The sequence below is a fragment of the Pyrgilauda ruficollis genome, unplaced genomic scaffold (assembly GCF_017590135.1).
Source record: "Pyrgilauda ruficollis isolate IOZ18807 unplaced genomic scaffold, ASM1759013v1 scaffold35, whole genome shotgun sequence".
NCBI classification, from domain to species: domain Eukaryota; kingdom Metazoa; phylum Chordata; class Aves; order Passeriformes; family Passeridae; genus Pyrgilauda; species Pyrgilauda ruficollis.
In genome coordinates this window covers 6,202,286-6,691,510 of record NW_024524934.1, presented here as the reverse complement: position 1 = coordinate 6,691,510, position 489,225 = coordinate 6,202,286, and the positions used below count along the sequence as shown (strand labels likewise).

The 489,225-nt window shown below is 40.5% G+C and overlaps 3 protein-coding genes across 8 annotated transcripts; 2 read left to right on the top strand and 1 right to left on the bottom strand.

The window, feature by feature from the left end:
* Window positions 1-22,232: 22,232 nt before the first annotated feature.
* JARID2 (jumonji and AT-rich interaction domain containing 2) lies at window positions 22,233-236,074 on the top strand. Of its 3 annotated transcripts, none has more exons than XM_041475330.1 (18): window positions 22,233-23,696; window positions 115,245-115,380; window positions 144,382-144,523; window positions 175,934-176,103; window positions 190,157-190,333; window positions 199,799-200,028; window positions 207,797-208,814; window positions 212,748-213,250; window positions 218,414-218,506; window positions 218,946-219,064; window positions 219,199-219,269; window positions 220,096-220,210; window positions 223,479-223,584; window positions 224,359-224,541; window positions 229,430-229,560; window positions 231,619-231,802; window positions 233,296-233,403; window positions 234,121-236,074. In XM_041475330.1, exons 1-18 carry the CDS (start codon window positions 23,652-23,654, stop codon window positions 234,295-234,297), a joined length of 3,708 nt encoding a protein of 1,235 aa, XP_041331264.1. In that variant the 5' UTR covers window positions 22,233-23,651; the 3' UTR covers window positions 234,298-236,074. The 3 variants fall into 3 exon arrangements, with proteins under 3 accessions (XP_041331264.1, XP_041331265.1, XP_041331266.1); XM_041475331.1 differs by lacking the exon at window positions 22,233-23,696 and adding an exon at window positions 56,583-56,763; XM_041475332.1 differs by lacking the exon at window positions 22,233-23,696 and adding an exon at window positions 69,830-69,882.
* DTNBP1 (dystrobrevin binding protein 1) lies at window positions 234,741-300,622 on the bottom strand. 4 transcript variants are annotated; one of them, XR_005955773.1, is made up of 13 exons: window positions 300,492-300,604; window positions 296,978-297,028; window positions 293,975-294,025; window positions 293,208-293,268; window positions 290,131-290,263; window positions 283,734-283,866; window positions 272,166-272,188; window positions 242,060-242,215; window positions 240,030-240,173; window positions 236,782-237,620; window positions 236,612-236,696; window positions 236,344-236,419; window positions 234,741-234,932 (listed from the first exon to the last, which is right to left on the bottom strand). XR_005955773.1 is itself a non-coding variant. In XM_041475333.1 (10 exons), the coding sequence occupies exons 1-10, from the start codon at window positions 300,545-300,547 to the stop codon at window positions 237,373-237,375; spliced, it is 1,056 nt and encodes a 351-aa protein (XP_041331267.1). In that variant the 5' UTR covers window positions 300,548-300,622; the 3' UTR covers window positions 236,722-237,372. The 4 variants fall into 4 exon arrangements, 2 of the variants coding, with proteins under 2 accessions (XP_041331267.1, XP_041331269.1); XR_005955772.1 differs by having other exon boundaries at window positions 236,344-236,696; XM_041475333.1 differs by lacking the exons at window positions 234,741-234,932; window positions 236,344-236,419; window positions 236,612-236,696 and having other exon boundaries at window positions 236,722-237,620; window positions 300,492-300,622.
* A 153,472-nt stretch (window positions 300,623-454,094) lies between these two features.
* LOC121357802 (myosin regulatory light chain interacting protein) lies at window positions 454,095-469,523 on the top strand. The gene is made up of 7 exons (XM_041475422.1): window positions 454,095-454,327; window positions 455,163-455,353; window positions 464,328-464,513; window positions 465,259-465,456; window positions 465,794-465,958; window positions 467,382-467,802; window positions 468,150-469,523. Exons 1-7 carry the CDS (start codon window positions 454,241-454,243, stop codon window positions 468,237-468,239), a joined length of 1,338 nt encoding a protein of 445 aa, XP_041331356.1. The 5' UTR covers window positions 454,095-454,240; the 3' UTR covers window positions 468,240-469,523.
* Window positions 469,524-489,225: the final 19,702 nt, after the last annotated feature.

Genomic DNA, 489,225 nt, shown 5'->3' with positions numbered 1-489,225 from the left:
AAAAAAAAAAAAAAAAAAAAAAAAAAAAAAAAAAAAAAAAACAAACAAAAAAAAAAAAACAACCACAAAAAAAAAAAAAAAAAAAAAAAAAAAAAAAAAAAAAAAGAACAAGCAAACCAAACAAAACAACAACACAAACAAGCAAACAAAAAAAAAAAAAATCAAATAAACCAAAACAAACCAGCCCAATAAATTTTTCCTTTCCTACAGCCAAGATGCAATAGGAGTGCTAATTTACTTTATATAGTTTCTTATTTCAGCACCTGTCTGGGGGGCTGTGGAAGCATTGGGACTGGCTAATCCACCGAATGATCTTTAATCAGACAGTAATATTAGGTGCTAATAGCTCTGATAAAGGGGCTGTTTAACCCAACTGTTAACACAAAGGCGTGCCTGCCACAACGACTATTTCAACAATGCATTTGCCATTCATATTAATTAAAACTAATTCCTTGCAGGCCACAGAACGCACAGAGTAAACCCACACGGAAAATATCTAGATTCTAGCATGACAAATCACATTAAAGAAAAAAAAAAATGAAAATTATCCTAAGGCAATGAAATTTGTCTCAGAAAATATACTCTCTTGGAAATACTCAAATTGTAAATCCATGGCAAGGCTGAACAGGCCTTTAATAGAGTCTTCTGAATGTATAACTATACATCTTTGGCTCTGTCCTGTGACTTCATAGAAGTCATTAAAAGCTTCTTGTAACTCAAATACAAAGCATTGAGCCTTGCTAAAGGTCGTGAGGAGACAGTCATTTATGTGTCATTTAGACGACTGTCCAAGGCTAGAGTGGTTTAAGTGAAGCAGCAGACATAAGTCTCCTAGATAGGTTAGCTGTATTTTATCTTTTTCTATTTCTAGAGAACTTAAATAAATTTTTAAAATACCTTTATCAGGCTGTGAAAGGGTAAATTCTACACCCACTGCATACAAATTTCACGCATAAAATTTGTAACTAGTTCATCTGGAAAATCTTAGTTAGGATTATATAAATGATGGCTTATTCTTTAGAAGTATTTAGTCTGCCGAAAAGTGTTTATCTCTGGAAAAGTCACACAATACTAACAGGAATACGCAACTTAAGGGCTTCAGAATTCAAATGAATCCCCAGGGATATTTTGGTTAAGAGGTAAAATGCATCCAAGTTAACTCCCCAACTCATTTTCTTCTGCAGGCTGTGAATGGAGAGACAATCAGTGAGCAAAATGAGAAGGTGTTGTCAATGTGAATGTACAGCCCCAAAGCTGTACTCAGCTGTGATAACATCTGCCAGGACCTGCAGGAGCCATAACCTGGGAGGACATAAGAGTGTTATGAAAAAGCACACTCCAGAAATCCGTGCATTGCTCAAGCACTCCTTTATTAAAATAGGAGCAGTGGACATAAGCTTCCAATATCGATGTGTTAAAGTTTAGCAGATCAGTGCCAAGTTATGTGTATCTATCTCCGGGGCAAAGAAGATTAAAAGCCATCTGGACATAATCCCGGGCAATCTGCTCTAGGTGACCCTTCTTGAACAGGTAGTTTAGACAAGATGACTATCAGAGACCACTTCCAGCCTCAATCTTCCAGTCACGAAACTAAAATGAAAAAAAAAAACAAAACAAAAAATCCATTAACACCTACTCAACTGCCTCACTGAGAGGTTAACAGGAAAGGAGTACTAGCTTTTTTTTTTTTGAAGATGATGCTGTAGTGTTTTTGGAACTCCCTTCACTTTCAGCAGTTAGTAAGGAATGTGAGAAAGCTTTCCTTTACAGGATTTTTGCAAACCTTTAGCATTATCTTAATGCAGTTTTGTTAAGTGAATTATTTATTAACTTGGTACTCTTATTGATTCACATAGGGAACTCCCACAAAACAAATCAATTGGGCTTCTGAATGCAAATCAATAGCAAGCATTTAAAGGGATATTCTTCCTTTGATGCGCATAGGAAACTCCCATGAAACAAAGGAAGTGTACAAAGGCTTATCTTGCTAAAAATTGTGCGAGATAAAGACAACTTTTTACTACATCTGTTTTGGTGTTGCTTTGAGGTTATATTTTTAACCTGATTTACATTATGCATTACTGAAAGTTAGCCTGGACTCTGTTTAAGCTTTCTCACGGAATATAATTTGTTCTCTGACTGGTATTACCAAGTTCTTCTAAGTTTATTTGAAAGGACATTTATTCTGAAATCACCCCTCATTTAATAAAACAGAGTATCTGTTACAGGATTTAAACATAATTTATATTCTGAAATAAAACATTCGTACAAGACAATGTTTTGCAAAATAGTTTGTCCCATAATAGCTGTGTCAACTAGTGTCACCATTTGGATATGATCTGAGCTTAGCTGGGCAGAATTTTAAATTTGCATGAACAGAAAGCCAAGGTTTATTGTTTTATTAAGGTTTACAAGCCAATCACTTCCTGGTTCTTAGTAAATTTACAGCCCAATATTCAACGGACTGTAAATTGCTAAATAGACTTATGTTAGCCAGGTACCGGGTTGAGCTATTTTATTGTTTGTGAGGCAAATTAATTTTGTCCTGGAGTAGATTTTTTTTCCTCAAATAAAATGCATTAAAGCTATTGGATCTGAGAATTGAAAGAACCCTTGTATCTGTCAATAAGGCTGTGCAAATGTTGATGCCTTACGGAAGTAACTTGTGTTAGAAATACTACTGTCATACATTAAAAAGAAATAGTCTCTTAGAAACTTAAAAAGCATCCAAATTTTCCACACTCAAGAGATGTCAAATTACTTTGCACTTTTTCTTGATACCAGCACAATGCTGGTGAATCGTGGCTACAATCATCATGTGATCACAAACAATTCTCTATCCCGATAAAACATTTCAAATAACAAAGGACGGACAGCTGCTAATCACCATGGCAGAAGCTTGTAGACAAAGGGCATTTCTTTGACAATTATTTCAACTATGGCACTTAAACGAGTGCTCATTTTCTTTGTCACTTTATCCTTGACTTGATCAACATTCCACATCCTGCCCAGAATCTGTATGGAGCCTAGCAATAGCTAGATCGAAAACATTAAATGGAAATCCACTTAATTTAATGCAATGTGAGTGGCTTTGTGTGTAGGCTTTGCATCCAGTCATTTATTTTCTCCCCGTGTAAGACTTTTCTGTTTAGAACAGGAATCTCTCAGGTATCTCCTCATTTTCCACAACTGCTGTCAATGAGTGAACTGCCACCCTCACACAGACATTGTCGTCAGTAAATCTGAATCTGATCACAGATCATATTTTTCAATAAATATATCCATTCCACTGCCCCCACCAAAAAAAGAGTGCAACATTGAGGAGGGCCAAAAGGATGATGAGGCGGTTGGAAGATTTCCTATGAGGAAAGGCTGAGAGAGTTGGGATTATTCAGGCCGGAGAAGAAAAGGCTCCAAGGAAACCTTATTGTGGTCTTTCAGTACCTAAAGGAGGCCTATAAAAAAGAATGGGAAAAAACTTTTTATCACAGCCTGTTGCAAAAGGTCACGCTTGGGGATGATGTTTTTAAACTGAAAGATTTAAATTAGAAATAAGGATTTTTTTTTTTACAATGAAGGTAGTGAAAAACTGGGACAAGTTGCCCAGAGAAGGTGGTAGATGCCCCATTTCTGGAAACAGGGGATGGGGTGCTGAGCCACCTGATCCAGTTGTCCACTTGAAGATGTCATTGCTTATTGCCTGGTGATTGGACTACATGACCCTTGAAGGCCCCTTCCAACCCAAACTATTCCATGATCTTCTTGGCCAATGAAAATGCAGACACACACAGAGAACCTTTTTAAGACAGCATTCATATTCTCTTGGGATCATCAGTGAATTAGCCCTCTCTTTAGACTGGCACAGCCCACAACCCCTTGTTCCTTCCTCTGTGGCACAGAACAGCCTGCTGTCTAAGGCCATCTGGACAATTTTGCTGAACTTTGGCTAGTGAAGAAACTCATTTATCACACTGACCTTCCTTGTTGCCTTACACTTATGCTATGTACTATTGATTTTCTAAAGGATTCTCAGAAATTACTTTTGCCCACATAGACAAAGTGTCAAAGGGCAGATTTTCTCTGTACCCTTCTGAAATAAACAATGTACTTATAATCAACAACAGTTTGCAGAACCCAAGCTGAAAGACTGACTCTTACCTTTTTCTGTCAGCATAAATATTCTCTGGGGATATCAACCATATCCCTTTGTTTCAATGGCACGTTTAAACATTGTGATAGAGATGGAAGTGTTCCTCTTTGGCAACTGGAAGTTACTTTTTTAGAAAGATCTGTATTTGATTTTGTTTTACAGAGAAAAGCCACTATTTCATGGCAGTGAGTCCTCATGTTAATGGATGTTCTCTCTCTCAGGGATTATTGACCAGTTAGAAGTTTCTATCTGATGGTGAAGAAGGCAGTGTGGGAAGATGGGAACAAATTGGAGATTTCCTGTTTGTAACATGAGCCTCTGTACCACGACTTTCAGATTACAAACTGAAGAAGCTATTAAGGGGAAAAAAAAGAGCTTCTTTGCAAGTGAACCAAAGTGACAGGAATTTCTCTTACTAAGATTCGCCACATGCTTGTGCATAGCACTTTATGACATTACACCCCAGAAACTGATTGGAAGCAAGGAAAAAGATCTACAACTTTTCACCAGCAAGTATATCCATGAAAAGAAGGAGAAGGAAGAAAACTTGACTGGTCAACTTCCAGTCCTGTTTCTGGATTCTGCAAGCAGGAGCACTGACAGAAATTTTCTAATAGAATGATTTCCCATCAAAACATTCTGGACAGAGACTAAGGATGACAGGCTTCCTCGTTCTTCTTGCTTTACATTATCTTGCCAGGTGGGCAACTGGCGGCTGCATTTCATGTATTAAAATTATGAGGCATGCCAAGTGTGTAAATGGCTCCACTTTTAGCAGTTGCTGCATTACAGAATGTAACAATAAACAAAGTTATTCCAGAGTGTGCTTTTCCCCAGCTCACATTGAAAACCTTTCCCGAAGTCAAGCTTTTCCTTTTTCTTTGTCATTACAGCACATGCTGATGCACAGTCTTCTCAAAAGAAGTTTCGTTGACTGCAACAATTGGAAATCACACCAGTAATTTCACATTGTGAAAGGAAGCATTTCCAATCCTGCTAAATTCCATTGTCTTTGTGACTTCCTGGGCTTTTATCCCTCGAGCTAAGGGAGTCCCAAAGGTTCAGGGGGAGACAGAGGCAAGGTGTTCATGGTCAAGCACTGCCATTGTGCTAACAAGTCTAAGGTAACAAATGAATGCCTTATCTTAACTCATGGTTTCCTTGGGAGGGTTTGCTGTATGGGTGGCTCCTCTTCCAAGGAGGTGTCAGTCAAGTTAAATCAACATATTCTTAGAATTATACAAAAACTAGGGAAACAGGAGGTGTTCTTACATTATTCCCACACTTCAGTAGATGATTCTGCTTTTTGTAGTAAAAAAACCCAGACTCCTAGAGCGTGAATGACAGAGGTGGTGCACTCACGATCTAAGCACACCCATGTACCCATGCCCCCTTTGATTTCCAAGATATGATTTTCATACCTCTGCATACAAATGTGTGTGTAAATAGGTATTACAAACACATAAAGGTTGTGGTGAAAGCTGTCATACTGTTTTTATAAGAGTATATTATGAAAGCCATTGTTTTCTTTTTCACATCCTGGCAAAGAAAAAATATGCCTACATATATGGGTCAACATCTTATCACAATTCAGCTGCTCTCTACCACTCCTTTGTTACTTGTTTCAATGAAAGATAAATTACGAGATCTTTGTATGTAATTTGTAAAAAAAAAAAAAAAATAAATATTTGACAGAAAAATTATACCTATAATGATACTGAGTGGTAACTGGAGATTTTGATTCTGAAGTTCTCTAGTTATTTCATACTGCAAGACATTTCTGCCAAATGTGTATCCAGACTGTGTCAGTAATTCTGAAATTTTTAGTAATCTGCTGATGAGAAAAAGTCTATTTGTAGCCTAATTTTGTATTCCTGCTGATGACAGTAGATAGTCTCCAAAATACACTGATAAATATTACAGTATTGTTTGTTTCATCAGAATGTAAATGCAAATGAAACATGTGGATAGTTTACAGATAAATGAAATTATTCCTAAAGAAGGCTGATTTCTGTTTCAGCAATTTTCTGAGATCTTGGCTTGTTGTAAGACTCCACAAGATCAGGCTCTTTGCCTTCGTCTCCCTTTTCTTTTACGGTGTGACTGCCTTATACAAAGTGATATTCGTATGCCAGAAGGTAGTATGTGTATGTAGCAGTTACCCTGACCTGACAAGTACTGTACTGTATTTCTTCTGAAAATTGCCCAAGGTGGGGTTATTTCGCCTGCTTTGACAAATTCTAGGCGCACTATCCGCATTACGCTGTCACATCTACCTTAGGTTCATCTGCAGCTTATTACCGATGCTGTTGTTTTCAACTGTAAATACATTATAGAGAAAGCAAGGAAGCACACAAACAAACCTATCTTAGCAATCATTTTAAAAGCAAAGCCTTAAGCAATGACACTGTGCAATAGCCTTGAGTTTCGGGGTATTTTTGTTTGGAGTTGTTCCTTGTTTGGTTTTGTTGTTGTTGTTTATTTGTTTTGCAAGCTGTGTTCTAATTCTTCAGAGAACAGAAAGGGGAGCTTTGAAAAGGTGCTAATAGACCATGAATTTGCAGCAGTGTAGTTCACAGCTAACTAAGCACACTCCCACTTCAAGCTCCGGCTGGAGGAAAAATGAGGGCAGCACAGAAGTGAATTAAAAATCATGCCAACAGTCCCAGCAACAACCAGGGCAGTAGCAGCTTATAAGATCAGCCTCGTTTGGCAGGGTGCCCGTCATACCATGGCCTAAGAGGGCTAGGGCAGGAGGATATCTCACGCCTTGCAAAAAGAGGATGGAGTGGGCTGCCAAGGAGAGGGATGGGAGCAAAACAAACATCATTTAGGCCTATGTTGAATTAACTTGTTTTACAGAACACTGACAGCAAACTTCTAGGTCTTTTCACTGTGTTTGTAGAGTTCTTCTTTAATTTATTTTATACTGTAGACAAATATTCTCTCTGGATCAGCTGTCCTACTGGGAGAGATTACTATCGCAATGCCCCTCCTCCTGCCTGGGGGTATTGTCCCCTCAAATCACCCAGAGATGCTCATGTGCCTTCTCCAAATGTAGCCGTGGTTCCCTGACAGTCTAATCCGATGTAAGCTGCGGCTGCCACAGTCCCTCCTTCCCCAGCTGCTGCCCTTTCCTGTGCCAACAAGGATGCTCCTCTGGTCTCACTCTGAACTGGTTCAGAGAAGACAGAACTAACTTCAAAAAAAATCTTAACACTGCCGTGTTAGTTCCGCTCCCTGTGGAGTCAGATAAGCAGCAGCGCTGGTGCAATACACGGGGTGGGGATATGGATGATTCAAAGCCAGGCAGCCACTGCTCTGGTTTGGATCAGCTTACACCATCTTGGAACAGCACTCCAGGAGGAGCCACCCAATGTCTGCTGTTTAATCTAGTTCTTTCTGCCTGGCCCAAGGGTGTGAGCAGTCCTAAAAAGAGCTTCCTCATCAGATCAGAAAGGGTGGGCAGCCTCCCCTTGCTATCAGCAGCCCTGTCCTCAGACACACCTGCACATTGGGTTTTGTGATCCGTGAAGCCCACAGGGAGATCCTACATTCTCCATTCACCAGGCACCGATGAGCAGTCCTCTGTGTAAAGTCAGGAGAAGCTCATGTCAGGGTCAAAGCCAGACTCCCGAGATCCCTCCAGCCAGGGCACTCTGGGCAGATGTGATGAACAACCAGGATCCACGCCTAATGTGACAGATGATTCGAATGTAGAGATGCCAAGGAAAGATGGTAGAGACACACCAAAGTATCTCTGGATTGGAAATTGATATAGTTTTTTGTTTTTTCTCCCTTTCTGAAGCTTACCATTGTTTAAATCAGATCCTGAGTAGTAAGGCAGTAAGCAAAGACTTTTTGCACACATAATTACATCTGATGTATGCATACTGGTGTGGAACATGCAATAGCAAACAACAAACACATAATTAAGACAGTTTTACTATTTCCAAAGGTCACCTGCTTCTTTACAGTAGTAGCTGTAGAACAGTTTAGAGCCAAAACCCTGGAGGGCAAAATCAAGGATACAAAAATTAGCCACTAGAGAGGGAGAATATCCCACAAGATATATATTGTGTCTTTACTTGAAAGGCAAGTTTAATTGCCAACTCTTTCATGGTCTTCCCCCACGACCTTAGTTTGATGAATATTTAGTTCTGCTGTACCCACATATGTCTGTGAAGGGTACATTCTGTAAAGTATTCGGGTGATAGACAACAGGCAATGAAGACGTTCAGACAGCAGAGGATGAGAACTACACAAAGTCATGAAGAGAGAAAAAACAATTTTTCCCTAAAAAAACCCCACTAACTTCCAGAAATGAGAGAAGGTGGACTGGGAAAAGACCATGAGCTTCTGAGGAAACAAAGGGGGGAACCAGTTAAGTTAGAAGAAAACCCTGAAGGCACATTTTAGATGCCAGACTTGGTACTGGGAAGCATGTCTGTACCTACAACTTCCCAGCCTGTGACATTTTACTTACAGCAGGGCATCTGAATGGGTGAGTGACGTAGCTTGGGAAAGGAGCAGGAGTAACTTAGGTCAGACTTCAAATTGCATGATGTAGGAAAATATCTTAATAGTCTGAAACTATTGCAACACTTTCGGGGGGGGGGGGGGGATGGGGACGGAAGGGAATAGAAAGGGGGGGGGGGGGTGGATGGGGACGGAAGTGAATAGAAACACAGGGAAGGGAAAGAAGGTAAGTAAGGCAAAAATTCTAACCTATGTGGTTGCAGAACGGTGTACTGGTCTGAAGACAACAGAACTAAAATTTACTTACTTTTTAAGTAGGTAAAACTGTTCAGCTTATTGTCAAACACCCACCTGTTTATTGCCAATTGCCTGATTGTCAGATGCTAATTTACACCCTAAATGCCTTTGGGTTGAGAACACTGCCCTGTTCCGGAGGTAATCCTGTGGCCAGCAGAGAACTATCCCTTAGGTGCAGTTCATTTGTAACACAATGGAGATTTGCATGCTCTGTCCTAAGAGAAAGACTCCAAACAGTAGCAACACTCAGCCAAGAATGTTATCTGTGCCCTCCCCCACACCCTTCCCCAGGAAAAAAACTCCATGGATCCCGTTCTGCTTTTTCACTGATTCTCAGGAGAAGTATAAAGATCTTCTCTGCCAGTTGCAGATGTGTTCTATTTTTTTTCCTACATCAGATTATGAATCACTCTAAACAATGAAGAAAAGCTATTCATCCCAAATGGGGAAGATCTCACACACTATGTGATGATGAAGAATTTCACCCATTCGTGAAAAAAAGGAGAAAACACTACCCACAGAACTGCAACATCACATCATCTGCACTTTGCTGAATGTTCAGGGAACAACATTGGAAGTCATTGAAGTGTCAGATAGTGATTTCATCATGTGTCAGGCCTCCCACTAATAAATGATTCATCTTTCTTAGTCCTGACACCTCAAAGAAAGAAGAAAGAAATTAATAAACTTTAAAGCAAGAAGTACTCTACTGATATTATACTTCCCAAGTAAACAGAAGCTTATGCACATACAAAGAATGTGTGCATCAATAGAATTTCACCTTCCATTTATCTGAAGTGTACTTTTAAGTTTTAAAAGTGAATATCTTACAGAAAAAAAAAAAATTGAATTCTATGTGTATTATACCACTACAACACAAATTGAACAAAACCTGTTAATTTACAAATATGAGATTTCACAGACCACACTATCCAGCTTTGTGTACTGAAACTGGATTTGGGAAGGAATCTTTTCTAGTTTACATGTAAGTGATTAATAGTACACTGGTGGCAATAAAACAGCCCCAACCTCTGAATTCTTTTACAGCTGTAAAAGAAATAAAATTCCTCTTGAATGTGATGAGGAACTTACTTTTGACTCAAATGAAAATGGGACTGGGAAGAAAATCTGTCATTTTAATAGGAGTTTGCATAATAATTATTTGATGCTTCATAAAGCCAGAACATCTTCCATTGATGACAGTAGCTCTACTGGATGAGCAGGACTAACTAGAAAGCCAAACATCCGTCTCCCAGAAGGCAGGCACTTAAATACAAACCCAAATTGGGCAATGTACTTAACAAGATACTACCATTATTGCTTGGCTTGCTATGACACTGAAGTTTGGAAAGTCACACACTGAGTTTCCAGGCTTTTGTTTTCTATTTTAACAAAATGCAATAGATACACAGAACACTCAAATTTCCACATTCTTTGTAAAAAAAATAGTTAGAAAAAGAAAGCGGTTCTAAAAGTATCATAGCTGGAAGAAAAAAAAAAGCTGCAACATGAATTTAAACCTTATGAAGTATTAAAGAATCCACATGGGAGAGAAACCTAACAAATGACCCCTCTGTAGGAAAAAAGAGACAATTGTACTTCACTATGAAACCATGAGGCACCAACCTAGAGAAAACCAGGCTTTGCTGGTTCTGCCACTAATAGAGCTCCTTTGACTGTAGGAGATTTTTTTTCCCCTCGTCAAAACAGCCTCTATTATAAACAAAACACTTCAATCAGTAGACTCAAAGCTGGATAGCATACAGATACAGAATTTATCCCACTTGATTCCTCTCTCCTGGAGAGGGGAAAAGAATTAGACGAAGATGATAAAGTTTGGACTTGGACTTGGAGACCCATTCTCAGCAGAAATAATTAGGCTGGTAGGAAAACTGCTGGGGACAGAAAAAAGCCACAGACCTCTAAGGTCTTCTGTCCTGCCTAAGGAGGTACTTATTTCTTTGTCTCACTCTGAATATGTATACCAGAGTTAGCAATATGATGAACAGAATTCTTAAAAGCAGTAATACAGAAAAGCAAATTATTCTTTGCTGTTATCCCACCTCTGTTCTGGTAGAATTAATCTGGGCATTCAGGATAAAGACGATGTCCAGTTTCTCCATCAGTTTGATTTAGCATGACCTCTTCACTGTCAGCAGAGGAATGTAAAAGATGGCAAGGAACATTTGTATGTAAGAAAATTTACATGGCTGTGGGGCAGGATGCCTGGATGATCAAAAAGCAAAGAAAATACTTAAAACACTTCACCATGAAATCGTTTTCTTCCCTTTCCCCCACCCTCCCCTCCATGTTAAATCAGGTAGAAAAGTGTGATAATATTAAGGCTTAATCCAATTTAAATAAATTATTTTCTTGTAAATGTTAAAACAATCATTACATGCATCATTTACCCCCTCTTCTGCCCATAGTCTTAAATTATGCTCCATTATATCCAGATGGAAAAAATATGCAGAAAATGTTTCTTAAATATCGGAAATTTTGTTGTTGATTATACTCAGAGGTAAAAGTCATTAAGGAGTTCTAGCAAAAAAAAAAAAAATCTTAAAAAGCATGATGGGATTTTGTGTAGCAAACTTAATTAAGAAATTTCTTTGCTAGGTAACCAACAATATTTTATTACAAGCTTAAGGTATAAGATCATTATAACTCTCTGTCGTGCTTGGCAGCAAAGAAAGAACACATGCAAAGAACAATCTTGTTCCTACAATTAATTACAAATGTACAAATGAGTGATATATCAGGCCCTGTCTACACTGCACAGTCGTGCATTTATAACCATTTCACCATACACAGTTATTAAATTCATGCTTTGCATCTACAGTAGCTAGATACCACATCACAGCCATGGGTAATTATGTTTATTCATGCACAGCTACCACCAGCCAGAACTGTATGTATGTGTCAGTCCATTTTAGCAAAATCTACATCAAATAACCAGTAGTGCAGGTCTCTTCAGCTAGCTTTTTTCCTTTTGAAGCAAGCAGACTGGAAGCAAGACAGGAGAAGGCAAGCCAGAAAAGAATGGGTGGCAAAGAGCAGGTGGTGACATCCAGCAGGCTTCAGCCACGGCCATTCTGGGTCAGTTGATATGGTGACAATCAGCCAACTCAGAATCCCTTAGCAACCCATCCTGTTTATCTCACAAATCCTTACTGTCCCAAAAAGGGTCTGCTATGGAAGAGGTGAGAAATTCTCTCCCCACCAGCAACATAAATGGCTGAGGAGGAAACACTCAGGCACTGGGAAGCCCCTGGCTGCTGCTGGGGACCTCCACCTGTGGTCTGAGGATTGCCAGTGGAAGAGCCCCGCAGGAAGGCTTCTGCATCACTCGGGACAATGATGAATTCTCCTCAGTAGAGAAGTCCATCCTAAACCCTCCCCTCAAAAAATTTCAGTTGATCCAGCTGAGCTACTGGCTCACAGTGGGGTGCCAAGTCTGTGTGTCCAACAAGAGCAGAATACAGATAGCTACAGAAGAAAACAGTTCAGAGTGTGTCCATTTAAAGACTGAGCCAAGTCACAAACCAAGCAGAAATCCCTGCTGTGACTACCAGGACACAGCACCTACACACACTTTAGACACAGACCTAACCACATTGCTCAAGGCTTTTAACACTGATCTCATAGGCAGGATTTAAAAATCACCACTCTTGCTATTCTCTTCCAAGGCCAGCAAAGGATATTTTGTTTTAACCTCAAGCCTTCAGTTCATGCTTCGCCCTAGGAACATTTGTTTCACTCAGCTGTCCAAAATCAGTCCTAGCCAGAAAACTGAATAACACCAGTCTCACTGAGAAGTGTGTCAACAAACCCAAACCACTGCAGCTCTGAGCATGTTAACTCACCAGACAGATTACTGGTTTACACAGGGAATTCCAGTCTTTGACTCACTGGTCCATAACAGTGTTCCCACGCCATTCCCTCATCCAGACAATTCCCTCATCCAGAATGGTTTGCTAAGAAACCCTGAGATTATTTGTGTTATGTTCCATGCAGAGAAAATACAACATACAAACATATTATTATATAGTGATGAGATGCTCCAGTTCCAAAAGCCATAAATTCTGAACAAGATTAGCTTGGGTTTAAAATTCATCTTCCTGGGTTCACAAGAGGAGCCATCTCATATCCCAGATAGGCAAGCTGACATACAACAGTTTATGTAACCACGTGTAAGACACATTCTAGAAAGGGCTACTAGGGCTGTTGCCCACACTTTTTGTGACAGCTGCAGGTGTAATATTCCCCTGTGAGCTGATGAAAGAATAGTATAGGAACTCAATATGACAAACAATGTTTTAAATTTACTGGCAGTTTTAATTAACGAACACAATTGACTGGGTATGTGCATGGTGCAAAGCTGGCTAAACTGTCTTGGCTACTAGAGGCAGACTTGGCTTTCTGCATTAATTTACCATCTCAGGTTAATTTACCTTCCAAGGGTAAACAATCATATTTTTAGTGGTATAAATGAGCACATCCAGACCCCTCTACTTCATCAGCTAGACTGCCAGAGGCACTTGGATTGGCTTGTTCAAAGCTAGCTTTGGTACAGCTTCAATCTGCAGTACAGATCTAACCTCTGTTTATCACAAATGCCACAGGTGGAGCAACTCCCACATCCCTGTCCCCCCTGCCGAGATGCAGGGAGTGATGACTACAGCAGATCCATCAGAGTTCAAGTGGAAGAGGGAAGAACAAAGGTGCCTGCTGGAACACTGCCCACAAGGATCTGCAGAGCTGCCCGTGTATTTCTGATCCTGGGGAAGCAATAACCTGATAGTGCTCTATCCTGCTCTCTTGGCAATACACAGGCTTCAAAAAACATGTTTCTATTGTTACCAGATATTCACTTTAATAAACAAACTTTAATAAAACAAACAATTTAAAAGAAAGGCCAAATCCTCTCACACAGCATTCCTCACAAGCCAGTTATGGAGAACCACTCTCCTGGGCCAATGAGCAATCTCTTCCCAGGCCAGGCTCTGAGCAGGAATGGAGCCTTGCTGCAGCTGCTAGGCAGGAAGGGCTGGGCCCACTGGGGCTTTGAAATAAAACAAACAGCTTGTTTGGCAGATAGCTATTTCTTCATGGACTGGTCAGCAGGAGGGATCATGGAAGCTGGCTGGCTGCTGGTGTGTTGCATCCGTGTCAGTGAAGAAGGCAAATCTTCAGCTGTACCCGAATCCCTTAAGAATTACAGTGATGTGTGACCGACACTTGGTTGGGCTATCCTTTCTCTATTGTTGTTGTTGTTGCTGGTATTTAAAAAGTAATTCAGCTTTTACCATGACTCACTTGTACACAATATCCTTAATCTACAAACACTCAAGGATGATAATTCAGCTCTATTACCCATATTCCCTGAACCCACATTTCATAAAGCATAAGCACACTTAAGAAAGAATTATTCCTAAAATAGCCAGGCACGTACATTTCTATCTTCTCTTCAGGAAAGCAGTTCAAAAACATAGGTCCTTGTAACACTTAAAATTGCTAACCTGAGCCTCTTGATAACAGCAGGCGATATCTTAAGAAAGAGCTGGGGTTTTATCTTAGCCTCTCACACCAAGTTACTGCATGCCATGAACCCTGCTTACACAGGCACTGAACTGACAGAAGACATGGCATGAGCCAAACAGAGCACAAATTCCATCTCACATCAGCAGAAGACTGAAACTGCACATCCAAAGCCAGCACACATTACAAATTCAATAAAAAACAGAGACCACCATTGAAGTTATTAAACTGTCTATCACAAACAAGAAGTAAATATACCCCAGTTTTTGGGCAATAAAAGCTATTCCTAAGAACAAGCAAGCTGTTCTCATACTTTATTTCCTACATTCTGCTCTTTGCTTAGTGATTTAATGGTGTTGACTCTGTGCATTGCAGGGGTACCTCAAAAACTGATCAAAAATCAAAAGCAATTGAGAGCACCCTGCACTTTGTAGGATCAGGTCTTTTCTATATTGTTACTGAACACTGAATGGTCTGATAACCTTCCTTATGACTAACAACTTGCTGCTTCTGCCTTTTCAGGAGCCATCACTCTGTGTGTTACTTGATCAGTTACAGACATGGCCTTTTATTAAAAACACAGCTTCCACCATGCTCAAAATTTATTCTACTTGCCTATAATACAAATGATGTTTCAAACATCTGAAATTTACGTTCAGTTACAAGGCAAAATGATGGCTAATTTTTGGCTAGTAAATTGGATGCGACCAGCACAGACCCTGCCAACACTGGAGCCAAACTCAATGCCTGATTCACCACTTTTCCATGCTATTAATCGGCTGGAATCAGCTCTGGGTAACTGAGCTGGGTGTTTTTCCCAACAGGAAAACTGAGTGTGTCCTGTGCTTGGGAGGAGCATCAATACTGCCCATGCAGATGGGCTTCAGCATGCAGCATCTCATCTCAGAGCCCTATGTACTCTCTCTCTTTGCAAATTAAGCCCTGGAAGACAGGCTCTGCCCACACAGCTGATGTGCAGACAGGAAAAGCAGACATGCAAATAACAGATTTATGGAATGCTACTGGCTGAACTGGGAATCTCTGGAGCCTCTGGTCCACCCTGGAGCACCAAAACCTGTGCTGCCTCTTCCCTTCCTCCCACAAAATCACCAGATCCAACTTCTACAGCAAAACCAGCCTTTGCCCCTTTCCATCTGCCTACTCCCTGCCCTGTTCCCCAGTCCTTCTCCATTCTCACAACCTACCTGCTTCTGCACTCCAGTCCCACCCTCCTCTTTCTCCTCTCAATTCTTCCCCCATTCTCATGCCACTTTTCACCAACGAAATATCGGCAAGGCAGTCATCTTTCCCTCCCCTGCTCCAGCACTGCCCCATGTGTCTTCTGGCCGCAGAGAGGATCTCCCTTTGCCCATCACCATTGTCCTCTGATCACAACTTTGAGAGTATTAGTCCCACAAGCCTGATCTTCCCCGTGGCTCCAAGTAAGCATCATACTCTTCATAAGGCTGAGGGAGAGAAGGGAGGAAGAAAGACAGACTTTCAAATGAGTACAGAAAAGTAAGAAGAAGAGGAGGAAGAAGGATGGAGTGCTTCTCTCCACCCCCTCTTCCTTTCACTAAGACACTCCTGTTCTCCTTCTTCCTCCTGGAGCTCTTATCTCCATGTAAAAGCCTCTTACTTCAATTTAATAAAATGGTTTAAACTACTACCTCAACTAAAACAGTTCACATTCATGCAAAATTAGAGTTTATGCAGCAACTTGCACTGAAACAAAATCAGAAGTTCATATCAATTTGACAATTTTTGTTCAAGCTTGTGTACTTCTGAGGATTTTGTTCCAGCTTCTGTGCCTCAGGTGTTACTGTCCCACAATCCTACATCTCAACAGATGCAGGGCAACTGAGCAAACTGCAGTAAATGCTGAACAATGTGGCAAGGACAAGCAACCTTACATTGCTAGCAGGAGTGAAATAAAATTCAAAGAAAAGAAAAGCTGACAAAGTACTTGAGTACTAAATTAAATAGAGAAAAGGCAGACAAAGAGCCAACTGAAGAGATTTGTGGTGCTTTTTCTGTGGTGCTTCGTCCGAGAACGTCATGACAGTCCACAGGTGATATGTTTCCATCACTTCTGTGCGCTAAAGGAATGTATTAATTCTGTTTTACAGTCTGTAAACTGAGACAGTCAGAAATGAAGATCTGAACAGTCTCAAAATACCTAAAATCCAGGTCCTGCTCGCATTAAGCACTGCATATTCTGTATTCAAAGGATACAGCTTCCAGCAGCCTTTGATGCAGATGCACATGTGTAGTCCTAAAAGAACCCATAAAATGAGGAACGATGCAAGACCTACAACAGGAACACTTTAGCAACCACAGACATACTTATTTCCCCATCTCCTCTTCTACAGTTTCAAGTGGGAGAACAAAGTATCCCGCACACTAGGAGATTTGGATCCAAGAGCTATGATAGTCACAAGCCACAACTCATCACCCACCTGACAACTGTAGCTATTTATGTACAAATTAGTAGTGCTGACCTGGCCACTATTAAAAGATTGATGTAAATGGCTTACCCAGCATCACACTCCTTGGCAGAGGATCAACTTCTCCAAAGCAACATTCAGCTGCCTTAACAATGAGATTATGTCTTCCCTTCTTACACTCACAGGAACACAGGAGGGTAAGAGTTCAACAGACGACACTCTCTCTCCTTCAGCATGTACTCTAATTCACCCCCAGAGCAGACACACTTACTGCACCAAATAAAACCCAATCATTCTATGGAGGTGGGGGGAAAGATATGAAATTTATTTTAAGATTATTGCAAAGCAATATGTAGATGTATGGATAGAATTAATACTGCATAAATACTCTGGCATTTCGTAACTTTTGAGTGCTTAACTTAGCCACTTTAATATCCTTTCACTCTGACCATCTGTGTAGTGTCTGTCTGCACGTGCATGTATGGCTGCTTCAAGGATCCTGGAGATGCCAGGCACCATGTCTCTATTACCCAGAGGACTTTAAATCAAGTGCATAAATCCATGGTGCATGAATCCATCCTCTGTGCATGTGATGCAGAATCTACTACACAGGTGCATGCTGGAAGCTGCCTGTTGGGAAACCCTTACACCCAGATGCAGAGGCAACACCTTCTGTGTTGCATGGTCATTATGTTTGCATTTTATGTAAATATTTAACAAACACATACATTTATACATGTATTTCACAAGAAAAAGAGGTTGGAGGGAAGTGGCCAAACTGATTACCAGTAACTGGCTACTCGTATCTCTTATTTCCCCGTGGGAACAAATAAAAGAAAGTTCCACTTCCCTCTTCCCCAAGGGATTAATTCACTGCAGTAGCTGGTTTTCTCTTAAATAATAGTCCAATGCTATTTTTAATATTCTACTCCAATATTACTGCAATGTGTTACGGAGCTTTAAAGACCAAAGCAAAACAATGAGGCAGACTACGAATACAGGACAGCTAGGATGTAAAGCATGACAGGAAGTGGAGGGGAACCCCAATCAGGAAATATGGAAACCAGAATGTGGGGTCTAGGCATCAACTCAAGCCAGTGGCGATCTATAGGATCTATAGGCAGAGGCCGCTCTCTGATGGCCTCCACATCCTTCTTTGTTGCTAGTAGAGCCATCTGCCTGTGGTAAATTTCCATGTTCTCAAACTTGAAGCAATATATGCTATACATAAATGATGTCATTGCTTGTCACACAAAAAGCTACTCTGTAGCAATATGTATTGATTTGACAACCCTGGGGGTCCACTTCTAAAGTCTCTTCACCTACTCCACCTAGCTTCCAAGAAGCGAGTCTAACCTGAAAAAACCCCTGAGAATTCCCCACACATCTCTGCAGATGGCCAACCAGACTCTGGGGCTAGAAGCAAGTTCTGTATCTATCAGCACAAAGCTACCAACCCTCTCTCACCTTCATCCTTCTCACTGTAAAAAACATTTTTCTTTAATCCACACAAGACATAAGGTATCAGAATTCTATTGTAGGAAACCTGTTCAACACTAGAGAATTTAATTTTTTTCTTTTCTGAGGCATAATTCAGGTAAATACGAGTTGAAGAAAAGGTATCCAGAAGTGATCTTTATGAACTGGTAAGCAGCCATCTGTCCACAAAGAATCACAGCCTGCCCCCAGGACAAGGCTCTTTTATGGCTGAACTTGTCTGGCATCATGCCCTTTGTTTGCTGACTGGTGAATTGTGGCTCCTGAATTCACCCCATGTTCTTTCTGCCTTCCCCGTACTGCTTGTGCCTATTGTTTTATCTGTTTTACCAATAAGAAGAGATAAGAACCAAAAAACTTTTAAAATAATATAATTTTCCTTATGAACTACATATTCATTTTTATTAATTTTGACCTGTTTTGGCCAGCACCCATAGCAGGACCTTCCACATGAACTTACTAAAACTCTTGCCCCAGAATTCTGAGAACACCACAAACCAATCTGCACATATATCTGCCTTCCAAGTCCAAAAGTGCCAAAAGCAGTAGTCCCGAATAAAAATTCAAAACAAACAAATAAACAAAAAACCAAAAAAAAAACAAAAAAAAAGAAACCAAAAAAACAAAGAAAAAGAAATACAGTCATAGGTGAGTCAGCCATGATGAATGTTCTCTTCCTATAACCTCAGAGGGATTTTATCTTCATTTAGATGTGAACTAGGCAAATATGAAAACTCTTAGTAGCTGGAGAGGTATCACCAAGGTTCCTTTTGAAAGAAGTTTCCTTTCACTTTTCACTAAATTGTGTGCTGGAAAGTTGTATTATATGCTAGAAAGTGACCATGTTTCACCTCTTGCTCAGAGATAACTGCATCTAGGATGCTTAGTATGCACAAGTCCAAATGAATAATGTATGAAATGTGTTATGCTCATGCAAAGAAATAATCCACAATATCCTCACTCCCCAAAAAAACCTGATCCTAAACAACCATGCAAACCAAGAAATCCTCCTTCCCACCCAAAACAATAAAAAACCCAACAAACCCAAAGAAACAAAAAAGTCCCCAAAGTTTTTTGTACAATAGTATTATACTCAGACCACTGAGGTTATTGGAAAGGTTGACACTGCACAGTGACTAAGAACTAGTTGTAGAACACATAAATCCAGTATGGGAGCTCCTTTGCAAATGTGTGTAATTCCTGTAAAAGTATTATTTATAATGAAGAAATGAATGAGAAGGAGACAAGGGAAAAAAGGAACAAGGAATCTCTATCCTGCTAACAGTAGTCACTTCTCAAACATCTTCAAGCAGAGTTACAGTTGGAAGTGACTATGATGAAAGTCACAATGAAACTAGAAAAAAAAAAGTGTTCAAATGTAATTGCAAACACTGACATCAACAGCAGTTAACCTATGATACCAAGTGCTATTGTGCCAGCATTTAATTAATTTTGCAAACCAGTCCAGCGTCAGTATTTAAAAGGTCAGTCCCCAAAATGTACACAAGCTAGAACTGAAAGGCAAGACCCACGGCAGATACACGATATCCAGCATGTGCACAATACAATGCTCTGTGTAACAGAACACAAATGTAAATAGAGCCACGGATCTATGGGAAAGGTTTCTGCCACCCAGCCTCGAGAAGAAAATTCATTAGTTTGCACTGACAGTAAGCTCTTGTTCAACACATGGCACAAAAGCCAGTAGCAAACATAGCAGCACCGAGACTTTTAAGACCACTCAGGAAGCAGTCTCCAAAGTAAGGGGCAGGGGAATAGTTGGGTTTGCTACCTTATGCCATCCGAGAAAAGCCAGGTAGGTTTTCCATGAAAGCCTTTTGCTCAGTTGTTGACTGAGAAATACATGAATGGCTATCTTTGTCTCTTCTGGCTTTCCAAAATGTCTCCTGGAGAAGCACGCACTCGTTGCTACTAATTGAAGAAAAGCCAAGACAAAAGGATTTTCTTCCAAGGATGTCCTAGACCTTCATGCTACATAAACACCTTAATAAAAACAAGTGAGGGCAGGAAGTTAAACAGTCCTATGAGAAATGTGCATATTTCCAATTTCAAGGAATGAAAAAAACCTCACTTAAGACTTACTCTTAAGAAGGAATCTATATTTTCCTATAAGAGACCTAAAGGAAAGGCTTCAAAAGACTAACTGATCACAAGTAGTATTATCATAAAAGCTTTGATATTGGATGAGGCCAAGCACAGACCATCTTATACCCCAATTTTTACTAAATAAGATTAGGAAAAGAGTCCTGAAGTAATTAGCAATAAACATTAAAAGTTAAGGGAAACTAGAGAAATTATGACATAACTTTATTCCATTCAGCGTCTTAAACATTATTTTTATTGCATTTCTAAGGTAAAGGGAGAATACCATGGTCACTTATTTACATAAGTGAGGAAGAATGGTCTCATGGTGAAGACTCAAGGCTAGGTACTAGTGAGTGAGGTTCTGGCAAGTTCTGTATCCTGTTCTCTTGACTTTGATCACTGCCACTCAAGAGTCCTGCACAAAAATTGTCATTCCTATGGGGCAGATATAACATGCTCCAGAAGGGAACTGAGCATAGAAACTGCATGTGGAAGACAGCGTAAAGCCCCTAAAGCATCACCCAAGTGTAGTCATTAGCGTAAAAGTACAGCACCTCATAGTTCATGGCGAGTCCTACAGAAAAGCACAAACACAAACTGGGTACGGTGATACCTCACACCAAGGGAGATCATTAATGACACTCCTAGAGTCACACTCCTAGAGGAGATATAATTATAGAATATTAGGGGTTGGAAGAAACCTTAAAGATCACCTAGTTATAGCTCCTGCTGTCCTGGGAAAGGACAATTCCCTCTAGATCAGGATGCTCAAAGGCCTTCTCCAACCTGGCTTTGAACAATATGGAGTCTCCACAGAGTATCTTCTTTTCCAGGCTGAACAGCCCCAAACAATCCCAGCCTGTCTTCGTAGGGAAGGTGCTTTAGTCCCCTCATCAACTTCGTGACCCTCCTCTCTGCTTGCTCCAACACCTTAACCCATCTTAATTAAGGAACTGCTGGGCTTTTGGTGAAGAAGGACATTCCACTTCCGTAACAGTTTACTTTCTTTTTGTTTTAATTAAAGAAAAAATACATTTGAAATGAATCGAGAATTGGAACTTCGGGATTTCGCATCGACACCGTGTTTCCAGGAGCCGCCGGCGGGTCCAAAGGCTGAGCCCGCCGAAGACGGGGCAGCAGGCGCCGAGCAGCCCTGGGCGAGGACGGGCCGCTGCTGCCGGGGAGCCGCCGGGCTCTGGGCGGCATTTAAAAGCACACATCCATCCGCACAGAGAGGTTATTCCCGGGCGCGCCGGGCCAGCGGCCTGGGCCCCGCGGGGCAGCCCCGGCGCACGAGCCGCGACCTCGGGACACCCTGGAGACACCGAGCGGGCCCCGCACGGCAGCCCAGCCCGCAGTGTCCCGAGCTGACACCGCCGGCCCGGCAGGCAGGCAGTCCCTCCTGCAGGCAGTCTGTCTGTCTGTCCGGCAGACCCAGACCGCCGCCTCCTCGGCGGGCGCAGCACACAGACACGAAGTTTTCGGGCCGCCACTTCCCAGCCCAACCCAGACACATTAATCCCCGCGCTCTGCCTGCAGCCTCCCGCGGCGCCTGCCTGCCTCCCCACTCCCTGTCAGCGATTCCCAATAAACTTCCCCTTCCCCCTCCTCCTCCCTCTCCGGCCGTACCTCTCCCCCGCCTCCTGCCCCCCCCAGCCCAGCCTCTACCACCGAGCGCCGCGGAGGGGGGGAAGTTAGGGGAGACAAGCGGGGGGGTGCTAGGGAAGGACGAGCGTGGCGAAGGGGGTTCCTTGTCCAGCAGCCAATCGGCCGCGGGGCTCGCGGCGCACGCCGGGAGGTGTAGTTCTCCGCCGTTCGCCATTTTGTGGCGAGGGAACTACAACTTTCCCTACGAGCAAGGACAATTCTTGGGGCCTGTGCGGCCGAACGTGACTTTCAGGTGCTGCCAGCGCGGCGGGCCCCCATGCGTGTCGAAGCCGGGGGAGGCGCGGCGGGCGCAAGGACAGAGCGGAAGGACAGCCCTTGGCAGGCGGGAGGAGTGAGGAGGCTGCAGCGGGGCGGGGAGGGGGGCAGGGCACGGCGACAGAGCGTGCTGCGCTCTTGAGGGACCGTCGTCAAACTCCCGGCTCGGGTTTCGGCGTAGGGCTCGCGGCGACCTTGGCTGCCGGGTGGCCACGCTTAAATGCCGAAAGAAGGGAGGTGGGAAGAGGGGTGGGGAGTGGGAGAGGGAAGCGCATGACGCCTGACCCGCATGGAGTGTTCAGCGAGGCCTGTTGCATGCGCTGAGCGCGGCGAGGGCCCGGGCGCTGCGGCTGCTGCCGCGGTTGGGAATTAAGGGCGAGCCCTAGGCGGTGTATGCATGTATGTGTGTGTGCCGTGTGTCCGTGTGTGTATATATATACACACGCATACATACATACATACATACATATATATATATATATATACACACACATACACACACGCGCGCGCGCGCACACGCACGCACGCACGCAGACATATATATTAACAACAGAGGAGGGGAAAGGGAAGGAAAAAAAAAAAAAAAAAAAGAGCCAGGTCCATTTAAAGTTGCTGGCGGAGAGCTGTTCCCATTGGCTGGGGGGGAGCTGGAGGAGCGGAGACACACACGGTGCGTGCAGCCCTCGCTGCCGCCGCCGCCGCCGCTGCTGCCGCCGGAGCCGCCGCCGCCGCTGCTGGAGTTGTCCCTGCCGCTTTCCCTGCTGCAGCGGCACAAACGTGACTTCCAACGTCCCGATTATTTATCTTCTCCTCCCGGCCCCTTTCCTCCTCCAAGATGTAACTACAGCTCTGACACTAAGGACCTGCAGATCGCTTAGGCGGCTTGATAAAGAGAAAAGGGGATATCAAGGGCGTCGTTTTTTGTGTTTAGGGGGAAATTTTCCATTATAATGCTTCACTAAAGTGATTTTTTTTTTGTTTCCTTCGCATTCGTCTTTTTTATTTTTTTTTTCTTCCGTCCCCCATTTCTCGGATTTATTGCTAGGAGAATCACATTGTGAGGAAAGAAACTCGGATTACAAGATACCACTACAAACAACCCCCTCCCCCCTGGATTTTTTCGGTATTTTTTTAAATTTTTTTTTTTAATTGTCTCGGCTTTAATTCATGAAGCAATTGTCCCCTTTTGCAATCAGAATTTGGATACCAGAATGAGCAAAGAAAGACCCAAGAGGAATATAATTCAAAAGAAATACGTAAGTGGTCATAACATACATCGTTTGACTCCCAGTTTTAGGAAATGGCAGTGAATGTCAAGTTTATAGCTAATCTTGCAGCTCTAAGGCTTTGGGAACAAATGTGATGCTGAATTTGATTTTTCTGTGGTGTGGTGGGGGAGTTTCAGAGGCCCCTTTTAACGGGGAAGCCTGCTATCCAGTTCGGTTATAAAACCAGATTTGTGGAGCGATTCCTCCAGTGAATAAATGTATTGACCTCAAATGACACAATCATAATCTAGTTTTAGATGAAACGCGAGGAGCTCGGGGGGCTGCCACGATAGTGTCACCGAACTGCATTTTCAAGCGGTTTTCTTAATTCTGTGCTTTTGCATGCTAAAATAGGTTTGTTGTTGGTTTTTTTGGGTTGGTGGTTTGGTGTGGGGTTTGTTTTTTTTTTTTTTGTTTTTTTTTTTTGGTTGAGGGGGGATGGGTTTTTTCTTTTCTTTTCTTTTTTTTCTCTTTTTTTTTTTTTAATTATCTACGTGTGTCTGTCCCCGTCTGGTGAAGCGGCGGCGGTGGTTGTTGGAAGCCCTTTAAGTTGAAACCGAGTGTCTGGTTATGGCGAGCTGGTTTCTCGCCGTACCACATCTCCCTTCTCCTGTGTGCGATCCTCGGCTGCTCTGCCTTGCGATAGACACCGGAGCAGCCGGGGATCGCCTTACGGGCAGCGCGTTCCTCGGGATTGACTGGAATAATGAGGAAAATGGCTCGGTGCTGTTTAAAAATAATTCATTATGATGGCTCGAAAATTTGGGCTAATCCAGCGCAGCCTGGGCTGTATTTCTGCCTCTCTTTATTCAGCCGCTTAACCAATCCCTCGTAATTGTCTAATCCTTTAAACATATAAATGTGGATGGGTAGTTGGATTTTTGTTCGTGCTCCAGTTACGTTTTGATTGGCACAGGACAGTTTTTCCTTACGTTTGGAAAAGCGGGGGGGATTATCCATATATGCAGTAGAGCGAATAATGATTTTTATATCCATGTTAAAAAAAAAAAAAAAACACCAACAACAAATTTTGGGGGGCGGATATGGGGGGAAATACACAGAAATCCTCGCTTTTGGGCGTGTTTGATGCGAGGCTTTAAAAGTTGTAGTTTATATCGCGTCTTGTCGTCTGCGCCGATTTCTTTCAGCGGAGGGGTGTCCCTTGGCAGGGAGGGTGACCTTCGGGACACTTTGCCTCGGTATTCTATAGATTTGGTAAAAACTGCAGTTGACTCCAGCTGACTGCCGCTATCGATTGCCCGCCCCGCTGCAACGCTGCCCGGGGGAGGCGGTGGAACGATGTGTGTGTGGTTTTGGGGATGAAGGGCAGGGGGGGCCTGCGCGCTATGTCGAAGCTGCCCCCCTCCTCCTTTCCACCCCCCCGCACCCCCCTAAATTTCCGAATTAAAATACATCCGCATTGCAGAGGAGAGGGGAGCCCGGGGCCGGCGAGTTTAAAGTATGGCATCGAAACGGGAACGGCGGGTGGAAAGTCTGGCGAAACACGCGAGGCGTCCACGTTTCCCAGGCAGGCAGACAAAAGCGGGGCGGGGGGGGGAAGGAAACCGCTAACGGGGGCGACAAGAAAATGGGGAGAGATCACCCCAAAGCCGGGCTCCCCCGGGCTCCCCGGGGCGAACAATGCGGCGCCGCTCCCGCACCGCCGGGCAGGGGCCGGGAGCGCGACTCCCGGGGGAGGAAAGACGAGGGCGGACAATGTGCAAGGGTGCTCGCTCTCCCGCTCACAACTTCGCGGCGGCGCTTGTATTTAACCCCTCTCCCCGCTCTCCTCTTTTCCCCCCCAGCCCCTCCCCATGTTCGTTTTTTTGCAGGGGGCGGCGGTGCCGGCGGGGCGCGCTGGCGGCGGCGGCGGCGGCAACAGGTTGCCGGGGCTGTGACGGAGCCCGCGGGCCGCCGGCCACGCCGCCGCCCGGCCAGGTTCGCCCCGCTCCCTGTGACGTCACAAAGGGACGGGCCTGCGCGCCGCGGAACCTTCGGCGCCCCCCCAGCACTGCGCCCCCCCCGCCCCTCCGTGACGTCAGAGCCGGGGCGGGGGCGGGAGGAGCCCCCGGGGCAGCGCTCGGCGGCGCCGCGGGGGAGGGAGGCAGGGACGGAGCGAGGGGGCGGCCCGGGCCAGGTGAGCAGGTGCGGGGCCGCCCTGCCGCCTTCGGGGTGGGAGGAGAGCGCCGGTCACGTCGCCCTGTGGCGACACGCGTGGTGGCACGTCTCCTGCCCGTGACCTTCGGGCGCTACGGCAGCCCGGCGGAGCGCGCCGCCGCCTCCTCCTCTTCCCCGCCGGTGCCAGCACAAGCTATGCCTGCACCTGGAACAATGGTCCCGGTGTCGGTCTTGCTGCCCACCCCGCGTCCCTGGTGCCCCTAGGCCGGAGGTGATGCTCTGCCGAGAGGAGCGAGGGCACAGCCGCCGCACGGGCACCAAGTGGTACTTCATGGCCCCGCTCCTCTCGTGTCGCTGCGAGTTGTCACAGAATCACAGAGCGGTTTGGGCTGGAAGGGGTCCTTGGAGATCACCTAGTTCCAACCCCCCTGCCGTGGGCAGGGACAGCCTCCACTAGATCAGCTTGCTCAGAGCCCCATCCAGCCTCGGCTTAGACTGGCCTTGTGTCAGGAGTGGGGCCTGTTCAGGCTGCTGCTGCTGTGTTTTCAGCATTTGCAAAATGAATTCTGAAAACAAGAAGGTAGTGAGAACAATGGAGGAAAGCCTCCGTGTTGTGGGCTGTCGTCGCAGGGCTTGGCTCCCTGCTCCGTAAGTGCTCGCAGTTGAAAGTTCTCTTAAACTTGGGGAGCGTTATCTTTAGCGATTGGTAAACCAGGAATGAGGAAATCTGTGTATGCATCTTCTTTTCCTGTGGTTTAAAAACGCTATCACTTAATTTTTACAAGATCCATGGCTGACTCATACAACTCTTTCTTCTCACTTTACCCTCCTCCTTCTCAAACATCTTTACATATCAAATATTGCCTTTTGGCTCCAGCCTCACAAAACTGACAGCTTTGTAAAGCATCCACTGAGAAGCCAGACTGCGTTCAGTATGCGTTTGGAATTAATAGTTCTTGATTCAAAAGCTTTGATGTCTTGAACGTAATTTCACAGGTGCATTTTTCTGACCGTTTTTGTGATGCTCAAATAGCAAATCTTCTGTTCTTGCTGGTTTGGGTCTCAGAGTGTCAGACCTGGATTACCGCCTTAAAATACCTGCACGGTTCTGCCACGGTAGCAGATGGTGAAGTATAATTAAAGAGTAATGTCACTACTGTCACCTCATGTGATTTGTTTGCTTGTCCTTGCAGAAGTAAAAGTGCTGTAGTCTGCCATGAGGTGACACGCTTCACCTACGGATGGCCTGGTAAGCCCCTCAGACAGAGGGCCAGCAAGGCCTGGCCAGGATTAGCATGCTACAGACATCCGAGAGCTCCTGTGCCTGCTGCAGCCTTTGAAACAATACTCTTTATTTGGGTGTGCTTGATGTGGGCTCAGAGAGTTTTGGGGGGTATGTTAACTGTGCAGCACCACCCCCTTCTTCTGCATCAGGGGCATTTGTGCAGGAACCTGACCCTGGACCCTGACTCCAGGGCTTCAGCTGGAGCTGCCTGCCCTGCTTCTTTTCCTGTGAGCAGTTGCCATTTCTCTTCCTCATCCCTACAACTGATGACAGGCTCTAAGTTTGACCACTTCCTACAAGAAATAATGCAAATAGGCTGCTGGCAGCAGAGATAGTATTCAGTGTAAGTTGCATCTTTGTTCACATCACCTTTTGGGGCTTTTTTCTGTTGGGTCTGTTTCACACTTGCTGTAACAATCCCAGCAGCATAGCTGCTCAAGTCTTTCTTTTCTTGTATGAAAAACTTAAAAGATGCTAGCTGTACTCAAGAGCTACTTTTGGGTTTCTCTTAACCTCCTTCTGGTCTCTTGAGCATTATGTTGTAAGTGGCTATATACTAGTAGAAACTAGTAATTAAAATATTTTTTTTCTTTAAATGAATATTTTGCTATCAACAGATGTTTTGCCCTGAGATACTAATGGACTCCTGCTCACTCTGATGGTCTGCAAGCCAGGAGCAGTAAGATGCTGCCCAGAGTGAATTAAGAGTGAATCAAGGCCCCTGTGAAGAGTTTCTAATGTTCATTAAGCACTTTCACCTTCTCTTGTGAGGCCTACGAAGCCAGTATTAAAAACATATTACCCCTTCCTTTTCTGTAGTAATAGCTAATGTTATGCATATGCTAAAGTGTGGTATAAATGTCAGCTGATTCTGCAAGGCAGTAGCATTCCCTCCATTTTATTGTTTGATGAAAAAGAAAGAAGTCTAAATTACTTGCCTGGAGCTACGTGCTGTAACAGCAGCAGAGTTGGAACTAATCTGTATTTCTGCTGCCTTCTCCAATATTCTATCCTGTAGCTTACAGGCTGTTGCTACAAAGCATGGCATCTGCATTATAAGAGACTACTTTATGTAGTTCCAACTTTCTTCAAAATTTTCCCCTCCCCAGTTATGGTCTGGACTGTTAGATTAATGTTATATTCTTAACATAATAAAAAAGGCATTTCAGTACAGATGCTTCTTTTTTTTTTTTTTTTTAAGAGATGATCATACCCTGCAGCTGATAGAGACCAGTTGATACTGTGATGACTCAGCTGTGGGAGTATTACATAAAGTAGGTCAATTTTTAAATCTCGTAGTCTGAAGCTAAAGAGAATCCACATTAAAATTTATGTTTTGTTTATACACATTACTGTTATTTCCTGGCTTGAACATAAGTGAAAGCTCTTGAGGAGACGGGACATGTTTTTGGGGGTTGATTTGGGGTTTGCTTTTGCCCATTTTTATTGTATAGTGACTGAATTCAATCAACTTGATGGAGGGGAAAGACCAGCTGCTTTCATTTCTAAAGTTTCCAGTTTGCAGCAGTCAAGTGAAAGGAAGGCTTTAAAGGCAATTTTAAAGTAGGGAAAGGAAAAGCAGAGACACGTTTATTATTTTTTATTACAAGCACCCAGCTTTTGTGTGATCTAGCAGATGTGGAATTTGCAGAGGAATACTCGATTCTTCAAAATCCAAATTTGCATTTAAAACACTGGTTCTCCCCCTTAGTCCTTTGCATGGCTTGCTTCCCAACTATAAATGTAAACCAAGTGTAAATGATGCATTGTTTGCCTTAGTGGGCAGACAGTCTGAAAACAATAGTGCTGATGGATTTGACTGCCTCTGTGTAAGATTAACGGGACATTAAAATTCAAGTCTATTAATGCAAATTTCAGTGTTGCCAAACCTGAACTTCCCTTAAGTGTTTCCTGGTGCTGATGGCCCTAAACGTCCCTACCCCACAGGCCAAAACTTCGGCTTGACAGTTTTTAACCTGCTGTTAGGACTTTAGAGAAAAGGGTAAAATGTACCTGGAGTTCAGTTTCCAACTGAATGGTGGGACATGGTACACACAGACTTTTTTGTACTTAACCACCATTGTTTATTTAAAGCATTTTTAAGTGGTAAGAAGCCACCAAGAAACTTAAAATCTGCAAATTGCTTGTAAAATTCAGGTCTAGTATGTGAGGATTACTTGGCACTGAAATTCAGATACAGGAAATAATATGATTGCCAAAACCTGTTTGGTGTTCTCTTAGATCTTTGATGGGTTGGTTGTTTTGCTTGCTCATTACTTCTGGGAATATTGGGTGCAATCCTTCTTTGTTTTTTACAGGCAGGTTTTATTTGGGAGCTCTTGGTTTTCATTTGGAGGCGTGAGTTTATTTCAGTCACAAAAACATTTCCTCAATGAAGCAGTAGGTAGAAGGTTTAAAACCATTTGCTGTTTCGCTTGCTCGGGTTTCACACTTTCCCTTGTGTAATGACATCCTGTTCTGAAGTTGTTCCTTCAGTGATCTGACAGAGGCCTGGTATTTCCAGTGTGGGCTGTGGGAAAGGAATAAACCCTTTAATTATAGCAGTGAGGTCTTGTTTGAAAATATGCTAGCTCTCCTCCCCTCTGCTTGTCCTGTCTTTTTGTCTGATTCTTCCCTATGCTGGAAAGGGATCTGAAGCTGTAAAATGCTGCTGCTGAAGTTGCTCTGCAAGGGTGGCCATGATGAGTGGCAAAGCTGAGCAGTGGTTGGGACCATAGCCATGCCAAACACTGAATCTCCAGGCCTGGGATCACGGCTCCTTGCTCTGTGAGCAGACGGATGCTGGGAGTGCACCCCATCTGCTCCCGTGCCAAGTTTATTGGCTTAATTTATGCTTCTGCAGGAAGCCATTCAGAGTGACCAGCCTGAGCACGGAAGCAGGGAAGGAGGCACAGGTGGAAATCATCGTTTCACTGGTACACGTAGGGAAGATGTAAAGCTGCTTCAGCATTTCTGCAGCAAATGTCTCATCCTGGACTGATGCATCACAAACAATATCCCCTATTCTTATCTGAGGGACAAAAACCTCCTTTTATTGGGCATATAAATGGGATTGTGTGATTAAAAATACACCAAAAGAAAAGTGAGAAAGCTAAACTAAGGTCTCTGTGTACTTTCTGCATCTAGGTCAGGTCTTTGGAGCTGGAGTAGTTTCTGGTCAGGTTCAGTTTAGTGCCTGTAGAATTGCTACAGGCGGAATTAGACATTTTGACACTGCTAAAACTAGTTCAGCAGAAATGTGATGACGCCCCCAGAAGAGTTCATAATTGCATCACTTGAGGGGCATGATTTAATCCTTTCTAAATGTTTCTCCTCTGTAATCTGCTTCGTCTTTTCTGCATGGCTTCTTGCCATCTTTTCTGCCAGGTTCTTCCCTTGATTTGCTCTGCAAAAAAGGCAGCCTTGGATCTGTGACTGAGAAGAAATGCAAATAATAGGAAGTTGAGAAACTGTGGCCTGCTGTCATACTCCAGGAGGGTTTGTGGTATTTGAGTCCCTGGTGCTTTGCTTTCAGTTCTTTAAGCTTGCCTTTCTGGTCTGACATCTTTTGGATGACGTGATAGTTGCAGGAGATTAGCGTATTTTGGCACACACATGCTATGATGACTGGCTAACGATATTTACAGTGTTCAAAAATAAACCATGGGAGCTCATTCTGACATAATCTACTAATCTTAGTTTTGCACTTTGATACTGTGTTGTCTGAGCCAAGTTGGGATAACTATATATTGCAAGCAATTCATTTTTAGCTTTGCTTGCAGATGAGTGTTGAGGGAGTGCATGCTTTTCAATTAAAAATGATGGGAGTGAATTTGGAGAAATTATCAGCTCTTTCAACTATATGCTTATTCTGTGCCTATTTTTGAAACAGTTTTATGTGAGTGGGTAGAGATACATGCTGCATGTTATTTCTGGATATGTTGTGTACTGGCATTTTGATGAGGTTATTTTTTTCCTTCACTGCCCACAAGAATGGGATGGTCTTCTCTGCCCTTTCCCACACTTGTGTGTTATGGGAAGGACTTTCTTTTCTCTTTGAGGATTGTACTTCATTCTTTTTCTGGATAACAAAAAAATCTATTACTGCCTTGGGTAAACCTTAGTCTTGTGCTAGGCATCTTGCTAGTTATGCTGCATTTGGGGGAGTCCAGCCAAGAGAGTAAGCTTTTGAGACTCCCAGGTAGCAGGAATTCAATTTGCCCTGGACCTTGACAACTCCATTTAAACAGCTAAATAACAATTTTCTAGCCACATTTTTGAATGGCCTGCGTGTTTAAGAATTGCATTGAGGAATTTGGTGATGTAAAGCCTGTGAATCAAGTCAATGGCAATGTACAAATATTTTTTCAGGTTGCTACTACTGGAGTGGACAGAAACCACGAGTCTTGGACAGGAGTCTGTTCAGTCTCTCAGTCTTTGAGATGCTTATCATATTTTTTATTGTTATATTTAGCATATAGTTTCCTGTGCTGTTCTAAAACTGGGAGTCTTTATGTTCACAAAGTTCATTGCATTTAGATTTTTAAAATGCTGCAGGCTACCACCTCATGTTTATAGCTTTTTTTCTTTTTATAAGGTATCCAGTAGACAGACTGAGGGTGACTTAGAGAAGGGATGTTTCCTTCTCTCGCCTTTTTTATTTTATGGGTATTACTTTCAGCCACTTTGTCCTACAGTTCTTTTTGGTACATCAAAGTTGTAAGCCAAATCTCTCAGCTGCAGCATGCATGTTTAAACCCCCAAAACACAAATTTGCAACCCTGTGCATATGCCAGATGAATTAGCTTCTTAACTCCACTTGAGCTGAAAAAACCCCCCAAATCCAACCTACTTTTGTTTTGATTTGAGCCCTAGTAAACTTGATTCAAACTTTAGAGTTCATAAAACTCAAAGCCAAGAGAAAAGAAGGCTTTCTGTTACTGTTTTTTAAATTGACTGGTAACTAAGCTGGTGTTGTACACGGTTCCTTTTTGGGTGGCGTTCCAGGTGACCAGCCTTAATTTGAGTCTATTTCACATATGGATGACCTAGATGGACACCTAAGATGAGGTTTTCTGATTGATAGTCACTTTTTTACCCCCTTCTGAAGTGTAGTGATAATGATGATAATTCTCATGGCCTTTTGCCACCTTGCAGGCTGCTAAAAGCTTTTCAAATGTAAGATTAAGGCTCCAGCAGCAGAAAGACTGCCTTCTTGTTACCATCTTGTTTGGGTAGAGTAGAGCTTTTAATGAATTATTAGAAGAAGTACTACTCCAACTAATTTCTGCTGTAGAACCACAACTGAAAGGGACGTTCTCTGGTCTCAGAAAGCCAATGTTAATTTTTTTGTTGTAGTTATTCAGCTTGTAATGGAGACACAGTAATATCACTTTGTAATACCAGCAACTTCATGTAACTTAAAAGCTGGACTTAGGGCATGTTATAGTAACTAAGTAAAAACTGAACTGATAAAATGTGGTTTAATGTGGATTAATTTAATATTGCAGTTTGTGATGTAGCTGGAAAAATACTTGGTCTTGGGAAAGTGTTACAGGGACACAGTGAAGTGGCAAGGGAGGGGTAGGATTGTGTCTGTTAGCAATAGAGTGAGTTTAAATGGGCTGTGAAATTATGACTAAATAGGAGTCAAGATACATGTTTTATTTCATAGCAAGCAAAATTAGCTGTCCTTGTCTGTTCTAAGGGTTGTTCGGATTTAGATTTTGCTGTACTGCCTTACTGCTGGAAGCACGGTGAATATTAAACAACGTTGAAACGAAGTTAGGCCTCACAGGTGAAAATGAAGCTAAAGGTGTTTGTGCCTGTGGTAATGGCAATGCCATTATAATTTCCAAAGTACTAAAATCAGTTCAAATAGAATTAAAAATGTTCTACAGTTACATGTTATGCTTGCTTAGGTAGGATTTGAACAATTTTGTCCCTCAACATGAGAAATAAAAAGAGGTAGAAAAGAAAATTAAGATAGCTGTGCTACTGGAGGCTAAGTTCCACTGCTAAATGTGGTACAAGAACTGCTGCTCTTTTCTAGTTCAACAGCCACACACACCCATCCCATATGCAAGAGCTTCACTGTGGAATTGAAGCCAGTGTACTGTCCTATTTTCTACATCTTAGGATAAGAACCTGCTTACATAAGGGAATCCAGAAATTTCCCATGGCTTTATTTGTTTTATTTTGTACCACTCAATAATAAGTTCAGATAGCTTCTCATGTTAAAACTACTCATATCTATTGAATGTGCACATTAACTGAAGTGCTGATGTATTTTTGCCCTGGGTTCCCAAGTAGTGTGAGAAGGCCAAACCATGTCAAATCAAAAAGCTACAAAAACCAAGGCTTCCTTTAATTATAGGAACAGCAGGATGTGGCATCACATGCTTTTTTCACATCATTGAAGCCAGCAGTGGTGACCCTATGAATCATTCCTTCATGGTATGGAGCTTTGGCCATATCAATACAGCCAAAGAGCTGCATGTGAAATAGGGTCACTGAAATTATGAGACTAAAAGAGTAGTTATGCCCAGGCTCTTTTTTCTTCTACCTTTTCATCTTTAAGTGGTCTGGTTTCAGTACAAGCCTGCAGGACATTTTAGTGGCACAGTTAAGGGAGCAGCAAGGCACAAGGACCTCTTTGGCTTTGCTGTGGATTAAAAAGACTTGGAATTGGCACCATCAGTTTCGATCCAGCAAGGCACTGAAGCACGTGCCAGTCTCAAATGTATGAATACTCTTACTGACGTCAATTGAAGTACTTGGAGCTTAGGAGTTAAGCACATGCCGAAGTGCTTTTCAGGGCTTGAGATTTTGCTGTTCCTGTGTAAGAGTGTGTGCAAGTATTTGCAGGCAGGAATGTTAGTTTTCTAAAAGGGTGGTAGCCATTTACTGGTTTTAATGGCTTTACTAAATGTAATACTGCCTGGGTGTTTTTTTTTGTTTTTTTGGGGTTTTTTTCTGAAATGTTTCAGGGTTTTTTTTTTTTTCTTTTTCAGCCTCTTAATGTTTTATTTAAAGGTAATAACTGTTATTTTTCTTTGCTCACTCTTCATTGTGCATGTGTGCATAGTGCTGTCATTTTTAGAGTTCACTCTCCTCTATTTTCTTGTCTTCCACTGCTATGCTTTTCTCTCTCATTTCTGTGTATTTCTGACTGAGGTTGTCTATCCAGTCTGTCCTTGTCTAAGAAAATCAGCTCTTACAAAGTTCCTGCCATCTCTTTGCAAGAAAGCAAAATGGACTATCATTGCAGTATTATTTTCTTTTCCTGAAGGCCAGACAGGGAGCTGTGACAAGGTTCATGCAGCTCATTTGGGTAGCCAGCTCCATAGGAAACACTTTGGAAGAGGAGGGATTGTACTGTTAATACTTGTCTCTCAAGCCTGTGTGCAGAATTTGAGTGTTGTTTATAGAAAATACTGGCTGTGTGTTTGTTTTGCAAGGCTCAACAAACTGTTAATGCACAAATACTATGGAGCAAAGTAGAACATGGCCTTGCTCACTCCTTTTTACAGTCCTTTTATGAACTTTTGGGAAATCAAATTCTGCTGATGTGAGCATTCAGGGAAAGCTAATTTCATATTTCGTGTATATGAAAGGCTTTTATTTATAAGCCATTAATATTCATGCTCTTTCAGTCAAGAGCAGCATTTTGTGACACAACTGACCAATCATAAGAGCCACTGCATAGGTTCCATTATTGAAAGGGGGTCTACAATCTTTGTTTGAGTATGATCTTCCAAATTAACTAACAATGGTCAGATTTCTTGCAGCCTGGGTGACAGACCAGGTATAATGATTTCTGGACCCTGTTGCTTTGGAGAGCAGGAATATGATTTTCACCAGAAATACGCTATGAAAAATATGATCTCCTGAAGTCTTCTGGGTAATATAATTTCTTGATCTCATACTTAGTATTTAATTATCATACTATTTGAGCTGGCTCCCGTAAAAGCTGGTTATCTATTGTGCAAAAGATGGAAATGTGTTTATCATGTAAGTAATTATGTGTGTCCCCGTACCACCCCCCCCCCCCCCCCCCAGCATATTTTCTTACATGCTTGTTGATTCCTTTTCCTTTCTTGGTGTAATTTTATCGTTGTTACTCTTGCAGTCAGGGATGCAGTGAGATTAAGTCCATGTAGGCATTTTGGAAATTACTGGTTCTCTAATTTGGATGGAGGAAAGTAAAGGGGTAAACTATTATTTACTTTTCTTCATGCTAGCTTTGCTCAGATCCTGCCAGTGGTGAGCCTGTCATTTTTTCCCCCTGCAGACTGCCCATCTCCTAGGGCATTTAACCACAGCTGTCCTGATGCCTGGTGACTCAGGCCAGTCCTGCTAGGCTCTGCCTCCTGGCCCAAATGGAACCAGAAACAGCATTCCTGCACGCATGCCTGTCTGTATGTGTCCTGCTTTCCTCTCTGCAGTAGCATCAAGTTGACCACAGGGATTACTTAGCAAAGTGGTCAGAGATGTTTTTTGCTTTTTGGAACATTTTTTTTCTGGGTATGCCTTTGTCTCTTACTTTTTTTCTCTGCTTTTCGTGTCCCTGTTCACCTTGCGGAACCACAAGTAGATGGTACTGACTGACCGAAGGACTGCCTTGTTATCAGCAATCTCAGAACCTGTCTGCTTCACTTGAGGCCATTTCAGAGGTGCTTCAAATCTCTGTCAGTTTATTGCTTGCACTCTACAAGCATGACTGCAGCTTCATCTCAGGCTTTGTTGGAGCAGGAATATATTCAGCTCTGGAGAGCTAACTTGCCCTCCAGCATAGTTTGTGAAACCAAGGTTACTATAATGTCAGAAAAATGGACAAGATATTTATCTGTGGTTGGAGTCCTGCTCATGTGGAGGATGGCTTGCCCTGAGTTCCTGGTCCTGAGGTCCTATCACTGTCCCTGTCTTTAGCCATCTTGGTGGTATTTCTGCTGCTTTTACTTGTGTGTTCTCTCTCAGCATTGTGTTGTCGTCATGTCTTCAGATCAACTACAGCTTGTCTGATGGACATGACAGTGTAGGAGGGAAATGCTTCTACATCTTTTACAATGGAAGAATATATATGAGCATGCTATGCTGTTGCCTTTGGAATAGGACTTTGAAGGTGTCTGTTCAGTCATGCTTTTGAAGATGTTCTGAAATTCCTTCCAACTGTCCTCTGTTCAGGTGATTTATCACTATTCTTCTGTTCTCATGGAGCAGTAAATTGCATCTTGGCTGAAACATTATCCTTTCTTCTTAAAAGACTTCATGGTGCTGTACTGCTTCTTCCTTAATTTCATGCTCTCCAAATGTCCAGGTATTTTTTCCCCACAAGAGAAGACCCAGTGTTTTAGTCAGGAACCCATGTGTGACAGAGCTGAAGCAACACAGTGTAGCATTTAGTTTTTCAAAGGCCACTCCTCTGTGGAAGAATACCATTAAGAGAGTTTCAGCTGGTTTCCAAATTTCCAATCCATTGACTTTTTCAGTGATTAGATCATCTTCAATAAAAGCAAAGATCTGCAGGTGATCTGGGGGATTTAATACATAGTTTAATTTCAACATATGTGAATAATGTTAAGCCTGTGCATAAACTAGTCTAGTTAAGGAGAACAAAATAATAGGTGATCTCTTGAGGCAATCTTTGAAACAAGAAGTAATATCTTATAAATTTTTAAGTACGTAAGAAGGAAGATTGAATAGCTGTCATTATTTGAGACAAAGACTGTAAGAACAATGTTAATACTGGCTGACTGAACTACTGTTCAGCTTAGAAAGTAGGACAATGTCTAGTAAGGGAAATCTCGGTTATAGTGGACTTCTTATCGGGGCTCCTAATCCTGTCATAGATAAGAGAATATAAAACTGTCAAAAACAGGGTTTTAAATCTGCGTCTCCTAGGTTGCTGTAACTTGCATGGCTGCCTCCCCCCCTCCACCTTTTTGTAAATTGGTTTGATTGTTTGTCCATGCAGGAAGTCCCTAGAGAGAAACCAAGAGAATTTCCACAATAACGTGGCCCTTAGGTTCTTGCAAGTGTCTGTTCTCAGAAAACAGACCTATCTCAAAACTTTGTCTTCTTACATTGATGCATTTCATATTTGGTTCATGCCACAGCATGAGAAAGTTCTCTGGGGCAAAGTGCAATGTTATATATCCTCATTTCATTCATTTTTCCAGTGCCTGGCGTGTCTTAATGCCCACTGAAGTAAACTTGCACAGTTATTGTGTTGGCAGGGTTGGTAATCTCACAGCTCGTGTTGTAGAAGATTCATATGTCTGTCTCTTCCTGGACTAGGTTGTAGAGCTGCTTTATCGTCACTTCTGAAAAGTGGTTCTGCCCACGTTTTCTCAATACAGCAAGTCTCCTTGTTATTGTCAGTTTTTGACTTTCTGGTGTGGAAGACCAATGCAAATATTACCGGGGTTTAATAACAGCCTACCTTTGGATGAGTATTACTGTTGTGATAAAAATGATAGGAGGTTGGTTGCTCATTGATTTGTGCTTTTTGGCCATTTTCCAGGATGAAACTAACTTCATTACGCAAGAGTTTCAGAACACTGCAGAGTTGTTCATTTATTTCCTTTGACTGTTATTGAGCTGACAGCTTGTCTTTGGAGGGTCATATGTTCAAAAGCTGCCAATTGGATCTTGCTTCATTTTAGCCAAATGTGGCACAGAGTCTGAAGTGCATTTCGTCCCTGATATCCCCTCCTTCTTTTGTTTTTAATCCCCTTAACTTTTTTACCTTTTACTCTTTCTTCCTTTTCCCTCAGTTCCTCCTGCTAAAAATAAAAATGATCTGGGAATAGAGGCAATGCCACTAATAAAAGGAATTAGGTTTTTTGTTGTTGCTGCCTGTAATTTTGGTTTCTCTTAATAAGACTTTAGTTTCTCTGGTTAGATAGTTCTGCGTTGTGGAGAAATGCATGCATTTCAAAAATGGTAAATGGAAGATATTTTTCATCTTGCTATTTTTACTAACCATACGCTTACCTCTTAAGTTGGCTGCTATTTCCAAATTGTTCCCTGTGACTTTTTTTTTCCTCCTCCTGCTTCATCAGTGCTCTTTTCTCTTTGGGTACCTTTGCTTGGTAAGCCAGTATGAAGTTGGCACTGCACTATGCACTCAGCTGAGTAATTCTCTAGATGAAGGAGAAGTTGGGGGGAAGACAGACCACGTGTAATATCTGCCTATGTACTACTTGAAATCAGAAAGTGTGTTTCTATTGTGGGACCCAGAGGCATGGTTTCCTCACACTGAGCAGTTGTGAGGACACGCATAAAATTTTTTCATGTCAGTAGGGTAGCATCTTGAATTCTTCCAAGTGTTTCATACAACTTAGCTTTGTTTTTTTAATGTCTCTATGCATACCTGAAAAATAGATGTTTTTCTGGTTCAGTCTTAAAGAAATGTTCTTAATAACTAAGTAAGATGACTTGAATAGCCTATTTTATGAAGTAGGCAATTTTTATTTTGATTTTTCTGGCCTCTTAAATACAGTGTTAAATGCAATGGAAGAATAGAGTTTCAAATTTGAACAAATGTATTCGGTCTGTGAAATTTTTTTCACCGAGTAATTTTTAACTCTTTTTCAATACATATTTATGTCCCTGTAAATTGGAAAAAAAGCTACGTAAGTATTACTATGCAGTGTATTAAGCTACTTGCTTTAGTCCTGAAAGAAACTCTTAAAATTTGTTAGATGAAAGCACACATATGTCCATTTCCTCTAAGATTTTGTCTCAAATTCCTTCTCATTTCAAGGCTTGTAATTTTGATAGTTATTTTAAATTCACACATATGTTTATACATTTATTTTATAAAAGTTTGTCATGTATTTTATACTTTAATGTGGATTATTTCTTAATTTTGCCTTGTTTCCTGCTTAAGTAGCATTCTGTAATTACCTGATTCACTCTGGTTGTGCGTAAATGAAACGATGAAATTTGTTGTCAATTAGCAATCAATGTGGTATCCATATTTTTAAATGTTATAAATTGCCTATTAAAGCTAATTTTCCAGGGCATCTCTATCTCCGTTCTTAATGTAATGCAGAATATTTTACAATAATGCCTAGGTTAACAATGATAGTCTTGCTGTATTGTGCAAAAAAGGCTTCTGTGCAGACCCAGCTGGGTTTCAGGCTTAATTCATTGCTCTATGGTGGGATCACCACAGCTGCTGTGGGGCCTTTACAAATGCAAAAAAGCTGTCAGTGTTTGTTTCATCAGATGCATAAATGATGAGGCCAAGTTGAGGAATCCATTCCAGTGCACGCGGTGTGCATGCTGGAGGCATTATTGTTTATAGAATTAGTGTCTTAATGCTTTAAAATACATGGTGCGTGTTTTACCTTAGAGCAAAAATATTTTAGGAGTAAGATGGTTTAAGGATCCTCTGCAATTTAGTCCCTGCTTCTAACAGCGTTTGCCCTGACTTGTGTAAATGTGCATCTGAATTACTGCACTTGTACCTACCTTGGTCACAAGTAATTCAGTTCTCCTGTCTTGTGCAACTTTATTGCTAGTACTTCGATTATCGTAAGGAGTCACAATTAAATAACTGCACTGCTTTAATGCAGATTTTTGCCTCCCCTTAGCTGTCAGCCACAGGAGTTGTGCTGTCTCCTATGGTCACCAGAAGTCAGAGTACTTCTTTTGGCTGTCAAGGCTTGAGTGAGGTTCCTTCCAGCCAATTAGCAAGTAACGATGATTGGTTTCAGAGAGGGCTGCTTAAGAATGCAAAGCATGCCTCTGCGCTGGGGCCGAGCACACAGTTCCTCTACCAATTCTCCTTTCCTTTGCTTGTGGCTCCAGGAATGTAACATGAAGTAGGGCTTTTACTTACATGACGCCAGACTGGCTTTTGGGAGGCAAGGGTGACGGGGTTCGGGTCTTAAATTGTTTTTCTGTGGGAGCACTCATGTGATCTTTGTCTTTGTTGCAGTCTGTTGGCTGCGTGCGTGAGGTTTCATTAGGGCACGCCACCCTTCCCATATCATGTAACTCCACTGATAATAGGCATTGCAGGAATTTTAACTAACGCGCCGTTTAAGCCGTTGTCGCTATGATTTTATTAAATGTGCTTGCAGCATGGAATTTTGCTAATGCTGTAGAGTGATCTGTTATGCAAATTGAATGTAAGAATGGGCTAGTGGGGATTTGTTGTCTGTATGTTGGAGATCTGTCTTGTGCATTTTGAAATGAAATGAGCTAAACAGGGTCGATGCAGAGTGCAGCTGAAATGTTCAGGCAGCCTTTGCTTCCCTGCTTGGGGGTGTGATATGGTCACCCGAGAGGCCAAATTTGGTTTGTAGGGAAGGGTGATGCTGCAAGCATGCTTGCTGCTGGTACAAGCTGGCCAAGTATGGGTGAGCTGAACAACCTGAGTGCAGGGTACCTTAGGCACAGTCATATACAAATTAGATTATGAGATTTATTCTGGCTGGTTGACATGGCGAGTCAAAGCTGTGTTCTTGCTTAAGAACTGCCATAATGCAGGTAGATTCCTCTGCTGGAGCAAATGATGTTTAGTTCAGTGCACGACTGGTGGTATCTATGTTCCTTGGCTAAATTGTTGGCCTGTGGCTGCAGCAGCACTTCTCCAGGTGTGACGTGTGACAGGGACACTCTTGAGTCCTGCCAGATGAAGTGGGAAGGCAGGGAGTTCAGCTTCTTTTTCAGATTTGCTGCTTCACTGAGGCACATGAGTTGCTGTAACTCCAGCAGACGTGAGGGAAAGTCACCTCCTCCCCACGCTGCTCTCGTGGCCTCTATTTATCTCTCAGCTCAGGCTCCAAAGGTGACCAGCCTTCTCATGCTGTTGCAGGGAGCAAGTTGCTTGCAGCTTTCCCTCTGCCAGCACTTCGTACCTAGAAAAGCAGCAGCAGAAAGAAATCCCTACCTGGTAGGCGGTGCCCTCCTTTCCATGCACCTCATTTACAGTCACCGTAAGCGCTGTCATTTATTTCCCTTGGAGTCTATTTTATTATTTGCTGCTGGCTGGAGGACAGGCAGCGGTGTGAGAGGGCTGCCCTGGGTGGGCTGAGCTGGAGTGCAGCGGCAGCAGGTGCTTAGGTAGGACCGGGAGGAGCTGTGCCGGCTGTGCTGGCTCTGTCCCTATGGCTCATAGATCAAGGGAAGAAAGAGGGCTTTGACTGCAGCTGAAGTGTCCTCAGCGCAGTGCTTCCTCTCAACAGTGGTGGAAATGCGCTGAAAATGTTTTTTAAGGAGGTTGTTTTAGGCAAAAGCAAAACTTCCTTGCAAACGTCTGTCCTTTTTTTAAAGTGTAGACCTGTTATATATGATTTGGAATAATTCGTGCTTATGTGAAATATGCGGGGAATATGTTATGTTTGTAAGAAATATTCTTAAAAGGTTTCAAACACCCAAGCCGAGGAGATCGCTTCACAAAATTGCGAAACCGCAGCAGGCAGCAGGGAGAAGGATCTAATTAGCAAACGAATGGACGTAGCTCCCCGCTTCTCCAGGATGGTCCAGGAAACACCCAAGCCATGAACACTCGATAAGCATCTCCGATCGAGAGAGCCGGAGTATCAGGAGCACACATCTCAGTGCCGGTTCCTAACTCGATGATTGGCATACATTGCTTCCTGGACACGGTTTTGTCCAGCTCAACACAGAGAAAAGAAACTACATGAATATGTGAAACCATGAAAGGAAGAAAAGAGGCTGTGCCTCAGGCAGAATAAACTGTATAAAAACTACCCGGACAGGGACAGCCTTCGTGAACAGAGGGGATCCGATGCGATAGAGGTCGGATCCCTGTTCACCCAGCGCCGATCCCAGGCTGCACGTTGTCCGTTTGATTGTGGCTATCGAGACTGTGTATCGGTCGCGAAATAACATCTAATTTTTTAAATTATTCAATTGGCTTTATCGATTTTTACCTACAGAAGGCCCTTAGGCCTTGCTTGGCCTCACGGTGCAGTAGTTTGGCTGTAAAATGTAGACAGAGTGAACACATAATTTGGCTGTGAAATATGGATGGAAATACAGTGAACATATCATGGGGCATTTGTATTTTGGGGGCATGGTGCATTTACAAGCTGCCTTTGGTGATGCCTGCACAGGAAAGGCTGAGCTGGAAAGCTGCTGGTTTAGGTGTGGGCATGGTGGGCAGCTACTCTTATTCCCCAGGGAGTCCTCTCAGGCAGAAAAAGGTGTTGCAGCACCAGGAGGTGAGGTTTGTACCCATGATGTGGCTGCTCCCGTGCTCCTGCACCAAGCAGACCGAAGTTACGCAGGATGTGAATTCCATGCTGTGGGTGACCCTAGTGAGAGGCCAGATTCTGTCCTGCATGCTGCAAGTACTCTGTGAGGAGATGGGAGTCCTGCAGATTTGTCTCCTAAGGTCTTCCTCCCATTTTCCTCTGATTCTCTGGTGTTTTATAGGTCATGTGGCAGAAAGAAGGAAATTACTGTTAAATTCAAAAGGGGGAAGGAGCAGAAAGGGAATGTGACTTTTTCCCAGGGCAGGTTTGTTAGCCTGCACTGCTTGTTCCAGGAGCAGCTGCTGCTGCATCCCTGTCCACCGCAGCATCCTTGCTTCAGCTCTGAGTCCCATCTGACCTTTGAGTTCAAGCTTAGAGATAGACCTGCTACACGGGAACATTTTAAAAGTTAAACCAAATTATGTACAGTATAATTCTTATTTTCTTTTTTTCATGTTTTTTAAAAACAAGCATTGTTGTAGAACCAGGCTTTAGGAAAATGCAAATTTTGAGCCAAATCATCTTTGTGGTTTCCTGTTGCCCTTTGGGTTGCTGGTAACATGCCAGGTCATGTTGGTAAAGAAAACACTTTAGTAGTTACATAAAAACTTGGATACGTTTAGCTGTCCTGAAAAATGCGGTAGTAATGTTTTAGGTGTAATAAGCATTTTTATTATTCTTATTAAGTTTGTTCCCCCTACTCTTATGTGTTAAGCCACTAATGAGGAAGTAATGGAAGCTGGGATTCCAGTTTCTTATTTTGACTCGTAAACGCCGTGGCTTTGGAAATATTCTTGCAGTGCTAATGGGAATGTTTGCTCTGCCAGTGTCAGGAACGTATTTCATGATAGGAGGCTGTGTTAAGCAATTGTCTCCTTGCTGGTGAATTGGCTCTTGATGGAGATTCAGAAGAGCTTATTTTAATTAGGCTTTGTTGGAAAACATGGCTCAATTTACTAACTGAGGTAGGTGCTACTTGCCGTGGACTTTTCACAGTGTTAAAGCAAAAAATTCCAGGATACTTGCTGTTTAGGCATGATTCTTCTAATACTGTTTGTATGAGAAAAAGACAATTGTACAGTAAGAATATCGTATTTTGTATTAGGAGCACATGGTTAGAAGCAGTATTTCAGAACGTTCTGCTAGGAAGTTGGATTTTGAATGAGGAATGTGGAGGTAACGTGCTGTTATTAACAAAGCAATAGGCTTTGGAAGCAATAAATTTGCTTTGGGAAAGCAGTGGTGAGTACTGAAAACCCTGACACAGTGCGTGTCTGCGGAGACACGGCTTCTCTCTTACTCGATACCCAGCCTCGCTGGCGTGCTGAGCTCTTCCTGTGGCAATTGCAGAGCAGGGGAGAGCTGCTTTCGTGCTTCGCTTGGCAGAAGGCACGTTAATATGTGGGTGCCCCGTCTGCTTTTCTTTTAAATAGATTAGCTGTCGTTCAAGGCTGAGGGAAGTGCAAAACAAACTCTGAAAATATTTCAGGTGCTTTAATTAAAAGTGGTGGAAGTGGAGAATTAGAGCTGCTTCTGTGTAAGGACGGCTTACTCAAACATGCAGCTTAACCAGTTAGACTGCAAGGTGGAAAATGCTAGAGATTTTGTATCTGAATTAAGCAATTTTAATTTGGTCTTTCATCTCTGTCATTACCGAGGGATATCCTGCAGGCTGGTTTAATGAACTCAATCTAGAGGTGTGTAGAGGCACATCTCTTTGCTTGACAGCAGCAAGATGGCATGCTATGACTGGCAGACATATCTTCAGCTTGTGTAATTGTCTGCTCTTGTCATATGATGACAAATGGAGCGATGATCATATTAAACAACAAAAAAGTTCAAAGTAACACGAAGGCTCTGAATAAACTCTTGGAAATCAAAGAGATTCTCGCATGACAGCATGTCAGCATGGGTATTTTTAGCCTGAATTAATGCAGCTATAGGAAACTCCCCTCCCCCAGAGAAGTATTACGATGTGAAGTTAAATGTCAGTCAGAATTTTTAGGTTAAATTCTCCACTTCCTACAGGTGTGGGTGCTTGTCTTGTTAGCACTCAGTCTGTTGCACACACGGGCAAGGAGAAAAGTGTCTCAGGTCAGGAGCTTAAAAAAATAAATAAAGTAGTAACTAGAGTTTGTCTGTAGACTGATAAAGCTGAGTTTTTTTGAATGAGCGTCTTCCAAATGCACATGCTATAAGGATGAGATCACGCAGAAAAAATTCATCAGGAACTGAGCATAGTTAGGAGTTCTTGCCATTATGTTAGAGGGTAATATAAATTCCCTTCTTCCCCTTGTATTTATCCAGTTTTTCATCCCATCCTGGGTGAAAGTTAATGCACTACTGTGCATTATGATACGAGGTTTTAGGTTTTGCAGAAGAAACTGTCTTTCTGATAAAGTCTGAAGTCAAGTATCATTTTTCTTTTTATGAGTAAGAGGATTCTGTAGAAGGGAAGTACCATTCTGAGAAACCAGGGAAATTGATTTAAAACAAAATGCTGTATTAGAGCATTAGGAAACAGGACCTAAGGGGACAGAAGCTTCTCTGTGTGGCCCCTTCCCCCGCCCGCCTTTTCCCATTAGAACTGGGACTGAATGTGGTTAACGACAGGGGAAAATTAGTGATACAGATTTTTAATTTTATTCAATTCTTGGTGCTTATAGTTTTCACTTTGGTATCTGATGCAATTTTAATTAAGCTTTTCTTATTTTTTTTTCTCCCCTCTTTTTTTTCCTTCCCCCCATATCTTCTTTTCTTCTGATAGGGAAAAAACCAATTTCAGCATTTAAAAAAACACATATGCTCTCACACATGGCCAGATTAAAACTTTCCTCCTTTGAATGCTTTATTCATAAAGATCCTAGAAAATTGCTTTACTTCTGGATTGCCATTCTTGTGTGGTATCCCAGCCCTATAAGCACATGTTAAACGCTGTTTTCAAAAAAATACTTTTTTAGCAGCTGCCCTGGAGCTGGGTTTTGTTGCCAGGGTGGACGTGGGGAAGTACAGAGTGCCCAGCCCAGAATTCAGCAGTACTTACGTCAGAATGGGTCTGAAATACATCCTTTTTTCTTATGTGTAAAAGCCTTTTTCACTTGCCGGTTGAATCAGTAAAATATCAGGAAAATGTTTTGTCTTTGTGATATCTGAAATATCCTTAGTTTAGTTTTGAATTTGAAAATTTTTACTGTGGTGGTCCTGTTGTGGTTTAATTGTAGTGAGAGTGGAGCTTTGCACGTGTAGGCCTCCATTCTCAATTTCGTCAATAAAGTAATCTCAGTCAGAAGAGTGCCTATATAAAAATAGCCCTGTAGAACTCAACAGTTAAGCCTTGTATGAAATATGTCATTTAATGAAATCTCTGTGTGTCAAGTCTATTAACTGCGTTGACAGAACTAATTTTTATTAGCTGTTTTATTCTTAACATCATGCAATTTTCACCTCCTGCAGAAACTACATGTAGCTACTGCTTTAGTACATGTATGAGTAAGGGCGTATTGGTATCAAGAAAATGTGCAACATTAGAAAGCTCGGGTATAATTCTGCTCCTTGTTTTGGATGCATTTTCTTTTCCATTTATTAAAATGTGTGTAGACTATTTTCCCATACAGATGAGACAGAAAGGAATAGTATTATTTTTTGACTAGTACTCATTTAAGCATTGAATAAGCATGAACCCTTAAGAGTTGTTTTAGGAAAACCAGTTGTACTTGCAGTTTGTAGAACTGTACAAAAATAATTTTACTGGTTTTGTACTGGTATGTTTAGATGTAAGGAGCCATGGAGAGCTGTCAAACATGGACTCTGCATTGCTGCCAAAGCTTCCTTCTGAGTATAAACATACCTTTAGAAGATGTGCTGCCTTAACCCTATTCTCCTTCTAGTAGAGATTAAAATTCAGAAATAGAGTTGATGTAGCTTAAAAAAGGAATAAAGCTAATTGGGCCTATTTGCTTCTTTTATGGCTTGAAAAATAGGCAGTAGATTAATCAGAGGTGCGATTCAACATCTGGACTGTTCATGCAAAGATGACGGAGAAGATGGAGATAGATTGTAGAGGGCTTTAAAGTGTGAAACAGCAGAGAAAAGGGAATTAGTTGAGAAATGCAAAGATAGAAGTGACCGAGCCAGCACAGTAGTTATAAAAGTGATTTCTGTGAAATATTCTGATGGGATTCATCACTGTGGAGTAAAAGAATATTGCAGTAATGGGGAAAGAAAAGAGTGAGAGTCTTTCACAAAGCGTTTTGGCACTGAGGAAGATTTGTGTCTCTGTGACATTTTGCAGGAAGAATTGGCAAGATTTGTCCCTGATATGAGCACTAGTGCCTGCAGAGGGGTGTGAAACACTTGATAGCCATATTGTATTTTGAGTGACGGTTAGTCAGGCAGCAAGTAGCAGCCTTTTACAAAACTATTCATGCAGTTGTGTGCAGAAAGGTGGGGGCTGGTTCTGTTATGAGTCTTTCCAACAGTAAGGGGAAGAGATTGTCAACTCTTGAAACATCTGTCTTCATTTCAACTACAAAAAGTAAATGTTTGGAAATTATGCAGGCAGCATCTTTAGGAGCACTAGAAAATAGCCTGTTTATTGTGGTAAATAAATAGACTCACATCTCAGTGACCATTTCCATGTTGGTTTTAATCTGAGATTCCTTTATTTGCAAACTGATGGCTTACATGTGGTGGATGCTATTGTTGACTGGCTTGCCAGCACAAAGTCAAATGCTTGATTAGCACCAGTCATCAGCAACTTCTGTAATTGCCATGGGTTGAGTAAAATGATTACTTAGTATCTTTAGGTTGAGCAGAATCAATCTAGGTTTAGCTGTGCTGGAAAGGATGCATCTTCTCTGATCAGCCTCTCCATTTCCCTATTTCTGTTACTAGTTGTGAGTGGATCTTGCTGATCCTGAAGCCATTTATCCAGAGCCATGATGTCAATATTTGGTGGAGAATGCATTCTGTAGGCAGCATTGTTTAATCAGAATCTCAGTAGCTGGTGTGAAGTGTCAGGATTAGTCCTTGCTGTAGCATACAGTAGAGAGGTTGAGTGCCTGGAGGATGTAAGCAGTACAGCCCAAATGCCTCTGCTACCTACGTCAGTGTAATTTATAGAATTTTGAACTGTATACTAAGGAAGAATAAAGTGAATGTAAATGTATTATTGCTCCTATTATAACACTTCAGTAGGATAAAAAGAGAGAGAAAAACTTCAATCGCTCTGATGATAGCCTGCCAGAATAAATGTTGGCTCAGAAGCAACTGTGGTAATGTAGCTTTTTTTCCTCAATCCATTTGAGTTAAATGAGAGTGGGGCCAAGCTGAGAAATTAGTTTCTAAGTAGTGCTGGCTCTGCTGCTTCCAGGGCGCTCCAGATCTGCCATTTCCCTGTCTTTTCCATTCCTCCCCTGGTCTTAGCAGAGCTGAGTGGGTCAGGTCAGGGCTCATCAGCAGCAACAGGGTTTATGCTGTGCATGACACTGGAGGGAGTAAGTGGTATCTGAGCAGGTGTGATTTTGCATTTAAATTTAAATTTTACTAGTAGCATGGTAAAATAATTTTTATTTTAAAAATATATGGTGTGAAGAATGCAGATTGGCATGGGTGTCTGATTCTTTGGTATCTGACACTGGCTTTCCTTCTGAGTTCATGGGCACAAGTTCAGCTTACATCTGGTCTTACAGCTAAGATACTCTTCTGCTTTTAGACCTATATGAATAGAGGAGTTGTTTATAGGCAGCTTCTGAAATACACGGGCAAGACCATTTTTAGAATTCTAAATTTGAAATGCATATAGATGTGACTTAAAATCTTAGCCATTTAGTCTCTTTTGGGATTAGACAGAGAGAAATGCCTGTAATAATGGCAAGGGGCTGACTGCAGACTGTGGAAAGATATCCTCACTGCTTGTGGCTGTGGTGATGGCTTTACCCTCACTGGGCTGGAGGTTTGCTGCTGCTTTTCAATTCCTTTAAACTTACGGCCAAGGAAGTCTGGGCTAGTCTTAAAAAATGCTTAGTGCCAGTTTTCCTACATCATAGGTATTGAGTAGGGGAGGGTGTAGTTGTTGGATGAAGAAACTTTCCTCAAGAGGCTGTCAGATATGAAGGTAAATGTTAGACTGTTTGGTTTTGGGTTAAATATTGTGATTGTCCTAGCAAATGCTCTGGTTGCCTCTATTTCTTTGTACTTAGCAATCAAAAAAGACACCTTGGAAATCAACCAGTTAAAAACCCAAGCATCTGATTAGAAACAAAAATTGTAGTAGCCTTTTAAGGGTAGACCCAGAGATGTTGCATTGGGCTTGACCCAGTCCTGGTTAGAAATAAAATGCCAACAGAAATTCCAAAGATGCCTTTGATCTTGCATCCACGTTTGAAAATTATGGCTGTCGTTTCCTAATGTGTAAGCATAGTAAAGCTGAAGAACCACAGGTGTTGTACTCCTACTCCATTGTAGTTTTGGTGCACATTTCTGTCTTAATCCCACTCAAACTTTAGTTAACTGGGAGGTGAGATCTTCATCTGATAAAAACTGGCAATTGAATTTTAATAGATCTTTCCTGAGTACATTCTTCCCCATTGGATTCTTTGCTTTTAGTTCCCTGTACCAGCTTATATACCCAATGCTGCAACATAATTTTGGAGGGAAGGGAGGAAGGCGAAGAATAAGAATGGAAGGGGTGGCTGAGAGATGCACATGCATTAAAAAATACCATTTATATTGTGGGATATTTAAGTTGAAAGATACTAAGTAAATATAGAAAATTAGATTATTTACCTTACCATCAGAGAATGTTACTGTTTAAGATTTAGTTGTAGCAGAGATGATTTCTTGGGGCTGTGCTGTTGTGGCATTGTTTAATTTATATATGCTCCTTCCTAATAAAATGTGTCAGTACCATTGTATGTTGGTTTGGTTTCCTGCCTCTCTTTTTCCCTTTACAGTATTCTAGTTGGAGACAGGATTACAGTCTTGGGAACCTCTGTTTTGCACATGTCTGTGCACTGCTCACGAAGAAGCAATCACTGTAACTCATAAATATGGACACTCATCCTCCAAAGACATATAAAACATGTTTGAGCTATAAGGCTATACAAACACGGAGCAATGCTGATGACGACATGCAAACCACAAGGGGGAAGCCTGACTGGCTCGATCATTTTAGAACCTGGAAATGTTTGCATAGCCTTGTTGCTCAGCTGCGTTTCTTCCTTCGTAGATAGATGGGTAGGTGGGTATCAAAGACTTGAGTGAAAGGCTTTCTTCAGCTGTGTGATATGTTAAATCCTATCCTGTTGTACAGCTTTTTAGACTAAAGTCTGGTTTTCTAGTTGCTCTCCCTTTGCTGCTTGCAGCTGCAAAAAAACACCAACTGTAATGGCCCAAGGACCAGAACTCAGAGTCTGATTCTTGGTCTGCAGCAGTTCTCCTGTTGGACAGTGTGTCAGAGGAGCTGTGTAGCCTGGAAGAGATGCCTCTCTATTATGTAGTGTAAGTCCCATGCAACTTTATAATCAGTGCATTCCTGCGCCAGAAGCAGTTTTGGGGATGTTGGATCATGTGTGGAGTGAAGCTGGACATGATTATGGCCAGAAAATTATTGCTGTGCTGTAAGGAAGACACTGAACGAGTTACTTAAAAAAAAAAAAAAAAAAAAAAAAGAAAAAAAAGTATTTTCTTTCCTTTTATGTAATTTATGTAGATTCACTTTCTCAGAACAGGAGAAAAGTTGTTCTAGTGTTTTCAATACCTTTTCTTTCTATTTTGCATGTTAAAACAATTCAGTGATACTTCAACTGCAAACAGCTTTTTAAAAATTTTATTTTGTTCGGTTTTTCTCCCCCTACCCTCTCCCGTGACTGCAGTAGAAATTTTACTTTGAAAGTGTTACTTTCCCCACCTGGTGATTCTGGTCTTCTGGTGGTGATGGAAAAATTGGTTTTTCATAGCCATGACTTCACACAAGTCCAATACACCAGGAAATATCACTTTAAATTTTATAAATTTGGGATTGTGCATGTTGAGGCTGAGGGGTGTGGTGAGGCCAAGGCCTAGATGTTTTTTTGGACAAAATATGGATCATTGAGACAGAATGTGATTTGACTGTGTTGTTTCTATGACCTGTTAGAAATGACATATATGTAGATGCTAGTATGTTATCAATTAATGTACGATTAAATAGAGGATTTGAGAGCATATGTTCGATTATGTGTGATTTCCTGTTGTGGCCTACAGCTGGCCTGTAGGCCTCAAAGTGTAAATAATTATAAAATTACAAGGGAAATATGTGATCAGTTACGGAATTACCTGACTTGTATAATTTGGCCAGTAAGAGCAGGCCCAGGCCATTGGAGACTCAGGCTTCTGTTGGCTGGCTGAGCAGGAAGTAACAGGCTCAGACAATGAGGATTAACCTCATGGGTCAATATATAAGGTGTATAAGGGAGCAAGGTCTGACTGAAGGGAACTGCTGCTGCAGGGGCTCAGTGTGTCGTGTCACTGGTCTGTCTGTGACAATTACCTGTGGTAAGGATGCCAAAATTCATGTTGCTTACAACAGCCAGATGGAGTTAAGGTTGGTCCTGACTGTGTCTAAGGTATAAGCCTCTTTCTTGGAAAAATAACAACTGTGGATATTTCCAAACAGCTACTAGTGCCTGGCTCTGCAGTGGGTAGAAAGAGAGGCTTTAAAAAGAATTCCACCATGTGCTGTACGATGAGGCATGACAAGTGTCATGGGTTGGAAGAATTGTTTGCTTGGGTTTGTGACATGTAAAGGCAGGATGATTTTGTTTTCTGTGAGTTTGGAGCAGCATTTGATCTGTTTGTCCTTTCTGAGTCTTGCAGGAAAGTGTGACTGCGTCTTTAATTTCCCCTGGGTGACTGCCAGAAATTACTTGTGTAGCACTCCAGCACTGGAGCTGCCCCTCTAACCCACTTCCTTTGCCCTGCCAGGCTGTATTGAGTGTTGTCTGTCTTGGCTTTCCAAAGGAGATGCAGTGGCAGCGATACCTGAACCGCAGTTAACTTCACCTCTCCCCTCAGTGACCACAAGGCTTCTTGGGTGATGCACTGGACCTAACTGGGCTGGGCTGTCAGCTGTGGTGTTTCTCTTACAGTGATGTTTCAGAGTATTTATTACGTTGTTGTGTCCCACCTTGTATTTATGAACAGAGATGAAGCATTGCTTGCGTGCTTCACTTGACAGACCTGTTGAATGTCTTAAAATTGATTGCAGATTCATTTGGAAGTGGTTTGGCTTTCAACCATGTGCATCATGAGCTGGTATGGGGTAAAGACAGCCTATAAATTTTTGCTGTGGATGTTATGTGACTTTTTATTTCTGTAACTGTTGAAAGGGAGAGCAGAGACAAAATAGCACCAAAAAAATGCCAGAACTAGTCAACTGGAGTAGTGAGAAAAGTCACATTGACATTTGCTGTGTGCACTTAACTGTTTTGGTTGACTTTCTATGGATGAAATTGAGAATTATGTGGGATGTTTCTTTCTGTGAGGCCTGTACCATAACAAAGCTTTTCCTATTGGCACCCAGCACTGCTGAGTACCTTACTGACAGGACACTGGGTTCCATCCCTGCCAGGCTTGTACCTAAAGATCTCAGAGCATGGCAGTTCATGCACGCGACATCTGTAAAATCAGGTTTGGGTAAAAAAAGCCATGTTACAATGGCTTTGCTAACACCGTACTTGGATTTAAAGACAAAAATGTTTAAAAGGAAAATATGCTTTATTTTAACAGCTGGATTTGAAAAAACATTATTTTACATTGTTCATTTACATTTTGTTTCTCCCTATACTGTGAAATGTGGACTAAGTTTGGGTGCAAGCCTGTGCTGGGGAAAATTTTGCTTGGTGTCACATCCTGTAAATTCAGTCTAGAGAGTTTCTTAAGCAAATAATGGGTAGATTTAAGTGACTAAAACTCTATGTGCTTTTGAAGTGAGGACTGTTGATCTTAAAATACAAAGAATTAATTCCGCAGTCTCTAAAAAGAAGTACAACATTTGCTCTTCTTTCCAACTTGGCAGCTAATTGAAGGTGGTGCAGTCAAAAGGAAGTGGCTACAAATAGATGAAGTATATTGGTTGTGAATCTGCCAAAGGTGGCCAGCTGTATTGCTATTTTCAGCTAATTCTATGCACTTAATCAGGGTTTTTGCGTAAATTAAAGTCTAAAGGTATATTTAGTGATCATTAGGCCCTCCTTTGTAGAAGAGCTTGTTCTGTGGTTTAATAATGGGGATGACAGAGAAACAGAAGGTAGCCAGCCAGCCATTATTGTCTCTTTTTCTGTGCTAAAATATATCAGGCCTCTGTGATCCTTAGAGGTTTTAATTTGTACTTTGATATAAATTACACTTTTGGTAGAGCCACATCATTCAGATTCTTGACTTTTTCACTCTGGTGGGATTATTTCAGAAAGAGTGAGCCATAGACAGCACTGTACAAAAGCTTCTGTGAAAACTCCTGCTACCACATGAGCTAAACTGAGCTGAATACCCTGTAAGTAAACCTTTCAGTCTGGGTTTTCCAACTCTGTCTGGAATGAAGGGTGCCTCAGGTCAAAAGGCTGCTGGTCATGCCCCTAGTTTCTCAAGGTTTTGGAAATACGCTTTGCAAAACTGTTATTGAGGGAAAAAAAAAATGGAATGGAAACCAAATATACAAGTTTTTCATCTATATATGCAATATTTTAAAGTTTCTCAGAGGCTTAGAGGAATTAAAAAGGCAAGCAGAGTGCTGGATTTGGGTTTATAAGGGCTACCAGGAAAGCATACATAGAGCATTTAATATATTACAAAATGTTAAGTCTTTAAAAAATAATTATAATTAGTCAATAGGCATTCCTACAGTATTTCCTGTCTGGTTTATTCTGTTTTGGTTTTTTTTTCCTCTTGTTTCATGCCTTTATCTTCACCTTGAATTCCCTGAAGGGATACTTTTCCACTGTCTTGAGTCTGGAATGTACCCTGTAGGTTTTGAGCCCTGCAAACTTTTGGGCATTGGCAGACACAGCAGAGCACCTTGAAATGCTCTGCAAAAGACTGATCTTGTGTCACGAGCTAGCAAATTCATGGCAAGTGTGAGTAAGGCAGCAAGCACAGCATATTGGCACCAGTGGGGTGGTTCGGGGCACCCTAACCTGGCAGAATGAACTAACTGCTTTTTGGCAGTGCCTTTGCATAGTTCCTGCTGCTCTGCAGTGGGTGGGCTGTCCTTAGCATTGGGGTCTGCTTTTGACTTCGTTCCTGCAAGGGCACGTACAAAAAGGAAACTACCTCCCCAATGCAGCAGCTCGATAAATATCCTGGAAGGTCTCAGTCCATAAACCCTGTTATAATACCGCAATTTACGATTATGTTGTTATTTGTCAAGAAAACCATGAACAAATCTTTTGTAAAGGAACGCAAGGCACTAAATAGGGAAACTCAAAAGCACCGATGCATTTCAGAGGGAATTTTTTAGGAGGTTCGTATTGATCGCCTTGCACCAGAAGTTGAAATGGGTGATCTGTGGTGTGCTGGAAGCGTGACTGAGAGCATTTATGCTCTGCTGATTTATTCTGCAGTGGTGCAGGTTTGGTTAGCATGGCCTTAGCGCTGCTGCAAGCTGTTGTGGTGTGCTGCCTTCTTAGTAAGAAGTCTGAAGTCCTCAAGATTGCTCCCTGGACTCAGTGGGGCTGGAGAGATGGCCTATGTGTTGTGGGACAGGACTGTGGGAATTGTTTGACCGTGAGTGTTTGTGCATTGATGCCCAGTGAGGCTGGCATTTGCTAAACAAACACACATCTCTCACCCACATTTTCGATTACGGATAACATCCCTTGAGGAAATATAGGCTTTCAACAGCCCTGCCAAGAGAATGAATGTGGTGGGGGTAGTATTGGGTAAACCTTTGCAGAACAGATGTGCTACTGTGTTAAGATGAACTACTTAAAATCAGTGAATAAACTGCATGTACATTCGTTTTAACTTATGATGTTATTGTGTCATACTGGAATTGAGTGTTAGACAGTTTGGCATCCTCTAATAGTTGATTAGCAAAGTCTTTTCCTCCCATCAAAAATATTTTTCCAGTTGGATCGCCCTCTGTTTATTTGTTTGCTTGTGTTTTGATCTTGAAATACAAAATAGCTGTTTGCACGCAGCAGAATAGCTGGATATGGTTTCTTGAAATGTGTGCTTAGAGGGTGGTGTATCTGTCTCCCTGAAGTATGTCCTGAGGTTAAAGCATACTGATAACAAAACTACTCTTAACCTGGGCAAGGCAGAGTGTGTGGAGCCGAGGTGGCTCAAGGATGAACATCTTCTGCACATCCTTCTGCGAGGCAGCACTTGAAGCAAATGGCCGAATAGGAGAAGATGGGTTTTCTTCACTTGCTGCAGCAACTGGAACTGAAATTAATTTTAAACAGCTCCCTTGCCTTTGAAATCTGTGATGTGTCTGCCTTTACTTGGAAGATCTGAGAAAGCCGGCTTTAGAAAACAAAAAGCATTGTTCCCTGTAACGAGCCGTCAATTGGTCCGTCATGGTTTTCAGTTGTATTCGTGATTACGCTTGTGAAAGAGATTAAAATACTTCTCTTTTATTATCAGCAAAGTGAATTCCCCTGCTGCCCCTTGCTAACAAAGCGTGCCCGGTCCAGCTCTGCTCTGCCTTGGGCTTCTCTTCTATTCCCCACGTGCTTATTCCTGTTCGGACTGGTGTATATGTGACAAAATCTGCTCAAATTCAGTATCTTCGTGGTGGGTTTAAATTTGCAGATTTCTCGCTTCTTCTAGACTCTCTATAATTGTATGGAGAACTTAAGAAGAATTTTGCTTCTGTATTTATGAATATTTTTTTGAGCATTCTTGACATTAGTTTAAGGCACAGAGTGTGTCAGTGAAACCACGTTCTGAAATGCATTTTACGGGTTTGGATTTTTTTGTCTTTTTGGTTTGGTTGTTTTGTTGTTGTTAATGCATTTCTTCTATCTACTCTATGAACACAACTCTGGTCAGGAATGTTTTTTGTTTCATATTTGGGTCTATCTTTTTGTTGTCTAAAGAAGTTCTTTTTTGTGTTGTGGGACAGTAGGTGGCTGGATTTTATCACGTACTTACTTCTCATCTACCACCTCCTTTTTATACCTGCAAAGCAATTTGAAGACAAAATACAGACCTGCTGTCACTTTTAAAATTATTTTGACATGGTGCCTATGGTGTAAGTTTATTCCCAAACTGCAGAACTGATGTGCGTAGCTTATTGGAAACAAGGCCTGTGCATATTTTGCATCACTGATTAATTTGTAATTGATCCAGGAATCCCGCATTTGAGCAGCCTATTCTGAAGAGATGCTGGCTGCATTTCTCCTGCATAGAACCATAAACTGAATCAGGAGACCCAGTATGATGCTCTCCTTAACTGTGTGCAGTCGGAAAAGTTATGACAGCATTTAAAATACAGATAGCTTGGTTTGATGCCTTCCTATTTCAATTTAGGGACAAAATTTATGAACCATATATGGGATGGAGGAGCCTGCCTGTCCCTGTCCCTACTGGGGCTCAGAGGGATGATGTTGGGGATGCAAAGTTCTCCCAGCTCCTGGTGGAGGTGCTACCCCAGCATGGTGTCAGCACCTGGGAGTCTGGCAGTGCCTCCTGTAATTAACAGCACAAGGTCCACATTCTCCACTTGGGACAATTTTGAGGAAAGGTTAATGCTGCCCAGGCCTGTAAACTTATTGCTAATGAACTGTTTGCAGTAACACAACAAGCAGTTTAAGTGTGTGGGTTCAGCAAACAAAGTGCAGTGTAAAGTTTATGTAATTAGTGTTAATGTTTGGTACAAAACACCCCACCGACAATATCAGCTGACTTATCTCATTATGAGCTATAGCTGTTTCATGAATCTAGTAAAACATGAATTTTTAAGACAGGGTAGTGAGAGTAAGAGGAAGGCATGAAATTAGATTACAGCCTATAAACATAAACTATGGCTTCTCTGCCCCTGTCCAAAGCAGCATTTAGGCTTGTCTTTTACAGCAAGCATTGGCTTTATATTTGAGCAGTAAGGGCCAGGATACTGTCATTCTGGGAAAGTCTTTTTATCAGTGTCTTACAGAGAGGAGTGTTTTTTCAATTTCCTTTACTGAGATCTGGAGTTTCTGACTCAACTGTAGTGAAAGGTTTAACTGAGCTATTACTTAGTGTTATGAAATGCTGAGAATCCTGCTCTGGAAGAATAAGCTTTGTTCCGATCTCCTCTGCTTCCGTAACACGTTTCCGTGATATGCACTATGACCGTGTGGTCGCTGTCTCCATCTTCTTCCTCTTGGATTGGAAGGCAAAAGGTCATCTGTGGAAAGGAGAGGGGAAACGATAAGTGCTGGCTATTGCAGCGGTAAGAACTGAACTTTGCTTTGCAGGAGGATGAGGAAAGTCCAGCAGTGCTGAACTGGGTTGCTCCTGGGGCAGCTGTGGCTTTGGCAGGGTGAGGGATGGGCTGCAGCGTGAACCTGAGCTGCACGATGTCATTCAAGCTGGTGGTGAATGGGGTGACTTCACTGTGGTGGCAGCCGGGCAGAACTGAGTAATGTGGAACACTTGTTAATTTCCTGACTCCAGTGAAATTTAAAATCCCTCTTGAAACACCACTTTTTAAAAAAATGGTATTTTTTATTTAAAAAGTGAATAAAACTGCAGGGAGATTAAGCATATTCCTGGAAGATATGGAGTAACTTCTTAAATCTGCAACATGAAATAAAATCCATGTTAGGGCACAGGGTTGGTAAGCAGGAGGAAAGGCTGGGGCTGGTTTCTGCACTCATCAGAGCCTTTAAACAAGGCAAGAATGAACATGCTGTAGAGTTATAGGATGTCTGAGGTTACCTGCTGTGAAAGAGCAGATTAGCATGCTGTGGTATTTTGTTTGAGGTTTCAAGAAATTATCATATCCGGATAGCAAATCCTTGTATAGAAATATACTGCCGTTTCTTCCTGAGATAATTTCCTTTATCCTGAGGCATTTTATTCTCCCCAAGATGGAGTTTACTGAAACTGTCTAAATTCAGAAAGTAAAGAAATTTATGATATTTTTTTAAAAGCAGCCCCATAGCCTTTAAATGTGATGTTTTCACAACAGAAGGATTGACAGGTGACTAAATGGATTTTCCTTTTGCTTTTTACAACATTTCATAAATGCTGAATAATTTCCGTAGTATGAATTGTTTTCATGCTGGTGAGTAGTTCAAGTGGAAAAATGCCAGGTATTGGTAACCTACCCAGTATGCACAGTGCCTCAAAGTATCTTCAGTTATATTTAATACAAATACTGTAGGCCAGTCATCATCTTGATGTTTCTGGCTGTCCCTTCTGCTGTGCAAATACCAGCAACCACTATATTAATTCCCACAACCCCACATGTCTTCAGTGTGGAACTGGAAGCACTAACCTTCTTGGAATCCTACCTTACTCCAAAGTGCTGTGAGAAGGACTTGCCCCTTCAAACCCAGCATGACAGTGTACTCAAGTTGGGATTATGCCTTTAGCCCCCTAACTTATAATGAAATAAACTTCTCTTGCTTATTTGAAAAAAAATAAAGTTTTCTAAATTTTGCGTAGAAATCTTTATGAATTTTAGATTATTTTTTAGTTTTGCTGTAGTTCTTTGTTATATTCTTCAACAGAATGATTGTTTTATTCATGATACATCATCTATGCAGAAATGTCTTGATTGCATTTCATAAGCCCAGTAAATTGGCTTCACAACGGGTGAGAGTTAGTTTCTCCTCATTAGTGTTGTAGACCCTCACCAGCTGGGGCATTTTTGCTATTACAGCAGCATTAGCATTGCAGTGGCAGGGTAGTCTGTGTTACATGTGGAGAACATGCAGAGAAACTTTCATTTTTTCCCCTGCCAGTACTTGGCTAGGGGGAATAACAGACAGAGTTTGTTTGCCACATTCTGCTAGTAGTTGCTAGCTAACTTTTGTGCTCAGTGCTTTTCTCCTGTGGGTGTAGGTAGTCTTGGGGGATGCTGACAGTCAAAATAATGCTCCTAGGGTAGGATACCCTTAGTAACTGAAGGTGGAAATACAAACACAAGGCACAGTTGTAGGTGGTCAAGCATCATCCCTGCAGTGTTTTGCAGAGGTAAGGGAAGGACTGTATGTGCACATATATTTGTTTGCTTTTTAGCACTTGGGTTTTCTAAGTATGTTATGATGAGAAGATTAAATATGTTAAGTTTGAGGTTAGCTTTTTATTTTAATTCCAAAAGCTTATGTAACTGAGTGAAAGTTAAATAAGGTACTGTGTTTTAGTATACTTGGTAAGCATCATATATACTGTAGAGCCTCCAGGGTTTTAGGAATAAGCTACTTTCCAGGACCTCTGATGACATCCAGATAATACATGATATTGGCCAGAGGTAAAGCTGCTTCTTTTTAATAATATGTTGCAAATTTCCACTACTTGCCTCGGAGAAAACCTGTCTTTTGGGAAATGGAAATTTATTTGGGACTTATTCCAAGATAAGGTTATGTTCAAACCTTGAGTCTGGAACGAAACACAGACAAGAAGAATATAATTTTAATGAGTACAAGATGCCTGCAAAGTGCTGCTCGGAGTTCATCAGTAAATGAACTATCCCAACCCCAAGAGCAGTATTTGGTGGTTTTGGCTCCGGTGAAGGTCTGTGTGGGACCAGCAGGTTTTCTGATGGATAAATGTGCTGAAGTGGCTGAGGGCAGGAGCCAGGGAGGGTGCACGAAGCCGTGTCTGTCCACACGTTCTTTCGGTGTGTTCCGGCTAGCTCTGGCATGGTTAGCAGCACAGGGACACCCTCCCGCTCCTCGCAGGATCAGGAGGGCGGCCAAGGCTTTCACCTTGTCAGGATGAGACTGTAAAGCAGCAGCGGCAGAAGGAAAAAGAATGGACTCTGGCTGGGGGAAAATCTGGAATCCACAAGAGGACCAACAACCCGGGGAGGCAAACCAGACCCTGACCTGGGCTGTGCCGGGAATTATAAGGAGGGGAGGGAACAGGGACGGAGTTTGTCCTCAGGCCAATGGTGACACGGGGGTGTGGGGAAAGGGGAGGACTGACAATGAAGGTAGCGATGGGCATGACTTAGGGGAGGGCCCCGGCCCCTGAACCCATCACTCGATGCCCTAGGTAGGCCTTTCTGGAGAAAGGGGATGGGTTACCCAGTGATGGACAGGGTACCAGGGAGGGGCCAGCAGAGAGATACAATGTTTTCTTGGGGATCGGGGGAGCGGTAGGAAGATTGACATTGCCGGGGGAAGGAGACAATCGGGACAGAACCATTAAAACAGGGATGCAACAGAGCAGTCCAAAATACAACTTAGTTCGTCTAAAGCCTACAAAAACACAACACAACAGGTGCACAGGTGAAGAAGGTGTGTTTGACTGCTGTTGAGGAAGATATGATGATTTGATGTATTTTGCTGCTATGAAAATGGGTGGTGTAGGTCAGATTAATCAATTGCTTTGGTCCACAGAGATGTCTGTGAGACCAGAGCCGCAGAGAAGGAGAGATGGGATGCGTGGTGTGACTCTGGGGCTCAATGGAAGGGGAAGCAAAGAGAGCAGAAGGCTCAGAGCAAGCAGAGGAGTGAACCTCCCCATTTGGCAGCAGGGCGTTATGGCCTTGAGGAGCTTCATCTTAGGGCTTTTTCCAAACCTGAAGTCTGTTTGCTTATCAGGTCCCTCAGTTTGTGGGTGCTCAATGGGTTTGGTGGACAGCCCGTGGTTGTGTCCTTGCATGCCAGCTCTTCCTGAAATCCCTGCTATGTCCTGCAGCCTGAGCGGCAGGAGGGGAAAGATTGCCATGGGAGCGCTAGCCATTTCCAGTTGTTGGTAGGAAAGGATAAGCAGATTGAGGATGGGGAAATTAAAGCAAATTTTTTGTTGTTGCCTGCTTGCATTAATGAGAAGGGTTGTGAGGTGCCTGTGTATGAGTTTAGCTTTTGCTAAGCCAACTGATCTGTAAAAGCAGAGAGTAAATCCATTTTCCCCCCACTACTTCAGTAATTGGCAGAAGGCAGAAAGTCATTGTTGACTGAGAATAAACAGATTTCAGGCATTCCTAGACTGAGAAACCTGCTTAGCTTTCTAAAATCGGTCTCCCTGGTGCTCTGCTAAAAGCTTAATTGGCTGACATTTTGTATGTGAGAGATTTGCTCTTCTGGCCTAAATTGAGTTATTTTGTGTAAATGTTTTTGTGGGGTTTATAAAATACTCTCCTCAGAACATACGTGTGCGTAAACTCTGGACTGTTTCTTTTGAAAGAGTAATAATGAGTACTAGATGTTGTGGCTTTGGCATACAGGGGATAATTTAACATGGAATTCAGTTTACACTTCTAGTTAACCTTGTGAGGGATAAATGTCTGCTTTTTCCCCCTTGCAAAACCAGCTGCTAAGATACAGTCTTCCTGTAATTACAAAAAATGATGGCTGTGCTGGTCATGCCAAATACTGGGGATGGATAGCCACTCTTTTTAAGCATTCCTTTCTTAATTGTGTAAGTGCTGCAGCTTCATCATAACAGGTACAACACAATGCTTTGCAAGCGCTTGAATCCTTTACAAGTTGCCTGGTCTCATTAGGAAGGAGTTAATGCTGTGGCAGAGCCACTCTTGCTGCATGTCTCTGGCTTCAGCAGTGACCAAACTGTCTCTTCCTCTCTTCCTTATAGTGCTCGAAAGTCATCTCGCACACTTCCTTGCTCTGTTTTTAGTACATTGTAATTAGTATTTTCATTCAAGCTTTGAAATTCCTTGGAGATTTGCCTAGGAGAGGGCTGTGCACTTTTAACCCAGCTGCAGAAAAGGGATCTGCATCGTATTAACCGTGAAATTTGCAGGTCAGCGTTGGAATTTCAATATTTGGTGTTTGTAACTTGCTGCCTGGCTTGGTCTTTTTTATTTCGCATTAATTTCCACCTCTTGTGCTCCCAAATGTGACTGTGTTTCTCTCCTTTTTTAATATTTTTTTCCCATTGGAATCAAATGCTTACTCCATCCAAATATTTGATGAACTTTCTTGGCAGGGATCAGCAGAGCTGCAGAGTTGCTACTTGGGGCTTCCTTTGTTGGAGATCTGGAATGAGTTTAAACGTTAAAGTTTGTTTAGTTTTGGATATGACAAAGGCTCCCCTTGAACCTTTTTTTTTGCATGCTGTTAGTACAGTAAACACGTGTAGTACAATAAACACCTCCACCCCCAATTTAGGTGTCCAGCAGTTCACGCTGAGGATGGATAAGCCTAATTTCTTAGGGAAACAGGGCATGTACAGTAGCTTTGTTTCTGTCATCTTGCTCTGAAAACTTGTCTTCTAGTTCCTAACCAGAAGAGGATTTAGGAGTATTGAATAATTTGCTGATTGTATTTTTTTAACATGGATGTGAGCTAGAGTGATTCTGAACTGGTTGCCCTGTGAGCAGAAAGGCAGGCAAAGCTCAGCAATGGTCTCTGTGTTGCAATGTGTCCGTGCCTCAGGCCCAGAGGCTGGGAGAGCTGGCAGGGATGGAGGAAAAAAATGTCACTGCTGTAGCCAGAGGAGCAGGAGCTATTTGGGAGCAAAGGACATGCAGCCAGGGAAGAACCCCACTCTTCCCATCCAGCAGCCCCAGCTCAGTTCTCTGTTTCTGTTCCCCTGCTATTAAACTTTGACTGGACTTTATTCTATTCAGATGTCCTGGTCAGAGGGATTGAAAACAAAAGGCATGGTTGAAATGCCAGAGATTGAGACTATTTTAGGAAAATGCTAATGCCTCGGAAATTGTCGAAGGTGCCAGCTGTGTGAAAGAGGCTGGTTGAGTCAGAGAGACTGGGCTGTGGTGCAGCCCCAGGGGAAGGAGGGTGGTGGGAGGAAAGGCTCTGGTGCATCATGGGTGAGGGGAAAGGAAGAGCTTCAGCCAAAGGTTGTTTCGCTGCAGGCTGTGGTTGTGTGCGTATTAAGAAGGTGGCCACAACAGGCACTTTTAATAAGCATTTAATGGGGGCGGGGCAATTCACCTTCTCTGTGTGTTGCTCTGTGCCCTAGCAGGGTGTGCTGGTCTCCCACGCCTTCAGTTTCATCTCAGCCTTGGAGTGATACAGCCTGTCCCTGTGGCTCAGTTCTGTCAGGAAATGCTTCGGTGTTGCAATGTGCAGGAAAAAAGGAATCCTGAACACAGTCCTTCCTTGTCTGCCAGAGGAGCACCAAGAGAATCTCTGAGGATTTTTGTGGGGCAGTGGGTTTCCTGCTTTGTTGTAGAACAGTCCTGTAGTGCCTACCCTGCATGGCAGCCACTTCTGGAGTAGATGCTCATGAATGTTGTGAATTTGTGGATGCCGTCTCTTAGATCAGGAAATAATACATGTGCTTAAAACAGTTAATATTCTGGGGTGCATGCTGTATTATTCAGTCCAAAAGGTTAGTAATTGGAAATACAGTTTTTGAAGTCAAATGGAATGGTCTGAGCCAGACTGGTAGCTTGCTTCCGCATGAAGGGGTGAGTCGTGCTTCCTTCTTCCTCACCAGCTTCCAGTTGCTGGCTTCTGCTCTGCCCTTTGTATCATGTCAACCTTTCATCTGTTTGCAGAGCAAACATGATCAATTTGCTGATTTGTTAGACACCCAATAAAAAAAAAAAAAAGGCAATTAGGGAGGAGTGGGGATGGAGAGGAGGGTGACTGGCCGGCAAGGGCAGGAGCTTGCTCAATCACATTGTCTAACCACACCCTAGGACAAACACAGGCTCTCTGGCTGCCAGAAACCATCCTTTGGCCTTTCCCTGTAAAGGCAGCAGAACCCTTCTGAGAAGCAATGGGCACATGGGCTGACTGGAAGCAGGGAATGCTGCCAGAGTGAAACTGTGCCTTGCTCTGACACTGATGCACGGCTGTGTGCACAATCGTGATTTTACCCAGTTTTCTTTTCCAGACCCTTATGATGAGCTGTGGCTGTGTTGCAGCTTCAGGGACTGGGTATCAAACCCAACAACCTGGATGAGCCAGAGGTGTGAAGGTGAATTCTGTCCCAAATTTGCCATTGCTCTGTAGGTGTTACGAAGGTGAGATGTATATAGTGGAGAACATTAACAACCAGATGTAGCAGACAATGTAATTTATTCTAGAATTAATAGTTAGATATTTCCCATCAAAACTGTAGAGTGTTTTATATTATGGAAATAATGCCAAAGTCTGAAGACTAAACTGTGTTCACCCTGTAAAAAATACATCATTTCATGTTGTTTCCTAGAGGATATTTTGACAAGGGTTATGTTCAGTGACAGCAAATAGGAGTAGACAGGGTCATCCACTGAGCTGATCAGTCATGAGCCTGAGAAAGTGCTCTTGAATCTTTGACAGCCACTCCATGGCAGGAATTGGTTGACCTAAGTGCAGGCTAAGGAAGAGTCTAAGGGAAGGCTTCAGGAGTGACCTAACCGGTTGCAAATGTGGTGTTACTGTAGTTGTTATAAGGGCTTCCTTTGTATCCAGAAAGTACAGCTTGTGTAGGTACGTTTTGATAACATGCTACTTAAGAAAATGAGTGAGCTGGGATTTTGCCAATATGAGCAGGCTTATTTTCTTGATAAGCTCCTAGAAGCAGTAACTGCATAAAAAAGAGAAAAACAGGAAAAGTTTATAGCAGAAGAAAGTTTTTGCTCCATTCACATGATGTTGAGGAGCTTTTAAAAACTTTATTTTGCAAATTTTTTTTTGTTTAGTTGCTTTACAAAGCTTGTGTTGCCTTTGAGACCAGTATAAACTCACTCTTAAGTGCTCTGGTGCCCATTTTATAAGAGGCAGACCCATCAGCTGGGCAGCCTTAGGTTGGTATTTACAGCAGGGACGTTGTTTATTGGGGAGGGATGGCAACAGTAGATGGAAATTGCAGGATAATTCAGATGAGCGTAAGTGTGTGGGTTGAGGTGCCTGTACTTTGGTGCTGAGAGCCCGGCAGGAGCAGACTTTTCCAGATAAGATGTATAGGGATAGCAGTTTACTTGTTACCAGCTGTCTTGGAGAGCTTTTTGGTTGTGATGGTGGTGGTGTGTGGGAGTGGTGGGTGCCAGGAGCAGGCTCCCACGGCCACAGCAAATTACCTGGCTTGCAGCCTGCTCCTAGCCCTTTACACAGATAACCCTGGGGCAAGGGAGCAGCCAGAAAAGTGGGAGATTGAGTTATTCTGGCAGTATGACTTTCCCTTGGCTAGCTGCTACCCCAAGAGATCTGTGAGTGGGTTATTCTTGTACCTGTGTGTGTGCTGCAAACAAACCTTCTGTGGCTTATGTGCCACCTAAGTGCTGCTTCCAGCACCTCCACATGTATAGGTTTGGTGGGGTGGGTGGGCATGGCGAGCTGGGTGGCTCCTTATCACCAAAGTAGGGTCTCATAGCCTGCCAGAGGGAGGACTCAGTAGGGATAAGGATTGACTGTGGAGTTCTTGTTTGGTTTAGCGTTTTGAACGGAATGGTTTCTGCCAGCTCCTCCCTTCAAAGTGTTCAAAACTTTGTACTTATGCAATGTCTGCCATGAAAAGATCTTCAAGGGTTTTGCACACATTTACATCCTTCTCCCACAAATGTTGTCAGGCAGGAAGGAGGGAGACCATGTTTCTGTAAATAACTACTCCTGCATGTACAGCCGCTTGCTGGGAGATGTATGCAAACAAGGCAAGAAATTTTCCTGGACCTGCTTCTTGTTCCTGGGTTTTTCATGCAGGACCTTCTCCTCCAGTAGTCCCTCTTGGCTAGCCCACTTATGCCAGTAGTTCTCTTCTGGGCCGAGCAAGCTGGCTCGTATGATGGCTTTTGAAATACAAGGTGTTTTCCTTCCTTGCACAGTTGACAAACCATGTTGCAAGTAGCAGACCTGTCATGGCAGACTTGCTATCCCCACCCTGTTCATCATGCACTCAGATGGAGGATGCTTGGAGGAAATACTTTCTGTTCACTCAGTGCCTTGTATTAATCATAAGTGGCGATGTCACAGTAGCTAACAAATTAGATGCATCCTCCTTCTACTTCCTCCATGGTTCCTGGAATAGCCTCTGAATGGTGTCTTGTCTCAAACTGCGGTAAATCAGCCCGGAACAAAGGCGTTATGAACAGGACTACCCACAGATGTCATGGGAAGAAACGAAAAATTGCAAGGCTTTACTTTTGTGCTATTGTCATAGAACTTCTTCTTTTTCCCTTTTCTTCGTAAATGATTCAAAGCTCTAAGGAGGGTAACATCCTCTTTTTAAAACCTGCTGTCAAAACAGAAAGGAAATGTACAATGCAAACAAAAAACCAAATTCTGTTTAGGTAACAATGACCTGTCTAAGTTGTCCTTGGTGTGTGGTCCAGAGAGCCGAAGTAGCTTCTGTTTAATTTATAATATGTACATGCTCTGCAGAGTGCATCACGAAAAAGGAAAGGGGGGCAGGGAGTGAGGGGAAGAAAAAAACACCCTTCTGGAAGAGGGGGGATTAGAAGCAAACTGACAGACTGTTTATTACGCAGCGTATAACTTACCAAATGGCTTCATTTTTCTTAGTGGTCCAGACTTGTCACTTCCATTTGGCAAACTCCAACGCTGCAAATTCTGAAAGCAGCTATTATTGGCTTCTGCCCGAACTGTGCTCAGCTCATATAAATTTGGTGTCTGATCTTTTATATTGAGATTAATAAATATTTATTTAAGCAGACCAAATATTGCCAGGCCTTTCCTACAAAATGCGAATTTGAATGCAGTGCAAGATTTTCAGGTAGGCATGTGATTGCTTAAATATGTATAATTTAGCTTCACACATTTATACCTTCTTTTTCCTGCCTCAGTACCTCTCTGTTCTGCAGTGCTATATGTAAAATGTGTAGCCAAACATATAGGCAGGGACTGTTATTAGATAATCGTGTTAAGAATGTGCAAAACTGTGTGGTTTAACATGGAGGAGAACAGACAAAGTAACTCTTGTTCAGTACAGCATGTGCCTTTTTCTTAGTACCATTACTCCGGTATATTAGGTGTATTAAGAGTTTATATTGTCTTGTCTGTGTGCAATTCGTACAATCCTGCTGAATTGGTCTAAAGAGCCTTCTTTTAGTTCAAATTCATCTTCTCCTTTAGATTGTTTCTCTACATAGACCAGCCATCACACAGCATGGTATCGTCGTTTTACCAAAAAGCATGTGCAGAAAAGACTTTCAGGGCGCTCTTGGAGGGGCATTGTGGTTTTTGGGTTGCTCTCATGCTCTGTCACTTAAATTCTCAGATTTAGGATTGGCTCCCATCATTTTATGTGTACAGAAGCACGTGGGAAGTAACTGGGGTACTACCTGGCAGCCATCTGTGCAGCCAAGCTTGGGGCTTTTTGCCCCAAGGGTATTTGGTGTGGCAGGCTGGTGAGGGGCCAGTCAGTCCTATCTCCTGCAGCCCACCCCAGTGGCCTGTCCAGTCCTTCTCCTCACCAGAGATGTTACCACTGCTTGGTTTAGAAAAAGGAAGGTATGTGTGAAAGAAGTGTGTGTCGGCAGAGAAACAGGGAAAGAATACTCTGGATCTTCAGAGGTCATTAAGTATTGAGCTGCATTTTGCTTACAGTTTTCTTCTGACTTCCAGGAGGTTGCAATTAACCCTCTGCCCTTTGCCATTAACCTCCTAAGGCCATTCCACCTCATTCCCAGCTGTGTCTTCCTGGTGCTTGTTCACTGAGTATTGGACAAATGCAGTGTTGGAGATGCTGTTCTTGGAAAGACTGCTTCATTCTCTCTGTAGAGCACCTCAGGTTGGCGCTTGGGAGTGGAGGCTGGGAAGGGAGCGCATGCACCATCCTACCTTTCCCAGGCTCCTGTCCAGGAGGTATTACACTTTGTCTTGATGGAGGTTTCAGCTGGTGGTGAATCACATCGTTGCTTAATACCTTAGAAGCTGAAATTTTCTGCTGCCAGTTTTCAGGCATCCATCAGCCTGGCTGATTGATTCATCTGTCCTGCATAATGGCTGGAGACATTTATATGATATTTCCCCATGTTACTATTGGAATTAGCAAGGAGATTCAGAGTGTACCAAGCAAATTAGTAATTTGCCATTCTTCTTTTATTTCTTGCTTTTAAGATATTTGTCCCATTGCCTGATAAGGGAATTTATCTGTAATACCGGTTCACTCTGTATTCATAGTTCTCCTTTGCGGTTATCCCCTGTTGCTTGTGAATTTTCAGGGATTTTCCTTTGAAGTCCAGGAAAGCTTTTATTTTAAAAATGCTCTGAAGAGCTCAGAAAGGCTGAACCTTATGGTCCACATCCAAAGGCTATTAAAACTTGTCCCTTATACTTTACATAGAAAGACTTTATTTTGATCTTCTGCACACCATTTTCCCTTGAATCTGATGATAAGGCAGTCATATTTGGCTTTTTCCTTTAGTTTTTCCTAGGGGGGGAAAAAAGCTAATGAACAACAACAAAAAATAGTCTCCAAAACATCAAGTCAAACAGATTTTTTATTAGTTTTGCTTCAGAAGATTGTGGTAGGAACCTAAATGTGTATAGAAACTTCTCAAACATTTTACGATAGTGGGCGGGATATGGAGCCTTCAGTGAAGGCATTCATACTCCTACGCCTTCATCAGGCAGTGAAGGGGGAAAACGAAGCATGCAGCTGTAGATTAAACTCTTCTCTCCTAGTTCCTGCAGCTTTAGTTCCACAGCATAGGCTGCTGTTCTGCACTCTGTAAATCACCAGGAGCCTTTTAGGGAGAATGAGCCCTCACGTTTTGTGTGTACTTAAACACAAATCCGCTCTCCAAATTTTCTTGACAAGGTTTCTTTGTGTATTGCAGAGAAACAAAGGGCATAATTTCATTTTTCTGTAGATACTTCCAATTTTCTTTTTCTATACATGCTACCTTAAAGGCAGATTTAGAGGGAAGGCATTTTGGCTTCAGTCTGTGTGAGTCAGCGAACCTTTCCATCGATTTACAAGTTCTGACAAAACCTGCTTTTCAGACACTGCTTTTGATGCACTCCAGGGCTCTGGTAAAGTGAATTTTGTTCTGTCTGGCCATCTCTGTCATTAGAAGAACCTGTTGGGAGAAAGAGGTTTTTCTGTTGCTTCAGGACAAAATACAAACCTAGCTTCTTTAATTTGTCTGTGTAGATAACGTGGAAGTTCAAACTGACCCAGGACATTTCTTCCATTTTTATTTCTTCAGTTCTGGGTGAACATGGTGTCTTTACAAAGCAGGATTTACATAATCTGGCTATTAGGACAGACGTCAATTTTTTTAGAATGTAACTTTAAAGAATGGGAATAACCGAATGTTCTTTCCTCTATTTCAGTGCTAAAAATATTTATTGCATCTTGGGGATTCTTTTTTTTTTTTTTTTTTTTTTTTTTAAATCAGAATATTTAATCTTTTGCTTGGCAGTGCTCCTGGCATTACTGGAGACAATTTGATCAAATGCATGTTCAGTCTAGGTCAGAAAAGAGTTTTGTGCAGCATAACAGCTGTTACCTGCCATTTATTCACTGAATACAGGAGATTGATGTGCTTTATTGGGCCAGCACAGCTCTCAATTGCAATGTCCTTTAAGTTACTTTCCACAGAATTTAAAATATGCATAACTAATAAAAGAGCTCTTGGAACAGGGTATGTATTTAAAACCCTATAATAATTTACGTTTCTGGTTGGAATCAAAGCACCTGACTTGTTTATGATGACCCATTACTGACTGGTCCTGTTAAAGACATTCCCTCAGTGGTGGGTAGGATGTACAAGACCAGGGAAGTAACTACGGGAGGAGTGGAAAAAGTTTTAAATTCTGTCCTCTGAGTGCTGATTTCTTTTGCAAAGAATGCTTGTTGCAAAGGGAGGCTGCAGTGTAATTACAGAGGATTTGATTCTGTACAAGTATCTTCACGAGTTTCTGTATGATTTTGAATTTCTGTTAACTAATGTGCTGCTAATGGAGAAGCCATCTTTTGCCATTTGGAGAGAAGGTATGGACATTACCTTTTTTCTTGTGGTATAAATAATTTCTCCCCTTTTTTCCATCTATTTCTAGTTGTGCTAACTGGATACATACTCCTTTTAAAATCCCTTTGCACTGGAAACATCCATGTTTTGCAGCACTTCAGAAACAAATATCCCTGCTCTTGCATTTCTGTGTCTTGGCACCAGTCTTGTCTGGTCCTTAGGGACCAGAGCATGGCCTTTCCACTGCTGTAGCTGGGGGCAGCATTGGTGTAGCTAAGCTTGGTGTGGAACTCCAGAGCTTTGGAGCAGATGCACTGGCTGTTGCTTGGCTGTGTGGCTGCCCAGGCAGCCCACTCTTAATTCTACCACTCAAGCTGGAAAATACTTGAAAATACTTATCTTCTGGGGAAACTACAGCTCTGGACATACTACACCTTACACCCCTGTCTCTGACATTTGCTCCCTGTGCAGGTCTGGTGCCTGGAGTGGCAGTATCTGCCCTGGGCAAGGCTGCTCTGCAGTTTTGGTGTCAATTGAAAGTCACAGGTAACACACACAGGGTGGGTGCAGGGCATGGTGTGCAGTGGCTGTGGAGGTGGTGGTGGGCAGAGCAGGAGTGCATATTGTCATGGAGAGCTGTGTGGACCTTTTCACACCGGTTTCTTTTCACTGCATTGCGAATTTGGGAAAAAAAAAAAAGTAGCAATTCTCATACCAAGATGATGTCATGGTTTTCCCAAGACAGAACTGTGGAACTGTGCTTTCAGTTGCATTTAGGAAGTCTGGGCCCTTGCTGGTGCAGGTGGATTTGAGGAAGAAGTGTGTGAGTTTGAGAGCAGGATTTGGCTTAGTCTCAATCTTAAAACTTTCTATTTTAAATTTAAAATACTGACCCTCAATAATCAGCATTTTAGGCTTGCTTTCTTGAACTAATGGAAAGAAGAAATTGTTAAAGCAAATTTAAAAGAAGATCAGGACCATGCACATTAGCCAGACACAGTGGTTCTTTCTCTACTGACTTTAAAAGCAATGCTTTGCTTTCCCATGGTAGAGCTGGATTTGTAGCAGTTGGCTCCAAGTTTCTATTGTATGCCTTTTAATTTTTAAGCAATTTGTTTTCACCACAAGTCTGTTTCTGGAGCAGCTTGCATGGCAGAGTGGGAGACTTTTTTTTATGGAAAGGTATGAGCTGTCATTCCTTTCTACATGCTGTGAGGTGTGGAAATATAATTATTGGTGTTTACACAGGAGGAAGTGGAAGCACAGAGCCATTCTGTGTGAGGCTGGCCAGGAGAGCCCGCACAGGCTTGGATGAGAAACATCAGCACCCGGTGCCCCTCTCAGGCCTTTGGGAATGGCTTGGCCTGTTGTGCTGGGCTGGCTGCCTTGGTGGGGAGATGGAGGCAGGAGGAATACAAAGGTGACTGGGACAGAGCACATTTGGTCAGAAATTACTGTTGTTCGGAATCAGTGGCATCACTGATTTAGTGCATTATTTTACTTCAGTCTGAGTCCCATTTTCTTTTGGCAGAGGCACTACAGAGGAAGTTTGTAGATGTGCGAGATTGCATCATTACTGCTTCAAACCAAATTTACCCGAACACAAAGGCGTCACCCTAGTTTTAAAAACGTGTGTATGTAGGGTTTTTCATGTTCAAACAGTTACTAACTTTAATGCTGAGGAACCTCAGCCTGAAAGGAGACCTTTTTATAGTCACCATGTGAAGGAGTATAAATAGATCTGTAGATTGAAGGGCTCTTTCATCCCCTGTCTGGAGCAGCCAGGACAGTGGCTGCTTGTGCTGTAGAGCTGGTGGGTTTTCAGATTCCTTGGGATCTGCAGAAGCCAATTAAGGGAAAAGTAGTTGGTGCTTTAAAGTACAATGCAGTATGTAAGTTTCAGTTGCCTGCTTCCTTCTTCCCTAACACGTTTTTTTTTGTTTTTTTTTTTTTTGGTGTGTTTAATGAACAAGTCCTACACTTTCAACAAATTCATCTCCATTGTCCTTTTTTTGTTTTGCCTCTTCTTTAGTGGAAACTGTGACTCATAAAATATTTTAATCCCTGTTACTGAGCATCATTAAAATGAAGATTGTTCCCCAACAGTGTGTTTTTGATTTAAGAACTCTTCATGCTGTGAGTGCTCTCTGCATTGAAGGATGACATATAATAAGTTGATGAAATTAGAAGTTTTACAAGACATAGTACTCATAACTTTTTCTTAAGTAAAGTAACATACTTTGTGATTTTTAATTCTCTTTGCTGTTATACACACAGGCACATCTTACTTAACAATATATGAAGCACATTAAACTACTAGTTAAGATAGAAAACTGGATGAGAAAAACAACTTACACATTTGAAATGTAAGACTGTCTTTCAAAAAGTGTCCAATGCTTACAAGCAGACATGACTTAAGATGAGGAAAATGTATTTCAGGAGGACCATGGGGATGCTGCTTAGTCCCTCTGCCTAATGTATTCTTGTTAAAAGGCGACAGATGAGCATCGAGCTCTTACATATGTTCAGTAGTGTGGTGCAGGGATCATGGGTTGGGAGGGGGTCGGTGGCTTTGGATTTTGGTGCCATGTCCCAGCCTTTGGTCAGAAGCCTGCCTTGGGCTGGCCCTGCCTTTGGGCACAGGTTTGTGCTCTTGGTTGTGGGATTCCCTGCTTTGCAGGAGACAGCAAAGGGAGAGGAGTGTGGTGTGCACATGGCTTGTTAACACCTGCATGCTGTATTTTGGGAAATTTCTTTCACTGTTTCTTCCAGGGACTACCTAGCATGTGCGTATCCTCCTTCCTTCCTTCCTTCCTCCTCCCTTATGGGTCATGTCATGTAACAGTGACAGGCATAATAGTGGCCCTAAATTTTTAAATACAGGTTGTGAAAGAAAGGGAAAAAAACCACAAAAAAGGAGAGGGGGAAAGAAAGTGCAAATAAAGCAGATGCTTGCAACATCCTGTGCATTTACCCAACACTTAGTTTTTAAAGCATTTTTTCCTTACCCATAAATGCCTCTTCTCTTAAAGAGAACTACTTTAGAAGCTGCACACTCACAAGTACTGGACACATCACTGGGAAATTAAGATAGACTATAAAATGCATTACAGCATAAATCCTTCGAGTTAGTAATTAAAAAATCGCAGGATTTTATTTTTTTTTACCTTTTCATGCACTACCATTTCGCATGCAGCAAGCTTAAGATGGAGAAATTTTTCTTAATTTCTTTTAAAATTGTCTGTATGGGACTCCTTGGCTCACCGTGGGTATAAACTCATAAAGGATAGAGGTTTCATTTAGAAACCATCCAATTTAAAAGGGAACTGGGCGGGAGGTAGGAAACAATGCTGAGTGGGATGCTTAAATTGCTCAGGATGTTGTAAATAGAGCTGCTGCCTTTTGATCTTGTGAAGGGCCGCAGAGATGCCTTTGCTTTGACCAAAGGATGTTGGAAGCAAGTGGCAAGAAATCGCCCACCTTCCATCCTGTTTTCCACGGTTGTTACTTGGCTTATGACTGGTGTTATTAAGGAGGTGTAAGGAAGCAGCACAGACAAGTCTTCCCTTTAGGGTCTTGTTGCGGCTGTAGAATTAGAGAGCGTGTTTGTTTCTGGTCTGTTCAGATGTTTTATGGCAGCCCGTTGTTGCTCGCTCAGGCTGCCTACTGGCTCTCATTAGGTGTAACATCAGGCTGCTGCTTAGGAAGGAAAAAAGAGATGAAAGCTCCTGCATAACTGGAGAGAGAGCCTGAATGAAAAGTTAATATTGGGAGATTGCCCATATGTTGTGTAGAGAAGAAAGTAACTTGCATGTAAAGACCTTGCATAGCTGAAGCAGGGAACACTTATGTTTATAGATATATATATATTTATATATATAAATAGTAACAAAATATAATACATGCACAGAATTATTTTTTTAAAGAAATACTTTCAATTTACCTTTTTTGTTGAAAATTAGGATTTAGATGAAGGCAGTGTTTCAAGGATGTAAATTGGCTGAAGCTGGAGAGCCAGAGGCATCTCTGGCTTTTGGTGAAGAAATTTAGTGGTGAACAAAGAGGATCCTGTCCCAGCATGCCGCTGCCTTCTGTGCACTGGAGAGGCAGAAGTGGCTTTCTAATGTCACCCATACATACAGCCTTGCCCTGTGCAGAAACTGTGTCTTCCCCACTCTCATGGGCCAGTCCTTTCTTCTTCAGCCTCTTGTCCCACTGGAGGACAGCACCATCAATAAACAAAAGGACCTTTGCTGCTGGATGGTCACCTTGCCTCATGTCGCAGCAGTTTGAAGCCTGTGCCTTCTCTGAGGAACAAAGGCAGCCAATTTTGATTGAACCAGATTCAGCTGGGGACAAGTGGCTTCTCAAAATGCAGTGCTGCAATCATTCAAAGATGCTTTTAATTGTCATAAATTAGAATTGCCGTCTCTTGCCTTATACAGCACGATGTCAGTGCTGGTAGACGGATATTAGTTGTTTGAATGGTTTTTATATACAAGACATTTCCTGCATTATTTAGACAACTGCATATGGGGGAATTAGTTTATTAAAAACCACCTCTTCCTGTAGAGATAATATCATGTCTTTACAGCAAATATAGTAAACTGGTTTCTTAAACATTCCTGGTTATTTACAGAAGCAATCTTTCCAAGTATCAGGGAGGTTGTAAACCAGAAGACCTGATGCTAACCTGCACTATATTTCAGTGAAGTTGGGGACAGAAAATATTTTCAAGCATTTGCTAGAAAGATACGTATTGTGTGTGAATAATTACATTCTAATAATAATAATGGTTTTTGCAAGCTACTGTATTTTAACTTGTCTGGGGTCCATTATGGTGCGGTTCATAAACAAGATGAAACTATGTGGCTAATAACATGAAATGTTTCCTACTTTGATCTAATCAGACGCCTGTCTCGAGCTGGTGGTTTAGATCTTCATCAGAGGAGACGAGGATGTCGGAAATAAGTCCTCTGGAGTGTTTCTTGGCAATTAGCCACAGGAGCTCCATTATTACTTTTCGCCTGGATCAAATGAGGTCAACGGCATGAGCTTCCTGCATGAGATCTTTCTTAGAAGCAGCAGCAGATGGTAACTGTGAACATCTCCATCCTGCAGGTCTGTGTCCCACAGCACCCACAGGATGCAGTCTAGAACCTCAGAGGGAGGGGTAGGAAAAGCAGACAAATGACTGTGGGGCCTCTGAGGAAAACAGCAGTTTGACTGTATTGCTCTGCCTTAAGATAAATATTCACACCTTTCAGAAAGTTGTGATGGTGATGGTAAAAGAACAAGACTTGCTTGAGTGGGAGGCCTGCTCACTTCAGGATGAAGATCACAGTAGCAACCACCTGAAATTCAACTTAATTTTTACTGTGCCATTTTAAGGAAAACTGCTTCAATGCTGACTAAAAAATGAATGCATTAAAAGCAGTGCCTCCATGTCTGTATGCAAATATACAAATATAAGGGGTTTTTTTCTTCTACCTCATGATGAATTTCCACTATGTTTATGAATAAAACAAATTTATTTAGGTCTATAATCCTAATGTTGAATTTGTGTGTAGAATATTCACTTGAAGTGTCTGTAGGAGTTCCCATAGCACCAGACAGTGTCCTCATGAGGGATGAATGAGACACTGTCATCTTCTGCAAATGTATTTGTTCAGTTTTAGTAGTGGTGTAATCTACTGACTTCCATCTCTCTAGAATAAACAGTAGAAATGAGAAAATTGTATATTTGATAATTAACTATTGATGGAGCAGCTTTAATCCTGTGACCTATTATGCATTTTCTGCTATGCAGTATAATTAAGTTGCCTTGTCAAATGAGGAAATAGTGTTATTTAAAAATAATACTCAAATATGCAAATACTTTTTGTGATAGTAAACAGAGAACTTCATGAGTATGTCTAGAGGTTTAATTTGTTGAAGTTTTTTGGGGGTTTTTTTTGGGTATTTTTGTAGAAGATCCTGATTGAACTTGAGTGAGTCCATCCATTCCAAATTTGAGTGCATTTAATGACAAAAGTGAGTTGAGTGTTTTAACTTTAAAAGCCAGAGTTTTTTAGTTGTGTGGTTCTTTCTGGAGCTGGGACATACTAATCAGAGTTCTCTCCTGACCCCTGTCACTGTTTTCACTAAATGGAGCTGGAGACAGGCATTTGGATTTGGACTCCAGCGTATCCTCTAACTTGGTATGCTCCTGTCCGGTTAGATTGTATAAATGGTTTTATTGGCCTTCATTCCTTCTCTTCCCTAAGAGAGATGTGCCCTGCTGCAGTGGCTCAGGAGTGGATCCTGGAGTTTCTCTTAAGTGCAACTTAAGAGAACTAGGGGAACTAGTGAGATCTAGGAGAACTAGGGCAGTTGTGCCCTAGGATGCAGGAAAGGATAGCAGAGAAAGTTAGGGTTTAAGTGAGAGAATTCTTCAGACCTGGCACCCACTCTTGCACCTTCGTAAACCTTAACCAGGTTTTTCTGGGCAGAGGCAAAATCGTGATTGTAGAGGGAAGTTTGTAAAATGTCAACTCTGCTGCTGAACAAAACAGTGGAAAAAACAACACACACACATAGCAGAGCCCAGAATATTTTCTGGTTTTTTGTCTTTGGTCCTTTGGTCTTTGGAAATCTGGAGATACAGTATTAGTTTGTGAACCTTGTCCATAATGAAGGAATCCTTTGCACAGGTGAACTGCTGTAATGAAATAACATTGAAAAAAGAAAGGTGGAGAAATCCACCAGAGAAGAGAAATGTACAATAATATCTCAGTGAGGCAATAAAATGACTTCAGTCTTTCAGTACGTTGATGCTGGTGGCTAAAGATAATCTAACACTTGTTGCTGAGGAGTGTGGTTTTCTGATGAGCTGATTTTAAGAAATGAGGATATGAAATACTTAGAGGATATTGTCTTCTGTCTCTGAAAGGAAAGATACTATCTGACTCATATAGGCTGGTTGAAATTTTAATTAAACTCGAGCCAAAAAGCATTGCTGAATAGACGAAAGCAAATTAATTTAGAGACTGAAGAGACTGAGGGTGAGGAATTTCTATGTGAGAAAGATAAGGAAACATTATTTAATACGTTTATGCCATGTCTGTAGTCGAAATATTTCTATGCCAAAATCTTTCAGTAAAAATTGGCTTTCAGTTGGGATGTCCTTGTCGGGGGATGTAGGATGCAAAAGAGTCGGAAGCCAGGGAAGGAACACGGTCACTACAGGAAGGAAAACACTCGTGAAGGGAAGAAGAATAATTGTCTCTCCTCCTGTCATGCCTTGTTTTCCTCTTGCTCCTTCAGCTGACTGAGTTGGCAGACGCGTACAAGCAAATGCTCTTTAATTTTTGTTTTGGTAATCCCTCCTCCCCACCCACAGCTTTCTGTCATAGATGGCTCCTGCCTTTGATTGATACTGCAAGGCAGGCTCTGGAAGGGAGCACAGTGGCTGGCACTGGCCAGGCTCAGTGGAGCACAGGATGGAGCGTGGTGGTGGCTGCGGGAGCAGCGCCTCCCAGATAGGCATTAGAGGGATAACTGACAGCATGCCTGCTCCAGTACAAAGAACAACGTTTAGGCATGGTTGCGATGATGTGTTGGAGTAAACTATGTTATGATTATACTGCTACATTCTTGGCAGGCTTACCGTAAACCATAGTGTGCTTTTTGGTGTGTACGTGGCTTTTTTTTTCCTTTCGTATGGGTAAGCAGATTAGTTAATGCCTGCCTTTCATGAGCGTAGGCTTTCATCCTTAATGCTGGGGTTAAACTGCATTCAAGCTGTCTATAGCCTGTGAAGGTCACACTACCATTTTGATTTCCTCTCCCCATGTTATAAGCCTCCTGCAGGAGCGGGTGCAGAAGGGTCACGCAGCCCCTGAGCCTGACCCTTCTCCTCCTGCTCTGCTCAAGGGATGCTCTTCTATCTACTCTTAAGTGGTTTTGCAGAATGAGCAGGTTTTTATTTTTTTTTTCTCAAAACCACCCTCGTCCTCTTTGTTGTACTTAACTGTATGTCATTAAATACTGATCTCTAAAGGCAACTCAGAAGTAGGACATGCATTTCTCTCCTCACTTTAAGATCTTGTGGGTTGGCTTTAAAAGGCAGCCAACTCCCAGCTTGGCATGTCTGAGTGAAATCGATTGCCCTGAAAAAGGCTTCTGCTCCAAGGTTCTGTGCTCTGGAGGACACTGCTACCTTCCATATTTACATATGCCCAGCCTGGACTAGGCTACCTTTCTTCTTCCTCCCCATCCCAGCATTGCTGCTGTCTCACCCACTGGCTGCCTGAGCATCCGCCATCTGGTCCTAAAAACCAAATGAGAGCGGTGTGTTGTTTTAATTATTTTCTACTTGTGTGGTCAGGAGGTTTTTTGGTCTGGTGAGCTCTACTTCAGGCAGGCCCTTGCTCTCGTTAATACCACCTTGCCTGCATCCTGCACGACTACAGGAATGGTTGAGTTATCCACTTGTGTGGCCGGCTCTTGATACGACACAGTGGCCAGTATTTACAATTATAAGAGGAAGCTGTTAGATGTGGATTATCCTGTATTTTTCTCCAGTGATGGTAATTATCTACATAAATTTCAATTTAATCCCAGGACTGAAGTCTCGCTAAAAATTTACACATAAAAAGTCCATTATCCAGAAGTGAATTTGGCTCATTTAGATTTTGAAATTGTATTTATTAAAAAGCCTCTTTTCTGATCTAGAGGAATCCTGCACAAGTCTTTGTAAAACACAACAGGCTTATAAAAAGGTGTAAAACTTGATGGAAGAAGAGAGCAAAAGCTACAAGTAAGAAAAATAGTTTTGTCAGCTTCTCAGACAAGGGATCATTTTTCACTTGTACCGACAAAGAGAACACTTGCAGCTGAACACTGAAGCTGGAAATGCCTCTACAAGATGTTCGGCATGACTTTTAATTTTTACGCATCCTTGATGGAGTCCAGTGGTCAAGGCAACCCATCAGATAGTCACAGCTGCCAAACTCCTGCCTCCAAATCTAAACAGATAAATGGCAGATTCAAAAATACTTTCACTGTGTAATTATTGATACACACTTCACTGCAGCAGCTTGGTATGGTGCAGAAAAGGGCTGGACAGGATTTTGTTTCAGTCTGGTTCCCATTGTTTTTCTTGATTTCAGAAAAACAAACCCTAAGGGGATGTAGCTGGAGGAAAACAGTGGTAATTAGGGGCACTGTGCGCTGAATTTGGCTGGGACTGTTGAAGCTGGCTTTACTTCCAGTTGCTGCTGCAGCAGAGACAGCTCCTTTCCTTCATGCTGGGGATCATAAAGGACTTGTTGCACCTTGAGAGCAAGAATAGCTGCTCACATTGTCGCAAGATTAAGCTGACATGCCTCCAAGTCACTGCAGGGCTTCTGAGTCACTGTGTTTAGATGGTATGTTTAGGAAAGGATCTTTCAAAGGAGTAAATCCTCTGGATGTGTCTATGAATAGAGTTTAGTGTTGTCAAGTTACAATTTGAAATGCTGGAGATTACTTTTATTTCTTGGGAAGCTAAATAGCTCAAATTCCTGGGGCTTCTTTAATGAAGATACCTTAAATTTTTATATTTGCTTTCATTTTTTATTTAATAGCAGAGGTCTTCTGAAATATGCTGTTCGTATGTCGCATATTCAGAAATATGGAAGGGGGGGAAGTAAAAAGAATGCAACGTCTTTATATGTAAAAAGGAATGTTCTCCACGTCATCAGCATGTTACAGAGCCCTTGGACATTTTGTGGTTGATGATAGGACACAAAGGAAATTCAGACTTCTGCATTTGAGTTAGGCAGCCTGGGTTTCTCAGTGAGCTAATACACAGCTACTCCTGTGAGAACTGTGTGAATGGTGTAATGCACAAATCTCTGTTACAAGGAAACTCCAAACCATGTTCTCAGTAAATTAACGAGGAGGTTTAGTGTGGGCTTCAGCATGCATTTCAGAATAAAACCCCACCCATCCAAAAGTGTTTGTGGTTTCTGAGTTCTCTCACACTGCCTCTGCAGATCCCTCTGATGCAAACCAGGTTTTGGTGAATTAATCTTCCTTCTGTCCATGTGTTTGCCACCTCACTCAGAAACGGCACAGCTGGGGAAGAGGGGCTGTGCCTGAAGAGAATGATGAGTGGGGGTCATGAATAATCGTTATTCCCACAGAACAATTCAACTGTGGTTTTGGATGAAAAGGGTATTTCATGGCAATTCTTGATTTGATATAAATCATGTATGTATCGTTATGTTAAGGGCTCTCATCTGTGTTCTTGTTTGTTGGTTTGGTCTTTTTGTTTGGGGTTTGTTTTAGGGCATTTTTAGGTGTTTTTTCTTGTTTGTTAGTTTTAAATACTGCAACTTGAATGCATGCTTCCTGTTGTGCAATTTTTCAGTGAACTCAGCAGAAGCTACCTCCTGTCATTTCCCTTTGAAACCGATATAATTGACAAATCTTTCTCGTTTTCTTCCACCAGCTTAATTTTTAATTTTTCCTTTTTTTTCTGTGCAAAAGGCTGCAAGATATGTAGGTTATTTTAAAAAGCATAGGCTAATTTTAAAAGGCCTTGGATTGTCTCATTTTGAGAGAATGATTACAACTTATCCATGACCTTGTGTATAGGCTCCAGACCTCTGACTTCAACAGCCAGTACAAGTGTATACTGATTAGAAGGAGAAGTACTTGGAAAGAAGTATTTTGAGTATTTCACAAATATCCTTATGTATGGTGCTAGATAAATGTTAAATGGGAAAATTTTGTGTCCTCAGTAAATTCCTCCTTTAAAATAAAAATATTTGATGCATCTGACAATATAAATCCTTCATGTTTTGTCCAAAGAAGGCAATGTTTCGACTTTTCAGGTATTTTAAAAGAAAACTATGAAGACAGCAAGGATTATCCCATTTTATTATACCAGAAGATATTTAGTATTTCTTGGAACATTGCTCATTTGTTTTCTTGTATCTTTCCAGATGGACTAAAAATACTGTTTTGTCATTTCAACATTTTGCTACTGGGGGAATAGTGTAGTATCACAACAGTTGATCTGCAGGTTTGGCCTCCAGTGAAAGTCATTACATTTCAAAAGTAAACATTTTGCTATCCTTAAACTTTAATTCTGTGGTCAGATTTCAGCTCTGAAAATATTGTAGCAACCGTAGTTAAGTTAAATAGTGAAGACTTGGGCATTCAGAAAAGGTAGTAAGGATTATTAGTTTCTTTTTCTTAACTGGGAAATATTTATTCCTTGCTACCCTGAAGCATCATTGCTGGATGCACTGCAGTCTGAAATCATGAACGATGTGCTTGACATGGAACGCAGCCCTAAAATACAAGTTTTATAAGGGAAATATTGGCACAACGCAAACTTTATTAATACTTGTGGTCAGTCTGCTCTAGTGTTTAAAATCCCTCGTTTCCATGTTACTTTGTAAATACAGCTTCACTTAGTTTGCTTGAAGAGTGACTCTTCATGACTTTTGGATTTGTGCACACTTCTACTTTCACTCAGGCTTTTTTCTGCTAAGGAGAACTTGGGGACATTTTCTAAGATTTGAGGTAAGAAGTACTGTTTTTGCCTTGTCTAAGGAGAATTTGGATGTCTATTAAGACAGCTTTAAAAGAGCTCTTTTTGAACCTCTTCAATAGGTAGAGACAGCATTTGCAAGTCTGTCTTGGCAGGAGACAAGACTCTTGAATTCATCTCTGTTGAGACAGTATTACGTGTTTTGAAAAGTACAGCCTGTCATTAAGGTGCTGTGTTCTGGTTATAAATACTGTTTGGGGGGGCACAGGTAGGGAGATGGTTTGACTGTGCTGGTTCCCGTGGAAGACTCCTGCGCTGCTCCTGGCAGTTCCTGCATCACAAGGTGTGGAGGCGTGGGTAGGCCAACTCACTCAAGAGCAAGAGGTTAGTAAGAGCTCGTGCCCAGGGCATCTGGGGTGGTGTCTTTCACTCTGTATTGGATATGAGTGAATTGACATGCCTGTATTTCTCTGTGCTATAAGTCTGCAAATAAATTGAACTCTTGGTAATACTAATCCCAGTTGATGGCAGAATGTTGGGGATACTGTTGCCTTTGCTCTCACTCAAATACCGTGCTTTCTGTTCTGCCGGAGGATGCCTTCGGTGTGAGGTCAAGCCCACATCTTATCTCTTAAGTCCTTCCCTTCAGGGTATCATCAGGCATTCAACTTACAAATCCTCTAAATCTTCTGAGGTGTTTTCCTACGTACATTTTAAAAAGTTTACGTAATCTCAGTGAAGAGCTGCTTCTACTAAGCTGGCACACCTTATATTTGATTAAACCTTTGCTTTGTGCTTGAAGGACAGCTTGGCTTGCTTCACAAAGCCACTGTTGGAGACACAACAGTCAACTACAGTGATTTCCACCCCGTCTGATTTATGGTTTGGGGGAAAAGGAATTGCAATGTATGTGCCGGGGGGGGGGCAGGTCATGCCCTCTGTCTCCAGCTGATTGCAGAAAGTAATTTTGGCAGAGCATTTGGTAACATCTGCCATTTGACATGTCATCAGTGTTTCCTATTTTTCACTTTTCTTTATTTTGCCTTCTTACTTAGCCAAACAGGTTATGCCTAGTAATCCTTACTTCAGAAACCCAGGTTGCTTTGGTATAGTGTTACATACTTGAAGCAATCCCTGCATCAGTTCATATCTCAGTATTTACCTGCAGGTACATTTCTTCTGACTGCAAAATGGTTTGGCTTCTTTCTTCTGCCCCTCTCTCACGAACTATGAAGGGACTGCATCTCCCCAGCATGGCTTTTCCCCCCCAACTTTCCTGTGACTTGGAGATTTGACATTTGTCTCTAGTTGCTTTATTAAGTCCTATTCAGGCTGAAGTTTTTGTGTTACAGGTCTAGGCTCTTACGGGCTTATAAGCGGTGGTGTTAACTGCTCTGATCAGGAGATGGCTGGGGATGGTTCTTCCCTCCCTGACTGGCTGAAACCTGAGGTAGAAACTCTGGAGCTTCATTCCTATGAGTGCAGGAAGTCCATGCTGAACAGTAAAGGCTTTGGGGCCAGTATCCAATTCGTACAACTCAATCTCACTTAAATGTGGTTTATTTTGTATGGACTGCAATGCCACTCCATTTTGTTGTCCTTTTCCAAGGAGCCATCCCATGAAGTTTGTGTTGCAGTGCTGGTGGTTTGTCCCACCCCTTCTTCCAGTTAGGCCGTGAAAGAGCTCCTGCATCTTGTCTTATGGTATTGCAAAAGTAAAACAACTGTGTTTGGTCCCTGCACTGTCTGGTCAAGCACTGGCCTAGAGGGCTGAAATCCAGGACAATTACAGTTTTTTTATATCTTCTGTGTTTTAGTATAGAGGAAGATAATGGAAATACCGTAGAACCAACATGTCTGCTTCTGTGCATTGACTTCAGAATTGATTTTTGCAGTGATATGCTTTGAAATTCATATTAGAAATGATTTTTGGCCTCATCCATAAAATTACTTTTTGGAAACTAAAGTTTGATATGCAGTTAGAAGGAATTTATTCACCACTGAGTAATTTTAAAATTGTGAGTTACATTTTTGATTCTCATGGCAAAGAATTCTGCTTATTTTGTGTGTCCAGAGTTGGAAAAGTTTGAGTTTGAAATCTGGATAGGTATTTTAATTCCTGCTATGCTGTTCATGAAAAATGTTGGTAGCAGGCTGTAGTTGATATTTCCCCCCATAATCTGAAAGAGAACCTGTTGAGATAACTGTATGGTTATACAGGCATTTATAGAGAGATGTTTTCAGACAAATCTGCACGTGCTTCTTCTTTGTCAGCTTTTTTCCAACATGTATATGATTCTGCAACCCATATTCAGCCTCCTAGATTGCTTCCTTTCCACAGGATGTCTCTGCAGCATGGGTCAGCTGGAAGAATGCTGCCTGCCCCAGGTACTCCAGCTCTGGATTTTCCCATGTGCTGCTTTCCCTGCGTGATTGCAGGTTATGAAAGCCGAGGCCTTGAAAAAACACTGCTGCCTCTTTGGCAATTTGGTACTGGGAAATTGACCTAGAAAACGTCTGCCTGCTGCTGGAGATAAAATAAGCAGAGGCAGCATGGAGGTGCTGTATGAGTTGTTTGGAATTTCATTTTGGTTGGTGCATTTGGGGGAACCAAAGGGAAGAGGTGCAAGGATTGTGGTGCAGGATTTGGAATGTGATAGCCCGATTGATACATGCTAGTTTGAGATCTGCTTCTCCCCTCCTTACTGGCAGTTTGTCCTCCTTCCTGTGTTATAGTCAGTGTTTGCCTGCAGATAAATGTAGGAATATTTCAGTGGAGGGCAGGAGTGCCCCTGTCACCAACAGCCTGCTTTTAGATCAGCTTAAGTGAAGCATGAAACCATAACCATAAGTTTTAGCATCCCTGGAAGCTTTTCTTCCAAAGGTGTTTATGTAAATGAATGAATTAATGGGGGGAAAAAAACCCAGTTGCAAGCAACAATTTTAAGCTTGTTGATTTCTGGAAGGCTGTTTGGTATTTTGTTCTATTCATCAGTGGGGGTGGCTAGTTTGAACTGATAGAGAGGACTTGATAAGAGCTAATGACGCTCATAAAAGAGCTGGGCAAGTAGTGCATAAATATGCCACATCCTGATCCCTCTTAAATTTATCCATGAATATTTGGGAATTGGTATGTTGTCAGTGACAGGACCTAATTGGCTAATGTTAATGTTACCCAAAGCACAAAGTTTGTGTGTTGGTGAAGTTCTTTAAAGATGGATTATTTGTATTCACATTGCCGCCAGGTGAATGTTTTCTACTGATACACTTCAGTAATGTGAGGTTTGTGTTCTCTAGAGGTCCAGACTGTAAAGAATGTAGGAGTTACAGGGGGTTTTATGTCTGATCTGCAGGATGTTGTAGATCTCTTGTTTTTACATTTCACTGATAGCATTGCTGGCAAAGGAAGGGCTTTTATGTATGTGTTATATTTTTGGGGTTCCCCCCACCTCCACTTTTTTTTCTGATCTTGCAAATGGGTGTTTCATCTGGCCCTTTAAATTATGGCATTTGGAAGTCAAACTTTATGCCTTGTTTTTCTTTTGTCCCTCCAATATTGAGCAGATGTTTCTAAGAGTTAATGTCGCTTCTCAGTTATCTGTGACAGAAGTAGAGTCTGCTCTACATCAGAGAGTTTAGACTAATGCACATTGATCTTGGCAGGGAGAACACAGGCTCCTTCAGCTCACTAGGCAGTACAGGCCTGCAAATTGTTGTATTAACAAGCCAATTAATTAATAAGTAGGAAATTGATGTAAACCCCGAGGCAGTATGTACTGATACTATATTCTTCGGTTTTGAAAAATAGATGTTGCTTTAATACATAACATGAAGCACTCTCCATGCCGTTAAGGTCCAAGTGGGGAAAAGCTTTTAATACTTCTTTTCAAACCAAACTCCCTTTGACAGTTGTCACTGCCAAAAATTGCTCTCCCTGTGCTTTTCCTCCTCTCCCAGCTCTGTATGTTTTTCCAAGGAAGCAAGTGGAGGAGATAAGATCGTTTACCTGCTAAGTGGAGTGGTGTAATGGGCTATTTCTCTGCAGCTTAACTACTTGCTGCCGTTTAATAGACTTGTATAGGTTTAACTTTGCTGCTTTACAGATGCAGCACAGGCAGCTGCACAGAGGTTTCCAGGTGTGGTGGTGGTGAGTGCATTTAGATCAGCTGCCCTTTGGGAAGCAGAGTCCTTCCCATGCCCTAGCTGGGACAGGCAGAGGGGTTTCTTTCTCTTTGGTTTGAGACATAACAATACTTGGGTGGGAGAGCAAAATACCAGATTTGGGGTTGAGTTCATTTATGTTTCTCATCAGTGACTTTGTACACCCCAGGAATGTGTTGCATTGATCTAATCTGGTTTTCATTCACTAGCTCAAAGCTTCCTCTGTGCTATTTATTTCTTGATGGGCGCTGTGCATCTGTAAGAAGTAAAACTCAAGTTACGCTGCACCTTGAATTAAGACTATTTCTCTGTAAATGGCTCATATGCCTCAGGAAAATTTGATCCTCAGCATTAAGGAAGCAAAGGTAAATCTCACACTCTTCAGAAATAAATCACCTGAGTATATATATGAAGTTCATTTCTACAGTCTTGGTAACTAGGTTTGACAGAGTTACTTAAAGTTGTGACATCAGTCTTTAGATTGTATGGGTTGTTACATACCCGTCCTAAGGAAATTAGCATCTGTTTGCAGTTGGCTGAGTTTTTCACTGTTTTAACCTGTGATCCCAAAATTTTGTGTGCCAATTTAGTAAATTATTTTTTTAAGGAATAATGTATAATTTTTCTCTGAGAAAGAGTGATGTTCAGATAATTACTTTAATATTTTTTATCTTTGAAGCCAAACCAAAGCAACAGGGCAGGAGGAGAGGAGTAAGAGCACAGGCATGTTGCAACTGTGGCTCTTCCATCACCTTGCCATTGACCAGTGTTTGCCAAGATTTTTTTTTTTTTTTTTTTTTTCCCTTTGGAAGGTTTAATGTGGAAAGCCACACTCTTGGCATATGCATCTCACCAGGCTGACTCTGCCTTCAAAGCACTGCAGAAATGCCACATTCAAAAATATCTTTTCCTCCCCGTCAGGATATCACTTGCTGTGCTTCCTCCCTTTCTCCGTGGTTCTGATGGTAAATCACAAACTCTGAATTAAAGGCAGGTTTTGATGTAAGGAAGTGCCCAGTTGTGTGCGAGGGGCTTTGGTGTCTCCCCGAGGTTAGGTGGGTAACATCCATCTGTGTCCATCCAGCCAGCTCCGTGTCTGCTGCTTCCCACTTGTGCCCACAAATTACTTCTTGGGCTGCTCTGTGGAACAGAGCATTTCATTGGCCTAGCTTAAAAAGAAGCATTGCAAAGAAAAAAAGCCCCTCAGAGCAAGAAGTGTTGGGGAGAGGAGGAGGAGGAAAAAAACCCCTGACTTGAAGGTGTGCAGGGAGCTAGCTCCTCTGGCATTACAGTCTGAAGGTGGGCTGGGGTTTCCCAGTCTCCCTTTCCAGGCTGTGCCTAAAGCAGCAAGACAGGGAAGAGTCATCCTAAATAACTGGGGTTTGAGAGTGAAAGTCAGCAGTACGTGTTGGACCACAGCAGAAACATCTTAAAAAGAAGACGGCTTTAAGAATTAATTTTGGAGCCAGCCTAGATGAAAAAGAAGCCAAATTTCTTATTCTGCTGAAATGATGGGGAACCACCTTACAGTTAACACCAGTGATAAATGTCAGACTGGTTTGTATTAAAAATGCTTTAATCTGATTTGGCCCCATTAATTTTTAAACTAGCAGAGGAGGTCATTAAATCACAAGTCCCTTTTTTGTTATAAATGCTTGCACCTCCTTGTTCCCTCTACTTCCACAGATTCTACTTCTAATTAAAGTGGCAATGTGGTTCATGGCTTGTCAGGCAGATTAATGTGCTTTTCAAATCTGGGTTTTTCTTTTTTCCCCCCTTCCCCTATATTGCTTGTCTTCCTGATGGTTTTTTTGGGAGGAGTGTTGCTACTGCACCTGTGTACAAAGCTTACAGAAAGGTTTTGGCTCTTACTGTGCGGGCTTGGGTGAAGCATCAAAGAGCCGGGGGTGGGGAGGCGAGGAGCCTGAGAGAAATCTGCTCGTCACAGAATGACACATTCAGTCTCGTTTTCCCTTGCATTTGAGTGACGTGTGTTCTTTTTCCGACGGCGAGGATGCACCGCGTTCGGAGGTTTTGAAACCTGCAGTCCCTCCTGGTTGCTTCCTCCCCTGGTTGGCACCATCCATGCTTGCCTTCTCGTGACTAAACTCGAAAGTGGCAGGTCACATCCCATCAGTGATGCGGAATTTGCTGTACCAGGGGCTGAGCTGAACTGGCACCTCGCCAGCAGCCTGAGGGTTGTACTTAATTTGCATATAAATTTACATAGGAGTTTAATTGGAGATAAATGCACATGTTTTTTATTTATAGACCTCTGCAAGCGTATACACAAATTTACTTTAAGAAATTAACCAAAAATCAACAGACCGAGCTCATCTGCTTCAAAGCTGAGTGGGATAAGGTTATAAATGGGGCTCGGGCCCCATCACATCAACCAGCCCCTGACAGCTTGTGGCCCCTTTGGCCAGGGGCTCTTCATCTGTGAGGTTCCTGCCAGCCTGCAGCCCCATCTCTGCAGTGTGTCTTCCTCCTTCCCTGCCTCCAACAAAATAAAGCGTGCTTGTTTCAGAGCGGCTTCGGAGCACGCCCCACTCTTATCTGCAGGCAGCGTGTGCTGTTGCTGGATTCTGTGGACATGCAGTTACAAGCTGTAGCCCAGAGACCAAATAAGTGTCTTCCTTCTTCTCCCTCCTATGTGATATACAGCCCCGGTAGGCTCTGTGGGCAGCTTGCTAGAAGATAAAATTAATTTTTGAGTAATGCACGTTGGAAGGAATAATCTGAACGAGACATGCACGTTACTGGGTTATAAATTAACTGTAACTACTGAGGAAGAAAGGCGCGGGCATCACGCAGCCTGGCTCTCGCAAACCTTTTCATGTTCTGTTACAGCGTGACGAGTGTCAGGCAGAAATAAAATAAAATAGTGCAGAACAGAATGAAATACAATTATGAAACTTCTCTGTTGTTCTTGCATAATTCGGTGATCTGACGTCAGCTCTAAAACTGTTTAATTTTGCTCATCTCAGAATACTGATGGAATGAAAAGCTGGCCGGAAATGAATCATGCAATGAATAGAGGGATATAATTTTTTTTTTTTTTTATTTTAAAGTAGTTGGGGAGGTGGAATTGAAGCAATTGAGATGAAAAGGTAAAATGCTTGCAAAGTGTAGGCAGGTGGATTTAATGAAGGAATGCGTAAGCCACTTACGTATGGGTAGAAATTAAATGGCAGAAGTGTGCAACATAATAAGCAGTAGAGAAGTAAATGGAGCACTGCTAACCTTGCTGTGCAATAGGTCGTCCTGCTTCTCTCATGGCTTCTGACATGATCCTTTAACCAGGGCAGGGGCAAATGCCACGCAGTGAGACATTTAAGTCAAATAAAAGGGCCATGTTTGAAATGGTTAAAGGGAATTCTGTTTTCACAGTGAATAATTAAACTGGGAACTGATTGCCTTCTGTGCAGGAACATCCGTGTCTCTTTACAAATCAGCCTTCATCCCCTGCAATGCATTGTTCATTAAAATAGACAAACAAAAGCTCATAAGGCATGTTAAGCCATTTTTCTAAATCAGGTTCCCTGTTTTGTTGGGGTTTTGTGGGTTTTTTAAAGCTCTATTCTTGGATTTTGTGCTGTCTAAAATGGCTGTGATAACTCTGTGATCTTGTGCACTGAGCTGTTAATGGGCAGCAGAAGCTCTTACCGAGAAATTTAGTATGGCTGAGAGTGTGCTGAGGAAAACAAGGAAGATGAAAACGTTGAGTCTGAAAATGCAGGTCTACTTAATGCTTAAATACATAGATTAGAATCTAAATAATATAAAGGCTTTGACAGTGCAATATGCTTTTAAATGTATTTTTTGAGTTTATGTTTATGGATTTATCAAGTAAATTACCTTAATCTTCATCAGATCGCTCTGAAAAATGTTCGCTCTGACAATCCACATATGCGTCTGTAATAAGTGCATGCAAATCAGTAACAGTATGGACTCTTAGGCTAAACAGAATTTAATTTGCCAGATCAGAGGTAAAAAGAGAGAACAAAGCTGCAGCACAAGAACCGATTTAGGCTGATCTTGCCACTCCTCTCAGGTTTCTGATGCAGGGCTGATGTGTCTGTGTGGGTTAGACGTGCAGTGTCTGACAGGCCAGTACAGGGTAGAAACTACAGAAATCTAATGAGCAAAAACTGAACAAAACCTTGCCTTCAGGAGAATTTTTAAAAGTACAGTAAAAGTTCCAGCAGCGGCTTTATGAAATATTTCTCTCTGTCATCATGGCCAGTTTGACTCATGTTTGGCTACAGATACCTCCCTCCCTTGCACTCTTACTTTTCTTTTGAAATCTCTGAAGTACTTTCCCCATCCCCTTTTCTGTCTACTTTGGAAGGGGGGTGGGGGGTGGGCAGAGGAGGGAGCAGGAAAATTTGTTCTTTCTAAAGCCACCACTCTGTGTAGCCCAATTTAGGAGCACAAACATTGGCTCTCTGTTGTGTAGCTGACGCTGGTGAGGAGGGACTGGAGTGTTACGGGGGTGCTCTGGCTCTCCGGAATCTCATGGGAAGACTGCGCTGCCCACTCGCTCCAGATCTTAGCCTGGAACTGCAGTCTGCCTGGGCAGTGCCCGTGTACTCTGTGTCTGTGTTGTGCCATTCCATCTCAGCACAGGTGAGGGATGGCAAGACCCTTGGGAAAAAGGATGACCTGTCCTCCTTCTTTAGGAGAAGCAGAGCCAAACAATTCCTTTTGGCGAGCCATCTCTCTCTGTGTCTCAGTAGATGTATTCTGTAGGCAGTCTGGGATGGCTGCCTGCCATTCGCCTGTTTGAATTATGATAGAACTGATTTCTTTTTGTTCTTTCCTTAAGATCCCAGATCATCTGAACGCGTCATGCAAGATGCTTTATGGTTTTGATTTTCAAAGGTGTTTCTTCTTTGGCTTGTGCAGTGCTGTGGTTTGCTGGCACTGTGAGATGCCCCCGTGCTGTCAGGACTGGTTTTGTTCTGCTCTGTGAAATATTGACATTCCCGGTGCTGGCTTTTGCTGGTGTTAGCACGCATAGGAAAAAAATGCCTGATTAAAGGTTTGCCACATGTTGCTCATCTGCGTGAGTTTTCTTTGTTCTGTGACTTTGGGCAATCCTGTGTATCTGGCAGTACTTCTGGTGTGTGAGAACAGGGTCTGTCTGTCTTTCTTGATTCTCTTGGAAATGTGTGTGGTTTCTTTAATGTAGTAATTTTATTGAACAATTTTAAATGCAGTTCATACGTGTATATTATATATGTATACTTGTTAAAAAGAAAAAAAAAGTAGTAATTTGTTCCAGAAGGGGAAAGAAATAGGAAGAGCACATTCAAACTGAAATACTGTTTTCCCAAGGGATTTTCATAGCTGTTGAAGTAATTCTTTCTTTGTGTTTTCTCTCTGTGTAACATACATTGCCTTCTTTCTTTTAACTCCAAAATGTAAATTGCTGCCATTATGTTCTGTATTCCATAAAATTCTTGAAACATTTTTCTCAACTTAAATGCTAAGATCCCCATAGCCTCTAAAGCCTACCAGAAATTGTGACTATTTTCCCCAACTTTTTAGGCATTATTTTCAGATGCTTCCATTTTTTGGCTTTATTTGATCTAAGCACATTTTAGCAACATTAACCATTTAGTGAATTTTCCATCACGGAATCAGTTTACTGAGAATGGATAAATTTGATAATAATTTTTAAAGAATTACCCATGGCTGCTCCCTGTTACTTGGTGACTCTAGAAATTGCCTGATAAAGTTCTGCAGTCTTTTAACCTCCTCAGGCAGAAATTTTGGTCTTGAAAATTTGTAAAATTCTGTAAAGAGCTATTCATCAATCAGTGTTTTGCAAGAAAGATGTAAAAGTTCATTCCAGTCTGGTATTTTATATCTACTGGCAAAAAAAAAAAAAAAAAAAAAATCCCAAACCCATGTGGTAAAAAATAAATATTTCTAAGCTTTTCCAGACCTGAGCATCATGTTGCAGCTCTGAGGAAAGTACAGCTGGAGTGATAAGAGAAGCAGCTGTGCTGAAAGGAAAATAAAGTGGAAAGGTTTAGCTTCATTAATCAGGGTGAAAGGGTTTTTTTGGACTTGAAAGACGCAGTTGACCACTTTCAGGTTGAGTGAAAAGTAGTCATCTACAGAATATATCTCTTTAAGAATGGAAAAATAATCTCAAGTATATGTGTCACAGACAGATGCAATGATGTGAATATTTGAAACAAGTTTTTGTAGGAAACAAAAAAAATTAAAAAGTGAAAAATGTGTGATCCTAAGGGGTCCCTTTCAGCTGGATGTATTTTACAATTCTGTGATCCCCAAGGTTTTTCTAAGTAATAAATTGATTATATTTGTCCTGCTTGTTTCATGGGCTGCTAAGTAAAACTAACCCTGTCAAAGAGGGTACATACTGTGGTGCCCCAAATGAGTAACCTTTCTGGTTGGCTGGATCTGGCTGGGGGCCGTAAGCTGTGAATAATTAGATTGTAATTAAAATCTATTTATCACCTTTTCTCTTTCCAAATGATTTAGGCAGTGATATTAGGTAGATTATTTTGTTCCTTCTGGTGTCAAAAATACAATGTGCCAGTTGCAAATACTGCAGGCTTTCTTAAATGCTCCCTTCATGCAATGATAAGAATTCTTTTACCTATATATATATTTTTTCCTGTATTTTCTTTTTCACAGATGAGTTATGAAAGTATTTGTAAAAATTAAGACTAGCCAGTCTTTCCAGAGGAAATAGGTTCTCTACTGGGATTTTCCCCAGTACATGCTGTAATCTGGCTTAGGGGAGAGTGACACATCCACGTGAGAGTCCCAGCCTCCTGGCTGGAAGATGGAGTAGTGCCACCACTTCCCAACCTGCCTGTTGGGATCTCTGATCCTACACGGTTACTGATTTCCCGACGTGCCGACAGAAACATTTGAGTGGGACTTCCCAGGGACCTTCTTGTGGCATTATGCCATTGCACAGAGCTCCTGATGGAAGGTAAAGACATTTGAGGATTGATTTGTACTCTTTTTAATAAAGCAATGTCTGGAGTTACTGAAGCCGTAGGGGAAATTCAAAATACTTCTGGAAGAACCAGACTGATTCCAGATGTCTTTACTTTTAACCCAAATCTCTAGCTGACCATGCTTTTCTGGTTAATTCCTCATAATAAGCTACCTAATTTGGTGGATTTGTGAAGAAAGGCCTTCAGAGGAAATGTATCCTTTTTAGAAATACTTCTCTTTTTCCAGCAAATAGTTTGATGTAAAGGCTAGGCTTTAAAAAAAAAAAAAAAAAAAAGTAAGAAGAGTAAAGTCGTCGTAAAAATAAAGCAGGATTCTGGCACCAATTGTCTTTAGAAGTGTAGTGTTGGACAAAGTTTATAGGTCTTGGCTTGTCAGACCTAACAGTATCTCCTGTGGAACAGCTGAATGACACAATGAGAGGAAGGATACCATACAGGGAAATATTAGGCCTGGGAAAAAAATGCCAACACTTCTTCTCCCCCCCCCCCCCCCCCCCCTCTGGATCTGCTAACCAAAGGGGGAAAATATGCAAGGGACTCAAAAATGCACTTTTCAAACTTCCAGGTCTGGTTTTAATCTTGTGCATCCTTCTGTGTTCCCTTGCCAACACCTAGAGGCCTCACAAGTGCTAAAGTGCACAGGATTTCCAGTGGCAGTAATCATATGTAACGAAGTTCACTTGATGAAGTCACACGTGCCATGGCAAAAAAAGCTTTAACAGCTTCTGAGCTGAACTCCTCCATGCCTGTCTTGCTTTCCATGCAGACGTGGGGAAGTGCTGCTCTGGGATGTGAACGCTGTACAGCCATATGACAGACATCCTCAGGGATCATTAAGGTGCAGTGTGTAGTAATCAGTGTGCTGTCCTGGATAGGTGTGCAGGTTCCTTGGAGCTGCCTGGCTGAGGAGAGAGCTGGCCAGGCTGCCTTCTGCAACAGCTTCTTGTGAATGCAGCATTTGTAACAGGCTGTTTCCTGCCAGTTTGGTTACTGGGCAGATAAAATGCATTTGATATCCTCTTAATTCATTGCTGCTTTTTAAAATCAGCTTTATTGCTTCCGAGTAGCAAGTGTATAGTAAGAGGAGTATAATTTTTTAACTTTCCCTGCTTCTCTTCAGCCTGATTTCCTGCTGAACTACTTAAATATAACTACCGTATTTGCTTCTCCTGACTTCGTGGCAATGTTATATATGCTTCTCAGTGAAATCCCCAACAGATGAAAATCTCTTTGACACCTGCCTTTGACTTCCAAAGAATCTATCATTTTATACTGTGCATTTTTTGGATGTATACTATATTTTATACTATACATTTTTTGGATGTATGTGCCTTGAATTTTGCAAAAGTGAAAAACATCTTCTCTTACCCCCATTGCCAGCCATTAAGGTGATTCATGTGTATATGGTGCTTGGTGTGAGTTTTTTAATTTTACACCATGTGTAAGGATTTGCAGATGAACTGAGATGTAACAACACAAAGTTTGTCCCACTCTACTTTATGGACTGCTGTTTTTATCTGTCTGTTCTAGCAGTGCCAATGATCATTCAGCAGTAAGATAGCAGAAGACTGTTATAACCTCACTGCAAAATCCCTAAATTGATTCTCACCTTCCCAGGCTCTCTGTTGTTCTTAACCATGTTGTTTCCACAGTAAGAAATCTCTTTGCATTGCTATTCATGGGTGCAGGAGCATTAATCAGATTTGCAGATATGTGTCTACCTCTGTCAGTTTTCTTGCCACTCCTGTGGCTCCAGGTCCTCTCTTGCATACCTTGGTGCATCTTGAGCATGTCTGTAGCCCATCTGGTGTTCTTTTCACATGCTTGTGAGAAGCAGCCTTCATGCTGCAGCCATTGTGCCAGGGCTGGAGAGTTCCCAGTCTGCATGGAACCACAGTTCCAAGGAAGCCCTGGATGGGATCATAAAAATGTTTTCCCAAACACGAGGTGGATTACAGGGACTGATTTACAGTTCTGTTTACATGAGGGGTTGGGCTGCTTGCATTTGTAATGTGTGCCTGTGTAGTAACAGGAGGGTGCAATTTCAGCTCAGGTGGGTGTTGCCCACTCTGGCTTCAGCCTACCAGCAGAGGTCTAAATAAGTGAAGAAAACGAAATGCATGAAGATGCAGCAGTATGGGTTTGAGCCTGCGTGAGCAACTGGAATCTGAGCTTTCTGGGTATGCCCAAAACATGTCAGGGTGTTTTGGTAGCTAAAACTCCAGTTCATGCTGTCACATCATTAATGCCACTTTTACTTAAATTTGTTAAAAACCTTTACAAAACCAGACAGACATAGTGAGGGCCTGTTTCAAAGGTCCTTCTAGTTAGGAGCATGAGACACTAGTTGATGGTTGCTTACAGTAACATAATTTTTCCATGCTTATGGGTCTGAAGGGAGCGCATGCTGTATCTAAAAGAGAACTCAACTCCACTCTCAGCCCCTGCATGGATGTAAGACTCAGTGCTCAGGTTAGATTGGAATGATGATCTGCATTTTCTTACAAGTCAAGTACTTTCCAATATGGAAGGAAAAAAGGGTTTGTCATTAACTGCTCTGAGTGCTGTCAGGAGTAGCAGCATAAAATCAATTTTAGCACTTCCTTATTTTAAAAAAAGATCCAAACAAAAACCAAACAATGAAGCCTCCAAAGCTGTTGTTTGGGATCAGCTGAAGCAAAGGGTTGGGAACTGGGGACAGAAGGAAAGGAGATCTTGTAACAGGTTATATTTAACTTCTTCTCTCTGGCCTTGATAGATGCCCTCATTTCCCCAGATTTTTACTTCTCTCTCCAGTCACACTAACCAGTTGATTCCTGATCTTGTTACCCAGCTGTTAATATTGCTCAAGGCTGTTAATGCCTAAGCTGTGCTGTTTACCTGTAATGCTGAATTGGGATGAGGGGGGAAGAAGGGATTTTAAAGATTATTTGAATAATTTAGTCTTGGTAAAAGGATTGGGAAGAGAAATCTGAAATTTGATTTATAGAAATAAAAACCTTAGATTTCAGTTAGACATGGTGGTTCTTGATTTAAATTCTCATGCAATAATTTAAAAAATATTTTTAATATACGTAAGGCGTACCTTTGGAAACAGTAAGTTTTTACAGAATGGAAAATACTTATTTTTAGATTTCTGGCTGTTTGCTTGCTTGAGTTTTTAGTAAACATTCCTGGTGAATTTGCAGTGTTTGTTGTTTAATGTCAAATTGCTAGTATGACTGCTTGAGATGTGCCACCCTGCATTTCCAGTGTTGCAGAAATGAAATCTGTTTGGACCTGTCATAACTGAAAGATGAATCCTAGTTTTGTTACAAAGGCCTTCAGAATTTCCACAGTGCCTATGGGAAGTGAAAATTTATTGAATTGTGGTAGGTGCTGGAAAGCAGGTAATGAGCTCTGCACAGCAATTCTGATGTCACTTGTCACTCTTCTGATCAGTGCACTGAAAGCAACCCCATGTATCCTCCCTTTTGGAGACCACAATTTGATGAAAACCATTTATTTTATATTTCCTTCTAGAAGGTTGTTTTCATCTGTGCTACACACACATTGTTCAGTTTTGTGTTAGCTGACTTTCTTGGATAATCCTGTCCAGAAACTGTCTTGTCACAGCAGCTCTGAAACCTTAAAAAAATTATGAAAAGTAATATGACTGTGATAGTTGTCACAAGACACAACGGACATCAGTTCCCTTGTGTATAGTATTTATGAACTCCCACCTTACAGATGTCCTGGTATTTCGATTTACCTGACCAGTTTCTTTGACCTCAGCACTGGGATGCATTTTAAAGTGGATATCATTGTTGTGGTGGATTTTTTGTGTGTTCAGTTTATTAAGGACTATATAAGCACATGCCCTCTTAGATGGACTAAGATGCCTCTGATACTTGTACATTGTCCATAAAGGTGAGTCAGATGATACAGAGTATGCAGGAAACATTTGAAAAAGGAGCAGTGGTTTTCAAGTACTTGGTTTGTAGGATTAGGTCACTTTACTCATAAACTTAGGGTAATATTTTAAACATTGTAGTCTACCCTTCTGTTGAGAAGGAAAAGAAAGTTGGACTTTACACAAGCTGAAACTAAAACAGCAACAGCCATAAATTGCATTTAGACAAGTATACACCAAAAATAAGGTGAAGTTATTGGAAACTTGTGGCCTCCATTCATAGAGTTGTAAGATCTTTGACTCAGTTTGCAGATATTTGCGAGAGTACACAGTTGCAGGTATTGTTTGCAGTTATGCTATTGGATTATTTCGGGCTGGCCCAAGAGTCTCTTCTGTAGGGGCGAGATAATACTGAGATCAGATGAGCTGATGTAGTTTCATTGGTTTTGTGAGCTTTCTAGCAATTGCATGCTTTTCCTCTCTTCGTTTCCTCCTCCTGGAGGTATAATGCTGGTAGATGTCTGCCAAGAGTTTGGAAGAAAATCTGGGAAAACTACAACAAAGTGTAAGCTGCTTCACAGACATCTTGAATGTTGTTTTCAGTGGAGACTGGAAGTACATGAGCAGGAATCCAGTGTGCTTTGTTAGCAGGGAGGAAAGCTGGTGAAGGACCTGAGGACATGATGGCCAGCGTGAGGGTTTGGGCCACGCTGGATTCATGGAGCAGCAAGGCACGGGTTTCCATGGAGGGAAGAGGCCATCATGCGTGGGGAGTAGGCTAGCATGCTCCCATCACCCTTCTGCCCTTCTCCAGCAGGTTTGTAATCTATCAGCAGATGCCTAGGAAATTGCACAAAAGGATGGGATTTGCAAAGGCAACTCCTGCAAGTGGTGTAGCTGAACTGAGGAGTGGGAGAAAAGCTGGTGGCCCTTCCTGGCCACCTGATGCTGTGTGCTGGCCTGCAGTGAGCATGGTGCTGGGGAAGCTGAGCACAGGAGTCCACATGCAGTCAGATCTCATTAATTCAGCTGCTCACAAAGCAACTTGTTTGAGTAACTCAGATTTATGTCTGTGAACACAATGTGTAAAATAAATTTTTTATTTGTGTTCTACTTGGTTTGGCAGCTGGGGAAGCTCTTCTAAGACTATCATCCTGCTTTTTCCTTGATAGCGAATGGGAGAGTGCCCATGCTTCCAGAGCAGCACCCAAACCTGATTCTGATAATTAACTACTTAAGTAATTAAGTAATTAAGTAGCCCCACCTTTATTTCTTAAAATGCAGCAGCTGGACCCTGTAAGATGCTTGGCTAAAATGGAGAAGTGGTGGTTCTGTTTACTAATTGATTTTGCTTTTGAAGTCCCTTTATTGCCTATGTGTGGCTATAGAGATATGAGGGAGAGTAGGGAAAACCAAGTAAAAATCGAGTGAAGCCATTTTGTCTCCTCCTTTCTGGGCTGGTTTCCCCTGTAACAGTTTGGACTTCTCTGCGAGGGGCTCCTCTGTGCACAGGGCAGGATTTTGTGAGCCTCCCTCCCCTACAGCACCTGCCTCAGTGGGATGGGTGCCCTGCCTCTCCTTGCCCCACACAACTGGGCTTGGGAGTGGAGCAGTGTTGGGTTTGGGCAATGGGCTTGGTTTTTAATGCTCAGACACAGTGGCCTTTCAGACATGGTGGCCCCTGGGACTGTGTGCTGCAGAGTTCGTGTGGAGGCATACATTTGTTTGAGGGGATAAACAAGTCTCTGTCCCTGAAAAGTGAAATTCCACTGCCCTGGTCCCAAGGTGGTTTGGCACCTTGAGTTACTGCTCAAGCAGAAACGTGTCTTTTTCTCTCTTTTATGTAAGAGAAATTCCATAACATAAATATGAGGGAATGAACCCATCTGAGGTGTTTGAGATGCACTGTAGAGGAAAAAATGGTGAAAACATTTTCTACATGAGTCTCCTTTTTCTCAATATCCCTCTGTGATTAATGTCTTTCCACCCTGGTCCAGGACCACTGCTGTGGCTACAGCCTCCCCATGTTCTGTACCCAGTCCTGAGGACAGTTTGGTAGCCTTTTCTGTATTCCCATTTCGATGTCATTCCTTCCTTCCTTGGCCATGGCACTCTACAGTATGAACAAACATAAGCAGTCATGCCGACTACCTCCAGCTGTGCCAGTGTCTGTCATGAACTCATCCCACTGTCTGGGTGGCCGCTGATCCCCCGTGAGCGTGGCCCATTTGCCCCTCACCCAGTGTGCAGGGTCCTCTTGTGCAGGTGCCAGCGCCTGCAGGCGCTGCACAACAGGTCTCTCTCCCTGAGCCTCTCCTCCTCACAGTAATTAACGTGTCCACAAACCTAAAACCGTTTCCTAAATTAAAATAAGATTTATTACGGAAATAGGTCATGGTGCCATCTGCATCATAGATGGTGCTGTGTCCTTGAGCGCTTATCCTAAGCCAGCCATGTTTCTAGTTAGGCATATCTGCAGTGCAAAGAAAAGGACTAATTTCAGCACAAGCAGACAAGCATGCGTTACTTTCTGGAAATTCCACGTAAAAACGATTTATTTGTGGGTGAAATTGGACATGGCGTTCAGTGGTGGCATACTGTACGCAATTTTGCAGTATTAAATGCTTTGAGGTCTGTGATACTTCATTTTTTAGGCTCAGTTCTGCACACTCAGACATATTCCAGGGATTTCCCAGCACCACGCTGGCCTTTCACTCAGCTGTACTTTCCCACTCTTCCCCTCTCCGTGGGTCTCCACTTACAGCACACTGTACACCAACAGCTGGTTATTGCCCAGAGGTAAAAATTGTTCCTCAAGTTGCTGTCTTGCTTAAAGTGTAGACTCTGGTCAGCCTTCTCTCACTGCCAGTTTTTTTTGCCTATTTCTCTTAACTGTATTTTTTAAGTTAGTATTTCATGTTTTTTACCTGACTGAGGCAAAATATATTATCTTTGCACCAGTAGCTGTTTGTTTGTTTTGTCCTACTGCCCTTCTCAGTCCTTCTGGAGATGAATTTTGAGCTTTTTGTTTTTCCTGTCCATTTTGCAAGTTCCAATAGTTTTCAGCTCAGAACCTATTCTGCAACACGAATAAGAAGGTTTATTATTAGAGGAAGTAGGGAGGTTTTTGTGGGAATCTTACCAGACTGCCATCCCTGGCACGTATTACATGCCAGAAACACAGAAAAAAAGTGCAAATGGAACGATTGCTTTTAAACTTCGTGATTTATGTCTTTTTTATCCTCCTTTTCATTGCCTTGGTCTTGTGTATAGTTTTGATCATGAATCCAAATTTTTACCCAATGAAGTTTGCTGTAAACTGCACTAGATTGTTTAACTGTTGAGTAACTTTCACAGCATTTTCATTTGTTGCCTTTTTCATTTACATTTCATAACATTTCCAATCTGTAAATATCTTTCTACCTCCTCATACTTTTGGCACCATACTTTTTTGGTGAGGTAGCTGGAGCAAAAGGATCTCTAATCTGAGAAGTAAATATTTTCTCATTCCACATTTGAAATGTCCCAGCTTTATTCTTGCATGGTTAGGTTTTTTCCCCCTGCTATCCAAGACTGGCTGTAGAAGGTAAACACTGGGGGAGCTAAATGAGATTACAGCATCACTTTGGTAACCTTCCTTAGTGAATGGGCAGTTGATCTGTCCATAATGCAAAACACTTCATGTATTGAAGAGTCTAAGAAAGAAAGCTACCAGTTCACCACTCAGGGTTCAATTTCAGAATAATAACATTTATTTGTAGGGAAAAAAGAGTTAGTTATGCGATGGCAGAGTAGATATTGTCACCCAAAGCATGGTCTTTTTATTAACCTCAGATTTATATGGTTAAGTAATAGTTGTATTAGTAGCGTTTCTGACTGGTAAGGTGGGAAAAAAAAAGATGTCTGTGTACAGTGTGCTCCTTGTTTATTTATCTGTAGTGGGCTGGGACAAGAGAACTGGCCCACTGTCAGGGGGCTGTGACAGAGAGCTTCAGCTCTGCCGGCTGAGGCTTGAGGCACAGCAGCTCATGGGCAACACGTGTCATGTACTTCTCTGTGCCTATGTCTGTCTGTCCTTTCTTGCGCATAGCAAAAGGTGGGGTAAAGGCTTTTGTGGAAGTGACACATACTGAATTTCAGTTTTCTTGAATAAACCAGCTTACAAAAAACTGGTGCTTTCCACTGTTGGTTTATATGTGCCTGTGCCTGTCTGTGGAAGCAGAGCCTATTTCTCCAGAACAGAAATGCACATATAATGGCTGAATGCATGGCTTGGTGATAGCGCATACAGAATGCTTGGAGGTACTTATTTTTCTGAGTATGATACTGTTCAGGTTTTGGAACTAAGGAAAATTCTTGTAATAATATCCTTTTCTACTTTGTTCTTCCAATTTCCATAACACTGTAGATTAGAAATGTCATAAATTGGGTCTGAAACTAAAAGCTTGTTACTAAGAAAGACAGGAGAATATTCATAAAAGGAAAAATATTTAACCTATCTTCTTCCCGGCCGTTTTCTTAAACCTGAAGTAAACAAGGTGAAATTGAGTGAATTTCTATTAAGCAGACTCCTCTGCTTTCGAGTCACGTAGGGAACAGACAATTGATGGCATATTTCCAGCTGGCAGAGCTGTTGAAAGGTAGCATGCAACTTCAACTCCATTTTTTTCCCTTTTCAACATATGATCGTGCAAGTCTAGCTAAGTTCATCGGAGAGTAAATATTCCTTCAGTGTGTAAAATAAAGAATAAAACTGCAAGTTGGATTCAGTGAGCAAACAGATTATTATCATACTACAGGTTTTTCTTCAATACCATGAATGCTTTAGACACTCAGGTTTTTCAAAGATGATGTGATGATCAACTTGATATCAACTGTTGGAGTTGATATGAAGTCTTATAAGTTTTCTTTTGCTTTTTAGGGTTTTTGTGGAGGAGAAGGGGAGGGACAGGATGAGGAATTTGCACAGTATTTCCTAAAGCTTGTGTGGAAAACCAGGCCATTTAAATCTGTCATATTTTTCAGAAATAGAGGAAAACTTCACCACATTTTGGTGGCTGTTATTTCTTCCACATGAGGTACTTTGGGACTAATAATAGTGTTTGCATTTGCTGTTGGTTGTGGGTTGATCATGTTTTGCCACGCATTAACTGCTTGCCTGAGTGTTAGCAGCTTCTCATTGTCTCCCCTCTGGTAAAATAGTGGGAGGTGATAATCTGACCCGAACAAATAAGTGACAAACTCTGCTTGCCTCAAAGTGTGACTGGTGGCTGAAATCCTGCTTCTCCCATCCGGTATTCCTGGGACTGTGTCAGAGCCTGAGGACATTGTAGCATCCTGGGAGTGCCTTAGAGGGCTAAAGCAGTGCTGTGGATGTAAGGTCAGTGGGCACCAGCAGCCTCCCAGGTTTTGAGCAGAGACTCTGTGTTGGGAGTATATAGCTGCCAGTGTAGACTGTGCTGGTTGCATCATGTTTTAAGAGCAAGGTGCATTTGTGCAATGCTTTCCCTGGGAGCATTGTTGCCTAGTGAAAACAGTTGACGTCAACCCAAAACAAGCCATGTGACTGCCTATGGTTTAATTTGGTCACACAACAGAGACAGAAAATCATTGAATTGCTCTTTCCTGACAAGCACTCCTTCAATGGAGTTGGTGTAAATTTAGTCAGTTCACTTTGTTGAATATCGAGAGCAGTGTGATATGTAAATAAAGCTTTATCAGACGAGATAGATTTAAAATTCCACAGTTGGTGAGGAAGCGTTAGCAGTATAATATAATACAAATATTTACACAGTAACTTCTAAGTCTTCAATAAGTGCTTAATATTTGAAATATGTGTTGTGAAAACATTGACTGATTAAGCCGTACCATTGCTGCTACATCTGTATGCAGCGACTTGCAATGGCTAGGATGCAGGAGTCACGGGGAGGAATAGGTCACCCAGCCATGCAAAGGCATTTAAACAAGTTACACTTTTTCTTTTTTTCTAATTTTAATTAAGATTTAGCAAGATCTGCTCTCCCAAGGCACACATAACTCTATCCCCTGCCCCCTGTTGGAGCTGCTGCTCTCAGAGGGTGTTGCATTCACGTAATATGACTGGATGTGATCATGTGCCCAGTGCATCTGAGACTGCTGCAGCAGGAAAATTGAGCTACCAAATTTGGGCCTGTCCACAACATGGAGTGTAATCATCACATCAAGGAGTCTGTTCCTCCTCCTTGTATCTGTCATGGCCTTTTGATAAGGAATTGCAGTGGGCTGCAATTACAGGTGGTTAATCTTTTGCATGCTCTCAGTGTCACAGGAATGGTGCTGGTCTGCTTGTTCTACGGGAGCAGAGGCTGGTAGCCAAGGAGGTTCCCTCTTTGGGTGGATATATCTGCTTTGCCCAGTCCATCATTGCATTCAGCCTCCAGTTCCACCATTACTCTTGAATGAGCTAACAAAACAGTAGACTCAACAGACTGCAAATTAAAATAAATAGAAACACAGCTCCTAAACTTGCCTGGATGATTCTCTTTTGCCACCTCATTTGCCAAGAGACTGCAAGAGCGGATCCACGCCTAAATATATACGGCTGCTCTAATGCAGTCTTCATTTTTTTCCTTCCCTCTTCTGGCTACCCTGTTTTGCCTTTTGCAAGCACTCAGCAAAACTGAAAACCAAAGTCGTTTGTTGTGTGCTTAAAGTGTGAAGTTCGGGTTGGGTTTATTGTCGGTACTGTGGGTATGGTTAAATCACAGACTCGATTGCAAATGGCCTTTGTAGCCATCACTGCGGTGCTGCTATAGATACAATTGAGCCAGTTCCTGCAGTGTTTTGGCAGAAACCTGTTTTTGATAAGCCCTGCTCTGTCTAGACCTCTATGACAATTTCATTCCACTAAAACTATCCTTTTCCACAGAGAAGCAACAGACAGCTTCCATCAAGCCCAAAGTCTTTTCCCTTGGGAGGGTTGAAATGATGTGGCTGGTCATGCAGGAAATCCAGCCCAGTTAATGAAGTGCCCCCTCTTTTCTTACAGCAGGCTAATGCAGACAACCAGCACCTGGTGCTGATGGTGTGTGGGGAGATGTGTATCAGCCTGTGCTTTGCCCACTCCATGGGCAGCTGCAGTGGTGCCTGGCTCTGTTTTTGGGAGGGCTGGAGGTAGGTGTGCTACATGGGCCCCACAGAGTTGTCCCAAAACCTCAACTTTGCATTTACTCCTGCTGCAGTTGCAGAAGGTTTTCATGTCTAGACCAGTTGTGGTGGTAACATGCAAAGCTAGATTTTGCAAGAGAAAGGTGAGGTATCAGGTGATTTAATCAGAAACTGATGTTGGGGATGTTGCTGTGGATGGGTTAGCAGGCAGGTGATGTGTTGTTAAAATCACCTGCAAAGGTCTTTGTCTGAGGTAAGGCTGTAACACTTGCCCATGCCTTAGCTTGATGCAGATGAGGGGTTGAGAGTTTGCAGAGAAATGATGCAATTCTTGTACTGCTTATGATGTTTTTGCAAGGCTAAGAGCAAATAATCTTGAAATGAGCTGGCAGGTTTATGATTGGGTTTTATGAGCTTTTACGATGTTTATAATCTGGCATTGAACTTGCAGTTTAAGAGGTGAAAGGTTTAAAGGAACACAGTAGCAAAGGTGTACTGCTGAATTTCTTCTGGATATAATTTTAACATACATCTTAGATGCTTCCCTGATGTGGCAGGTTTGTTGGAAGTATGGCCTGTACAGTTCATAGTGAGTGTGTCGCTGAGTAAAATGGACTCCATCCATATCACATGTTCAACAGAGGGAAAAATTGAACAGAAAATGAGATTTTGCCTTCTCTAAGAAAGGACCTGGATTGAATGCAACTGCCTCGTGTGGTGTAACTGCTTTGTGTGGTGTAAGGCCCTGAAATGCAGCCTTTGCCATTTTGTTTTAAATCCCAGCCTTAGAAATACTGTACATTGTCCATGCCTGCTTCTTTTCCTTGTTGTTTTTCTGGTACCAGTAAAAAATGTTAAGTCCCCTGCAGTCTTTAAACTGGAATTCTTATCTTATGGCCTTTCTCCATGGTAGTTTTGGAGAAAATGAGTATTTTTTTCCCTTCTCCTTTTCTTGTGATTCTACATCCACATCTTTTGATGGATGTGTGCTTCAGAGGTCCTGCCTGCAGATGTTTGCATATGTACAGCATAAGCCTGTTCTTACTTAACTATCCGTTTCAGTTTTCCTGTGTTATCTCGTATGGCTCCACGGGGCTCGGTGAGCAGCAGGTTTGCTGCTGGCTAGCTTTTTGAGGTTTCTCTTATGCACAGTACTGTATTTGTCTCCTGGTTCTTTGATTTGTAATGTTTTGCCTTTGATTGCTGCAGAAGGTATAAACAAGCCTGTCAAAAGCCTTGTTTAGCGCGCAGATTCTGTGGGGGTGGCTGGCAGCCTCAGACCCTAAAATAGATCTAGCAATGAACTGAACGGCTTAAAACCCTGGGAATTTAATTTGATCTTCCTTGTTGCCTTAAATATTGGGACTGAATGAGAATTTCTCTAACAGAACAGAAGGTGAACATGTTGGTATGTGACAGTAATAGAAGAAGGGTCCAGGCCTGCTGGCATTGAGATGCTCTTCTGTAATCAGAGGCCGGGCTTGGCCGTGGGGTAGCGGCTTGTCTGCTGTAAGTCACCATACCTGGGGAGGGGAGTGCTGTATCCTCTGATGTTACAGCATCCATGGGGACAGTTGTTCTGAAATGCTTCCCTAGATCTTGTTGTAGGGTAGTCATTGCAGGAAAACCTAAAACAATCCCTCATGGTTTTAGCATCTGTTTTATGCTGGCTTTGTGTGGGAAGAAAGAAGAAGCTGCAAAATCACACAGGGGTTCCTTTTTTCCCCTCTTTATTTTTCATGTAGCACCATGCAGTTAGTAATATCATAGTTGGGGTTTTCAGTTGTGGTGGTGAGAAGGTAACAATGATTTGGCTTCAACGTGCCGCAACAGCTGCAGAATTCATTGGAGCTTAGAAGCCTGTGAGTTATAGCTGTGATGCCATTTACAGCTTTTATGGAAGAGCTCTTAAATTTGTGAAATGTGTTACTTTTTGAAGTGCATTATATTTATAATTTGAATTCTCTAAAATCCTGTCTGAGGGGGAAAAAATAGCTTTGAAAATCTCCCTCTACCCTCTAAAAACACAGGGAACTCTTACCAGGTGGGATGTCAAGTCTTTTAAATTGAGTGATAGAACACATAGATGGATTTGTAAGTGCTAAAATGTCAATTAGTGTACTTAAAAGCTTAATGGTTGTCTTTGATGTACTTTTAATATCTCCAGTAAAGTTTGACTGTTGCCATTGATCAGGGAGTGGAGGAGGGATGAGAGGATTGAATGCCAACCCAAACAGGTCTCATGGAGCTTGCGAGTGGCAAAGCAGCACTTAGGTGTTGCTCAGTCTGAAATTCATCACTTGTTTGCTGGGTAGTATTTTGGAAGCCAGATATATTTCATACTGAAGAGTGAGCTTTGAAAAGCCTTAGAGTGCAGGTGACGACTGCTTATATAGCTTATCTTTGTGCAGAAAATTTTCTGATGTAACTACACTGACCTAAAAATACGTTTAGAGTAGCTTTAGAATCTCCTCATACATGTCCTTTAATTGGCTTAGAAGCAAAGAACATCTCCCAGCTTCAATGGATACTTCCCTCCTAGCTTTAAAAGATATTCTTCCAGTTGGGAACATAAAAAATGGATAAATGATTCTAATAGAAATCGCCCTTTTTGGGTAGTACATCAAGTAAAATCAACATGTCACACTTTTAGTGCAATATCAGTGTGTCCATCCCAGGAGCCTGTGTCAATTCAACTGATTTGGTTCCCCATCAGGCTTAGTAAATTTGATTCAGGCACCAGTTATCCTGAGGCTTCCCAGCAGTAGGTTCAGCATGTTTGACTGTCATTTGACTGTCAACCCTCCCTGTGTTAAAAGATTGACCAGTTTTGGTTTTTTTTCTTTAAATCTATTTTTAAAGCTGATGATTGCCTGAAATACGGACATTCTGTAGACTGACGTGAAAGGGGAAGAAATCAAGTTAAACATTTCCAAGTTAAGACAGAGGACTCCTTGCATCACTCACACCTGCTTTGGGTCACATTTATGCAAACTTGCAGGTCCATCACAGTGCAAGTTACTTTATGGGCAGAGCCCCACTCTTCACTGCTGGCCATGGTCCTTTTGCAGGGCTTTGGTGGTGGAGCTACTCATGTAGGCATGAGCTGCTACAGTGCCATCAAAGTGAGTCAGATGAGCCAAAATTTCCTCTTTGGTTCTTTTAAACCAGTGAAACTCATTTATACTAGAAAGGTTTAAAAGGGGGTGAGTACAGGGTCATCCAGCAGGGATATAGTGTCCTTCCCAGATTTTCAAGGGGTCCTTCACTGGCAGCCTCAAGCCTAGAAGGCATCAGGTTCCTGATGGGCACAGCTATATTACACAAAGTATCTAAACTACATAGGCTTTGGGCTGGTGTACTTATTTCACCGAGGGAGCAGTCTGATCTGTGTTCGCAGATGCGCATTTTTGTTTAAAGATATATATTTGTAGTTATATATATATATATGTATGCCGATCTGTGTTCGCAGATGCGCATTTTTGTTTAAAGATATATATTTGTATTTATATATATATATATGTATGCATATATACACACACATATACTACTATACTCCCAGAAAGCAGACAGATGAGCAGATCTTTTCCTGTGTCATAGACAAGGCTTCAGCATCCAGCTAACACAGTCCTATGAAAGAAATGGTATAAACACTGACTTCCTGTTATACGTGTGAGCATAGATGCTAAACATATCAATAGTTCTTCAGCTTCTCTAAAATATTGATACCATTGACCGATCTTTCAGATGCTGTGAGACACCAAAAAATTATATCTCTTTAAATTCCCATCTAAATACTGAAGGCAAATTTATAACACACCAATTTTAACTTTCTCTCTTCCCTACTACTTCTACACTATTTTGGCATGCAAAAGTGGTTAGTATTTTTCAAGTTGAGGATCGGCCTTTCTGGTTGAGGGTGGAAGAACGTCTTAATATAATTAGCAATATGCAGCAGGATTGGATTAGCCATAGACATCTTTAGGTCTTATAAGTAGACATTTAAACTGCAGAAAATGCTTTTTATTGGACAGTATTCATATGACTGCGTTCTAGTGCTCAAACACCTTCATAAAATACTGAATCAAAATGAAATTAATTAGAAAGAATACATTTGAATTTAATTATCTTGAGCTGCTGAATGCTCTTTGCATACAGGGTTTTATGTGTCTATCTGAAGAGTACTTGATGGAGAGTTTTAATTAGGACTGGTGGCAGAGTAAAGATATTTGGAATGTGAAATGTATAAATGGTAATGATTTTCAGCTAAGTGTATATACATTTTTTGGAGCTTGCTACCTTTCTTGCTTCTCTTTCCCCCCTCTTCTTAAGCTACTTTTATGTTCAAATTAATACCAGATCGTAAAAAAGAAGAAATCCTGTTGTGGCTCTTGGTCCTCTGCAGCATGATCAGAGTTGTCAGATCTGCAGCTGCAAGAGATTTTTTTACCTTTGTGTGTTTAATGGCTCATACTTCTCTGTTCTTTGACGGTGCTATTTAACTGTAAAAGCGTGGGGCTGTGGATGGCACGGGACATGTGGCTGCCTTGACTACTGTCTCAGATGTTGGACATGCCAAGACTCAAAGAGCTGATTTGGCAGCTGCCCAGCAGATTTTTATAAAGGCTCAGTTGGTGGCCAGAAACCCAGGCTGTCAGAGTTGTGTTATGCAATAAATTGTTTTTCAGCAGAAGTTTCTAATCCAATTTCAGCTGCATTTTTTTTTTGTACTATGTAATCAAAGATAAATATACATTATTTCATGGTGTTTCAGAGAAGTGAAGATGTGTAGTGTAAACATCGCCCATCAGGTTGGTTTGTTCGGTTTTCTGTAAAGAAAGATTTAGACCAGTTCTCCAACACAGGAAATTATGCTTAAATTATTTTGGTTTCTGCATGGGAGTGATGTATTTGTATACAGCATACCTTTTCAAAGATCATTCAGTGTATGTTTTAGGAGGTGTTCCCCTCATTTGAAGAGAGCACCAGGTAAGAACCTATTTATCAAGTCAGAGCTTTTGCTCAGGCATAAATTGTCTACAAATGATGGTTAGACAGAAAATTGTACCTTGTCAGGCTGTGACCTACCTGAGTCATTGCAGGCCCTGCCCCTATAACAGATGCCCTGCCACCCCTTTTTATTTCCCTTTCACTTCTCTAAAGTACATAATCCATTTTAAAAAGTGGGTAGGGTTCATTAGAACGCTGTGAAATATTTTGGGCTCTCAGTAGTTGCATTGCAGCAAGGTTGCTTTCATCTCCTGAATACCATCTGTGATTCCCTCCCTTATCATGGTTGTCATGTTTCGCTGCTGTGATGGGCTTGCATCCCTCCAAGTGAGTTGCTGTGCAAAGGGACAATTACACTTCTTTTTCTGCCCCAGCAGCAATCACCATTTGGTCATGTGGTTGGGAATAAGAAAGCTGTTCTGGATGAAGACAATTTTTCTTGTCTCGGGATAAGATTTTCACTCTTCAGATCAAACTGGTCAAATAGGCACGTAAGGGCTAATGCTGACATTGGGTTTGGAGCAGGTGCATCCAGTGTGGTGCCAGGTGAATTAAGCTGGCTATAAAAACCACTCCCTCAGTTTAAATAATTACCTTACACCTCCATACCACTTTCTACCAGCACACTACCACCCTCGGTTCGTGTCAGGTCCCAAAGCTCAGATGTTTTGGGTGCAAAGTGATTGTTTAGATTCCTAATCTGGCCTAAGAAAGTCATAGTGTGGAGTCAGTGCTGTCAGTGAGATGGTTCGAGTTGAAGCTGTACTGCAAGGTGATCAATTAAAAAACTTTAAACTTCTCTTTACTCTGGATTTGTTTGGGCTTCACCTTTTTTTTTTTCTTTTTTTTTTTTTTTGGTTTTTTTTTGTTTTTTTGTTTTGGTGTTTATCTTGGCAATCCAATATGGGAAACAGTTGACAGCTTGTAAGCTTTCACTAGTTTCGTATTGAGTAATAGTTTTCTAGAGGTGCACAAACATCATCAAGGCCTCTTGAATTTATGTAAAAGAAACAATTAACACACAAACCAACTGTTCTTAATTATTTCATTATTAGGCCTAAGATAAATATAGGAACTATTTTTATGCCTCAGTTCTGGGAATGACTTCTATTTGGAGATTTTGACTGTAACTCTTCTACCATAATGTATTTTTGCAAGAGCAGGTTGAAGCTCACTGGGCTTAAAAGTGCCCAAGGCCTTTAGTGACCCAAAAAACAGAGCATTTCTCTCCCATGCTGCTCTTCAGAATTCATCTGAAAGAAGGAAATGCAGTCCCTGGTGCAGCAGAAGGCAGTGAAAGAGTGTAGACCAACAGGAGATTGCAGGGGATGAAAGCTGTAGAAGTGCTAAGGCAGGAAGGAGAGAGATTTTTGTTTTCTTCCACTCCTTCTTCATCATGATAACATTGGTTTTTCAAGTCGGGAGCTGTAATGTAATGTGAGTTCTTTGGGGAAGTTTTCTGGAAGTAAGAGGGGAAAAAGTAGCTATAATTATCAGATAAACTTAAATGCTAAAATAGAGCCATTAATAAAGGAAATTTCCCCTTTCTTCATGTTAGTTAGCACATTTTTAAAACATGACCTATTTTCCTAAACTAGACAGAACAGATTACATTTTCCAGAAGGCATGAGTCACTCCACTATAAAGTCTCCAAGCTGTATCAATCTTCATCAACTTAAGCCATTCATGAGGTTTTATTTTTTCTCACTGAATATAAGCAGTTTGTTTTAAATGAGAAACTGCTACATCCTCTCTGGATAGTTGAACTTGATTAAAAGGTTAAATATTAAATAAGTGTGAACTTTAGTCTGAGAGAAAGAAGTTGGAGGGACCTTGATAGCAAGCGAAATACTAGAAGGATATTACTGTGGATATATATGAGTATAACTAGTTTGCACCATGCTCTTCTTGGCTGTAAGAAGTCCAAGCAGCATGATAACTGCCAGAAGGAGCAAAAAATCTTTATTTATAGAGCTTCACTTGAATATATTACAGCCTGGTTTCAAATTGTTACCCTGGAAGTTCAAACTATTGCTAGGAGTTGTGCCGAGAAGAGCTTCCGCTGTCTGGTGCTGGAGCAGCCCCCGGCTCCTGCAGGTTGCCGGAGAGGGAGGTCACGCCGCCTGCCCACAGTGGGTTTCCCTCTGCAGTGTGCACTTCGGCTGCTGAGGAGGCTGATGGAACTTTGTGGTGCCATGGATTCCTGTGCTAACGCAGTGGCGGGGGAAGTACGTGTGCTCACACAGCAGTAAGACTCGGCACTTCCTCAGGAGGTTCGCTCTGTGCCATACACATACCGAGAAATGAGGCTTTGTAAATGAGTAAGGTAATTGCTAATAAGTGCTAATCACGCTTAGCAGCAGTAACTCCTCGCCCAAGACTGCACAGAACGATCTCTTTCAGCCTCTGAAGGTGAATCTGGGTTTTCAGACCAATTCCTCTTTGGTCTGACTTTTAGAGAAAAACAGGTATAACTGTTTTCCATTGATAATATACAGCCAAAAGGCAAAAATCTGTCGCAAGTCTTCATCTAGTAAACAAACATTTCCATCTCGGGCCTTTAGCTGAAAAGTAATTTGTATGATCTATGAAAATGTGGTGTCTGTTTTTCATGCAAAAGACATATATTTTTTTTATGTTGCTATAAATGCAGTAAAAACCACCCTTTGAAATAGTTCTCCTTCAAAAATATCCTTGAGGAAAGGGTAGAAACTTGTGGTTTATTTTTCCCGTTGCTTCAAAATGACCTTCTTACATCTGCAGGAAAGACTCTCTGGGGCTGTTGAACCATGAAAGCATATTCATTTAGGGCATTGGGTGCCACAGTGATTTTAACCAAGTGTTGGATGCAATGCTGGAAAAAGAAAAAAGAGGGAGCTTGTGTTTTTTGTTGTTTTGCTTTTTGCAACCTGGCATGAAGAATGAGGTCAGGAGATGCGTGCTTGGGAAAGACCCAAAGAGAGAGCTGGAAGCATGCCAGCCTCACTGAGTCATAACACACATGCTTCTAAGTATCTTCCTACCTTACAAAGTCCTGACTTTTCAAATAAAATGATCACTGCTGTAAAAGTATTTACATAAAAATTAAAGCAAATAACATGGAGTGCTGCATGCATTCTCCCTTGTTCCAGCTTTGTTTCACCCTGTGAACTGTGACTCCTGTTTGCTTAAGGCAAGGCTGGGCCAGGCTGAAGAATGCTGTATCTGCAGTGAATGAAGGGAGAAGCTTGAGTCATGCTGCTGCTGCTGCTCAAGGAGCTCAGCAGCTCTCATGATTTCAGGATGACATTTCACCTGTCCAGGAGGTGGTGTTAAGCTTGCCTCTTGCTTCTGCTTTTTAAAAATTAATATTTGAGTATAATTTTGGAATTACAGGAATTTAGGAAGGCTGTGTGCAGGTGACATGCGCACACCAGGTAGCTGGGCTGCAGGGAACAAGCACCTAAGGTGTAGGTGAATGGTGAAAGGTATAGGTGGTGCACATTTTGATATATATATATCTAAAATTATTGTTATGTATTGATTAAACATGTATTATGGTCGTTGAAGTTCAGACATAAATGTACAGTGTGTGGTTCCTTGGAATGGCATAACCAAGAAGGTGGCATGATATTTTTTTTTTTTAATTTTAATTTAAAGGAAATTATGCAGCGTTGTTTCTTAATTCTGCCCCAGAGTTTCCCTGGCTGTGTACGTCTATTAGTTTTATTCTGAGTTTATAAGATAATCTTATTGTCATATTGGGAGGCAGAAATCATCTCAGCTAACCTGCAGTGAAGGTTGTGGGCTTGTGGTGATGAACCTACAGTTTAAGATGTTATTCAGTCCTTTTTTGGGTCTGAGTCAATAATGGACAATCCATTAGTTCCCCATAAGTCGTTTCAATGGCTAATTACTTGCACAGTTGCAGAAATTGTTCTTTAATTCTGTCTTGCATTTTTCTGAATCGAGTTCCAGCTGTTGGACGATGTTATACCCCTCTCTGCCAGCCTTGAGAGCCGTCTATTAACAAATCTCTACTCCCTGTGGAAATATTTAAAGGCAGCAACTGAGTCAGTCCCTTTGAGCTTGGATTGGGGGTGGAGGCAGCGGGCTGGTGTTGAGAAGTTACATAGATTAAATTCCTCAAGGCTTTCACTTGACCATATTTCTAAACAGTTTTGGGTGTGTGTATGTTTTGTTAAAGTGAGATAACTCTTGCAGTTGATGGTGGTGTGAGTGCAGAGTGGGCGCACATGCACACAACAGCTTTCCCTCCACTGGGGTGACAAGGGAGAGGCGATCTGACCCATGTAATTATGGTTAAATGTGTCAGGAGCTGGAGCTGTGGCTCAGCTGGGCTCTGAGTCAGCTGCTCTCCAGCATTCGGCTGCTTTTGTGCCACAGGCTCCAGGGAAGATGCACTTGGCGATTGTGAAACCTTTTTATTGCTTCTGCAATATGGAGCCATGTGAATACAGGTGTTGGCAGCAGCTTAGCCCCTTATTTTGCTGACCTTGGATACCACACGGTGCTGGAGAACTTGAGGACTTTTTTTCAAGCTGGGTGGTGTGTGCAGGGGAAGCCCACAGCAGAACGGTGCACGCAGGTCAGGGGCTGCAGCCTGGACACAACTGGGCTGGTGGGGAGAGACTCTCCATGTGCATTTCTAGCGGCAGCACTCCTGCCTCATGGGGCAGATGAAACCAGTATGGTTCATCTGGAGTTTAACAGCTCCAGGAATTGAGTGTGGTGTGAAGTTGCTTCAGTGGATGCTGAGGTCTTAGTTCCCACATTCTGGGCTCCATCTCTTGGCTGGTGGCACTAATGCCCAGGCGGCCCCCAGGCTGGTGGGACCATGTCCTGCATGTTGCTGGCACCAGGGAGGTACCTTGGCTGCCAGAAAATTTGGTATCCTTTTGCATCCAACGTATTGCCTGGGGAGACTCAACACGTTGCCTGGGGAGAGGGAAATGATGGTGGCCTAGACCAGAGGCTGCTGGTGTGCAGTGGTGAGTCCCTTCCCTTCCGCAGGAGGGACTGTGGTGGCCTCCTTCCCTTCCACAGGAGGGACTGCCGCCAGCTGGTGCCAGGGCACAGGTCCTGTGCTCAGCAGATAATGATTTAAAGACCAGTCCTATAGGCAGGTTTCACCCTGTCACTGTTGAGCAGCGAACACTGGCAAGTGCTCCATGCAGTGAGACGTTACAGAGTGGATTTAATTTCTTTTGAGTTTCTTTTTCTTTTAAATTTTTCTGGATTTTTACCAGGGTAAAAGGGCCAGTGAGATAAGGAACCGATGGGTGTTTTTGTGCAGTTTCCAGAACGAATGCCAGTGAAGGGAGTGAGTGGTGTCCACAGGCCTGTGTCCATAACATGGGCAGGGGCTGGAGGTGCTTATGGCTATTTCCTAACTGAGCCTGACTCCCTTAAGGACTTAAGTAGTTCCTGTGAAAACAGAAATGCATGATGTCCCATTGGGCCTTTGGTGGAGGGAATGTAAATGAGGGCGTCCTTGGGCAAGCTTTGTTAAAATTGGGCTGCATCCCTCTCTGTTTAGTGTTGCTTCTGGTTAGGGCTGAAGCTGCCTTGGCAGCAAAATGGTAAGCCAGACTTGTTTGTGTAAACCTTTGTTGACAAAATAACTGGATGTACTACTCCTTTTAAAATGCTTGCCGAGAGATTTTTTTTGTCTTTTTTTTTGGTTGCTGTGGGTGTTGGGTTACAGAGTTTGATTTCTTGGCCCAGAGCTGCCTGTACTGTAAAACTCTCTGGGCATAGCTCAGCCTTCTTCAAAGTGTAGTAGCTTGTCCCTTGTGCGAAATGCACATCCTGCTGCCAAAATGCTGGCTGCTTTCACTGCACTCATTGTGTTCCTTGTTTTGTTGTTGGGTTTTTTTTTTTTTGTTTTTTTGTTTTTTTTTGTTTTTTAACCCCTGCCAAGTAATTTGTCCTAGAATTTTTTTGGGGGGGAGGGTGAGGGGTGGAAATGTTTTTTATCACAATTCAGCAGCTGAATTCCAATATGTCAGTAGAGGAGCAAAGAAAAAGATATCGATGGTCACCCTAAACTATGCTGTTTTTTTTGGAAGTTGGCGGTGTCTGTCTTTTCTTTGGCACATGGATGGTCTTAAGCTCTCCTGCCTCCTGGTGGGGATTGCTGATGGGGCTTGTGGAGTTTTCAGTGTGAAGTGACAGTGGCAGTACACTGTGGTACACTTACCACTTAAGGTCTGCCTGGAAATGTTAATCTTTTGCTTTGGCAGTGATGTAGCCCCTGAGGAATTGAAGGGTGAGAATGCTCAAATAGGGATTTCCAAAGACCCCCAAGACAATTACGGGGCTCATGAAAATAAGATGACTTACCTATGTCACTTATATCTTTATATCAATTTTCTCACTTAATTGATTTGAATGCTAAAGGCTTTAGGGAAATACTTTTCCAGGGAGTTAATATTTTAACAAAAGTCAGTACTAAATTTGACGTAGACTACTATTCCTTTTGATAAATTAGCATTTGTCTCCTAAAAGTAAAGTAGAAAACACATGCCCCATGAGCCAAATTCTGTTTGGCTTTATGCTGAGATAAATTCAGAATAACTTCATTGTTATCAATCTACAACTTCATTATAACACTGCAATTAATGCAAGACACTAAACCAGAAAGAAGAATAACCTGAGTCAAGAGACATAAATGAAGGCCAAAATGGCAACAAGAGAAGTTGGTTCACCAAACTTGACTCTTCAATTTCTGCAACATTCATTTTAGTGTTTTGTTGGGGTTTTTCCCCCTCCTCTTAATTACCTGGGAGAACACTTCCTGAGTGTGACAAATTTATCCGTGAGGGATTCATTACAAGGATTTTAACAATTAAGTTTTACCTCCTGCCTAACACCTGGTACATGCCTACTGCTGTTTGCAGAATAAAGGATTAGTGGGACTAATGCTCTGACTTGATAATATTTATGTTTCTGTTCTCTGTTAGAGCTGATCAGGTTGCATTATCTTACATAGTATTCTTCTTCAGTTTTTCGTTCTTTCTTTTTTTTTTTTCCTCTTTCACTGATTTAAAAACAATCTGTGTAGCCTCAGGCTTTGGGGGTTTATTTGGTTTTGTTTGGATTTTTGTTTTGTTTCAGATGCACACAACTAATGTCTCCTTTCTGTTTCCATCTCCTTTAGGATGACAGTGATGGGATTCCCTGGTCAGAGGAGAGGGTGGTGCGGAAGGTCCTTTATTTATCACTGAAGGAGTTCAAGAATGCACAGAAGCGGCAGCACAGCGATGGCATTAGCGGGAGCCTCAAGGCAGTGAATGGTGAGACACCTCTGTGGTACTGCTGGAAGGACTCAGTCCTTCTTCCATGCTGTAGCAGGGAGGGAGACCAGTGTACCATCTGGCATATACACTGTGCCCTTTGGATCTGCACAGAGGAACTTGTTTCTGGAATGCTTGAAATGCCTGGGTTGAAGAATCTGTATGTTTTGGTTTCTGGCTAACTGATTTAGATGGGGACAAGGGGTGGAGGGCAGGTGGGAGGAGAGGGACAGGCTGCCAGTCAGAGAAAAGGAGCCCTTCTAGTCAGTCTGCTTCCTGATATGCTGAGTATGTCAGCTCAGAAGGTAACCATTTAGAGGTGATTGGCTTCAGTTGCCTTGAGGAAGTACAATTGGACAGAATTTACATACTGGCACTTAGATGCAAGAAACTGGCTTGCTAGCATCTATCTCTGGAGTGATCCAAGTCCACAGGTGAAGTAGCACAGGATCTACATACAGAGTTAAAGGGCTGAGAGGACACAAGTGGTGTGACATTGGACTCCCCTAGTTTAGTAGCTCACAGAGCAGTTGTTTAAAGGTATTAAAAGGAGATGCAGACAAGCTTAGATGACAGGAGCTTGAAAGGAATTGAATTTTATTTCTTTAATGCTCTAGTCAGTTATTATCTGTTGCTTCCCCTTCCCTTAAAGCTTGCTTTAAAAATCTGTGGTATCCTGAGAGGTGAATATAAAGTGTGTCTCTTTCAGATTCACTTAGACCCTTACTTGAAAAGGCTTTGTCATGCTAGCTTGAGCCTTGAAAGTGATGACTAGCAGGATTCAGATTTCTGGGCAGGCTTACAGTTTTCACTCACAAGAGCTTATTTGTTTCTTTATGGAGGTTTATGGCAGTTCCTTTTAGGCATGTGCATAGCTATACATGTGCTAATGCATTAAAGCAGCAGCTGGGTGCTTGCTTGCTAGGTTATTCATATTTATATGTAGCTTGTGTTATTGACATGGTGAGTCAGATTCCACTGGGTGTTACTGCCGACAAGGCAAAAAACGAATGGAATGGCTGGATAACTACAGGCAGCATGATAAAGTCACTGTATTGCATAAGAAATTGCAAACTTCTTAGTGTGATTAAAGACCTCAGACTTCCCAGTTCAGTAATAATATCAAATGCTGATCTGATGGAAAGGGCGTCTAGGTTTAAGAGCAAGCCATTTATAAGCTTGGAGGTGTACACAAAACAGCATTGGCTTTTTTCCTTCCAACACCTCTGCATCATTGATCTTCTGTCAAACACAATTTCTCTTGGAAAGTTTCTTATTCCATTGTGGGGGTTTTGTTTAGTCAAAGGAAAAAAGTCCAAAGGCATGAAGCACAGTAATTGTGTGTTAGGAGGCTTTGATGATGTGCCAGGTTATGGGATGACTGAGGTTTTCATGGTGTCTAGTTTCTCCAAAGGCAGCTTAGATAAAAAGTGAGTTGGCTGGGAATGCTGTGTCAATGCAGGTACCAGACATGGAGTATGCCACTGGCTTCCCCTGGCACCAGCAGAGCTCACATCTTCAGAGCTTTTCTCCTTCACAGAAATAGATGACCAGTTATTTGAGGGTTGGGTTTTTTTTATTTGAGCCAGAATGAAATTCCATGTTGCTTTCTGTTTGCTGAATGATTTTTTTTAAAAGTCCTGTCTTGCCATTGCTCTGTTTCAACATCTCTGTCCAAAAGCATTTTTTTTAGCCTTTGATATTTAGAAGAATGTTTCATTATGCAGAGAAAAATGAGCAAAACGGAGGAGGATTGATATTGTGCAGCGACATCAAGAAAATAAATTTAAAAATGCAATTTGTTTATTACATTAAAAAAAAAAGTAGCCATATATTTTCAAATCTGTGGGTCTCTATGGACTGGGAAAAAAAGCGGGTAATGCTGAGAAATTACTGAGCTGTTTTGAATTCAGGGAAATGTGTAGTCTTTTAAAAATGAGTCCTAGATCTGAGATTTCATACTGTTGGGAAGAAAAAATGCTTCCTTGTATGTGTTCTTCGTTCAAATTTCAGGCCACATCCATTGTTTTTTGCATGTTGCTCCAAAGGGTAGCGTGTGTTTAAATACAGTTTTATGTGTGTGACCCATTTTTTTATTCATTTATTTATGTGGCTGTTGAAAATTGAATAGGTCACCTTTCAGTACCTGGCAAATGTAACCTTTCTCAAAAGTGGAAAGGAAAGGTGTGAGTGGGATTCAGGCTGTCTGAACTCCCTGCTCTGTGCAGGAATATGGATTGGTCTTGTGTGCTTCAAGTAGCTGAGGGAACTGCAAACAGCTAGGTAGCAGGATTTCATCTTTGTGCCACCATCTGTAATGCAGAGAGAGTTTCTCTGGTCTAGTTTTAGAACTGCCATTCCTTACATTTACTTATTCATAGACTTGCAACCCGTACTTCATTTTAGTGGAAAGTATTTATATGTAGCAATAGAGGAAGGTAAATGGTACTCCAGCTCCTTGCAACTTGTGTCTTTAAGCAGTTTTTATGCATTTGGAGCAGCTGAAGTTTGATCAACATGTAACAAAAGTTCCTTTGCCAGTGTTTGTTAAGCTGCAGCTGAACTTGTATGCAAATGATTGTCAATTGTATTTCATCTGGTAAGTTCAGTAGTATCATTAATGATTTGGTAGCTGGAATAATGGTGCCTCTTTGATTGATAGTGTGAAAAGCAAATTAATTTTAAATGTGGAAGATGAACCTATTAACAGAAGTATTTTCTGTATTAAAGTTTCTGCAATGCCAATCTGAAATTTGGCCACTGATTGGTTTGACCATAACTTCCCAAAACCTTAGTTCCGGGTCAAACCATGACACTCTGATGTGCTGGTGGTGGCACAGAGACAATTAACTTCTGTGCTTCTGAATAATAAAAATTAAATTTAAAATAAATAAAAATTGAAATTACTTCTGGCAATTCTATGTATGATGATACCTCAGCTGTCTCTGTCTTACTAGTAAATCTACTTGTTATCCTGAAAATAACCCTACCATTTTCAGTTTGCGTCTGAAACCCTGTTTCTGAAGTGGTTCTGATTAAAGAGTGGCGAGTGGGTGATATTTTGGTTGTCGTTTCAGTGGTTATATTGCATGTGCGTTTTTGTTGACTCTGGATATTTGCAGAGTATAGATCGACACCATGCAGTATGCCTTTGTTTCCTACATGTTACTCTTCAGCCCTTGGGAATGTAAAATTTGAAGGAGGTGCTTGTGCTGGTTGTCAAGAAACTCTCTGCAGCCCTAAAAGGGATACTGGAACTGTGATTATGGAAACAAGGTCATGCGCTGGAAAAACCCAGTGGGATTTCTTTAGTGATTTTGATTACTGCTGCTTGTCATTTGTGTTAGGATTTTAAGAATAGGGATTGGTTTTTCAGAATAGTGATACCAATTTTCAGAGATCCTCATCTAAAAGGAGAACTAAATCCTTTGGGAAATTGTTTTCTTCATGTGCAGCTTAAAATGTGAGATAGGGCTATAAAAAAGGCAATGAAAGATGTAATAATGGCTTGCATTCTGTTGATGAGAGTAAATCCAGTACCCTCAAAAGACTGTATCATAAAACAAACTTTTATGACCTAAGACTTTTAAGTTCTGCTTTTCAAGACTCGCAATGAAGAAATCTGTGATGCAGAAGTGTGCTTCTTGAATGGAAAAAGTGATGAAGTTTCCTTATTTGTTTAAGATGGTTAGTTAATCTACAGAGATGACAAACCAGACGTTAGAATTATTCAAGCAGATAGTTTGTTTTCACCAGCTCTACTTTGTCCTAGAAAGGTGTCATGGCAGTTTCCAAACATGTCATCTAGTTTAAGCTCACAGTAGGTCTATCTGGGAAATCAAATGTATGTGAGGGAATGCTTTGGTTCAAGGCAGAAGTTGAAGTTTTCTTCATTAAGTAAATAAAGGGATGAGTGAAAAAATGTAATTTTTCTATTCTGAGAGATTTCACCTGGCATTTAAGGTTATCAAAGGAACTTACTTATTTTACATAAGTTCTTTAAATGGAGCAGGAACCATGTCAGCATGTGGACGGACATGGTGGTTAGTCCTTTCCTGGTGCCCCTTTCTCCCATCACAGGATCATTTTGGTTGTAAGTAAGTAAGTAAGTACTACATCCAGTTGTTTCTTGAACATCTCCAGGGATGGCGACCATACCACTCTGTACTGATCTGCTTCTGCCCTGGGCCATTCCCACATGAAAGTTCACGTGACTTTTGCTGGTTTTTTCCACAAATGATACATCTCCACACTGAGAGGCAAGAGTCTCTGAGACAGTTCTTGGTGGGACTGTGGTGCCAGACCCAGTGGCAGCACCAAACTCTGATTCCTGAGTTCCGCCCATACCTTGGCTTCCACATTGTCTGTTCAAGCCAGCAGTGCAGTCTGAAAATAGTTCTTCTTGTCATTGATGCATGTGTTTTCAAATGTTTCCTGCTCACTGCGTGGGGGTTTCTGTCCATGCTCCCCAGTGAGCCATGTTGAAAGGAGGGTGCCCAGCGATAGGATGGCATGGGACTGTCTTCACCTGACTTCAGCTTGTCAGTGAAACCTCTTTTCCCTGGCTGTGTGCATGGTACTCCAGGCATGGCATGAAAATCACAACAGATGTGGTAGAAATGCCTAAACACTGCTAAGCCGGGTGCCATGTATTATCTGCCAAAAGCTAACTAAGAGAGGATGGCAGCAGCTGCCAGCTGGGCAGCCATGTCTTCCCTTAGACCACATCTCTTCTCTTCTGACTCCTGCAGATGATAACACGGCAGCCCTTAGGGGGAAATGCTGTTGTTTCAGCTGCGCCTCTGTGTGCCCAGAGCAGTGGGGGTCTCCTTCCCTGGCTGGGTCGCTGCTCAGCCTTCAATTTTGAACAAGAAAACAGCCCTCTTCATTCACTGTGATGGTTCAGATGTACTGATAACTTCATCTCTCTTATTTCTGAAGGCTGCAATTAAGTACTGCAAGAAGGTTTTATGCTAACGTTTGTCTAGGGAGCTTTTCACTCCATCAGTGATGTGAGATTGCATTTGTTGACAGTGGGTAATGTCTGTCTGTCTCCTAAGCTTAATAGAAGATTGTAACTGTGCCAAGGACCCTTGTCTGTAAGTGGATTTAAAAAATGCATTTACAGAAACAGAAATACCTCTTTCAACTTTGCAGTATTTTCCCTTTACATTCAGTGTAAACAGCCTTTTTGGCTAGTTTTAAACTGTGATTAAATATAGATGTTTTCAGCTAAAAGGTTCAGAAAATAAGCATTTGAGCAAATTTGTCATGGCACTCAACATCACTTTCACTTTGGTGCTTTCTGTCAAGTGAATTTCAAGATTAACAAATAAATAACAGGATGTTTGAGTTTGGCTTCATTGAAATTTTCTAAATCTCTTTTCCTTTCTTTATTTTCTAGAATGGAATTAATTTTGAGCCTGCCAGGGACTTGCTTGTTCATTGGCTGAGATAGGTTCTTCTTTGCCTTTTCCATCATCACTATTTATAAAAAATTTTGCAGGCCAAATTATGCCCTCAGTAATGTCAACTAAATTTGATTATGTCCATCCAAATTGTGCTCCTGTCTTAATAAAATTTCAGTGTTTAGCCAGACTGATAGAAAATTTTCTTTCACAGAACATCCATATTCCTTTTCCTCTCAAATGTAAAAGAGATGGATATTTCTTTATCCTGTGAAACAGAGAAATGATATAATTAATTTTCTTAAAATTTATTTCATGACCATCTAAAAAGAGTTTCTGTTGCTCCTGAGTGCATTTCTAGGCAAACAAATTCTAAAAACAGTCTTGCCTCCTTGCATATTGCTAATAATAGATTATAGAAAAAGAAAATGGCAATGAAGAATCTGCAGAAGCGTGTGCATTATCTGTAGCAGACTGAGTTATTGTAGGTCTAAAATAAATAAGTTGAGGAAAGGTGAGAAAGAGTTCAGCAGTAGCTGATGAGTCTGCCCCCGCTCCTTTCACCTTGTGCCTTTTGCTGGCTCTGCCATTTTTCTGCCCATGCAGTTCAGCCAGTCCAGAGCACTAATGTGGCAGAAAACTAGCCCAGAAGAAAATATTTAAAACAAGAAGTAATTTTCTTCTAGTTTAATGAACTACACATGCTCATTAAGAGGTTAGGTGAGCACCATGTACTCATTTGGTGGAAATGGGGGAGCAGAGTACCTTGACTGAAAGTTGTAGGAAGAGGATGTCAGACTCCTCATCCCTTTTGATAGTAGCAAGCTGCTTGAGCTGGCACATTCATCTTGTCTAACCACAGCCTTAGGATTGCCGCAGTCATCTCGTCTAACCACAACCTCAGATGCTAGAAGGGACAACAGTTGCCAGGAATATGAGCAAAAAAAGATTCAGCTTAAAAGATTCATTGAAAAGTGCTTCACAAGTGTAGGTGTTAGGTTTATGTTTCTCTTAAACAAAAATCAACCCACTGCCGGCTGGCCTAGGGAAGTGATTGTCCCACTCTACTGCTGCAGCCTCAGCTCCAGTCCTGTGTGCAGCTTTGGATACCACAATATAAGAAATGTATAAAGTTGTTAGAGAGTCCAAAGGAAGACTACGAAGATGGTGAAGGGCCTTGAGGGGAAGCCATACAAGGAGCAGCTGAGGTCACTTTGTCTGTTCAGCCTGGAAAAGAGGAGACTGAGGGGAAACCTCATCACAATCTGTGACTGCCTCGTGAGGGGCAGAGCAGGAGCAGACACTGATCTCTTCCCTCTGGTGTCCAGTGACAGGATTCAAGGGAGGAATGGCCTGAAGATGTGTCAGGGAAGGTTTAGGCCGAATATTTAAAAAAGGTTTTTGACCCAGAGGGTGGTTAGGCACTGGAACGGGCTCCTAGGGAAGTGATCATAGCACCAAGCCTGACAGAGTTTGAGAAGCATTTGGACAGTGCTCCTGGGAATGGTGTGACTTTTGGGGATGGTGCTGTGCAGGGCTGAGAGTTGGACTCGATGATCCTTGTGGGTCCCTTTAAACTCAGGATATTCTATGATTCTATCAACAATCTCCAGCACCCCCCACAAACCCTACAAATAAACACACCAAGAAAGCCCCACCCAAAACAAAAAACCCCAAATTCACCACTTACATAGTGGTGAAATCTGTTGTGTTGACTCTCCATGAGACAAAACTTGGCCTGAACATCAGCAGAGAAAATAATTTGGTTTTCCTTGACTCAGAGTAATTTTGCAAAGCTGCTGCCTTGTGTTTGTTTTCTGTTATCAGCAGTCTGGAGATACTCTTGAGTGTGGACAGACAAACTGTTTCATTCTCTCTTTATCAACTGTAAAATCTCCAGCCTAAATTTGCACCATGGCATCTTTTTGGCTGGTATTTACAACCAAAAGAGTGGTGACGGTTTTACATCACAGGATTTCCAGCTCTGTCCAAAATTGTACCTTTTGTCAAGTCTAGTTTGCCTGTTTTGGAAATGGGAATAAGACATACCCCTGCATCTGTCATTAAAATCGCATACTCCATTTTATTAAGAAAATAGTAATGTAATGGGAAATAAAATGAGCATTACAAGTAAGTGCAGAGAGAAGTTTCACTCATACACACAGGCTGTGTCATGCAGTTTACTGTTGTCAATCCTAGGGAACTGTATTTTCTGAAACTGTCTCTGCTTGGCTTTGAAGAAGGTCGTTGCTAATTATTTTTACACTGCAGCTTTGAGCTTTTAGTGCAAGACTACATTTGTGGAGTGCTTTCAGAGAATATGTTTTCAGCCTTCAAGAGACTGTCTTGTGTCCTAGAACCTCCACAGCAGTTTGTATTTGATGTGGGGGCGTTTTAGAAATGACTTTCTGTTTTAAATAGTGTGAGAACCATTTGCTCCAGCAGGACATTTCTAAGGCCATTAGGCTGTGTTTAATTGGAGCAGGTGTCATGTGTGCTGTAAGCCCTATTGTGTCAACCCTGGCAGTAAAGTGGTTTTAGAAGAAAAAGTAGAGATTCTGTAAATGCTGATGGGCACAGTAGCCAATTCAGCAAGTTGCCTGACACAGCTGCCAATGTACCATACTCTTCACCTCACATGCCCTACTGTGTTCAGAGGCATTGACTTGTTAAGAATATGGGATGCCAATCAAAACAGGTTTAGGGATCCTTGTAGTGATGTGGAGTAAACTGAATGCACCAGTAGAGTGGTGTCACGTTATTTTAAGTGTCATTGATCCACATCTGAATGTAGAATTTCTGATGTGAAAAGCAAGAAAATCAGTCCCTTTTTTAGAGCAATGAAACTCTTCAGGAATTAGTCACATTTGTTTCACGACTCATAACAGCTTGGGAGATTGGTCTGTGCTCTGAGTGCATCCTCCACATTTCAGTTTGGTTTCATTTGAATCTATTTGGTTTAAAATCTGCAAGAAACCATTCTGAAATAACTGCTCTCTTAAAGTAACTGATGATGATGAGAGGTTCATCACATAGCAGATCCGTTCCAGAGCTTGTGGGTGAATGTCTTCCAAAAAATAAATATAGCCTCGTACGTATACTGTTAAGTCATAGCAGATTGCTTTCCATAGTAGTATATGTGCCTGCATTTTAAAATCTCTGTGTGTATGTGTGTGTCTGACTAGCACAGATTTATTACAAGCAGTTAAGGTGATGTTGTATTCAGAATTAGTTGAATACATGTTTTCAATAACATCCCTTTGATGCCCTTTGTTTCCCAATTTAAATGAATTTAATACTGGAGGCATTGTTGGTCAAGTCAAAAGTATAGATACAGAAGCCTTGGGCTTAGGGCAACGAGGGGTAACAGTGACAAGCATAACTCATAAGTGTTTTTTCTGGTACCTCTGAAGGAATTTCCATCTTTGAGTGCTAAAGACAGCTGAATTTCCACCCTTACCCACCCTCTGCATCTTGTTTTCTCCCCTTTTGAGACTGTTAGTGAGCATTGCAATTGATGTTTCAGATCTGTCCACTAAGAGGCTAACTCATTCCAGATAAGCCCTGAACAGACAACATTCATTTTTTACTTTGCTCAGAATTTCCTGTGCTTTGTTCTGCATCTGTTTGTGAAAGACTGCGTTATCTTTGAAAGCCTTCATCTTGTTTTCTTTATTCAAGCTATATGCTAAAATGGAAAAAAGGAAAGAGCTGGAAGGAGCCCAGCTGGAGCAATCTGCCAAAGATCCCACAGAGGGATGGAACTGGCAAACTCCTGAAACCTCATCAGCTGACCTCTGGTACAATTTGGGATGCCAGGAGATAAGCCACTTTTCCTGCTAAGGGTTTGGCAGCCTCAGCCAGCCATTCCGAGTAATGCCTAAAGACCACACCAGAATTTAATTGCATTTTCTCCTCCTTCTTTCATCCCTCACTCAGCTTCAGTAGTGGTTGACCTCAAAAATATTTCAGTTCAGCCTCTTCTTAGTCTTTGTGTGTGCGCGCACGTGTGTAAACAGACATGTTAGAGCTAAATCGTATCTTGACATGCTCTCTTCCAGTCAGATTGTCTCAAAAGCAGGCTCTCCCTAAAATACCTCCTTCAGACAGTGGTTGTTGTCTCTAGTGCTATGAAAAGTGAGAGTGTTCCATGGCCAACTGTTTTTAAAGATGCCCGGCAGGCACCCCAGTTTTCTTAAGTTACGCTTCCTGTGTATGTGGATGGATTGAAAGAAGCATAACAGTGATGAAAATGCCACAGAAGGAGTACAGTTTTTTTCCTTTCTTCAAACTGTGGGAAATTTCTTTCTGTTCAGGGTGGAAATGCTGTCACAGTGTTGGCAAGAGGATGCAATGATAGAAGTGTGTCCTTTCATATCTATGTATTTTCTCATTGAGAAAAGGTATCTGAGTTGTACTGCCACATGCACATACAGGTATATTGGATGGACGTGGCTGAAGAGGAATTTCATCCCCTTTTGTTTTTTCCTGACTCCTGCACCCTTGCTGGGATGTTGAGGTCTTGTTTCAGAGCCTCAGGCTCTCTCTCAGTCTGTGGCTCCATATGCCAGAACTATAAGATTGCATGGAGCCACAAACCTGAGGCTTGGCACAGCAGTGGGCTGAGGCTGGGGAGGGGCATATTCCTATTACACAGTCTGCATGCAGGACTTAATTTCTCTTCCCTCCTCTTGCTTCTGGTGGTCTGTCTGTCTACAAACATGCTGCTTCTCTTCCAAGGAGAAGACACCTAAGTTTTCTCTTTAATGTGACAATCTGTTTGATGGGGCAGTAAGCAAATAAGTCTGTTTTGCCAAGATAATAAAATCTGGTGCTTTCTAGAGGAGTTGTTCTGCCTCTTTGCATCTCAGGAAGTCAGCAGCAATTACCTTCAGGTGGAAGTCATGAATAAGGGATAGAAGTTACAGGAATGTGGCTTGAATTCCAAATCTTCTTGAAACATGGGTTTTTGCTGCTCTTCTCCCCCTCCCCAAAATCAATTGAAGATGGCCTTTTGTGCAACAATGAGGTCTGTGGTTAGGGACTAGTTGTCAAGTTTTATTTAGATGGAAACCTGTCCCAGAAGCGTTACCTCATCTCATTGTCCTGCAGGGATGAAGTTCAAATGACAGTTTGCATTTGCCTGGAACTGACCTTCTCTAATTGAAATGAACAAGGCTGTCTTATCTAAGTAGATAAACACAGCTCATTTGCAATTGTAGATTTAAATGCACTCTTTCATAGATTACCTTGGAAAGTATGGCGCTGTCCTTGAATATTTAAAGTCTCATTAACAAGAGACCAGAAAGACCAGAATTGAAGAGTAAATGTTCTTTGTGAAAAAGAGGTTTTTGAGCTGCAAACTGATGCTGATCTCCACTAGGGTAGAGGAAAACTGTTTGGTACAAAGTCCCCTTTATGCCAGCATGGAAGGCGCTCCAATAAAACTGGCATGCAAAGTCATGAGGGTTGATTAACATCCGCAGCATTACACAGGGTATATACAAATACTCTGCTCATAAAGTAGAATAAATGGGCCGTTGGTTAAGGCTTTGCTTAGCACAGAAAACCACCTTGCTTTCTGTTTTGGATCTAGGCTTCTGTCATTAATAGCCTGGAAAGCAGACCTTTTAGAAATAGTTGACTGATTAGAAAAATGAGTTTGAAAACTTCCTGCAAACTTGAATATTGGGGTTTATGGGGAAAGTTTTGCAGACTTTCAGATTCTCTGGCATAACTGGATATCGAGATGGTGCTGGATTGCCATCTGGTTGGATCGAAATTATAACTGCTCAGTTATTTTATATTTAAAATAATTTTGGACTCACTGGGGGTAGTCTCATGACAACTAGATTTGCAGGGAAACTTAGAAAGTGACAGACTCTTGTGAGAAAGAGTCTGCTCTTCAGTCTGTGCTTTCCTGCTTCCAGGAGAGATTCTGCCAGGACAGATAAAGGGCTCAGAAATCTTACCAGGTTTTTAGGAAAAAAAACTTTCAGGTTTTTTTTTCATGGCTGATGTCCCTCCGGGTCTTGGTTGACTAGGTAGTTCTTCAGGCAGCAGGAATGAGACTAGACTGAAGGAGATGGTGTTTTCCATGCTGTCTGTTTCCCTTTACTCAGGTTGAAAGCAATGGAAAAGTACTGGTTTGGTGTCCTCTTGTCACCAGACGTCCACAGTTCCCTAAAGTACTAAGGACAATAGGAGGGATCTCACTGAGCTTTTGGTTGGTGTGTCTGTTTGCTCTAAAGTTGAATTCTGTTCTGCAGCTCAAAGGAGGAGGTTCTCAGCCCAAGGTTTGGGAGTGGGTAGTAGTGGCAATTTTAGCAGGATTTGGCAAATTCTTGCAGTATGAGGAGGGGGAAGGTACCCTCTATAAGTGGCAGATTTTGTCCTGATATGGCCTTTGAAGCACAGAATATTATCTGGAGGGTAGCACTACTTACACAGGTCCTGCTCTAAAACCATGTGGGGACATGCCAAATGAAAATAGGACTTCAGCAGAATTAATTTGCGAAGGTGTAAGAAACTTCTGTTTCAAAAGTGCACACATTTCTCTCTGCCCCCTGCCATCCCTACTCTAGAGCTTGGAGCTCAACTAGCTGTAGGTGCTGTTTTGAGGAAAAACTGGGGTATGGCCCTTCTGGTTGACCCCTCAACACAAAGCTCATCTGAGAACTTAAAGAAATATGCTCTCTTAGTCAGAAACTACAGTGAAGAACAAAGGGAAAGCTGCTGGAACCTCATGGATTGCAAGAGTTTCCCACAGTATACATTTTGCCTCTCAAAATTCATCCAGGTGCGATTGATGTTTAAGTCTGCACTTAAGTGTAAGTTGGAGTTTTGCTGTACTTACTAACCAGCTATGTGCAGCACATGTGCCTTGACACATCTGTACCATCTCTAAAAACAGAGCATCCAAAACCTGCATAGGTCCCTGCAACACTGATGCATGGCTTCCTTCAGAATTACGGAGAAACGGTTCCTGGTCCAAATCTGGCAGCGTCTGCTGCTGCTGCCTGTCGTGAGCGATATTCCTATTTATACCCCTTGCTCTCTGTGAAATGTAGGTCAGGATTTTTAGCTTATGATTGCCCATAGGACAAATCATTTTCAGATACTTCCATGTTAATACCAGACAATTAGGAGTACTTCCTCTCTGTTTATCTGAGCTCTTCATCTTTTGTTGACAACCTTTTCCCTCCTTTTTAATTGGAAGGAGGAAAAGGTGTTTTGCTGTTTCTCAGTGTGTTTCCTCTACAGCTACTTGTGTTTTTTATTCTGTCTTTGTCCTCTTGTTTTATGGTCTCCCTTTGAAGTGCGAGGGTCTGTTCCCATGCAATGCCGTGCCGGCATCTCCAGGCTGCTTGCTGCAGGCTCAGTGCTACAGCCATGAAGATTTCTTTTTTCCTTTCCCCCACCCCAGCTCCTGGGCCATCCAGCCTAATGTGAGAACAGATTGGCCTTAGTATTTGGAGAAAAGATCTATAATAAGCACTGGGGACATGCTGGTAAAAAGCATCAGCATGGTATACCAGCTCTGTTGGAGTACTGCCTGTACATTAATTCTCTAACTTATAATTAGCTATATTAAATTCCAATTTTGTGAAAGGAACCATTATCAAATAACACTCTGTTTGAAATCTCAAAGAAACATAAGGAATGAAAGCTTAGTCCTCTTATGCTTTCATCTTTCAGAAGCAATCCCTATCTCAACATCTTGACCTACATTTTCTTTTTACCCTCTCCAAGAAACATTGTGTGGATTTAATGTCTCAGAAGGGAGGTAAGGTTTTTTTTTAATGCGAGTGTATGTGTTGACATATAAAGTTTGGGAAAAACAATGAAGCCTTCATGTCCCTGATGACTTTTTTTTTCTTAAGGCTTGAAAGTATTTTCTATAGTATCTCTGAGGCAGATTTTAGTTTAGAAAGCAATTAAATGTAGAAAGTCCAACCTATTATTTTATGATCCACTTAGGTAAATCTTGCTTCTGCCAATGCCTTTCCTGATTATACATGGCAGTAGAAAAATAAATTGACCTTTCATTCCTTCTTGCATCCTACTGTCCATTTACATCTAGTGGTACATTTTCTTTTTATGATTAAGCAGGGTGGTTTTTATGTTTGTTTGTTTGTTTGTTTTATGGGAGGGGATATGTTTAAAATACTGGATTTGTTCCCATTGGTTCTTGCCCTTACTGTGTTGCTGTTTGGTGTTACTATAAACAGTTTTATATGGGAGTTAGGCTTTCACCTGGGTGTCCTGAACATGCACAGGAGCAAAGCTTTCCCATTAGACTGGTCCATATTTCCCTGTTCAAAAGATATTTCCAATACTTACGGTGTGCTCGATGCCATCCTGTCTGCTTTATCGCACCACACGGGGTTATATCCTGTCTTCTCTGACTGCAGGATGAATGTTGCTATAGCATTGCCCCATGTGGGGACAGGGAGAATTCTTCTGCCTTCTGTTCAGTGTGGTTTTTCTTGGGTTTTTGGGGAGCTGGTGTGTGTGTGTGTGCCTGTTATCACTCTGAACACTCTAAATGCTTGCTTAACATTAACACTATTTAATAGTCCTTGCAGCTTGAAAAACATTGTAGGGTGGGAATATTCTAACTTCAGGAAGACTTTGAACTGTTTCAGTTTAATATGTCTATCTTTTTATTCACAGGGTAGTGACTGTACAGAGGGATTCCATTTGTCTTTTTTTTTTCCTCCTCCAGTATTGTCACATTATATTGAAATAGAGTTAGGCAGTGTTTTGACTATCAATAAGTACTTTTGGCCGTAGATCAGGGAATTTTTTTGATTGTAGTGATACAATGGCGAACTTCAGCATACTCACAGTCTCTTGGGTATATTTTGAAAGCTCATTTACCTCTTTAACATATATTTCTATGCTGTTCCATCGCATGTACCTCCCACCCCTTCACTTCCATTTCTCTGATGCTGTACTTAAAACAAGAAATATGCTAATGGGTGTTAGCCTTCAATTACACCAATGCATGAAAGGAACATTCTGTGTAATGAGTTCTTTGTTGGGGAGGAGGAAATAGTATTCTTAAAACATTGCAAGATAGTACTTTATCTCCTTTGCTTATTTGGAAAGATAAAATCATTAAATGCACATCAGTGTATAGTCTTGACTGTATAAGTGTGTGTTGATGGTTGTTCCAAGGTTTCTATTAAGTCAGGAAGCAGCTAATGCTGTTTCACTTCCTCTTCTGATGCCCTGAAACATGAGCAAAAAAAGCTGTTTAATAGCAGCAGAATGTTTCATGGTGGTGGAATTTAACTCCTCTGGGGGCTGGTTTGTCGGGAAGTCTCCTTAACATTGCAGTAGCCTTTTCTCCAGCATCAGGTTTTCAAGTGGCTGCCCCACTACCCCAGCTCTCATCTCTTCCCCCTGTGGTTTGCCTGTAGAGCTCACAAAAGGGAGGTGAAAGTAAGGTTAAGCTGCTGGTCTCAAGAGCTGGAAATAGAGATGGAAATTGCTTGGCTTGTGAGGAGCCTTCCTTAAAGGCTGTTACAGCACTGACATTTCCTGTGCTGATGCTTCAGAGATCTGCAGAGATAGTGCTGGCAAGAATCACTTGTTGTCCCCCCAGTTGAAACAGGAACAGTCTCCATGTACAGTGTGTCAGGTGAACGAAGCTGGCGTTATCCGATGACTTTAACGTTGCGGCACGCTCACTTTGGCCCGTGTGCCATTCCTACAGTGAGATCCTCAGAGCTCAGCCGATGGCTGAGCACAGGATCCTCCTGCTTTATCCCCTCACCTGCTCTCCAGTCGCTGCAGTGCTGGATCTAGTCTGGGAGGGATTTCTCCTCGGTGTCTTCCAGCTACAGATTCATTTCCTGGCGTGTACTTTTCCATTGCACGTTCCCAGCAGGTAGGCGGCTGCGGTGCATCAGAGGGATGTCCGCCAACCTCTGCCGCCGCTGTCAGCGTCGCATAGGAATGGGCTGGAATCCCTACCTTAGGCAAGTTCTCAAATAGAGGTGAAATGTCGTCACTGGCGTGTGCGCCCGTAGCAGAACAATTTGTTCATTTGTGTCAGGCTTTGGTATTGCACTTGTGCTCTCAGTTTGCTGCAGTTGGGCTCAGTGTTTTACTGTCACGAGCCTCCTCTCCTCTGACAATAACCCTGCAAACAGATTACAGGGGATTGAGTGCAACAGCAGAGCAGTTCTTCATCCTGAGCACGGAGTGTTCTCCCCTGACCTTTAATTTTAAAAAGTGAGGGAATGATACTACTCGCTTGCCTGCCCCTATAAAAAAAAAAGGAAAAAAAAATTCTCTTCCCCTGAGAAAAGAAAAATACAGATATGCAACACATTTCACCATAAAATAGGTGGATTTTTGTGATTGGTTTTTTTTTTTAAGCATCCTGGTTTTGCAAATATGGATGAAATAGGTTTACTTACTGTATACCAAAAAAAAAATCTTTCTATGACTACACTGCTGATTCACGTGTTAGAACCATGTCAAGTGTTAGAAATAATACAGTTTTATAATCAATTTAGCAAGCTAGATGAGAAACCAGTGACAAGGAGGAATGCCTCCTAAAAGATCAAAGACTGAGTTTTGGGAGCTTTCCAGGTGGTTGAATTTTCATTTTGCCTTAAAATACATTGTAGATACTTTCTGTGAAGGAAAGGAAATAAATACTGAGTTGATGGTACCAAGGGGAAGAATTCTCTGCCTGGAAAAGCAGCTCTGGTTTTCCCCTGAAGAGAGCTCCATTACCCTATTAGCAGCGAGGTGCTGAGCATCATGGATGACACTTAGGGTTACAGACAAAAGCCTTTGAAACCAACAGCTTAAAAAATGTTTGAGAATTGCTCAGGCAGCTTTCTTCCCTCCCTCTTTCTGGTATGTCACAGGACCTTATGCTGGCCTGGTTGTCAAGTCTGTGTTAAGGCTCTGAACAGACATGTGAGCACTCGGGCTGGCAGGGAATTTGAGATCTGGCTGCAGGCAGTGCCGATGCATCCCCGGCATTGCGGGAGGCAGCCTTCCTCCCTGCCTGCAGTCCAACCAGACTGCTCTGGCCTCCTGCACCAGGGGAGGGCTGTCTGGCATGGTGCTGAAGAGGCTAGGGTGATATGTTAGAAGTGTCTGTGACCTAATTTTTTTTTAAGTCAGTGAATATTTAATTGCTGTAAACTTGGAGATCGTAATTCAAGTGCTTAGTAGAATGAGGTGACATGCCAGAGGAAAAAAAAAAATCTTTGTCAGCAAAAGAGGTTGACATGTTCACTCCTGGAGCTGACTGATGGATGATCTGAGAGTTAGGGAGGGCACATTCACTGAAAAGTTATTGAAAATGTGGAGCAAAATTAATTAAAGTGGTTTGATTCAAATATCTGTCTGTCATATGTAACTTGAGTTCACGTAGAATATGTAGCATTTAGCTCAATTAATTTTTCCCAGGACAGGATGAAGACTTCTTCTCTCCTTTTCTTTGACTGAAAGTTGAGAGTACCTCCAGTGAAGGGAGGGCTGAATCCATGCTCTGCTGCATGGGACAATCACTGTCGCTGCATTGACAGGTTGTGCACTCTTGCAGCAAACAGGATCCCCATGGCTCATGTCGCATCGTGGGGGAAAAAATTTCTGTCTGGAGGGCTGCCCGTGCTCCTGGCAAAAGTCATGAAAGGCAAATCCTCAATGACATGCATTAAAATATCAAATGGGACTATGCAATTAGAAGTATGTCATTCAACGTTTGCTTTTCACAGCTTTTGTCACAGAGGCGCAGAATTAGAGACAATTAAGTGGAGGATAACCTCCCCAAAAGGGCTTTCTGGCAGTTCTCTTGTCTTTTCCCCATCCTTTTTCTTAGAGCACACTGCTGTGCTGGAGCCCTCCTACTCATTCAGAATCTGCTCTTTTGTTTACTTTTGAGATGTGTGTAGAAGCCAAGCCATCCATTTATGTCTCTGATAATTTTATTTAATTTGGTTTACTTGAGAAAGAAGTAACTCAGGCTCTCTATTCTTGCTGCTTCCCATTTGCAAATGGAGGAGGGCTGTCCCAGTCCATCAGAGTGTTGATGTTACGTAAGAGCCATGCTGCATTCTTAGCTCCTGCTGCCAGCTCTTCAGGCTTCTCCAAAGACTGCAGCAGAGGGCTGGCCTGGCCCCTGCCTGCTGCTGCTTTCACCAGGGAAGGTGCAAGGACAGGACACCAGTTCCAGAAATGGGCTTTTCTTTATGTCCATCAACCCAGATTGTGAGCCCGGCCTGTTTGTGTGATCCCTCACCACAGATCACTGGGAACTGTGCCTCGTTAGAGGAAAAGCACGTAGCAAGTGTTCACCAAGATGCTGTTTTGCTGTTGTTCTCAGTTTCATGCAGATATGCACTTTTCAAATTACACAATCTGTAAGGGTTTCCTAGAAATCCTAACAAATACAGCCAAGCCTTGCTAAGCCTCTAGGTTTTAGCAGCGCATTTCTTCCTTTTCCGGCTCACAAGTATTCATTTTACTGAGACGCTGCATGCCTTTTTATTTCCCTTGTTGTTTTATTTGCACATTCATAAGTTGTATTTTCTTCCAATTAGCAGGCTCTTCCTTGCTTCAGTGTGTTTGCCTTCACCTTCTTTCTTCCTTCTTCTGTTATACTCCGTGGAGACACAATTGCTAATTTTTACTTTCCAGTGTAGAATAGCTGTTGTCTAGAGACATGCTCTTGGCATAGCTTTCTTTCTCATGTTACTTAAAATATCAGAATGTCTTTTTTTAATTTTCTTTTTCATCTTTACTAATCTGTCTAGTCCCTGGGTGCCAAGGTATGGATATTTTTGAAGTGTGGATTTATTGTTCCTTTGTCCATCCATACCTAGTGGAAACTTAACTCTTAAACAAGATGCGTCTAAATGCATAGCCCTGTGATGCTGGGGCAGGGAGAAATAACTTGACTGAAAAATGGGACTGCTGTGGTATGTTGCAGTTAAGCTAGCTCTGTAAAAGTACTTCAGAAAGGGAAGGAATTGCCCTCACCTATTGACATAAGTGTGACAAAGACCTAAAACAATTATTAGCTTGCTTTACTTAATTCTAATTTAGCATTGTCATCCATGTTCTTTCCTTCACATGCCAGGTATTTGTGAAGGACAAGTAAAAATACTTGGGAAATAGTCAGTAACTTTTCTCCAAATAGTCTCAAATTGATAAAACAAAAAAGGTGGAAAGAACAAAAGGAAGAACAAAACATTTTAAAATTAAATTATTTCTTTCACAGTTGTATTGCCGTATCTCTTTCCGCTCTCCCATCGGGTGTCACCCCACTGGTTTTCTTTTCAGCTGTAAAATTCCCCAGGAAAGGCAGGATAAACAAGACATGATGTTTTTGGCATAAAAACCAAAGAAGAATTTTTTTGTCCCTCACTGATAATTTTGTTAATACCTGACAACTCAGACTTTTTTCTCTCTCAGTGGTTATGCTGATATTTCAGTTGCTGATACTCTTGAACTAAATGGAGAAAATTTGTATTTTTTGTGGACCTGCTTGTGTCTATAATTTCTAATAAAATGCATGTTTAACTCTGTTTCCAGGTTGCATATGAGAGAAGGTGTCTTACAGGACAGATGCAAATCTAAGGGCACTTTACTCCAGAAATAAAGGCACTCTGTCCAACACCAAAATCCATGCAAAAATCTCACACCACTGAGGGATGTGAATAACACCAACCCTGTGTGTCATGTCATGGTTGCTGTCTGTACCCCTCCCTGTGTTTCACTGTGGAAGCTGAGCTCACCACCTTTATTTTAGTTGGGTGAGCTGAGGTGCCTGGAGAGGGGGTGGCCTCTCCAGGGGCACCTGCTTAACAATGGCAGCATCTGGACAGAGTCCAGGTCCCTGAATCCTAACCAAGCTCTCATCCTGGTGTTGGTGTTCCTGTTCTTCTGCTGAAGGATTCATGTCTTTTCCGACTACATATCTGAACATCAAAGGTCTGTAGCTTGCATTTGGAGTCCTCTTGTTCCTTTGCAGCTTTCTGAGTGCAGTCTAAGGAGGCTGTGGGACTGAGGTAGATTCGAGTTGTGTGCATCAAAGAGTGTGATTCCTTGACAAAGTACAGGAAGGGTACATGGTGCTCATTTCCCTGGTGCTAAAAGGGAGTGTTTATGGTACCATAAAATTGACTGTGTTTATTTGTCAAAACTTAATGGTCTTTACACAGCCTGGTATCAACTTACCAGAAATGCTACAGCTCTCTCCTTATCATACAGCTCCAGGGGCACTTGGTAGGAGCTCGATAGCACAGTGGTACAATATAACACACAGTGAGCAGCTGGTAAAGTGGTGATCATCAGGTCTCTTTCCTCCTCTCTGTTCTACTTCATTCAGGACAGCTCTGGCTTTTGGGTTTGGGGACAATTGTTCCTTAGGTTTCCTTTCCCTTGGCATCCCCTCCGTAAAATTAAGAAGAATATTGGAAAAAATCCAAGAGTAGCCAATTTGTGATTTTAAGGTATGACTTCGTTGTCTGCATTTGTAGGAAGGGGGTTTGAGAGAAATGAGTTTGTTCCCTCAGCTTTTTTTTTGGGTCAGCATTACTGCTGCTATCTCCTTCACCTGTCATTGAGCACCTACCTCGCTGCTCAGCCTGTTTGTTACTCTTGTTCCCTCCCTCATCCAGGCTGCACCATCATGGAGCCCAGGCTATGGCCTCCATTCTGCCCTTATAAAGTGCCAGAAGAGGTCATGTGTTTACTTGGAGGAATGAGAGGTTCAGAGTTTTCATTGTGTCCTTACCAGTGGAGAAATGTCTTTAATCAGAGAAGTGTGTCTCTTTGAATACTTTAAAAAAACCCCCCAAACCTAAAATAACAGAAGGATGGACAAATATCAGGTGAGGTTTTTCTCTATTTATACAGCACAGATATTGGGAGGCATTTTTGGATGCTTTATTGGTGTCTTTTGTTTTAAATTTCTTTCAGGTGCCTATTTCATAAATCAAACTGGGGCTTGAAGTATGTAACATGGCCTGGAGTAGTTTCCTGGCAGAATTAAATTAGGTTCATTTTTGACTGTTGTATTCCTGTTTCTATGAGTTAATAGCATCCCAACCTCAGTCCATACTCCCCCAGATGAAAACAAAACACCCTAGAAAGTGTTGTGTGGAAACAGATCGGTTAATTTCAATTAACATATTAGTCAATGGACTAATATGCAGAACACAAAGTCACAAAATGTCTTTGATTGCTTAACAGTGGTTTAGGATGGAGTTGTAATGGGAGTAAGGAGCTTCTTTCAACCTGTATTATTTAATCAGTTCTCTTTGGTGATCTGGTCGTTTGACAGGCTGACAAACACATCTTTTGCTGTAATGTCGTTCATGCTTGGCTTCCGTAGTAATGATGTATATCTACATATAAAAGCACTCTTCTAGTCAGTTATGAAGACTGTACAAGCTATTTGCTAACAATCTTTGGCATAGTAGTACTGCTTTATGCATATGCTCTGTTATGTACCACAATCAACCTAATGTCCAGTGGCTTGTCGTCTGAAAAGCCCACGTACTGTTGATTACCATCATGGTGGCAGGACAGAGCATTATGGGGCATAAATGATGATGGTTTCATGCTGTGGCTTTTTTATTTAGAGGCAAAAAACCGTTGTGGTTTTGCATTACCAAATTAGATGAAAATAGCCTTTATGACAACTATCCTAAAAAAAGTGGACAGGGAATTCATATCTCTTATCCCAGAGAAAAATGTGGTTTGTTTTGTTTTTAAATTATGTCACTACCATGAAAGCCCTGTTCGTTAGTCTCTGAGATAACCAGAGCATGAAAATAGGCCTTATTTTTGAAGCATGTTGTCTGTTTAATATGTAATGTGATACCTTGTCATGCTGTGACAATGTGACAGATGGCATTTGCACTATAAAACTAAATTATCTTTTGTGCATAGCTATACAACAGCTAAATACAGTAACTCAGTACAGTGTGCTGATTAATGCAGACTGCAGATGTTTTAAGAGATACCAGTGTGTTTAAACTTAGCATCAAATGATTAATGTATTTATTTAACATGTCTACCAAGATTTTCATAGTGTTTCAGTACACAGTCCAGTGTGTAAAGGGTGGTTTTGGTAGAAGTCACATTTAGGATTACAGACAATGCAATGTAGATCTGTATTGCATTGCAGCTGGCTGTCTGTTACTTATGAAAAATGGTGAAAACAATTAATTATGCTATGCAAATAAACTTGTATATAAAGATACAGCTTATAAGAAACTGTAGCGCCCTGTAGTTCAAAATTGTTTGGGTTGGAAATGACCTCTAAGATAATCAAGTCAAAGTGTTAATCCAGCATGGCCAAATCCACCACTAAACCGTGTTTCAAAGTGGTACATGTACACATCTTGTAAATACCTTCAGGGGTGCTTCCTCAGCCACTTCCCTGAGCTCTTCCCTGAGTGCTTAACCCCCTCTTCCATGAAGAAATTTTCCAGATATCTGTGTAAACATCCCCTGGTGCAACTTGAGGTTATTTCCTTTTGTCATATTGCTTGTTGCCTGGGAGAAGAGACCATCCCCCACCTGGCTACAGCCTCCTTTCAAGCAGTTGTAGAACATGATAAGGTCATCCCTGAACCCTGTTTTCTCCAGGCTCAACAGCCCCAGCTCCCATAGCTGGTCCTCATCAGGCTTGTGCTCCAGACCTGTCCTCAGCTCCATTCCCCTGCTCTGGACACACTCCAGCCCCTCAATGTCTTCATTGTGGTGAGGGGCCCAAAACAGAACACAGCACTCAAGGTGTGGCCTCACCAGTGCTGAGCACAGGGTGGGGGACAATCCCTGCCCTGCTCCTGCTGGCCACGCTGTACACACACAGGTATCATCCTGGCTGATACAGGACAGGATGCTCTTGGCCTTTTGGCCACCTGGGCACAGACTGGCTCTTGTTCAGCCAGGCGTCAACCAGCACACCCACAATCTTTTCTGCTGGGCAGCTTTCCTGCCTCTCCAGATCCCTCTGCAGAGCCTTTCTACCCTCTCCAGATCCCTCTGCAGAGCCTTTCTACCCTCAGCAAGTCATTATTCCTGCCCACCTGGGTGTCGTGTGTGAATTGACCGGAGGTGTCCTCAATCCCCTTGCCCAGGTCACTGATGAAGACGTTGAACAGCACTGGCACCAACACTGAGCCCTGGGGAACGCCATGGGTGACCAGCCGCCAACTGCATCTAACTTCATTCACCACCACTCTCTGGGCCCAGCCATCCAGACAGTTTTTAACCTAGCTAACACCCATCCAAGCCTTGAGCAGCCTGTTTCTCCAGCAAAATGTGTGGGAAATTTTGTGAAAGACTATACTAAAGTCTAGGTAGGCAATATCTACAAGACTGAATGAAAACAAGAGGTGTATGCGAGACACCAGTCTATTGCTGGTTTTGATTTGTGTATAGGATGTGTGTGAAACACTCTGTACCTCTGTGAAACAGGTGGCTAGAGTAAATATTTGAAGAGATGAAAATTTTTAGATGAAGATAATTTTCCACCCCTCTGTACTTTAGCCATAGAATTCATGTTGGTGGTCTTCCATGGTGTAGTTGTGCTCAAGAGTTTGTCCATGTTCTGGTGGTGCTAAGCTTCCAGACCGTGGTGTGGGGTGGACAACCTTCAGACTTTATAAAACTGCAGTTAAACCCTTTGCTTTCTAACTTTTGTGTCAGCTCTCCTAAATGGGACTTTGCAGAAAGAAAAAAAGCACTAATATTTTAAAACAAAGCTTTCCTGTACAAATCCCAAGACTGCCCAGCTGAAGTTTGAACAGGTGTGTTACTCCATAAGGGAACAGAGCTTTAGCCCCATGCCTGTGTATATACCATCCCTGCTATTTATTACATGCTCTCATAAGGAACATTGTCATCCTAGCATGGTGCGAATGCTGTCTTGAGTAAATCCCTTTTTTAACTTACTGCAACTTGTGTTTGTTTTGCTGCTTGCCCTGGAAACTGGATTTTTCTACCAGCCCAGAGCGGTTCAGCTTGCAGGGATCAGGGAGGAATGCAGGGAAAGGGTTGCCAGGGGGAAACCAACCCAGAATCTGTTGGCAGTGGGAAGAGAGTGTCCCTGTATAGTCAAGAAACACCCAGGAGCAGAGTTACACATTTCTCATATTGTTGGGATCTGCAGGATGGCTCCTCTGCACTGTGGACCCTCTGATGTTATCTGATATAGAAAGCTGTGAATATGGTCATGTTGAAATTGTCTTTGTTTAGGTCATTTAATGGTTTTGATATCTTTGGCTTGTGTTTGTGGGGTGTTGACTGCTGATTTTCCTAACATAATGGCTTTGCGGGTTGCCTCTGACTGTGGGAACTGACTGGAAATACAATTGAATGTATTTTTTCCCCTAAGCTGCCTCAGGACTGGGAAACAGTGAGCTGAAATAGGTGTTGCTCTATTGTAAGGACATGGAAATGTTCATGCTCAGATGCCTTGTTGGCATTAGAGTAAGTGATGTGGAAATAGTGTTTTGGAAACATTGTGAAAGTCTCTTCACCCAACCACTTAGTTTACTAACCGCATGATGCTGAAATTTGCTCAGATGCTTTCCTTTGTTTTCCTGATTATTCAGTAACTTTAATAATGAAGAACATAGCAGTAATTGCAATCTCATCTATTTTTAAAACCAGCTAACTCCAAACCCTCCCTTACATTTTTGCTGTGTTATTGCTGCTTTCTGCTCCTCTCTTCCCCATCAATATTCCTTCTGTGCATTTATATTTAGCATTGTGTTTTATTGTACGGTGTGTTCCCAGCTACTGGGATTTTGCATCACATCTTCGGATGCTCCCAAGACCTGTCCTGCATGTGCCTGTTCATCTCTCCAGATGACCAGAGATGAGTTAGATCATGACTTAAGAAGAATTGTAGATTGCTGCTAGGAATGTGTGTGTGTGTCACCAAAAACAGTAAGGTCAGCAAATGTGTATCAATGTAAACGAAGCCATGCCTGAGCTGGAATAGTTAAGTCTTACTTGCTAGGCTCGTATGAGAAGCAATCCACTTGAGTCAGCACAAGCCCCCTGTAATATGCTCATTTAGGCAGATTTAGCTGTTCTTTACACATTGTTTCGGTGAGCAGGACATTCCAGTTGTTGGAGTAGGCTCAGCAAGCCCTCTGCTCAGCTAACAGCTACAGCCCAGAAGCAAAGGGGGTGCTGAGCTGCAGTGGGAGCAGGAGGGAGCACGCTGGGTGCAGGTTGTAAAGCCATAATATCTGTATTCTGTGTGGGTCACCCTAGAGGGCATGGCTCAGCTCTCGTAGCAGAGCCCTTCTGCATGTGAAAAAACAAACAAACTTGTAGCCACAGACAGATTGGAAAACATTCCCTGTGGAAGGCAAATAAATAGGAGGTGATAGAAGTATCTGTAATAGTGACTAGTATGCAGAAAGGGCTTTTGTGCTTTCTCTGGCTTATAACAGAGTAGATGAAAAAGTGACATTTGCAGCTTTTTCTCAATACTGAGAAGCTGAAATTCTTCTTCTTTTTTTTTTTTAAGCAGCCTGTATCTAAAACTGTGATTTGGTATTGTGGCATTTGTGGAAGTTTAAAAACGAATTCAGCAAAACTGTGAAGCTGACATTTATATGACTAAGATACATTTTAGAGAGGATGTTAAGATCTCCATGGTTTGGTTTTAAGCTACCATTTGTAATTATTAGGAATTAGTAAATGGCCTTTCTCTGAAGGTGTCTAGTCTTGATCAGTTAGAACCAGAACAGTGTATTTAAGGGATCATAGATGTCATTTGATACGCGAGTTCCTGTATTGTGACTTAATTAAATAATTCATTATTGCTGACTTAATTAAGGCAGTGTTTATTCAGTGACTTTGAACCGTTCAGTGTTTCAGTTCTTTTTAAACTTTGGCAGCAAATATGCGCTGCTTCTCTGTATATATAAATTATTATTTCATGTAAGTCATTTTAATATATGAAATCCTACAGTGACTTATAATGCAAGTTGCTGTACTTTCAAATTTAATTTTAATGAGTTATTTTTTTTTTTTAATCTAATTTGACTTTTTAAACAAACATTTTCTATTACAGGAATATAGTCTTATTTTTATCAGCCCTGATTTATTCTGCCTAGTTATTCAGGTCTGGTGGTTGGTCATGAGTCCAGCTGCCAGGGGAGAAGACAGTGAGAACTCAGTGAGCCGAGATGAGCCTAGTGGGCAAGGGACAGGCAGCTTCTGCCAGCTCTTCAGCAGCTGAGAATGTCATGGGCTTTGACAGGAGCTAGGGCTTGCTGGCATTGTGGTTCAGAGGTTGAAAGGCACAGCCATAGAAAAGCAGTAGAGGAACTATTTGTCCCTTTGATTTGATTTTGCTCTTGAGGGCTTGCTGATTCCTTGACTGTTGCTGAGTGCTCTCAAGTAGCCACTCCTTGGAATGGTTCAGCTTTCCAGACTATGCAAAAGAGTGTTTTTTTCACTCAGCTGCTTTTCTCTCTTTATATACACACACAACTGTAGTACTCAGCTTTTAAGAAAAATGAATGCCTGCTGCTTCGTGTAGTGTGCTTGGTTGGTCTTGGAGTATCAAACCCACATGGATTGATGCTCCTTAAGTGCACCAAGCAGACCTGTATGTCCTGTCCACTGCACTGGTGCCAACTCATTAATGGTGATAGGAGTGCCTGAGTATCACTTGGCAAAGCTGTGGGGTCCCCATCCTGTCCTGGGGCCTTCACACCTTTCATAGCTCCCAACTGATAAGCAGCAGTAAAGAATGTGGCTTATTGCAGTTAGAGATAACAGGAATGGCATTTGAAGGAAAAGGTATCTGGGGGCAAGCTGAATGCATTTGATATAAAAATGATTGAGTGGCAATAAACTTTATAACAGCCTGCTTCAGCATGTACTTTCTCTCCAGTGCTTGAAAGGAGGGTTTGGGTTGTGCCTTTCATCACTTCAGAGTGGATTTTGCAATTATGCTGGCCCTGAAAACCTGTAGAACATGACACCCATTCCCAGTATTTATCAGTATCTCTCATTTGTAGTTTTATGCCTCTCTTTTAGGGCGCTTGTTTTAGTTGGTTCCAGTGGACGATAGCTAACATCAGTTATCAGCAATATTATTGCGTCCTGGAACAGTGCTGGTTATGATGAATAATGGTTGGCAAACCGATACTTTTTTTCCTTGAGGAACACAAATCATGCTTGTCTCCCAAGTGAGCTGATGGTTTGGCAGGGTGAAGGGATGAATAAAAATTGCCTTCCAAGTGCATGCAAGTTGACAGCCTGAAAGGTGATTTTCTTGACTCATATACTTCAGGTTCTTGGGTTTTACATATGGCAAGTCTCCAGAACAAATATTACTTTTGGAAAACCTAATCAAATTCTGCCATAAGACTTAAGTTACTGAGTGTCAGGCCTCAAATGATATGCTTGATTTAGACTTCTCTGGAGTTCAAAAATTGTAAATTTTATCAGCAGTGGTTTCATGGCAAAATGCAAAGCAAAAGTTGAAACTTTTATAAGAATAAACTTAGGTACTAGGGCTTATAGAGGGGGTGAGTTCAGCATAGAAATATAATCTGTTCAGTGTTTTTTCAAAGTTTGCCTTCATTTCCTTGGGAATGCTTTGAAGGGGATGCTGTCACCCCACGTCATATTGTCTTTTTACACTACAAACCCTTTTGTAGTATCCTGTGCTGATACTGAAATTTGTTTTATTTGGTGGGTCACAGTTTGAGATCCCTTTAATGAAAAAGAAATATCAAAAGGAATTCAACAAAAGGGGAGAGGAAATGTAAATTGGGTCATTTTACTTCTCCCTGATAGTCTTATGCTGGCTAGAAGAGACAATTTAGTGCAAAAATTGGTGTGTAGTTTCAATTTGTGCTTTGTGGACTGTGTATTTAAAAAAAAACAACATTGAGCTACCAGTTCACCGACTCTTCTCCAGAAGAAAACCAAAACATGTTTTTGCTTTGTAGGTGCAGTTTTTAAAACAGTGTATGCAAAATCTGCAGCATGTGGCCACCACATAGCCCAAGTCAAGAGAAATCTGGTGTAGTTCAGAATTAATATGAGCAACCTTTGATTGGGAAAAGAATAGTGAGATATGATGCAGGCTTTGGATTAGAATTTAAAAATGGGCAATCAGAGTGATTAGATTAGAATTTAGGAGGTTCAGAGCCTGCTGGCAGTCGTAGTGCCCATTTGGCATCAGCTGTGGCCAAGCTTCCAGGACTTGGAGACAGCAGCTCACTGGGGGAGATGTCTTTGCTCTTGCTCTGGTTATGCTTCGTTGTCTCTTTTGAGGTGAGCTTGGTTGAATGCTTGGTTATGCAATGAGTAAGTGTGCTGGTGGTGCTGGATGGTGATTTTCCTGAAATCTGGGTTCTGAAATGGTGTGGCACTGATACAGTGCTGGTGGAAATTCTTGAATTGCAGTTCTTAGTAAGTGTTTTCAGTGCAGTACTCCAGCCTGGCTCATCTTGGAAGGGGCAGCACACCCCCCCTTCCTCCCACCTTCCCCACCACATTTTCTTTTCTAAGGCACAATTATAGAGAGACTGAAATGGCTAAGGGAGGGAAGTCCTATCAGCATTTCTCTGAGGAAATACAGCCATGAAATAAAGCTTTGTTATGCCATATCTGAAACTATTTGGGTAGAAAGATGAGAAAGCATCCTCCTGAATAAAATTGCAACTCCTCTGGTAATAAGGTCTTAACACATTGAGTAAGTAGTGAGCTAATAAAATTGTTTCCTCCCTCTCATCCCGGAGCCTGCTGAAGAGTATGTTACTATTTTAATTCTTCCTTAAGTATGAGTGGTTTCACTGCCTATCTGCTGTTGTTTGTAAGAGTCATATTATATTGCAGTTACTTGGTGGCAGAGAATACACAAAATTTGTTAAACGTTATGCTTACAAAGGTCCAATGCTGTTTTCCATCTGTGTGACTCTGCTTGCTGTATTTTATTGCTCCAGGAGAGAAAAGGCACAAAAGGGAGGGCAGCTGTGGTCTGTGTACCTTTGCTGCCCTGTGTACTTTTTCTGGCAGTCTGGAGTTTTTGTAGATGAGTGACACTTGGCCGGAAGAATCAAAGTCAGGAAATGGACATTTGATGTTCACTTCTTTGAGATTTAGGATTTTTTTCAAAGGATCATAAATTGCAGTACTTGGAAACACCAGAATAAAGAGCAAGATGATGTCAAATTGAACCCAATGGCAGCTTAATTTTATATCAATCCACAGACAAATGCAAAATACTCTCCTATATGCTAGTCATAGGCATTCTGTAAAACAAGGATAAATTTGACTAAGCTGTGTCCCTTTTTTTGAATGTGACAAGATTGCAACACTATGGCAAACGCTCCTATTATAGTTATTTGAGTTTGGGGTGTTAGAGTTAGCCAAACCAGAAACAGGCAAGCTGGGAAATTTTTGTAGAAGTACCTCTATGCAAAATCAATGTTATCAGTCTATCTCTTTGCAAGACAGTTGCTTTGGGCATCAGCTCTCTATTGTAAGTGTCACATGTGAATTTTTATAAAATCAATGCAAGTTTTAAATATTGTGTACTCCTTTGTCATGTTTGCAGGTCTTCTCACTAATGGCCAATCTAAAGGATTAGGACCAGGATCAGAACAGCTGGAGAATGAGAAGGACGATGCATCGCAAGTGTCCTCAACAAGCAACGATGTTAGTTCTTCAGATTTTGAAGAAGGGCCCTCAAGGAAAAGGTCAGTAGTGAATTATGATTAAAGTAGAGCCTTTGTTTGTTCTCTGTCCCTTTTGTCTTAGACTGTTTTTTATGTTATCAGAAGGGTATGGTTGCACCTACTGCCCTACCATAAATGGACTTTCCAGCATGGGTTCCTACTATGAACAGCAAAGATATAGCAAACTTTGCTTCACCCATTGGTAGAGATGGTTCTTGTTGCTTTTTTGGAAAGCATGGAAAAGCAGTTGTTATTTTACAGTGGATGAAGGTAATTTAAATGCCTTAAGACTTTCTTCTCTCCTGGCTTTTTCGTCTCAGACCATGTCAATATGTATGTGTGTGCAATTTCAAGGAAAGCATCACTAAAGTAGTTACTGTTGTTATTTTTAGTTTTCAGTGAATTAAACCATGTAAGTTAAAAAGATAGAAAAGGACAAAACAGATGATTCTGAGAAGAGGAACTGCATGGTAATGAGGTGCAGTGGCTTTTGGCTGCAAAGAACTACTTTGAGATACTGCTGCAGCAAGCTGCCTTCTCTTTCCTAGAAGTCACTGAATGTGCAAAATATGGGTTAAAATCATAGACCTCAAGCCAATCAATTACAGAAAATATGCTGAGAATGCAGGCGGCTGGGAGTTGTCCTCTCTGTGAAGTAAGAACGAAAACAGGCTGTCTAGAAAATGCCACTTAAAAGAGAGAATCAGAAATGCTTCCTCAACCTTTTTCCCCCTGCACTTCTCACATCCTAGTTCCAAACCAAAATGAATTATATAGTTATGATAATAATAATAACACCAACAGTTATCTTTCAAACAAAAGAAGTATCCCTGTTTTCTGTATGACCTTAAAATTCCACTGAGAAGTCTGATGGGGTGAGGAGGAAGACACCCTCCTGTTCCTGTTCCAGTGTTTCCCATCCCTGCTTCCCACAATCTTTTCTGGAACAAACTCAGACTCTAAATAATTATACCCACTTAGCTCATCAGGTGTATCAGAATATTAATTTATATTACTTTATATTTTTAATATTTATATTTAAATATGAAATTTATATTATCTTCTGTACTGGTAGAAATTTTGCAAGACTTATTGCATCCTGCTTCTGGTCAGGGCAAAGATATTTGTGTTCTGATTTTGGGCTTTGTGAGATACAACAGAGGATTGAAAATAATTTCTGCTGACCTGTTTAGGTGACATCTACTATTGGTGTGATCCTGGGAGACCATGGTCATTTTGCATGGCCAGCCTGCTGCTTGCACGTTGTCTTAAAGAAGTCCTGCTTCCTTCTACACTTAGTTTGGCCCCTCATTCTTCAGCTGTGCAGGCATAATGGCTTGCAGGGTCACACCATGAGTAGCTTCAAGAACCTGGTCGGGATTAAAAATCATAGCAAGAAGAAGATGAATTGAGGCGTTTTTTTACATTTTAACCTGCACGAGACTTTTATCTCTTGTTCGGAGTATGGTTGTAGGAGCAGCTGCTAGTGCAACAGAGTGACATCCTCTTCTTTTGGGGCTGGCAAGGGGCAGGAGGACTTGTCCCTTATGCTGTACCTGCTCCTGGTGCCCTGCTCAGTCCAGCTTCAGAAATTAGTAGGGTTTCTACATTACCAGTCTCCAGAAGCTACACTTGAGTACTCTGGTTGAAACGTTTTGCAAAGAGCATTTGGTAGGTTTGGGCTGAGTGAATTCAGACCCTTGAAAGGCAGCTAGGTGGTTCAGGCATAATAACAGGGAAGTCAGTGCCTTTGGTACTTTTCAGATCAAAATCAACAAAAAAACCCAACCCCAACAGAGACCCAAGGCAAAAACTTTTTCTGGCTTTCATAGAAGTCAAGGCATCATTTCACTACTTCTTCAAGCATCATGAACTGTTGAAATAATATTACAGTTTTTACTTCTGTTGCTGTGAAAGAGTTTGTTCTTGTTTGTTCCATTTACACCCAACACAGACTTTTACTTATTTTTTCTTCCTCCTTGAGTGTCCTCTTTGCAGACAGACCTTTTCTGGGTTCCTTCTCTTAAGCTGTAGTGGAGCTTGTTGAGTGTTTTTATGTTGTCTTCTTATTTCCTTTTAGGATTTTTGCTTTGTTTAGCTGAGTATGCAATGTTTCTTCAATCCAGGTTATCTTGCAGTCCCAGAAAGAGTTGTGTCAGGAATAGTGGGTAAACAGAGGACATGCAGGAAGATGATGAGGGGGTAAACGGGACTAACATGCAATCTGTGGGTTGACTGCCTCAGCTTACCAAGTTTTGAGAAGTTTTGTCTTCCCCCAGGGTTTCTCAAAATCAAACTTTTCAGTTGTCTGTTCAGCTGTGTGTATAACTAATGACACTCTTGTGATAAAATGCACCTTTGGAAACTGTAACTTTAGCAATGTACTCTGAACCAACCATTATGTGTAAGTTACTATTTATTTCTTTATAGATTGCAGGGGTTTTGTTTGGGTAGGGCTGTGGTTTTCTGGTGGTTGGTTTGGGGATTTTTTTTTTTGAGTTTTTTTTTTTTTTTTTTTGGTTTTTTTTTTTTTTTTTTTTTTTTTTTTTTTGAGGTTTTTTTTTTGGGTGCATGGCAGGAATGGTTTTTCAAAAGCTTGAACCTGTCATCTTCTAGAAGAATAAGTCACCTGTATTTCACACTCACGATGGAAACAGAGTGCTAAGCAAATAAGCATAGTAAATATAGGAATCTGTTGTAAAGGGCTCCAGTTTCTTTAGCAGTTTAAGACTCTGGTTTGACCTTCTTCAGTGAAATGGCAGGCTGGTACAGTGGAGGTAATCTTTTCCCAGTTTCTTCTTCCTGCCTCTTCCCAGCTGCTGTGGCTAGCAGTCCTCTGGCTCCTCTCCATCAGTTCAGGGACTAACCTGGCAGCATTTTGTCCCCCTGCGTAGAGCAGGTCACCTTCCAGAAAGGGAATAGGAATTCATGCATGTGTGTTGTTTTAGTTTGCATTTATAGTTGATCCAAACTCCTGCAGTTTCAGAGACAATTTGCACAAGAGCCTGGATGAACAGCAAGTGTAAATTCTTGTGGCAAACTGAGTGGAGGGTGAATTTTCTGGCAGTGAACATTGCCTTATGGTTTCACTGTGCCAGTCATGCCTGTTGTAGATTTTCCTTGGGTCAAAACTAGGTAGTGGATGCTCCCAGTGAGTTACTGGACTGAGCTGTAGGTGCTGGCAGGCATCTGTGGAGCTGTAGCTTAGGTAGTTGCTGGCGGGCATCTGTGGGGGAGGTAAATCCCTGCCAGCCTGGCTGTGGACCAGTGAAGACATCACTTGATAAGGATTCCTTATTTCACATAGATGTGCCAAACAGAATAACACAGCAGCAGAACCCCCAGCCAAGCACACCTTAAGGTTTATCAATCTATTTATTTTCCAGTTTCAACCCCTTTTCTAGTAACATAGCTTGACTGAAGAGCCATAAAGAGCACTGTGGTGGAAGGATGGAGATGGCTGTTATGGTGAAAGTGTGCAGATTTAATATAATACTGCAGATTTTGTTTGGAAACTCCCTTTGATACTTTGTTTGATGGAGCAGGGTTTTTCAATGCAGTGGCCTGACACTGTTAGGCTTCAAATGGTTCCAACTAGTCAGTGTGTTGTCAGTAATTAATACCTTTGAACTCTGGGGACTGAAGGAAGCTTCTTACACAACCAGGTTTGCATCTGATGCAAAAATTTCCATCTCCATTTCTTTTTTTGCATGTGTAATTTTTTACTGTAACAGTATTTGTGATGCTGCAGATTTCAGCTGCTGGTGGTGGTGGTGCTAAAGAGGAAAAGGAGTACATATACAGCTTTGCCCCTTCACAGCCTCCAGATAAGTCCAAATACTGTAAGTCCTTCTTACAGAGTAAATGGAGTTTGGGGAGGATTGGTAGTGGCAGTAGTGGCAAGCTCAGTACTTCAAAATACTTCTGCTTGTTTGAGTTTACACTCAAAAGGATGGAAAACACTTGCTTTGATCTGATCTGTAGGTATTACTGGTAGCCAGGTCTGAGGGGAAGCAGCAGGGTAATCCTGAGTAATAAATATTACTTTCAGCCAGTAAAGGTGAAAATCATTATTCTAACATGTGGCAAAAGCCAAAAATTTACATGTTGCATTGAATCTGTTGTGCAGTGGGTTGCTGTCTAGTTGCCTTGTAAATGAGAGAAGTTGCTGGTTTGTTCAGTGCTTTGGGGAGAGATGAGCAAAACTGTTGGTATATGGGCTTCATAAACTACCAGATCAGGTGGTCTTCACCATGTAAAGATCACACATTTTTCAAAACCTATGAACAGAAAGTTATTGCTGAAGGAGAGGTGTAGATTCCACGTAGCTGCATATTTTTGTTGTGAATCTCCAGTTTCTATCTATGATTCTCAGTTGAGAACATCAATAGGTAACTGGCCAAAGGTGTTCGGTCTCTGTGCCGGATGCTCATACATTTTTATGGGCAACTCTAAAGACCACAACCACTGGCAATTAACAACAGTGTGCAGAGACAGCTGTTGGTTTTCTAGCAATGGGTTGCCCATCTTACCGAATGTAGTGGTTTTTTATTAATTAGAGATTTTGAGGAAGAGACATGCAGAGCAGACTTGATGTGACAGTATGTTGATCTTTGGTGGTAATAGGCTATTGATTGCTTCCTGTTAGTAATCAGGTGGCTACTCATTTACATAGACCCCTTCCCAGAAACTCACACAGGGAATTGCCAAATGCACAAACGCATTTATCTTTTATTGTGAAGTTGTGTTAATAGAGGGCTGTGTGAGGCAGGAAGAGGTTGACTGATTTTGGTAACTGTTAAACTTAAAAGTAGGGATTTTTAAAAATTTAATGTTAGAATATTCTCAGTGTTAAGGGGAAAAATGTATTGGCTTAGTTTAGGAAAAAATCAGGGTTAGGGAAATTTCCTCAGCAGAATGGATGGACATTGCCCACTGGGCCAAGGGTGTGCAGAGCTCCTGGGAGAAGACACTTTGTCCAGTTCTTTTGCCGGGAAGGCTGTTGGCTGCAGGAGAAAGGAACAACCCACTGGGGAGCAGTAGCATTTTAAGCTGTCACAGCTAGATTGGCCAGAAATTGCTTATTAGGAACCTTCTGAGGCCTTTAATTAATACAGCAGCTTTCTGCTAACAGTCTCAAGCATGTGACAGTCAGAAGTGTGATTGTGTGCTACAGCAAGGCCAACCCATGGGATGTGCTCCTGCTCTTTGCCTTGTGCTGCATCCTGCGGCCTCCTCCTTTCTCCTGTTTGTCTTTTTTTTTGTAATTTTATTTTTAGATACCAGTTTAGCTCCCTGAACTGGCTCATTGTGGAGCTACAGGAGGGTTAAGGTTTGTCAGATGAAAAGGTGGTGGGAGTATGTGTCCAGGGAGGGGGAGATAAGCATGCTGATCTCCCTTGGCTGGTGGCTGCACAGCTGCTAGGCTGGCAGAGCTGTTTTGCACCCTCAGCATAAAAAAAAAGCCAGTCAGGGGTAGGCAAGATTTTGCATATTAGGCAAGCTGCTAATTTAAGTGGTTTCTTTTAGTGATATATCCTTTTCAACTTGATTTGCAAAGGACTTTCTTGCAGTAGAGCTGTCAAAAGGTTGAGAGGACTTACGGATGGGGGCGGGGGGGGGTCCCTCTTTCTTTTCCCTTTCCTTTTTCTTTTTGTCAAATTGTATTTGTAGTTAATAATGAACAGTCTCTTTAGCACTAGACTTAGCACCTTTCATGCAAGATGTAAAACAAGGTCAATCCTGTTCCCACATTTGCAAGTTTGTGAGGGATTTCTGCTTGGTATTGTAGGTGATGGAGAGAGCAGTGTATTATGACTCGGGTGTGAAAGCAGGAGACTGCTCGTAATATCAAAGTGCTTTTCCAGGACCTTTTTAGTGAATAGTCTTTTCACTAATTGGAACACTATATAATGTATTTGTGTTCAGCTGTTGCCTGCTACAACACAATATAAGCCCACTTACCAACCAGGTGCTTCTGTTATTTTTTTCTAATATCAGTAGGCAGTGCAAGTCTGCACTAGTTGTTTGCATATGAAGAACTGCATTAATCCACAATAAAACCAAAATGGCAATGAGATTTATGTGTAATAATTTTTTTTAACACCCCCTGCCCCCCCTTCTGGGAATGCTGATATGATTGGAATATATTTTCGGTGCTGCACATTTATATTTAAATAACAAGCTTTATAAACAAAGCAATAATAGACCATTGGAGTGGATTTGCAGAGGAATAGTAAAAAGACAGATTACCTGCTTTATAATACAAGTCAAGAAGATCATTGTATATAGTTTGAAAAGGAAGAAATGGGGTGATTAATGTTCTTTCAGTATTTTCATAAGGAACAAACAGAAGTTGTGACATGAATTCTTCTATCCAACATGCAAAGATATAACGAGGTACAATAATCTGGGAACACTTGAACTTTGTGGTAGGCAGCTATGTAAACAATTTGTTTGAGTAGTGATTTAATAATTATGAAGATATGATTTATAGCAACCTGAGACGTGTCACGCCATGTCCAATTCCAGCTTGCTTGTTGTCACCCACCACCTTCTTTTCAGAAGTCAGAGTTGCAGGGAAAGGTCTTCATGACCTTGAGTTCGGACTCATTCACTGAGGGATCAAGGAAGCTTCCAAACCAGATGGGGTAGGTGGAGTTGTTTCTGTCGCTCTGTCTTTGGCAAACACTCCTTCAGGTGCCTCATAGCCCATCCCTAGCTGTGATTCATATAATTCAGGTCTCACCCCTGTGTATGACAGGCTAGATGTTAATTGCTTTAATACCAGGGAGATGTTGCTCTAAAATGACATAGGAAGTAGTTGAAAAAGACACTTTTTAAAGCAAATTTGTTTGCCAATGTGAAAGAAATTTTTTTAATGCAAATACACCATTGTTGGTATAAAATTCTAGCCTGATGTTTGGGCTAACAACTCCTTGCTACATCTTTTGTGGTCCCATGTTCTGTGCAAAGGTAATGAATGATGCTAAAAAGGAGAGTGTCATTCCAATATTTTAAAGTGGAAGTGTGTCCTAATATGATGAGTTTTAAGAATATTGGTGGCGGACTGTTTTGTTCTGTTGTTGTTTTGGTTTGGTTTTTGGGTTTGTTGCTTTGGTGTTTTTTTGTTTTTTTTTTTTTTTTTTTTTAATAAGCATTTGAAGATTATATTCATACTGTATGCTGGTTTGGCATACACTGAACTATAGAAAATCCTGTTCCCTATTTATTCCAGAGCAGAAATATATGTGGCTGATATGGACAATATATAAGTGATAGGAATATATTCTCAACATGTTCCTTGCAAATGACAGCATAATTGTGGGCTACTGCTGATTCACCAAAACTGGCAGCAGTGTGGGTATTAATGTTTTTTATGGGTCAGATCAAGACTACAGGTAAGGGTGTGGGTCTTGAGACTCTCAGATGGATGACAGAGGCTTGGGGCTGTATGAATATTGCTCAGAAATAGGTCAGTCCATGTCACCAGCATCTCAGATTAGGATTGCAGGCGTTTTCTAAGTTTGGACTGAATTTGAGAAGTATAAATCTCCACATGGTAAATATCTCCTTTAGAATCTTGTCAGGTCTCTTATATTGGATAGAAAAATCACAGGAATTTTACTCATATCACCTAGTTTATGCTGGTATGGTGCTTTTCCTTTCTCTTCTTCCATTGTTGTGTCCAGTAGCACAGAATTTCCTGAGGGAAACTAAGTGGTTTTTTCTTCTTAGCCTGAAAATTTGTATATTTAGTTTTTTTAGCAGTATGTTTATTGTTAAGTAATTTGTACAGTAATGGTCATGTCAGGATTATGCTTTGATTTTATGCTTTTTTTCTTTGCTCTTCTCTCTTGGCATTTGTTCTTGGCTCTGATTAAATAAACTAAAGCTTAAGGGACCTCTGACCATGTGGAAAATTATTTGGAAGTTTCTTATTTTTTTTTTCCAGTTATATTACAGTCTGTTTTCTATGGTAGCATCATTCTTTCGGCTTTCAGACAAGTTCTCCCCTGAGTTTCATAGTTGTAGTTACTATGGAGATATCTGTCCATTCTTCCATTTCTCCTCCCTTGCCCTTCTCCTTTGCTAGGAGCTCCTGCAGATGTTATTTATATTTTCAATAAAGTAAGTAGACTTTGTACAGACTTTGTTTCTAATATCTCTTCTGTTGCAACATGTAATTTTCCTGTTATGCTTTCATTTTCATGAAATCCTGTACGTATTTGTTTATATGGATGAAAAATTTGGTATATGAGTAGGAAGTGAGGAGGTCTCTAGTTAAAAGGGTCACTTCTGGAGCTATTATCTGATTTGATCTTTCTTCACAGTTGAAGAGCTGTTCATTGAAGTCATAATTCTGTAAAATGAATTAACTGGTAACATTTGTGTGTATGTATGCTGAGTGTCAAGGACAGCTTTTAGAATTCATTTATTTTAAATGGCAGCTTTTGGAATTTAATATAAACATATTCTGGTGCAAGGAAAAATTTCTCGGGTGAAGAAATGAAAATTTGAGACAACACATCGTTAGCCTTTTAAGTCAGAGAGACTTTTCTTTGCACCTCATCATAATTTGATAGCTCTTTATATACAGCTTTATATATTCCAGCTTAACAGAGAAACATGGATGTTTGGGTAGTCAGCTATTCTGCAACAGATATTTTCCTTTGCATGTGTGCTGTTGTATTTCTAAACCCCTTATCTTGGGGAGGCACTGTTTCACTTGTTGTCTGTGGTTTGATATCACTGCTTTGCTGAATGACTTAGATTTGAAATGGGCTCTCCAACCAAGGCGTTCTACCACAACTGCCTGTCTGAGCAGACATCCCACCTGGAAAGCCAGTGCAGCTGCACTGCTCTTTGGATGGATGTGTTTCTTAAGGTAGCTTCATCTTCAGAGGATTTTCCCCTCTTTCTTTGGAGGCATCTTGCCCGAGGTGATTATTACAATGTTACTGTTTTCCTTTGGCCAGCTGAGCGCTGTGCCCTGTCACCTGTGGCTTTGCACAATCAGGAGCCTGCTGAGAAGACCCTCTGTTTTACAGCTGCATAAGTAACCTACCTTGGGCTCTTGGTCAGGTAATGCCAATCTCTTTGCCTCCCACCGGGAGTGTTGGGTTGAAATTGCAGCCTGAAAGCCCATGAGTGATACATAATAAGGAGGCATGTCCTTCCCTTGACCCCGTTTGTGCTGGGTCTGGCATGGTTTGTCACCTGGCCAAAGCAAAGGTAGGTGGTTTTCTGTGGAGTCAGTGGTACTGGTGTTGGACAGATTCCCTGGGAGCCTCAGGGAGCACAGCAGAGGTGGCTTTGGGGAAAAAGATGAACAGGGGCAATATCAGTCGCTCTGGGGGATGGCTGGGTACCCTGATCAACTCAGCACTCCAGAATGACATTGTCTACAGTTTTATTCTAAGCAAGCAAGCAAAACTCTGAAACCCTTTACTATTTGTCTCCTGTGCTGTTTTATTATGCTTTAGATTATTCCTGGCCTGCTGACAATTTGTTCTGCAAGTTGTCAAGCAAAATGTGCATTTTAAAATAAATGACTCTAAAATTTTAATCAACTCTTTTTTTAGAAGGGAGTCTCATGTTTTTCTTTTGCATACGTCTAGTTCGCTGTTGAAGTAAGCAGCTGGGACTTTCTTGATTACTTCTATTTTTAGTGACATCTTCTTTACACCTGCACATTGAAAATCATGATGTTTTCTAACAGAGATTGAGAAATCTTTCAGCCTTCCTGATTCTTAGGTCAGAAGCCTGAAATCAAGCTGGCCCTCTAATTTCAGTGTCTTGGTGTGGATGGAGTTCTTATATTTGTCTTACACTAGAAAAATTGACCACTATTGATTTTCCTTGATAGTTAGTTCATCCCACCTGGTTAATTTGTAAGAGAACAAGAAGACAAACTAGGTGTGGCACAATTTCTGAAGCTCTCACCTTTACATCTCTAGGCCTGTGAAATCCTCTCATTACCTGAAAATTAAAGTGCTAAGTAATATCTAGGCAAATGATACCATGCAATCTAGGTTTGATTTTTACCCATTTTATTTCGTTTCTGTTACATAGGAATCCTGCTGTTAAATTCACTTTTGATATATGTGCTATATGCCATCTCAAATTAAGAGTATTTAATTGCTTCCAGTTTCCAGATGGACTACAAAATAAACTTTAAAAGTGAATCAGATGAGAAATGGAAAAAGAGGGGAAATAGCATTTGAGTAAAGGTCACACTCTTCTTATCAGACGAATCAATTGAAGTAATTCAGAAAAAAAACCCCACATGAAAAAAAGTTTCATTTTTCCCCAAAGCTTTTGGTTGCAGGACCCTCCTAAAACAAAAATTCAAACATTTGTTCTTGTTTGGGCAGTACAACCCACAGTATCTCTATGTCACCTAGGTACCAGGTAGCCTTGTGTCCAGATTCTTGTGTGGCCTCACATAGTACTTAATGGCTCTATGTCTCTTCCATCTTCAAGTATAATTGGCAGAATTTTGAGCAGTTAAAGATTGGAGTAATAGTTGTTTATTGTTTTCAAGGGCAAAGTATAAGTAAATTATATTATTTTTATCTGTTTTGAATATATGTCTATTTTGGGCTTTATTTATTGCTCTTCCTTTTTCTGATATTAAATGAACATAGATATTAATAAATAAAAAATAAATTCTCTCCCCAAAGGAGGATTTTGAGAGTTCTTTATCAGCACAACTGCATTCAAGTCCATTTTTAAGTAACAAGAGTTAATTCCTGCATCCACTGAAAGTGCTTATTTATTATTGATTTCAGTGGATTGGACATCTTCCTAAGATGTCTGCAGGCTGAAGAAAGCTATATATTAAGTGCCTGTGGTTTTGGCTGCTCTTGGAATAGCCCTTCAGAGAGCCTTGCTTATTTTCCTTTTCAATTATCATACTCTGTGTAAGCCTGCTGCAATTTTACACCACAGAACGAGCCATCAGGAATATATGCCGTGTGCCCTGTTCCGTGTATTTCCCAGGCTCTTACCTGGCTTGGGTCATCTTGCTGCCTCTGCTCAAGGTGGTCAGGGTGAAGTCTGAGAAATTGTTCATTGATTGAATGGCTGCTGGCCTGGGTTTCACACTTGTTGGGTGCTTGATTATTTCAGTGGCAGAAAAGGGTGTCCTCTTCACCCACAGGATCGCTCCTTTGAAGCCTTTTGCGCAGAGACTGTGTTGGAGGTTCTGCGTTGCATCGTGTGCCTCGGAGCTGTAGCTCTGCAGGCTTACTAATTCAGTGGGACTACAAAGAGAATATTCCATTCATAGTAAAAAATGGAATAACCTCTCCTTTACACTTTCTTCCAGTGTAATGGGGTAATTCACTGAAATTATCTCAGTGTTTTATAACCCCATTGTATCCTAAGCCATCCTCTGTTCCTCTTATTTCAAGTCATAGAAACTTCTCAATATGGAACTTTACTCCCAATTATGGTCATTATTTTCAGCTTCTTAATTACATCTTCTTGAGCACTGGTTCCCAACCCCTTACTTTGAAACTGCTTAGTTTCAGGAAACTTAAAGGTTTTTGCTGTTTGTTGTGTGTGGGGGGTGTGTGTGTGTGTGTGTCTGATTCCATGGTGTTACCTGCTGTCTGCAGTTCAAGGCTTCAGATTGATTTCTTCTCTGTCAGGTTTTTCCGTGCCATTCAAAGCCTTCTACCAGCCTGGGGATGCAGCTGTATGCTAATTTCCCAGTTTGAACAAAACACTCATAGGTCACCACCAAAGCACTTGGTCTTCTTGATACAGAGGGAGGAAGTTTCTGGGCTGTGATGGGTGAGAAAGACAGGGTCTGAATCTGTTGCTGTTTCTTGTTTCTTCTCAGCTCTGGGAGATGAAGTTTCTTTTCCTGAGATGGAGCTCTGATGTTAGAAATGCAGCTCTGTCACATCATTATTTCTAATTTTTAACATGAAAAAGGCAAGTTGAACGGGAATTTGTTACAACTTCTTGTTACTCTGTCTTCAAAAAGGAAGTGTGAATGTAATCTTCACATATCATATCTTCATATAACAATTTTTAAAGGCCCTTTAGTCTGAAGTAGTGTTTGACATGAGGACAGGCAACAGTATTTCAGTATCTGGGCAGATTTCCAGACCCTGATACTATGTGCTTGTTCTGACCTATCCTTTCCTCTGGGTGTTCTTTTTCCCCAAGACTTCTCACTGCTAAGGGAACATGTCTTTTACAACTTGATATTCCCAGCTTAAAAAGCAAACTGACAAAAAAAATTTCTTTAAGGTGAGGTTTGAGGACGCACACACATTCAGGAATATTTTTCCCCCATTTCAAATAGGTGTCTAATTCAACAGGATATTCTTTTTGGGGGAGGAGAGGGGAGGACAAAATGGTGGAGAGCATTCTAGCAAGATGCTTCAAGGAAGTAGATCAAGAAGGCCGGTGCTGAAGACGTAGGGCAGTGTTATTCATTATTTCAAATAAAATATAGGATGAAGAAAGTCTTCTCTTGCCTTCCTGGACACCCCAGCCCCTCCCACCCAAGTTACTAATAAGGCTAGCAGAATCCCTCTTTGCTTTTCTCACTCAGGTTCGTTTTTTTAAATGTAGTGTGACAAATGTTTTGCTCTTCGGAGATAACCTTTTCTGATAGTTTCCTCGTTTTTGTATGAAAAGCACAGAACCCTTACGTCTTTAAAACAGAAATCCGTTTTCTGTTTGTGTTCCTCTCTGTACTTCTTTACTGATCATTATTCAGTCCAGCGTGCATGAATTAGTTGGTGACTTTTCTGCTTTGTTTTCTTCCTTGTTTGTTCTTTTCTCTGCTGTTTCTCTGGACCATCCCAACCTTTTCTACTGAAGTGTTTTTCTGCTAGGTTTTATTCAGCGTGGTTTCCCAATATGAGCCTTAATGAAAACAAATGTTTACAGCGTTTTCTGAACATTAGGTGAGCTGCTATCTTTAATTACGAAGGGCTTGGAGATGGAGGAGGAAACCCACTTATTGGCAACAAAGGGCCCTAGGACTGTTTGTGCTTTGCTCATTCATCTCCCTCTGCTTCGCAGACAAGTGAGACTTTCTGAGCATTTGAATACAGTTTATTCTATCAATTAAAAAAGAACAAAACAAAACCTGTCTCTTACATTGCTTAAATACCTATTAAGCCCATGAACGGAATACTAATTTCAATGGTTCTGTATAATGAGCTCTCAATTTCTGAGTCATGTCAGCCATGGAACCTCTTAACAAGGACATGGAAAACCCCACAAAAAAACCCCTAATGTCAGTCTTAATTCCTTAATTATTTTGATGAGTGTAGAAATGAAAAGCTCGAAAGCATTGTGTCACAGTGCTTATTTTCCAGATTGAACATAACAGGGAGGATTTATGAAGATTTTCCTCTTGTTACTGGGGTGAATAAAACACAGAGCAAGAAGGTCTGAGCACTGGCAGTACTCAATGCCAGCAGCACACCTCATCAGCTGACAAGCCCTTGAAAGTTCTTAAGTGGGATGAGATACGAGATTAGATGGAGTTTTGTGTTTAGTTTCTCTTTGCCCTCTCCTGTCTCCGTATGAATGCCAGCACATATAAATCATGGTGCTTAGCTGGCACAGAAAGGGGGTGTCACAGTGCAGAGCAGTGCTCTACCAGCTCGACAGGAAGGCAGAGGTGATATCTGAGATGCATGTGTGAGAGTCCTGTACCTCTGGATGGGTGTTACCTTGAGTTCCTGTGGATTTTAATTAGGCAATGCAGTGATGCTGGGCACTCCCTGCATTTCAAAACATAGATGTTACTTGAATGTCATTTATTCTTCCTTTAATACACCTACAGGTGACTTGGTTCAGCTGCACAGTCCCTGTAGAAGAGGCTGCTGAGTGCGCAGTGACAGCTTGTATGCTCCCTGTGCATCACAGAAAGTGCTCTGCTCATTCCTCTGGAAAATGTTGTTATATAATGCAGCACGGTGCTTTGCCATGTCTGCTGGGGGATCACCCCTCTGTTAGGAGCATTGTCAAGTTGGGTGTTTTAAGGACAGAATTCAGCATTACTTAATGATATGTGAAATGTAACTTAATGCATTTATCACTGCTTTGAATTTTCTGGCCTTGCACAATGAACATCCCACAGTGGGAGATTCATTTTCTCCTTAGACTGTATTATTTGTATTATTGGCAAATGTGCTCATTTATACTAGGGAGAGAAAAATAAAGGCAGGGAACCTTGAGAAATGCCAGCTAATAAAAAATAAGACAGTTGTGTTTTCTAATAAACAATGAAAATAGTAAAACTGGTGATGCTACAGGCATCTTGTGTTATTGATGAAAACAAACTGCTTATTGACATCTGCAGCAACCAGCCCTTGAGTGGTGGCATCCCAGAGCCCCTCAGTGCCATGTGTTAGGCAGAATTGCTGGAATTCACAGTGTGAGACTTTCAGGTTTTGAAGGGGTTTGATTTATTTGGTTTTCCCACTCAGACTTTATTTTTTCTTGCAGATTTATATTTCTTATACAAGTGGAAATATAAAAAATAAGATAAATATAATAAATAATATAAATAAGAATAATATAAATAATATAATAAGGCAATAGCTGTTCTTATCTTGGAGATGGTGTGAAAAGCCATAGGTATTTCTTTTGGACAGCTGATTACTTTAGCCTTCTGAAGTCCCCATTGTTAACAGTTACAATTCATCAGTACTGCCCTGGAATAGCATTTCACATGCTGTAGACTCTTCACTGCTTCTCCTCAAGAATTCCTTCTCTCTGCTGCATCCCACCACCTGACACAGAACTGACACATTTCTGCAGGTTGTGAACATCCTCTGCTTCATGAGCAAACTCACTTAAGTACCATGGCTTCTGCATCAGTTTGCTCTTAGCATGAGGAAACTTGGGTTCAGCATATGTAGCTGCTGTAACCCTGCTGTATTTTGAGGCTGATTAATGAAATTTTCCTGTTTATACTGCTACTTGTACAGTATTTGTAGATTGATAAGTTCCCGTGTCCATCCTTCACCTTCGCCCCCCCGAACTATGGCACTTCAATGTATAGAATCTCAGAAACAATTCTATACATTGAAGTGCCATAGTTTTTATTCATATTTCTTGTCTAGAAGCATGCAAGTCAGTGGAGGGGAGAGTACCACCTTGTTCTGTAGTAGAATTCGAATGATTCCTTTAAATAATGATAAACTCTAACTTTTGATGTACCTCACTTTTCATGGCATCTGTCTAGATTGGGGAAGTTGATGTTCTGGGTCAGCTGTAGCTGTTCCAAAGACAGATCCTTAAGTATGATTTTCCTCCACTGAGTGGAATGCAGAACATAAAAATACTTGCCAAGGAATATTTTTAGAGAATTCTCTCTTATGAGAGAGGGGTGTAGAGGAAGAGGTGCCTTGACTTGCTGCTTGTTCACTATGACCCAGGGAACCTCATGGCCACTGTGGTGGGGATAGACACCACAGATTCTCTCTACTGTATTTGGCCTGTAGAAGATGATAAAGCTCACTATCCTTCTTTTCCTTCTTCCCCCCTGCTCGCTTTCTGGTTTTCCCCCAAAACCTCCTTTCTTCAGGGAAATTACTGTATGTAATTGTATGCTGAATCCTTCTAAAGGAGCTGCTCTGTAAAACGGAGTAGTCATTAATTTAACACTCCAACGCTGAGTGAATGTGTGAGCTACAACAGCTGCTTTGCTTTGCATCTGCACTTTAAGGGTGTTGGCATTCCACTGGTTTCTTTTGGATTTAGAAAACCTTCCCTAAAGGGCTAAAACCTGAAATGATCTGAAGCTCTGAGTTCTCTCAGAACCATATTTTGTAGGTATTATGGTGTTTGACTCACCAGTTGTGGTAGCATGGGTTCCTAAATCTGGAGGAGTGTTTAGTTTTGATTTTTGATTGCTTTTAAAGCTTTTCTTTCTCCTTGGGGAAAGGGAAAGGTATGTAAAATGTAGTTAATTATGACGGTTTATTATCTTGTTAAATTATGAAATACCTTCTGCTAAGCTTATTATAGTAATCTAAAAATCTGCTATTCATATTTCTGATGTTTGTCTCCAATCATGGCTTTTCACTGCAGATAACATGCATATGTATGTGTGCATGTGTGTGTGCATGTATATGCATGTATAAAACATTGGATAAGCAAAACTTACCTATGTAGTTTAATTTTATGTAGCTTAAAGCGTTGTTAACCACATCAGTCATGTCAGGCTAAGGTCACTCAGTGGCTATGAAGAGAGATACTGTTAGTGACCCAGTTATTTCTAGTGTAGCTTCTGATCTTGCAGATTTATGTAACAATGATGCATTGAAGTGCTGGAAGACATTTCAAGCTCCCTGGTTGTGAGGAGTCCCTTGTGTGCAGGGAGAGAGCCCAGGTGAATGGACAAAAATGTAGATTAGCATGTTTGGCAAAATTCTTACTTAGATTTTGAACCCTGTATTAGATCAGGGATGTCTCTGTTTGGTATGGTTTTAATACTGCCCGTATAGAAAATGTGAAGTTGGAGTCATTACCTTTTCCAAAGTATAGAATTTGAATATTTGGAGATGGAATTGCAGCTTAAATTTCTTCTAAAGGCAAAATCTCCCTCTGTCTGTAATAGGAAACCATCACAGAAAATAGCAGGTTGTGGGGTAGGTTGGCTGGAGTCTGGTATAGCTTTAAAAGGGATTTTGGATTTCCTGATCCAGAATCATTCAAGTCTTAGTGGTGGTGCTTTGCTGAGATTTTTAGACTGCCTATGTTAAGATAAATTAAAAAGCAGCTTTTAAATTAATGAAGTTAAACTGGCACAAGAGGCTGTATGGACAGGCTGTCTTTTTGATTTATCTGTCAGCAAGGCACTGGTTTAACCTACTCTTAACCCATAACAGTCCACGTGGATTTGAACTGATTTAACAAAAATTAAATTGGGGCAGTCTTGTGTTGCCAGCAAGGCCTCAGGAGAAGCATCTCTAGTTCTGCCTTTTGGCATCGCCTTCCCTTGGTAATGGTGTGATAAAAGATGCATTTATTTTATTTGTTGACTTTGTTGACTTAATTCTCACCTTCCAGCTAGTAAGATTTCCTCAGTGCTAAGGGCAGTCACTCACACAACCCGTTGTGGTTGCATTTGTCTGTTATTTTGAACAGTATCCCAAGCTACTGAGCCCATATTTAATATAATTTTAAACCAAGAAAATACTCGAGGGGTTTATGAAGTCCTCCACATATTTCTTTACCTGTGGCTCACTGGTTGGCTGGGTATGAAAAGGATTGCATGTTTTGTCAGATCTCTGCAGTTTTCTAATCAGGCATGTTGTGGCTGCATTGCCATTATCTCCTTAGTCCTCTGGTCCTCACAGGCTTTCCATTTTATTTTTGGTCGACTTCCACTTTTCCTGAACATACTGACAGAATATTTTACTTTCTCAATTGCTCCTGACCTTACTGCCTTGATTCCTCTTGCTGCCCAAGCGTTCTTTGCAATTTCACTTCTTCTGTTCTTGGTGTGGAGTTTTGCATGGCATTCTCACCATTTGCTTTGCAGGTGCCCAGCCTTTGACAGCCACGTGAACTGGTGTCCAGTTCATCAAATGTTCACTGGTGCTCTCAGATGAAGTAATTGCCAATTTCTTGCTGCTCCTGTTGGAGCACTCTTGCCACGACCTTTTGTATGGCCATGTGGCAAATTGACCTCAAGCCCTCATCTGATTCAAGCAGGTGTGGGTGTGCACATACTGTTTTTCATAGGATTTTATTCCTCTTTTAATCAATGTCTAATTTCAGCCTGGAAAAGGGATAGAAAAGTTATTTGCCTGACGACTGCCAGCAGATCAGTGACCAAATATTGGCTCAATGCAGTTGAAGGGGAAGAGAAGGTGCCAGGAAGCATCCCAGGATTTTGGGGGTTTTCAGACAGATTTACTATGCTTAGTTGTCGCTCCAGTGATTTATCACAGTCAGCAACCACACCTCAGGAACACTTCCAGAGGAGCACAGTGCCAGCCAGTGGACTTTGTCCATGGGACACCTATGAAGTGCTGACTGCACTTTTATGCAGTGGCACTGCCAGTGTAGACAGCATCTGGTATGCCACCCTCTCCTTTCTGTTTTAAATGTTTGTAAGCTGGGGCTTTGCTTGTGATGATACAGGGAAAAGTAGTGGGTGATCTGCTCATGGGGACAGAAGTGATGGAAATCAGACCTTTTCATTACTTCAGAATAAAACTCTTAAAAAAACCCCAAGGTTATCAAGTAAAAAAGCCCACCCAAATTTGTCTTCCTTGCTTGTCTTGGTGAAAACTAGGCTCTTTGCTGCAGAAAGGTTGACAGTGAAAGGGACCACATTGGCATTGCTGCCAGGCACGTTTTCTGTTAAAATTTTACAGTTCAGTAGCTAATGTGTTTTAGTCAGCTTAGGGTGATCTTAATGCAAGCTGCTAGTGGAAAAGGGAGTCCTGTTCTTCCCTCTAGTGTGTTCGTGCCACCTCTTTTGTGCCAGCACCAGCACTTATGTGCTTATGAAACCCAACCTGAAAAAGGAAAAAATCCAACCTATAAATTAATTTTCAGCTCGAGAGACTTCCTCAGCCAGCTGATTCTAGGGTCTCAAGGGCTGGAGGTGAAGGGAAGAACATATAGCACTCCTTTTTTCTGAAGCAGCCTCTCAGATCAGTTTTAGCCAAACTGAACTTTAGTCATTCAGGGGGGTGGGATGCAGGTGAGGCAATGCAGAAGTTGCTGCTCCAGAAAGGTGTGGTCCCACTCCCTTTGTCCTCCCCCAGGCTGGCACCATGCCCTCCTATTACTTCCTGGTCAGAGTTCACAATGGGATGCAGAACCAGAAGGAACATGACTTTCTCCTTCCGCTATCTGCAAGCTCCTAGTTTATCTGAGTTGTATCATCAAATAGCAGGAGTCCTGCTGCTCACGTACCACTGTGTATGCTAAAAGTAAAATTAAAGAGGGTGTTAGGGAAAAAGCACTGATAAATCTCACTCTTCTGTGAACAAAGTCTTCTCAGAGGGACTGTATTTTTTCACTTCCTGGACAGATGTGTGGTGTGTACACACAATTAGTGTGTGTCTGTGAGGGTTTTTTACTATGATTACCTGGTACTGAAATGAGCTTGATATGCACCATATCTTTTTACTGGAGTCTCCAGGGGCAGGGGAATGTGACATATGTGACAAGAAGCAAGACAGTATTGAATACTTACTACTGCAGGTAAAGAAAGAAAGTCTGCAGGGAAGGTTGTGGTGGCACAGGAATTGTTACCATAGTTTCCATTCATATCATTAGTTCCCAACTACTTCTTCTGGCATTCAGGAGGAAGAGAAAGACAGCATGCTCTGGCAGTCCAGCCAGCCCCCTCTCATAGGATTTAGCATCTATGTAAAGAAGCGATTTGAGGTGAATGGCCCCTTTCCTTTTCAGGCCAGTTTGACTGGTAGCAGGATGTGGCATGGCTTGAAAGAAGGCATGAACAGAGTTACTGGGACAATTGACTGCGTCTGCCTGATTGACTTGCAAGAATGGGCTGTTTGACTCCTGGGGAGGAAGCCTGGAGAGGGTCGTGGTTTGCTTCCAAGAGAAACTCAATACAAAAAATTACAATGATGAAGGAAAAGAGACCAAAAAGTAGAGACAGCACCTGCTAAAGTTTATATTTTATCTTCAGAGTTATATAAGAATAGCGTAGATTTAACATAATGGAATTCAATATTATATAAAAATAGCATAGGATTAACATAATGGAATATACTGATTTTTATTTTATTTTCTTCCCCTGATAGCTCACTTGCATGTTTCTGTTTAATTGCAAGACGGTGAATGTGACTGATGGGTGTTCTATGCAAAAGTGATCACTTTGCTGCTTATCAGAATAAAGTCTGTGCAGCAGATATAGGATGTCTTGTGTCTCTGTTTTTTTCTTGCTGTGTGTCTAAACGTTGTAGTTTTTACAAGAGAAATGTCGAGTTCCTGGTAATAGCCAGATGGTAGAGGAGCCTTCTAAAGGCTGTCCCTGTGGGAAGCGCAGATACGTGGTTTCAGGTGTGGTTAGATTGCAAGCTGCAACCTCTGCAAGAGGTTAAAATGCCCACAGCCTACTGACTTTTATCACTTCCTGCCAGTAGATGGAAAATTTTATTCAAATGTTAGGGATTAATGCAGGGCTTAATTGAACAGGAAGTTTCTCAGCCATTCATATGATGTCTAGAATGATCCATACACTGTTCTTTCTGACATTTCTGCCAGGAGTAATCTGTGGCTTTCTGGCTAGTGCAAGTTGCTTTTAGGGCGAAGGTGAACGATGGCTAGAGTTGAGGAACACGTGTTTTTCTGAGACTGGAAAACAAGAATGAAATGGTCTGTAAAACAATTTTTTTTAAAAGCATAGTTGCAGAGAAAAGGCTGCTCGAAGTGAAAAAAGAATTTTCCTTCAGTCACATGGCTTTGATCTTGCATCCTCTTGAGTTTTAGCAGCTGGTCAAATTACTAGGGAGGGAGCTGCTGCTATGTTTGGTATTATTTGGTTTATCATGGGGAACAAAGAGCAGCTCTGAACTGATCAGAGACCAGGGGTTTGGGTATTGCCCAGGCATCTCATGAGCAAGGAAGTGGGAAGCTCTGTCAGAGGAACCGTGCTGGTTTTGTTTAATGCCTCCTGCTTGGGAACTGGGAAGTGATCAGGTTTTGCAGATGTCCCTCAGATGTCTGAGGACACTGAAAATAATACTAGAATAATATTGAAGCTGGACAGTGTGATTGCTAGAAGTAATTTTGACCTCTCTATAATACAATAGGGGGCAATGCTCAAGTTTTCTCAAAATTGACAGGTTTTAACATTCTATAGGCTGTCTTCCATCGGGTGGGAAATCTTTTCGTAGGGGTCAAAACCATTTTTGAAAATAATCCAAACCTGCATTGGTAATAACAAAGTTAACAAAGTTTCCTGCAATTCCACACAGACAGCAGCATGGTGTTGCAGAGAAGTGAAGTGGAAGGGGGAGACCATTTTGTGCCCCTAGGCTTTCCCACACTGGCTTTACCTGAATATCAGAAGACTTCTGAGGGTTGCTTCTTTCTTCCACCTTCAGCAAGTGCTGGCAGCAGGACCTTGACAGGTTCCTTGCCAGTAGGTGGAGATCGTGCAAGTGAGCTGGAAATTGTGTCCTCCTTCCAGTGAGGAAGGTGTCTATTAGCATGGAGTTCAACCTTGTTTGCTTCCAGCACAAGGGACAGGGTTTAATGTGAAAAAACAACTTTGTTCTTGCGGTTTTCTTCTTGAAAAGAAGTTTGTAGACATAGTACATGCTCAGACATCTGGTAGTGATTATTAAAAACCAAGTAAATGTAAATGAGTTCCTTTTTTTTTTTTCTTTTTCTGCTGTGGTTTTGCATTTTAGCTTTCTAGCATGTGGTGATGCTCTTCTCTGTGCAGCAGCACAGCATAAAATGGCAGACCTGGCCTAAATTTACTCCTTGGTGATGTTCTTCTTGCTTTCTGGTATGGCATGGTGGTTTTGGCTCAAGCTGAAAAGTAGAAATCTTGGGTCACACTGCTAGAATAGAGGGGCAGCCGTCATTTCTGGATGCAGGAACCAGAAGCCCTAGTCTCCATTTGCCAAATACTTTTGCAGGTAGCTGTGCTTGCTAGGCAGCTTGCAGAGAACTCTGGTGAAGAGAACCAAGTAGCAGCCTGAGATGAGGAATGCTGCAAAAGTGGAATGCCTCCAGAACATGGATGCAGGAGCTGAAGTAAGCTGTGCGCAGGTGGGAGTGTGGGGAGGAGTAAGAAGTTGTTGTAGCTTTTATGGTACTGCTGAAGTCAGTGCTCATCAGCTGGTGCTTGGTGCTGCTCCACACCAGTGCAGTGACTCTCATCACAGCTTAGAGTCAAGTATCATAAGCTAGGGTGCAATCTCTGTAGCATACATAGCCCAAAGAACAGCAGGGAAAGAGATGTATCCAGGACATAGTCCCCTCCAAAATGGACTTCTGGAATACATTCCTGTTCCTTCTGAATGATGCTGATTTTGCATTACTGTGCACGTTTGTAGCTTCTGTGGGCATATCTGAGCTGGCTCAGCTGAATGCTGTTGGCTGTGGTGTTGAGGGTGTCAGCAACAACCAGGACTTCGGGAGGAGCATTTGTAAGATTCACAGCCTGCAGCATTGTTGGTAGATTGATTTCCGTGTAGACTGATGAATTTGAAGGCTTTATGCAATGTGCAATATGGTACAGTGTAGACACAACAGAAGTACAACTTGGAGCAGTCAAAGGTTGAAGTACCGGTGCTTATGTTCTTAGACTAGAAATGAAGCTACTCCAGAATGGGAATTTTTAAGAACTGTTGCAGGACAAAGGAAGGGTGGCACCACCTGTCTCCAGTATTCAGAAGGATCTCTTCTGCCATCTATTGCCATGTACAGCTCACCACATGTCTGTATGGAGAGGAAGAATTTTTGTCCAATCTCAGGTGTTATAGTCCTGGAGAAAGTAGATTTAAAAGAGTCATTGTCTTTCTGATTGTCCATATCCCACACTTACTTATAGAGGAATAAGGCTTTCGCCCTGGATTTATGGACAAGTCTGTAGGACAGTTCCTATAGTGTCCTATCTGATGACAAAGGCTGTAAGAAAACTGCTTCTTGGGAGCTTTATTCAGCTGCCATATCCTCATTTGATCACACTCCCACTGCTGCTTCTCTCTGGACAGCAGCCAATAAACCCTCCTGTACTTGCCACAGCGACTGGCACACGGGACAGGTGGAAGGGTTTGAGTATTTGATGGTCATTAATGTATTTCAGTCTAAATCAGCCTTTATCTAGCTGCTAGAGTCTGAGCTAAGCATGCCATTGCTGAGATATTTGAAGGTGGATGTATGGTTTTGTAATTGTGTTGTGCTGGAGTTGCACCTTGGTGTAACCCAAAGTTAAGTTTCGGTTTAAGCACGATGAGAGGTTGTGACCCTGCCTGCAGTGCTGCAGTGATGCAAGTTTTGTGTAATGAACATGGACTATTCTTGCATCAAGTCAAGTTAAAACCAGTTGCAACAGTAAGGTGAGAGGGGACCCATTCTCCTGCAACTTTGACTAATTATGCTTTTGGTTTTTGGTTTTTTGGATAGTTTCGTGTTCCTCTTTGCTTCCCTGTATCCTGAAGTCCATGAAAGGCACCCAAGTTCACATTGGGAAATCCTACTGCGACATAAGAGTAGTGTCAAAATTCCCTGACCACTGTGGATGTTTCAGGACAAAAACCCAGGGCATTTAGTGCCCAGTGTGATTTAACCCTCTCAAGGTTATCTGCACCACTGAAACACCTGCACTTACTGGATCTACAGGTGAAACCTGAACACAATGTTAGTTTTCTACAAATTCTTCTATAAACTGTCCAGTATGGGCCTCAGCCTAGCAGGCAGGCTTTCCATACCTATGTCATTTTGACTGCTTAGGCATTGTGGAGTATGTACAGGGCTCATTTATGGTGGCTGGAGTTGTCCAGTTCCTCCTAACACAGTTAAAGTGGTGGGGGATGGTAACAGTGCCCAGCAGCTTTTAAGGGTTCCCACTTTGCCCAGTGCTATCTTTTGTGCTGTTTGAACAGCCAGCTGTTTCCCTTAGTAGGTATAAGTGTCTGCTAAACTGCATGACATGAGGAGGGTTTGGAGACTGCAAGTACCTTCTTGTAATCAGTGAGCATTGCCAGGAAAAACAGGCAGTTCCAGAAATAATGATAACTGGAGCAGTTTTTAGCAAAAAAAGTTTGTGTCTAGCTGTACTTTGAACTAGTCATGAAGCATATGGGTTAGCTCAATTATTGTTCATTAAATGCCATTCCCAAACACCTTTCTGTTGTTAGCAGGAGAGGAGGTTCTCAGAAACCAACTGTTTCCCATTTAACAAAGTACACACACCCCCCAAAAAAAAAAACCAACCTCAAAGAAAAATGTGCATCCCTTCATTGTCCCTAAAGTTTTAGAGCAAGAAATGTTTTTTAAAGAAACGTGCCCTGTTAGGCTCCACAATCAAGGACTGAATGGGCTTAATATTGTGCTTTCATTGGATCACTTGAAAATTTAAATGTGGTTTAAAATCATGTTGTTAATTTAGGCTCAATTTTGATTTACTGGGCCACAGAAAGTAAAAAGATGGAGTGAATAAAGGTCTTAGTGAAAACAGCTTCTGAAAATTCTTGCATTCAACCTTTCTGGAATGTTTAATTTACTGCAAAGTAGCCCAGATTCTTTTAATCATATGATAGGGTTAAGAATTACACTCTTACCTGGTAGTACAGGTCTAGGTTGTGTCTTGGATTACATTGTCTTGCAAATTATTTTGAAGGAGCCGTATCTGAGAGTGACCCCATGCTCTGCAGCAGTTAGCTGCACTTGACATCTGCATGGATGGGAGCAACCAGGTCTGACTTCTAGTCCCCTCCTGGTACACCACCATACCTGGTAACCAGTGTGAGGACACAGATGCTGATTGAATCTCTGTTCTGTTTCCCCTACTGCAGACTTGCTGGCTGTAGCGACAGAGTCGTGTGCTATTAAATGGGCAACAGATACCACTGATGTGGGCAGAAAATACTATCCCAGTAGCTTTGGGGCATGTGGGAGAGGAAATGCAATTCAAAGGACTCCTTCAAATGCTGGCTTTCTTGTTCTTGGTGTGGTGCTGTTTACTGACCTGACAGGGTAGCTTGGGACGCAGTGGTGGCAAAGGTGTGTGAGTACAGATAGAAACACTGCCTAGTGCCACCAGAGCCAACACGTGCACTCAGGTGTGCTCCAAGGACAGCCATCAAGTTCTTGTGTTCTGAGGGAAATTTTTTTCCCACCTCATATTTTTGATTATCCAAATGTTAACCATCACAGTGTGGGGAAAAAAGAATAAATTTCATATAAGTTTTGGCATTATTGTCATAGAAAACTTGTTGAAGTTTGGAGCCCTGTTCACATGAACTGGTGGTCTTCTAGAAGGTCACTGTTGGGAGGGAATATCTTGGATTCATTCAGAGGATTGAAAGGGTAAAATGTAGCTTAGCCATGCTTCTTGCTAGCACAAGATTTCCTTCTTGTCCCATGAAGAATGATACCTCCAGCAAGAAGTTTTGCATGCTCATCTTGGGCATGCCTAAAAGTGCCTGTAACATGGTTACATGACTTTGAGGTGGAAATTACATGCTTGATAATCATCTGATTTCCAGCAGACACCTGGCTATTAAAGCCTAAATTGCTTTTTTATTTTATTTTTAAATGAGGGCAGAACATTTCTGCAGCCTGTCACATTCAAGTAAGTTTACCTTACTGAACAAAGCTGCACACACAAGTGAATTTTTCTGTACAGACATGCTGTGTGGCAGACCGGGTGCCACGTTGTATGGTGGAGTTACACAATTTACATACTTGGTTTATCACCTCCAATGAGACCGAGAGATGGTGCGCTTCAGACCTCTTTGAGATCAGGGGCACAGAGCCAAGCAAACCTCAGAGATAAGTTTTTCACCATGCCAGCAAAATGTCACAGCAAGGAATTAAATAACCCAGGTATTCAGCAGAGGGGAAGCTATAATGATGTTAGCATGGAGTGGTCAGAACAAAATCTGTGAGGTGGAGTGCCTAGCTGTGCCAGAGCCTTCTCATAATTGTTAAGTGAAAAGCACATTGCAGTGAGAAGGAAAATGGGAATTAGTCACAAAACTGTGCTGCTCAAGCAGCTGCTTCCGCAATGGTTCCTATAGTGTTTGGAAACTTAACTCCTTGTCTTGCTGTTATCAAGAAAAAGATTATATCAGGCTACAGAAAAGCAGGAAAAGACAAAAGCAAAAGTGGAGTTCAAGGAGTAAGTGAAAGGTAATGAGACCAAGCAGCAAAGACATATGGTAGCACATACTAATCAGGAAGCGTGGTGGAAACCTGCAGATTGCTGGAGATTAGAGAACATTTGCAGAAGATTGTTCTGCAAATCTCTTTCCAGTTGAGATGCTTAGGCATGAGAATAGCCTCTCAAACCCAGAATTTTCTATAAATAGATTAGTAAGCATGCAAATATATTACAAATCTGTGCATATTTGTTTTTGTGTGTGTTTTATCGTATTTATGCTTTGTTTTCGCTTAGGAGTTATGGAGTAATAAGGTGAAAAGAGTAAGATTTTTCTACTCATGTACAACAAAGTCTCACATACTGATAGTTTAATACTTGATTTGTGACTAGCACAACATGCACTGTTATCTAGAATGTTAATGTTTACTAAATTTAACACAGACTGCTACTACTAGCCTGAAATTTGCTTTGTGAAGAAAAGACCGCCTCTGAGTATTAAGTCTTTTTTTCCTAAATGTGAACTTTTTTACAAGCTAAAGGAATGGTGCTAGGATATGTTTTTTTAAAAAAGACATTCTGAAGCACTTTTAGTTAACACAAACCTGTAGTGTTCTAATTACAAAGAATGCAATTTGTTTAAAATATTCTACTAAAAACGAGTTCTACTCTAAAAAAGCTTCAAAAAGTATATTTTGTGTCAGGAGAGAAATGTTTTGTAGCCTAGCCTAGCCTGACTTTTTGCAATCAGGATATTTTTGTTGTAGTGTTTTACTCTCTGGCTGAAATTACTTCATTAGACCTAAACAGTAGTTGAGTAGAAGAGAAGCATACCCAAAGGAGGTGAGACTTTCTCAGGCTGAGGCTTTTTTGAACTTTGCGTCATAGGTATGTGTTTAAAGTCTCTCAAAAGAAGTAGAAGTAAAATAATATTCTGTTGAGAGAAAGTGGTTTACTGTTTATTTTTAAATAGTCTGGGTATTTCTGGCTGCATGTTGGGTGTTCGCATGACGTTTAGATGTGGGATTATTTTAAGTTCTTTCCTCATCCTTTTCCATCTTGCGAAGTTTTTTCTGTTTACGTATTTGTAAGCCTTACATAGTGTGTACCCTTTCAATGAGGACAAAGTGCGCAATTTATTTCGAGGACGGAAACAGGATTTTTTTTGTTCTTTCTGCTGCTCATGCCAATCTGTCTGTTGTTGCCAAATGCGCGGCTAAATAGGTCATTCCAGCAGAAATCCTTGCATTAAGAAGCAAAGAGCAAAGCTGTGTTGGTGGCGTTAGGCATTTAAACAATCATGGATTCATTTAGGTTGGAAAAGACCTTTCAAATCATTGACTCCAGCCACTAACCCCGCACTGCCAAGTCCACCTGTGTCCTTAAGTGCCACATGCATGTGTCTTTTTAAATGTCTCCAGGGATGGCGACTCAATCACTTCTCTGGGCAGACTATTTCAATGCTTTGCAACCCTTTCTGTGAAGAAACTTTTCCTAATACCCAATCTAAACATACCCCGGTACAACTTGAGACCTTTACTTCTGGTCCTGTCACTTGTTATGTGGGAGAAGAGACTGACCCCCACCTGGCTGCACCTTCCTTTCAGGGGTTGTGGAGAGCAATGGGATTCCCCCTGAGCCTCCTTTTCTCCAGGCTAAACACCCCAAGCTCTTCCACTCACTTCTCACAGGGCTTGTGCTTCTGACCCTTCAAGTAGTTCCATTTCCATCTCCACCACCTCAATGTCTTTCTCATGGTGAGGGGCCCAAAACTGAACACAGGATTTGAGTACAGGGGGACAATCACTGCCTTGGTCTTGCTGGCTACACTGTTTCTTTCTAAATTTTAGATAGGCACCATCATATGCAGACAGTGTCTTTCCGAGCACTTTTGTCATTTCTGTTCTTCCTTGTTCAGAAGTGGTGTGTGAGTACGACTTGATACGCTTCCTCTAATGTAACTGTAGTGAAGGAGGAGGGTACAATCCTTCTTTGGCAGCAGCTTCACACTTAGATTGGATTAAGTGTAATGTGAAACCATACCTGAAATAATTGGTTTTATGCTGCTAGAGGTTTTCATGGGGACATAGGAGTTTATTAAGGTGTATACATGCCTTCAAAAGGAAACCGTTTTAGTTGCTGCCTGTGTTTTGAAGTATGTGTGTTTTTTCTTTGCTGGCCCACCTTTGAAACTGGTCATGTTTACATAAATCTGAACCAAGAGCTACTTAAGAACATGCCTTTTGCTTCCTAATCATGATTCCTCATCCCTGTATGCTGTAGCTACAGAATAGTTAATTTCTTGCTCACAGCTCACTTTGAATGTGCTCTCAGGCACTGAAGTAGAAGCCTGTGGAGGACATATGTATCCATGCAAGGAACAGTAGTTGTTGCAGAAACCTAAAGGATGCTGCAGTCATAAAACAGTGCTTTCCTTTACTAGTGTTCATAAATTGAATCAGTGATATTTACACCCTGTAACTGCTCATGGTTTTAATAAAAGATGGATATTTCATAAGGGGCCTGGTTTTGTGCCACTGGTGATGTAAAACTGAGCAGATGGAAGTACAGCCATCTTTCAACTCTGGTTTGGGAGGAGAAGCATCTCGGACACATCTGTGAGAAACAACTGCTCACTTTGAAAATTTAGAAGGTTTATGAAACCTTGACAAAAATACAACAAAAGGACTACATAAGGAAAAATTTGCAGCACTGGGAACTGCCCCTCATGGGTACCACATGGCCAGTTCATCTTCAAGATGGATGCTCAGTCTTTTATACCCCTGGGGGTTGCATCAGCCAGCCCTGGCCCCTCCCAAAGTCTGTCAGTCAGCTCTTCTTTGCCATTTATCGGTGGAGACTGCTTTCCTGTAACTTGATTGGAGATCAGGTGTTGCCATGCCGCACCCCCTAAGCAACAAGCTTTTCCATTCCCAACTGCCCCACGCCAGGGGCACAAGTGCACACCTTCTTTCTACCTGTCCTAGACAACCCCGGCTGTCTGATGGTAACAATACAGGGGGGAAAAGGGAACAATGGGGAGAACAGAGGACATCTAAACTGCAATAACATGGCTATACATCAGTAAAGCTTTTCTTAATAGTCACACAATAATCATCCCTTAATTGCAAGAACCAATCATCTCATTATCCATCTATAACACATCTGACCATATAGAAACAAGTCTCCACAGCCTTCCTGGGAGAAGCAGCAAAAGTTCATGGTTGTAAGTGGAGGCAGTGCCTGGAATTTTCTCTATCCTTGCTGAAATCAAGGGCCCCCGTGAGTAGTGAAGAGCCTGTGATGCAGCCAGGCCAGGCTCCATGCCTCATCGGGATTTTTTTGTCCCAGAAAAGAATGGTAGCAGACAACGTACAGAACCAAAAGTACTTTTGGTTCCCTATTTCTTTTCACATCTATGCCAAACTTGCAAGTCATTCTCTAATCCTGTTTCAGTGCTCTGGGGACTGATAATAGGGATACTGCAAACCAGCATGGATGAACCTCTTGCTGCAAAGGGTTAATTTTGAACCATAAAACAGGCTTAATCTTTAGTTTGTGGCATGGTGGGTGGTAGTACTCCTTGCTCATCACTGATCACATGAGATTTGAGCAGGTAGAGAGATGCAGAGGGTGGGTGGTTTTATTTTTTTAACAGCCTGGCTGATGAAGCACATCAATGGGAAAAAATTGCTGTGCAGAAAGCCAGGATGCTCACTAACCTTTATGGTCTGTTTTTTGCCGAGAGAGCATATGTTTTGTGCAGAACAGGAGCCAACACAAAGCGTTTTTCTCTGGCTGCATGTATGGTTTTGGTGATAGAAATGTAGTTGCTTGAAATTAAAATACCATTCATCCTGCACGAGAGTCCTTAGTCTGCCTGAAGAGACGGGGCTTTGCAAAGCAATCTGAGTAATTTTTTGGAGATACAGGCAGATCTATACAAGACCTTCATTCTGGAAAGATAATTGTTCATAGATATGAGGAAATATATGTGCTAAATAGTCTTTTAGTTCCAATTCACAAATTATAAGCACCATTATAAAAATATTTGTAAACACCAGGTTATTTTTGCCATGGAGGAGAGTAGAAAAAGCAGTAGGAATGGCTGGTATGTTCAGGGTGGTGGGGGTTGGATAGTGAGGACAAGGACAATTTTATGCACAGTCTAGGGAGAAAACTGCTGAATCTTACTTTGGGTCTCTGTTGTCATTAGGGGAGGTGTTTGTTGTAACAAAGCTCTTGTTACCCAAATATTTAAGGTTAATGTGCGTGAAAAACAAGAGGTTTGCCAATTATGTGTTTCATCCCTAACAAACGGCAGCTGTGCTTTCCTTAAGTCACAACAGTCGAGGCTGCCGTGGAGTGACAAGACCTGGGCTTCCCTTCAGTGTTATTTAATATGTTTCACTTTGACATTATGTAAATACTCTGCTATTAGGGAATAAAATGACATAGAATTGCATCTTTTCTCAACAAGGTTTTAAGTTCTTTCTGTAGCTTCTCTCCTTTTTGAAGCTGTAATAAAGATCATAATTAGAATCCCAGTTGCTTAAGTGAGAAATTAACATGTTCTTATATGGGGAACTGGGACAGGTTCCCAGTGAGACCCCCTCCAGGTATCTGTTCTACCCCAAAATGCTTTCCCTAATACCAATTTACGTTCTAGACATATTAAAGAAAATCATATTCATTGCTACCTAGCAGTTAATCAGAGCCTTCAGATAGGCTTGAAATAATTTGCAGCCAAGTGCCAAAATCACCTGCAGCTGCTCATTTCCTGCAGCCGTATCTGGGCATGCTTTAAAACTAATCAGAGTGTCAGTCCATTGCCCACTACCAGGACTGAACAAATTCATTCCACACATGTCCTTCAATCTTACAAATTTATCCCAAATCCTGCTTAACCCCACTGCTGTCCGCCTTGCTTACTGTCTTCTGGGCTGTGGCCAAGCAAACAAAAATCTAAAGGTTTTGACCTGATGTTTTCCCTGTCAAAAATATCTTCTCCTAAAGGTTTTATTTTTTAGAACTGGGCACAAATATATTTATATCCCTTATCTATTAATATATATTTTATTATAAAAATAAGATTCTAGCAGATTGGAATAAATTAAAACCTTAATGGGGCTAAAATAAACCTAATTTGTAATTTAATTAAAAACAGAAAGCAATGAGCACTAACACTTAACAAAAAAAAAGACATTTTCATAGTGCAAAATACAGATTTAATTTCCAAATAAGTGAATGGTAAACTGTAATTGTATCATGTGCGAGAAGACACTCAGAACATATGAAATAGTAGTCACAGATTTTGCAGTCAAGATGTTCCCTTTCTGGTTTTCCAAACTGTAGCAGAAGATACCACAGGGTAAAACATATAAAATACTGTCTTCATTATTGACCCAGTTAGGGATTTGGTATTGGTGGGAGATGGATTCAGATCTCTCTCTCTCTCTTCTCTCTATCTCCTCTCTCTCTCTCTTTTCTCTCTCTCTCTCTCTCTCTCTCTCTCTCTGTCTCTCTCTCTGTCCTATATGGTGAATTTTTATGTGTTCACACATCCAGCAAGTTCTGCCTAACATGTTCCTGATGTGCTCTTGTTTCCACAGGCCAAGGCTGCAAGCACAAAGGAAGTTTGCTCAGTCCCAGCCAAACAGTCCCAGCACAACTCCAATAAAGATAGTGGAGCCGTTATTACCCCCTCCTGCCACTCAGATTTCTGACCTCTCCAAAAGGAAGCCCAAGACAGAAGATTTTCTCACTTTCCTCTGTCTTCGAGGTAGGTAGCTGGCAGCAGTGCTGGGGCACAGTCTCATTCACAGAAGGAGCTGTAGCAGCAGCCAGACAAATGTACTGGAGCTGCACTTGAAGGTATTGTGTGCATTTCAGCTCTCAGCAATTTGACTGTATCTGCAGCAGGAGCATTCGAGTTCATGGCTCTGAAGATCATAAAATGAGGCTGGTAATAGTGCAAAAAGAAATTTCTTTTATGCTTGGCTCTCTGTTACCCTGAATGGGTTTTTGTCTAGCTCTCTTAAGTCCTTCCCATCCTCCTTTGTTTTGTCTGACTATAAACTGGAGAAGTGCTTAACTTGCCTGAGTGCTTGTTCCCACAAGAGGAGAAAATCTGCTTGGAAATTCCCCTTCTCTACCTACTCACTGTCCTTTATTGTTCAATCTGAGCGAGGCTTTTCATGTGACAGTAGGTGGAGGGGTTGCCATTGTTCTTGTCTGCCTCAGGAGCTGGATTGTTCCTGTGATGATAATTAAAACACAGGTGAGCTCCTCCTCTCAGCAATCCAGGTACAAAGGAGGCATCTGAGATTGTGGAGTGAAATACTTGAATTACTTCACAGTAACAGGTGCTTGAGCCTGGCTGGAGCTGTGTGGTGTGTTAGGGACCCATGGGCTGTGTGTCTGCAAGCCTGCATGTCAGACTTGGGGGTCCTGAGCATGAGGTACTGTCTAGATTAAGCTAGAGAAGGAGATGTTACTCGAGTGGTCATTTTTCTTAAGACTTTCCATGGCCTTGTGTCCCAAGTCGTGTGCTGAAGACAGCATCTTTCAGTTTAATCCCCCATTTGTCATGTTATCTCTTTCTTTGTGTTTCTCATAGGTGCAGTTAGCCATAACTGCATCCTCTGTGCTGGAATGATGCTTCTTGGTGTTGTTTTGTCCCATTACCTGCTGAAAGGGTGTGCATTTGTTACAGATAGAGCTTGTCTGCAAAAGTCTTACCTAGTGGGTTGAATTTTTCAGAGCTTGAGTTCCCCATTCTTGGGTCTCTGTTGCATCTATGGACAGCAGTGAGCAACACCACCTGTAGCTTCCTGCTGAGGCTTTCTCACCTTAATGCAGTGTGGTTTGATTTCTTTTTCCCTCTGTAAGATTTTAGGCTAGTGGTACCTTCAGACTGGTTGCTAATTTATCCATCTTATTTCACATCCAGTATGGAGCCTCCATCCTGTTGGGATCTCTGGTAAAGTGGGTGGGTGGAGGGGATAGCGGAGGGTGATTTGCTAGCTTTTGTGTTTGTTTAAAGGATGGAGAGGAGCAGAATCTAATGGAGTTTAAAGTGGCATAACGGTCCTCTGAAATGTAATCTGTGGAAATGTATTTCTAATTTAGTGTGCCGTGAGGTTGATCAGTCTGTTGGCAGCGTGTCACTGCTGTGCTCTGGGCCAACTGCCACAGTTGTTGGTGGGAAGAGTCAGATGGGGGTTGTGTGTCTGTGTGTCTGTGTGCGAGCACACATGGCTGCATTCACACACTTGTTTCCACTGCTTGCTAACTAAGCATGTGCTATTTATAGCTTTGAAGGCACTTGCACTTATAGAAAGGCAACCTGTGTGGGGGTGTCACTTATCTCCCCTTCTATTTCCTACTCTCTTTGCATTCTCTTAGTGTTCTGGTTTAACAATGCAAATGGGAAGCACGGGTACTTTAGTCCTATTCCAGTGCTTCAGGTTGTTGGTTTTTTTTTTTTTTAATTTTTTTATTTAAATCAATGGGTGTTTAGCTCTTGCACCTGTAATTTCCTCCTTTGTTATTCATCTGTGGCATAATTGATGTTTTGTACTGTCTGTTAAGAACTTGCAATTCATTCCTAATTTCTTCAGTATGCAGGAGTACTCGAACATTTCTGACAACACATGCATTCAGACGGCAAGATCACAATTACCATTATGTTAAAAACCACGAGGGAGAGTCTGCTCTGAGTGCCACACATGGCATGTTCTTGGTCTGCTTAAACAGTCTGAAGAAAAACTGTGAAAGGGAAAGCTGTCAGCTTTGTGTTTCAGCACCCCCACAAGCTTATTACTGCATCACCCCTGTATAAAACATGAAAAGAACCAGTTAAAAAGAGGCAGGAGAATCTTCTTGGGCACCTGCTACCTGGGTGCTTCTCTGTGGAGGAGCAGGAGAGTGCTGTGGCTTGGAGGGAGGAGTGGGTCGTTCAGACTTGTATTAGCGTGGTTCTGGCTTCTGTGCCTCAACTGCTGTGTCCTTCAAGAGGTCCTGGCTGCCTGAGGTTGTGTCCATTTGGCCTCTGGGAATCTTTAGCTGCAGGTGGTTGTCTCTTTTGATGTGTCCATTCCAAAACAAGGAGATGGAAGCTGGTAGTTAATATGCTGGTAGGGAGTTCTCGTAGCAGCATGCAGGTATATCCAGCTCCAGAAAGGTCCCACAAGTGACTCTTCAGGGCACTGGCAGGCTTAGTTTGGTGCTACTCTTCTGGTGCTGCCTAGTGAGCCTGGAGGGGGAAGAGCCAGCAGCTTACTAAGACCCTGCATAGGGAAGGAAGACTTGGGATTTTTTGGAAGGGATTATTTTGATTTGGAACCTCTATGCTATTATTTATTGCAGTGTTGAGGGTTTCAGAATTGCTTGCATGGGGGGACACATGGTTGTTCTGACTTCTGTCCAGCTGTATGTCCAGCCTTGGCTCTTTGTGCTTTCACCATGAAATGCAACATGCAATTGCGTGGAAATAAGAGCACACTCACAGGGTTGAAGTTCAGCACTTCAAAAATCTTAAATGCAGTAGTTGTAAGATCCAGGCCAGTAAATCCCTATGTTTGTTTAATTAAAGAAGTTAGGACTATCTGAGGTCCTAGTCCCTCAAAATGATCTGGTGATAGAATCCCTGGATTCATGATCAAAGCCTTTTTTTGGGCAGAGGAGTCTTTCCCAGGATTGGTGGGAATGCAGCTCATTGGTCTTCTCTGCCCTTGTCCCACCACACCCAGCAGTGGTGTCAGAAGCTCAGTGCAAATATATCACACCATGGAATCATGAGTCACTAAGGGTGGAAAACACCTTCAAGATCACCAAGTCCAACCTTGGACTGAATTCCACCATGAATTCACGTGTCAATGTGTACGTTCATTTTCTGTTTTTAAACAGAAAAATTTAATCATCCTGTCACCACTACAGGTTTGCTCTTCATTGTTCTTGTGGGGTTTATTTTGAGTGGGAGCAGCTGAATTCTGTCAGTGAAGGAGCAATGCTATCATGCTACCGTGTGGAAAAAAGGCCCATGACACACGTAAGATCCCATACTTAGGAGTAGAAGTCCCATTTACCTGTCTTGCTGTGTGTAAGAAAATCAAATGATTCAAATAATTTTAACTCCCCCCACTCCATTAGCACCCTGTAATTTCAAAGGGAAGTAATTTAACCAAGATGACCTGCTTGGTTTCATTATCCAGAACACAAAGGCTTTAGACATATTTTAATTAGTTTGTTTTTCAAACTCTTGATTTGATAATACTCTGTACTAATTACTTCTTAAAAGGTAAGTGGAGCACAATGAAAAAGCTGTAACAGTTGATGAATATCTGAGACGTGGAATACGTTTCTAGACTGACCAAACTTGGCAAGGCTCCTCTGCTTTCTATAATTTTTAAATCCTCCTTTTAAAAAGGTTGGTAGTTTTTTAAAATTTTATTAAATTGTGACCTAGAATTTTCAACACAAGGAGGAGAATAGTACAGATATCTCTGAAGTGTTTGTCTGCAGTGTTCTTATCTTTAAATAGCTTCTTTGAAGGAGCCTGTATGCCCTTTGCCAGGGGCATAATTAGTATCTTTCAGCAGCGTGTAGATACGAGAGTGTCATCTCCGTGTGGTTGTACAACAGCTCTCACTTTTACTGTGTTTTCTGCCTCTGATCATATTTTTCTTAATAGCTTCTGTTACACTGCATTTAAGTTGCTTCTGCTCTCTGTAATTATTTACAGGTTAAAATATTATGAGTCAAATATCAAGCTAAAGGAGGAAGGAGAAACAACTCCCTGTGAGCAAAAGATCTTTGGCAAAAGGTGATAACAGGAAGGCTGTGATTAGGAGAGTACATTTGAAGAAGTTTTCCCATGATCAATTTTCTAATTAAGCTGAGCCTCTGGGAGTTACATGCTAGAGAATTTCAGGGATTCCTAAATAAAAATGGTTTAATTGAGATCTCACAAATGGAGTTTTCAGGCTCTTCTATTCTGCAAAACGTGTGATTGTTCTTTTTCTTTGAGTGCTGTGCTGACTTAATAATCTGATGATTTATTACAATTGGGCAAAATCAAAACAGAAAATTTCACTATGTGAAATATTTGTTTGAAATGTTCGTGTTTGTCTGAAGTTCAGTAACTTGTAGCTTTTAGTGCAGTGTGCTCTTAAACAGGCTTTTTATTCTTTTAAACATCTGTATTTGGGTGGTAAAAAGGGTCAGGGGCCTTTGATCCGAGTCTTCTTTTTCTGAGTCTTGATAGGAGAAGTTGTGTCAGTTCATACCTGCAGAGATTTCTGATTACAGTGGGAGAGCCCCCAGAACCAAAGCCTGGGAGTTCTTACCTTGGGCATGTTAGAAAACAACTGTTAATTTGCCCCTCTTTTCAGCAAGGCAAAAGGTGTGTTTGCCTGTTAGTTTGGTGTCAGTAGGCTCTGTAGTCAACGTGTGCTGTACTTGGAGAGCTGCTGCCTTGCATCAGTCACATTCTTGAAGCACCAGCCATTGGCACCATGGACACTTGATCACCACATCACAGTAAGCAGATTGAATAGCACTGCAACTTGATTAGGCTGGAAGCAAAGCAATGAAGTGCTGACACTGTCCAAAAGTATGAGCTTCTTTGCAGTCTGGGTTAGGTTCTGTAATTCCAAAATAATATTAAACCGTGCAGACATACAATAGTTTGTTTAAAATACTGGAAGAAAAAATTTTACTGATTTTGTTATTGAAACTAAAATTTTGGAATGGATTGAAAATTCAAGAATAAACTTTAGGATGTTGAATTTCAAATGCACAAACCATTTAATAAAAATAAGTTTGCATTTAGTAATTGTAACTTCAACATTTCTAAGTTCTGTTTTAAAGTTAGGAGTAACATTGAAGTGTAGAATATAAGCTGTTTCTCATATATGCAACCATTTAGGCCACCTATGGAATATGAGCTACTAAGTAACACTTATGGTGGTTTAGGACAAGAGTATTGTCAGGGAGAAGTGGTACACAGTCTCTGAGTGAACAACACTTGCATGGAGTACAGAGAGAAAAGAGAGCCTGGTGACCTCCACCATGGATTATCCCTTCCCAAGGGAACAGAGTGCTGCTGGAGTGCCAAAACTCCAGGCATCCAGTGGAAGGTGCAATTTCATGTCAGTGTGTGCCTGTTGGGAGATTTGAGAGGTGGGAAGAGGTGCTGAAGTAAGATAGAGTATCCTGTGGGTAGTACTACAGCTGAAGGAAAGCTTTTTCTTGCTCTTCCAGTTTTTGGGCTCTTTCTGATGTTAACGATTCCAATATCTATCCCTGCAAAAAGCCAAAAGATGCAGTTAACTGGTTGAAATGGGAGACTAATCTTGAGGTTTAGCTCTTGTATTTGCCACAGATTCAGTCCGAGTCCCTCAGCAAGCTGTTTAGTATGTTGTAAATGAGGATAAATATTTAACTCTGTATATAGGTGTCGACGTAGCTGGATGTTGATTATGGATGAGCTACTGGCATAAAATCTGAGTGCTGTGATGGCAGCAGCAATTCAAAGCCTCACTGCCCAGGGGGCAATGTAAAGAATTCTGGCGAAGGCAGTTCCTGCCCTTCATCCCAGCCAAAAACCTCTGAGCCTGCTTCTCTAAGACGTGAATATACCAGAGCTTCAGTGTTGTCCAAATAACTGGTTTTATGCTAGGGGTGGGACCCAGGATCTCTTGGGTATGAAACACAGCCTGGTAGCTTGTTGGGAATGTCACCACGGTGGTTTGAAACTTCCATACTAGTTTTGTTCTTGGTGGGAGGGAACATATTGTTGGGGGTTGAAGTGCACATGGAAAGGGTTGGTTTTGAGGTTCACTGTAAAATCCAGTCATGCTGATGGAGTTAAATTGCTTTGAGATTGTCAGATAGGAATTGTAGATTTAAGAAGCACTCCTTTGTGGGGTTTGGTTTTTTTTTTTTTTTTCTTTTTTTTTTGTTTTTTTGTTTTGTTTTGTTTTGTTTTTTCATTTTGGGTACTCTTTTACACTGGAGTGTTTTGCTAAGTTTGGAAAGTAGACTTTCTGTTTTTTTTCCTGCAGACTCACGCATTTCCCCACCCTTGCTCCATTTCCCTAGAAAAGGAAAAATTTTCTTCAGGCTTTTGGGTTTAGCTCTACTACTTCAAAGAACAGGCTGAGAAGAAAATGAGAGTTATATTGCTACACTAGTCAATAAATTAGCTGTAACACCAGGCACCTTGTGATTTGAACAATAGCAGCAGAGGGAGGAGTTGGAGCTCAGTTTTATTTCTGTATTTGAGATGGCCTTTTCCTCTCTCTCACTCAGGCATCGGGAAGCTCCCTCTGGGACTGTTCCTGCAGGTGGAATCAGACAAGTGAAGTACAATTGCTCTTTCCTATAGAGTTTATGTAATTTGTGCTCCTTTAGCCTGGCTTGGTAAAGCAACCATAAGGTGCAGGCATAAATTACGTATATTTGCACTTCAGGGATTTGGCATTGTCCTGCCAGAATATAATAAGTGGGACATACAAAAAATGAGAAGCAGACCATAAAAGTTAAGCATTGAGATGCCAGCACATCAGGAGCATTTGAGAGGCAAGGTTTTTCCACCTGCTTAGAGCTACAAAATGGGGCTGTGTGTCAGAGGAGAAGCCAAACCTCTGGACGTGGCTCACTGTGGGGCTTGGCAAGCCGGGTGCTTTTTTGGGGCAGGCTGAAGTCCCACATACCTTGACCTGCCCTGTGTGTAAATCATCCTAATGTTTTAAATTGTTTTAAGATTTTTCCAAAGCACATCTGGGTTGTGTTTAATTGTTAGGAGGGAAAAAACCAGAGGAGCTAGAGGGGGAGTTGGTGTAAATAATTCATGGAGAAGAATCATCCAGTTTTGCAGAAACCACAGCCCAAATTACAGAGAAGGCTTTTGGACTGAGATGATTTTTGTTGTGGTTGTAACATACCAGGGTTTGAATCCTGTCCAGATGAAAACATTTGGTTTGTACTTCAGTAAATACTGCAGAAGCACTGCCAGCTAATTCTGAAGAGTAATGAAATAGTATTTTTGGCAAAGCACATGCACTTTCCATACTTCTGATTCCACTCTTCAGATCCAAATTCAGAGGGTTTTTAAACATGTTTAGCTAGTGCAAGACAAAAGTTAATGTAATTTAATGAGAAACAAAACATAACTGTAATTTAGGAGAGAGAACTACACATTTGTCAAACAACAAAAAAAAAGAAGTAGTAATAACCTCATTAGTCAAATAAAATGGCTAAAAAAGCGTATAGTTTATTCTATTAATCTGGCACTTGCTGCTGAGGTCAACACATCTGTATGTAGAGGCTGCAAAAGCATCAATTCTGCCTCCTGTTAGTAGTGAGCCTGAATTTTACACATGCAAAGGGTGACATCTTTCCTAGAAAATTGCTAAAAGCATCACCATGACTTAAACCCCCTGTATTTTTACTTTGTACTTATTGTTGTATAAGCACCAAATTATTGTAAAAGAGGGCATGAAATACATTTGTCATTCTTTCATATGCGTTAGGCCACACTTAGTGTGTAGTTGTGGTAGTCATTTTTTCCTATATAGTTAGGCTTTCTTTTGTGTTGCTCTCACAATAGGAGGGAAGGCAAAATACTCAAAAGAGAATTCCAATAATGAAACTGAAGATACTGATGGAAGCAGTTGCCAAACATACTTCAAATCTAATTTTTAAAAAGAGCTGACTGTCCTCCCTTTTTGTAATAATTCATAGCTCATTGTAACCTTGATGAGTGATTTTTAAAAAAATCAACTCGTCAGTAATGATGTTCTCAAAATTTGCTACATGCAGTAGTATCTGATCCTAGGAGCTCTCGTACTGGTGAGGAGAGGGTACCTGGGGTTGTGTCGGCTGTCCAGACTTTCTGTGTGGCTTGCAGTCCCTTAGTCAGACATGGAAATTTTTTAGGCTTTCAAAATCTCATTATGAGGTCCAGTTTTGGTGATTTGGCCTTTCCCCATGTGTTTTGGAGGAGGCGGAGAGGGCTGGGAAGTTCCCTCCAGGTTGCTGCCTGACTTTGGCCATGGCTTTTCTGCTTTCAACTGTGAGACTTGTTAAGCAGGAAGAGGTGAGTGGCACGTGTCTGGGCCAGGGCAGCAGGTTGACTGCACTCTCAGATGGATGCCTTGTATTGAGCCAGCCTTAACTGCAATGTCCTTTCCACTTTACTGTATTTGTTGGTGTTTCATGTCACTAATCCGTTCTGTATCTCCCGTCCCCCATTGCTCCCTCAGCTTGTGTCCATCCGCTAGTGTACCTCTCACCACTCACCTTTCTCCAGCCCCAGCACATCTGGGTTCCTCCCTTCTGCTCTGCTGCACTTCACAGCCTTTCTTACAGCTTACTCCTCCTGCCATGGCTTCTCCTTCCTTCCCAATATGTTGCAATTGCCCCATCCAGACCTTTGGTGGCAGCGTATGCTTTTATGCAAATATTTCTGCAAAACAAATCAACTGTCGTGGAGGGGACAGCAGGGAAAGCATTTAGGAATTGTGTCCTTAGACATCATCAGGACACAATGTAAAATGTGCAGCTCCTACACAAGACTGGAAATGTACTTAATTTAATGTTTTGTTTAATAACATAAGGTGATGTATTACGCTACACGTTCAATAAGAAAAAGAGTGCATAGAAATTTTCCAAATCTTTTCTTGAGAGCTTGTAACATTACATTACAGTTACAATATTTATTAATGGACTTTAATTTCCTTAGTCTGGGATTTTAATCTGAATCAGTTCCCTGATCCAATTCACCACATGGCCCCGCAAAAAAAAATTATATTGCCACAGTTGAGGAGGTGGCACAGGTATAATAAGAAGAGGCCAGATGGAGGTACATGTTCTGTAGGCCATTCTTGATGCCAAGAAAAATGTCCACACAGCCACCAACAGTCTAGATGGTTTCTTGCATCTAGAAATGTCTTCTAAATGAGTAAAATTTAATTTCTAGGCTGCCATCAGATTTGCTGAGTGAGCAGGCTTTTCAGGCACCTGCTAATGGGGTGGGTGGCAGGGCAGGGTGGGTTTCTCGGGGTGGAGAGCTGCTTGTGTGCTTTCCCCAAGCTCTGGAAGGCTGCTCCCTGCTCTCCCCCTTCATCTGTTCCAGTGCCCATGGTAGCAGCTGCCTGCATGATGTGGGGGTTCCCAGAACAGAAGGAGACTTGTAAAATTCAATACAGCCACAGGCTCTCGTAACTCTCTCTCTCTCACTCGCTCAATCTCTCTCTCACTCTCTGAGATTTTTCTGCTGTTTTCTTGGGGATGGAAAGTGAGGAAGTGGGGAATTGTATACCTAGAGTGCTGAGACCTGGCAGGCACCACCTCCCAGGCACAGATGTTGCCCTTTATTTGTGGCATTGCCACTCTTCTGTTTTGCTGTTGGTTATTATTTCCAATGTCATTATTTATATTACCCTTGGTAGGCTTTGAGAATTGCACTTTGGTGCAGGGGAGGGCAAGAGAAAGAGGAGGGATGATTGCTGATCTTTATTTACTCTTACTGCCTGGCTGGGAAATATGTGCAAGAGGGAACCAGCATAGCTGCCCCATGGGTTTCTGTTGCTGAGTGTGTCCAGGAGGAGATAAACGTGCAGAATAGTGTCTATTTTACATGTCAAGGAAGCCCATACAACACTATGTTCTGTGAATGCGTGTGTACAGATGTATCTGGTGAACCTGCAGTTTTCCTTATTCTCATGCAATTTTGGAGGGCTTTTATCATCTTGCTGTCATACATCATTTTCATGGTAAATATCTGTTACACATGGAGTAACCTGAGAGCAACAACTCTCAACAAAGACTGTCTGTAAGGAAAACCACCATGGTCTTAACTTGCAGTGAAGACCAGACAGATTTTTGAGGAAGGGCAATATATTTTACTTGACCAACTGCTACAGGTGGGAAAAACCAATCAGCTCTTGAGCACACATTCTTCTTCAGATTTCCAATGGTCTGGAACGTTTATAGCTACAGTAAAGCTTCTTAATATTATTTATGAAAATCAGTAGCTTTGAGTAACGAGTGGGGCCTCCTGTAGAGGTAGGCTGTGGCATCATGTACACATCCCTATGTGATCTCAGAGAGAATGAGGGATATTTAGGACAGGGATCATTATTACATAGTATTAAAAAAGGTGTGTGATTACATAGCTTCCACTCTTCAGAGTTCAGTTTCATTTGCATGAGTTTCATTATTTCATCAGTCATGAGAAGTCTGAGTATTATTTCCATAAGAGGAGTCTTAGGGGGGGTTGCTTGGCTCTTTGCTTGGGGTAAACCAGCAGTGCACATAAACCACTCACACGTTAGGTGTTGTTTAATAAGCATAATTGTCATTCTTTCAGCTTGAATGAAATCAGAGTGTACTTACAGGAATGTCTTCCCTTCAGTTTGCTCATAAAGGGAATTTGCAATGTCTTGAGCTTGGCCAGCCTGTTTCAATATTTTAAACCAGTGTTTTCTCAGCCTTTTGGATATGTTTAGCTACATAGGCTTAAAGTGAAAATGGTTTTTACCAGTTCAACACATATTTGTGAACAAATTATTTGAGGCTATTCCAGAACTGGGGTAGTATTATAAAAGATGAGGATGAAAATAGTTTCAATACAAAAATTAAGCAAGAAAACTCAGAGTTTTTAAATTTCTTTCAGAGTCTTCCATCCATAACAATGCTTAAATAGAACAAAAATGTACAAGTCCAGACTTTTTTTTCTTTCTTTCTTTCTGTTTGGCAAGTCAAATTTAATAAATATGTAGGAAAAGCTGGTGGGAAGGAGGAGAGGAGACCCAGACTGAACGCCAGCTTTTCTCCACGGTCTCATATTGCAGAGCACTTAGATCAATAAAGTGAGCGTTAGCAGGACTCTCCTGTGTTATTGGATGTTGCTAGTCTAATTTCTCTGGAAATGTACTTCCCAAACAGTCCCAGCTGTCCCAGGAATGCAGTTTAGCCATTGTTGTTCGTAGTTCTCGATTGGAAAGAATTAAAAACTGTCATTCTGACAGGAGATTTATGCACTGAGATTACAGCGACTGAATACCAGGAGTTAGGTGAAGTTTGTGTCTGCTCTTGAACTTGGGTAAGACTGTCTCTCCTTTCTAAACAGACTGACACAGTACTGTACTTTATTTTCTGCTTTAAGAAGGAAAAAAAAGGATTGCTATTGTAATAACAACATTTGCATTGCAGATGATACATTTTTGTTGGTTGCTGTTTAAAGCAGCTGCCAAAAAAGCTCAGAGATGTGGAATTCCAAGGAAGATGAAGACACTATATCTAGACTCCTATTTTAGTGTCTCAGAAGGATAAACTTTCTGACTATTTCTCTAATTATAATAGGGGAATTTCAGTCTGTGTTTGAATCTAAGTTTGAGGGTTCCAAACAGTAAGGTTCTTTTACGCCACCATTTGTTAAAGCACAATGGTGTCAGACTTCAGATTCTTATAAGAACTGATACACTTGCATACAGTTTCTGAATCCATACTACGCATTTGGGTACCTAGATGGAAGAAAAAAAGAATTTATTTTGCAGGCAGCACTGTCTTAGGAGCAACTATTTTAGAGTCTTCTAGTTAGTTGCTGTTGAGACTCAAAACTCCCCTACGAGCAGAAGAATTAATGTGCCTCTCAGCACCTCTTACCTACTATGTTTGATTGCTTAGACTGTGCCAGAAAGTTCTGGGCTTGCATAAAAAACATGTAGGTTTTTTGTTTCTGTAAGTTGCTACAGCTTCCATGCTGTGAGATATGTCAGCAGTCTTAATTTGATCATTAGTCTATATAAACACGAGAACTGTGGCATGCAAAAGCCCTTTCTCCTAGGATAACCGTATGTGTCCATACATTTCTGTCTAGGCTGGATGGAAAAATGCACGATTTCAGGGGGGAAGAATCATCATGCCCACAATGCTGCTGTAGTGTTTATCCTGGCTGTCCCAGGTCTACCACCCACACGCAGCACAGGATGCTGCTGAGGAGTTTCTCCCTGCTTCTCCCCAAGGCAGCCATAGTTCCAAAGGGGCTGTTACAGGGGTCGAAAGCCATCATCTTTACAGGTGGGGGCTAAGCCTTCGTTGGGATGGAGGAGAGAATTGGAAGGGTCAGTTTTCAGTGAGAAAACTCAGGGGTTGAGATAAAGGCAGTTTATTAGGCAAAGCAAAGCTGCAAGCAAAGCAGAACAAGGAATTCATTTGCTACTCACTTTTGACAGGCAGGTGTTTAGCCATCCCCAGGATGAAGGGCTCCATCACATTAAATGGTTACCCAGGAATACAAATGGTGTAACACTGAATGTCCCCACCTTCTTCCTTCCCCCAGCTGTTTTTGCTGAGAGCAGTCCTATGGTCTGGAATATCCCTTTGGCCAGTTATCCTGTCTGTGTCCCCTCTAGCTCCTTGTGCACCCCAGCCTGCTTGCTGGTAGGGCAGTATGAAAAAGGGGCAAAAAATACCCTGACACCATACAAGCACTGCTCAGCAATGGCTAAAACATCCCAGTGTTATGAACCCTGCTTCCATCACAAATCCAAAACATAGCCGTGTTCCAGCTACTAGGAAGAAAATTAACTCCATCCCAATCAAAACCAGTATATTTAGGAATGGATGATTCATTGCAGAAACAGCCAGGTTTTGTGCCATATTTAGGTAATTCATTCATTAAAAAGTAATTTTTATAGTTATAAGAGTATTTTATACAACTCTGGTAGAAACAGAAATACGCAATCAAAAAATAAACTATAGTTAGTTGTTGGCAGTGGCAACACCAACAACTCAAAAGCAAACCAAACACATAATTGGAGTTCTGAAGAGCTTGAAGCCAGAAGTGCTTCCTAAGGAAGCACCAGTCAAATAGCCACTACCCTTGTGTTGGTCTCTAGCCCAGTTCTCTTTTGTCCTTTTGTTTTATTTAGCTGCAGGAAAATAAATGAAGTTGCTATTATCCAGGTGTGTGACTATACTTTTTTCCCTTTCTTTAAAAGAATTTTTTCTTCGGGAATAACTAGAATGCTCCTACGGTACCTGTCCCTCCAGGGGATGGACAGGAGACTCATATTGAAGTAGAAAGTGATATTGAGCTCATGGGAAGGTGCCCATTATTTATCAGCTGTATTTGTACATTTAAAAATCATGAGAGCATCATGGGAAAAGTGCTCAAGAGATGAGAAGCAGCATTCTCAAGAAGAGCACGCAGGGAATCAGAAGGCCTTTCCTCTCTTTTCTCCTTTGCCAGGAATCCTCCATGCAAATAAATTTCTCAATGTCTTCGCTTTTCTCTTTGTTTCATACTGCAGAATTCTGCAAAATATTGTATACAGTATTGTAGAGGTCTGCAAAGTATTGTGAACTTTAAATGCTTTATTGTGATAACTTAGAAACATCACTGTAGTGCAGACTGGTTTTTTGCTCTTTTTTCTTCTGGTAGGAAAATCTGTGAGCTTCTAGTTGTGGGTTAAGATTTCAGCAAGGCACTTGAGCACGCATTTGAAATTAAGCATGTGCATTAGTCCTTTTCTGAATACACAGAGTTATTAAGTAGGGCTTGTAGCACGACTGATTGTCTGGAATATGAATAGAATGTGCTTGAGGGGGGGGAGAACCCTGCTTTTCAAGACCTTGTGTATCCTGTTGGTAAAAACTAATAAATAAAAACCCTCTAGTTAGTCATGCACTGGTGTGACCTCCCAGCTCCGAGTCCCACTCTCCCCTTGCTGTGGAGGACACTGAAGTAGGTTGTGATCGATACGGTTAGTGCAGCAAGTGAATGTGATGATGCTAATGAGCCATTTCTTTATAATGATCAGGTTCTCCAGCCCTGCCCAGCAACATGGTATATTTTGGAAGCTCTCAGGATGATGAGGATGAAGAAGAGGAGGAGGAGGAGACAGAGGACACAAAAACAGCCGCAAACAATGCTTCATCATCATGCCAGTCAACCCCTAGGAAAGGAAAAACGCATAAACACGTACCAAATGGGCAAGGTAGGTCCTAAGTAGTGCTGTTCTCCTGCACCCCCAATAAAGAAATTCGTGAGCTGAATGTGCTCAGTCCTTGTCCATCCTTCTAGGTCTGATTGAAGAAATGGTGGAGTAAGATGCAGTTTTAGCATCTTGTGCTTTAACCTCTTTCTTCTGACAGTCTGAACTCTGTGGCAGAGCTGCTGCAGAGCTGGAATTATATACACACATATATACACACACATATGTATATACTGACATGGGGGTCAGTCTCTTCTCCATGTAACAAGCAATAGGACCAGAGGAAATGGCAAGTTACACCAGGAAGGGTTTAGATTGGGCATTAAGAAGAATTTCTTCACTGAAAGGGTTGTCAGGTCTGCCCAGGGAAGTGGTTGAGTCACTATCCCTGAAGGTATTTAAAAGTTGTGTAGATGTGGCACTGAGGGAGATGTTTTAGTGGTAGAACTTGGCTTTGTTAGGTTTATGGTTGGATTCAGTGATCTTAAAGGTCTTTTCCAACCTGAAAAAATCCTGTGATTCTATGAGATGTATTTATGTATGTATACACACACACATACAGACACAGTCACACACTCTGGCTTTTGAGACTGATGCTTAATTTAGAATGACTTTATTTTATCAAAGTTAAGTATAAGCATTCATAAGTGTTATCAAAACACATGCCAGGGGCAACACTTAATTCCTCTCATGCAGTATTGAGACCACACTTGCAGTAGGTTGATACCACATTCATATTGTTGATTGAAAAATTTTATGGAAGAAACTTTTTCAAGTCAGTTATTTCTCTGCAAATCAGCAAAAGCTGCATTAATTGCACAGTAATTGTGTCACAATGTCCTTGTGCCATATCTTGAAAAATGGATCCACGTATATTGCAACATTACCTACTTTATAATGGAAGATTTAAAGCCGTGCTAAAAATTTCTTGAGCCTGCTGTAATGCTCCCCTGCCAGCATCCTGTGTGATGTGGTTCTTGCTCCAGCCGGAGCTCTTGTTTCATAACTGTGCTATCTCTGTCTGACATAGTTTCCAAAATGTAGCCTATGCTCTCTGTTCCCTTCCTCACTATTAGTTTTCCATGAGAATCTTTCTTTTGGTGACTGCCCCTTCAGCTCTCCTCCTTTTAGTAGGAGGACTGAGAGGAAGGTCTTTTCCCAGTGCACTTTGTGAGAGGTGACCTGTGCCTGCTCTGTTTGTTCTTTCATGCTACCTTGCTCCAAAGAAGAGATTAGTAAATCCCAATTACTTCACTGTGCTGATCCTCATCTCTGCCTTTCAAAAGGGAGTTTGCTATAAAGGGTGCCTTTGTTACATATGCCAAAATTTTTTTCATGACTGCATCTGAATCTGTTTTCATTGCACACCCAACCTCCAAAACTCACCTTTTGTGAATGATTTGTAGATAATTGCAAGGGGATGTTATGCCTAATAGCATTTCAACTGTCAGCTGTGACCGGGAGCTTTAATGCTTTACCAGCCGTAGATCAAAACTTGGCACTTAGGATTGATTTCTAAGTAACCCCCCCAAAATAAGAGGCACAAAACTCTGCATATGGAAAATGAGGCCGCACATAACAGAACTGTTCCCTTAGAGTTTTAAATGTGATATATCACTGCAAAAGGAGCTGATGGTGTTCTATAAGAATGTCCCAGATGGCAGCCACTTTGAAATTAGCTCAAAACCAGAGACACCTGAAATCTTAATTGGGGGTAAGTAAAGGCAAACATAATGAGCCATATAATGGCTTCATAATCTTTATCAGTATAGATCAGAGAGAGTGTAAATGAAGCTGCTGCTTCAATAGAGCTGCAAAAGACCTTTATAAAATACATAGGAGACAATGTGAGATGTTTTGACAAAGGTGAAGAAACAGGAATTCCCAGAGAAGGCAGCTGCTTCTTCTTCGTCATTGTAATTTCTTTTTTTCTTCTTCTCTTTTTTTTTTAATTAAAATTTCCTTACCCAGGGGTATTCCCATTCTTCAGTGTCTGTTATGTTGGTTGACAGCCAATAGTATTTTTGTTTCATGTGAATGAAGTAGGTTCTGGTTCCTATGTGTCTGTTTTAAATGAGACCACACACAAAGGCAGACCAGGGACGGGTGCAGCAAATGAACTTAATCTAGCGTGAGAGTCTATTTTTAATGAATTAAAGTCTTTTGTTTTTAATATACAATGTCTAGTCAAGCACTTTGGACCTGAAAATGCTAAGCATTTGCTATGACATACAAAAACAAAAGTTCAGAGCTTGATTAATGTCATTAGACAGTGTCAAATGATTGCTTTCTGCACAGTGGGGGCCAACAGTTTTTCTGGGCGAAGTCATTTGTCAATATCCTCTTCTGACGCCAATATGGGGCATTATTAAGGTTGCACACCAAATTTTTTGTTATAAGTGAGCCTGTTGAGCCACCTTTTAGAGAGCTAACTCAATCGAGAATGCCTGAGTGTGAATGGGAAGCACGTATAGCACGTGGCATAGCTTGCGGCACAAGATGAAATAATTGGCTCAACTGACTTGTTGCCTTCCAACCTTGCTGCTTACACAGATACATTTAAAGTATCAAATTGTTACCTGTGCCTTTTCACCCTCCTTTCATAGTGCTGCTGATGTGCTGCACACACATCCAGCCGTAAAACAGCAAAGTGAAATGTTTGGCAGTAGAAGTGTTTATCCCTTGCATTCATGGGAGTGTGTAAAAGGGAGTGTGCAAGTCTTTCTGGGGAGATGTTGGAGATATTGGGTCTAAATCGCATCTCCCCACTGCTCAGAGGAAATTCCAAGTTGTAGGTAAGAGGGTACGCTTAGGTCTTTGTTCCTTTAAATCTAATTCTTTGAATTCCTCGCAACTAAATAATTTCCAGTTTGATTTCATTCTATGGCACAATGGAAGTTTTCTCTGCAGGCTCCTGAAGAAAAATGTTTGCAGGTGCCAAGTGTTTTGCTAGGCAGGCTGTGATAGAGAGCTGGAAGGTGGAGCTGTGGAGTTGTTGGGTTATCAGTCCCATCTCAGGAGCAAAGGAGGATAGGTATTACTCTACTTGAAAGGGCTTGTGGGCTGGAAAAGTGCCTCAGGAGGAGCAGCAGATAAAGTTGTGTAGACAACTTAGACATTGCATGCAGCGGGCTACAGTTCCTCTAATAATGGTTGGCTAATTTTCTCAGGAAGAATGATTGGGGAATTAGATATCTCTCACACCAGCACAGCAGCTCAAGGGCAGAGAGGAGTGCACATCTGGGTCAGCATACCTGGGAATGTCCTGTTGTCTCTGGATGCCAGAGACAGACAATTAAGTTCCAATTTACTTTTAGGGAAACAGAATTAACCATCATTATTTGTAACCAAACTTCTTTGTGAAGGTCGAGTGGTGTCCTGAGCAGGAGTAATCCAGCTTCAGTGTGCCAGCAAAACCTACAGGGTCAGAAATGGTTGCTGGATCATGCTGTGTTTTGTTAACATGACAAGATAAAAACTGCTCTGCATGCCTTTTGCCTGAAATGAGCAGGGGAGAAAATTGTATAGATGCTTCTTTTTTCCTCTTGGGGCTCAAATTTCAAAACAGACCTGGCAGTAGTGCATAGTAAGCAAGCATTGCTAGAAACACTATACTCTGCTTCAGTGCTGTCCTAATCGCTTAGCAGAAACACAGAATATTTCACTTCCCAGTTTGCAATGGATAATTTAGCAGAGTAATTTCCTTACCTGTGTAGTAGTACAAAGATGATGCAGGAAAAGATCGTAGATAGCTTTTTTCTTATTTCAGGGTATAGTTCAATGCAGCATTTGTGTATCTTGGGCTTGAATGGCACATCTTTTACATACGTTACTGTTTGAGTGTGTTTTGAGAAAATTCTGATTTATGGTTGGAGTTCTTTATTTAGTTTGGATTTTTACTAAATTTGGTATTTGTGGGTGGGGTACATGAGACAGAGCCTTAGGCTTGTACATAATTTTTAGTAAAACTAATCCTGAAGAGGTAAACATTTAGAAGAAAAATATATTTTAAAGAATGAGAACATTGCAGGCAGCGTGCTGCAATAGTTAATGGGTAGGCAATTATTTTGATGATTTACAGTCTTTTGTTGAAAGACCATGGAACCAGTAATTGTTGCAATAAACATTTTTGCACATTTAATTTTTCTGCAAAAATATGTAACATGAAAATTACCCGGTTTGCAGTAATTTGCATACTTAAATATGCAAATTAGGCACAACACATTTGGGGATTTGCGGATTTTCAGTAGCGAGATGTATGACCTGTGGAGAAGAATAGGGGAGCTGGAAGTTGCTCAAAAAAAAAAAAAAAAAATTGAATTGTTATCCTGGTGTGAGACTCGTGATAACAGACACACACTTCTTGTATGGACTTGCTGCTTAGTGAGTGACCCTTTTGATGTTGTTTGTGTCGTAATGGTTAGGTGAGAGTAATGAATTTGTGCTGAGACGAGACACTTGGTATTGAATTTTTGCAAGCAGTGGTGCAGTGTCTCATACCAATAACGCTTCTCCCGGTAGCCCAGTATATTCCTGTGCGTGCAGGGCTTGAGCTGTGTTATTGATGGTGTCAAAAAACGAATTCAGTGTTACCCCTCTGCCATGGCTCTCCTGTTTGACTCCTGCTAGCATGCAGCTATGGAAATTTTCGTGTGGTGTTGTCCACTGAGAAATTGAGTGGTGTTGCATTAGGGCTTGGGAAGTGCAGAAACAGCAGTACCACATGTTTTCATATGATGTGGTGTTGACCTTTTTTTCTGAAGTACACCTTTGCTCCTGACTCCGAGTAGGCAGAGCATGTTGGGGGGCTCCAGAAGACAGCTTCTATCCCTGGAAATGATTTGTGGGAGTCGGAACATACCCGACATTTAAGGAAAACAATTGGCAGTATTAAAATACTGTGTTTTATGGAAGTATAAGGTTGTTTTAGTTCCTCTGGGAGGGGAAAAGAATTATTGCCTGAGTCCTTTAACGCAGTTTGAGAGCCACGTAAATGTTTTCACAATGACTTAGAACTGAATTAAAGCCAGAGCAGGAATGTTTTTGTCCAGTAACGGATACTCCATGCCAGAAAGTTGATTAATACTACATCTCTTCCCAAACATGATGTATGTAACAACATGAGGCTTGCACTGGAGTAGCTGGCTGGGGTTCACAGTATTGGCAAGGTTCCCTTTTCTCCTTCTAAAAACAAAACTTCTCCCTTTCACTTCTATTTCCCCTCTGTTTTCTGGATAGTTTTATGAATGCGCAATCACTTGCTTTATACAGTGCAAGCTCTGCAACATGCAGCACGTATGTATGGCCCATGCCTTCATCTCCCAGCCACTGGCACACAGCAAAAGAGTTTTGGACTCTGCAGCCCATATTAAACTCACAGATAACTCCCCAGTTATCTCACGTGTAAAGCATATCAGCTGCAGGAATAACCTCCAGGAGAGCTTGGGAAACAAAGCTTTGTCCATGGAGTCGATAGCTGACTGAACCAAATCCAGTAATTCTGCTGCCTCCACAGTGAAAGCCTGATTATTGTGCATATTATAAATTAGCTTCTGAATGGCTGGCTGGCTGTATCCTGTGAAGTGTTTGTGTGCAAATTAATTTGTAGGAATACTTCCGAAAATTGCTGAAAACACATCATGTTTATCGCCCACTACAGTGTCAATTCCTGTAGTAAATGCTTAGTTAATCTGTAGTAATTGAACACATCTGTGGCTTTAGTTGACCAAAATTTTTTTTTTGGATGTTATTATAGCTGCACCTAATAGAGGCACAATTTGCACAGTTTGCATTGGTTTGTGTAGGGATTCTTTATCACAGTTTCAAATGAGATACCCCAAAGTCCCAGTATGGGATCCTGGATGAATATTGGTGCCTGGGGTCTAGTTCCCCTGATGCAGGGAGCACTGTGATGCATCCATGGGGATCACGCCTGCCATAAGGTTTTGCTCTGCTGCCATAAATTATATCAGTGGTTTAAAAAACCCCAGTGCTTGTGAGTTTTGAATGTAGTGGTTCAGTTTCTTTGCATTTGATCATCACTGCTAACCAAAAGACCCACAAGTATTTCACTGTGGGTCTCTTATTGTTTCAGTTTAATAATAGTAATAGCTTTGGAGGACACAGCATTTTGAGAATAAGCATTCAAATGGATACAAGTATAATGATACCCATTTATTCTATCTGGAGTGTCTGAACACTAATAATTTACTTAGACTTTTAATTACTTGTTAGTAGTGCTTCTTACCTTTAACTAAAAGCTCTTCTGGAGATACAGAGTAAGGTAGCATAAAATAATCATAATTCAAAACTACACATCATTTCTGCTTCAGGAATGCAAGTTTCACCACTAGTGTAGGTTGGACTTGGTTTTTTGTCTTTCTGTCTTTTAGTGAAATTACTGCTTCGAGGGTGAAACCCTTATTGACTACTCTTTAGCAAGGAACTGAAGTGAATGGAAACAGAACATTGGATATTGGCATGTCAGACTTACTTCTAACATGGGAGATTTTCATGGAACACACGTGTCAGGGGTTCATAAAGCACAACGTACACCTTTCCTGATTTTCTGAGCGCATCAGAAATACTTAGGAGCTGGCAGACATGAAGGAGAATGCCATTTGCTGCATAAGAAGGCACAAAAGAATCAGTAATCATTTCATTGTTTAATCAAATTTGGTCTCAGTAATATTTATTGCAGAGGCTTTGGGGGAGTTATTGTTTTCTTTCCTTTGAGAAGTGGGTGTTGCTGGCTTATGAGCTACTCTTCAACAACAAGTTTTTGGGGGGGGCGGGGCTTTAGTAATTTTTGTTGATACATTTTTTCTCTGAACTGTCTTACTAGCTGTTGGCGCCAGAGTTTAATCGTGTATTGTACTAAGTAAATTTATTGTGTAAATAACTTGCTTCAACATTTTTAGTGAGACGGGAGGAAAATCACAGTCTCTGGGATTTTATCTGCCCCTAAATGCTTGGCTTGCGATAGCATTTTGTAATTAATCGAGTTAGCATTTAGATAGTTGCTCACATAGTATATTTTTTAATTTCTGTGAACTTACTATTGCGGAAAGGATTTATGGGTGGATATAAAGTAGCTGGATATAACAGTAATCTAGGTGTTGCAAGAAACAAATACTGATTTTTATAGAAACTGATACTATCTACTGTTTAACTAGAAGACAGTGTGGCAAAAACTGTTTTGCGTCTACATCTCCCTTTGTTGTGTTTTCAGACACTACCTTTTTAAGCTTTTCCTGTGAGACTGAACATTTTTTTTCCTCCTGTATCTCTCTTCTCCCTTTCAAGAATCTTACAAATTAAGACAAAAGATAATTACTCAGAGGGTAAAACTGGCAGGGTTCCCACGACACTTAAATTTAATGAGCTGTTGCATATAAAATATACCTTGTCTCATGGTTTTTTTTTTTGTTTTTTTTTGGTTTTTTTTTGGTTTTTTTTTTTTTTTTTTGTGAACCCAAGAAGCGCACAATTTTGCTTTCTGGATGTCTTTTCTGTTTTAGTAATCTTCAATTTTTAAAGTGGCAACTGATTGCAGAAAATTAATCTCTCTGACTTGAATGTTTCTGTAGGAGCAGATCATTATATACGATTTGTTCCCTTCAAAGGAAGATATCACTCCAAATGATAAAATGCATATTAACAAAGCTGCCATTGGTTGTTTGTGCTAGGTCTTATTAAAAATAAATAGTCATGCTTTGTGCATCTGTAGTGCCTTCCATCTGATGTGAGAATTCTTTACAAAGGAGGATGAATGTATTGTCATGAACTTCCTGAGAGGGGTTGGCAATTACTATCTGTTCCATCACTGGAAATGAGACACGAAGGGTTGCATGATTTTTGCAGAAATCACTGAGAAATCCTTGGCTGGCTGGAGCAGCACCAGTTGCTCCTGAGCTCAGGAGAGACACAACCATGGAGAAATTTGTAGTGACTCCACTGCTGACAGCTTTTCTCTCATTCTTACTCCATTTATGCAGGTGGGAAGGAAGAGAGGAGGAAAAGCAATTGCAGTTTTTTCTTTTTTAAGTAGTCTGCTTCAATACTTATGACTGACTGAATATGATAAGGGAACTGAAAATACAATAAGCAACCTGAAAATTAAATTTGTCAATAGTTTGCTAAGGTTTCGGCTGCAGGAAGCTGGATAGCTGCTTGGGAAGTTTTGGAGGTAGGGTTGGCTCAAGAGTAGCTTAGCTGCACCTCTTCTGTCCAGCAGGGTTGTTTGGGTTTTGTTACTGCTCTTAATGCTGCTCCTACTGTTAATACTCTACATCTGTAGAGGTAGCTAAGCTTCACAACTTTGATAAGAAGGTGTGTGTTGCAGGCATATCACCTTTAGTGACAAAATAAGGCTTTCATTTCACAAGAAAACAGTAACTTTGTGCATTTAGTTACTATTCCCAAACAGATGGTGAATGTTGTGTGTAATAAATAAGGTTTTCACATAGCTGTGCTGTTTAGTATTTATGAAGTTTCTTGTTTGCATCCCTTCGTAAACCGTGTCAGAGAAAGACGGGTAGAAATCAAAAGTAAAAGGCAGGAGGGCATTTGCCATTGTGGATGTTGGATCACAAGTCTTGGGGACCTCTGTCAAGTGCTCCACTGAAGAGGGTGCATCACTGACATGAATTCAGCACATTTCTGATTAACAAACAGAGAAATGTGATGTGATTTTCTGTTTGTTTTAGCTTCAGCTTTTCATGTTCCCTGACAACAGAAGAGCAGTGACTCTTCTTAAATAAATTCAGCAGAGAGACTGAACAAAACTTGTTTGTATACATTCGCATAATATTTAGTGTACAGAAAATAAAGGTGTCTGTTCCACACTTTCTTATCCCTTCATTTACAGGTTAAGGTGCTCAGCACAGGTCCCAGTGTTACTTCATGTCACATGTTCCAAAATGGTTTTAGTATTTTCCTTTTTTTTGCAAAAGTACCTTTTTCTATTTCCAGCTTGTCTGCTATACGCAAACTGCTGTCAGTTTCATTCAGCAGTTCGGGTATTGATGAAAACAAAACATGCTTTTTCATGGAACATTTCCTTTCTTCTACATTGGTATAAATATAAATCTTTTTTTCTGTTTAGGTTATGTTTAGAATTCCCTCACTGCCAGAGCAAAAAAATATAATTAAAACTGTCATAAGTAAAAATCAAACTCATCATTCTAAATCTAGGTCAGTCAAAACAGTAATATACCTTGTATGTTTTAATTTGGATATTGAAGATAATGTGTGCTAACAGGCAGAGGAAATACTTTAGTAAATCTGTTCATCTAAAGAAATATGCAAAATAGTGCTATTTCTATATTGATTTAACTTTAGATGTAAGAAGGCATTCACTGAATATCCAGCACTGAGAGCAGAGAAAATTGTGATGTTTTGAATGAAGTGTTTTGTCTTGCATACTTTTTCTTTTCCTCTTAATAACCTGATTTTCTCTCTTCTCAGTTTTCAATGGGTCCAGCAAATCATCGAAGGAGAAAGAACCTGCTCAGAAACACAAAAGCAAAGAGGCCACCCCAGGGAAGGAGAGGAACAGCGAACATAAGGCTGAGAGTCGAAAAGACCAGGCTGCTGCTAATCACCACGCTACTACAAACACTGGCTCCTCTACGAAAGGGCTCACGGCTAACAACCACCACACTCTTCACAGATCGGCTCAGGACTTAAGGAAACAGGTAATAAGTTGTACTCTACTGTGGACACATGGGGAAACAAAGGCTTTTATGGTTCTAAGCTCCTTTTTCCACTGCTTGGTGTAGATTGGATGTGGCGATCCATAAAAGCATCCTCTGGAGCAGCAGGGAGTAAATTTTCAGTGATTAAAAAAAAGGAAAAAAGAAAAATATATACAGGAAGTCAGTATGATAAAGCATGCTTTACAACCCTTTTAATTACCTGGTGTATTCATATAAAAGAGTAAAGTTCACATTGCTGTTTATGAAACCTTTCTGACTGGCACTCTGTGCTGACACTGCCAAGGCTGGCAGCACATGGAAGAAGGAGCTGATTTGTGTGCCTTATCTCGAGGGCTCACTGGTGCTGTGGAGAACCTGACACTGCAGTCAGGTGTCTTGGTTTGCACATGGGCAGCACAAACCTCAGAGCCTGGGAAAAATGTTTTGTCTGCTGCATAGACAGCATGCTCCAAAATATTGACTCCTTCACAATGAAGGTATCTGGTGGGAGAAGTTTTTAGATTTCCATGTTACTTGGTTGAAAGCTAGCAAAAAAATTCAACAAGGGATTTGTTTCAACCTAACTTGAATTCAGGTGTGAAAGTTTAGCAGACCAGTCTTTCAGTGCTTGTGACTGTCCTTATTCAGGCTGGGGCTGGGTTAGCAGAGTACCTGCACCAGGGCAGTGCAGCACAGAAAGCTTGCTGCACTTAAGCCTTTTGGACATTTTGGGGTTTTTCGAGGGGGAGCGAGGGATGTTGATTTGGTTGGTGGTGGGTGGGGTTTGTTTGTTTGTTTGGGGGAGGTTTTGTGGATTTTTGTTTTGTTTTTAGTTTTGTTGTGGTTTTTGTTTGGTTTGTTCAGGTTTGGTTTTTTTGTTAGTTGGTTGGTTGTTTTGCAGTGATGAATTCTCAATGGCCTGATTGGAGGCAGTCTTTACTTGCTGACACCTAAAGATTTTTCTTCTAAGTAGGCTGACCTGGTCTTCAGTGCAGCTGGAATTGCCGTCTTGTAGAGGGCTGTCAAGGTCTTTAAATGGCACCTCTGAGTCACAGGCTTAGAAATTAAAAATGGCAAAAAGAAAAGCAGCAATGCTGTTGTTGAGGAAAGCTTTAATGCTGTGTGTTTCAGTGGTGGTTTAAGTTCTCCTGAAATGCCTCCACCGAATTTGTATTGCCTTCTAAATCAGATTTGAGATCCTGAAGGCTATTCACAGTATGTATGTACCTCTCTAAGACTTCAATTCTTTATTCCACCATGGCAATTTGCCCATATCTAAGCATCAGTGTGAATGTCTGCCTTCTTTTGCATCCTTTTGGATTTCTTTTTTGTGATTACCAGTATCTTATGGTCCTTCTGTGACATGCTCTGTCATGAGCTCATGGTGTTGAACAAGTTCCCAAAACATAAGAATGGAGTTCCTAATTCTTTTAACCTACTAGAACATTTGTGTGAAATGCTTTAAATTTGTATTATCAGATATTGGTTGGCTAACACTTTTGTGAAAGTCAGCTGCTGCCACTTCTGAAGGTAGTTCTGAAAGGAAAAAGACAAGTGTAGAACAGTTTTGTCCACAATCCAAGTGGTTTTGCTTCGTAGAGTATTAAATGTTTTTGATTGTGCGACACACAATGGAGAAAAATTTAAAGTGATGCCATCCATACAAGCAGCAGTCACACCACATGGACACATCAGCAGGGGTGGTCTCCAGGCTTCAGAAAATAAGGGGGGGTTTAAGTCAAGATGATGTAGCTTTTTTTTTTTTTCTTCCTAAGAAATTATTAGACACCTAAATTTTCTTCTGCAACCCACAGCAGCATAAGTACTTTCTTACAAATTTTAATGAAAATATGACTCTAGCTAATTAAAGGTGGATTATATGTTTTGCCTGACAAGAAAGCCTTAGTTTTGTACACAACCCTAGACTTACCAGTTATGGGACATTGCTGGATTTCTTGCTGTTGTCCTGAGTCTTTGACTTTTTCAGTATTTTCCAAAAGGAGATTTTTCTCCCAGGGTGCCAGTCACATATTCTTCCTTCTTCCACTATATTTTTGCTTCTTGATCACTGCATTTGCATGGCTTATTTTTGTGTGTTTTTGTTTTGTTAAGTCTTACGGAAAATAAAGGCTAGAAATTACCAGAGATTTTCTTTTTTTCCTCTCTTTTTCTTTTTTGATGTCTTTCTTCTTCTGGTGTGCCCTTGCACTTGTCACAGGTTCCTTATCTCTTTTGCATTCTCCTTTGCCATCTTCCAAAGTCTTCCTACTTTAAAGGGTTGTGAGCAAAGGAAATGTAGTTCAATGGGGCCCTCTCTTGGCCTAATATGGTAATTTACTTCTGCACAACTCATAAGCACAGAACTATTTTTATGAATGAATTCGAGATCAGTTGCATAACTTGGATTTGCTTGGTACCAAAACTGTTTTCAGTGTTGCTAATGATGTTCTTATCACTGTGGTTGCTATCTAGAAGCTTGTTTATTTTTTGTGTATGGTTTTAGAGGCTGAATCCTAGGTGCCATGCAGAGGTGTGTATGTAGACCAGTTCAAATCCAACAAACCAATTGCTGCAAGACAGTGCTGGTCCAGTTTTTTGGTTTTTTGGGTTTTTTTAAAATTTTTTTAATAAAGACAAGAAAATTTAAAATCTATCATACCATGTGTTACTGCAAGGCAAGTGTTCAGTAAAGAGTGGTATGAAGATGATTATATGTCAGCAAAACTAGGAACATATCTGAAAATCAAAGGTGAGATTATTCGTATCCTTAGTTTCACGTTTTGGCTCAAGACTTTGGATCATGTACAGCTAATGTCAGTCACTTTATTCCTACTAGGTGACACACCTAGTTATGAGTGAAAGGCTGTGGATGTTGTCCCCCTGGACTTCAGTAAAGCCTTTGACACCAGCTCCCACACATTTTGCTGGAGAAACAGGCTGCTCAAGGCTTGGATGGGTGTTAGCTAGGTTAAAAACTGTCTGGATGGCTGGGCCCAGAGAGTGGTGGTGAATGAAGTTAGATGCAGTTGGCGGCTGGTCACCCATGGCGTTCCCCAGGGCTCAGTGTTGGTGCCAGTGCTGTTCAACGTCTTCATCAGTGACCTGGGCAAGGGGATTGAGGACACCTCCGGTCAATTCAAACATGACACCCATGTGGGCAGGAATAATGACTTGCTGAGGGTAGAAAGGCTCTGCAGAGGGATCTGGAGAGGCAGGAAAGCTGCCCAGCAGAAAAAGACCTGCAGTTGCTGGTTGACAGTGGCTTAACAAGAGCCAGCCGTGCCCAGGTGGCCAAAAGGCCAATGACACCATGGCCTGTACCAGGAACAGTGTGGCCAGCAGGAGCAGGGCGGGGATTGTCACTCAGCACTGGTGAGGCCACACCTTGAGTGCTGTGTTCAGTTTTGTTCCTCTCACCACAAAGAAGACATTGAGGGGCTGGAGCATGTCCAGAGAATGGAAGCAGAGCTGGGGAAGGATCTGGAGCACAAGCCTGATGAGGAGCAGCTGAGGGAGCTGGGGCTGCTGAACCTGGAGAAAATGGGATTCAGGGGTGACCTTACCATGTTCTACAGCTGCCTGAAAGGAGGCTGTAGCCAGGTGTGGGTCGGCCTCTTCCTCTCGATGACAAGAAATAGGACCAGAGAAAATGGCCTCGAGTTGCACCAGGGTAGGTTTAGATTGGGTATGAGGATAAATTTCTTTGCTGAAAATGGGGGGCCAGGTATTAGAATGGCCCGCCCAGGAAAGGGATTGAGTCACCATCCCTGGAAGTATTTAAGAGACCTATTGGTGTGTCACTAATGGACGTGATTTAGTGGTGGACTTGGCAGTGCTGGGTTAATGGTTGGACTCCATGATAAGTTTGAATAAAAATTCAATATATTGTCCTTGCAATCTAGGATTGGAGGTTCTCATGGTGCTCATGACATGTTTTGCTTTGAATAGAAGCTGTGAGGATATTTGCCTTTTTCCATGAGCACTTTGCTCTCTTCTGTTCTCAGCCCTTATGTCACAAGCTCTTGCTGCAGGAGTACCCCAGGTGAACCTTCAGACTTCTGGTCACAACTTCCTCAGAAAAAATCATCAGCAGGCTGGAATGACAAGGTGCCTCCATGCAGCCTGACTGCTCACCCTGAGATTTTGTCTTGATTATACCTGACAGTACAGTAATACAGCTGTAGCCTCCTGAAACCTTCTGAAAACCTCCTGTAGAGGAGACTCCACAATATCCATTGACAGCTTCTTCCAGTGTTTTCCTTTTCTACTAATGAGCAAGTTTTCCTAGTTGTGCTTCAGATCATTGTAGACATTTAATGAGATTTTTTCCTCCTGCTTTTCCCAGTGAACATAGAGATAGCATTTACTGTCTCTTTTCAGAGGAGCTCCTTCTGCATCAGAAGACTGTACAGAGTTGTCCCATAGTGATTTCTTTCAGAGTAAGACCAGCTCCACTGGCTTTTCAGCAACAATCTTACTTTCCAAATACTTGAGCACTTGGTGTTCCTTTGGGACTTGCTCTTCTATCTAAATTTTTCTCACAGTGTGGCCCCAGTGCTGGGTCTAGCTCCCCTTAGGAAAAGCCTGTGCTCCTCCCTTTGCTTTCAACATGCTTAATAATATGTCTCAGAAAGTGATTTGTGTGCTTTGTATTGCCATTGCATTTTGCAGCTCACTTTGCAGCAGTCCCCAAATGTTATTCTTCCCCTATGTGTATATGATTTGTGCCTCCTAAATATAGCACTTCCTCTTACTGCAGAAATGCTCTGAAATAGGTTCTTCAAGAGTGCCTTTGATTTTGATCTTGTCCTATGAGTGATTACAGCCTCTTCCTTCCCGGTGTGTTTCACTATTTTACAATAATGAAAATACTTGGTAGAATCAAGGCAAAGCCAAGTCCCTGCAGAAAGACACATGAAGTGCCCTCCCAGGACAACAGTAAACTATAGCAATGAAAACTTCTCTTGAGGATGACTTTATTTAGTCCCTTTTGACACCACTTCAGCGTATTTACGTCTGGGATGTGTCTCAGGAGTTTGATGGAATGTCCCAGGGGACAGTGACCAAAATCCTGCTGCAGCAGAGATGCTTCTTTACCTGCTCAGCCAAGTGTCTGTTGAAAGATGATTAAATTTGATAGATTTGCTATTTTGGCAAAAACCTGGGTAGATTTTGTTCTTTTGTTTTTAACTTTTGGTAATCGTTTGTGTGTTTCCAAATTAACTGTTGGATGATTTGTTCCAAAATTATTTTAGGATTGGCAATTAGGAAGAGTCTCTGCCCCCAGTTTATTTCCAGGAGCCATTCCCCAAGTCATTTGTGTACCTTTCACCTTATTGGAGTTGCTATCCTAGTCTTTTTACTGAAATGGATTATGTTCTGTACCTGATAAATATTCAGTCAGTGGCACTTCTGGTGAAGGTTAATGCAAAAGAAGCAGGAGCACTTTAGTCAGGCTATTTGTTTTCCTTCCTTGTGTGGTGCTTTATCTCTTCCATTGTTTGTTATCTTGTCTTTTTAAGGTATTTATATATTTTTTTCTGTTTTAGTTTTTTGCTAACTGAAGTGTCTTTAGCTCCTTGGCCTTTCTGATTTTAATATGTACTTTTTCGTTTCCTATACAGTTGCCCTTAGTCACATAATTGTGTTACTACTTTCTACTGTGATAATTTTCTAATTTTCCAGTTGTTAGAGAACTTTGTGAACAGCCATAATGGACTGTGCTTTATACCTTCCCTCTAAGTGGAAATTGCTTTGGTTTGGATTTTTTCAGGTGGATTTTTCTTTTCTTTTTTTTTTTTTTTTTCTGGGGGCTTTTTTGTTTTATTTTTTTTTTAAAGTCTGTTGTCCTTTCTCTACTGTTGTCACATCTTAGAAATCAAAACCCATTTCATGATGACTGTCACCCAGATTACCTTCCCTTTCCAGTTCTCAATCAATTCTTCTTTATTAGTCTAGGTGAAATCTGTAATCAATGTTCCCAGCTATTTATAAATCCAGGGATGTTCAATGCTTGTTGTGACTGCTGCAGGCAAGAGGCAGTGTCTCAGCAGCTCTCCTCCCATGTCTGCTCTGCAGCGTGAAGAAGTGATGTTAAAGTTAAATCCAGGCCTGCATTTCAAATACAGAGTACTGCTTAAATTTCAAGGGAAATGGGCAAATGCATTTCTGTTTGCAAGTGTTTGCTTTCCAGATGATACCTCATACATCTTTGAAAAGCTCAAGGTAAAACCTCATGTCATCAGTTAACTGGATTTTCCTTAAGTGTTTCTACCTTTCAAGCACAGGAAGGACAAGAATATGGATGGTTTTTAAGAGTTCATTACTCCTGCTCCAGTTTCTGGAGTACAGAGGAGAAAATGTGCATGAACACACAAACGTGTGTGTATGCAGAATCTTCAGGTTCCAGTTCCCCTTCCACAAGTCACTTGCAGTGCATGCAAGACCACAGCACAGTATTTTCAGCCTCTATTTAATCCCTATTAGATATTATCCTTATTATATAAGTGACTGCAGTTCTTGCATTTATTTGGGAGAAGCTGCCATGCTTACTGATTTGGCAAGGATTTCAAAATCCCACAGGAGAAAGTATTACAACTCTGCAGGAAATGGTTTTACTCACCTGAGTGCTGATAAGGGGTGATTGTACCGTATGCTTTCACTTTGAGCGCTTTTATCAGTGCTTCTGACTCTTGGATGTGTTTTTCTGTGCTCACAGTCATTTAAGGAGGTGAGGAATCAATGTTTAAAGTTGTGTAAATGCTGAAATTTGTTTGAGTTTTGAACTTGAACTTTGTTTTTTTAGTAGTGGGGTTTAGCTTTGGCAGTGCTGAGCTGTCTCAATTCCCTTTGTAGTTGGGGATTGCTTTTGGTCCTCAACACATCTTGTAGTTAAAATACTAATTCTAGTCTCAGAACTCGGTTTAAATGTCTAACAGAAAGCAGCAGAGTTCAGAATTTCTAAGCTCCATTGACAATATGGTCTAATAGAATGTGTGTCAGCAACATTGCCCAGATACCAACTTTAAAAAATATATATTTGACTACTGCATACATTGTTTTTATTTCAAATTATCAACTTCAGCAACAACATGCTGCCCAAGATTTAATATGTGTGACAGACTGGATTCTTCATGGCCATGCTGATCTGTTGGGTGGATAATGTGTTACACATCTCTTTTTATATGTATGCATGGATAGGAGGTAAATTGATTTGAATCTCGATGTGTTTTTTGCAAATGTGCAGATGCCTGTTAGAGTAGATAGTATATGCTGCCTATTTTGTCTGCTAAGAAGTAGTGAAATGTGTGTACACATAAAGGAAGTTGGGTGGGAGAGAGGCAGAGTGTCTTGAGGGCCAGAAAAAGAGGTAATGAAGGTATTAGTCTATAAATCAGACTGTATATGTGTTTTGTAGTCCTGTAACAGTTTTCTGGTAGACAAGGAGGGGGGTAGTGCAAGCAAGGGACCTCACCCTTCCTAATGTCAGAGGCTTTGTACCCTGTGAAAGCAACACTGGGGGGCTTTCTGGTAAATTTTAGAAAACCCTTAATTTTTTAAAATTTGATTATTATAAATGCCTAGTCCCCTCTCTTGCCTGTGTGGAAACCATTATGTGAAGATTGTATGATGAGGCCAGGAGTTAAGACTGCAGAATATGGTTGTCCAGAAAATGGGAAACTGGGGCTGAGTGGTCACATTATTAATTTACTTTTCTGTTTTGTGTTTCCTTCCTTTTGCTCCTTCTACAACACTTCTGGCATTTCAGGTTTCTAAAGTCAATGGGGTCACTCGAATGTCATCTCCGAGTGCAAATGCAGCCAGTGCCAAAAAGATGAGAGAAGTCAGACCTTCACCGTCCAAAACTGTGAAGTACACTGCAACAGTGACAAAGGGAACTGTCACATACACCAAAGCCAAGAAAGAACTGGTCAAGGAAACCAAACTAAATCACCACAAACCCAGTTCACCTGTCAACCACACAATCTCAGGGAAAATAGAAAGTAGCAATGCAAAAACCCGCAAACAGGTGCTATCCCTTGGAGCATCCAAGTCTAACAATACCGCTGTTAATGGTGTAAAAGTCAATGGCAAGTTGAACCAAAAGACATGCACTAAGGAGGTGGGGAGACAGTTAAGGGAGGGGCTGCGCAACTCGAAGAGGAGGCTGGAAGAGACGAACCACATAGACAAAATACAGTCGCCCACCAAGAGAATGAAAGGGGCCGTCAACTTGGCAGAAGCTGCCAGCAAAAAGGCAGCAGTAGAAAAGCCTTTGCTCAATGGACACCTTAGAAAGGAAGTGCCAGAGAAGAGTTTGGAAAGAAATAGGCCGAAAAGAGCCACTGCTGGAAAGAGTACGCCAGGGAAACAAGCACATGGCAAAACTGAAAATGCCTCCTGTGAAAATCGTTCTACCTCTCAAGCGGAGTCCTTGCACAAGCCACAAGACTCAATGGGAAAGCACGAAAAGGGCAGTAGTAAGTCTGGGTGGGGGATGCTGGGGGAGATTCCCATCCTTAGGCCCTCCACCAAGGAATTTCATGACCCACTGATATACATTGAGTCAGTCCGAGCTCAGGTAGAGAAGTATGGGATGTGCAGGGTGATTCCTCCTCCAGACTGGAGACCTGAGTGCAAGCTAAACGATGAAATGCGGTTTGTGACACAGATTCAGCACATACACAAGCTAGGCAGGCGCTGGGGACCCAACGTGCAGCGGCTGGCCTGTATCAAGAAGCACCTCAAATCTCAGGGCATTACCATGGATGAACTCCCACTCATAGGTAAGGGCTGTGATTCCTTGGCCTTTTGCCGCTGCCTGTAAGTGTCCGTATACGACTATATGCTCTGTTTGCCTTTATGCTTAACCATGCTCAGTTAACACTGCAGAGCTCTGAATCTCTCTCTTTTTCCACTGACCAGGCACGATGCAGGTAGGTTGTCAGGGAGCTTTCCAGGGCGACTTTATATCGCCATTTTCCTCCCTGTTTGACCCAGGGGAAAAAGAAATCACTCCGTGGGACCTTGATCGGCAGACTTCAGAATCTTCTTCTTTCCCTGCTGTTTATTTATATGGGCTGTATGACTATGTATATTGATAGCCTTGTTTTAAAGGTTGTTTCAGAATATTTTTTGGACCTTTCCAAAGATGTTTTCCTAACAGGTTGCAATGCTGCTGGGCTTTAATACATTTTTCTCCCCGCCTCTTCCTTTAAAAACATTTAACCAAAGGGGAAAGAAAATATCTCAGAACTGACTTGTGTTTGGATACTCAGACACTTAAAATCACAAATTTGCAGTGACCTGCTGACATTTAACAACCATTAAGTGTCAAGAATAGGCAGTAAAATGTAGTTGATTGCAAAATGGAGGTTTCATTATTTCTCCCAGCAGGTGTCTGCCAGGGCTAATGCCTGAGTGAGAATCACTTATTTAACAGAATTCTTGGTTTATGGTCTGCTGTCAGATATGACACGTGACAAAAAGGTGACAATAGTTTGTAAAAACATGACAACAGCAGCATACAAATGAACTATTGGATGAGCTACCTCCATCTCTACTGCCTTTGCAGACACCACATAGTAAGAAACCTGTGTTTTTAATTTTTGTAAGTTCCTCCCTTTGTTTTTGAGGTGTTTTGGGTCACAAGCTCACACAACCTGCATGTTGCAACTCAAGGCTAGAGTTTTGCCTTTGAGGCATTATCGGACCCGAGGCAGCTTTTGGCGCTGGTTGGATTAAAGGACATGATTTTCTGTTTAAACGATTCACAACACTCCCTTCCCCCGCCTCCTCCTTTTTAAACTTTGTTTTATATCACATATGGTAAGTGAGGGAAAATGCATAAAAGCACACAAAATGATTGCAGACTTTATGGTGAACTGATGCAGGGCACAGCAGAGAAATAACAAAATTTCAAGAAGGAAGAACGATAGGATAGCACTATATTGCAATAGCCATGCAAAAACGTTCAAGGAAGTCTGAAAATTAAAATCACTCAAGCAGCAATAAATGAACATTTTGTATGCCTAATGTATGCAATGGTTGTATGCTAATGGAAAAGAATAATGAATTACATTTACATTGGCAAGAGAGAGAAGAAAATGTGCAAGACAGCTCGATTAACGCTCCTGAAACAATGTTAACTTTTTAATGAAATACCTTAACTTGGCATTAAGATGGCATTACTGTTAATTATTTGTATTATTTAAGCACCTAAGAGCCTAATGAATAGTCAAGAATTCTATTCTGCTGGGTGCCATATAACCAGAGCAAATAGTGGTCTCTTGCAAATTTGCATCCTATGTATCCTTTCTGCAGTTAATTTCCTACCTATCCTGTGTTTAAAATCAAAAACAAAATGGAGAAAAGAAGCTGGAGATCATCAGTGCACAAAGAGGAAAAATCTGTTGGTTCTGTCAGGAAACATATGAAATAATCTGTGGTGATAAATGCACGCTTATTTAAGTAGACATGCATACATAGCCCTTCTCTCCAGGCCAAATCACATTTCCATTGAATTAAGTGGGACTTTTGCCAATGACTTGTGTAGTGCCAGCATTTGGTATTAAATGCATACCTGAAGATTTAAAATTTTCTTTTTAAAAATGAGCTTGCTCACTAAGCAATTTAAAAGTATTCCTAACTTAGGGAAATTAAGGCAATTAAAAAAAAAAAAGTTGGACACTGCTTCTGCATAACGTGCCAGATTTCCTATTTAAGCCATTTTCCTATAAATGCTTTTAAAGAACTCCTTTTTTGTTGTTGTTGTTGTGTTTTTTCCCTTTTTTTTTTTTTCTCCTTTTTTTTTTTTTTTTTCCTTCAGTCTTTCAAGGAAAGTTTAAGCAGCAAGCTTAGGTCAGTCCTGGAGAACATCAGTCTGAGATATAAATGCTTCCAAAAGCTATGACTGTGTGAAATGGAATTATAATTGAGAGCATTTTGCAAACCTTAGCTGTAGGCTCTGGTTGAATGAAGTGCTACTCGAGCTCTAATATTGCAGAGTGATTATGAGTGATCATTCCATGATGCAGGAGAAAATTGAATTGAAGTGCTGAAACTGGGGCCTTAAACTGAGTGTGTGCTGGAGAAAACATATAATGGTAAATCTGGGCCACACTTCTTTCCAAGTTTGGGAGTATGTTACCCAACTTTATGTAGATTGCCGAATCTGTTGGCATGGAAAGCCGTCTCTTGAGTTACACCTTCAGCTTATTTGTGACTTGCATGGAGAAACCACTGACCAAAAAAGCAACAAAAGCTGTCTTGAAAGTTACATTTATATTATGTTATGTATGGAAGATTAAAGAGGAAAGAAAGAAAGAAAACTTTCCAAACTAATTTTGTTTTTTCTCCCCATGGTGTTTACTTTTTCTCAGCTTCAAGACCTTTTTAAAATCTCCCCCACCCTATTCCCAAATGTACTAAATAGGATAAATCTCCTGCCTCCACCCTTATGTTCTGCTCAAAGCCTTATGCTTGGTTTTGTCTGCAGCCAAACACCTTTGTCTTGTGCTGAGTGGGCAGTATAAATGCAGCACAGGGTAGTTTGAAAAAAGTGATACGGCAATATGATGTGAGTTCAGATGATGTAACTGTGCATCCTGCAGTAAATATTTACAATAATGTTGCTTCTTGCCCTCCTCTGTTGCAGTAGCATTTCTGAGTGCTCTGAAATGGCTATGGCATGATGATTCTTTACTTTTCTCAAAGACAAAGGCAAAAGGGAGACAGTGTGGCGGCAGAGATGTTGATGCTGGTTTTGTATTAATTCTCTTTTTTCCTTGAACAGTGCCCTGTTGAATTGTAGGTGGTCTTTGGGCAGTTTCTTCACTCTTTCCACTGATGATTTACTTCTGTGCTTTCAGAGTATTTATGATGTTTCTTTCATTGTTCCTCATCCATTTGGCCGCTTTTTATGCTGCAGTTTGTATAATTTTTTTTTTTTTGACTGGAGTGTGAAATGTGCTAGTCATCTTACAACATACAAAACCAGAATGGAGTATAAAATATGGATGGCCTCAGACTGGAAGAATAATGTGTCTGGAACTTTTTATGTGGTTGCAGGCTCCAACCCCAAACAATCCCTTTCCTCCCTTTGGTTTTTATATGGATTTTATTACCTGTAGTGAAATTAATAATGTGCTCCTTTTAAATACTACCTTCATTCAAGGTGTCATGCAGATATTAGATAATTGTTATTTCACCTGCAGAAAGGATAGGTATTTGTCTTTCTGATGGCCAGTACCTCAGCTTGACACTGGTTTTGTTTATTCCTGGTATGAACCAGACGCGGGACTGGTGATGGGTTGAGGATGCATGGGCTTTTACAGAGATGGGCAACCCTCATCTGCCCAGCCACTGAGTAATGACCAGGGCACAGATGCATGTCAGGGAGATAGCTTGGGGTGCTCTGAGAAAAGAAGGACATGAAACTCAAGGAGGAGAGCAGACAGAATCGTAGGGAAGGCTGCTGCAAGTAGCAGAATATGGCCTATGAATGAATTGAGCTGGCAAAACAGTGGTGTGTGCCTCTCTTTAGCAGGAGGCATACAAGAGAGGGACAATTCTGCTCTGGTGCCCAGGTGCCTGGAGCTGTCACGTCCCCTGTGTGCCCAGCCTGGTAGCGCACTTGACATGAGCTGCCCACAGCTTTCCTAATCTGCTCCTGTGTTTCCCTTTCCCTTCCTCTGCTGCCTGGCACATGTGAACCCCAGGAGGCTGCGAGCTCGACCTGGCCTGCTTCGTCCAGCTGATCAACGAGATGGGGGGGATGCAGCAAGTGACTGACCTCAAGAAATGGAACAAGCTGGCAGACATGCTGCGCATCCCCAAAACTGCACAGGACAGGCTGGCCAAGCTACAAGAAGCCTACTGCCAGTACTTGCTCTCCTATGACTCCCTCTCCCCTGAGGAGCACAAGAAACTGGAGAAGGAGGTCTTGCTGGAAAAGGAAATCCTGGAGAAGAGGAAAGGACCTTTGGAGGGACATTCAGAGAATGCCTACAAGTTCCATTCCTTGCCCCGGTTTGAGCCCAAAAACGGACTCATCAATGGCGTGGTTCACAAAAATGGCTTCCGCAACAAGTTAAAAGAGGTCGATGTCCCACTGAAGACGGGCAGGCGGCGGCTCTTTGCTCAGGAAAAGGAGACCACGAAGGAAGACGAGGAGGAGGAGGAGGAGGGAGTTCTTAGCGACTTACACAAGTGTATATACAAGGTAATGAGGCTGGCTCTGCCCTGTCTGCTCTGCAGAGCCGATGGTGCTGCTGTGTGGGTGGTGTCTGGGTGCACACCCGGCTGAGGGGAGCTGACGGGAGCTGCTGGGTTGCACTGGCATCCCTGAGGCAGCAGTTATCATGGTTCTCATGGCCAGGCAGTCTGGTGGCTTTATCCTGATATGCCTGGCTCTTGCAGGATGTGTGGAAAAGCTGGGAGGCATTATTGTCATAACAAGATGCACTGGGCTCTGCCCCCCTTCATCTCCGTGTGAGAGGCTCCCTGAATATCTCTGCCCAATTATCCTTGCAGACACAGATTTTATTTTCATTTTCTAGTGACATTTAAAGTAATGTTCTGCTTTCTCATTCCTGCTTCTTGCAAACCTCTTGTTGAGTGAAGTGCTGCACATCAAAACGAACATCACTAGAAATACTGCTACATTTAGAAAGGGCAAATTGAAATGCAAACAATATTTTCATTCATGATGCCAGGTTTGCTCAGCACTAACAGTCACATGGGCGCTTAGTCCTCCACATATGAAGTACATCCATTTACAAAGGAATGCTGACTCGTTCACTGTATTTTAGTTGGCAGTCTCATGCTCTGGAGCAGGACTTGGCGCTGCAACTCACAGTGCAATTTTGAGTTGAGCTGAATGGTGTAGCCTCGCTCTGAGAGAAATATAGCGCTGAGTGTCCGTGCCCAGTAAAGGAATATGCTGCTCTTCCCCTTCCAATCTCACTTCCATCACCAGGAAATGAAGCCAGATAGCTCAAAATGACTTATTGTTAAGCTATTTAGGGACTGCATGAGCTCACAACTTGAGCTTTAAAAGCTTGCTTCAGTTTTCTTTTGCAGCCTGTTATGATTTGTCAGCCCAAAGTTCTTTCTACTGGGGACTCTGGCCTCAATCCCACCTTTGAAAAGCAATCTCTTTGCCATGCTGCCCTTGGAGAGGAGCTTATCTAATGACAGCAGCTTTTGTGAATAGTGAAGTGGCATTTCTGTGCTTAATGTCCTGTGCTTAATGATGGTTAAATGAAAAACTTGATCAACCTTACCCTGCATGAACAACCTCAAACTTAGTGGGGGAATGCCTTTTTCTTCTTTTCCACTGCAAGTCCCACTTCAAAGTTCAGTAGATACAAAGTCACTCAAAAAGCAAAATTGGGATTTGTGAGAAGTATCCCAATTGGATTTAGGAAGTAATAAAAAAGCAAGCAAGCAGAGTGTAGCTGGTAGCTACAGTCTGTAGCTGTAGCCAGTCTGAGTCTGCTGAGTACCAGGCCCTCACCCCAAAAGACAGAGAGCTCCCGGAATTTCTGCTTGGTCACCAAAAAAAGCACTGGCAGTACTGGCAGCATCAGACCCTGTCTGAGTCTGACAATTCCAGGTAGAAATACTTCTGTCCTGAGCATGGAGGCTGTTAGAGAGGAGCATCACTGAGCCTGTGGGTGGGGGCTCTCCCCACCCACCAAAGCAGCTGCAGCACACGGAGCCACTCAGAGAATGCCCTGGGTTGGCCACTGTGGTACCAGCAGCTTCCCAGACACTGGCAAGTGTTTTTATTGATCCCATCCCAAGTTCTCTCTAGTGCAGAGACTGGGAGCTGCTGTCACTGGCGATGGACTGAGGGGAAGGCAGGGGGAAGCAAATCTCTGGTGGATTTCTGAAGAGATCCCTGCTGTGGAGCACCCTGTGGGACACCTAGTCAGCCTGAGTGCAGACAGAGGGGTGAAGCTTCATTTTTACAGCACTCAGGGTAAAGCCCTGTAAGGAGAACTGGTACATTAATACTGATTATGTCACTTAGAGCAAGCCTCAAGACACAGAAATTATGCATCAAGCTTGATGCACCAGGGTAGCCCACAAGATGTAAAATTGCTGTAGTTCATCACTAGGCTTTAAAAGACTGAGGGAATGTGGTGTTGGCATCAGCTGTAAGCAGAGGGTGCTTTGTGACATTTAATGGCACAAGCCTTTTAATCCTGTGTGTGTGGATGGGGGAGTGTTCTTTACCTAATAACATCTTCCTGAGAAAATTTGAATTTCATTGACAGAGCCTGCCCTCATGTTACAGTTTCCACATATGATGGGATTGTAATGGTGCCTTTTTAAAGCACATTGCTAATTTTAATTAAAAACTAAAAACAAATTAAAAAAAAAAAACCAACAAACCCATGTCTGTGAAAAATGCCCAGGTCAGTATCTTGAGGGCTGGAGGGAGCACATCATAATCATATGGCTGTAGTCCAGTTTAGGCCATAAAGTCTGTTCTTCAGACTGTGAAGAGGCCATACATTTAGGATTTCTCACAGTAATTTCTGCAGTCAGCACATGCTTGAACTGTTTTTAGCAAGAGATATCCAGTCTTCCAGGAGCAGTTACCACCATATCACATGTCAAGGTTAGAGTAAATCTCCTTTGTGTTAAGCTGACTTTCTGCCAGGACTCCCAAATTATTTTCAGTGTCTCTCTTTCCCAGGCTGTGAGGCCTGCTGTGCTTTTAAGTGTATGTGCAGGCTGCTGTGCTTGCTTGCTTTACTCCTAAATAAGTGTTTTTTCTACCTGACGATTAAAAAGTTGTCATTTCTAAGTGTGTGAAGTAAACTGCTGACATCAAAGCAAATCTGATGCGAGATTTTCACACTTCTTTCCCCAGTTTTAGCTCTAACAATATTTTAAAAATCTTTACTGGTGCTGACTGAAAGCAGGATTTGTTTCCATACAGAACAAACTGAAGGCATATTAGCAGACTCACTAGAGGGACACACAGAAGAAATCACGATGCAGGTTTTGCCAGCCCTCCCATAAACAGTCATGGGAATCCTATGCTGAGCTCTCTTCACCCAGAGACTTGGCATTTTCATACTCCACTTAATAGGAGCCCTTCCTTTCCACCTGTGGATGTTGTGAAATCTCTGGTTTCAGTTCATATTTGTGTTTGCTTTAATGTCTTTACCATTCATAGCTTTGCAGTGTCCTTCTCTCTGCCTTCCCTCCAGGCTTGGTGGTGGTGGTGATGTTCCCCGTGGGTTGTCTGTCATGGCCCCTGCATCAGACCTGAGAAGAATCAGGGGAGGAAATAGGAATTTCATTTTTTTAAACCTTTTTTTAAACCTTCCTATCTTCTTGTCACACACACTCTGTTTTGTAGCTTGAAGCTCCTAAGACAGTTGTTGAACTGCTGAGATACTTTTCAGGGTGTTGGAAAGGGTATTTTGCTTCCTTGTGATTCATTTTGTGTTCTGGTTAGAATGCTCCATTAAAGCATTTTAAATGTTTTTCTGTGTTGTCATCAGAAAATGTTACAAGATTCCTCAGATTAAAGAAAACAACCAAACAGCACAAACAGACGACCCTCAGCCGTTTAATTTGTTTTACAGTTTTTAGGAGACTAAAAAGATACTGAATTCTTGGCAGAGGAAGAAATGGGTATATGCAATTTTCAAGGGTTAAAGTGTTCCACTTTTCCACTTTCTTTTTTCTTGCTTGCTATGTACTTCTGTTTTCTTTCTTGTCTATCTGAGAAATGGAAAGACATGGCTAATCTTGGAAGATGAGGCCTTAATTTTGTTTTTCTGCATAAGATGAGAGGAAGAGGCAGGTGACTGAGAGGAGGCAGCTGCTGCAGTGCTGGTTTGCCCCCGGTGGCGGCGGTGCCTTGGTGCGGGCCCTGCGCTTTACGAGAGGTTTTGTTGTAAAAGGCTGCCACAATAAACCATTCACAAGGGCATTAAAAGATGAAGGAAATTGCTTATTGGATCACAGAGAATCCAGCTCTGAAGTTTATGGGAATCAGAGTGCCCCAGGCCCTGGGCATTTCACAAACTTTTTTTTGCTAAAGCTAATTATGCAGCATTCAATTTAAAAAGTGACAACGTTACTACCATATGAGCAGAGTGATAGACTTGGCCTGTGGGGGAAAGCTGCTTTTATAGTTCTTTCTAGTTTACTCTTGGACATAGTTATTAAATAAATTAAACACAAGAAAAGGCTGAAGTCGTCTGGCAGATCTGTCTCATAATTGAAAAACTCAAATAATAAAACTCATTTATGCAGAGTTTTTAAGCCTGTGGTTGCTCAGATGAGCAGTCAGGGAGCACAGTGGGAAGGAGCAGTGGATCTGGTGAGGGGGCAAAGACATTTTGTACTCCCTGCTAGCAGAGTGCTGCCGGTCTCTGCCTGCAGCAGTGCCCTCAGCCCTCGTGTGGTGCCTGCCAGCTCTCGTGGCATGCGGCTTCCCAGCGTCCTCCTTCCGCCCTGGAGCCGAGGAGGCAACAGAGGTGTTCCTGTCTTTGCACACCACAGTGTCTGGGCTGAGAGGAGCAAGTGGCTTCTCATGCTCTTGCCTCCACAGCCATCGGACGATGCTTCCCGGAGCTTCTGGTGGTGTAGGTGTGCAGGAAAGCAGGTGCCTGGAAACTTTGGGGTAGCTCAAGCAGAAAACCAAGTCAGAGCCTCTTCTTGTACAGCTCCTGCAGCACTGCCAAGAGTGAAAGCAATTCAGCAATTTTACTGCGTTTTCCTTTTCCTAACTTAGTAATAACAGGTCTTGGTTCCTTGGCGTTTGAACTGCTTTTATTGAATTGAGCATAACTAGTTTTTGAAAGTGAAAACTACTGTTTGATTACAGTAATCCTGGCAAACTCTGCTTTTTGTGATGCTCTTCCACCACATACAACATTTGATGCTGAGCATTTCTGTGAATTTTTTAAGTTTTTTTTCACCTGCTCCTTGTACATAAAGAGTATGGCCACATGGTCCCTGGATAATGTAAATTACTGTACATTACTGGATAAAGTAATTTTGACTGGCTGCTTCATTGCAACCTGTCAGAGGAAGCTGGGCCATGTCCATCCTCTGTATTTGTCAAGCACTGAGTGTTGTGCTGGACAAAGCAGTGTTCCTTCTGGGAACATTCATTGGCCTTTTTACATGGTGGCTTTGGGAAGTTCATGTGATTGAATTTCTGTATCTTCTGAGGTATTTTCTCTCAGCAACAAAAGGAGCTTTAGACCCATACCTCTTCTGGAGACTTCATTCTCTTTCCCTCTGTTGTCATCTGGGATCGAGCCAGTAAGGAAAAGAGTGAGGACATGGGGGAAAGTAGGCATGTTTTTTTCATTGTCATTTTTAATTTTGTTTTATTTTTCCACAGGGTAGGTCTGTTTCTTTAACAACCTTCTACCGAACAGCAAGAAACATCATGAACATGTGCTTCACAAAGGAGCCTACAGTAGCTGAAGTAGAGGTGAGGCCAGCACAAGAGGTGGTAAAGATTTTTGTTTCAGGGCACTGAGGATGGGGATTCAGTACAGTTGATTTTCAAGGGTTTCTCTAACCAGTTTAAGGCTGTCTAGGTTAGAATTTTTTAAAAAATGGGTTAAATAGACATGGTGCTGATTCTTCCTTTTTAAAATTCTTTTGAACATTTTTAATAAAGGTATTGATGAACTGAGGAAGAGAAAGAATTCTTAATCTGACATGTACTGAAACACAAAACCCAAGAGGATCTAAATTTTGCCTGCCTTATTGTGACTTTCAATTATTTATATCCTTATTTTTAAGCAATAGTTTATGTTGAATTACACTGAGGTCTTGAAGGCCTTGTAATTTCTGGGGTTTATATTTTAATAAGAGATACCTTGTTCAGTGAATTTAAAATGCATTACTGCTTTCTCTTACCACAGCAAGAATACTGGCGGATAGTGGAACAAAAAGATTGCCATGTAGCAGTGCATTGTGGAAAAGTAGATACCAACACCCACGGGAGTGGTTTTCCTGTGGGAAAATCTGAACCATTTTCAAGGTAGGATCCCCAAATCCATCCTCTTAAAATGTTGCCTCACTCCTGAGCAGAGCCCAGCAGGGCAGCTTGGCGCTGGGAGAGTTGGCATTGGGAATGTGCACTGACTGTCTCCCTCTGTGTCACCGCTCAAACAGGCATGGGTGGAACCTCACAGTCCTTCCTAATAATACAGGATCCATCCTGCGACATCTTGGTGCTGTGCCTGGTAAGCAAGTCCCTTCTCTCCTGGTGTCAGTGTCCTCTGGATGCGGTGCTGTGGGCACCAAATGCTTCTCCCTCTTCCTGGCCCCCCTGTTCCCCAGCTGACCGAGCAGACATGCAGGTGTGTGTAGCAGGTGCTATTTAAAGGGGTGAAGACAGCCATGCAGATAAAGGATTTATGAACAGTTGAGATCCTATTCCTGGCAGGAACCAGGTGTACCTTCAGTGTTCCTTGCTGTTCTTGCCAGGCTGTCAGTGTTCTTGTGTGTCAGGACAGAGCTGTGCTACTCCCACACTTCCAAAATGTAGTCTGTAGCGCTGGGAAAAGGAGCACACACATTTTCTAAATGAATTGGCACAAATTCGCCAGCTGCCTGTACACCACTGCAGTTTAGTGGTAAGAAACATTGGAAGCACAGTGGAATCTCTTGTTGAGATCAGGTGTTGGGCCTGAACAAACCAGCTGGGAAACAGAGGATACCTGTTGAAAAGTTACATGTCTTCTTCACAACATGAAGCGACCTCCTCTGATCAATGGCAGTGAGCTTTAATTATGGGTATTTGTAAATTCTCCTAAGCATAAAAGTTTTACACAGCTATTAGAAGACAAACATGTCTGCAGGGCACTGCAGTTGGCTGGTAGCTATTTTCTTAGTGGAAAATGCTGAATTTGTTAAATTACTGCCTGTGAATTTTTCACTCTGATAGGAAGACTTCAAGGGTCAGCTAACAGGGAGAATAAGATTTTTGATTTAAATGCCCTCTCAGACTGTCTTTTAGTGAACAAACTGAAGTTACTCAAAACTCATTTTTCAATCTCTTTGTTTTAGGAGTGACAATTCCTTGGCTAAATATTGGCATGGTCTTTTCTACCTCATGCTGGTCTCGAGACCAAAATCACCTTCCATACATTGACTACTTACACACTGGTGCTGATTGCATTTGGTAGGTATTTCTGTGGCTCCAGTTCCCTGCAGTGGCTGCCTGTAGGCTGGTATTAGTAGCAACTTGTTTGTACTTTTGCACAAGGGAATCTCACCTAGAGGGTCCAGTGTGTGTGCATGTTGAGGGGGTTTCCAGTTTTAATGCGAAAATGTGGTACAAACTTAGGAGATGAAAACCTCTTTCCTGGAAGAAAAGTTTCACTTGGTTTTCTGTGGTCTGTTCTGGTGTCTTGATGTCCCCATGGTGGCAGTAGCATCATGGACTGATCTTTATGCAAAGTGTGTTCTCACACATTTCTCAGATGCTGCTGATGTCAGGACTGATCTAGCTGTCACTGGGAAAGCACATGGCCCAACAAAAAGGATTTGAAATCTGGAGAAAACCATGAAAGCAGGATCTCCTCTGTCTCTAAATGTGTTACATTGAAGAGATGTTCTGTATGTGATCCTTTCAAGGGGTAAAGGTGTAACTGCTGGATTATGCTGCAGACCTGCGAGTTTGTCAGTTTCTGTCATGGGCATTTCATGACTCCTCTCCCTGTTCTGTGAATCAGGAATCTGTAATCTTTTATAACACTATACTGTCAGATCACTGAGAAAACTACGTTGTCCTCAATCTTAGGTGAGTCTGTTTCTCTCTAAAACATTTATCTAGTCTTAAATGACAGTAAATTCCAAACAGAAGGTATTCAAGGATCCCCTAATTAAGTTCTGAGGCCACTCTTCATGCTGTCTGTCAAAACATGTGACTCTTGGGATAGAACAGGCTTGCATGCAGACAGCTCAAATTTTCAGAAGGACTACTGTTCCTGTTTTTCAAATCCAAGAAGAATAAAAGTAAAGAAGCCATTTGCTTTATCTTGATGGACTTATACAGATGAGTACAGAGCTTAAGGCATCTTTGTGATGATAGCCTTGATGAAACAGGCATAGTAGGCAGGAATAACTCATAAGAAAGAAGTGAAACTCCTTTGTCTGTTGAAGCTATCCTTCAGCAAGGCTGCCAGCCTGAAGTGTCAGGCTAGTATTCATTAGCTCATTACAACTTTTAATAATGCAATAAAGCACCCAGCTGTGTTAGGAGAAGATGAATTTAATATCTGCAGGTCTGGTGCGGAGTAGCCCTGACAGCATTGCCTTCAGTCACTGCTTCGGGGACAACAAAGTGGCCACTGGGCTCCAAACATCTCCTCTGTCTTGCCAAGTCCCTCCACCACCCAGAAATCTTTTTCTCCAAGGACAGATCCCTGTGCCACTCAAACCACTTCACTTACCTGGAGATTGTTCAGCTCACTCTCTAATCTCTCAGGTTTTACCTCTTGGAGATTAAACAGGAGAGAACTCAATTTGCATGCAGGGCATAGGTCAGTGACCTAACCTTTTTATTCTGGAGGGATCCTCAGAGCCCATTAAAAGAGGGAAGAAAATCTTGTTCTGCCAAGATACTCAGAAGTCTATACTGGCTGCTCACTTCCCACTTTTATAGGTACATCAGGAATTGCAGATGAGTGCAATTGCAGCATACACCAGTTGCAAAGGATCTAATTCCCCTCTAATGCCCCAGTACTCAGTTCCATGCACTTCTGTGGTGCCCTTCCTCTTCACACAACCTTCCCAAGCATTTTCCTGTGCCTGTCTTGTGAGGGACTGTGTGCTTGAATCTTCTGTCTGTTCCAGCCATATTTTCTGACCCTAAAAGAGAAGAGTGGGTTCTGCCATGATCTGGGTTCAAATTTAAAATATTTTCATCCCTATAACTAGAGTGATACATCAGACTTGGGGAACTGTAGTGAAGCTGTCACTGTTAGCAACAAAGTATTTGAGACATGGCATACATTTAAAATTGCTGTTTGGACTTGATCCTTACTTGATCCAAGATTAAGTTCTTCTACTTCACCTCCCTATAACCCTGGGAGTTCTTAGCAAGGTCCTGACCTTTGTCAATATATATGTAGGGAGTTGGTCTTCGTACAGCCGGGCAACCAGCTCAATAAAACTCTTACTGTGGCTGCAGTTAGCCACAACAGATAAAGTCATGTCTTCTGCCTCTTGGCTTGAAGATCAACAAACACAAATCAAAGTCATCATCAGTAGAGTGAACAGTGAGGAGGTGTTCAGATCATAGGAAGTGCAGCCTTCTACCGACTCTTCAGTCAGGATAACCCTGTGTGACACACATGGAGTTAGTGCACATTAAAAGCAAGGTATGTAAGGCCAGCAGAACACTTCATGAAGTTGCTGGAGATCAGATGAATGGCAGGAAGACTGTACTGGTTCCCCAAAAATCTTTCCAGCTTGATTCTCTTGTTCCAAGTTTGGGAAAATGACTCTGTGTGTGTGTGTTTCTGGTGTGGGGGCAAATGGACTCCAGGCTGAGGTCTCATTGCCTAAAGAGAAAGGGTAAGTCATGGTAAAGCTGGAGATGCTTTTGACTTGCCTGAGCATCAGCCCTCGGATAGGCTGCAGGCAAGAGCAGTAACCAGTTGTCACCATATCGCCTCCGTGCATCCAGACAAACAGCAGTTCTCTGCATGCATGGCTCTGAGACTCGAGACTCCTGTGTTACTTCTTGTCATTCTGCTGAGGGAGCAGTGCTGGCAGAGAGCACAAGAGGACAGCTGCTTTCTTGGCTTCTAAGGAGAGGAGGATGTGCAACTTGGCAGATGCCCAGCAGTTTGAAACCTCTCCTGCCACTTTGGATGCTCTTAGTCAGGTCTTTTGTTGGAAGGGAGAGGAGGGATGTGGGATTTGTTCAGTAAGCAAGGCAAGAAGGTCTTAGGAACTTCATGCACTAACAGTAGAGGGGATTTGTGATTTCTTTACTGTTACAAACAGCAAATGTTACTGAATGTGAAGATCCTTTTGTTGATGCACAGATAATAAATACAGTCTTTTGTGGCAAAGACAACAACATATATTGGTGCTCACAAGATGCAAACTTCTGCCCATAATGAGCTGTTTTGGTGCCATTAAACTGACCATCAATCTCTTGCTGGTTTCTTTTCTCTGACTCTGCAGAGGACTGAGTTTTCACATTTCTGTTTTGGGGATTTTGTGTCTTTGGATACTTGCTGAATACAATCAGACTGTCTGAATAAACAACTTCCCTTCAATCCTCAGTGTTTTACCAAAAGAACTGTGTGTGAAACTCCATGTTGAATTTCTTTCTTCTAATCAATGTGCTGGTCTGAATTGTCTGTTGCTGTGTAGCTGTGGACTGTTATTTACTCCACAGTAAATCTTTCTCTTTTCCTCTGACAAAACAACAGGTATTGCATTCCTGCTGCGGAGGAGAACAAACTTGATGATGTGGTACATACCCTGCTGCAAGCCAATGGCACTCCAGGGCTGGAAATGCTTGAAAGTAATGTAATGGTAGGTAAACACTGGGAGAGGTGTTCCCATTTGAGAACCCCAGGCTAATCAGGAGGCTGGTTGGTTGGGGATGTATTTTGGTTTTGTCTTACACTGCAGCAATGCAGAGGAGGCTACTTTCTGTTTGCAGTGTTTACCCACATGGTATTTTTCTAACGAGGCTGTTATTATGTATAAATATTAAAAAAAAAATGTGTAAGCGCAATAAATGTCCATTTTTAATACTGTCTATAATGTATTTAGCCTCACAAAGGGAGTGTGGTTTAATCAATTCATCTGCCATGACTGACATTTTATGATGGATAGGAGAAATCTAATACTTAAGTATTTTTGCCTCCTTTGTTTATCTTTTGGATAGCAATTTATTTTTAGTGCATTTAAGCACAAATTGGGGAGGCCATAATAAAAAACTCTCCCTTGGCTACCCACGTTAACATCTCACAGAAATGCAGAAGCACAATGGATGTAATGCCAAGTCGGAAAAGATCAGATGGAAAGCTGAACAATCTGCATTGCTTTCTGTAAGAGCAGACAGTGTTCTGTCCTTGGGCAAGTGGGAGTTTAAACTCTTGGTTTGAGGAGAGGCATTTCTGCAATTGTCACTCCAGACACTGAGGTTCGGCAGGCCGGAATGGGAGAGGGAATGTGACTGGAGCGGAGCTGTTCACAGAGCACAGCTTTGCTCCATGAGCAGTAGTGTGGCAGTACACAGCCAGGAAGAAAGTTCCCATTGATGGCTTTTCTCTCTTTTTTTTCCCCCCCCTGTCATTCCAGATCTCCCCAGAGGTCTTGTGCAAGGAGGGGATCAGGGTGCACCGTACTGTACAGCAGAGCGGGCAGTTTGTTGTCTGTTTTCCTGGATCCTTTGTGTCCAAAGTATGTTGTGGCTATAGTGTTTCCGAATCGGTGCACTTTGCTACCACCCAGTGGACAAGTATGGGCTTTAAAACAGCCAAGGTAAGTTGAGAAAAGGAGTTAAAATGGATTCACGGCCCTGCCATCTAAAAGGACAGCAGACATTCCAGGATTGGTAGCATTATGAGAGTAGTGCTACTACGTCTGTTTTTCTGGACTACTAAATAAACAAAAAAAAAGGAAAAAGTTCTGCAAGGCATAAGACGATCCAGTGTTGTCAGAAAAGTGACTGAGTTGTTAACTGACAGTTAAAGACTTGTGTATATATAAAAAAATTCAGAAGATTGTTGTGCCTGCAGACCAGTTTGCAAGGAAGCTTTTCAAAAATCCCTTCAGAGCTAATGATTATACATTGTATTATGCTTACTAGTTTTTTTTCTAAGTGATGTTTTCTAGAGCCATTAGAATCTCAGGTGCAAATATCTGAATAACTGTGCTTGCTAGCTCCTACGGTAGGCAGAGTCAGTTAATACTCACAGCTGTATTGCTTGTTTTTCTCTGCCCCTTCGTTCAGGAAAAGCTGTTGATCAGGGCAATTTCAATTTTAATCGACTTGAAAATCCTTAGGTTCACTGACCAGCCCATCCAATACTAGATGTAAATAAATAACCTTCCCAGTCCCTTCTCACATAACTGGCCGAGGCAGGTTGCCTGCAGAAACAGGTGATTGGTCCAGTCATCATGATTCTGGCTACATTTCTGTGTTCTTGGACAAAGCATATACGTCACTAACTGTGTTCCCAACCTTCTGAAATACACTCTGGGTTACAGATACTATTTTGGTAGTGTTTTATAGCTAAGCCACTAGTAAATTATCCTTTACAGCTTCAGACCAAGTTACTAAGTAATTAACTGTAATATGTCCACAGTTAGGAATTGCTTCTTTAGGGTAAATGGAAATCTTCCAGCCTGGTTATACTAACTGTATATTAACTTAGTTTGAAATAAAAGGTTATTTTATTATATATTTATTTTGGGGGAAGGTGGGAATTGTGTATATCTATAAGTAAGGCATAAGAATCCTGAGCTAACCTTTCCTGTCTGAACGTACATGATTATATTAACTCCATGTGCTGTATTTATCTCTCTATTGAACACTTGTTTGATATCGTGAAAATGCTACTCCTGTAAGAGACAGAAATCACTATGCAGCAATTAAACAGCTCTTGGTGCCTCAAATTTTGAAGAACAGTTTCTTTTGATTAATTTTTAAGAGCTTTGCACTGGGTAAATATAAGATGGCTGAAAATCCCGCAGATCACAGTCTATGATGACCTACCTTGGAAATTGAAGTCACAGCTCTCACAAACTTTACGAGAACCACAGATAACATGTTTATATCTAAATAACTTTCGAAACATCTATTGCGTTGTTCTTTTATTTCTCTTTTTTTTCCCTTCCCTTTCTGTCCTCAAACTGTCTTATCTTCTTAATTCCCTTTGATTTTGGAAATTATTCTTTGGTTCCTCCACTTTGACAAGGCCCTTTGCCATCTTTGCCACAATGCTGGCCAAGGTTGTGCTTTCCTGAGGTGTGAGATGTTGTGTGTAATGGGTGAGATTCCCCTTTTGGACTGTTAAATGAGCTCTCTGATAAACAACTGTATCTTCTATCTGTTTGTTCTCCACAGCAATACTGACAATTTTTAGCATTTGATAAATTAACTTTGTTTTCATCCTGTGATACTGTGACCTGATTTTTTTTATAGTGACTCTCTTTATATTACTAAAATGCTGTTGTTTCATTTCTGTATTGAATGACTGCTCAATCTCTTTTAATACATGAAAAAATGAAATTCTGCATCTGAAATTGCATTGATTTCAGTCTTACAAGCACTCTGGAAAAATTGTTGGAATAAAAGAGTTTATATAAACACCTGTGTAAGGGGACAGTCAGGTTTAAACTAGACCATATTTGGAACAAGGTTGCTTGTTTTAAAAAGCACTCTTAAGAGCTCTTGAAATTTTAAGGTAAGGATAAGAAGAAGATTTAGAGTTGTGGTGGAAGAGTGTGTGTTTGGAGTGGCAAAGGGATAACTCCATAGCTTCAAATAAGGCACTGGGCAAAGTCAGTGAAACTCATTTAGGAAACTGAAGTAAAGAATGTTGGATTAAATGAAGGCACTCTGCGTTAGAGGTTTGGAAATAAGAGGGGATGTCTGGTTTTTAAGGAGGGTTTTGGTGCTCTTAAGGCCTACCAGAAATTGGGTGGGAAGAGACTCAGCTGGTACTGTAATACAAGAGGAAGAAGTGCATAGGAAAGATGGAGTTAGTCTTCCAGCTGGAGCAGCACTGCTGCACACACAGGGGAGGTTACAATCCATAAGCCAGGTTTAACTCTGTTACCAGTGACACAATCCCTGTGCACTGATCTCCAAAATAGGAAAGTTGTGGTATTAGCACAGTACTCCCTGGCCATCCATGGAAGAGGCTGGCAGGGGCTGGACAAGTATTTCCCTGCCTCCAGTTTTAGTTGGGGTGAGGAACATGCCTTTAAAACGCCACAGGTTTCCCACTCCTTGGCTCCTGTCACAGAGCTGTCCCACCCTGAGCACATGGGGCTCCTTCAGGTGAAACCAAAGGGAAAGTGTTCCTACAGAAGTGTATGTGATGTCCTTACTAGAAAAGAGCTGTGCTGTAGTGGAGCACAGAGAGATGAAGAACCTTGGAAGAGCAGTGAAATGCTGAATAACCACTGCTGTGGAAGTAAATGTACAAAGAAATGAGGACGGGGCAACCACCATGGTGGCTTTTGGAGCAAGGACATGGCCTCAAGCCCTTGAAGCTTTTGGAAGTAGGTAAGGACAAGAGTTGCAGCTGAGAGAGTCTGTGAGCATTTTTGGGAGAAAAGGCTCCTAAATAAATTGAGAGGTGAAGTTCACACACCAAAAAAATAACTGATTTAAAGAAAAGCAGAGGATGGGTCAGGTTTATCATGAAGGGAGGAGGTCTCTTTCTGCGTTCCTCAGGAGTTTGTACTAGCACAGTTTAATGTATCCATAAATAACCAAGGAAGGGAAGTTAATAGCAAAGCTAATCCTTTATGCTGAGGATATTAACAGTAATGGCAGCAAAAATTAAAGCTATGAAGTGTTACAGAAAGATCTCATGATACTGAGTGATCCAAGTGAGAAAATGGTAGATGAAGTTCAGTGTTGATAAATATTAAATTTAAATTTAAAAACATAATCCTAATGTGACAGATCCAGAGATGGGCTCTGAATGATGGGCTCTTGCTACTGAGAAATGAGGTCTTTGGATTCCTATGGAGCTGTCAGTCAAGTGCTCTGGAGTGGCCTAACAAAATACATTGATTGTTAAGAATTAGAAGGAGACAACAGATTACAAAGCAGAAACTGCTCTGCCACTGTGTAGTCTTGGACGTTTGTGTAATTCAGAGCCCTTAATTACAGAAGGACTGTAGATGAACTAGAAAAAGCACAGCAGAGATCAATGGTTAAAATTATTAATTAGCCTCTGCATTAAATACAAGAGTACTACTCAGCCTGGAAAATGAATGACCAAGAGATGTCTGAGAGCAAAAGAGATCACAAGTGCCAGGCTGATGACAATTATAATGTGAATGTTCACTGACTTCCGTGACAATAAAAAACGTGCCACTAAAAGAAATAATCAGGCAGCAGTACAAGTCTGTTGTAAAATAGTTACTTGTGTATTTCACTGATGTATGGAAGAGAAAAATGTACCTAGGTTCAGAAATTCAGATAAATGCAGGGATACAGCATGTTGTGCTAAACCCAGCTCGGGCTCAGGGTGTCCCTGGGCTGTCACCCAGCTGGAGCTGACCTTGCTTTTTGTCCAGCCACCCACTGTGGCCTTGTATTCTGGCTGTGTGTGTTGCCTATGCAGAATTTTTCCCTGGATTGGAGTCTGTTCTTGTGTACACAGCCTCAGACTAAGCAACCCTAACATGGAAGAATCTTCCCATACCACTTCTAACAGTGCATTTGTTCCAACCCCACACAGGGTCTAGCAGAGCAAATAGCTTCTGAAGAATACTTTTCTTACCTCTGAACCTCTTTTGAACCCTTTTTGGTCAGCAAATGCTGCTATTCCATTTTCTGTGGTAGTTGCCACTTGAATGCTCGCAATGGGTGCTATTAAAAATGATTAATTTTATGATACATTGGTTGTGAAAAAAGAAATACCCAGAGCATGTAATTAGGGTTACAGAACAGGGTAAAAAATAGGGTAAAAAAAATTAAGGTAAAAAATAAAATCTTTGGGGTTGTGTGTGCTAGTAGGTTTTTGGCAGGTTTAAGCACTAACCAGAAATGTCACCCTCACATTACAGTTCAGTGTTAGCTCATTTGAACTCTCTTGATTCTACATAAGCCAAAACAGACCTCTGTCGGTACTGGAAAAATGCTGCACTTTTCCCACCTGCACATTAAATCAAGGAATTGGCCTACCTAAAGATTATCAAAAGGGTTTCAGGTACCAAAATAATTCAGTTTGTATTGAGTGAAAAACAAAACTTTAAAAGCTTTCACAGAGAGGAACCAGTAACAGGCAGAACTGAACTCCCCTCTTTGCCTGTTGTCTCTTTTCCCTGTCATCTGCCTGTTTTGCTAGGTTTTTTATGTTTTTAAAGATGTGAAATAACACCTGTCCTGGGTTTCAAGTAGAGCATATGTACAGACCTTACACTATTTGTATTCTGAGCCATCCAGTATTACTGAGCTTGAGTGATGGTGTTGCTCCTCTTGCCCTCCACAGGAAAAATTTTCAGGGAAGAGAATTTTGAGGTGCTTGGAACATAAAAGATTTTACTTCTGGTTGTTTTAAAAGGCTACTTTTTGCTTCAGTTTATTAGTATCAATAATTTAATTAACTTTGACTTAATTCTTGGTAACATTTTATTGTCAAATTTTCCTGGGAACTAATGTGGCAATTTCCTCCTGTCCCAGGAAATGAAGCGGCGCCGTATAGCCAAACCATTTTCAATGGAAAAGTTGCTTTATCAGATTGCAACAGCAGAAGCAAAAAAAGAAAACGGACCGACTCTGAGTACAATATCATCGCTCCTGGGAGAGCTCAGGTAATGAACTGGGGGCCTGCTTACCTCTTTTGTTTTCCTCGACAGACTCCAGAGGTGGATGACGTGACGTAAGTAAGCCTTTCAAACACACCTTGCCCCTACTTATCCAAGCCAAAGCCCAGCAGATGTACCTGAAGACAGGCACACATGGAAGAAGCAGCTTCCTTGGTTGCAGCTGATGTGACAGTGCCCATGGTTAGGATGTCTTAACTCTAAGAATTCCCTACTTTAGACACCTGAAAAAAATTGGAACTGCAGTTTGCACTGGCTTTTTATTAATTCTTGGTGCTGAGAGTTGAGATTTCCTGATGCATTATGTGAACTATGTGATGCCAAGTGGTTAAACACCTTCCTTGAGTTTTTCAACCTCTTGGCATCAGTAGTCACTGTCAATCCATGTCTGTAGTGGGTTTTGCACCAGGAACTCTTGTCTTCAGTATCAAGGCAGTTATACTACAGGTACAAAAGGTCCTTTGTATACACAGAGTTGGTTTTAAATAGTAAGAGAGCAGTTGTGCATGCATCGTAATGCATCTGGCATTAGAACTCCAGCGTTTTAAAGAGTAAAAGCTTCACACTCCTTTTTCTGTCTAGCATTAAGGACACTTGTTCAGGGTTTCTCTTAAGATAGGTGAGAAAATATAATGTTGCCTGGCTTCCTGTGTAATGATCTTCTCTTTTGTTCCCTACCATGTAGTTGCTACCTATCTTTCAAGTTTGTGACAACTGATACTCGAGATGTCAAGAAAGTTTTGATGAATGGAGTCTACAAACTGTATTTAACTAACTAGCATGCTCATTTGGAAAATTTCCAGTGACATATTGAAGGGGAAAACAGCCCATGTGTTGTTTAGTGTTCAGAAAGAAATGCAAAGAGGTGTGCTGACTGCTTTACCTGCAGGTGGCTCCCCTGTGGGAATAACCACTTTCAAGTGCCTTTTTTTTCCCCTTGAAGAGGAAGTCTGCAAGTACAAAAGGCGAAACAAATGTTGGTGTTTGCTCTTAGACCATCACATCGACCTTTATCAGAGTGGTTCTCAAACTTGTTCTTATACATAGGTTGGAATTCACTGGAGGATATGGATCCTTCCTGTGGCTGGTTATAGGAAACAAAAGCCCAGACAAAACAATCTGAAAAAAAAAGGCAAAAAAGAAAAAAAAAAAGCCATCTGAAGTGGAACAGTGTACCATATTTTTTATACTTTGTTTTGTTTTGCTTGTTTGTTGTGTCTCTTGCTGCCTCTTCTCCTGATATGCCTTGGTTGCTCAGTTTGCCCGTGCCATTTGCTTAGCTTGGCTCTCCACTCATCTTCAGCTGTGTCTGGTGGTGCACTTTTTTATCCTCCCCTTCCATCTGCTCAGCTCACTCCACACTTGCTGTCTTCCACTCAGCTCCAACCCAACCTGCTCTCCTAAAGCTGTAGAGTTCAGCACAGGAGGTATTGTCCGCCTTAGAGATGCCATGGGTGAAGGGCAGCCGGAGGGCTTGGTGGTTGTCCTTTATTGACATCTCCTTCTTTTTCCCTGGGTGTACAGCAAGATCTTCGTCTTTTGGCATAGTCACTTGCCCTGCTCCCCCTTTCCTGCCTGAAGCACCTTATGGCAGCAGGTCCTTGGTTCATCTCTGCCTCCTGATGAAGGCTTGGCTGTTACTCCTGACAGCCACGGCTCCTCTTCCTCAAGGTGGCTTTTGGCAACTTCAGGAATGACAGTCATGTTAACCACAGCTCCCGACTCTCCACATGGCTCGAGCAACCATCGACCTCCAGGAAGTCCTCGGCAGTCCCCAGTTCTCTGTGGAGCAGTTTGAGAACCATTGGCTTGATACAGTGGTCGCTGTTAAAATCCGGAGATAGCTTTTGCAATTAGGCAGCGAGCGTTTCCTGGGCGCTGGCTGTGCTCGCCATGCTTAGGGAATGGCACCAACCTCCGACAACACTCAGGGCTTTGCTGTGTGGAGCTCAGGTTTCAGTGATGAGCGGGGTGAATGGGGTGACTGTGTGTGGCTCTGTGGTGGCTGGAGGCAGTGCCAGTGTCTGATTGTGCCCCCGTTCACAGGGACACGGAGCTGAGGCAGCGGCGGCAGCTGTACGAGGCCGGTCTCCACTCCTCGGCGCGCTACGGCAGCCACGACAGCAGCAGCACCGGCGTGGATGGCAAGAAAAAGCCTCGAAAGTGGTTGCAGTTAGAAACGTCAGAGAGGAGGTGTCAGATCTGTCAGCACCTGTGCTATCTTTCCATGGTGGGTACAATCCTTTGCCACTCCTGGGGTACTGTCCCCCTACCCTATCATTCCAGGGATCTATAGGCTATAGATATAGGATCTATTTGAGAGACAGCACGTGGCCACGGAGCCATGTCCTGCATTCCATGCAAGACACAGAGGTGTTGATGTGGCATTTACTGCCTTGGCCAGTGGTGACAGAAGACAACGGGGTCAGCTGGCTTCCCACCCTGCCAGAAGGGATGAACCAGTGCCCTCAGACACCTAAGAGATGTTTGCACTGCACTGGAGGGCTAACAAAGGCACCTGCAGGTTGTCAGCAGCAGTAAGCTGTGACAGAGCAGGTCTCAGCTCACACACATGCCATGAGCCTCAGGCACGCAGCCACAGCCCGTGCTGAGACAATGTCCCTGCAAGCCAGACTGCAGGGGAGATGTATCCCATCCATCAAGCTGTTTGCCAGCCTGTCCAAAAATAGCCCATAAACATTCTGTCTTTTAAGAGGGAAATGCCTACTGGCTTTTGAAGGTGTGCTGACCACTGCGGTGGCACTTCCAGTCTTAGAGCTGTATGCAGAACACCTACAAACACAGCAATGCCATTAAAAAAACGAGAAGCCCCTCCCACAACCTTCTATACCATTTTAATCCAAGAACAGGTATTCAAATAAACATAATGCAGTGCATGTGAGTCCATATTCAGTCCTTTAAGTTTGGGAGTTCTTAGTCATCTTTTGGGGACTTTTTGGTTATAGATGTTTGGTTTTTAATGGAAATGAAATGTAACTGCATATAATCAGATGCAGCTGTTTCCCTCCCTAGGATAAAATATGCTGAGTTTATACATGTCTTTAGACCACTTTTTAAGTAGCATTAGTTTGAAGTAACTTTAAAATGAGTTTATTTGAAAAAAAACCCTGAAAATACTAACCAGAACCTCTTTATGGACCTTCTGGTCCATTTGCTCTGGAGTAATTTTAATCATTGGGAAGATGGGAAGGATCTTTCTGTGTCACTCTTTGACAGTAGCTGTGGATTAAAAAATCCCAACTTGCTTGTTAAATTGCAAGCTGAGTGTGCAGGCCTGGCAGGCAGCCAGCTGAGCAAATGTCACCTCTGCTGAACAAGACAGTAGTTGAGGAATCCTGTGGCTAAGCTCATTACATCCTTGTTCAAGGCAGCATTTTAAGTAATGGGAAACTACTCCTTTCAGGAGATCTTTAGGACTGCATAGGAGATGCTAATAAATGCATGTACTGTTTGGATTTAGCCCTCATTACTATTGGTGGAGGGATTTTAAAATTATAGATATATTTGCCAACATTAGGCACTCTAAAAGGGATTTTTTCTTTCTAGTTATTGCACATCCTGAATGATTTCAGATTGTGCTTCACACTTTGTAGTAACATCCAGGTGTAGTAAGTCAGGCCATAATTGAATACTGTGTGGAGAACACAGGTACAGTTTGGAGTTTAACTGCACTTCTTCCCCCACCTCTGCTCTTCCACGTAGGTTGTACAGGAGAATGAAAATGTTGTCTTCTGCTTGGAGTGTGCCCTGCGGCACGTGGAGAAGCAAAAGTCGTGCCGGGGGCTGAAGATGATGTACCGCTACGATGAGGTGAGCGTGACACCGCCCCGGGGCCAGGGGCTGGGTACCCCTTTTGGGAGGACACTTCACTCTGTCCTACTGAGGCCTCAGGAAAATGGTCTTAGGTTTGGGGGTTTGTCTTGGTTTTGGTTTTGATGTGGGAAGAAGGTGCTTTATTATGATTTAAGTAAAAAAAAAATAAACAAAGGGAACATGATGACACAGATGAAACCTGAAGCATAAATTCCATGAATATGTGCCACAGAACATAAGAAGCCACTTGATGCTTTGGGATGGAACATGAGGCTTTGCTTTCACTGGTTATGCTATGGTTAATTCTGTACTTTGGAATACCTTCCCTCTGTTGGTAACTGGAAGTTCTGTGGACTTATTCCAGTCCAGCATGATCCCCTTTAGGGCAAACTTGCAGAGCACGTGCAGATGAGAGGTGCAGTAATGGTGCCAAGCAAATGCGATGATGAATAATCCCAGAACTCAAGATGGGGGCTTAGTCCTGTGCCTGGGTTCTGGGCTGAGGTTCCATGTCTTTAGCTGTGAGGGGACTTGGCCCCAAAGGTGAAGAGCAGAGCGGTGGGAGAAATGACACTTCAGCCGCTGTCGGTACAAGCGGCTTTTTAAGGTGGAGCTTCCCAGCATTTCTGAGCGCTCCATTGCACTCCTGTTTAAGTGACTCTGAAGGAAGAGGAGATGCTAATTTGTGTTTTGTTTTTCCCACTTCCTGAACAGGAACAAATAATCAGTCTTGTCAATCAAATCTGTGGAAAAGTATCTGGTAAAAACGGCAGCATTGAGAACTGTATCAGCAAGCCTACACCAAAAAGAGGACCTCGTAAGAGAGCAACAGTGGACGTGCCATCATCTAGGCTTTCATCCTCCAGTTCATCCAAAAGTGCTTCAAGTTAATCCTGAAGATGCCAACACTCTCATTTTGTCAATTTATATATATTTTTTGTAATTATTATACCATAGTTTGGAGTACTTGCTGTAGAATACAAGCTGTCTTTGCACTAGCTCTAAAGAAGATTTTCTTCTGGTTTTAGAGAACTAATTTTGTTTTAGCATTAAACTGTTGAAATTTTTTTTTTTTTTGTACTTAGACTAGATAGATACAGCAGTCTGATTTTTTTAAACTGCCGTATGTTCACTGTTTTAAAACCGGCAAGGGGCTGATAAAATACGAATTTGTATTGTCCCTATGGCTGAAAAAATAAAAAGCCTTTTGGTAACTGTGAAAAAAAGGCTTTTAACCCATTTTTGAATAGGTTAAAGTTTGATGTGTTTTATAATTTGTTCTCCGGTCATGTGAGCAGATTTTTCTAGAGAGAAAAGGGATAGGAGACAAAAACTTGAAAGAAATTGCTTTACTTTGGCTGTCTTTTATTCTGTCACAGCAAGATGAGTTTTGTAATTTTTTAAATTGGAGAATACACACTTTCTTTGGGAGGTTATGGCAGCTGAAGATGGACTTTGTTTCCTAACTGTAGGCAAAAGGAGGAGATTTGGAGTATGTTCTCTTTTACCAGCACATCACTATGCATCTGTTTTGAGGGGAAAAAAAAAAAAAAAAAAAAGAAAAAAAAATTTAAAAAAAATAAAAAAAAAAAAAATAAAAAAAAGGAGGAAAAAAGACTGCCTGCCTTGAGGAGTTATGTGAGGGAAAACTGTGCCTGATTTCATTAGGAAATCCATTCTGTTATTTTTTGGTGCTGTTGGCTACTTTATCAAAAACCCTTCAATAGCATCCTTTAAAAAATAAAAAAAGATTAAAAAAGAAAAAAAGTGATTGAAGCCATAAGTGCTTCTTTTGTCATAGACGTGCAATCTTTCTAACATTCCATTTCCATTCCACTGCTGTTTTTCACATCTTTACACAGTCAAGCATTAATTTTGTTTTGAATTTGTTTCATTATATGATCACATTTAGAGCCACTAGCAAGTCTGCGTATTTCTTTTGAATGTGAAAATGCATTTGCTTTCATCTTGTCTATTTTTTCTCTTCATGTTGTAACAAAAAAAAAAAAAATCACACCTTTTGTACATATGCCTGTAAATTTTTTTAAATACTTGAGCCTTTTCTTGGGGTGGGGGGAGGGATGGCAGAGAGACAAGATGAAGAAAAGCCTTACGTTTCACTTTCTTCATCGGTTGGATTGGATGCTTACAGGGTTTTTCTTGTAACATTTATAAGTGCTGCTTACATCACTGAACAACAACAAAAAATAATAATGGAGTAGCTGTTGCCCTTTTCTGGTTGTGTGTACAGTATGTGTGGAATAAAAAAGGGAAAATGTTTTCACAAACTGTTTTGTTTCGTAATTGAATTCAACAATACCGTAGCTACCCATATTGCACTGAGCTTGCCAGTGGTGACTGTCAGGAAAGTCCTATAATACAATTTGTTGATTGTTGTTGCAGAAGACTGAACTGTTTTGGAATATTTAACAATAACATAAACAGAGTCAAGTGTTTTCAAATGTGGTTGTCTGGTTTTTATGGCCTTGCTGTGTACTTTTCCCTCTTGACAGTAAACTTCTGACTATGGCTTACAGTTTGACATTTAATTTATTAGCGCTGCTCTGCTCTCTTTCCTTGTAAGGAAAGACTTCATGTTGTTTATTGCCAGTTTTTTGTTTACTTTCCAGGTTTGTACTACGAGGTTTAATAAAAAAAACAAAACTTTTTTGGACATTTTGTCTGTCTTCTGGAAAGCGAGAGAGTAAAGGAAGCTCCTTCAAGGTCAAGCCTTGTTGAATAGTAAATCTCTAATTGTAGGTAGGGAGCTTCCAGCCTTCATTTCCCAGACAGGGATCAGCTAACAGGAGAATCCTTAAGGAAACTGGCTACTGCCCAGCTGGCAAGGAGCAAGGAGATACCCCTCTTCCCAGCCATTGGCTTTGTCAGGGCAGGTCTTTGGAAGGGATCTACATCACAGCTCATCCTTTTACTTACACTGTTTCTGATTACATTCCTTCCCTCTGTGCAGGAAGAGCAGGAGCCAGGAGCCTTCTCAAAGGAGAGCAGATCCCTGAAAACAGAGCATGAGACTTGACAAGCAACAGGCATTAGACATGCTCAGACCTCAAGTTCAGAGAGAAAAACGACTGCAGAAAAAATGGGAATGAGATGATGCCTATAGGTCCTGAGGTTTCTAAAATACACAAACTTAATTAACAATTAACTCAGGTTTATCTCCCTAGTGTAGTCAAACAGATGTTACCATGGAAAAGCACATTACATTGGTGCTCCTAATCATTTTTCTTCCTGAGTTAGGCTCCTCTGTTCACTTGTCATGGATAAAATACCTGGATAATCAAGTAAAAGACATGGTTGGAATAGAAATTCTTTATTTTATCTTGAAAGAGGAGTAAGTACACAATGCTAAGATACCTGCTCCACAAGGAGTGCAACATTTCCATATGCATCTCTCCTCCTTCTCGGGTTCTTATTTTTTCCTTAACACCTATAACTAAGTTGGTCCTGAATAAGAAGTGTGAGAACAGTAGACACCGCTGCGTTAGTAGACAAAGGCAGGAGGCAGACAGTAGGTAGTAAAGAGTAGAAAATAACTTTTCATTTTGGTTTGGATCCTAAATCTTCATTTGCAGCAGCTGAAAACATGCAAGGAACAATTTGGGTTCAGTATTACACATCAACTCTTAAGTACTTCCAATCAGCCATTTAAAGGTTAGTGGTCAAAGTAACTTCTACCTTTCCCCTTAAATTCTCTTATACATAGTATATACAACAGCTTTACTGCTCCCCTGAGCCCCAAGACTACTGTTAAAGTGTGTGTGCTTTAGGCGTAATTTTTTCTTTAAAAACCAACCTCCACATGACTGGCAATTTTGTAAAAAGGCAGTATTACTAAGTAAAAAGATCTGGCTGTTACGCTTGGTTAGCAAATTGTTACACAGGCAAGCTCTTCATTCACTTGTTCATTCATTCAGAAGACATTCTTAAAGGATATGGTTTTAAGATTCAATTAGTTTGAGAGTCACTTTCATCACTGCCATCTGAAGCACCCTTTCTCTCAGTTACAGCAGCAAGGGCAGTGTCCACTTGAACCTCCTCTTCATCCGACTGAACAACGGGGGATTCTCCTTCGCTCGCGTCCTGGCTGGCGGAGTCGGTGCAGGTCGAGGACAGGGAACAGAGTTTCTGCCGTAACTCCGACTGGCTCGGCACCTGGAGACTGATCTCGTTCACGTAGGTGTTGGAGTCAGGCCCTGAGAGTTGGGAAGTGACAGCAACAACAACCATCAAGCTCTGGCTCAGCGAGGGCATTGAGAAGTCAATGCATTAACACCAGCTCAGCGCTGGTTAAGGAGTCACTTTCAGGCTGTTTTCCTTCTTTTCCAAGACGCCAAGTACCCCCCAATAAACTCAGTGTAACAGAACTACACAAATTGGAAATTTAAAACCAAACAAACAACTAGGAAGCAGGCAATAAGAGTCATCACCAGTTTTGACTAAAAATGAAAATGCAAAAGCAAATCAAATTTAGTTCAGCATGAAAGCAATCCTTTGGTAGAGCTATACCCCAGCTCAGGTGCACAGGAGTGGGATTTTAAGATTCTGCTTTTTCCATATCCTGTGTAAAAAAGACTTGGAACACAGTGCAACAGTGTTTGCTTGCAGTTTGAGAGTTCAAGTTTCAAAATTAGATCCTCTTCCCTGGACAGTTCTGGACAGCAAAAAATTTCAAATGAGGAAACACTTTCTAAACACTTTCTATGTGATCTGCCAAAGAAAGCCCTTTTTTCCTTCTTTCCTATACCTAACAAGTGTTTCTCTATCCTCAGAGCACCCAGCTTCAGCTGATGAGTCACTTTAGTGAGAAAATTCTCTTAAAAATTTTATTAGAAGTTTTTCAGAAGGGTCAGATGGATATGAGCTACACCTGACCTCTGCTCAGACTTCGCAGAGCAGCTCAAACCACACTGTCTATGCCTGCTCCTCAAGTACCTGAGTTATATTTTAACACTAGAAATTTTAGAGAACCTGCCTTGTGTGGTGTACACCAGCATGCATTAGATCAATTTAGACAACACACAGAGAAGGAGTTTTCAGGAGTGACAGAGCTAACTCAATTTTGCAGTTTAACTTACTGTCATGAAATGCTGAGAAACCAGTGTCCATAAGCTGGCAATGTTTATATAGCAAGGCAGATTTAAAAACATTTTAATGTCTTGAGCTGATTCTAATTTTTACCAGTTATTTTAATAACTTACCTTTATTTTGTGGTGTTCAGGCCAATTGTCAAACAAACCTTGCCCTGACAACCCAGTTCTCCACTGACAGCAAAATAGTTACCTTTAAGCCAATCTCATTTTTCTAAGAATGGAGACTATTGCATATTTGGTTTGATACTGGGGTGCTAGGTTCTTAAAACAAGCACAAAAATCCCTTAATCAGAGGGAAATAAAATGTCTGGGACCACAAAAGCAAGATTCACGGGACTTACAGTGCAGTAAGGTTGCAGTGTTGGAACATTATTGCAGCACAGGTACATTATATTGCAGTGTATGTCCACGTAGAGACACTGTACTGTAATATTTATATGTGCTGTAATATTCAGGTTACAGCATAAAATAAAGAATGCATTTTTTTCAAAAGCTAATGCATTTATCGGCTTAGTTAAAAAAGTTGTTTCTGCCCTTCCTTAGATAATCCAGCTGAGACTGTTTGCTGTTAAGACATGAAGCTTCTTGGTCCAACATCTGCCAAAAAACCAGCAAGGGGAAAACAGTTCTAGATTCTGCAATTACTGGCAAGCTCAAATGATGATCAGCTTTAATAATGCACAAAGTGGATGCCTATCCAAAACCACCCATCTCAATTCAGTTTTTGCAATGAAACACAAAAACCTAAGTCTTTAGTACAAGTGTGCCTTGACCATTTACCACAAGTTTTCATGTTCACAGCAGGTGTTAATCACCTTTACATATGGAGTACTGTAAGTACTTCCATAATGATACTTCAATCTGTATTTTGAGAAGAAATCAAAAGGATCTTTAAAGGAGTTTCGTCTCCTCTCCCACAAGAAAAATCATTTTGGCGCTTTTGAGGAAAGGCATTTTAGCACTTAAGTTTTTAACTAGGAAAACATTTCCATGGCGGGGAAAAGATCCAGTATTGAGACACGAATTCTCAGTGTATATGTAAACTGCTGGGTTGAACCTTGTCTCCCAGTATCTCTCACCAAAGGTCTTGTATTACACAGCTGGTCCAAGTTTGACAAGCAACATTCTGGACAAACTCTAAGCAATCAGTATTAAAAATAAAAGCCTAATTACTTCAAGCTTTCTGTTGATGTTTGTCAAAATGTCCTCTATTAACTCTATATTGGGAAAAATTCCCCTCAAGCCAGTATGTAAAACATCACCTATTCAGACTTTGATGAATACAATAGGGAGCTGCAGTAAGAAAAATGAGATTATCTGGAAATACCACACAGTTTTGCAGCAACTCCCTTGTACAGCAACTAAATGTTAGCATTTCGAGAAGCACTAATGAAGAACAGTCAATCTGCATCAAGTGTGATGTTTTATGAGATAGCATCACCCATTACAAAAGAGAGCAGTTCTGGTGGTTTATCACTGTCTCTAAGCAGGCTGTCACTACAGGTACCATACCCAGCATGGGAGACAGCACATTATTGTCTTCGCTTCCTGAGTTCAAAAAGACGTCGAGTGCTTCCTGGTCAGACATGTCCATTAGGTCCATCTGCTCCAGCATGTCCACGTTCACCTCCATGGAAGACATACTTCCAATGGGTTCTGCAGGAGAAACAGCACAACTGACCATCAGCTACATGAGGTTATTACCTACCAAGGCTCCAGAGGCTGCTCTAATTGTCTGCAGCAGCAATAATTAAACTTAGGAATGGAAGGAGCCTGCCCACAGGAGCTGCTCAGCAGCAACATCAACCCAAACCCAAGAGCACTGTGTGCAATCTTTGTTGTGAAACTAACATCCATTACTGCTTCTGTAAACCAAAACATTTTTAGCAGCAGTATATATAGCAATAACCTTCTCAGAAATAAGCTGAGATGGGACTCAGGCACAAGGATTGAAATTTTCCATTTTGGAACACTCCTTTTCAATTTTCTCAACCAGAAGTCTTTTTAAAGAAAAGCAAACACATTTAAGGACACAGTCACTAAAAGTCAATACACAAAGGTCATAGAAATTCAGAAACCAGGATTAATGTTAACAGAAAGCAGCTGTTCTTCTCTCAGTTAATCTAAGAAATTACAGCAGTCTGTAAAACCCAGGCTCATGCCCAGTATCTTCTCTCAGCATGGGTATTTCACATTACTAATTACTCAAACAAATGACTTATTACTGTCAATACAGTACTGACAATTTGTAAGGGAAGTATAAGTAAATACTTGTATGAGCATCTTCTTCCTTGAACAGCAAAATATGCAAACAGGAAACAAGTAAGTTCAGGGCCACTGAGATTTAAATCCACCTGCTGCATAGTATCAAATTATTGCAATGAACAGTTTGCTTGTTTATCTAAATGTAACAATTACATTATTGAAAGCCTTCATAGGTGAACTGAAATTAAATTCTGTAATTTGATTGGGGGATTTTTTTTTTCAAATATGCTACAGCTCTGCAGTTTTACATGTACTGCAGGTCCAAATCTTTCATTAAAACAGTTTCTTTGACACACTCGGGCTCCACATTATCCTAAAAACCTGAAGTTCCAAATGTTAGGCAGCCTAACACTCTAACAGAGCTGTGTTTCCAGTCAGCCCATGGCAATGTCCACTTTTAGTCTAAAAGGCAACCTAGTACAGAATGCAGGGAACTCCTAACTCAGTTCCTCCCCTAACCATGTATTTAGACTTACATATCCCACCTCTCCTTAGCTACCCATGCAGAGCATCTTGCAGATGAGTATTTATAGCGCTCATGCAGAGAAATGGAAACCTTGGATTGTATTCCCCACTCTGACATTACAAATGATAGCAGAACTGCACTTGGAGCAGGGACAGAGTATCTACATTTTTCCCTGCCACATGAATGCATAATTTCCCACTGGCTTCCTTACCAGTCCAACAATCCCTGCATTTTGGCCTAACAGATGGAAACCTCCCACACAGAATTCCCGGTAATCTCTGGCATTCTTGTGCTTTAATCGGTCTGGAGATGCCAGACTTGTGTCATTTCATAATAAGGAGAGCACTTAATGTGACCTCCTGTGTCCTAATCACACCCAATGGGAATAGCTGCCACCTGGGAAGTGCTCAGAAATGCTACAGTGAACTTTCCTCTGCACTTCGCAAAATTTTCTGAGGCATCTCCTTGCCAAATGACAATCCCAGGCTTTGGAAGTCCAGTGGACAAAGCAGCTGCCCCCACCCACATTTTTACATAGAAGCACTCTTCAGCTGCAGAGAAAAACACTGTTCCAGATGTAGTTCAGTGCTCTGCATTTCCTTAGACAAGGAGCAGAGCCTGACTAATCTTCTAAGATACCCAGTACCCCTGGGACACAAAGTTTGTTTAAAAGGCTTATCTGAAGTTCCAGTTCTACTGAGGAAGAATTTGGATATTTTTGCCGTGCTTCCTCTGTAAGCACTGCTGGCTCTGCCCGCTCAACAATGCTCTCCAAGCTGGGACTTTGTGCAAAAGGCATTTCACAACTTGCCTCTCCTCTCGGCTATCTGCAAGTATCCTGTGGAAAGGTATTGCTCCATGTCCTGCTGGAAGGCTTCTTCAAAGAACTTCTGGCGCTCCTTTAGCTTCATCTGCTGGGTGTGCTCCATGTCCAAAACCTTCTGCGCATGTTCAGCATCGAGTTCAGCTGAGCATAAAACAAACAGACAAATCAAATATTGCAGGTGTATCCCCTCGCTCTCAGAACTAAAAACCTACAGAACCAGTTAAATAAATTCTGACAGACTGTTATTGCAATAAAAGAAGCTCTCTGTGCTTTGCAACTGTATTTTAAACCAGGATGGGAATACCGTATTAAGCAGCATAACCTTCACATTAAAGTGATGTCAGAACCATTTATCTTGAGGCAAGATGCAAATTTCCTGAGTTGTATAAACAGGAACACCTGAGAGCACTGTCCAACAACAACTGGGATTTCAGAATCCTGCAAAAAAACCCTGAGGTAATGATGTTTCTGCAGTCACGTGCACCTAATGCACACAAAAGCAACACTTTTCATTTGAATATTGCTGCACATTTCCACCACAATGCAGGTGTTAAGATATATATATATATATGTACTTATATGCACATACATAAGTGTGTGTATGTGCGTGTGTTCCTGAGATTCTGGCTTTGCCACCCTCCAGACAGAATGGAAAAATTCCATAAAGAATCCTACATTTTTGTGCAGCAAAGGAAATGTTAGACAGAATTAGGAAATGTTAGACAGAATATCATTAGAGGAACTCCTTCCCCTCTGTTTTGCTCAACACTGGACAGAGGGGAAAAGAATTGTGCTGTTTATTGCAGAATAATATCTTCTAGAATAAAAATATGTAATTGCTATTGAAGCACTGACTGCAGCCAGACTGTCAGGACATGCTTCAGAAACGTTGCTTTTTAGCAGGAATATATAACCTGGAACCCTTTTCCCAGAGTTCTCTGTTCACTTTTCTGGTGTCATGAGTGCTCTGCTTACAATAAAAAAGGAATTTTCCAGCTGAGCTACTGATGGAAGGGATGGGGGTGGCGAGAAGAGCTGCTGGTCTGTTCCATTCTGCCCATTTGGGAAAGCTCCAACAAATACCACTGGGTGAAAAATGTCCAAGCTTTCACATGCCAGACAGACACAGCTGGAATATGGAATCCACATGAATAAATGCTGAGGGCACATAAGGTTTTCTAGGACAAGCATTGTGTCAGTCTTCCAGGAAAAATGTTATGTTAATGATATTCTACAACACAGACATTCATTAAAAGCATTTACTATTATGGAGACTATGGCCAAAAGCAGAACATGTTTTATTAAACCAGGCAAAACATCAGAGAGCAGTTAATTCACTCTGTTGCCTGCATCAAGGTCACAGATCATACACAGAAGCAACTGAACTGTGGTTGATGCCAAAAGAAGCCAGGAAACTGGACTGACACACCAGATATTCATTAAAACAACAGTAAATAAGCAGAAATCTCTTTCTTAAAGGAGATTTCAGAAGTAAAACATCAGTGTATAAAAAGAATGCATCTTCCCTGAAGGCAACATGTCTTTATTATCAATTACACTGTGGTGTACGATGACTCCATGTCCCCTGGAGCAACTCCTTTACTGCAGTCCTGGATGATGAGCAATTATTAATAACATTGTCTATGATGCAGAAATGCTATTCAATTGTAATAATAAAAGCCAGCGGCTCTCACAGACAATGGGAATTTTCTGTTTGTCTCATAATATATTCTGACAGTTTTGCACTCTAGATTGGTAGTTCAGGATATTTTTAACCCCAAAACAGAGATGGCATCCAAGTGAGACTTCATACAATCTCTTCCTTGACATTGAGCTCTTTGTTTTTAAATTTTGCCTAAAACGTCCTGTAAACTGTTGAAATGGTCCCTGGCCAGAGCTGAATGGCAACAGCTGCCTGCTGTGCTGGCATGTTCCACAGGAAACTGTAAACACGTGAGCTGAGGAGCTGTCACAGACTTGCTCTCCAAAGTCAGGTAGAGAGTTAACATCTAGAACCTTGCTGCACGATTTCACGCCCTGCCAGGTGTAGTAAGAGGTGCTTGGCTAAGCAAAACCAAACTGCTGCATTTGGGTCTTGTGTTTGTTGTCAGAAATGCTAAGGATGGGATGTGAAGCCAACCGTCAAACATGAAACCAAAGAAAACAGGTGCATTGTTCTTTCACAGAGCTGCTCAGAATTACATTTTCCCTAAGCCAAGTGTAGTTTATAAAACACTGAACAGACACAGAACCAAAGAAGTTCCAAGAAAGACAAGAGTATCATCCATATGCCATCATACACTGCTCATATGAATTCCTCCAGGATGCAAACTGAGAATTGGCACACTTAAAACACTATTGTATTTTGACTTTCACCCTAAAACTGTACTTTTCAATTAGCAATGGCACCTATATCTCTATCACACTGCTGTGCACAGAAAAAAGACAGACTACACAGAAAATGCTAATGCACAATTCGATGCAGACATACAGGAGTTGCCACAATAACCCAAATAAAAGATGACTAATTCCCCACCAGCTATGACTTTTAAGAGAGCAGACACCAACAGTAGGCAAATTTTTTTCTAAAAAAGTGAACACTCGAGTGCTGAGGCACAGCCTTCTGCACCATGCTGAGGAACAGCCCCACAGCTCACCCTGCTCACCTCAGGGTACAACCCACAGCCTGACACCCCTGCCCCATACCTTCAGTGTTTGAACAGGACACCAGGAGAATCCAAACTCCAAAGGAACAAATGACAATAGCCTGTAGCCATACACCTCAAGTGTAGAGGACACCATTTCCTGGTATCACTCCTAGGCCCGGCTGACACTTCCTACAAATTCAAATTCTGCTGGAGTACCCAAAGCGTCTATGCACCCAAAGTGACCATTTAATGCTTTAATCTAAAACATTTTCCAGCTATGCACAACAGATTTCCCAAATAAGCTGGAAGAGTGACTTAAAAAAAATTAAAATTAAAAAGTAAAAAATCAGCAACTGAAAAAAACAGGGTGTTTACATGGCTACCACATCCCTTAGACCCAACATGAAAGATGTCAAGTTGTCCAAATGGATGGCTTTTTGGTGCTTTCATGGACAACCAGTTTACTTCCCTTCAATTAATTTATTATGTAACTTTACATCTCATGTGACGTAGAACCCATAAATGCATCTGGTCTAAAGAGAGAAAGACACAGAGAACACAAAAAAATGCCCCTTTTTTATCCCTCTACAGTTCATTCGCTTTTTGTAGACTCATCCAACCAGACCATAAAATGCATGCACACATTCTTTATGGGGTTTTTTTGCTTTTGCTACAGATATCAAGCAGCCCTTCACTGAACTCACTCCTGGTTTTTGATGTTCCTCCTGTGCTGGGAGAGCCTGAAACTGGACATGGCATGAAGACACGCTGGATAGAGGATAATCCCTTCCCTTGAACTCCTGGCCACGTTCCCAGTCACACGGCCCAGGCTGCTGTGGCCTTCCCTGCTGCCAGATGTGCTGCAGGCTGGCACCCGGCTCGCTGCCCATAGCACCCCCAGGGCTCTTCCATGGAGCCAGGGTCATCTCCAAGCCCCGTGCCAGAGCCTTCCATCTTCTCCTCTGGGACAGAGCTCTGGCTTCTGGCCCCATCCCCAGGTAGGGAATGACCCACAAAGCACTACCCTCCCACCCAGGCGGTCATTTGCCCATCCTGCCGCGCATCCATCCAGACTGTAACATCATCACTCAGCTGCAGGAGCACCGTGTGAGATTGTCAAAACCTATCAGTAGGCTGGCTACTCACTGAACAACCAAAATCCTTCAGAAATCAGAACAGTAGAATCATAAAAGCAGACAATGGAAGGCAGACAGCCAAGCAGCTTTCTGAGTGCATCATGACTTAGCAACCTATACTGCAAACTGCCTCGTTGCAGACCTTTTCAACTAAAAATATCAAAGGAAGACAAGGCACCAGGGAGTGCTTCAAAGGATGCAGTTTTCCTCAAAAATGTTTAAATTATTCTTGACAGAACTTAGAATACATGTTGATGCTATAAGGGAGGATGTGCAGAGCACTCTTGCACTATAGTTTGCTGACAGGTGGGGAGAGTGTGTTGGCAAAACTCGGGGGAAAAAAATAAAGTGACCTAGGTGCACACAGTCTTTCTTCCACAGGAGAATGAAAGGAAAACAAGCAAAAACTACAAGTCCTAGGTGTTTTTAAACTCGCATTTAATAGTCTCTTTACAAAGCAATTTGGTTTTGCTAAAGATATAGCCAAATAATTACAATTTTAAAAATTCACTGGAATGTGAAGTCAGGATTTCGCACAATGACAGAAAGATCTGTGTTTGGAAAAAACCCCACTGATCCAAATGAGATTTACTGTCTGCCAACTCTCTAAAGCCTGCACTTTCATGAAGAAATGTTTTACTAAAATTAAGATTATTAAAAAAAAAATCAGTTATTAAAAATGACCGTATGTACTTCTTGATAATACCTAACTAGGGTTTTTATAGATTGCATCAGAATATGAAAACTCTTGTCAAGAAAAGCAGAGGTTTTACCAGTGCAGAGAGATAATTTTTAACATTTCCCAGCAAGCAGTTTCAACAAGTTGGCTTACCTTAAAAATTCTCTTTAAACAAAAAAAAAAAAAGCTTACTTGAAATCCCTGAAATGTAAAGGATAAGCTAAATAAATATCAGAACAAACCACAGAAAAGAGGTGCCTGTGTACAGCAGGATTCCAGTTACTAACGCAGCACCTGGAGGAAGAGGCAGCTTCCAACCAATGTGACAGGAAACAGCTTGGGAAAAGGTTTCCACAGAACTCCAACCTTTATCTGGCTACCAGGAAATCATCATAGTTGAGACACTAAAAATATGCTCCACCAAAGAGCAAATGCACAAATTGAGTCCTAAAAATGTAAATACATCTAGGATTTAAAAAAAAAAAAAAATTAAAATCACATTTGTGATTAAAAATACACCAGGCTGAGAGGACTGCTCTGCAAGGTGACCCACTCTATAATGGAGTCTCATTTTAGAACTAGATTTGCTGTGGTTCATAAATTTTTGCCCAGTTCATTTGTCACTAAAAACACCCCAAAACTTGAGTGCATTTGCCTATTTCTCAATTTTTAAAAAAAATTAGGAGCAGACAAATTTTTATGCCTGCAAATGTGGCAAGCAGGAATGACTAGAATAATTTTAATTGGTTTTAACTATAGTCAAAATCACCACAGATATACTGTTCTATGGCAGATTAAGGATGGGGTTTTTCCACACTTGCTTCATGTCATGCAAAGCATGGAAATGTTACAGCAAAAGCTTTGGAGGGGAATTCTCTCCTTCAGGCACGTGCCTGACTCCTCCTGGGTTAACGAATCTGCAATCCACCATCTCCCACTCTTCTGGTTCAATGTCCTTTATGGTCATGGGTGTTCAATGACAACATGTGTCTTTCTAGAAGACAGAATTTAGCAACATGACGTCAGACGGATGTGAGTACCACAACCCTTCCTCAGCTTACACCAGGACAGGCTCTGTCAGCAACAGGGTCTTCTACCTCCCTGATTTATCCTTTAGTCAGATTCCTACCCCAGTGAAAGAGAATAAAAAGTGACTTGCAAAGGAAGGAGGGAAGGATAACATTAAGCTGAACCTTTGTGCAGAAAGTAACAAAAAAAAGAAAAAAAAAAGGCAACAAAAAAAAAAAAAAGCAGCAAGCATCTGAGTTCACACCCTTGTTTCCTCCCTCCCTATACACCCTCTATCTAAAGTATGTAAGAAAAATAATTCAGTTAGTGAGCTGCAAAGTTTGCATTTCCACTATAAATAAACCTGACAATGTCACATGTACCTTCAGTACATTTAAGTTTATTTGTGAAGATGATCTGGCTTTAAAATTTAGCCACACACTGATGAAAAATCCCACTATTACAGAAACTGCACCTGAAAACAGCTCAAATGATTCAGCACAATTCTACTGTCATGAAATGCAGTATTTAATGCATATGCTCTCCAATTACTGTTTTTTCAGCCTTACCTCAAAACTACTAATTTTCAAATGGGGAAAAGGAATCGATAGCAAATCTAAACCCAAAGTACTTAAAGTACAAACCACGGCACTGCAGCATTCTATTAATGTTTCCAAAGGTCCATGAAACTGTCCCAAATAAGATTAATAACATCCCATCGTCCGAGTACAAATTGATCTATCGAACAATTTAATGACTATTTTCCATTCCAAAAAAGATAACGACTCTTGCTTTGGAATTAGAAGGCTTCCAAAGACAGGCAAGCAGCTTCTGCTGCTACAAGAATAGTGCCAATCTTAACCTTTGCACAGCTGTGAGCTATTTGCCTTCCACATCAAATTATGTGCATGTGCAGACATGTAAATTAATGATGAGATACTGTTCTGCTGTCACAACACATAGTGCACAGGTTGAAAACATGGGTTCCACGACATGGCAAATCAGTTGGCAGGTATCAGCCTTTACTTGTCCTTAAGAACAACACCCAGCTCCAAACTCCTGCTGCAGTGGAACTACTCTTCACCTAAACTCTACTCATTTCAGACATGCAGAACAACACCACTGATCGCTGAACTAAATCTTGCCTCAAAAAGTAAAGGCAAAACAATTTTTGCCTTCTTTCCTAACTAAAACAAAGTAAGGGTTTCACTCCATAAACTGCTTTCAGAATAATCAGTTTTCTGACTGAACATGCAATTTCTACCCCACTCTTCGGAGGGAGGGGTAGATCCTGTCAAGCAGTCCTAGAAGTCTTCAGAGCCAAAAGGATGAGCTGCAGACTTGTAGTCTCAATACAGTTCAGTCTAACCTCACTTACTTTACATTGGCAGTGAAATATTTTAGACATGAGGAGGGATTTTGGTTTTTTGGAAGACATATTTTAATACAAGTTTTAGGTTAACATGACCAATAACTGCTAAATCAGAATAGGGGAGGAAAAAAGAAAAGGAAAAACCTACCTTTTACAAAACAATCATGTAACTGTAACTATTTGAAAGAGAATTTTATTTTTTCACATGCTTAGTAAAGCATTCCGTATTTATTATGTACACTATATTTGGTAACAGATCATAGAAACATATCACAGAATCATAGAACAAATTCTAGGAAAAAAGATTGAGCTGGAAGGGACCTCGGGCATCATCTAGTTCCAACCCTCTGCATGACCTTCCACTAGACCAGGTTACTCAGAGCTCCATCCAACCTGGCCTTGGACACTTCCAAGGAATAAGCATTTGAACTGCCCTGAGCAACCTGTTCCAGTGTCTCACCACCCTTGCAGTAAATAATTTTTCCCTAACATCAAATCTAAACCTACCCTCTTTCTGTTTGGATCCTTTGCTCCTTGTCCTGTCACTACATGCTCTTGTAAAAAGTCACTCCACATCTTTCTTGCCTTGTCTTTCCTGCAGGCTCCCTCCAGGTACTGGAAGGTCACAATTGGGTCACTCCAAAAGCCTTCTCTTTTCCAAGCTGCACAATCCCAATTCTATCCATCTTTCCTAGCAGGGGACATGCTCCATCCCTCTAATCTTGGTGGCTGCTCCTGAACTTGCAATTTCTTTCCTTCTTTCTATTTTAAGCTAATTCACAGGTGAGAAACTGTACAAATTAAACTAAATACTCACGTAGTCAAAACTGCAGGACCACCAGTGAAGTAACACTCCCACAGGTAGAAGAAGCCTTATTCGTTTATGTCAAAATTTCATATTGACATATTTTAAATAGAAATATTTTAAAAAGACCATAAGCCAATCATTACCTCAGTAGTGCACACAACATGCTTGAAATATTTATTTTTTCTTGACAACTCAGGCTATTTCCTATTCAATTTCTGTCAAAACAATTTCTCCAATGCAAGCAAAAAAATTTTGCTATTCATTCATGCAATTAATGCTGAGCTTATTTCTTAGAAAAAGAACCATTAAATTACAAATCTAGTCCAGTTCAACACTGTTTGATTAACATCCCAAATGAATCACACTACAGATTTTCTTTAGAAATTCTAGTGATGAGCAAACACTTTTGTTTGATATCATTAGTGAAACAATATCTGAAATAGCATTCCCTCTAACAAACCCACATCCAGGAGCATCCAAACACGAGGGGACTCATTTGCTAACAGACAGCTATTAGAGATGTGCTACCAGCTGAGGAATTTCAAATTACATGCAGTCCTCCATATTCATTACACATGGAGTATGAGTTATGACAGACCAGATTATTTTAAAAATCCATATTTATTCTCAAATGCAAAGCAAAGATGCCATCATTCTTTTTAAAAAAGGAACATGTACCAGTGTTATTTGCTAGTAAAGCCAATTTGCAACATTAGCAATGGCATGTTTTTTCCATACTTTTTATAACACTGTAAGACAGATCTCTTCAAGCTACATTATAATAGTTTCTTATAGAAGTGTTTTTCAATCAATGGGTTGCTTTTAAATTCAGCCAACTGGACAGTAACAATTATATAGGCACAATAAAAGGAAGACAACCAAAACAAAAATGATACTACATTTCAAACAGAACAATCTGGCTGCACATAAAGCCATATTTTCAGAATATATGACTATATTTTCACAGTCAAAATTCCTCATTTTCTGCTATGGAAAGGTATTATATAGCAAAAAACAGGGCATCTGACATTAAGTGCAGAAATATACAGAGTGTTTTTTCCACTGAACATTTTTATCTTTAAAATTAAAATGTGAAAAACAGTTTAGTTAGTTTCATTAAAAATTTAAAACTTTAAAATTTTCAAATCACACATGGGGTGTGATTCAGAGGTAAGGCAATATTCAGTGTGTCGGTTTTAAGGAAAGGACATTGAGTTTTAAATTTTTAATGAAACGTTTTAAGCTTTCTCCTATGCATCTAGTTTTCATATACTCACAGCCAATTCCACTTGCTTCTTCATTTTTTATAGATTAAATGGTCTATAGCTGAGAAATAACAGCCCGTAACAAAAAAAAACCAACCCTGACATAACTTCCAAGTTTATCTTTTGATAAACTTGAAAAATATTTGAGATAAATCTTTTGAAGGAGAAAAAAAAAAAGTCTTGAAAGATGATCTGCTCCCATTGGCTTGCTGACTTATTTCTGTGCCATCTTCCAAAGTGTTCAAACTTGCTACACTGAAAGTAGACTAAAGGTCATCTTTACCTACAGTACCAAAGCCCTTCCATATTTCTGCTGCCAATTCAGAACAGCTTCTGGAATTTTGACATGTCTGTTTGATTTCTAAAGGATTTAAGGGCAAACCTTGAGGAGCAAACCATACAATACGGGCACACAGGAAGAAAACCAAAACCCTTCCTTCTTCAGAGTTTGTAAATTATGACAGGAAAGTGCATGACTGCATTCACTTTCTTCTTTTGTTCAACCCTGAGGAATGATCTAGATTTCTTAGGATTTCATGTGGTAGCCAACATTTGCTACTAATAAGAAGGGAAGCTACCAGGTCTCAACATACCAGTAGTTTTCAGATTTTTCCTCAGACATGCAAGTTTTACCATGCTTTGTCTTTAAAGACAACCAGACAAAATGAGTGCATCAATATTGGCAAAGTCAAGGCAGACCACCACTCAACCAAACAATAAACCTGATTTTTTGGTACTAGATCAAACTGGCACTGCCACACCGAGGAAGCACTGGTGGCTGGGAACAAAAACAATTCTAGATCCAACAGTTCCAAAACAGAAACCCTTCTGGAGGTGTGTGATTATTTGACTGTTTTTATGGAGGATCAGCCATCATCTGTCCCCCTGAACCTGGCACAGAAGTGACACCATGTGTAAAACCAACAGCCACCACATTGCCAGGTCCAGCTAAAGCTGCAACTGCAACCGTGTTCACTCAAAACTATTTTTGCTGTTTAGTCATTAATTCATCAATGGCAGCACTAGTCACGAATCAACAGCATAATTTTAAACTTATGCTTATTCTGGTTTAGCTTGCAGTAACAGATAAATTGATTACAAAATTTGCTATTCAAATCAAACTGATTTAAAGAAGCACATCATTAATATTTCAAGTACTGGAGCGGGCTGGTTTAAAGGTAGTACAAAAAATAGCAGGTCTCTTCTCACGTGTGCCTTATCTAAGATTGTAACATCATTAGGTTAATAGATTATTTTGAATTATTAATTTAATACATAGAAATTAACAGACTAATGGAAATAATCAGAGTAATTTATTAGCATTACATACAACTAGACAAGTTCCAATGGTTAACGTAACTAACCAGGACACCTGCACCCTCAAAGAAAGAGCACAACTAATAGCTAAGACTTTTGTCTTATTTGATGTTCAGTTTTTCACCTGCTTTTCATTGGGAGGAATTGTTACCACTAAAACATGACAAAAATTCCTAGGTCTCTCAGTTACTTGACCCAACACCTCAATGAATATATGCAACAAAAAGAGAGACACCCATGCAGCAAGGGAGAGGGTGGAGCAGGTGGGTGATGTTACTGATGCTTCAGTGGAGCATTAAACACAAGAAATATGAAAGGAAAGGAGATACAAAGGAAGAGAAATGACAATGGAGCAGAGGGAGAGGAGAAGGGCAACTGACAGATTGTTCAAAAGAGATAACAAATGAGATATGATCCTTCATCCTGGATTTCTCCAGCCTGGTAGAGATTAAACAAGTTGTGGGGAGAAAAAACAATACTAACTGGGAGGAAGAAATTTAAAAGAGGCAAAGAAGGCTTTGCCTTATTGAAACCAAACACCACAAACAAAAAGCCAGTACAGTAAAACTGACCCTAATGAAGCTTCTCTGGCAGAAAAAATCCCAAGAGGCTGCAGGAACAATTGAGTTTGAGGGAGGAAGCACATCCTGCTTTGTGACCATCAGTGACTAAAGCCTATGCCTACAGTGAAAACGACCTGACAGATGACACCTAGGATACAGTATCTTATTTGAGCAAACAAAGAAAATCCACCTAAAGGATGCACAGACATCAAAGTGACAGTGAGGAGTGAATAAAAAGCAGAAATTCAGGAAGCTGATAAAAGCACTTACAAGGGGGAAGGGAAAAAAGAAGGGGCTGACTGAAGAGGGAAGTCAGCATCATTAGGACTGTGAAACCTGTAAAATACACTTCCTATGAGATGATTCTTTTCAATATACACAGCCGTACGAAATCTCACCCAGCTTTTCCTCCCCCCACCTTCTTTTCTTCCAGCACAAGGATACCACAAAAGTCTTCAACATCTCCTGCCACACCCTGGGACAGCAAGCAATGACTTGTGCTTGTGCTGCAATACAGTATAAAATGAGGAATTTTTTTCCCTGACATCTGTATCCATCAACTTCTGCCATTTGTAAGCACCTTAAGAACATCCACCTTCAGGCCTGCTAAAAATACAGAACACTTAATTTATAATATTTTCCTTAACTCCTGAATATGTATAAGTCCTTGCTAACCTAATTTTCAATTTTGTTCTTCACAGTAATTTAGCACTAATTAGTCACAAGTACCTTAAACCTCACAAAATGCATGCACATTTTCTCCACAGGGCAAACATACAGCTGATCTCTGAAAAAGCTAAATTTCCTAACTCTCTTTCTCTAAACAGCACCTCTCTACTAGGTATCATTCTGTATAGCAACAAAAATCACACATTCAATCTCTACAACTGATATAGCCACCCATACCTGGACCAATTCAAAGAGCCCCTACTGCATAGTGATTCCAAAATAGAAAGTGGAAATGCTAATTTTTGAGGCATTAGGATAAACTATAAGCAGAAGTGTACTGATCCTACTCAGTGTCCAGTTTTTCCTCTTTCACACCTAAGCTGGAATAACGTGCTGCTTGAAATCCAAACATCAACTAATTTTAGAGGAGGGTATCATTAGAACACAATATGACCTTTATTAAATATGAATTATTTGTTCACAACACATTTGGCATGACAATGAGAAAAACCCATTGCCTTCAGGCCATCATTATATCTGCCCTGTTTCCTTCTCTTTCTTCCTGTCATCCTACATCTGCTTTGTCAGCCCCAACAGTGTCCAACTTCCATGGCAAAAGAGATTTGCTGCCTCCTTTTAAAGCAACCAAAAGTATATTTACTCGTTACAAACACAGAAATAAAATGATGAATTTTAAGACCTAAACTTTCAACCACTTTAGGCAGAATATTTCTCATCTCTTCACTGCTGCTGTAGATTACAACAGATGACACCACATTTGATTTCACTGGCTTCATGCAGGGAAAATTTCGTTCACAGTCATGAAGACCAAAATTTGTTTTTAAAGTAAAAGATAAAGCTTAAGAGAAGTGGGTTACAAACAATATCAGAGAGTCTGAACATTTAATCACCAGAGACTTTGGAATGCCTTTTTAAACACAAATGAGACAGGCAAAGTGAGATAAGTGAAGAGAATGTAAAGAAAACAACCCTCAGAAGACTAACACTGAAACTATCTAATCTGTCCTGGGGCTTGGGTAACAACAAAACCAGAGGAAAATGACAAAGAAAGACTGGAGATCTTTCAAAACAGGGACAAACACACCAGGAACAGCATCTGGCAAATCACCTCAATATCAGTTCCTAAACATACCTGAAATTATAAACAAAGCTTGAGATGTAGGTGGGAATGAACCAAGAACATTCCTCTTCTGTTGGAACACATTTTCTCTTTAGGAAGGAATGAATGCTATACCAAGGTGGTCAGCAAGCACTGAACTTCAACCTATTGTTGTTCTCTTACAAACTGTTAAATCTGTTTCTAACAGTGACTATCCAAGGCTAATGAGAACTGAAGCATGCATAAGGAATCAAAGTAACATCATTATTATAATTTCATGCTCTATAAAACTGTAGACATTTGGTTAAAAAGCCTCCTATTTTGGAACATCCTTGCTGATATTATTAATTCTACATTATTTTTCATCTGTGACTTATCTATTAAACAAGCTCCCTTGACAATAAGTGTGTTTTTATATACGTCAAACAGTCACTACTTCAGAGACAGATCTAACCACAACAAGCCAATTTTGGTCAAGAAGGAAGAAAATAAAGCACTGACACTTGATAATACATCAATACTGTATTTTTGAAATAAGACTGGTAAATACAGAATTATAGAATTGTTAAGGTTGGAAAAGACCTCTAAGATCCTCAAGTCCAGCCATCAACCCAGCACCACCATCATGTTCACCACTAAACCAAGTCCTCAAGTGCCATATCCACATTTTTGAGCGCTTCCAGGGACACGTTCACAAACATGTGGAAGATGACTCAACCACTTCCCTGGGCAATCTGCTTCCATGTTTAACAACCATTTCCACAAAGAAACTTCTCTTAACATCCAATTTAAACCTCCCCTAGTACAACTTGAGGCCATTTCCTTTTCTCTTGTCACTTGTTACCTGGCAGTAGAAAATGACTCCCACCTCACCACAACCTCCTTTCAGGCAGCTGTGGGGAGCAATAAAGTCCCCCCAAGCCTCCTATACTCCATGCTAAATACAACTGTATGAACACATGAAGTATTAAAGGGCTAGAATGAATTGCATTTTGATGAAGAAGTTTGCAAGGTAGCAGTTTTCATTTACTATTCAAAATAGGTCAGACATTATATACTTGCATACTGCTATTATAATCCATTTCTAAACGTGAAAACAGTAATCACATCAGCAGCTATTAAAGTCTGATGGTGGCTTTTTCTAACACCTGTCTAATACTTTCTAAATAGCAAACTGATTGACAATACTCAGCCTAGGGGAAAAAAAAAAACATAATAAAAAAGACTGGAAGATATTTTATTTTATAAGCATGTATATAGAAAATAAAACAAGAAATGCTATTCTTAAACCTACAAGTTAAAGTGAAGAACACAAATTTACAGTACGGCTGCCTACAATAATATAGCTCATATCTGATGATTTTCTATTAGATTCCATTTCAAAATCTCATTTACATTCCATGTTAACTTCTGTTTTAAATATTCTTTAAAAGTTCTGAACAGTCAACCATATTTCACCCTTCACTTTTATTAAGCTATAGGAATAGACCTGACAAGTTTGAGTGCAAGGCAGCAGCCAACTAGTTAAATCAGCAGTACTGGAAGCATAATGTGCACCCACTGAGTCACCAAGGTTATATAAACTGACATAGCAAATTAATACCACTGCTTCCCTGCTTCCCAAAATACAAACCACTCAGCTACCCAGCTATTACAAATGATATCTGTGTTTCAGTGCTAGGAGAACAACTGTCAGAGCCCAGAAACTGAGCCACCTGCTCATTCAAGAAGAGATCTGGAGGTCAGATCCAAGGTGTGTCGAGCACAAGGACGTGCCATTGGCACCTGCACCGCCCCTGCTTCACCCATCTGAGGATGCATGCAGAAGCCAAGATTTCGCAGATCACTCCAGGATATTTGTGGAGTGATGAAAGTCCTGTAGGAAACCAGTTCTCAGATACTTCACAGACTGGACTGCACCTACCCAAGAGGAAACAGGGCAGAAGAACACTATGAAGTAGCTCAACTATAAAATATGGAAGACCTATGATCAGAAGTACTCTGAAAAATACTTCTCTAGGTACATACACTTTTTGACTCACAGAATTTAACAGTGTCTCCGGAAGTGCAAGACACTTAAGAGAAATAAAACACTTGTTCAATACAGCCTTAAAAAAGTCCTAACACAAAGAATTTTAAAATAGAAGTTTGCAAAGTGCATTATATTGTCAGAGCAAATCTGTCTCCATCCCGTCAGAGATGCTGGCGCGGTGATCCGCATGTAACTCCACCTATCTTTTAAGGCAAAAACTGTCCTAGTACCACTGCTTGTGGGCTCTAATGTAAAGTTCTGGCAATCATTCAGGACTCCAGAAGGGAGGGAATGCAGCTTTTCAAATTTTCTTTTTAGGTCATGACATAAGAGATCACACTGATGGCCACTAATGCTCCATTTACAAATGCAGAGGGAAGTCAGCAACTTGTACTTAAAGAAAAAAGGAAGGCACTTCTACAAAAATGCTAAATTGTACAGCAACTTCATGCTTACACAAATTATCTAATACATTCCCCAGAGCCCAGTAAAACATAAACCAGAAAATATCATGTACTACATGGAACTGAAAAACAAGGGTGAACCAGTGTATTTTTGTCCATGGCAAACAGGCAATCCTAACAAACAGTGATGTTTTTAAACTGAAGTTTTAAGAAAAATAAAGAAAAGGCCAAACACTTTTATAAAATTTTATTCTGTCCCCTATGCTTAGAACATAAAAAGATATGCATGCTCATCACTGAAATGACCAGACTAAATCTGAGATCAGCTGACTTTTAACGTTAGTTAGTGGTATTTGGAGCTTCTCTCTTCTGTGAAGAAATCCCACTTGTACTGGTGCTCAAGATGTGGTTAAGTCTTCAGGTAATGATAAAATCAAAAACCTTCCCCATTCTTTTCTCAGACTTGCTCTTTTAAGCAAAGTTAATGGTTTCATACAATTTTTTGGCTTTATACAGAACCCTTTACAGGAGCTTTTGCCAGCAAGACAGATGCCACACTGCCTTCTATATCAAAATAGCAATAAGAATGATAAGTGAGGACATCACTGAAACATGGATCCAATTAGCAGAATATGGCAAAATTGACATTTATATAACAAAGTTTCATGTTAGTCATCGATGACTAAATTTATACCACGGAGCTATTAATTCTCACCCTCTGTAGACAGAAGAGCAGCAGATTACAAGAATCAGAAAACCAACAGATTTTTTTTGCCCAGCAGACTTCAGCAGAATCACAGAAAATGGTTTGGATGGGACCTCTGGAGATCATCCGGTCCAACCCCTTGCCAAGGCGGGTCACCTAGAACAGGTGACACAGGAACACATCCAGGTGTTTCTGAATGTCTCCAGAGAGGGAGACTCCACAACCGCCCTGGGCAGCCTGTTCCAGTGCTCTGCCACCCTCAGTGTAAAGGAATTCTACCTCATGTTGAGGTGGAACTTCTTGTGCTTCAGTTTATGGCCATTGCTCCTCAACCTGTCACTGGGCACCACTGAAAAGAGTCTGGCACCATCCTCTTGGCACCTGCCTCTGAGATATTTATATGCATTAATGAGATGCCCTCTCAGTCTTCTCCAGACTAAAAATGCCCAGCTCCTTCAGTCTCTCCTCATAAGGGAGGAGCTCCAGACCTCTAATTATCTTTGTCACCATCCTTTGGACCCTCTCCAGGAGCTGCTTGTCTTTCTTCTTCTGAGGAGCCCAGACTGGACATGGCACTCCAGATCTGTTGTTTGAAACTCCTGTATTCCTCTTTCCCAGTAACTTGGCAACTACGGCAGGGCAGAAAGCAACTGATGCCAGACAAAATAAAAAACTGAGCAGTGTCACAACATAGGCAGCCAGTACTTTCATGCCTATTGGATTTAAGAAAGCCTCTTTGCTAAATTAATACTGGAACAATTTATACAATTAACAAGTAGCTGGAGGCACACTTATTACTATGAAACAACCTCCCCAGCTCCCCCCAGTACAATTCACCCTGGCCTTTCAGGAATTTTTTTTTCCTGATGCTAACTCCTTCAATATGTTTACGTGCAGAAGTCTCCATGCCCCCTGTTCTGTCAAGCAAGCCAAGTTTCCTAGCATCTTGTGAAATAAGCTCTCTTTTTATAACTCAATTGTTTCTCTAACACCTCATTTGCAGCTGTCCACTGGAAATCTCATGATTGATCCATCCCCAAACGTTATTTACCCTCTTCACAGTTGAATTAATCCTAATAGTTCATTTCTCAAAAGAGACTTCGTAACTGAGATTGATTTAGGAGGAAAACATTCTCACTCAATAACCTGTCACTTGCCGAACTTTCTGGTTTGCTGTTTATTATTTTTGTCTGTACTAGATAAAACCATTCATATTTTCTCTTCTGTTCTAGAGTTAGTCCACAACTCCTTCACATACCAAATTAGTTTTCACTCCATGGATTTTATTAGACTGAATAATCACTAGTATGCAGGAGACAACTTCATTGGTACAAAAGCACCCTGAACTCTACACAGGGACTGAGCATGCATGAAAAAGAGAGACAGTCTGCCAGACTTCCACCCTGCAACTAGTGGACATATTCACACCCATTATGGCTTCCCAAATCTGCTGAAAATCAAGAACTTGGCTTTATATTCTGCCAGATTTCCTACAGCTTTGCATTGGAAACACACTCAATTGTAATAAGAACCAGACACTAAATGACTGGCAGCTCAACCCTCTAAATAATGTACCAACATGCAAAAAAATACATATGTCACCCAAACCCATAATGTGGATAGATTTCTTCCAGCCACACAGTTTTGTGGAGACAGAAGCTGAAGCCGCAGGCCCCACTTGCTCTCCATCAAGAGACAGAAACTACCCTGCACCTGAGAGTAACCACATGGATAATGGTGCTCTTTAAAATAAAGGTAAATCTTTATTAAAGGTAAATAAAGGCTTAGGACATTGTGTCAGCAAAATGGCAATTCCCACATCACTGGTGACCTGCAAACCCTGAGCCTATCAAGAATCACCAGTGAACACACAAGGTAACTGAAGATAAATTGTGTGGTGTTCAGTGCGTCTTCTCCACGAGGCATGGGCCTCCAGTTTAATGTTCAATAACCAGAGAGAATAAATGTATGAGGATTTAAGATTATGATCAAGGGAAAACCCTCCTGAGCCAATGGAAATGGTGTTGTGCAAGGTCTGGAGTGATTACATAATCATCTAATTAAGACAGAAACTTATTCCCATAAATGGCACCATTCCCGTTTGATTTAAAATGAGACACAGCCAACTACGTTTTGATCAAGTCTCATTTATGCAACATCAAAATAGCACTAGCTGCCTTCTACGTAAAAGGAAAAAAGAGCTGAGTGACATCTCCACAAGATTCTCAGTTCACCCTAATCCACACAGTAACCCAAGTGATTAAAAATGAAACATTGTGTAAGTAAAAACTGCCTCTTAACCTCTTTTGGCCTTAACTCACACATTCTATTAGAAATATGCAATCTAGAAATATTATGCACATATAAAAATGTGTTGCTGATTTTTAAAAATAGCTAATATTTTAAGTATCTATTTATATTACACAATATTTCACCGGCAAAAGCAGACACATCCCAAAAAAGGACAAAAGCTACAATACTAAAGACTTATGTTCGTACAGTTTCAGCTCCACTGCCTTGATACAATTTCACATGACATACCTAACACTCAAATAAAATGGGCAGAATAGTTTACCAAAATATCCACATTTTTGTTCCAGTTACTGAAAGGAGTAGAGAAGCATTCAGAATTCCTACATGCTCACATGCACACCTCAGCCATCCACACACATCATTAGAACCTAGCAGAACAAGTAGTTTAACGACACACTGCTGGGAAAGGCGGGGCTCAGATTTATGTAAGAACATGCTATAAGGAAGGAATAAATGATTTCTACTGCAGCTTTTAAAACAATTCTACTATATTTGAACACTGTAAGAACCAGAATAGTATCACATTTAGAGTACCACTAGAGAAAGAAACAGCATCATGTGGAGAAACAGAAAAAGTGTACACTCTATTGCTGTACGTTTATTCAGTTACAAATCAAACTGATGAAATGTCTGCACTTACAGTTACATTTATAACAAAACAGAAGCAACCTGCCAGAAGAAAGAATACTGTCATTATAAAACTGTCCAAAATTTCATTTGCACCATGATAAAGCCACAGGCAGCAAGAGCCTACAGCATTTGGTCTTGCAGCACCTCAAAAAATACTACAGTTGGTCTTGTTAGAGAGTTTCAAAGTAGGTATATGAGTATTTTTTAACCTGTCATTAACCACAATCTATATAGTGGTGAGCAAAGAGATTATCGAAAAATACGTCTTGCGTTACTTTTTTTTCTGTCACAAAGCTATAGATGAAAATGTGATTAAAAAAATTAGAATAATCCTGGTTACCAGAGAGGTGTTGATCTTTCCAATATCAATGTTCATACTAAGGCTTCTACTTTCTGCTCGTTCTTCCCGAAAGTACTTGGAGTAATATTGCTAATGCTTACATTTCAAATTATTCGCCAATCTCATATTCTAGTCCTTATATAACTCCAAGGTTGGTCCCCACCCCACACACAAAAAAGCTGCTCTACTGTCCAAGATATGATGGTAAATAAGGAAAAAATAATATTTGCAGCTGTGACCCTCTTTGCCCTTACTTCCACTGCAAGAACAAAGAGCAAGTAAACAAGATCAAGATGGACAACTTTTGTCAATATGCACCAAGTAGCTAAGAATACAAAATGGATTATGCCAGCAGTGTGTGTGTGTGTATATATACATATATAGCTTGCAACACTACACAATTTTGAGTGCACACTGGCCACACCACATTTAGCAGAACAGAGGGTAAGTTTTGTCATCTTTAAGTAAACTGTCTGACTAGACTTATGAAAAACAAGTATATTTACAAATTAAGTATATCTAATCAACATAAATGTAAAGAGTTCTCCCATATCAGATTAGTTGCTTAAAACAAAATATTCAACTTCATATAATTATTTAACACAAATATCAACTTTAGTGGTCAAAATTACAGCTCACAGGTAGAGCCTTGATAAAGGCATGATCCAACAGGTTATTAAAATAGAAAATAGTTCGATTTACTCTTATCCTTTGGCCCTGGACATCCACCGAAAAAAAATCCACGTGAATGGTAACAGAAAAAAAACCTCTTCCAGTGGTTATGTAAAAGAATAAAAAAAGAATCAGAGTAGAAATCTACATTTTATTTCTGCTTCAATTAGTGCAAGTTCTAAACACCATTACTTACAAATTAACAGCATAAAAATGTTACTGGTTGCATGATTAAGAACATTGTTTCATATGATAAAGGGGGCTTTATATGGATGTAAACAGCCTTACCTGCTTCAATTAAAATCTACCTTTAAAATTTGTTTTATTTATCTAAAGGAAATTAGCATGACTATCTATGCTAACATTCACTGCTCTATTTTTTTATTCTTGGTTTTATCTTCAGATAACAATTCTCTGTCTCCTCTCATCATCTGGAGTCACCCCACCCTTAGACACGCCTGCTTGAATTTTAGCTAACAAGATATCTGCGTATTTGCATTCTTTTACTAATTCTGATTAATATTACCTTGACAATAATGCAAAGACAGACAAAAGCAAAGCAATAAACAAAAGCCCTGAAAAAACAGACATTCAGTCACCATTTCTTTCCAATTTGCTAAATCAACTTAATAATTAACCTGTCATTTACAGCACACCCTTTGCACACCAGGCAGTGGTGGTAACTGAGGAAATTAATTAAGCTAACTTAAATTTTATTTTGCATTTTACATTAGCTTGGCAAGTTAAGGTGACAAATAACAAAGATGTTAATAAAGTTCCACCTACGTGAATTCTTCTGAGAATTCTCAGTGCCTCCCGGAGATGACATGGCAGTAAGAAATAAGCAAGTAAAAAGAAACCCAGCACTGGTCAAGTGAAAGCTCCAGTTACCAAGCAGCCCCAGTGATGTGCATCTTCACTGATGCAGAACAAAGACCTTTGCCAGAAGGCTGCTTTTTCAAAGCAGTGGTACGGCGACGGGCAGTTTCCGATGGGCCACACGCACGCAGATGCAGCTGCACACACATGGATACTTCAACTCAGCGCCTCCCCAGAACCTGAGCACAAGCTCCCAGCAGCTGGGCTCCACCAGAAATGCAGGCATGTATTTGGGAAGATACCACACGCTGCTGAACCAAGGGGTGCTGCGGAGACTGAAATCTTCCCAGCGGGATATAATCCGATGACACGCAGCTACAGCATGTGTTTGTTTGGCAGAGAGCTGGAAGCGTCTGCAAATGATTCAGGAGCAAGGGGAATGGTACAGAAGGGTTCTGAATTCTTTTTTTAATTAGGCACTGTTCACAAGGCTCACCCCTTAAAGTGCCTTTCCTTAACATGGCTTAGCTCAGATACCCCACAAACCAGATTTCATACTATTCTTACTTCACACATAAAATATTAAAAGCCTTGGATGTGATTTTGAAATAAATTAGAACAGTATTCTCCACTGAAAACTGTATTTTCTGTATTATATATCCAGGCTACATTTTCACCAAAAACTGAAAAAAAAGGTTATGCAGTTGAGAAAAAAAATACAGCAACAGCATATGACTGAGAATCTTTGGCTCTGCTGATGCTGCAGTTACACAACAGTGCATTTATGTTCAAAAACTGTAAGGCATTCCTCAGAATTGGGAACACTGGCACACGTTGCCTCTTCAGTTTAGGAGGGTGCACAGTGCTGCCAGAAACCAGGATAGCCTTAGCAACTCCTTTCTTTTACTTAAAAAGATCAGATTTAGCAAACCTTCTCTGTGACAATTATCAAAATACAGAGCAGAGACAAAAGGCTATTATATTTCAAATACTTCTCCAATCAACATCACTAAAAGTAAAAATACCTAGAATGTTTGGCCTACAAAACTTGGCTTTAACTGGTGAAAATAACACCAAAAATATCTATGTGAAAGATTAAAAGAATAATAATAACCATGAGATAATCCCGCCTCAGTCTGGACTTCGGTAATTAAAGGATGAATTCAAGTTAGAGCTGTAGACAGAACTAATTTCTATTTTTTTCCATATCAGTCATTTAAGCATTAGAGAAAATTAAAATATTACACCTTTAAATATTTTCTGTTCTACACAAACTGAGTATGACAGGACTTATGTTCCCATGAAATTGCTTCCTATTATCTATACAGTTTGCTATTCACCCTGGCAATGGCTGAAGAAAATTCCTATTGTTACCCTGGCCTCCTCCACTTCTCACAAAACACAGGATTCTGCAAGACTGGCTCCAGCATAGAGTAAACTTCCACCACAGCCAACAGGAGCTGCACACCCATGAGGCATCTTATCTTAAGCTGCAGTGATGTCAAATTTGTTGTGATACATCTGACCTCTGAAAGGGATTTTGACTTAGTGCAATACTAGATTACAGAGAGTAAGGAATCAAGGAAAAAAAGAGAGAACTACATAAATGCATAATCATTTAAAATTTGTTGGGAGGATAAACCAGCCCCCTCAAAATGCAATGAAAAGACAAATGAGAGGGCATATGGGTGTCTCACGAAATAAAACCCACAAGATTCTCTAAAAATATATGCAGATGAAGCAGAATTTAATAGAAAGGAAGGTTCCTGGTCTTCACTCTTACCCAGTCAGAATTAGCATTTAAAAAAACTTGATAAACACAAGGCTTCAGAAGTATCAGCAATGTCAGCATTCTATGGGTTATGCTAATTCACTGTCTGAATAGTACTTTCAGGTGACAGCCATCACCCAAAATCCTGAAATCTAGCTGAGCATGGAGGCTACAAACTGCACTGCCAAATCTGCAACATAAAAAGTTACATTACAGCCAAAAAAAAAAAAAAAAAAGGCATTTAAAGCACTAAACCAGAAGTGGTTTGGGGTATAAGTGACAAAACCAAAACTTAGTTTTAATCAGCCAAGTTACAACAGCACACACAATTTATTCCAAGGACATCTGACGATCTAGTTTGCCCATAAATAATCTGGTCTCTATAGCAGCCTTTTGAAACTTCCTTTAGAAACCCTACTCCCTATTTGCAGCTTAGAAAATTCAGGCCTTTTTCCAGTATATAACCACCTCAGTAATGAATGCCATTTTATCACTAAGATCCCAAGGCTGTATTGACACTACCAAAAAAAGCCCTGTTTTCACCTCACCAGTTGAAAACGAATAAAAAATGAGCAAAAGGAAATAATTCCTCATCATATCAAATTATTAAGAGCTGGGTTTTTTCAATCTGGAGTAAAGATGTCTTTGGAGAGACCTCACTGTGGCCTTAAGGGGGTTTATAAAAAGGAGGGAGAGGGACTTTTTTATGGGCAGATAGTGACAGACAAGGGGCAATGGATTTAAAATGAAAGGGTGCAGGTTTAGATTAGATGTTAGGAAGAAATTCTTTACTCAGTAGGTCGTGAGGTACTGGACGGGTTGGCCACAGAGGTTGTGGATGCCTCATCCCTGGAAGTGTTCAAGGCCAGGTTGGATGGGGCTCTGAGCAACCTGGTTTAGTGAGTGGCACCCCAGCCATGGCAGGGGGGTTGAATTAGATGATCTTTAAGGTCTCTTTCAGCCCAAATCATTATATACTGAGTTAGCTGACAATGCAACCTCCTTTGGGCAAAGCAGAGTGGAAATGGGCTTTCTCATGCAGCAAAGGTAGAATTGTAGACAATTTTGTTTCTACAGTTGAAATATGCCAAACCTCCCCCTTTTTCCCCTCTTCCATTGAAATGTAAATTCTATTTCTTGTATAGAAAATGTTATCTGTCCTGAAGACTTGATGCTTATTAACATATTAGATAAATTTCTTTCCAGTCATCTGCAAAATAAATGCACACATAAGATATTATCCATTGTAGTTTGCTTCACTCCCAGACCTAATACTTAATCCAGCAAATGTTTTGATGCCCCCAAAAAGGCAGCTAATACATTTTCAATTACACCTCATGCTCAATGTTTGTTGCCAGTTGAGAACAAAGTCATGTTCAGAGGGTCAGCAAGAGGCAAGCAATTGCTTTTATGTATTATCCCAGAAAACTGAAAGCTTCCACTGTTCCTGGGTATGTATATATAGACAGGACAAGTCCTCAAAGCATTAGGTTTGAATTACGTTTGAAAACTCAGCCAAACAGAATCAGACATGCGCAACTCAGCACCATCCACCTGTGAGTTACAGAAATGTACATTTGAAAGCTCACATGTACATTTCACTGTTGCTAATATCTGCCCAGATGTACAAAGATTCAATTATTTACTGAGGAGGACTGAAAACAGTGAAAGACCAAGAGTGAACCTTCCTTAAATTCCTCTGTTTAAAAGGATTTTAAAACAAAATCACTATTTTTTAAAAGGCTTGATTTTAAGACCACACCATTTCAAGGAAGGCAAAAAAGGAGCAAAAATAGAAGAGACAAAAAGCTAGATACAGACGTAGAAACTGTGAAAATGTTAAATACATGCAAGAGTCTGCAAACTTGAAAACATATAAAGTAAAATCAAAAGCAAGGTAGCTGTAAGGACAATTCAGAATCTTGTTTCCTCCTTCATCTGTCTCATCCTATTACACTAAAATGGAAGATTTAAGTAATTAAACTTACTTGCCTTTCACTCAAGGTTTGATCAGAAGTGCACAAGACTCAAATCCTTCTGTTCCCTAGAGAATGGCTATCATATATAAGAGTCTTGGTCAGTTCTTGCTACAAGCAACACAGAGCATCCAAAGTTGCAAGGCTCTTCTTCCATAGCCCAGATGGGAAAGAAGGTAGTAAAACACAGTACTAGAAATCTATCAGGGTATTTTCAGCTCACAGCAAAATAATAAGGAAAATCCCTCATATCAGAATATAAACCTGAAATTTTGATTCCATTTAGCTTTATTACAAAAGACTTAAGCAATTCTTTCCTAACTGTTCTCTGGTATGACAAAGCAAGAGTTGTCTGTGTAACAAGGTTTAAATATTGAAATTTTGGACCACAGAAATGTTGAAGTAATTGAACTCCATATGGCTGGAATTAATTTCTACCACAATGTCACCTTACTCTTGCTCAGAAGAAGCATACAAGATTATGTGCTCAAAATGACAGCTCAACTTCAAGAGCAGCTACGTCACTGAATTTATGGGCTTTGTCAACCACAAGCTGTAAAGACCTCCACTGCATATTACTCATGCACCTGGAAGGCAATATGAAAAGGAGGAACAAGAAGTTTTATTTTGACAGCCATCAGAACACAGCACGATAAAGAGGATCCCTAGATTGGTTGCAAAAAAAAAAAAAAAAAATCAGTTTGACATACTATTTGTTAAAGTGAGTAGATTTCAAAGAAATGGGGAACAAAGAGATGGAGTCAACAGACTGCTCCAAATATTGTGTGCTCTTAGAAGAGGGAACAGCCAAAGTCCAGAAATTAAAGTTTGGATATAAACATATTTAAGCTCCTAACAAAAGGACTGGAAAACTGCAATTTCAGCAGCAGCATCTTAGATGCATGAACAGGGATGCCAAAAAAATCTGCATATCAAATGTGACCCAATGACTTAACCTTGAAGGCAAAAGCAAGAAAAAATACCTCTTTACTTCATAGGTCAGTTTCTCAAAGAATATTTTGACAAAGCTCTTAAAACTTATCAGGCCTTGTTTGGGAGAGACCTCTGATTCAAAAGGCTGAAAAGATATTTTGTTTTACTGTAAACACAAGCGCTGAAAATGCTCATATGACCTGTTTCCCTGAGCTTGAATCAAACTAATCCTGTTAAAGCTTAGAAATATGCATGACTCAGTAGCCAAAGCCATGCATGTATTTGCCCTTGCAGAGTTGCTGCCACCTTTCATTGTCCAAAAGTGCTGTGTTGCTGATCCCCAAACAGCCTGTACTGCTTTAGTTCTCTTTCCAGAAACAAACTCAGTGCATCCTGAACTTTTAATAAAAAGGGACTTTTACAAACAGTTTTGAAATCTATCATGTACATACTTCCTATTTGGGTAAATTAGAAGTAAACTCAACAGCATATGTTATTACCATTGTGCAGTTCTACTACTTTTAAAGCTTTTTTTTTCCTACTCTCTCACTGCTGATTACCTACCCCATTATCTGCTCCACTCTTCCATGTTCTAATGAGATTAACAGTATTCAGTAACTATTTACTACACAATCTTGTCTACTCTGGAACTAAAGGAATGTTAACTCAAAAAAGAAAAAATAAATTTTAAAAATTGCATGATGTGCCTAGAAGGATGATGGAATGATTTGAATCTCAATGCAGTCCTAAATGCACTAGGTTTCAAGTATCAGGAGCAAATAACCACACACGTGTTATCAGATTTCCAGTTTCTCAGCTGTAAAATGGAAATGATACCTTCCTAAACGATGCAAGAGCACAACCCATCAAATACTAAAATCAAAACCACACACAAATATCAAGTAAACTAAACTCTACTATTGCAAGAAATTGCCAAGATTCAGAACAGAACACTCTTGTTTTAGCATCTTTATGAGCGTCAGCCAAGACAGGACAGCACAGAGCATAAGCCAGTTCCAACAAGCAGTTCTCCCAAGACTGAAGCTGGTGCATGCTAGAAAGGAATGTGCAGGCTATTTCATATGGCATACCAATGTTTTCCAATTCATAAAACCATCATCTTTTATAGCAAAGACCTCTGTAAAAAAAGATAAGGAACTGGACAACCTTTGAGATGTTCTGTCCTCGTGCTTCACACACACAAATGCCAGTGCTGCAGCAGTGTCGACAAAGACACCAACAGTCATTCCCTGCCTACTTCAGAGAGAGATGTTTAACACCAAAAAAAAAGCAGGAAAGCTTCTACCCCTCACTTTCTCAGCATCACAGATTATTAAATAATAATCAATTTCAATTACTCTGTAATAGAAAACCCCTGTGGTTGAAAGAAGAGAGACTGGAAAGGTTTGTCCTGCCCCTGCACACTGTGGCTACAGCAAACAACAAAGGAGAATGTCTGGCCCTGTAAAAATAAGTCTTAAAGTAAAAGGAGGAATAGTAAAATCTATTCCTCACTATGAAATACAGTACAATCTGCAATAGCAATGTGAAAATGGCAGAAACAAATTCTAAAACAATGACAAATACAAAAGTAATTAATAATTTCTTAAAGTAGTATTACATTCTTATTTATTCTTATACTACATAAAGGTACTAATATCAATGAGTAAGAGAGTTAGTGGATTCTCAACACTTTTCAGTGCTGCAACCTGGCATATATATATATATTCCCTTGTCAGGGCCCCTTCTGGATGAGACCTGGTATCTTCAAAGAATATATTTAAAAGGTCAATGAATTACCACTTTGTACCTTGGCACACAGTGGGAAGTTGTAAATGAAACCAGGAATAATTCCATTTCTTGGTTGTGTAAATTTTGCTTCAATGTTAAAGTAGCTACTAGGTATATACAAGGACACTTAAAATGTTTTTAAGGTTACAGACACTTGATTTCCCAAATTTGCAGACTACACCTGTGTACCTATTTGTATTTACACATCCACAAAACTTCAGGGAAGTAAAGTTTTAAAACAGATCTGAGAGGTCTGTGAAACTACTCAGCAGCCTTGTGAGTCACACCTGCACTCTCAGGGTCAATGCCAACATGAAATTTGCATTTTCTGTATTCATTGTGCAATTGATGGGATGCATTACAGCATTCAAGTTTCTAGTGCTGTGCTAATTTGAATCTCAGACTAGACCATTCAGTTTCTTAATTCCAGTAAAACTTACTTTCTATCATGAGTAAGGCATAAGAATGCATCACTGGTGAAGATGAGAATTGCATCTGGACACCGAAAAAAGTGCATACAACTCTCTTTTAACTCTTCTAGCAAACATATTGAAGGATTTTTTTTGTGGTACTTTAATTCCTGCATATACAGCTAAAATTATCTTGTATCTTTATGAAAGATATTTTTATGCAAGACATTTACCATCTTTATATCCTGGAAGCTATTACTTTTTAGCATATGGTATTCAAATTCACAAATAACAAGTTACTATTTAAAAAAATGGCATTTCAGGTTTTTCCATTGGAACAGATTTTAATGTACAATGATTTCAAGTGCAAACGCATCAAAAGATGCAAGTGTATAAGAAGACATTTTAAACAGTTCTTCTTTATAGACCCTGCACTGGGTATTTAATGAACAGAATGCTGAGGAAGACATTTCACTCCAGACAGTTATGCAGAGATAAATTAGTTGAGGATGTAGCCTATACTTGCAATATTAAAATGTAAAGAACCATCTACTCAACTACTTAACATGTTTCAGTTGGAGCCAATATTTCCTAGCTTCTTTTGCTTTTAGATTACCGTGTTACTGCTAACTTAAGACACACTGCTTGCCCTTGTTGCTGCCTTTTTCCTTCCTCTGGGACAGGATTCCTATGGACATCCACAGAGTTATCTCAGTGTGCTTCATCAACTGGAACTAAAGCCAACCAAGTGACAAATCATTTTTGCCAAAATCTAGTGAGTCCTGGAAGCAGCTCAAAACAGAAAACTCAAGTAGGAGCCCTGAGTAAGATTGGGCAAAGCTGCCCTAGAACCAAAATATCTGCCATTATGTAATGAATCCTTCACAACTAGGAATCTCCTACTATCCCTATTTCCAGCTGATAAAAGATATGCCAGATAATGATGTAAGGTCCAAAGGGCCAGAAAAAGACTGACTGAAGCCAATATAACAAGTACTTCTCCTTCACAATCTGGGTTGACAATAAAAAATCCAGGATCTGAGAATTTAATAAGACAGAAACCCAAGAACATTTCTTCCAAGTATCTATTTTCAATCAATTGTGCACCTGGATTTTTAGCAGTTTAATCCAAATTTCCTGGGAAATGTCAGGCAAAAGAGTGAAAGTTGTTGCCAAAATCAAAACACAATCTATTGTTTACTTTTAACCTTCTTGTTGTCATCTTCTAGAAAGGAATTAGACTTATTCACAAGACCATTCTGAAATTTCCTTAGCTATTACACTCCTTCTCTTCTGTCAGGTACAAGCTTGTCCACCAGTCCACTGTACAAAAACCCACACAAATTAGGCTGACAGATGTTTAAATATCCACTTTCCACGATGCATCCCTCTATGCTTATCTAGCTTTCTCTTGGCTACCAAGACCAGTCTTTCATAACCAATATTGGAAATCTGTATGCCTCTATAACCATTGCAAAGCCAGTTGCTTAGTTTGGTATAAATTTCAAGGACTCCACACAGCTAGCACATTCCTCTTCCATCAAAATAATTGTCTTTGTAAACTACCTACTGTCAAATAACATTAAAGTCTCTATTAAAACAAAAAGGGGTCTAGAGAAAAATTACTTTGGAAACCACTCTTCTGGCTTCCAGAAACTCACTTAAAACACTTGATCAATACAAACAGAAAACCAGGATTCACTGTTCTCACAAGCACCACGTACTACAAGGTAGCTGCCTTGCTTTGGATGAGAAGGAGCCTGGCATTACCTTCTGTTTTATATTGAGTTGCTCTATCTTGAAAGCTGTCAAATCAATCAACAAAAGGGTTGGTTTGGTAAGTTGCAGAAAAAGTGACATTTCACATAATCTGTGTTGCTTATCTATTACTGTAACTGTTATTTTCCTTTTGTAGCACCACAAGGATGAGACAGTAATGAACTGAAAAGGCAAAGGAGTGCAGCTGATAGAAATTTCCATCCCTCCTTTCAATTTCAAGAGACAATTGATTGACATAAGTCAATGCACCCAACTTCATTCTCATAAATACTAGTCACAAACCCACAGTCACATCCTATCCAAAGGAAGAGATAATAGCAATTTTCAAGCTGATCAAACATTAATGCCAGTAGGTAGAGTAAGCCCCAGTTTAAGATTTACTGAAAATGGGACTGTATTCCATCTATGTACCAGAGATAAAGCAATACATGACAGAGTTGCCAGCCATTACATCATATATTGGACAAATATTTGTGTATATCATCAAGTATTTCCAACAAGTTGAGCTACAAAAATTAAATTTGCATAATACTGTAAAAATTCCCAGGAAACAGCCAGACAAAAACCTAACATGTAACAGCCTGCAACATGTGCCAAAAATATATCTGTGCTGAAAGAGACATCAACTAGTTGAAGGAAAAGCCCTTAAATACAAAAATTGAACACCAAGGGAAAGGCTTGAATTAGATAAGGGAATGTCTGAAACCTAGATAAGACAACAAAATATCTGTGTTCTCCCTACACTTAGGACTCCCTCAAAGAAAACAGTAGCAAGAACAGGTAAAATGAAAAATACACAGCTTGCTGGGTCAACATAAAATTAACATTGTCAAATGCAGAAGGGCAAAAGTTCCTTCCTAGTTCCACTTAATACACAAATTACTGTTAAGTCTTACAAACATTTAAGTAGGAAATAAAAATAGAATTTACCTTTGAATGTCTCCAGTTCCTTCCTGTTGGAGAAGAGCAGAATTAAAAAAATAATTAGAAATACCACATGTAGAACCACAGGATTTATTTTACATGCTTTAAGACTCACTAAAAGACAAAAATCAAAGAATTTGACTGTCACCATATATAACGATAATATTACTACATGTGTTTATCGAAAGCAAACAAAATCAACCTGTTTATAAATTAGGCCACCACCTCTTTATAAACATGTACAATTATACAAATATTGCACATTCACATCTAGCTACATAATTTCCAGATATACTGCTCCAAAAATAACCAAGACTTCCTAACGCGTTAGTTACTAAAGCATCCTTTGCTTAGCAGAGATTTACCAATTTACAGCACAGTGAATAACAATTTGTGTTCAATTTTCATCAATGCTATTCAAAAACATCTTGGCAAAACTGAAGGAGAAAAATTTGACAATATCACTCAGTTAAAACAGAAAGACAGGCAAAGAGACATACAGTGACATTCCTCAGAGGAGAGGATTTTCAAGTATGGAATATGACACATAGCCCAAAGTACTCATGTACCAGAAAGCCAAGAAATGAATAAAAAGATAATAATATCTGTTTTGCCTCATACCAGGCCACTTTTCACTTTTAGTGGTTATGCAATTCTGAATGCAGAGGCTATAAAATGAAGCGAAATACTTTTTCTGTTTTAAAGAAATTGCAAAATGCTCCAATTGTCATTACTACAAGGTAGTGATTCATCCTGAATTTAAAGGCTAAAGAAGAATCAATGTAATAACTGAGATAAGGCAGAATGCTGGCCTTACAAAACACTCATTTACATCAAACATTTTTTCAGTCTGCACCTCGCAGAATGCCTAGTTAAAGTCTGAATTTTGAAGCAAATGTAACTGTAAGAAAAATAAATTAAAGACTGAATTCACAATTGTCCAGATAAATTATTCTATTCTCTATCCACAGACTAAAGCACTCTTTAGCCACCTGCCAGAGACACTGTTTCATAATACAGAGTTTATACCATAATAACTCCTTCTACCCCTTAACAGATTCAGCAATTCAGCATTTATTCTTGCATCAAGAACAGACAAACCTCACTCAAAGCTGAAACAATTTATTCTCTAAGCAGGCCAAAGTATCCTAAAAGAAGCAAGAGAATGCATTTACCTCCACATTTTCAGAGAGCATCCCACTTTTGTCACCAAATGTTAAATACAGATTTTTGAAAGAATGGGTTCTTTACCAGGAAATAAGCTAGAGTGTGATTCACAGTAAAGAATTCCATTAGTTGCAACTTCCTGTGAGTATCTATTTCCTTTCCTGCTTCTCCTCCATTCCTCTCCCAAGCTAGTTTCTCCCTTTTATACCAGAGAAAAAAAGCTCCTTTACAATACCTGTGATTTGCAGGCTCATATCCCAAAAAATTTTTCCTAGCCTATATACTCTAAATAGAGTTACAAAATTCTTAAGCACTCTCACAAGGTGCCATCCTTATTTCTTTAATAATGGAACAGTAGTTGAGGGAACAACAATCACAGGAAATGGTTATTTTCCATGGACTGAAACAAAACCATAGTGGAAGAAACATCTTGTGAGAAAGTAAGAGGGGAAAAACTACATTACTTGCACCTAAAATCAGGAGACGTTATGACGCTTGTCTACAAAAGGAAAGATGAAACAATTACTGCCATTGTGTTGAAAGAGGTTAGTAAACAAGATGGTAATACAGTAACCAAGAGGCAATCACTCATTTTGTCTAAACCCCCAGAATTTGCCTTTTCAAAATCCACCAATATTTTTAGGGTTGAGATGCACTAAGATGTTGTTCCTATATCCATATACATAATTACCATTCATTAAGAAAGTTAGAAATTAATATTTGACAAAAACCTTTTTCCCTCTGAAAAATTAGAAGTATCTATGATTAGCATACAGTAAAAATACAGACTTGAAATTTAAGCCTCTGTATTTCCTAGTATCCTCATACCAATTCAGACCCAAAGACTGAAGATTTTCTATTTTACAGAGCATGAATTAATCATACCTTGTAGTTTCTCACAAGACTTTCAATAAAACTTCTATTTAGAAATACATAATAAAGTACATGCTTATTGAAACCATGTTCAGCATTGGCAGCATGGAAGATTTTTTTTTTTTTATTTATTAAGTCAAATGATCCAAATAAAAACTTCTAATTTTAATCCATAATCTCATTTATCAGCAGCTTTGGTGAGAACATGACACTAAACTGAGAACTAGAAAGGAAACTGACTTGTGATGACATTGGAAAAACAAATGGCATAAGAGTATATCAGTGTATTTTCTATTTGGTTAATTAAGACCTGGCACAGAGATGCACAGAGAAAAACATATAATAGAGTATTACATTTCTACCCTTTACAAGTAAATAAATGTTTTTGTATTTACTGATCAACTGCCAGAAGGAAGATACCTCCTATGTCTTCTCTAAGAGTCTAGAGACAAAAAGTCATCTGCAGAATACACTGACCTCACATTAACAACTGAACTTCATACTTGGAACACAATGTAAAGAAACAGCAATTTGTGAGAGTAATTAAAATGAAAATATTAAATTGAAAGCAGTTTTAGAAAAGTGGCCTTCAAAGCAAGGTAAAAAGACAAGCAGGAGGAAACATGTAAGGCAATTGAAAGCGCTCCATAGGGAAATGCTTCTGGATTTTAAAGAGTTTTCACCCAAAAGAACATTCAGGCACTTCACAGATGGATGAGATAACTCTTTCCACTACTATTAGAAGGAAAACACACACCTGCCTTGCCTCTGGCCTCGCTAGACATGAAGGCTCTTGAAGCCCAGTGTGGGCTGCTCAGCATCTGTCCAGGATTAAAGGAGCTCCCTTGCTGAGTCCGACCATTGATCAATACAACTACCCAGCATCTCACTATATGCTCTTCAGCTGCTAAATTTTAGGTTACTGACAAAAAACCTGGCTAGGGACTCATATAAGAATACATTTTACCTTTTCATAGTTAACAGTAAGCTTTCAGAAGAAAGGAGTAAATTAGGAAGCACATTATAATATAAAAAGCTCTTTTCAGTGAAAGACTAAGTTCAGCACCTCTGAGCAAGAAAAAAAGGTTAAAATAACAGGCTAAAGTCTAACATAATCAGACTGTAAAGGCATGGAGACACTTCAAAAGTAATCTCCTCCTGTATGTGAAGCAATTTACAAATCCCAGATTCTTTCCTAAGAGGCAAGAGGCTGTACAGGCTCCACTGACACTGAGGTTATGTCCAGGAAAACTATCTCGCCACACATAGAGGCAATAGTGTTAATCCCTGCCTTTCCAGTTGCTTGTTTTCATAAAAGAGATGGGGGGAAGGGCACTTAATTACTCTGTGAAATTCTGTACAGCTCCAACTCAGTTACCAGTCTTTAAGACACCTGGAATGTTCTAATGATGACGCTGTCAGTGGTCTCAACTTCTTCATTTACAGAAAAGTTAAGATTCAGGGTTTGTGGTAAGAATATATAATTGTGGAGACAACAGGTGAAAGAAATAATCTAAAATATATGACTTGCTCCACAGGGTAAATGACATGACCAGTTAGAGTTACAATCTAGTTAGAAGGCAGATTCAAATTCCCAAGGACCTTCCCATTCCCCTCTTCCCAAAACCTCACTTCCTGGTCAAACCACGACATCCCCTCAGGCTTTTCATTGCATTGTTGGATTATCCCTGCTCTAACCACTGAGCAGATGAGATGGACACTAGGAAGACTCTGCTGGTACCACTGACAAACCAAAATAAACCTAGAAATCAGAATATGGGAAGACCAGGAGGTGTAACTGTCCTGCTTTAAGTTACTGAGATCAAAGGAATTTTAATTTGTTCAGCAACAGTAAGGAAAAAAAAATCTCAGGTTCTACTGTATCTTGCAAAGGGCTGTAACACTAAGATCAATTTCCTAAGTGTAACTAAACATCAATGAATCCAGTCAAATACCGAGGAGACTACAGAAGCACCACACTCCTTACAAAGATGCCACCAGCCATAATTTACAGAATTTCTTACCTGATCTTCAAGAAGAAAACAGGCAGATAAGAAAGCAATGAAGTCCTAACTTGATGTCAGGAACAATTTTATAACACGAGCTCTGAAAGCAACACTCAGTAAACTCCAACTACTAGACTCATATATAAACAAAAGACAATATCAAGACAGAATATGAATGCTAAAAATTGAGGACTGAATTTGAAAGATTTTACAATTATACATGTTAATAAATGTTGAGTTGTAAATACTATTTACAAAAAATATATTTGAAGAAAGTATAGAGGCTTATCAGCAAATTAATCTAAAATATTTATGGCATCTAACATGATCCAACCCAGAAACTGAGAAATGCTGCATTTCCTCTGCTATGTCTGGTACAGTTAAGTTTTCAAAATTATGCATTAAAAGAAAAATCCTTACATAGCCTGACTCAAGCTTTAGTAAGCTCAAAAGCCATGGGATCTCTCCTCTGGGACTTTCCTCTGGACATCATCAGAAGTAAAAGCCAAAAAACAGAGAACTCAAAACCTATGACACTTGTATGGTGGTGGTAGGTTTTTTGGTGGTTTTTTTTTTTTTTTTTTTTTTTTTTAAGTTAGTATTAGCACTTTTGTCAATCTTGACACAAAACTGTTCTCCCCATCCCTGAGATTGGGGTTGAGCATCCCTCGGAGATATTTAGGCCAATTACTACTTTGACATACACTTGAGACTGAAGCAATGAAAAACCTTTAAGTACTGAAAAATTAGTAAAAACCAACACTATTACTAAACCACTGCTGGAACTGAACTGCAGGCAAGGGTTTCTATTCATCTGACAAAACACTGAAGACAGGTCAGGATTCTCCATCATCAAAAATGACATTTTATCCACTAAAAGAGAAGAGCAGAGAACTAAGGCATTTCAATAATACTGCAATAGAGATTTTTGCCATACTCATGCAGAAACAGAAGTAGCTGAAGTCTGTTTTCCAGCACAACTTCTACATTAACTTCAATCCAGAAGATGGAACTGATCCCAGCAAATTTTTGCAACAGCAATCACAAACATTAACTAGTAATCAAGTTAATAAATACAACCAAAAACAAGCACTCCCTTAATATGCTCAGCAGTTCCAGGGTACAGTGAAAGCATTTCTGTTTTGATGTTTCAAACAAACCCCAATAAATCTTAAGAACATGGGAAGCCAACTTTCAGGCACTATCATTCAAAAGAACAGTAAAAAATAAGGGAGATGGACTGAAAATCACAAGAAAATGGTAGAAGTGAAATCATTAAGGGCAAATTTTGTCCTCTGCTAAGAGACAGACACAAGCCACTTACCATTAGAACTATTCCTAAGTGAAATCTGAAATGTGGAAAAAATGCTTAGCTCCCTTTAAAAGCTCATGCCTTCAGATGTAGGATTTTGCACAGGACACAGTTTTTAATGCTTTTGCTTTCATCCTGGTGTTATCCAAAAAACCCCAACAGTTTTTACATGTTTTTAAAAACTTTTATCTTAGTATGCAATGTCATTGGATCACTAAAATATACACACATCAACACAGTTTATTTTTATTATACAACCAAAATTTTACGAACCAAAGCTTAAAGCTGAAATTTGAGAATAGAAAATTAGGAGAAGCTACAATTTGAGAAATTAGAAAGAATGTAAGAGAAGGCAAAGTTTAAGAGAAGGTACAAACAATCCACCATCAAAGGTCACCTCCACCATCAACACCACCATTTTTTTCTAGAAAGAAAAGGAGTTCCTTCAAGCCCGTTTTTTTGTAAACAGCCACACAAGAAACTGCAGACCTTCTTTTAACCTAGCCATCAATTTCCACATAAGCATTAAAAAGAAGAAATATGACAGCATTCAAAAACTGGCCAAGATTATTCAGTAAGCGACATATGGTACAGCCCTAATTCACAGAAAAAAGTAAAAGGAGCTTGTGACTCCATGTGCAATCTTCACCTAAAATGCTGGATGTGGTTCCACACAGCATGAATGCCATTGTGTCAGAGAAAAGTTACAACCTGTATCTCTTCAGGCATCCTCAACACGTCCCTTTGATGTAGAAAGGTAAAATCTCCCTCACAGAAGCGGTGTCAATGAATGCATTTAATACATTTCTTTTAAACTACTTTTAAATGAATTAGTTTTCAGTGTAAGTGGAAAGGAGTTATTAAAGATCTCAGGAAATAATCCATAGCAAAGAAACACAGAATTTATCAGGAGGCACAGCACAGAAAATGAATTTTAGTGCGGTAATGACAAGCATCTAAGCGCTGTTCTTCTGCCACTAGCCACAATGAATTAATTACACATACAAATAATGCATTTTTGAAGAGAGGGAGGGTACAAAATGATGATTAAGGCCGTCCTAAACCATCTGTTCCTATTATTGGTACAGTAAGTCTGGACAAAGAATGCCTGGTATTAACAGCTTGACAGGATTTGCAGATTATGCCCACTAACAAGCAGCACATAAAGGTAGAGATAAATTATGCAGGATTGACATAATGTTTTAACATTTTCTAGATAACATTATTAAAAGGTGCTGTAGGATGCAGAGGATCCAACATAAACATTCAGTCTTTAACCACAGGTCACAAAAGCCAAAGAAAAAAGTCTTTTATTTCCCTATTTGAAAGAAAGCAAGACTATAAGGAGAAGGTAAGCAGCAAATCTCTTTGTAATGATGTCATTGTCTCTCTGTATCAAGCAAAGATCACCAGAGAAAGGGCAAAATTAAATCAACTTAAAAGTGACATAAATTATACTGTACATTAACACTTTGCAAATAAGAAAAAACTGCCAAAACCCCTGCAATCTTCAAATCTGCTGTGTGTCCAGTCTTGCCCAATGTTTCCAAATACTGGGAGTAAAATTCACTAATAATGAAGCAGCATGCTCCTTTGGGTTTGGCATATGCAGAATACTGTAATGCAAGAGTTCTTGCAAACAAAAGAATGTTCAGAGCCTTCAAATTACAAAAAAAGGAAGCAAAATTATCCATGAAACTCTTCCAAAGCTTGTGCAAGTCTCTTCAGGATCAATAGGAATTCTCATTCCATGTGTCTACCCAAAGCAGTGCAACAAATGATGGCCATAAAATTAATTCCAGCCAGTTATCATCATGAAAACATGATGATATTGCTGTATTCTGTTTATATTGTATACAATATTGCTGACTGTGCTGTATTCAAACTCATGAAACAGGATAGAAAACATCTTTGAAATGTAAGTACAGAAACTCATACAATGCCTAATGAAAACTCAAAGCCAGTCATCCACTGCACATCTGCCATGAAAAATCCTGAAGATAACAAAAGTTCTGCATCCAATCTTGCAAAAAGGTTTATTTAGGTACCAACTTATACAGAGGTATAGCAGCTCCAAATCTATACCACTAGAAGGCTGATCAAAAAGAGTATGGCATGAAAATTTACACTGATGGAAACTATGAAACATGTAGCTGAGGTCTCAAAAATAATTCACAGTACACTTAACATTGGAAGGAAAAATATTTTTGCTTGAAACATCTGCTACAAAGGGGCACATACACTTTTTAACATATAAAAAGTAAATTTTATAAATTGTATGTAAAGCTTGAAAGGGTTATGAAGGTAAAATGTAAATGTATCACTGCCAGGAGGGAGGGAATCACCACTGAAGATGCTGTACAGTACAGAGTACTGTCCCAGCCTATTGCTTGAAGAATGCTATGGGATCTAAACGAGTGACAGATATGGAAGTTTTTTGTATCTGCTTTTCAAATGTTTATGTTGTTGAGGCCTCAGATAAGTCACTGTACCTACATCCAACAACTCTTACTGTTCCTTTTGTTCCCAAAGCAATTAAAAAGAGGGATAAAGTCTACAGAAGAAAACAACAGTAACTAAGACATTTTCTCATACACATCTCTAATCTACACAATGCAATTGCCATGAATTTTATACTCTTCTGAAAGAGAAAGTAAATCAAACATTCTTCTCCCCCAGAAGCACTAAAGCACCATCATGGCATGGCAATGCATCCAACAAAAACTATGACAGTCTGTCCAACTCCTCACCTACTGCACTAATTATGAAAGCATGGGGTTACACTACAAATAAACCTCCAAAATTCAAAAATTATGAATAAACACAAATTTAAAGAACTTATTTTTTCTTCAAGTAAAGCATTTTCTTAAATAACATCAAACAGGAAAAAACAGTAGTCCCACTAAGGTTTGTATTTTAGATTTTTAAACTTATTTTCCTTCTATGTCAGTTTTCAAAGCTGACAAATACTGAACAACAGAGCAGGTTCTTAAAAAAGACATCTTAAAAAATTATCATTCAAACAATTATGTTTTCAGTCAAACACATACAGTAAAATCTATTCACTCATTTCCAGTGACAAGGACCCTGCTATTCCCAATGTATTCCTACAAAATGCTGCATTTGGGCAGCTCCTTTTAATTGACACAACAATCAGGAGTTGCTATTTTTCAAAATGTGGTGATCTCTCTGAAATGGATACAAATGGCACGATGAGCTTCATGGCACGTACAGCTTTAGGTCAGAAACATTTTATGTTACACCACAAGGCTGCCGTTCAGGGCACATTAATAGATGACACAAAAGTGAGCTCCTGACAGTGATTCCTAAAGGACACTGTGTACTTGGGAAAGCAAAAATTGCCACATGAGACTAAAGAGACACAAAGTTTTCCGCAATCAGAATATCCTCAGTAGGAGAATAAAGGAAAGGGAAGAAGAATTGTTCTTGATTGAAAAAAGACGGGAAACAAAATTACATGGTTTAATGCTAACACATCCAAACAATTGCAGAGAGACTAACCACAGAAAACAAGGGTGGAATCTAGACTTCATACAACAGTACTGGTACCCTGATCAATGGATTTAAACACAAAAAAGAGAATATTAAATATCCAGAGATAAGTTTACAAAAAAAACCCCAAAACCAATCCTCCCAAACACCAGGCTTTTAAATAGCTTGGAAAAGATGCAGATTGATGAATCTACTTTGAAATTGGCACTCAACACAATGACAAAAGGGAAAAAAATCTGTCTGAACTGAAGTTGGTCTTCTAAATAGGGAGACCTATTTCTTAAAATAAGTTCCCGCAGTTACCATAAGCTGTGTTTCATAGGTTTGATGTTGACCTAAAGCACCTTCTTTTAAGTCTTTCATATAGGATTTTTTCAAAAGATTTGAAATACATGAGCTTCTAGCCTAAGCTCTACAGTGACTTTGTAATGGAATTATGTTTTGTTACATGCTTAAAATAATCAGAGTTTCTAGAGCTCAGATTCATCTCAGTTTTCATCCCTATACTGTCAAAACACATGAAATTTTTTTTTTCAAACACAAAACCATTTACTCCCTGAAAATAATTTCTGTGCCAAACAGAGAGCATAGACTCCTGACCCCTCCCCGCTCCTTGATGCTTTCAGTTGGTATCACAGTAAAAACCCCAAGTGCTAAAGAGAGGAAGACAGGATACGAGTCCCAAACATGCACCACAAATCACACTCACATCAAGTTAACCGGCTGCTCGCTCTTCAAGCACCTACACTGGCAAGTGTCCTTCCTGTAATGAGCTAGCAATTAATTTCTTACCTAAATAAATACAGTGGTAATGATCAACCAGAAATTACCTGCATTTTTCCTGTTTTGTCTAGGTCTGACCAAATGTAATCAGCTTACAATTACACTAAGTAGCTTGCTTAGCATTCTATTTATAAAACTGATTAGATGCTGCTAAGCAGAGCAGGCAATGTTTTAACACTTTATTTTGATGTTGAAAGCAGTCGCTAGGAGAAAGGAAGCAAGGATAGCAGAGAACAAAAAAACCATTCAGAAAACTGTAGAAAGATAATTATACAGCACCAAATGTGTTGCTTTATATGCATTTTAAAATTGTGTTATGTGGTTAAATAGCACATATTTAGAATTTTGGAGTTATTACTCTTAGATACTTAGATTACTCAAGTAAGTCTGAAAAAGTGAATATTCAGCCATACTGACTGCTGTTGATTCTTCCTGGAGAGAGAATATGGAATTGCCCTGACCTGGGAAAGAGAAAATCCAGGCTGCAGGAAAATTACAGACCATTGCTGAGGCCCTGGCCTGAGGTTAAGACAACCGAACAGGATGTGAAAAACTAAAGGGACATGACATGAGTAATTGCCAGATGTGACAGATAACATGATAAGATACTGACAAAAGCCACAGATAGGACCATGAGGGATGACAGGATTTCACAAGTGTTTAAAGGGGAGTTAGATAAGAAACAGCCAAATTTCACAGAAAACTGAAGGGGGATCTTTAAGGTATTGGAGACCTTTTTGGGAAGTGGAACCTGCAACATCAGCACTCCTTCAGTAACCGGATCTGTAACACCACAGAAGGCTAAGATTCCCTACATAACTGAGAACCAGTAGCGAAAAAACAGTCAGGGTGAATAGATCTTTTGGGAAGAGACTTAGATTTAAAAAAAACATTCAAATAGAAAGAGCAACAAGAATGGCAAAGAGGGTGAACACAGATAAGCCAAGGAAAATGTGGCCAGTACTTTCTGGCACAGTCCCACCCTCGATCACCACATCCTCATCAGAGCTGCGAGAACCACTTGTTCTGATCTTACCACATGTATCAAACTTGCTTCCACAATCAAGGAGGCAAGGAGAGAGCCAGGGTGCTTCCCCTGGCTAACAGCAGGACTCCTGCCTGGACAGATCAAGTAACCTGGTTATCCCCATGTCAGTCAACATCCACATTCACCCACCCCTCCCTAACAGGCTGTCAGATACGGTCTTTGACAAACTGCTTCAATTCAACTCCTCATTTCCTAATTTATATAATGGATGTAATACTGCTTTTCTTATCTCCTTTTATTAGGTTATTTTTGGCACTGGTGGAAACAAAAATCAAAGAAGTCAACAGTTTAAGTTATTTAAGGGCTTAATATTTTTCTCTTGCTACTTCATCTTTTAGGTTAACCTGAAGCTCACGAGTACAAAGTTCTGAATTTTCATACATTCTGCTGTAAGTTTAATTCTGATTCCAAGAATTAATGCCCTGCTTTTACAAGTAAGAGAATGGCAGGAGATTAACACTTTTCATACAGAGTAAAAGGTACTTATAGGATTGGATACTGATAGAACTGAAATGAAAATAGAGGAAAATTCAGTTCCTAACCTGACAGGAGGGGAAAAAAAAAAAAAAAGGAATCTACAAACCAGGGCAAGGGATTAAAAAAACAACAGTTTATCTGTGCTTATTAACATCAGCCCTTATTCCAATTCTTTGTGCAGAATAATAAACATGACTTAACCTTAACAACGTTTCCAAACACATGTACTTTTTGTTCATCACTAAGACACATGATGAATCTACTACAAATCTGCAACATCCTGTCAAAGACTATTGTTTCTTTACAAGATGAAAATAAAAGGGATTATATGGGGGGGGGATTTAATTACAAAAGACTTATATTGTATGCTAATTTATAGCAAGTGTTTTATTTACCTTTTTGTTTTCTTGTAGTTTTCCAGCTGTAATGTTTGCATACATTTGTACCTTTCCAATTCACACTGCTCACATAGTTCCTCAAGACACAACAGATGATTCTCCATTTCCTCAAAGTTTGCCTCTAGCTGGGCTGTAAGAAAGAGTTGTATGAATATCAAACTGCATCAATAGACAGAAAACTCATCTGAACAGAAACAGGATTTCATAAAGGTAAATAATTAACATTGTGATAATTACACACACATAAATGGCTCCAAAAGATAAACAAATCTCAGCCCAAATCCCAGAGTGAAGAGTGGCAGCAGAGCCACGTTAAAGGGAGATCTATCTGAGGTTCCCTTGTAGTAAGGTGCTGAACAATTCTATTTGTCCCAGCATCGTGGTGACACAGGCTCCTGGCCTGTATTTAAGGAAGAGAAGCATTCAGGACTCATACTTTTCCTTCTTGAGCACACTAACAGTTTAGCACTTCCTACACAGTACCAATCCAAGGAATAAAACTGTGCAAGCCAAAGCCAGATCAAATCTTTATTTATTCAAATTAAACAAAAATAAAGCATACAAGGAGAATTTTAACTTTCACATGATGCCATGGTAATACAAAAGAACATATATTTATGTCTCTGAAGACGGACCCTGTACTGACGGCTAAATATAGAGATTTACCTATTTTACATACACATGTAAATTTTACAATTAAATCTACCTATTTTACATACACATCTCTTAATCTTGTCTTTAAACATAACTGCTCAACTTCAAACAGATCTTGTCTGTGACATGTTCTGAGAAAACTGATCTCATCTCACCGCTCACATTGCTTTGAGTAGGTATTTGGACTAGACAATTCCTGAGGTCCCTCATCTGAATTAACCCATGTGAACCTCATATCAAAGGATCCCTTTCCCTGACAGTGATTAATGCTAAATTTCATGTCTCTCGTCAGAATTTCACAGTGGAAAATCTATTTTCCCAAACCCTAACCAGCTGGCCACTCTGGGATGAAACTGTGTGAACTACAGGAATATTATTCATCTTTTTGCCAGGCCTTCTCCTATACCAGAAGGTAAATTGCAGAAGTAAGAATAATTCTCATTTTTACAAACAAATAGCAGCCAGAGTTAACGTATTTCAGACACTCAAAAAAAGGAAACAGTAAGCTGAAGGCATCAGTCAAATCCTTCATTTTGGCTTGGCCATTCTACTTGAAGCCTATATTGGACAATAAATAATTTCAACTTCCTTAGCCATTGCTTCATTATAAATAGCCATCCTTCTGGTTCCCCTAAAAAAGCAAAAGTTAAGACTTCATAACCAAATTTCCTAGGATGCATATTTGTATGTTCAGCTTCACTTAACACCATTTTTTTAGTCCCTAACAAAGAAGATCTACAACAGGAAAGGGAAACATGAATCATGTAATCAGTAAAAATTTCCCTAAATTATTTTTCTGTATAGAGAATACTGAGGGGAAGCAGGAGGGATTGGCAAAAACAAACAAACAAACAAAAAAGAAAGGCAGTTGACGGCAGTTGACAATTAATGCAGAAACAAGTCTGAGACAAAAAAATGTTTTCAGTTCTACATATTGTGATGTGGAACATTCATTGTTTACTCAATTTTCTCTCACAAAATCCAGATGTATTCAAAGCATAATATCATGATTACAATTATGATTGGTAGGCCCTTTTTCTTTAAGAAATAGACTTCTCTGAGTGCATTAAAATCCAAATACCTGTATTGTGCTAACTTGCTTTTCAGAATAATTGCTCCCTTATTAATCTGCAAAATTCTCAACCCAGCAGGACTTAAAATAATTTACTAGGGTACCTATCAACACTGTTTTTTCCACTTAAAAACACCCACCACCTGCTTTGCTGTATTTGCTGTTGAAGTAATATTAAAAGACAACAACAAAGGACAGGAAAATAAAGAGGATGAAGAAAAGTGAATTCAAGAGAGCAACTGATCCCTAGCACTTGCATTTGAGCAGCCTCTAGCGGGAATTGCAGAAAACACTGTGCTCCTGAAGAACAGGAGTGGACAGCAGAGATCTCTCCAGGAGGCAACAATCCTGCTTTACTGCAACAGAGGTTTCAGAAGTTTTTTAGCTTTCTGAAGTGAAATAAAAATTGCTTTTCACAAAAAAAAAAAGTTGAAGACAAGCTCCATTGCACCAGCTACAGCTGAGAATTAACATCTCTCTTACCCAAAAGAGAATATAGGCACTGTGCATACAAAGGCAGTGCCAAACAAAACTATGGGTTTAATAAATTTGAAACTTAGGCTGTAAAAACACCATCTCCTTTAAATCTTTTTCAGATTTAAAAAAAAAATTACCTTTAGATTAAGAATTTTCATGTATAGCAATATGTCACACTTGGTAGAAATAGGATATTTTTATTAGACAGCTGGAAAAAAACCCTCTTCTTCGTTGGGTCATGTCATTCCAATTATAGCACTTTAGGCTGTATTTCTTACATTACCACAAGCATAACAAAATTAATTGAAACTTTAATTTTTAGTTTTAATTCTTTTGAAGTATGTTTAAAGTTTGGTCATTACACAGTGACATTACATTGCATTATCTTCTATCAGCATACACTGTTTTCCATGGTTTACCAGCTATCAGGTATTAAAGTATTTACCTAGAACTCAACAACCACAGATTTTTATTATCCAGAAAACACTTTCTTTCTAAAGTGTACCTATTTTAAATTTACCACATAACTTTTCTAATTGAAACCTATGTTATTTGTAGTTCTGTATGAGTACAAAATTTGTTAGAATAGCTAAATCACAGCTGTATGTCAGAAAATAGGTTTCCACTAACTTCAGATGTAGCTTTCCTGCACTGTCCTAGCCACTCAAGCAACAGAAACCAAGCAGTAGTATTAAAGACATTTCTACAAAGCTCATTTATTTTTCTGACTAAAAGGCAAAAAGTAGAAATGATGGAAGTAATTTTATCAAAGATATTCCCTCAACCTCTAGGCCACACAAAGGCAGAGATAAAAAGCTTAAAATGAGCAGTGAAAACATATATGAACAGGAAGAGTTCAATTCAGCTGAAAAAAAAAAAAAAAAAAAAAAACAAAAAAAAAAAAAAAAAAAAAAAACAACAAAACAAAAAAAACCCCAAAAAACAAACAAAAAAAAAAAAACCCAAAAAAACAAACAAAAAAAAACCAACCAAAAAAGCCAACTTTATATAATTACAGTTCTACTGGTGCTCAATTTTTACCTGTTTTTACAGAAAGGATTGTAAACCCAGCTAGTATGATAACACATGAAGTTAAAGCAGCTTCTTTGCTGAAACTACATAGCGAGTACACTAGGATATTTTCCTTGTGCACTCAATCCTCAGGCACTTCCAACTTTACAGCACCAAACTGTATACCTCTTATAGATACATATCCCTACCTAATACAACAACCTCCCCTGCTGAACTGTTGTGCCCTGAAGCCTATGGAGAAAATTTCCCTGTTGAACATAGCTGTCTTTACACAGTATTATTCAAATTCCCTAGTTTTACATAAATCTTTCCAACATTTTCCCCAATTTTCTCAGTAAAAGATAAATTCTGAAAAAATTAGACAAATTTTGCAAAGCTAGAAAATTTCATACGTGATACACAATCTGAAATAAAAAAGACTGACCTTTTACTCAAGATATAAACAAGGATACTTGTCCTAAGCAGTGCAAAAGGTTCTGTTTCCCCAATGAATTTTCACACCCATCTAGCCCTCACTTCAAAAACAAAACCAACCCTGAAGACTAAGAGGCAAAGACTTTTATCTCTATGACTACATGCCAGGCTTAATTTCTTCCCAGTCCCACCAGTAAAACATTTTCAACATGAAAACACATTTCATACTAAGTACGCTGATATTAGCGAGCAGATATTTCCTACAACATTGCAACTAAAAACTCGCTGAAGTGATAATTCCAATTCTGTATTTTGAAAGGGCAATAACTGTCCTTTTCACTTTTACATGAGAGTAATTTTTTATTCCAAGTTCTCAGTAGCAGCTACAAGACATTGCATAATACAATAAATTTATCAAATGAAGATACAGATTTTCAACTTCAAGTGAGGGATGACTGAGAATGTGAATACCTAAGCTAAAGAACTTTATAAAATTGCTAATGAAAATGTGTCTTGTAATACATAGCAAAAGCTAAAGAATCTGTACATGAGTCATACCAATTTTAAGTAGGTAAAAAAAACCGGTTCATTTTCATTATCTGAAATTTCTTTCACCGAAAGTAGCCAAGGTCCCCTATCTACTTTCAAAATGGAAGTATTAATAGATTTATTAGAAGCACATCATGTCAGAACAACTATTTCATTGAAATTATGAAGGTTAGCCAAATTACATCTTGAGTGCATAACCCAGCTCTTTGTGATTCTATTTTCACTTTTTTTTTACAGAATATTTTACTCATATTCAAAATTTACAGTCAGAGTAATAGTCATCTCTTGAAAAGCTGAATACAGTCTCTATTTATATGAAGCAGCTAGTAAGTTAGTTATAAAAACTAAGAACAATGAGCAGAATATTGCAGTAAATTTCTGTTAAATCACCTTCAGAAGGTTAGATGTTGCATTTGGTACAAATTACATCTCTCTCTTCAAATAGACTCCATAAAAATTATTAGAAGAAAAAATAAAACTCAAAACACAGTTGTTAGGAGAGACTAATAAGAAATTTTAGATAAATTACTTAGAATCTGACACAAAAGGAAAAGCTAGAAAGTTTGGTTCAAATCTGAGAACCATAGCAGTACATTTCAAAATTCATTAGCTTCTCTGAGCAGGCTGCTGAATACTTCCTTAAATCCTACTTTTGCAGTATCAAAAAATATCTAGAGACATACCTATCCAACCAATTGCACAATCAGAGTGAGATTAATTCTAGTTCATGAAACTGTATTAGGAATCACGAAGTAGCCCAAATTCATTAGGATTTTACAGCTTTTGCAGCATTATGAACTATAAAGGAAATTTCATTAGCTTTCTATTACATTGTTTATCTTTGGGCTACCAGTGGACTGCATGGTAATATTAAACCCAGTATTTTAATAAATCATTATTTGAACTTCTATGTCCTTAGAATTTTTTTTTCAAACAGCCAATATTAAATGGTTAGCACAGATGATAAAGCCTTATTAAACAAGACGGTATAAGAAAATTGTAATAAAAAGTAGAATACATTCCCTGGTTCAGGAATAAATAGCAAAGTTGTTACCAGCCTACCTAGGAACAAAAGCTGATTTGTGCATGACCACTGACCATAGCAAAATGAGAAATTAGCCCTTGAAGACAGAAAATAACCCTCCTTTTCTCCATATTGCGTCAGCACTTAAATCCAGCCCACCCCACAAAAAAACAGAGCTGCAATCACATGAGGAATTTCTGCATATTTCCCAGTTGCTATAGGAAAGAGAAGTGCAAGCACAGTCCTTGGGGAACTTTGCTACCTAAAATCTATTTGCAGAAGCAGTTTTTCAAAGCTTTAATTTGATGCACCCCGTACAGATTTTCATGGAAGCATCAAGAGACGTGGTGTGGACAGACAGGGCTGCTGCTTGCCAAACTCTGCCTGCCCATTTCAAGGCTCATCAATACCAGAGACTTTCAGAGACCAAGACTCTCCAACATTTTTTCCTAATTTAATTTTCAACAGTGGATCAACAATTTTGTATGAGAGGTTCCAGAAACAGTCCACCAAAGCATTTATCTTTTCATCTTTTAAATAAAATGAACAGGTTGACCATTGGTAAAGTTTTAAAAATTGCAACCCACTTAAGAAACATGAGGTGTTTGCTAATCTTAATAAGCAGCATTAATATTCACCTATAGAAAAGCTCAGTATCACTTCAGAATATCTTAACCCTGTACATTAATTCAAATTATGGAACCTACCTTTGGAACCAACAATTATTCAAAACCAAAGTCTTCTGCCTTGGAAGTGTCCCTAGCCAGGTAAATTTTCCCCCCTATCCCACCCCAAAACATAATTTTAAACATTATTATGTAAAATTACACAGACTCCAAAAGAAGCAGCAATATACATTAGCATTCATACTATCAAAAAATTTTAACAATTTAATAAGACTTCAAGAATAGCCTGTTCAAACATTTGTCAAATTTTTTTTCAAATAACACCACATACAAAATTTCAACTGCTGGGAGAGCAACCACTGCTCAAACCACACTCAACTTGTCAATTTTTTAAAAAAACCAGTAGTTTTTTTAAAAAACTGTAGTTTAAGAACTACAGTTTTACCACAGAAAGCAAAATTTTATAATCACAACATTCACAACAGCTGAACTTCAATCTAATCCTCTGTACTGATCTGAATGTTTGTTATGTCTATAAGAACTTACCTAGGCTTGCTGTGAGGCATTCCAGATCTGCTAAGAACCCTGGTATCTGCTGAAGCTGATCCTGCAGTTCCACCAGACTGCTCCTTTTCTTCTCCCAGTGTGCAGAAAGCATCACAACTTCACTGTCAACCAGCTGCAAAAAACAGGTCCTTAATCGCCAACTTATGTTCCTGTTTGTGAGCATCTTAACTAATTTTTACAGCTAATACATTTGGAAGCATAAGATCAGCAGAGCAACCCTGCAGCACTGCCACTTGTGTACTCCTCAAGTAAATAAACAACATGCTCAAAAAAATGCCCTGTAGTATGGAATATTTGTATCAAAACGCACTGAACAAAAATATGACAAAAAGTTATTTCTCAATATACTAATCAACACAGGAAGTATTTTATGGATGTTATTAACTGTAAGCAAGATGTACCTAAAATTTTGGCAGCAGTGTTGCATTGGTACACAATAACAACATTGCAGTGCTGCAATTTTGGGTATATTTATATCAATAGTTTAATGTTGCCAGTCATATCAATTTCATCTTAACAATAAAAATGAAAATTCTGCACATGCAAAGTAGTCTAGAAAATAAAGTAAAAGCAATGACATTTTAAAAAAGTTGCCTTTATAACATTACTGCTCTTCTGCTTTTGTGATAAACTGCAGTAGTGCCAAGTGCTTATGAACACATTTCTACATTACTTCAATTCTTGCTGTTCCATTCTTCTTAACTTTTATTGTACAATAAGCTAAGAAAATGATACACTGCTTTAAAGTTTCACTTATATTTTCTATGAAAAACACCAGGATCAAGAGAACTTACATAACAAATGTTTCTATTATATATAATTCAATTATTCAATTATTGTTTCCCTGCTCTTAATTCCATTACCCATTCTTCCTCGTGCACACAACGACAGCCTGTGGCTATATCTGCATTCTGAATTCCTCAATTTCTATAAACTTTCTAGGCAGAAACTGAAAAAGCCTGAGCAATGGGCAAAGGAGCTCTCAAATTTACAATTCTACCCACTTTATAAAATTGTTTTAAAAGAACAACTTCTATCTTTTGCAAATTCCTCCAGCTACCTATGCCTGTTAAGAAAACATCCTGTTTCACCAGACAAGTTTTGAAAACTTATTCCAAAGCCCAGTGAGAAACTGAACAACTCAGAAGACCAAAGAATCTTACTTAAATAAAGCCAGGTCTATTTCAGAGACTGGGATATGGTATTTATATATACAGTAAAGCAAACAAAAAAAAAAAAAAAAACAAATAAAACCAAAAAAAAAGCAAAACAAAACAAAACACACAAAAAACAAAAACAAAACAAAACAAAAAAAAAAAACCAAAAAAAAAAAAAAAACCACCCAAAAAAAAAAAAAAAACCACCCAAAAAAAAAAAAAAAACCACCCAAAAAAAAAAAAAAAACCACCCAAAAAAAAAAAAAAAACCACCCAAAAAAAAAAAAAAAACCACCCAAAAAAAAAAAAAAAACCACCCAAAAAAAAAAAAAAAACCACCCAAAAAAAAAAAAAAAACAAATAAAACCAAAAAAAAGCAAAACAAAACAAAACTCACAAAAAACAAAAACAAAAAAAAAACCCAACAACCCAAAACAAGCCACCATGAGATGGGGACAAACACCACAAACATTTCAGCCCCGAGATAACTGAATGCAGCTGAAATGACAATCATCTAAAAGGACGATTTTGTACAGGGAACTGGTAGTTAACATCTACCATTTAGCATGGTAAGACTGTAAGCTGCAATTAAAGCCTGAAATTTTCACTTTACTCAACATTTATAAATAAGACAGCACAAGTAAGCAGAAACAGGATACTGGACAAGTGAGTGGACCTTTAGGTCTTCTACAGTACAGTCAACCTTCTGTGCTTACACAGTTTTTATTTTCCCCTTTTATAAAAAAAGTAACAAAAAAAACTCCACAAGCAATACATACACTGAGTTGTGTGTAAAATAAATATCTGAATTTAAAGGAAAATGTAAGTCTTTTTGTAAGTCTTTCATTCTCATTTTCCCAAGCAGCTATAACATGTGAGATTAGGTTATATTAGTTTAATATATATGAAACCTCACATTGTTTTCAAATCTAGAATTTTTAAAGCAAACTATAGCAAGTATTATAAAATTGTGACCACATCATTTATGAGATTTTCTAGAAAAAAAAAGAACAAAACAAAAACCATTATGAGCAGGAAAACATGCCAAACTGGCAAGGAGAACTCTATATCCAGTGCCTGAAGTTTCCACTGGAATGCAGGGAAAAGCAGGGCCAAACCATTCGGCAACAGAAAGAAGAACGTAAGAGACTTCCTTTCATACTGTAAATACACAGTGAGTGATTTATCCATTATAGAAAAGATACAGAGAAGTCTCTAAGTGAAGAGAAGAGCCAGGAAGGATGCACCCAGCCAAAGTGAAGGTTTCAGACAGGACAGAGAATCCCACAGCTCAGTCCTGCTCTGCACTGTGCAATCTCCACCCAGGTTACACTGTCTGCCCTTTAAACATGGCTTGAAACTGAAAGTCTGGTGCTGAGTAATGCATTGGTAACACTTACTGGAAGTTTCCTTTTCTTTCATTCCACAGATAAACCACACAACTTGTCACTTTGCTTCCAGGGCAGGAATAGTGAATGAAATTAGGAGAAAGCACAAACACTTCCCAAATATTTTCAGTTGGGCAAGCCAATCTTGCTGTCTTCTGCACTGGGAATGGGCAGCAGTCAGTGCCACAGCCCTGCCCTGATACAAACCACTAAGATGCCTCAACCCCAAATACATTCTGTACTTTCACAGCCATCCCCCACTGCTTTTAAAGAGCTACAGCAGTAACATACAACATCATCTTTGCAACTGTTTACATTGCATCACATTATTTGCAATTTCACATTTGCATTACATTGTTGTCTACATTACTGTGAGAGTGAACAAGGCTGTGTGCGTGTTTACCTGGGAGCCAAGGTTAATAACCCTGTAGGCTGGTACTAAAAATTTTAGTTTAAAATTATTTACATATTTTAAAATATTTCATGCATGGCATTGTTATTTTTTTCTTACCTCTCCAGCTTTTGCACAATCTTTGGCTCCTTTATGAAGGGCAGCCCAAGCATCTTCATACCTGAAGCGAAGACAAATTACTATTCTTACTGCACTCTCCTTACAAAGGAATTCATGGATGCCACTGTGCTTATATTTACAGGTATTACCAGAAATTAGAGCTTAAAAAGCTGTGTAATTCTTTCCAGTACTTACTGTTCTGCCAAGACAAATATACAGTGAGAAATGTCTTTTAAAGAAAAAGTGATCCATGCTTTTTAACCTCCTAACTGACATTAAAAGCTAAATGGACCAAACAATACTTACAAGACGACTCACCACCTTAAACATCACTTGGAACTCAAATTAATTAAGAAAATTTTAAAAATTAACAAGATTCAAGATTGTAATCATACGTATACCCCTTCCAATTAAAAAAAAAAAAAAAAAAAAAGAAATTGGTTCAAATATGTCTAAGTTATGAAACCACAGACTAGGGCTCAGTGCTGGCCTCCTTCACCCCTCTGCATTAGGATACTGACTAAAGTCATCTTTTAAATGCAACTTTTCTTCCAGAACTTCAGTTTCATTAACATGACAGCACTTTGGGATTGGGCAAGCTTTAAACACATTTATCATTTATTATCACTCCCACACTACTAACTGCAGAACAACCAAAAACCTATTAGCAACACTTTGACTTTCCTCTCTAATTTCTTTCTTAAGAAATCAGATTTTTTAAATCTAATATAGGAAGCAAACACTAATAAAGAAAAGGAAGGTCATACCTGCTTAGTAATTCCAGTCCAGCAGAAAACTCTGGCAAACACTGAACAGTTCTATAAAGCAAATTGCAAATGTACAAAATTGTTAAAGAAAAGAAGGGTGTTATAAAAAATGTGCGCGCACACATCTGACAGATATGCTGAGCACAGAAATGTTTCCTCCTGCTCCTACTTTCACAAACATTTTGCCAATTTTGGTTTAAAATGCATTACACAGTGTATCTCACAAGAATACAAGAATATTCCAAAGCTAGGATTGCTTTTTTCCCCTGTTGTTTTATGACAGCCTATTCTTACCTCTTCTCAACCGTGTCCATTAAAAACAAGTTTTATTCAATAATGTCTAAGTACACTTAACAAAGATATAGGATGAATGTAATTTTAACCTAAAAAAGGGCACAGAAATATTCTGGGAAAAAAAAAGACTACTACACAAGTTCATGTCCCTCAATACAGATATTCCACTTAATATATTCTACACTAAAAATAAATACTGTGCTAAGGAACCTTTGGCAGTTTAATGCTCTAATGATCTCCTATTCAATGCAGACACTACCATTAATAACAGCTTGAAGTATAAAGACATCTTATTATAAGTTAGACAAAATGAACAATGCAGTACTTCTAAGGATGCGAAGATTGTGATGTCATCCTAAATTTGTCTCTTGGAAGATCACCCAAATAGACTGTTCTGCACTATCATCCAAACAATTTGAATGGGGAAAAAAAAGGCCTATCATAAATTAAACTTCCTTGTCCTTAAGGCAATGGAAAAGTGACAGAATCAGTGAAGTAGAAAGGGACCTTAGGAAGTTTCTATTGCAGTCCCTTGTTAAAACCAGCTATGAGATCAAAGCAGCTTTCTCAGGAAACTTTTCTCAGCTTTTCCTGTCTGATCATCTCTTGTTTCAACTTATGCCTACCATCTTTTGAGTTTCCACCACACACCAGTTTCCTCAATAACCACTTCACATGTAATGGCAGGCTGCTGCTAGGTCTCCCAGAAGTCACCTATGCTCCAGGCTGAACATCTCAGCCTTTCCTCATACACAGAGTTCCTGCCCCAACCATTCTGGTGGCCCTCCACTAAATTTCTCCAGAATATTAACACCTTTCTCAAACTGGGGACCAAACTGGACAGGGAAGTTAGTGGTCTAAGGTGTGCTGAATGCAGGGTACAATCACCTTCCTCAATCCCACTGTCTGGGTATTGTTTGCAGCCTCATTAGCTGTTGGGCTTCCCTGCTGCAAGGCATGTCCCTGGCTCACATTCTGCCTGCTGTCTGCCAAGATCTCCAGGGTCTTTTTAGCAAAGTTACTTCCCAGAGAGTCTGTCAGCCCCAGTCTGCATTGTTGCAGGGGCTACTTTCTTCACAGGGAAACATGGAATTTGTACCTCTTGATTTTCATGAGATACCTCTTGGCACATATGGTCCTAGGGGCTTTTATGGATTGAGTATCTTCAAGCCATCTTCACTCACTACTGGTCAGTGTCCTCGACACCTTTCACTAAGCACAAGGCACTGAAGCCACAAAGGCATTAAATAACTCAACAACCTCTACATTTGCTGTAATTCAGCCCATTCATCACCAATCCCACGTTTTCTTTCAGCCTTCTATTACCAGCGCAGGACTAGTCGCTCTTCTTGTCCTTGACATGTCTTGCAAATGTCAGTTCCAGGTGAGCTCTGGCTTTCCTAAGGCTATTCCAGCATGCCAAAGAGGTCATAAAGAGGCATCAAACAGTTATCCTCGACACCCTCCCAGGGCACTTCTTGACTGCATACTGATGGGTTGTCCTTTCAGGAGCTGGAAGCTAAAGGCCTCCACAAGAATATGGGTTTAATGATACAGAAGCTTCCATAAGTTATTTCTCTCCCTGGTCAGAGGGTCAGTGACAAACTCCCCTTGCAACACCACCACCCTCAGTGGCCTCTCCTTGGCTCCCATCCATATGCCCTGAGCCATCCTTACAATCAAGCTGAGCTGTGTTTGTCCCTGAACTTTATCAGCAAAGCAGAAGCCACCCCAGCATTCCCCTGTTTCTGATCCTTCAATTGGTTCACCCAGTGCTTGCCTCAAAAAGCAATGGATATTTATAACAGTACTCCAGAAGAACCAAAGTACTATGGACTGGAAACACACAGAGAAGGCGATGCCTAAAATAGTTTTATTCAGACCTTCACCCATTCTTAGTTTAGCCTCCATGGCTTGTCCATACAACTAGTCCTCTGTTAAAAAAAAAATATATATATATATATATATATATCTAAAACATCAGAACATTAGAACTTAGGCCAGTTTATTTCAGATGCTTTATTTTTACCACTTGGCTTGTTTTTAAACTAATTTGTGTCTACATAGTATGTTTTAATAAGAACATGCTTTACACTAAAGCATATCTGATTTTAAGAAGTAACTCTCACAGACTTCATTTACAGACAACAAGTACTCTTTCCCTGCAGCTTATACAGGTTGAAAAAATGAGCAAAGAACTAAAATGCAGAGGATGAAAAAAAACCTTCAAATCAATGAAAGAAAGAAAACCACATCAGCACAATTATCAAAACTTCTTAAAACAGAAAACTGAAATATTTCATTACATAGATATTTTCCACAATAAAAAGGCTCCTATTTCTGTTTTTACACTAAAATAAAACCCCTGACGTACAATTTTAGGACATGAGATTCACAGAGATTGTAAACAATTACATTTCAGTGTAGCACAACCTGAATCTTCTATGAGGTACTACAATAACACTGCATATTCATTTAATTTAAATAGCAATTTATAAACTGATTGAAAGCCATTAGAAATTATTTATCAATGAAGGCTGTATTAAGCAATGCATTTGCTTTGGTTAAGCTTCTCTGTTGTCAAAATAGCATTTTGTAAAATTATATGCAAATGTTCTTGCAATTTGCTCATATATATGAGCCACTTCAAATTTTTCCTTATCAAGAATATCTTATATTAATGCTATATATTAAGACATTCAGAAGTACCTTTGCCTACTTTTCTTTGCATCTCTTGATTTGTCGCCCAAAGTCTTCAACCTACAAATCAAAACACAAATCCATCAGACATTTGGAACACCAAAAACAGAGAACAAATTGTTTGAAAACATTCTGTTAATTCCAGTCTATTACAGTTAATTTTGTTTCAGCTTGTTTCAGAAATAAATCAAATTGCCCTTAGTTTTGTGGAGACCCTCATATGAATTTACTTCCATTGAGACTGCTGCTAAACCTTTAGATTTTTTGCAGAAGCGCATCAGGCAATTCAGAATAAAATGTTTAATGGGAGTTGTGTACACAAGTCATCCACCTCTTGATACAATTTTCTTAGCAGACAGGAACTAAAGACCTGCCTGGAAATAACCAATCCAGCCCTGAGGAATACCATTTACAGGAAGAATGTACCATTTTCCTCTTGTGACAAGGAAAAGCATGACATACACATGTGCCCACCTGCCATAAGTCTGCCAACACAAAACCAGCAGAAGCACAACTTTTCTTCTGCCAGCTTTCAGAACCCCCAGCAGCATCACCACAGTGCACTGTTACTGAGCCTATCTGAGGCTTCTTTCACACACAGTCTATTTCAAACTGATTGGTATATTGCTCCTCAAAAGCAAAAAAACCCCAAAAACCTCCAAACCAACCAACCAACCATTCCCCCAACTCTTTCCACTCTATCAGTCAAGATATATATTATACATATATATATATATATATATATATAATATATATATATGCTAGTCAAGCTGACACAGTGAGAACCAAAGCTGCTGGCTATTCCCTGACCACCCAGGCAATGGCTGTCCTCAATTTCTAGGCCCTTTGTGGTCACAAAAAAAGTTTTATTGCTCAGGACAGTAAGAAACAAATGACACAGACATAAGCAAGATGGACATGAACTACAAGAGCCAAAGACATCCTCCACACATGACAGAGAGATCTGTAATCCTGAGTGACCCAGGGACTGGGAAACAACCTAATATACAGATATTCAGGCTGCTTTGAGGGGTAGTCAAATCACTCCCCCAGTCTTTATCAATTTTCCAGGAACTCAAAGAAACATCAAAGCTCTACAGCACCCCCGGTGGTTTACAATTCGAGAGAAGACATGCTAAGGCAGGTCTCCACTCCCTCTTACAGAGCGGTTTATAACAGCCAGGCCAAGTAGCAACAACCACAGCACGCTGAGGAAGAACCCACTGCTGAGGAAAGCCGTGCAATTTGCCCTTCTCCACTGCCATGTTCCCCACTTATGCAGCCCAGCCTGAAACAGAAGCACTCTTCTGCATCCGTTTTGGTGGATTTTCCTCTGCCTGCAAAAGCTTGCTAACAGGTGAATGGGTCAAAATTTAGATACCCTGCTCACAGGACACGTAGACTTAGAGAGCAGACACAAATGAGCAAGGAAGGAGGCCACAGAAATGGCTAAACTGCTCTCTTTAAACCACACAACCCAGATTTAACCTTTTTCAGCAATACATATTTGTTCCCATACTCCTCAGGAAGTGATATTATTTTCTTAGAAGTCCTGGAATACCTTCCCCCTCGCAATTTCATGAAATTCAACTTGTTCTACTTCGCAAGCATTTATGTGTAGTTAACAAGTTAGCCACAACTTGACACCAAAAATACTTTCTTCGGGTTTTGAGAATTATACAATTTTAATCTGAAGTCTCAACATCACAAAATGACTTTTTTTACCACTTTGGTGGGGTGCAGAACAGAGTAATCCAAAACACCAAGAAATTAGGGTGCACGGTCTAGGAAGGAAGAGGGGGCAAACCAGGCCAACTTGTGCTCTGGCTACATGGGGACACTAAAAGAAAAAAAATCCCTTCCACTACAGCCTCTGCCACTGTGGTTCTCAGATACAGGTTCCTGATGGCAAAAAAAACCAAACCAAACCAAAAAAAAACCAAAAAAAAAAAAAAAAAAAAAAAAAAAAAAAAAAAAAAAAAAAAAAAAAAAAAAAAAAAAACAAAAAAAAAAAAAAAAAAAAAAAAAAAAAAAAAAAAAAAAAAACCAAAAAAAAAAAAAAAAAAAAAAAAAGAAAAAAAAAAAAAAAGATATTACACCACAGATGAAAATACCACTTAAAGACAGGAAAAAGGGCACATTAATGGAGCTGCCAAAACACAAAGATGGACATTATGAAATCAGGGACTGTTCTCAGAACAAAACACTGCAACACCAGGAAGAAAGCAAAATTCATGGAAATATACTGATTCCACTGCAGCAAATATGAAAAACACAAATGCAGAACCACAGAGTTAAATGACCCTCAGATCTGGCATGTTATGACCTTCCTGTTGTTCTCTTTCACCATGTGAAAAACACCCTTTTCAAAAGAGCCTTACACTGTACTGAGATATCAACTCTTCTGAGAAGCAAAAGAGAAAGACAGACAGAAATAAAGCAATGCTTTTGTCTGTATTTTTAAGACAGTTTAATATTCAGTTGGTGTTTGGTAAGATGAGACAGGTAACATGCAAGAAATTTATCTGTTTGACTGGCAGCCTCTTCTATCAGTTTCTCTTGACCATCATACACTGGTATACAAGTAAATAATGATAAACTGCTTATTTTATGTTTCTGGAGTACACAGACATTCCTCACTTTATAGAAATATTTACCATAGGGATATTATAAGGCAGCCTTAACACTGCCAAAGACCACACAGTTTTTAAAAGTAATTGATTAAACACAATACTCCCCGGTGGCTCATCATGAGCCATCAGCTCTGCAGCACAGGCATGACCTTGTCCTTCGGCCACTCGCTGGCTTCCAGTGACACTTCCAGGGCCACCTGCTCGTACTAAAAACAGCACCGACACGGGGCCTACCCAAATAAACCTTGTGAGACAACGCAGGAAGAATATATTTCTACTTTTTAGTGCAAGCGTGGGGCTGTTCCATCTGTTTATCCTGCGCTCCTTTTCCCCAAGTAACTCATCTTTCAAGGAAAAGCAAGTTTCTCCACACACCAAGCGGCGCCCAGAAAAGCTCTTTACGGGATCACGCTGATCCATGAAACCTCGAAGGCCGGTAACTTCATAAAAAATTCAAGCGCGTTAATTGACCCCATTCACATCTTCTCTCACAACAGCGGTCTGTCTGTCCCTCTCTCTCTCTCCTTCCCCTGACCGCAGCTGCTTCCCGGGCACCGCGGCTCCTCCTCCTGCTCCCCAGAGCTGCCCGCGGCACCGCAGGGCTCGCCAGCCCGCCATCAGCCGCCCAGCCCAGGCGGGAACACGGCGGGATTCGGGACCCTGGAGCCGCCTTTCCAGCCCGTCCCCGCACTCAGGAGGGCACCCCGGGTGACAGACCCCGGCAGTGGCTCCCGTCTGCGCAATCTCCTCCTCTTCCTCCCTCCCCGGGCCAGTCCACGCCTCCCCGGCCCCCGGTCACCTGCTTTCCCCCCCTGCCCTGCCGGGCTGCGGGACGCGGGCTCCTCTCCCGCTGCCCCCGCCAGCCCCGCGGTGCCGCAGGCGATACCCACCCGGCGGTGAGGTCCTGCTGGACGCTCAGCAACCGCTCCCGCAGCGTCTCCAACATCTTCCCAGCCTTTCCCGGCTGCGAAGGCCAGCGCCGGAGGGCGGGGCGCGGGCGGGGCTCGGCTGAGCTCCCGCCCCGGTGCCACCTCCCCTCAGCCCTCCCCCGTCCCTTCCGCCCCTCCCGGCGCGTCCTGGCGGTGTTGGGAGCGGCGGGATTTGCCTGAGAGAGCCGGGCCCCTCGTTGTGCGTCCCCCGTGGTGCGAGGGTAAAGCTGCCTTTTTAAAGCCCGGGCGGCATCAAGGACAGATCTTGAGCTGCGTGCGAATCCCTGAAGTTACGGCTTTTTAGAGGTTATTTTAAAGAGCACAGGAAAGCGCCTTGGCAGGTTGGGACCCTCACCAGAGGGATTTTGACTTCAGCGATGGTAGCGTAGGAGTGACCTCCTTAGCGATACCAAGTTGATCAAGGGACTGGAGCATCTCTTTTGCGAGGAAAGGCTCAGGGGGCTGGGCCTGTTCATTCAGCCTTGAGAAGAGGCAGCTGAGGGGGGACCACATAAATGTCTGTAAGTGTCCGAAGGGAGGGTGCCAAGAGGATGTAACCAGGCTCTTCTGGCTGGTGCTCAGCAATAGGACAAGAGGCAGCAGGTGTAAACTGATGCTCAGGAAGTTCCAGCAGAATATGAGGATGAACTTGACGATATAGGTGATCAAGCACTGGAACATGTTGCCCAGAAAGGTTGTGGTTTCCCTGATTGGATATATTCAAGATCCATGTGGATGCAGTCCTGTGCCATGTGCTCTGGGATGACTCTGCTTGAGCAGGGAGGTTGGAGCAGGTGACCCACTGTAGTCTATTCCAACCTGACCTGTCCTGTGAACTCAGGGAATTGGGTGCTGTGACAAAATCTTAAAAGTACGGAAAGGGACACCACTGTGTGTCCCTAGGGTTGCCAGGTTCTTGGAGTAAGGGATAGATGATAACCTTACAAAGTCCTTGCAAAGCTGGTAGTTGAATTGTTTGTCTATGTGTCCCTCCACTATTTGCTTTGGAGACAGCTTTATAGATACTAGCGATTTTTACAACCAATGACCTAAAAGAAAAAAGGCTGTTCTTAAAAATAGTAAATAATCACGTGAAAAGTTTAAATTAAATTTCTAGGTACTGTCTGCTCAAATAATAATTGTTAGGAGTCATTAAGCAAATCTTCAGTCAGTTTAAGTGGAATCAAGACCTTTTCAGAACAATTGGCCAGTCTTTCTGGATGGCTGTATTTACAGTTACAGTAACAGGAAGACAGTCTCACACCCTGTTAATGTTTGAATGACAGGGACATAGGATTTAGGTGGATCTGGGAAATCTTAGACTTTCATTTAATTGAGACGTCAACTTTTAGAGAAAGATGAGATTTTAAAGTCAAAACATTTTATTTTCTAACCAATTCAATTTCAGTTGAAAATTACAAAAAGTATGAAGAGAAAAGCACTGAAATAATTTCTTACAAGGAGAATGTGTGCAGAGAGCCACTGCTGGATGTCATTTGATACTTACTGCAGAAGTATATTCAGGAGTGGTTGGAGGTGCTTTGAATCACTGGAAAATTGACACCATAATCCCAACACAGCTTCTGTGCTTTCAGAAGAGTGTATGAGCTATAGATTGTTTCTGCTTTGGCTTATGGAAAAAAAAAGTATTGCTCTGTGGCAGAAATTCAAATTAAAAGCTAAATGCCTGCTAAAAGGAAAATAGTTGGGTTGATATTCCAAACATTGAAATTGATGTAGCTTGCCTTATCTTGAGGTCAGAAAGACAGCTTTCACGGCAGACTGCATCTAAAGTTCTGTAAAAAAAAAAAAAAAGTATGACATTTAGAAGGTATTTTTCTCGTGCTTGACCTAACAACATCATCTGAAAATAGAGACTTCCCACTCGCCTGCACAGTCAATTCTTCAGTCAAGGGAGGGGAAGGCCTTGAATCAAATGTTTTCTGATGTATTCACAGACATGCATTGCAAATGCTGACAAAAGCTGTGCAATCTGGCTTTATGTAATGTATGTTACAGGAATTAAAGTGATCAGAAGACAAGGGAGGGGTTTTAACCTTTACTTTTCAGTTTTCCTTTGAGAAATCATATTAATTTCTTCAGTGTTACATATTTTCAATTTTCTGTGAATGGTTTTTGTCAGTGGTGGCCCTGCTAATTCACAGTGAATAAGCGCTTTTAGACTCCATTGCTACTTTTACAGTTAGAAAAACTATTCATAAACTGCCGTACAGTTTTGTTTCACATGTCTGTGTAGGATTTGGGAGAAGAAATGTGTTGAGATCGTATTAACAGTCACTAATTCTAGAAGTACAAGACTGGAAGAAACTTCTAAAAGCACATCCCCTGCTCAAGGGCTGTGATGAATTATAAATACTCTGTGTAAACTTGGTTTAACTGGTTCTTAAGAATTTAAAATTAAGGAGATTCTGCAAGCTCCTTATCAGCTCACTTGTTTAGCTTGATCTTCTTTTTTTGTTTCTAGAGTGAATAGGCCTGGTTTCTTTTTTTTCCCCTTGTAGTCACTTTCTAAACTTCTTTTATGTGTTGGTCTGATCTGGAGATTCCCCAGTTTGTCCAGAAAGTGCAGAGCTATAACATTTCCATCACTAAAACCGAATTACAAGGCTTCATTTTGAACACAATTTATATATTTATACTAATTTATTAATATTTATGTACATTAGCAATTAATTTAACAGCTCTGAGACAGATCCTTCAGGTGTTAGTTCAGCCCAGTGCCACCTAAAATTCTGCCAGGGCCTTTGGGTCAAGTGTTCTAGAGATAAAATTAATGCTAAATAAATTTTTCGTATCAATGACCTGCTCTGCTCATTTAGTAATTAAGTAGTTCAGGGCTGGTTATTTGATATTAATTCTGACCTGAATTTGAGCTAAGACTTCCTAGTTTATTCTTCTGCGTCTCTGATACAAGCACATGTAGTACCTTCTGCAAACTCACTGTGACTGGCTATACTGGTCTGTACAAAAAATGCATAGGCATTCTGTGCTTTGCACATCTATAAAGAACAGTGATACTAGTCAGTAGCAATAAATCTTTAGAGAAAAACACAGAAATGTATTTGACTTTGTAACTCTTATGTCCAATGAAGATTTCTTTTCTTTTCTAGATCAGCCTCCCTTAGAGGCATGAATTATGCTACATTTCTATAATAGATTTTGCTGCACAAAGGCATCCCTAGTCGTGCCTTTCCATAATTCCACATTTTCCTAGGCTTTGGTGACCCCCATTAAGACTGACTTTAGATTAAGACTGTTCTGAAAGAGTGATGCTGCAGACACCAGGCTCATGCCTGTTAAGCTTTTCAGTGAAAGATCATTTTAAACACTTTCCCATTATGCTGATATGATGTGAAATGTAGTTTGTTTAGGTATTGATCTGGTTTATGTCTTGATCTCTTCTTTTGAGTGCAGTTAGCTTGATAACCTCCAATATGACATTCTCAAACTGACTAGAAATAGTGAATAAAACTCTCAGCCCTTTCAGAATCTTTCAGGTTTGTAGAAGTAACTTTTTTCCTCTTCTCCTTAAGTCTTGCTGATAGTATGGTTTAACAAACTTTATATTTTGGGTGCAAATTTAAGACTTTTTGGTTTTAATAATCTGTAGAATATAATTTAAACTCGATTAGTAGATATTATAGCTATTCTATACATATTTTGTTTTGCTAGCTGGATCTGTACTGATATAAAGCTTAAATATTGTTAGAAATACCTGAGACAAAGTTTAATTCTAAAAATCTGCTATTTACCATTGGAATTGATAAAGACTTTAATGAAAGTGTCTAAAGATCTGATTCAACATTTCTTGCAGGAATTCCATTGCATGCTGAAAAGAAAGGTTGGCACCTATCAAAAAGTTTTATATGCCCAAACTTCAGCAGGGTTACATTATATCAGTGGAAACTGAATTTAAGCATTACATCCTCAGAACTATCTGTCATAGTCTCATTTATCCTGAGGCCTCATTACATTTTCTAGCAGCTTCTTCTTTTCCAAATTAACCTTTAGAGCTTTCTAATAAGAGTTAATTTCTGCTCTTACCTGTACTAACTCTTGGGGTTTAGCTATGTAAGAGTCTCTGCAGCTAACACAAAGTTTTTGTGTTATATGAATAGAGAATATTTTTTTATCTCAATGAAGAAAGTTATGAGGGAGGGGTTTTCTTTTATCTGTGTGTTTGGGATTTTAATTTTTTTTTTCCCCCTGTACCTAGCAGAAGAAGAAATGGACAGTAATCATTCCCAGTCCTAAAGAGAACTGGAAGAATAATTTCTGCAAACCAAGTGAAATATTCTTAATTCAGTTACACAAGAACAGGTATGGGACTTAATCTTCAGGTTAATATATGTACAAAGAGCTGGTTTAGAGGTTAACTTTTTAATGGACTACCTTTTTGATAGCATGAAAGTGAATTATAATTCTCAAATAATAATCAAATCATGTCTTGCTTCAGTTTCACTGCTTCTATGAAAAAGACTGGGGGGAGAGGCACATTGTAGCAATAGATAAAAATAATGGTGAAATTACTTTGTTCTCACCTCCCACTCCCTTACATCGTATCTAGTGAATGAAGACATTATGAATTCCTACCTTTCTGAACTGTTGGGAAAAATTGGGGGTGGAGGAAATCAGTGGCTAAGCAGAGTTATGAAGCTAAACAGGTATTAGGATCCTCCTTCTGCTTGACCTTAATTGCTCTTGGAGGGAGGAAAAGAGCACATACCTTGGGACAGACAGATTCCAAGGGCAGCCAACAGTTATACCTGACTGGATGAGGTGGTAAAACGTGTCCTGATGTGATGGGAGTGACCGTCTCAACGTGGCTGCTCTAACTCTCCTAATTCAGTGGGACAACTTTGTGTTTTCTTAATCTTCAGTCACAGCTGTGTGCACTCATGGAGATGTTGATAAAAATTTTGCTGTCACCACTGGAGCTGGCAGACCCTGAAAACTATTTAGAAAGCAGGATATGAGCTCCTGTTATCTTTCTCCTCGTCTTCTTTTCTGCCTTCACTTTATTCCTAGTCTTTAGAATTTTTACTGCATGAGATTGTGAGCTCTGGGTGTTTCTCCACCAGTGAGCTTGCAAGTGGAAGTTGGGCCTGAAACTGTAATTTCAACTGTTACTGAAGTTTTCTGTCATTTTTGTGTGCTCTTGCGATGAAAGTATTGGATAGGTCAGCAGTGGTCCCAGAGTACTTCAGTTCCTTTTGTCTCTTCACAAATTAGTTGACTTGACTGTGAGATTGTGTAAAAGACCACAAAGCAGGATTTTCTTCTATCAAAAAAGCAACTAATAGGAAGGCTGCCTCAAAAGCGAGGACTTTATTTAAAACTTTATCATTTGGATTCTCTCAGTGTCTTGAAACTTCTGTACAACTAAGTTCTTTAAATTTAATAATACGGAAACTTCCAAAAATAGTGAGGATCATAACTCCTGCTGGTGAATGTAGTTCAGAGTGTGCTGATTTTGAGAAAAGGAAAAAGCACTCAGCAAACCAGCCAGTTCCACTAGAGGGCATGGCTGTGCATAGAAAAGCAAAATAGAGATGTGATAGTCTTTATTTCTCTGCAAGGGTATGTATCTCAGATGAGCAAAATTTTACTGATGATGTAATTTTAAAGTACAGTTCATGGCTTATTTCATCTCACAAGAACACCTTAAAAACAGCCGCTGGTTTGAGTGGTACCAAGCTCGAGTGTGAAGTGGCCAGCTGACATTTGACAGAGCGACAGGGTTGTTTACACAAGCTCCTTTCTCCTGATTAAGCTAGGTGGGGAGATCTGTGTTACACTGCTTCACTTGGTGTTTTAAGCACTATGTAGACAATCCTCATGAACCAAAGCAGAGGCCAGAGTCTCCTGACCCTGCCTCCTAGCGGAATACTAGTTTAGGCCATTTCCAGTGACTCTCACACTGGCACTTCTGTAGAAGTGGTCTGAGGGGCTGCACTTGGTAGCAACTGGCTGAAGAAAACACACTTGTGTAGACTGCACAGTTTGTGTAACTAACCTTGACCCTGATGTCAAGGAAATTAAAAAGATGTATTAAGCATGAATGAATGCCCTGCAATGGTATTTGGAGTAGTATTAACCAGTTACATTGTGTCTGCTATTTTTATTGCACTTGTGAGTAATTTTGCTAGAGTAGGCATTTTGTCCTATAATTAGATGTTCCCCATGGCTATGGTTGATTTTAGGAAAAAGTCGTGTGTTTTCTGTGTCATTGCAGTGCCAGAAAATGCTGGTGTGACTTTAGGATCAGGCTTACAGGGACCTTGTGATGGGAAAGAACCTTAGCAGAACCTGTGTGTTTTGGAGGTGTTCTGGGAGGGACGCACCCCCCTACCCCCCTTCCACTGCTGTATTCCCAGTCTGCTCTACTGGAGTCTCTGTGCTGGCATAAGGAAAGCACAGAAATGCTGATGGCAGAGAAGGGACTGCAAACGTGTAGGGAACTGCTGCTAGTGGGTGGGATGTGCCGTGAAGCACAAGGGTCTTTTAGTCAAATAAAATACACATTTCCCCAGTGCTTACTGCTCTGTTTAAGTTCTTCTGTGTTACGTCCAATTTTCTATGAACGTGACCAATTTCTGTTCCCCTGGATGTCAGAAGCATGGTTTGAGGGAAGTGCAATGATACCCAGACTGTGATTCTTGAAGGACAAGCATATTATGTGTCAGTTTCATTGATCAGAGGCAATTAGCTCAGCCAAACCCAATTAGGACACAATTTTAGTTTTAGGCACACAGACATTAATCACTCATTATCCAAGTGAACTCTAAAGGGAATTACAACAGACTAACAGAATAAAATGGCTGTTCCTTTGCTGTTAATGGAGGAGTTTTCTAGATTTGTATGTGGTAATGTACTGCTTGTTTTGCTGACTTCCTCTTACATTAAATCTGCTCTTGTTTTTTGCACTTTTTTCCATCAATAAGATCTTAATCATCTGTCATTCTGGCCTTTCTTGTGACAAATATCATCCCATGAGTGATTTTAATGGATTTTTCCCCCTTTTATTTTTTTTCCCTGTTAACTCCTCCCCTTTCTTGCTCCTCTTGCTTAAGGCAATTTTTGTTGAAGCCTTCTGGCTGACTGCCTAGCATTTGGCTAATAACTCTGTGCAATTGTCAACTTCATACTGTTTTAGCATTTGAAATCAAATTCTCTTTCCTGATTTTATATGGGTCTGCTGTTTACTAGTTCATTATGCACAGAATCTAATCCACTTATGCTGTAAGTAGCCTGGAGACAGAGACGGGGTATTTTTATCATCATGTTGTATTTTATTTATTGAGCATAATTCAGTTTGAATGAAATGAAATGAAATAGTGAGAATGGTTCTTGTACTTCTGCAGAACTTTCTTATCACAGTACATTTTGTCAGTTTGATTTATTTTATCTGTCTATTTACTGTTGTTGTGACAACCCAGAGTTGCTTTACTAGCTACAGTAAAAGTATCTCATCCTCCTGGAAAGTACTTCATATTTCAAATTACATAGCTTCAGGCTGGACCTGAGAATTGCACAGGCAAGTTTTGATTTAAAGTGTTGTCTGCTGGCTCTCTCTCAGTTTTCTTTTGCTTTTTTTTTTTTAGGTATGCTTTTTGCTTGGAAAGTAGCTATCATTGCTGAATATCAAGGTCTATTAGATATAGACAAATACTGTTCATATGAAAAACACTGAGACAAAAATGCCAAATGCTCATATTTAGGTGCCTGATTTATGACATAGGCTTTTGAGATCATTAAAAGTGAGATGTACCCATTCTGCAACATCTGAAAATAAAAACATTCCAGTGCCAAATTTAAGCCACTTTGTTTTGTCATTCTGACCTGTATAACCCAGCACACAAGATGGAAAAACTGGATTGGACCCAGGATTGTCTGTTGATGCTATACTGCTGTGAGATATAGTATTAGCTTTCTGTGGAAAGTCTTCATTGTAGGGACTTTCCAGGAATAAGAGAGTGTGAGGTTAATGTTGTTCAGACCAAGGCTCTGACATGGAATGCGTGGGAGGCTTAAAGAGCCTTGAGCAAAATATGTGTACTAAAATGAGGAAGAGGAAATACATTGCCTTGAGAGATGCATCTGAAACCTTGCCTTTTCCCAGCGGCAGAGTAAAGGGAACTATGTAACATATGAGACTATTATTTTTATTCTCAGAAGAGTTGTAAATGTTATTCATAACCAGAAAGCTTTCCTGGTATATATACTTTTAAGATAGTCAGAGGCCTTCAAATGTATCATACGTCCTTTTTATTGGGAAATGACAATAAAAATAAACCTAGAGTATTTCCAGCATGGCCTTGCAACAAGGAATTTTACTTCTTTCAAAAATGATTTAAGTTCTTTCAGTACAATGTAACAAACATTGTTTCAGTAATTCACATACTCGACTTTTAACTTTTTAATGTTAATATTGCTGTATTATTGTTTACATAGCAATAGCATTCATGTCTGGTATCCAAACATCCAATTGTTCTCATAGAGCAATTCTATGCCATTCAGCATGGTTTTCTTGTATACATTCATTGTGTACTCAAGCAGTATGACAGGGAGGTACAAGAACTCCGAACTGTTCTCAGCTTTTAAACTGAAAACTGGTTTCACTCCAAAGGTATGTATTCAAGATCTTTAAGTCTAGCTTAGAGACCTTTGCTTGTCCATCTCTCTTATCTTCACAAAATATCAAGTTTTTATTTATTCTTTTCCTAGCTATATCCTGCATCCCACAGCTTCCACTAGGAAATTGTTTTTACTGAGTAAGCAGTAAACAGATGCATCTAAATGCTGCTGTTCATATTGGCACTGTCTGTACATATTAAAGGCTTTGCTCACATCTGCCTTGACGTTGCAAAATCACCCTATGTGTTTAAACAGTATGTTGAACAGGAAGAAAATATATTTTATGAATATAACTGCATTGGTGGTTCCAACCACCACAAGAACCAACGATGTGCCCTTGTGTCAAAGGAGGTTAATGGAAGCCTGTACTGCACTAGGAGGATGCACTGGGGGTAGTCACAGCAGGTCAAAGGAGGTGATCTGGATCTGTCCCCTCTTTTTAGCAGTGATGAGGCCACACCTGGAGTGCTGTGTCCAGTTCTGGGCGCCCCAGTACAAAGGAGACATGGCCATAGGGGAGAGAGTCCCATGAATGGCTACAGAGATGATCAGGGAACTGGGGAATCCTCCCAGTGGAGAAAGGCTGAGGGAGCTGGGGTGCTCCTAGAAAAGATAAGGTTCATGGAAGATTTTTTCAAGATCTTATCAGGTATCAAATACCTGAAGGGAGACTGAGGAGAGCCAGGCTCCTTTCATTGGTGCCCAGTGACAGGACCAAAGACAACAGGCACAAACTGAAACACGGGAGGTTCCTTCTGAACATCAGGAAGTGCTTTTTTCATTGCAAGAGTGACCAAACACTGGCAAAGGTTGCCCAGAGAGGCATTGGGCTCTCCCTCCTTGAAGATACTCAAAAGCCATGTGGACATGGTCCTGGGCAACTGGCTCTCCGTGACCCTGCCTGGGTAGGGGGGCTTGGGCCAGGTGGACTCTAGAGGTCCCTACCTTCTGTGCTTCTCTGATCTCTTCTTTTCTTGGTACACCATACTAAGTTTTCAGTTTATAACTGTTTATTGATTCATTGGTTCTTCCTTTTTACTCATGCATACAACTTTTGGAAGTAACCTGTTCACTGAAGACACAGATCTTTGAAAATAGAGGTTTCCTTAAATTTTATGGGGAAGGTGATTAAATGGTGATTATTTGATTCTTGCTGTAATGACTTTACTGTATTGCTTTAATTAGCCAGTGGTATGTTTTTTGCTTCCAATTAATCATCAGTATCTAAGAATGATTCAGTAATTTCAAATTAGCTCATTTGATACTGAGAGTTCTGAAGATGCTTTCTGAATATCAGTAAATGAAGATTCAAATATATACAAACATACGAGATTTAAATATTCAGCAGTTACTTATGGAATTGTTGTATAATTAGAAATCAGGTCTCATCAAGATTCTTAGCCTTATATATTTAAGTTAGTCCAGCAACTCATTTCAGCGTGAGATTCCCTGCACTTTTTTTTACTAGAACAAGTCTAAATATGACTAGGAAAAGAGATGTAATATACATAATGTTTTATGTATGTAGGTATACATGTGTGTGCATTTATGACTTCATGTAATGGCTGTAATACTTGCATTTTTGCAGTAACAGAGGAAAATAGTAGATATCTAATTTGTATCAGACAATTTTATTTTTTAAAATAAGTTACTTTATTTTAAATAGACCATTCAGTATCTTCAAAGTATCAGCTAGGCTGAAGAACAGACACTGAAAAATGAAATGCAATCCAGCTTTTTTAAACTAAAATTTAGTGATTCTATTGAGTTAATATTATTTGAGTTTACATACAGATATTGATGATTCCATTAGTCCATTCTGTCATTAACATAATAAGAATGCATCACCTTCATTACCCTGTTAAAAAATCCTTTTCAACAGCTCTCACTTTACATTTCCTTCTTACTATAGAAGAGAACAACCTAGTTTTCATGCTATTCACAAACGAAACATAGGCTCTCATAAAATGCATCTTATTATAAATATAGCATCACTTAAAGAAATACAGACTAAAAGGCAGAATCCATATGTCTTTTGCATAAGAGATTCATACATTCCTTTATTCAAGGAAAAATCTGCAGTTTTAAGATAAGTTGTTCCCAAAGTTAAGTTGTTCTGTGAGCAGTGGAACTAATGAAGTTTTTTAAAACTATTTTTGTCTCCCACATTCCATAGTCCTTCCCATTCTCTGTGCTCAAGTGCTTCTTCCATCTCCTTCTCATGTCTTTTGCCAGTTTGGCTGGCAATGTGGCAACATATGCTGCTGCTGAAATAAGCGTGTGCCGATTGCCTGTTCATTATATCCATGGTTATTGGCCAACTGGCTGATCTGCAACTGGCTTTTCCTTAGTGGGAACACTCATTTCGATCCATCTCCAGGAATCGGTTTTCAAAAAATGTATGGGAATTTGCTGTCTTTGAGAACTGTGTATCTCTCTGAAGTTTGAAATGCTCAGTGGAGTCCTAGGTTTAGGAAGGGGAGGCCTTGCAGTACAGTGCCTTGTGATCTTTTTCACTTCCTTGGAAAACAGGTCCAAAGCTACTGTCCCATAATACTTGCATCTCAGAAAAAAAAAAAAAAAGAACCTCAAAGTCCATCAAAGTTAATAAAATTATCAGAATTGTTAGATCTAGCTAAAATTACTCAAGGCAACAGAATGCCTTTTTATTTTGTAGTGTCATTAGAGGGAGAGCCATTTGCAGGAGGTTACATGAGTGTAAATTAATGGAATATTTTAAAGTTTTGAAAGTTTTTAAATACTTAAATACATAGAAAAGCAAAATAGAGATGTGATAGTATTTATTTCTCTGCAAGGGTATGTATCTCAGATGAGCAAAATTTTACTGATGATGTAATTTTAAAGTACAGTTCATGGCTTATTTCATCTCACAAGAACACCTTAAAAACAGCCGCTGGTTTGAGTGGTACCAAGCTCGAGTGTGAAGTGGCCAGCTGACATTTGACAGAGCGACAGGGTTGTTTACACAAGCTCCTTTCTCCTGATTAAGCTAGGTGGGGAGATCTGTGTTACACTGCTTCACTTGGTGTTTTAAGCACTATGTAGACAATCCTCATGAACCAAAGCAGAGGCCAGAGTCTCCTGACCCTGCCTCCCAGCAGAATACTAGTTTAGGCCATTTCCAGTGACTCTCACACTGGCACTTCTGTAGAAGTGGTCTGAGGGGCTGCACTTGGTAGCAACTGGCTGAAGAAAACACACTTGTGTAGACTGCACAGTTTGTGTAACTAACCTTGACCCTGATGTCAAGGAGTAGTATTAAGTAGTTACATTGTTATGCTACGTTATTATGCTGTCTTTTCCAGAACAAGTGAGAGATGAATCCTGATGTAGGAAAGCAAAATGCTCAGATTATAAAATGACAGTTATAGCTCTAAAAGGACTTTTGCAGTCTCATGAGGTTAAATATGCAGGTGGTGGATGATCAGATCCACTGACATACAGGCACAAGGCAGACTCTCCCATTTTTCTGAACAGAACTCTTTTCTTTAAGGATGCCACGACCTGAAATATCAAAGCAGTACACATTTTTGTCTAAGGCCAGCTTGCATCTAGACAGTCTTTATTGCTGTAACACAGGATTATTATTTTCACAGTACAGCATCTGTGTTAAATGATTTCAAGGCACTACATTCCAGACATTGCAGAAGAATTTCTCACTGCCTCAGTGACCTGGAAGTCCGAACCTCACAGACTTCAGACATGGAAGTCCTCCTCATCTTCCCTGGAGCATGGGAACTGTCTAACAGAAAATCATCAGCCTGCAGAGTCTGACAGGTGAACAAGGTTCCTGCTGAGCAATTTCAGTGAGTAGATGCATTCTTCCATCAATTATTTTCTGTCAAATTGGCATTTATCATTTGAAACCTGTTTTCCAAGAATTTTTCAAGCCAGCTCTTGCAAAGAGAGTGGAGTTGAATATTAATATTCCTTAATTTGCTTATTTGCCGTGCTGCCTTCTTTTAAGAAATGAATTTTTCATTTTCTCCTCTTCATACAGCTTACAGCTTGGTTAAGTTCATTCCATTTATCAACTGTTAAAAGTTATTTGATATAAGAAACAATATTCTCAAATTAATAAATTTACTTTATTGCCTATAAACTGTAGCAGTGATCTGTGGCATACCGAAACAGGACTCCCTGTTGATAGTGGGAAAATTATACTTTGTCTTGCCTAAAGACTGCTTTCATCAAAGCAATATTAAGGTGCAGTAACTACTACAAAAGCTTTTCAGAAACACATTGGAGCTGAAGTAACAAACTCCTGCTGATTTTTGGGGTTAAAGAGGTTTAATCATGTGTTGCTGTGGTGGGTTAATTGTAGATAAGGACCAAATTTCTACCCAGCTTCTCTCTTACTCCCCACTCCTCAGTGGGACAGAGGGAAAAAATAAGAACAACAGGCACAGGAAAGTTCACAGGTCAAGATAAAGACAGGAAGATTACTTACCATTTACTGTTATGGGTGAAGTACACTTGGTGAAAATCAATTTAATTTATTCCCAATTAAAATATATTTGGCTAGTGAGAAAGAAATGTTACAACACCTTTCCTCCCCATTTCCCATGCTGAGCTTCACTCCCTTATACCAAACTCCTCTGCCCTGTCCTGGAGGGGCACAGGTAAGGATGGGTGTGTGCATTATAGCCAGCATACAGTTATTTCTCCTTGCCATTCATCAAATCATAGAGTAGTTTGGGTTAGAAAGGACCTTTAGAGGTCATCCAGTCCAGTTCCCATGCAATGAGCAGGGACATCTTCAAATTACTCAGAGCCCCATCGAATCTGACCTTGAATATTTCCATTTGCCACCTCTCTGGACAACTGTTCCAGTGTCTCACCACCCTCACAGTAAAGAGGTACCTTTAGGTACCTCTGTGTACCTAATCTTAAACTCTATTTTAGTTTAAAATCATTACCTTTTGTACTATCCCAACAGGCCCTGCTAAAAACTTTACACCAAATACAGTTTCTTATTCTCTTCCTTCCTCTAATACTAAAATACTGGTAATTGAACAGTATGTAAGAATAGTAACTTTATCAGAATTGTCTCAGTGTTACAGAGGATATTGCTAAGACTCAGTTTTAACACTACAGGTTGACACTCACAACTGACATAAAGAGGATTCCTAGTTCCTGGTCTGTCCTTCTCTGTGGAGAAGAACTTAATGTGAGATTCCTTTTTAAAGATGAAACCCAACCACAAGCTGTGGTCAGTTCCCTGCTCTACCAGTTCATGTCTTTAGCAAGTTTAAAACCAGCTGATTAGTCACTATGTAAGTGATTCCTTTCCCTCCCACAGATTCAAAGAATTCTTTCAGGAGTTCAGGGAGATTATACTCTCACAGTCACAGACATAGCTGTCTTCAAGAACTGTGATACCCATGAGACCAGTGCCTGCTTCTCAGAGATTTGATGAACTGTACTTTCTCCCCCAACCCACTTTGTTGTTTGACACTGATCATATCCTGGTTTTGTACATGCAGTGGGAGCTTATGTGCTTCCAAACTTCCCAGCTTACTACAGGTTGTAGGAAAAGGCTGTGGGCCTTCTGGGCAGAGATGAGCTGTTCAGTGTGCCATTGCAGTAGTGGCGCCTAAAAAGCCACATGCTCTGGCCACCCAGGCCTCCTCATGTCATAATTGACATCCTGACTGTTGTGCTTAACACAAAAAAGAACAGTGAAAAGGCCAGATAGATAGTTATTAACTAAACCTAAACTTTCTGTCTAAATGAAGAAACAATCTCACTGGCATCCAAAACTAAATTATTCCCTCTTCTTTTGAAAAACGTGCAATTTGTAATGCCTGTTTTTCATGAAATTCATCTTTGTTAATAAGATCTATAATTATAAAGCACGAAGGCATAACAAGATTGGCTGATTATAATGCAGGGAGCATAGATGAGTATTTCTAATTCCCCGGAGGATGAATCTCTCTGGTAATGGTGCTAGCATGCTTAGAACTGCTAAACTGCTGTTTCTAAACATCTTTATTTTCAAAGAATTGTATTTTGAGAGATTAAATTAGTTTGGAATTCTCAGCAGCTTTTATTGTAGATGCCATTTGCTTTCTTTTTGTCTTAATTTCTGTCTCTAACAGAAGTACCACAATCTAGTAACAGAGACTCTTGGTGGAATATCTCTGGTACAACTTCACTCCTATGGCTGTAATCTGTGGACCAAATCCAGCACTTATTTAATGCTGTCACTATTTAGATTTGTTTTAATATGGTGGTTTATTTGAATAAGAAAGGCATTGCTGGATGACCTGAAGCAAATTTTTAATTTCTCTCTGTCTTAATATGTGTGAAATTGAGATTATGTTACAGATCTTCAGTCTCTTTCACTTAGGATTCCCAGAATGTATCCCAGGTGCTTTGAGCTGAAGATTGGGATAAAGAGCAACATCTTGGACAGTGGTTGTTGTCCTTATCTCTGAACTGACATCCAGCTGATGGGAAGCTGGCAACCTGCTTCTCTCACCCTGCTCCTTAAGGTAGATACCCCTTGCAAATTCTCTTCCTTGCCTATCTCCTTAGCAACGTGCTAACATTCAAATGAGAACGTAGCATCTATAGCTTATCTAAGGACTGCTGTCTTTCCTATTCTAAGCACTGCTTAATTTATTCTCCCTTCCTCCTTATTGCTGCGTGGAGGTCTTTGCATTTTAATGTTAGAAAAAGTTGTCCATGAAGTTTTGAAGGGCTGACTGGTACGATGATGAACTAAAACAGATGGCTGTACTTGCTGAGTGGAAGATGCCAAGTACAAAGCATGCAAAACTCCACCATCAGTGGACTTCTCAGTAAGCAGAATTTGGAAAGACTGTCAGCCCCAGCTTGAGGAGGGGTTAATGATATCAGACCCCACAGGTTAAGGTTGTGTCTCAGAGTAACAGATCAAAAAGATCAGAAATATAATGTAATTCCCTGTTTTATCTGTCACCACCTGCTAAAGTTAAGACTGCTCACGTAGCTTCAAGAAAGCAGCCTCAAAGCAAGCAAACTCAGGAACTGCTGCAAAAGGAAAGAGAATATCTGGGACATTGCCTCTCTCCATTCTAAAGGCACAGGGTAAAGTGCTTTCCTCTCCCAAGTAGGTTATCAATATATCTGTTGATTCCTGTGGGCTTAGCAGGTGAAAATCAATTAGTGTGAACAGTTCAGAGCAGGGCCACACTATCAGACATTGTACAAAGGTGACACAGTAGAGTTTTTAGCTGATGATCTCACACTCGAAACAGAAAACAAAAAGAAAGGATGGGAAGGAAGCAGTACATTTACTGCAAGCCAAGGTGTGGCTGCAGATGATGTGGCAGTTTTACAATACAAAGAGAATTTTTCAATTAAACATCCAGGATGGCTTATCCTAGGAGGGTTGTAAAAAGGAGGATGAGAGTGAAGAGAGAGAACAAGATTAGGAAGTGGGGGAAAAATATAAAATGTGTGAATTAAGGATATTACAAAGAAAGGATTTTCTTCAAACCATTCAGCAGTATACAGGAATATCCCTACTGCAACATCTCCTGAGGGTGTTTCCTATTTCCATCTGAGGAGGAACTTGTACAGCTAAGTGTGAGAGAGGATAGGATCAGAAAAGAGAACATGATCACAATCCAGGTATTAATGGCTTCATAAAACAGAACAAAAGGAATGTTTCAGTCTCATAAACAATTAGAGGAATAAGAAAGAAAATAATATAAAACAGACTTTCTGTTTCAGATAAGATTAACAGAGAGATAAAGAGTTCACAAGGTTATTATAGTGGTTTTCTGTTAGTCCTATGCAGAGATAAAGGCTGCAGTGTGATTCCATCTCTGACTAGACACATAGAATTATGAAGTCATAGAATCCTGCAGTATTCTGAGTTGGAAGGGACTCACAAGGATCATCAAAGTCCAGCTCCTGGATTACAAACTTGAAAATCAACAGACATAGAGAAATAATAGACACAGACAAAATAAAAACTGTTAAACTCAGAGAAGACCTGAAAAAGAACTTTATCTGGGGATTGGAAGAGCATCTAAATAAATGTTTATTTTTTCTTTGTATGATACATCCTTTCTGAACTCATGAATTAGCATGATTTAAAGGCAGGTGTAGGAGTATTTTAAAATCTTGGCCATTATATTGAGAGAGTAACCTTCACAGAGAGTTTGCCAACTTGAAATTTAGGCAGTACAAGGACATATGAATGTTTAGCTCATACACTTTTCTTCACATGTCATTGTAAATAGTGCTCTTTAGACTCCTGTATTCCATATCAAGTATTTTTTCTCCTTGTTTTGTTGGAGTTGCAGAGGGAGAACAACTACCAAGGGTATATAGAAAATAGCACTCCAAATTTCATAAAATTAAGTGTCCTTGAAACTGTGAACACTTTCACTTTTAATTTTACCCACATGATTGTTCAAAGGATCTATTTTTACATGAATAAGGAAGGCAATGCTTAACCTTTTAATATGGAGTTTATTCTGTCTCATGTTTTAGGTCAATTTTCCCAACTGCCAATAATCAATAATGTTTTTTCCAGCTTCTGTGGAGACATGGATACCATTCACTGATTTAATCTAGACTACTAATGTTTTTCCCTACCCTAGAGCAATTGTAAAGCGAAATAGTTTTGGAAGTCTATTGTAAATTGGACACTATCATTTAATAGCAAGAGAAAAAATCAACAAAAAATTTAAAATATCAGAAATTATTGCAATTTTAGCAGTTTTAAAATGACAGCTGGGTATATTCTAACCTGCAAGCATGGGAATCAGTTCTCTTGTAAGATTTCACTGTCCTTTACAGATTTCTTTTGAAAAATGAACAGGGATCAAGTTCATGGAAATATTTCAGTGTTTGTGGTGTTTCACTTGTGGATATGTGAGCTGCAATGCAGAATTCCAAGCTGTGTAGGCTTACATGGCAATGAGACAACAGAGCTGAGCTGAAAATAATTCCTTGGATCTTTTAGCCTTGCAAAACAGAGGGACTAGAAATATTACAGCCTGCTGAACTCTTTGACAAAGAGATTAGAAATACAGTGTCCTGCTGAATTCTCTTGCAAAGAGACTGTGACAGTAACAATCAGGAGGAAGAGCTTTAAACAAAGCGCTAAAATAGTGAAACACCTTTCCTGCTCAGCACAGCATGAGGCCGAAGTGCCTGAGCAGCTGCTATGTTCTCCCAGAGTATAGGCAGAGAACAACAATCCAGGAATATTCCTGGAGTGCATTGGCCTGAGTAGCACTGGGCATTTAGAAGACTCTAATGTGGCTACTTTCACCTCTAAGTTGATTTTCTCTCTATGCCATAATGTCACATTGTGTGCACGCAAGTCCTAAGGAAAGCAGTTTTTTTACACTGTAATTCCTGTTAGGGGAAATAGGAAGACCATGTGCAATCAAGTTGATTTTACTTCAAGTGTTTGCCAAGTCAATGTTTGTGTTTCAATTTAATTGCTAAGTTGCATTGGATGAAGCTAAAATAGTGAGGACAAAGGCTTGTTCTAGGGGAAAAAAAATCTTTTTCTCATTCTACTAAAAACACACATGCTGTTTCTAGAAGTTTGTAGAATTTAATACTTACAGAGTTACTCTCCTCTTTGCAAAGTTCAAAAGTTTCAGGGTTACTTTATATATTTAACAGTATTTTGAGCTAGGTTGGGTTTTTGCTTTTCTGCAATCCGTGCACCAAAGAAACTATTTGTGGGTGGCTTCACACCAGTGGACTCTTTGTGACATAAAGCACTGTTATAGCTGCTTTGGAGAAGATGCTATTGCTATAGACAGTGTATTAGGGATTCCTTCCTTTTGTTTTATCTACCTCTTCTTCCCTACCTCAGTCCTCCAGGGTTTTTTTTTCACTTATTGTGTCCTGGTTTTAATTAATTTCTTTCTAGAAGGTGCATTCATTTATCTGGGTTTCAACACTAAAAGCAGTTGTCAAACTGATATTGAAGCCTTTAACACCAAAGATTCTGTGTGTCTTCAAAACTGCAAGATGTTTGATATAAAAGGAGGAAGGGATAATAGCACATCTTTTAGAGAGGAGTAACTTCATATTTACCCATGGTAGAGTCAGTCTGGGAACTTGTGTTGGACTGTTCTGGTACATCTAAGTCTCCCATTTCATGTCTACTTCACCAACCTTTCTATCAACTCCTGGAGTTGGGGGAAGTATGGGCAAAGTTCTTGAAACAAACACACCAACACTGGAAAAAAATGGTTCAAATCTCCTAAAAGGATTCTTTAGACAATAAAAAATTTCTGTTGGTGGAAGCTCATGAATGCACACAGTGGTCTTTAAAGAATAGCAGCTCCACTGATTGAGCTAAATCATGTTATGTTAATATCCATGTTACTAGGGATGAAGTACTACATCCAAAGCCTGAAAGTGTTCACTGAGAACTGATTATTCTCCCTTTTACAAGAGAAATACATTTCTTTTGTAATAAGGTACAAATCCTGATTTCCATGGGTTTATTCCGTCTTTTATTTTATTACAGTTTACAAAACTGTCCAGAGATTCTTATAGATTAAGATTCCATGCATCATTTTCTGCATAAACTGATTCTACTCAGCTGGCTTTGACTCTGTGTCAAAATTTTCTGACAAAGTATTACATGTCAAGGAGCTTTGAAAAGTGAGGAGACTAAAGATGTTTTGTAATCTCTTCATGTGTATAAAATGTATTTGTTGAAATCAAATAGAGCTACTTTTAAAAGTTCTTTCTAGCCCAAGTAAAACTTTCACCATCTGTTACAGCTTCACAAAATTCTCATAAAATGTCCATGGTGACAAATTACTTTGTATACACAATGGACTTGTGATTTCTTTCACTGAACTTGTCTTTTTAGAGCTCCTAAAATGAATTACTAAGCTTGCTACAAAATAAATTGGTACTGAAACGTAAATTCAAAAAACCCAGTTAAGTGTACCTTTTCATGAGTGACATTAGTCTTTAAAATGAAATACAGTGAGCGCTACAATTTTTTAATTACTTCCCCTCTGCAGGGGCTTATTAACTAATTATATATTAATATTAGCAGGATGATCAAGTTTTATGTAGTTTTCTAACTTCCTGAAGATACATTTGATTGACATAATTGGGCTTTTGGTTACAGAACAGCATCTGCTTCCCATCTCAATTATATCAGTGTAAATCCGGAGAAATGTATATTTTTTTCAGTTTAGACGCTTGCCTGTGAAAATGTTCTGTAATCTAGAAACACTTTAAAGTTTTATTTTAGTACAGAACAAGTAAGAGCTTTTACTACTATTATTGTTATGTGAAAGGTACTTCTAGTAAAAAGGTAATAGGAAAACAAAAAGAGAAATGGAGAAAAATGTAATTGGCTTTTGAGAGGTGTAAAATACTGTAAAAATTATTATGTAGGAGTAGAATGGGGATGAAGGTATGGGGTAAAACACAGCTATATATTTCTTTTTCAAAGTTCTTTTATCAGGGTGTGTACACTGAAGCTGTGTTTTACTGTAATGCTACCTTTCTTTTCCCTCATTATAGCTCATAATTTTAACAATGAGATCAATCTGGCAAGAATGCATATTTAACATGAAGCAAAAAATGGAGATAGAATAAAATGCAATATCGAGATTGGCAATTTTGTTGGCTGACTTCCTACACCAGTCCTTAGAGAGCACCTTTACAAGAATTAGTCCTATGTCCGGATGTTGTTGCGTTTTAATTCCATTTAGCATGCCAGTTCAAATGCCCTTTAACAACACTTCAGCAAGTACTGTATTTATAATGCAGTTTGCTCTCTTTGGGGTTTTCCCTACATATAATAATTTGATACATTGGCTGAAAGCTGCATTTATTTCAGAAACTAAAAAATGGCTACAATCTTCAATTTCTTTTTGGAAAAGTACTTGTTTGATGATTTCATAAAAGGCATTTCTCCTGTTTTCTTGCCAGAGGCAGGCAAAGTTTATGCAAATGGTAATTTGAATGCTGGCTGTAATTTAATAATAGTGGGATAGTCTCAACTTAGAGTGAAATAACTGGAAGGCATTAGTAATATAACAATTTACAAAAAAGAAATACCAGTTATTACTGTTTTCTTGCCTGAAGGAATTAAATGTGGTTAATATTTTATAGATAGAATTACTCTTTATTCTGCCCATCATAATTAGAAAACAAACAAATCTCAGCAATCTAACAATTGTAGTTTTAAATCGACAACCTGGCTTTGGCTTTGGGTTCTAGAAAATGCTTCCCACCTGGTATACAATCATGTTCAGACACTGTATGTCTGTCTGTCTGTCTCAGACGGTCCTTCTGAGTCTCCAAAAAATGAAGGAAAAGCCAATTGTCAACATGCAAGCCTTTACCAAAGTGCCTGCTAGGGCAGCTTTTTCTAAGTTTGGCTTTGTGCTGCAGGGGAAGATATGGATGTGTTTTCCCCACAGCTGTGGAATTGTATTAATGACACACTTCTGAAGTTCTCTTTAGGTGTCAATGATGGGAGTAGATCTCTGCCCTAAAACTAAACAAGATCTTCCTTACTTTGTCAAGTATCAAAAGTTGGATGTTAAAATGCAGCTAGCTGAACTGCCAGAATAATCAGAAATTACTTATCTATGCTGGAAAACTTATTTTAAAGTCTTTCTAATGCTTTTTGCTCTCTTTCCTTAAAATCAGCACAAAATAAAGTTTCTGCAAATACCCACTCTGTTTAACAACAGGATCAAGGCAAGAATTAATTAAGAATAATTAGGCCAACTCAAGGCATGGAAGAGACACATGTTCACTAATTAGAAAATGCACTTTTTAGTCAGGCATTGGGTATCTGCTTGCTGGCAGGAATGGAGAGATCTCATAAATGCCTAAGTGATTATCTCTGTAGCATCACAAAGTATCACCATGTTACTGTGATTAAACGTCACATGGCTGTATGAATTCCTGAAGGATATTGGTCATATATTTTTCTGAACTAAGTGGCACAATATATTATTACACCTCCTTCCAGAGAGAAACGTGCATTAAAGTGGACTGCTTTATTGAGAGGTAATTACTCAGTAGTTGTTATGTTTGTTTCTGGTTCTGGTTTGAATGCTTCTTTGGTTAGATCATTTTCTGGCCTTATCAACAAAGGAGCAAAACTACAAAACTTTCCCACATTGGCTGGGATTAATGCAGGTGAAACCCAAATCCTGTCTATGCTTTCTGGGTCAAATTTGAGGTTGTACATAACGACTGCAATTTATTCCAGCCACCAGTGAAAACTGGCCCTTGGAACCAGGTCACAGATAAGCCAGATGCACATACTGCAGTGTGCCAAGCCTCAGCACCCACCACGTGGCTGTTTAAATTTGCTCCTCACTGTTTGCTAATGTGTCATGTTTTGGCCTCTTCATACCAGATTAATGAAGAGAAGGGCTTATGGGCAGCAGTGTCGTGGTAAAACTGCAGCCATATGTTGTAAGGTGGGCAGTATAATAACAGCTTCCCAGAATTACATTGCCAGTGGAAGTGTACCAGAAAAACATCAGCTGGCTGAAGGGAATGCAAAGTAGGATTGCATTTTTTTTTCCAGTTTGCTCCATTTGTTCCTAGATGCTGTTTTTTATGAATTATGACATGGATTTTTTTGTCCAAATACAGGTTCTTCTATTATTTTCTGTGATCAAGCAGTTCATTGAACTCTTTTGTCAAGGCGACAGATGGTGTTGTGAAGTTCTTTTAGGGTAATATCACAATCATCTTGCCATATGACCTCCCTCTGACGCTGTGCTTGCTTGTATCCTAAATGCCCACACATAATAGCCTTTTCCTCCTGGCTGTAATAATAAGAAATTGCCTTGTTACAAGATACTGCACTTGTTTTTTTCACGCCATCAGCTTTACTCCCTTTTCCACACACCCAGCATAAAATACTATGTTTACTTTTTTTAAGTATGTGTCAGTAGAATTCTCTGGGTTTTTTTCCCCAGAGACTAAGGTCTGCAGCAGTAAAATTTCCAGGATCTTGTGGGTCTTATCTTCTGTGTAATTTGTTTGCCATGTAACCTAAATAGTGTTCCTGATCTGCTTGCAGGAATCTGGGCATGCATTTCTGTGTTCATTTTAGGGGAGCCAAGAGCATAGCTCCAAGATTTCAATATAATTTAGATTCAGGTTTTATGTGACTGATTTTTCTTTCAACTGAAGTACTTTTAATTTCACAGAGCAGAGAATCAGGCCTTGAAGCTAGGTACTACCTCCAAATACAACTGCTTTATGTTGTAGAAACCATAAAAGATATACACTCAATACTGCACCAAATCACTGAAGTTTTAGGATAGAGCTGCAATGCAGAATAATTCTTTCTATGTGGTTTTTACTTTACTTCTACTTTTTGTTTGTGATAGAACAATTGTTTCATTTCTTGACAAAAATGTGTACTGCTCTTCTTAATTGTGCAGACACTATCTGTGGCCTATCTCTCTTGCCCTGAGCAAATCACATAGTAGTGGGTTATCTTTTATGTATGTCAACTTGCACCACTCTGACAATGTTAGGGGTCTAAGATAGTTTAAAAAATATATAAACATTTGAGTATTCAAATTCTGATCTGTGCAGTTGCAGTAACTCATGCATATAAGTTAGAATGTATTAGTAGTAATACGCTTTGTTGATGTCCTCACCATGGCTTCTTAAATAAGGCCTTACATGTCTGCTGATAAAGAACTTTTTTTGTTCTTAAAAGAAAGGAACAATGGAGAAATATCTACACCTAATTTTCCCTGGTCTCTTTAGCTGCTGTTTTGATTCCTTGATATCACTGTTTCTCTAAATCAGGTTTTTCATAGTCTAGCACATGAATTTTCTGCTGCTGATAAGAAAGCATTGGGATGGCACTGGCCATTTCAGAGTTGGGTGACTATTTATCACTGTCAAGAAGTCTGGGAGAAATGGCATCTTGTACAGAAAGGAGTATCCCATCTCCATCACTTGATACATAGGAATGTCTTTCAGAAATTCTTACTTTTCTCAGTAATATGGGATGGTCTTTAAGAGTCATGTGCTTGCATGTTGTGAATGTACCAGTGGCAACTGGTAAGCTTGCCAGTGGTTACTCATGGCAGATTTTGGCTGACACCTCAGCCAGGGCTTGAGCTATGTACTCTCATACCTTGTCTTTGCACTGTTTTGTATCTGTCCTGTGAGTGGAGGCTACCCCAGCCACATTCCCCATCCTCCCTGCTCAGAACAGGGATCACCTGGCTTCTATCCCTTGGTCATTCTCAATATTTTCCCTTATGCATCACCCTTTATAAGCCAGTTTCCCTATCTGTTTTCTCTGCCCCTTCTAAACCATCAAACAAACCTCGTGCAGATCCCTGCAGTCAGTGCGGTTTCCTAAGGGTAAGACCTATTTCATCCTAATGACTTCAGCAAGTGTATTTCAAAGTGCTTTCGAAGGAACTTTTTAAGTCTGACTTGAAGTTTGGTCTCATATAATGAATTATCTCAGGCATCCTCCTATCCTACACACATATTTTGTGTATTTGTATATATGTTGTGGCAGAAACGTGCTCCTGCAGTGACTTCCAGGAATTAGTTGTCACACATGAAGTTGTCCAGCACTCAGCAGCTGCATCTGTATCCTGCATGTCAAAAGATTTAATGGGCAGTTTTCAGAAGCCTGTTACTGTCAGTGACAAGCTTCTGTTAAACAACAAGAAGTTTGTTGTGGTGAAAGCATCCTCTAGGAATTTGTATTTGTCTGGTGACTGGTACTTAGCCAAACCAGTCACATCTGTTATTGTTCATTGCAATGCTAGGTGTCTCTGTAAAGCAACATAATTTAAGATGAAATGTAGTAACCTAATGAAATTCCAGCAGTATTCGTTTTTCAACAAATTCTTGCACATTAGGATTAGAAGCAACATGTGTTAAAATATACATGTACGGTTCTGAAAGCGCATCGTCAATTTATTGATAAAGCCAGTGATTCAAATGTGCTCTGCTGTAAGGGCAGTACACATGGGAACAGAAATAATTGAGAAGTTGGAAGTCTTGGATATGGTACTGTCGTAATAAAGAGTCTTCTGGTGTGAGTGAACATCACCTGGGGAGACAAAGCTAGTACCAGCCTTTCCTGGTGAGAGATAAATACAGAATCACAGAATGGTTAAGATCAGAGAAATCTGGTCCAGCATCCCCACTCAAGCATGACTATGTAGAACCACTTGCACAGAACCATCTCCTTGTGCTTTTGAATATCTGCAAGGAGGGAGAGCCCACACCTTCCCTGGCAGCCTGTTCCAGTTTCTAGCACGTGATGGAGACTGTCACAACAGGGGTATGATGCAAGAAAAAAAGTATTTTAAATACTTACAAAAACCCCCTCAATTCTGTGGAAGCAGTTCCAATTGCTTGCTTGAAACACAGGAGAAAGTGTTTCTTTTTAAAGTAATAATTTTTCTAACTTTGACTTCTAACTTTTGGCAGTGTGGAGATGGTACCGAATTAAACCTTAGTCCTACCAGATGAGCACTATTCGTGCAAACCATTGCTTGTCACTGATGGGGAAGTATTTTATTCCAGCTGCAATGTGTTTCCAGTTTTTCTACCTGTGAAAATGCCTTTTGTGCCTTTTGAAGATTTCTGTATAACCTCACAGGGAATATTCTTTGGGCAAACCTGATAAATGTAACAGCAATTCAATCAATATGAAAACTGCAAGAACTGCACTGGGACAAAAATAATTGTTTTATAAAGAAAGAAAAATTAATGTTTTTTGGGTATAATATGAATCTTTATTCAGCAAATCAGTCAATAATATTTGTGGTTCTTCTCAGTACATCAAAGCCTCCCTTTCTTTCCTCTTCCTAGGTAACTGCAGGAAAATAGACACCTCTATGAAACAGGCCAAATGCACATCCCTGTAGCTGGTGTAGTTTCCTAAGGGGAAGACCCATTTCGTTCTAATGACTTCAGAAAGTGATTTCTGCTGAAAGAACTGGAAAATGTTCTTTCCTCTCAACTAGCAGAACAGAATCACTCTTTCTGATATCTATAATTCCAGCTGCTCTCATCACCAATCCACTTAGAAAAGGAGTCCTGAATCTGTGATGGTGGATTAAATTCTTTTGTCTGTGCCATGACTTTGAGGAGGGCTTGTGCTCTCAAATCATCTAAAGTGCAGTTAAAAATGCCACACCACTCACACAACTCTACTGCAAGGGACCTCTGTTTCTAAACAGCCTTATTTACCCTTTTAGTTTTGGAGGGAAACAGAGTAAATCACAGCAGCTGCTATAGAGTGAATACAGATTATTGACAAAATAATTACCAGATATTTGAAAGGCTTTTTTTTTTTTTATTATTTTTATTTTCTTTTCCCAGAAGATGTGAAGAACTTGGGGAATTTTTATTATTTATTTCCTGCAGAGTATGTTTCAGTGCTGGTTTGACAAAGTATATCAGGCATACCTGTATATGTGGGCTTCTGCCCCTGGTTTCCTTGTGAAATAAATCATACCATCTTATTTCTGTGTCTCATTTTTCAGCTCCATGTGGATCATTTATATAATGCTATGGTGTTTGACATGAATAGCAGTTTTCCTTCTCCTGTTAAATTGAGGTTAACAGTACTGCCATTTATGCTGTAAATTATAGTCCATTATGTAGCATTTTTGTGTGCCTAGAACAGATGGGAGTTTGCTTTCAAAACTCTTACAAATTGTTTGTTTACATTATGTTTCCTTCTCTTTATCTCAGTAATAGTAGTACTTCCAGAATTTCAGTTTTGTGCTGCAGACTGTTTCCACCCCTCCTCTCTCTGCTTCTGAGAAACTGTTAGGCTGAGATGAGTAGTCTGAAGGTAATGTGCTAGATAGATGGGATACTGTACCATTTTGGAAGAGTATTAAAGAGTCTTCAGGATGTTCTCCAGTGTCTAGGTACCTGGAATTGTATAACATGCATGGTATAACTCACTGCTACAGGAACAGGACTGTGGTATTCTTATTTCTCCTTACTCTTGTTTCACCTCTTCCTTCCCTCATTTCAATAGGAGTGTGGTTTAATGCACCCATCTGTTCTGCATTCACTCGCTCCCATGACCCAAGTTACAAACAGTTAGAAATAGTGAAGTAGAAAATTCTCAGCCAATATAAGATCAGAGGAAGTGCAATGACTTTTCAAAAGTACCTTCTGGTCTAAATATTATGAGATTGTTTGCATTCTTAATTTTTGACTTCCTGATTGTGTTAATGGGCATTTATTTGGAGGACCAAGGCCAGATGTCCTCTAGCATGTTTTGTCTTTCTGTGTGGAATATCCCTACTATCTTTGTTCATGTGTTTGCTTTCCTATTCTTCTCTCCTGTTTTAGTCCCTGCCATAAGGAGGTGGAGAGAAAACTTGCATTTCATTTGCCATTCACAACATGGGAACCAGATGAAGAGAGTACTTGCAAAAAGTAGTCAATAACCAGTACCTTTCCCTAAGCTAAAATATATTTTGAACCATTCTGAACAGTGGAAGAAATGTAAAAGAAAAGTGTCTCACCATTTGCCAGCCTCTCTGGCCATTGGATTTTTGTAAGTTCCAAAAGCTGGGAAAGTCTAAAATATATAGCTGTCTGCCTGCAGGAAATTAAAAAATCACTTAATTGTTTTGTCTTCTGAAAACAAAGTAATGAAAAACAAGTGCCTTTCTAAAGAGTTCCAGCTCTTTTCATGAACATGTATTTCATCCAAATAAATCAAAATACCCTGAAATGCCTTCTGGCATATGATGTATTGTGTTATAATATGATAGATTTGCAAGCAGAAGAAAAGCACATGATGGTGTGCATGATAAAAAGTGAACCTGCTTGGTCTTCAGTAGAGATTGCCCTGCATAGTGGAATGGCTGTCTCTCTGTTGAGCACTTCCAGACACCAAACAGTCCATATTTATCAGTGTCCATAGTGCCGTGTTGATCAATACTCTCTGTGAGCCACAGCTCTCCCAGCAGGCATGTGGAATCATGCATCTCTGGGAATGAGGGTGGGAGTAGATGGGAGAATAGAACTGAAATGGCAAGCAAAAATTAATTATTTTGAGGCCATCTATTACAAATTGTGTCCCTGGAAATGATAATTGATGCCAGTGAATTAAGAGAACTTTAAACTAAAACCAAACACGAGCACTAGAAACACAGCGTGGGCATTTTGCAAGTGCTAACAGAGAGTCCTCATCTAGAAGACTTCTTCTGAACTTAATTATGTATGCAAATATGCACAGATCCTTGTTAAACCTTGTAAAATCATCTCTTAGTCTTTCTTCTATAACAGAAAAGACTACAGGGTAAAGATACTTCCAGTGGATACACATAATTCCTACAAAAATAAAAAAATGAAAGTGAAATCACATGGTTTAAGTTCTGTGTGTATTTCTGATATGGACTCTGTGTCAAAACTGTATAGCTTTGCCTCAAAGTTTCTGTGGCATCTCAGAAAACCCTCATCTACAAATGTGAATTCTCTTTGCTATTCAAATCTGTATTAAATTACAGACTCCATTTTGTATACTAAGCATTAATTGCACATATTACAGCTTCACCTTTATGGATGTAGGCTGGGAATGCCACAACAAATTTATATATGATGGGCTCTGCAGAAGCCCATCAGTGAGTCTGTTGAGCCTTGAAGGTTAATTATTCAGATGAGAGTGGACAAAATGTGGGCTATTGCTACAGGGAAAACAGTTTTTGAAGTTGTATTTTACATGGCCAAGAATCACCATGAAAGAAAGCTCTGAGAAAGGGTCAGGGATACTGCCTGATTTAAGGGTGGAAAATTTATTATTGAAATGGCCAATTCCTTCCAAGAGGAATTGGATCCTGAGGAATAACAACTTGGGAAGGCAGTGGAGACACAGGGGATTTCACCTTCTGCAGAAGGTGGGTTTCCCCACTTTCCCCACTCCTTCCTCAAGCTCCCAAAGACAGGGAAAGGCTTTCTGATGCTGTGCGAGCCATACTCCTCTCCCTCCTTTCTCAAGTCTTGTTCACTTGCAGATTGTAGAAACATTATTCTTTTGTGTTTCTATGACAATAAATATTGTCTTGAGAAGAAAAAGAACAAAACAAGTTAAGACAAGTTTTTGTCAGTTGCCAAATAGACTTTTCCCACACTCATAGGCACTTTCTGTCAGCCCACAGCTGCAGGTTATTTTGCTGTACCCAGTCCTGTGTGTGCTTTGAGCTACATGGTGTGAAACACTGCTAAATGCACAGTTATTTTCTACCTGAAAAGAACATCACATGAAAAGACAAACTTTATGTGATGGAATGTGTGTTACATTTTTGATAGAAACTCAAACACTGTATGTACTGCTGAGCAACTTTGTGTACTGGAAGCTGTCTCTTCCCACAGCAGAGACTTGAAATGAGGATGGTTTTTAAGGTCTTTTCCAACCTTGCCCATTTTATGACTCTGAGACTCTGTTACCACACTGGGAAACAAAGAATTTTTTAAGTTCTTTTAAAATTTTGTATTATAAGAAAGACATTATTATCATCCAATAGAGAGAAAAGAGGTGTGTGGAAATATACTCATAAAATAGAGCCTCTCACATTTTCAGGTTATTGAGCAAAAGTTAGTAGAGTAGCTATTTGCTGCCACAGACTCACATCATCCACGTGTCAACCACAGTCGTATCACAGGCTGAAAAATAAATACATGTATCTCTTTTGTCTAAAGCATTTCTAAAAAGCTTATCTAAAAGCATTATCTAAATCATTAGCTATCTCATTTATCTAAAGCAGGGTGAGTAGGGATTATTTTCTTTCATTTTGAGAAATATTTACAGTAGTCTTCAGGACCTGTTAGGTTTTCTTCTCTTGGCTATCATTTCTCCACACCGCACATACATTGATGTCTGCTTTTCCTTTTCCCTGCTTTTTGCTCAGATGTCTGACCTTATTGTCTCTATTAAGTATGCTGTGGCCTGGTTTCTTTTATTTCCTGCTTTGATTTTCTTATCTTCCCTCTCCCGCTTCCTGCTCTGAGAATGTATTCCTGAAAGATTACTGCCAGGGAGTATGACCTAGAATAGTAGTACTTAGTTTATCACTTACTATGCTACAGGCATGATTAAATCCAATAAAATAAAAATGCAGTTATCCAAAATTTTTTGTAATTCTTAAGCTTTCTATGAAAAAATTAAATTGGATTAATTAATTCAGAAACTAGTGAGTATAATTCTATTCCCGTGTCAACTTGAGTGTGGGCAAAAGCAGTGTGTACACTTTTTGGGATGGTACTTTCATTGTCTGTGCGATTTACTGACATATTGGGATTGACCATGGATTTGTCAGTGTGCAGCAGGTACCAGTAGCTCCCTAAGGGATACAACTGATCTTTTCCATCTTAAGCTTTGGATTGTCATTTGCTTTTTGTCCTTTGATTGTCTCTGCAAAGACACCACTTGTGAGGCTGTCAGATGTTCAGTAGGAATTGGAGTTGCACCTACAGTAAATTTACCAGTAGCTCATGAAATTAAGCAGAGAGCCCTTATAGTAACTTCACAAGTCTTACTCATTTAACTTGGTAAAAATATCTTGCTTTTACATGAAATGAATTCTACTCTTCACATGATCCAGATACTTGAAAGAAGACATTAATTTGGCATGCTTTAAAGCAGTTGATTCATTGATTCTATTGTACAGTCGTGATATGTAGTCTTTCTTTTCAGCTCATCACTTTGTTATAGGTAAGACTGATTTACTGGCAGACCACAGGATTACTGTTGTGCTCTGTTTACAGAAAATGTCATAAATAATACAGCCTGAAATGTCCCTCACACATACAGAGGACTATAAATTACAGAAAGTCTTTGTGTAAGGGCATTCTACAGTGAGCTCATTAAGGCGTTCAAGCATAAACCTGATAGCACAATGAAAAAAATTAAAAGATGCAGCATAGTGAGAAAATCTATGCTTTTGATTGAGATTTGAAAAGAGAGAATGAATTGATGAAGCAGAGAGAAAGAGGCAATCTGTTTCAGATGGCAGGTTACAGATGAGAAGGTGTTTACAGCAAGCGCAGTAAGTGTGAAGGAACAGAAAGAAGCCTGGCTCTAAACTGCAAAAGAAACAGAAGAGGGAAAAGAAGTGTGGTGAACTAGAGAAAATCCATGGTTTTGGAAAGTAAGAACAAGAGAAGGCATCTGTCTGGATCATGTAGTGCATGGAAAGCTGAGCTGAGCCAGACTTGAAGAATCAAATAATAGTGAAGAAAAGAATAGAAGTTGGGGTAAGTCTGCAAAGGGGCTATTGCAAAAGAGTGACATTCAGAGCAATGTGGAGCAATGATGTGCAGGTTTGTGTGCTGGAAATTGAATCCTGTCATGTGTTGTGCTATTGCACATCAACAGCAAAAGGCTGCCCTGTCTATCCTTTCAAATATCTTTCTAACTGCATAGGCAACTGAGTAGAATATTTTCTTATTGCTAGGAACATCCTGGCTGGGGAGACTGACCAGCACAGAGCTTCTCACTGTATGTAAGGTGCAATCGTCTGTCAGTAATAACCAGGCTGTAGGCAGAGAGCCCTGCTCTGCCACTGCTCCCTTCCTTCCTCACACTGGATGCTGCTCTTGTAGCTTGCAGTGGAACACCCCTCCTCTGCTGGTGCAGTGAAGTGCCTGCATAAGCACCTGGATGGGTGCAGTGATGTCTTTTCTATCTCTTAGACTGTCTCCCAAGAAAGGACTAGGGTCAAGAGATGGGATACGGTCAATTGCCATCTCCCAAATCTCTTGATGGGAGGCAGTCAATTGCACGATTCGGGATTTTCACTAAGGGGTGAAACTTCTCCCCAGCAGATCAGCAGGGCAATTGCACACCACACCAGGTCATGCCATGATCACAGAATCATAGAATAAATTGAGTTGGACCGGACTTCAGAGACCATCTAATTCCAACTTCCCTGCCATTGGCAGGGACACCTCCCACTAGATCGGGTTGCTCAAAGCCCTATCCAGCCTGACCCTGAGCACTTCCAGCAATGAGGTACTTCCAGCTTGTCTGGGGAACCTGTTCCAGTGCTTCACCATCCTCACAGTATACAGTTTCTTCCTTGTGTGTTATACAAACTCACTCTCCTTCGGTTTGAAGCCATTGCACCTGTCTGTACCTACTCTTGTAAGTAATCTCCATCGATCTCATAGACTCCCTTCAGGCACTGAAAGCTGCAATTGAAAGCACCATTGAAAGCTGCAATTCTCTTTTCCAGGCTGAACAATCCCAATTCTCTCAGTCTTTCCTCATAGGAGAGATGCTCCACCCCTCTAAACAACAAGGTGGCCTCCTCTGGATTCACTCCAACAGGTCCACATCCTTCCTGTGCTGGGACCCCAGAGCTGGATGCAGCACTGCAGGTGGGGTCTCACCAGAGCAGAGCAGAGGGGCAGAATCCCCTCCATGGCCCTGCTGGCCACGCTGTTTTTGATGCAGCCCAGGACACAATCAGCTTCGTGGGCTGGAAGCGCACACTGCTGACTCATGTCCAGCCTCTCATCCAACACTGTATTGTTAGGCAATGTTTGCAAAGGTTGGTTCCTGCAGGGCAGTAAAGCCCTTTGTCTGAAAATATTCTGTCTTTATGTTCATGAAGTTTTAGCAAAGAAAGTTACGATCCTTTTCAAGAAGAATGACTTAATCTGTGTTAAAAAAAGAAAAAAGAAAAAAAGAAAAACGCAGACTGAAAGTTCCTGCTAGCGTAGCCACATGGACTGGAACAGATTTCCATAGAAGTGTGTTATTTCTGGATGTGAGTACTGTGTCTTTGAATAAAATGTTGAAAAACAGTATGGGTATGCTACTTATGCACATTTCCAGAAAGATGAAGCTGGTAACAAACAAATTAACTCAAACAATAAGTCGTTAACATTTTTAATGGAATAAGAGAGGCCTAGCAGAACCAGTCAGTCAGTCAATTACAAATAAATGAAAGTAGACACATAAGAAGTCATTTATGTCATGTTCTCTCTGGAAGTCAAAACCTCTTCATTCATAATGGAATGAGGCTCTACATGAGCACAGCTCCTAGTCTGATGCCAGTATGGCTTTTTTTCCCCTAAAGATCTAATTTTCAGCACTTTTTTCAACATTTTTTTCAACAGTTATTTAAATTTTAAAATCAGAAAATTTTTATTACTGAATGTCTCAGTATTGTTTCCCTAAACTTCAGTGAACACTCATAAAAAAGAGAAGGGTCATTGTAACACAGATTAATTAGAACATTTTTCAGTGGTGGTCTTGCTTGTTCCAATAAAACAAGATTGCCATGCAAAAGTCAGAAGAATAGAAACGTACCATTGACACCTGTTCTTTCTGACACCTACAGGTTTCCCCTACACTAGGGACTCATGGCAACAAGGGAGGTAGAAAAGCAACTTTCATTTGCAAATTTTTCACAACTCCTAAAAGCAAAAATCCTGTAAATCAAATCTGTTTCATATTTCCTGCAACAGCCCACGTCTCTGTTTGCCTGTAAACCAGTAAATGGAGCAGTAGGAGAATAGTTCTCTCAAGTACTGCCACCTTACTAGAAGGCAAAAGCACTTCATTGTTCAGGTTCCCATAATAAATATTCATGCTTTTATGGGTTACTGTATCTGAAAAACCTGGTGAGGTATGTAGTCAGTCTTTTTTATTTATTTCATTTTCTTAGGAAAATGTTTTGGAGATTGGCAGATGAGTAATTGTTGCCTCTATCAGCCTGACACCTCTGTGAAGCTGGTGGCTGAAGAATAGGTCCATAAAGCTATCACCCGCCACATTTGGAGTTTTTTAGCAAAATTGGCTGCAGATGGCTCATTCACGTAACTTAAACAGAGGTTTTCTTCAGGTACATCTACCATTATGAATCTTTTTTGTACCTCACAGTTCTGATCATGAGGTCAGTGGAAGCCTTTGCACTGAAATCATACTTAAGTTTTGGGTGAGGCAGAGTCAATTAACATTTATATATATAGAAAACTTCAAAGACTTATGTGTGATGGGGAATATGTCTGTGGAAAACAAAGATTCTACATTTGGATGGAAGCTAGAAACAGTATGCTTCTTAGCAGTGAATGTGCTGTGGGATTTCAACACTTAAGGGTTCTAAAACAGGCACAAAATTTAACTGCTCACTGATTATATGCTGCACTTGAAACAGCAAACAAACATTAGAATGGGAAAAATATGCTCTGTAAGTAGGCAATAGTGACTTTCTCACTGAGGCTGCTTCTCTGCAGCAGAAGGAAAGAAAAGCTAAGCTTTCATTTTAATAGTTGTTTGAAGATTTGGTTTAAATGGATGAAGTTTCCTGCTAGGCAGCTCATATTATTTTTCTTTTCATCCTTGTTTGCCTGACAGATGAATTTGGAGCCAAACAAAAGCTGAAGAAAGAAACCTGAAATATTGCAATTCTGACTGGTAGGGTCAATTACACTGTCTTGATCTGAAGAACTGAGAAAGTTCCATGAAAAAAAGTTGTGGATCTGAGAGGGTAGCCATGATAAGGATCCCATCTTGTCTGTGTACTGCCATAAATTGCTTCCCTCCATGGGACCAGGCATGTGAGTCTCTCCATAGATACACTAACATTTCCAGGAAATCTCTCTAACTTGTTTTTTCAGGTAGAAGTGACACATATTTGGGCAAGATACTGCATTAGTAGTGCCAGTGGCACTATCAGCTGTCCTGTGGGAGATTGACAGCACTGCTAGAGATAAAAAGACCTGTGCAGCTGAAAGCACAACCCAGTTCAGACTGTTCATGCATACAGCTTTGCATGATATATGCCTTTGGGATGAGAAAATATAGAGTCATGGAAGTTCTACTGTCCTCAGGCACCCCAGGAATTCAGTTGAATAAGCAAGATTTAAGTAGGAAGCCAAACCTGCTGCAGTAGTTTGTCATCTAATCTTTAACTAGGGTTTACTCTGTGTACATGCAATTTTGTGGCATCTATTTACAGGAACAGAACTTGTTTGCTGGCTCTCCTCTACCTTCCTCTCTTGGCAGGCTGAGTGCTTCCATAGCATTATCCTGGTGCAGTGACCAGTGTACCTTCTCCATTCTTTTCTGCAAGGAGGAAGATTTTTGTGTGTGCTATCCATGTACATGTTTGAGTGTCTGTCTGTAGAGGGAAAGAACACCAAATATCTGCATGCTTATAAAAAGTGATTTTTTAATTCTCTTGCTTTTCAGCTCTCTGAGGTGAGTCCTCTTATGCAATGCTGGCAGTGCCACTTCTTTTCCTAGGGAGGTACCACACCTGGCCCATGCTGGATTGCTGCTGATCATTCAGGCAGCACAGGTGTCTTTGTGTTGTGATGGACTGTCTTGTCAATATGCAGATCTTTTGCTCTGGGCTTTTTCTGTTATGTGTCATACTACTTCATTTCACAGCAGTTTTATATTTAATAGGGGATGGTTCTCAGAAAAAGGGAGGACGTCGAAGGTACAGCAACTCTCACAATAACTGCAGTGAGTGCTCATTAATAAGACACAACTTGCAAAGTCATAATGATAATAGAAACGGCAGTGACAATGTCCTGGGTCAGTGCTTTATGTGCATATGTTTCAAATTCATGCAAGGAATCCTATTAGAGCTTTAAAATAATTTGCTTTGCCTCAGCAAGTTTTTGTGCTCATTTAAACCCCTGGTTTATCATTATGAAGTGTGTTAACATTCCCATGTTCAGTGCTTATTTCTATCCTGAGAGAAATAAACAAATAATACTTTGCAAATGGGTTTCTTGGGAAAGGAGGATAAGCAGCAGCAGGGTATCATTTGCACTCAGAGCTGATTGCTTTAAAAAGCTTCTTGAGAGTTCAAAAGGTTAAAAAACAGACTTGGTGAACATGTGCATTTTACTTATATTTTCCTTTTTTTTGCTCAGAATGGATTTACAGAGCTGTCTTTTGACAGGCATGAGGCAGTGCCAGTTACTCAAGTCTTGGATGAAAGAGGAAAAAGCACTAAGTCGTATTTGCACAGTAATTCTGTGAGACTGCTAGCCTCAAGTGTAGGCTGCTCCCTGCTGCTGCTACTATATATACCCCATGAAAGACTGCTTTAAAGCATAATGAAACCACAGTGGGAAAAGATGTGTTCCTTTTCCACAAGTATTTGGAAACAAATAAGCATCTTTTGAAAGAGTAATATCTCCCCTGGCAAAAGGTAGGCATGCAAAAGTTCATGTGAGGCCATTTAGAAATGGGTATTAGAAGAGTGAATGGATCACAGAGGGTGTTGTTTGAGTGGAAAGGTACATGGAAGTAATGGAAGAAGAAAGTGGGAATTTCTTGGGAGTGTGATCCTGAACCAAGAACATCGTGCTGTGGGGCCTTGGAATGGCAAAAAGAGATGTTGTCTCTTGCTGTGCAGTGGTGTATTCAGGAAACAGAACTTTGTCAATAAGGAGGAACACACCAGGGATATTTCGTTCCAGCTCTGATTTATTCTTCTGAAGTAACCAATGTCTAATATGGAAATGCTTTTAATTTTCAATGAACAGTGAGATTCAGAAATTATTTCATGCTTTCTTCCTGGACATTTACTGCCCCTGGATACAGTTAGAATTCAGACTTCATTTCTCCTAATCACCTACTGTCAATTGCAATTCTTTTTGGAAAAGTAAATACTGATTTTTATAATGTAGGGACATCAGTTGAGGACTTAGACACAGACCATCACATTTCATGTGATGTAATCCACTTTTCAAGTGGAAAGACTAGTATATAATTTGACAGTGTTTTAATACTGAAATTAACTGAATATGCAAATGTTGAAAACTGCTCAGTCAAACCAGTTCTTAATACCTTGGAGCTTGTTTCTTGGGATTTAAATAGAACTGGCTTGGCTTTTCAAATAGCTCAATACTTGCATCACCCCTTGGCTTAATAAGCACATCTTCTGTGACACGATCACAGCACAACTCATTTATAAATCTGTCATGATAACATCCGTGGAATTTGCTTGTTATAGAAATGTGTTGTGGCAGCAGGTGATGGAAAGGTTATAAAAAATATATATTATAGCTAGAGATTTGAATGACTGTCAGGTTTTATACTAAAATTGCCTTGTAGGAGGTACAGCAATTCTGAACAAAGACTGTGCAATTTATAAATGGAAACTTTTACACTACAGCACTTTCTCCATGCATGCTTAGGCTTCTTTAGGAAAAAAAAAAAAAAAAAAAAAGAATGATGCAAGGCTAACACTTATGAGTAATGCATGATTGATGATCTCCTAAAGGCAGTGAGAGAGAAAATTACCTCCTTCTCTCATTTAAGGACATTATTAGAAGACTCAATGAGTTCAAAGCTCAGGAAATTATGTTGAGAGGACTGAATCAGGCATTAAAAAAAATCAGGATAAATTATTTTCTCAGCAGTTCCAGCTAGGATTTCTTTTAATGCATGGTAAAAGAAGAATACTTTGACACTCTTATATGGTTCTCTTAAAAAGTATTTGTCACCACATTTGTGATTTACTCGCACAGGTACAATTCTCTTCATGTACTAAATGTGCTGCAAACTGCAGCCACTCAAATAAATACATTTTAAATGTATTTATTTATGTATGTCCTAGAACCTCAGAGCAGGAAGTAAAGGGATCGTTCTTTTGTCTGGGTAGGTAACACAGGAAAGAAGGAGATAACACCATTCAAAACACCAGGAGTGTTTTCTCCTGCAGGGTTTGAGAGTGGGTCTGAGTGTCAGCTAGCAATGTCCACTTCTGCTGCTGGAGACAGGGAAAAGGGAAACGGTGCTAAGGAGATTTAAGGATACTTTTTTCTTTTTTTCATTTTTTACCTTGCACCATCTGTAATTAACTGTCTCATGGCATTGCTGTAGTGTCTGTCAGGAGCCAGTGAGAGGTGTGCTGCAGCTGATCAGAGGAACATGAAACTGGGTCCGTCCTATCAGAATCCTACTGGCATGGCAGCTCCTTTTTAGCTAGTTTCACAAGATAACAAGACTTACACAGTGTTCCTCTTCTGTGTCTGTCTGATCTGAACCTACTGACTTTAGCAGAAGTTGTCTGAATGATTAAAAATTTGGGAGAGGTAGTTGTCTCAAATGCTTTATGCTCAACACAGTTTCCAGCAGCCAGAGAAGAGGCATCTTGAGCAGCCTTGTAAAAGGAGTGCTCACTGTAACAGGAACTCCACCCTTATGAGGCACAGGGGAGTCTATAAGAGACAGTCTATATGTTGCAGGCACCTCAAATGGGAAGACTGTCAGCTGAAACTGACCCTGTGTGGGGTGTTAGTAAATCCAATCACAAGAGACATCTTTACAAAGTCAGGTTTCATAGTTCTTGTCACTTTTGAATTTTGTAAAACCACAATTATCTGTTCCTCAGATGGATAAAACTCCAGATCCTGATTCCAAATGTGGCATGTTTTAACACAGCCTTTAAGTTAGGGGGACATTTCACTACCTACAAATGCAAAATACGTTTTGTCTGAGGTTCTAACCAAAATCTTCTATGGGAGTGACCTCCAAGAATTACACATAACTTATATCAGCATTCATGAATGTTACGCTGCAAAAACCTGTTTGTTCAAAGCATAAGTACCTTTTTAATTTAAAGTGGATCACAGTGTAACATGCCTCTGTCCTATCACAATGTCTTAATGTGGGTTTTTAGATGTGTTTCTTGGAGTATGGGAACAATTTTGTGACTTTTGCTATTGAGTAAAAGAGAAAAATTATTTCTGACCTATCTCCAGACAGGAAGGTGAATTGGCAATTTTCCTATTGCAGAACCTTTGTTTGCTGTAATATAAAAATATAACACTAAAATTCCACATTATCACCTTACAGCAGTTTGTTACATATAAGCACAAATGGTATATGAATATTTTCTGTCAGGCTAAAAGAGCTGAGGTTGTTCAGCCTGGAGAAGAGAAGGCTCTGGAGAAACCACATTGAGGCCTTTCAGTGCTTAAGGGGACCTTATACAAAATAGGGAAAGTGACTTTTTACACAGGCAGATAGTGTTAGGACAAGAGGGAATGGTTTTAAACTAAAAGAAGAGAGATTTAGATTAGATATCAGGAACAAATTCTTTAATGTGAGGGTGGTGAGGCACCAGAACAGGTTGCACAGAGAAGTTTTGGATGCTCCATCTCTGGAAGTTTTCAAGGCCAGGCTGGATGGAACTCTGACCAATTCAGTCTGGTGGCAGGTGTCCCTGCCCATGGCAAGGGGGTTGCAACTAGATGATCTTTAAGGTCCCTTCCAACCCAAGCCATTCTATGCTTCTCTGATTAATGGTAGACCATCTAACTTACTTCATCTGTACCAGCTTTAAGGGGCTAAAAGCAACATTTGAGAGGTAAGGGAAGTAAATAAATTAACATTATCTTTTCGGTGCTTTTTGAGCAACTTAATACCTGTCCCCTTATTTGGCTTAACGTCTTTCCTTTTAGCTCTTGAGTTTACTTCATCAATTCAGACAAATTATCTGCATTTTAATAGTCACTTAGAAATGACACAGGAATCAATTCTCTGCAGTCTTGGTCAAGACTAATGCTTTCCTAACACCACAGCATTATAAAAGAATATGAATTTCAATGAGTTTCTTGAGTCTACCAGACAGGGTTAACATTCCTGTTTTCCCTTTGCTATATGGAAATAGATGGGTTTTTCTAAACACAAAAAGTACCCACTCTTTTTCAGACTGTCAATATCAAGATCTATAAAAGCAATAAATAAAAAAATAATAACAGTAATGTATCTGTGTTAAAATTGCTCTCTTATTACGTTGCATCAATTGCTCTCATAAAATAGCAGTTGCCTCACAGATACCATCCCAGAAGGACAGAAACTACCCTTCATTGCAAGTGCAGCAGACAGGAAAATAGCATTGGCTGTGTCTAGATTAACTGAGCCAGAGGCAGTTCTCAGCTCGTTTGTATTAAGCTGCTAGACATTTTGTGACATGTCCATGAGAGACCCAGACACATTTCCTGTCCTCCTTCAGATTTGTGGTTTATTTGTGAAGGAAGCGGATGTGTAGGTGTGAAGGGTCGCATTTGCTGCGTGAATGAAGCCTGATGGTGGGACAGTCCTGGAGCAAGTGTTTGATAAACAACTTAAATTTAACCAGTATCTACATACCTTCACATACCTGAACATGCCAGTAAAAGCATTATGCTTCCACATGAACATGCTTACTGAAAATTTGGTTTAAAAAGCTTAACACAAACCATTAAAGTGCTGGATTCATCATCATTAAAAACTAATCAGGCCCATCACTGCTGAAACATCAACTTCTCTTGTTTGTATACAGAGTACATCATTAATTTATTTAAATGTCAGCAACAGACTTCATCAAGGTTCCCTTAACTTCATCCTACATCTCTATACATGATGTGAAGTTATTGCTGCCAACCATCTCAGCTGGTTCAGTACAGCGTAATTCAGATATGGTCTTGGATACATCCTTTAAAGGCTTTGATGCTCAAGTGTCACAGTGGTGGCTTAACATATTTATACCAGGAGTGCTTTTTCAGAATATTTACAGGGTTTTTTTCTTTACTTCCCCCCACCCCGTGACACAAAAAACATCCTGTAAATGCCAGGATTATGGCCCAGTGTGTATGCATGTGGCTGGGAGAGAAAGAGAATAGTTGCATCCATGTCTAAAGTGAAAAAGCACTTTTCTTCCAAGAGTGAATTCATGCAATTCAGCGAGTAACTCTCATTTGCTTAGCTTTGCTGCCCACTGGGACTGAGAATAGCATCCTCTTCTATTCTGCCACAACTTGCTTCCCTTGCTTCCTAGATGATCTGAAATTTCATGAGTGCCTGATGGTTGTTTTGTTGAAATGAATTTTTTGACACAAACTACATTTTAGATAAAAGATGCAGATCATACAATTAGCATGAGAAGAAAAAAAGTCCCCAGAAGCATCAGATCCTTAAAAATGTAGGAAATTGAGTGTGCTAATGTTAACTTCTGCATAATGAGATGTGCTTGATGTGGTGAGTTAATGCATTAGCCTTTCATCCTAGAAACCTGTGTTCAAAACCAGAATCAAGCAGAAATTAATTTGTTAACCCGATACAATTCTCTTTTGAACATTAATTCACCTTATCCAAGTCTCAGCATAGTCTGATCTGCCCGGATGCTAAAGAGCAGGCAACTGAAACAGCACAGAACACAGCCAGTTCTCTTCTGAGCACCTACAGGGCAGTCAGGCCCTGTTGGTCCCTTGCTTTCCCTGCTGCAGGTTTTCCCATTGTTCAGCTGACTTCTGTGCTGCCAGTATATATGAGTTGAAGATGTGCCCCTATGGTTTTGCAATGTTAAAGTAATAGTTTGTTACTTAGATTTCATTTAATTAAGACACAAAGAAAAGTCATCTTGGCTAATTATTTTGAGATTACATGCTCTGAGAGAAAGAGAGAGATAGAGAAGCACACTGCTTCAGTGGCCAAAAATAAATAAGCTGTGAAAAGAGGAGCCTTATTAGGGTTGCTGTTTTTCATCACTGTGCTCCATTACATTATGTCAAAATCAAATTGCATTAGGCTAGCAGAGCACCAGCTGACATGCACATTCAATCAGGGCTTTCTAAAGCACGCTCCCATTTTATTATGTGCATTGTAGGCAGTACTTAAATATTAACTGAGCACAAATTCCACTTAGAAGCATTTTAAAAATAACCCTTGATGCATTCTTTCTCACGCTTTTAACAGCCTGAGGCTTTGGGTAAGGAGAGGAGACAGCTACCCTAAGTGCTCGATTTCTCAACTATGCTGAACAAGTAAGAATCAACAAGAATTCAGTACAAAAGCCTTATTGCTCAAGTCCTTAAAGTATAGAGACATTGGGACAATTAAATGTAAGCAGCTAATTCAGGTTTAAACCTTTAATTTTTTTAAAATCCCAAACACAGATATTTTAGTTTGCATGATAGCAGTGTACATTTATGTGTTTGTGAGCTAAGGATGAACAGTCCTCCTCCTTTTCATATATAATCTCTCTGAAAATATGTCTGCATACTTGTGCAGACAATTGTACAAGTTGTAAGAGGTATTCCTGGATTTGATTGATATTTGCCAGCCTGACTGTCAGAGCAGCACCTATCTTGGATCTGCTATAAACTGGAGCCATGGAAGTGTGAGCTTGTTTTTTTTCACTGATGAATCTCGAGTTATGTTTTGTTCTTACCCACTGAGGTGCATTGTCTCCCTTCAGGTGAGCCTGGGAATAAAAAACTCCCAAACACACAGTGTGTTTCTGTTGTATTTGGTGTGCTTGTGGCACTCTGGCATCCATCCTTGTATCACAAAACAGAGATCCATATTCTTCCCTCCCTCCTTGTAGTGGGGGACCCTTCCTGCAATGTCAGACTCTCTCTTGGTAGCTGGCAGTTTAGGCATCTCAGTGGCACAGCTCTAACATGACAAGTGAAAGGTGCTCCACATCTCTCACACAATGCAGACATTTCCGTGGAGTTAAAGGAAATATGGTTGAGATCCTGGCACTGAAGGAGAGCTACACACCAGAGCTCTCATTTCCTGAGCAAGGTCAAGGACTTATGGGCAATCAGTTATGGAGACACTGTACCCACCATGAGACAAGTGAGTTTTGTGAAGTACTTAACCTAAGAAGAGGGATGAAGTACTTAAACGTAGAGCTCTAAGACAGACACCTGACCTGGAGAGAATGAGAGTCCATGTGCAACTCAAAAAGTGCACCTTTCTGATGCCTCACCTTTTCTCTTCAGTGTAATGCAGTTGTGTTCCAAATTTTAGTACTACCTATGGTATTCTTCTCTGTCTCAACTTCAGCCTTAAGATATCCCTCCCACAGAAAAGCTACAAAAGTTTGTCTCACCTACAAGTGGCGCAAGTCATCTCTAAAAAATATAACCACCTCTTGCAACTGGGTAATGCAATGTTGAAGCTGTAACCCAGCAGTAAGCACATCATAGCCCTTTCAGCAAGTTCATTTTTCTCATCATGCCTCTGTGTGGGAAGCTGTGGTGCAGCAGTGTGGAATGTCATGCAGATATGACGTCTTGCCTTCCAAACTGCTTTTTTTTGTATTTAATTCTTAAAAAGGGGTGTTGGAGCTGCCTCCTGAAGTGATGGCATTACTGTGGTCAAAGAGCAATCATTCGTTCATGTCAGTGTAATGCCAGACACTGCTAGAAGTTAAAATCCAGCCTTGCTTTAATGTCAGTTTACTCTGAAGTGAACATCTGTACATCTGTAATAAGGAAACATTTTCCCATGAAACATTTTCCTATGAATCCTGGCATTTCACTTCTTTACACTTCAATTATTCTTGAGTAAGAAATGCAACAGGAGGATTCCAGAGGCTACCCAATGGAATAAACAGCAGCCTTTATAAATGTAAAAACGATAAATAGGCAGATTGATAAGAGCTGGGTATCTGTCAATTTAAATGGCATTCAGCAAGTGAACTTTTAATTGAGATGAGGCACTGTGGCAAAATGTATTCCATTTATTACTTTTCATTAACTTTCATGTGACCTATTTCTCTATCTCTTGACAGGTTCATCCTTCTGAGAACTTCACAGACAAAATGATATTTTCCTTTTCTGTCTGCTCAACTGTAATCTCAGTTTGAAGCATTGCTTAGCATTCACTGCTAAAAGAAACAATGCCAAAGGCATTAAACAGTGCCCCATATTCCCCCTCCTGTTGTTTAATTTTCCTCCTGTTTTTTTACCTTACTTGTCTTATAGTCTGGAAAAAAAGTATTTGGTGAGCAATCTTCATGGTTTTCTTTTTTGGCCAATTAAAATCAGACAAATGTTTATCCGTTCTTAATCTCATGAAAGAACAAGAAACAAGAAATGCTAGAAACTGTGGTTAACCTTAGTCCTTAAACAAATTACAGGCATATGTTAAAGAAGTGATTAGTAATTATGAATCATAGTCACCAACTTTTGCATTCATAGGAGTATTTTTATCTTCAGTTTCTCTCTGTGTTTACTTGATTCCTACTATAAAGGGAGCAAGAATGTAATTTCAGTGGTTTTGAGTGTAAATACAGATTTCTCATAGATCTTACTATGTCCTTGCTGAATTTCATTTTCCTGAAGTGAGCGGGGATTCTGATATGAATTCTGCCTGGTGAAAATCCCTTCCAGTTTCAGCTAAATAGTTGTTACTCTGTACCTTCATTTTTTAAATTCTAAATTATTTCAAGTCCTGCTTAAAAAAAATTAGTGATACAATAACAGAGTGTTTATGAGCATGTTAGTTCCTGGGGACACTAGCATCTGCATAAAATTAGTTGAGACAACTAAAATCCAACTAAGTAGCATCAGGGAAAGGATCTATACATCCATTAGGAAAGGGAGAAAACAAAGGTCTTTCCTTTCTAACCCATGTACCTAAATCTAATGTAGAAGGTGCTTATAATCAGCATAATTTTAAGAGCTAGTTTTGAAGAAGTGGGGACTAAATATTTTTAGATGTTCATACTAGTTTACAGAATTTATAGGATAAGTTACATTCACATAGGTATGTTTCTTGTATGAAATAAGTATCTGTTAAGAAATAATGTCACTAGAAAGTTCTAAAAATATTGAAATAGAATTTGAAGCATGAAAAGTTAAAATAGTTATTTATGTGTAGGAATATAGTAATTATTTACTGCTGAGAATGATACTTGGAAAGTATAAATGCAGATTTGGCTAAACATGAAAATACTTTCTAGTGTATGATCGATTAGAAAAGTTATCTGATTGCATTCAACTTGCTTAAATAATTTTATAATTTGCTGAAAACAATTGCTTAGTTTAATTCAGTAAAACTTATTTAAATATTCTCCAGTGTCCCATCCAGAAAATAGCACACCTACTTTAGGCAGCATCCCTTCTACATAAACCTGAGATTGCTGTAAATTGTTGTCCAGATGCTCGTTAAGAGACAAGCAGGCTGTTTACCTTGGGTTGGATTGTTCCCAAGAGCTAACATGAGGATTAACACTGGTATGTCAAATACCGGAGAGTGAATTCTCAGCCTCCAACATGCTCTGCATGAAAGATTATCTGCATCCTCTGTAACCTTTTAATCTGCAGCCCAGGAAGTCATCAATTTAAATTCCTGTATTGAAAGAAGCCAACAAATAGTGGCATTTGCTTGCTATCCGATTTGTGCTTATATTTACTTAGCTTTTGTTTCCTGAAAATCCTCTCTTCTTTCCACAGTCACAGCTCTTGAGAGCAAAAAATCACATGCAATTTTCTTACTCCAACAACTTTGCTTGCTCTTGTTGCAGGATTACTTTTTTCATCCTGAGCTGCAAAAGGAATAAGGCTGAATGCTAACATTTTGATTTCTTGAGAAGAGGGTCAGAGCCTAATGGGTTAGTTCCTGTCTCCACACTAGGGCACGTGGTGTAGGTAAGGTGTTATTGGAGCAAACATGGGACCTTCATTTCTCATAAGAGGTTAGAAGTGATGTGGGACCTTTGAATGCCCAAGAAGTATCTGCTTCTTGCCCCTGAGCTGCTGTGCAGCAGGGAGCAAATGGGAGCTTGATTTGCTATATTGTCAAGGCTGAGAGACTGGTATTAAGAATGATCTTGTAGGAAGAAGCTGGTAGTCCATTAAAACAGCAAACTATTCATTTTTCGGAAAACGTAGATTCAAGTTAAATGATTTCTCATGGATATTTTTGCTTCTCTGAGGCCTGTAACCCCTTCCCTGAAAAGGCAACATCCAAAACATCCTGTTAGATCATGCCTAGATCTAAATGTTATTCAGAAAATTAAAGAGGAAGCATGGACTGTGATGTGTGTTTTGGGGCTGCTTGCTTGACAGGTACTAGAATACAGGAGGGAGATAATTGGGGTGGCAGCTAAAAGAGATGGTGGTGGAAGCACAGCTGAAGGTGATTGCATTATAGCAACAATTCTTTTTTAAGTTTGCTGCCTAGAGACTTTGCTAAATGACAGTGGTCTCAAACATGAAAGCAGAAGCTACTGCTTTATCAAGGTTGTTGCTTAATCCCTTCTAAATGGCAAAAAAATCATAGCCTTTTCTTCTAGAATAAAAGTTTGAGCAGGCATTTACGCAAGTTTTTTCACTGAGTTTCTTATTTAATAATTTGCTAACTCCAAGGCAAATAAAACTGAAGTGGGATCATAGAGGCATAGAACCCCAAATGTTATTTCACAGTGATATATACATTGTGCTATTGCATGCATTGATAGGTGTTACACATGAATTGTTTCCCTCTGTTTGGCTCCCTCTGTGTTCTGTGTAGATTAGAATATAATTTCTCAGACAATTCAAGTTCCTAATTATTGTGCTCATTATTCCAATTTATTTAGCTGTGCTTAGACATCTACCGAAATTGTGAAGTAAAGTATGAGACAAATTGAAATTTACTGCCAATTAATTTTTAAGACAAGAGAACTACCTAACAGTCTCAAAGTAAACCCTTATAGCAGAGCAATGGCCACCTGATTAAATAACTGGTGAGTTCCCTTTTGCTATCATTAACATATTTGTAATTAAAGAACAAAATTTCATATTCCACCCTCTCCAATTGACTTATAGGGTTGAATACTCCTGACTTGAAAGCACTTTTGAAAATCAGGTCTTCTTCACAAGAGTCCTACAAATGCTTGTATTTTGCCACTACCTCTCACACATTTCCTACTCCAGGTGCCATCTGTAGCTATCACACGATGTCAACAATGAGTGCTTTCTCACCAGGTGTGAAAAGCATTGCTATTCATGTTCTTTATCTTCTTAATTACATCTTGCCCTTCTCCTTGCTCTGCCTTAGATATCTTAAGTATTGATCACTTCACAGTCACTTGTGCCAATGTGAGCTTAGCTGTCCACTTACCTCACTATCATCAACAAACAAAAATGCACTGATTACATATTTTAAAGCAGACTGTCGTGCTGGCTTTTCACTATGACACTGTTTTTTTTCAAATGTCTGCAAACCAATCTCAATCTTCTGTTCTTTCCTCTCCTCAGACATCTTCTGCTGTATTAACTTGTCCAGTAGGTATATTATTTATAAACTGACTTGTAGTCTCTCTGGAACAGCTTTTCATTTAATCTCTGGACTCATTTTATGTCATTAAACTTGTATCACATTTTCTTCTTTTGGAAATAACCATAATTCCCTTTTTTATTCACTGAAATATTGCTAGGAAGCCGTCAGTTTGTACTCTTTTCCCATAGCAGAGCGATTCCAAGATGGTTAAATTTAGGAAAAAAGCAGAAAGAGTCTTTTCTGAGCTACCTAAGCTGTTGCAGTTGGGTGACAGCATTAGAAGTAGGCAGAGGTGACAGCATGACTCATTTCATTATGCTGAGTACTGATGCAGCACTGGAGAGATGAGATCTACCTATTAAACTGAATTGGCTGGAGTCTGCTTTTAGGGTAGGAGAGTTGGTTTCTTATCTTTACTGCCCCCAGGAGGCTTGAAATTATTCAGAGCAGACAGAGTGTTAACCTGGCAGTTCTCGCACCAGCATGCCGATCCTTGGCAGAAAATGACCTGGGGGTGCAGGTCGACAGCTGGCTGAAGAAGAGCCAGCGTGTGCCCACAGGTCCAATAAATCCAATGGCACCCTGGCCTGTACCAGCAATAGTGTGTCCAGCAGGAGCAGGGCAGTGATTGTCCCTCTCTACTCAGCACTTTAGGGGTGAGGCCACACCTAAAATCCTGTGTTCAGTTTTGGGCCCCTCACCCCAAGAAAGACATTGAGGGGCTGGAGTGTGTCCAGAGAAGGTCGACAGAGCTGGGGAAGGGTCTGGAGCACAAGTCCTGTGAGGAACAGCTGAGGGGCTTGGATTATTTAGCCTGGAGAAAAGGAGGCTCAGGGGGGACCTTATCACTCTCTACAATCACCTGAAAGGAGGCTGTAGTGAGCTGGGGGTCTCTCCTCCCAGGTAGCAAGTGACAGAGAGGAAATGGCCTCAAGTTGTGCAAGAGCATGATTAGATTAGACATCAGGAAAAATTTAATCAGGGGAAAGGTGGTCAAGCATAGGAACAAGATGGCCAGGGAAATGGTGGAGTCACCATCCCTGGAGGTATGTAAAGGACATGTAGATCTGGCACTTGGGGACACTGGGCAAGTCCAGTGGTGGACTTGGCAATGCTGGGTTAATGGTTGAATTCAAGGATCTTAGAGAGATTTTCCAACCTTAAAAATTTTATGATACTATACCCCTATTACTATGTTAACATTAGTAAACAGTACTCTAGGCATTGTACTATAGACAGAAGTACTATCACTTCTCTAGCGTTTCTTTTGCTGTTCAACTTTTAACAGAATGTATTTTATCAGCTTTCTGGAAACCTTCTGTACGTAACAGTATGCTGCAATATTCCTGCTAGGCTAAGAAGAGAGCATTGCACTTCAAGGAAAAAATGAACACTTACAAATCTGTTGAGGGATAGCAATGAGAATAAGCACAAGTCTACAACACATGACCTTCAAAGAAAGACCAAGTGAATTGGTATCTCTGAAAGCAAGCAACTGAAGACTGAACACACTTGGAATTAGCAGTCCTCAAGAGCATAAAAGGCTGCTTCAGAAAGAAAAAGGATGATCCGTTCTCTGTCCATGGTGATTAAGTAAAGGAATACTGAGCTAAAGCTGCAGCAAGAAGATTTGCTCTAAGTCCTAGTGTGAACTTGGCATACATAAGAAATCAATTATCACCTGCTCTCTATTGGCTCAGCCATTCTAGCCAGGTTCTTTAGGGTCTGTAGGCTGGTTCTGTGAAACACATTACTAAAGTAACTGGTTTTTATTTTTTCAATTTTGAAAATTCTTTGGCCTTTTAATCCAATTACGGCCCTGTTTTATTACATGTCCTATAAACACAAAAAGAGTCCCTGCCCTGAAGTGACAACTCAGAGTGTTAAAAAACACTATCTTTGATGTTTTGCTTTGTGGTAGGACTTAAAAGACACCGGGCATAACTTCAGCTCCTCTGTGCAAGACAGAGTGTACAGACCTGACCAGCACAGCTCTCCAAGGGTATTAGAGCTAAAAGGCCTTCTGCTCTGTAGTGCTATGGAACAAGGTCTCCTCAGGTTCTCGAGCAACCATTGCTTGTGATGGGGCAGTATAATTGCAGTAGTTGGTGATCCTCTTTTAGGCTTTATTTTACATAAAGTGTTAAATTAAGTAATCTTTTACTTTGAAAGGCCCTGTGAAAAATAGATTGGTTACAACATAATCCATGCAACACGAGTAATTCTCCACTCTGTTGCCACTCAGAATGGAAAGGATGCAAAATTTAAAACTACACAAACCCACTCATAACTTCAGTAGCTTCTTCAGATGCTTCTCACCATTTCTTGACATCTGCTTGGTTATATTTCTGCAAAGTGTTGAAGACTCACAGTGAAAATTGTTTGTTTTTGTTTCAAGGGAGAAAATTTAATCTGGATAAGTTTTATTTTTGTAAATAAGGAATTTTACTATATAGATAATTGAACAGGGTTGCAAGTGCTTCAGCTAAGAAATTGAGTGCAGAATAGTATTAAGTCATCATTGTTGAGGTATTAAAACAAAAATTATTGTCATCATGCTTTCCACTTACACAGCATCTCTCATTTAAGTCTTGTAATGCTGAAAAAAATATTCTAGAAGTCCTGCAAGAGTACAGAGACACCAAATATATTCTTACAGTATATTCTTACTTGAAGAGAACTTGCAAAGACAGAACAGAGAGAAATTCTTACTCATGTTCTTAAGAGTGAGGAACACAAGATCCAATAAGAAGGCTTTTTGCTTGTATTCTTAAACTCACATTTTTCTGACTTTTCTTTCAGAATGATGGTTGCTATTCTACTACTTTATGAAACTCTATCTAAAACATATAACATTCTTTCTATCCAGCTTGGTGGAGAGGATTTGTAATTTGCTGTATAAGTGTAGAGAAATAATTTATTTCCAAAGTCAAGTGTATTTACCATGAGGAGAAGAGCTACTTCCTTAAAGTTTGGTATTAGAAAAGATAAAAAAGTTTGAACTATGGACTAAAATTTCTTCCCCATTGTAGGCTCTTATTATCTAATCCACTCCCAAATAATTCCTGCACCAGAACAATCTGTGTCTTGAAAGTAAGTTTTAAGGATACTTTTGCAAAATATGGGTGCATTTAAATTCTGCAGACCTGAAAGTCATGGGTTATATTTACAATACATATGTTGTATGCAGAAGATTGAGTGAGGAAATAACAGGCCTTCTGCTTCATTTATTCTGAGAAAGCAACTAATATCTGCTGTAAATCTGTTTTTGTATGACTGGTGTTTAAATTGACTAGTCTCAAAGAGAAATAAATGTTATTTGCTCCTGATATTAACTCAGTTTGACTTCAGAATGATGTGAATGCTTGATTTTTAGCTGCAACAAAAAAGAGTTTAACAAGCAAAAGAATGAAAAAAACCTATGTTTCTAGATTTCAAGTTTGAGCTGGTTTGACTGCAATTGCTAAGAAAATGGTGACTCAACTTTGAAGATTTTTAGTTTGTCTTTGCACTTATAAGTTGTTCATATTGATGTAGATGATTTTGTCACAGGCCTTTACACTAGGATAGAAAGTGCATTTATTCCATTTGCAGATAACACAGTGCTAAGAGAGACCACAAAGAACGAAGAGGGAAGACGAGAATTTGGAGAGGTCGTGACAAAATACTGAGTGACATGAAAGTGTGGGATGTGTTTGAGTAAGGATGAGTAAAGGTTCCATTCTTACACAAGAAGAATCAGCTACACAAGCACAGGATAGATTTCAACATTAGTAACAGATCTTCAGAAAAGGACCTGGCAGATGTTGTAGATCACGCGCTGAACATGAGGTAACAGTTGCAAAAAAAGGAAAATGCTCTAGTACAGTGTTCAAAGAACTTGCCTGGGAAGGCACATCAGCTGCTCTTTCTGCTCTACTCCACAGTCAGGGAAGTGGAATAGGACCTCTACTGAGATTGCTTTTGGTTCTTTTCTGTGATTCAGGATGTCATTGTACCTGAATGGTCTTACAGGTTCTTCATTACAGTGGTAAATGTATCTTACGGCCAACATTTTCAAAGGTAAGTATTTAATCTGAGGTGCGTATGTAACAATGTTCTTATCAGCCTTAATTCTCACAGCTTTTCAAGTTTTGCACATGCTATGGGTAGAGAAGAACATAAATGACTTCAATGACAACATGACTTCAGTTCCCTGACTGACTGCAGCAGATGCTCCAATACAGATAGATTCCTGAGACCCTAAATTAAGCAGTGATAGGATAATCTGCTACTAATACCTAGTAGCTAAGATTGGCTTAAAATCTGAAGCATGCAGCTTAGTGTTTCTTCCAGCTTCTGTATTAACCGCAATAATTTAAATTCCAGATGGTATTGTTATCCTTTTAAATGTTCAGTCATTTCTTGTGTCATTTTCTGAACTGTACCTGCAGTCTCCACAGTTCAATTGCATGTGGTGTGAAAAGTAATTCTGTATTATCTTTTTGGAAGTGTCCAGAAGAAGTAGTGAATACTTTTGTATTCATTCATTCAGGGGTTGTTATTAACAAAACTGTCCAGCTGTCATTAAAATCTCTCAGGTGCAGACTGAATTTTCTGGAAACAAGCAGCCCCACCTCACAGCAGCCAGTAAGCCAGAGGTTAACATGGTTATCTAAATTGACACTGAATAAAAACCTGGGTTTCGCACTTCCCAGGTGTATTTCGTAATTGCTGGCAGTCCATTTAAAAACCAACAGCAGATGTTTCAGAGTGCATTGCATATTCATTGTGGTAGAGATGGCTTCTACATCATGGCATTTGAAGAACTGTGTTGGAGTATGTGAGGTGAAGATTTCTTTGCTGCAAACCACATGCTAAAAATGAATTTTCTGTTTGATAGGTGAGCACCTGAGCATTCAATATCTTAGCATTTTTAGATGGCTTTCTCTGTTAAGTGTTTCCCCTTTTTTTCTGTCAGAGGAGTTATGAAACATGAAGGAATTTTTTTGCCTTTTGCACCAAATACCTGGTTTTTTAATCAATAAATGCAATTGTTTTTCCTGTCAGTGGTCAGATATGGTACACCACTCCAGATAATATTGCACACTTTGCTTTATGTTAAGTTTCTGTACTGTTGTTCACTCCCTATTCCCATTTCTCTGTCTTTTTTTCATTTTTTTTCCCTCTTCTCTACCCTTTCCTTGTATGAAGATGGGAAGCCACCATCTTCCATGCAACCTTCCAGCAAATCCCATTCTCAAAGGCTTGAGTTGACTGGTGTCAGCAGGGTAAGCCTGCTCCCCCCACCCTCTCATATACATTAGTCTGCATTTATCAGAACTGGAGTTCATTTCCCACCTTGCCATCTACCAGAAGTCCCAGGGCTGGAGAATTTCCCCCTTTTGTTTCCATCCTATGTTGGTACAAGGATGCCACTAGAAGCAGCTATTGAAGAGATGTTGTGGCTTCTCCTCCACCCTTAACTCCCTTCTCACATAAGCACATAAGCAGGTTTTAAGAGATACATGTAATTAGTTTTTTCTCTCAAGAGGCTGGAGAAAGCACTCCTATGATCTGTTGAGCAGCTGAGATATAAAGGTGCCATACAGCTGGAGGGAAGCGGTGTGAGTGTTCTCATCACCTGACCTGCATTTCACAATTCTCAGCACCCAACATATGCCTAACACATTGAGCTCTGCTGACAAGCTGTCTCCCTTTCAAATATGACCCCACTAGTGAGCACTGCTCTCTGAAATTCCAGCCTCAGAGCAATGAAATCCCTCTTGTTCTCCTCTAGGTCTTTTGTCAAAGGGATATAAAAGCCTCTGTGCTAAAACAGTTTGGGAAAGGTTAGTTCTGCTTTCAGAATGCCCTACCTTTTCTCCTGTGCCTGACTACTTCCATTAAAGTGTCAGACAGGTTGGGAAAAGCCACTTGTGCAGTCAGAACAGGGGTAAGTCTCAACAAAATGGTTTGGTCTGGCTCAAGCTTATGACAGATGCTGTAGCAACACTCATAAATCTGATGTTATTGGCTGTCCTTTGCTAGAATTATGTGGTTCATACCATCATCCCTTGTTGCTGGAGAGTTCAGAAGAATGCTTTATCATGTTGTAAAACATTAACATAAGCCTATTAAAATGCAAAAGCATCACATTAATATGGGGGTAAATCACCTAGTCTGGAGCCTTTAAGTCATGCTGTGAATTATTCAATACCATGATAGATTTAGCCAGCACAACACAGCAAGCCTCTGATTAGCCCCAGGATAAATTTTGAGAGGTCATTAAGATCAATATATTCTTTTAAATATACCTTCTTTGTGTGAGTGTATGTGAAAGTGGAAAAAAAAAACCAAGAAAAAAGAAAACTGAAGTCTTGTGAAAGACAATCAAAGAGATCTCAGTCTTACAGGTTGTAATAAAACATGGCTGATACCAGACCCAGCTGACATAGCCTGGAGGCAAAACCACCTCTTGTGTTGTCCTGCTTACAGCAACAATTAGGAGAATGGAGTTTCCAGTGAGAAACACGGGCATGAACCCCTGATAGCTGGGTGTCAGAGACAGTTTGTCAAATACCAGGTAAATAAACAAACCTGATTCCAGCGGAGCTGCTTCCAACAAAATGGAAAGCAAACACACTTTCAGCAATATCCAACCATGTGCATAAATCTCATGCACATAAATCTGTTCAGTATTTGTAGAGGAAGAAAACCCATACAAACAAAATAAACCTATGTAGGGTATTTGTATGTTCACTTGATTGTTTTTTTTTTCTTCTTTAATCACAGATTATGTGAAGTGCTGTCTTTCAGTCTCTAATTAGAAATAACACCAACTAGGGTGAGCCTTTACCCCTGTTAATCTGACCAGGAGATGCATTATGAATAATTTTGTCTGTATATAGCCTGTCCTGCTTGTTTCTAGCACAGAAAGGAGTGCTGTACCCACACGTGCCTTTGATCAGGTATAGGACCTTCTTCCTTCTGCATGTGTAATCAACTTCTGCTATTACTGTTCCTCTGGGAGCTGGTAAATGAGTAGCATGTGTAATGTCTTCATTAGCATACCTGTTTACTCCCAGCTGTGCTTTGAAGTAGATTGGGGCAGGCTTCCCATCCGGCAAATGCTGTTCCTAGACTGGATCCACCACAGTGGTAAGTACCAACCTTATGAGACTTAGGTAACCTATAGTTGTTTATATATGTTTTGACCTCTGTCCAGCATCAAAGAGGAACATACAGACTCTCTTTTAGAGAGTTCAAGAGCATGCTCCTAGAATTTGTGCATTGGAGGTTATCACATGCAGATCCACTGCAGAGCGCTCAAATTCCCTTCAGGATGGTATTTGTGCACTGCTGGGTTCAGTGCATGGAGGTGAGATCCTTGCCACAGCATCTTTCCTGCCCTCCCATGTGTAAAGTGTAGCATGTTGGTAAGGTATATATTGATTTTTAAATTACCAGAGGACTGAATGCATGTAATACTTTTGCATAGATTTCCTGAGGCAGCTTTTAAGTCCAAGTATAGTGAAAGGTCACAACGAATAGAGTATTTATGTTAAAGAAGGGCTGTTCTTTGGCTCCGACCCACACCTCTGGCACTTTTTTCCAAAATAATTAGGGAAGATGGTGGACGTGCTAAGCTGCCAGGCAAGTTTTAATACTTACCATTTTCAAATGGGTTTCACATGAACACCTATTTTCTTATGTTTTCTTCTTCTCACTCTACTCACTTTCAGAGCTTTACGGCAAAGTACATTTCTCAAAAGAGCTCCTCCTCCAAAGCATTTGTACTTTTTTTTTTGTGTTGTGTTGTTCCTCCAAAATTTCCAGTAGCCACAAAGCTCTCTGTGATGCTTTTCCTCAAAAAGGCTTAACCTTCACTGACACTGTCTGCATCTGCTACAGTGTCATTAAACTTTTAAGAGTGTGGCTCTGAAAGATTTTCAGATAGTTTCTAACTGTGCTCCTGAGACATTGGAACAACATGACTGGGTTTTTATGGTGTAAATTACAGAACTGACATGAAAACAGATGAGTTTATTAAAACAGAGTGAATCACTGATGACATTTAAGTCTAATTAAGTCAGGCTACCCAGCTTAATGATTTTGTTCCCGAGGAGGTAACTGTTTGGGAATTCATAATGTTTAACACAGATCTTCTCAAATAGGGTATTGTACCTAGGGGTGCCATTATCAGGGTCTGTAATAGCAAGTGGTTTCATTTAAAATGCTGTGCCAAGGAAAATCACAGCAAAATTTATCCCACTTATTTGATAATCCAATCCCAAAATGTAGTCATGGTTGAATAAGAAGCAGGGGGTGAGAGCAGTGGCAAAATGAGGTTAAGATGGTTAAAACAAAAAAGGTAGTTGTCATCCTCACCTATGACAATGTCCTATAGTTTTATGTTCAAAAAATACAGAAGTGAATAATTTATTTTGGTCTCAATACCAAAAGTACCCCAAATTAGGGGAAAGCTGCTAAATGCTGAACCTCACAGTGGTGTACTCCACACACTTCTAAATAAAAGTTCGTGTTAAATGCTCACAAGTGCCCTAGTTGACTTTTCTTATTTCCCTACTGGGCTGCAGCATTTCTGTCTCTATACAACCAGGACATGCTTGTAATTAATTCTGATTTGCAGTCTTCGCCTGTAGCTTAATAGTTCAAGGATATTTTGTTGTGTAAACTAGATACTGTTCCTCTGACATAACTGCTGTTGTACAGACAACCTTCCTGGAAATTAAGCCCTAGACTCCTTCCTTCAGCACTAAGATGACTGGCTGCTTGCTCTTGAAGCACTTGAATAGAAAATTATGCTTATTTCTTCAGCACAGAGTGTTTAAACAGCCCTGTTATCACTGATGGCACACAAAGCTCAAAGGGGCCCGTACAACCCTGTATGCCATATCTGCATCTTCTGGGAATTCCAGAAGTCACATCTTCATCTACATACAGGAGGGATAGATTGCATGTAGAGCTTTTTTCCCCTGATACTCCGCAGTCAGTACAAAGTCACAACTTGATGACAAGAAGGACCTTGACCCAGGTCCTCTGGAGGTGGCTGTTTACTTTCGGGGTTTGTTTTCTAATTTTTGGGTGGGTTTTGCTGATGACAGTATATGTGGCAGAAAACAGAACTATAGATCTTGGCACTTTAAATAGTTTTGGATGATTGCACAGAGCAAGAACTGTATCTGTAATGTGCCTCTCATCAAGGGATAACCTTTGTAAGTCTTTGGCTCACTGAAGTTCTTCACTGAGTCCTCTTGGCAAACATATAGCAAGGTGTTATGAGGGCTCTGAAATGCTCTCTGGCAATGCTGTCTTCTAACCACAGATTTCTGTGTAGGGTGATTGGACATTTTTATGTTCCTCAGTTCAAATATTTAAAATCTGTCATAAGGACTGCAGAGAGTTACAATTCAGAGTTACAATTACATGGATAAAACACATATGCATTTTTGCATACCATTTTATTTGCAAGGTTATCCTCTTTCCTATTTTAATTTAAACAGCATCACTGTCTCAATTTACTCCTTATTACTACAGCTGTGTTGCAAGAAGCAGTACTGGACTCCAAAACATCAAGTATTCAGTACTTTACAAATATTGTGTTCTTATTAGGCAACAGTGACCCATGTACAAAACCAAAACAGAAAAAAACAATCCCACATGCAGATACATAAATAAGTAATAAACCTAGATTCATTTCACTGCATCTGCAGTATGTGAATACAGCTATCACATTTCTTGCTTTGTGGAGAGTTGTCATCTGCTGTGTCCTTACTTCACTGTAAAGTTGTACTGGATCTGCCAAAGCATATATGCAATATTAAACACCACATGCAATGGATTCGTGCACAGCAAATGTTATGTAAACTGTTGAGATAATTTTAAGTCCTAATTTATGTCACTGCACAAATCTCCTCTGTTTCTCCAGCTAACTTAACCACTCACACAGTTCGTTTATTGTTTCAACTGGGAACTTAGGAACTACAGTCCTTTTCTAAAGTCAGCAGGGCATTCCTAAATGGACCTTGTTCAGAAGACTGGACACTTATTTAATTGCAGTGCATATAATTTCAATATTAAATTGCCTGTAAATGCTGCTCCACTGCTAGATTTTGTCCCACATAGAGAAACATAAAATAAAGGGTAATCTGGCTTGATAGGCCAGGAGAGAGGTATAGCCATGAGTGGCTAATATAGAAATAGCCAAGCATGTTTACACAGAGAGCTATTCTGGCCAGCTGCCAGGAGTCCAAGCACTACACTTGATTTATATAGATATTTGCACAGCCTTGCAATCTGGAATAAATTTTGCTGATATTACCAAATTTATTGTGAGTGGAAATAAAAGCATGAATACCACTGCAATAAAAAGCTGCATATTATTTGTTTTCCTTTCCTTGTAGATACAGTAGCTGTTTGCGGTTTCATGGGAGTTCTTAGTTTCACATTTCCCTTAACATCTAGCAGGCTGGGTGCCTTGGACACTCCTTGTCTGCATGGCTCTGTGATCTGGCCTCTTCCTTTCTTTTTCGTGCAAGTTCTGTTAAAGTGTTCTCATTTTCTAAAAACAATTTAAAGAAACAAGTTTAAGCACTCTTCAGGATTCATCATGATGCAGGGGCTAGCCTGGTAGTCATGTTCAGAAAAATCATATGATAATACAGGATGTCTCCAGTCCAACAGCCTGCTCCAAGCACGGCCAGCTGAGGGATCAGGAGAGATTGCTCAGGGATTTAACAAGCTGAATGTTGGAAAACTCCAAGGCTGAAGACTGCAAAACCTTTGTGACCAGCATGCTACCCGTTGTTCCTATGGGGAAAATAGATTTTCATTATAGCCAGTCTGGAACTCTCTTGTTTCCATTTTTGACTGTTTCTTCTTGTAATCCTCATTTTCTACTGTTAGTTGTTGCTTTTTCCTAAACACTGAAGCATGGGAAATCTTGTTTGAGAGGACTGAGGCAAAGAAAACATTGATTAATTCAGCCATGTTTGGGCTTGCTGTCACATACCCTAGGTAACAAAAGTCCCAACAGTTTCCCTGTTTGTTTTTTTATACTAAGGGTTCTTGTCACCCTTGATACCCCTTACAGGTGTCAACTTTTGAGTAAGCTTTAGCTTTGCTAGTGTTGTCCTTGCATGCCCAGAAAATATTGCTAAATTCATTCTTCAAAGCCTGTCCCTGCTTCCATCTCCTATACACTGCCATTTCACATTGAAGCTTCATCTCATGCTCCCTGCTTAGCAAAAGTCTCATGAAGAATCTGTTTGTCTTCCTGAATTTCAGGGGAGATCATTCATGTGTTCAAAGGATGCTGTCCTTGGAGGCCTACCAAACTCACAGAGATCCTTGGCCCTTGGGAACTGCCTCCCACCAGAACCCACTCAGGGTCCCCTGAATAAACTGGTCTGCTCACCTGAGTACTCTGCTGCTGTCCTCCCTCACACTGTCAGGATCTTGAACTTCACTGTTCCATGGCCACTACTGCCAAAGCTACTACTGATTACCGTATCTCCAGCCCATTCCTCTTTGCTAGTGACAAGCAGATCCAGCTGTGTGTCACCTTTGGTTAGCCCATGCTACATCAGTATCAAAAAGGTGCCTTTGGTTGCACAGGCTCGTTGTGAGACTGCATCAAACTGTTTTGTTGCTTGTAATCAACAACTGAAGCACTCAGGTTTACTAGAATGGATTCTTGCCTTTCTTTCTTTGTTTTTTGAGAGGCTTTTTAGAGTTACAGTGCTCTGATGTAATTTTGCTGTAACTGGGTAGGTGTTTAGTACTCAAATCAGTACAGCTGTGCACTAGTGAATCCTGCCAGAACCTAACCCACATCTGTAACCAGCTGTACACAGCAGACGCCTCTATTTGGATGCCTTACTGACCTCCTTAATCCCAGGACACAGATGCAGCCCTCATGCTGCCAATAGTCATGCTGGTTAGATTCCAAGGGTGAAAACTGGAAGCTTGGAGGAACTTTATGAGGTTTTTCCAACTTTGAAAATGGCAGTATGATTGTCATCCAGAGAGAACATTCTCTGACTCTCTACCATTTTTCAAAGATGCCATCCTTTGCTGTTGCTTGCAGTGTCCTTTCTGAATAGCAAAATGCTCTGCGTAACCCCTGAAATCAAGGACAAGAGAGAGCCCTCTTAAAAATTCTTGGCATTATCTGTGGAAGATGATGGCCTCTTAAACATAGGCAAAGAGTTTTAGGACTTTCTACACCCACCAACAGACTGCTCTGACTTTCCAATGGCTTATGCACCTTTACCTACAAGAAATTACATGTGGCATTTTAATTGTCTTTAACTGGAAAAGCAGAAATAAGTTACTTCAGAGTATTGCTCAAACCTGGGTTTTTTTGCATAACAAAGATATAATGAATGTGTCATCTTTCATATAAATTCAAAAGAAACTCCCTTTTACTTCTATGAAAGTAGGGAAAAAAGGTGATACTATTTAAAGTCATACTTAGAGCAACTTACGTGCATTTCATAAATATGATCCCCTTCTTCCCTTTAATGTTCATTCATCTACTTGATCTTGCCTCTCATATATTTCCTTTAAACATTCCTTAGTAGCCTTCAGGTCAAATGTGCACATTGAGTGGCCTCTCAATGATTAAAGCGTGTGTAATTATCCTGTACAGTCCAGTGTCTGTTGTTAGGCATTTGGGGAAATCACTCATTTTTGTTAGGAGTGTACAGCAAATTCATGTTCCTCAGTAAAGGTTATATACTTGTATTTTCCTTTTTCCTATTGCCCTTCTTTCTAAGAACAATAAATTTATGCTCAAAAGTGACTTAAGTGTGTTGTATAAAGTGAGAATGTTATCTGTGAAAAGAAAAAAGGGAAATTGCATGGCATAATAAAAAGATCTAACTCTTAATATCTTGAAATGCATATTAATTTCTTCAGGCCACTTGCCAGTGTTTTTTTTCCCTTGTCTAACTGCTCTAAGGAAAAGCAGTATTTATCCTTTTCTGATAATCAGAGAAGCAAGTAGTTCTGCCCAGGGACAAAAAGAGTGTATTTCTCTTGTGTTTCGAAGGCAAGTGCATGCTCACTTTTCTCACACTGCAACAACCTAGCAGTTGTACAGATTCAGTAGTGCGACAGTGAACTCAGGATGTGTCCTGCTGAGAAACTAATGACTTCTGCTTGGCTTGGAGCAGGAAAAATGAACTTCTATTTGCTTGCAGAATGTCACATAGAAATTAACACTCAGGTGAAAGCTGTGGGGTTTATTATGGTCCTCAGACTACTTGTAGGGTTGATCTGAAGTGTATCCTCTGATGTGAAAAAAATATATCTGAAAATGTTCTCTCTCTGACCTTCTTATTAAGCAAAATAATAATTTGAGAATAAAGGAAGTAGCAGAACACTTGCTGGTATGGTTAATACAATCTTCTACTTTTCTGAAAGCAAATCCCAGTGTCCTGTCTCAGTTCCTTCTCTGTCAGAATTAACCTTGGAGCTGCTGAAGTGAGAGAATTCTATAAAGGACTAGGATAAATGCTGGTAAAACTGGCAGTTTTGGAAAGAAAAAGGAGCAATTGCCCATTATTTTGGGGAGTAAAGTATAAATTCTTTATTCTCCACAGTGATAGTCTCATTAAAATTGAGTCACTTGACTACATGTAAGTACTGCATGTGGTCTATTTCTAGAATAATGGAGAGCTCAGATATCCATCTAAGATTTATCTATCTTTTAACAAATGGCTTTCTAAATAGTATGGAATGCCCCCGGGGGAGGAAGGGAGAAAAATAAAATCTTCCTAAAACTCAAGAAGAGAGGAAGCTATTGCATGCTTTATTACATTTATGTAATATTTCTCGATGTCAACCACATGATCTGGGCAGAGAAGGAACTGAAAACTACTATGTAGAAAGACATTCCCTTTTAATTTACACATTCCTTAAAATCTCTCACAGAAGATACATATCCTGTACAGCAAATCTGAACCTACCGATTCTTGCTTTTACAGACTCCTTAGAAGTAATCCATGTATCCTCAGGAACCACAAGTTGAAGTATCTGAGACTATAATTACCAGATTCCTCAGTGGTTGATTTCAGCCAAAGTGGCACCTGCTAGGTGCTGCCCTGTAGATTTCCTCAAAGGAGCCTTTTACATCATCAAATATGGAGTAAATCTAACAAATGCATTAACTTGTCTTTTGACTGCATCTAATACTGATACTTATTTCCTTTGAGCAAGTGCTGACTACTGTCGAGGTCTGAAAAATGGAAAGGAAGAGATGAACCACGCAGCCTCTCAGCTATGATGCCAGAAAACAATATATTTAGTCTTATCTCTGGTAAACACAGCTTTGTAGGCTGCCTTATTTTTGACAACTTTCCCCTTTTTCTGTTTTAAATTCATAGTTGTATCCACATGGCATCTTCTTTACCAGGAAGACAGAATATGTTTGAACATCAGAGCTGTCATCCTTTGCCAAGAAATTCATCTGAATAGAGGTGCCTAATGGTGTCTTAGCTGACAGTTCATTATCAAAATTTTCAGTGGTCACCCTCCACTGCTCTTTCAGTGCTTCTTGTGTGTTCTCCTTTATTTGTCTATTCAGATACACCCTATAAGTTGTGGATATGTCTAGTGTCCCTGCAGCTCCTGGTCTCCTTATCCCCTGCTCCTTCCTTTGCTTTCACAAGTCCTCAATTTCTTATTTAGGTTCCACTTTTTAATTTTCTCCTTTGTACTTGAGTGATGTACATGCACCACAGGTCGCATCTTCCTTCTGCTTCTTCCTCCCCAGAATGTCTTGAAAGGGCATTCAGGACCCAGAGGGACTATCTGTACTGAATTATTTCCAAGAGACTTTTCAAATCTTTCTAAAGCAGAAGTCCCACTGCTCCCACCAAGTCCCCTTCTGAGACTTTCATTTCTTTCCCTAAGCTGCCTCGTTGTCATTCTTCCTCCAAATGTTACTGACTTCAAGAATAAGATGGAAAGGCTCTCACAGGCTTTTCTCATCAACTTACCTTATTTTCTCCTAATAGCTTTTGTTCCTGGTCTTTTTCTTGTTTTTTTCCTTCCCCAGTGCTGTGTGACAGCATGACTGAACTACTTCCTTCCCTTCTTTCATCCATCTGGTGGCTCCTTCTATTCATGCTCTAAACACATTTTAATGTTCTATATTCTTAAACTTTTATAAGTCTTGTTATTATAATCCTACTCTCTTTCATCTTGAGTGTCATGCATTTGATGATAACCTCTAACCTTTTCCCACCTTCTACACACCCTCATTATTCCCTACTGCTATGTCAGAAATGCAGCTCCTATAACAACCTTCTGCCTGACAATCAAAACATGTTTTTACTTCATTGAATCTTCTGGCTCTCCCTTCCAAGATGAAATGCTTCATCCCAACACCTTATCAAGCCAAATCTCTGTCTTTGGTTCCTTTTGTCTTGTTATCTGTGCCAACCCCATTGCTCTCTTCATTTTCCTTCACTGTTGGTGGCTGCTGTTATCTCCCAGCATGTGGGTACCTCTTTTTTCTCATTCAAATTCTTCCTCAAAGCATATTTTATCAGAGTTGTTGTCACTAGCCTGTTCTCACCATTCTAGTATTATTTACAGGCCCTTTAATGGTAAGAGAAAAAGTGGAAAGCAAAATCAAATCCAACATGAACATTGTAAGTCATCACTTTCTCTGCACCTTCAAAAGAGTCTTTTTGACATCTGTTGTTCTTCAGGATAAAGAAGGACAGTGTCTTGTAGAGCACCACAAATGCTACTGGTGCCTAACAAATGTTGTTAATGACTGTAACTGGTCCTTTCTTCTGAGCAGTCACTTGGAATTGTCTACGTCCAGGGGTTGTATAATCAGGCTGCTGTCTCAAGGGGCCTGCTGCCAGCATTTCCATGTCCCTCGTGAGCAGCAGAGCGTGACTGTGTATTAATAATGAGCTATGAGATGCTTGAGAATTTCATCTCCTTGCTAACGAGAAAAAGCCAAAGTAAATGTATATAAGAGATCCTTGTCTGAAGTGAAGACAAGATGACATTTTCATGCAGTTCTAAAATTCTCTTTAGACTCTTTGTTTGTATTGTGTAAGAAGCTGCTGTGACAGTACACAGTCAATGTGGATGAGAAACAAAGGGGTCACTTATGTGGGACAGGAATCCTATTTCCTGAGGTACTCATAGTGTCAGTGGGAACCACAGTTACTCACTTGCTGGCTGAAGAAGTGGGAGTCTGCTACCAACTTCAGCAGAAGGGGAGTTTGGTCTGCAACTTCCCATTTCAAAAGCTGCTCAAGAGAAATATTAAGACCTTTGAAAAGCGTGGCTCCGCTGCTGAACAAAACAGATTACACAGAGTGCCAAAGAACTAAGTGGCTTTCAAAAATGTGTGTTCAGCTGCAAGAGAGACCAGATCATTCAGTGGTTTCCCTCTCTCAGCATAAACTGGGAATTTGGTGAATGGCTTATATGAAGACTAAGTCCTTGGTTTGCATCTGAATTCCATGGCAGAAAAATATTTGCCCATGCTTCAACTCAATGTGGATTTTTAAGAGACTTGCAAATAGCTTTTCCTGCATCAGACTGTAGTATGTAAGAGCAGCAGCTCCCAGGTGCAGTTCAAAACAGGAGTGTAATAGCAATGTAACAACCTATTACAGTGGAATATGGATGCAACAGGATCAAATTGACTGCCAGCAAGGAGGGAACATTTACAAAGTGTCTCTGAAAGTCCACTTGAGCTACACCAAGATCTTTGTTCTTTAGTAAGAATACTGTTAAATTACAAAAATCTCTTCATCTCAAACAAGGAGTTCTCTCTCTGGCTGGTGGGTTGTTGGTTTTTGTTTTTTTTTTTTTTGTTTTGTTTTGTTTTGTTTTTTTTTTTTTTGTTTTTTGGGGGTTTTTTTGGATGGTTTTTTTTGGGTGTTTTTTTTTTTTTTCAAGAGAGGGGGATGAGTGAGAGGAGTGGTTGGAGAAGTTTCTTTTCCCTCTGAGTACTGTTACCAGCTATTCACACACTTGAGCTTATAAAAAAGGCTCATTTTTCCACAGTCTGCACTCTCTTTTCCCAAAGACTTAAAACAGTGCAGTGCCAGAAACATTAGAAGCCTCCTTTCTGTTAGACTGCATTTTTGTTTAGTAAAACAGACTTCTGAACAGATTAGGAGTGCATTTACTGGGGTTTTAAAAGCAGACAATCTTGTCTGAATGTGACTTTGCCACGTTGTTTTTGTGGTCATTTGTAGCAAAGGAAAATATTGAGTTTTAGGGGCATTTCTTGACCTGTTTGATACAAATCTGAACAGCCATACACAGTTTGGGTAAGCTCTTAGCATTCAGCTTGTTGATGCTGTCTGCAGTTCATGTTGGCAGGGTTCCCAGGAGAGGTTATCACTGCTTTGATCATATATGGAATATCTCATTTCAAAGTGAGGGATAACCTCAAATTTCTACATAACTTCTAATGGTGAAGACTACTCCACTATCAAATGGAGAAAATACTTTCTTTTTTACAGTGCTTTTAATTTTGTAAAGCAAGTGATACACTGCTACTTAGGTCTGCAAGGGAGTTTTCTTGTCTGCTGCACATGAAACCTCTTGAGACATAGAACATGAGTCTTTGCCAATAGGTATTAGCATGCCTTGCTTCCCTCTCTTAGGCAACTATTTCCATTAGATCTTAATACTTTAGGCAAGAGAGAGAAAGCAAGAGAGACAGTGAGAGAGAGCAAATTCCTCTTGAATAACACAGCTTGTTTACAAACCTTCCACAGCCTGAACTAAGCCAACGGGAGGTCTCTAAATTAGCTATTGGAAAAGCATTTCAGGAGGGTTTGTGTGCTGGAATGGAATTGATAATAAAAGTTGCTTGTCTGTACCCTGTGAGCTGATTAGCTCAGGAAGAGTACACACAGTGTTACAATTAGCATTCAAAGCCTATTCATCTGTACACTGGCACAGAGAACAGTCTCTGTGGGAGGCTTAACTGGGAGAATTATTCCTTCTTCTATGCTGTTTATAGTTAGTTGAGCTTTAAAGGATCCAAAGCCTTTAAAGAGACTTGGTCTTCAGGAAATCATTGAAGATGCTAGAAGCTGAGGTGCTTAGGAATTGTCAGGTCTCAGAGGGGCTGCTATATTGCTCTCTATCAAGCCTGGCATTTTGCACTACAAAAACATTGTTTAATCAGTAACACATCTAAAATAATGTCAGTAGTCAGGATTCAGTAGCCAAGACAATCGAACATGTTATATGTGACAATTCTTTCTGCAATGTTGCAGTTGCTAATGCAGATGTGAAAAACCACAAGAAATTGAATAAATTAGTCTATAGCAGTATAGATGTGCCTGTTTTTTCAGGTATAATAAGAGTCCCTGCTTTTATAGAAGACATTAAAATTTAAATAAATGGGGTTGAAATACCATGGAGCACCACAAGTGTGTGATTTCCTAACATGGGGTGTTGCATTAGCAATGCTCTTGCACGCAGGTTTATCCAAACAAGGCCAAAGTCTGAACTTCCTCCTCACCCTTCTGTAACTGCCAATACCAGCGAAGATTGACAGAAACCCACAGATACTTACACTGTTCCCACTCAACCAAATGCTACATTGGGAATCCCAGACTCCCCTATCCCTGAGTAATGTGCACAAAACAAGCTACCTTCAGGCTTAATCTGTGGGAAGGCGTAGGGGACTGCCAGTCATGCCACATGCAATTTTCCATTTTTGTCCATGTGTCCTAGGAGTCAAGGTTTTCAAGGACAGCATCTCCATGTGAGAATGGCTGTGGGCCATGTTAGTGCTTTACAAGCTTCCCTTCAACAAAAGGAGAGAAGAAAAGCCTTAATGCTCTGAAGGGAAGTTGACCTCAAAACTCTCGTTAAGTTCCCCAAGTGAATTTGGATTTTGTTGTCTTTTGACTTCCAAAAGGTCTTTGTGTCTATTTTGTTACCACTGAGGTTATTTGCTCTCCAGCTACTACTTTACTGTCACATTGCAGGAGCCTGAGTGCTGTAAACACCTGTCCCAAGGGTTGAGAATCCATTCAGGCTGTTCCTGACACCAGACAGATGTGGGAGCTAGAAAGGTTGCTTGTGCAGCCAGCTTGTCTCTACTCTTTGCAAGATTGCACCCTACCTGCATTTCTCCCCACTAATGCTTCTCTGAATACCTCTTTGTGAATTAGCAGGATGGTGCCCTCTTTGATAGTCTTTTGGGCTCCAACTGCTTTTAGCATTCAGAAATGCACTCTGAGCTTAGTCTCAACTCCTTCCTCGTTAGCCTGCTTCTGCGTCTCAGCATCTGCTGAGATCGAGTAATTCCCTTCCTTCATTTATATTTATATTTTGAAGTTATTTATAGATTCAAGCTATGGCCCCACGAGTTTTCTTTTCTCTAGGTTATATTTATAGATCTTTGATAAGCATCCCCTAGTATTTTGTTCTTATCTTCCAATGCTTATGTGCTGATTGTAAGCAATTGCTTTGCTGTCTTCCCCACACCCCCCAACATGATTTTGCTCTGCATTATTCCAAATGTGGTGATACTAGGTCTCATTTTAATATAACTATATTAATTGAAAATGGGCAGCCCCAGTAGACATAACACATAATACTTCAACAATCCAGCCCTGCAAAATATTCTTAAACAGTTGCTATTTTCTTACCTTTTAGAAGCTTGCTGCTGTTTCTCCTGCTGCTTGGGGCAGGGCCTGTCTCTAGCTGGCTTTGGAGCATTCAGCACAGTGGATTTCCACTTGCCTCTGGATTCCTTCTCCTGTTCTGTAGTGTGAGATAATTAGAAACAAAGACAGCAATGACTAAAGAGTGAAGAATCATGTGTAAAGCCAGAATCTCACCAGCTCTGCTTTTGTAAAACACTTAATTTTCACACTGAACATTCCCAAACTGCTGTAACTGTAAGAGAGTTAGAACTGAAGGTGATAATGATATGGACTGGTGCAGATTTCCCTGAACCATATGCAAAATCAGCAACCTAGGCTCATAAATTAAGTTCAATAACTGTGAAAGTGCCTTGAATTATTTCTCTTATTTGTCCAGTGAGAACTGAAAATTATTAAACTCTTGCCAACTGATGTATGTACAATTTTTTTCACAGCACATTTTTCCTTGTGTACAGTTGGCATATTTTTAGACAAACATGGTCTGTCATCCTTCTGCCCTCTGACTCATTTTGAGTCTTTTTTATAGATTTTTCTTCCATTTCCCCCAAATAACTTTGCTGTAATTTTCCCTCCAAGTTTCAGACAGAGCCTTGATTGTATCTTCATGAGTATTCTGACCTAAAATTCTTGACTTAAGAATTTATCTGTGTGATAATGCAAACTAGATTCAAGAAAAAAGACTATGATTTTCCTCTTAGTTTACTGGTTTTTTAACTTCTTGGAACAAGTGAAAACTTAACTTGTTCCAAAACAACTAGGGATCTAGCTTACATCTACCTGGGCTTTTCTCTGGTGAGAAGGCATTTTCTTACACAAGAAATATCGAAAGGATGACACTGTTGTAATTTCAAATAGTGGTAGATAAAGGAACTTTGTTATGCAGTCTTGCTGGTTTAGGAATGCTCTTCTCTCTTTATCACTTAGTGGCTCCTGATAATTGTTGAAAAAGTTGATATTTACATGGCCCTTACAGAATCTAGGAGATGTGTGGCATACTAGAAGTGTTCTGTTTTCTTAAGCATGTTTTTCAAAGGTTACCCTAGCCCAGAGTAACAAAGCTTAATACATGCTTGTTTGTTTGGTTTTCTTTTCTATAACCTCAAAAAAGTTTAACCTTTTAAGTGAGTCAAAAAAATATATTCATCATCAACAACTCTCATGGATTTATCCAGAATATTTCAGGGAATAGAGTAAAAGCACACATCATGTGCAGAGGGGAGGATGGCAGAGTGATTCTATCAGTGTGCTGCTGAGCCTGGACATCCTGTGCTGTTTTCACTTTTTGTGCTGCCTTGTGTCTCTGAGTGAGGGCTTGGGTTAGAAAGCCATAAAAGTCCAATGGGATGGAATAACTGAAAGCTTGGAAAGGCAAAACCTGCAATTTCAGTGACTAGTAGACCTAGTACTCATAAGATTAAGTTACACTTTATAGGGGAACATTTCTCTGACAGACTCTGTACACATTTTACATGTATATTTTATAGTAGGGTGAGCGGTTTCCCAGTGTTGTCATCTAAGGCTGCATTTTAAAAGCGCTGTCTCTTATGTGTGCAAGAACATAATGGCCATAGAGCCCAATTTGCAAAGAGGTCACTGCTAGCAAATCTGAAGTATGTTTGATGTATTTTAATTCTGTTAGTAAAAGCAATAACCTAATGATGGTAAATAAGATCATTCCCAGATGAGGAAATGAGGGATTATTTGCCTAATAAGCCATTTGTATAAGGAAATGCTTATTCAAGGTTGAAAATGCTTCCAAACTTCAGCAAAAAACTTGGAAGCCTCCAATCTGCTGTCACTTTATCTTCACAAATCTAGGATGCTGCTGTAAAGACAAGGTGCGGAGATGCTGTGTGAGCTGGTCTGCAGTACCATAATATCTCTGCTTACTTCTGTAGCTAAAAAAAAAAAACCAAAGTCCCCTTTCCCCCCTATTAGTTTTCGAGAAGTGGTAACCTAAATGTAGAACAAATTAAGTGTGCTATCACTAAGGGATTTCCAAAAGAGCATTATACTAGTGACTGTAAAAGCCACGTGTACACAAATCCCCCTGTTTTATGCTGTTACAGCTTTGATAGGGCCCCCTCTTGGGATGGTTGCTCCTAAGATGCATTAATTATAGCACTTAACTTCTGATGTTCATTGGAATAGAGGCGTGAACTGACCTTTCCAGAAGGAAAAGGTTAATGTTGAAACACACTGATTTCAGCAATCTGTCTTCTCAAGGTAACCCTAGAGTTTATGGCTTGCTTAACTATACAGTGTTGCTGTTCCCTTGAAAAATAGCTTTCTTTCTGAAGCGATCTATGTAGCCGAACCGGTGTTCCCACTTATAAACTGAATTTTAATTGCCTGCTATCTCTCTCATATGTCTTTGTCACCTGAGACATGGAGCAGATGTTTAAATGCATCTGCATCCTAGGTGCTGCTGAGGTGGCAGCCACAGAGGTGTTCCATAAAATCTTCATGGTAGTTCTTGCCTACAGTCATTCTGAGAGGGTCCTGACAACGGTGCAATGCTTCAGAGGATGACCATAAGTGGGATAATGGGATGTCCTTACCCACTTGGCATCAGTTGTTTAAGTTACTCCAATTACATAACAATGATGGTAATCAGACAACTGTCACATCAAGAATGTTAATTGGGTGTTGAGTAGTAAATCTGAGCAAAGGAGAACTTGGGATCAGTATTAGGAGCAATTCTTTACCGGGAATCTTTGGAGTAGACCATCTATGGAGAAACCATGGAAAATTCATGGCTTCAGTTACCTGAAGCAATTAGACAGGGCTTTGGAGCAACGTAGAAATTTATTTTCTATTGACAATTCAGAAACATCAGATGTATTATCTTACCCAACATCTGGTGTCTCTGCTTGATGTCCTCTGAATCTGTCTTTCCCAGGAAGATTGACAGCCACCTACAGGGAAAAAGGACTTTGTGACTGCCAAACCCTTGGAAGTGCCCCTCATGGCTGCTCTGTTCTGCATATAGCAAAGCCTGCATTTGCAGTTCCTCCTGCTCTGGCTTCAGGTAATCCAGCCTGCTCCTCCTTTCCAGATGGGAGTATAATGGGCATGTGTGGTATGGGTGAAGTACAGACCACGACACCAGTTCCACATGTTCCACTGAAATGCCAATACAAGGGTACTTCATCGAGTGCTTGTGGTGCTCTATGGCCAGAAAGATCATTGCTCCATTCATTGCTTCGCCTAGTCTTGCTCTAAATGAATGGGACTAATGATGCTTCCAACTCCTTCTACCAGAAGGTTATTTTGCAGTGCCAGGACATTCCTCCTGACACTGTCTGACTTACATTTTTCATTGTTCAACTTCATCCAATTAATTTTACTTTAAAAATAAATCTTTTACAGTTTTGGGTTTTTACACGCTCTGAATATTTTTAGGTTGTTCTTGTAGTCCCCAAGTTTCCCAGCCATTACTGGGAAATATTTTGTTCTTCTTTTTTTTTGAAAACTACATGCTGCATTTAATTGTAAGCTTGTTGTTAACACAAAGATAATAAAAAGTCATTTAAATTGGAACTGATTGGAAATTATAGTCATGGGGCAGAAAGCCAACAGGAACAGTAGGCCAAATCCAGTAAAGTTTTTGTTTTCAATGGAGTAAGTGCTGGCATTGGTGTGAGGCTGGGACTCTATGAGAGAGTTAAAACCCCGCATTAGCAGACAGGATCCCAAATGCTTTGCTGGACACAAGACTTTGTATTTCCATGTATTAAAAGTATTTTTATTTTATGAAAGTATGTCAGAGCAGGAAGCCCTGACTGCGTGGGGACAGACATTTTCACTCAGGGCTCTGGCTGGAGGATCACAGTTACTCATCATGGGTAGCTGTAGGTTGATGCTGTATCTATTTTCTCATGGGGTGTAGGTTGGTGCTGTATCTATTTTCTCATCTGTAGGTCAATGACCTTATAGAAAGTTTCAAAAAGCTTTGGCAACAAACTGAGGGGACAGGAGGCAAAAGGGTGTCCTGATCTGCCCAGGCCTACAGCAGCTCAGGGAAGGAGGACTGTCACAGAGGACAGCTTTCAACAAAAAGTAACATTAATTAGCCCAGTGTTTTATTTCTTACGTATGTGTAAGTGGCACTGCGACAACAGACCTGTCTACACCACTACTTCTGTTAAAAGACTTTATTGTATGCCCAGGGAATTGAAGGGGTGAAAATCTCCTTTTTGAAGCTGCTAAAAGGCAAAGTGTCAGCCTGAACAGAAAACAAGTGGCAACTCGGCTTGCAAACCAAGAGGCCAGCTTACAAAAAGTGCCAGGAAAGCTTTTCAAAAGGAACAAAGTGGTGTGGCACCACACAATGGCAGATGGGCTTGGTGGTGTGCAAGAGATTTCTAAGCACTATGATGTCACCCAGATTGCTGAGTTTGGCCAGCTCAAGTATGTGCATGCCATGGTGGACACGTTCTCCTCTGCGATGTGGGCTTCTGCTCACACTGGAGAAAAGGCCCGTGACGTCCTTGCCCACTGGAGGCAGGCCTTTGCCGTTCTGGGCATACCTTCTGCTGTGAAAACCAACAATGGTCCTGCTTACGCATCGCAAAAGGTGTGGCAGTTCCTGCAGCTGTGGGGTGTGTCACACAAGTTTGGTATCTCTCATTCTCCAACTGGTCAAACTATTGTAGAATGCGCTGATGGTACTCTGAAGCAGGTTCTTCAAAAACAAAAACGGGGAATGCAGGGTGAAACCCTGCACAGTCGGTTGGCAAAAGCATTGTACACCATCAATGATCTTACGGTGCCGCAGAACTCAAATAATCCTGTCGTTTTGAATCACCATCTCTCATCGCAGGCTGCGGACAAGGCACATCAGCCTCAAGTGAAGGTTTGGGTGTAGAATTTGGTCACCAAACAGTGGGAAGGTCCCTATGACCTTATCACTTTGGGGCGTGGGTATGCTTGTGTATCCACAGATACTGGGGTGCGCTGGGTACCTTCGAAATGTGTTCGTCCTGACCTGCATCCGCAGAGACAGAATCCGGCCGATGGGCAAAATGGAAACCGTGGCCAACCTGAAAGGCATCAAGTGGGTGAATCATTGAGTGATGACTCGGATGCAGATGACGCGAGTGATCACTCCGATGATTCCTCGACAAATGGACACTGAATCTTATTCATGGTTCTTTTTTCACATTGTTCATTTTTCTTTCCTTTTTTCTTTTTTTTTTAACTGAGAAGGGCGAGATATTGCCCTGATTTTTTAAGATTTTCTAAGCCTTCTGATGTTTGCATGCTTGTAGCAAACTTTCTCACACACTTTCTGTAAACAACTTATTGTTTTGCATTCTTTTATGGAGGAGGAGAAATTTGATGGACTGATGGACTGATGTTGGTTTGTCCAGTGTCATTGGAGAGGTGGCACTTTCACCCTCCAATCCACTGTCACCTTTGGAAATCTATAAATGTTGGAGTCAGAAAATAAACTTCCCCTTTTTCCTGCCTTGAGAGCAGCAGCGTGTCTGCGTCGTGTTGTCTCGTGTCCTATAGTGACACTATGACAGCGTGAAGTTCATCCTAGCACAGGCAGACACGTTATCCAAGCCAGGCTGAGCCATTGGTCTAGAAGGCAAAAGGGGTTCTGAAATAACCAGAGGCTTCAAAGCAGTTTGTAGGAGGTGGTGCATGCCTCAAAAATTACAGACTTTAAGGCACTTTAAATCAGCCTTTAAAAAAGCTGGAGAAACAGTATAGTGTTCACAACTGCGTAATCTGCAATGTTAATTCTCATACCCAATGCTCCTATATTACCATTCCTACACAGACAGGATCCATCATCCCTTGTAAAACACCTAACTATCTAATCAATATGGCAACACTGCCCTGTGTGACTGTTCCTGCATCTGCAGGAACAGTTTATACTGACGTCTTATCTATCACTTTGGTCTGTTTTGCAGCAGAAATGATACAAAGGATTTTATGTATGGTCAGATTCTCTACCTATGGTAAGAATCAACACAGTAATACACATAGATTTTGCCTTTGGATGGATCTTCAAACCAGGAGATCCCATGGAAAATCCTCAGAACTGGTTGGAATTCCTATCTCTAGAGCTCTGGTGTTGAGTAGTCAAATGCTTGCTTGTGCTGCTGTCGAGAAGTTCAGACAGTCACCTAGTCAGCCTTCAGTCGACACTGTGTTAATTGACTGTCTCTCCATTCCAGAGATACTGGGGAGCTCCTGTCCCAGCCTGCCTGACTAGCTGCTCTTTCAGGAGCCAGGCAGCTGAGGGATGATGCTGCCTGGCTGGTGGTGCTGGGACTGATCAGCTCTGCCATACACTGGAAGGTGTCGAGAGAGGCAGCAAGGTCAGCAGCATGGTCACACAGCCCTTCGGCAAAAGAGGCCAGAGTGCTGCCCCATTCCTCCCAGGGCAGAGCAGCTCTAGCCAGGGGGATCCAGGGAGAACCAGGTTTCCTCTCACCAGTGCCTGGGCCAGTACAGTCATCACACTCCTATGTGGCTGCTCCAAGTGAAGCAATGTTGGTGCATGCCTTTGGAAACACAGGAGGAGCAGAGGAGCAAGTGTCATGGCCTGGGAAAGCAAAAAGGTTGGTGACCATATCATCCAGGGCAGGAAGAAGGGAAGCTTCCAGCAAGGGAAGCTGTTAAGGACAAAGTTGCCCAAGTGCAGGGGTGCAGAGTGCTTGGCAGAGGTCCCTGAGCTTACCCCAACTGTGTGCCAAGAGACCTCGCTCCCAGAGCCACCAGTGCGGTGAAGAGCTGGGCATAGTCCCAGGGGCATCCTCCAGTGCTTGGAGGACCATGTGGTCAGTGCTGACAGAAGCATCTTTTCCCTCTCCCTCTTTGCAAGGTCTTCAGAAATCTGGCCAGACCAGAACTAAAACAACATTAGGTATCTTAAGGGCTTTTGAGTACAATTTCACTGTTTATTGGCATTATTTCTGTTACTTCTGGAGATCAACCAATGGGAGAGTCTTCTGTTCTACTGTCCCGTGTAATTTCTTGCAGGCCAAACTGAATTTTAAAAAATTGGTAACATTTCAAGGATTGCTATTTAAAATATCTTTTTTTTTTCCTATTTTTTTTAAGATTCCTACTTTTCAAAACCCTTTTTCATTTGTCATTTTCACAAAAATAAAGTTTTCATGAGAAATGTTCATTTTCAATGAGCCTGGTGAGATGACACAAGCTTTCCATCAAATGTAGTAATTTTAAGATGAGATGGAGAAATGTGGAGAAAAACAACACATGAAGATTAGAAACAATAAATTAGAAAAACACAATTTTGTTCTCAAGACCAGGCAAATATTTTTAAAGAAGTCTATGCTTGGTTTGTTCCTTTCATTTTAATGAACATATGACAAATATGTTTTTATCCTCTTTTCAGGTTCTCTGATAACCAGGACTGCCAGGGTACCGGAATGGGGAAAGGGTATGCCCCTGCTGCTTGGACTTCCTCCTGTCTGGCATTTCATGCCCTGAAACACAGTAATTTAGATATCTGCCTTCCACTCTCGCTGCTGCAACACCTCTAATTTCAACCATGGTTTAAAGTGGTTTAGTAGTTCTCTTGGTGCTATTACAAATTCCTGGAGACTCAAACTTACTAGAAGTTTGTCCATAAAGGAAAAGGTGCCTGATTTGACTCTTTCCAACAAGAGAACATTTTTAATTAGAAACCTCAAGAAAATTATGATATGGTACTTCAGGACATGCAAAAGATGCCAAACTATGCCTATTTTAGGACCTTGCGTAGCCCAGCCACTGAGATTCAGGAAATAGCATGCTGCTGCTTTATGTGTTGTGCTTTGGTCCCCTTTTCTGTCTCTACTTTAACATTTTAATTTCTTATTGTTGTTACATGAGGAGTTCTTCACCCAAACCAGAATTTCTCACTATGTAAGCTATACAGAAATGATTACTGTGCCAAGTGCTGGCAGTGTCCCAAGGTTTTCTGCTATGTCAGGACATCAGCCCTCTTCTTCTTGAAAAGACCTAAAAATAAATGCATTTCCTCATTATTAACTTAGTTCTATGAGAGCTGGCAGCACTGACCAGAGTCGTCTTTCTGCATTATACCTTTCAACATTTTTGTGATCTTTTCATTGGGTGCTGCTTTGCTCTGATTCTTGTGCTTAAAACCTGTTTCTGTAACTGAGTGTATATGAAACTTTTTTCCTTCTTTAATTTTCCATGGTCTGGCAGTGAAAAAGCAGATGCTTTTTGTCATTAGATAGACTTAAATAGTATTTTATTGTCAGAAGTTAAATGGGAATGCCCAAAACATGAAAAGAAACAAGCATTTTACTTTTTCAGCAGAATTAGAAATAATATAACAAATATGCATCCTTCTGTATTAATGGTATTTACCACAAGTATGATTGGTCAAATGATAATGCAGAATGGAAATCCTGTATGATAGCACAAGTTCCTTGGAACAATTTCTTTGCTGGGCCTTTGCATGTTTTTTAGCTGGTCATTCTGATGGAAAACACACCCTTTCTGTTTAGATAAGTATCTTCCCAACAGATGCTTTTTTGCTTCAATGGCAATAACGACTTCTTTCTATTCCAGTCTCTGCAACTCTTAAGGGTATTATTTTCCCACAAGATCAGTGAGTTAAATTGCTTGCCATGACACATCTGAAAATTATTCCATTCCCAAAAAGCAAGAGTGAAGCACTTCTCATAAAAGTATCAATCCTTTAAGGGTACTTGAAGTTGCATCTTTTGGACCACTACTTATGGAAAAATTGTTCCAGGGATTTTTGCCATTTAATTTTGAGTATTCTTTAGTTAGTTTTCATTTCATTTTGTCTTGCATCTTTGGATAAATTGCTGACATTTCTCCAAGCCTGACCGGTAGTATATTGAAGATGATATGTAACCAGCCTTTTTATTAAAACTTGAAATATGATCATCAGGAGGTCAGACACTGAAGAACTGTATTTCTCTCGGCTTTTCTAATTAATTACATAATGGACAGATTGAATGACTAAACTGTCTGAAGTGTCTGTTATGTGTTTTCCTGGGGTTTCTTTTAGGAATGGAAGAGAAAATGTTATGTAACTACAGAAAAAAAAAGAAGTGGAAAAAAATTTGAAGCACTTGAATTCAGATTTATAAATTGTTTCACCAGAAGTAATAGTGACTCATACTTTCATTTCATTTACAGAGGATAAATCGGAGGTGTTTTGGCTGAGGAACAGCTCTTCCCTGGGGGGGGGAAAAAAGGCCAAAAGCCAATTCACAGAAAGACAGGTTGAATACTAAAATTCAAGATGACAATCTGACAGCCACTTGGCATCTGCTCTCAGATGGCAGCCAGCTGGCTTCTCACAACAGTATCTGCACCAGCAACATTGTTAGGAAGAGCTTGCTGAGACAGGCAAGGCAGTCCCTGCTTTGAGGCGACACCTCCCGCGAGGCTCCTCTTGTGCAGAGCCCGGTGGGTTGATGCGTCACAGCAGGGCTGCTCTGCCACTGCTGCCTTTCCCTGCAATATGTGCACCCCCTGGCATCTGTCAGGAATTACCAAATTACTGATGGGGGTTAATCAGTATTATAATTTTCTGGGCTTCATCCTGCTAATACACAAGAGTTTACAGCTTTATGCAAGGCAGGGCCAACCAATTTGACTCAAAGGACAATGTGACTGTCAGGTGAAGGCTTCAGAATGTTGGCTCTGTGGACTTGGAATTGCTTTTGTTTGTGCAGTGCCTTGCAGAAGATGAACCCACCTATCGTTTTGATTCCTAGTGGCAGTATGGCTTTGATTAGATATTTTTTTTGGGAGACAGCAAAAGTTCCCATTCTTGTTCTGCTGTAGAACAGGTTGAAAAACCTGTAGGTTGAAAAACAGTTGTCATACAAAGATGCCAAGCTCTGCTCTGTCATGGGGACACCTTGCATCCCTATTATCAGGCACCGCTGACTACAGTGCTGAAAACGTGCTAGTGCTGGTGATGTGTACTTCGCTTGATGTATAAGCCATTGTCCCCAGCAGGCATAAAAATAATGGCAGGGAGAAATGCCTGCATCTACCAACAAGGACAGTACTGCATCAAGAATGGACCTGAGGAGTCTAAACAGCTGACAAATGTGTATCAACTTCAGGTCTTTTTCTCCATCCTGTCTGCACCAGCTTTTTCAAGTGCTCTTGTTTTTAGTCTGAGAATTCCTGTTCTATCTCTGGTTTACTGATAGCTGTCACAGACACACAATCCGTCATCTTAAGTATTTGTATAATCTTGAATTCAGTGCAGAACACTGAGAGCTTTCCACTTCTGGCAATTAACTTGAGATAAATAAAAGTGGTAAGAGGAGGCATTAAGTTACCCACCTGCAGAAAACTGGCTCTCTGCCGAGTGCTCTTGACAGATGAGTGCATCTGAGGAAGTGCTAATTGCAATGTATTCCTTAATGGTTTTTTTTTTGTTGATGCACAAAAGATTGAGAAAATGGGAAGAAAATTAAAATGCCTCTGTCTTTTGAGTCACAGTGGAAAATACACAGGAATTGGTCTCTCAGATAAAGAATATGCTAAGAACAGGGGAACAAGCAGAGGATTGGTGCCATGAATAGAAATCTCCGTCTGTGCTCTGGCCATGGTCCAGACTGTATGACATAGTTTACCTGATACGGTGCCCATTTGGATGACTTATATAACATCATAGGTGCTATGAGTAATGCAGGAAGATGCTCTGTGTGACCCAAGAGTCTCATGTTGAGAGTGAGACAGACACAGTATGAGGGTTCATTTTTGGTGCATACACAGGAAAAAACAGCACTGGATCAGATGAGAAACAAAGCTCAGGTAAAGAAGCAAGTGCTGATCTTGGCCATAAAAATGGCATGAGAAAAGACAAAGGATTGCTAGGTGGAGACAGAGTGCTGTGAAGTAATAGAGCCAAGGGTGAGGACTGAGAGTGCAACAGAAAGAATGGTGAGATTAGACAGAGCTATGCGTCGCTAGGAAATGAAGTTACAAAGACTGTGGACTTGGAAGAAAACAGGAAACTGGGTTACAGGAGTGGAGGACTGTAATATACATGTACGGTATGCAGCTGCTTAAGCAGAAAATCTGACTTGGTATACATTATTTTCAAAGGCATGAGCAAAAAACAGAGGCAGGATAAAGGCAAAAGTGTCTGGAGTAGATGCAACCAGTGCAGTAAATGCCTGATGTGATGGGAGTCATGTGAGCTGGTGGCACTGCTAACCCACTTTGGGTGAGTCGGCTTGAGATGAAGCAGAGTTCATCGGGTAGGAGAGAAATGGAATGTGCTGGCATCCCCATGGCCATAACTAATGGGAGTGGTGAGAAATCCATACCCCCACACTTATCTTGTACCCTCTGTCCCCAAAAAGTGCAAAAGTGCACCAAGTGCACCTCTTGTTCATTAGGTTATAAAGACCTCTCAAAAGTTAGTGCAACAACACCAGATTGGAAATACATCTGAATTTAACTGCTACAGAGCTGCATTTAACCCACTAAACCAAATGATTCCCTGAAGTATCACAGTATCACAATTGTGCAACTTCCTACCCCTAAAAGGGAAAATGTATGATTCAGAGGGCACAGCAGGGAGAGTAGATGTGATGTGCTGGAGACAACTGCTGTAAACCTGCACTGTCTCTTCTCTATGTTATATTGCAGTGATTATTTTTTCCTCCATAGAGAAACCATAAAAAAGTCAAAGAACAACTAAAGGTTTTTTGCCAAAGGTAGAGCAGATCCTTTGGCTCTTCAAATGCTACCCTTTTGGAGAAGGGAGAAATGCAGGATTGCATGTGGCAGCTCAGGAATATCTGGGGGAACAGCACAAATGTTCACAACCTCTGACCTGCTGCACAGAAACTGCCCCATGCAGATCAGGAATGATGATTACAACACAGACCTGGCGTCAGCCAAAGAGCACAGCATGTTCGAAAGTCTCATTTACAGCATTATTTGGGTCAGTAGAAACCAGGAAGGAAATGGTTACGTGAATGTTTCTTTACTGTATTGTTTACAGGATACACAGGGAAATTTTTGGCTTCATATTTGGGTAGTTCAAAAGGCAGAGCCAGCATAGTTGAGAAGAAGAATTGGCAGCACTGAATTTGGCCATAGCAAAGGCAGATTTCAGTGCTGACTGCCAGAGATTACGTCTTTGTTCATCCTTTCAGTGGCAGTTCTGACAGGCTCCCACATCAAATCACTCCAGCTCAGGCCAGAAGAGCTATTCTGGCAGGGTTTATCCGCTTACATAAGTAGGGAAAAGATGAGATGCGACCTTGACTGGCGTAACCGAGCTGGGAGCAGCCTGCAGTTCTGAAACAGTTTTCTTGGCAGGACCATGCAGTTACCTGGATGACCTGGTTTGTCTTGTGAGGCTTCTAATACTTCTATTTTGCACTGTGGTTGTACTGTGGGCTGCCTGCACAGACCAGCTTCTGGCTCTCAAGTCTGGGTTTAGTGGCCATTTTAGCCCGACTGGAGTTTCCTGGAGTAGGACAGCACAAAATATTGTTTCTCTACTGCATATATTTATATGGTGGCAATAGAAAATGTTACAGACTGTCAGATGGATAAAATTTTCTGTTACAAAGAGCAGAGATATTCCAGTAACCCATATCACTGTCCTGTTGTTATACAATGTACTTTGACAGAAAGTTCAAAACATCTTTTGGACTAGGATTGATGAAGGAAGGGCCAGCATCATTCAAACAATATTGGATTTAGATTTTCAAAAATCAGGATAAACTATTCTTCCAGTGGCCTAATCCTATTTGCTTCATTAAAGGCCAGCTGCATTGCAGGGAACTGCAATTCAGGGGAGAAAATTCTTCAAACAGAAGAAAATGGCTTTAGCCTTTTGTGTGTGAGAAAGAGAGCAAAGAAAAGATTACAGAAGAGAAACTATGACACATTTGTTTTGAACCATTTAAACAGCTCTAGGCATGGGCTGTATTTTTCAGTATTTTCAAACTTTTTTTTTTGTGTGCTACAATAGGATTGGTAAGCAACTGATATAATTTGATGTTTTTATTTCTGTATAAGGGTGGTTTACTAATTATTTATTCCATGTTTTTAACACAAATTCATGGATCAGTAAAATAACAAATTGAGCACAGGTCGGAAGAGTTCTAGGTTATTCTCCTGACTTCTACTCCATCCTTTCTTTTCCCATCTAATCAGACTTGGAGAAGTAGACAATAAGAAAAGATGAAATGCCAGCTGGAAAGAACTGCTGATGGCCTCTTGCCGTGGGAACAATCATTTGTTAAGCTCTCTCCTGGGATGGGCACTGAATAGTCACAGTCCTTGTGAACTGAGCCTGGTCTGTTCTTGATCAAGATATGTGAATTTAAATCAGAACTTGAGGATCTCCAGAACAAAGAGTTGGGAATTTGCTTTATCAGTCCAGCTAAACTAACTCTAGGCTATGGTTATCATCCACAGCTAAGAATCCTGAGTTGATTATGAGGTAAATACAACAATCAAAATCCTACTTAATCTAATATGCCTGACATTAGATCAAGTTCCTTTGATACCTCTCAGCAGAAGAAAACCAGAGCACTTTCCAGTGTTGCACTTTGACTGTCTTTCATAATCATTTGTTATAACTGTTCATAATTATTTGTCAGTCATGACCAGCATTGAAGCCAAACAAGATCTTTTATAATCACAAAACATTTCACTTTTTCACTACTTCTGTGTGCTTCAACCACAGCTTGCCACCACTGGGCTCTGAGATCCATGTAGTTGCAACGACTACAGATGCATTGAAAGTTGCCAGGGAAAGTGGGAGAAGGAATTGAGTCCCAACACAGATTTATTTTTAAAATTAAATCCATTAGAGAGTGAAAAATGACCTCATATCTTCTTTCTTGGCCCATTCTTTTCCTATGAGATTAATAAATAAAACAAAGGTTGCAGAAGAACTATTGTATTAGTTTAACTTCTATTTTAGGTTATTCAGGGAGGCAGATGTATGTAGTCTGACAGGAGGCATTAAGCTCAGTGAACATTTTCAGTTCAAAAGCTTCACCTCCCCTTTAAGCAAAATATTTCAAAAAGAGGAGAGTGGGCAATTACCTGCTGCAGCAAACTTAGCAAACATTTTTTTGATACTCATGGCACCATTTTTCCTGCACATCAAAGAAAACTATCACTCTTCATTAAATAGATCAATTAACTTATCACAGGATCTAATTGATATTTCAATTCCAACAAATAACATGATTGCTTTTTTTGTTCTCCAGCTGCACAGTATCTGACAGCTCACTGAGCAGCCAATGTTGTGGAGAAATCATGATCAGTTTTGTAAAGTCTGTCAATCATTCAAGTTTTCAAGTTCTCTTCAGACAGAAAAAGTTTCTGAATTATATTAGATATTGTGAGTTTCAGTCTCAGGCAAAGCCGGAAATACATGAGAAAAATAAAAACTTGAACAAAATTTTTCTGACTAATTTATATATATATTGAGCTCTGAAAAAGAAAATTCAATTGATTGATTCATTTTTAGAAATTATTATCTCTCCTTTAGCAGGAGCTTCAGGATCTGGGTGTGAGCAGAAGCAAGAGCTTGTTCCTGTGTATGTGCTTGCAGTGGGTGTTTAGCCTGGAGTAGTCAAGGCTGAAGGACATAGTTTGTTTTTTAAAGGGTGGGAGAGGAAGAAACTGGAACAGATTAGATCTTATTCCAGAACTTTGAGCTTACACGTTAATTGCCCTGTGACAAAAAGGGTGACAGCTACTGTGGAAAATGGTCTGACATTTGCTTCAATTTCTGTAATTCAGTGTTATTTCTGTGCAGGCCTGGTGCTGGTGTCTCTGCAAAAGTAAAGCAAGAAATGTCACCTAGCTGAAAGGTAACCTTTTGACAAAGTATTTTTTTGAGGCTCAAGAGACCTGGATTCATTTCCAAGGCTTTCACCTGTACACGTTCCTCCCAAACTCACATTCTTAACTTTGCTATGGGGAAATAGCACAATTGGATGACATGTGATAGAGTCAATGTTTGTGTGGTGACAGGTCTTTAAAAATACAGAACAGCAAAACAGCACCACCTCCAGAATCTAAAATTAATCTAACTATGTCATAGAAAGGCTGCATAAATAGCAGGGTTTTTTCAATGTTTGCATATTTTCTATTAAATAAAGACTGAATTTTTTTCAATTCATTTACATCTGAGTTATCCCAGTTTGAACCGCACTGAGAAATGTCTTTGCCACAGGTCAAATTAATGCTCTCCTGGATACAAGTACAGTGCTGATTCTACAGTGAGAGTCATTGCTCTTGAAATCTGGTGGATGGTCAAGAGGAGGCAGGGAAATACACTTGCATTTGAACTTCAGACAACAGCTCACATTTTGCAAGAGAAGTTTTTAGAGCATGTTATCGTATTTATTCTCTTCTCTCTGGAAAATGTTGCAAGGAAAAAAAGTAACTGATCTCCCTAGGTGATTTCAGGTCTTAATTCTGATATTTTCTCTTGATTTTTCTTAAAGTCTAGAAGGATTAACTTTAAGGGTTTAATTTTAGTATAAAGTCTTTCAAATCAACTTGTAAGTCTGTGAAGTGACAACCACTGGTTTTTAAAAATTTTCTTTCTGCTTTGTCAAAGCACATTTTTTCTCATATTCTTTTCTTCAGTGTATACACCATTAATGTAGTCAAATAATCTCATTCGCTTTAAAGATTCCCTCACTGTCTCCATGGTTCTACTAAACTTTACGAATCACAGGTCCCAGCTGAAAAGAGTATTCTCCATTTGTTCTTGTGCCTTTCTTTGTCCTATTTCTGTCCTTTGTTTTCTCCCCAGAAAGCTCCAGTCTTGATTAAATTGCCATTTGCAGAGTTGCTAGAATTGATGAAATATGATAATAAAAATAGCGGGTTGCTAGTGCAGAGAAGCTCCTTATCTTTGACTTCAAGTGACAGTGGAAGGCCCTCACCCACGTTCAGCTTTACATTCCACCTCCCAGGCCACTTCTCCTTTGGAGAAGGGCCACATTATTCTGCTCTAGTGCTTTCCACCGAAACTGGGTATCTCGTTCTGATGTAGCTCATTCTGTGACCCCTCTCCTGCTCTTTTCACATTCCCTTTGGTCAATGGGCTGCTGTTGCTGCCTGTGTCCCTCAGGCTGAAGGCTGGTGTCCCTCAGAGCCAGTGCCTGGGGACCTTCCCCTGCCCCAGAACTCTTCACTCCACAGCAGTGGGTAGTAGTGGCCCAGGGTTTTGGCAGAAACTCAGGTTTTGGAGATCCAAAGCAATGAAGATGCAATCCATAGTTAAAGTGTTGGGTGGTAACTGGAGCTGGTGAGCAGGCTGGTCTGCATTCAGCCTGTGAAACGTGGCTGGTAAGAGTTGAGGACATAGGCTGGGATCCCTGATTGCAGTGGGGTCTGGGGGAGCTACAAACAACAAAGACTCTGGTGGCCTTGAGAACAGGTGTGGTTCTCCTGCGGTCACAGAGCGTTGGAAAGCCGGCCAGCAAGCTCCCTGTGTGACCGAAGGGACACACAAGAGGGGCTGCCCCTGAACCTCTGCTGAGGCCTCTCAGGTGGCAGCTGGAGCAGCGGCGTGGGTGACGCTGCAGCAGGACACCACAAGGATCCCAGGGCAAAGAGGCGAAGGAGAGGACACTCATATGCTATCCAAAGAAGTTATATTCAGTGGACGGGTCAGGGACGAGTGACGAGGGAGCAGCGGTGTGTCAGGGGTTTTTAAAGGGGGTTTGTCCAGAGGGTGGGGAGCATAATGTAACCAATAGGATAACACGCAGGGAGGAGCAAGGAACTTAGCAGAACCAATGGAATTATCACAGGGGAGGGGAGAAGCTTCTGGGACCAACCAACTGTTATGGTCAGGGTAAGTGACATCGAACTTTCAAGAATAAAAGGGGTGGGTCTGAGTTGACAGGCAGGGAAAGGGGGCAGCACAACTGGAATTGACAGCTTCATATAAGGGAAGAAAGGGTGGAACAGTGGAACAGACATCTTGAGTGGCAGCCCAGTGGCGGGAAAACTTAGGGGTAAACAACTTGGGAGAAACCATTGTGAGGGGACAAAACGGGGGTACAAGGGTCAAACCATTAAAATTGAAATAACTCAGAACAACACACTGCCACAAACAGGGACTTGGGAGCAGCCACAGTAGGCAATATCTGCAAAGACCCTGGTGCCAGGGCTGAGGGAAGCCCTAAGCAGTCCTTCAGAGCTGCCTTTGTCAACTGGATGTTCAGCTTGAGACCTACTTAATGAGGCTAAGCCAGGAATTGTTTTGACTGAGTGAGCTGGAATTCTTTGAATAAAATTTTTGTTTTTCTCTGCAGCCTCTTAGAAGCTTGATTATTCTACTAGAGACATTTTGAGACCAATCCCATGAACATATTTTGAGCTTATTAAAAGCCTGGCGCTTGCAAGCAGCAATCAATGAAAACTTGGCACTGCTATACTGAACCACATTGTGCTGGCCATAATATTGATGTTTGCTGAATATTTACAGCATTAAAGCAACCGTTCATTTCAAAGAAACAAGTTGGAAAGAGCTTATGCTGAAAGCAGTAAGTAAATTATATCAAATACCATATGAGTTTTGATGCAGCATAAGTAAATCAATAAAGCCAGCTAGGGCTGTTTTGATAAAAGATCTGTCTGAGAAGTTCTACACAGAAGATAGTGGATTAATGTAAATTTTGGTAGCATAACTTTTATTTTTCCCCTTCCCAAAGAAGTGTTTTCCAGAAGGTAAAGTGATTCAGAATTGTGTTGAGCAAAGGCACAGAAGAGGTTAATTTGGTATTGTAACATGAATGCTATGTTTCACCTCATGGATGGACTCATGTCTGTGTCTAGAATGTCATTTGACTGCTGCGTGTCATAAAACACAAGGGGTTTTTTTTGCAAGAAGAATAAATTTGTGCTCAAGAAAAGATGGCTTTTCCTGATTGGCAAGACTCAATGTGTTCTCAGGAATGGAGTGCAGAGAAAACCTTATCCTCAGCTCTGATAACAGTAATAAATTGTAGGATAGTTGAAAATTGCAATTTTGTTTTGTTTTGTAAAAAAATAAACCTAAAACATTCCTGCAACATTTTTATTTCTTTACATCTATTTCTAGCTAGGCAAGAAAAACATCTTTTTAAAGTCTTGTTTTATTTTAGCCTTGAAAGGAAACTCACCTGAAATTGAAAACATGGAAAATGTTACAGTCAGCACTGACAACTTGTGTTTCAAAATGCTTTTTGTATGCACATGTCAAGTGCACTATAATCAGCAAGTAACTGAGCCCCATGTATGTAGCTGGGATAAAGTATCAGCTTTCCCAGATGGAGAAATAAAAGGCACAGAGCAAATGAACAACTTTCTCGGGATCATATAGTCAATCAGTGGCAGAGTCTGGCTTTCAGAATGTTCAAGCTCTTGTTTCAGCCATTTCACAGAGATTCAGTCTAAGGCTAACATTGTTTTTTTCAGGAGTCGTATTGGAAAAGACTGTTTCTCCTAAGTTTATCTGATGCCTACCTGCTATGTATGATGCACAAAAAGTATAGTCAGAGGGTAATTTATAAAGAACTTCAAGGCACAGACAAGAAGAAATCTCCCACTGTGCCTTAGTGTGCAGGCTTGTGCAGTGGTCTCACTAAAGCCGGTCCATGCTCCAGTCTCCAAAAACATCAGATTGAGTTGATAATTTTTCTCAGTCTCAGGAGTTCCATGTAATTTGCACTAAATTCTTACTGGAATGCTTAGGCATTTATGTAGTCTGTAGGACATAACTTTTTCATATTGTTTCTTCTGGGCTCCATTTTAAGTGACCTGGAGAGATGGGAAGAAAATCCCTGCCTGTGGAGCAGCAAGGTTCAGTTCACTCACTCCTGGGTGAAATATTCCCCTGCTTGTGCCTTGGCAGATGGGAAGAACCAGCCTATGGAATACCACCAGACTGAGCATAGGGAGCTGAGGGAGAAGAAGCTGTGTTCATTTCACTCACTAATCAAGAATAATCACAGAAGTTCAAAATTACTACAGCAGTCAGTGCCATGACAGCGTAACAAACATGCAGTATAAGGTAGTTAAATAAAATATTTAAGGGAATGCACCTGGCAATGACATTTGGTCTCAGAAGGATGGGTAAGATGGAAATGCACAGATAAATGGATTCCTCCGGCCTTTGTTCTAGGATTCAGAGTAATAACAGCAATAGCTGACGGTGGGTTTTCTTCACAGCAGGAGGTATCCATTTGGTTCTTACAGCTACTGACAATTCTTCGGTGATTTTTGTTTTTATATTTTTTCTAATCCTATTTGAGTACCTGTTTTTTATGAGATTAATGGCTCACAGTCTGTGAGAGACTTATTTAAGATGCAGGAAGAAGGATGTGTCTGCTAGACACATCTGTGCTCTGCAGTCTAAAATTGCCTCCTGTTGTGACAGAGAGAGATAGAAAGAAGTGACTAGAGTGCACTTGAGCTGCTAACAAGCTACTTTGTAACCTTGCCCCTGGAATTTACTAGTTGCCATTTTAAAAAGCAACTTTTACTGAGCTGTTGTTGAGTTGAATTGGGATATTTTCTAAGTGGGGCCATCAAGAGGCATATGGTTTAAGAACCCTTGTTTTCTCTTAAACAAAGCTACTCCTCCAATGAAATAATTCTGCTATTCATTGAGGTCTGTTACAACTGCATTAGAAACCTTTCTAATGGCAAACTCTTTTCTAGGGAAGCGAATTAATATTTGAATTTATTTCCCCTGGAAGTAAGACACTGACAGCAGTGAGTGAAAACAAGCATTCTATCAGGCAGGTATTGTGATGGGCTTGCTCTCTTTTAGTCACACATCGTGTGTCTTTATGGAAGGCACAGAGCCATGGAGGTGGTTTTCACCTAATGCTGCACTGTGATTTCTTGAATGGCTGTGATCTGCATTTTGAAGAACTGGTTCTGACAGTTTGCAGGGTCTCCTGGAACTCCATGTTCCCAAAGCAAACTTGGTGTTATGAAAGAACTCTGTAGCAGACAAATGTACAGTAAGGTCCAGCTGCACAATGCCTAATTCCTGATGAAATCTGTAATGGATGTAGGAGCTAAATGTTCCTACGGAGCTGGGCCCAGATGGCAGACAATGAATCATAAGATCACCAAGGTTGGAAGAGACTTTTAAGATGATTTAGTCCAACTGTCCACCCAGTGCGAACGCTGTAACCCCTAAACCACTAAACCATCACCCAGTGCCACATTCAGATACCTCTTAAACACCTCCAGGGATGGTGACTCCACCACCCCCCTGGGCAACATCTTCCAATACCTGTTATGCATCCTAACAGTAATTTTTTTTTTTTTTTAATATCTAATCTGAATCTCCCCTGTCTCAGTTTAAGGCCATTTCCCCATGTCCTCTCACTGCAGGAGCAGTAGATGGACTGGCCCCCACCTCACTATAACATCCTTTTAAGTGGTTGCAATGAACAATGAGGTCCCCTCAGCCTCCTTTTCTCCAGGCTAAACAAACCCAGCTCCTCAGCCATTCCTCATAAGGCATGTTCTCTAGTCCTTTCACAAACCTTGTTGCCTTTCTCTGGACCCACTCCAGCACCTCAACGTCCTTTTTAAAGTGAGGGATCAAGAACTGAAACAGTACTCAATGTGTGGTCTCATCAGTGCCAAGTACAGGGGGATGATGACCAGCTCTGGTCCTGCTGGACACACTATTCCTGATACAGACCAGGATGCCATTGTCCTTCTCAGCCAGCTGGGCACATGCTGGATCATATTGAGCCAGTTGTCAACCAGCACCCCCAAGTCTCTTTCTGCTGAACAGGTCTTGAGCCACTCATGCCCCAGCCTGTGCCACTGCAGGGGGTTGTGTGTCCCAAGTGCAGGACCCAGCACTTTGCCTTGTTGAACCTTCTGCAGCTGTCCTCAGTCCATTGACCAAGTCTGTCCAGGTCTCTCTGTAGTGCCTTTCTATCCTTGAGCAGATCAGCACTTGCACCCAACTTAGTGTTGTCTGCAAATTTACTAAGGGTGCACTCAATCCCCAAATCCAGATCATCAGTAAAGATGTTAAACAGGACCAGCCTCAAAGATGAGCCTTGGGGAACACCACTGGTGACCAGCTGACAGCTGGATGTAACTCCATTCACCACCACTCTCTGGGCCCAGCCACCCCGCCAGTTTTTTACCCATCAAGAAAAGAGGAAACAGGCTGGCTTTGGGAGAGCTGCTCTATCTGTGCTTGTTCATTAGCTCCTAATCCATGTTTTTCAGACTGCAAGCCACAAGAAATAAAGCAAAATCTTTATCATACCTATTTCACCATATTCTGCAGCTGCAAAGGGCTGTGAAAGGGGAGGATAGGGGGATTTTTGCTTTTTCCAGTTCATTTCAGACTGAAGTCTGAAGTTGCTGCTGTGTTGTGGTGCAAGGCAGGGCTCCCTTGGCTGTCTCAGTGAGCAGCAGCTGTCCAGCCTCCATGGTATGGCACCATAGCTGCAGTAGAAGTCTGCACAAAATATATGTGACCCTCTTGATGAATGCTCATTTCCATCATCTACCAGAACCACTGGCAGCAGATTAACAGGATATCAGTCCCATCTGCAGTGATGCACAGGATTTGCAGAGAGCTTTTCCAGCTACCATACTGACTTATAGATGTACTCTGATGAATGGGCCCATCTGTTCCTTTCCAGGCGCAGATCATTAACTGTGCACCATACCCACAGTTTTCAGAAGAAAAGGAGCCAACTCAAACTTGTGCTCCTAGGCCACTGCTTAGAAGGTCTGAATAATTTAAAATCAAGGAATGTCCTGAACACTCTGGGATATATATTTTCTCTTTTTATAGTCATAGCTTCACAGCCCTCTGTAAAAAGGAACTTGGTTTACTCCCTGAGATCAGTATAAATATGACACATCTGATGCTTCATGCTATTCTCAACATGCATCTTAAAATGCACCGGTGCTGCCCTCTGATAATGTTTTCTGGGTGTCACAGTGGGACTGCTGAAGTATTTCTAGAACACACTGATCAAAGTTCAATAATCCAGTGTAGTGGTCCTGGATATATGACTGTATTTGAAAGAGAATAGCAAAATAGGTGCAGATATATTTATTTTTAATGGTGTTTAATTTGATCTGGTCACAGGCATATACGCATAACCAAAATGAGATCCAAGTTACTGAATAATCCAGATTACCATAGAAGAGAAAAGAAAACTTCTTAACAAGGAGGGAGAATGTATAAATATTGTTGCGGAGAAAAACAGAGCTTTACATTGAAGTCTACTAGCAGATGACCTGCCCTGTAAAGTGCTAGAGACCCATGTAAGAGAGCTGATGGCGGCTGATTAATTGAATACCAGTCCAACAGCAGAGAGTCAGGTCTGCCTGACCTCTTGGTCAGGCAGAATATTCCAACCTGGCATGAGCAACCTCATGAGCAGAGCCTTAGCAGTTCATTTCTCACTGCAGTGTTTTCAGAATTAATACGCTGACCAGCTGCTCATATTGCATAGCCTCCCAGGCATCTGGGGATGTTGGTCAAGTCAGAAGAGTAAGAGCAACACAGTGATATCCAAATACTGAAAAAAAGCTTCTGGAGTGGGTAATTTGGACCCTACCCTCTCTCCCCACTTCTAGCATTTTTTAGTTGAATATTCCAAGGAACATTTTTCCCCCAAAGAGACCATATTTTATTATAGTTGACTTGTTCCTGGCAAATGTTTTGCCCCTTTCAAGCAGTGTTTTTCCAATTATTCCTTTGTTGATTGCAAAAGCACCAGAAAGATATGGCAGTTTACTGAGTGGATGAATACAGCCTGATAAGCTCCAGCATTTTGATTATGTAGATGAAGAAGGGTTTAAGAGGTAGCTGACTAATCAGCAAGGAACAAACCTTCCAAGTTTTCTGAGCACAAAAGCCCTGTTGTAGTCTGAAGGAGACCAAATGCTTCCAGGGTAGGTTCCAAGTGGGATGGAAGGGGAAGAGTGGGAAACATTCCTTTTTGGGATACATACAATTTCCTCTTTTACATTCATAATACAATTGGCGTAATTGAACTGGATGGGTGCTCTGTTTTCCTCCATAATGATCCCATTTCTACACTGAGATAAACTACAGGCTTTAGGTCTCATAGTTAGTCCCCTTGGAAACCAGATTATTTCCTTTTAAAATAGAGCACACCAATTATCCTCTAAATAGTTTCGATTATTGTTCTTACCCACATAGCAACAAAAGATGTATTATCCACTCCATCGTGTACAGTTGAGCTTCACCCTCAAAGGATACTGGCAGATGTGTGTGAAGGACTCATGCAATGGCCTCCTTCAGCCACATATGTGAGCAGCACAGAAACAGTGATGAGTGGTGTGTTTGGTGTATCAGCAGTGGTTACACACAACTGGATTTTCTGTTTGTGTATACATTCAGAGCTGCTGGTGGAGAAACAATTAATTCCTCCTGATACTGATGGTTGATATATTAAAAAATGCTTTATTTGGTGTTAGCTCCCATATTGTGGGGCATCTCAGAAGGTATTAGAATTATCTTAGGAGTTACTAATTATTTCATTTGCAAAGGTATTCATTATGCCAGGCACTATAGATATACATAGAAAATACAGCCCTACCCCAGAGACTGATAGCCTAATGCTTAAACATTTCTGTCTTGTGTGCTTTTCAGAGCAATAACATGAATACAAGGATCAAACACACAGAATTTTATCTTTCATGGGAAGCCTTTCAGTCTTCCATATAAAATGCACCCTTTTTAAAGGTGTTCTGCCTTCCTCCGGAAGACTCTTTGGAGATCAAGCAACACAGAAGAGATGGAATTAGCTTTCAAGAGTTTAACTGTGTTTTCTTCTCTCATTACCTCCTTCAAGGTGTTTAGTCTGCATTGCAATGGCTAAGATAAAACTGAATTACTAAGAAAAGATCCAGTGGGTCTGTGTTAAGCTGCACCTTGGCCAATAGACAGTGAAGTCTGAGTTCCAATTTGGCAGTGCTGTCTCTTCCGTCTTTGCTTCAGCCATGGAATCACAGAATGGTTTGTGTTGGAAGGGACCTTAAAGATCATCATTCCAACCCTGCTGCCATGGGTAGGGGCACCTCCAAGCACTATAAGCTTCATAAAACCGTTGTTGTGAGTTCAATGATGCTGTTGCTGAGCTAATCTTTTGCCATTGAAGTTGTGGTGCAAATAATTGGTGCTGAGGGCTGGGGAAAAAGGAGTTCCTCACTTGGTAAAAACAGAGTCCTGAAAGCTTCCTGCAGAGCTTGTGAAAAAAAGACATCGAGTGCTCATCTCCAGGAATAACTATATGTAACAAATTTCTCTCTCTCTGGGGTACTTATTTCTGGTAAGACATAATTACCAGTTCTGACTGCTGTCAGCAGTGCAGCGAGCGTCTTTGCCCCCGCCCCCCAATCCTTTACTGTACGTTTTCTGTGGTGGACAAGCTGTATGGAGCATTATCCTTACTCTCACAGAAGGTCTTTACTTGCACAGAACAGACTGTTTCCCTGCACTGTCATTTTCATATTCAGCAGATGATTAACTTGTCTGGCTGCTTTTCTGACCTGCTGGCCCTCCTCTCCTCCAGGTGAACTGCCGCAGCTGCCACGTGAAAGCAGCCTGCTAATCTCCATCAAAAGTGCTCAATTAGGAAAATGTGGTTAAAATGGCAAATGCAGAAGTGAGAGAGAACGTGTTTGTGTGTGAATATGACATTATATATCAGAGGCCTACAAAAGACTGAGGCGATAATTGCCTGTCTAAAAACCTGGCAAATATTTTAATGCAGCCTGTGCCCTCACGTGGCACTGTCTGCCTCGCTGGGTGACAAGTATTGCTCGTGGATTCCATTCAGCTGTGTTCCCTTGGCTCCTTTCTTACAGTCATTTGAAACCTAGCTAACATGAGAATGAAGGGGCAGATCATTCCTGTAAGCATTAATTACCTGACAGGAATACCTGGGTATTCTGTTAGCCAAACTTGGTGTGCTCCTTTTAGCCTTGCACACTTCCTAAGAGCAGTTAGAGGTGTTTTTAAAACGCTAATGACTTTATTCTCCTTGAGATGTGTTGGTTTTTCTTACAGTTCCCCTCTACTGTTTTTCAAGGTAAATGTCCCCAGGGTAATTGTGAACTGACCAGAAGTGCTTGATATTGAGCTCTTTCCCTTTAATTGCCTGCGTTCTGAAACTGTTTTCCTCTATACACATGTGGCAACCTGCATTTTTGCCCAATAGACAGATTCAGAGGAGCATCTCACCTCTTTGGAGCACATCAAACGGCACTCAGTCCAAATATATATCTTGAGACATAAAAAGCTGTCTGGGTTAAATTAAATTTTCATTTAAAAATGGGAAAGGGAAAATGGTTTTAAGAAGGGTGGTGAAAGTACAGTGACTCCTAGGGAGAGTACCTATTTTCTAATTAATTAAGCAAACTATTCTGCTTTTGAACTCTTCACATTGGAAAGCACTATTTGGGATAGCATTCTGTAGTATATAAATAATTTTACTCCAGAAAAGATAATTCAGGTGTTTGGCTATAGACGTTTCAGTGGCTGCTCCTCAGAAGACGCTGCTCTAAGACAATAATCTTTACCTGTCCCATAGCTGTTTCTTCTTCTTTCAGCAGAAAACACACTGTCAACTTGTGTCACATGGACCTTATTATTCAAATTTGCTCCTCTATCAGTAGTCATAAGACTTTCCAAGGTCTTGAATTCTTTATCTTTTTCCCTCTCAGAGACAATGGATGAACTGGTTATTTCTTAAATAGTGTAGGACATGAAAGACATCTTTGGTAGTGCAGAGGGAGATTACATTTTGTCTGCTTAGGATGGAAATCTTTTAAGTGGATGCATGTCGTGCGTCTGAAATGACTCATGGCATTCCCTGAGCACAATGCAGTGGGAAAAGAGCAAGGCAAGGATGTGTAATTTTCTGGTGCTTGTTGGTCAGAAGTCTGGTAGCAGGGCCATGTGATGGCCAAATTCCATTTGGATGTTAGGATTGCACGATGGTGCAGGTAAGCAGATGCACTTGGATAACTGTGGGGCTTTCTTACTTAGATACACTGAAAATGCTGATGGGCACAGAGCAAAGTTATATTAACTTAAATGTTTACTACCAGACATTTAGATCTATCTAATTTGTAGGCACAAATTACCAACAAAGTCAATTCAGTTTAGCAAGACCCTCCTCTCATTAAAATTAATTTTTTCAAGACATATATTTTTGTTTCAAAATAATGTTTCACTTAGACATGTATAATGGGGAGTAAAAACCACCTAGAAAAAAGCTACAGAAAATATAAAATTAAAAAGTCTTTAAGTACAAAACATTTTTCTGGGGAATGAAAAAAAGGAAAAAAGGCTTTTCAGATCTACTTATAATTCAGTTATATTCAACCTTTCCTGTTCAGCCACAAAGGAACTTTCTGTAGCGAAAGAGCAGAACTAAGAAACTTGTGCTAGTGCTGTGTGAAAAGGTTTGAGGTAGATTGAAATAGTTTCTCTTAAATACAGAAAGCGGGAAAGCGGTCTAACATGTCAGAATGGGAGAATATTCTGGCTAATTTCCATTGCTTTCTTTTATCTAGCTTGACGCAAGTTAGTTAGGTGCTCCTCTGTTGGTCAGGTGCGAATTGCTTTGGATCAATTGATTTAAAGATCAAGAAAAAAAAAAGTTTGCTCCTACTTATTTTTTTAGATAATGAAACAACTTCTTCCTTTCTCTTGCAAGAATTTGATCCAGCTGTTTCTTTTTTCCTACTAAGTCTAATTCTAATTAATTCTCCTTTTCATCTTAGCCTGTCAGCTCAGTAGTCTGAGCACAGAGAGAGATCTTTATGAAATGTCTAACACATTTAGCATCTGAAATCTGAATATTTCTTGAAGAACTACAAAAAGAAAAGCTTTTCATACCAAGTATTTTGTTTTACCTCCAGGTGAGCTATTTCACAGATCCCACATACCTAATAGGCCCTTCATATCTTTCACTCCATTTGCTCTCCTGGTGGTCTGATATATGTACAAATGGTTAAATAAAACAGGAGCAGTTTTTATACTTCAAGTAGAATAATGTGGGAACAGAACAAGACAAGAGATTGATGAATGAGGTAATACAAGCTGTTCCTGAAATCTCAAATGCAGCTGAAGCCAGGGAAAACAGCATAACTTTGTACATGATGTGCATTACTTTCAGTGTTCTGAGGCATATTTCTAAGATTTACCTGAGTATCTCAACTGCATAGCATGAGAAACATTGCTTTCTAGAAGAGCAATTTATATGGAGAGACATTATTATTCATTTTTAACATTTGTTTTCGTCCGCAATATCCCTTTGTCTTCTATGAGGTTCTACTTGGATATTTATTTTCAATTTAAATAATTTCTACCTTCAGACAAGTTGTGACTCAGGCTGTCATGTTTTGCAGTTAAGAAAGTAGTCGACAAATGGTGTAAAAACCTCTCCAGTATTGTTTACCATGACTGAAATCATGCATGAGGAGAAAAAAAGCACACTGCAAGGTTTTGAGTGCCATCTCTGTGGTGCAAGTGAAGCCTGCTACGGGGCAAACCACTCTGCCAGGTAAACATCATCCCTCCTCCATCTTCTCTGAAGTGCCTCTGAAGTCTTGGAATTGTTCTGGTGCATGGTAGAATTTTCCTGTAATAAAAGCAGTGTTGAAGCGACTTCAAGAAGAAGGCTGGTCTTGTGTCATCACAAGATAATGTCAGCTATATTTACTTATATTTAGGCCACTAGCTTCATCTAGGACTTCAATATCCCCACCAAAGATGATCCCAAGAGCTACTAAAGGAAAGTCACTCCTGTGCTTCAGTGTATTGCTGCTAGAAAGTTCATTTTACTAATGCCTGACCTGATTCTTCCTTCCATTTAAACACATTATGTCTTGTCCCATCTGACAAGTAAATAAAGAAAAGAAGCTGCTTCTTTTGCAGCAGTCTTTCATGTACTTTGAAGTTATGATGTTCCCTTTTAATCTTTGCATGTCAAGGATGAAAAGCCCCGAGATAACCTTTTCTTTTTTTTGCCCCGAGTACTAAACTGTCTTCATTCACTGAAGCCTTCCTCCAGTTGCCACGTGCTTGTTGAAGTTCTCACATTTGTGGCTGCAAATTCACATAAATGTGACAGAGACTTCAGACAGAATAAACCTCACCTGAAAACCACTGTCAGCTGAATGCAGACTTTTGAGAAGCGCCAGTCTGAGTCTTCAGTTCTGTTTCTCTCCAGAAACCATCTGTACTTCAAGAGTTTACTGAAGTGTTGATTTTTTCCAGCAGGTACCCCATCTCAGACAACAGTAGCTCAGATATTCAAAAAGAGAGCTCTTGCACTGTGAGGCACTCCAGTGTCCTTCAGCTGTAACAACGTGATTCCTTCTCATCACAGATATTTCAGGAAAATGCCAGAGATTTTGATTTTTTAATCCCAAAAGGGCACTACTACGTAAAATGTCTTTTGGAGAACAGGGAATAAATTTCATTTTTGAAAGTTTAAGGTGTGAGTGGTTGACCCCTGGGAAATAAATGTACTGCTTCGCTTGCTGCTTTAATGAAGGTCCTCTGCCGGAGAACATGAAGTTCTTTATGGAGTTTGCTTTGTAATATTGACTTACTTACCTGGGCTGGCAAGGAGCTCATATCTCTCCCTCAAAAGTCACATTAACTGCTTCACTGCTGCCCAGTGTGAGGTGATGCTGATGCTGTCATTTGCAGCAGTAAGACAGATAGGGGGTTGGCCAGGCCACTGTCTGCCTTGCTGCTAGCCAGGAATCTCAAAGACCTGCTACTGTCCTGCCTGCTTGATGCCACCTTCCTGGCTGCACAGTTTGTCCTTAGTTACAGATTCTGGCCGTCAGATCAATTCCTTTGAACGTGTGTTATCCCCGAAACACAGCTACTGCAAATGAAAAATATACAGACCAGATTGAGCACCTATTACACTTCTGCTCAATACTGTGTAACAAGATTGATTACTCCTTCAGCTCCCAGTCCTGCTCCTATAGAAGTCAATACATTCATTGCCAATATGAACAGGAGCAGCTCCCTATTTCGATAAAACACAACCCCCACAAATGTACCTCCCTCTATTCCTTGCCCCCAAGGAGGCCCTCAATGCCCTTGCAGGCTGTCACACTGCCCTAAGTAAGCATGAACTTAATGCCCATTGCAAGGAGCAAAATGCACGAGTGCAGAACCACAGGCAGTAAGATGTTGCCAAAGTATTCAGGCTGGGCTGCAGACTGGAACAGAGTGCTCTGCTGAGCCTGTTTGTGCATGCACTGAGCTCGCCTAACTTATCTGTTAATTGCTTTGACCTGTTTGTTTACTTCCTGCTTGGGAGTCTCAGAATTTGCTGCGCTCAAAATGACTTCTGGATTGCAGCACTGAGCAAACATTGACTTAACCTTTTCTGCTACTCTGTGTCAATATTTCCAGTCTATTCACATGCATGTGCTATTGCGCTGGATAAACCGGGATTGTGTTCAAAACTAATGCTCTTTCATTTATCTGCAGGTATCGCAGTGTGCAGGTACACAAAGCACCCACATGAACGTCTTTAATAAAAAGCTTAACCCTTATCAAACAAAGAACACGTACCCATGGAGCACCGGGCCAGAGCAACTCCAGTTTAGAAAGCTTTTCTGGTCCTTGTCAGTGCTCTCCTCACAACCAGGGCACCAGGTACAGGCAGTGCTGATCCCGCTTCCCAGCAGCAGCGAGGCAGAAAACAGGAAGACACTTTCATTGAATTCTGTTTGGGACATGACCTTCACCCTTGGGTTGCACAATTAGATGACCGTTCAAAACAGACCCTAAAACTGACCACTAAGTGTTCTGGGAACACGAGCACCAGCAGTGAGTGGTGCCTCCAGAACTGTTAAGATCAATAGAGTGTTCAGGGCCTTATGGCAGCATTTTGTATGTGTTATGTGATAAGGGAGCAGAATGGAAAATGAAATTCAGCTAGAAATATTTAATTTTTTATTTGAGATGACAAAACCAATTATTTTGTTGCTGATACCCAGCATTGCTCTGTATTCTGCTTAACTCTGCATACCTAACTTATTACTTAAGAGATGTATTTCTCAAAGGGCCATTTTATGAAGTACTTTTGGGACTCTTGCATCTAAAGGGGACTTTGTAAAAACAAACTTTGATCCGACTTGTTTGATCTAAAAGCCAACCAAGCTAGGTAAAAGATGAAGAGCTGTTTGTGCACTGGCTGCCTTTTTGAATAATTCTTTTCTTAAGTAGTGACAGGTTCAACACAGTTCAAACTAATCACAGCATTTCTTTTTCATGGGTGATAATTAGAAATTTTCTCATTTGTAAGTTACACGGTTCTCTCCTATGCAACACTTGTCAGATTAGCCTTTAAATCAAGCTTTAAACTCTGCCATTTTGTAACTATGTGGAGGTTTTTATCTGGATGTGGAGTTTTGTTTTTGATTTTAATGAGCTGGTATTAACTGTTGTTTTATTTCTCTTAACTTCCACAGCTAAGCAGGCATACTCCACTACCCAAAGCCAGAGCTGGCAATAGGACTGCATGCCTAAGAGATGCAAAGAGAAAAATCACTAAAAACACCCTTGTTTTCAGACTCTCAAATACACTGTGGGGAAACCACTGGAAGAGTGAGGGCTTGGGGATGATTTTCCACAGAACAAGTCTTGTTTTACCAAATATACCTGTTGGACTAGGTAGAAATGGGGATTTGGAGAGAATCCCCACTTTATCTTTTGTTCCTCCATCAAAAATCTGAACTGCCTGGGCACATAGTCAGAAGCTGAATTTTCTCCAGTGATCAGACAGAATATATCTAGACAGATGACAACAAGCAGTACTTGTGACATGATTCATGTCCACCCACCTGCAAATTAAATAGGCCTAGCACCTAAAATCAGTGAAAATATTTTATTTTATTAGTTAGTATAGAAATTTATCATCATTGTCTTTTCTTGTTAGCTCCCAGAAAAGGTGTGTGACTGATCTCTTAAGATTTTTTTTTAAATCTTTCTTACACATTGTGCAAAATATTTTATTCTGTACACTGGTCATCTGTAATGGAACAAAATGGGTTTAGATCTGAAAAGAATGAGTTAGGACCTGCCTTGAGGGGAGATTTTATTTCAGTTAATGAGTTTGTGGATGTAGAATGGACAAACTAAGCAGCATCTCAGAGTATTTTTGCAGTGTCTGTGACTGAACAAGAAGCATATTTCACCAGTCTAAACCTAGTTCTTGTACAGTCTTATTCAGCCAAATAAGCATTTGGGGCCCTAAAGTAGGACAGCTTTTTGGTAGGACTGTTGCAAGTTGGAAATTGGAAGCTGAAATCAGACACAAAATGTTTGTCTTTGCTCAGACATCCAATTGAGGAGGCTTAAATGCAGCTTCCCTTTGTTTAAAAAGTAAAACACATGAATCAAGCCTTTTACTTAAGTCTTCCAGCTTTCTCTGAGAAACGATATCCCTTTCAATGAGCCTCAGGCATTCCCACTTGACTCAGGTTAATGCGTTTGGTCTCTATAGAAACAGCAGCAGATCCCACATGTAACTTGGAAAGGTCACCTCACTTTTGTACAAAAGCTCGCATTGTCTCTTCCTTCTGTTTCATAAAACAGCAGTAAAAGGAAGCAAAAGGCAATGCACTGTACTCATCCAGAGTCTCAGGGCTCTTCTGCTCTTGCAGACGCTGATGAAAGACCAGGCCCTTCAGTGCTTGTGCTTGCTGACCATCCTGGGTCAAAAGGAAACACGAGCTTTTAAATACAAACTAAATAATACCATTGAGTTGGCAGGAAATTCAAACTGTCCTGAACTGTCTGGGAGCCAGCAAAGCTAATGAGCTGTACCATTTCCAAATGGGCTGTTGGTAACACCATCTGAGAGCTTGTGTACATACAGAGTTGTGCAGGTTTGCCTCAAAGCATAATTCAAAATGGATTTAATTAAACAAGAGAAAAAATAATATGGAAACTTAAATAGATATCAAGCAAGCTTATGTCAATTTGATTAAGGAAGCAGTTTAAACTGAAGCACAATAATCCTCTGTTAAATAGAGCAGAGCTGTCTTTTATCAAGGGTTTTCTAGTGCTTTAGCTGCTCTTGGTTTAAAAAGCAATTGAAGTTAAAGGCAAGTTAAAGTCTGCAAGTCAGTTCCCAACCTCACCATCATGTCTGTCAGTACAAATGGTAAAAATTCTGGGACATGGTGATCAGTGAGACACAGAGAAGAATGTTTGGAGGTATCAAAGAAACATATCTTTGATAAAGAGAGAGAGCCTTTTCATATGAAAATGGAGTATTGTAAAGAAAAAAACCTTCCTGAATGTCATACTGTTTGAGAGCACTTTTTCTAGTGCTCCAATGTTCAGTTACACAACCTTTAGTGCAAGGAGTATTGTTCTTTGGAGGGAGAAATGTAGGTGAGAGAGCTCTGCTTTATGTGCAGAGACATTTCACAAACAAGTCCTGTGCAAGCAAAGTGGTGATTAGTCAGGAGGGTAACCCCAGGCCACAGCCACAGCCAGACAGTCCCACTCCCATTCAGGTTTCTCTCTGTGGCTTGTGGCTTACAGGATTCATGCAAACACCATCCATGTTATTTCACTCTGCTTTCCTTAGGCAGCTGCTTTCTGCTCTGGTATTCAGGGCAAAAGTGAAGCTTTGCTTCTCCTGTGTGCATTTATTGAGTGCTTTGGTTGCGTGGCTGAGAGTGACTGTGCTCCCCTTACAGCAGTCACATAAAATAGGATGTGTGCTTAATGCATAAAAGGCTAACCACAAGTTCGGCTCGGTATTTGATAACTCAGATCTTTTGTGTGCAAAGTTCTGATGGCTGTGTACTGCCAGCAAGTCACTGGCTTTTCCTATCTGCCCAGAGGAAGGAGCAGTTGCATGGAGACACAACCACTCTTGGGACCTGGGCACACAGCAAGTCACTCTGGCTGATGCACATCTTCAGCTCCTATTATGTTATTTGCTGGCTTTGTAGGTTGTGCAACACTAGTCTTTGCATTTCAACCCAGTCTTCTTGCAAAAGGATGCTGCTGGAGTCTAGCCAGCCAAGTCCCTTGAAAAGAAATTTGCTTAGAAGTCTATAGTTATAATGTAAATTCATCTTCAATTTCTCTCAAACCCATTAATGTCTTAACAAAGTATTGTTTATATGAAAGCAGAGAATATCACAGGGCATCTTTCAACTTTCTGGCTCCCTTCCTGCTGCCCAGAGAGGGCAACAAATTGAATTAGGACTCCACAGAGACTGCCTGCAGTCACAAATGTGAATGGTACCTAGCTCAAAAGGCTCCTAAGTGCAGGTGAGACCTTCAGATGCCACTGTAGCACTTCCTGCTCTAAATCAAAGCAACAAGAAGTGCTTCAGAAGCAGAGTTCATAAGGGGCTATGCTCTAAAGTCAGATTTAACATACTCTTTCCCTTAGTTTTCACAAGAACCGAGAACATACATCTCTGAGGGCTAGATTTGGAGCTAAATGGAAGTTCCCCATATTTTTCAATGCAGATACTGCAGTGCATGAGATTTGGTAGCATCTTGATAAAGCTATGTTGATAGCAGCATGTACCATTTTAATCTAGTATTTCTCAAGTTAGAGCTGAGGAGTGTCACACACTCATAAGACACATTCCTCTAATCCTGGAGTCAACTTGATTATTTTCAAAAAGTGTTCTACAAAGAACCATCAGATATGGAGATATGGGATATATGGCATCAGATAGGGAGATATGACACTGCTCCTCAATTATCTTCACCATCACAATAAAACTCCTTTTTACTGAGTTATTCCTTATATTCATATTAATTGAGCTTCCTTTTTGTTGAATACTCTCCACCATTTTTTCCTAACTTAAAAAAAAAGTGCTTTTTTTTTGCTGTTACTCCAGCTCAGCCTGTGCCCAGATAAATAAATGCCTTGTGTGCATCTGCAGACATCTCCAGGTTGTCAGTTCTTTTTCCACTCACCTGGCGCTGATGCCCTGGAAGACACATATTCTTTGCCCCAGATATTTCTAAGATGGGAATAATCAGGCGTTGTGTAACAGGAATCCAACTCTGCTCCAAGCAGTATGTTCCAAGTTAGAAAGATTTTATTTCTCTTCAAGGAGCTGTGCTTGCACAATGTAAAGTAAATAGCTGTTCTCATCTGTGGAAGATTTAGCAGGAGAGGGGAAAGGATCAATGCCAGCTCTGTCTGTAAGACATTAGTGAACTTGGAGTGCCTGCAATAAATTTTTAACCTTTTCCAGCTTCCTTGGGGATGAGCAGGTATTCAAAAATATCAGCACCCTCATCCTAGAGCTTCACTTTGCAAACCAAAATAAATGAGATGTTTAACAAACCACAGATAGATAAATCATAACGTTCTCTTTTACTAGACAAATAACATATTTCATTAGACAAACAGTAGAGAGATTACCATTTTCTGTGTGAGTGAGAGTTTAATGTGAAGGACTATCTGATTTTATCAAGAGCTGCAATTTCCCATTAATTCCATTTTTATTTAAAATTAATACCCATGGAAGTCTGTGATGTCTGAGGCAGATTTTAATCTAGTGTATTTTGAACACCAACTAGCTTGTGAGCCCAGCAGCAGCACTGCCACAGAGTTACCAGTCTGTATTCTCCTCATTTCTTGAAAAGGTCTGTGTCCCTGTCAGGACCATGGTGGGTGCCCAGATCAGCTCTGAAGTGAATTGGCTCAGGCCCTGAGCGTGGTGTCACGCTGCCGGGTGTTGCTCACAGACAGGACAGACACGGCCACGGAGCGCGGGGTGGAACTGTCACCTTGTGTAACAGCCTACGAGATGCTGGGCATGCTTGGACATCCTGCAGTAAACTTCAGCTCTTTTAGCACAAAAGGTGCTCCTTCGTTTGGCTCCAGTGCTACCTATGCCTAGTTTGGCACGTGTGTGACATGGGAGCCAAAGGGGCAGGAAGAGGTTTTGCTTGTAGTAGAAGCTTATAGAGAAAGGCAGAAAATGCGGGATGAGAGAAGTCACTACTGCAGGCTGCTAGCAGTGCCCAAGAAGAAGCATTAGAAACTTAGATCAGCTCAAACTAGGACTGACAGTCACAGATTGAAGGAGGGAAGAACAGAAAAGGTTAGAAATCTTCCTAAATATAAACTAACCATGGCACATTACCAATCCCTCAGCTCTGGAAATGGCCACACAAAACCTAATGCAGGCACCTCTAAGTGTCTGACCAGCAAGAATCCTTCAATGCTGGTGCCTGAATCCTGACTATTTTTTGCACTAATCTCCCTTACTATCATCTTGCATGTGGATTTTAGATCACTTGTTAATAACAAGTCCTTTAGAAATCTTTCAGAGTGAAAGATAGTGTACTGCATCTTTCCAAACCTAAATTGGATATACAGTAGAGCTTAAAAATTTTAGAATTTAGAAGTTATAGGTATATATTCTATCTATCTATCTATCTATCTATCTATCTATCTACCTATCTCTCTATGTCTCTCTCTTTCTCAGGCTCAATGGGGACCTTATATCTCTCTATAACCACCAGAAAGAATGTTGTAGTTAAGTAGGGGTCAGTCTCTTCTCCCAGAAGTAAGTGACAGGACCAGAAGAAATTGCCTGAAATTGTGCTAGGGGAGGTGTAGGTTGGATATGAGAAAGGATGGTCAGGCATTGGAATAGGCTGCCCAGAGAAGTGATGGAATCATCATCCCTGGAAGGGTTCAGAAGGCATGTGGATGTGGCACTTGGGAGCTTGATTTATTGGTGAGCAGGGTGGTGCAGGGTTAATGGTGGGACTCATTTTCCTGACTTAATGATTGTGTTATTATATATTTATATGTATTTTTAATATTTATATATTTATATTAGAAATTTCAAAATCTAAATTGCTGTCTAAGTTATTGCTATTTTATTAATACACAGCACAAGCAAACCTCAAAGAACTCCAACAGTGTTTTTAAGGCCCTAGTTTGTCAAATTAAATCTTCGCAAGCAAGAGCAAGATCTTTGGATAAACACACGCTTAGCAAGCATGTATCCAGCCGAGTCTGGGCCTGACCTGCTGTGCCACACTAATTATTGCCAAATGGGCAGGGTGTGCTGGTGTTTGCCACTGCAAGAGTCTGCAAGAAACTTTCCCTCCAAAAGCTGTCGCTGCCTCCAGCAAGGGAAAACCAGTCTTTCAGTTCCCTAAACTCCCACTCTACATCTCTGTGCGGCAGTGTTTGCAACCCAGAAGGAATAAAGAGGGAGGGAACAGCTGCCTGAGATAAAATAGTAATGCAAGGCAACACCTGGCTCAAACTGATCTGCAGAGATCTGTCTTATAGGAAGTCAGAAGCAGGGAACTGCGCTGCAAAATTGGCATTGATGTCACTGGGGTATATTTATAATAAATTATTCTGAAACATGTGTACTATAAAATTAAGTATGTGTGTAACTCCACCCTCAGTTTCTGTCTTAACAATGTTTTGTGCTCTGTCTCACTGTCAAGGGAGGCCAGCTGCACTTGCAAATTAGTGTTAATTTTGAAATGCAGCTGTCATATGCAATGGGTCAGAGTAATGAAAAGGGTTTTAATAGAAATTGAAATTAGTTAAATCAGAGTCTCACAAGCAATTTTTCCACAAGAGGAACAAATTACTAATATCTCCTTTGTATTCCTCCATTACTTCAACATTCCAGTATCATGTCAGTCACCTTATTTGCATTTTGGCATATTTTGTGGATTATTCAGTATTCAATTGTGGATCCTTCAGAGTCAGTACAGTGTATCCTCTGAATGCATATTACTGATAGCTCCATAATCAGTATTCTGCATTCATAACATGGAAGGAATTAACTGATTTTATGTTCTTATGACATTCAGAGTAAAATATCTGAAAGATATTAGAGTATATAACATCACCGTATGCATGCATAATAGCATGTACCCAAACAATAAAAATTATAGGGAAAATACACACTGCTAGATTCAGAGAACTTCCCCGCCAGTAACAAACTAACCACACTTTAATAACGTTTGTGGGTTTTTTAATAGAGTCTCATTATGGAATATTTTTTCTACAGCCTTTTGTGTCTCACTCCCTAGGCAGCAATCCTGCTGAATATCATATTCTTTGATATATGCTTGACTTTCACTATGTATGTAATCCCAGAGGAGTCAGTGGGACTACTCATAGACTTAAACAGAAGGAGATGAAGGATAGAAGACTTAGGTTGCCTCGCTGAAAAGAGCTCATCATGACCCTTTGAAATGGCCAAAATCTATGGAGCATAACAGAAATGTGCTCTTGAGAAAGGAAAAGCTATAAAGCTCAATTTGGTCCTGATCTGTGCAAGCCCTTCAGAAACAAATGGCAAATTTGATGTTGACCAAAGAAGAGGGAGTCTCTCTCCCCGACTCTGGTGCTAGCCCCAGGGTCTACCAATTTATGTCATTTGAGGGAACATACATTTTTGTCAGTTGTCTTTGTGAGTGTAAGTTCTGAAAGTGTACACACTTTCAGAGTGTAAGTTCATACAAAAGTGATTATCTAATCAATTTAGTTGAGATTAATTTCAGATCTAATCTGCTGGGTTTCCACGTTGTGGAACTCCCTGGATGTTTCCTGGGTTTGTCCCTCTGTAATCAGATTAATATTTTAAGTTCTATCCATCACAATTGATTTGCTGTGTAATGCATTAAATTGGTGTGATATGTAATCTCCTAACATCTTCTGATGCTTCTTTCCACTTTGCTGCCTCAGTCACTAAGCAGTGCCTTGATCTGAAGGTGTTAGACAAAGTAACGTGATATAATTGCTAGTTGTAGGCAAATAAGGAGAGAATCCTAAAACAGGAATAGACAAATGCAATGTAGGTTTATTAAGTGCCAGAAGCATTGCCAGAGTCTGTCAAACTTCACAATTTTTTGGACCTTTGAATCTCCTTTCCCTCTCCCTCCAGAATGTTATCTATTCAAAAGGTACTATCTTTTAGCATTTCAGGGGTTTTAGCATTCACTATCAGCCACTGATTGATTTTTTGATATTGATATTCTGCTGGAAAAGAGGCAAAACACAAAAAAACCCAACCCTGCATCATGTGAATCATGTCAGACAGGAAACCAATTCTTGGACCTGAAATTTCCTGTTTGAATAATAATTTTGTGCCCTACCCTGATGGTAGTCAGATTGACTGAAAAAGCCACATAATGAATCATGAAACAACATCAAGCAATGAAGGTGTGAAAGCCTTCACTCAATTGTGTTTTAAGTTTTATGAGTTTCATTCCAACTGGAGTGGAAGAGAGCAGTGAACTTGAGCAGAAGTACCTATTAATTTTTACAGATGGTTTGACTATTGTGCTATAAACCATATTTTCTCATGGCCAATATTGGTAAAATAAGAAGTATTCCCTTTCATACTTGTTGAATCAGAAAAGCAGAAGGAGTGAGCTACTTCATTGAGACAACTAAGGGTCTGCATTGCCTTTTAATGAGACTCATAATGCTGATCCACAGAAGCAGGGCTGTGTTGGAGGCTGCAGGATGAAGTGTCCATTTCATTTTAAGGCCTGTATTAAATGAAGTAGAAGGGTCAATATAACGCCCAGATTTCTCATTTGCAGTAGCAGAGAAGAGAGTCTTGCAGGATAATGGTTGTAAAGTGATAAATCCTAGGAAATGTTGTGTTTTTCTGTGGAAACAGACACTTGAATTCATTGACATAAAACAGTGTGGAAATCAAGAATTTTGTAGAATTAAAAACCAAACAGAGGCACATCTTACACAAACAACCACTGGTGCCATTAATCATGGTAGCGAATCAAGGTTTGATCTTCCATCTTCAGCCTCTGAAGTTGAATTTCAAAGTTGAGATTGAAGAAGGGAAAGTATTTAATCATCTTCTGCAGCAACCAGACCTGTCTGCAGTGAGAGGCAGCTACAGATGAAGCTGGACCTGCTGTGAGAAATGGCTCCTAATAATTTTTGATCTTTTATAAATCATGTCATTTTACTGACCCACTGTTCCATTTATGGTTTAAAAAGAGGCTAAATTCAGAATATTAACAAATGGATATTACAAGATCACAGCTAAAGATGCATCTTTTTGTGCAGCAGCCTTTGGGCTCAGCTTTGGAAGCTTCTTGACTTTCCTGTGACAAGAACCAAGATCATCAGGGAATGCTTGGGAACGTTTTAAGAAATTTAAGGTCCTTGCTGCTACCAGGCAAGGACAAGGTAAGGAGGCTGCTCTAGCAGCTTCAATGAGCATGATCAGCTGCCTTTGTTAGCTGCCCCCAGCTGGAGAGGGCCAAGCAGCCTTTTTAGCTGGTGCTCAACTAAGAAATACATGGGAGTGCAGTTCCCAGAGCACAGCTAATAGCTAGAGCACTTTTTAGAAAAGGGGACAAAGAAGAGGGACTCAGGTTAATTTCTCTGCTGCAAAAGTCTCAGACGTGGTGTTAACACACCACAGAGTGGTTTCCCTGGCAAGTTATCCATGCCAACATAGATGCTTTGACACAAAGCTGCAAATGGTGGATGCAGCCCAGCAAGGGTCCTAGGCTGCAGGGAATGCTTGGAGTCTCTTTCTGAGGCCAGGAGAGAGGTCCCTCTGTCCTGCAGGAGCTGTGCTGGCAAGTAGAGGAGTTACAGGAGAACAGCATCAGAGAAGAGGAAAGCAAGGCAGAGAGGATCTTCTCTGAAATGAACATTTGGAGAGCTGAATCCCATCTGCAACAGCGGGGAAGTTGCTGCTCTCCCCTGGTATTAAGGTTAGTGCAACCTCTGGAGAAGGTGAAGGTAACCTGCAAAACAGGTGTACTGCCCTCAGATTTTGAAGAGGGTCATAGGTATGTTGTCTGTACAGCTGATGACGTGTGATGACGTGTGTTACCTCTGTTAGAGGTATGAGAAGCAATAACCTTTCAGAAGAGGTGAGCAGCTTTCTCTGTCAGAGCCTGCTTTATGCTACAGCACAAAGCTGGGACAGCTGAATCTCTCTTGCTGGCTTTTCTCCTGTTCTCTTGTGCCATGGGCTAGAATGGAACAAAGCTGTAAATTATGGAAATATCAGTTTTCACTCAATTGCTCTGGATGGAATTTCTCTGAGCTCTGCCAGTTACCATTGGAACAACTTCAAAATCAGCATTGCAAAAAACGTCTTCCTGGAACTACAAAGCATCCTCGCTTCAAATGTGAAGTATTTGGACAATGTACCAGTGATATTCTTTGCTTTGTGTAGCAGGGCAAGAGTGTTGGTACATGTTTTGTTGTTCAGGTTTTTTTTTGCCCCTAAGCTGAGGTTTCTCTTGTTTATTTGCTTTAAAGGTGCTTTGTGAATTGGCAAAAGATCTTACAAATGTTCTACATATTTTTGTTCTTGTTTTAAATGCCTCCAGTTCTCTTTCCACGTTCAAGGCAGTATACAGTTCAAGTGATTTCATTCATGCTGAAAAAAAATCCCATTCACTGTTTACAAGAAATATTTACTTAGATGAGTAGTTCAAAGTTTTTATTGGTAAACATGAGGTTAATGGATATATCTACCTACTCCCCCAGAATAAATACTTGGAGTATGAGGCTACTGCTACAACATATTTTAAATGTTCAGTGTCAGTCATGAGTACAAAAAGGGCCATGTGTTTTCTCTCTTTACAAAACCTGCATTTCCTTAGGAAATACTGACATTAGGACATGTCCTGTCATCACTGGCCAGTCTCAACCACCCTGATTGACCAATGTGCTTACATCACTTCTTTCAATCTCTGAGATACATTGAAATATAACTTGAAATCTAATGGCTTAACTGTGCTCAGAAAACGTGATGCAAACAGAGATTCTCCTAGGAGTACACTACATCAAAGGAATATTTCACTAGAGAGTCCTTCAGATAGAGTATCACAAGAAGTTCCTTAATTGAAGTGTATTCTGCAGAAGAAAGCTAAAAATGTGGGACACTAAAGGAAAAAACAAAATCTATGGGAAGGGATACATATTGGACAATTGGTTTTGGTTTTCTTATTGCACACATGATTTTCCTTTTGTATCTTTGATTTGCTGGGAAATTATGTGTCTCTTTTTTGGGATTTTAAAAATTCCCTCCCCAATGATTGGTAATTTCCACTGCTGGCTGTATTTCAATATTAAAAATAAGGTGAGTACCCTGCACTGTACCAAACAAAACACTTCCTTACCTGCTACACAATATCAAGCACTACATGACCTCAAAGAGGTCACGTTTAGACATTTTTTTGTTTGGGATTCTGGGGTGCAATGAATTGCAGGACTGCGCTTCTTGCTTATCCATATTTAAAACAATTTTAATAGCACTATGAAACTTTCATTCAATAGTATGTAATTAATATTATTTCTTGTTAAGAGTATCTGCTAGAGAAATTTCACCACCTTGTTCGAGGATACCATCTGCTTTGGATAGGACTTTGTAGTGTCAAAACTGTAAAAGAAATCTTGTCAAAGCAGTATATTCTTACTACTTGTATGCTCTGTTCATGGGCTTCCCAGTTGATTTTTCAGCAGAAATCCTGTGCTATTACAGTTCAGCTGTAGAATTTCTTTTGTTCAGCTCTGTCAGTTAATACACTACTAACACATCCTGAATTGGCAAACCAGAGGAGTAACGCAGAAACCTCTATCCAGCTATGGTTCTTTCAATTCACAGACTCGAGTGTTTTTAAAAGCTCATCTTTTCTCCCCAGCATAAATATTCCCAAACATCACCTGATTTCCTCTTAATGACAACAGTTGTCTCTAATTTCTGATCAGTTTGTTTATTCCTACCATGATTGTCCAAAACATTGTTTCTAAAAATGAAGAATGAGTATTTTAAGAATATTCAGGTTTTATTGTGGTGGAAGTTTAACTACTGTAAGGATCCGCAGCATCACTTCAATCAAAGATTAAATTACTGGTTTTATGAAGTTGTAAATTTTGTAAACAACCTACTTGGGGATGACGAATGTCTGTTCTTCACATATTAGTCATATAAGACACTGCTGAGTCTGGGTCATTAAGCTAAAGAAGAAATGAAAGGGTCTGATTCTTCATCTGTTGAAGTCCCATGGGTGTAAGTTCAATAAGAGCAGTACTACCCTCTTTGGTTCCTTAGATATTGTTAATCTATATTTAAAACCTGTGTTTTAATTAAACTTGAAATTTAATTTTCTTTAACGTCTGTGTAAAACAGATTAAAATTAATAAAGTCTGACCCCCTTATGGGTTACCATGAATGAATAATTACTCTTCAGCAGCACAGGACAGATTGTACTGGACTTTCTGGCACAAGTTAACAGTAAGAAGTCAAAGGAAGTCCAGGAAATACCAGAAATCTTGAACTGCATTAGAAGTTTAGGTTTTAAGTTTCTCTTTATGTAAATTGAAAAAGCATGTGCTAGATTTTGTCACTTATAATAATTATGGAAAATTACCTGCATAAATTGAATATAGGAATATTCTAATTTGGAGCTTGAAACTGACTGCCAAAAAATTAGTTCCTAAGGATGGTGCTCTTAATAATAATACTAATTCAGGTATCGCCACTTGGTCTAAATTCAAAGTGAAGAAATATCTTCCTAAATCCTTTCAGTGCCTTTAGGAAGCTACCACTGTTGGCTACAACTGTTTCTTACCGTTCCAAGTGTATTCAAGGCTGAAGTCTCATTTAGTCTCAGCTGAAAAAGGAACCACCTACAAAGAGATGCATGGTGGTATTTTGGCTGCAGATACTGGCAGTGTAATTAACTGAAAGCACCTCACAGGAAAATCCTGCAGTAAAATAGGGGGTTTTTTTTGACTTGGGAAATAAAAGTCATGTCGACTTACGTGAACCTATAGTTCTTCAAAGAATGGTACTCACGTTGATCTTCAGTGCTAATGAATTTCCTTGTACAGATATTTTCCAAAATGTGGACTTCTACCTGGTGAAGGTGAAGGCCTGATGTTTGAGGCATCCCTGGCTAACCCAGTGCTGCCCTGCATGGAAGGGACCTTACTGTTTCAGGGGAGGGGGCATGTGGCAAGTCCTGAAGCTGACAGCATCCCAACCTGAAACAGCACCTGAGTGCTCCCCTGGAGCAGGGTCAGCCATCTGCCCCTCCTGCTCCAGGGCCAGGGCATGCAGGGGTGCCAAGCCCTGGGCAGGGGCCCTGGCTGCACCTGGTTCTCCCTGCGGCCCACAGCAGCTGCAGCCTGAGGGACGTGAGCGAGGCCCAGCTGCGGCCATCCCTGCCGGCACGGCAGCCCTGCGGGCACAGAGGGGTTTGGAGAGCTCATCACTGCTCCCGAAGTGCTGGAGAACTGAGATCTCTCTCTGCAGCAGGTGCTGCTACTTGATCCTTCAGGTTTTTTTTCTGTCCACACACCGACCCTGACTACAACTTAGTGGATTGTGTAGTTCAATGAGGCTGTAATGAAATGTAGTGGGATTGCAGGTAGGCTGCTTTCTGCTACAGTAGTGCTGTTTAATGGGCTCAGATTTATCATTATCCTTGGCTGGCACAGCTCTAATTGGCAAAGCCCATGGCCATTTGCTAAAAGGAGGGGGGATATGGAGGTGCTTTTGCTTCTTTATGGCCCTCATTTCTCCAGATGCACTATTTCTTCATGTTTAACCTGTGCAAATAGTCTGTCTCAACACCCTTTGCGTTCTAGGGAAGGAAGCAGAACAGTGAGGGAATGAATTCCTTCAGTGCTATAAGCTGCTGGATAGATTTACCCAGAAAATAGGATTTGTTTAGCATAAGGAAGAGAAGGTATGGAGGAGGATTCATCGCAGTGTACCCCTACCTGACATGAGGGCACAGAGGAGGCCGAGTCAGACCTGATTGATGCACGTGGGCCCCTCCCAACTCAGCTTATTCCTGACTCTCTTGAAGGTGCACAGTGATAGCAGAGGCAGCAGACACAAGTCAAGGGAAATGGATGTCAGACATGAAGAAAACTCCTTCCCCCATGCTGATCCCATGCTGGCATGGGTGCCCATGGAGGTACAGCCTCTGTTGAATGCTTTGGAGGACTCAGCCCTGTGCAACCTGACCTCACTCAGCTCGTTTCTCCCAGCCTAAATTCCTCTGTGGAGTCTTCAGTTTGATGCTGCTAAATGGATAGCTGGCTGTTTCTTGTGTTCAGTAACACACACACCTTTTGTTATTCTACCTGGCACAGCCCAAACTTCCCCTGTTTGTATTTTCACTTAGAGCAGTGGAGGAATGAAGCACTGTGAAACAGGCTTCTCTGAAGTTTCTAGTCATGTAGGATGTCAGTCTATTTATAGCAACATCTGTAGCTTGGGAGACCTTTGATTACTTCATTTCAGAGTATATGTACCTCTTCATCTGATCTGTCTCCCATACTCAGTGTAATGATCCCCGTTGCACTGCATTTATTCAGCATGTAGTTCCTATTTTCCAGAGAAAAGCAACAGCATAAATTAATTTATTACAAGTGGTGTGGTTAAAATAAATGCAAAGCCAGATGTTGAAGGTTATTCAGGGATAACCTGTGTCAAAGGAGGGAGAAAGCAAGTGCTGAGCCTGGCCCCAGTGTGTCAGACTGCCCACCATGACTGAATAATCCTGACCAGGCAGGATCTGTTTCTCTAGTCAAAGCTAAAGGGTCGTGTGGAGGGGGGCTCTGTGGCTCACATGGGGTGTGACAGCCAGCAGCCTAAGCACTGGTCATGGTGTGACACTGAATTTTGCTGCCTTATACTGAAACTTCTCTTATTTGTATTTTCTCCCATCCTAAAGCTATTTGAAACTTTTTTTCTGCCAAAACAGATATGTATTATACATGACACATAGCACAAAGCACTTTCTTTTTAATTTTCAGGGAGTCTGTTAGTGCCAAAACATAAAATGCTTAAGAAGGAGGAGAAAAACTGGGGTAAGTGATATTTGGCAGGATCCACATGTTCCATTTGTTTGTGCAACAATCTCTGTGCTGACTTACAGCTTCAGAGGCAGCTGTGTAAATACAGAGCTGTGATGGCTGAGGGAGCCAAGAGACAAGCTGTGGAAAAAAAACCCAATAAAACCAGACGTGTTCTGGATGTCACAGGGTAAGGCAGAGCTGAGCTATGCCACAGACATCTTACTCTGATGCTACAATACTTTCAGTACCCTTTTTTGGAACAACTTTTCTGTTACTGCTGGGGTGTGTGTTGTGGTTTGGTTTCTTGTTTGCCTTTTTTTTTTAAGGACTTGAAATTAAAGTGTCATTATGAAAGAGATTCAAACCATTCCTGAAAACATTAAGAAGACTTTCTGGTGCAGTCTGCCAAACCCTTCTTTGCCAACTGACCTTGTGCTCCTGAGCACAAAGGCCAGGAAGCCTTGAAGGTATCAGCTTGTGGTGTTTGCTGGCTTCTTATAAGTTGGGTTTACTCACTTGTTTTGTGAAGCAGTCCTAGGAACTGAAAACTTATGCATTTAATAAATGCTGGAGCTGTTGCCACCCAGTCCCTGTGGGAGCTGACCTTCCCCAGATAAGGCCAGCACAAGCATTTTCTTACAAGGCTGATGCTAATGCCTGCAGCCTGCTGAGCAAGTTAAGCCTTGGCAGGATCTCTAATTTCTTTTGCTTCTGATAAAGCAGGAAAAGATCATGGGCATAAAGAGGCAGGCTGGATTAGAAAACGTTATCTATTGGATTTTTAAATTGCAAATATTCATCTGTAAAGCTTATTAATTTCTGCATAAATTTTCCTGAATTAAGAAATTTTATGAAGCAACACTATTCAGCAAAGCTGTGAGACAGTTTACAGGCAAATGATGCACCCAAGCAATTCATCTAACTCTCAGTTTTCAAAACACTGTTTTTATCTTTTTTGACCTTTGTCTTTCTTAAAGACATTCTTGTGACTTCTCTGCATTGATTTTTAGCTTATAATAGAACACAAAACTTCCCCTTGTCCACCATGTCAGATAATGCTTCTGCTGATTACACTTTTAAATTATTCTATAACAATGCATATGATATTATTTCATCCTAGGATTCTCAGTTCTTCCATGTCTGCCACACTTCATAAAATCTTTCTCTGTCCTAGCTCTCCCTAAACCACTGGTCAAATAGGCAGATGCAGTGGCATTTAACTTGGTGCTGTAGTTCAAAAGCTCAGTGTGCATGTCTTTAATAGGCTGCAAACTATGGGAAAATTCAGTTTCTCTTTTGATGCTTGCAAATTTCACCCTTTTTTCTAATTTTGGAATAAAATTGATCTAAATATATCTAGAAATCCCCAACTGAACTGTTTTTGTTTTGGGCAGGACAACATTTTTATCATTATAGGGAAAAGTAAAGGCAGTTTTCACAATAATTTGAACTGTTTACCATCAAAAATATAAGGAAAACCCCTTCAGGGAAAAGGTGTTGCTACCTTATGTAGTAAAGGGGAGTTTGTTTGCTCACCTGCCTTTGCAAGGCACATTTAAGTTGTGTTGCTTGTCTTTTAGCAGCACGACTGTCATTTCTTCATTCCTATGTTGTACAAAAAAATTTCATTAATTTTTTCCATGCTTGGTGCAATTTTTTTTTTTTTCTCTAATCAACTATTATGAATCATAAAATACTGTGAGAAAAGTTTTTATGTTAATCAGCTGATGGAGTTAAGCAAATATATATCCTCTGACTTCTTCCCTTCAGGTCAGGATTATATTTGGATTATAGGAACAGCTCCTCATTCCCTTTCCAGGGATATCTCTGCTCACACTGCAGAGATGAGCCTGTGGTTCAATTGACTCTCCCTGTAGAGTTCAGGAAAAATTTGAGTCAGAGGCAGAAACTGGTTTCTAACTAGAATGAAATAAAATGAATTATCTTTTCTATTTCTCTTCCAAGGAGGGCAATATTTTCTTGTGACATCTCTCTGGAACTGTGTGAATTGAGATGGGACAGGACATTTCTCTGTATTAAATCAAATAACTGTTTGCCTGAGCAAATCAATCTATGAAGCATCTCTAAAGCAGTTTACTAGGCCCTGATCCTGTACTGTTGATTGATTTCAGTGAAAGATGTGAACCTTAAGGACATGCTTCTATGTGGAGTTATTTTGAGGAAGAAATAAATCTGTTGAATTGTTGGATAACTCCAAGTGCAGACCTACAGGATAAAGCTTTTGATGGTTTGGATCCAAGCAGCTAAATAGAAGTGTTGATAGCAGGTTTCCTGGTGGATGCAATAAAAACTATTTACCCAACCACAACCTTCTGTTTTGAATTTGGAGAGAGGACAGGTCCAAATGCAAGGTAATAGCCTGTAAAATGGGCATAGTTTATCTTTCCACAGAGCCATTTATAGGTAAACACCCAGCATTTAAAAATATTTTGATTTTAGATTTAAAAGTGGGTTTCACCCTCATTTTATAATTGAGGAAATTGAGGCATGTTGAATTTTAGTAACTGGTTGATATCAGAAACCTGGAAAAGGGCAGATTAAAAAATAACAGCTGGGTCTGGAGAGCAGTAACCTAATCACTGAATAATGTTGTCTTAGAGCTAAAAGCCTGGAGGAAAAAGCTGAAATGTCTTTCTTCTCAACTCTGTCTCTACCCATGTCTGCATATCAGAGTCACTGAGCTGGAAAAATATGAATGTTGCAGTACAGCATGAATGAGCTAAGTTGTCTCCTGAGCAGCGAGTGCATTTCCCAGCTGGGGAGGACATTGCAAAGCTTTCAGGAGTTTCCAGCACCATTTCACTGAAGCAAGATCCTCTTGAGGATGCCCCAGTTGAATGTTGCTTTTTTTTTCTTTTTCTGTGTCTGAGGGACATAACAATCTCCTGTTTCTAGCACAGCCTTTGCCAGAGCCTTTGTCAGGATGCATAAACAGAGGTCTCTGGTGCAACAGGAGGCTTCAAGAGCTCTGACTGTGAGTGGCAAGGGTATTCAACAGCCTACATGGCTATGTCTTTATTAGCTGAACAGGAACGTTTGCTAAAACCAATAGGAAGAAAAACTGCAACAAAGGGCAGATTAAATCAATGCCAGTATGATGAGACTGCTGCTGTTTCCACATCATTTTGGTCCTTGTTTTGCTACTTTAAAAATAAAAAAAAAAACACCAAAACTGAAACAGAACCACGCATCACACTAAACCCACACCTCCAATCCCTCTGCAGTCCTGACATTTCAACCTAACTCAACTTTGCATCAAGTAATCAGAGATTGCCTCCTGCCCCAAGGCTCCAGAGGAGGATACTGTGAACCTTGCTCTGCTTGGAGATGGCCCCCAGCTTCTTCTCCAGCTGCATTTAACATGAAATGGAGATGGTCAGATTGCCTTCTGGTGCCTGTCTGGGCCAGTAACCACTGATGGTGGCTGGTTTCTCTGGCAATATTCAGAGGTGATGTGCAAAGGAAAAGGAGTTAACTGTTTGACAAGGGACAGCTTTATTTACAGACTGCTGCCAGGCTAAAATCAGTTGCACTGCATGAAATGATGTGCATTGGTTTGTAAAAAGAGTTGGAAAGCCGTGACACTGATTGGCAGTGAAAACCCTATAAAGCAGCACACATCAATGAAGTAATTGACTGCTTACCTCACACAAATGATTTTTCTCCTTGCCATACACTTCGTGCACTTGAGCAAGCTGTGCTTCATACTGAAGGAACATAGCAAACTTAAATAATTTTCTGAAAGCTGTGCAAGACATGAGACAGAGCTTGGGTGAGAGAGGCTTTAAAGATATTATTAGTAATACTAATAACAATAATATAGTGAAAAAACACTGTCTTTTAAACTGTACAAGGAGAAAAGCTTCCCTTACAGGAATTCAATCAAGCAAGAGGGCAGGACAGTGCTGACTTTGCAGATCTAATGCACCCATCTCCTTGCATCCATCTGCTTGCTCCAGTCCCAGAGCTGCTGGGTAGCTTGCTCAGCAACACTTCCTTGAGTGTTGTTCAATTGTTTCCAGGGATCTGGCATTTGAATTTTGGAAAGGTAAAAATTCTTTTGTCAAGCTCCTGCTGACCTTGGTTGTTAATAATGATTTCTCCAGAGTGTGTTGGCTTTGCTCCCCTTATAGGGAGGATCAGGTTTTCTTAAAAACCCAGCAGGAGTCTGTGCAACTTTTATATCTGAAGCAAGCATACATGCAGGGCACCTGCTGTGCAGCTGGGGCACTGCCCTCCAGCCAGGCAAATTAACCTGCACTGCAAGATTAAAGAATAACCTTGAGTTTGGCAAGGACCTCAGAAAAGCAGAATTCTTCTCTCAGAACAACACCCTGCAATAAGCAGAGATAAGTCTGAGCCACAGCACCAGGTCTGGAGCCAAGCTGTTGCGTAGTATGGCCTGCTCAGAGGTAGGGTTTCTTCATAAACCTCCCCACAACAGAAAACTTTGAGGTTTTCGTTCACTCCTCTGGATTCATAATCCCAGGCATTCTGTTGTTGAGTGTGTTCACCTTATGGTTTTTCCTTGGTCTGTTGCAAGCTAAGGGCCAGTATGGGGTTTGGATTTTTTTTATTCAGCATTGCTTTAATCTTCAACGCTACCTTCATATGCTATTCTTATGGGCTTACGCAAGACTTTGTGAGCTCCTGTCATCACAAAATTTAAGGAGGCTGTTGCATACCAGCTATGCAGCTACACTGTGGGATCAAAAAAAAAAAGGAGCCTGGTCCCTGTGAAATGTGTGGGAATGAAGCCTTGCTTAAGTGAAAGTATCTTTGAATGCTTTCCTAGATTCTTTCCATAACCACCATTGGGTTGTACAAGGCAAGGAGGTGGAAGTGTTCTCCCTGGAAACTTTTCCAGGCAGGGACAGGAGCGTGCCCCAGGGAAGAAGGCAAAGAGCAGGTGGTGCAAGTGTCCTGCTGGGAGTTTCCCTCTGCTCCCTGTCTCTTGGTCTCTGCTCTTCAGTGGGACTCAGGACTCACAGCTGGCACAGATGCAAAAAAAAAAAAAACCAGCATCAAGGACGAGCTGCCAAAGCTGACTGCTGGTGTCTGGCATTTCAGTGGGGCATGTGACTGCTGAAAGTGCCTCTCCTCTGTGTCCAAAGGGCTGAAGAGGATGTAACAGATCCATTTGCTCAATGTGAAGACAGGAGTTCAATGACATGTTTCGAGGGATCATACTAAATTGATACTGCAGAAGATAATTAAGTTGTGTGGCAGTTTATCACAGGAGATGCCTGGATAATCAGGACTTCAAAGGCCTTTAAATCATTGTAGCCTAGCTGTATTTATGAACTATAAGGAACTCCTGTGGATTTTTGCTAGGCTGTTAGATTCCCTGGAGGAGCAGTCAGTTTCTGTCCAGTTCTATGACTCCACCTCATTAGAAATGATGAAGTACTGACCTCGCTGCAGGCAGCAGGCTCTCTTGCTTTCAAATCCCCATCTGAAATTTCACAGAGGGTTAAAACCATCAAGTGTTTAAGTGAGTGCCTTGATATGTCTCTTCCATTCACAACTTCTTTCCTTTGTCAGTTATTCCCTCTATGCTGTCTTCTCCTTAAGCAAATCAGGAAACATTGTCTTCATTTCCTGTATGATTCCCTCCCATGTTATGCTGGTTTCTGCAAGTGGAAAAACAGAGCAGCAAAACCTTATTTTCCAGAAGAGAAAAATGACTTCTGAGTGGGGCTCCTTGTTGCAGGGGGCAAGACCAGACTAGCTGGGAAACTTTAAGCAAAAGGCCTGGGTGATGCTTAGCATGCTTTTCAAACCAAGATTTCCTAGCTAGATCCCAGGATGCAACATCATGGGTGACACCAAATCTCCAAGACGCACCTGATTTTGTTGTCATTAAATGATGTTGTTTTTCATTCTTTCTGTCAGCAAATTGACTCAAATCCCTCAGCCACAAGTTAGGACTCAAAAGGATTTTTAGTAAATTAATCCATGCAGTCAATAAAGCACCTCCAATATATCCTAGGTGTTATACCTGATCCACTTGGATGCTTCCTGCACCAGCATATTACTCCTTCTTTTCTCTGTATCATCCTCTTGGTATTTTTTTAATTCCTGCCCTAGTCATGCACAGATGCAAATTTCTACCTTAGGCTTCCAGACCTGCATTTGCATATGTCAAATTTGTCACAGTGACCTGGACCCTGGGACCCCAGAGCATTGCAGCCTGAGAGAACTGGGACTGTCTGTGTTTGTCTGGAACATTGATCCAGGACCTTAGAAATCTTCTTTCCTCAGGATGACTTTTTTCCTAATTAATGGCTGTAGATGAGGATGTGTGCATACCCATATATGAAGAGAAGGACAAACACAAACGTTTGTGCAGTTATCAGCTGCTTTCATACAAGTGTATTCAGCATGTGCAGCTTGGAGCTTTTCCTCCTGCTTACAGACCTGTCATTCCCACTGGACTCATACATTTTAACACTGATTAAGTACAGTGTGACTTATGTGACTTTCTCTTCAGTCAATTATCTCCCAGTTCCTGAATTAAGAAATTATATATTTACAAGTATCATACTTTTTCTGTAAGAACAAGGAATACTGGAGAAAAAATTGAGCAAATAAATTTTTTATTCTTTTGTTATCCATAAGCCAGTCTGCTGAAATGAATGAACCCCTGTCTGTTAAATTCTGTCAAGATGTAAGGCATTAATAGTGTTATTTGAAATCCATAAAATAAATAAGTCCTCAAACTCAGGACCCAGCTACATCAACATGAAAAAGCTGTCGTACTTCATATGTCTTGCTGTCATTTAAGCTTTTCTAAAAGTGGATTCAGTAATTGTTTCCTGCTTTCAAATAATATGGTTGAACTGTGAATTTAAAATAGGCCAAATTTAGCAATTCGCTAATAAGACAATGCCAAGAACTCTGTATTTCAAACTCTCAGTTGCAGGAATGAAGCTGCAGTCAGAAATGCTTTGCACACTTGCATAGTCCTGCAGCTCCTATCTGTGTATGTGTAAAGCTTAGATTTGCAAAACACCCTGTTAAAAGCAGGGTTTCTGAGGTTCAAGCATCAAACACATATAAGGGAAGAAATGGCAGGATTAAGGCAGTCTTGTGCAGGTATAATTTGCTATCCACATCTTTCTTGCTGATGTATATAAGTTATTGTACAGTCTTTACAGACACCACCTATTCCTTTTTTGCCTAAGCTTTCTCTGGGAGTTAATAAGGGTTGTATAGTGAAGGAGAATAATAAAAAAAAAAAAAAAAAAAAAAAAAAACCCCAAAAAAAAAAAAAATTGAAGATAAGTAAGTCCATAGAAAAATATTTTCATGAACCACAGAACCAACAAAAAAAATGTTTTCCTATGGTTTCCAGCCATTCATTCCTTAAACTCCTTCCCCTACTTCTGAAACTTCCCTATTTGCCTAAGCAAATGTCTGCATGTTGTGTCTGAGTCCATTCCAGGTCCCCAGCTCTACCCAAGTGTGCCAAATTTGAAGAGTATTAATTGTCTTTGACATCACTGACCTTCTGTGAAACTGGGTTGAAACTGCCCAGCAGGTTAATATGTTGTTAAGGCAGAGAAGCAGGTGGGTGGATGGATGGATGGATGGATGGATGGATGGATGGATGGATGGATGGAAGTTTTGACTGACCTCAATTTTATTAACTTTTTCAATTATCTGTAAAAGATAAACATTATCCCAAATAACACAGTTTTGCTTATACAACAGATTCCTGTGAGGTAAGAAATTTGAGTCAAGTTTTTCATAGACAGTTGCATATTTGTACTCTTGATTTTTCTGAGTGCCTTGCTTAAGGAAACTGGCATGTGGAAGTGCTACAGCATTTTATTTGCAATCAATGGGGCAGCATAATGTTAAGTAGTCATGAAATATCAGACCTATAAAATCTGATATTAGGCCAGAACATGCTGATGATTCATCAAGATACTGTAGGGATGACTGCCAGGGATAACCCCTGAGTTAATTTATAATGTTCCTTTTACTAGGGCTTGGCTGGTGATGTTGAGACCATGGAGCTTTATGCTAAGCAAGAATAAAGCAGTCTATTGAATAACTGCTCACTCATTCACTTCTGTCTGGGCATGTTCCAGATGAGGTATGTTCCTATAAGTAAAATAATTTGTCATTGTAGCTGAAGATAGCACCATTTTGAACACAAGGCAGTTATGGTATGAATGGAAGAGGGGAGAAGCAAGAGGCTGGATAGTCTTAATTCAATATTCAAATTCAAAGTATTTAATTTGCTACTGAAAAAAAAGTTCCTAACCAACAAACAGTGTTCTTATATATTAAAGAACAAATATAAAGTGAATATTTTTCAAAAGCTTGTTTCTTGTGGCTCCTATTATTAAAGACTTTCAGCAAGTGATCTATATATAACTTCCAAACAGAACAAATTTTGAAAGGCAGCTGTCATAAATCCCCAGAGCTGGGGAGAAAGGAGGGAGCAGGAAGGGGGAACGATGATCTAGTAAGTCACTTTTTTTCCACGAAAGATCAGACCTGCACTGACCACAAAAAAAAAAAAAAAAAAAAAAAAAAAAAAAAAAAAAAAAAAAAAAAACCCAACAAAAACCCAAAAAAAAAGTCCCAACAGAAACCCCAAAACAACAAACCCTAAAAGACTTCATCATGTTACAAAAATGGGCATTTTTTTTTTTCATATCTCATCATCCAGTCCATACCAGAAGCATTTTCATCCTTGAAAGTTTGCTTTTTCTCTAGTTTGTCTCTTTTTCACTGTGGCACTGGTCTGGCCAGAACACTGACTTTTTTGTTGGTTTTTTTTTAATCAAATGTTATGAGTAGTTTATTAACCTTGAGATGTCCATAAATACAATATATGCCAGCAGGTCCCAAGATGACAAAATAAAAAAGGATTTTCAAATGATGGTTCTGTCCTCCAGAACTGAAAAACACATTTCAGAGACAAATAGACAAATCTTAGTTTTAAAATGAGGCCTTTTTTCATGCTGACAAGCTTGTTAACAAAGAAAAGAATATATTGTTTGCTAACTGACCATGGCACCCAATAGAAAGGAAAAATTAATGCCAGCTGAAAACTTGAGTCCAGCACATTGAGAGACAGCTAAAAGAGTGATACTTCCTAACTGTTTCAATTACTGTAGGACTAGTGTTGAGGATTTACACATCAATTGAGTCCCAGTTTCTTCTATGACAGCCTCAGAAATCATTATTTTCTTCTCTGCATCCTTTGTGGTACAAATGATGACAAGGGTTATATGGATATCTAACAACTCTGGTAAGATTTGACATAGTTTGGTGATCTACCCACACAGACAAACTGGTCTGTCCCTTTCCCAATGTATTTGTGAGGCAGGAGAGTTAATTAATTCCCTTTAAAAAGAGCAAGTTGAAACAGAGCTGATTTGCAAATTTCCTCTTAGCAAGCCACATGTCTGTGGTCATGTGAGTAATTTCCAGCAAACCTGGAACAGCTGGAAAAAGAAAACAGAAACCGGGATCATATGACTCGCCCTCATATGAACGCAGAGAAGAAAAAAACAGAGGTAAAGTTCATAAGCTCCAAAAAGTAAGAAAATTGGAAAGTTGTATTCATAAGCCTGCTCTTTGCCCTCTTGGTAGCAGAAATAATGGGGACTGAGAAAGATTGATCAAAAGATTAGGATTTAATGAATTTTATTACTGGTGTTGATAGTGTCAAAAAGTTACTGACAAAAAAATTTCAGTATAAATTTTAGAAGGGAGAAAATACCAGCAGTATGCAGAGCCAAATAAAACAAGTCATCCATCAAACTGCAAAAATCCTGTGTCCCCATCCTTTACCCTTTAAACAATGTTTTCTTCCTTTGCTGATTTATTTTGCTTTTGCAGAGTGACTCCTGTACTCTGGTGTGGAATTTTACTCTTCCCCTAGAAAAAGACAGCAGTGATCTAGCAGGCATCAGGGTCCAGGATGACCCTACAGATGTATGAGCATGTCCTGCGTGTGACAGAGGAACATTTAACCTGGTACTGCTGACTGTGTGTACTACACCTCCTCATGTTTATAAACAGAGGTGAAAACAGTGGGATCCATTGGTCCTTACTCCTTCTGGTCCTTACTCCTTCATCATTCAGGTCTGATGCTTTTGGAGGGAGTAAGCAAATGGGCACAGAGGGTTAACCATGAACTCTACATTGATGACATCAAGATCCACAGCAGCTTTAAGGTAAATAATTCCCTTTCTTGCTCCCATGCTGGTTTGTATCTGCACAAGCAGTTGCTGTCTTTATGTGGGTGCAAATGAGGAGCCCTTGGTGCATCAGCCTGTCTTGCATTGCTGCTCCTCTGAGCTGGCATATAAACAGCAGAGTTCAAAGTACAGCTCTTTCGGAGGTCAGAGGCTGGAATCAGATGTTGGCCTAGTCAGTTTTTCATACTGACACTCTTTGAGATAAGAGAGAAGATGCCCCTGAACTTTGAAGTCTGGTAAAAGACACGTGCCAGGCAGTGGATTATACAAGGAAACATTCATCTCAATTGTTTTGGACTCTGGGATAAGATAGCCAGGCTGCAGTCAGAACCAGATAAGGCCCCTGTCTGAAAGATTGGCTTATCAATATAGTTAGCAAGTTATTTTGCCTACAAGTAATTAATGTAATTCCAGATGATTATTTTGTTTACAATTTTCTGTTTTGCAGGGAGCAGTCCTTATCCATAGTAAGGAAGAGATCAGTCACAATTGCAGGTGCACTGGTTTGAGTTATGGATAGAGTACTACATCACTAGACTGAGTTTAGGTCCTTGTCTGAGGGCTGGATCAGAGACTGTAAGAGTCTGTATTTACTACATCCAAAAGTACCATGGCCTGTCTCAAGCTGTAAGAGTGATGCAGGTTTTGTCCCTCTTGTATGGAAAGGGCACTGAAGAGCACTGATTTTATGAAAAGCATGTATAAAACAGGATCTAGGACCTGATCTAATAGCTACTGCAATTGATTCAATACTCCCTGCATATTGGCCCGCTACAAGAGGAGTTTTCATTGGGGAATATGACACATGTTGAAAGTGAGTCCTACCCAAAATCATTTTATCCAGCCTCAGCTAAATAATGCTTGACAGGGCAATCCAAACAGTAATTCAGCAGATTCAGTTTGAACCCAGCATCTGTTGATTTGGAGCCACACACACAAAAAACCCCTTCATATAACATGTTGCTTGTAGGATGAACAAACAATCAAGAAGAAGAAATGTGATTATTAAGGAATATGGCAAAACCTGGGGAAGTAAACTGCTCAGTGCTGAGCAAATGGTTGGAGAGTACACAAAGATACCTAGCAGCATTTCTTGGAGACACAAAGTAAGATTACCAAGACAAAATTAAGAAAGTTAATTCTTAAAGATAATATTCAGGGTAAAATATTTAGTGTTTTTACTTCAGTTTCTTAAGTCTTGGAGATTCATAATGATGTACAGGAATGTACCTTAGTAACTCTGTAGTTTGCAAAAGGATTTTATTGGGTTTTGCTTTTACACAGTGACTTTGTTTCCAGTACTTTAATGACTGTGTACATTCAGCTATAATCAACATGAATTTTCCCCTTTAAAGATTATCTGCTTTAAGAGAAACACTGGGGTGACTTTGACAGGAGCAAGGCTTATTGATTATGTTCCACATGCACATTCACTCTTCCAACTGTATATGGGAAGCATTCAGGCCATGCATTTCCCAAGGCATCCTGGAGGCCAACTTGGACTGCCACCAGGGCAGTTTGCTACCATGAAATTGCACCATTAAAACCATTAAACAGCTACACTGCTGCACTGTGACCACAGTAGTCTAATGGATGTCAACAATTGTTTTGTTTACTGCTTTGTTCACAGACAGTGGCAATCTGGAGATGCTCAGTTTCATAATCTGCTACATTTGGAACTAGCTTTAAATTAGTTCATACTGACAATCAACAAGAAAAATTATTTCAGCTTCCCCAGCACTTGTTCTTAGCAGCAGAAGTCACAATGAGAATATGGATTTTGTCATTGTACATAAATCCTAAGTATATCTGAGAGTCTCTGTCCTGGGATATGTTTTTTGCCAAGTCTTGAGGAATGGGTTGAGAGTCTGTACCATGAAAAACAAAGTTTGGAGAATAAATCTTTCTTCTAAAGTGTTAGTCAGTGGTCCTCTGACAAGAAGCAAGGAGTTAAAGGGACATTTCAATGACCAAGTGTCTTCAACCTGTCACAAGCTCTAAAGAGAGAGGCAAATCAACTACTTGTGGATGCTGTTCAATACCAAGGCACACACAGACACCAAGGACATGAATATTCAGAGCATGTGATCTTACTGGTCCAGAGTTCATGCAGGCTCTCAGTGAGATCCATGCTTTGTATTTAATTCTTAATGCTTTATATTTCAAGCTGAATACCAACTTCAAGAATCAGAAGAGAGTGAAGTTCACAGAAGAATAATGAAATAGTTTTGAATAAAGCAAATTCATAGGAACTTTTAAGTGAAAAGCATATTTAGTTGGTATGATATTTTAAGCTGGTTTTACCCACACTTTACAAATGCAAAAAAAAAATTGCAAGTGCAACATTGTCTGTGTCTTCATATAGTATATATGTGTACATACTGAAGGATGTACATCTACATGTACATATATGTGTACACATACTCATGTCACAGAAGAATCTAAATATACAGTATATGTTCCAGTGTTTCAAGGGTACAAATTACACAACAAAATAGTTATGCATAAGTAGGGACAATTTCACTTGTTCTGTCATTTGTGCTGAACAATTGTTGATAGATGCACTAATACAGTGAGACACAACATTTTTGCTTATCGTTTTCCATTTCATTTTTACATTACCCTACCAAATAATTTACTCTTCGCTTCTCAAACCCAGAGTAGTGCACAAGAGCTGCTTGGTCCTCATTTTACTATCCTAGGTATTTCTTCTAAATTAAGTTTTCAGATAATTTGTAGAAGGAAACTGAGATAACATGCAGACACACTTTATAGTGGGCAAAAACTGTCAGGTAGGGGGATGATGTGCATGAAGCCAAGCAGATGCAGAAGTGTTCTGGCTACAGAAAAGGGTACCTCAGGTTTCCTTGGGAAAACACCCTGCCATTCCTCCATGCTGTCACCTTTAAAAGAATTGCTGACAAAGGTGGGGTTGTTGCAATTAGCACAGTCATTATGAGGTGATATTTATGAAGTGTCACCTCCTGAGAAGGAGCTCTCATACCAGGCAGGGATGAGCTTTCAAAATTTTCATGAAGTGCACTTGGCAATGTGTGAACTGGACTGTCTACAGTGTATTCTACTTGCCACGTTTGGCAGGGTGGTGAAGATGGAAGGGGAATTATGATAATGATTTGAGCTTAGCAGTCTCCTGGGGTGAGCAGTAGAACCTACACAGAAAACAAATGGTTTCTGAAGTATCAGAATTGCTCTGTGGGTGACTTGACTCTGTGAGTTCAAAGGACATGAAAAAATTCTTCACACACATCCGTAGATGCAAATAAGGACAATCTGTGGCTAAATGAGCTGTTCTCCCCACGCCAACCCCCCACCCCTTGCCCAATATTTTTTCAGGAAGACTATACAAAAAACCCCTGACATATGGCAACTGTCATGTCTGAGCTTGAATTTTTGTTCCCTTTTGTACTTTGAAAGGTTTAAACCAGCTCTGCACATTTTTCACTAACAAATGACTCCTACAGCCCTGCTGTTCTGCCACAATCCATCGGTTTCGTGGGGTGCTGCACAAATACATGCATTTGTTCTTGTCATAAATCCACTGTGCAGTTTGCCTTCTTTCTGTGATGTTCTCCAGGAGACCTGTACACTCACTTCCAGACTGGATCTACAAGCAAAACAGAGCTTTGAGGGCCTGCTGGACCCACATTAATTTAATTGTTTAATTGCACAATTGTTGATCAATGTTCTTCTACCACATGCCTCTCTCTTTTTCCCCAAGCAGGTGTAAGTAATCATCAACACACCTGTAAGCAGTGTATCCTAGAAGAGCTACCATGTATTTCTTCTGCAATAAAGGAGCCAGGCTGACTGATGATATGCATTATGGTGTCACCTCCAGCAGAAATACTATGGGAGAGGTGAGCACAAAGAGCTACGGAAGGGAAGGGAAATGAAACGTAAAAAAAACCTTGGGAAACAGTGTGAGAGAAAACAAGGTTAGAGAGTTACAGGTGAAATTCGAGCCAGCAATGTGATGCCAAACCCAGGAAATAGCATGTAAATGTCACGAAGAAATGCATGGAGATAATTACCATGCTCTACTCCTCCTGTAGAGGCCTCTGGTGGATGGAGGTGTGTGCTGGTTTAGGTGTGTGCCAGCTTAGGTCACCATGTTCTGAGGAGGCTGTGAGAGAGAACAGCAGAAACCAGAGGTTCAGAAAATAGGAACTATGAATAGAGGTTCAAACAACTGGCTGGTTTTGGTCCTATTCAAGAAAATTCAAGTGAGATGTATTTCTTCTAATATAAAAAGGGCTATAGATAATGGATCAATAAAACAGTTGCTGTGTAATTGTCACTCTGCTAAGGAAAATGGCAAAATGAAATCAATTGGCAACAAAAGAGAACTCAGCTAAATAACCAACTTTGGAGATTTATTTTTGGGTCTGGTTTAGCAAGTATATTGATTTAGCCTGAAAATTAGAAGACTATGCCTTATAGTAAGAGTAATGAAGTCCTTCAATAACCTTCTACTAGGAATAATGGTGGTAAAATTATTAAGCTTACTATTTGCAAGATGTACTTTAAATCCATTCTTTTTCCCCCCAATGCCTGCTACATGGCCTTTATGAAAAGCAAAAAAATAAGTGTTATTTAACTCTTCCAAAAAGATAAAGACATAACAGAACAGACATAACTTTAAGTGTATCAAATCAGAGTGCTGATCTTACATAATTGTTCATCTTTCTATTTAGATATGAATATGAACAAAGTCTTTGCTAACCATACATACACAGGCCACACAAATCTATGGGCAGTGTTTTTCCCACAGACAACAGGTAGAATATTATGCCTTTTTCTGTGTTGTCAAGTATTCCTATGGAATTGTATATTCTACAATTCTGTTTTATGCAATCAAAGTTGACATTAGAGCAGAAAACATTTTTTCCTAATGCAGCCTTAGATTATTATCCCTTATGAAGCCGTTGGCTGATTGATAAAGATGTCCCACATTTCATCTGTACTGAAATTTCACAGCCACACAGTATTAAGATTATAGAGTTATAAAATATTCCTTCCATCTCTCCTTTGCCCCTTTGGCTGTTGCCATGTATTGCTGTCCCACAGTGCTTCAGTCCAATGCAACATTTTGTAGGGAGTCACATTCCCAGGTCCTTTATAGCACAATCCAGGGTTTATACCACATATGTAGTCTTTAAGAACCAAAATCCAGCTGGAAAGCTGGGAAGTATCTCCAAAAATTAAACAAGCATATTTTCTTCCACTGAATGTCTAACCTACCTCCTAGCAGCTGTGTTTAAAAGTGCTGTCTCTGGCTGGCCCACGCTGAATATTTAAAGGCAATAGCAGACTTAGAGTTTGAGGTTGAGGCACGCCACATGAGCTTTGCATGCCATAGATTAAGAGCCTGGAGGAAGGTAAAGGACTTTGCTGGTTTCTGCCATCTGTCCCTGGAAGGTGTCCAGCCAGGAAGGACACTCCTGTGCTGGTGCTCCAAACTCCACAGAGGAGGTATCACAAAAGAGTAGGCATGACAGTGACTACATGATTATTTTGGGATAATTTAAGTAATAGTTGCTGCTGAAAGAGATGGTTGCTACCCACCCCTCTGCTCCATGATGTGCTTTGCCCAGGACTCCTTGCATTCCCACTCACATTCATGTATTCTCATGCAAATGAGATCAGGGGGCTGCTCTGCCAGGAACTCCAGAAAAACCCCCTTAGTTCCCAGCCAGATCACTTTTTGCTCTCCCTCACACATTAATGCAATGCCAGTGCAAAGCTGGGAGCAGCAACATCTCCTGTGGTGTCAGGGGAGTGTGAGATCACACATTTCAGCTGCCGTCTGCATCTAGACTGGCTGAAAAATGCCATGAAAATGCAGCCTAGTCTGTCTGCTGGTATGCCTCAGGTTATTTGGATGAACATGGCAGACACGCTTAAGGAAGCGTGAGCTGCTTCTGGTTTATCTGAAGAAAGAAAAGTAGTCTTGTCTCCTTTAGAGAACAAGTGTAGGCAGCACTTCTGTGGAGCAGCGCAAGACTGCAGGGCCAGGAAAACTCACTGAAGTCCCAGAACACAGGTCTGGTGGGTACCATCATGTGCTTGAGATGGGCACATAGTTTATGAAATATGTAATACATATAGAAATGTGTATGCATAAAAATTGAAGCTAAAATATATTTCTGTGATTTGCCTTCCTAATTAATTCACTCTGCTTTACTGTATAAATTAATAATATGATTTCTACTTTCAGGGGAAGGGAATTTCTAGAGGCAAAGGGTTCTCTCTGGTTCATTATTTCTGTCTTTGTTATCACATTTTGATGATAGAAAAGGGAAGAAAGGAAATTACAAACTGAATGGCCTCATGAAATTATAAACTATAAATGAGGAATCTGAAGTATGTGATAGGACACCATGCCAAGTTGCTCTCCCAATCTTTTACTATTTTTCTTGGATATTGTGTGCAGTTTTGGTCACCACAGTACAAGAAGAATATCAAGCTGCTAGAGAGTGTCCAAAGGAGGCCATGAGGATGGTGAAGGGCCTTGAGGGGAAGCCATGTGAGGAGCAGCTGAGGTCACTTGGTCTGTTCAGCCTGGAGGAGACTGAGGGGAGATCTCACTGCAGTTACAATTTCCATGTGATGGGAAGAGAAGGGGCAGGTGCTGATCCGTTCTCTGTGGTGACCAGTGACAGGACATGAGGGGATGGCCTGAATTTGTGTCAGGAAACGTTTAGGTAGGATATTAAGAAAAAGGTTCTTCCCAGAGTGAATCACATGGTGTGACTCATGGGGATGATGCTGTGCAGGGTTAAAGAGTTGGAATCAATGATCCTTGTGGGTCCCTTCTAACCCAGCACATTCTGTGATTCTGTAAATAGCATCCCCTTTCCTAGACAAGAAACCAGAAGTAACGCTACTTTCGTTTTATTAAATGACTGCATACCTTTTTAGTTCCAGTGGAACATTAGGTAGTGTGATAGGTGAATTCTTAGTTCTGTTGTAACATATTCTCTTCCTTTTTTGTCTCCTTAAGTTTTGCAGGAGGCCTTTAAACCACCGTGAGTAATAAGGAATTTTCAAAAGAGAATTGCTCTTGACATGTTTTTCTTTGTAAATAGGTGTGGTATTCTGCTCAGTCTGGCATGGATATTTGCTTTTTGGTGTTGCTACAGTCTGTTATGCTCAGAGGTGAGCAGCCTGCTGTAAACTCAGCTCTGTCCTCCAGGCAGCTCCACAGATTTCTACATGGCTCATTCCTTCCCTGTGTTTCTATTACAGTGACATGGAGTGAGACTTCTTCCGCTTGACTGCAAGAAAAATAAGTCAGCCTCCAGTCTTCCTCCCTTCCCCAAACCTAAGCTTCTGCAAGTAACTGAAAATGGATACTTGTTTTCAAAGGCATGACTTCAAGATGAAGACAGGTTGCATGCTTGGGCTTTGAGAATTATCACACTATTCTTGATGAGGGGGTGGATACTTCTCTTTGATAGAAGTGTATATATCTCTAAATATAATCTAGGTATTAGGAAAGCTGATTTTGAAATTTCCATTTAAATAAGCAAAAGGCAAATGCCATTTACAAATAATAAAACAAATCTATTTCTCCAGTACCTAACCCACCTGCACAGTGATAGACACTGTTGTTGAAACTGGGTGTAATGAGAAGTATCTATGCAATGCATCTATCTGGAAAACACACTTTTTTTTTTTAAGAGTGAAACACCAGTCTGTTCTATGGACTCAGGATCTGCCCCTCAGATTTCAGTTGTCTTGATTTTTGAGGTTTTTGTATGCATACACAAAATCCAGATACAATCCAGTTTAAGGTGCTGAATGTTGTCTCTTTGGGGATTACATGAATGACACATCTTTTTAGTCAATAACAAAATACCTATTTAAATTTTCTCTTGGGCTTGGAAAACACCAGTCAAGGTAAGCACAAAGACTATTCATTCTTTCCTGTCAGTTTTGCTACTTCTCCCATCTCCAGTCTCATACACAAAATGTGAAGGTTAAAATCCTGTAAACCTGGGGTTCCCAAAAGCAAAAGATGACGTAAGTGAGCCTACAGGAAATTTATGTGTGGCTTCATTGTGTTCCAGAAATGCCAGTTGAAGGCACCTCTGGAAATCCCCTCAAAGCAGAATTACTGCCAGCCATGGTCTTGCCTGGCCAAAGTCTTAAAAACTCCAAGGACAGAGACTCCACCATGTCTCTGTATTTCCCCTAATCCCTAAACCAAACTGACTTGGAAGTTGCCTCTTCCAGCATTGTCCATAACTACCACGAAGAGTTTGGCTCCATCATCTTTGTAACAGACCTTCACCTGGTTGTAGGCTGCTGTTCTTGTTGCTTTAAAAATCTCTCTGAGACTCCTGTGGAGAGCTATGAATCTCTTTTACCTGCACTAGAGCTGTGTTATCTTGCTGTGCTAGCCAGCACCTAACACAACTGCAATTTCTGTACACTGGTAAATTAAATGCTACCCGGGGCTTGGAATAACTTGGCACAGTGTGGGGCATTGCCTGTATTCAGGAGGTTTGGGACTGATTGTTTGTACACCTTCCACAGCATGCTAACTACTAAAGAAACAAACACAGACATATAATTCCTGATCTTAAGTACTCACTAATTTGGAAACAGATTCCAGTTTGTTTTGACAAATGACCAAATGTGAACGGTACTGGAAGATTTTCTTGCACCCTAATTGCAAAATTTGAGCTTGTTAGCTCTAAATAAGACTATGATCCAGCTTTTACAAAATTATTTTAAGCAGAAAAGCTGGATCCTTGACTCAGTTAATTTGACTCTACCCTAGATACCTGAGCTTAGTATTTAGAAGTTCATCAGATTCTTTTCACAAGCATCTGAGTGGGCCTTAGACTCAGAGAAGAACATTGATTTTCTTATAGAGTGGTCCAATAACTTAATATTGGGGCTTTTGAAAACTTTAGGGAGACTCTGTTAATATTCAAATATTTAAAAGAAAAATGATTAGGCATCACCCCAGAGGCAGAAATCACCTGTTACAGCAAATAGGTAGTATACAAAAAGAATGCCATTTGAACACAGTAATGTGTAATATGGAAGAATAGTAAATTGGACACATTACATGACACAGTTTGTTTAGAACTGTATTTTCAGAAAAATACTTTTCCATCTGCCTTGCAACCACTTTTCTACGAGGACAGAGTTGGTGCTGTAGGTTTGAGATCTGTGTGCTGTGGGTTGTTTTCACTTTGATAGCCTTTAGCTCTATTCAAATATAGGAGTTTATGAAAATAAAGTTAAATCTGGATGAATAAGAAGGTGTTTGACACTTCATATTTGATAATAACATGTTTGACAGTTCAAGCCCCAAATCTACAGAACCTAAACTTCATTTATTGCAGGATCAATGCCTCAAGCACGACCTCAGTGGAGCTCTGGGTTTCACTGTAAGAGTTTTGAGCAGATTTCATTGTCACCACAAAGCTCTAATCCTCTTGCATTTTATTTTATGAAAAATCAGTTGTGACTTCCTTTAAAAAAATCTGACAGATTGTTTTTTATAGCTAGAGAAGCAGACTGTCTTCTTTGCCTTGAGGTTGTGAAGACAGAATAATTTTACACTATCTAGATTACAAAAGAAAAATGAAAATTGCTTCTTCTAGCTCTTCTCTTTGTAAACCCATCCAAAGAAACATTTTCTTTTCATTCTCAGTAACATTCACACACACACATATATTTATATGTACAGTTAAAAGTTAAAATCATCTTACCCTGTCAGGTTTCTTTGTTCAGCTTTCATACCTTTCATATTACCAACAAACCTTTATCCACCTTCCAGTGCTTTGTTATCATAGGTTTGGGTTTTTTTAATGAGCTGTGGCCCTATAAGCTTCAGGGAACATTGCTTATTATGACTATGCTTTGTTCTTCATTTTGTTTAGAAATCCACCTACACTCTATGCAACAGAAATTTTCTTTGCAAACAAATGAAAAATGTTCAATATACTACAAATTTACATCTGTATCAAAAATGACACCTTGCTTCTCTCTGGCTTTTGTAATCATTAGAGTAGCAAAAAGTGGCTGATTCAGACATAAAAATTAAACATGTCCCCAAATTCATATTTGGAGTTTTCACATTTGTATTGGAATATATTTATTATAAGACCTGTATTCAGTTCATTAAAATAAGCTTAATTTCCTGATCAAGGAATTATTCTCAATGTATAGCCCTTCAAATCATATTTCTGTTCATTTGCAATGACAATTGTAGGATCAGACTTCCAAGAAAATGTATCATTGAATGTTTATGAATAGAGAATATAATTAAGTAATTTATAAGCAAAAATCAGGAAAATTAAAGAACCACACTATGACAGGAAAAAACAAAAGAGCAGTAATTCCATCTTCTCTCCTTTTTTATATTAGATTTGTGCTCTTAAGGATCCTGTGCTTCTTCTTATAAAAACAGGGTTTGATTTTACTGGCCAAATTCCAACTGCATTTTGCCTAATTGCTTCTTGTGTTCTTAATTGGAAAAAGCATTCCTGAGTTTCCAGCCTTGCCTGATTTACTTTTATAGTGTCCTTAATTCAGTATAAACCTGGGATAGCCTTCACCAGGAAGTGATTGATCTTTGAGGGCAGAAGAAGGCACACTTAGGTATGCTGAGCATGTCACATATCAGTTGCAATGTAATATTGCATTGTATGTAAGTTATTGCTTCTCAATATCCAGCAAAGCAACGCTTCCCTCCTATCACTAGATTGGATCAGTTCTGTGGAAAACATCCAAAGCAAAATCCTCCTTTCTGTGCCTCAGACACGCATGCAAATGAGAGATGAGTGAATCCTTTTATTTCTAGATCAGGAGCAGCAGTGAATTACCAGGGCTGGCTGGGTTACCCAGAGCCCTCCCATCTCTTTGTCCAGCGCTGCAGAACTTGGATGTTCTGAGGAGGAGAGACAGATGGCATCCGAGCGCTCGGTACTGCAGAGTAAGCTTTCTTGTGTCCTCTTCATCAGCAGTGCAGCCAGCTCTGCCTGTGTATCCTGTATCTCTTCCCCTTTCAGTCTCTCCAGGAGCCAGGCATGGAAATTAATAGAATCTGCATATGTTAGGCTTAGCAGCTTGCTGACCCTAAAATGAAATGCTTTATGGTTTGTTAAATTCAACCAATCTGCTTGAAAGTTGATGCTGTTACTCCTGTAGCTCTCTTTTCTCTACTTACTAGGTTCAATACTCCTGTGTGTATGAAATGCTCAAGCAGACATTATGTTTGAGTTATGTAGTGTGCGAGTCCAACACGGAAATAGAATTTTTAAAATTGCAGGTATTTATTTTGAAATGTGACTTTAAAAGTTCCTATTTAGGCAGCTAGTCATGGGAAAGGTGTGATGGGAGAGTGGAATGGAGAGACCTAGCCGGCTGCTGCTGCACAGCAGCTGCTGCCACTGCTGCCCTTTGGCTAATTCAGGGGAACTCTAAGGAAATATAGACTTTTAGAGATCATTTAAAAGGTGGGCAGGAAGGATAAACAGCTGAGAAAGTATGTGGGTTTTAATGAAACCTTAGCCACTGATTTATTTGTATTTTGAGCTCAGGAAAGGCAGTTGATCTATCTGTGCCTCAGTTATTTTCAATTAAATTGGGGTAAGAATACAATTCATTTTTCAAAAAGACACTGAGAGTTGGTGTATAACACTTTTTGGCTGTATTTCCATGGCAGCTGATCAGACATGAAGTCTCTTTTTTCCAGACTTGCTGCTAGCAGAGGAAGCGTGTGCAGTACCAAGGGCAGCACTGAGGCCGTGGCATGGAAATGTCAAAGTTTTCAGGTCCCTGAAACGAGAGATGCTGCAGTACTAAGCAGTGTGAATTTCTCAGGTGAATCACCCTTCCTCCTCTTCATGCACTGCTGCTTTATGAATCACATGCTACTGCAAGACAGTACTGTGATATCTATCCTTCCCTCCTTCCTTCCTTGCAATTCCCCCCTCCCCCCTTCTGCTTTGGTGCCCCCATTTTACCGTGTTTTATTGTCACTGTGGAGAGAGCAGCACTGACCTTTTCTATTCTGCTCTGCATTCTTTGTCTCCTCCTCAGTTCATTTACTTCAGCAATAAAATTATATGACTCTAGACAAGAGTTATTTACATCTGTTTGGAGACAGTTTGAAAAGTCTTGGGTAAATAGCGATCTGGCAAAGTACCCCAAACAGATTCTAAGGGATTGCTTCACAGGCTTCCAAATCGGACCCATTCTTTCAAAACTGGATGTTTTCCACGGGGTAATTGGGTCCAACTGTCAGTAAGAATCAAAAGTGTTTCCATTTTGACCTATTGCTGGAGGTTATTCCATGTCAGATGTGATGAATCTATGGTACATTGTATTCTCTGTGATATGTTGCATAACAGAATCTGCATTTATTTAGCACCATGTTCAAATAAATAACAATGCTAATTTTGAAAAAAATTAGTAGGGCCATGCTACATCCATGGGCTTTTTTTCTGAACGTACCTTTTCTTCCTTGAGTGTCCCATCCAAGCGGATTTTTGGTAAATGCAACTTGTGCCTGGATTTCTTTCTATCTGCAACAAGCAAGATTTTGTAGGTAAGGCACTGAAACCAGGAGGGAGCCCTGCTTGTGCTGGAGGAGACAGCGTGGGTGAGACAAATACTGGAGGCTCCCAGGCAAGCTGGGCCTGAGGCAGAGGTGTGAGACATGCAGCACATGGAGACCTCCAAGGCTGGAGGAGCTCTCAGCAAAAAAGGAGGTGGGCTGGTGTGGGGAGTGAGGGGCTGCAGCTCGTGTTTGTGAGGAAGGCAGGAAAGGAGGAGGTTTGCAGTAACAGGCTGGGGTGTGCAGACTTGGGGCGAAAGAGTGAGGACTTGCAACTTGGGAGAAGGAAGGGAGAAGGGAATGGGAACATGATGGGAGAAGTGGGGTGCACTTCTCAAAAGTCAAAAGTCCCTGAGGTCATTTCAGGGCAGTCTGTGTCCTTCCCACCTTGTACAGCAGGCACAGGCGTGGAAGCACAGACATGAATGATGTTGCTCTCCACTCAACCCTTTAGGGCTGCTATGGAGATATTCTCCTCTCTCCCTGCTCCAATTTTTTAGCTTTTGGAAATGTGATAACTCAAAATAAACACCTTAAATTTAGGTAATCCCAAACACTGGGGTAAATGGTTTGTATCCTAGTATTATCTGACATATCCTGTATATTTAATATGAAAAGTCAGTACTCAAAAGTTTACTTTCAACAAGCATAGTGTTTTATTTGCTGTATGTTGGAACTTCCCTTCCTCTCGTTAATCTATTTTTCACCCTGATGAAAAACAAGTGCAGATGTAGCAACCTTCCAGTACTTAAAAGGGGTATGTAGCAAGGATGGGGAGGGACTCTTTGTCAGGCAGTGTAGTGATAGGATGAGGTGGAACAGTTTTAAACTGCAAGAGGGTGGGTTTAGTTATTAGTAAGAAATTCTTTACTGTGAGGGTGGCAACTGGCACAGGTTGCCCAGAGAAGCTGTGAATGCCCCATCCCTGGAAGTGTTCAAGGCCAGGTTGGATGGGGCTCTGAGCAGCTTGATCTAGTGAAAGGTGTCCCTGTTCACAACAGGGGGGCTGGAATGAGATGATCTTTAACGTCCATTTGAACCAAACAATTCCATTACTCTGTGACTACACAAATATCTTTGTAATGTATTCTAGCAAACTTTTCCTATATGAAAAATTGCTGCATTGTAAATTCATCACTGGAGTGCATATAAAGTACTATGAGTCAGATGTTTATCTCAGTAATAGCACTGTATCTCATCAGCAATGTTCCATAAGTACATTTTTGTAACTGAAATTACAATTTAGTTCAAAACAAGAATAGAAACATTTTATACGTGAAAGACTGAAAAAGGCCTTAATATAAGTTCTTAATCCTCTTGTGCTCAACTCTAAAGACTTAAGTGATCTAGCTTTAGTATTTACCTTCTTCAACTTACAGAAAGGGGGAGAAATGAAAAAATAGAAGTATATTTCTTTATAGAAACCTGAATAAAACTCAAATGCTCTCGGTCAGCTCTGAGGCTTGTGAAAAATCAATGTTGCTTCAATTACTCTGTTGACTTCAGCGTACTGGTGTTGATTTACAGTAGTGGGGAGCTACACAATGATTAATAACAAATATACCTTGGACTTTCATAGCAATTTCTATCTTGAGATTCCTAATTGCTTGTCAGACTCTCTCTTTGCCTTACAGTTTGTGAAGATGAAATGTTGTATTCAGGAGTTCATAAACACTTTCTGTTCAAGACAATTACAGATTTATTCAGATGAATGTCTTATTAAGAAGTCTTATTTAATTTTCTTATTTTTATGTACATGATTTAAACAAGATAAATGCCTGGAGGCAGTTGAAATTGTTGTTAGGGAACAGTCTTTTCAAGAGGTGTAAAACCTTTTTGAAAACTCAAACACAGCTTTCAGTCCTGCTGTCATATTGCAGACAAGTTAAGTGAATGTTTTAAATCTAAAATCTTGGGAAAATACCATAAAAACTATCATCCCTTGACGATTCAGATTATGTACTACTGCTCACTCTGTGTTCTCTTCAGTTTGCTGCATAATCCACAGATGTGGCCCAGCCATTTCTTCCTCAAGGAGAATTTTTTTCTTGCCCCCATCAAGCTTTTCTTAGGTTTATTTTTGCAGGACTTGATATCACTTCATTCACTCTCCAGTGATTTTTTAAATGAACTATAATGCATTAGAGACTCTAGTTAACTTTTCATGGCTATTTAAGGGAAGAAGGTGTAAGGGTGATCCTTTGTAGTACCTGTGTAGGGACCATAGATAACTACAGTTGTCATGATTGATGTACAAAATCCTCCAGCTAGTAGCATTAAAGTTCCCAAAGGATGCCATATGGAAAACGGGGGCTGGCAAAGATGTCTGTCTGGTGATGTCCTGCAACTAAACAGAACAATCTGTCCTTGCTACTGGTTTGACCTGAGGCACGGAGTTGCAGCATGCCAGATTCAGGATATTTTCCTCTACTATGTAACTTCCTAGGTTCTTGTATTCTTTTTACTTAATTCTGCTTTACTTAATCCCGGTGAAGGGATGAAAAGCCCTTTGGCCTATAAATACCACTGAAGATAAAATGTTTATTTATCCTTCAGATCTCCTTTCTCCTTATTGGCCCTCTGTCCTTCACACTGAGGTGTATCCACCTCCAGACTTGGCCCATATTGAGATTATCTAGAGCCGTGATAGTGAAAAATCCTGATGAATCTGCTACATTACAAAGAGAAACAACCCACATTAAATCAGTGGGGTTGAAGAGCTTGGAATCTGTTTCAAGCATCTGTAAAGTACTATGTAGTCTCCAGGAGCAGAAACAGTGATAAGCTTTACTAAAAGCTTCATCAGATTCCCAAATGTTGGACTCTAATACTGTGTTGTACATGCTTGTAGGTACCCATGATTCAAGAACAAATTTCTGGTTTAAATGGACGATTTAACAGGTTAGTGATACCGAGTTAAAATATCTTCTATTTTCAGACTGATGCCAACCCATTTCAATACATGATGAAAGCAATATCATAGAGTACTTAATCATACCTATTGCACAAATATGAGAAATGGAACCTGGATCTCCCATCTGTTGAAGCACCTGAAGCATTATGACTCTGATTCATGCTGAAGATGACTAAATATTTTAGTACTTTAAATAACAAAGAACAATAGTATCAGGTACTTTTAAATCTGTAAATTGTTCTGCATGTCAAATTCCTGGCAAGTTATTCAAATTTGAAAAGCATGAAAGATTCACTGACATATTAACTAAAATTGTTTAAAAGAAAACCTTATTTTCTTCAATAACTGTCTGCAAGATGTAGACACCAAACTCCACACTCAAAATCCCTCATCCCCTGTTCAATAACTGAGTGTTGGTCTTGATATGACTGATGCAGACCTTCAAAAATTGTAATTGCACATGTAAAGCTAGAGCAACTAGGCATTACTTCTACATCTTTTAGAGCACAGACAGTAATTTAATGAAACTCTACATAACTTCCAATAAAATCATATCCTGGTTTAGTACCACTATTTGCAATTTGTTCATTGGAACATTCTTGTTTTGTTTTGTAAATTAGTCTTCATGGATTAGCACAGCCATCTGGCTAAAGTGATTTAGGAATCTGCTTTGCCGAGTGCACCCTACAATATTGTTTCTTTTTGATTTTGGTTATTAGTTAGGGCTGAATGTAGACTAATGCCATCAGAAACTGGCATGCTGGGGTTGGGACAGACTTCAAAGTCTCTGACTTTTATGTTCTGGACCTTTCTTTGGATTTGCTTTGAAGAATATATTTGGATTTATAATATCAATGTTTTTGAAAACACACTGTTTCTGAACAACTGTGTTTTTTAAGAAGCTGGGACATGAGCCAGCTGCAAGTGGATGCTGAGATTATTCAGAGACTTATGGCAAACAGGGATGATCAGTCAGAGTCAGATGCTGAATGAAGCAGAGCTCTGTCAGATATTTGGCTCTGAATGTTTTTTTAATGGCAGAACGTGATACCAGGAGTAGTGGTACAAATTAAGAAAATAACCTCAGCAAAGGGATGGAACAATTAAAATCTCTGCAGGAAAGGTACCATGCAAAGGACAACCAGGGAAGGTTAAATGAGTGGATGACAGCAAAACCTGGATGGTTGGTCAGAAAGTAGCTTTTTTTTGGGTAATAGTATTGCACTATTTTAATAGCTTCCGGTTAGCTCAAGCTGAAAAAGGTAACTATAAAACTTTAAAGAAACATACCAGGAAAAATACATTATAGAGCATTTAGGACTACTCAGACTGTCTAAATTTGGTCTTACGAATTACATAACTAAATTAGAGGGATAGTTTTCTTATGTTATTAATCAAGAGAGAGAGAAAGGGAAGGGCTGAAAGAAGGAAGCTCCTTAAACAATAATTCAAAATCCAGTTTAAATGCCACAGTTCTCCTAGTAAGGAATTCTTCTGTGTCTTCATTCCATTTACAAGTACAACAGGCAGGCTAAAACTAGTCCATGACACAACAACATAGATTTGATAAGAAGAAATTATTTTGTCCAGAAGAGCAGCTGGAGAGAATAGACAATGCTCAGATAAGGCAGTTCTGATAAAAGAAGCTTGAAGCAGAAAGACATGTGGAGGTCAAAGTGAGTCTGCAAAAAAACCAGCACATGCTGTGGTAAATAACACAAGCTGAGCTTGGCTTGTTAGTCATAACATAAGACAGAGGAATTTCAGTGAACGTATCACTGCAACAACAATTTGCTGGTACTAGCAGAGCATGCTGGTCTAAATACAGTGAAACAGCACCAAAACCAGCACCTTCAGTTCTGAAAAAGAAAATCACCACCATAGCAAAAGCCAACACTTGCAGCAGATGGAGATCTGACAGTAAATGGGATACTTCTGTGTCTCTTTTAATTGGACAAATATGTACAAGGCAGTATGGTACCCCAAAAAGTACTGGAGCAATGAAGAAAAAACTACCAGCAGTTCAAGAAGCTACTTTAAGCCCCTACCTGTCTCCATGCAGCATGTTAATCTGCAGTAGTATTACATTCAAAGTATCCATTACTGAATTTAAAATTATTCTAGAATCATAGAATGATTTGGGTTGAAAGGGACCCTAAAGGTCATCAAGTTTCAACACCCCTGTTGTGAGCAGGAACACTTGACCAGATTACTCAGAGCTCCATCCAACCTACCCTTGAACATTTCCAGAAATGGGGCATCCATGGCTTCTCTGGGCAACCTGTGCCAGTGCCTCAGCACCCTCACAGTAGTGGTTTGCTTTTCTGGTATCTAAACTAACAGCTCCCCTCTTTCATTTTAAAGCCACTCCCCCTTGTCCTATCACTACCTGCTTTTGCAAATAATCTCTCTCCATCTTTCTCCTAGGCTACATTTAGGTACTGAAAGGCCACAGCTAGGTCATGTCAGAGCCTTCTCTTTTCTACTTTTTGCTCAAATTAATACATTTGAGCAAAAATTGAGGGGAGAAGTTCAGGGGAACAGAACAACTGAGGAAGAAATTAAGGATATCTTCCAAGGCAAAAGGAAGATCTCTGCAGAGCAGCGTGGAAAGGGTTGTGGCTGGGTCACAGTTTGTAACCCCAGCAAAAGCCCATGATAAAGCATATGCTAAAATAATGTCTGAAATAATTTTTTCTCAGGAAGTGATGGGGAAAATAGAGGGAATAACTTTGTAAATTTAAAGAAGAAATTAAGCACTCCATGGAAGTAATGCTTCACATAGCAAAATATAACCAAATACATAAAAGGGAAAACTTTCTACTGCTCCTGCTCTTTACACAGGAAGAAATTCTAGATGAAATTATGTCAAACATTTTTCTCTCCTCTTTGTATCTGCAGGGTTCTGTCGAGTTCTGTTGGCAAAACAGAACACTTAAAGACAGAACAGTGTATACTTAAAGACCTGTTTTATAAAATGTTCCCCACACACTGCCACATCTGTTTTGTTTGGCATGAGGTGTGTCATGGTTTGTTTTTGATGTAGAGGAAGAATGTTTGCATAGAGGTTGGCTTTGATCTAAGAGAGACCATCTGAAAATCTCACATAAAAATTGGGGTAGAAACAAGATTACTGGACCAAAGCTGAGCAAACACAAATATCAATCCATAATAATGGATTTTACATGCTATAATTATCAAATGCCACAACATGTTTAGAAATTCCCTGAAGTACTGAAGATTCCCTGAAGTCTTCACTGGTAATTCTGTCCAACAGAGAAGGGGTGCAAGTAGTCACTGGAAAAGCTGTAGAAATCGTGTCTAATCCAGCTTGCCTGCACAAGCAATCTGAGGGTAGTGATCTGCCAAGCAACCTGTACTGCAAGATGCCTGGAACAGAAAGTTTAAGGGAATTTATGACACTGAATTATAGAGTCTGTCCTATGAGAAATGGCCATGGATAGTTCAAGAAGGTTGCAAACACACTCCTCTTACAATTGTATAGTCAAACCCAGAGGCTGATAACTTATTTGTCACCAGCAAAAACTGATAGACATGCATGAATGAATCAACATGGGGAGCCTGTGGCCTCAGTTCCTGGAGGTAAACAAACTCACAAAAAAAAAAAAAAAAAAAAAAAAAAAAAAAAAGGAAACAGAACACTGAGTTACCTAAGTAAATATGGTACATGTATCACTGTCTCTGCTGACTACTAATCCAGTAACTTTTGAAACTGTGGACTAGTCTGAGCTAAGTCTGACAGGGAGACGGCTGTCTCAAAGACACCAAATTATTATATAAGCTTTGCAAAACTGGATACCTGCTCAAAGAAAAGAAACAGTGTCTGTATCTTCAGTGAGGAGAGATTGCACCACAAACTCAGCCTGTATTAGACACCAGAGAAACTACAAGAGGAGCATTATGAATGCTTCAGTAAAAGGAAAAGCTTCAGTGAGAGGCAGCAAGTTATGAAGCAGCTGGGAATCCAACTGCAAGACCAATCCTTAGGCTTCATTAGTTTTGATTCTCATGGAAATTTATGGGAGGCCAGCACTTACTGAAACCTCCCTTTAATGACTTCCTGCCATAGCCAAAAGAAGCTTCACAAACAGATAATTTTTTTTTCACCTACCATAATATAATTTGCCAATAGAATACAAAACTGGGAGTGGTTGGATATTAAAAAAAAACAAAAAACAATAGACCAAAACAAAATCACAACCTTTTGAACATCTAAGAAGGGATAGCAGAACAAGGCTGAGGGCTGTGTTACCTTCATGGTAACAGCTTAACAAGGGAACTGGGTTCTTACAAAATGTAGGTTTTGACTCACAGAGCTCCTGCTGAGAAGGAGTTCCCACAACAGTAATTAAACTAATGCACAGGACAACATATTTCCAGTCACCAGCTAATTGGAAGACCTCAGTAATAAGAGTAAGGCAATACTAAAAGGCACAGGGTTAGTTATTCCGAAGACGCTGTGAGGGGGAAAAAAAAACTATCTGGAGGTCATTTAGGGATTTAAAAATCTATGGGAAAAGATAGCTTCTTCTCTACTGGCCTTAAATGAACGTTGACATTAAAGTAGTTGTTAGAGGTCTGTGAAAAATACAGAGCAAGTCAAGTGAAAGAGCCCATGTTGATGGCACATGAAAAATAGGTTTCCTCAAGCAAGAGATACACTCCTGTGCTCTTTCATGGGCATATCACTCTACTTTTTTCCTGGTTTGATTTCGTTTTCTCTTCAGTCAAAAATATTAATTGACATAACGATGATCCTCTTTGTAAATGGAATTTCTGAACATGTAAGACCTGCAGAAACAGAGAAATGGCATTCCCTGTGCTGAAAATTAGAGTTTTGCACGTAGTCTTTCATAGCTACCAGTCCTTCTTTTCTTTCCATTTTTGTGAGAGCTACCAGGTGCAAACATAATATTTTAGCCAAGTGAGTCTGCAAACAGATGCTGTGTAATGGATGTTGAACTAAATTTTGGAAATTGCAAAGAATTGTCATTTCTCAAAAACTTTTTTTTCTTGTTAGAAGAATTTGTGTACAGCTAGGAGAGTGAGGGGAAATCATAAACCAGACATTTTCTCTTTAACCTTGGCCAACGCAATCGGTGTTTACAGAGGACAGGCTCTGACTTTAACGACTTGCACATGACTCACACAGACTACAACAAAACACATTGTACTTCTTTCAGAGCAATAGCGTTTTCCTACAAAAACTGCAATGGAAATTATTGTTTTTCTTACCAAGCTGTAGACACACAAAGCAGCCTCTGAGAATAGAGATAATTTTTCTGACTTCTACTTTTGCCGCATATATTTTACACTAAACTCTACAATTTGCTTTTTGTTCTCTTCACAGCTATGGTCAACTACAAATCAACCATAACTTCAAGATACTTGCATACAGGATGCCCATTTTTGCATATCCAGTCTGCCTTCTGATAACTGAGAATGGGTGTTTTTTGTTTTGCTTGTAAAGTTAAAAGTACAATTCTGGGCCACTTTTCTTGGGTTTCTCTTAAAGTCTGACCAATGTGACACTTGTGACATCAGAGGTTATCAGGATATTTTGTTTTCTACAGATAGGCATCTTCACTCACCAAGCATGAAATCAAATTAAAAAGAAGGCAAATGCAGGAAAAAAAAAATCAGTCTCTTTTAAGTTTTTGATGATCCTGAATCAAGAAGTTATGTTGCCTGTGAAGCATTGCATTCAATTGTGTGTTTTGTGGTTACTGTGCAGAGCTCTCCTCAAAGAGTTTCCAGATATCTTTTTCATATAGTTTTCTTCATATTTTCAATTTTATCCCCTTTCTTTCTCCATTCTTTCAAAACCAAAGAGAAACAAATTCTAATTATCTTCTTTTCTTAGCAAGGACATAACTTTTTCATTGTTTCTTCTTATACTTAAACTAGTTTATGTTATTTTTCTGTTATGTCTGTTTTTCCCTCCTTTGCACTGCCTTCATTCCCCAGATCATTAGCTCACTACTGAGTGCTCAAGCTGTTTCCCAAATTCCCAGATTCCACCAGGCAAACAACCTCTTTCTCCTCCTACAGAAGGCACTTCCCCAAACCCTCATGAGTTTTTTCTTTTTGCTGGTGTTCTTTTCATGCTCCACAATAGACGCCTCCTGTACCAGAAAAGCATGGCAGTGCCCTTCAGCTGCAGATGTGGCTATTGGAGCATTTCACATAAATAACTATGTATCCTTAAATATGTATGACATCTGTGACTTCTGTTGGGATTATTTACTATACTAGTTTAATCAAACAATTTATCAAATTATTTCTACCAACTGTCAGCAGTTTTGATATCTGCTGAAAAAGCAACCACAGCTAACTTTGGGGGTGGAGGTGGGGGTGTTCTATGAATAAAATATCTTTCTTCATGAGCTTATTAAAAGCATTTGCAATAAGCAGTCTACCTAACCAGATCACAGCTTTGAGAAAATGATTACTGTTTTTCCTTGTGATTCAAGAATACACTGAGCAAATGTCAGCTTGGGGAGCTGATTCAGGCGAACAAATTCATTCACAGTGAGTATCGTGAGCTTTGCCTCTTGTCTAACAAGTCCCTGATCCTGCTAAAAACATGTCATATAACTGCGAGACAAATGTGTCAGCAAATCAATTGTCACACTTCATCTATTTCTTGAAACTGGCCATGTTTTCATTGAGTTCATTAAACAATTGGTATCACCCTTAGATACATTTGGAGCATACAGCTAGAACAACAATTACAGGGCAAAACAAGTAACCTCTCACACTCAGTACTAATCAAGGTATATGTGCAACTATATACAAGTATACATACACCTGTCTATATATCTTTAGCAGGAACTGATATTTTGTCTTTACCTCAATGACAAGACACCTTTTTTTCCTTTCTTTTATTTCTTTCCTCCCTTCACCCCCCACACATTAAGTGTGCTGTCTTTGGTATAAGTACACAGGCAAAAAAAGCTAATCTCTGAGCTTATTTCCCTTCAGGATTTGAAAGAAGCCATTATCTACTCAGTCCGTCATCACAGAAAAACACTATGTGCTGCCAGTGTGGCAGAATTCTGTGTCGCTTGGATCTTCCCTTATTTGTAGAAGTGATAAGTACTGGATCTGTCAAGTGACAAAATCATTGGCTGTGACCTAAATTCTCCCTAAAACATGGTATGGAGAAAGAACCCACACACATAGCTTTAACTTCTCAATTCTACTCTGTCTTTAGTTGCTTGCTGTGACCTTTCTTAGAAAGGATAAGCTTATTCACAGAAGAGAATAATCGCCTCTGCAAAATGTTTGTTCCCATTTTGTAAAAGAGTTGAAAGTGTCTGACTTTTCTTAATTTGCTCAATGTATTTGCATTTAACTGGAATTACCACAACTTGGTATCTGTTCCTCATCTATCACAACAAATTCCATGCAGGCTTCAAGCCCTAAAAAGGAACTTCTGATATGCTGTTGGGTTAGACTTCTGCTTTTGTTAAAAATAATGAGCAACACTTGAAAATTATGAAAGTATTAATGCCTCCAATTAGTTTATGTGATCTTGAGAGCTGTAGACCCTAAGCGGTATTCTAATTATGAAATGAGAACACTGAAGCTACTGAGATACTCTAGTTTGAAGAGATTGTAAGAGAAAAAAATGACTAACAGTGGTGAGTTATGTTGTTTCTAAGAGCAACCAGCTTTGCTTCTGTTTTGTTGGCAATCTTGTTGGCTGACATTTAGAACAAAACGTAATTGTTTTGACTGCAAATACTTGCAATTGAAAGATAATAGTCCATGAAAATGCCTTCCTGAAAAATATGCTTATAAAATTGTGCAATCAGAGTGCTTTTGTGCTCATGTGCCTTTGTTTCAGACATTCAGTGGCTAAATACTGGGACATCAATTCCTAGAGACTGTATTTTTTTGAGTAAATCAGTTGATTGCTACAAAATGGTATCTTCTGAAACAAGTTCTTTTAATAATAACACTTTGGGGACACAATATTTAGCAGCAAACAGTGTTCCTCAGTGTGTATCAGAAGACAGATATATGATAGCCCAAGTATTTCTTATCCATCCTTTTTAGGCTAAAGCAAATTTTGTATTCAATTGCTTAAAAGAATGGTTTGAATTAAACTTATACAAGGATATTAGGGCATAGACTAAAATAATATAATAAAATATTTTGAAGATACTAAACATTTAAAAAAAATTATTGCTAGGTTAAAGAAAATTCTTACATTTCTGTAAATTCTAAGTGCAATAAAAATATAAACTAAGTTGACATTGATAACTATATTATTTTCTTTTCCTCAGAATTAGTATTTCAAACAAGGGGAATTTCAAGCAGGGGAATACCTACTGTTAAATTTTTGGCATAAAATAGACACTTCCCTTTCCAACTTTCATGAATGATTCATAGGTTAGTTTATTTTTTTTTAGACTTGATGTGACACTTTTGATCTGCACATGGATTCATGAAATCTGATAAGTAGCTCTAAAATCAGGACAGATCATTATTACACGACAGCAGAATTAGAAATCACTCCTTTTGTCTAAACAAAATTCTGGACGAATTCACCTCACATAATTCCAGTATTTCTGCAATCACATAACCCGTGTGACATCATATAAACTCTGTGTACTCTCAGAAGCCTAAATTTTCTAATCATAAAAGGAGAATTTAATTTCTTGTTTTTGTAATATAATACCACTACTATTAATAATTTTATTAGCTTAAGCTACGTCAGTGTGGTAGAGTTAATGTTTCTGTAAAATGTCACACTAAGATTGTTTGATGGTACAAAATGCAACAAGGAAAAGAAGAAAAAGAGGCAATGAGAGGACTTTTTTTGTAAACCATTTGAAATCATTGTAGTTTAGTTTGTTGAATAGTCACTGAATTTTCAAAGACACAAATTCAGAATTTAAAAAAATATTACAATTAAAACTATTATTGTCATTAGTATTCACTTTGCTTGTATATGTGGCCTATGTTTTTGATTGCCCAGACAGATACTTAGAAAGTGAAGACGGATCTGAGCTCAGCATGTGCAGGGTCTGTGAAATGAGAAAAATGTACATGGATCAAAAATCCACCTAAAAATAAAAAAGTTTGAAAAAGAGATAAGAAAACCAGTAAAAGTAGAAGAGTTGATTATGAGAGTTTACATTATTTTACTATTTTATATTATCCATTATGATGTGCTTTATTATCAAGCTTTAATCACACTCTTAATTTTGTTTCAATTTTTCTGCCAGTGATGACATTTTGTATTTTCTTCAGACAAAAAACTGATTCATTTGCAGAAGAGAAACAATGGAAATTAGTACAAGCAAAGTTAGGTCAAATGTGCTGATCAACTCAACTAAAAATAGAGAAATATATTTTGTCAAGCCTCTTTGTTAGGTGTTATTTGTAATAAAAGCACATTGCAAAAGTTATATTGATTGATGGACAGAGTTAAAAACAGAAGAGTTATACTACAAGATTTATAAAATGAATGTTTGACAGGTCTGATATAGCAGAATAAAAAAGTCTTTTTAAAGGCGTTTTTACTTATCATTATATTCTTTTCTACTTTGTGGAACTGACTATTATTATGACAATATAAAACCTTCTGAGATACATGTAAATTTTTTTATATTGTGGTTATCAGTTATTTGACACATAGAAAAATAGCTATTATACAAGTCTTTCTTCATATTTTAATCTGTTCAAATTCCAGCTCATTTTTCTGAATGTCTTGGCAGTTCTGAAGGTGGTGTGAGGAAGGGCAAACAGCTTTAATATATGAGCTTATAGTGGCAGTGGTAGGAACAAACGTTGGTGAGAATTTAATTTGTGAAAGCTTTGATTCCAGACCACAAGAGCACATTTTAACAACGTGAAAATAATCAATGATGACTCCATTTTACAAGCACTAAAGGAAGAAAAATGCTCAGAAATGGAATCAATGACCCAGAAAACAAGCTCAAATTCAAAGGTGATTTGATGTTTGGAGCTTCTGAAAAAGTACAGACTGAGGAATTTCTTTCTGATAGCAATTATAAAATAATTAGTTATTAAACTGAGTTAATAGATTTCATGAGCAGCTCCTGGGGATGCCCATCAAATAATGCTTCATATAACAATCAGTTTATGGCCTGCTAGCTGCACAGAAAATCTCAGCACTTTATTCCATATTCATTATTTTGGTAAAGGAGAAGCAGCACTGTGGGAAAGTTACTCACTGACACACTCTTTTTTTCCATAGAAGCCAATTATGCACCATGGGCAGTGCGGAGCAGAGGAATATTTTTCAAAAAGTTCAGGCAAAGGCATAATGTATGAGCAAACACTAAAAGAATATTTTAGGTAGGAAAAAAGAAAAGTTTGTGTGTTTATGGATGGGTTATGGTGTTTCCCCTGAGCAACCATCACTGTCAGAATAGGTTCTCAGTTTTATGCTTCTCTCCATGCTTCAGTCAGAAGATCATCATCCATGTGAGTGATGCACATTTGCAACATGACCAGCAGTCTTGACAGTGACAAGAAGGAGGACAGACACTACTGTTGTGTTCATGCACAAAGCAATTTTACCCTGGGAGGAGACAGCAGAAGAGACTGACTACAATCATATGATCCTGCTCAGTTTCATTTCAAATCATCCTAAACTGCATTTGTGCTGACCTGGTCTGTGGTTACTCAGTTTGATACAGAATACAAAGAGACGGTCAGAAAATATAATGGAAAAAAAAAAAGGAAAGCAGGACTAAAATAGCAATGGCATGATATGTGCTTTCCTGCTCTTTTCTCTAAGGATTTGTGTTAGTGGAAAATACCTATTTCAGCAGCCTGACAGAGGCAAGACTGCTGCTACTCCACATCCTCAGCTCCAACCTATAATGAGGCTGAACATGTATTCCCAACTGACACACAGGGCACATGCATACAGCACAAAATACCAATATACACACTGCTGGCCATACAGATAATGTAAAGACACACAGACCACTCAAACCAACACTGACAGCACCACCAGCCTCATCCTGCTGTCTGCTCTAGCTGAGGAGAACAGAGGTCCTTAAGTGGCAGTATATATATACACAGCTACAAGATGGCGCCTTCCAGCAGAAGACTTTGGTGTGTCCAGCAGCTGCTCCTGGATCCTGGTCTCTGCATTTACTGCCACCTGGATGTACAAGCTCTCAAAGCCACAGTCCCACTCCTGCTGCTGGTACAAACCCTCATCGCACACATACACCCAGAGCTGTTGGGGAATTCCCTGGTCCCTATAGTCCCCTTCCTGTGCTCTTGCCCCTAGACACCAGCAGCCACTCCCCACCCAGAGGTGGTCCTCAGACATCTCCAAACCCATCCCTGTCCCCAACCCACTCATCTGCATTATCTTTGCCAGCAATCACATCCACAGCACCAGCTGCTGCACCACAAACAACCTCATCTACCCCCTTACACACAAGGAATAAAGAGCCCCTTACTGGAAAGCAGTTGAAGGTGCATTTATGGAAGAGAGAAGACAGATTGTGCTGGTCAGGAGCAGGGCACAGCTAGACAACTCTCCACATAGGTGAACCAGTTTATTCCTTTGTTCCACACTTGTTAGTGACCCAATCTCTTAAACCCCTACTTTGTTCTGCTTTTGATTTCTCCTCTGAATACCTGTGATGAATTCTGTGCAATTCCCAAAAGCTCTTGCCCTGCACCATGTTATGTGTCTCACACCTCCAGCTAGCATGTCCCCTTAGTAGCCCAGAAAGCTGCTTCCCATCACACATAGATGCATTGATAGATTTCATACCTGGACACCAGGGCTGAGCCTCTTCTGGGCCAGCCCTGGGAGGGGACCAGAGAGGGTTTCCTTTCCCCTTAGTCCTTACTTTGCTTTCCTATCTGTCATTGCCACTATGCTCCTTTGGGCTTGCAAAGATGGGCCTTTCATGACTCTCCTGTGGTGGCAACCAATCAATCTGTCAGTAGCCTAACAAACCATGTATTTAAACCTACTTAATATTTCTTTTTTAAGCCAAACAAAGTTAGACAACAACAAATAAGAACAGGAGAGCATAAACAAAGTACAAGAGTAGAGAAACAGAAACCCAGAATCTACATCACCATACTGCTTGTGATTGTCATATAAACTGGTGTGGAAGAGGTTTTACAGCGACTTCTGTGAGCCAGAGAGAAGTTTGATAAGAGGATCCATGTTTACCCTGAAAGAATTCTCTACCAAGGTCGTTGACATAGAAACCAAGAAAGAAAGAAGGATAAATAAGAGAAACCTGCAACTGTCTATTGCAATAAGCACTTTGTCTTTCCTGACCAATGATTAAAGTGTAAACTCATGAGTTTTGTAAGAATGTATAAAAAGCATGCATGCTATAATAAAACTGTGTTTGAAGCCTTCTGAAAATGGAGTATTGCTTTGTATTATGATCATCTCAACTACGACAAACTGGGATTCCAATCAGAAATATTTTCTCATGCAGCCATTCATTCTTTCTAGTACAAAAGATATCACACACCACCAGCACAGTAAGAAATCTGTTGTGCTTAGCTTTCCTAGAGAGGGGCAGGCCTCCTCTATGTAGTGCTACAGAAGCTGATCACTCGGCTGGTTTATTGTCTCCCTCAATCAGCAGAGCACACCTTTGGCACCAAGAGCTGAGATAAGGCAGCACTTCATTCATGCCTTTAATATGACTGCCACAAATGAACAGCAAAGATAAATGACAGGAACTTCTAAATACTTGATGAAGCCTCATTGTGAGCACTGGCAGCAACTGAGCATTTTGAACCTTTTACCCTGGCTTTCTGTGGCAGTAAAATATCCTGAACTTGATCAGAGTCAATACCATGGACAACAAGCAACAACTGAGGATCTTTTCTAAGATCTTGCATAAACATCTGGGTAAAGAGACCACAGCTACACTACTGAATTCCTCACAAGATGCAGTATCATGACAGTGGGTTGGAGGAAACCACCTGGGAAGCCTTGAGAATAAAAATCTGTACAAGAGGCATGAGTGTTCTTTGGAAACTACGGTCAATCTTGTAATAATGGGAACTAAATTCAAAGGTCTAGAAATAATTTTTTCCCTTCTCCTATCAATTAGACTTTTCACAGGATTTCCATTCAAGTGTCAAAGACAAGGAGGCACTATGTGAAGCAGAATGTGACAAGTAATTTACCTCATAGATAGATTACATTTAGGAGAAATGATCAACCAGTGTTGGGCAAAGAAATGTAGATCTATAAATGTGTATAAGGTGAATCACTTATGTTCAAACTGACGCCATAGCAAAAGGCTGACCTACCATAGAGATCTATGTCATACAGCGCACATCATTTTGTGAAATACAGCACTGAGATGACATGTTGATAAACATTGCTCTTTTATGATACACAAAGGGTGAACATCCATGCTATGAGCAGTTTGATGGTGTAGCTCACTGAGTGTTGATAATTCATCAAAGACACCAGGCAGAAGACTGTAAGACATTTCAGCTTTTTCTCTCAGACAGTGCCCAAAGGGTTGCAGCGGGCACTTGTCACACGAGCTGTCTCCTGCGTGCAAACACAGGGCTTGGTCCTTTACTCTCTCCTGTACGGCATGAATAAAATATCACAGAGAGACTGCAAAGTGAAATGTATTTCTGTGACAGCGGTGTCCAGATTACACCCTCAAAAAGAAATGCTTGTTTTACACAGGGCTTAACCAATCTACGCAATTTACTGCCACGAGCTATTTTTGTGACTTACAGTTTAGCAGATTTCAAAGCAGGAAAACACTTTTACAGACATAATAAGAACACCTGCATTTACATTAAGTCAGATAAAAGGAAAACACTGGATGGGTATTAATACATAGAGAAAGGGTAAGTTTCTCTTTGTCTGGACAACGCCCACCATAAAGTGAACTTATTTCTGCTACACAGGAAAAATGGATAAAAAAGGAAAGGCCAATCTATCAGGTATAGGCCAGCTTTAACTGTTCAGTGTTAGAGAATATATACAAGCACATTATCATCTCACAATTATAAAAACATTTCTTGCACCTTCCTCTGTAACATCTGATCTGAGGTACTGTCAGGGAGAGGATATCAGAACACTAATGGCATGAGTCATTGTAGCAGCTTTGGTGTTTCTTCTTCATAACACATCTAGGACTTTTTTGATTATGACAGAAATATCAAAATCACACAAAATACCACAATGCCACAATATATACAAGTAAAACTAAAATAGAACTAAAATCTAATTTCCTACGTCCACTCTAACAAAAAATAAATAAGAAGTGGGAACTACAGGTTTTTCCCATACTAAAATATTTTGTAATTTTCTGTTAGTAGCTAATCTCCTTTATAAGTAAGCCTTTCCCAAAGAGTTTGGGTTTTTTCCACCATAAAATCACAGAGTTGAGATGCAATTAATTTTGCAATTTTCTTCATCTTTCTTTCCTGTTACTTCCCTTTTTCAACCCTTCACTCTATGACAGATGAGTCTGATCCTTTAAGATTGCTAGTTCTTCAGATTAAACACTCTAGACCTGAGCAGGAAAATCTGAGCTAGGAAGTGTGCAGGTGAAATGTAGCACCACTCAGGTTTGACATCTCATGTCCCGACTCTCATTTGTCTCCTACTGTTCTTCCTGGTTCAGAACTGAGAGGTTTTCTAGAGTTCACATGAACAAAATGGATCAAGTTCCATATACCGTGTGTGCAAGAGTTCCCAGCAGAATAAGCATCTGTTCTGAGCATTTTTTTTATTAAAAACTGAAAATACTAACGACTGTGACAAGCACAGCAGAAATTGTGAAACAGAAGCAAGTGACCCATACACATGTGAACAAGCTAATATTCAGCCCTGTGGTGACCTTGCATTAGTGCTGTGGTTTGTTCTTCTTCCCATTATTCTTCACTCTGTTTCCAGATCCCCATTTCCTGTCATAGCTACTTGTTCAGCTACTTTGTTTGCACACAGGAGACAGCTCGTGTGACAAGTGCCTGCTGCAACCTTTTGGGCACTGTCTGAGAGAAAAAACTGAAATATCTTACAGTCTTCTGCCTGGCGACAGCCTCTTGTTTCTCACCCCTGCACTGCTCAGTACATCTTTGATCTACACTTCTCTTGGGCAACACACACAGCGTGCATTTTGTACTTAGTCCTCCCTGTTGTTTCAATTTACATTGTGAAAGCAGCCATAAACTACTTTATGCACCTTGGGTATGCTTGACAAACACATAATTCCAAGGGCTTGCCTGGTGCAAGTGTTCTTCTCCTGGTTAGGAATCACCTATGATATTCATATCTACAGAGTTCAGTGAGTGTAAAATCTCCACCATCCCTTGGCATGGTGGCGCATGGAGGCTGTGACAGGACTTGACCAGTCGTTCCTCAAATTTCCATCTTTTCCAGGGTTTTGCATTCTGCATAACACAGAGTTGAGGAGGCCAAAGAGAGTACGGGAGTGAGAGCATCAATTTGAATTTTTTCTTGCATTTAACAAAAAAGGAGTGTTTGAAAGCTGAGACATGAGCCAGGGCTCAGGGGGACCTTATCACTTTCCACAGGGACCTGAAAGGAGGGTTTAGCGAGGTGGGGAGCAGCCTCTTCTGCCGGGCAACCAGCAACGGGACAAGAGGACACAGTCTCAAGCTGCACCAGGGGAAATTCAGTTTGGAAATTAGAACTAATTTATTCACAGAAAAGATGATTAGACATTGGAATGGGCTGCCCAGAGAGGTGGTGGAGACACTGCCCCTGTAGATGTTTAAGGAAGGGACTCAACATGGCACTCAGTGCCATGGTCTAGTTGACATGGTGGTGATGCATCATAGGTGGGACTCGACGATCTCGAAGGTCTTTTCCAACCTAACCGATCCGGTGATTCTTTGAAGGCAATATTTGGTTGTCACACAGCCCATGGCTGCCCTCTCTCACATGTATCACAGATAGTCCCTGCCCAGCAGGCTTGGCCCTCACCTGCACTTGGAAGAGCACACCTTGCTTTGATTTAAGCAGACAGAACTCCAGGGTGAGCAGCTCCGGGCTGTGGTGGCTGAGGAAGGCTGAGGGAAGCTGAGGGAGGCAGTGGGAAGCTGAGGGAGGGTGAGAGAGGCTGAGGAGGCTGAGCGAGGCAGCGAGAGGTTGAAGGAACCTGAGGGAAGCAGTGGGAAGCTGAGGGAGGCCGAGGAGGCTGAAGGAACCTGAGGGAAGCAGTGGGAAGCTGAGCGAGGCCGAGGGAGGCTGAAGGAACCTGAGGGAAGCAGTGGGAAGCTGAGCGAGGCTGAGCGAGCCCCGCCACAGGCCCCAGCGCGCGCCGCGACCCCGCGGGCACGGCGGGGGGCGCCAGAGAGCGAGCACAACACACACCCGCGCGGCCATGGCGGCGCTGATTGGCGGCGGCGGCGGCCCGCAGCCATGAGAGGCGGCTTCTGATTGGTCCGCAGGTGCGGCCCCGGGCGGGGCGGGGCAGCGGAGGGTACATTAGGAGGGAGCGGCGCTGGCGGCGCGCAGGCGGTTCGGGGCGCGGGACGGGCGCTGCCGGGGTCCGGGCGTGGGCGGCGGCGGGCGACGCGTGCGGGGCTCAGCCCGTGGCGACAGCGGCGGCGGCCGCTCCGGGCGTCCGTGGCGGCAGCAGCGGAACCGGCTGTCCCCAACCATGCTGTGCTATGTGACCAGGCCGGACGCGGTGGTGATGGAGGTGGAGGTAGAGGCGAAAGCCAACGGCGAGGACTGCCTCAACCAGGTGAGGGGCTTCTCCCCGCCGCCCGCCCGCCGGGCGCCAGCGCTCGGGGCGGGGGCTGTGGCGAGCGCAGCGGTGACCACGGGGCAGCACCGAGCGCTGGTGCCCGGCGGCCGCGCTGCTCCCGTGGTTTTTTTTTTTTTTTTTTTTTCCCAACCCCTTCTCCGTGTTGAATGCAGAAGGTGCTGCATCCCACAGCACGGGGCTCTCCGGCCCCTCTCCCGTGGGAAGCACAGGCCCGGGCCTCGCCAGTGAATCCCGCTGGAAGTGTCCCCGGGAGGGCACAGGAGTGGGGCAGAGGCGGGGGATGTAGCACCCGCTGCTCCCAACCCTCTCCATCCGGGGCCGAGCGGGCTGGAGCTGCCGTCCAGGTGCATTCTCGCCTTTCCGTCAGCACCGCCTCGCTGTGGCTGCCGTGGCCATGCTGGGGGCAGACACGAACGGTCCGGTCTGCGGGTGGCACCTAAATACAACTCGTGGGTGACTGTACTCCTTTACTCCTCCTTGCCCAGCAAGTGCTATGATGGCTGTGATGTTGAGTAGCAGAAACTCCTCTTGTGGAAATCCGCTGACCCTCTGAAGTGTCTGTCCTGGGGGTGAAATTTGACCCTGGAAGCCCATGTGTATTTTGGCTAGTGGAGAAATTCCTAGTTCATTCTTAGTGCTTTTTTCTGGGCTGTTTAGTATGCAACCTAAAATCCAAGTGATTAAGCCTTTGAATGAAGGTGCTAACAGCAGCATTTTGTATGTGCGTTTTAAGTGAGCAGTCTGAAAGAACATTTCAGATGTTACTTTTCATTGTTATGTAGCCTGATTGTAAAGAATCTTACTCTTCCAGGTTTGCAGAAGGCTGGGGATTATAGAAGTTGATTATTTTGGACTGCAGTTCACTGGCAGCAAAGGGGAGAATCTATGGCTGAATTTGAGGAACAGGATTTCGCAGCAGATGGATGGTTTAGCCCCTTACCGATTGAAACTGAGAGTCAAGTTTTTTGTTGAGCCTCATCTTATCTTACAGGAACAGACAAGGTAAGTAAATACGGTTGTAAGCACATTTAATTTAATATTTTGTTTTCAATTTCTGTAACTTACAAAAGTGTTTGCATGCGGTTTTCATTTTTTTATCATATGGTAATTTTGCTTTACTTTTCTACGTAGTTTTAAAATCTCAGTGTTTTTGAAGTTTATTGTTTGTTTTTTTGTTTGTTTTTTTGGTTTTTTTTTTTTTTTTTTTGTAAATTTAATTAAGTTGGCAACATTAAGCTTCTTGTAGCTGCCAGTAAGTAATGAGTGTGGGTAATTTTTTTGAGCACTTAGTGCTGGAGCGGTAAGAAACTTAAGTTACCAGTAGCAAACTTTTTATATGGTATTTTTGTGTCCGATAGTAACCTCTGTTCTGTGGTGTTACTCTAGGTCATTCTGAACCACTAGTACAGAAAGGCAGGAAACAATTCCTCCCACAGTGCAAAAAAACTTGCTGAATTCCTTTTTGTCTGGTATTATGTTACAGTAACTTTCATATAGCTACAGGCCCTTAGAGGCTACAAAAGAAACAGCTGTCTGGCTGCTTCTGTGGCAAGTCCTCTTAACTAAATTGTCGTACTGTTATTAAATCAGAAGAAATGGTCTTCTAAGATTAGCAGGGAACACTTGCTTTTACTCCTCGAGTTTGAGTACCACATGAATTGCAACGGAATTATCTTTTAAGAATGCTGTACGCATGTGTACTTAATGCTGACCTTCCAACTACTTTTTCCTGTTAGTTTTGGATAGTACAGTTAATATGAATGAGGCAAATGCAAATCTAGTGTCTATATGATAATGCCAAAACCCATTTTCACTACTCACCTGAACTTGTCACTCTCAGAACCATTAACTTAGTGCTTTCAGAATTCAGACCAAGAGTACAACACGGTGCTTTTGCACAGAATGTCTTAAGAACTTGGTCAGAGGCTGACAGTCTGATTTGGTGTTTATTTCATAGGAAAAAGGTTTAAAGTTAATTTTTTTATCTAATGTGTAGGGGAGAGGCTTTTGGGGGGCAATGGTTCCAGCTCATCAATATGGTTGAAGTTTTCAGAACGCTGTGGTGATACACCATGGTTGTCCTGGTCTATATAATAATAATTTCAGTTAGGCAAATGCATTTAAACTGATTTCCAGTTCTGATATACTTTTATTTAGGAAATAATTTCTACTATCTGTGGCATATGGTGGAGTATTTTTCCTTAAAGAAACTTGTATTTAAATATTCTTGGTAAGTATAAAACCAAATAACAAATGGGATTTGAGTCGAACAAAAGAAGCCGCACAATTTCATACCTGATGAGGCAGAAGAGATTACCCTGAGCATGTTGGATGTGTCTCTGATCACAAAGCAAATCAGGGTGAAAATCTCAGGAAACCTCAAAGTGGTGTTTTTATGCTATCATTGATGAATGCTTGTTCAACTTCACAAGGCTTTTACAGATGGCTGTGTCCCTGCATTCCACACTATCAATGCAAGACCTGGCAGGAGGTGGAAGTTAATAGAGAGGTTGAACTGGTGAAACATGCCCCAAGGGCCTCAAATACTGGCTTGTGTAACTAAAATGTTACAGAGTTTATATATCTAACATCAAAGCAGCAAGTATTTCTCCACTGTAAAGATTATTTAAAAGGATATAGGTGGGGCAAACTTTCTTTTAGGTATTAAGACTGTTCTGAAACTAATATTTTTAACAAACAATTTAAAAATTAACCCGGGCTTAGGCATCAGAAGAGATATGTTAAAACCAAATACAAGCTGTATGTCAGGTTTTAATAACTGCCTTTTAGTTGTGTAAGCCCAGTAGTCCACAGGTAGCAGACCTAGAATTCCAGTGCCTGTGGTAAATGTCTGTTCTCCTGGATTGTTGACACTGAGTTTTAGTAGAGTGGGTTTTTTTTCTACTCAGGTCTGCTTGAGGATTTACATATGCATGTAACTGTGAATTCATGCTTAGTTTATGTGTAAACATCAAGGAGAAGATTAAAAACTTGTAAACCTGTTGCCAAACTTAAGAATCAATAGGTATATCCTAGAATTGCAAAGATTAGCTGTACAGTTAAAGCTGACACATTGTTTCATCTTTATCTGCAAAGTCGGTGAAGAAAGTGATGGCTATCCTTAGTTTCCTTTAGCTGTTGTGTCCATATTTGATGTATGGGGTGTTTCTGGCAGAGCTGTTGCCTTGTGGTCCTGTGTGTGAAGAACGCTGGGGAAGTTTTCCAGTCTTTTGCTTGCAGCTTCTGATCCTGTTTTTACATAGAAATTAGATGCATGTTGAGACCGCTTTTGAAACCTGAGAAGCTGCAAGTAATTCTAAATTTTGTTGATGAGCTTCATCATGATCATAATGGCAAACGCTGTGACTGAGTTACCAGGTTTTTTTTCTGCATGCTTAGGAACCTCTGCCAACCCCAGTTGCAGTGCTTCATTAGGGACCCTTGCCTTGCTAAGTTCTTGAGTTCAGAACTTAGGTGTATGTTTGTTTGTAGCAATTTAATGTTCAGGTTTCTACATGCTGTGAAAGCCAATCTGGCAACAGAGCGTCAACCTCTGCTTCTGTTATCTTTATCAGCCCAGAGGAAAATTGCAGCCCATTTTAAAATTCTTATACAAGGCTACAGAGCACAAAGAGAAGGTTATAATTTTGCCTCTGACCACTGTGGCAACAAACCACGTTCACTAAGTGTTTTGGGAATCTGAGAATTGTGTGGAGAAACCCTTTTTATTGCACTTTTTTTACAAGGTTAAAAGCAGTTTATTTCTATTCTTCTTTAGATCTCAACTTTTAGGTTTTTTATTTTACTACCTGGTACTGAACTGCACCACGATTTCATAGTTTAGAATTGTTTTCAATGGAAAAAAAAGTGCTTCAGTGCAAGAATGTCATTCAAATTTAATCTGCTGCTGTCAGAGATTTACTAACAAGTCTGAGATGTGAACAGTGTGCTGCTTTAGAGAAGTTTGAAGAGCTAGCTGTAAGTTTTCTTTAGCATGGAAAATCACACTGGATTGAAAAGGATCGTTATCTCTTTGCTTAAAGACACATATGATGGTCCAAGATCGCGATCATAACTCTGGCTTGTGTCTTGTTCATTTTCACTGTATTTCTTTGATAGATCATGCAACAGTTGGCGGGGGGAAAGCAAATCTGCTTTTCACTTCTTTACTGAATGACTTGTGGGTGGTTTATGTATCAAATGTGAAGTGTTGAATTGCAGTAAGGAGCTGCGGCTTAGCGAAAAGATTATACTTCGCTAATCGGAATTTTCAGGAGACTTTTTGCCGGGGGTGGGGCCGGGAGGAGGTGCCCGGCAGCGGTGCGGGCCGGGCGGTCCCGCCGTGCCGGGTGCGGTGTCCGGGGGCAGTGACCGGGAGTCGCCCCGCCCGGCGGCCCGGGAGCCAGCTCCGGTTTGAGATACCGCAACCCCTGCCCAGGGCAGAGAGCTCCGGGCATCGGCCACAGGCTGGTGTGGAACGTGGAGCAGAGGAGTCTTGAAACTTGAACCCGCCTTTTACCGGGAACAGTGTTTGCCGAGCCGCCCAAGAGGCCAGTGGTGCCCGGCAGCAGTCTGGGAGAGTGATGGGTTTAGGTTTTAAATTCAGCATTATTTGCCTTGTGTAGCACGACTGAAAGTCAAGTGTTCACATGTAAGCCACGAAATATGTCAAATTCTAGCGAGCCACACCATATCATGAAGCATTCAAAAGAGCTGTGTTTTGCCAACCTTGAAAGTGGCAATTATTGTTTTTGAGATTGTTAACAATTTGTGTGAAGTTTGCTAGTATTTGAATTATCTTTACAAAGTACATTTTATTGCTGTGTTGTCCAGTTGTGTTGATGAACTAGTTGAAATTAAGAATGGCCTTAAATCTGTTGAGGAGTCAGATACATACAACAGGATGGTTTTCTCGCTTTTTGTCCTGTAACATTGGGTAGCCAGCGCAGCAGTGGCATGGCCTTTGTTACAAGGCAATGAAAGTGTGTGTGATTGACACTGGGTGAGTTTAATGGATCTGTTTGTCTAAGTCGGAGTTAAATTGCAGTTGGTAACCTTTTATCCACTCTGTTAGGAGCAAGGAAGAACAAAGATACTGAATAGCATAAAAAAAGCAAAAATCATTGTTTTTTTTTAATGTGGGGTGGCCTTGTCTACTTTTAAAAACAAAATTATATTTTGTCGATTTCTAAATCTTTATCAATATGTTTTTAGGGGGAACAATCATGCCTCTTAGTTTTGATTTTAGACTACAGAGCAGTAAAGGTACTGCACAGTAGGAAAGAGCATTAACCTGTGGGAAGTAATCATACCCCAGAGAGAACAGGTAGTTCCTTGGGAGGTATGCCAAGATTCTTGCCAGTAGTCTGGCAAGAGAATGAGGTCTTTTGGCTGTGCTTCTAGGGGTCGTTAGTCATATGCAGACACCTCTTTGGTAAAGGATTGGGGTTTGTCACTTCTTCCATTGACAGTTAAGTTTAGAGCTTAAAATTTTTAGCTACCTATTTGCTCTATTTCCCTTGCCTTGATTAAAAAAAAAATAGTAGAAACTACTACTAGTAGTGCAGAGCCTAGATTCCTAATGCACATAATTGTCTTCAATGAGTTACAAAAGCAAATATGATCTTGTGTTACATGTACTTTTTATAGCATTTTTTTTGTGGAGTTCTTACTTCCAGATCATTTGGATGAACACTAACTTGGTGATTTGCCTCTCTTGGAATTCCATTGCAGTGAAGTTCTGATGGTAGCAGTGTTCAGTATTGTCAGCCTGCATAAATTGCTTCAGAGGGAGGCTAAAAGCAATTAATGTGATTGATATCTGGGTCTGTGGTTTTGGTTTGATAGCTATACTTTTTTGTGAAATGAACCATCTGCTGAAATCTCCTTGCAACATCCCCTTTCTACAGTTTTTGTATCAAATTATTTACATCCAACTGCAATACATTAATCACACCACATTTGATTTTACTGAGTGTTTTGTATGTACATAAATCTTAAATTATATGCAGAACATGGATCCAAAAATAAGGATGCAAAATGAATATAAAATCACCAGTGTAGCTAATGCTTGAAGAAAATCTGTGATCCTGTTCTAATTGTGAAACTGCCCTTTGTTCTTTTAGAAAGGAAGTAAGTTGTCTGGGCAGTGTATGTCACTTTGGCAAACTTAATGTGTTGCCCTCTAGTCAGTACGCTTATGTAGTGTTTTGGACCACCAAACTCAGAGGAAATGTTCCACAATTGAATACACCGGTATGTCTAGGAAGCATGGGGTTCAGAGGGGCAGAAAAGGCTATTTTGGGTTACAGAGACTGTCTTTCATACTGATGCTGTCACATGTAGAGAACTTGGGCTACAAGTGCCATGGGAAGTTCTGTTTGTCCTTAAAGTTGCCACTAGTTGATCAGTGTCCCAACATGTCTGGCAGGTGTTAAGATGACTAGGAGTCACAACAATTGATGGGCAAAGTTCAGAGTTGTGGAGATTTAAAGACTAAATGAACCCTTGCCAAAGGTAGTAAAAAGCTGCAGAATATGCTAAGAGAATGTTTGGGGCTGGGGCCGGGTATAGGAACAGTCAGACATACTTTGGTCTGACTTGACTTCTCAAATTTGTGACATGTAATATTAATGTATCAAGTGCAACTGAAGTGTGGATGATGCAGAAACAAAAACCTTTAATTTCTTATATGGTGGACAAACTTTAGATTTTCTACCAGCAATGTTGGAAGTGCAACCTTTGGGAAAGGTAAAAACAGTCCAGTTTTTAGTTTTAACAGTTCATTGTTCTAAAACTTGCTAGATAAGAATTCCATTAAGTCTAAAATGTGCTGAAATAATTCCTTGGAAAAAATGTTATCTTTTTACTGTACAACTTGAGTATCTTTAGAGGTGAGAAAAGTCTTAAAATTTTTTTTATCATATCCAAAGGTTCCAAGAGAAACAGGATGGTAGATTGTGTATGAAGTGATTAGGTCACAATCTAATTTACAAAAACCTCCATAAATCCTTTCTTGTAACTAATAATATCTGTGATATGAGCAGGTTTTCTACAAGACAGTCTATTGGGTCCTTTATAATTTTCAGAACTAGATAAGGAGCTACATCAAAGACCCTAATAGTTCAGTTTTGCTTGACTGTATTCAGCAATAAAATCACATTCTTAGGCCTTTTTCTTTAAGGATCAAAAGACTTTGTTTAGTGTAAAAAAAAAAATTAAGTCTGCATTTGTTATCAGATGGTGGCTAGTGTCATGTTTCGGACCTTTGAAGAGAAATTATTTTACAATGGATATTAATATAACTTTGAAGGAGTACACTCTGCAGCTGGATGGGCTAATCAAAACCACTTTTGCAGATGTGTTCGTAACCCTCACTGTCTTTCAGTTTCTAGATGCCTTTTCTTCATCAAACACACTTAAAGAGTCAAAACAAACAAAAAACCCGCACCAACACACACACACATCCCCCCCAAAAAAAAAAAAAGGCAGCAGAAAATTTGCTACCTGAACTTTGGTTCAGGGAAGCTGCTCTAACAGGTCAGTGTGAAGTCATTCACTGTCCCGTTATGGGTGCAGTTTAGGTTATTTAGGTGCAGCTAGACTGAATTTGCATAGCTAGTTACTTTGCAATAACTGTCCTTTATATGTGCTGTTTGTTCTATTTATCAAAAAAAATGCAAAGTAACTGAGTATTTGTGAGATGTTTTCCCTTACGTCATGTGAACCAATTATGGGAAGTTACTGCACATTAGCTGACATGATGCCACTTCACATTGTGCCTTAATCCCATTTGTCTTCCTTTGCTATTACTGGCTTTGTAGTAATGGAATATGACAAGCATGCATCTGCTGTATCTGTAATTCATCTGTATTTGCAGGAGCAATATTTTGGTTTTCAGCTCCCCTTGAGGTGTCAATGAGGTCTTCCCAGCAAGAGGAGAACTCTTGACTTTAGCTTGTGTTGTCAGTGGTGTCATATGAATAAAACCCTGAAGATACAAGAATTTAGGTGTGGTAGTTGTAAATGTGTTTTAGCTAATGAGAAAAAAAAAGTCTAATCTTTCTTTGAAATTGTGTAATTAATACTTAAAATGACTGGAAATCCTGTTCTGGTATTGTCACAGGATCAAGAGTGCATGAGAAGCTGTTTATTTTATGAAATGTTGATTTGAGTTAGGGAAAGGCCTACTATTTGAATTTATTTTTGCCCTAGTGTTTTTGTAATTTATACTGAATTCTTTAGATTTATGGCTGAGCACAAAAAGATTCTGTACAACAAAATAATTTTAAAAGGCCTCAGATATGCTTTCTGGGGCCCAAGTCCAAAGAGCTGTGCTTCTGCAAGGTAGGAGAAACACATGAGAGCAGAGGTTTGACTCACTCTCAAAAACAAAAAAAAGCCTAAAGCAGGAATAACCTGCTGACAGTGGACACAACTCTGTCCGAAGGTCTGGTCCTCTTGCCATCTAAAGTTGTGTTCTGCACAATGTGAGGACATTGGCTTCCACCAGAACCCCCTCTAGAACTGCTGAAGAGCGTAGGTTGATGTTTAGACTTGACAGTGATGCGAGTAAGTACTTGCATCACAACTAGCATGATGCTCTAGCATGACAAATGGTTTGCAAAGGGAAGTGTTGGAGCTGTGAATTCTTGCAGGCAGTGGACTGTAGGAAAGCTTACAAGATAATTTAATACCAGTTTTGTTCTGATTCAAAACGTTGTGGATATGAGGCATCTTTTAGGCTGGTGTCTTCTTAGTTGCAGCATTTACCAATAGAGCTAAGAAAGAATGCAACTTTTGCAAGTCCTGTAATTGCTCATAATGCTGAAAAAAGTCCTATTTGCCTTGTTGTACAGAGGAATTATAGAATGCTACAACAGAATATATGTAAAATATTCAAAGGAATATTGGAAGGAAAGCTCATCACTTATTAGCATTTTCAACTTCAGTGATGAGAGATTAAATACAGAGCTTCAGTAAAGCTCTTCTTAAAAGTAGATTAGACTTCATTTTAGAAGAGTAAATGTCCTGTTCCTGTGGAAGCCAAAACATCCCTGTGGGTGCTAGGCTTCATTTATTGAAAGTTTTTTTTCAGTGATACATAACTCTGTGATACATAATTCTCCATCTGGCTTCCATAAATATGTTGAGCCTTAAATGGTAAGAAATTTATTTTGTGTCCCCTGAAGGAAAACAAGGATGAGCTATAGAAGTTAGGCCAACCCACAGGGGATAATTACATGCTGCTGTTAATGTTGGTGAAAATGTTGATTTGTCTGCCAAATAATGTATTAGACAATTAAGAGCAGCTTTTTGAATTTTCAGCAAGCTGTCAAACCTGCCTTGGTCTCAAGTGCAAAGGTTGGTTTGACAAATGCTTACACTGTAGCTGTTTTTCTGTGTCATTCCCCAGTGCCTTTTCAGGTATTTCAAGTAACTCTGTTAATCCCATTACTGGCAAAGACAGCATGGCTGTGGTGGCAGGGGCATTTCCAGTGTGTAGAGAGAGTGTGGCTTCCCCTCTTGCCTAACAGAAGTGTGTTTGTTTTCAGATGCTCTTCCCATCTCAAAACTTTTGTGAAATGAAGAATAACTTGTAAATCACAACAAATGTGTAAACATAGGAAACTAATTGAAATCTTTCATTGATATTTTACTCACTAAGTTGAAATTACTAAGCGGCCTCAGGAGTTAAAGCAGTTCTTATTCTTGAGATACTCAGGATGATGATGAAGTGCTCTTTTCTTTTAGTAGTGATTTTAGATACTGTCTTCAGTTGTAGCTTCATGTTTAAGAGTAAGTAAAGAATAAGATGGAGGCCCTTTTCTTTCCTTTGTGCCAGACTTCATCTGCCTGGTGCATTCCTTGCAAAGTCTTGATTACCAAACAAAGCCGAGATGTTACTTGTTACATGTCTTGATTACAGATATCATGTAACAATTTGTGTAAGCAAATGTTTCCGATTGTGTTGCAGGCATATGTTTTTCTTGCATATAAAAGAAGATCTTCTTGCTGGTAATCTTCAGTGTTCTTCAGAGCAAGCAATTGAACTTAGTGCATTGTTGGCACAGATGAAGTTTGGAGATTATAACCAGAACACTGCCAAGTACAATTATGAAGAGTTGTGTGCAAAAGAACTCACCACTACCATTTTGGAGAGGTAAAAAGCACAATGATCTAGTTTCCCTTTTGAACACCAACAGCAGAAGATTTTGTTATGTATTTAATTGCTGGTGATATAGTGTAAATGATTAATTTAACAGTAATAGCTTTGGAGTTCAAAATCTCCAGCCTGAATGTTTGATGTTCTGATTTCAGTTAAATTTTTAAGCTCAATTATTGAGGTGGGTTTTTGTTTGTTTGTTTTTGTTGTTGTGGAAACTCTGGTAGGTGAGGAAATACGGATATATTTAAGTACCTGGAGCAGGGTATTTAAATTGTAAGTATGCCTTAGACCTGTACTTGTGAATGAAGGAATTTATCTGGCTTAGTGCCCTTACTCTGAAAAGTAAACAGAATTCTGAAACATCTTCATAACTCCTGAATATCCGGAAACATTGTGTATCATACTTTTCTGTCGTGTTTTCTTTAGCTATAAACTTGGTGGTAGCTCAGGGAAATATGTTGGGGCTGGTGGTGTTATTTGGAAAGCTTTGGTTACATGTAGCTTTTTGATTTCTAAGCAAATGCACAGTATTTTCTCCTTGACATTCTCAGGATATTTTGGTAATTCTCAACTATTTGCAGTTCATAATTGCTGGAAATCTACAGACAGATAAAGCAGGTCAGGAGCATTTACTAATCTGTTTAACTAGGTCATCTAAAAACCCATGTTAAAACAAGCTACTGACAGTAACAGCAGATACTGGAATTATTTCACCTGTCCTTAATCTTTTTATCAACAGCATTATTACAAAGCACAAGGAGCTAGAAGGTCTAAGTCAAGCATCTGCTGAATACCAGATTCTACAGATTGTTACAACCCTGGAGAACTATGGGGTAGAGTGGCACTCAGTGAGAGATAGCGAAGGGCAAAAACTCCTTATTGGTGTTGGACCTGAAGGCATATCCATCTGCAAAGATGACTTCAGTCCAATCAATAGGTATGTGTTTCCTGGAACTGTTTGCATGATCCATTTTTCAAAAATATGGAACATGCCTCTAGTTTTCACATAAATACACAAAACGGCTCTGAGAATTACTAAAAGTGGCTATTGGGATGTAGGGTCTGAGGGCAGTACCTGCTTGTAATCAAGATAAACAAGTGACCTTAATAATCTTGATTTTTATATATATTTTTGAGGCAGCATCTTCAATCAGCAATGTTGACTACCATCAGAAATCATTGTAACTTCTGATAAAAATGCACTGTTAGTTTGTGGAAAATGCCCTAATCCTTAACAACTAAATAACCTTTATTTTTTTGACATCAATTTATAGGATTGCTTATCCTGTTGTTCAAATGGCAACTCAGTCTGGAAAGAATGTATATCTGACTGTTACCAAGGAGTCTGGTAATAGTGTGGTTCTCTTGTTTAAGATGATCAGTACAAGGGCAGCAAGTGGACTCTACAGAGCAATTACAGAGACACATGCATTTTACAGGTCAGTATTGCCCCTAGAGTCATGTGCTGCTGCTCTTCTCCAGTGTTTGATCTAAGTGCTTAAGCAGCCAGCAATCTTAACTGCATTTTGGAAATTCTCTGCAAAATTCCATTGTCTTTGCAGCCTCTCTTTTCTTCTTAAGTCCAGAAGCTGAACCAGTTTTTGCTACTTTCCATTTTGTGGGGTGGAGGTAACAAGAAAAGTAAGCAAAATTTTCCCACTGTGAATAACAGCATTCAGAGTATAAACTTTTTATGTTCCGTGATACTTAATAAGCAATACATACATTTTTTGTTCCTGTGTAAGAGAGAGAATGAGAGTAGTGGGGAAGATCTGGTCATTCAGAATGTGTAGGTCCTTTGTTTGGCTCCTTCAGTTGTTAGGTTATCTGTATGCCACCTTCCCATCCCATATATAGAAACCTTTTTACAGTTCCTCTGTCCTTGCTCGCATGCTCAGGATTTTGCTTCATGCCAGCACCTATCCACTGTTTCTGTCCTGTTGTTCCTTGAGGTAGGGGTGCTATACTCATTTGTTGGTGGGCAACTTTTCAACCCCCTTTCATTTCTACTGTGGTGTCCAACACTGATCAGTAAGACTAGCTGTCAAACACACTTAGCAGTGTTTTCTTAAAATTAACTACCACATACCAGTTTCAATTACTTCTTGATCTTTGTATCTGCTTGTAGTTTTCTGTCCTTCACAGTTTGATTTTAATTTAAGCAGAATTTTAGTTTGGCAATAGCATTTGGCTATAAGCTTAGATCTTGGACCTTAGGCCCTGTGAGGCTGTAGTCCTTCTTCTGTTTGTGTTTTCCTTCCTGTGTTGCCTAGAGAAGTGATATGCCTTAACAGGCTTCTGAAGATTCAACTGGATCACTGAAATATGTGACAAGCATGGTTAGGGTAGCTGAAATGCACAGTGGCAAATACAAATGCCTTAATTCTCTGCACTCCATTCACACTGGTTCCCTTCAGAATGACATAATACTAGCATGTAAAGTACTGGGCGGAAATTGGGTTAAAAACATTACTTGACTCTATGATAAAAATTGAGAATCAAAGACTCTTAATTGGAATTCTTTAGGGCTGCATTTGGAAATGCCATGCAAAAAGGTGTTGCCAGGCTGAACTGTGGATTAAGCAACTGTTTGCTGTTTGTTAGTTAAGTCCCTTCTATAGGCTGACTCCATTTTACCAGACACTTCACATTTTGAAGATGTAAAGTAATTGTCACTTTCCATTTTACACTTTTCAAATGAGAATTTTCATGCAAAGATCATTCAAGAGCTTAAATATTACCTCACACTGTTTTATTTGCTTTAATTTCAGTGCTGTTACTTCAACTTCGGGAACAAATTACTGTAGGATCGTTCTATTGGTATTAACTAACCAAATTTGCATGTGTCCTATTGCTTTATAGGTGTGACACTGTCACCAGTGCTGTCATGATGCAGTATAGTCGAGACTTAAAGGGTCACCTAGCATCTCTATTTCTGAATGAAAACATTAATCTTGGTAAAAAATACGTCTTTGATATTAAAAGAACATCAAAAGAAGTTTATGATCATGCGAGGCGAGCTCTTTATAATGCTGGCATTGTGGATCTTGTTTCAAGAAGTGATCAAACCCCACCAAGTTCCCCTCTGAAGTCTTCAGAAAGCAGCATGAACTGTGACAACTGTGAGGGTCTCAGCTGCCAACAGACAAAAGCCCTGCAAGAGAAGCTGCGCAAGCTGAAGGAGTCCATGCTTTGTATGGTGTGTTGTGAAGAAGAGATAAATTCAACCTTCTGTCCCTGTGGCCACACAGTTTGCTGCAAGTCCTGTGCTTCCCAGTTACAGGTAAATGCAGTGCCATTAAGTTGTGAGTTACCAATTTGTGTGGAAGGTTTGATTTTTATTTTTTTTTTTAATATTTGATGGTCATGGATTAATATGTTTGTGTTGATGTTCTAGTAAAACTACAAAATTTTGTTTGTGGCAAACTAATTTCAGAAAGCATTCTGTCTGAATGATGTGCTAATGTAATTTGTGATGAGGCTAAGAACAAGCTGCATGCTTCTCACCATACCCTGTCTTACATATGGAATGATGGGAAAAGTGCTGTTATTGTGTATGTGAAGTCTGCAGGAAGTGCAGAGACTCTGAAAATACAAAGTAAATAATTTCCCAATGTTTTTCCTTTCCAGTCGTGTCCTGTTTGCAGATCTCGTGTAGAGCATGTCCAGCATGTGTACTTGCCAACCCACACCAGTCTTCTCAATCTGACTGTGATATGATCTATACACACTTCAAATGCATCGTGTACTCTTCAAACTGCACTAATAAGAAATGCAACCATTGATTGTGAAGAAGGCAATCACTCTGGCACCTATCCACGATCAAAAGCAAAAAAAAATACTGCATTTTTTAACATAAATATTCTTTGTGTTCAGCATGTCCATAATGGTTTAGGACATCTTCTGAGAGTAGAAGTGTAATTGATTCATGTTCTTTAAAGAATGATCCATAAGTTTGTAGCGCAGCAGTGTTGCCACAAAGCTCGGTAACCCTGGAGAAGTGTGGTGTACACATGCAGACGTACCTGGCAAAAGCAACGCAGCCTTTTCTTTTACATGCTCTAAATCCTTTTTAGTACAGTTGCACTGTTTATTTTAATAGTAAGACTTGCTTTTACACATACCAGTTTAGTAAGGCTCATAGCTTCTGCTTTTAGTAAACTGCTTTTAAAAGGAGAGATCTCTTTTTAAAAAAATAGTTCTTAAACTGAAGTTACAAGGCTTCATTAAGCAGCTGTGCTTAACTCAGAATTCTGTTAAATAGAAAACAATTCTGAGAGAATAGCTTTGGAAAGGGAGGACAAGATTGTTAATCTTCAGGTGTTGAGGGTGGGTCAGGAAAGTCGTGTTGTTGCCAGTGTCCTGTGGAAGCACTGCTGTGGCAGTTCATTCACAGCTCTCAGTGGACAGGGTACTCCCAGGTTTCCCACAGTCCACTTCTGGCTGGTGGTCTTGGAAGGGCAAATGCCCTTCAAGTTGGCTTTATTTTTGGAGACTGATTTTAAACATGCACCATTAATCTTTAAGGGTTATGTATAATTTTAAATGCTTTCTTCAGTTAGCATCTTTAGCAGGAAATGACCTACCCAATAAAATGTTTTTGATTTCCACCCCTTTACTTGGGCATTTTAGGCTCTAGTTTCCTAATGTCTTCTCCAGGGTACAGAGAGAACTGGAGACCATGTTTGGGTGCAATACTGGCTTAATCAAAGCTAGAAAAGTACACTGTCACTTTACTGAAATTCTCTGACTATACTTTTCATATTGCCTTAATGTAGCAGTAATGTGTGTTTATGCATCTGTTTCTTTGCACAGACATTTTGTCAAAATATTAAAACTCTACTTTTTTATGACACATTAGCATATAAACCTTACTCTAAGAGGGTATTTATTTTTTCACTTTGTAAAGAAAATTTTGTTTCCTCATGAAGCAAGAGCTTTGTCCTATATTGTAGGAAGCTTCTGTCTTTTTTATATTCAGATTAATAAAGGACTTTAAAAATCTTTGTGTTATTGCTAAGACTGAATTTGTTCTGAAATTTATGTGAGGCATTACTGAACTGAAAACACAATGCAATATTTTTGTGTTTACAGTCTTGAATATTTTGTCATGTTTGAGGTAATGAGTTTTTCTCAAGTGCATGGAAAGGAGGGAAGAAAACTGACATTTGTTACAGACAAGTGAGCTTTAAAACAGCTGACATATTCAAACTGTAGCATAGCCTTCCAAATTGATCTTGTGAAGAATATTTTCTACAGTAAATTGCCCCAAATCTGGGGCAATATACCTGGAGGTATATTACAGGGGAATGAGAGAAATTAAAGAATGCAGCTTGAGAGTATAGGATTGGAGTTCCAATGTCAACAGTGTCCTGTCTAGCAAGTTCTTAATTACAGATGTGTTGGTGTCTTTTTTGATTGGAGCTATTCAAATTTGCTAACTTAAAAATTCTCCTTTTACATTGTTGAAGAGATGGTGCTTCAGCACTTCCAGGGCTGTGCTGTGCAATGAAAAGGAAGGAGTGGGTGTACAAGTGTGTTCAGAAAGACTCTGTCCATCTATTGTACCAGCATACAGTGGTGCTTGAGCAAACCTTTGTGTCCCATGATTACAACCAAATTATGTTAGTAACATCTAATCCATTATCTTATGGTAGCTGGCTGAAATTGATTGTAAATTAATATAAATATATGTTAATACAGGAATCTGATTTAAAGCATGCAACATGATCAAGTTGTTTAGATAGGCAAGCATTAACTCCAGGTCCTTGTAATTAAATAGACTGTGAAAGACCTTGCTAATAAAAATAATTCCAGTAGTTAGAACTCTAATCAAGGTAGGGTTTGAAACTGGTTCTATGGCAGTGGTGGAATTTGGCCAAATCCTGTGACTTCTGTAAACATACCCTGTTTAGTGTTGGAAAGCTGTGCAGGGCACCAGCCCAAGCTGTGAGGTCTGAGTGCAGGCAGGAGCCTGGCCTGGTGCAGGCTGTGCCTGGAGCTGCTGGGAACCTGGTTCTGTATTGGCAAAGCAACAAGTGAAGGCTGATGGACTTGGCAGATAGGTGGGGGTCTGTGGTTTTTTTAATGAAATGATGTGACCTGTTCTGAGAATTGAGCAGCAGCACACCTCTGCAGTGTTGTAAATCACTACAAAAGCCTCACTTGGTTTATATGTAAGAAAAAATTTCATGTAAATCAATGCAAGGATTGCTTTGATTTGTTCACAGACTTCTTTCTTCAGAAGCATTGTTTGAAATGTAGTTGATCATGCTCTGCTAGGAAAGTTTTGCTTAACCATCCAGCACTGCTGTGACTTGTGTTGCTCAATGTTTGTAGGTCGAGTACACTTTATTACAAGGAGTATCTGTGTCTTGTCCACGTGAGCTGCTGAGTGCTCAAAGGAAGGAAACAACAGGAAATCTTGAACTCCACATGCTATTAAGTCATACTGCAGAAAAAGTCAGGGCTTGTTTGCTGAAATGCTGTTTTCTCCGAAGGTGCTTTGAATGTTGCAATGGATGGCAGAGGGGGGAAAAAACCCAAAATCCCAAGCTAGAAAACAACAGCACACTTTGTGGGAGTAACTGGAGTGTGTGTCCTTTACAGGAGCATTGATCACAAAGCTTCATTTGGCACCTCTCACACTTAAGTCAGCTCTGGTACCGATATCTGCTACCCAAAGCTGGTACAACTTGGCAAGAAAACTCATGGAACATTCAGTGTTTGTTTATCTTCAGAATTGCAGAGCAGCTTCTGTAATCCCATTGGGTGTGTGCAATGTCACTTTAAAGTGCTATTAGTCTCAAATTTCCCCCACAACTACCTAAATGGGAAAAACTCACCTTGGGAGACAATATGACTTGCTGGGTCAGTTTGAGCCAGAGGCTTGCTAGTGACATGCACCTCCTGAGGGCAGAACAGCATTTAAGAGCAGCCCTGTGGGGAGAGGGTTCCATGTAGGAGATCTGGAGAAGATAAAGTACTGAAGTAGTTGCACTTGAGTGTTATTAATAAGTAAGACAGGGCTGTGAGGTTCCAGACTTACATCAGTATCTCCCTGGCTTTCATCCTCACCTTGCTGTACCAAGGTCTCTGTTTATGGAGAGCTCAATTGGCGAGGGGTTCCAAAGGCAGCATGTTGAGGTGTTCCAAGCTACAGCTGTTATAAAGGCACAGCTCCATCCTCTAGCTCATAGTTGCTCATTTCAAGCTACATACAAAATGTTCAAATGCTAAAGAACTGTAGAATGAAGGCTTCTGTATTTTTAAATTATTTTGATTTCTTCCCCAAGTGCCATAAAAGCATGTACACAGCAGCATTCATATATGTGGAGATTTATTTCCTTGCTAAATCAGCAGTGTTGCCTTCCTAGGAGAATGCCCTTGGGGGAAAATTCTCATCTGTCAGCCTACGCTGTTTCATTTCACAGCAGCACGCTGACATGTTGATCAAAGACGGGGAAAATAACAGCTCAGATTTCCTGTGTATGCTTTTGAACAACAAACTCCATGGAGTGTTAAAATTATGAATTGACAAATTTTAGCTTCAGTAATGCCTGGTCAAACATCCTTCTGGAATCACCACCACCATTTTCAGTGAAAGAATGCTGTAGTGCCAGGCAAATGCTTCAATCACTTTGTGCCCTCAGATTCAGCCAGCTGGAGCTGGTTAAATCAGAATGTAGGAACTGACAAATAGGTTTAAAAAGTAAAACTATGGAGGGGAAAACCCCCACAACCTGGCGCGCCTTGTTAGAAGAAAGGTGGACTTTCCAAGGCAGGGCCTGAGCAGAGTTGTGCTGGAGGAAGTTTGGGTGGAGGCTCCCGCTATGGGGTCCAGGGCTGTGGCTTCAGGGACAGGTGGCCTGATAGGGGCACCACTGACCCTTAGCAAGAAGGGCTGGGTGGGATGCAGACTGGGAGAGGCAGGAGAGGGCCAGGCAGGAGATAAGGCATGCTGGGGCAGGCAAGCCACTGCCAGGCCAGTAATTCCCCAGGGAAACTCCCACTGGAGCATTCTCCAGACAAGGCACAGCCAAACCTCCCTGTCTGCAAGGAGCCCTGAGCATCACACGACTGCAAGGGTAAACACCAGCTGGAACCCCATGGTTCAACATGGCCTCCAGCAGTACTGGGTGGTAAAAGCTACCAAGGTTTCTGCGTCTTCTGGTTTCCTGCAAGGGGTGGTGTGAGCTAGGAAGAGGCACCAGAAGGAATGTTGCGGAGGAACTCTCAGAGCCTCAGCTAAAGGAGTCACTGGTTGGTGCAGCAGTAGGAAAATGCAAATTATGACAGCTCTGCAAACTCTCTCCATGTGACAGTGAGACACGAGGGATCCAAAAGATTGAATAGGGCTGGTAGTCCTGGGTGCTCAGGGATGGTGAGCAGGGTTCAGCATGACCTCTGGTTCATGCCAGGATAGGGGACTTTTGGGGGCTGGCCAACAGCAAACTTTTAAAGCACTCATGCGTACGCCAAGTTCCTGAAAGAAAAAGGTCAAGCAAATAGACCATACCAGCTTTCCCAGAGTTTAACAACAGGTCACTTGCTGATTTCTCATCAACTGCAAGAATTTATTTCAGCTGCTTGGAGGCTGGGCAGAGTGGGGAATCAGCCTGATCCTGAAAGTTGATGCCTTTCTCTGCCTTCACTTTGCCCCTCTCTGAGTAACGATTTAACATGTTTGCTATTTCCTAACCCTTCCTTATTCTTGGAGATTCTTCTGTTCTCTTACCAGTAATTTCTGGAATCCAGGCTCTGAAGCCAGCCCTTCTTCATCTAGCAGCTATTCTCATAAACTGCTCCAGGACAATCTGACTTGCTTTGGCCAATCCTGTCCAGTGAGGACGACACACATACACCACCCCCACCTCTTTCTGTGCCTTGTCAGGAGTGCAAAGGGCTCCATCTCTGGCAGCAAGAAAAAAAGGAAGGCAGTATAAAATAATCTTTCCTCTCACCATTGGGGTGTCTAAATAAGACTGTTTGTCTGTAGCTGCCTTGTCAGGATCACTTAGTGGTTCCAATGGGAATAACAAGGTGTACATGTGTGTGAAGGGATTTGCCAGCTCTGCTTCATCCAGTAGTTTGTGTCTGGCTTCTCTGCTTCTTCAAATCAAGCCAATGCAGGTAATGAGAGCCAGTAACGTGGCAACTTTTTACATAAACAGGCTTCCCAGAGCCAGATCTTCCTCCCTCCTGCCAGAAAGCTGTTTGTCTGAGGAATCCATGCATCTGGCACCAAATTCCAATCATAGCACTAAAACTGCAGGAATTACAGAGACATTGGCACCTCATCTGAAGAGACAGTACTTGTTTTCCTTGTTTAGAACTATAAATAGTCAATAGAGGACTCTCATTCAAGCAGTATTGATGATTGAAATAAACCAGGCACGGAGACACGGCCAAAAATTGGACTCGCGCTGCAAAGCCAAACCAGCTCTTGCTTCAGAAGCTGAAGTTCCAAAAGGGCAATGCAAAAAGCAAACTGGCCCTGAAGGTACACTGACACACCAGGTGTCCGTGTGTGACCGTCAAACTGCTTGCCTAGGTCACTGTTTGAACTGGAATTTTTTTAAAATGCCTTCAGCTCTGCTGTGGTTTGAGCAGCTGACTTCCTCCTTCCCCTCCCCAAGGCCCACGAAGTGAAGCAATACCGGGGTGGCCTGAGAGCACCCTGCCTGAGCAAGCCTCTGGCAGCACCATGCATGCTCTTCAAGTGCAGGTGCAGGGTCTTTATATTTAGCACACTGGAAATGGTGCTTTACAGCCTTATCAGGAGAGCTCTCCAGCCGTGGGGGAGACAAGCGTTTGAGCCTCCCTTGGTGACAAAGAAGTAAATGACAACAGTTGTTCTGTTCCCTGGGTGAAAAATGCCTCTGCTAAAACAGGAGGGAAAAGGCTTTCTGTTTAGGAAAGAGAGAGAGGGAGAGAAAAAAGATTAGTTTCTGGTTTTAAGAATAATTGCCAGTCTCTTCTTGGAGAAGACTGGTAGGAATAAAAGGTGTAGAAAAACTTCTGAAAGGAAAAAGGAGACAAATGTGCTGCCACAATGGATGCTGTTACCCAAAAACCATGATGCTGGGTAGGTTTCCAGCTGTGCAAGTTCTGGTATTTCCCCCTCAAATCCTGTTTCTACCTGAAGAGTTTCCCTCAAAATTAACTGCCATGTTCTGCAAGCCGAGGTAAGAGTCACAGAATCCTGTAATTGTTGAGTTGCTAGGGACCTTAAAAACCATCTAATTCTGACCTCTTCTGCCATGAGCATGGATACCTTGCACTTGACCAGATTACTCAGAGCCCCTTCCAACCTGACCTTGAACACCTCCAGGGATGGGGCATCCACAGCTTCTCTGGGCACCCTGTCCCTGTGCCTCACCATGCTCACAGTAGGGAATTTCTTCAAAATATCTAATCCAATCCCGCCGTCTTTTTTTCCCCTTGTCTTATCATTGCATTCCTTTCTTAAAAGTCTCTCTCAAGCTGTCTTGTAGGCTCCCTTTAGGCACTGTAAGGTGTTCCAAGGTGTCCCTGGAGCCTTCTCTTCTCCCAGCTGAATAACCCCAGCTCTCTCAGTCTATCTGCATGGGAGAGGTGCTCCAGCCCTCTCAGCATCTTTGTGCCCCCTTCATGGTCATTATTTCATGGTCATGGACTGCAAACAATAGTTCCTGTCTCTCTGGCAGGGAGCTCTGTAGTGATGGAAAGAGGCAGAGTAACACCAGAAACCGAGCACAGTCTAGTGACTGTAAAATCAGCAGCTCCTGCTGAAAATCATGTCCTTGAGTGGGAGGGGAACATGTGACTGTGGAAAAAGAAACTAACAAGGGTAAGAAGTGAGAAGAAGAAAAAGGGAAACTCCCCCAAAACTGAATACCTTGCAGGGGTTTCTAATAATAAATTGCAGCATATTGTGTTTCTTTTCTCACTCTTGGCTATGCAAATGTTAAATTAACAATCCCAAGCTGCTAAACCCTTATTTATGTAATACCAGCGACATAGAAACAACATTGTTTTGGTGTAGATACAACTCTCATGGCTAATCCTCAGCTGAGTATTGTCTCCCTGGATTTCTTCTAAAAACTCAAGTACTTTAGGATTGCACTGGGGAATGTTTGTCCTTGGAGCCTTTCCCTACAAAGCCTGTTTGTGAAAAGGATACAGCACTGTTGTATGAAATATTCTGCAGCTTTACCACCACCTTACTGGACACCTACCAGAAAGTATTATCCATGTGCAAGGTGATATTTTAGTCTCTTAGAACTACTTCCTGATTCCCCCACATGGTTGCAAACTCCCTTTTCTACATCCAGTGCACCCCTATCAAAATACATTTATCTGAAGGTTAATTTCCACGGTGGTGGATGTCTTTATGAAAGGATACTTTAATTAAAACTGTCTTAAAATGTAATGTTCTGGTTTCAGCATGGTATTCTGCCCTCCACAGCTACCAGCTGCTTTACTTGTAATCTCCTTGTTCTCTCTTCCCCCACAAAACACTTCCCTGCTTATCACTCCTGGCTCAGTCTCATGTTTCTGAGTGTCCTTTTCTGCACTCTGTGTTTCTTGGATCCAAATTCCAGAAGCATGCCAGCTTCCTCAACTCCTATCACCTTCTGCCTGCATGCTGCTGTATTCTTTGCTACATAGCAGTATTTCCATCACTCGTAATTCAAGCCAAATCCCCAAATCCCTACAGTCACCTACTGCATTTCGGTCCTTCCTACAAATTGCCTGTCTCCTCTGATCTTTTGCCTTTTTTACAAAGGACATTGATACATTTTTTAAAACATGAGATGGCACAGTGTGGGTACTTGGATCTCTGATGAACTGAATATCAAAGAAGAAAAAGACAGCTGGCCTTCCAGATGTGTAGTCCAAAACTGGTGATGCTACTAATATCTTTCTGAAGAAAAAGCCAAACAGGTACCTAAAGTACAGTCAGTTACTCTGGGATTTTCCCAGTGATATTCTTGAATCTACAAAGGCTTTGAGAGGAAATATGTCTCTAGCTAACTCATCCAAGATGAGAAAGAATTTACAGCAATGTTTCCTGAACAGTCTCCAATAAATCAGAGTTCCTAATTGTTTATTCCTCCTAAACCTTTGTTTCTCTCTGCTGTCAGTGACTTAGCCTGGAGCAGACTCCAGTCTAGACTGTATTTTTCAGTTCTTATCCATCTGCCTAACAGTTTTTTGTGACATCTGTATTTCCTCTTAGTGATCTTCTTATAAGGTCTGAGAGTTTGACCCAAATACAGGCCCAAGGCCAGTGTTCGAGCTCTCTAGACTTTCTTCAGGGCATTTATCTGTAAGAGACGGTGAAGCAAAACCAGATAAACTTCCAGCTTGGGAGCTCAAAGTTGAGACTGTCACCTAGATCAGGATGTCAGCTGTGCAGAGACATGGGCATGTCTCTTGTTTTCACTAAATAGAGAGACATGTATTTTTCCCCCTGACACTCATTCTTTCCCTCTGGTTTTTAATTTGAAGAATTAGGTAATTACTATCTTGGCATTTCCATCCTCTGGAAAATGCTGTGTCCTCCTACAAAAGATAGGCTTTTCTGTTAAAAGAGAATGCTCATGGTGGGCGAGTTAAGTGTGCTTCTTCCCTTGTGATCCTTTCTCTGACAAGTGAACATTTTCTCCAGAGCTGCTTAGGGCTAAGGGAGGTGAGTCATATGTCTCATTTTACTGTAGGAGTCTTTACATGGACATTAATTAGCAGGAGGTATCAGTTATTCTCGGAGCTTCGTTTCCCTTATCCCACCAAACCATACATTCCCATCAATGCTGCTATGACCCACAGAATTCCCAGTTCCTCCAAATTTATGTCAACCCAACTGGACTGAGTAAAGGGGCACATCTGAGGTCCTGTTTCATGGTGACAGTGATGTGAGAGGATCTTCATCTGAAACACTAAGGACTGATCCAGTTATATCGTGGCCCCAGCTGGCATTTTCCTTGGCACAAACGCAGTGTAAGGCCGAACTGCCACAGGGAGTAGCTGACAGGGATGGAATATGTCAGCCTCTGCTGCTCCACCTGGACTGTCAGGCTTCTTCAGCTGTGCAATGGGGTCAGAGAAATAAAAGGCTTGTGTTCATGGAAGCTAAGCCTCTGGTTGCTCACGGGCTCCATCTTTGGTTGCTAATGTGGCTGCTGCTTGGGTAAAGCTTCAGTGAGGATCATCATGTCCTGGAGAAAAAATTCCTCCTTTACCTCCTGGCAGTCTTGTGGTGGGAAAGGAGCACAGGGAAAGGATGTGAAGCCCTTTAGCCAGAGAAAGCAAAAGCCCACAAGATATGAGTGCTCTGGATCAGTGTAGGGAATGTGTTGTGGGAGCTGTACTCTAAATCGTGGTCCCAAAGCTCAGAAGAAATGTTCCAGATGAAGAACACAGGGACACCCTATTGTCCCTTTGTTGATGGACTGATGAAAGCTGGGTTGAGGTGACTACAGAGGCTGCATATGCACAGGTGCATGCATGTATCTCTGCTGAAGCTGATGCTACACCTTTGGTTTTAAAATGCTGTACAGCTACTCCGACAATAACACTGGAGTCATTCCATCAGATCTCTTTCCTTTTAAAATAAAATTATTTCAAAATCATAAAATGTATTTGACGTCCTTGATTGCATCTCAGATCACCAGTCTAATGAACTAAAAGTCTGAACAACATCTCAAGGAAACCAAAGGAAATTCTGTATTACTTGAAGACAACAGCCCAGAAAATGGAACAGGCACCAAGGAATAAGTGAGATGGAAAGAATCTGATCCTCTTCATTAAACTGCTCACTCTTCAACAACAGATGGTGTGTTTGCAAGTGTTTGCTGTTAAGGAAGTCAGGGCCCTGGACCAAAGAGAAAATATAAGCCACATTTAAGTACTTGCATATGTTGACTTTTGGAATCATTTCTAGCCAGATATAATGTCAGACATCTATACACTGACCCCTCAGTTTTGTCTGCCTGTGCTTTCATTTGTCTGTCATTATGTTTGTCCTGTGACCCCACATGGCAGCAAAATGTTCAGTATTGTTTTACCATAAATAGCAAACAAGCTCAGACAACTACTTAAAGAAAGGAGAACTGCAGCCCATGGAAGGCTTTGTATAGCAGAAATGCTTTAATATAGGCAGGCAGCAACAATTATTATGTCTGCCTATAACACTATTCAAATAACTGTGCCAATTTGCATCACTTAGAATTGATTTTACTGTGTTGCCTGTCTGTTTCAGGCTGATGGAGGTTTTTTAAAATCTCAACCAAAATTTTCTAAGAATGACACGAAGGAAAAATATGTTGTTTTGCAATCCTAAAAGATCTTGTTTATGCAAAACCCTTGTGTGTGTGTGTGATCCAAATCACATAGATGCATGTATTCACACACACACACACACACACACGCACACACATATATATATATATATATATATATATATATATATATATATATATATATATATATATATATGCATTTTATTCTGTTGTGGTTATTTTTCTTTCTACCCTGCCTCCCTCAAGTGGCTCTGGCTTGGAGAACATGCTAGCATCAGGGAGGGAGGAGAAAACTGTCTTTATGCTTACAGCAGCAAGTCTCAAGGCTGGAGAGCTGGATTTGAATTCTGCTTTTTCATGCAGCTCCCACACCATGGCAGCCATGTGATGTAGGATTTTCCCCTGGTTGTTAAAACACATTTACAATGCAGATGGTTGTCCTGAACCTGCAGGGCAGCTTCTGTACTCTCCCATGAGTACCTGCAGCAGGAGAGCCCTGTGCTCCCCGGCACTTCCATTACACAGCACCTCTACAACTTCTTCTGACCCCAGATCCTACAGTGTGGACAGGGAGTGCCAAGGGGGAGAGAAACTGCCTTTTGTAACTGGATTTTCAACCAGACCTGACCAAAGTCAGATTACATCTGAAGCAGTGCTGTAACCACTGGGCTGTTTGATTTAAGCATGTATGTCAAAATTAATTCCACACACCCCCACCCCACACCCCCTCAGTACATTTTGTTTTATCTCTGCATTAGGCATTTCTTCCATCTATTTTCTGCTGAGCACATCAGATTCTTCTGTCTATGCCACAATAGATTGAAATTAGTCTGGGATGCAAGGAAACATATTCTCCCTTCCACTCCATGCACATCTCGTATACTAATCCTCCCAAGAAATGGAGACAATGTGCAATATGCTTGTCCCTCTGATTCTCTCAGGTTCTGCCATGACCACACCAGCAGAGCCTGTAGCTCCTGTTCCAAAGTAAGCAGCACAGCAGGTCAAAAAGTGTTCCTTCCCCAGAAGGGATTTGGGGGGATGCTTCATTGAGCTGAGCTCCCTCTGCAAAAGCACCACAGCCTGAAACCCACCACTGGTGTCAGAGGTGCTAATGGGCAAAATTGACATTCCTGGTTACTTTAGCAAGGCTGTGTTAGTACAATTTACTCCAGAGATTGGATAATATACCACCTGCTATAATCATCAAAACACTTCTTTTTTTCTTTTTATTTTTCTTTATTTTTTTAAAATACTAGGTGAATCCCAAAGGCAATCCTGAAAGAATAATTAAAAAAAAAATCAGCCATGTACTGTCCTTACTGGAAGCAGTAAATTAATTTACATTAAAATACAGTATTAAATCTCATTCTTCTATTCCACTGTGAATCAATGGGAGATTTATAAGCAGGATTTTTCTAAGATTTTTTGAAACAGCTTCACAGCCTTACCCCTGTCACTGCTACTGTCAAATTGGCATACTGTATACCTTGAAATGCTGTGCATTGCACAGTCATAAATTCCACATGGATTTATCCAGCAGGCTTAGTGTCATTAGCCCCTGTTACAGTCAGGCTGCAGTGCTGAATGAGCGCATAACTTGACAGAGGTCATCCAAGGTAGCAAAGACCTCACAAGGGAGCACAGATTTCATAACAGCCTCTCATTTTCTGAGCGTTGCTGGGAAGGCAGCCTGGATGTGATGTGCTCTCACTTATCATTTCCTTTTGCCTTCAACTGTTTCTATTGAGAATGCATCTGTGTGTCATAAAAAAAGACAACAAAAAAACCCCCCAAACATTTATCATGAATTTTGTTGTCTGTTTTCTGACCTCAAAAAAGCTACCTGTCATTTTCCAGAGTCATTGCCAAATCTCAACATGGCTTTTATTTTAATATTCGTTGTAATTGTGTTAACACGTTTGCTGAGCGAGCACTCCTAGCCTGTGCTGACCGCTTGGAATTCAAAATTAGCACAGTAATTATATTTCACAGGCTACTGGTCCATGGGAAATTTCACCTCACTTGTGAATTTGCATGTTCTGAAATAGGTCGGAGAAGCAGATGGCTTTGAAAGAAGAAGCGAAATGAAAGGGACTGGGAGTCAAGACTCCTGTTTTGTTTATTAGATTAAGCCCTTTACGAGAGGGTGAGTGCTCACATCCAGTTAGGTGGCTCACTAGCCTGAGTGAATCATCAAGAGTGTCTCTGGAATTTTCCTGGAGGGTATTTTCTGGGTAGCTTCCAGGAGGATTTATGCACAGTGCATCCGGAAGCACGGGCTTGTTATTCACTGCAGTTCCATCAGGGAGTTGGAAAAGAGCAGCAGTTGGATGAGCCTGACATCTAAGCGTCTAAGGGCAGAGGATAAACAGTTTTCTATTACCATGATTTTGAAGTCGTAATTAAATATAGGCATTGCCAACTGCAAGATCTGTTAGATAACTGAGCAAACATGTCTCTGGGGAAGCAACCTTGGCCTGAGGAATTTTTCTCACTTCTGTGGACACAAGAAATATCAACATCCCTATTCAAGCCCTTCTTTGATTATAATTTCAATCCCAGTAATTAAAGGCAGTCTCAATAAACTAACGTCCCTCAAGGAACAGGAACAGAAGCCCACTCTGTCCCTCCAGTGTATCAGCACATTATGATATTTTCCCACATATTATGGCAGGGTGAAAAAGAAATAAAAACACTGCAGAGACACACAACCTAATTCTGCAAGTGCTTTCATGTGCCATGTGTTGTCTGGGTTTGCCTCTTTCTGGGTTTCTGTTTTTCTTTTATGTGCCTTCCTTCCTACGTACCCACAAACACTTGATTTATTTCTCAGTTTAATAACATCAACAAAAAAGAACGGAATCATGTTAATGACCAGCTTTATTTTTGGAAGATGCCAACAGTCATGTATAGCCAACTTGCATATGGAGTCTCTTGCTCAGCAAAGAGGCAGCACCATCTGGAAACCTGTCATGCTGCCTCTTTACATTTTGTCTCCATTATGAAATGTATCTGCAGAACCATCCCAAGGCCACAATCTATCTGCAGATACAACTGCACCACCAGTCATGGATGCCTGAGGAGAACCAGTGGGCTCCTGATGTGAAGATGCAAGTCCTTTCCACTTGTGCCGAAGGAGAATTTCTGCTGGCTTCTAGCTGAGCCCAGGCGATGCTTATTAGTTGGCTGACCATGGATAGTACAGCATATCAAAATTAAGGATTTTAGTTTCTTATGTGATAAATTTACCTGGATATGCCAATATTGTAGTATACTCTTTTTTCCCCTCAAAGTCTGAAGATAAAAAACAATACTCAAACTTTTCCTGATTGCTGTGCTCCTGCCTGGATGTGACAGACAGAGCTCACGTGAACCATGTGAGTGTAAAGAAGTTCTTATGAAAAGCCTAATCCATGAATTGAGTTTTGCTTATCAGTCAGAAAGCAACTAGTAATAACACCATTTTCTTCTCTTGGGAAATAAAATCTACCTTTTAAATCAACTACCTGAAACCAATCTGAATGCAACACTTAACAGATCTCTGCCCACCAATATCACCTCAGACAAACCTAAGCTCAGGCAAAAGGGCTCAGTCAAAAGGACTCAGTCAGCTTTCCATTACTTGAAGGAAGATTATAAAAGAGAGGCAGAGTGACATTTACATGGACAAGGAGTGATAGAATAAGGCAAAATGGTTTCAAATGAAAAGAGAGGAGATTTGGATTAGATGTTCAGAAGAAATTCTTTACTGTGAGGGTGGTGGGACACTGGCACAGGTTGCCCAGAGAAGCTGTGGATGTCCCATCCCTGGAAGTGTTCAAGGGCAGGTTGGATGGGGTTCTCAGCAACCTGGTCAAGTGAAAGGTGTCCTGCCCATGACAGGGGGTTGGAACAAGATGGTCTCTAAGGTTCCTTCTGACCCATGCCATTCTAGGATTCTATGAAAAGCCAGAGGCTTTTGTGTGGGCTGGTTTCTCTGTGCTCTAATTTTATGCTTAGCATTGCAAAAATCAAGAACTGATTGTTTATTTATGACATTCAAATCAAGTGCACATTGAGATGGAAATGGAGGATTATTTTAATAAATATATCAATAATCCTTGTTAGTTAGAAGCCTTGTGGCTTGCTTTGGCTGACAATGTACTCACATTGTCTGTTTTCTTGTTTTGTTATTTTGATTCCCATCTGATTTATATACAGAAAAAATAGTGTATCAATGTGCAAAGAGTGTATCCATGTCAAATAATTTAATAATGAGTTTGATATGAACTGCAGAACAATAGGATGCCTTGAGTAATTCATCTTATCATCAGCCTTGAAGTATGGCTAAAAAAATCTTACAAAATTCACAACAAAAGTTATCTAGGAAAAATGTGACTTATTGCTGTCAGCAAAATCATGTAAAGGAAATCTAAAAGGGCAGGAAAAAAAGAAGAAACAAAATCAAAGATGTTTTATGTTGCATCTCAGGTTCTTCTGCCATCATTGTTTTCAGTGGACTGTGACTACATTGTTCTTAAATATTTCAAGGAGCTAAATTCTTTCATACAGCAAAAAGCCAAATAAGACCATAATAATTATTCATGCTGGACAATAATTTCACTGTATTTAAGGGTTGTAGCTAAAACTGATCAGAAAAAAATACAGCCATGTTTTTTGCCCTTTTCTTAGAGTCTGTTTTTAATGGACAGTATTTCAGCCCAGTGATCTTACCTACAGAACCAGCTTGCAGCAGACAATCCAACACAGCCCCAGCATCCCAAGCCCTGATGGATGGTTGTCATCTCATGAGAACAGAACAAGACCTGAGGGTCTGAAGTCATACTTACTTTCTTGTGGGAACAAAGAGAAGAGGCTTAAAATGAGACTACCCTGAAAGATACTTGGATGCTTTGACTGTATTAAAAAGTGAGCCCTTGTAAGACATTTCCTTAAGAAACCAACAACAAATGGAAGAAGAAAGACAATTTACAGAAATTTGCTATTTTAAGGATTTATGCAAATTGGGATGATTCTACACCCATGGCAGGGCCTGCTGATTTTGTCACCCAGACTTTTGCTCCAGGTCCAGAGATCTGGCTCAAAACTCATGCCATCCCATATGGACTAGCTACAATCAGTTTCTTTAGGTGGTAAATGAGAAGCAGCTCAACATGATGTATCCTGCCTCTAGCTGTCAGCTGCAGAAAACAGCTCACTGTGCCCACTTGGCCTGATGTGTCACCAGTGTGCACCATGTGACTTCTCAGTGTTGTCTGTGCTCAGAATAATGGCAGGAAGACAGAATGAGGAGAAGCTGTGATGCATGAAGCACAGAGAAATCATACAGCATATAAAAGCAGCTAAGATAGCAAATAAATCACCCAGTCTCCTACTGCAGAGTTAGAGAAACACTCAGGATCTGTAGCATACCCAGTACACCACTCAGCTCATGAGGCGTGCTCTGGTCCCATAAAGGATTTGAGGAATGAAGCATGTGCAAGACACAAACCAATAAATGCTTTTCCAAGAGAAATCCAATGCTTAACACAGGCCAAGTAAGAACAAATAGGAGCTGCTTGCACTCAGCCTCAAAAAGAGTGCTGCTTGCACTTTCCTCAAAGTTGGAGCTACCCTTACCAAATAGTTTAGATTGAAAGCAGGTAGATGAAGTGGCAAAATCATGGTTTATTGACAGATAAGAAGGCAGGGACACAGTCAGGCACCTTTGCTCCTGACAGGCATCAGAGTTCAAGTCACATCAACCTCTTAATTCCCCAGAATGCTGCCCAAGCAAGGTTGGCATCAGCGCTCTGTGAAGGCAAGGCCATGGCTGACCAGGTCTCTCTCTTCAGCAGTGTAATTTCCAGGGCTCCTAGCCCAGATTTTACAGGCCTCCCTGCATAGCACTAACAGTGCTAACTGCTAATTTATTTATAACAAATCCCTAATTTATTTTTGGCTCTCAAATGCCATAGAGAAAGAGGGAATCAGTCAGTCAGCAAGACTGACACACAGCAAGTATCTCCAAGGAAGAGAGTGATCTGTACCATTGCTATTGACTTCACTTGGCAGTCTAGGCTGCTTTTTTCCCTTCTGTCTTTTGCACAAGTTGCATCTAGAGTTTGAATTCATCTGGTTTAATGCAGGGTGCCATCTGATTACCCTCAGGCAAGTGGTTTGAAGCTCTCTGATGGACGGGTCGTAGGTCCAAAGCCTCACTGAGAGCTGGGGCATGTGTGATGGCAATCTGGAGTACAGCTTTTGGTGCAGCTTCTTTCAGAGCCTAGATCCTATGTGCCAAGCAATTCTGTGGACTAGAAATGAGAATGAGCAGGGGGTTCATTTTGACACTATGTTACTCTGCCAAATCAAAGTGCAACTGTAGGTGCAGCCACAGATAAGGGATTTAACTATACCTGCTAACCTTGTATGTGACCACATTGTTCAACCTATCTGAAACAAGAGGAAATAACAAGAAAAGGACTCTGATAAAGGACTCTGCTCTTTGGAGGTGTCTTTATGTTCCCTAGATAAAATCTGTGACATGGGTGATTTGGAAATATTGTGGAGAAGCCTGAAGAAATCAAATCTAGAAAAAATATGGAAATTGCCCAGTAGTAAAGCATTCAAGAATCTCTCCAGAGCCCTTTGTACTTAATGACTATTAATGGATTTTGTGAATTTCCTAGCGTTTTAGTCTGCAGCCTGTTAGTGAGAAGTGCTTGCTCTAGAGGGAGTTAGGGCTAGAATTAGAGACAAGTGAGGAGAATATTCCCTTCTTTGCAAAACCCATCAAGGCATCTTACAATCAACTGTTCCCAAAAAACGAAGGTATTTTCTCAGATAAGATGTGGACCAAAGAGGCACATCCACCCCCACCTTCTTAAAATAAAGCCATAGTCTGCTTCTCACATTAGTCCAGAAGAACATGCAAGTCACCTACTTTCTTCTGTTTGGGAGGGTCCAGAATCCATAGAAGCTGAGGTGCTAAGGAAATGAAAAAGCCTTTTAAGGTATTTTCTGTGATCACTAAATTTATACACTGAGGCTCTAAACTGATTCAAGAGACACTGTGCTCTCCAGTGGGCTGTCATTTCAAACAAGTTTTATTTAGCAGGTCTAGGGTATTATGAGTCATTTCACTCACTTCTTATTCACTGGCCCAAGTCTGAAAATAAATATTTCTTCAGCTCTCCACTTCAAGATAAAACCTAGGAGTGCCTCAGAACTTTCCAGCAACTTCTATCTGTATTTCTGAGCAGAGGTTTCTATGGAAAGGAGCAGGTCTGTTGTCCTCTGCTGTTTACTTTTTTCTTTGTTCTCACTACAGCTGGCCATACTCTGAAATGGGTTGGGTTCAGCAGAAATCTTCCCAAAAATTCCAATCCTAAAGACTTCCAAGCATATTTAACCCAAAAATTCTCAAATTCTTGTTGAAAAGACGAAAAAGACAGAAACAAAAGAGTAGAAAATAATTTTAGCTTTAGTAGATGAACACAAAGTTTTCAATTGACAAATCATTTGGCTTTGAGATTGTTTACAACCTCTGTATAAAATCTATCAATAATCAGCTGCTTTCTCCTTAAATGGACCCTGCTGGTGTTTTAAAAATATTTGTTGGTGTAACAAGAAACTCTCTTTTAAATGACTATTTTGTCTGTGTCCTTAATCCCATTTTTACTTGTATTCAATTCCAGAATAGCAGTTGGGTGAGGAGGATATTTCAATTTTTTTTCTGAAGTAGGCTCTTATTTATTTTATTCCCCATGGAAATTCAGAAATTTTTGAACATAAAAAGTTTGTGTTTCTGGAAACACCAGTTGTCAAAACTAGTGTTTCTTTAGCCAGCTCCTTAAGTGTCCAAGTGGCTGGTTCCTCACCTGGCTGTTTCCCCATGCAGCCCTTTTTGAAAGAGGGGAAAGTGCCTGGCTGGGAAACAGAGGAAGAGGTATTGCACAAAGAGCTCTGAGTATCTGTTCAAGAATAAGAGGAAGCAGATAAATTCTCAAAATCTCCATCTTTCTCACCACAGAGAAAATCCTGTTCCCTTCTGAGTTATTTATTAGAGATTCTCTGTACAAAGGCCCCCTAATGGCTAACTGACCTCTGCAAAAAAGCAATTTATCTTGTAGAAGGGTTTTATCCGTGTTGCTGTGTTAGCCTGGGATCTCAGTTCTGCTAAGCCCAAGATCCCTGCTGCCCATGCTGCTTCACCTGCTGGCTTATTGCCTGCACCTAGACTTGAGTGAGCCTGTGGCCTTTCCAGGCAGGAGCACAGGTATCAAACACTCCTGCTCCTGTATTACTGAAGAACACCATTATAATTAAAATGTTTCCTCTGGATCTAAAAGCCAACAATACTGATCAGGAACTATTTGGGGCGAGAGGTCTGAAAGAGGCAGTGCAGGCTACACTGGCACCCTGTGGGAGCTCTACTGTGCTATGGCTGCTCATTGAAACTGATGAGAACACTCAACCCTCACTCACTGCCTTTGATATTTCATTCCAGGTAATTTATATGAGTGTTTCTGGCCTTTGTGTGCTCCTGAGCATGACACTGAGGGGGAAAGGAGCTCAGACTTCAGACTGGCTGTTTAAGCCACTGAAGAAAAGAAAGCTCCAAAAAAGGCTTCAGGTAAAACCACGTATGTTCCAGCATGTGGAAATCAGGCAAGGATGAATGGCTGAAATCAATGACCTTTATAACTAATTTCCAAAGCTCAGCAGTTTCTGCTGAGTTTTGTTTAGAATAGACAGCGACAGGCAGGAGTTTGGGCAGGAGTGAGCCCTGGGTCAAGGCTGTAGTGAACACCACACAAATCCTGTATCCTTGCACCAACCCTAGCCAGATCAGGTCCAGGTACTCATAGCTGGGTCCTGACTCTGTACCCTGAATTTCATTTCCATCCTTCTACAGCAAATAAATATACTTTTGTAGCATTCCAGATCCCAACATGCCCATTTTAGAGCCAAATTCCTGAGTGCTTATGTCCTTTTTCTTCAGAGGGTGTAACATTGCCTTCCCTTGTGAAGGCAATTATGCTTTGGAAAATGAATATATAAAGCTGGTCCTGTTGTGGTTTATATCCACTGAGCAACACTGTAGAGGTTTTACTGGCATGATGCTGAACTTGATGGTTCTGGCTTTGCCCTAATCAGTCCTTTTTATTTCATGGCAATTCCTCCCCTCATCTTGCTTTTTTATCTCTTCAGTTCTTTACTAGTTTCACCCATTTGGACTAACAAGCTTTGAGGCAAATGCTGTCTCTTATTATATGTTTGTAAAATCAACCCCTCAGCTGAACTGCTGTCTTTACAAACTATTACAATATCAATAGGAGTGAAAATTAGAACATTTGTACATCATGGAAACACCACTGGTAAATCCAGTTATTGAACTTTAATGCCTCCTGAAACCTACAGTTCTGTGTGCTTCGGTTGCAGGGAGCTACCTTCACCAAGAGAGTTTTAATGTACCTATCCTGGAACAAACAGTTTTCTTCCAAACACAGCAGCCGCCATCTCTTTTCCTGTCAGGATACACCCTACTGGTATCCAGCAACATCTCCTGAGTTGCATGTGACATCAGCTGCCTGGGAACTAGCAAAATTGCATCGCCCTAATCCTCAAAGCTTGCTTGAACAGATTTGCTGGCACCATGCCTGTGCTAGAGGACAGGAACACTTAAAATCACATAATTTTTTTGGCTCATTGAAGTCATTCTGTTGCCCTGTTTTCCCATTGCCATTCAGCCTGATTTGCAAGCAATTTTCTCAATGGAGTACTTCACAGAGGTTGGGAGTATGCTGTGCTCAATGCTGCATTCTAGCCATAAGCCACATCGGTGTTGGTTTATTTTCTGGCACTGTCATCTTGTGAATAACGCTTACCTTCCCAGGTTTTGGCACAAAATGCTTCCTACTTAGTCATCAGATGCCCAGTGAAACTTACTTCATTCAGACAGATTATCTTCTTCTTCTTTTTTTACTTTTTTTTGTAGCTCACTTTCAGAATTTGTTTCTGCTTGTTAATGCAAGCCTCCGAGCATGCTGCTGCTGTGCATTTTTAAACACTTACCCAAATGTCATCTCTATTATTTCCAAACTCTCAGACTCTTTGGGGATAGCTTAGATGCAAATGAGCTGTCAAAGAAAGATTACTTGAACCAACATTCAGAATGACAAAAGGCTTACAGACTGCATGCACAGCACACGGTTTCCAGCTTCCCAGTCAGCCATTATTTGCCAAAACCAAGGGTTTATACACAGTCCAAAAAAACATTCAGCTTTGTTACAATGGGGCACAGTTATTTTCCATTGAAAAATTTAAACCTCTTAGATCTAGGAAAACTCTGATTTCCATAGCTTCTCAGATGTTGCTCAGCTACTCACTCAACCCACACATTTTTTGTACCTAAAAATTCACTTTAGAGCCTG

Coding starts and splice junctions, on each gene's coding strand:
- JARID2 (XM_041475330.1), top strand. CDS start 23,652: ATGAGCAAAGAAAGACCCAAGAGGAATATAATTCAAAAGAAATAC. Junction 200,029..207,796: donor CTCAGGACTTAAGGAAACAG/GTAATAAGTTGT, acceptor CTGGCATTTCAG/GTTTCTAAAGTCAATGGGGT. Junction 229,561..231,618: donor TCGCTCCTGGGAGAGCTCAG/GTAATGAACTGG, acceptor CCCCGTTCACAG/GGACACGGAGCTGAGGCAGC.
- LOC121357802 (XM_041475422.1), top strand. CDS start 454,241: ATGCTGTGCTATGTGACCAGGCCGGACGCGGTGGTGATGGAGGTGGAG. Junction 454,328..455,162: donor GCGAGGACTGCCTCAACCAG/GTGAGGGGCTTC, acceptor TTACTCTTCCAG/GTTTGCAGAAGGCTGGGGAT. Junction 464,514..465,258: donor ACCACTACCATTTTGGAGAG/GTAAAAAGCACA, acceptor TTTTATCAACAG/CATTATTACAAAGCACAAGG.
- DTNBP1 (XM_041475333.1), bottom strand. CDS start 300,547: ATGTTGGAGACGCTGCGGGAGCGGTTGCTGAGCGTCCAGCAGGACCTC. Junction 240,174..242,059: donor GCAGATAGCCGAGAGGAGAG/GCAAGTTGTGAA, acceptor TTTCTCCTGCAG/AACCCATTGGAAGTATGTCT. Junction 237,621..240,029: donor TGTGCTGTCTCCCATGCTGG/GTATGGTACCTG, acceptor CCCAACTCTCAG/GGCCTGACTCCAACACCTAC.